Source organism: Rhinopithecus roxellana, chromosome 16 (genome assembly GCF_007565055.1).
Source record: "Rhinopithecus roxellana isolate Shanxi Qingling chromosome 16, ASM756505v1, whole genome shotgun sequence".
Lineage (NCBI taxonomy): Eukaryota > Metazoa > Chordata > Mammalia > Primates > Cercopithecidae > Rhinopithecus > Rhinopithecus roxellana.
The window spans coordinates 67,402,641-67,979,356 of record NC_044564.1 but is presented as its reverse complement, the minus strand read 5'-3'; the positions used below and the strand labels follow the sequence as shown (position 1 = coordinate 67,979,356).

Sequence of the window (576,716 nt, the reverse complement as noted above, 5' to 3'; positions counted from 1 at the left end):
CACATTCTTCCCCACACTTCTCTCTGACTTTATCTTAAAGAACTTGAGTTCTTCAAGGAGGCTGGGGAGCAGGGGGAGGCTGCAAGAGGTCAGAAAGGGTACGCCAGGTTCAGAATTCAATTCAGATGTACAGTACTCTGTCTGTTCAGAAGGAAAACTTATGACTCGCAGCTGCATCGCAACAAGCACCGGGATGAAGCCACCAAGGGCCCCCGCATATTTTCCTTGGCTTCGGCACAAGCAGTTGACATCATTTCAGGTTTTGCCATTCATCCACTGCTGCCTGGAGCTTGTGGCTGTGTGCGGCTGTGTTCCAGAGTCTGGGGAAGGTCTGAGTGAAAATTGGGTGGGGGTGGGGCTGAGGTGGTCCCACTGAGTTTGTAAAAACAAACAAAAATGCGCTGAACCCTGCCTTTCCTCCACTGCAATGAGCAGTGAAGCTAACCTCACTCCCTCTGCCCAGCCCAGTCCTCCAGTGCACACAGACCCAGGCCAATGCTAGCCTGGAGACCCAGAGAAGTCTTTGTTCTGTCTGTGCTATTTTGGGAAATGATGACGAATATTCGCCACAGGTAAGAAAAGCTAGAGTTCCAGTAGCAAATTCTATCACATGCTTCCAGACGTCATTTGGGCCGCTCTGGGCCCATGTGCATTCTCCTGCAAATCCTGGGTAGCAGGAAAACCCTGTTAATGGTTCCCAGGGGTCTCAGAAAAGAAAATGGCAAAAGTAGGAAATGTTAATATTAGGAAACAGGGCATGTGCATGGGTGCACGCTGAGCATGACTAAGAGTCATTTTTAGAAGACAAGTCTTCTGTACTGGGGCTGCTGTAAGGGAGATCCTCTTTTAGTCAAGCCTTCTCAGCTCCACAAAATCTCTCAATTCTAGCAGCATGAGAAAAGGTCAAGAATGGACAAACACTTGAGGCAGGATTAGGGAGAGCAAGCGGAGAGAGAGTCTCTGACCTTCCAAATGTTGCTGCCCATGTGGAGAATGTGGAATGTCATGTTTCCAAGATACGGGCAAAGCTCTGGACTTTGTCACTGAAACAAAGCATGACTTAGTGAAAACTATCCAGCCTCTAGAGGCTGGCAGAACTGAATTTGAATCCTGGCGAAGGACACCGTTCTATGACAATTTCCACAGGGACTACTTCTACGAAAGAGCTTGGAAACAGGATCACCTCCTTCTCAAACATCATTTGACACAAGGGGTTTGAGGAGAGAGCTCAACCCCAGAGACGCCCATACAACTCAAAGCTGGAGGGGACCAATGACATTCTTGGAAATGTTTAACAACCAACTCTCTATGGGGAAAAGCCCTGATTTGTAGCACTTGCCAACTTTTGTGGTGTAAATATTCCCATCACGGCCAATTTCAGCTACCAAGAATTAGGAGACAATTCTTCATCAGTATCTTGTGTTTCAGCACAGCTTGTGAGCAGAGATCCTGACAGCTTTTGTTCTTGACCATCTTTTCAAGAATGCTTGTGTTTTCTGTCACGCTCTCTCCATATCCCAACCCCCCATCTTCCTTGCCTCTTCCAGGGCTGGAAACATAGACTCCCAGCCACTAGAAGGTGGGAGATACACACAATGGAAGGAGTCCTGACCTCAGAACTATTTCCCTTAGAGAAGCCACCAAGAGAGCTGCTGATCAAAAGCATTCACATTAGACTTTGCATGGATGAGAAAGAATCTTCTCATGGCAAGAATATGAAATTTAAGTTTGCTGGTTATGGTATCCAGCAATATTTATCCTAATAGAAGTGGTTATCATTACTGCCTCCATTTATTTATGAGGAAACCAAGGCTTGGAGGTTAATGGATTAGGCACCATTGCAAATAAATGGCAGAGCCTGGATTCAAACCTAGGCCTACATGCCTCAAAAGTTTTTTACTCTGCTTTGCTGCCTCTTCATGACAAAGGCCCATGTGTGCAAGAGTTCTGAGGCCCCCAGATTTGCCCATAGTGGGAAACAGGTCTCCCTGCCAGAGAAAGCCAGTTATCCTTGGTAATCAGCTCCACCTCCAGGGAAGTCTGGAAAGAAGTCTGACCATCTGCAGCTTCCAAGAAGATTGATTCATCGTGTCCAAGCCACTGCTGTTCAGGGCAGGGCAAGGATCCTCTAAAGAACTCTTAACCTGATGAGTATTGCGCATTCAGGACAGCTGGTGGACTAAATGAGGGCCCCCTACATCCACTGAGAGACCCCAGCACCGTGGGATTGCAAACATTGCAACAATTCAGTAGGAACTTATCACCATGAAATTGCATAACACCCACAGACGAGGTTGGAGGGGAGCTCCTAGGGTGTCACAGCCAGGATGACAAGACCCTGGGAAGCAGCTGCCTGGCTTTAACTTCCAGAAGGTCCCATATGGCTCAGGTTAGGGGTCTTTTAAGCACTTACTGACCACCTGCTATGTACATACCACTACAATTACTGCTACTCATGCGACCCTACTTCAGAAACTGACAAAGGATCTGTTGTTCTGATCTCTAGGTATTTTTTTAAAGCCTGACAAAGGTACTAAAATAAGGTCATATTTGGTTTGACATTTAATGAATCATATTTTCTGAAAAGGAAAAAAATACAGAGGCTCAGGACCGTCTTGGAAAATACCTGACGTGGAAATGTTGCTGGCTGATGCAAATGAAACAGAAGAGGCGAAGGAGCCCCCGTCCGTCCTACCCGATTCTGTCCAGTGCCAGCACAGAGCAGCGCTCGGAGAACGTCCACGACATTTCCTTAATACACAAGAGTTTTCTGAGCTGCTTTGGTAGTTCTTACATCTTTTCTGAAGCCTGAAGAAGTCAGTGAGGTTAATCGACATGCCAAATCAGGAGGGCAAGGAGGCATTCCTGCCACCGTCTCTCTCAGAATATTTGAGAAACACACCTGGCTACTCAGTAGTGGGCCTGAATAACCACACACCCTTTGAGCCTGTGCCCTGTGGTTCCACCATCACCGCTTTCCAGAGAAGCAGGCCCCTATGGGCATGGCCCCCACCCGGTCACCACTGTCCGAAGCTTTGGAGCTTCTGACACACACTGAAGAACACCGCCCAAGGTGTGAGTGGATGAACATAAAATAAGTAGCTGCAAGGCTGAGTGCCTGTGTGCTGAGCTCTGGAAAATGCAAACTTCACAGACCATTTCTTTCTCTGGGCTCAGCCCAGCTCCTCCCAAGCCTTAGCATTGCAGTCCAAGAGTAGTAATAGTAACTAATAATAGAAATCACTTCCAATAATAACATGTGGCCTGATCCTACTATAGAGTCATAGGGATTAAAATATTCTTTGTGTGAAAGAAACTATCTGTTCCATCATTCAACCTTTGGCAAACACAGCCACTAGATCCCCAGCAGTCTCCCTGGGCTGGCCTTTGCATACATGGGTCAGGAAATTCCACTCCATGCACAACTTATAGGGACCACTGCCCCTAACAAAACTTGTCATCTTCCTTTTTTTCCCTCCTCCGTACTGACACCATTTACATTCCAAAAACTTGCACATGAGCTTGCTTCTCCCCTTCTCAAATGGCTTAGTTGGTTCCCCATTGTTTAGGTAATAGAATCCCAACTCTTTTGGCATTAAATGCCTCGAACTCTACATCAGTCTCACTTCCTACTGCACCCTGCACCTATTTCCCAGTCTAGAATCTCATACTCTAATAAAAATTATCTATTCATTTTCCTGAACACATTTTTTGTTTAGTTTTCAGTAAAGGAAACTTTACATACAGTGAAACGCATAGATTTTTTTTTTTTTTTTTTTTTTTTGAGATGGAGTTTCGCTCTTGCTGCCCAGGCTGGAGTGCAATGGCACAATCTTGGCTCACTGCAACCTCCGCCTCCTAAGTTCAAGCGATTGTCCTGCCTCAGCCTCGCAAGTAGCTGGGGATTGCAGGCATGCACCACCACATCTGGCTAATTTTGTAATTTTAGTAGAGACAGGGTTTTGCCATGTTGGTCAGGCTGGTCTCGAACTCCCGACCTCAGGTGATCTGCCCACCTTGGCCTCGCAAAGTGCTGGGATTACTGGTGTGTGCCACTGCACCCAGTCGAAATGCACAGATGTTAAATATACAATTTGATGAGTTTTGATACATGCATATACCACCCCCTCAATATTTCCATATCTCAGAAAGCATCTTATATCTCCCCCAAGTGGGTCTTCTCCTCCACAAGCAATCACCATCCTGGTTTCCATTGCCATAGGCTGCTTTGCCTGCCTGGAACTTTATAGAAAGCAGAGCATATACTCTTTTGTGCCTGACTCCTTTCATAAAACATAATAATTTTGATATTTATATATCTTGTAACATGTAGTAGTAATTCATTCTTTTTCATTGTTGAATAGTATTCCATGATATGAACATGGCACAATGTTTATATTCATTCATCCATTGTAGATAATTGGACAGTTTGCAGGTTTTGGCTATCATTCATAAAGTTGCAATGAACACATCTAGCACAAGTCTATCTGTGGATGTATGTTTTCATTTTTTTAGGTAAATACCTAGGAGTGGAATTACTGGGATGTAGGATAGGCACATGCTTTACTTTGTAAGAAACTGTTCAATTGTTTTCCGGAGTGGTTGTACCATTTTATACCCCCACCAACAATGTAAGAGATTGAATAGACTCTGTATCTTCTTGCCTCTGAGTCTTTATTTTTCATTGTTTACTAAACCTGGAAAGCCCTGTGGCTACTGCCTGGTTCTTCTCCCTTGAGTCACCTCTGTTAAGCCACCTAACATTGTAACAAACACACCCAACATGTATAATGCCTCAAACCCAATGACACATCTTCTCACTCACACGGTGTCTGAGGTAGTTTTATTTCAGTAGGATGTTTCTGGGGTAAGTTTGCTCCACATGGTCATTTAGAGACTAGGCTGGCAGCTCTTCCTTCCCCAAATAAAGCTTATCGAGCAACTTGGGCATCAATGCATTTAGCCACGAATGAGGAATGAGAGGATGGAGAAGGAACACCTTTTTCTTTATGGATGGCCCAGAGGTAATCATCATCCCTTTGGCTAACATTCCATTGAGAACTCGTCTCAGGCCTTACCCAGGGGAAAGAAGGCTGTGAATTTGAGCGCCATGCTATACAGCTGCTTACCAACGACACGTGTATACTATTGCAAAGGAAACACACATCTCTGATGTACAGTTAGGCATCTCCAGCACACCAGTGGTTAGAGTATTAAAGTGCTCTTCAGGCTGACTGAGCCCAGTGAACCTGCCCCGTAATCTGTGCGGAATTAACTCCTCCCTCTTCTGTGCTCACTTTGTGCCTGCGGTGCTTCCTACTGCAAGGCTTATCACAGTTATTTATGTTATGTGTTTTCTCCACTAGATGGCGCTCTCTTGGAGGGCTCTGAGCTCGGGTCAGCTGGGATCCCCGTGCTTGGCACACGCTGGAGTCTCCATAAGTGTTTACTGAATTCAGTGTGGCAGGGACATGCAGCGCCCACCAACTCCTGCTCTTGAACACACTACTTGGGCACACATGTCCAGCTCCCTGGCACCTAGGTGAGGCCATGTGACTTGTTCTTGCCAATGTAACACGAGCCATGACTTGGCCATTTCCAGACTGACGTAGGAAGGAGTGCGTGAAGTGCCCTCATTTGAGTTCTCCAAGGTCTCTCTTCCCTCACCTGCTAGCTGCCTGTGGGGGTTCCAGCAAAGGACCCCAGACCCGACAGGCAGGGCCTGAGCCCTGAAGACTGCATGGAGAGGAGTCCCTCTCTGGTGGCATTGCTCGTTAGCCAGTTAGCCTACCCTAACAAACACACACACACATTGTGTGAGCCAAAGAAGGCTCAATTCAGAGATGGATGAGCAGTTCCCTTGTCTTTCCATTTCCTGTCAGTACTTGACACAAGATGCCAACTGTACATCCACCCCCACATGTTGCCAGTGTCTAGGCACAGCTTTCGGAGTATAAGTTTAACTGATTTTGTACCTAACCCTGCTACTGATCCCACGGAGTCTTACATGCTATGTCTTTCTTCTGCACCCCATTTGACTATCAGCTCCGAAGAAGCAGGTGCAAATTTTTCCTCTGTGCTCTAAGTCTGCAGCTATTAATTTAGTAAATACTGAGTGCCTACCACCTATCATTCAGTATTCTAGGAACTAGAGATAGAGCAGTAACCAAACAGACTGATTCCCTGTCCTCAGGGAATTTATGCTATAGAGGGAGAGACAGATAATAAACAAATGTGACTATTGACAAAGCAGGACCAACAAAAATTCCTGGACAAGCCACTCCTATAGTGTGGTATCCCTCCTTACCAGTGCCTTTACAGAAGCATTTTCACACTGATTTGGGTAGATAATTGATTAATGTCTCTTTCACCCACAGAGCTGTGAGATCCATGAGGCTGGGGCACCACTCTATCCCTAGCATTTAGCACAGCTCTGGCACATAGCAAATACTTCATAAATATTGATGGAATAAAAAAAAGTTATAATGATGATAATATCTGCTGTCTGCTAAGAGCCAGTTATTTTCCAGGCACCAACAAAGGGTTTTGCTTGCACCATCTCATTTAATCCTTACATCATCCCTGCAAAGTAGTTATTATTTTCTGTTTTAGCAGCGAAGGAATTGTGGCTCAGAGAGGTTAAGTGATCGGCCCAGTGCCACATGGCTAGCAGTAAACGGCCAATCTGACTTTAGAATCCACGCACTTTTCTCAGGCCTGCCCTGTGACCCGTGACAAGTGCTTTTTTTATGCCTCATATATTCTTTCTCACAATGAGGAGCAACAACTACGGGCCACCATTCCTAGGAGCAGGACCATCCATCCCTCTTTGCGATTTGCTCTGGCCAGCTCGGGCTACCTTCCCCAGCAGATGGAAGATGTGGGCTTGTGGTAATTACAGACCGTGTTGTCCCTTTCATTTATGTCTTCACAATCCAGCTTGACATTGTGTCATAAAAGTTTATGTACTGTGTTCTCTCTGCTCCTTACTAATATTCTCTGGCATTCTCCCTAGCCATCCGGAATCAATACCATCGCTCCTCTCTCAATAAAGAAGGGAGCTATGAACAAGGCCCAAATGTGCACAATGACTATTTGCAGCAATTAGACGTCACACTGAAAAATGGCCACGCTGAAGGAGAGTGGGAAAGATCTAAGGACCAGCACATCACTAATGTCTCTCACCAGGGACCCTGGAAATTGGACTGCTTATAAAATATCCTCTCTCCTCTCTCCTCTCCCCTCTTCTCTTACTCCCACTGTCTCTTTCTTACAAGAGATAAGGAGAGAGAAGAGCGTTCAAATTAGGGACGGCAGTGATCGATTTTTACTTGCAGTTGGTGGATTGTAATCAATGTTAATTAACCAGATTCTTTTTCAGCAGAGGTTGGGACAGGAGAGTAACTGCACAATATTTTTGATGAAGACAACATATATTAATGGGCTTTGCTATAGTCAGAGGGCAGGAGGGAGAAGGAAGGCCAGTACTGAGAGGCCTAGTAGAAAAGAAACTGCACAGGAAGAGGATAGCCTTGAACCATGTAAAGGCGGGACTGTTTATGGGATCTGGTAGCATTTTTGGAAGCTGGAGAAGGGAGGCCCAGCTGTTTGCATATACTTGACCAAAGTACAGGTTTTCTTCCCCAGGAAAAGTGGGCTTCATCAGGGAATGTTTTCCACATCGTCAACTAGGTCAGTGGCATCCATCAGGAGGGTAACAGGTGAGTCTAGTCAAGCACCTCCCTCTAATGCCAATCATTCTGGAAAGTTGCTCATTTCTGGACATTGTGCCACAACAGGAAGAGCAAGGAATTTAGCAATAGAAGGTTTGGGTTTGCGCTGTAGGTGGTGCTGTGGAATTGCAGGCGAGTTACAGAAGGCCTGGGAGCCTCCATTCACGCATCTACCAGGGATATGATTACAGCAACCGACCTCATGAGAGCTGATGTAAGACTCAAGAAAGATTTGACGTGGAGCTGCACTGTGCCATGCTGTGGGAATGTCAGCAGCTACCACGCTTACAGGCAGCGACGACAAAACCCCAGCGCCTCTGATGTCAACCTGCCGCACACTAGATGACCCCTGAGGCTTCTTTCTGATCATGTAGGAGGTTGTCTTGGTAGCAATCCATGCCAATTTTCATTTGAAGAGATTATCCATCTGTATGTGTAGCATTGAGGAACGGCCCCCAAAACATGCCAGTGTTATTTTTTTCAATATCCCAGAAGAAGTAAAAGAACATTAGAACAGTTGGAAACGTGATAGAGCTGCCAAAAATAAAACCAAAAATTCAATATATTTTGAAAGAATGCAAGCATTACAAATTTTTGGTCGAGATAGAAAATAAGGATAGAGGAAGCCTACAGGCACCATCCCAGGGGAAAACTTAACAACAGCTGGGTTCTCCAGGCCTCCCCTGATACTATGTTGGTCAGATGGTGCCTCTGCCTCCAAGTGAGGCTCCCAAAGCCTTCAGCTAAGAGAAGGGCATGCATGGTTTTCATGTTCTTAAGGTCTTCCGAGGGTAGGGAGTACACTGGGAACACTTGGAACAGGCGACATTGTCATGCAAGAAAACAATTCCTAATTCCTCAGGGTGGTTCCCTGGCATCTAGGATATGAGAATCACAATTGTGGGGCTACACGCTAGCTCCTCCTTTCCCCAGCACCTTTAGAAGTCTTTCCCTTAAGAAAGCTAAGTGAAAAGAGAGGAGAAGAGGAGAAAGAAGAGGAGAGAGGGAAGGAGGAGGAGCAGAGGAGGGTGTCAAAGACATGGTCAAGACACTGTGCTGAGCATCCGCCATGAGGCAGGGCCTCTGTCTCAGAGTGGGGACCACGGGGGAAACACCACCTCTGCACACGAGTTGCTCACAGAATGCTGGGGGTGATGGGAGGGAGGCAAATTAGCAGATAATTACCATGGGGGTACTTCTCTGGGGAACAGAGCGGGTGTGTTCCTTAGGGGGGCTTAGGGGCTTGGGGAAAGGAGGAGTCTCTAAAGAAAGGACATTGTCAGTGAAGAGAAGGACGAAAGAGCAGAAAGGAGAAGAAACAGAGGAAACAAGAGAGGGAGGGAAATCAGGAGATAGCAGGGATAACAAACGATGACGTCACCCCAGGATTTATATACTAAGCTCATATGCAAATCTGGTCTCATTGATCTGTGACTTCAGTGAATAAAGCTGCGTTTTCTGGAGCCATTGATTGCAAAGTGGGCTGAGAAGACCTGGTCAGTTCTGAACAGGCCTGGGGAGTGAGCTGTTGGTATATTCAATAAGGGAAGGGCAATTGCCCAAGTGACCAGAGGTGTAGCCTTGAGGGGGGAGTTTCTCACGCAGTACCCCTCCTTCCTCTTATATGAAAAACACTGTGGTTTGACAAACAGAACCATGGCCATCAGCCCATAGCCCCAAAACAGGGGCCCCTCTTGGCCTGGTGTAAGGCTGGGGGTCCTGGCATGTCTTGAGGGAGATCAATCCCCGAAGCTACTTGGGTTCCACACAGTCCCAAAGGGTATGGGCCTTGAGTCAGAGGAGTCTGAACAGTTGGGAGAAATGGGATGTGGGTTCCACAGGGCACTCCTGTGAGCAAAGGGGAAGAGGGAAAACAGAGAGTCCCTCCTCGGCTGCCTACAGCCAATGTTCCCAGAGCTGGGTCAGATGGTGGAGGCTGGCTTGTGGAGCTGCTCAGGCAGATGTGGCCTTCACACAAGGGCTTTTGAGAGAGAAACCTGAGGATGAATATTTTGTCACTTTCCTGTTCAAATTTTCTTGATGGAAAACCACTAGAGGTTATTAAAATCTGTTTTCAGGTGCATTCTCTCTTCACTGTCAGGAAGGAAGTGCTCAGATTACATCTACTATTCTGGCTACTGGATACGGAGCCTCTACCCACCCCCTATTGACTGACTGATGCAGAAGTGTAAAGGTGACAACCATTCCCTTGGCCTGAGATGCTTCTAGTTTTAGCATTGAAAATCCCTCAAACCAGTTCAGTTCATCACAGAAGACATGACCATTTGGGCCCAAGTTACAGCTGGCTGAAGAGCCCTTTTAGTGCCAGTAGGCTGGCCTCGCCCTGCTTCAAAGCTCCACTTCTCTGTCTGCCTAATCCCGGTCCCTGGCCCACCCTTCCAGAGGGGTTGATCCCCGAAGCCCTTCCTAAAAACATCTTGAACTTCTGCCTCAGAGTCTGCATCTTGGAGACCTCAATGAACATTTCCAGTAAGTAAGAATTATGAAAAGGAAGAGAAAAGGAAATGTTATTCATTCACTTGTGTTCCCCAGGACCTCAGGATGTGGTGCTAGGGAACGGGGACTTTGTTGATATTATTAGTTTGGGTGAGGTCACATGGGAGTAAGGTGGGTTCCTTATCCAATATGACAGGGGGATTTTTTAGAAGACAGAGACACAGAGAAGATGATAGCCAAGTGAAGACACAGAGACACTGGGGAAGGGAAGCCCTGTGAAGATGGAAGGAGATACTGGAGATTCCTACCTCAAGCCAAGGACAGCTGGGGCTCCAGAAGCTGGAAGGTCCCAGAGGTTTCAGAGAGGGCCCTGCCAGCACCATGCTTCCAGATTTCCAGCCTCCAGAATTGTGAGAGAGAAACTGGTTTTCTTAGGGCATTCAGTTCTTGGTATTTTATTAGAGCAGTCCCGGGAAACTAGAAGAAGATGAGAAGTGGGGAAAGGGTCACAGAAAAATGGAAGAACTCTTCTCGTTCAAGCTGGGGGCTGTAGTCCCACCCTGGGTGTCAGCTTGACTTAGGGGAGGAGAGACATGCAGGAGAACACTGGGGTAGGAGGGAGCCCAGCCCTGCGGGGACCTGGGGGTCCTTGTCCTGCAGTAGGGAAAGTGCTGAAGTTGGCAGGCCCCGAGGGAGAGCATGCAGAGTGAAAGGAGCAGAGGGCTCTGGGGTGAAGCCTGGGAGTCATCACATTCAAGAGGTAGAAGAGAAAGAGGGACCAAGGAGATGCTGTCAGGAGGGAAAGAGAAAGCAAGACAGAAGATCATGAGGGGAAACGGGAGAGGAAAGAACCTCAAACCAATGACAGAAAGCGAGCTGAGCTAGAACCAGGTGGTGATGAGTGGGTCCCTGCTCATCCTGCCTCAAAGGCCCGTTAAGCCCCTCTTCCTGTCATGGTGCGGCAGGACCTGTGACTACAACAGGGAGTGCAGCTTACCTGCCCTCATGACGGTTGTGCCCTTGTCGGGGAGACAGAGACAGAAGGCCTCAGAAACCAGGGCTTTTCAGCCTCTGTGTGGTGGAGCCCCAGCTGCTGTGGATTCATTTCCTATCCACTGGACTGATGTCATGCCATGCCAATGTCAAATTGTTACAAAATGTCTAAACGTCCATGTTCCTGTGTTTATCTGCTTATAGACTGACATGGACTGCCCACCACGCCTTGAGTAGCTGCGGTGGCAGAGACTTCTGATTGCCCACCCTACTCCTGCCCACAGCTACTCTCTCCTTCTATGTTACCAAGGGCATCTAGTATTTTCTAGGGTGGTAAAACACTACATAGCAGCTAAACACAGGCAAGGAGATGGTTTTTGGTAGAGCTTACAGAAAAATTTCCTAAAGTGGGCTGACTCATCTGGGAGTTATTTCCTTTTGTTCCTGCCCCTTTCGTGGTTGTGATGCTTCCGCTCCAACAGCCATCTTGCAACCACAAGGTAACACCAAAGATATTGGAACAAAAAGCTTTAAGAACCCAAGTTCCTGTTGATCATAAAGCTCTAAACAGCGTATCTCCAAATTTGATGTTACATAAAAGAAATTAGCCATTTCTCTTGTTTAAGCCACTATGATTTGGGAACTATTAAGTACATTTCATCTGTGACATGAGTGAACAGGTGTTTACCGTGTGGGGTGGTAAATACTATGATCACAATGATGGGGGAAGTGCAGAGCTCCATGGTGTCCTGAGACATTGCCTCTAACCCAGCTTGGAGGAAGGGTGAGGGAAAGCTATCTGGAAGAGGCAGTGATGGAATGGGAACCCTGAGGAGGAGTAAGAGTTAACTACAGAAATGGATTAATGGGGGGAAAAATTTCCAAGCCCCCCCCCCCAAATAAACCCAGTTTATGCAAAGACCAGGAGGTGGAAGGGAGTGCGGCCCATGAAAACTCGAAGATGTTTAGTGTATCCATAAGAAAGAGCATGAAGAGGGGGCAAGAAGTGAAGAGATATTGGTGGCCCCCCTGAGGTGGTGGCTGCCAAGTGGTGGAAAGTGTTTGTCCGCCTAAAGGAAGTCAGACACCTGACCTTCTGTCTTTCCTAACGGAACTCAGAAACTTTCAGAAAACAGCATTACCTGTTAGCAATCAGCTAGGAGGCATGGATTCTGGTTTCATCTTAAGAGAGGAAGTATAGAGTTCTATGGCGTCCCAAGACATTGCCTCTAACCTAATTTGGAGGGAGGGTCAGGGGAAGCTATGTGGAAGAAGCAATGCTGGAATGAAATCCCTAAGGAAGAGTAAGAGTTAACTACAGAAAGGGATGAATGGGGGTTCTGGTCTCATCTCTTGGGGAATCGCATTTGGTTTATCCAAGTCCTTCACCTCTTTGGGTTTCCATTTTCAAATCTGCAAAACAGGCCTCATGATACTGACCCATCAACCTCTCAAGGAGTTTGCACCCAGAGGTCATGATGTCCCACAAACAAGGAACACAACAACATTACGTTCAGTCCTCTCATTTTACTGATAAGAAAATTGAGGCCCAGAGAAGTGGCCCCAGCCAGATGGAGAAAAAGTTGAGCCTAGAATCTCGCTCTCCAGACTCTCAGGCTGTTATTCTTTTCCTGCAAATAGCTGCGTGTTATGTACTTGAAGTGGATGGTTAAAGTTCAGGCTCCTGCCAAAGGGAACACAGCAGCATAAGATGATAGAGTTTCTTATTTCAAGAAACCTAGTACTTGAAGGTGCTTTGAACAACACACAGTTCTGAAACTGACTAAATATTTGGAGTGTGTCTCCTCATCCTTTCTGCTGGAAAAGCAAAAACAAGTCTCTGTAGTTTGGTGGGTGGGGGTGACTGAATTAGATAAAAGGAAAATTTAACTCAGTAACCACAGATGTGAAAGTGCCCGAAGTATTTAGTCCAGATATAGATCTTTGGAGGTAAATCTTAAGTTTCCACTGAATCACTGAGAAAACACAGCCAACCCTCTTCGGTGACCTCACAGTTGCTATCTGAAAAGGTCATTGTAATCCACCCTCTTTATACCATAAACTAGCAACTCTGAAGCCATGTTGGGATAACCATTATTTAGGGAACTACAGAGAAAGTTCATAAACCAAATTAAACGTCGTTATAGTAGTAACTGCTACTTATTGAAAGATCACCCATTATTTTGGTTGGTGTTCATAACACCCCCCAGAGTTTGGGAATTGCCCCATTTTATGGATGAAGAAACTTTGCCTGTTACTCCACTGACTCTCTTCATGTACAAACCCTGTTGAATCATCGTTTCGCAATGTCTCTTTCATGTGTCTTAGCTTTCCCAGTGCTTCCAGGAAAGCCTTCCAGTCTCCAGTGGCTCCCATCCTCCCAATATCCTCCATTCCCAGACAGATGTGAGTATCATGACATCACTGCAAACTCAAAAGATGTAAACCTGAATGTATGTTCCCTTGTCAACTGTCCCTTCACCCCAACTCCTTCATTTTAAAAGTTACTGAAGATTGAGACCACATAACTTCTTGGTCTTCTTACAGAGCTGTGAATGGACCCTCTTCCTTCTCCTCTTGTTCATGCTGTTTCCTGCCACCACCACCCCGCCCTACAAACATCCCACCTTTTCTCTGAAATATTCCTTGATCTTCCCCAAGCAGAAGCTGGTTTAACAAGTGTAAAAGAATAAATGAACAAGGATGTTCATTGCAACACTAATTCTAAAGGAGTAAAAGAGAACTGAAATGTCCATCCAAGACCAGACAGTGTGTTACACACACAATGGAATATTACGCAGCCAATGAAAGTAAAGTGAGGATAAGATATATCTATATGTAATGATACAGTTAGGGAACAGTCAGCGTAATATGCATCAATTCCATAAGAATGCACGTTTCATACACATAAAAATTTTGAAAGGCTACAGCAAAATTATTAATAGTGCCTGTCCATGAGATTAGAAGTGGGGAAGTACTCCCTTTACTACACTTTTCTACTTCATGTCAATTTTAATGACAGCAAATTTTACAAAAAAATTTTTTAATAAAAATTTTTATTTTGAAAAAAGTTCTTCCTCCTTTTTTAAATTGCTGATCTCTCATAGCATCCCTGGAGGGTCTGAATATGTCTTGCACATCTCTGCAGCCTCTAGGGACTGCAGCAGACTGCCTCACATGTCAAAAGTTGTCTTAAATTGGGATATTTTGACTGGTTGTAGAGCACCGACACAAGAGATTAAAGTAAAAGCCCAGCTTTCCAGCATTCCCTCCTATATATTGTGAATGCTCTTGATACACAAACATGCATATGATTCACCCTTCGTTCATCACCACCACCACCTTCATGCTTAGGTAGAATGAAACAAGGCAGAGAATGCATAACCATTCTTCAAAGAACACCTGTTCTTTGGATTTGGAGAGGGGAGCTAGGCCACTGTGATAAATAAAATGAGGAAAAAATGAGGACAGATTTGTTGACTCTTACTCAATCCCTGTTTTATCTTGGTTTTAAGGCTTTAAAATGTCTCTGGGAGGTGCTGTGTGATAACCACGGTCAAAATCCATCACCAAGATAGGAGAAACTCTGTTTACAGTGGCAGTGAAGGAATGGGAATGCATAGGGCCCTATATTTACCTCTCCCTGGTTGGTTATTTGTTGGGAGTTGGTGTAAATAATTTAAAGTGCTGAGTTGTATTCATGAATATCAGTCATGTGGCAAGGCCTGAAACTCAGGCAGCTGGAACAGCTTGTCAGAGGACTTCTTAAGGACAGAACACAGGGTGCCAAGGGCCCTTTCAGCAAACAGTAGTTGTGAGTGCATGGTTCTTTGGAGACCCACAGGCATATACCTAAGAAGTGGAGCTTCAAAACCAGAACTGTCTGACTGAGAAAGAAAACTCAGCTTCCCGTAACTACCTACAGATAACATCAAAACCATCTTAATGGCTGGCAAGGATATCAGTATGTGGTGTCACTTCCAAAAACAGCCTTGCATCCCGAAAAAGACTAAAAAATATTAGTTCCATCCTCACTACACCAGTCCTTGAGAGGTTTAAGTTCATCAAAATAGCCTTGTGGGATATGATCTGTGGGGAAACAATAGTTTAATATTCTCATCCATGAATCAGAAAGCCTTTATTAATGCCAACGCCATGCCTAGCATAGTCTAGCATAAAGAAGAAGGAGGTGAGAACTTCTATCACGAAGGAACTGAGACCAAGATACAATAGTGGTCAGCACAAGCATAAAGTGCATAATTATGAATACGGACACAGAGTCAATGCTATCCAAGGTTTCAGAGGCTTAGTTCATCAGGAAGGCCCCTTATGAGCCCTACAAATGCTGAGAGCTGTGTGGGCTACCACAGACCTATGAGATGAGTCTCAGATGCCATTCTCTAGGACCTTAATATCCTGTTGGGGAGTGCAAGCCTTCCAATGAGAAAAAATGTGAAAACAATAGTACAGAGTAAAATGCAGACTTATGTGGTGCAAAGATGAGTCATAAATCATGATTAAGAAAAAGGAAAAAAGTAGTTGAAGACCAACTCAATTCTACAAAACTTTATGAAGCTTCTTACTACATAGCAGGCATTAGGTAGACACGTGGGAGAGGAGAGGAATAGGGTGAGTTTAGACAAAATAGATTTCCTTTTCTCAAAGAACCTGTAGCTTAGTGGGCCAGAGAAGAACATTAATGTCAGATGCTGTCAATCGGACTCAGTTGCTGGGCCCTAAACAGTCAATCCAACAAAAGATTGGTGTTAAACTTCAAATCAGGAAGATGTTAGCAGGATAAAGAAAGGAAAAGGAGGAGGAGGACAAAAAGGAAAAGGAGGGAAAAGAAAAGGGAGAATGAGAAGAGGAGGAAGGAAAAGGAAGGAAAGGGAAGACCTTGATTTGGAATGGCTTAAGCCGTAAGAAACTTGTAATTTACATAGCTTCAAGTCTAGAAGTAGGATGATCTCAGGCTAAGGTTCCCTCCATCTCTCCACTCCGCTGTTCTCATCATTGGTTTGTTTCGAAAGCTACTTCCATTTGGACAGCAAAGTGGCTGCAGCAGTTCTGGGTGTCACTTCCAGATATGACACCCTAGAGAAAACAAGGCACAGTCACTTAAAGAGATTTCTCTCCCAGAAGCCCACAGGAGGCTTTTCCTTACATCTCATTGGCCAAAGTCAATGCAGCAGTGGAACCATGACCACTATAGTCACCTACCATGAGTTGAGCCCTGTGTCAAAGGCTTATAAGATAAAGTCCCTGCCCTCAAAAGACTCATAGACCAAGTGGAGAAACAGATCAAAAATACCCAATTACTGCACCATGTCTTATCACAGCACTCAATAGTGGCATTTGAGAAGCACAGGAGGGATAAAGAAGAAAACTCACGGACCAGTGAAGCTAGCTGGTCAAAGAGGCAAGAATGTAGTCATATGCAGAGCGAGAGCTGAGCTCTTAGAAGTAGATTTCATTGAGTCTTGGTCAGATCACGTTTTAGGCACTGGTAGAAGCAGTATATTCCCAGTGCCTGGTGAATGACTGGGAAATACTAGCCACCCAGTGAATTTCAGTTTGATGTCCAAACAAATGAATGAATGAATGAGCCTTTCATATGCCTGTGAAACAGACAGGGGCCTTTCATGCTATGCTAAGAAGTTTGAGTCTTATTTTGAAGGCCATGAACATTTTATGTTTTCAGTATAGGAGTGGCATGATCATGATCAGATTTTGGTTTTTTGAAAAATCATTGTTTCCGTAATGTGGTAAAAGAAAATCTAGAAGCCATGAGATAGGTTAGCAACAGTCTGTACAAATATAAAGGCAAAAGAAGATTATGGACGTAGACAACAGTTAAGACTCAGAAGTCTGGGCCTCTCTTCTTGTCCCATCCATTTGGCAGAAAAATCTGGGAATCATCTCTCAGAGACATCTGACAGAATTTTGCCTTCACTACCTGAGTTCAACAGGACTCCAGTTTGAAAGAAGCAGTATTTCTCCTCTGCTTTGCACCTGCTTGGGTGGAGCTGTGATGATATTTCTCCATGACCTAGGAGCATACTCTTAGAAGAGAAACCCTTTGCTAGTTAAAATAGACAGACAAAAACCCTATTAGTTGACTATCTTCTGAGACAAGCTATTACATATGCCAGGACTTCTAAAATGGTTAGGATCTCTTTCATGTGCCTGCAATGATTGAGCATGGGGTTAGCCCAGAGATGTTTTGCTTCCGTGAAGGACTCTGACCAGAGTGGCTCTTCCCTGTCTGCTTCCTGTTATCCCAACACAGCTTCTGGCTGCAGCCAGCTGACTCACAGACATCAATAGCTTGGGGCTGTCATTTCTTCATCTATCAAAAAAAAAATGGGAGAGGGGATCAAAATCTGATTCAGCCTCAGGGAGTTGCTGAGGGTGAAGAACATCCTGTCTGCTAGGTGCTCTGAGCTCTTCAAAAGAGCAAAGGAGAAGGCATGTTATTCATGCAAGACAGTGTTTTCCACTCTCCTCACTGGGGAGGCCCTCACTAGAGAACGGAGAAGATGGAGCGTGGTTCCCCTCAACCTCTCTGCACACTGTCTCCCCAAGTCCGGCCTCGGGGAGGCTCCAGGGAAAATAAATCACCTGCAGCAGGGCCCTGAGAGAAAGGGAGCAGAGTCACAGGTGTGCAGTAGGCGGTCCTGGAGGAAGCCTCCGGCATGCAGCCAGCTGTGGTCTGGGACAGGCTCAGAGGCTGCCTGCTCCCTTGGCCCAGCCCCTCTCCAGAGAAAGAGACCCTCCCACAGCTGCCCCCTCCCATTTCACATAAGCCCCATCTTCAATCTCAGGTTGGAACTTGAGGCCCATTAATAATGCATCACTGGGACTTGAATTCAATTCAGCCAACTGGCATTCACTGGGGTAATAATCAGCGTTTTTATCCTTCCTGCATGTTGGCCTGTTTTTCCTTTTTGCTACAGTCACCACCTGAACAGGATTAGAGAAAGCAAAATATTGCCATTCACTGGAGACTGAATTTCCCTTTCTTCTACCTTTGCCTTCGCTTGCTGCTGAAAAACAATCAGAAGCAGCGTACAGCTGTGGCTGTGGCTCTGGCCCACAGAGGAGCCCAAAGGGGCAGTGACGGGGAACTCAGAGGCTCAGTGCCACCTGCTCAGCCCTGGGCCTCACTGGCCCTGGCTGGGCACCACAGAGCTTGCTCTGCCCACAAGCTCCAGAACAGAGCGAGTTATTCACGTAGCCACAGGGGGGTTGTCATCTGCCAGAAGGCCTTGGGGAGGGGGCAAAATAGTCAACATTTTTGCCTTGAGGCAAAGACCTCTGGGTGGAATGCGTCCTTGGCAAGAAACTTGTTGTGTCTTGTGTTTTTCTAGGAGTGAGCGGAAGGTCCAACAGTCATCATCTATGCCTATAAGGGGACAACAGTAGGTTCCCAGCGCCATGACAAGCAGCTCACTCTCCCTCTCTCTTACACACATACCTTGCCCCCTGCCTTCCTGATGAGGGATAGGAATTTGATGATCTGTTTTTGTGGGCACCCCATAGTCATTTGGGGGCATTTCCCAGTTTGTTTCTTCTCTGAGACAGTTGTTGGATCTGCTCAGTTAGGGAGCCTATGGGACATTTGATATCATGCGTTTGTTGCTTTAAAAATACCAGTGCCCCAGCAAGAGAGGGTCATGGACTTCTTACTGGCATATGTCCCTAGACATGGTGTTTTCTTTGTCTTGGAGAATCGTTTAGGTTTAATGGGTGTTGCATACAAAGAATGACAGGAATTTGGTGATCATTATTTAAAAAAAAAAAAAAAAGAGAGAGAAATAGAACAAAAATAGGCCATCCTCAGTGCTCTTATAGGACCCAGCAACTCAGGAGCAGTTCTCATGTCTCCCCCAGCAAAAGCCTTTGCTGGCACCAGGAGACTTCTGGACACTCTACTGGAATGCATTTGGTGCCACAGAAACCATTCTCTAAAGCCAAGGCCTTCATCTTCTCTCTGTGGACCACATGATCTATTTCACTCCACCTCTCCAACAGGCCTTCTACCGCTAACAATCCCATCTCTCTGCCCTGTGAACTCTGGGAAGTCATTTTAATGGGGTCATTTCCTGGGCAACCCCCAGTAAGGTAGGATATCTCATTCCAGGATGTTTATTTCTAAGATGTCTTGGGTGATTCTCTCACCTCAGTAAGTCACTTAAGATACAAGAAAACAAGGTAATAATTACTGCTGTTAATAAAATGAACATGAGATCTATGGAGGAAGGATAAAGGAAAAAGTGTTATTTCCAGAGTAACAATCTGCAGGTTGGGGATGTAGCCTCGTGGGGAAAAGAGAGCACATGCTACACAGAAGGAGAGAAAACAGGCATTTAAGCCTTCTAGGGTTTAACATGCGTATTCATCAGGTTTGGGGGATGTCTATGAATATTTATGGAGAAAGTCTAGTGCATGTGCCGTGAGTTAACACATATATGACATACATCCCATGTTCATTTTGGGGTGGGATTTTAACATCAAGATGAGGTTGAATTTGGCTTTTACATCAAAAGGTGAACTACAGGGCACAGAGACATCTTGTGCATAGTCTCTGTAAGCCAGCTGGAACTGGCTTAAGGTCTGTGGTTTCTTATCAGGAAAGAATGTTTGCAAGGCCAGTCTCCTATCCAATCAGTGCTGTTTGCAGGACCCTCAGTATGGGGGTGCCATGGTCAGCTGGCGTCGGGCAGTCCTCCAAGGTCAGTTGGGTGGTGTTTCACTACAACAGGTTTCTGCCTAATCGCAGGAGGAAAACTTTATTGCAGTTAACGAACATTACAATAGTTAACAATGTTAAGGGTATATGACTGTATTAGTCCATTCTCACACTGCTAATAAAGACATAACAGATTGGGTAATTTATAAGGGAAAGAGGTTTAATGGACCCACAGTTCCACTTGGTTGGGGAGGCCTCAGAAAACTTACAATCATGGCAGAAGTTACCTCTCCATAGGGCGGCAGGAGAGAGAATAACTGCCGAGCGAAGGGGGAGGCTCCTTATAAAACCGTCAGATCTTGTGAGCACTCACTTGCTATCACAAAAACAGCATGGGGGACATGGGGGAAATCACCCCCATGATTCAATTACCTCCACCTGGTCCCACCCTTGACACGTGGGGATTATTACAATCCAAGGTGAGATTTAGGTGGGGACACAGAGCCAAACCATATCAGTGACCAAACCATTTTTCCTGCTATGGCCACTTAATTTTCTCTTCAGGGTCTCATCTCAGCCACAGAGAGTCCATCTCATCTGTTAGCTGGAGGTACAGTGCTAACATTGCCTATATTGAAGCACGGGGAGTTCCTAATACCACTGCTTTCTTCCTGTTCTGCGGATGCCAGCTCTGGGCATGGTTGGCTGAGATGGGAGCACTCCACTCATAAATTCAAAAAGAGGCAGAACATTGATCCATAAATGCTCTGGGCATTCCACTCCTGGCCTTAGTTTGCCTGGCCTGTTCATACTTCAACCAGAGATCTGTTTCTTCTCTCTCCTTTTAAAATCAGAGCTGCTGGCTCTTCCAGGCTGTCCTTGAAGCATATTCCTCAGCAAGATCTGCTTCATCCATCTAGCCTGAGCTTCTTTAAGGAAAGGGCCTGGTCTTGCCAAGTACTGGGAATACAGCATATAGTATCTCATTGGTCAGGAATCTTAAATGCACAATCAATGAGCATATAACTAAGGTCCTACATGATCACATAATTCTAAGAGCTATAGGTTTAGTGAACAGAGGTCTAACCAAATCAGAGTAATAGATTCACAATTCTCAGATCTGAGTCAGTTCATAGATCCAGGGCCCCTTGAATGAAGAGAGGATGCTTATGTTTAGAGAGAAAGAGAAAGAAAACAAAAACCCATCATACCACCATAAGTATGCACTTTAAATCAGTGGCTCTCAAATTCTGGTGTGTCCCAGAGTCCCTATATGGACTTGTTAAAAGGCAGATCGCTAGGTTCCACTCCCAGAATTTAAGATTAATGGGGTGGGTCCTGAGAATTTTCATTTTTGAGAATTTCCCACGTGATACTGACGCAGCTAGTCTAGGGACAGCACTTAGAAAACTCTAAACATTCATTCTAGTTCCTCAGAGGAAACTGCAGCAAGTTACACATAATTTTGGACTAGAAAAATAGAACTATCTGGACATTTTAGGGATTACTGGACAGCGACTCAAAACCAATGCTAATCGTTATGGTTCCAGAAAATCACCACAGTCCATAAGTCAAAATGGACGTTTAGGGGAGTTCACTGATAACTTGAGTGTGAGGCTACTTCAATCTCACTTGGGCCTAGAATAATCTGTGAACATATCTTTTTGTTATTTTCATAGTTCTTAAGAATGTAGTTTGAATAGGTGTACTCAACAACTCCTAGAACCACCACATTGACCCTTTGACTTGAAGAATCGGGGCTTTTATGATACAATGGGTAAAATAGAAGCATTTGTGCCACCCCCTCCATACCAAAGTAATGAACTAAATGCATCATCACATCCCTGGCAGCCTAACACAATTATTTTAGCAACAAAGACTTTAAAGTTGCAAGGGAAGTCATCTCTATTACAACTCTCTAGTTAACTGATCTATTTGACTGCTGCAAAAAATCAGATGTGTGTTGGAGAAAGACAGCGTATTATTTTAAGTGTTGTAAGGTGATGACTACAATTGACGCTGCTGCTGTCTTTACTGTGTGAGTTTGCCATGTGTCTATTGATCTGGTGAATACATTTTCTCCATTAGAAGAAAGTTGCTTTTACCTGAGAGGAATAACAACATACATTCACCATCCTGGTCTCAAAGCTGCATTAATTAGTTTGCTTTATACCATAACTTACGGCAATAAGATCTTTGATCTTTTTATTAACTGACAAAACTTTATGCTGGACCACAATTTAGATGATATCATGCTAATAATAGATCAGGTGATCAGGCAGGAGCAAATACCCTAAATGTCTTGTCAAACACATGTATGTCAGAAGACTGAGACGCATCCATTGGAAACTCAGGGACTTCAGGGAAAGATGTTTCTAGAAGTTCAGATAACTATATATCAGAATATCCCCTCCAAAATGGGAAGAAAAATTCCTGAACCATGCATATCCCCCAACTAAAAACAAACAATACGTTAATTATCTCTCTTCAACTTAATTTTCATTTTTTTTAGAGACAGGGTCTCTGTCACCGAGGCTGGAGAGCAGTGGTGTGATCATAGCTCATCGTAGCCTCAAACTCCTACACTCAAGTAATCCTCCTGCCACAGCCTCCTAAATAGCTAGGAATTCAAGCATGAGCTACCATACCTGGCTGATTTATTTATTTTTTATTTTTTATTTTTTATTTATTTATAGTAGAGACAGGGCCTCACTATGTTGCCCAGGCCTGTCTCAAACTCCTGGCCTCAAGCTGTCCTCACAGCTCAGCCTCCCAAAATGCTGGGATTATAGGTCTGAGCCACCATACCTAGCCCTCTTTGGTTGGTTGCTTGGTTGGTTGGTGATTGATTGATTGAGTCTTGTTCTGTCACCCAGGCTGGAGTGCAGTGGTACAATCTTGGTGGCTCACTGCAACCTCTGCCTCCCAAGTTCCGGAGGTTCTCCTACTCAGCCTCCCAAATAGCTGGGATTACAGGCATGTTCCACCATGCCCAGCTACTTTTTGTGTTTTTAGTAGAGATGGTGTTTCGCCATGTTGGCCAGGCTTCTCTCAAACTCCTGACCTCAAGCGATCCACCTGCCTCAGCCTCCCAAAGTGCTAGGATTACAGGCATGAGCCACTGCACCCAGCCCCTCTTTGGATTTCTGAAGGCAACATATAAGGATGTATTCTGCATAAGGATGTATTCCTCTGAACCTTGTTGCTGAGTGATGCATTGGTTACTATCTTTGAATGGGGTCTGATATGGTTTGGCTGTGTCCCCACCCAAATCTCATTTTGAATGGTAATAATTCCCATGTGTCAAGGGTGGGGTCAGGTGGAGGTAACTGAATCAGGGGGATCATTTTCCCCATACTTTTCTTGTGGTAGTGAATAAGCCTCCCAAGATCTAATGGTTTTATAAATGGGAGTTCCCCTGCACAAGCTCTCTTGCCTGCTGTCATGTAAGACGTGACTTTGTTCCTCATTCACCTTCTGCCAGGATTGTGAGGCCTCCCCAGCCATGTGGAACTGCGAGTCAATTAAACCTCTTTCCTTTGCAAATTACCTCGTCTCTGGTATGTCTTTATTGGCAGCATGAGAACAGACTAATAAAGGGTCCAAAACAAAAGTAGTTGATTCAGGCCATAAAGCAAGCAATTCTACTCGTAGGTCTTATGATTAATGAACCTAATGGTGCTTGAAGAGTCACTGTTCAGGATATTATATGGACCCCATGCCAAGGCCTGACAGAAGAATCACAATAAAGAACTCTAGAGTTTGAGGGCAAAGATTTGCCCTCAATAGCAAGTTAGTGTATTTTTTTTTTTGTTGAGTCAACTTTACTGAGATATAATTTACATGCAATAAAATGTAACATTTTAAGTGGACAGTCCAACGACTTTTGATAAATTTATACACCTGGAAAACTTCAGCAAAATCAAGATACGGAGCATTTTGATCAAACCAGAATTTTGCTCCTTTGCACCAGTTCTTCCTTGAACCTAGCCCCAGTCAACTACTCATCTTCTGTCATCATACATTTGGTTTATCTTTTCTAGAGTTTTATATAAATGAAATCATGCAGTATATACACTTGGGGTCTGAACTTTTTCATTCAATATAATGTTTCTAAGATTCTTCTGTGCTTTACATGTATCAGTAGTATCAGCAGTTTGTTCCTTCTTAATGATTAAGTATTTCATTGTATGGACATACCAGTTTCCTTACCTGTTAACAAACATTTGTGTTGTTTGCAGGTTTTGGTTCTCACGAATAAAGCTACTATAAATATTCCTGTGTTATCTTTTTATGGATGTATATTTTCATTTCTCTTGGCTAAATACCTATAAGAAATTTCAGGGACATATGGTAAATGCATATTTAACTTTATAAGAAACTAATGAACTGTTTCCCAAAATGAGGCTGTACCACCTTGTATATGAGATGTTTTTGACATTGATATTTGATATTTTCAATGTGTTAAATGTTAACTGTCCTAATGAGTATATAGTAGTATTTAATTGCGGTTTAAATGTTCCTTTTCTGATGTCTAATAATGATGAGCATCTTATCATGGGCTGGTTAATTACATTTTTGCCCCATTTTAATTGTTTTTTAAATTATGGAGTTGGAAAAACTTTCTATATAATCTAGAAACAAGTTGTTTGTCAGATAAATGTTCCGTGAACATTTTCTCCTGATCTGTGGCTTACCTTTTCATCTTCTTAGTGGAATTTTCCAAAGAGCAAGAGTTTTAAATTTTGATAAAGTTCAATTATCACATTTTATTTAATGGTTTGCTATTTGTCTCCTATCTAACACATTTTGACTACCTTTAAGCCACAGAGATTTTCTACTATGCTTTCTTCTAAAAATTTTATACCATTAGCTCTCAGTAGTTCCATTATCCAATTCTAATTAAACTTCGTATATAGTGTATGGCAAAAGTTGAGGTTCATTTTTCCATATGAATATCCAGTTGTTCGTGTACCTCTTGTTGAAAAAACTATCCTTTCTCCATTGAATAACCACGTCAAAAATCAACTGATAAATATGCTTGGAAGTATTTCTGAACACTGTATTTTTTAAATGACAATACACAGATGATCCATTAATCAACAGAACAATAGATAGATGTAGAATTCTGAGTTGACAGGTTTTTTTCTTCTTCCTCACAGCATTAAAAAGATACCATTTTATTGCCTTTTGGTTTGCACTGATTCTGATGAGAAGCCTGCAATTAATCCTATCTTTCTTCTTCTTTATGTAATGTGCTCTTCCCCACTCTGGCTGCATTTAAGATGCTCTTTTTATCTCTGGTTTTTCACCAAATTGATTATGAAGTGCCTTAGTCTTATTTTCTTTCTGTTTATCTTGCTTGGAATTTGTTGACCTATTCGATATGTTGATTTGTAACTTTCATCCGATTTGAAAATATTTCACCCATTATTTCTTCAACATTTTGTTTTGTTTTGATTTTTCCTTTCTTTTCCCTCCTGGATTACAATTACATGTATCTTAGACCACTTGATCTAGTCCCTTACATCACTAAAACTCTGTTCACTCACTTTTAGTCTCTTTTTCCCCCGTGCTTTGTTTCTATTATGATCTTTTTAAATCACTAATTTTTTCTTTTCTGCTATCTTTTTTGCTGACAGTTCCTCCAAGATTTTTCCAGATGTTGATATGGTTCTATGTGGCTTGTTTCTTTCATTTATCTCCATATATATATATATATATATATATATATATATATATATATTTTTTTTTTTTTTTTTTTTTTTTTTTTTTTTTTTTGAGACAGAGTCTGGCTCTGTCGCCCAGGCTGGAGTGCAGTGGCCGGATCTCAGCTCACTGCAAGCTCCACCTCCCGGGTTTACGCCATTCTCCTGCCTCAGCCTCCCGAGTAGCTGGGACTACAGGTGCCCGCCACCACACCCGGCTAGTTTTTTGTATTTTTTAGTAGAGACAGGGGTTTCACCTTGTTAGCCAGGATGGTCTCGATCTCCTGACCTCATGATCTGCCCATCTCGGCCTCCCAAAGTGCTGGGATTACAGGCTTGAGCCACCGCGCCCGGCCTATATTTTGGTTTTAATTCATATTTGTAAGTATATTGAGTACCTTTCTAATTGCTCTTTAAAGTTTTTATCTACAAATCCATCAAATCTGATGTTTCTGGGATTTTTTTTTTCTATTTACTGATTTATCAACTGGTTATAAATCACGTATTCCTGCCTCTTATGTTTCATACTTTTAAAATTGGATCCTGGACATTGTAAATGTTACATTGTTGAATATCTGAATTTTGTTTCTTCCTTTAAAAAAGTATTTGACGACATTGGGGGGCGGAGCAAGATGGCCGAATAGGAACAACTCCAGTCTCCAACTCCCAGCGCGAGCGACACAGAAGACCGGTGATTTCTGCATTTTCAACTGAGGTACTGGGGTCATCTCACTAGGGAGTGCCGGACAATCGGTGCTGGTCAGCTGCTGCAGCCTGACCAGCGAGAGCTGAAGCAGGGCGAGGCATCGCCTCACCTGGAAGCGCAAGGGGGAAGGGGATCCGTTTTCCTAGCCAGGGGAACTGAGACACACAACACCTGGAAAATCGGGTAACTCCCACCCCAATACTGCGCTGTAAGCATACAGGCATTCCAGGAGAATATATCCCACACCTGGCCGGGAGGGTCCCACGCCCACGAAGCCTCCCTCACTGCTAACACAGCAGTCTGCCGCGATCTATCCGCAAGGCAGCAGCGAGGCTGGGGGAGGGGCGCCCGCCATTGCTGAGGCTTAAGTAGGTAAACAAAGCGGCTGGGAAGCTCGAACTGGGTGGAGCTCACAGCAGCTCAAGGAAGCCTGCCTGTCTCTGTAGTCTCCACCTCTGGGGACAGCGCACAGCTGAAGACCAACAGGGGAAGTAGCCGGAGCCGGTGCAGACGCGAACGACTCTGTCTGACAGCTTTGGGGAGAGCCGCGGATCTCCCAACGCGGAGGTTGAGATCTGAGAACGGACAGACTGCCTGCTCAGGTGTGTCCCTGACCCCTGAGTAGCCTAGCTGGGAGAAATCCCCCACTAGGGGCAGTCTGACACCCCACACCTCACAGGGTGGAGTACACCCCTGAGAGGACACTTCCAAAGGAAGAATCAGACAGGTACACTCGCTGTTCAGCAATATTCTATCTTCGGCAACCTCTGCTGCTGATACCCAGGCAAACAGGGTCTGGAGTGGACCTCAAGCAATCTCCAACAGACCAACAGAGAGTCCTTCTGACTGTCAGAAGGAAAACTATCAAACAGGAAGGACACCTACACCAAAACCCCATCAGTTCGTCACCACCATCAAAGACCAGAGACAGATAAAACCACAAAGATGGGGAAGAAGCAGGGCAGAAAAGCTGGAAATTCAAAAAATAAGAGCGCATCTCCCCCTGCAAAGGAGCGCAGCCCATCACCAGCAACGGATCAAAGCTGGTCAGAGAATGACTTGGACGAGAGGAGAGAAGAAGGCTTCAGTCCATCAAACTTATCAGAGCTAAAGGAGGAATTACGTACCCAGCGCAAAGAAACTAAAAATCTTGAAAAAAGAGTGGGAGAATTGACAGCTAGACTCATTAATGCAGAGAAGATCATAAACGAAATGACAGAGATGAAAACCATGACACGAGAAATACGTGACAAATGCACAAGCTTCAGTAACCGACTCGATCAACTGGAAGAAAGAGTATCAGCGATTGAAGATCAAATGAATGAAATGAAGCGAGAAGAGAAACCAAAAGAAAAAAGAAGAAAAAGAAATGAGCAAAGCCTGCAAGAAGTATGGGATTACGTAAAAAGACCAAATCTACGTCTGATTGGGGTGCCTGAAAGTGAGGGGGAAAATGGAAACAAGTTGGAAAACACTCTTCAGGATATCATCCAGGAGAACTTCCCCAACCTAGTAGGGCAGGCCAACATTCAAATTCAGGAAATACAGAGAACGCCACAAAGATACTCCTCCAGAAGAGCAACTCCAAGACACATAATTGCCAGATTCACCAAAGTTGAAATGAAGGAAAAAATCTTAAGGGCAGCCAGAGAGAAAGGTCGGGTCACCCACAAAGGGAAGCCCATCAGACTAACAGCAGATCTCTCGGCAGAAACTCTACAAGCCAGAAGAGAGTGGGGGCCAATATTCAACGTTCTTAAAGAAAAGAATTTTAAACCCAGAATTTCATATCCAGCCAAACTAAGTTTCATAAGTGAAGGAGAAATAAAATCCTTTACAGATAAGCAAATGCTTAGAGATTTTGTCACCACCAGGCCTGCCTTACAAGAGACCCTGAAGGAAGCCCTAAACATGGAAAGGAACAACCGGTACCAGCCATCGCAAAAACTTGGCAAAATGTAAAGACCATCGAGGCTAGGAAGAAACTGCATCAACTAACGAGCAAAATAACCAGTTAATATCATAATGGCAGGATCAAGTTCACACATAACAATATTAACCTTAAATGTTAATGGACTAAATGCTCCAATTAAAAGACACAGACTGGCAAACTGGATAAAGAGTCAAGACCCATCAGTCTGCTGTATTCAGGAGACCCATCTCACATGCAGAGACATACATAGGCTCAAAATAAAGGGATGGAGGAAGATCTACCAAGCAAATGGAGAACAAAAAAAAGCAGGGGTTGCAATCCTAGTCTCTGATAAAACAGACTTTAAACCATCAAAGATCAAAAGAGACAAAGAAGGCCATTACATAATGGTAAAGGGATCAATTCAACAGGAAGAGCTAACTCTCCTAAATATATATGCACCCAATACAGGAGCACCCAGATTCATAAAGCAAGTCCTTAGAGACTTACAAAGAGACTTAGACTCCCATACAATAATAATGGGAGACTTCAACACTCCGCTGTCAACATTAGACAGATCAACGAGACAGAAAGTTAACAAGGATATCCAGGAATTGAACTCATCTCTGCACCAAGCGGACCTAATAGACATCTATAGAACTCTCCACCCCAAATCAACAGAATATACATTCTTCTCAGCACCACATCGCACTTATTCCAAAATTGACCACATAATTGGAAGTAAAGTACTCCTCAGCAAATGTAAAAGAACAGAAATTATAACAAACTGTCTCTCAGACCACAGTGCAATCAAACTAGAACTCAGGACTAAGAAACTCAATCAAAACCGCTCAACTACATGGAAACTGAACAACCTGCTCCTGAATGACTACTGGGTACATAACGAAATGAAAGCGGAAATAAAGATGTTCTTTGAAACCAATGAGAACAAAGATACAACATACCAGAATCTCTGGGACACATTTAAAGCAGTGTGTAGAGGGAAATTTATAGCACTAAATGCCCACAAGAGAAAGCAGGAAAGATCTAAAATTGACACTCTAACATCACAATTAAAAGAACTAGAGAGGCAAGAGCAATCACATTCAAAAGCTAGCAGAAGGCAAGAAATAACTAAGATCAGAGCAGAACTGAAGGAGATAGAGACACAAAAAACCCTCCAAAAAATCAATGAATCCAGGAGTTGGTTTTTTGAAAAGATCAACAAAATTGACAGACCGCTAGCAAGGCTAATAAAGAAAAAAAGAGAGAGGAATCAAATAGATGCAATAAAAAATGATAAAGGGGATATCACCACTGACCCCACAGAAATACAAACTACCATCAGAGAATACTATAAACGCCTCTACGCAAATCAACTAGAAAATCTAGAAGAAATGGATAATTTCCTGGACACTTACACTCTCCCAAGGCTAAACCAGGAAGAAGTTGAATCCCTGAATAGACCAATAGCAGGCTCTGAAATTGAGGCAACAATTAATAGCCTACCCACCAAAAAAAGTCCAGGACCAGATGGATTCACAGCTGAATTCTACCAGAGGTACAAGGAGGAGCTGGTACCATTCCTTCTGAAACTATTCCAATCAATAGAAAAAGAGGGAATCCTCCCTAACTCATTTTATGAGGCCAACATCATCCTGATACCAAAGCCTGGCAGAGACACAACAAAAAAAGAGAATTTTAGACCAATATCCCTGATGAACATTGATGCAAAAATCCTCAATAAAATACTGGCAAACCGGATTCAGCAGCACATCAAAAAGCTTATCCACCATGATCAAGTGGGCTTCATCCCTGGGATGCAAGGCTGGTTCAACATTCGCAAATCAATAAACGTAATCCAGCATATAAACAGAACCAAAGACAAGAACCACATGATTGTCTCAATAGATGCAGAAAAGGCTTTTGACAAAATTCAACAGCCCTTCATGCTAAAAACGCTCAATAAATTCGGTATTGATGGAACGTACCTCAAAATAATAAGAGCTATTTATGACAAACCCACAGCTAATATCATACTGAATGGGCAAAAACTGGAAAAATTCCCTTTGAAAACTGGTACAAGACAGGGATGCCCTCTCTCACCACTCCTATTCAACATAGTGTTGGAAGTTCTGGCTAGGGCAATCAGGCAAGAGAAAGAAATCAAGGGTATCCAGTTAGGAAAAGAAGAAGTCAAATTGTCCCTGTTTGCAGATGACATGATTGTATATTTAGAAAACCCCATCGTCTCAGCCCAAAATCTCCTTAAGCTGATAAGCAACTTCAGCAAAGTCTCAGGATACAAAATTAATGTGCAAAAATCACAAGCATTCTTATACACCAGCAACAGACAAGCAGAGAGCCAAATCAGGAATGAACTTCCATTCACAATTGCTTCAAAGAGAATAAAATACCTAGGAATCCAGCTTACAAGGGATGTAAAGGACCTCTTCAAGGAGAACTACAAACCACTGCTCAGTGAAATCAAAGAGGACACAAACAAATGGAAGAACATACCATGCTCATGGATAGGAAGAATCAATATCGTGAAAATGGCCATACTCCCCAAGGTTATTTATAGATTCAATGCCATCCCCATCAAGCTACCAATGACTTTCTTCACAGAATTGGAAAAAACTGCTTTAAAGTTCATATGGAACCAAAAAAGAGCCCGCATTGCCAAGACAATCCTAAGTCAAAAGGACAAAGCTGGAGGCGTCACGCTACCTGACTTCAAACTATACTACAAGGCTACAGTAACCAAAACAGCATGGTACTGGTACCAAAACAGAGATATAGACCAATGGAACAGAACAGAGTCCTCAGAAATAATACTGCACATCTACAGCCATCTGATCTTTGACAAACCTGAGAGAAACAAGAAATGGGGAAATGATTCCCTATTTAATAAATGGTGCTGGGAAAATTGGCTAGCCATAAGTAGAAAGCTGAAACTGGATCCTTTCCTTACCCCTTATACGAAGATTAATTCAAGATGGATTAGAGACTTAAATGTTAGACCTAATACCATAAAAACCCTAGAAGAAAATCTAGGTAGTACCATTCAGGACATAGGCATGGGCAAGGACTTCATGTCTAAAACACCAAAAGCAACGGCAGCAAAAGCCAAAATTGACAAATGGGATCTAATTAAACTAAAGAGCTTTTGCACAGCAAAAGAAACTACCATCAGAGTGAACAGGCAACCTACAGAATGGGAGAAAATTTTTGCAACCTACTCATCTGACAAAGGGCTAATATCCAGAATCTACAAAGAACTCAAACAAATATACGAGAAAAAAACAAACAACCCCATCAAAAAGTGGGGAAAGGATATGAACAGACATTTCTCAAAAGAAGATATTCATACAGCCAACAGACACATGAAAAAATGCTCATCATCACTGGCCATCAGAGAAATGCAAATCAAAACCACAATGAGATACCATCTCACACCAGTTAGAATGGCAATCATTAAGAAGTCAGGAAACAACAGGTGTTGGAGAGGATGTGGAGAAATAGGAACACTTTTACACTGTTGGTGGGATTGTAAACTAGTTCAACCATTATGGAAAACAGTATGGCAATTCCTCAAGGATCTAGAACTAGATGTACCATATGACCCAGCCATCCCACTACTGGGTATATACCCAAAGGATTATAAATTAGTCTACTACAAAGACACATGTACACGTATGTTTATTGCGGCACTATTCACAATAGCAAAGACTTGGAATCAACCCAAATGTCCATCTGTGACAGACTGGATTAAGAAAATGTGGCACATATACACCATGGAATACTATGCAGCCATAAAAAAGGATGAGTTTGCGTCCTTTGTAGGGACATGGATGCAGCTGGAAACCATCATTCTTAGCAAACTATCACAAGAAGAGAAAACCAAACACCGCATGTTCTCACTCATAGGTGGGAACTGAACAATGAGATCACTTGGACTCGGGAAGGGGAACATCACACACTGGGGTCTATCATGGGGAGGGGGGAGGGGGGAGGAGGGAGGGATTGCATTGGGGAGTTATACAAGATATAAATGATGAATTGATGGGTGCTGACGAGTTGATGGGTGCAGCACACCAACATGGCATAAGTATACATATGTAACAAACCTGCACGTTATGCACATGTACCCTAGAACTCAAAGTATAATAAAAAAATAAATAAATAAATAAATAAATAAATAAATAAAAAAAATAAAGTTCATATGGAACCAAAAAAAAAAAAAAAAAAAAAAAAAAAAAAGTATTTGACTTGTTCATTTTGCAGTCTGTTCAGTTACTTGGTGACCATTTTGATCCCTTTATGGCTTGTTTTAAAGGCTTTAGGGACGGTCAGTAGTAATCCTTACTCTGGAGATAGTTTAGCCCTATAACCAAGGCATGGTCCTCCTGCCCCCAGGTGATCAATGGAGATTCTCTGGGTGGTCTAAGCCCAAAAAGTCTCCTTTCCCCTCTATGTACTCTGGGAATTCCACAGCTTATGGCCCCCCTTTTTTTTCGGCTCAACCTCATGGTATTTCACCCTAAGTATGTGCATACTGATATTTAGCCAAAGACTCAAGGAGACCTGTATCCACATTTATGGAGCTCATTTGCTGCACAGTTCTGTCTTCTCTGTACTCCATTCTGCAAATCTCTCCCACCTTGGTGTCCTTAACTTCTAGTCTCCGTCTCTTAACTCAGTGAGCCCCTGGCACTGTCTGGGGTCGCTGCCCCTGCACGGCCATATACAAATTGATTCCAGGCAGAGTGCTGCCACTTACACAGAGATCACTTTGTTTGTATTCTTTCATTTAGCGATTAGTCATGCACTGACTTTTTCCAATTTTGTTTCATTTATTTTTATATATTTACATATAAACCAGCTATATCCTACATTTTTCCAGTTTTCTAGTTGTTTATGGTGAGAGGGTAACTTCAGAAGTGTAAGGAGCCATGTTATTATCATTGAGAAAAACTACACTAGCTATTAACCCTTGGCACTGTCAGAACACCAATCCACTGGATATCAGGTGGCTGTGCTACCTGAGTACCCGTCAATGAACTGGGTATTACCTGATATACTAAACCACATGTTGCTGCACTCCACCATCAAATGAAGTGTTTCTATGAGGGTAAGGTCAAGCAGGCCCTGGCCGTTGATTGACTTAGTGGTTCGCACTGCTGATAATATCCACTCTGGACACATCCCTACTCTTTCCTCAACTCACATCTGTATTCTCTAGGAGTTTCCCATGACAGAGTTGACTGAAAAGCAAAAAACATGGTGTCTACTTAGCAGTTGGCTCTGAGCTTGAAATCACTGACTTGAAGTCAATGGGTATCATGTTACAGCTTCTGTTAGGGGTGGCCCTGAAGGGCACTGAAGAAGAGAAATCCTCCCAGTGAGCAGAACCTCGGACAGTAAATGAAGTGTTCTTCTTTTCCCAGAGAATCTTAGGCAGCATTAGGTGCAGATCTACACTGTTTCATGAGAAGTGGCTTCAGGCTTGGCTAAGGGATTGAGAACTTGGAGGAACAAAACTGTAGGACTGGTGGTGACAGGGAAGTAAGACGATGACTAGGTATGGTCTTAAAATGGCCCCACAGTATGGAACGCTTTTGTCCCATGTGGCTGCTCACTAAATGGACTTCAGTTGCAAGAAAGTTCTAAGTCATCAGGCAACATGCCAATAGCAACAACACACCCTAAGCCCAAATACAGGCTCATACCCAAAGAGGACTAGCCTATGACAAGTAGTTATCAGCCTTCAGGAAGGTTCATTACACTGGACGCCTTCCACCACACAAGAGGCAGTGATTTGTCCTCACAGAATGGACACCTTGTGGATATGTATTTCCCTTTTAAGTTAGGACATTAGATACCTTGTTAACCAAAATATTATTGCACAAAGTGTCACTTTTGCCTGTCAACTCCTTTTTCAGCAAAAGAAGCAAGACAACAGCCTATGCTCACGGTATTCATGGTGTTACTATGTATCCCATCACCCAGAAGCAGCTGTCTTAGGGAATGATGGAATGGACTTTTTTTTTTCTTTTTTTTTTTTGAGACAGGGTCTCTCACTCTGTCACTCAGGGTGGAGTGCAGTGATGTGATCATAGCTCACTGCAGCCTTGACCTCCTGGACTCAAGTGATCCTCCCACCTCAGCCTCCTGAGTAGCTGGGAATGGACATCTGAAGCCTTGGTTCCAGCTCCATCTGGGAGACACAAGAATGCAAGTTTGAAGTGAGTCCTGCAGCATGCAGCATATCCTGTGAACCACTGACTAAGAAACAGTGGTTCTATTTCTGATGTTTCTCCCACAGTCAGAAAGCATGGATCACTGATCAAAGCACAGAAGCAGGAAAGGTACTGCTAGTATTTCACTCAAGGCTGTACATTAAAAATGTTCTTGTCTCATTCCTGGAACACAGTTGGTTTAGAGGTTGTAGGACTAAGGAAGAAATTCTCCCACCAGGAGCCATGTTTCAAATGACTGTACAGATTGTCACCTAGCATTTTAGGACCTTCTTCATTCCACTGGATGCTACTAGTTACTTCAGGTAAATCTGCCTGCAACTCTAACCCTGGACCTACACATTACAGAGATGTTCACTCTCTAGTTGATCAGTATCTCCCCCAAAATGGTTGCTTGTGTCTCCCTCAAAATGGAATCACATTTTAAGAGGTTTTAATCAGCCAGGAGCTTTGTATTTTATCCTATCATTTTTGCTATATGCTATAAATATGATTCAATAACACACTTTAAATTTCTTTAAAAATTTGAGTTTCCCATAAACGGGAGGTATTTTAGAGCCATGTGCATGTTAAGTTGGTTATGGCATGATGTTATATGAGAAGACTAACACATTGCCTATCTTACTCATTGCTGCAGATTATTTTTGTGATAAGCCTATTGGGACCCATCTTGCCCTAGTAGATCACTGGGGCTATTAAGGAGCTGGGCACAGGATAGATATATTTCAATGGAGAGAGGCGTTTGGAAAAAATCTAGGGTGTGGGGTGCCACTGTATTAGCAGGGTGAAAATCCTACTTGTAGGGAAGAAAGGGAGCCAGGGTATGGCAAAATGGTAGTGGGCATGCGGGGCTTTGGAGAGGGAAGTAGAACTAAACTTTCCCTGCCGTTACTGCCAGGCTTCACCATTAAGGAACAATGTAATCTCCTAGAAACTCAACAGATACCTAGCTTAGGAAAGAAAGTCTTCGTCCCAACTCTGCCAGAGCTTCAAAGAGGGCTCACAGGGACACCACCACCTTCAGCTAGACCCTATTTTACCCATCTGCAAAGTGGGGAAATGAAAATGAATGAGGTCAACTATTCTGTTTCTTAGTCTCCGATTAATATGAACTTAATTGGACTCTTTGATCATTTCAAATAATGGTAGATAAAGTATTTAAATTTATGCAAACTATTTCTTTGAAGAAGCAGAAGTAGAAACAAAACATATTCTCATCCCATTAATCTTCAAACTTTCCAAAAAGGACATTTAAAAAAAGAATTCTACTTCCCAAACTAGAAGCCAAACTTTAATTTTAGTCTTAGCTTTGCCAGTAAATTGCTCTGTAACTTTAACCAAGTCACTTTCTTTCCAGGGCCTTTTTCTTTTTTTTTTTTTTTTTTCGGGGTGTGTGTGTGTGTGTGTGTGAGAGAGAGAGAGAGAGAGAGAAATTACAGTACAAGATATTACAACCCCTGTGGTCCCTTCCAGCTCAGGAGTCAGTGATGCTGGGCCATGTGTCATCATTTGTTCCAGCCCTATTTGTGCCTTGTCTCAGAGTTTGGAAGACATGAGCAGCTCTCCTGGTCATTTGTTGCCGTGGAAATACTAAGGCACAAAGAATGGAAATACATAACTCCTGAACACTGGCATTGTTGTTTAAACAAAATCCGTGGTCTATATCCTGTTGCTGTGTGTGTATATAATATGTACATATATAATATACATATGTGTACATATATAATACATATATACATATAAGACATGGAGTCTTGCTCTGTTGCCTAGGCTGGAGTGCAGTGGCCCGATCTCTGCTCACTGCAACCTCTGCCTCCCAGGTTCAAGCAATTCTCCTGCCTCAGCCTCCCAAGTAGCTGGGATCACAGGCATGTGCCACCATACCCAGCTAATTTTTGTATTTTTAGTAGAGGCGGGGTTTCACACCATCTTGGCCAGGCTGGTCTCAAATTCCTGACCTCAGGTGATCCGCATGCCTTGGCCTCCCAAAGTGCTGGGATTACAGGTGTGAACCACTGCACCCCACCCTCTTGCTCTATATTTATTGAACCTCACATCCTTCTTCACAGCCCCACTCCAAACAACCCCCCAAAGTTCTAGCGCTCTCTCACGAGATTTGGGATAACTTAGTGAAGAAGCTGCCTCCTAAGTCTGCATGGAGACAAGAAGTCTCAAGGACACAGTGGAGGGGTCAGCTGTCTGCAAGGAAGTCAAGAAAATGTTTAAATTGTGATCAGAATATTAAATACCAACAACATTTTTTTTCCATTTATGCTCAGGACTGTCAAATAACATTGTGTCATTCTTGGTAAAACTCGCTTCATCAAAAACAAAGTCAATTATCTGTAGGAGCTTGATTCCAGGACTCTCTTCCAACCCCCTGCTACACCATAATCCTCAGATGCTTAAGTCCGTCATATAAAATTGCATATAACCTACGTACATCCTTCCATATACTTTCAATCATCTTTAGATTACTTATAATACTGAATGCAATGTAAACACTATGTAAATTGGTGTTATACTATATTTTTAAACATGTATATTTTTACTGTTACATTGTTCCTTTTTTAATATAAAGAAAAGATATTTATTTGACTCACAGTTCTGCAGGATGTACAAGCATGACGCCAGCATTTGTTCAGCTTCTGGTGAGGCTTCAGGAAGCTTTTGCTCATGGCAGAAGGCGAATATTCTTACTTTTAATTGTAATTTTTTTCCTAAATATTTTCAGTCAGGGCTGGCTGAATTGGCAGATGCAGACCTGTGAACACAAAGGGCTGACTGTCCATCTCTTACATGCTTTGTGGAATGGGGGTTTATTTGGACTGAGTATATTCATATACATGACGCCAAATTCCTGGAAGCAGTTCTATCTGGGTCATCCAGTCCCTGAAATCCTGTTCTAAATCTGCTCACTTCAGAATCCATGAAGAATCTGCCTCCGACATACTCAGTGCCACATTAACCACTGCCTATGGGCAGCACAGAGCCCACTATGGGGACACCCATTCTGCAATCAAGGAAATCAAGGGAAATAGAAGTTAGGTCACTTATTGTTTTTCTAACACATAGAAAATAAATAAAATTCACAAGCCTCCAATATTTACGTGTTAAGTGGTAGGTGGTTAATAAATCTTTGTAAATAAATGCAAGAAGACAAGAGTTTGAGTTACCGGATTATTGCTGCCTCCCAAAGAACAGAATACATGTTGAGCCTGGAAGGGCAGACTCCTACAAATGATGGGAAAGCTCAACTGACTGGAGTATCATTCTTGGCCTATGACACTGACCTTCCATAAGTAGCCTCCAATTTTGTTATTTACTGTTTCCAAAGAAACTTCCAAAATCTGTAAAATTTCCACCCAATTTCTTCCAGCTTCTGAAACTATAGAACACTTTGTGACTGAAGTTTATACTGCTGACCCTGAATTTTCCATTCACTTGCCAGCAACAATGTATTTATTATGCATAGTACTCTATATTTGATATCATTTATATTGAAATAAAGCTTTCATTTTATAATAGTTATATTATGTATAAATTATGTGTAAACGCATGGCATATGCTACATTATAATGAAATGTATTCTTTCATAATAGCTCCTACTACACACCAGGCCCTATCCTGATACTCAGTCTCCGACAATGATTAAGACATAGGCTCCTGACCTTGACAAACTTATGGCCATGTGGAAAGAGATGAAAATGTTTTAAATTTTTTTAAGAAAGTCATTGTTTATAGGAAATGCTTTCTAAAATATTTAGGGGTTAAGAGACATCATGTTTTTAACTTACTCTCAAATAGTTCAGAAAGAAATCATTTATATGTATATATATTGTTTATATATGTATGTATATATGTGTATGTACAAATGGATATATTTATGCATATGTGTATATATGTGTGTGATATACACACACATTTAGAGAGAGAAGAGTAAAGCAAATATGGTAAAATATTAGCATTTGGGGAACTTGTGTAAACGGTATATAAAATACATTCTCCGTGGAGGCAATATCATACCCAAGGGAATAAAAAGTGTTCTTGGGGATAAAAGAAACCTTACTGTTGACATAGAGAGCTCAGATATACACAAAGTCCATAAGCAGATATAGAGATATCTGGGTAGTCAAATTTCATGTCAGGAGCTAGGCATGGTGACATGCCTGTGGCCCTGGCTACTCAGGAGGCTAAGGTGAGAGGATCGCTTGAGCCCAGGAATTTAAGGCTGTAGCGAGCTATGATCGTACCACTGCACTCCAGCCTGGGCGACAGATCGAGACCCTGTCTCTGAAAGAAAATTCATATAGGAGGGTGATTAGGAAAAAAATGGCTGCAAAGTTTCTTTGGGGGTGATAATCAGAAAAAGGTTGAGAAATACTGGTATACAGGAATTGCTTATACTTTTTTGGCAACTTTTCTGTAAGTCTGAAATTATTTCAGAATGAAGAGTGTAAATACTGAACCAAGACAGTGCTACGAGGGCTTGGGGAGGCAGAAGAGGCCGCCTGGGTCCCCCAGTTTTGCAGGGGGCAGTGAGGGTGGCTCCAGGGTAGATGGTGCAGAAGTCCTGAACCCGGAGGGTGACACCTGGCCCAAGTCTTGCAGGAAAATCCCAAGTGTGCTGGGCAGATAAGGGCATGGCCTAATCCCAACAAGCCTCAGAGGAAGATTAAATTCTCTAGCATTTGGTTTTATTGTTTAGCATATTTTACCATATTCTAATGAGATACAAATGATAAGCCATATCTTTTCTGCGAGATGACTCTCAATTAAGTAACAGTCCGTTGTCAGGCAGAAGATCTGACTTCTCAACTTTCTAAATAAATAGGAGTTTGAAGGAAAACAACCTTTGTTCTGGAATTCACTGTTTATCCAAGCTGTTAGTCCCTGAAGGAATGTTTCTAATTCATGGTTTACAGGCTTGGGAAACCCTTTGGGGTTTTGGAGAGAGAAGGTGCCATCCTGTGAATGCTGCCTTCAGCTCTGGAATTGCACTGGGTCAGGAGGCCTGGGAGAAGCAGAAGGTGGCTTCACATTCTGGAGCATTTCTGCAGGCTGGAAATCTGACACTGAGCTACGGAAATGCAGAGTCCGAAAGCATGCTCTGCGAGGGGCGCAGAAAGGGGCAAACGCTGGAAAAATCCTACTTTTCTCCCCATGACAGCTGCCTTTTGTTTGGGCAAATAATTTGAGGAGAGAACAAAAAAGCAGTTGTTTGCTTAATGCCAAGCCACAAAAACACGGAGCCTTTCTGGCCCCGGTTAGGAGAAAACTCTGTATCCCAAGCATTCTTGATGATTTGCCTGCAGACTGAGGTGACACAGAAAACAGCCACTGTCCCCAGAACCCCTCTCACTGGGCAGGGGCCACCTCATTCATTCATAACGCAATAGGGCAGGGGTCCAGAGAGACCAGAGAGTTTAATGCCACATGGGACGAGCCAAAGGGTGGCTGTGATGAGGTGTGGTGGCCTGAAAGCAGGTCACTAATGCACATGGATGCCCTGCCTGCCAGTGGCCTGTTTTCTTGGCCAGAAGAATCTGTAAAAAGAGCACAAAACCTTGTGTTCAAAAGTTCTGGAGTTTATAATATATACAGACTCATACATACATGCCCAGAAATACACAAATTGCTTGTGATACATACATTTGGTGCCAACATAAACACGACTCTGGCCAAAAACCGTGTTGGTTAGCAACTGGCCAATGTAGCATTTAAAGTTAGAGGCCAACAGAAAAACCCAAACAGTGGTGTTTTTTCCTAAACTCGAAGTCAAAGTCACCAGTCAGTATTGCTTTTCCTTTACAGAATGGTTTTCTATTATCTTCACTCAGGAAAGATCCTGTCTGCAGAGAGGCCAGTGATGGGTTTGCTGTTAGGTGAGTTCATTACCGTAAATCCATCCAAGGCTAGTTCCAATAACAATTACGAGGCCATCAAGTCATGAAATCCGATGTCCACTTTGAGTTTGTGACCAGTGCCACTGAAAAAGAGAAGGGGGGTGCTGGACTTCAAGAACTGCCTGGTCTCCAAAGTTTATGGAAGCACTGAGGCCCCAGAGGAGGAAGGGACAGTTTGTCAGGCCAGCCAAGTGACACATGGAGCACCAGGTGGAGAGGGAGTGTGTGCTTTTTCCTGAGTCTGCTCCTGGCACAGTGTAGAGTGAGTGCCAACGTCCTAGGTACCATCAACTTGTTAGGGATGCCTTCTTCCCCACACATCTCCCGCCCTCAGATATTAAATGCCCCTTTTATCACCTAATAAGGCCTGTTCCCAGGGAAAGATTAATATCCATTATTTACACCTAGTCCAAATATATTTACGTCACTGCTACCGTCTCATAGGATGTGTTGCATTTGAAGTCTGTGGCCTAACAGCCTTGACTTCTGCTAAAAGAATTTTAGTCTTTGGCAAGCAAATGGGAGGGAATTTGGTAGGGATGAGGAGGGTCGGGCTTTATCAAGAACTTTCCTTACTGCCTGCATCTCCTCAGCCTTCAGACCTCTGCTTAACATTTCACTCCTAAGTAGGTCAAATTCCGCTGAGATGGTCTGCTGGTACCTACACCTCTCCTTAGCTCTTACTGGAATTTTACATTGTTATCTGTGATTACTTATGTCTGCCTCTTCCGCTGAGCCCCGTAGGTCAAGACCCACATCTATATTTGATCATCATTCTCTCTCAAGTGCCTAGGCCAGTGCCTGGCATATAGCACATGCTCAACGAATGTCTGTTGAATGAAAAAAAGCAATGAATGATATGATTAAATGAAGGCTTGCATGAACGGGTGGGTGGATGGGTGGGTGGATGAATGGAAAGGTGGATGGATGAATGATTGATGGATGATGGAATTTCAGTGCCACTGCATCTGGGCCCTGTCCATCTTACTGTACTCCTGCCTCCCTGAGAGCTCTGTGGCTCCAGTGTAGCTTAAAGCAGCTCAGTCAATAGGTGAAGGTGTTCATGGAGGCTCGTGATGAATTACTTGGGCAGCAACTGAGAAAGGCCAAAAAGTACAACCAAAGAGAAAGGCTGGGAAGATAAAAGGCAGAGAGGGAGAAGTAGAGGGGTGAGAAGTATGCAGCAGCACAGACCACGGGCAGCTGGAAGAGAAACGCAGGAGCTTCGGAGACCTAAGGGAAAAATAGAGGAAGAAGGGATGTTGAGATGAGCCGAGGGGAGTGGGAGGCAGCTGAGAAGGGGGAGCTTAGAAGAGAATCTGTGCCATTAGGATGACAAAAACAATAGGGGCTTTTCTGAGAGGACTGTAGGGAGGTGAAAGTTGAAAGTGGGAGGTTTGTAAGAGGAAGGAGAGGAGGGAAAGAATCTTAACCAGCCAAATTTAAGCAACAGAGAAAGAGGAAAACAAGAAGAAAGAAAAATGCTGGCCCTGAAAGCTACAGAAGGGGTACCCAGGGTAAAAAAAGCCAAAGCCACATCCACTCTGCCAAGGGAGGAAACCTTAGGAGACCCACCCAGCCGGCATCTTGAAGTCTCAGACTTTTTCCACCTTATGAGCTGTAAATTGATCTATTCAGTTAGAGAAACCTGGTTTTTATTGAGTAATTTCCTCTGGATGACCTCCAGTTTTGAACATGTCCCCAAATTTCTCTGACTCCGCCCCAGACCCCCCAGAGTCCACGCATCAGTGCCCGTAAATCACTGGGAGGCAGGCCCCCCTCGCCATTTGTCAGGTCACTGGGCTAATCCTGATATGGCCCTTGGTCCTGCTCGGTGCAGAGACCTCGGATCTGTTTGTTCTGTGGGCCAATTCCCAGCATGCCCCTTGCTGAGCTCACATCCCGGCAGCAGCGCAGGAGCCCCCAGCCACAGAAGGGATTTCTAACTTGTCCCAAGCCACATCCTCTGCCTGGCCTCGGATATCAAGGACATTTCTCAATTTTTCTTCTTAGCCTTCAAATGAGGCCTCCTGCAGATGAAAACAAGGGGCTCTTTATGGAAAACATTGCCCATCGCTTGCTTTTACATTGCATCTTTTATGCCAGTATCCCTCAAAGCATTTTCACAGACAAGTGCTGTTGTCTTCCCCCTTACAGATGGCAGTGAGAGGAAAGCACAGAAAGTTAAGTGGTTTAATGAAGGTCACTCAAAAAGTCAGAACAGAGGTAGAAAAGGAACCCAGAACTCCCCGCTCCCAGGCCCATCCCTTGCCCACTCCCAGACCTAGCTGCAAACAGTTGGTGACTGTGAGTGGCCTTCTCATACCCTGCCAGCATGCAAATCCCCCTTATCTTTGCTACTTAAAGCTCAGAACTGAAATTCTTCCTAACCAGGACTGCACAGATCTTTGGATGGAAGGGGCCATCTTGCAAAATCAACTGAAGGCTGATGGACCTGCCAAGACCCAAAAGGGTAGGAGGGGGGCCCGCAGGTCCCCTCAGGAGGTGAGACACAGGCGTCAAGGCTTGAAAAGCAATTGCATTACCTGTGCGGCTGAGGTTTTACTGCCTGCTCAATCTGAAAGTTAGCAAAGTAGTAATCAATGGAAAGGAAATATAATTGAGAAGATTAAAAGCTGAGGGTGGGTATGGACTGGGGAGGGAAGTGATTGCTAAAGAGGTCCATTTGTATAATTCAAAGGTCGATGCCTCTCATTAAACTCACATCTCCAGACACTCAGGGGATGAAAAGAAGCTCTCCATGCTGACTGCCTGACACCTAAGAGTTTCCTCCGGCTACTTCCAAGGGCAGCATGAGAGCAGGGGGACGAAGAGCTGTTGGAAAGTGAATTTAGGGGAATTCATAAGCAGAAGAACATTTGGAGAATTGCAAAACACACACAGATCTTCTGACCCTTTTAAAAAAGATATCCGAGTTTCTTGTGGATTATGAGGACTTATTTACATGATCTGCACAGAAACTTAATCCATGCCTAAGGAGGTTCTAGATTGTTTCACCTTCTGTTTATATTTGTACCCACCCTTCCCCTCCAACACACACATACATACATTTATCCTTACATGAAATGCATCTCTTTCTACAGCTTCAGATCCATAATGAACTTTGGCTGAGACGACCTGTTTAGTGACCTAGCAACTACATCTGTCTGAGACAAGTGACACGCTCATCCCCCACACTCCTCCCTGGAAAGGAAGGTGTGTAGGAGAGCAAGCATGTATGTACATGTCTACAGATCTAAACTGAGATGTTGGGGCTGCAGGGTCCAGGAGGCCAGGACATGGACACCAAAACAGACAATATCATAATTTCCCTTCTAGCCCTGCTCTTTGACTATGGAGAATGTTCACAGGAGTTAGTCCAGTACATCTGTTTCCTTTACTGTTCTTCATCTTCAGTCCTTGGTGCCTATACCAGAAACCCCTGTAAGTGTACGCTGGAGACCACAGGATGCAGGGAGGGCTGCCAGATGTTGTCAATGTTTTAGTTTACTATTGCTGCAGAACACATTACCACAAAATCGGCAGCTTTAAACAACGTGTATTTTTGTACTTCAAAGTTCCCCTGGTTCAGGAGTCTGGCATGGTCTGGACGGGTTCTCTGCTCAGGTCTCACATAGCTGAAGTCAAGGTATTGGCCAGGTCTGCCATCTTGTCCAAGGCTTATGGGGCTTCTTCCCAGCTCTCAGGTTGTTGGCAGAACCCAGTTCACTGCAGCGTGGAGCTGAGGTTCCCTGCTTTCTTCCTGGCTTCAACTGGGGGCTAGTCTTAGCTCCTAGAGGCTGACCACTGTTCCCTGCCCTGTGGCCTTCTCCACAACACAGCAGTTTTCTCCTTCAAGGTCAATAGACAATTATCTACTGCTTCAAATTCCCAACTTCCTTTTTCTCTGGACTCTAGACCCAGAATTAAAGGGTTCATGTAGTTTGGTTAGGCATACCCAGATAATCTTCTCTTTAACTTAATAGTCAACTGATTAGTGAGCTTAATTGCATTTGCAAAAATCCCTTTTGCCATGTAGTGTAACATAATTACAGGAGTGATGTTCCATCACACTCACAGGTTTCACCTACACTTTGGGGTAAGAGATTATACCAGAGGGAGGGTCATTGAGAAACATCTCAGAATTCTTCCTAATAGAAGAAATAAACATACAATATGCCCAATTAAATTTGAATTTCAGATAAACAATATATTTTAATTATTTCTTACACAATATTCAGGACCCATGTATACTAAAATATTATTCATTGTTTATCTGAGATTCAAATTTAACTGGGTGCCCTGTATGTTACCTGGCCACCCTAGGTGGAGAGCCTACAGGCTCCGCGGAAAGGCAGAGACTGGCTTGCAGCAGAATGCATTTCCTTTGTGTAGCAAGGAGCAGTAGACCTTTCTTCAGCTGGGGGCCTTTTGTTGATAAGAGAAGGCCTCTGTGGCCTTATTTCTGCAGTCCAGCTTTCTCTGCTTCCCTCCCAGCTCCCTCAGCCCAAGCTTGTCAACACCCTGCGTACTCACTGAGAGCAATTGCTGTTCCCAGGCTGTGTGCAGAAACAGGCCACAGAGGTCAGCCACAGAGGTTCACTTGCCTAGAATCACAGAGCCTGGGGGATTGGGTAGGGAATTGGAGAGGGGCGCTTGGGTGAAGGGAGAGGCAGAAACTATCCCAGGCCCTCTCCCTTCTGCCCCAACAGAAGCTCTTGCCCTTGGTGGGGGGCATGTGACAGGCTCTCTGGGCTACAGAAAACTCCCCTGAACCAGCAGAAGAGTTTTCCTTGGGAGCGAGGCTTGGCTCTCCTCGCAGCTGCTTCCAACCCTTGCCAGCAACACTTCCAACTCTGGCCAGCGCAGTGTTACATTTTAACAGGCCAGGCCCTATTAGCCTGATCCTAAGATGGGTTATTCTTTCCAGTTTTCACTAACAAAATCCCCTTTTATTTGGACACTCAAGTAGCCTCTAGGAAAGGCGCTTTCATGAGCTGCCAAAAATGTTCGGATGCCGCAACATTTGTGTGTGTGGCCAATTACATCGATACCTCTGGGGCTGATCCCACAGGCCTTTCTCAGGCAAAATACCTGTGAACTTCCAGCAGACCCCCCACCCTTTATCCTGAGCTCTATCTCCAAGAGGAGGCCTGAGGTAGCTGCCTGAGCTGAGCGGCTGGAGGTAGGCTTATGCATGGAGTTTTTACTCGGATGAAATCAATCTGAGTGGGGAGAGTGATTTATATAAGCACCAGTCAATGCATTATTAGAATTAATATCATTATTTTGCTGCTTCCCTTTTTAGGTTTTTCCTCTCATAAATCAATTTAGTTCGATAAGATGGGGCTGAGTTTTGGCTGCACACAGATTAGAGTGTTCTGTGCTGTGGGAGCAAAGGACTGTTTGGTGAGTTCAGACAATGCCCCCATTGTTTTCTGATTTATTGAAAGCTCAGGTTTTGCTGGTATTACATGCACTCACTGATGTTTTGCAAAGCCTGGATTAGATTTTTTTTTTTTTTTTTTTAAACTTGAAAGCTATCTCCATACAGTGTTGGTTTCTCAGAGTCTCCAGTTTGTCATAGACTGGCCTTTTTCCACAAGCAAGCAATGGCCAGTGAGAGCGTGGGTGGGTTTCTTTATAATCATTCTTTCGTTCCATCTTTGTATTTGGCCAACATGCACTAACTTCTTGTGTCTGTTTCGAGTTTCCTACCCACTTGCAGAAGAGGATCTATTTGAGTCTTTTTCTTAATCATTGTCCTTGTTAAATGACTTCGTTGTGTGATCTCTTTCTTATTGAGACTATCTCATTGCCAAACCAGTGCAGACTGTGGTCACCCACCAGAAGTCCACGAACATTGCCAGCTGGGGTGGACTTGGCGGAGTCTGGTTGCCCCCTTCATGCACTTCATACAAAGGTGCCCTCCACAAGCTGCTTCTCAGAGACTTGTTTCAGAAGTCACTAGGGAAGCTCACGGCATTTTTCTTATGAAAAGGACATCAGAAATGCTTAGAAAAGCGCGTGCAACAATAAATCAGAAACAGCTGATTCGTCTTCAGGTTGAATCATGCTCCCTTGAGCTTATTCACCTGCCACATCTTTCTCCTGTGTTTGCAAAGCCCTTGCTCACCAGAACCTTCTGAGAGCACCTGCAATGGCATTTCCCATCCATGTTCCCAGCCTACAGGCTCCTCTATCACTTTTCCTCTGTTGTGAAAATGAAACTTAGGAGAATACACCAGGGGGAACAGGGTGCATCCCCACTGGCATAGACCAATGCTCCTAAGAAGAATTCTCATGTTAACCCCTCTAAGGGTGTCTAAAAGCCTGGTGGTGCTTTATTAAATCTCCAAGAATTAGCAAAACATTGATGTTTTAAATAAGCCTTAAAGAGATGAAGTTTTCAAACCCAGGGTCTTACAGCTAACAGTCTCTCTCTAAACAGTCTGGAATCAACTGGATTTGATATTAACTAGTTTTTCAGTTTTAAGAAAAAGTATTAAAAATCTTCCCCCAAATGAAAGCTTTCCCAAATAAGGGATCATCATTATATCCATCCTATGTCAGAGCTACAAAATGAGCCCTCCCTGATGCAGGACTTGGCACTGGAAATCCTCAGAGCAGTCTCGATTTTTCTAGGAACATACATGCCCACATATGTGCACAGCATACTGTACCATCATTGCTCCCCCACTCCCAATTTAGACAGTTTCTCTGGCAAACACATGTCAGTCTATTTCTTCAAAGGGGGAATATTCCGTAGGAAAATGGATCAAGAAATTGTTTTTGAAAACAGAAAGGAATCTTTAAGACACTGGTTGTGAATTGAGACAGCAACTCCAAGTGGCAAAAACCCAACTAGTAGTCTTGTAAGTTAGGAGCACTCTTGGTCCCTTGTAATTCTGTGTTCTAAGGTACTAGATTTCATTTCATCGACTTCATTAACACAGTACACTGGGAAGTTGACATATGATCAGCCCATTGTACATATGCCAAAACTGGGGCTCAGGGAAATTAGGTGGCTTACTCCAACACTCAAGAGTGTGGACCAAAGCCAGCTTTCTTGTTCTCCTTTTGAGGGAAACTGCTCAGAATCAACACATTTTTTTCTAAACAGCAGCTCTTATTCATATATTCTTCCAACCAGACTATGAAGTCCTTGATGATGATGATGATAATGATGGTGATGATGACACTGGAGACCATTTGTTTTGACCCACTACATTTCAAACACTTTAAAGCACATGTATCATGCTTGAATTTAATGAACTCATCAAAATGACCCTGTAAATTAGGGTAATAGTATTAGCCCCGTTTTATGCATTAGGGGAAAAAAGGTTCAGAGATGTTAACTAGCCCAAAGTCTCTAAGCTAAAAGATAACTGAACTCTGACTTAAACTGTGCTGTGTATGTTCTCAGTAACTAATGGATTGCACTGAACAAAATACTTGGCTACAAAGGCTACGCTGATTGTTTTCGTGTCTCTTTCCCTTTAAAGCTCAGACTAGCTCCTCATTTCTCACAGTAGGCACTTCCAACTGCTAGTTCCATATAACATTTCCTAACATGAAGCTGACTGGTACCCACACAAAGTTGATCACCACCTAGGGCAGAATGCATGGGGTGCAAAGAAGGCAGAAATGCAAGTCAGTCAGTCTCTCTCTTTTTCTCTCTCAGTAGCAACATTTGAAGTTCAATGCTGCTGTGTCTGGATTCTCACCAATAACATAGATCAGATTAGTTCTGAGAGATGCATTTATTTATCTCAATGAGCCTCTTTGTAAATGGTGCACCTTAAACACAGGGCAGTCTTAGCTAGGCTTGCCCTGGCAAAACTAGCAGAACACAGAAGTATATGGTCATGCCTCAACTACTGGAAACATTCAAGGATCATGCTGGGTAAAGATTCATCCTTTTTTGAGATAGTATGGTTGCTCAGTGAAATCCGAAAGGTTGTGTTCAGCTCCTGCCTGTGAAACACACTAGTTGTGTGGCTCCAAGCAAGCTTCAGTACTTAATTTCACTGAACACACTTCCTCACCTAATAAAATGAGGATAATGCTATTCTATTTTCTGGCTGTTGTGGGGATTAAAATACACCTGTTCTGACAATGAGTAGGCCTTCAACAAATATTGCTTTCCCTTTTGGAATATATGGAATATAATTTAGCTTTTTCTCTTAGACACTAGTGTATACAAACCATAACCATCCACTCTTAGATTGTGTCTTAATACAGTGAGGCACTCAGCGATTACTTACCTAAGTGGGACCCAATTTCCCCCTGCCATAAACATTCCATCTCATCTGTGTGGATTGGCTTGTATGGTTTCACCTTGACACTTGGGGTGTGTTCCAGGGCTGGGGAGTCTCAGCATGATAGACAGGCCAGCCTCCTGGGTTGGGTTTCAGTTTCTTCCCCCCATTCACTCAGTGGGTGTTACTCCACTTTGCATCATGCCTTCTCTACTCCTCTGTTCTCCAAGGATACGCTTCATCACCCTCATGAATCTCTCTTCTTCTTTCTAAATTTCTGTTTTCTCCTTTTGTCTCCTTTCCTTCCATTTTCTCAGCCTTTGATATTAGGGAGACTTGGTTTTCACCAGAGCTAATTGTACCAGTCAAGATTAGAACTCTAGAAGGGCTTAACAAAAGTACTATCTACCAAGTGTGGGCAGAGTGAACTACCTTCTGGTTCACTCTGGATGGTGCAGTACGCTGGGTCTAAAAACAAGGGAGCTATCACTACCTGTAGCCCCAAGGGGATGAGGAAAGGGAGTGGTTTCTAGAACTTGGGAGACGTGTGTCATGGAGAAAGACCCCACTGAAGAGGGACAGTAGTCTCACTTGAGAGGACCAGGGGATAAATACCTCAAACTTTCTCTTCTCCCTCCCTTCCATATCTGCCTAGGGCTTCCACTGGACAAAGAACAAGTGAGAAGTTAAAGAACAAGGCTTCCAGGGCACACGGCAGGGTGAAGCAGGGTACAACTGTCTAGAGGCACACACTAACCAAAGAGCTTGCTTTCTTTTAACTCATGAACATAGCAGTCACACCTCTTCAACTTCCTGTAGCAGCATATAATCCTCTTTTGGGTCTGGACTCACCACCCATCTAGACAGCTGGAAATCCTGAGTGCAGAGGTGTGGGGTAATTGGGGTGTGGTTGTCATTTATGCAGATTTACAGGCTAAATTGTGTTTTCAATCCTTGTTCCGTTTTCCTTCCTTTCTTTAATTTACTATGGCCTGCTCTACATTTTATGGAGCTATTTTAAGCATACACAGGAGATCTTCTTGCCATACAGAGGGAACAATCAATGTTCTCATTTAATAATTCATTCTTTCATTAAATGCCCCAAGTAATTAAATAAAACATGAATAAATTCCACGCTGATATTTGCTAAAGTTTTGCTTCTAGAGAATTTCACCTGTTGGAAGATATGCTGGGACCATTATTTACGATGATGAGCAATGAAGGAGGAAAACCTTCAGTGTATAGAAACACAGAACTAATTTAATTATATTTATCAAATGCCTACTAAGCATTAGATATTATATATAAACGTACCCTTATATCATATGTTGGAGGCGGTATATATATGTATACACACACACACGCATGTGTGTGTATATATAAACACGTGTGTGTGTGTGTACACTCCCTCCAACACTGAAATAGCCCTATGAAGTATTAAAGACACTGAAGCTCAGAGAAGTTCAGTACCTTACCCAGGGTCACATCTGGCATATGGCAGATTCACAAGTCAACACCAGGTTTGCCTGGCACCAAAGCCCCTGCTCTGATTCCCCACCCCTATGTCTTCCCTTCATTTCTATGGGGAAATAGGTGATTCAGAAGAACTATCCTAATAACTCAGAGTTTTCCATATTTCAACATGTGTGTGTGACAGAGAGAGAGAGAGAGAAAGAAAGAGTGTGTGTCAGAGAGAGAAAAGAGATGGAGACAAAGAGGGACATAGAGAAAACGAAAGAGTGGGGAGAGAGAAAGAAAGTGTGGATTTCAGAAGCTTGAAATAAAATCTTTGAGGGAAGTTCTAAAAGAATAGGAGTAGGGGAAAGAACTAGTGGAAAATAAGATCTGTTCTGAGCATTCTTCCCCAGAACAGTTTGACCCGTACGTTTCCATGGGCCCACATGTGAATGTACATTCTGCAAAGCTGCCTATGCTCACCAAAGGCGATTGTGTCCTTGCCTTGCTCGGAGTCAGTAAGAGGCACAACTGCTCCCAAGGGGGCTTCACATTAGCACTGGGATCACACACACTATTAGTCTGTTCTCACACTGCTCTAAAGAAATACCTGAGACTGGGTAATTTATAAATAAAAGAGGTGTATTTGGCTCGTGGTTCTGCAGGCTATACAGGAAGCATGGCTGGGAGGCCTCAGGAAACTTACAATCACGGAGGAAAGTGAAAGGAAGCATACACATGGCCAGAGCAGGAGGAGGAGATGGGGCAGGTGGTACCCACTTAAACAACCAGATCTCATGAGAACTTGCTCACGCTCATGAGACAGCAACGGGGAAATCTTTCCCCAGGATCCAATCACCTCCATTAGGCTCCTCCTCCAACACTGGGGGGGCTTGCAATTTGACTTGATGGTTTAGATCTGTGTCCCTGCCCAAATCTATCACACTCCTTTCTAATAATCTGTTTCTTGGATGACCTCCCTGTTAACACTTTCTGATTATTTCACATTATCATGTAAGATACTTGTTTGCTTTAACATTAGTTTTGTAGAAGGTGTGCATTGGAACTACATCTCCTGAAAGTCCTCTGAATGTTAAAATAACCCCACTCTTAAAGAGAAAACTCATTTCCGTATACATCCCCACCACTTCCCAAATAGCTTCTCTTCCTACAAAGCCCTATCAGTCCTTTTGTGGACTAAATAACCCTTGACTCTTGCCCCTCCGTCATACCCACATCAAATTGGTCATGAGGTTCTAATTGGGCCTGGATTGTGAATCTCTTCCTGCTTCTTCCTCACACTGACACCATAGTTTAAGCCCTTTTCCCCTCTCCTTTGATACACAGTGAGCACTCGCTCCATAAAGGTTTCCCAAATGTGAACACATGAACCATTTTGAGACAGACTCTCCTAACCACTTCACCACTCTTTATTCATCTTCACTGGACCACTAGAGTCAACACTGTAAATTTTAGATTTGATTTCACATAGGCACCTCCTAATGGCTGCTAAAGACCTAAAAGAACAATCCAAATACCTTAACCTGATGCAGCTGGGTGGGGCCCGTGGGGCCCACCCCTCTTTCCAAGTGCTTCCTCCAGTCCACCGTGCACTCTGTACTCATTTATGCACCCCTACCTTTACTCATGGTCCTCTCTCCCCACACTGCTTATTGTCCAACCTCTTACTACACCTCCTGGCTTAGCCTGAGTTCATGCTTTTAGCCACTAGCAGAAGAAAGAATCCACTGGCCCAGTTTGGCTTAATTAACTATGGCTAGGGAAACAAAGCCACACATGGCCAATGGGGAGTACTCAGTGGTAGGGCCATAGGAGGGTGAGACACTATCAATCTGGCAGCTACCCCCATTTTTGTATTATATTTCCTATATTACTACAGGAACATAGATAGGACAGCCTCTATATCCACGAGCTAGTTGTGGCATATGGGTCTATGTGCCGACTACTAGAGGCTGAGGCAGGGTACTCACTTATGTTGGTTAGCTGGCATGCTTGTCCTGTCATTCACAAGATACAGGGACAAAATTTTTGGCTAGTTCTTTCTTACTCTTGAGAACCCAGCTTTAAGTTATCACACATACCCCTAAAGAAAGGAACAAATGTTAAAGGGAAACAGTGGGCAACATCAGAGAGAGGAGAGGCACAGAAATCAATGCGCTTCTTGTTAAATTACTATTCTTTTCTCCTTCTTTCTTCACTGGAACCATTCATTAGAATGCATGTGAGATCAGACTAGACTAGAATATTTCAAATGTTCTTTAGATGCTGAACCTTTCCTTCAAAAGAAATGTTAATGGAGGCGTATTAAATGAATCAGATAGAAATGGGGCTAGTGGGGTGCAGAGGGGCTGAGAGCACCGACCCGCCTGCCTGAATTCCCCCTACTCCCTGCCTCTCCCACCTCCACAGTGGCCTGTGGGAAGCCCCTGAAGGTCAGTATCAGGTAGGCTGGCCCACCACAGAGGACTGGGACTCCACCAGGTCAGGAGAAGGACCAGTGAGGGAAGGCGAAGGAAGTCTCATTACAACCTCCGCTTGAGTTTTCCGTATTTGCTTTTCATCAAAGAATTCTAACAAAGCCGTTTTTCTTTTACCTTTGCAGGTCCCTTATTTGAGACGAGAAAATGGCTGTATCGTTTGTGGCCTGGGTGTGTTGTGTCTGGTTCCCGTGGTTTGTTTTCTTGCTTTGAAAATGAAACCGTTCATAGCTCAGAGATGGAAAGCAGACCACGTTTTGTCAGCAAGGCCATTCGTCATGTCCCCCAGAGGGGGCCATGAACTCCCACAGCCTTCTGCTCTGCCAGCACGAGGACCACCCATGTTGCAGAGCTCAGAAGGCCACCAGGCAGCACAGGGCCAGCCGGGCACGAGGCTCTGCTACCCAGCTGGCCTGAGGCTTCAGCCAGTTCCCACCTACCCCTGGGGACACAAGTCTGAAATAAGCCAGCATGACAGTCCATGGAGACCAGATCCCACATGGTGGTCCAGGTCTCTTGCAGGGTGAATCTTGCCAAAGGTGAGCCCAGGGTAAACTTGCAAAAGGGCCCAGAGTGAACAGAGCTCCTCAGATCTGCCTCAGAGCAGAGCCCAGTGAGGAAATCACTTTACTGCTCTGGTAAAAGTTGTTTGGCTATGTTTAGGTTGAACTCCTTTTTTTCCCAAGTGTTCTGCAGAAAGCTAGTTGTAAAATGCTATGACATATAGCAAAGAACCTCTGTTAGCAAATGTCTGCACCTGCTTCGGGGGCAGGGAGCGTGCAGGGGGAAGTGGGGAACCAAAGGAGGAAGTGGTGCAGAAGCATCACTGCCAAAAAAAAAAAAAAGTTCTGAGGCAGCTGTCCCAGGCAGACCAGCGTATCTCAGCAACTCTATCAGACTCACCTGGAAACACACTAAAAGGTGCCTGCGGGGGCCACCCACACCTTTGGGGCTGGCTGCCTGGAATCTGCATTTAGAACAAGCTTCCCAAGTGATTGCAACCTAAACTCATTTGAGAGTCAGGTCACCTGGGTGATATTGATTAGAGGACCCCATGTCTGAGGAATGTCTCTCCATCTGAGCCTGAAAGGACATTCCAGGCTTCAGGGAATGAAGGAAACTTGGAGGGGTCCCAGAGCTGATAAGCAAAGCTGAGGAGGAGGATCCTATTTGCTTTTCCAAGTTGTGTCAAGACTGGAGAAAAGTAGCACAGAGCTCAAACTTTCTGAATCTATTTTTTAAAATTGGGATAAATGTATCACTTAGACCTAGAACAGCAGCTTAGGACAGACCAAGAACTGATTGGAATTGGGCTCAGTGAGGAACATGCTGAGCCCAGAGCCTGTATTTAAAACTTTGTTCCCTCTTATGTCTTTGTTCATTTTTTTAGAAAGTGATGACTCACTCACATCTTAATTTTTAAAAAGTTACAGCTGTAACAAAAAGCACAGAAGTATGTGCTTTCTCACACTCTCACTGAAACCTATTGGAGCATCCTATCTTATTCCTCTGATACCTAAAACAGACATATGCATCCAAGGTACTCTACCATTCACCTGGAGATAGACTCCAGGCACTCAGGAAGAATCAGAAATATCAACAGACCTTCCCTTGCAACTGCAGGTATTCCCAGCTCACAGGTCACCTTGAATCTGAACCTTTCAGGGCTACTTAGAATGTGCAGAAGGAGTCCCAACTCTCCCATTCCCCTCTGACTGATCACGGCCGGAGAGCAGCCTCAGACCAGGCCTGTGCTCCAGGGACTGGCAGGTTGACCAGTTGTCCCAGAGCATTTGGTGCTTCATCAGCTCTCACACTGGATGGTGATTCCTGAGTCAGATTTCCCAATTTCATGACTTCAGCATATGTGGCCAAAGGGACTGAGGAGTCATGCTCTTCACAACATCTGGCATGCTCCACCTCTTGGGTCTCATCTTGCACATTTTCTAATGAAAGAAGAATTATAATTATCTCATTTATTTGCCATTGGGTAGAATGGTGAGTTTGGGGTGGGGGTGGAGGATACTGGAAAAAAAAAAAATGGCTATCTCTTCCTGTGCACTATCTGTATTTGAAATCCAGTGACAAAGATGTATGTGGGATGGAGGAGGGGTTCAGGGAGGACACATTCTGAGACCTAGCGAACTAATCAGTCAGCTCCAGTCGGTTAATCATGTGATCCGCAAATGATTTAGTCACACAATCAGCATTCCTGGGTGGGGGGTGACCATCACTGGCTACGGCCAAGTCTGTTAGAAAGGGAAGAGCAAATGGCATAAGTAGGAAGAGGACAGAAAAGAGAACTGGAGAACAAGAAAATGAAGAAAGAGGGTAGAAAAAAGAAATGGTCAGAGGTGAGAACCAGGACACATGTCTCAACTTTCAAGAATTATTTCTCCTATTGCCCTGATCATCCCTCTTAAAAGGAATGCTATTTTTCTTAATTCTATTAATTCGCTGAAAGTACTTCACTACATCAGATATTTTGGGAATTATTAAGAGTGTCTCTGTTTATGTCAGAATATAGCTCCTACTCTTAGCCAATATTTGAAACTCATGTTAGGCTTCATAAGGTCACTGGAATGACTAATTTTTTTAAAAATTAACTTCATGGTGAGAGGTTGTGTGCTTCGGGGACACGTAGATAAAAGTGAGGCCACCATTGATTTCCTTCTCTTTCATTTTTATTTCCGTACTTTTGTACTAAAAGAGCATTTTTAAAAATTATACTTTAAGTTCTGGGATACACGTGCAGAACGTGCAGGTTTGTTCCATAGGTATACACGTGCCATGGTTGTTTGCTGCACCCATCAACCCATCATCTACATCAGGTATTTCTCCTAATGCTATCCCTCCCCTTACCCCCACCCCCTGACAGGCCCTGGTATGTGATGTTCCCCTCCCTGTGTCCATGTGTTTTCATTGTTCAACTCCCACTTATGAGTGAGAACATGCGGCGTTTGGTTTTCTGTCCCTGTGTTAGTTTGCTGAGAATGATGGTTTCCACCTTCATTTATGTCCCTGCAAAGGACATGAACTCATCCTTTTTATGGCTGCATAGTATTCCATGGTGTATATATGCCACATTTTCTTTATCCAGTATATCGATGGGCATTTGGTTGGCATCTGCAAACAGGGACAATTTGACTTCCTCTTTTCCTATTTGAATAACTTTTTCTTTCTCTTGCCTGATTGCCCTGGCCAGAACTTCCAATACTAGGTTGAATAGGAGTGGTGAGAGAGGGCATCCTTGTCTTGTGCCAGTTTTCAAAGGGAAAACTTCCAGCTTTTGCCCATTCAGTATGATATTGGCTGTGGGTTTGTCATAAATAGCTCCTATTATTTTGAGATATGTTCCATCAATACCTAGTTTATTCAGAGTTTTTAGCATGAAGGAGTGTTGAATTTTATCAAAGGCCTTTTCTGCATTATTGAGATAAACGTGGTTTTTGTCACTGGGTCTGTTTATGTTATGGATTACATTTATTGATTTCCGTATGTTGAACCAGCCTTGCATCCCAGGGATGAAGCAGAGTTGATCGTGGTGGATAAGCTTTTTAATGTGCTGCTGGATTTGGTTTGCCAGTATTTTATTGAGGATTTTCACAAACTAAGTTTCATAAGTGAAGGAGAAATAAAATCCTTTACAGACAAGCAAAGGTTGAGCGATTTTGTCACCACCAGGACTGCCTTACAAGAGCTCCTGAAGGAAGTACTAAACATGGAAAGGAAAACCCAGGACCAGCCACTGCAAAAGCGTACCCAACTGTAATGACCACTGACACTATGAAGAAACTGCATCAACTAACAGGCAAAATAACCAGCTGGGATCATAATGACAGGATCAAATCCATACATAACAATATTAACCTTAAATGTAAATGGGCTCAATGCCCCCAATTAAAAGACACAGACTGGCAAGTTTGATAAAGAGTCAAGACCCATTGGTGTGCTGTATTCAGGAGACCCATCTCACATGCAAAGACACACACACAGACTCAAAATAAAGGGATGGAAGAAGATTTACCAAGCAAATGGAAAGCAAAAAAAAAAAAAAAAAAAAAAAAAAAAAAAAAAAAAAAAAAGGAAAAAAAAAGCAGGAGTTGCAATCCTAGTCTCTGATAAAACAGACTTTAAACCAACAAAAATCAGAAAAGACAAAGAAAGGCATTACATAATGGTAAAGGGATCAACGCAACAAGAAGAGCTAACTATCCTAAATATATATGCACCCAATACAGGAGCACCCAGATTCATAAAGCAAGTTCTTAGAGACCTACAAAGAGACTTAGGACTCCCACACAACAATAGTGGGAGACTTTAACACCCCACTGTCAACATTAGACACATCAACGAGACAGAAAATTAACAAGGATATTCAGGATTTGAACTCAGCTCTGGAACTGTAAGGAGGACATAATAGACATCTACAGAACTCTCCAGCCCAAATCAACAGAATAAACTTTCTTCTCAGCACCACATTGCTCTTATTCTAAAATTGACCACATAATTGGAAGTAAAACACTCCTTAGCAAATGCAAAAGAAGGGAAATCATAACAGTCTCTCAGACCACAGTGCAATCAAATTAGAGCTCAGGATTAAGAAACTCACTCAACACCGCACAACTACATGGAAACTGAACAACCTGCTCCTGAATAACTACTGGGTAAATAACAAAATAAAGGCAGAAATAAATAAGTTCTTTAAAACCAATGAGAACAAAGACACAATGTACCAGAATCTCTGTGACACAGCTAAAGCAGTGTTTAGAGGGAAATTTATAGCACTAAATGCCCATAGTAGAAAGCAGGAAAGATCTAAAATCGACATCCTAACATCACAATTAAATGAACTAGAGAAGCAACAGCAAACAAATTCAAAAGCTAGCAGAAGGCAAGAAATAACGAAGACCAGAGCTGAACTGAAGGAGATAGAGAAACGAAAACCCTTCAAAAACTCAATGAATCCAGGAGCTGGTTTTTTTTTTTTTTTTTTTTTTTGAAAGATTAACAAAATAGACTGCTAGCCAGACTAATAAAGAAGAAAAGAGAGAAAAATCAAATAGACACAACAAAAAATGATAGGGAGGCTGAGGCGGGCAGATCATGAGGTCAGGAGTTCGAGACCAGCCTGACCGATGTGATGAAACACCATCTCTACTAAAAATACAAAAATTAGCCAGGTGTGGTGGTGCACACCTGTAATCCCAGCTACTTGGGAGGCTGAGGCAGGAGAATCGCTTGAACCCAGGAGGTGGAGGTTGCAGTGAGCCAAGATCGTGCCACTGCACTTCAGCCTCATCAACAGAGCAAGACCCCATCTCAAAAAAAAAAAAAAAAAAAAATTATAAAGGGGATATCACCACTGATCCCACAGAAATACAAACTACTATCAGATAATACTATAAATACCTCTATGTAAATAAACTAGAAAATCTAGACGAAATGGATAAATTTCTGGAGACATACACCCTTCCCAAGACTAAACCGGAAGAAGTCAAATCCCTGAACAGACCAATAAACAAGTTCTAAAATTGAGGCAGTAATTAATAGCCTATGAACCAAAAAAAGCCCAGGACCAGATGGACTCACAGCCGGTGAGCCACAGAGGTACAAAGAGGAGCTGGTACCATTCCTTCTGAAACTATTCCAAACAACAGAAAAAGAGAAACTCCTCCCTAACTCATTTTATGAGACCAGCATCACCCTGTTACCAAAACCTGGCAGAGACACAACAATAAAATAATTTCAGGCCAATATTCCTGATAAAAGGGCAAGTTTTAAAAGAGAATAAAGAGTACCACATTCCATTTCTCACTCCCATTCATGTCTGTGGTCTTTATTCTATTTGTGACAATCAGAGACCAGGCCTCACACACTCTTGGGCACTGTAACAGTGTTTACTGTATATAGTGAAGAACGAAAAAATGTTTTCAAAAGGAATAAAGCTCATGTTTGTTTGTGGGCTGATAATATGGCATCAATACCACCTCCTGCCACATTCTCTCTGCATCACAGGGGAGGACCTAGAAACACATTTCCCAGAATTCCCAGTGTAGCTGTGAATTGGAGTCAGCCTCTAAGAGCCCTTGCACAAGATTTGGAACCAGTGTTCTCCAGCATCAGTTTCTGGCATACCTGTGGTCAGTTGGTAGACGCAGAGGTTTCCAGGCAAGCCCAGTGAATCGCCTGTCCTGGAGCTGTAGGCCAGTGGCACTGGCTTCCTACAGACTCTTGAAATTACAGTGACTTCAGGGCAGGCATTTGAGAATGGCCCATTTCAGTGCTACATGCAGCTGAGGTCAGCAGCTTGAGTTCCCCCTACCCTAGCTCCCAGCCCTTCCAACAGTATTGTAAGACTCTACTTCTCTGAATTAAAATATTACTGCTCATAATACTTCATGTAGCTTCTGTTTCCCTGACCAAGCTCTGACAAATACAGCAAACCATTGGAATGGGACAAGATCATTTATGGATTGAGTGTCAACAGATAAGAGGACAAGGGGCACATGAGCTACCTCTTTCCTTCCCTGCCTGGCACAGGCTGACATGCTGCCCTCCAGCTCAGTAGGGCCCCTCCCAGGATCCAAGCAAGGTGGCTACTAGACTGGTTGTCATAATATAACAGGCATCAGTTCTTAAAACCTACCACAGGTAGGCACTATACACACATAATTTTTAGGTGTTATGATTTTCATTTCATACCAAATGAAACTGATGCTCAAAGAGATAAAGTGAGTTGGTCAAGGCCCGTTGACTCATTACCAGTTTGGATTGGAACCCTGGACTATCATGAAATTTCATATTCATTCTACTCTGCCATGCTGCCTTAACTCACCAGCCTTCTGGATTCTCCCACCTCAGTTTTTCCATCTGTTAAATGATGGAATTGGGTTAGATGACATCCAAAATCCTCCCTGGATCCAATCTTCTGTGACTATGTGAATTGACAGAGTTTATCTCAGGCCTGCTTCCTGGGGGCCCCCATGGCAGCCCGGAGGTGTTCATCATTGATGGGCATAGGCAGTATAAAATTTGAGAAGTCACCATGGCAAATTGGAAAGCGGGTAGTCTGGGTTCAAATAGTACACTTTCTAGCTTTCTAACTGGCCACTTTCTAATTGGCAACGCTAGGCCAACTACCAAAATGCATGGACTTCAATTACAAGGGGGCTTAATAAATTGTTGTTACTGTTGTTGCTCTCAAGTTGAGCCATGGATATGAGGTACACAAAGAGGACAACAGGAATACCAGGATGAAGAGGTGCGGAATGCCAAGTAGAGAGAGGAACACAAGAAAGGTAGCAAGTTACACAGCCCTGGAAGGGACTTCTTGGGTATCCAAGGTACAGAGAAGGTAGGCAGCCAAAGACAGAGAGAAAGAGAAATGATCAGGAGCTGAGGATAGCGAGCAGTCAGCCACCAAGGGGGTACTCTTCAGAGTTAAACAAAAACGGCACTCAAGACCAAAAGATACTGTTTCCCCAATTTAAAGCAGCAGCCTTTAAGTATTCTGCTTTACAGATTTCAAACGTTAATAGCACAACTTCTGGAACATATTGATTCAGGTTTAAAAGGAACCATCTGCGTCCAGCATTCACTCAATGGGATATTCTGTAAGAGCAGAGTAACTCAAGTAGTAACTCACTGTCTTTAGTGTATCACTTATCTTAGCAAAATCGACTGTTTGCTCCCAAATACAGTTCCTGCAAACAAGAAAACATGGTGAGATCACCAAAGGGAGGACTGAGCCCTGCAGCCTGAAATAGACACTCAAAAAATGGTTAACTCAGTGAGTTCTTGATATGACTATCAGGACAAAATAGTATCTCTTAGATGCAGAAAGATCGTTAAAACTTTTCAATTCTTCCATTAGGGGAGGTAACACCACCGGAAGGGTCTTTCAACACCTGAACCTAAGAGGTTCCATCCCCAGGGAATATGAATTTCTGGGCCTTTAAGAAAGATAGGAATGTGTGGCTAGGTCTTTCTAGAACCATCCCACCCTCGTCCTAAGAAGCATTTAACACCACAAATGATTTAACCAGCACAATAGCCAAGGTACCCAAATAAATATATCGTCTTCCAACAAAGGGAGTTATTCAAAATCTCAATGGAATATATTTAAATGTCAATGTCAAGTACAACAGAGGAAATATTCTGGACGTTATCTCAGAGTACCGTTTCCACCTTTGGTTCTCTCTGTGGTAGAAAGAGAGTAGAACCCAGAAGCTATGAGTGTTTAAGTCCCAAGACTGGCCACATTTTCACTTAGTGACCTTGAGGAAAACTGCTTTGCTTCCCTGAGTTGTGTGGTTCAACTGTAAGGCAGGGATAATGGTGTGTGCTTTGCTGACTTCCAGGATTATTGTGAGCAAAAAGTGTTAAGAGTGTGGAAATGTCTTAAAAAATAGGAACATTCTCAACATAGGACCCATTACTAAAAATCTTGTATTCCTATGATAACCCTGTCTAATTGCTCAGATTTTAAGTTGTCATTCTTTTAATGACAAAATAAAAACCCCTGATAACTAACTCTTATGGCATGGGAGTGCACAGTGATTTCATTCCATTGACTTAGAGACAGTAAATCTGCAACCATACACCATTGCCATTACACACACGTAGTCACAAACAGGAAAGTCCATAGCAAAATTTGTATGGCAGCGGCTAGACTGAGTATTAGATTGGAGTGGACCATGTCCTCACTAATAAATGTCAGCTTGATTTCAATTACTTGCTGAAGAACAGCTTAGACAAAGCCAAAAAGGAAAACCAAAGCTTTCTTGATAAAATGGAATCCGAAAGCATAAATAAAAGATTCCACCTGAGAAGAATGATTTATCTCTCACTCAAGAAAAGAATGCACGGTCCATTCTATGTTACCACATCTCCTGTTTTTTACCGGTTTATAAAAAGCTCATGCATGCGTATACTTAGACACACACACACACACGCACAGTCTCCACAGATATATAAATTTTGCGAAAATAAAACCTAGAAGTTATACTTTGATTACTTGAAATAAAACCAGAAAAGTTTATTCTTTACAAGAATTAGCCCTTCTTTGCTTTACAAAAGCAAATGACCCCAGGCCCAGGTAAAAAATACTGATGAAGCTTTATATTACCCAAGAATTGAGGAAACCCCAGGCTACCAGTCCTTAGGCATTAAAATGAAGCTGTCACAAAAGAAAAGAGACTGAACGTCTAAAACTTGAAAACTCATCTGACCTACCACGAAGCCATGAACTGATTCTGCATCAACCCCATTTGGACCATATACAACTCATTTCCTTATAAGCTATTTGATTAGAAATGTTGGAAATAATCATTTTATAGCATAAAGCCCCTCATTCTCCAAGTCAACAGAGATGTGACATACTACAAAGAATATTTACACTTTTTGTGAGGAAGACATGAAATACCTTTCCTAAGAGCAGTCATCTAGAAATCAAAGGCCATGATCTATTCTTCTTTTTCTGTTTTAGTCATATATGCAGTTCCCCCAAGACTAAATATTTCCCTTTTCCAATGTAATTTAGACAATTTTACAAAATCAAGAGCAGGTTTTTGAGGGATTTTAAAGGTTCTTATAGTTATGTACTACTTATAAGACATGGTCAGTTTGCCATGTGACCATTTCTACTCTTTAGTCAAGAAAGTAGAATATTCAGACAAAATGTCTGGAATAAAATATTGATCAGTGGAGAAGAGTCATTTGAGGATGCAGTGAGCATCTCTGTCCTGGGTTTTTTTTTTTTTTTTTTTTTTTAAACTAATCAATAAGAAGTAAACATTTTAGTTGCATTATACAAATACAGCCAATATTTCAACATTGAAAATCTTAGTTTTCCCCATGCAAACCTACCTCAGAAGCTCTACTATACCTGGCAAGACCACAGGATTCTTATTTTCTTTAAGGTTCTGTGTCAATTAAGATGTGTTAGACCCACAGAGGTGTAAACAATAAAAGAAAATGTATTACCCCACATAGCAGAAAGTCTAGGCACATCACAGCCTGGGCTCTGTTGCTCTGAAATGTTCCCAGCTTGGTCCTTCTGCACGTGCTGGTGTTGTACCAGGCTGGCTTTCTTCGCGATTGCAAATTGACTGTCAATAGCATCTAGAGCTACATTTTTTCTTGTTCATGTTCAGTAAGCAAGAGACAAAAACTCTTCCAACCATAGAATAAAAATCCTTCCCTTCAGTCTTATTTGACCCATGAGTTCCCATGCCCACCACTGTACCAATAGTTGCCAGGGAGCTATCAAGCATGAATTGTCTTAAGCCCTGACCAGTAAGGGAGATGGCCTGGATGCATCCAGACTCACCTCTGAGAGATCTGATGAACATTTCTTGAGTTATTGGGCTGCAGTGGGTATAAGGGTTGAATATTCAAAGAAAATCTGGGTTCCATTAGGAAGTAAGAAAGAATTGATGCCAGAAAGCAACTGACAATGTCCATATCAGAACCCACTGGGCTTCCCAGAAGTGAGGAAAGGAATGTTGGCTCTGATGGAGTGTCTGAACTGTGGGTAGGAGAGTGGCCTGCTACTCGCAGGAAGGAGTGTTTCTAAGTGTGAGCCTATGTGCTTCCATCTAGCCCCAGGAAAATGGATTCTAAGTTCCACAAGAGAGAGGGCTGCAAATAAACTTAAAAGGCAGATGAAACTTTATCAGAGCTTGTTAGAGAGTGATAAAATCACTAGAAACAAAGACATGCCCCACGTCAGCAAAAACAGAAGCAGTAACTACTGACTGTGGTCAGAGAGACATGGCTCAGGGGCAGCAGCAAAGCCCAAACGCCTTCAAGAAGACAAAAGTCACCCACCATGGAAAAGAAGGAGATTTGAGATGTCTTTGGGACTCGGTATTTCTAGTAGATAGGGGCACAGAGACAAAGATGTATAAAGAATCCCAGAGTCCTAGGTTAACTGCTAAGAACACTGATTTAACCTTCCTTTCTCTCCCAGGCTGGAGAACATTTCTCGTAAGGGAGGATCTTCCAAGATCTCATGGAAGGTGAGTAGACTGAAATTTTTGACTTGCTACATCACCCGAGGAAGGTCACAGAGAAGGAAATGTAATAGAGCTCATCTTGGTTAGACCAAGCCGGAAATAAGTCATGGCCTTTTGAGCTGAGCATGATTCAGCATTTTAGAGATACAGAAAAAGAGGTAGAAAACAATTAAGCTTAACAAAAATAAAGAACTACGGGCAAACCAAGTTTTAAAATATTGGAATATAATACAAATACCAACAGGCACATATACACACACGCACATACATACATACACACAAAAGCCCTAAAATGCTGGGGGAAAAAACCAATAAAATTAGGGATCACTATAATATTTAGACCATTTTCCATTTGAATCAGACCACATCTGGGGACCTACCTTTGTTCTGGATCACTGAGGTAATTAATAGTGATGTTGACAAAGTAGGAGGTACTCAGTGGAGAGTGCCTGAGAGGGTAAAGGCTCCAGAAGCCATAGTATAAATGCAGCAGAGAGGCCATCCCATAGAGTAGAAAATAAAGTCACTCCTGCTATTCCAAAGCAGCAGATTTCAGTTTTTTGTAAGAACAGGCAGATGCCATGAGAAGTGCCCCACATCACAAGCCTGAAAGGTTTCTGATTCTATCACACAGTGACATGGTAACTTCGGGCAGATTACTGAATCCCTCTGCGCCTCAGTTTCCTCATGTGCAAAATGGGGATACTATGAGCTGCTACTTTCTAGGATTCTTATGAGGAATAAAGGAATTAATATAAGTGCCTAGGACAGTGCCTGCTAAATTGTAAGCGTTGTATAAGCCTCTGCTATTCATACAAAGAACCAGCTTTTTCATAAACAGAGATTCCATGTGTATTAGGTTGCTAAGTCTGCTCTAATGAAGTGCCACAAACTGAGTGGCTTGAACAATAGAATTATCATCTCAGTTCTGGAGATTAGAAGTCCAAAAGCAAAGTGTTGGCAGATTTGGTTCCTTACCGAGAAAGATTCGGCTCCAGGCCTCTCTCCCGGCTTCTGGTGATTTGTGGACAATCTTTGGTGCTCTTTGTTTGCTTCTTGCCTTCAGCCAACTCACGCCAAGCATTGGTGCTCTTTGATTTACAGAAGCATCACCTGATCTCTGCCTTCATCCTCACACGGTGTTCTCTCTAAGTGAATAACTGTCTCCACATTTCCCACTTTTTAAGGACAGCAGCTGTATTGGATTAGGAATCATCCTAATTACCTCATTTTAACTTGATTATGTCTGTGAAGACCCTAGCTCCAAATAAGGTCACATTCTATATACTGGGGGTTAGGACTTCTACATATGAATTGGAGCTGGGGGTGGATACAATTCAAACCATAACACCAGGCCACTGGGGATCTTTCAGAAGAGTCAGATGGCCCGTGGATCAGAGATGTTGCTGGTTGTAGTCCTACAATGCAGCCAGCTGAGGATCTGCCTTTACAAAACAATGATTGGTTCAATCAGGACTCCCACCATTCAATTTAGGGTGCAATAGAAAGCTTGATTTCTTAATCCGGGAACTTAACTTGGCCTTATAAGTTACAGCAGTAAAAGTACAGAGAAATATAACCATTACCTCCTTGGTCTATTGTCCTGCAGAGACCATAAGGGAAAATAGCTAGTGGTGACCCCTTCAAGGCCGAGCTTAGTCTGGAATCACCTGCATTCCTGCTTCAGCATTCTTTCTGCTCCACAAGTACAAAACACCCAAAATAGCTGCACCTGTGGGGAAAGAAGACTAACCTGTCACTTCTGGCCCACTGCAGACTTTTTCCACCTTCATTTCATCTTACCCTTTTTGAACAGTTACAGAGGCCAAGGACACCAAATGGTATCATGCTCATTCCATGTGAGGGTACGGAGAGGTTAAGCTGTTATCCTGGGGTCATGTAATTAATTAATGGTGGTGCTGTGATGAGGTGTATCAATGAGGTATATCCTGATAATCTATCAATCACAAGTTGATTTCTTGAACTTCTCCTATTTGTTTAGCACAGTGCTAAGTATTAAAGATGGACCCCTGGTATCTGTCAAGTCAAATCACTAAAACTTCCAGTGTTGAGAAGCCCTGCCAGCAGAAGCCAAGTGGACTTCCTGCTCACTATTAACCAAGCCATGGCCATGAAAGTGCCCAGAACGTTTTTTCTTTTTTCTTGGCACAATTGCATGCAGATCAGCCAGTGGCTTTCACTTCAACCTCCCACCATAAGCAATGTTCCAAAATGCTGTTTCCCTGCTTGTCACTAGACCACATACCTCGATTGTCCTTGCCGAGCCTCAGCAAGATGTGGAGGCTGTGTTCCTGCTCTGCCCTCTAGACTCACACCTTGGAGAGGATGGCATGCCTTTGGGTTGGTCATTTTTTCCCCAGCTTTATTGAGGTAGAATTCACAAAAAGTGTATGTATTCAAGGTGTACAATGTGATGTTCTGACATAGGAATACACTGTGAAATGACCACAATCAAGGCAATTAACATATCCCTCACCTTTGTGAGTGTGTGTGTTTGCATGTGTGTATTAATACTTCAGATCTACTCTCGGCAAATTTCAAATATATAATACATTATTATTTACTACAACCATCACAATGTATATTAGGTTTTATTCATCTTATAAACTACAGATGTGTATTCTTTGCCAACATCTTCCCACAGAAAGCAACAGTTTAGATTTTTTTCCTGGGTACTGAAACCACCTCTACTTCTTCGGTATCAACCTCTTAGAAAACAGAAGTGTATGTCTCCCCCATTTGTCCCAGGGCAACCCTGTTCAGGTAATGCATCAGTCAGGTGTGCTGCATTGCAAACAACCACACACAAAAACAGTCTCAGTGGAAAGCAACAAAAGGCTTGTTTTTCCCCTCTTACATCTGTGAGTGGGAGGGGTTTGGCTGCTGATGTACGCTGAGCTTCAGCTGAGCGAGGTTGGCTCCAACCTGTGGATTGGATTTAGAGCTCCTCCACGTGTCTCTCATCATCTCTGGATGAGCATTTGCGTCAGGTGTTTTCTTCTCATGAAAAAAGGCAGGAGCACAAGAGGGTGAGCATAATCTCACATCACATCCACTAGTCTCCCATTGGTTGAAGTGATTTGCTTGGTCAAGCCTAAAGCCAAGGATAATCCTAAAGTCAAGGAGAAGCCTAAAGCCAAAGATAATCCTAAAGTCAAGGAGAAGCCTAAAGTCCACCTGTTATGGCAAGGTCATGGCAAGGGTGTGCAGGTATAATGCTACTACAAGGGAGCAGAGAATTGTGACCAATAATATGATACCACAGTAAGGCGAGGGCCCCATTCTTCAAGTTACCCATGGCTTGTTTGCCCACCATGTACCTGTCCAAACCACAGGGTTTGATCTTTGATCACTGAGCCCTCCAACCTTCTCTTTCCCGCCCCCAGATTCCATGACACCACCTCTTCAAAAGCACTCCTTCCTCATGCTGCTTTATTAAAAGTTTTCCACCAGACTGGGAAGTCTGCATCTAATACATGATAATTTCCTAATGTAACCCAGCACTGTTTGCTTTTTTTCTCAGTTGCCTGCCTGTTGCATTGTTGCATTGTTGTTGGTTGAGTTCCAAAAATATCAAGAGGAAAGGGAAAAAAGAGAAACTATTTAAAAGATGATTATCCAGATATCCAAGCCATTCTCTAGGTAATGAATCCATGTTGAGCGAGAGCAGCATTTAGAACAACACAGGAGGAAAAAAAACGAGAAATTTCCATCAAATACTGGGTTCTACAAGTCTGTCTTTGCAGGCCCACAATATGGAGCCTCATAGATTTAGTCATTCACACCTCTCCTACATTTTCAGAGCCATTAACCAGAGTGGACTTGTCAGGGTTTCAACAATGTAATTGTTTAGCTATAAATGTTCCTGTTGGCTGGGGCCTGAGGTTTCTAATAGTCACCGGCAAAGGCCGAAGTCAAAATAGTGCATGGAGGAAAGGAGAGAAACCCAGCACGAGGATGTGCTGAGGGAAGGGCTGGGTGGGGTGGAGAGAGCTGAAGGCTGCCAGAAGCATGGGACCCTAAGGATATGGGACTCTAAGGAGCTCAGCATGGGACCACCACAGCTCGAAACTGGATTGCAGTTAAGGTTTCTGCTTCTGAAAGATGAAAGCAAGCCTGGGCTCCTGGCCCCCTCCTACACAATCAACCTGGAAGAACAGCAAAAGTGAGAAGGAAGACTGGATCTGGAGGACTCACATAGAAACTGTGGGGAGCCCTTTGGTTGACTAAATACATGGTGCAACCAACCCGGCACAGGGGGTACCAGGTGCATGGACGGAGGACAGGTTGAGGGAAAGCTTAGTTTTGCACTTGCCCACGTAACCTCTGAGGGATAACTGCCTGTCCCATGTTGGAAAAGGAGTTAGCAGCATCAGTAGATGGTAGGTGTGAGGTGCGGGAGAGCAGAGCAACGCTCAAGCCCTGTGGGGTAAAGAGCTGATGAGAAGAATCAGTTGACTAGCTGACTGGCCCAGAGCATTCACCCCTCTACCTCCTCCACACCCATTCACCCACAGACCCTCTGCATTGGTGGATCACAGTCAAAAACTGTTCTTCAAACTGATTTTGACTATCACTTGCAATAAGTAGTACATTTTATGTGATGACTCAGTACATATACACGAAAGTTTAATAAAACAGTGTGCTTACTGGTGGGATGCCCTCTTATCTATTTCAACCTATGCTATGCTATGCTATGCTATGCTATGCTATGCTATGCTATGCTATGCTATGCTATGCTATGCTATCTATGCTATTCTCTCTTTAATGCTGGCTGACTCACTAAATTGATTGTGTGACCCATTAATGGGTTGCCAGTAGGGACTGAAAAATTTATCTATAGAGATTATTTCCTTCCTGAGTTACTTTTTTCAGAGCATTTAAAGGAGGATCCTGACTAAAGCTGTGGCCTGATAGAGGACACAGAATTGGGGTGATGGGCTATCATTGTGTGAGACCTGAAGCACCATGTCTTGGAGCTTACCCTGTCCCTCTTTAGGAGTGGGATTTGAGTTTCTTTGTTAGTATAGATAACCAGGCACAGTAGCTGTTGCCCCTAAAGGAACCAGAGTTTATAGCCCAAAGACTGAGGACCGTAAGAAGTCAACCACTAGAAAGATAACAGGCTGAGCAGCTTATACTTCATAGAGCAGATCTATTGTAACAGATCAAGATTTTAAAATAAGCATAATAAATATCTTCAAAGAGACAAGGGATTATGTAGGTAATATGAATAAGGAACAGGAAATCAAAAGAAAGAAAAGATTAGTGACTTTAATTACAAAAAAAAAGTAACAGTTGACACAAGGAACACCATAGGCAGAAAAACAACAGGATACAGCCCAGTAACAAATTAGGGTGCTGAAATAGTAGGATCTCTAACAGAAAGAAGTAGGAAGAGATAAAGAGAAAGTATTACAGGAAACCTGGGAGACATGCCAACATCTGGATAGTAGGAGTCTAAGAAGGAAAGTATGAATTGTGATATCTGGTAAAATGGAATTCAAGGCAAAAGTAATCCAGAACAGTAAGCAAGAACCATGTAACCATCATTGAAATTATATGCACCTCACAATATAGACTCAGCATGTATAAAGTAACAAGAATGAAACTGGCAGGAAGAGAAAACAGACACGCCTCCAAAAGCACAAATGATTTAGTCCCTTTTGTACTTATAGCATTTGGTGGTTTCCTGCCACCCTCAGAATAAAATCCAGTATCAGGGTTTGTGAGGCCCAGTGGGATCTAGTCCCTTCTCATCTCTCCAGCCTATTTTTCATACCTTACCCTCTGGAATGCTTTCTGCAGTAATTTTGAGTTATTTTTATTCTTCATATATGCCTTTACTCTCTTAATTTCAAACCGTAAAATTTGTTGTTCTTCTGCCTGGAATATCTTCCTCCACCTCTTTGCCTAAATAACCACTACTTATCCAAACCATCTTAGATGAAATGTTCTTTCTTTCACAAAACCTTGAATGTATTAGGCCTTTCACAGCACCCCTCTTATTTGCAAATTTCTTGTTTAATTATCTGTCTCCCCCACTAGACAGTAAGCACTGTGAGGAAAGAACAGTGTCTGTGGTGGTCACCGGTATACTTCTAGCACCCCGGACACCCAGTTGTACAGTGAGTATACTAACTGAATCCGAAAAAGTATTTGTAAAGTAATAATGGAAGTTTAACTATAGGAAATTAGCCCAACTTCTGGTTCAACATGGCAGAATGTACATTTAACTCTGTCTCTGCCCACTCCCCATAAAACCTCACTAAAATGCCAGTAAAATTAGTTTTCAAGACATATATCCAGCAGGACAAAGAGAATGCTATTGGAGATAGCTTATCACAGGGGATAAATATGAAGCTTAATTGGATGGTGGTAGATGGGTGTGGAAACCAACAAGAAGCAAGGTTTAAAGCGTCAAAGAACTGGAAAGGCTCAGTAACTGAAGGCACTGGGTATTTCAGAAAATGGTGGCCTAAAATAAGGGGATTGATAGTAAGTCCTTATATGGAGAATACAGAAACTCCCATCCTCTCATCCAGTGATACTAAGCAACTGACCTACCCCATATCCAAGCAAAAGATAAACAGTTTGTGCTGTGGCTAGATTGTTCTAGAATGGCTCTGGCCTTAGAGGCATCAGGTAAGGCAGAGAGCAGCAGTGAGATACTCTACCAAAGACAAGAAGGTTAAGTGAAATTTTGAAAGCCCTCTTCCCAATCCCTTCTCTACTTTGTTTACCTCACCTCAGACAGGTAATTAGAAGGACAGGGGATCACAGAAACATAACTCCAATGAAAAGAGGAGGACTAACCCAGGAATACTGAGCATGAAGATGAAAAGAACAGCACCTGACTCATGACCGACCTATGCTGACATGGGGCCTCTATCAAATCAGCTGCCAGATTGTGATTTGGTGAGGTCTGCCACCCAACAGTTCCACTAGGCACATGGGTTTCTCAATTAGCTTCTGGTCCCTCATTCTTAAATATGTATAAATATAAATATAAATATAAATATAAATGGTTTATATCCTTGGCACTTAAGGAAAACCACTAACCTAAATGGAAGAGCTCAAAAGAAATTTACAGGAAATAGAGACAAGGCAGAGAACAAAACAAATATTAACAAATATTAATTATGTTTGTAAGCAACATCATTAAGAGAGGTAAGAGAAGATTTTACATCCATATAACAAGAACAGAGTGCTTGTAAAAATAACTTTCAGCAAATAAGAGCTCTTGGAATTTAAAAACATAATAGCTTTCCTGCAAGCAGGGACAGAATAATATGAATAAAAATATGTGTGTCTAACCCCAAATTCAAATTGTTTCTCTGTGGACTTTTACCCAGGGTTCCTATACCAAACCCGAGTATATGGATGCTTTTCTGTGCAAGCTGTGTCTTCCTGGAGAGAAGGCAGGTCCTACTCCTTGGTCCTACTCATCCACTGACTCCAGTTCCTTATTTGTAGCCTCAGTCCCAGACCCAGTCTTCAGTTCCAATCTGTGCAACCATTGATACTTCCAGGGGCCCTTAGGCAAAATAGAGATTTTTTAAAATTGTGTGCATGAAACAGATTTGACTAAAAAATAATACACAGGCTTAGAAAGGTAAAGCGACTTGCCCAAAGTCATGTGGACAGGTAGTAAATCCTGAGTCTCCTGATATCCCTTATTTGTCCACTAATTAATTTATTCAAGAAATAGCACGAATAACAAACGTGATTAGTTATTGCATGTAAGGACCCCACAATCTGGTGACCAGAGAAAGTGGTAAGAAAGATTAATGCTAAGATGCAGCTCTGCTCGGGGGCTAGGGTATCTCAGGGAAGATGGCCAAGAAGAAAATTATGCCTGAGCTGCATCTTAATGAATAAGATGAGAAGGAAAGGGGAATGAAGAGGACTAAGACAGAGGTGAGAGTGAGCACGGTGCTTTGGGGGCATTCCAGTGGTTCTTGATCACTACACCGTCCCAAGAAGAGTTGAGGCTAAAGCATCAGATCAGGTAGAAACCAGATCAGCCAAGAGCCAGTGTGCCATGTGAAGGAGCCAAGACTCATCCCACAGCTAGATATGAGCTTTGTAAGGGTTTTGAGCTAGGGAGTGACTCTTGTCTAGTTTATAATCCATTTGTTGATGTGAATTCCAAAGGCTACTCAAGGTAAGATAAGGAAAAGGAGAGCAGAGGTCATTTAGAAAAGGTGACTGTGGCATGAAACAGAGTTGAGAATGCAAGTATTGAGTTTAAAAAACAGCCAGAGGAGCTCCCTGCTTCCAGGAAATAAGGAAAGACCAGGAGGAGCATAGGTAAATTAGGACCAGGAGAGGTAAACATTAAATTGAGAAGGTTACACTGATCTCAACATGCTAGTGCTTCTCAAAGCTTTCTACCCAACAGCAGAGGAAAAGAAGGTCTGGAAATCTTGGGTGGTGACTAGAAGTGGACTTTTACAATCTCAGAACTTCTGTTTAATCTGTAAAATTCATATGAGCTTTGCATTGTACTTTACATAAGATCAGTCTGTTTTAATATGAAAATAGTTTTTAATTACTTTCCAGTAAAAATACTTCCCACACTCCAAGAATTCTTGCAGTCAAATTAATATTCCAGCAAGATGCTCCCATGCCTTCTCATGCCTCATGAAAGCCAGTATTGGATGATATACAACAGTGAGGGATTTGATTTGTTCAGGTGAGCTGTGAGGGGAAAGAGGGAGTTGGGGGAGTTAAATGTGGGGGTATGGTGTTGGGTCAGTTTGAAACGGGTATTAGAAAGCCAGGTAAGAGGCTTTTAAGGGAATCCCAATGAGCTCTTAGACTAGAGGATGGCAGTGGATGAAGCAAAAAACAACATACAGAAGAGAAATGTTTGAAGACCTGGTGGATGACTCACTCTAGGGGGCCAGACAGAGAAGGAAGAATCAAAGACAGCTCTAACTTGGAACCCTGGGGATGTGATTCCAGGGTTGGGAAGGGAAGCTTCCTCTTCCCAAGGAGCAGGAGGAACATACCGACGTCAGCCAGCCGTGCTCGTGTGCTTGTGCATGATGCCCATGTGGGAATGCGTTCTCGATGGCCAGGCATTGGGCACAGGCAAGAAGATCTAAGCAAAAACACAACTGTGGGAGTGGGGCCATTCTCACAGAAGGCACAGCTGACACCATAAGAGTGGCTGGAAAGTCTGAGGGAGCAAGGAGAGAGAAGGAAACACTGAAGATTGAGGGCTTGACTTAAGAGGAAGACACAGATCAGCAGTGGAGAAGGGGAGAGGAGACTGGGCAGGACAGACAACAAGGTGTGCTGACCTGACACACAGTCACAGTGCTGGCAATCACAAGAGCAGAAAAAGTTAGACTTGGTGGAGGAAAAAGGGGGGATGTCTTGGTTAGCAGCATGGCTGAAGAGTCCAGGAGTAGATCCTGACCTCAGCTGTGATTAGGTCTCAGGTCTCAAATGATGCCATCGGAACTCCGTCTCCTCTCTCTGCCTCCCTCTCCTGTGCATTCCCTTTGCACAGCCTCTCTCATTGTGATGGCTCCTGGGAGCTCCAGGCTTTTAGCCTCTCGTCTCATCAACCCCAATTGAAAAGGAACTTTCTTGTCCCAAAAATGCCAACAGAAGTTCCAGCTTTGGCTCTGATTGGACCCTACTGGCTCACATGCCTGTCCTTAAACCAGTCACTGGGGCCAGGCCTGGGTCACAAGCCCAAAGTCCCCCCTCCAAACCCAGATTAACTAAGCATCGGGAAAGGGGCTTTCCCTAAAGAAAGAGGGCTACACAACTGCCACATAAAAAGGGAATGAGTACGGTCAGAGTGGCAGAGAGTGGGTCCAGGAGGAGAGGATGTTTAAGAAGCAGAGGGTGGAGGTGGGTGGCCACACATGTTAAATGTCAGGCAAAGGCCAAAGTAGGGGCCATAGAGGCCCCACAGCACTTGGCCAGAGAGGAAACCAAGTGGCTCCTCTCTCCTCTGTCTTGCTCCTGCCTTAGATTATGAGTCTGAAGACAGTCACACCCATCCCTGGCTTCCCTCCTTCGTCACACCCACCCTGGCATCCAGAGCCCGGCTCACAACCCCCCACCCCTTCTCCAGCCTTCCAGAACCAAGCCAGAGCCACTGTTGCTGGGCCCCAGGCCCCACCGGCAATAAAAAGTCCCTTCTGGCTTCTGCAAGGGAGCTCATAATGTGAGAGCCAGATCCTCCCTGGCTGGATGTCCCCACCACACACATCATATGATTCCTTCCTTCCCAGCAGGTAATTTTTCCAGTGAAAGCATCACCCCTCCTCTGTCCTTTGCCTCTGACCCACCAATTGTTTGCCGAGGCAGGACCAGTAACACTCCTTGGCTGGACTTCAGAGTTCCAGTCCGGCCAGGGGTGTTAGGCTGGGATTTAACTACGGACCCTGAGGGGCTCATGTTATATGAATCATCTCCCCAGTGCGCCAAGACATCAAACCAGACTTCACCCCTCGTTCTTTCTTTCCCGGCCGCTTCAGCTCATTGGAGTTTAAAGCTACACGGCTGGCAGCAGCTCATCTGGAACATCCCCGAGCGCTCCCCTTTTCATGAGAGCACACACCCTCAGAGAGCAAGGCAGAGTCAGACAGACAGACACACAGATGGACAGGGAGAGGAGAGTCTGGCAGACGGACAGAATGAATATGGATTTCCTGCCCCTGCTGTGGGAGGGGGAGCCCTGGCAATCACATCCAATGTTAGAATCCAGCTTGGGAAGGGCCGACAGCAACTCCCCTTAGGAATCTGAGTGGGTTCTTTTGTGTGTGATGTTTTGAAGCATGTCAGCATTCCCGGGTACTGTCAGCCTCCTTCAAATGACCCGAGCGGGGGTGTGAACAGCAAGCTCTCACCGCCTTAGGCTGTGCAAAAGGAAAGGCTGGGAATAGTGTTCCAGAGGTTTCCTCTCACTGTGAAAATCAAGGCAGAAATGCCTCGTCCTCAGCTCCCCAAATACCCTTGAAGATCAAGGGGCAGCTAAGCTAATCTATTATAAATTCTAATGTAGCACAGTTCCCCGACCAGAGCTGCTTCTCCTTCGGTGCCCCAAGCGTTAGCCAATATTTCATCAAAACCTACTCCCTTCCTCGGGCCCACATCTGCTCCTCCTGCTCACCCCGAGAGGCTCGCACGCTGGCGCCTTCTTCGTGCATATGGTCTCCACGCACACACACGTGCACAGGCATACGCACATGCACACCGCTGGACTCTGATCTTCCTTCCTGACTGATGATACTACCTGGCCAGTCTAGTTTGAAATGATCATTTTTCACTCTCAGCATTTTTGAATCTCACAAAAAGATGTTCAAAAACATCAAAATGGTAATACACACACATATCTACACACACATACACGTATATCAAGCCACTCAGAGCTTTTTTCCATGAGATTTTTTTTTTTCAGAGAATTAGTCTTTTCTCATGATTTTAACCTTACTCCTTGCTACATGTAGGCCTAAATCTCCAGTGTAATAAAAGTGTATACCAAGGCCAGGGAGTGGCCCAGTCACTTACATGGGGCAGGAAGTCCATCTCATATGCTTGAAGACCTGAATGCAGCCACTTCAATAGCTGCTCAGTCTTAATCCTCCCTCCTCTAAAATGGGTCTAGCTACCCACTCCAGGAATCAGGTTGTAGGGTGTTAACTTCTGCCAGACACTTTTGGAGATGAAGACACGATGCTCACCATGGCATGCTGAACCAGGAGGCGGGCGGGACTCCTCCTGACTTTGAGACCCTGTTCGAGTGAGCAGTTTAAGAAAGCATTATAGTCTAGCAGCTGGGTGTGAGCAAAGAAACTGCCCCCATAAAAACCAGACCTCTGGCAGAATACGTCGTATGACCCCAGGTTTCTGTTGTATGTAGTCGTCATCCTAAAGGAATCTCTGTACAATGTTGACTGCGTGCCAGGCACCTTGATTTACGTAGACTCACTCACTTGCCTCTCGTAACCCCCATGCTGAGGAAGGCACCATCATGAAGCCAAATTAACAGATGATGAAACAACAGTGGAAAAGTTAAGTAACTTGCTCAAGTGGTGGAGCCAGAGTTTGAACCCAGAATGGTTCAAGAGTCTCTGCTTTTAGCCATGACAGTATACAGAAAAGAGCAAGCAGGTGAACAAGTGAGCACATGTGTGCGCATAGAAAAAGAGGAAGAAAACACAGCATGACTTCACAGTTACAGGTAGCATGACAAGGGATTTTTTCCCTTTTGCTGTAGTATTTGCATTTTATCTATACTTTTGTGACATCTACAGTGAACAATAATTTTAAAATGCTCTTTTGAAAGAACATCTCCCAGTTCTGTTTATCAGACCACCATGCTTTTTCACCCAACGCAACAGACAGGTAGGGGCAATGCTCATGCTGTTAGGCAGATTTAAGCCATTTCTCAGACACAGTCAACAAAACAAGGAAGAGTGACCTAGAAGAGGTTAGTCTGCAGTTAAGAAATCTTGTCATCAAGGAAGTAGAAAGTACCCTGGTGCACCCCAAATCTACTCAAACTCCCGATGTCCATGGACAGCATTAGGGAGAGAGTGGGATGGATGGAAAGGACCTAGATTGGGTCAAGGATCAGAAGACCAAGTTTCTAGACTTATTATCTCTTTCTCATCTTGTGGTACCCAGATAATTTCTGCACTGTCTGAACCAGCTTTCTCACCTTGACCTTTGACGGCCTCCTGGATTCTAAGATAGTCACAGGAGATACCGTTTTTGGTGGTCTCTATGTGTGTTGCCTCATTTAATCAGCGCACACACACACACACACACACACACCATGCACACAAACCCATAGGTAGGTGTTGATATTCCCATTTCACAGATGGGAAAACTGATCAAGGTCACAAAGCAGATAAGTCACTGAGTTCAGATGCTAACCCAGGGACAACTGGCCCATGATTTTGGAGTTCTCTTTGAGTGAATAATGTCGTCAGGTTTCTAAAGCAGATAGTCCAAAGACAAATACTTGGTCTAATCCTCTGCCTCAAACTGTGTGTCAGAGTGGTGCTGACACGGTTGTGGCTGCATTCTGTGCTGTTTTAAGGAAAGTGCTCTGTAACTCTTCCTCCACTTCAGCTCACCCTTCACTGCTCTCTTTTTTATCCCTCAGGTTCCTCATCCTTCAGGGCCCCTCGAGCTTTCCAAGGTGAAAGGAACCAGCTCATCAAGAAGAGAGCTCAGTTCTCTGGCACCCACAGAGAGACAATCTCCCATTAGCCCCGAGGTGCTGGCCCACAAGCTTTTCCCAGAACGTCCCAGAAGTGGTCGGGAGGGAGGGAGCTTGCACTACACACAGCCAGCCAGCTCTCCGGGCAGGCAGCAATAATGGAGAATGTGATAAGCTGTCACTAGAAGCCAGCTCAGTTCTCCGAGACTTAATGGTAGAATAACACAATAGGGTCAGACTAAAAAGGTTCCCTTATGAAAATTTTATCAGCAACTTTGGTAAGTGGCTATGGGAAAGGTGCTTTGCTCACAGGCAGACCTGGGACCCGATTTTACAAGGTACAGGCAGCCTGCATTGCATCACCCCCGCAAGATATTAAGGGCACTCAAATTGAATTAACACCAAATCAAGCCGGTGCACTTAACAATACAAATGCACTTAAGGGATGCCTCAGGATGATTTGTGACTAAAGAAAGCAAAGGAGAAAACCGACTGCAAGCCACAAGGGCGGTGTTGTGTGTCATCTACAGGAAAGACCATAAGTAGAACTTAGAATACCGGAAAACCATGAACTTCGGGGGCTCTCAAATACCTTAGACCCAGCCGTAAAGTAGAAGGCCGCTTTTGTGGTATACAGAAACAATTGATAAATAAATTACGGCCAATTTTCTTAGTGGCATGGTCTCCATTACATGGTCTCTGACAGTGGCGTAACTACTCTGCTAAGATGATAAGAGACGAATAATGGTGGATCAGGTAGCGCCCCAGGAAATTCTTTGCCAGTTGCCAGGCCTCTCCGTGCCAGTGATGACACAAAGCTCCGCAGTGACAGCCAAGTGATGAGAAGTGACAGCTCACCAGGCAGATCTTGACAGGCCCTACAAAGAATCAGCTGAAAGTGTCCCTGGCAGATGGGACCCCAGAGTCAGGGCTGGCCCTTTCGTTTCTTTCCTTCTCTTGTCAGCATTTGTCTGCACACATTTTCTCCTCTCGTGTCTTCCTCCTCTGCCCTCAGCCTCCCTCACTCTCTCCCCACACCCCTATCCGCACCCCCTCACCTTCTCTCTCGCAGACACCCTGTCTACCGAGCTGGAAGACAATTCGGCCATCTTCATAGATGAATGACTCTTCTGAGATAATATTGGAAACTTGGATACATTCTGGACTTGGGAGAATTCAGGGGGAAAAAACGGCCTCACCGGGGATTCCTTTCCATCAAGTAGAATATACACAAAAGCATGCTTTTGTTATCCTTTCAGGAAAAGAGCTGCCTCCACGCAGGGTCTCACTCTGAAAACGGGTTACATTTAGGTTGGAGGTGGCCTAATTTTGTCAGAGTTAAAGCAATTGCTCATCGAGTCATGAGGTGGCTGGGAAACTGGGGCAGGCAGGTTCGGTTTTTCACTGTGGAAAAAGGAGTTCTGGAATAGTCGGGAGGACCACTTGTAGCTGCTGTTGTGTCTCCAGCAAGACTTGCTCACTCCAGGAGGTAGGCATTGTCGGACAAACTGGGAGAATAAGAAGGTCTCTGCATTTAGAATTCATTATCTTGGGCCCTTGCTCTGCTAGAATTTAGCTGTGTGACCTCGGGTGAGTTGCCCGACTTCTTTGAGTTGTACTTTCTCCTTTAATAAAATGGAGGCCTTTGCATTTGACTGTTTTGAGGATGGAGCAAATGTTATTATGGGGAAAGTCTTTGGAAACTAGGAACGGTCTACGAACATAAGGCAATGTCATGAGGAATACAATATCCAAAAGGCACATGCAGATCCACTTCTTATAGAAACAGTCAATATTCTCAAGGAAGAATATTCAAACCACTCCTGGTTTTCGCTTTTCCATAACAGCAACCTCCTCTCAGATAATCAAGGAAGCAGAAGAGTAAACCAATGCAAATGAAATATACTAAAACTCCTCAACTTCACTTTTTAGCTTCTCCCATACAGAATTTTAAGATGAAGACAGTGAATTGCATAATTCCTGGTATTCCCTAGCTATGAGGTATTCCCAAACTCAACATGTCTTGAGGGCTTGTGGCCAGATCGCCTCCTGCTTCTCAGACTGGGAGCCAGAGAGTTATCCCATCCCCAGACCATCCCCAGCAAGGCTGTCCCCACCTGCCCACCAGCTGGTGATGTTCCCTTCTTCTGAGGATTTTACCTCCGCCTAGAGCATCTGGAGTCTCTACCCACTGTGTCTTCTGCTCACTCTATTACTTGAAAATCACCCCTTAAATGCTTAGGAATCACTACTCACATTGTGCATTTTCCTGCTATCACTGGTCCCCTTTCCGCAAACAACCTTCCTTGGAGCTTACAAATCATTATTCGTCAGTGATTCACCAAGTCAACAAATAGTCACAGAGCGCCAACTCTTGTGGTTCCAGGTGTCGGTAACACGCAGGTGATGCACCAGCATCCCTAACTCCAAGGAGCATACTTTCTCATCATTCTTCCTCTCCCAGCCCCATCTTCGGTTTCACTATTTAGTCCCAAAATGTCAAGAGCTATGCTGAGCACATGTCTCTAGTGAGGGAAACTCCCCCACAAATTGGAGTGAAATTTGTGTCACCTGGAACTCCATCCTTCAAGGATCTCCACGTAGAATTAATTCCTCCCTCACTGGGTTCCTCTAGACTCCTACACATACTTGTACACATCATGTGCTCAGTCATTTGTGTGCATGTCACTCTCTCACCAACACACTCCAGGTTCTTTATCTTACTCATGTCTGTATCTGAAGTGTGTACCACAAGTCCAGGTACTTAGCTGGTACTCAAAAAGGCTTTGTGGAGGGAATGAATGCAGGAATGAATGGATGAATGAATTTGTCATCACCTTGCTTTCTTTTTGTTTTCTTTCCAACATTTCTTTTAGGTTCAGGGCATACAGGGGCAGGTTTGTTAGATGGGTAAATTGCAGATTCCAGGGTTTTGGTATACAGACTATTTTGTCACCCAGGTAATAAACTTAGTACCTGATAGGTAGTTTTTCAATCCTCTTCCTCCTCCCAGCTTCCACCCTCAAGTTGTCCCTGATGTCTGTTGTTCCCTTCTTTGTGTCCATGTGTGCTCAATGTTTAGCTCCCACTTATGAGTGAGAACATGCAGTACTTGGTTTTCTGATCCTGCATTAATTCATTTAGAATAATGATTTCCAGCTCCATCCATGTTGCTGCAAAATCTCCTTACTTTCTCAGTCCATAACCATCTCCCCTTTCTTGTTTATTTTGTTTTTCTTTTGTTTGTTTGTTTGTTTTTCCTATCATCCTCAGCCCCAGCCTGTGGTACAAGGAGACAGTGTAGCCTAGTGGTCATCAACACAGGTTCTCTCTAGGATGTGTTGGGGTTGGCTCTGACTGGCTTGCAAGAGTGGACTGTTAAAATGAAGACAGTGAATCATACAATTCCTGGTATTCCCTAGCAGTAAGGTATTTTTAAAACTTTTTGAGCTGGTTTTAAACTGTTGGTAACTTGAATTCAGCCATAGTGGGAGGGTTTATACCATGGAAATCAGTAAACGCTCCAAACTAGGGATTTGCAGTTCTGGTTTTGCTTTTGTTTTTGAGTGCCTGTTTGCCAGCACTCCACTTCTCCAAGTTATCCCAACCTGAATTTGCAGCTCAGCTTTACCATGGACAAGTTGCTTGATATCTCTAAGACTCAGTCCCCTTATCTGTAAAATGGAGATGAAAAGTATGGCTTCACGGGGTTAGTGTGAGAATTAAAAGACTCAATGTTTATAAAGTGCTTAGCACAGTTCTTTGCACATAGTAAGTGTTCAATAAAGGCAGTTATTTTTATTAGCAGTAGTATTATATTAGCATTAGTGTTATTATTCCTTGGCTTTCAGCTAATGCATTCTTTCCTCCAGTTAATTATGCTTTTTTCTTATTCTACAAAGAATTAGTGTCAACTCGAAAAAAGCAAAAACAATTAAATAGAATATATAAATAAAATATCAGGAAGAGAGAAAATAAACGTTATGCTACAAAGTCAAAATCACAACACTATTAGAACTGAATGGGATCTAATAGATTTCAGACTCACTGGAGTGTTCATTGTAAATGTCTTAAGGTGCTGCCAACAGAATCACAGAGTGTTAGAGCTCAAGGAACCTCAAAGATGTTCTAGTTGAATCCTTGTTTACAGATGGAAAACTGAGGCAGGCAGGCGGGAAGGAATCATTTCTTGAGCATAGTGGCTAATGTTTTCACTTTCATCATCCTTATAGAATTCCATTTTACAGAGAGCCACTGAAGCAAAGGAAATGACCAGACTTGCCTAAAGCCACCTGGTTGGTAATGGTTGAACTGAAATTGGGACCCAGGCTCCCATCTCATAGTCCACCCCTTTCCTCTGTCTTCTTCCTGCAGAAAGATTCATTCAGTGATAAGAGCTTCCCAAAGATCAAAGTCTTTCAAGGCCCAACAAAATTACACTCAAATGGAAAAACTGCAGGAGTGTGACGGAGGGGACTTTCCAGGGAATTTCCTAGATCTGGTTGTGACACATGAACGAATGACAAGCATAAGCCCAGTGGCAAGAACAGCTGCTTTTGCAAAAAACACATCCTCATTTTTTGTTGGCTTTTGAAAAGAGATCTGTGTTATTAATTCATATTCATTTGTGGTCCATTCTGAAATTCAGGTCTTTTTCTGCTGTTCTTATAACTAGAAATGTTTTTTTTCTAACTCCTACCGATAGCTTTTACTTCCTTCTTCACAAAGCCTTCTGTTGGTGTGGTTAGTGGGCACGGAAATTAAATCTCTTTTCCCTTCCTTTTCATCTGAAAGAAGCAGCACAAAGCAAGAAGGTGGTTAAAAAGCAATCAATGGGACTGACACAGAAGGGCAAAGAAGAGGCTATGTCATCCACAGAGTGAATGAGCCCACCATTTACAGAGAGTTGACAGCAATGTCTCACTTATTAGGCCACCACCCCCTTGGCAGCAAGCAGGCTGAGGCCCAGCTTGGGGGGTCTGTTTTATGAGGATCATGTTATTGCCCTCAGGGCTGTAGTTGACCTCACACCAAATAAACACGTCAGCCAGTTCCAAAGTCACCGTTCCCAGGTGTGGTCTGGAGGCGCCACGCAAAGACCCTCATGGTCATCACTCCGTTTTTCCTCACCTCTACTCAGAAATGGCTCTCACAGTCTCAGCATTGGTGCTGACAACTCTCTCCCTACCCCTGTCCCCAAATCATTTGTCAGAGCAGTCCAAGATCTCACGAACTGGACCTGAATTGCCATCCGAGTGCAGGTCCAACCACTAGCCTTCAGAGGGAAGACCCTGCCTGCAAAGGAGAAAAACTAATACACAATTAAATACAAATTTACATACATATATATTTACATTCTATGTCTCCCTCAAAAATTAAGGAAGGGAGGTTGGGCAGTTGCTTTTTATTTGTTTTTCCAGGTTTTTATTAAAAATATGCTTTTCATTATTTGTTTTTCACACAGCAGAATTAACTGCTCCAGACTTCATCTCAGGTTGGCTTAAACACTCTGGCATGGTTCTGAGCTCCATCACTCTGCCACCTGCTTGGGTGAGCACAGGCAATACTGACTCATTTACTTTCAAGTTTTTTAATAAGTCAGGTGTGTTTAAAAAAAAAAAAAAAAGACCTGCTATCAAAATTCAAGCAAAAAGCCCACTGTCCCCTGGAAAGCCCCCTCGAGTTGCTGTTTGCATCACTCACAGTGTGGAGGTCCTCTCCGGATACTGGATGCATATTCTCACCTGGGGATGCCTCTAACTGGGCCGTAGTTTCTAAGGAATATTCGTGTGGATTCTAACCCCACCACTCAATTTCTGTGACCTTAGACAAGTCATGTCAACCTTAGGCCTTTAAGTGTAAAACAGAAACATTCACACCTGCCTGACATATGTCACAAGCAAATACAAATGTGCTTTGGAAACAATAACTTGATAGGGAAATGACAGCTGTTATTATTGTAATAAGATCAAAACTGATGCAAGAACATGGCTCATCAGATACAATCTGGGGTGCTTGGTTCTGGAAGCATTTCTTTTGGAGCCAGCAGCGAGGTCACTGTGGAGACAAGAACAGACCATTTTGCTTCCATGTTTGTGGGAAAAGGCACCATCTTGGAATGGAGGACAGGAATGCATTGTGGGAAAACCCACAGCATGCTCATTCAGAAAACACAACTGAAATCACACTGGTTAGCAAGTATTGAGTCTACAACCTGAACAAAAAGAATTCAAACACTTGAGCTTATGCTGGGATTGTTTTCCCAGGGTCAATCCTGCCTTAGAACTTTGCTGAGGAATTTACGTTTCTCATTACTTGAGGGAAATAAGAAGCTCAGTTGAGACAATTAGAATTCTATTCTGGAGGCAAAACAACAGCTCCAGTTCGGCCTGTGTTTTATTCCTACCTCTCCTTCAGGCTTTACCTGAAGTATCTCAAGGGAAACACAGTGGGGAATTGGTATCTTTGCTGGTCTATTACAAGGTCTCTTTGTGTTCTGCTTCTCCCGTTTCTGAATCTGTAACTCCTGAAATACACCTTGCAAAGTCCCTCTTTAGGCAGAAGTACCACTGAAATTCATTATCTCCTCCTCTGAGAACCAGGCAAAGGAACAGGCCCCCATGTGGAGGACCTTCATGCTCACAAACACATCTGGACGCGGAGGTGACTCATGCAGGCCAGCAAGGAACCCCAGCATACCTGCTGTCACTGCAGGGTCACAGGCAAGAGGGCTGAAAAATGGAAGGAGGAAAGAGGCAGGGGAGTGTTCTCACGGTGGGCGATGAGGGGAGAGTGGAAGGATGTGGTCATGGGGAGAGAGGAAAGAAAGATGAATGGGGCCTGAGTCAGTCATAGGCTAAAGCAAACAGGAAGGTTTTAAAGTGAGATTTGAGGAGAGGAAGTGGTTCTGAGCAAGGGGAGGGAGAGAGTTCCAGAGGTCGGTCTTGGAAAAGAGCTACTCTTCATTTTTTTTGGATGGTCCCACTCGTGTGAATATTTCTTGGTGGCTCTGACAGACGGGTGAACCAATTTATTATTATTACTTTTTTTTTTTTTTTTCAAAAAATTCACAACTGGCTTCAACTCTCCCCTAGACCTTGAACCAAAAGGGATTGAGACTTTAGGTCTGAAAACATTCAGGGGATTCATTTGTGCTGTGCTTCATTTGCACTGCTGCGTGCTGCTCATAGCAAACACTCAGGGCCACCCAGACAAGGGCTTACAGGGAGATGTCCCAGCCCCTGTTAACCTGCAGCCAATCTCTCTGATGCCATGTCCACTGTGCCTGAGTGGATCCAGGAACATCATCCTGGGGGAGCTCGCACCTTTATAAATCTCTCTAAACTGAAACTGCCAGACATGGAATCACAGTTGCTACCTCCCCGTCTGGCAACAGGGCCTGCATGTGGCAGAGGAAAGGAAGCGGGAGGGGACTTTGGGGCTGGGGACCCAGTGGCAGGTCACACGAAGAGACAAGGGACAAGGGTTTTGGACTTGGCATTCCCATGGAAAGCCTAAAGGTGCAGATCCCACCAGATAAAGAGCAACCTTGGATAGACACACAGTCCCCTGCCTTCTGAGGACTGATCTTACAATAGCCCTAGAAGCCAAAAACAAAACAAAATGAAGCGCTAACCAAATAAATAAATAAATAAAATAAAATAAAAAATAAACTTCCTTGAAAGAACTTAACCAAAACCAGCACATCTTAAATCTTTCCAGTTCATTGGGGAAGTCCCCTTTCCACTATCGTTTATCAGAAACTGTTTTCTCCATATTGTAAAAGATAATAAAACCCTCTGGGCTTCAAGAACTCAGAGGCTTTGATTTTGCTCCTTGTTTCGTGACTTTCGGAACTGAACCTTCATGGTTCTCATCATTTTCATCTATAAAATGGGGTTAATAAGCTTTGCTCCCATCTCAAAAAACATTACTCACATGATATGAACTCCTGTGTAAAGATCAAGACATATATATAAAAGGATGTCATTCATAATAGCAGAAGTTGTTACAGAACAACACCTAATAATGTCCAGGTTATTGTTTCTTCTTAAACTAAAACTGAACTCAGGCATGAACAAGCTCAATGCTGGATCGCTTTTTATTGTGCTAGAAAATAAGCGAGTTAAATAAAAACTCCAGTACTTTCTTCTGCTGTGTCTACATTCTCTATTTTGAAATCTAAACTCATTTCTACATTACAATTAAATTTTAAACATAATATAGTGAGCACATTTTAAATGCTTATTTTAATAGCTTTAATGAGATATAATTCATGTTCTCTTATATTATTTTTTACACTTTAAAACTTCACTGTTAGGGCCGGGCACAGTGGCTCACACCTCTAATCCCAGCACTTTGGGAAGCCGAGGCAGGCAGATCATCTGAGGTCAGGAGTTTGAGACCAGCCTGGGCAACATGGTGAAATCCTGTCTCTACTAAAAATACAAAAATTAGCCAGGTGTGGTGGTGCACCCCTGTAGTCCCAGCTACTCTGGAGGCTGAAGTGGCAGGATCGCTTGAACCCGGGAGGCGGAGGTTGCAGTGAGCCAAGATCACACTGCTGCACTCCAGCCTGGGCCACAGAAGGAGACTCCATCTCAAAAACAAAACAAAATAAAACAAAAGAACAAAAAAATTCACTGTCAAATACAGTAGTCACCAGGCTTATGTGGCTACTCGAATTTCAATTTAAATTAACAATTACTTAGTACAACTAAAAATCTAGTTTCTCAGTCATACTAATCACATTTCAATGCTCAGTAGCCATGTGTGGCTAGTGGCTATGGATTAGACAGTACAAATATAGACCAGTTCCATTGTTGTAGAAAGTTCTGTCGGGCAACACTGCTCTAAAATAATACAGAATATACTCATTACAAAATGTGGAAAACATATAAAATGAGGGAAAAGATATAAATTTCTTATTTTCCCACCACCAATGAAAACCACTATTAATAATTTAGCAGATTATTTATAATGTTTGGGTTTTTTCCTGAATATCTGTTTTGTTTTGTTTAGATTACATGGTTGTGATCTATTGAATATGCAATGTTATAGTCTGTTAAACTTTAAAACAAAAGCATTCTTCCATGTTGTTGCCTCCTTTTCAGAAACATCATTTGTAATGCCTACAGAATATTTCACTACCCAATTGCTGGCATATAGAGGGTACCTGTTTGAATTTTTCTTAATTCAAATAAAGGTAAAATTTCTGATTTAATAGCACTTGCTTGCTTTAAAAAGAGCCCAGAGAAATTACTGCATTCTACAATAGTTCCTAATATACACGAAACCTGGGAGCATCAGGAATAATCTGCTTGAACCATTGATGGCTTCTGGTCCCTTCCTGAGCCCCTGAACTTGGAGGAGGCACACGTGTGTGTCATCTCCCACGACTTTAGGGCTGTGTTCAGCAAATGCTAAGTAAAGGCAACATGCTGCAAAATGAGGATAGTCATGAAGAAATTACACGTTTCATTTGCTAAAAGCTAACGCAGAAGGATTATGCCCCCTCAGAGCCTTCTTCCTGCAATACACTGTGAGCCTCACAGGGTCTAGTGGTGTTGCTGAGGGGGCAGTGGATGTGAAAAGACCCCACACAGAGCCTGGCACACTCTCTCAGAAAGCTTCCAGAACCCTCCCCTGGCAGGTTCTTCTCCTACTACACCGGTCTCCTCTTCCCCTTGACATGAGTGTCAAGGACCACAGGCTCTGCCTTCAGGCTCCTCAGTGACCCAGCTCAGCCAGCCTGTGGCTTTAGCCACCAAGAGGACCCCAAACTTCTCTCTGCCTCCTGAACTCTCTCTGAACTCCAGACTCAGACATTTGCCAAAACATCTCCACTGGGCATCTCAAGACTAAAATGTAATTTTATCCATCTCCCTTTCAAATAAACGAACAAAGATAACAAAAGTCTCTGCCCCTACTACAGTTCCACCATCTCCATAAACGACATCTCCGTTTTTCTAAATGCTCAGGTCAAAAATCTGACGTCCTCCTTTGCCCTTCTCTTTCTCTAATGCCTCAACCATCATTAAATTCCTCAAATCCTACCTTCCCACCTCCACCAGCCCGACAGCCACTGCCCTCTCTCGCCTGGCCACTGTGGCAGCTTCCCAGCTGGCCTCTCTGCATCCACGCTTGCCCCGAGGGGCTTCGTCTCCACACTAAGTTCTCACCAAAGTAGTTCCACCTGCCCAACCTCCCCTGCGTGTTTGGATATATGTGGGGGGGTTCTGGGTTGTCACAACAATGCTCATTGCTTTAGTGCCTGAAGGACTAGTGTCCTAAATGCTCACCACTATGAAATATCCCATCCAAAATGCCAATAACTCTTCCCTGAGAAGCTCTCACCTGCAGTGATCCTTTCAAGGGATTCAAATTGCAAGGACTCTCTCCATCAAACAGCTCCCTGGAAGAAATGTTTAAATGGCTTTTTACATTAAAAAATAAATTTTTTGAATCTTGAAGCCAGCAGTTTCCATGTTAAGTCCTCCCCCTGGCTCTATCCCAGACAGGTAGGAGGTCTGTCACAGTTAACCAACATTAATCAAGGAATCTCCAGGTCCTAGAGGGGAAGGGAGAGGAGAGGATCTTTAGAGAACTACCACCAAAAAAAGGTGCTTATGGGACTCGCTATGCCTGAAATCTCCCTCCCCATCTAGCTGGTGCCCTCCTACAAATTCTTGAGAATTCACTCTAACGTTACCTCCTGTGGGAGCCCCACTGGCTACTCCATGCAGCTGTAGACGCCTTTGTGCCATCTCTGGACTTCATGCACACCTGAATGACAGCCTCTGTCACAATGTAGCAATTATTTATTATGTATCTTTCCCCCTACTAATTAGAAGGTTCCTTGAGGGCAGGATAATGGGTTACCAGGGTGTGCTTCCAGGACCTCTGAGTGGACACCTCCTTTTGCTCCCTCTGGCCATGGTCTGGCTGCTGCCTACAAGCCCAGACCCCAAAGAAGGACCATATCTTTCCTCGCACTCAAAGACGTGGCCTCACGAGCCCACTTTTAAAAGGAGCACTGAACCCTGAAGAAAAGGAAAGACGGTCTCAGAAGGCAGGAAAGAACATCAGCAGGCCAGGCTGCAGGTTCTGGGAACTAAGGCCGCCTCTTCTCCCTATGACAAAGACCGGTTCAGTTCTGAGGCTAGAAGGAGAGTGCTAACAGGGCAAGAACTTGAATGCATCAGTGAGGTGGCAGGCAGCATGCCCCTGAGAAGGGATGTTCAGATTTACTCATCTATGGACCCGAAAGCCTTCTAGTAGAATAGCTGTGAAACTGTGCTTTAAAACCCATCACTCTAGAAAGCCCGTGGAATGAAGTGGTGTAGCCCCAGTGAGGGAAGACACCATCTTGAAGGTGCTAGACTCACATCAGGAGCTTTCGCTGGCCCCACACTGCAGCTTTTGGGGACTCAGCCTTTGTGGTAAATAGCATCTGCTGCCACCATGAGGGAGAGGGGCCATGCTCAGGAGGCAGGCTGACAGCAGACTGCTTTATGGAGAGGCACAGGAGCAGGACGAGAGAAAAGAGGCAATCGCTTCTTGACCTATGTCTGTGCCATGCACCTATACTCAAACACACCTTCATCAAGGACAGGAAACTGAGGCTCGGATGGGTCCAGTAACCTGACTAGACACAGAGCATGTAAGTGGCAGGGCTGACATGTGAGCCTTTACTTGACTGTATCCCACAGTCCCTTCCCTCCCACACCAAAAACTCAGGTGATGCTGCCATGATGCCGGGAGGTGGAAAATGTTGCAAGTTGCATCACAACAGTGCTGGGCGCTGCCCAAGAGTCTGTGGACCTGGGCTCTGGTCCAGGCTCAAGTTGATGGTTGACCTTGGGGAGGTCCCCTGAGCTCCGCAGGTTTCAAGTTCCTCATGTGTCTAGAGTGGAGCTGCCTGTAGATCTCCAATAGGCCTTCGAGCTAAAAAATTCTTTGATCTTAGAAACTTAACACCCATCGGTTAGGATTTGTCCAGCTACAATTCTGAAAAGAATTATTCCTGTGGACATGAGACATGGAATGTTAAGGTTTTGCAAATGTTACTGTTCCAGCAACAATGTGTGCATAGAATATTCCTGGCCGGAGAGAGGGATCTTAGGGAAGAGCGGAAGTTCATCTGTCAGCAGTGGGCTTAAATGTGGCTGAACGGTGAGCCGGGTGATGGGAAAAGGGAATCTGGAAAGACTCACATTCTGTTTGAAAAGAAAAAGGGTTTTAATGGGACACGCTCACTCACTCTGGATTTTAACAACTTCTCAGAGTGTAATGGGGGGCGATGGGTCGGGGGAGGAAAGAAAGAGAGTTTGTGGAGTGAACAGAGGGGAAGAAAGACAAAGTGATAAAAACAGGACAAATTCAGAGTCTGGAATCATGGAACAAATCAAATAGAGGGCAGATTCTACAAAAGGCCTTGGGCCCTGGCTGGGAGGCCCATGATTAACTCTTAAGAATATTGTTAACACCAGAAAGGAGGTTTTGGAGGCAAATTTTATTTTAAAAGCTGGAAAGTTCTAATATATATAATGCAGATCAGTGAATTACTCTTTCTAGGCCTCAGTTTCCTCATTTCCAGTGTGAAGAGAAGTTTGTGTGCTGTAAGAGCTTTGTGAGAATAGAAGGAGGCTGCACATGTGTAATCCAGTGGTATCTTGGGCCTAAGAGTGCTGTCACTCATTCATGACAGAAAACAGCCTGGATGAGCCATAGTCTCACAACAGCAGACAGGAAGGCCAGACTGCATGAGACCAGCTTTCCACAGTGACAGCCCACGATGACATGCTGGAAAAACAGCAGCAGGGATCACACCAGGACCAAGAGAGGCCTCCTGGGAGCCTCCCTCTCTCCCTCCTTCCAGTACTTGGACTGAGACAAACAATTCAGAAGGATGGAGAGGCTCCAACAGAAGCATGGGGTCCACAACCCCAAACCAAAGGGGGTGATTTGGTTTGGTTGTGTCCCCACCCAAATCTCATCTTGAATTATAGCCCCTGTAATTCCCACCTGTCATGGGAAGGACCTGGTGTGAGGTAATTGAATCATGGGGGCAGGTTTCTCCCCTGCCGTTCTCACAATAGTGAGTAAGTCTCAAGAGATCTGATGGTTTTATAAAGGGGAGCTCTCTCTCTTGCCTGCCACCATGTAAGACGTGACTTTGCCCCTCATTTGACTTCCTCCATGACTGTGAGGCCTCCCCAGCCATGTGGAACTTTTGAGTGCACATGTCCTCTTTCCTTTATAAATTACCCAATCTCGGGTATGTCTTTACTAGCAGCAAGAGAACAGACTAACACAGCGGGCTCAAATCAGTTTAGTTAGAAAACTAAGGAGATGTGATGTCACTTGCATCCTGAGATGATGAGGACAGTGTAGTGGTTAAGATCTCTGGATTCGAATTACTGGGGTTTGATCCCAGATCCATCATGGTGCACTTGTGCTGGGCAGCAAGGGAAGTATAATAAAGGAATTTTTTTTTCAATGGTGTGGACTGGGTTTAGGAAAACAACAAAGGATGGGTCGTATCTCAAAGCTGGCCACAGCAGGGTGTGTTTGGGCCACAAAGGTCAAGGAGGAGGCTGGCAAGTAGAACCCAGAGAGGCAGCTCTCTAAAAGCGGAATCAGAGCGAACTTACCCAAGAGTAACTCACAGAGGATGAGGGTAGCAGTCAGGCAGAGAGAGGATAGCCTGAGACTCCTCCCAGCACAGGGGGCAAAACCAAGGCCTGGGGACTGCTTCCTATGGAAACACATTGTCCAGACACTCTTTTAGATAAGGAAACTGAGGTCAGAGGGACTAAGCAACATGAATCATTAGAAACATGGATGACAGCAGAACCAAGCAGAGCTTGGGCTATCATCCCCAAAGACACAATCCTGAATGTTGAAATCCTGAAAATATAATTATGGAAAACAATAATTTTAGAAATTCTTTAAAAAACATTTATTTATGTTTTTAAGGGGAATTTATTTCAGAAACATATAAAAACATGATAGAACACTGCATAGGCCACTTTGTACAGTAAAATAGGCAATAAAATATATTTTTGCAAGTAAAACACTCAGGTATACTAACTAGAGTTATGAGTATAAAAGTTATGAGCAGACGAATCATATTCATAAAGAAACAGGTCAAAAAGTGAAATGTATAAAAGTGCTTCACTATGGTTGGTAATTGTGTGCAGCAGTTTTATAACTGCTGTCACTGGAAATACCTGGAAGGACAACCTCAGTCATTTGACAAGATCATTCAAAAACTTTGAGGGGTTACTATCACATATGCAGTGGCTCAAGAGCCCAGATCTTGCGAAATTTAATTTTTCACAAATGCAGATATACGAAAAGGACAGCTCTTCGTTTATTGAGGGAGTTTCAACATTTTTATGGACATGTGCAATGCTCATATATAAAGACAATGTTGTGATAATGCACTTCTGTGGTGTCAAATTTGCAAAACAGTGCATAAAACTAATTAGAACTCCCTAAAGTTTACATAATTCATGCCTCCAGTATTGGTAATAATGTGAAGGTGAAAAACAGTATGGCAAACTGGCACTGTGTGCACAGGGGCAGAAGTCATACATAATTACATAATTTGCCAGGGGAGAGTTCTTGTCCTGTTCGTCTGCATTTTTACCTCTGAGATCTTCAAAATACAGCGAGTGTTGTATTTGTATTTGGACAGTGGTTGTGGTCTACAAATTTTGAAGGTATATGCTGTCCATTCAAAAACTGGATTATTGCTTGGCCGTTGCAATTAAGCAATTTTATGCTTTTGCAGCACCAGTAATAATTAGCCTTTAAACATTTATCCTTTACCATTAGGTAGCCTCATACATTTGACTTATCAACAATTACACAGATCTTCCATTGTGCTGTAAGAAATACAGTAAGAAGGCCACGCACGGTGGCTCATGCCTGTAATCCCAGCACTTTGGGAGGCCAAGGTGGGTGAATCACCAGAGGTCAGGAGATCGAGATCAGCCTGGCCAACATGGCAAAACTCTGTCCCTACTAAAAATACAAAAATTAGCTGGGTGTGGTGGCATGCACCTGTAATTCCAGCTACTTGGGAGGCTAAGGGGAGAGAATTGCTTGAACCAGGGAGGAGGAGGTTACAGTGAGCCAAGATCGCACCACTGCACTCCAGCCTGTGTGACAGAGTGAGACCTTGTAAAAAACAAACAAACAAAAAAACAACACTGTAAGAAAGAATAATATCTGGCTTCCCTGGTATCAAATCTATATTAGTCAGGGGTCTTCAGAGGGACAGAACCAATAGGGTATCGATATAGATATACGAGAGGGGATTTATTGGGTAATTGGCTCACATGATTATGGAGGCTGAGAAGCCCCATGACAGCCCGTCTGCAAGCTGGAGACCTGGGGATGCTGGTAGTGTGGCTCTGTACAAGCTCAAAAGCTTCAGAATCTAGAAAGCAGATGGTGTATCTCTCAGTCCAATGTCAAAAGCCTTGAGACCCAGGGTGCTGCTGGTGTAAGTCCTGGAACCCAAAGACCAGCTAGCCTGAAGTTCTGATATCCAAGGCAGCAGCAGAAAAGCCTGTGCCAGCTTCAGAGAAAGACCAACTTGCCTTCTGTGTTTGTTCTCTTTAGGCCCCTGGCTGATTAGATGGTGCCCACCAGCATTGAGGACAGATCTTCCCTGCCTAATTCATTCAGACTCACACACTAATCTCTGGAAACATCCTCACAGACACACCCAAAATAATGCTTTATCAGGTTTCCAGGTATTCCTTAATTCAGTCAAATTGACACCTAAAATTAAGTCCACAATTCTACCCCTCATCCACTTGGCACCCACACACATCTCTGTAAGCCATACTTCATTTCCAAATAAAGACAATAGCAAGTTAATTGTTCTGCCTAATATGATGCAACTAACACAATGCAGCAATCCTGCATGCAACTGAAAATATACTAATCCCTTCCCTAGAATTCGGCTTTCAGGATTTCAACATTCAGGATTTTAATCTGTTGGGATTGTGATTTTCTGAATTTAGATATTAGGGATTTTAGATGTTAAGGATTTTAGACTTTAGGGATTGTAATTTTTAGGGATTTTGATATTTGGGGATTTCAACATTTGGGATTATGGTGCTTGGGTTTTTTTTTTTTTTTTTTTTTTTTTTTTTGTCTTTCTGTATTATGATTGGCACCAAACTCAGCACTTCTGTCTCCCAGCCTATTGTGTGGTCTAAATGCCTCCCTGAAACCCTTGTTAATACTGCCTGTCCACAGCTTTTACCACATGCCAGGTACTGTTCTAATAACTCATTTAAATTCCCACAATAACTCTGTAAGGTGGGTGCTACTATTATATTATCCCCACTTTACAGATGAGAGAACTGAGGCATAAAGAGATTAAAGCCGGGTGCTCTGCCTACAGAGTAGCCATTCTTTATTTCTCTACTTTCCAAAAAAAAAAAAAAAAAGAAAGAAAGAAAGAAAAGAAAAAAGAGAGAGAGATAAAGCCACTTACGTAAAGTTACACTGGCTACTAAATGGCAGAACTGAGGTTCTAACCCTGAAAATTTTGCCCCCAACTCTGTGGTCTTAATCTCTAAAGGATAAGGGGCACAAGAGGATCCTGAAAGAAACAGAGGGGGGTTGTCACTGTTACTGAAGTACCAGGGCCCCAGGTCACTAATTTGTAATGTGGCATTGGCTGGCCCCACTTCACCTGGTGCCTCCAGCTCACTCTTCAAAATGGGGCCTTCCAAGGCAACCTGCCATCCTCCCTCCCTCAGCCAGCTCCCTCCTCAGAGAGCGGCCCATCAGTCTGCACCTTTCCTGTCCAGCCCAACTGCCATGCAGAGTGCCATCTGTATACAATAAGGGCTCTACATGTTTCCCACGAGTTCAGCCATCAGGGAGAATGGTACTGGGAACACGCTAGACCTCTTAAAGTTGCTCCAAAGGAAGCTCAAAGGACTGAGTAGTGAATTCTTAGAGAGAATGCAGCTCAAGCTTGGAAGCCAATGTCAAAACTTGATAAGTGACATGGTGCTTTGACTCAAAACCCTTCTTCTGCCTATGCATTTCCACTGAGGGCCATCCCTTTGAGCCAACTTGCCGATGCAGGCAATGTGTTCATCCTTCCTCTGTTCCCACTCCCTACCTCTCCGAGAGCCGTCAGTTCTGTGTCAGATGAGGAAGCAAAGATGAAGAAATGGGAGGATGTGCATGGGTAGAGCTCTTCCACGAGTGTCCCCTTACCTCACACCCATCACAACCTGGAAGCCAGGCAACAACGATGATCGAGAATATTTATTGATCTCTTAATATGGGGCCACGTGCTCTTAAAAGTGCTTTTTATAGATTTTATGAATACTGTGGTTGATCCCTTTTTTACAATTGAGGAAGCAGACGTTGAGAGAGGATGAGTCATTTATCCAAGGTACCAGGATTCGAATCCAGGTGCTCCTGACTCTTACCCACTTCACAGGTAACAAAGAACTTGGTATGTCTGACTAAACTATTGGATTTTACCCTGAAAATGGTGAGATTTTAAAAACCTTCAAATAGAATTTGGTGATGGTCATATATCTTTAAGAAAGAATGGCCATAGGTAGAAAATTAGGAGGGCTTTAGAGACAGGGGGACCATCTGGAGGCTGCAGTGATAATCGAGGAATGACTCCCAAAAGCACCTGTACTAAAGTAGTGGCAGGAGGTAGTGAAGAGGAAACAGACCTAGGAGATGCTGGAGGTAGAACTAGGCTTATTAGGCAGGGATGGGTGAAAGGAAGATGGTTAGGATCACTCCCAGATTTCCGACCTGGGCAGTTGCATAGATAGATGGACCACCAACTGGAAAGAGACCAGGGAGGGCATGGATTTAAGGGCACTTGGGGGGAGATTACTGGGTTCTGTTTGGGACATGTTGAGTTCAAGGTACCCAGAGGACATTTGGATGAAAATGCCACCCACACTCCCCACCCTAAAGGGTCTGAGCTGGAGAACAGACTTAAAAGCTGCCATTCTTAAATTCAGGAACTAAATATACTGCAGTTTAAGAGGTCACTCAGGGAAACTGTGGTAAGTGATGAAATAAGTAGGCCAGGGATGTAGTCCTTAGAGTCCATGATTTCTAGCAAGCAATAGGAGAAGACCCAGCTAAGGGGACTTGGGGGGAATGGTCAGAGTGAAGGGAGGGAAGGAGAGTGAGATGCCTGGGGAACGACTGAAGGTTATTTCCAGAAGGGAGTGGTTTACTGTGTGTATTAGTCTGTTCTCACACTGCTGATAAAGACATACCCAAGACTGAGTAATTTGTAAAGAAAAAGAGATTTAATGGACTCACAGTTCCACGTGGCTGGGGAGGCCTCATAACCATGGTGGAAGGTGAAAGGCGCATCTTACATGGCAGCACACAAGCAAGAATGGGAGAGTCAAGTGAAAGGGAAACCCCTTATAAAATCATCAGATCTCGTGAGACTTATTCACTACCATGAGGACAGAATGGGAGAAACCACTCTCATGATTCAATTATCTCCCACCAGGTCCCTCCCATAACACGTAGGAATTATGGGAGCTACAATTCAAGATGAGATTTGGGTGGGGACACAGAGCCAAACCATATCACTGTGTCAAATGTCAACGTCCAGTGGAGGGAGAACTATGTCCACTGAATTCGGCTATTTTGAGAACTTTTGCCAGAGCTTTGCCAAAATACTATCAGTGGCATGGGGAAGAAAAGAGATTGCCTTGCAGATGCTCTGCATGGAACACAATCACAGCTCTGCAGACCCAAGTCTCTGATTTGGGCCTCAGAAAGCCTGGCAGCCACTGCCTACTCTAATGCACCTTGCTCCTCTGAAACCCTCAGTTCCCACACTCCAGACCCCATTTTACTTCTTGGTTGGTTTCTTTAGCATCCATCCATGTGTTGGAGCCTCGTGAAAATATTCCTCTTTCTGAAGTATTCTGGCCTCACACTCACCAACCCATAGTGAACACAGAAAATTCATGCCCTTTATTAGATGCAAGGAGAGCTGAATTCAAATCTAGACTTTGCCCTCAGTAACTGTGTCTATGGGAGTGATCTAACCAGTGTGTAAAATAGGTTAATAAGACTTCTGCTGCAGGGCTGATTTGAGGAATTAATGAGATAGCCCATAGGGAAATTGCCTCCCTCCTAATAGGCTCAAGAAATGTTGTTTTCCTTTAGCTTAAATTCTCTCCAGGCTCTAAGAATGTGTATAGCCCAGGGAAGTAGAGCCTGGGTTTATCTAACCTTTTCTTAGAGAAGATTTTATGGGGGTGAAGGATGAGAGATCACCAGGTTAATGGGAGCTTGCAGAGTTAGAAACGAGTCATTGAAAACAAATATTTCCATTGGTTTTATGTTAGGCAGGCCTGCCTCATCCCAGCAGCTGTCTGCTGAGTGACGGGCAGTTCTGCTCACTCCTCAGCCTCCCCAAGTGCTGCTCTGGCTCTAGAAGAGGATGCAGTGGACACTCCAGGGCTCACCGTGGCCTTTACTATCTCAGAGCATGGCGGCAAGACTACCCATGGCCAGAGTTCCTGTGGCTCCTGTGGTTCTAAACCATGGGTAGTTTGGCCCCCCTGGGAGTACTAGGCAATGTCTGGAGACATTCTTGATTGTTACAACCCGTGCAATAAGCCGTGAAGGAGGGAGTGCTACCAGCACCTAGCAGGCAGAGGTCAGGGCTGCTGTAAGCCTCCTGTAATTCACAAGACAGCCCCCATAACAAAGAATCATCAGCTAAAAACGTCAATAGTGCTGAAGTTGACAAGCCTCCTAGGCTGTGTTAAGATCCGGTTGTCCACAGTGGACACCACCTTGATGAGGCTCCCTTCGGTGGCTTCCTTCCCTTCCCTGTCTCATTTCTCCACTCCTCTACTAGGATCTCCCGGGATTCCTCCCCATTGAGCCACTGCACTCAAATCATTGTCTCAGGGTGTGCTTCTGGAGGCCCCCGAAGAAGACATGCATTGAGCTATTTCTGGTCTGGGTAAGGTGGAATTTATTCCTACACCCAGTAGGAGAAGCACTCTCCACCACAAGGAAAAAAATATGCTTTTTACATATTTACAAAGCAAAGGTACAAGTCCCAATGAATATAACACAAACAGTACCTCTCAGGACACACTATAGATAACGCTAAAAAGAGCAGGGACTAGATTGGGCAGAATCAATCTCAGCGTGTGTCCTTGAGGTAAGTTTGAAGCCAAGCTCAAAGCAAGGAGTGGGGCAAATCGGCAACAAGAAGGAGAAAGGGCTTTTGGAGAAGATTCAGCCCAGATTCCAACCCCAGGCTGCAACACCCTGGGCTTCTTTCCCTTCCAAGGCAGGGTTCACGGGGCACCATGGGAATTGTAAAAACAATTCTGGAGCATCGCAGGGAGTGCGTGGGGCCCAGAGCGCCCTCCTCCCTGTGCACTTCCTCTTTGTGGGAGGGAACAAAATGGCTGCAAATGTCTCCAATGTGAAGGGAAATTTTTGCCTGTGTCACGGCCAGGGGATTACATCTGCCTACAGTTACAGGATGTATCACTTGCAGAGAATTCCTTCCACAACATACTCAAAGAACCAAAAAAAAAAAAAAAAAAAAAAAAAAGAAAAAGTATTAAATAGCTGGCTATAGTTGATCCATATTTTTCATTCTTTTTTTTTTCTCCTGTGGTTTTTCACCAAAGTCCACTTTGACAAGCCATTAAAAGAAAACTCCACGTACATGAGCAATAGATGTAAAAAGAAAAAAACCTAGTATATCGAACAACCCAACGTATACAATTTGGAAGAAGTAACCGGATCCTCTGCTCTGGCAGGCTGTAAACCAGGCTAGGGAGGGACATTGTTTTTCTTTTGGTCATTCTGCCAAGTTAAAAAGGAAGTTGGAGATTAGAACAAAATATTTAAATCAAAAATGAATCCTTCAATGAAAGTTGCTTGATCCCCTTCACTACCACCCCCAGCCTCCCTTCCCCCTTATTGGAAGCATATTTCTCTTTGAAAAGAAGTAGTGTATTGTTGCTGAATAGAAGGGGGACAGCCTACTGGGGAGACACATCGATCTCATCATTTTAAAAGTGAGAGATAAATGACCGAAGGCCTCTTCCCAATCAAATGCTGTTTCTGCACATTCTCAGAATAAATGGCACTATTTTCCCTGGTGACTGCTGAGCTCTCTCTCCTCGGCTGGGTTTGCCTATGCTAACCATGCATTCCAGACCCTGGAACAAGGGTAACTGCAACTCAAATGGATGTATCTGTGATGCCAGGGCACTGAATTGTTCTTTGAAACCCAAACAAGATCTTGACTCATCCTAAGGGCCCTGTAGTAAGATTGTGTACTTCAGTTTTTTGAAATCTCTCTCAAATTTACTATGAGATGGATAGATAGCTTAGGTTCCACAAGTACTATTGTAGGAAAAGGTCCAAGAAAGAAGAAGTAAGGAACAAAGCCATACCTGATATCCACAGATCTCCTCCAGCACTGGGACTTACTAGTCTCTCCTCAAAAGGATTCCCTTTGGTCTTGGAAGTGGCACAGGTAAATGTGGCCCTTCTGGTGCTGAGCCCACCTCATGCAGGTGTAATAGAACCATGGAAAACAAATATTGTGGTGGGGTTTTTGGATACATTTTTATTTCTGAGAATGGTTTTATGAAATCTGCTTTATAACTGGCCTGGTTCTACATACTTCAGTACTCATCCCTAAGATTCTGTTTTCTTACAAAACTAATTTATCTATAACTTTTCGACACCCCAAATAAATGTTGGTAACGTAGCTCCCTAATACAAATCATACAGTCATAATAAATTAACAACAGTCATCCAAGATATAAGAACAAGGATACCCTAACGGTATTAATAACCCAAAAATATATAATAAAAATTTTACTCTCCAGAGGCAAGAATGAGTTGTGTTACACAACGGATTTTACAATAAACATTTGCAAATAATATGTACTTTGATAGTGAACCCATATGTATACATATTTATATAGAACTCACATGTATCTGTTGTTTTCCCCAGCCTCTCTGGCTTCAGCATCCTGGGACCTTTGCATGTTTCAGTGCTGATCTTGGATCAGAGATGACTTGGGGTCATCACACTTCACTGGCTTAACACTCACCCAACACCTGGACAAGCAACCTGGAAGCCTGGCACTCCTCCCCACTGTAAGCACTAAATATTCTAGAAGGAGATTTTAAAGCAGGAAAATAGCATCATCTCAAATGATCCTTGATAGGCCTACAAAGGGCATCTACCGGTGGCCGCCTTGTCCTTGGTGCACTTTGCTCACCTGTAGCGTGTTCCCAGCAGAAGGAAGCATTCAGTTTTATCTGGTGTATGTGTACATATGTGTTTATTTTCCCTCATCTTCTTTAATGAACTGTTAGAAATGAAAATAAAAAAGAGAGTTATTTTCCAAGAGACTTTTCCTTAGAGCCTCTCTTTTGTTCCTGGACATAAACCCCATCACCACCCTCACCCCGAGAGAAACTGGAGGTCTCCATATCATCACTAGCTTGACAGTTCTTGATGGCACTCATTCAAAAAACCTGTATTGAACTCAAATGTGTCCCAGAGACTGAGCTAGATGCTTCATCCAGTCTTCTCACTTAATCCTCTTAACACTTTGTCCTCAGGGGTTATAATTCACTTTATTTAGCACAGGAAGAAGCTGAGGCTCAGAAAAATCAAGTGACTTCCTCAAGGTCCCTGGGAAACGAAACGCCTTCAATCATTCAGTCTTTGCTGAAGCTGGTCCTGCCCAGAAGCCCTACCTGCCGCCTGGCCTCCAGAGGCTGCCTATTAGGTTGATGGGGCCCTCTTCTCTCAGGCCAGAATCCTCATGATCTTCTTCATAAGGGCTTTCTCTCTCATGCCTCATTCCCAGTTGTCTTGTTACCATCTCACACCTGCCTGACTGCAAAACGCTCTCTGGTCTAATTTGGTTGCCTCCTTGACTATGTGTCTGTGCTCTAATCCACTGGAGCCCGCCCACTGCCAGCTCACTGTTCCAGAGATGCTGCCTGGATCCGACCAGCTTCGCAAGAGTCTTGCTCCACCACGAACTAGCTGACTGAGTCTGGGAAAGTCATTAAAACTCCCTGGCAGTTTCTTTGCAGTTATAGTATGCACAATAATTTCAGCTTTATCTCTGAAAGAAAACTAAAATGAAGATTGAATGAGACTCAGAAAGTTGGCTTTGGGGAACATCATTCCCATGCCAGATTTTATCTCCAAAATGCCCCCAAAATGCACATTTTCATCCAAACTTGCTCAAAATATGGTGTTTCTGGATCTGAATCCAATGCCAAATTTTTTCTCCAAAATTTCCTCCTGTGCCCACAAAGAATGAAAGTTGGTCATTCAACTTTTCCCTGAAAAACCTGAGTTCATAATTTGTGTTCCAGGAGGTGTGGCCAAGAACTATATTCAATATTAAACTCTGTATTTCTCATTTATGAAATCAACAATAAGGAAATTTCGATAAACCCTCTTATTTTCAATATCCAAACATCATATTTAATTAATCCAATCCTAGTTTTCTGGGTTAAGTGATATTCACTAACGCAGGCTAAAAGAAAAAAAAAATGTTTCAGAAATATAAATTATTGGAAATCCTGTAACTCAGACACCTGGTTCAGATCAAAATAAGTACTACAAAATCTTCATTGCCTTCCCTTTACCATGAAATAAAAACCCCAGCTTCTTCGCCTTATACAGAACATTCCCAGCCTCAGCCTATCTTTCCCACCTAAAACTCCTTTTCTCCTGCATGAGCCATTTGCTCTAGACACTGGATTATTTGCTGTCTTCTAAAAGCTTCTTCGTTTTATTTCCTCTGTATTTTCTCTTAGGCCTTTTCCCTGCATCCAAATGCCTCCCCACTCCCACTACCTAGTTGGCCAAATCCAACTAGCTCAAACCTCCACTTCTTCCATGAAATCTGTCCTGAACACACCAATCTGAACAGATTTCTCCTTCCTCTGAGCTCCTGTGGTAAAGGAAGCCCATGTGCTTACTCATCTAGTGCTGCCTTCTGCTACTTTGCCCAGTGTCATCTTGAACTTTCATTAAACATCTTTCCTTGTCATATTTTAATGTTGGGCACCCAGTTCTGTCTTTATACCCTAGAGTTAGCTACATACACAGTAGCCGCTCATTAAAAACTTGATGCTTAGGTTTGACCCACATGCTTGCAAACGACTCTCCTGAAAAGAAATATTTCTTATGCATAAAGCAAAGGAATTGTAGAAATTCACCCCCATCAAATATTTTTGGCAAAAAAAAAAGAGAGAGAGAGAGTATCTTTGCAGAGTCTCAACAGAAACTGCATGTGAATGTGTGTTTGGGGTACAGAAGTAGAGAGAAGCTTGTTAATTTTAAAGCCACATAGCATGTTTGGCTAAGACTGTGACTCCATTTGTGTATTTCAACCACGTAAAATACACCCTGGGATTCTGGACTGAGAAAAATAGCCATATAAGGAGAAAACAAGGCATTCCCTATAGCTGCTCTTGTAAAACACTCTATGATTTAACCCTCTGCTCGGACAGATCCAAGCTCCTGCACTTTACAACTGCAAACAATCAAATTCCTGGGAGGAGCTCAGCGTGTGACCTGCACCACTGGGCACAAACAATCACAAACAAAACCTGACAGGTCACCTACAGGGCAGCATGACCAAAGCTTCGCAGCCGCCTGCCTTTCTCTCTGCGGTGGGCTGTCCCAGCTGGAGCAGGCACCGAGATGAGCACCAGCCCAGAGACAACTCTGAGGGCTCATTAATCCCTTTCCTTCAAGAACTCAGGAATCTGAGGTCTGCATCCACCTTCTAGATGACAGTCCATCAATCTGCAGAATCCCTTCACTGGGGCAGTGCAGGAGGGAGAAGTGGGGGGATCAAGACAAGGAAAGAGGGGCTCCAGGAACAGACGCAGGACTGGGCAAAGTGTTGGCCAGCCTCCAACATGGTGCCTGTGGCTCTGTGGTGGAGTGTGCGTCTGGCTAGGGGCCTCTGTGCTATGCAGAGGAGGGATTGCGGAGTGAGGGGGTAACAGGGCACCCAGCTGGCCCTCACCTTTCCTCCCTTCAACTTGATTGCCATTAATAACAACTCTGTGAGGTGCAGTTTTCTAGATGATGAAACTGAGATTCTGAAAGGTTCCAGTGTCCCTCACATGTAACGAGTAGGTGATGATTAGAAATAAACTTGTATGCTGTGGCAGACACTGCTCATTTTCTTCTGTTATCCAGTCCAATCTCCTTCCTTCGGGCAATGGAATGAACACACCTCCACCTCCACCTCCACCCCCCACACACATACACAGAAGCAAGGAAGATGGCTGCCTGGCTAGAGATGGTATTTCCCAGACACCCAGGTAGCTCGGGGGGCCATGTGACTGAGTGACTGATTTCCAAGGAGATGGACATGGTGGGAGTAATGTGGGCAAATTCTGGGTCACATCTTTTTAAAGTAGCTGCTTGCCTTTTCCATGGGCTGGGACGCAGACGTAAGAATGAGGAAGAAGACAACCTTAGGGGCTACTGGAGCAGCACAACAGGAGGCTAGATGATTTTATGGAACAGCGCCACCTACCTTCCTAGGGCTACTGACCTGCAGGGAACCCAGACTGTTCCGTGAGGAGAAATCATTAGCCTCCTCTGAGCCACTGTATTCTTCCATGTCTTTGTGACAGCCATTTAGTCTGCATTGTTAACTAACGCGTGTGACTTTCTGCAGCCTCAGCTGTGTGCAAAGAATCTTGAGGCCACAATAGCTTGCACTAACTTAAAAAGCAGAAGGAAAAAAATCGTAGCCAAGTTACATAACAGCAGTACTCACATGCCAAAATCACCCCCTCCCCGAGTCAAGGCTGGAATAGGGGCCTCAGTCACATGAGGGAGTCCTGCACAGGTGACAGCAAAGGTCAGAGAATCCTGCTCCCTTCTCCCCATAGGATTTTACTACGGAAAGCTTGCCTAAGAAGGACCCTGAACCTCATTGAGCTGGAACCAGATGCACTATTTGGACAACTGTCATTATCATTCCCAAAATGACTTGTTGAAAAGTCTTCCTCTCTAATTTTTAAAGTCAGCTTTACTTCCCTGAGACAGATGTGTTAAAACCTCTACTATGATTGTAATTTCACAGTTCCTCTTGGGACTCCAAGTTTTGAGACTATCATATTATATATGTACTAGAAGTGTTACTTTTTTTTATAACAACCTTTATTAATAATCATGAATTCTGCCCTTTAGTCTGGCACATGTGTAACATATATTCAGGCATATATTCAGGCTTTTTTTTTTTTTTTTTGCCTGATAGGTCTTTTTCTAATTTTTCTTTTCTGTTTTTGTTCTTTTCTTTGCCCTCATATTTTCTCTTATAAAACCACATATTTATTTTTTTATCCAAGTTAATAATCTCTGTGTTTTAACAGATACATTTAATTCATTTACATTTTTTTAGGGTTCATTTCTGCCATCTTAGTTTGAGCTTTGTATCTACCTTGCTAGATATGATCTTTGCTTTCTTTTTTCCAAACTTTTAGTGTGACTGATTCCAATTTCTTTATTTCCTCTCTTCCTATTCTACTGATTTGGTAATTATCAGTCTTATTTGTATTTCTGTATATACATACAGACGTTTTAGATGTTACCCTTACATTTTTAACACACATACTTGACTTTGAAAAGTACAAAATGTCATCTCTACTCACCTATCAATCTTCAGAGCTCCAAACATCTCCCACCCATTTTATCTATTACTGTTGTCAAATATCTCATTTTCACTTTTATACCCTTAAAATCGGTCAATATTAACTTCTATAGACAATGCTTGTTTAAATTTAACTTCCCCTCTTAGAGTTCATCCCTTCCTTTTTAGTTCAATTTTCTTCTACTTAAAATAAATCCCTTAGCAATTACTTTACAAGCATTTTTGGTGACCAAAACCAAATAAAACCTTCATTTTGTATGTGTTGTTGAGTACTAGTTTAGCTGGCTATATAATTGCAAACTGACAGTGATTTTTCTTAGTGCTTTGGGTATATCATCTTACTCACTTTTGGTTTCTGTTGTTGCTGTTCAGAAATCTGCTGCCTGTCTAATTATATTTCCCACCCAAAAAATCTTGATTGCTTTAAGAACTTTTTGGCATCAGTATTTTACAATTTCATTATAGTGGACTTGAATTTTGAATTCACACTTACTTATTCAGCTGATGGCTTACCTTACTTCCTGAATCTCATGATATTTATCTTTTAGCCATTGTAAAAAAAATTCTCAGTCTTTTTTCTCTCTGAATATTTCTTCTCCTTCATTTTCTATTTCTACTTCTAAACTCTTATTCTTTCTCATTCTTTCCTCTATTTCTTTAGTTACTCCCTCACACGTTTATGTTTTTGTGATGCATTCTGAATTGGAATTACATCTCTTCCAGTTTACTACTTTTTTCTTTAACCAAGTCTAATCTGTTAAAATTGATGACTATATTTATTACTTCTAGAAGTTTCATTTGTTTCTTTTTCAAATCTCTTATTTTTTCATGGTATGTTATATATTTGTCATAATTTATTATGTTTTCAATTCCTAATTTTATGCTTTGAATCATTTTAAACAGTCTTTATGTAACATGTTTGTTATCTGAAGTGCCTGGGGATCTGATCCTGCTGTGTATTCTATCCACTGGTTCTCTCTCATGGGAAACCATTTCTAATATGCTTCATAATTTTGGAAGCTGAGATCATTTTCAGTGGAGCTCTATCTATTCAGGGGATGTTGTGTGGTCTGGGTTGAGGACGTGACCTACTGGAGAGTTTTGTGCTTGGTTCATGATTGCATGGCATCATGGCCTAGAATCACATTTATTCATCCATGTATTTATTTTTTTAATTGACATGTGATAATTGTACATATTTATTGGGTACAGAGTGGCATTTTCATATATGTATACAATATGTAATGATCAATTCAGGGTAAATAGAATATTTATTGTCTCAAACACATCATTTCTGTGTTGAGAACATTGAAATCCTCTGTTCTAGCTATTTGAAAATGTACGATAAATTATTGTTAACTATGGTTATCCTATAATGCTATAGAACATTAGAACTTATTCTTCTATTTAGCTGTAATTTTGTATCCGTAACCATCCTTTCCTCTTCATCCCCGATCCTAACATTCTACTCTTTACTTCTATGAGCACAACTTTTTCAGCTCCCACAAATGAAAACACGCAGTATTTGTCTTTCTGTGCCTGACTTATTTCACTTAACATGATGTCCCCCAGGCTCATCCATGTTGCTGTGAATGACAGGATTTCATTCTTTTTTTATGGCTGAATAGTATAGAACCACATTTTTATGTCAATATCTCATCTCAGATATTCCTAGAGCACATCTATAGTGTAAATTCAAACCTCAAACCCAAGTAAGGCATTGGATTCTTGGTTCAGAATTCTTGATTGACAATTGAGAGACTTTTTTTGTGCTAGTTAAGATAGAGAAATTTCTCTTTTGTCTCTTTGTGCTGATGGCTTTCTTGGCCTGTTCTTGGGCCATCGTGGAAACCACAAAATGTAGGTCTCAGCTTTCATAAATACTTGCCTTTCCAATTCATGTTCCCAACACAACTAACGTAGTTTCTGTGTCTTTGTCCCCTTGGGCCAGGAATTCATGTCCAATGCAGCCAGCTATAGGCAGAGACAAGGTCTCATAGTACTTAGGGAACTTCCTGTTGGTCTGTGGAGAGAGAACTTTTCTGGCAAGAGGACCTAGAGGAAGGGAAGAAGTGATCATTAGAGGAAATAATTAGTATCCCTGAAACCAATAACTTTTCTTCAACACTTCTCTTGTATAAAGCTATGCCATCAATGATTGTGTACCCCCAGCTGTGGGCACAAAATCATTAAAGGTAAGAGTCAGCTGTTGTAACCAGGGAAGGTGTTGATAGTGTTTCTCGGGAAACATGAAGGTGAGCATGTTTCTGCATAGTGGTAGAATTTATTTTCAACTCTGATCAAATGTGTAAGTTACTCTTCCACACAACACCTAGCCCAGTGACTGACATAGTGGATATTGAATAAATATTTGTTGAAACAAATATCAATCCCCTCCTCTAATCTCCAGTAAGGGGAGAATGAAGCACACAGAGGCAGGAGGGAGAAAATGTTCGGAGACAGAAAGCTATAAGGCCATGCTGAAAGAAAGGTAAACCTTTCCTGGAGAAATAAGTAACTAGAAGCAGGTGGTAAGCAAAGAATGCTGGAGGAAAGTAATCTCTTTTAGAAGTCATCATAAATGCTTGGAACTTGGAGTGGATTTTGAATTAGCATACATACCAAGATGGAGAATGTTCCTCAGTTCATAAATAAGAGCCCCGTCACAGGTGGTGACATTCGCCACAGATCCCAGGGCAGGAAGTAATCTGTGAACTTGGGTGTTAAATTAAGAGAAAGCCCACCCCACAAAAAAAGAAGACAATTCTCTTAGACATAACTGCATAAGGGACTTAGGGAGAAAGAACCGACATTTTTTTTAAAGGGATCTACTGTGTTAGTTTTTTATATCTAATAATGTCCATGTTAATTGTGTATTAACATATAAGTAGTTCAGATCCTCCTGTGGATTCTTTCTTAGTATGTTCTTTTTGTTTTTAAGACCCAATTTGAAGGATCTCTCCAAACGCTATTATAAACAGATATCTGAATTAGCTGAGAGCTGCAGTCAAAACCTGGGAGCTAAGAAAACAGTTCCCTTACAAAACGCTGCCTTACCTAAGTTTTCTTTATTCTCAGTATATAATTCATTCGATTCAGCCCTACTAACGGAGTCGTCAAAGGTCTTAGGGGTAGCCACCTGGTTGAAAAATGGGGACTGGCAGACTCAATTTGAAACTGTGTTTGCATATCAAGTGTACTATGTTTCTTCTCAATTGTGCATTTATTAAGTTTGGCCTGGGGATAGAGGAGGATAGACCCCACTCTCCAAGTTAACCTTTGGGCCCAGAAAACTTGAAAACCAAATGGAGGACGCCACATGTAAAAACTCTGGAGAATAAAGCCCACAACATGAAAAACATGATTGTAGTACCAACCTGAGATCCAGGGAAGATTTGGTAGGTAAAGTCTTCAGGCTATATTAGCTTTCCAAAACACTCAAGCCACCTGCCCCCCAGGATTGGGGCAGTGTCCATCACAGTGGGGAGAACACTGGCCCCCTGTCCATTCTGATGGACAGAACTCACGACAGGAGGCTTCCCTGAGGCATTCAAGAGAACTCAACTATGTCACACGCACTGAAACATCTAATTTCAGTAATGAGCTCCACATTGAACCTTGGTTGCATTCCCAACAGTGTCTCCTGCAGTTGTTCTCAGCTGAAATCAAATTACTGTGGAAAAAATGTGTGAGATCTCCCTTCCCACAGTGAGGTAAAAAGGGCAGTTTACCACCCGTTGAAAATGCCATCTCACCAGCCTATTATTATTCTAGCACAAGAATGTGCAGAATGTGTCAAATGTGTGTGTCAAATGTGTGTTAAATTAGGTGGCCTCCCTCCCGAAACCGTTAAATCTTTGCATCTCTTCATAAGGAAGGCTGATAGACGCCAGTGGTGGGAACTCCAACGCAACTGAAGCCACACCTCTTGCTACAGAAACAAGGAGGGCTCTGTGGCAACCCAAAGCCAGTGACTGAACCTAGCACCTGTCAGTGCACGTTGTTGCTTTCTTCCCCTAGGTAATTCTTTCTGAAAATGCTACTAGGTGGCCTGTTTCCCCTCTTCCAGCATTCCTGAAAATACGTAAGATATGAGATAAGCACTTGATCTTCAAACTTATATTAAGCAGCTTAGGTGAAAAACTTCTGTTGTGCACATATGAAGCATGCAGAATTCTGCGGCAGGCTCAGGCTGGAAGACACCATACCACCCCCCTCCTCCCTTGAGCTCCCTGTGTGGGCACCACTGACAACCAGGAGGCACGCCTGCCCTTGGGGTCCTGCCACCTGATCTTAGCATAGGATGTTTGGAGAACCCAGACAATTTCCTGAGTCTCTCTGCCCTCAGTTTCCTCTTTCTCAGGGTGACTGTGGAAGGTTAATACAGTCACACAGTGTCCCTAACCTTTTTGGCACCAGGGACTGGTTTTGTGTGAGACAGTTTTTCCACAGACAGGGAGTGGGGCTAGGGGGATGGTTTCAGGATGGTTCAAGCGCATTAGATTTATTGCCCTACGTTTTCTATTATTGTTACTTTGTAATATATAATTAAATAATTATGCAGCTCACCACAATGTAGAATCAGTGGGAGCTCTGAGCTTGTTTTTCTGCAACTAGGCAGTCCCATCTGGGGGTGATGGGAGACAGAGACAGATCATCGAGCATTAGATTCTCATAAGGAACGAAACCCAGATCCCATGCATGCAGTTTACAATAGGGCTTGCGCTCCTATGAGGATCTAACGTCACTGGTGTTCTGACAGGAGGTGGAGCTTGGGCCGTAATGTGAGCGATGGGGAGTGGCTGTAAGTACAGATGAAGCGTACATCGCTCTCCTGCCACTCACCTCCTGCTATGCAGCCCAGTTCCTAACGGGCCATGGACTGTTACCAGTTCGTGGCCTGGGGGCTGGGGACCCCTGTAATAACATACAAAGCAGCGCCATCAGACATATACTACAGCCTTCCCTTGCTTCCATGACTCTGTGGAATTGAGATGATGCCTGCTTGTGGTTTAATCCTAACCCTGCACAGTGGACACTGGTGTTTCTGTTTGTCCAGCTCCAGTTCCCTCAGTCCTCTTCTGGGAACCTCTCTTCCTTGGCTCATGGTTTGGGTGCCCTCCTCTGGCCAGCAGGTGAGAATGTGACCCACGCTAAACCAGCTGGAATTGTCCTCCTAAGAATGTGGATCTTGGGGAGGAGCTGCACTAAGACAGAAGACTTTTAGAGCTCATTAAACCTGGATTCCAGACCCTGGAGAACCTGCACATTTATCCCTGTTTTGCCATATCCCTACAGTTGCCTTGATTCTCACCCCTTCCTCAGGTTCTAGGAGCTAATCCTTATCCTTACAATAAGTTCCCTGTTGGCCAGGCATGGTGGCTCATGCCTGAAATCCCAGCACTTTGGGAGGCCTAGGTGGAAGGATCACTCGAGCCTTGGAGTTTGAGGCTGCTACGAGCTATGATGGTGCCACTGCACTCCAGCCTGGGCAACAGAGCAAGACCCTGCCTCTAAAAAACAAACAAAAAAAGTTCTCTGCTTCTTGGAGCCAACCTGGATATTTGTGCTTTGCAACAATGTGTCTCGGTCCCCACTCCACTGTACAGATGAGAAAACATTCCCAGGTCAGGGAAACTAATGTGGAAGTAGGACAGAAGCCAGATCCCATACTGGCCACCTATGCCCTCCGCTGCCCTCCCCGAACTCTCTTCTTGGCCTCTCACCCATGGCCAGTGGTCCTTCTCCTCCCAGCCAGTCCTCCACATTGCTCTCTCATGTTCCACATCATCCAAGCTTGCAAACCATCATCTATTTCAATTCTCGTCTCTTTTTTTCCCTCAGGTATCAGACTATTTTCATAAATCTTTCATTTTAAAATAAACCTTGGTGTCTTACTCACCACAACATTTCTAAAATGCATTCCCCTGCCAGCGTGCTCATTCCAGAGCAGGGCCCTTCCCGCTTGAATGTTGGCAGCAACCTGCCCACTTGGCTTCCTCTCCTGCCACCTTCCTCTCTCCCAGAGAGCAAATGAGGTTTGGACTTGGGTGGGTTGAAAGCCCATCTGTGCATGTCATGCATAACATTCCCTTCCTCGGCACGGATGCATTCCTAGACAAAAAGGCCTTTGAACATGTTTCTCTCAGGGCCCGTTTGGCACCATTTTGGGAGTTGAGCGGCACTGGCTGTGCTCCCCTGCTGAAGAGTAAGCAGTGGGAACTGAGGAAGGGCAAGCTTGCTCCCTGCCCTGCTCTGGGCGCTGCCACATCCCACAGAGCCCTGGGGTGGAGGGCATGCTCACGGACCATGGTGTCCAGTAGCTACCCCACCTCAACATGTTCCCCCTAGTTGAGCCTCATCAAAAACGGGCCTGTTTGGCAGCCAGGGAATCCTATCGACCCCTCAGGATGTGGTTACATATTATGATTCAGTGTACCTCTTGCAGCTGGGAAATGCATTCTCTGGGCTGTCCTCAGGGGGTACATACGGAATTCACACCTGTGATTAGCTTAACTGGCCATTCGATTTCCCTGAAGCCCTATACAGATCCAATTGAGGGAGCAGCTCCCTGACCATCAACAACTTGGCTTTTTAGAGAGAAATCAGGGTGCAACAGATTCAGGTAATTTAGCATATCACAGTAAACACTGTGACTCTAGTCTGGCTAGATTATTGCCAACGTCGACAGTGAAGACTGGATCTGTTAGTTGGTATGCATACAACTTAACACATGTCAGATTTGTAATGAACATTCTTTCAAGTTTTTTGAGTGTGAAATACTGGATTTACTAGTCACTAAAAATTTCCTATGCTACTTAAAATGAGATTAATAACTTACTTTTGTGTAGTATTTAGTAGCATGTTATCCCATAGAATGCCCACATTATGTGGAACATGCGTTGGTGTTCTAGTTGGGAGAAGCTATTTTTACAAATGCAGGCTGAAAAACCTATTTTCAGATGAATGCTCCTAAAATTCATCTTAAACCTAAGCCCCCAACCAGCATTCAAGAAAGAAGAGAAAGTGGGCAACATTCAACCACTAATTTCGGGGCCATATTGCATAAGGTGAGGTCTTTAAGTGATTTCTTAAACTCAAAGCTCTGTCCCCAGAACTCAACTTGGCTCTTCTTCTTTGTCTCCAGCGTATTCTTGTGCCCCTGAACACTGAATCACAGGCAAAGGTTTCCAGTATTTTCATTCTCTTTCTGCTTTGAAGTCCATTAATCTTCATGTTGATTTTCCCTCCACCCTCTTGAAAAAATGTCTGCGTTCCCCAGATGGAAAGCCAGGAGCTGGCACCTTCAGAAGCGATCACATGGAGTGGGAATGGTAGGAGAGGCAAGCTCCTGGCCAGCGTGGTGAGCCACCACCACAAACCGCGGCCTACAGCGCGGGAAGGGAAATGAGTCAGGTCCTCTGCATTCTGTGGTCACAAACCCAGAGCCTCTGTCACCTCTCCCCTCCCTGTGGGTGCATGCCTGACCAAGCATGGGACCTCCTGGTGAGAAGCAGCACCAGACAGATGTTCCTTTGTCCTTAACACACCATATACACTGCTACTTTTGCATATCAAATGTTCATATTCTTAATCTAAACCCACTTTAAATCAACACATTCTTTTTCTACTAAAGATACATTGAACAGCACACACCTATAGACTATATACTAAAGTCTTTTAAAGTGCTTCAAAATAGATGAAATTTCTATACACATTTTCATATCTAAACAACAAATATGTATATAACTAAATATGAATCTGCACATTTATCTATTCATTCAAATATGCCATTCATATAAAATACACAGAGGTGTAATGAACTAGAAAATAAAAAGACTGATGATGACCACTACTGCTGCTGCTACTACTACTAGGTATATAAAGAGTAACTCAAATTTTCAGTCTGCTGTTATCTAAATGTTTGTGACCTTGCCTCAAAATGTACGTGTTGATACCAAATCACCAAGGTGATGGTATTAAAGGCGGGGTCTTTGCGAGAGGATTAGATCATAAGGGCTGTCTCCTCATGAATGGAATTACTGACCTTAAAAAACGGGCCCCAGAGAGCTGCCCTGCCCTCTTGCCTTTCTGCCATGTGAGCACAAACAAAAGGTGCTATCAATGAGGAACAGCCCCTTACCAGGCACCAAATCTGACACAGCCTTGATCTTGGACTTCCTAGCCTCCAGAACTGTGGGAAATAAATTCCTGTTTATAAACTACCCTGTCTAAGGTATTTTGCCATAACAGCCCCAACTATGACTTAGTCCTAGTTGGCAAGGAGCTATGGTCCAGCTAGTTGAACACATACACACCCCTCAGTCATTGAAACCTCAGAATCTTATCTGAGTCTTTCTCATCTTTACTTTGTGTACAGATTTGGTTCCCAAGTCTTTCTCCCTCTAGCTCCAAAAATCTCACATTTATCACCCTATTTTTCCCTCTCTAACCCTGACAGCCTCAACTATACTTCAGGCCCTTCTGCTTCTTTCCTAGACTACAGCAATAGCCTCCTTTCAGGCATAGGATATTGGCTTTAACAGTCTACCAGCATAGGCAGGCGTAACAAATACAGACCACTCCTACTGCCCCTATTCCCTCAACCTTAGCAGACCATTCTAATCAATCCCAGATCTTTTCCCCTGAGTCCAGATGTAGCCACACAGCTTTTGTCAGCACAGCCCTCCAAGCATCACCAATTTATCAGAGATCCTCTAGAGACAAAATCTATTTACCATTCCTGACCCAAGTCCTTTAAAACAAGGTTTCTCAACCAGGAGGGAACATCAGGATCACAGATGTCTGAATCATCTAAGACCTAAGACCTAAATCAGAATTTTTGTGGGCATGAATTATGGGCATTTTAAAATGTATTATGTATGATTTTGGTGTGTACTCATCGAGGACTAAGTAAAACAAGCCCAAATCAGAAGATGTTGCCCCTTCTAAGTCCTTTCTCTCCTCTCCTTTTACCACTTGTTGCCTTATAGCCCTCACTAGTTCCTATTCCACATCTAAAAATCTTAAACTTTCTCCACCCAGGGCCTGCCATCTTCCATTTGGACACTAGATACATTACTCTGGGTCTTTTTAGAAGAAGAGGCCAAGAGGAGGCTAAGGCTTTTTACCATGGCAAGCCCCTAGAGAAAAAAAGGAGCCAGCAGAGACTGGAGAGCTGTCAGACTACAGTATAGGTCTGACTCCACGAAAAGGAGGGAAGGAAGGAGGATTGAGTGGAAGTGTCTTAGACTGCAGTGCAATACTAGGGGAAGTCCCGGAGCCAAAGTCATCCATCAGAGAGGTCCCATGCCTAGCATCCCTGCCATGCCAAGTCACTGACTGAGAGCAGCCCACGGGAAGCACAGCCTTGGGACAAATGCAGCAATTTCAGAATACAGCAGCTGGGGCCTCAGTCAATGAATGATTCTCCCTCCAGTTGGAGATCTGAGAGGTACATTCTCAGAGCTGCCACACCAGGAGCTAGAGCTGCCAGATTTAACAAAACTGACAGGAGCTAGAGCTGCCAGACTTAACAAAAATACAGGATGACAAGTAAGTTTTTATTTCAGATAAACAACAAATAATATTTAGTATCAGTGTGTCCATATATGGGTGTCATATATTTTATCTGGCCACCCTCACTGTAGCTCCTTTTGTACTAGACTTTATCTGTGAAAATCCTTTCTCTTTTGCATTAGATTTACTTTGGTCTGCTTTAGTACCCACATTGCTGGGTATCATCTTAACAGATCCCTCTCCAGGTCGGTCTCTCTCCTAACCAGACATCCATTCTCCCCACTACTCCAAATCATTCTTCTGGAAACATTGTGGTCATGCCACCCATCCACCACTGAAGAAGCTTCCAGTAGCTCCATGGCTTTCAGATTGAACCTCAGTGTCTGGTATCAGGACGTGCATTTGCAACACTAATTCCCACTGACTTTCCAGTCCCTGGCTCCAATCAGACCAAGACTTATGGCCATGAAGACATATCTCCTGCCTTGCTCATGCTGGCCCCCCTCCCTGGAATGCCCTTCACAAAATTTAACCTATGTGTCAAGGCTAGTTCAAATGCTGCCTTCTTCTTGAAGGGATAAGCTAAGTATACCATTACTCTGCCCAGAACCCCTTACACCTAGTGACACAGGAAGCAGCTGAAATAATATGGAAAGATACAACTTGATATGCTCGGAACGTGGAGCTTTCCATGCAGACAGGATTTCAGCAAACAATATTTCCCAATTCCACGCGTGGCATTAATATCAACAGCTCTTATACAACCAACAAGGTAAGTCTTGCTTTTAGCCCTGGTGCAGATGTTTAATTAATCAGGTCTGCCGTCCTTGTTTGCCCTTGACTGGGTTTCCCTGATGATTACCCACTGAAAAACTCAGCCCTTTAATGCAAACAATGTCCTGATTAATGTTTTGTGCCGTGCACCAGGCTTGGCAAGTGGGCCCTTCATTAGGGAATCGGCCTGGACTGCAACACTCAGTCCTGAAAACTCAAACCTGACTTCATACACAAGTGCCTTTCCACTTTCTTATATGTTAAACATTTGCTTAACTCTCTTTCCTTCCTCGCAACTTTGATTTTGGGGAGAAAAGTTTTGCATCAAGTGAATATACAATATTAAATTATTCTGAGTTCAGCATAGTTTTGAGACTGATGTGAGTGGTGGAGATGCCTTCCACCCGGCTGCATCACTGCCTCTCTGCAGTCATGAGCTTGGGTGTTCCTTTCTTTTGTTGGCGGTCCAGGTATTCACTCAGTCAGTCTCTTTCTCTCTCTTTTACTAGAAAAGGGGGTTGGGGGGAGGATCAGATGATGAAATGAAAACCTTTAAATAAAATATCATTCCCACAAAGGAAAAGAAATTTCCTCTGGGTCATTATCAGTGGAAGCCCAGAGAAAAGATAATAAGCACAAGATTCCTGATTAATTAAACATTTGTGCTCATTGTATGCAATTATTCTGGGGAAAATCAACTCCGGGACATCTGTTTACTCAACCTTGGGCTGAGAAACCACCAAACTACTTCTGCCCTGCATCACCAAGTGCAATGTCAAGGCGTAGAACTGATAGCTCATAAGCCTGAGGCATAGGCCCACTAATTTTCTAGGTTGGAAACAGATGACCATACTGCATGAGCAATAAATTATGAAGACTGAGTAACCTCACAGAGGGTTAACTGGGGAAATCTAAAGTGACAATATATTAATATAATACATATTTACCAATACACATAATTGTGTTATGCTGCAGAGCAATTAAATATAGATGATAAACATTTTCATGAATGCTTCAATTATTATTGCTTTTTATCCAGCAAAACCACATTTCCAGCTTTTTCTTTTTTACCTAGTTATATCTCCAGTTTTAATGATTTTCCTAATACCAGTAACCCCTTAATTGTCATCCCTGTCTAATTTCCTGCCTCTGGCAGTTGGGGCAGAGAAATGTCCTTGCTCAGCTCTGTGGGAGCCCAGGACTGGACAGAAGCGAACATTTCTCCCATTATCAACTGATGAGCAAAACCCGCAAGTCGTGTATTGAGGATCAAGGTCCAGGAATAGGTTAAATGATTATCCACTGGGTAAAGGGGTGGAGACACAGGGCAACAAAGGAGCAAGGGCCCTCGAGGTGGCCTGAAAACCCACTGACTGGATTCCAGATGCCTGTAGCAACTTCTTGTGAATCTCCCATCCCAAACCCAGAGACCCTAGGGAAAGGCAGTCTGGATTCACAGCCAGAGAACCTTTATTACAGGTGATCAAATGAGCACAAGTGTTTGAGGGATAGCTAATGACTGGTTGAGTCTCCCTGTCTGTCCAACACCACATGTATCTGTTGAGACCCTGGTTCTGGTGTAGCAGGGTTAGGGTGAGCCCAGCTTTAACAAGCAGAGGACTCCACAACTTTTAGGTTCCTGTGTGAGGGGTGAGATGGGTTACCACACCCACTCCTCTGACCCAGGTCCTCTCCAGCAAAACACAGAGCTTGGCGTGGTATCTCTGAGTATCGTGATCTTCCCTTACCATACAGTTGAGCCTGGTTTCCTTATTTGAGAAACCAGGTGTATCCTATCTCAAATAAATCTGAGAAACCAGTGTGGATGCTAGCCATAGGGTGACCAACTCGTCCCACTTGGCCTGGGATTGTCTTGTTTTTTAAAAAAATTGTTTAATTATAGTAAAATTCACATAACACAAAATTCACTATTTTAGTATGCACAATTAGTGGCTTTTAGTGCATTAATGTTGTGCAACCACTGCTATTATCTGGTTCCAGAACATTTCATCAGTCCCAAAGGAGACCCCATACCCACTGGCAGTCATTCCCTATTCCTCCTTCCCGAAGATCTCAGCAACCACTGATCTGCTTTCTGTCTTTATAAATTTTCCCACTTCTGGACATTTCAGATGAATGGAATTATATAGTAAATGGGCTTTTATGACTAGCTTTTTTCACTTAGCATAGTATTTCCAAGGTTCATCTACATTATAGCATTCTTTAGTGCTTCATTACTTTTAACGGTTGCAGCATATTCCACTGTATGGCTAAAGTACATTTTGTTTATTCATCAGTTGATGGACATCTGAGTTGCTTTTTCCTTTTGGCCACTGTGAATCGCGCCACTATCAATATCCCTGTTCAAGTTTTTTTGTTTGTTTTTGAGAGGAAGTCTCGCTCTGTCACCCAGGCTAGGCTGCAGTGCAGTGGCACAATCTCAGCTCACTGCAAGCTCTGCCTCCTGGGATCCCTACTGGGTTCAAGCAATTCTCCTGCCTCAGCCTCCCGAGTAGCTGGGATTACAGGCACACATCATCACATCAGGCTAATTTTTGTATTTTTAGTAGAGACAGGGTTTCACCATGTTGGCCAGGCTGGTTTTGAACTCCTGACCTCAGGAGATCTACCCGCCTCGGCCTCCCAAAGTGCTGGGATTACAGGTGTGAGCCACCATGCCCAGTCCCTGTTCAAGTTTTTATGTGGACATATATTTTCAGTTATTTGGGGCATACCCTTAGGAGTGAAGTTGCTGGGTCATATGTTATCCTATGTTTAACTTATTGACGAACTGTCAAACTGTTTTCCAAAGTGGCTGTACCAGTTTACATTCCCACCAGCAATATATGAAAGGACTGTCTTGCTTTTAAAATGGAAAGTCACATGTCTGGAAACTGCCTCAGTCCCAGGCATCTGAGATGATTGGTTATCCTAATAGCAGGTTCTCAGCATACAGGCTGGGCTTCCCAGGATGCTATCTCTGAGTGGCCCTGAATTTCAGGTGCCATATATGTAGGTATCCCCTCTGCATACATATTCTTCCATATTGTTTCTGTTTGTTGTATCCATGATGCATGGCTACAACTTCCTTTGGTCACATGACTTTCCTATTCCTGAAATGATGCCACCTCTTGATATGTGCTCTGGTTTCCAGAATAAGGGGAACTGCTTGGGTTGCTGGCTGCATACAGCAGAAGGTAAAATCAAATCTGTCCAAGAAAGTACCACACAGTTCCTCTTCTGAACCTGCACTGCTAGGTCTGCCTCATCTGCTCTTGCTTCTGGTGGTCGGAGCATATCTATGGGGGGTTCTTCTATGCCTGAGGAAGCCATGATAACAACCAATAATTCATTCCCACATGGAGTAGTTGCTCTCATAGGGGGCCCAGCTCCTGGAAGTGGACAGAAAGGAGGAGATGTTGAGAGTTGGCTCCTTCTAAATCAGAATAATATCCCTTAAGAGTGGATACTCTTAGGTTTGATTGTATGGGCCTGGGCCAGTTTGAGGTAGGATAAGATTAAGGTATTGTATTAGTTTCCTATTTTTATTGTAACAAATTACTGTAAGTTTACTATGGTAAATTTAAAACAATGTAAATTTATTATCTTAAAGTTCTGGAGGTCAGAAGTCCAAAATAAGTCTTACAAGGCTAAAATCAAGGTGTAGACAGAGCTGCATTCCTTTGAGAGGATCTAGGCAAGACTCTATTTTCTTGCCTCTTTAAGCTTGCATTCCTTGGCTCATGGCTCCTTCCTCCATCTTCAAAGGGCATTACTCCAACCTCTGTTTCCATCATCACATCTTTTTCTCTTACGGACCTTCTTATCTTCCTTTTATAAACACCCTGGGATTACATTAGAGCCACACACATATTCCAGGATAATCTCCCCATGTCAAGATTCTTAATTTATTCAGAAAGTCCCTTTTGCCATGTAAGGTAACATGGTTCCAGGAAGTGCGTGGATATCTTCGTGGTGGAAGGGGGCACTATTCTGTCTGAAATAGGCATATTTGAACACCAGAAAACCTCAGCTGTGACAGTGACCAGTTGAATTCCTTACTGATCTTGAGATGATCAAATACTGAAACATTCAGAGAAGAAAAGCAAAAACATGTTGAATGAGCAATGAGTAATGCCCAATGAACCCACCAATTCATGAATATCTTTGTTTATTCTGGAAGTCTCCCAGTTGGAAAGGGCTGACTCCTTCAGGGACTTCATGCAAACATTTTAGCTGGACTGAATATGGTCCATCTCCAACCTAACTTACTCCTCTGGACAGGGCAAGAGGTGGTGCTGCCTCAGGTCATAGGAATAATTCAGGGTGGTGATTCTTAAGTCAGTGTGACAATGTTCATTATCTCTTAAGATGTTAATCATTTTGCTATACTAACATGGCTCATGGCCAAATTCAAATAAATCTGAGAAAAATACAGAAAAATAAATTTGAGAAAAATTCATTATTTCTTAAGAAGTTAATCATTTTGCTATACTAAACATGGCTTATAGTCAAATTCAAATAAATTTCAGAAAAATAACTAAATCAATCTATTTGAGTCAAAGAGATTACTTTTTATTTGAAGACTTGTTAGAACTTTAGTGTGTTAATAAGCAGTTCAAATTGCTGAGAAGGGAAAATAGAATACAATGAACCCCCAAATGCTTTGACCTGAGAACCCCTTGGTAGCCTGACATCTATGTCTTCCAGAACTTGGGTTCTGTGGCGTAGAGCTTGGGAAACACTGAATCAGGACATGACGATTTAGATGATGATACTCTGTCCAGGGTTTGATCAGGGCACTGGTAATTCAACATATGAAAGGTTGCTTACCATGTACCAACCTCCTCGATGTGGCTGAAATGCCAGCACCCTGAGGTTTGGCACTATAAAGGTAAATGCTACAGGAGCAGACAAGTGACTCAGCTGATGGGACTCAGGTGGATGCCGTGATCTCTTGGGAGCAGAACACCCATCTTTCCTCCTTTTAGAGAACACACTGGTCTGGACAGGGAGATAAACGGTCTGAAGAAGCTTTACCACAAAGTTTATGCTTTTCTATTTGGAAGAGGTCTCAGTTTCAGGTTTGGTAATGTGGTGTGCCCGCTTAGAGGGAATATAAAGCACTTACTTTCTTGGGGATCTAAAAACACTTCCTGGTAGACTGCATATTTGTCCAGGAACCCAGATGCAGGCAGCAGTCCCTCTCCGGGGGATCCAGAGCTGAAGCTGAAGAACAGGCATAGTATGGGGGTGAGCAGGTGCTCCAGTCACTCCCCTCTCCATACGCCTACTGGGCACCCATAGGATGGGTAGGAGGGCCTTCCTGGCCCTCATAGTAGCCACAGTCACCTAATCTGTGCTTCCTTCTCTGCAGACATTAGCATGATAATTCCATCCTGTTTTGTGAAGGAAAGAAGACAGTGCCTATAAAAAACATACAGGTCTTCAAATCTCTTTAACCTCCCTTGACTTTCCTGGAACTGAACCAGTACATTCAAGACCATTCCAAATGAGTACTATTTTTCTTGATTCAATGTGGGTTAGGATATGGGGTTCCATGCCTATTCTACAATACTGCTCACTGCTGGAGTAGCCATTACCTCCTGCCAATGATGGCCACTCTGTCCTCCACTCATTTGCCTACTTGTCCCTTGTTCTGTAAACTGTCCAAATCATCTCTCTCCCCAAGTCCTAGATATGGTAGCAGTGGAAGCATCTGTGTTCCCTCCTGCATCCATCAGGAGGGGCTGCTTAGGCTGCAGTAACAAACAACCCCTGCATTACAGTGGTTTAAAAAGGCAAAAGTACATTTGTAGCTCATTCCACATGCTCATTGCTCATCAGCAGGGGACTCTGCATGGGCCTCACTCAGAGGTTCAGGCTAACAGATCCTACACCATCTAGAACATAGCTAGCTACATAGTACAGAGATGGGGGGATGTCGCAAATCTTGCATTCACTCTAAGACTTTTGCTCACATTATTTCATTATTAGTACTTTTCATAACATCTATAATTTATTGAATATCCACTCTGGGTCAAACACTTTTCAAACATTAGTTCACTGAATCCTCAACCACTACAAATTTATGAGATATTTATTTCCTCCATTTTTCAAGTAAGAGACTTGAATCTTAGAGAGATTAAGCAATTTATTACAAATCTAGCAAGTGGCAGAAGCTGGCTTTGATTCTTCAGCCAGCTCCCAAATCCCTGCCTTTAGTTACCTTGCCTTCCTCACTTGAAAACATTCTCTGATTCCTGAACTTATTTATGTAAAAAATCTTAGAAAAATATGACAATGAAATCATAGTTAAAAATTTAAATAATTATCTTATTTAGGCCAGGTGTGGTGGCTCACACCTGTAATCCCAGAACTTTGGAAGGCCGAGGTGGGTGGATCACAAGGTCAACAGACTGAGACCACCCTGGCCAACATCGTGAAACCCCGTCTCTACTAAAAATACAAAAATTAGCTGGGTGTGGTGGCACGTGCCTGTAATCCCAGCTACTTGGGAGGCTGAGGCAGGAGAATCACTTGAACCCTGCAGGCGGAGGTTGCAGTGAGCCGAGATCGTGCCATTGCACTCCAGCCTGGGTGACAAGAGCGAAACTCTGTCTAAAAAAAAATTGTCCGTTGAAATGGGAAAGTTTTAATGAAAAATTAAAATACAGCAAAAAGCATATAACAATTAGTACAATACTTGCATTTGTCTTTGTTATTCATCAGTGAGTAAAACTGCTAGTATATCTTCCTACTTATGCTTGTGAGAAGAACTTCATTTGTTCAGTAATTATTTCCAGTAGCCTCCTTTTAGCAGAGATTTGCTTTCTGAGGTTTCAATTACCAGTGGTCATCCACAGTCCAAAAATATTACATGGACATTTTCAGAAATAAACAATTGATAAGTTTTAAATTTCTCACCATTCAGAGTAGTGTGATGAAATGTCACACTATCCCGTGCTATCCCACCTGAGACCTGAATCCTCCCCTAGTCCAGGTATCCATGGTGTGTATGCTCCCTGCCTGTGTGTCACTCAATAACTGTGGTTGCTGTATCACAGTGCTTGTGTTCAAGTAACCTTTATTTTACTTAATCACAGCTCCAAAGTGCAAGAGTAGTGGTACTGGCAATTTGGATATGTAAAAGAGAAGTCACAATATGTTTTCTCTAAGTGAAAAAGTGGATGTTTTCCACTTAATAAGGAAAGAAAAAAAAAACATGCTGTACTTGCTGAGATCTGCAGTAAGAACAAATCTTCTACAATTTCTTTATGAAATTGTAAAGAAAGAAAAAGAAATTCATGCATAGCATATATGGTTTGAATATCTCTTATCAGAAATGCCTGGAAACAGAAGTGTTCAAATTTTTGACTTTTTTGGATTTTTGAATATTTGCATATTTATAATGAGATATCTTGGGGATAGGACCCAAGTATAAACATGAAATTCATTTGTGTTTCATGCATACCTTATACACGTAGCCTGAAAGCAATTTGTTTAATATTTTTAATAATTTTGTGCGTGAAACAAAATTTGTGTGAAGTGTTATGTATGGAATTTACCATTTATGGCATCGTGTTGACGCTCAAGAGAGTTTTGGATTATGGAGCTTTTGGATTTTAAATTTGCAGATTAAGGATGCTCAGTCAGTAGAAGGATCAGTACTACTCAAGGTTTTAAGCATCCACTGGGTTCTTGGAACTTATCTCCTGCAGATAAAGGGGAACTATTATATTTTCTGTTGTTTTCCCCAAACATCTCTTGACAAGCCTCTGAATATTGATTTGCATTGTAAAAGAGAATTTTCAGTGCTAGAGCCTATTGATAACTTCCCTGCTGCCCAGAAGTCACTAATCAGTGACATCAACTTTCCATTTGATATCCTTGAATTCATGCTCAGAACCAAGAGAATTAATTCACACATTTGTAATGATTAATGACTTGATTCATTCAGTTCCCATTTGTCAAAATATTTACATTTCCAGAATATTTTGATGTTTCATGGGGATAATGAAATTAAATATTTAAAATGCAAACAGTCCTAGAAAATATGGTAATTGTAGACTGTAGCCTTTCCAAAAAAGGTGAGATTTCTCTAACGATGTCTTTCCGTTTCTGTCTCTCCCTCTCAATCTCTTTCACCCCCACCACCACTTATCTAAACCCAGATTCCCCTCACAGCTCACCTCTTTCCCTTGCCTATGGGAAAACAAGAAACAACGGTTTTTGTAAACGTCCAAAGTCTGGTAGCCTTCTGTCTTCCTAACAACAGAATTTAAAATCTCTTCTACAGGGAGTCAGTCTCTACTTGAGATGGCCCCTCATCTATCCACTAACAGAGGTCATACAATTTACTTTTAGCAGGCCTCGATGGGAGCTATCAACTCACTTAGATTCATCCCCACCATAACCTAGCAGAACTTGGCTTCTCAGGAGCATCTGAAGGATACTTTTTCCAGGGACCTGCCTTTGGTTCTTAGACAAGAATAGCTGGAGAGAAGAGGTCAGGGTTCAGAAATCTTCCCCTAGGGATGCAGGGCGACATAGTGCAATTCCACTGACAATTTCATAAAAGTCATGGGTGAAGAGTCAACTCCCTATCAAAGGCTTTGAAGAGGGTCTTTGAAAGGAACTGTTAATGTTTTGCCTTTGCAACAGATTTGTTCCTGTTTTCTTAAATTAATCCACTACTTCTTTAGATTTAGTCTTTCAAACAGCCCTCAAAGTAAAAGCCTTATCATCCATAGGCACAATTGTTCAGTCTTGGTTGCTAAGTCAAAAGGCAAAAAGGCATGAATAGAAAGGGATTTCCTTGGAGAAGAATGTTGGTGGACCTGACTGATAGCTTCTGAGCTCACATCATCTCTGAAAAAAGCCCTCCTAGGTTTTCTAAGGGCCCAGTTCCCCATAACCTTCTGTAGCTCTGTTGGGTATCAGCATCTTTCTTAAAATCAGTCTAAGGAAAAAACAGTAGACTCATTTATCAAATGAATTAAGGAAATTGACAGGACCACTGCACTGGAGCACAGCTCCACTGGATGCCATTCACATTGTATTCTATGTAATCAGTGAACCCTGGAATTATACAACACAGTGGCCCTAGTAGGTGAGTGAGAGATAATGAAAGATTCTTCGATTTATTAGTGATTATGCTTAAATGATCATAATTCATTCAATGGAGAAACAAGTTATTTAAGAAGTTAACAAATGAATAAGGTCAAATTTTAATGAATAAGGTCCAATTATTTGAATTCCTATTCTGTTGTATTAAACACAACAAAAAATTATTTCTTTTTTTTTTTTTTTTTTTTTTTGAGACGGAGTCTTGCTCTGCTGCCCAGGCTGGAGTGCAGTGGCCGGCTCTCAGCTCACTGCAAGCTCCGCCTCCCGGGTTCACGCCATTCTCCTGTCTCAGCCTCCCGAGTAGCTGGGACTACAGGCGCCCGCCTCGTCTTTTGTATTTTTTAGTAGAGACGGGGTTTCACCGTATTAGCCAGGATGGTCTCGATCTCCTGACCTCATGATCCGCCCGTCTCGGCCTCCCAAAGTGCTGGGATTACAGGCTTGAGCCACCGCGCCCGGCCAAAAAATTATTTCTTATTAATGCTTATATATTGACATATATACAAAGAAACTTACTTTAGATCTTTGGAACTCCCTGCAATGTGGGAGTAAACGGAATCATCTCCTGCCCTTTCTCATTTCATCAGGTCTCCAATTTTGCTTAGGATAATGCTATATGCTTCTTAGAAATAATGATCATATCTTTCTGGTCTCTGGTAGCTTCTTTTACAAGTTAGCTCAGAAAGGGTTAAAAATTGACAATTCATCGAATAGGTTAACAAGCATCACAAACACATGAACAATGTTGTGGTGGATATGGGAGATTAGCAACTAATATCTATTCTACCTGCCTTCTCAGGGGTCTTCCTGCACTGCAGAAGCTTAAAAAAAAAAAAAAAAAAAAAAAAAACAACTCAAAACTACATTTATTGGACTCCCTTGCAGCTATGGTTTTGGATATTATTTAATTTGGAAGGCAGAAATGAGACAAGGGCATTTTGTGTGCTGCTTCTGTCATTTCCACCAGCAATTGCTGCAGTGGCCTTTGGTTCTCCTGTAGTGGCTTCTCTATTATGATGGCTTCATGAGGCAGGAGCAGTTCTCTCTGTGACCCAGCACTGTGGTGCTGCTCTTAAAGTCATATCTCAAAGCTCAACCTAGACCTCTTTCTTGTGCAATGCATGTTATGAAATAAATATTTGTAAACTAGATTAGGTGAATTCTATTTCTTGCTACTGAACCCGACGGATTCCAACTTCACCCAAGGTCAGTTATAATAAAAAAAATTAAAATTGTCTCATAAGCTAACAAAATGCTTTAATGATATTATTAATACTTGTGCAGTTGCAGTAGGACAAGTATTCTCAACACTGCAAGTTGAAAAACAAATTAAGTATAAGCTTTTTGGTAAGTGATGAGGTAATAAGAATCAAAGACTTTGAAAAGTTTATTTTCTTTGACCTAAAAATTCTCCTTCTTAGAATTCTAGCCTTACAATATATTTAAAAAGTTATATGGACTATGAGGTTCACTACAGTATTATTTATAATAGTTAAAAATTATAGGGCACACCCAAGATGCCCAAATAGGAACAGCTCCAGCCTCCAGCTCCCAGCGTGAGCGACAAAGACGACGGGTGATTTCTGCATTTTCAACTGAGGTACCGGGTTTATCTCACTGGGGCGTGTCGGACAGTTGGCACTGGTCCGCGGGTGCAGCCTGACCAGCAAGAGCTGAAGCAGGGCAAGGCATCACCTCACCTGGAAAACACAAGGGGGAAGGGAATTCCTTTTCCTAGCCAAAGGAAATTGAGACACACAACACCTGGAAAATCGGGTAACTCCCACCCTGATACTGCGCTTTGCCAAGGGTCCTGGCAAACCGCACACCAGGAGATTATATCCCACACCTGGCCCAGAGAGTTCCATGCCCACGGAGCCTCCCTCATTGCTAGCACAGCAGTCTGAGATCTAACTGCAAGGCGGCAGCGAGGCTGGGGGAAGGGCGCCTGCTATTGCTGAGGCTTAAGTAGGTAAACAAAGCCGCTTAGAATCTCAAATTGGGTGGAGCCCACCACAGCTCAAGGAGGCCAGCCTACCTCTGTAGACTCCTCCTCTGGAGAAAGGGCATAGCTAAACAAAAAGCAGCAGAAACCTCGGCAGAGGTAAATGCCCCTGTCTGACAGCTTTGAAGTGAGCAGTGGATCTCCCAGCATGGAGGTTGAGATCTGAGAATGGACAGACTGACTGCTCAAGTGGGTCCCTGATCCCTGAGTAGCCTAAATGGGAGACATCCCCCACTAGGTGCAGACCGACACCTCACACCTCACACGGTGGGACACACCCCTGAGACAAAGCTTCCAGAGCAAGAATCAGACAGCAACACTCGCTGTTCAGCAATATTCTATCTTCTGCAGCCTCCGCTGCTGATACCCAGGCAAGCAGGGTCTGGAGTGGACCTCAAGCAAACTCCAACAGACCTACAGATGAGGGTCCTGACTATTAGAAGGAAAATTAACAAACAGAAAGGACACCCACACCAAAACCCCATCACTACGTCACCATGATCAAAGACCAAAGACAGATAAAACCACAAAGATGGGGAAAAAGCAGTGTAGAAAAGCTTGAAATTCAAAAAATCAGAGCGCATCTCCCCCTCCAAAGGAACACAGCTCATCGCCAGCAATGGATCAAAGCTGGACGGAGCATGGCTTTGACGAGTTGGGAGAAGGCTTCAGTCAATCAAACTTCTCAGAGCTAAAGGAGGAACTATGTAACCAGCGCAAAGAAACTAAAAACCTTGAAAAAAGAATGGATGAATGGATAACTAGAATAATCAATGCAGAGAAGACCTTAAAAGAACTGATAGAGATGAAAACCATAACACGAGAACTACATGACCAATGCACAAGCTTCAGTAACTGACTCGATCAACTGGAAGAAAGAGTATCAGCGATTGAAGATCAAATGAATGAAATGAAGCGAGAAGAGAAATGTAGAGAAAAAAGAGTAAAAAGAAATGAACAAAGCCTCCAAGAAATATGGGATTATGTGAAAAGACCAAATCTATGTCTGATTGGTGTGCCTGAAAGTGACGGGGAAAATGGAACCAAGTTGGAAAACACTGCAGGATATCATCCAGGAGAACTTCCCCAACCTAGTAAAGCAGACCAACATTCAAATTCAGGAAATACAGAGAATGCCACAAAGATACTCCTCGAGAAGAGCAACTCCAAGACACATAATTGTCAGATTCACCAAAGTTGAAATGAGGGAAAAAATGTTAAGGGCAGCCAGAGAGAAAGATCGGGTTACACACAAAAGAAAGCCCATCAGACTAACAGCAGATCTCTCAGCAGAAACTCTCCAAGCCAGAAGAGAGTGGAGGCCAATGTTCAACATTCTTAAAGAAAAGAATTTTCAACCCAGAATTTCACATCCAGCCAAACTAAGTTTGATAAGTGAAGGACAAATCAAATCCTTTACAGACAAACAAATGCTTAGAGATTTTGTCACTACCAGACCTGCCCTACAAGAGATCCTGAAGGAAACACTAAACATGGAAAGGAACAATAAGCACTAGCCATTGCAAAAACATGTCAAAATGTAAAGTGCATTGATGCTAGGAAGAAACTGCATCAACTAGCAAGCAAAATAACCAGCTAATATCATAATGACAGGATCAAGTTCACACATAACAATATTAACCTTAAATGTAAATGGACTAAATGGTCCAATTAAAAGATACACACTGGCAAATTGGATAAAGAGTCAAGACCCATCAGTTTGCTGTACTCAGGAGACCCATCTCACATGCAGAGACATACATAGGCTCAAAATAAAGGGATGGAGGAAGATCTACCAAGCAAATGGAAAACAAAAAAACACAGGGGTTGCAATCTTAGTCTCTGATAAAACAGACTTTAAACCATCAAAGATCAAAAGAGACAAAGAAGGCCATTACATAATGGTAAAGGGATCAATTCATCAGGAAGAGCTAACTATCCTAAATATATATGCACCCAATACAGGAGCACCCAGATTCATAAAGCAAGTCCTTAGAGACTTACAAAGAGACTTAGACTCCCATACAATAATAATGGGAGACTTCAACACTCCACTGTCAACATTAGACAGATCAACAAGACAGAAAGTTAACAAGGATATCCAGGAATTGAACTGAACTCTGCACCAAGTGGACCTAATAGACATCTTCAGAACTCTCCACCTCAAATCAAGAGAATGTACATTCTTCTCAGCACCACATCACACTTATTCCAAAATTGACCACATAGTTGGAAGTAAAGCACTCCTCAGCAAATGTAAAAGAACAGAAATTATAACAAATTGTGTCTCAGACCAAAGTGCAATTAAACTAGAACTCAGGACTAAGAAACTCACTCAAAACCACTCAACTACATGGAAACTGAACAACCTGCTTCTGAATGACTACTGGGTACATAACGAAATGAAGGCAGAAATAAAGATGTTCTTTGAAACCAATGAGAACAAAGATACAACATACCAGAACCTCTGGGACACATTTAAAGCAGTGTGTAGAGGGAAAATTATAGCACTAAATGCCCACAAGAGAAAGCAGGAAAGATCTAAAATGGACACGCCACCATCACAATTAAAAGAACTAGAGAAGCAAGAGCAAACACATTCAAAAGCTAGCAGAAGGCAAGAAACAACTAAGATCAAAGCAAAAATGAAGGAGATAGAGACACAAAAAACCCTCCAAAAAATCAATGAATCCAGGAGCTGGTTTTTGGAAAAGATCAACAAAATTGATAGACTGCTAACAAGACTAATAAAGAAGAAAAGAGAGAAGAATCAAACAGACACAATAAAAAATGATAAAGGGGATATCACCACCAACCCCACAGAAATACAAAGTACCATCGGAGAATACTATAAACACCTCTACCCAAATAAACTAGAAAACCTAGAAGAAATGGATAATTTCCTAGACACTTATACTCTCCCAAGACTAAACCAGGAAAAAGTTGAATCCCTGAATAGACCAATAGCTGGCTCTGAAATTGAGGCAATAATTAACCAACCAAAAAAAGTCCAGGACCAGACAGATTCACAGCCGAATTCTACCAGAGGTACAAGGAGGAGTTGGTACCATTCCTTCTGAAACTATTCCAATCAATAGAAAAAGAGGGAATCCTCCCTAACTCATTTTACGAGGCCAACATCACCTGATACCAAAGTCTGGCAGAGATACAACAAAAAAGAGAATTTTAGACCAATATCCTTGATGAACATTGATGCAAAAATCCTCAATAAAATACTGGCAAACGAAATGCAGCAGCACATTAAAAAGCTTATCCACCATGATCAAGTGGGCTTCATCCCTGGGATGCAAGGCTGGTTTAACATATGCAAATCAATAAATGTAATCCAGCATATAAACAGAACCAAAGACAAAAACCACATGATTATCTCAACAGATGCAGAAAAGGCCTTTGACAAAATTCAACAGCCCTTCATGCTAAAAGCTCTCAATAAATTCGCTATTGATGGAACATATCTCAAAATAATAAGAGCTATTTATGACAAACCCACAGCCAATATCATAGCGAATGGGCAAAAACTGGAAGCATTCCCTTTGAAAACTGGCACAAGACAGGGATGCCCTCTCTCACCACTCCTATTCAACATGGTGTTGGAAGTTCTGGCTAGGGCAATCAGGCAAGAGAAAGAAATCAAGGGTATTCAGTTAGGAAAAGAAGAAGTCAAATTGTCCCTGTTTGCAGATGACATGATTGTATATTTAGAAAACCCCATCATCTCAGCCCAAAATCTCCTTAAGCTGATAAGCAACTTCAGCAAAGTCTCAGGATACAAACTCAATGTGCAAAAATCACAAGCATTCTTATACACCAGTAACAGACAGAGAGCCAAATCATGAATGAACTCCCATTCACAATAGCTTCAAAGAGAATAAAATACCTAGGAATCCAACTTACAAGGGATGTAAAGGACCTCTTCAAGGAGAACTACAAACCACTGCTCAGTGAAATAAAAGAGGACACAAACAAATGGAAGAACATACCATGCTCATGGATAGGAAGAATCAATATCGTGAAAATGGCCATACTGCCCAATGTAATTTATAGATTCAATGCCATCCCCATTAAGCTACCAATGAGTTTCTTCACAGAATTGGAAAAAACTGCTTTAAAGTTCATATGGAACCAAAAAAGACCCCGTATTGCCAAGACAATCCTAAGCAAAAAGAACAAAGCTGGAGGCATCACGCTACCTGACTTCAAACTATATTACAAGGCCACAGTAAACAAAACAGTATGGTACTGGTACCAAAACAGAGATATAGACCAATGGAACAGAACAGAGCCCTCAGAAATAACACCACACATCTACAGCCATCTGATCTTTGACAAATCTGACAAAAACAAGAAATGGGGAAAGGATTCCTTATTTAATAAATGGTGCTGGGAAAATTGGTTAGCCATAAGTAGAAAGCTGAAACTGGATCCTTTCCTTACTCCTTATACGAAAATTAATTCAAGATGGATTAGAGACTTAAATGTTAGACCTAAAACCATAAAAACTCTAGAAGAAAACCTAGGTAATACCATTCAGGACATAGGCATGGGCAAGGACTTTATGTCTAAAACACCAAAAGCAATGGCAACAAAAGCCAAAATTGACAAATGGGATCTAATTAAACTAAAGAGCTTCTGCACAGCAAAAGAAACTACCATCAGAGTGAACAGGCAACCTAAAGAATGGAAGAACATTTTTGCAATCTACTCATCTGACAAAGGGCTAATATCCATAACCTATAAATAACTCAATCAAATTTACAAGAAAAAAACAATCCCATCAAAAAGTGGGCAAAGGATATGAACAGACATTTCTCAAAAGAAGACATTCATACAGCCAACAGACACATGAAAAAATGCTCATCATAACTCGCCATCAGAGAAATGCAAATCAAAACCACAATGAGATGCCATCTCACACCAGTTAGAATGGCAATCATTAAAAAATCAGGAAACAACAGGTGCTGGAGAGGATGTGGAGAAATAGGAACACTTTTACACTGTTGCTGGGACTGTAAACTAGTTCAACCATTGTGGAAAACAGTGTGGTGATTCCTCAAGGATCTAGAACTAGAAATACCATCTGACCCAGCCATCCTATTACTGGGGATACATGCAAAGGATTATAAGTCATGCTGCTATAAAGACACATGCACACATATGTTTATTGTGGCACTATTCACAATAGCAAAGGCTTGGAATCAATCCAAATGCCCATCAATGATGGACTGGATTAAGAAAATGTGGCACATATACACCATGGAATACTATGCAGCCATAAAAAAGGACGAATTCGTGTCCTTTGTAGGGACATGGATGCAGCTGGAAACCATCATTCTCAGCAAACTATCACAAGAACAAATAACCAAATACCGTATGTTCTCACTCATAGGTGGGAAATGAACAATGAGATCACTTGGACACAGGAAGGGGAACATCGCACACTGGGTCCTATTGTGGGGAGTGGGGAGGGATAGCATTAGGAGATATACCTAATGTAAATGACAAGTTAATGGGTGCAGCACACCAACATGGCACATGTATACATATGTAATAAACCTGCACGTTGTGCACATGTGCCCTAGAACTTAAAGTATAATAAAATAAATAAATAAATAAATAAATCTACATTTAAAAAAAATAGTTAAAAATTGGAAACAAGCTAAAACTACAATCATAAGGAATGTAAAATAATTATATGTTGTCTATGTGACTGGCCATACTAACACTGAGGCATGTTTACATGATTCTACTGAGTTTTTAAATCAAAATGGTAATTTTTTGTGCAGTTTGATAAAAGTAATGACAATACATGTAAACACGCAAAGAAAATAATGTCAATATACCAATAAAAATGGGAAAAAAGTATCTTCTGGATGAAGGATATAGGCCGCATTTTTATTTATTTCACTTTTCTGGTTTCCTCCTTAATTTGTAAAATTAAAAATGTACAATAGAAAAATTAACTTTAAAAAGTAATATAATCTACCCTACCACCAAAAACCTTTTGTGGTTAAGTTTTTACTGCTCAAGTTCATCATTCCCTGCCCCATCATCCAATATTTATTTGAAGGCCCTTTAACATCACAAGACTCTAATGCCATGCACTGATTTTTATGATCTTACTGGAAAACTGCTGGGTGCATAGAAAAGTATTTGTGCATGGTGTCTGCATGCATATCATATATCATTCTGGATTGCCAGACAGCAAAGGAAGAACACCATAAACACTAATTTTTACTCCTAGATGGCTTAGTAATTTGCTAAATTTCCTTGTAATTGCTTCTAATTATTCATTACATTAGAGTAGAAGGTGGCAGCTATAAATTTTCAATGAAAACAAAATTTAAATACAATGCATCCAAATGTCTCTGCAGACCCAAGTGGCAACCTGTTTTTTGTATTAGGGAAATCCAACAGACACCAGCAACACATGCTGCTTCTTAATGTAATGAAGGAGAGTGAGCCAAGGAAGTAACACTACTCTGGCTTTGTGAAGAGACTGCAGAAGTGGCTCACCGACCTCATCCATGTACCCAAAGCATTTCGGGAGTTGACATCTTTTCGGGTGGGGAGTTTTCACTAATCCCTTGCACTCTCCCCTGTGAGTTGTCAGCAGCTCTGGCCATTGCTTGATTCATGCATTTATTCTTTCTTTCTTTCATTCATTCACTAAATACATATTGGGCACCTGCCTCTGAGCGAAGCTATGTGGGAAACCAAGAAGACTCTCCTAAAAGAGGCTGAGGGAAGGCAATCTGCAAGTAAACCACCACGACCCTTCCAGATAGAAGTCTCTTCTATCTAGAAGGGTATCTGAAAAACGTCATGGAGGAGGTAGTAATGGAACTGGACCTTGACACTTAAAATTTAACAGGATATACTGCCGCTGTGGAAAACAGTATGGCAGTTCCTCAAAAAGCTAAACACAGAACTACCATATGATCCAGCATTTCCACTTCTGGGTATATACCCCAAAGAAGTGAAAGCAGGGACACAAATGTGTACATTCGTGTTTACAGCAGCACTATTCACAATAGCCAAAGGTGAAAGCAACTTAAATGTCCATCAACAAATGAATGGATAAAGAAAATGTGTTATGTACATACAGTGGGATATTACTCAGCCTTAAAAATAAATGAAATTTGGATACATGCTACAACACAAATGAACCTTGAAAACATTACGCTAAGTGAAATAAGACAGACATAAAAGAATAAACACTGTATGATTCAACTTCTTTGGAGTACTTAGAATAGTAAAATTGATAGAAAGTAGAATGGTGGTTGCAAGAGATGAGAAGAGGGAGGAGTTACTGTTTAGTAGGTACAGAGTTTCAGTTGGGAAGATGGAAAAGTTTTAGACATGGATAGTGCTTGCCTAACAATATGAATGCTCTCAATGCCAATGAACTTTACACTTAAAATAGTTAAAATGGTCAATTTTGTGTTAAGTATATATTATCACAATTTTAAAAATATTTTTAAAATTTGACAGTGTACAGGGAGGAGGAAGGGCACTTGAGACAGAGAACAGAGGTGGGAAATTACAGGCTGTAGTCAGAAAATACGGAGGAGACCACCTTGGCTGAAAGATATTGGATGCACGACAAGAACAATAACAATAATAACAGTAGTAGACTTCATAAATACAACCCTTAACGAGCATTAATTGTAGTGGTCTGGATAGAAGACTAAACCAGTCACAACATTCTCTTAAGCTAAGGCTAATCCAGAGCAAGGCACTAACTCACTTCAATTCTATGAAGGCGGAGAAAGGTGAGGAAGTTGCAGAAGAAAGGTTTGAGGCTAGCAAAAGACTGGTTCATGAGGTTTAAGAAGCCATCTCCACAACATAAAAGTGTAAGGTGAAACACCAAATGCCGATGTAGAAGCTGCAGCAAGTTATCCAGAAGATCTAGCTAAAATCACTAATGAACATGGCTACACCACACAACAGGTTTTTAATGTAGATGAAGCAGTCTTACACTGGAAGAGTTCAAGGCTTCAAAGGGCAGTCTGACACTCTTGTTAGCGGCTAATGGAGCTGGTGACTTAAAGTTGAAGCCAATAGTCATTTACCATTCTGAAATCCTAGGGCCCTTAAGAATTATGCTAAATCTACTCTGCCTGCACTCTCTAAATGGAACAGCAAAGCCTATTTACAGCATGGTTTACCAAATATTTAAGCCTATTGTTGATAACTACTGCTCAAAAAATGAGATTTCTTTCAAAATATTACTATTTATTAACAATGCACCTAGTCACCCTAGATCTCTGATGGAGATATACAAGGAGATGGATATTGTTATTATGCCTGCAAACACAATGTTCATTCTGCAGCCCATGGATTAGGAGTACTTTTGACTTTCTCATCTTGTTATTTAAGAAATACATTTCATAAGGCTATAGCTGCCATAGATGGTGATTCCTCTGATGGATCTGGGCAAAGTAAATGGAAAACATCCTGGAAAGGATTCACCATTGTAGATGTCATTAAGAACATTAGTAATTCATGGGTGGAGGTCAAAATATCAACATTAACAGGAATTTGGAAGAAACTGATTCCAACATTCACGCATGACTTTGAGGAGTTCAAGACTTCAACTGAGGAAGTCACTGCCAAGGTGATGGCAATAGCAAGAGAACTAAAATTAGAAATGAAACCTGAAGATATGACTGAACTTCTGCAATCTCATGAGAAAAGTTGAATGAATAAGGAATTGCTTCTTGTGGATGAGCGAAGAATGGTTTCTTGAAATAGAATCTACTCCTTGTGAAGATGATGTGAATGTTGCTGAAATGAAACAAAAGATTAAGAATATTGCATAAACTTAATTTGCTAAAGCAGTGGCAGGGGTTGAGAGGACTGACAAATTTTAAAAGAAGTTCCACTGTGTGTAAAATGCTATCACACAGAATCACATGTTGCAGAGAAACCTTTTGTGAAAGCACAAGTCAACCACTGTGGCAAATCTCGTTGTTGTCTTATTTTCAGAAATAGTCACAGCCACCCCAGCCTTCAGTAATCACCATCATGATCAGTCAGCAGCCATCAACATCAAGATCTTCCACCAGTGAAAAGATCACAAGCTGAAGGCTCAGACGATTGTTAGTATTTGTTTCACAATGAAATATTTTTAATTAAAGTATCTACATTTTTTTTTTTTTTTTTTTTTTTTTGAGACGGAGTCTCGCTCTGTCGCCCAGGCTGGAGTTCAGTGGCCGGATCTCAGCTCACTGCAAGCTCCACCCCCCGGGTTTATGCCATTCTCCTGCCTCAGCCTCCCAAGTAGCTGGGACTACAGGCGCCCGCCACCTCGCCCGGCTAGTTTTTTGTATTTTTTTAGTAGAGACGGGGTTTCACCATATTAGCCAGGATGGTCTCCATCTCCTGACCTTGTGATCCGCCCGTCTCGGCCTCCCAAAGTGCTGGGATTACAGGCTTGAGCCACCACACCCGGCCTAAAGTATCTACATTTTTAAAGACATAATGTCTTAATGGACTTCAATATAGTGTGCTTAATAGATTACAGTATAGGGTACACACAGCTTTTATATGCACTGGGAAATTAAAAAATATGTGTGACTCACCTTATTGTGGTATTCACTTTAGTCTGGTGGCCCAAAACCGAACACACAATATCTCTGAGGCGTAACTGTGCTCTTTTTATCCTAAAGTTAGAGATGAGAAAGGTAGGTACGGGTCAGAGAGGGCAAATAATTTGCCCCATAGTCATTGGAGCCTGCATCTGGCTGTTCCTGTATGTCCCTAGAGCCCATGCTACATGCTCCTACCTCCCATAGGAAGGTGGGAAGAGAAGTGGGTTGAACCCTTGAACATCAGATTGTGAAGGTAGGCCTTAGTGAGTAAATAGAAGAGATCCAGGAAAGAATTTTGAGCAGCACAATGATATAAAGAGAACTATACCTGAGTATATTAATCTGACAGCTAACTATAAGAGAGGTGAGAGGCAGAAAGCTAGACAGAAACTTGGATTTTTTTCCAGGGAATAAATAATGATGACCTGACTGGAGAGGATGTGATGGAAAGAGAGAGGGTAGACAGAGGCAGGAGGAATCCTCAAGGGTTCAGGAACAGACTAAAGAAGGAGAGTAAAATCCACTCAGATATTATTCTGTGGTTTTTAATAGTGGAAAGACAGTATAGCTATCAGACTCAGGAAGCCAGGGAGGCAAACAGGTTTGTGAAGGAAGAGAGTATATTGCGTTGGGGACATTTTGAGTGGGAAATGCTGGCAGATCTGATGGGTGAAGGTGTTCCCCAGAGTGTGTGAAAGTAAAGGTGTCAGACTTCAGCTTGAGAAGTCGAAGGACCCATGCAGGAAAACTGTGGTAGCTGGTGTGATGGTTGGTATCCCAGGGCTGAGACCTATACATTGAAGCATTTAGGAGTTCCCAAGATGCTAGTGGGCTCTCCGCCTGTGAATTCAGCCAGTCCACCCTCTCCATCCATGCACAGCAATGCTGGCTATCATCTATGAACAAATAACAAAGGAATCCCAGACACCGGGGAATATCTCAAACATGAATAAGAATGACCAAGATGAGGAAACACAAACAGATGACCTCAGAGGAACTGTGACAATTCAGTGAACTAAAATCATTCTCATTTGTATTCTGCAAGAGCCTGATACAAAATTATATTCATGGAAGGAGAGCATGCTGCCATTATAAAAGAACAACACGCAATCCATAAGGAATTCTTTGAAAAAAATTATCTGTTATAGTAAAAAAAAAAAAAAAAAAAAAAAAATCAATAGAAAATATTGAAAGTCAAGTAAATATCCCAGAAAGCTGACCAACTAATTAACAACACTTAAGACACAATAAGAAAAATGATAAGAGGCCCAGATGATGAATTCAGGAGGGCCAACCTCTGACCAACCAACCAAAGAAATAATACAAGAAGGAAAGCTCATGAGTGTATTTGTTCAATGTGTTCATTAGATGCCCAGCATAAGGAGTAGAAGAACCATGCCCGGATAGATCCCTATATACAACTTCCACACCAAAAACAAGGAGATCCTAATACCTTCCAGAACTAAAAAGACAGGCCACATTCATGGATGCTGTGGCCATGGGAGCAAAGTGGACAGGAGGAGCCACACATGAGACACCATCCTTCAGTCTTAAAGAACCCTCCTTGGGCAGCACAGAGGAAAGTCCTGGTTAGCCAGAATTTAGTTATCTCCTATGTTCACCCCAACCTTCAGAAGAGAACTTCCTACTTGCAGATCAGTACACAAGGGGATCTGATGCTATCAGAGAAATGAAGTGATCGAGAAGGAAAGGACAATCTCTTCCCCTCTCATCACTAAAGGGACAGTGGCCCACTGGGGACAAGACTCTGAGTCACCAGGGTGTCCCAGTATCAGTGACAAAGCGCACAACCCTTGAGAAGATAAGGGACCAAGACAACCTTCTGACTGACTGATGAGCGGGAGTGGAAAACCCTCAGAGAAAGGAAACAAATAAGTCTCATTCAAACTTCTCACATTCTATTGTCATTTCCTGTTTATCTGTTTCCTAATTAACTGTAAGCTTTGGGAAAGCAACGCTTGTATCTTATTTTGCATTTTTATCCTGCCCTAAACCAGTCCTAGTGCAAAGCAGGAGCTCAGAAAATGCTGAAGACTATATGGACAGATGGAGGAATGGATACATCTCCACTATTTTTAACACAGAAAAGGTGACAGTGGCTGTGGACCTGCCACTAAGTATGCACATTCTGCTCCATTATTAAAAGAAGCTTCATGATTGGGCTCTGTTGTCACTCCTAACAACAGAAAATACCATTTTGCCTGTCATTCTTCAAAAAATTTGTGAATAATAAGTTTATGTGGATTATTAAAACTTCATCTCTAAGAGAATTTCACTGCAAAAAAAAAAGATAAAATACAGCATTTTTCACACCATTACTATTTTTCAGATTGCATCTTTCGTTCCTGCTTGCAGGACTGTCTTCCTGTATTGTTCCTAAATGATGGTAGCTTAAATGGGATAGAATAGGTGATTCTCTCAGGAACAAAGGAAGTCCAAGGGTGGTCCATTAAGGGGCCCAGTGTCTGTCTTTCCAATTCAGCATCTTAGCATCCTCAAGGTCACCTCATAGCCACTACATAGTCCAAGATGGTAGCCAACATACACATGGCAGGAGACATCAGAAGGAACGGAAAAGGGGCATGTGTTGCACCTTCTCCATGAGTCATTAAAGAGGCTTCTAGTAAGATCCATACAACCTCTTGCTTTACATACACTCCATTGGCCTCTCAGTTGCAGATGCTGGAGAACAGTGTCTTTTCACTGAATAAATCGGAGTCCTCTTACTAAAGAAAAAGGGGAAGATGGATACTCATGATCGAATCAGGCTCTACCACATGACAGTCAGATGTGGGTATTCCTGGGGACCTCATCCTAAAGCCCTCTTCTCATTGCATACTCTTTTAGGGCAAACTAACCCATGTCCATGGCTTTCAATGCCATGTTATACCACTGGTTATAAACTTGTCTTTTTTCAGCAGTCCATGCTTCAGAGGTTTGGCTTTTTTTTTTTTTCCCCCATAAACTGTTGACCTTGGAATACCAAGTAACACTATACTATGATCTTGCACTTGAACCTGGGTGTGCTCATCACCAAGGACAGAGCTAGGATTCAGGAAATAATGTTTGAATTAGAACATTGTCAGTAGTGAGGAAGCTGAGGAAGCATGGAAAGGAAAAGAGCTGAGTGGGCCATTTCTTTAGGAGGAAGCTTCTTTGTCAGGGGTCTCTGGAAGCACTGAGGGGGAGTGAGAGGGCCGAGCTACTCTGCTTCCATCTTCCTCACCGATTCTAGAGAGACACATATGGCTGCCTCCATAGGCCCTTGCTGCCTGCTTGTTCATTCCTTAGGCATTCCCTAGTGACACATCTGCACGTATATCCCTGCAAAATCCTGGCTAGCCTGGAGTATCTTACAAGCAATCTGGACATTAAAAATATTCAGTCCAAGAAGTTTTTATTTTATTGAACATTATAGAATTATAATATAAAGTTTGGGTAATGAGAACCATTCACAAAAAAATCAACAAGAAGAAAGTGAGTCTATTCTGTGGAGGAGCTGGGCTAGGTACCACAGAGAGACAAAACGTCCCCTTCACACACACACATTCAGACTCGAGAACTTCCAATTTCTACTCTACTTCATTCAACAATTTCTTGTTTAAGTTTCTACTCTATCTTGGGTACTCTGTTGAGGCACTTGGGATGTAAGGATATAAATTACTCAGACTATGAAATGGTTCTATGTTTTCTGAATTTTAATAATGAAGACTTGAGAAGGATCGATTCTTGTTTTGGAATAAAAAGAACATTATTTATTTTTAACAGAGTTGCCAGCATTCAATTCGCCTGTAATGCATTTTTTAGATCTCAGAGATTATTACCATTAGCTGTCTACTTTCAAGATTTATTTTTTCCTCAAATTTATTTTATAGCAGCTCAAATAAAATATGTTTTGTTAAAAATTAGTTCCATTTCCCTTCCAAATAATATTGGACTAAATAACTGAGAAGTTTATCTAGGTTTTTAAAAAACGAATGCATATCACTTATATTCACATCCTTCTTGTTAAAGGCATTTGGGTGTTTTCAATTTTCTACCAATTTGACTCTTGATGTATGTGGTTCTTTCTGCTTTGGTAGGACATTATTAGAACTACTAAGTGATAATTCTCATTCACTTACCAGAAAGAATCGTTAAGGGAAACGATCAAAAAGCTTAAAGATAACGGGTCCAAGATAACAACATATTTTCTTGTAGTTGAAATGAGAAATAAGACATAACTCTCCTTTTTTGTTAGGAAAATAATTATTTAAGTAAGAATATTTCTAATTAGAGAATTAACAATGAGCTAAGGAAAAACAACTGTGGTATACTAGGTTTAATAACAGGGTTCCTGGAGACTCTACCCCAATATTTGATGTCCACTTTGATATCTGGAATGCGGATGGAAGGATGAGTATCTGTTATTTTAAAGTGGACAGAAGTTTCCTTTTTAGCTAGACATAGACATTGACACCGCTCCTAAGGTCAGACCACTCCAGTTTAAAAGGACATTTTTGTGAGCTTCTTAGTTATACAAAGTAAAACCGAGACCATTTTCTGGAGCAGAGAGAGATAAAGAGGACCTAAATTGCTCTCCAAAATAATATAGAAAGCATCCTTGCTATAAGCAGAGTTACATCTTTGCAAAATTATAATAATAAAATTTTAGAGAAAGTGTATTATTGGGGAAGAAAAGGTTTTCTTCTCCATCAGGCAAAAGAAGTGTTGGGGGCCTGGACTGGCCAAGAGCCTGCCTATACGAAAAAAGGTCTGTTGACACTGGAATTCACGTCATGGCCAGAGGACCAGGGCAAGAGATAGCCAGGCAATGTTTTACAGATGGGCATCGTGAGTGGAACCCAGGGCAGTGATATACTTAATAGCCAACCATGTGTTATGGCCTCCTATAAGGCTATTCCATTCTGCTTACCTCATGCCTTCAATAAATGGTGTTAGATGTTACTGTATAGTCTTAACTGTGCTCTGAGAATTAGAAGTGAGGCTTGTGGCCAGACATGGGGCCCAGCAATGCAAGGAGAGGGGCAACAGTCAGAAGGAATTACAAAATGGTAAGAACCAGGGGCCAGAACGAGGGCTGCATTTAGGACAAGCAACCACTAGTATGGATCCATGAGATGCCTAAGCATTTCCGGGGACTCTTAGAAAGACCTGGGAAACACTTGGAAAAAAACATTTCTGGATGCATGAAAGGTGAGAACTCTGATTATATTAGATGAGATTAAAGGGAGGGATAACCTCTATAGGGACACGTATGTCAGACTTAGATGAGATCCTAAGAAGAAACCTAGCATGGTGCCACAACCATTCAATGGGGGAAAGAAGAGTCTTTTTAACAAACAATGCAGGGATACCTGGATAACCACATGCAAAAGATTGAAATGGAACTCCTAACCACACATCTTTTAAAAAAATTAACTCAGAATAGACGAAAGTCCTAAATGTAAGAGCTGAAACCGTAAAACTCTTGGAAGAAAACAGGGATAAATTTTTGTGTACTCTGACTTGGCAATGGAGTATTAAATATGACACACAAGTATTAAATATGAACAAAAATAAACTAGATGTCACTAAAGTTTAAAACTTTTGTGCTTCAAAGGGCACTACAAAGAAGTAAAAAAACAATCCACAGAATGGAAAAGGTATTTACAAATCATATATATAAGGGTCTTGTATCCAGAATATATAAAGAACTCTTACAGCTCAATAACACAAAGGCAAATAACCCAATTGAAAATGGGCAAAGAATCTGCATAGTCATTTCTTCAAAGATATACAAATAGCTAATAAACACATGAAAACATGCTCAATGTCATTAATTATCAGGGAAATGCAAATCAAAACCAAAAGATACACTTCACACGCACTAGGATGAGTACAATCAAAAATTATTGTCAGACAATAACAAGTGTTAGGATGTGGGGAAACCGGGATCCTTATATATTGCTAGTGGGAATGTAAAATGGTGCAGTTACTTTTGAAAACAGTCTAGAACCTTCTTGGCTGGGCACAGTGGCTCACTCCCGTAATCCCAGAACTCTGGAGGGCCAAGGTGGGCAGATCACCTGAGGCCAGGAGTTGGAGACCAGCCTGGTCAAAATGGTGAAACCCCATCTCTATTAAAAATACTGACTCTCATGCCACCAGGCCTGGCTACTTTTTGTATTTTTTGTAGAGATGGGTTATGCCATGTCTCCCAGGCTGGTCTCAATCTCCTGGGATCAAGTGATTTGCCCACCTTGGTCTCCCAAAGTGCTAGGATTACAGGCATAAGCCACCACGCTCTGACTGGCATCGCTTTTTAAATATGGTATATTGGTTTCCTAGGGCTGCTGTAACAAACTAGTGCAAACTGGGTAGCTTAAAATAATAGAAATTTATTCTGTCAGAGTTCTGGAGAGAAGAAGTCTGAAATCAAGTGTTAGAATGGCCGTGCTCCCTCTGAGACTCCAGGTAGAATCTTTCTTTGCTTCTTCCTAGCTTCTGGTGGTGGCTGTCAGTTCTTGGTATTCTTTGCTGCTGCGTCACTCCAATCTCTGCCTCTGCCATTACATGGCATTTTTCCTTATGTGTCTCTGTCTTTCTGTCTTCATATGGAGTTTTTTGTTTTTTTTTTTTCTTCTTATGGGGACACCAGTCATATTGGATTAGGGTCCATCCTAGTGACCACATCCAAACTTGATTATATCTGCAAACACCTTATTTCCAAATAAGGCCACTTTCACAGCTACCAGGGGTTAGGACTTTAACATGCCTTTTTTGGGAAATACAATTCAACCCATAACATGTAAGTTACATTGAATAGTTTTCCAAATGTTAGACCAACCTTGTATATGTGGGATAAACCCACTTGGTCATGACGTATTATCCTTTTTATATATTGTGGATTTTATTTGCTAAAATTTTGTTTAAAATTTTATTCCTAATAAATATTCCTAAGGAAGTAGTCTACATTTTTTTTCTTATGTGGCCTTTGTTTAGTTTTGGCATCAGAATAATGCTGTCCTCATAGAAGTAGTTGGGAAATATTTCCTCCTTTCCACTTTTCTGGAAGAGTTTTTGTGGAATTGATATTATTTCTTCTTTAAATGTTTCATAAATTTACCAAAAAAGCTAAAAAAAAAAAAATACAAAAAAAATTAGCCAGGCGTAGTGGTGCATGCCTGTAGTCCCAGTTACTCAGGAGGCTGAGGCAGGAGAACCACTTGAACCCAGGAGGCGAGACTCCATCTCAAAAAAAAGAAAAAAAAAGAAAACAATCTAGCACTTTCTCAAATGGTTAAACATAAAGTTACCATGTGACTTTCTTAAGTGTATACAGTTATCCCTTGATATCCATGGGGAATTAGTTCCAGTCCACCCTCATCCCCTGCCCAGGATACCAAAATCCATGGATGTTCAAGGCCCTTATAAAAAATATAGTATTTGCATTTAATCTACTACACACATCCTCCTGTATATTTTAAATCATCTCTAGATTACTTATACCTAATCCAATGTAATGCTAAGTCAATAGCTGTTATACTGTATTGCTTTTAAAATTTGTATTTTTATTGTTATGTTATTTTAATTTTTTAAATATCTTCAATCTGTGATCCATGGTTACATGAATACACAGACGTAGAACCTGTAGATACAAAGGGTCAACTGTACTCAAAAGAAATGAAAACATATGTTCACACAAAAACTTGCACAGAATGTTTATAGTAGCACTAATCACAATGACTAAAAGGTGGGAGCAACCCAAATGTCCATCAACTGATGAATGGATGAACATAATGTGGCAATATTCATACAGTAGAATATTATTTGGTCATAAAAAGGAAAGAAATAGTGACTCATGTTACAACATGGAAGAACATTGAAAACATTATGCTATGTAAAAGAAGTCACTCACAAAACACCACACATTATGTGATTATATGAAATGTCTAGAATAGTTAAATCTATACAGATAGAATGTAGATTAATGGTTGCCTAGGGCGGGTGGGGTGGACTACTAATACAGGATTTCTTTTTGGGTTGATAAGAAAGTCCTAAAATTGACTTTGGTGAAAGTTGCACATATTTGTGAAAATACTCTATCACTGAATTGTACACTTTAATGGGTGAATTATAAATTACATGATTAATACTTCAATAAAGCTGGTATATATGAGTAATATATATGTTATTTATATGGTATATAAGTGATATATAATATATATAGTAACCTAGTTTACCTTCTATTTTAGATGCAATTGGACAACTCATCCTTCCAAGGCCAGACTCTTCCATAATGTTAAGGGCCTCCAGGGAAATGAGATCTACCACTTCCTGTAACTCTTAACTTCAAACAACCCTCAAGGGCAGACCGCTGTCCTTCAGGCTTAGAAATATCAATTCTCCAGTACTTAGACGCTTTGCTAACTTTACTAAGAAATCTTAGTATTCTACATCAGAGATCTCAAATTTAGACACCTGGGGTTATATAAGCCAGTTAGGAGAAACGTATGGCAGTGGCTCCGTAAGGCAGTGATGGGGCATTCAGTGAACTGCAGTTGCAAATGGACACCTAGAGTCATACAATGTGCGGGCCATGAAAATTCACCATGGACATTCACAATTAAAACAAAAGAGAACCAAGCAGCATAAAACCAATGCAAGGTCAAGGAAGGAAAGCAGATCGCTGGACAAGATTTCCCAGCTCGTGATCTTTGTTCTAGAAGAGACGGGCAATAGCTGTAAGTTTGTTATTTTTCCTTTTTCAGACTGAATTTTCCAGTTTTCTCAAGAGCATGTAAGTCAAAAAAATCATCTTTCTTTCAGTTATTTTTCACTTCTGGTGCTGGCTGTGCTCTGGGCTGACACACTAGTTAAAATCTCCATTTCATCCAGGAGAGCATCCTATGTCTAAGCCTCTGCTTTGGGCCTTCACTATTGGCTTGTGTTACCCCAAATTTGAATGTGCAGTGTTGACAGGCAAAATGGACAGATATGGTGGCTAGCCATTCCTGGTGCTCCCATCATATCTCAGATAGCCTGACTGCATCATCTACAAACTCCCACATGTTCCTCTCTGATCCCAGCTGCAGGCCTCATTAGTGTTGAATTGATTTCTGGGGCTGCATCACCCGGTCAATGCCCATCCCCTACAGTGAGAGGTAAAAGGCTGCAGTCTCCGTGGGGCGCTTGTGCTTACTGTAAACCCATCCAGACTCCCCACTGTGTGTTTGCACACAGCCTCACCTCTTCAGCTTCCGTCCACAGGACCTGGCTCCACAGCAAACATTTTAGCAAAGTGCATTTTGGGGGTTGAAATATGAGCACCAAAGGGATACTTTGCAGTTAAGGGAAAGCAGGACATTCCAATCCTCATACACACAATACCTCTTAATGATTAAGGGTGAAAACTTGGATTTTATCTGAGCCTGTAACTCTATTTCTAAATTCACCTATTATGTTGAGATCAGCAGCATTAGTTTCACTGTCAAGTAATGACACAGAAAAAGCCCAACCTGAGTATTTAGTCCTCATATCCAAGTATTTAAAAGCCTTTTTTCATATTCAGAAAATGTGCCCCTCCATCCCTTACCCCTAACACCTTATCAGGTAGGTAAAAGTTATCAGCTTGAAATCTAAGACATGCAGGTGAGCCCAGGAAGCTGTCCTCCCAGTGGGCTCTTCTTGACACTTTCCCATCTCCTTATTGCTATTTTTCTAACTTCTCCAATCAATTTCAGTGCAAATTTCCATTTGCCATGTGCCCAGGAAATACAAGGGAGTATTTTGTATACAATGGAATAATTTGATTGTTGAAAGAGGACTTCTGATCTTAGTCATAAAATCCTTAGCGCTGTAGAACTGGAAGGGACCTTAGAAATCATCTAGTCCCATCACCTTCAATGTGGACATTATTCAAGAGACACCAAGAGGATATATGACCTGCTCAAGGTCACACAGCAAACTAATGACAGAGACAGGACTAGAACTCTGGATGTGGGAAGTTGGGATGTTTTCTTTTTGATTTTTCTTCTTTACAACCACTAACAGAGATGCAGAAATTGTGTAAGGGGTTATCAACATGGTGACTAAGCAGTGTGAACATTACACAGTCATGCATCACCTAACAAGGGTATGTTCTAAGAAATGCATTGTGAGGCGATGTCATCATTGTGCAAATGTTGTTAAGTGTACAGACACAAACCTAGATGGTATAGCCGTCTACATCTAGGCTATGTAGTGTGGCCTACAGCTTCTAGGCTACAAACCTATACAGCACGTTACTATACTGAATACTGCAGACAATTGTAACACAGCAGTATTTCTGTACCTAAACATAGCAAAAGTACAGTACAAACATGGTATAAAAGATAAAAAATGGTGCAACTACAGAGGGCACTTACCATGAATGGAGCTTGCAGGACTGGAGGGTGCTCTGTCAGTAAGCGAGTGCTGAGTGAATGTGAAGGCCTAGGCCCTAGGACATTACTGTACATTACTGTAGACTTTTATAAACACTGTACACTTAGCTACAATAAATTTATAAAAATACTTTTCCTTCTTCAATAAATTAACTTTAGCTTACTTTAACTTTTCTACTCTATAAAGTTTTAATCTTTAAAAAAAGTTTTGACTTTTTCATAATAGCATAAAACAAACACAATGTACAGTTGTACAAAACTATTTTATTTCCTTATTCTGTAAGCTTTTTTCTATTTTTAAATTTTGAAGTTTTTAAAATTTCTGAACCTTTTTGTTAAAAAAACAAAGACACAAATACACACATTAATCTAGGCCCACACAGGGTGAAGATCATCAGTATCACTGTCTTCCACTTTCACAGGAGGGTCTCCAGAATAACACACATCAAGCTGTCATCTCCTATGATAAAAATGTCTTCTTCTGCAAGACCTCCTGAAGGACCTGCCTGAGGTTGTTTTATGGTTAACTTTTCTTTTTTTAAGTAAACGGAGTGCATTCTAAAATAACAGCAAAAAAAGAAATGATAGTAGGCTGGGCGTGGTGGCTCATGCCTGTAATCCCAGCATTTTGGGATGCTGAGGTGGGAGGACAGCTTGAGTCAGAGTTCAAGACCAATCTGGGCAACATAGTGAGACCCTGTCTCTACAAAAAATTAGATGGTCATGGTGGCTTCTGCCTGTAGTCTCAGCTACTCGGAGGCTGAGGTGGGAGGACTGTTTGAGCACAGTAGGTCAAGGCTGCAGTGAGCCATGATCGCACCCCCACACTTCAGCCTGGGTAACAGAGCGAGATGCTATCTCAAAAAAAAAAAAAGATAATAAATCTGTAAACCAGTAACATAGTCATTTATTATCAAGTATTATGTAGTATACATAATTTTAGTACCAGACTTTTCTATTACTTGCAGCAAAGGTTTGTTTACACCAGCATCACCACAAACATGCAAGTTGTATTGTGCTACTGTGTTATTACAGCTACAATGTCACTAGGCTATAGGAATTTGTCAGCTCCATTGTAATCTTATGGGACCACCATCGGGACCACCATCGGGACCACCATCATATATGCGGTTCATGGTTGACTGAAATGTTGTTATGCAGTGCATGACTGGAAGAGCAAAATAAAAGTCATCAGCAAACCTTTGAATCTAGGTTACCTAACAAAACACCCCTTATCTCCCTACCCCTCACCCCCACACACACCCTACCATAAATACATATACACATATATGAGAAAACTGTACACACACACACACACACACACACACACGAGAAAACTCTCCTTACTTGGGCAAAGTATAGAGGAAATTAAACTGGGCAGCCTGAGTTGAGGGCGCCATATTGTTTTCTTCAAGAGACAGGAAGTCTCTGTATTTAATGAATGCAAGTCATTTAGTCACAGATAAATTTTTTCAGAAGGGCATGAATAATCTATCAGCCTTTTGAGAAACTGGGCAATATATTCTACAAGATCATGCTCTCCTGTCAATTGATTCCTGTTTTGATTTTCTAGGCAACTGAATCCTGAAAAGGTGTGGCCCTTCTCTGAGTCACTAGAAAGTTCAGCATGTCATTATAAATCAATGCATTAGCTTTCCAATATATACATACAACCCTCTTGGCAAGTTTGGTTACTGTGAATCAGCCAATCATTTCTGAATGAGCCAATCATCATCTTCAGACTGTGCAAAACTAAGGACAAAACACTGGACTCTGATGATCCTCCCTTCCCACTCCATTCCACCCTCCTCCCCTGTCAAAGGCTGTAACTCTGTGAGATCCAGTTGAAGACAGCCATCTCGTCTCATTATGGCTAAAATTATACTAAGAATAAGTGGATTTTAGCAGGGAAAAGAAATAGGGGAAGATAACATTTGTTGAGAGAAAGCAGTTGTCGTACACTTCTGCACATAGTAGGTGAAGCAAAAAAAAAAAAAGTCTCTTCTTATTAATGAGGAGGTCAAATTTCCAGAGTGGTTTGGTAAGTCACAAGGAAATAGGGAGTCAAAAGCTATCTACAGACATACCTGGCTGGGCAAGACGTGGGACACTCACACTCAAATTCTGTCTCCCCATTCTCTGAGGATGAATATTTCACATCTTTTTCCCTCTCCTCAAGTCTCCACAATCACTTCCCCACCTCAGTCTGCTGATGACCTCACTTCAACATATTAGAAAATGGAAAGTGTTAAAGATGATTAAAATTTTTTTCTACCTAGAAACTTTTAAAGTATTAAAGACTTCTCACCCACACTTACTTGCCACAGAGACCCAACTCATTTGGGCAATTCAAGAGACACACATTGCCTCGAGGGGAGAGATAACAAAAAATAGCAACCAAAAAAGTCAATCCCTTGTTTTTGAAACTTATTTTATAGAGAATAATATGGAAAGAAAAGGCTTTGGGTTTGTAGTTTTACAAACTTTTTAAGCTCCATAAATTTTAGCTGGAAGACATATGGAAATGTGTGTGCATGTTTTGGATTTCACAATAAGGACTGGGAGTCGGGGAGCAGGGCATGCAATGTGACTCTCACATGATGAAGGATTATCCTGCCCCCAAAGCCTACAGTGTCCAGTTAAGAAATGCTTCTTTAAAGTCTTGCAGGTCTCAGGGCATTATGCTTTTGCGATAAATACTAGATTTTATCAGAATAGTTGCAACTCTTGGCTACCTCACCCCCAAATTACATAAAAATCTCATAGGATGGCTAGATGGAGAAGAGTGAGAAGGAAGAGAGCTTGGATACCAGTATGCTCCTGAGAAAAGAGCCTGAGGTCTTGTTCCCAAGCTGAGTCATAGGAGCCTGGGGACATGATTCATTTCCCCTCCCCCATCTACAGATAAGTTGTGGAATCTAAGAGCAGAGACCTGTGTCTCAGTCCAGTACAGTGCCCAGGTGCTGGGTGGGAAGGCCCATAAGAGAGGAGAAGACAGTGTAGAATTGAACACGGCTGCATGAAGTGTCCAGATGGAGGGGCTGGAGGAACCTCACAGAGGGAGTCTTTATAGACCTGTCTTTGGAGGCAACAGCTGGATGCTTTCTGGTACAGTAACAATAGTACAGATGCTGCACCACTACTGGAAGACCTGGGGCTAGCTTGGATGAAGACAAGGACAAGCAGTCTTGGATGGATAGAGAGGTCCGAACTGCGGGTGCTTCAACCTTGTTCTGATGGCACTATATCAGGCCCTGTTGGCAGGTTTTCTTTCTTTCTCCTCTCTCCCTCCCTCTCTCCCTGTTTGCTTTCTTTCCTTCCTTCTTCCCTCCCTCCCTGCTTGCTCACCCTTCCTTCCCTCCCTCCCTCCCTCTCTCCCTCCCTTTCTTCCTTCTTCCTTTCCTTTTCCTTTTTCCTTCCTTCCTTCCTTCCTTCCTTCCTTCCTTCCTTCCTTCCTTCCTTCCTTCCTCTTTCTTCCTCTTTTCCTTTTTTGACAGGGTCTCCCTCTGTCATCCAGGCTGCAGTGCGGTGATGCAATCATAGATCATGGCAGTCTCAAACTCCTGGACTCAAGCAATCCTCCCATCTCAGCATCCTGTGTAGTTGGGACTACAAGTGCCTGCCACTATGCCCTAGTTTAAAAAAAAAAAAAAATTATGCTGCCCAGGCTGGTCTCTCTGAATGATAGAGGTCACATTTAGCACTCATGTTGAAATAGAGTGTCAAAATAAAATTTAGATTGTTTTCAGAAAAAGTTGTCTTTTTTGCACACATAGCTTTGGGGAATGAGAAATACAAGTTGCTACAGTATAGACCCATCTTTCCTGTTCTGATGGAGGAAGAGTTTTGCTGAGGAGTAGGGACAAGAACTGTCCCTCTCTTCAAATTTTCAAGGAGGGAAGGGGGTTCTCCTCCACTGCCTTTAAAGTTTCTGCATTTAATGAATGCAAGTCATTTAGTCACAGATAATTTTTTTCAGAAGGGCATGAATAAACCTTCCAGGAAGGAACAATCCTGGGTAGCAGGGTGAACTACCACTTGCCAAGCCTGATCTAGTTACTACCGCTTCTGAAGGTCCAACCTATCAGCAACAAAAACTAACAGTGAAAGACCAATTGGCTACTTGATGACAAATCGACTATATTGATTCTCTGCTATCCTGGAAAGACTAATAGTTTAGTCTCAAAGGAACAGACAATCTGGGTATGGACTTGCCTTTCCTCCCCAAAGATTCAGCCATGCATCATTATCTGGGGGCTTATGAAATGCCTGATCTACAGAATTGGAACTACGTAGCATCTGATTAGGAGATCCACTTCCCAGTGAAGGAGAGGTGAGATCCATTGCTCATATCTCATTTTGCACTACCCAGAAGAAGTCAGCCTGACAGAGTGACAGAATGACCTGCTAAAGACTCAGCTGAGAGGAAATACTCTGCAAAGATGAGGCACTGTACTCCAGGATGCAGTATATACTGAATCAGAGAGCTCTGTATGGCACCATTTCACAAAAACAGAGAACACATGGGTCTGGGAACCAAGGGTGAAGCAGGACTGGCTCCATTTGTCATCATTCTGATCTCCTGGGGGACTTTGTGTGTCCCATTCCCACAACTCAGGGCTCTGAAGTCTTAGAGGTATTGGTCCTCAAAGGGGGCACACTCGTACCAACAGATATGATAAGGATCCTATGGAAGTACAAGCTACAGCTACCACGGGAGCACTTTGAATTCCTTGTGTCCAGGCTCCAGCAGGCAAGAATAGTCACCATCTTGGCAGGGGTAATTGATGCTGATCATCAGAGGGAGGTAGAGATTCTGTTCCACAGTGGGGTAAATATGCAAGGGAAGGGTACGTGTTGAACTTCGGTACACCGTGGTACTTTCTTGCCCAGTTTTGACAGTGAATAAACAAGGGCCTGAGAAGGGTATGGTCATCAGGGACTCAAATCCCTCAGAAATGAGGATTTGGGTAATGCCACCAGGTAATTCCCTGAGACCAGCAGAGGTGATAGCTGAGGGCAAGCGAATTTTAAATGGATAGTGGAGAAGAGTGAGTATCATTTACAGCACTTAGATCAAATGCAGCAACAGGGGCTGTAGTTTGTCTCCCTAAACTCCCTCTGGTAAATTTCCCCTCAGAAAGAAAGGCCCAGTGGAATCCTGGAAGGGCTATTCCCTGAATCTGTATAGAAAAGTGGATCTGGACTCTGGCAGCCAAGCAGGTGGACCACTCTGACCTCCCTTCAAGAAAAAACCTACTGTTCAGCTGCAAGAAGTGCTGTTAACTCACAGCCTGCAGCTGCAGCAACTTTGGGATCTACACAGTGCAGGAGCTGGGGCTGTGCTCCTCTGGGCAGTCCCCAGCCAACTGCTGAGCATGGTAGGGGTACCAGAGTCTGGCCATTTCTGCCCCAAACAAGACTTCGCTAAGAGGCAGTCTCTGCTCTAGAGCTCCATGTTGGTTTGGCTTTATCTTACTTGCACTGTGGTTTGAGTCTTTCTCTCTGTCCACTCCTTCTTGGAATGGACAGGAAGGAAGACTTTTGTAGATATCAGATCAGCACATGGTCTGAAGGTTTTTCCTTGCCAATCCTCCTTTCTTCCCCTTTATCTTTCACAGGCACTCCTCTTCAATAAACATCTTTTAATCACTCCTAACTCTGTTTTAGTGTCTTTCCCAAATGACTCAAACTGACACAAATCATAAAAGAGTATGAGGTCCAGAACACAATGACCAATCCATCCACTCTCTACCAATACCGGACAAAGCCCTGTTGATTATTCTTTCTCGATGCATGATGTATCTGTTCTTATGTGCCATACTCATTACCTGGTTTGAACCTTTACCTCAATGTGTCTTCATATTCATTTAAGTAATATTTTAAATAATTATACTTAATATAATTAAGTAATATTTAAAATAATTATAAAATAATACACTGTAGAATTCAAACAGTACAGAACTAAAGTTATCCTTTTATACTTCAGTACTAATTATCAGAGCTATTAATAATATTACTTGTATATCCTTCCAGATTGACATACATGTCCATAGACAAATGAGATTACAGTAAACATTGTTATACAACCTTCTGGATATTTTTAACTTAAAATTATTTCAGTTGAGCATTCGTAATCCAAAATTCAAAAATTTAAAATACTCCAAAATCCAAAACATTTTGAACGCCAACATGATGCCACAAGTCGAAAATTCCACACCTGACCTCATGTGATGGGTTTCAGTCCAAACATAGGTGCACAATACACAGTTTAATCCAATGCCCCCCCACCCCACAAAAAAGACCTTCCTAGCCCCATTCAGCTGCCATATATTTTCTGTGCATTCCCAGATTCCCCCATGCAAGCCTGCCCATAAAAAGTAATAAAATGGCACGCGTGCCAGCCAGGCGCACTAACAGCAGGTTCCCCATGATGTCCCACATAGGGCCAAGACCTATGTGCATTAATCCCTGTGTTTTCCTGCTTATTCTGCTTATTCTCTGCTCGGTGGTGTAAATAAATTGTACAAAATGTCAAAAAGGCCTGCAGATACCCCTAAGAGTAACAGTGATAAGAAAAAGAGAAAAGTAATAAGAAAAAGAAGAATCATATCATTATGTCAGAAAGTCAAATTGTTGGAGAAACTGGACAGCAGTGTTAAGTGTGAAACATCTTACAGAAGAGCATGGTGTTGGAATGATCACTGTATAGGACTTGAAGAAACAGAAGAACAAACTACTGAGGTTTTATGTTGAAAGTGATACACCGAAGTTAATGAAAAAGAGAAAAACACTGCATAAAGCTATACATGAAGATCTGGATTGTGTATTGAAAGAATGGATCCACCCCATGGCAGTGAACATATGACAATTAATGGTATGTTGATTATGAAACAAGCAAAGATCTATCACAATGAACTGAAAATTGACGGAAACTGAATATTCAACAGACTGGTTGCAGACATTTAAGAAAAGACATAGTGTTGTTTTTAAAGATTTGTAGTGATAAAGCATCTGCTGATTATGAAGCAGCAAATAAATTTATTGATGAGTTTGTCAAGGTCATCACTGATTAAAACCTGATACCAGAACAAGTCTATAGTGCTAATGAAACATCACTGTTTAGGTACTATTGCCCCAGAAAAACACTGATGACAGCTGATGAGAGCTCCTACAGAAATTAAGGATTCCAAGGGTAGAATAACTGTGCTGGGACATGCTAATGCAGCAGGCAAACCTAAGTGTAAACTTGCTGTGATAGGCAAAAGCTTGTGTCCTTGCTGTTTTCAATGAGTGAAGTTCTCACCAGTCCATTATTACGCTAACAAAAAGACATGGATCACCAGGGACATCTTTTGCAATTTGTTTCACATTTTGTACCAGTAGCTGGCACACACTGCAAGGAAGCTGGACTGGAGGAAGATTACAAGACTTTGTTATTCCTCGAAAATTGTTCTGTTCTTAGCCAGCTGAAATTCTCATCAATCCTGTTATGGCAGGTACTTTCCCCCAGATGTGACTTCATTAATTCAAGCATGTGACTAGGGTAGCCTCAGACCAATTAAGAGTAAATATAAAAACACTTTCTTGAATAGCACGCTAGCAGCAGTGAACAGAGGCGTGGGTGTGGGTTTTCAAAAGGAGTTTAACGTGAAGGATGCCATATATGCTGTTGCCAATGTTTGGAATACAGTGACTAAAAACACAGTTGGGCATGCCTGGCACAACCTCTGGCCTGTAATTATATTCAGTGATTATGATAAATAATGTGGCGACTTTGAAGGAGTCCACTTTGAAGGAGAGAAATTATGTCTGACCTCCTTACCTACGCAAAAAATATTCCATCAGAGTCCATCAGTATGCTGGAAGAAGTGGATATCAAAGAAGTTTTTAACACAGATAATGAGGCTCCAGTTGTTCATTCATTGACTGATGGTGAAATAGCCAAAACAGTTCTGAATCAAGATGACTGTAAGAATAGTGACGACTGAGATGACATTTGTTAACACTGCAGAAAATGTACCTATAGACAACATGGAGAAAATGTGCGATGGGCTTACTGAAGGACTACAGCAGTGTGCATTCATAACAGAACAATAAATTGTGTCCATTTATAAAATCAAAGAGAAACTTCTAAGACCAAAACTGTTGATAATGAGACAAATGATTCTGGAGGAAACATTTTAAAAAGCCGTCCAGCACAATGTCTAGTCATCCCCTGAGGACTCACTTCCTGGTCCCTTAAAGGCTTCTGATGTTTCTTCTAAACTTAAAAAACAAAATACAGGGTACAGTAGCCTTTTAATCAAAACACAGCATCATAGCTTCATAGGTGGGAACTGAAAGCCTGCTGTTTGTTAGTTGTTGCTGTAGTTTAACAGCTGATACAGTATCCTGATGATGCTACTGCACTGCTTAGTTACCTTGAACACAATTTTTTTCACTATATTAATGGTATGTTATATTTTTATTGTTAAGTACTGATGTGTCAATAAGTGTAACAAAGGGATTGCTTACTGGTGGCATATAAATTCAGAGTCAGGAATGAAGTTTATACCAAACAACCACAGATTGTCCACACGGGTGGCTGAGATAGTGACACCTTTTTTTTTTCTGATGGTTCAATGTGCACAAACTGTTTCATGCACAAAGTTATTACAATTGTATACAGTTCCTTTCAGGCTGTGTGTATAAAGTGTATATGAAACATAAATGCATTTTGTGTTTAGACTTGGGTCCCATCCTCGAGATATCTCATGATGTATATATGAATATTCCAAAATTTGAAAAAAATCCAAAATCTAAAACTCTTCTGGTCCCAAGCACTTTGGATAAGGGATACTCATCCTGTATTTTGGAAATATGAACAACTTTTCATATCAATATATGTAACTCCATCTCACTCCTTTAACAGTGGTTATTACAGTTTAGTTAACAAGTCACGCTACTGAAGAACATTTATCTTCAGGATTTGGCTATGGCCAACAAGGCTGCTGTCAATCTTTTATTTATTTTTCTGGGAACTGATGCTTCAAATCTCTGTCCATTTTTAAATTAAAATATTTATCTTGTTCATGCTGATTGTTTTCACGTTTGTTACAATATTGTTGCTTTATTTTTCTTTCCAACTTTTATTTTAGGTTCAAGGGGTACATGTGCAGGTTAATTACATGGGTAAGTTGTGTCATGAGGGTTTGGTATACAGATGATTTCGTCACTCAGGTAATCAATCAGTATAATACTCAATAGGTAGTTTTTCAATCCTCGCACTCCTCCAATAAATAGGAGTTCTTTAAATGCTAAAGAAATTAGTTCATTTTCTTATATGTGGGTTACAAATTTTTTCTCTACTTTGTTCATTATCTTTTGACATTTGCTAGTGGTGTTTTCTGTATAAAAGTATGAAATTTGTGTGTAGTAAATTTTTTTCAATATTTTCTGTTACAGATTTTAGGTTTGGAGTCTTGCCTAGAAATGCCTTTTCTATGCCAATATTATGAAAAACAAATCACCTATGTATATTTCTAGTACATTCATAGTTCTCATTTTTAAGTACTTAAATCTTTTATTTTCTGGAGTTTATTTCAGCATAAACAATGTAGGTTTTTTTTCTGGACAACTGCAAGTAATTCTAACGCCATGTATTAAAGGATACATCTTTTCCCACTGATTTGAAATATTATACCCTAAATTCCCATAATATTTCTGTTACTACATTACTTACTTATGACATTTCTCAGTCCCTTAGGATCCTTAGTGTTAATAGACCATATATGAACAAACAAATGAGATAAACAACAGAATGGAAATATTCATCTAAGAGTAAGTCAGCAGGAAGGTCCTAGTTACTTTTACAGAGTGCCATGTCTAAAGTTCAGTAAGTTGGTCTGCATCTCCAGCAAGTGCCAGGCAAACAACTGAAAGGGCAAGGATCTAGGGCAACCTGGGGTTGTGTTGCCCTCTTCGTATAAAATCTTTCCCATTAGAGTTCTTGGATTTTTACGAGAGCATGGTAGTTTTTAATGAGCACATAACTGAAGGAAGGCTTTGCACTTCAAAGCCTGTTACTGTTACACCTGCTGCATCAGTAAAGTAAGTTCGGGGATCAGTTGGAAAGAGAACTTTGTGTCTTATGGCATCCCTCTGCAGCAAGACAGCCTTTCTGAAGGTGACTGCAGACAGACATGGTCCTGCATCTTTGAAGTATACTCAATAAGAATCAATTCAGGAACTCACAGATACTAGTTATCAGCTTGTGTTTATTCACATCGCAGAGAAGGGTTTAATCAACGTAATACATATTGGTCAATTCTTTGCTTTTAAACTTTACCTTTTGCCTATCAGCAGATCAATATGTATTTTAATCTCCTTCTGTTTTAGAACTGATTTTAAGACTCAACAGCAATGAGGCCCAGATTTCACAATCATTAATTGCTATTACCAACCCCTTTCATTTCCTAAGCATCAGCAGTTTCCTAAAATTCTGCTTTCATTCCTTTACTAAGTTATCCCTACTTGTTCATCACTTGGTTCTGTTGTGCCTTTCAACCAAGTACAGAGTTTATGACGAGCCAATAACTGGAAGAAAAAGAATGCCCTGCAAATTCTCCATTGATTAACCAGTCTATCTGACTTCATCAACAGCTGCAACCAAAACTCAAGTGGTCTGACCACTTCTTGATGGATGGTATCAAGTAATTCCAAAGCTCCAGGTGGGTCTGTCAAAGGGACTCATGTTCATTTTTTCTCTCTTTTAAATAAGTACTGAATTATCTCTGCCTCTCATGGGAAGATCAGAAATAAATAAATAAATAAATAAATACTGAATTATCATCTTTGGGCGTTTATAAATAAATAAATAAATACTGAATTATCATCTTTGGGCATTCAGTTATTCCACACATAACAGTATAACTTGTTTCTCCCTAAATCGTCAGTATTTTCTAGTATACCAAAAGTTGGAGAGTCAAAGAATCTGCCATTCCTTCGCCGCCTAATTTGGGCAAGTCACTTAATCTCTCTAGGTCTTAATTTCCTTGTCTGTAAGATAGTGTAACAATAGGCCATTTTTAGAAGTTATGAGATAATCTGAATAATGTATTCTGCACAAAGCCTAGCTACCAGGACAAACGAGAAACTCAAAAACCAAATGAAGGACTGTCCCTGTTAACAGCGCTGATATTGCTGCTGACTTACAGATTAACATACAAGGCAGCAACTGAATGGAAGGGAGTAATCTGACTAAAGGATCAGTGCGTTCATACCTCCAAGTGTATCTTTCACCTGAAACTTACGAAGAAAAGGAATTTGTATGGTCCAAAAACCAACCATTTCACTTGGTGTACTGCATTATTATTTCAAGTAAGATTATTTCCATCTGCCACATAATTATGGAGCCTCCCTTCCTGTGTGCCTCTTTGTACACAGTGAAATGTTCCTCTGCCCTCTTTATAGGGTTTATTTCCTTCTACACATAAAATTATAAATGTTCATTGTAGGAAATTTAGAAATTTATAAAAATATGAAGAAAATAAAAACTATCCATAATTCTACCACTGGTAGATGTGTTTGATGCCTTTTCTCTCATATATGTACCAACACAGATATTTACATTATGTACAAATATAGAAATACATCAAAATTTTCATATAGAAATACTTCAACTTACCAATAGACTTGGTTCTGAAATGTAGATCCATTTGTGCAAAAGTCCATAGTGACTTTAAACTTAGCACAATATCTGTTTTTGTTGAGAAGAATTGACCCGTTTCTGCTCTGTTGTGAGACTTAGTTTCTATCTGTGAAAATCTGTGAGTGGAAAATTTATAGAGCAGATTTTGTATCCTATCCTTTTCACCAAATATCAAATCATGAGAACTTTGTAATGTCGATAAATATTCTATAAAACCATGATTCTCAATATTGTCTGATAGTCCATTAAATGAATATAAGATTTACTGGACAACTTATTTACTAATGTATTTAAAATAACCCCATGATGCATATCACACAGAGAAATCTTATTCTAGCTCTCTAGTTATTTCCTCAGGAAAGATTCCTAGAAGTAGGATCAAAGGAAATACACTTATGTAATAATTATGACATATATGTATATACATACATATATACATATATACACATATATATGTACACGCGCACATACACATACACACACACACACATATATATATATATACACATGGTCAAATGCTTTCCAGAAAGACTGTGCTTAATTACATACCTAACCACATACTAACCACAGTGACACTATTACCGGCACAAAGTTAGCATCATCTTTTAAGTCCTCTCTAATTAGGCATGAAGCTATATGCATCCACTGTGGTATGCTTTCTGAGGCCTGGAAGTCTGTGCTTTCTCACTGACCACAACAGGCCTTAGGGCTCCAGATTATCTGTCAGACCTCACATTTGGTCCAGGGCCCATGGCTTCAGTGGCTTTGCCTTCTTTCTTATCTTCTTGCCAACCTGGGCTCTATATTTCAAAGAAATACTGACCAGTTTTGCTTGATGTGAAACTATACTGTAGTCTATTCTGATACAGAGGCCTACAGATGCTCCTGGTTTCTACTCTGCAGAGGAGTGGAAAGGGCTATTTATGCTGCCTCAACGGTTCTGGGTGGGAAGATGGTTTTTTAGCAGAGTTTCTGTTTTATCTACTTAAATTTCTTACTTATCTAGCAGTTGTAGGTAAAATTGATACAGTAGTGCTGATTTCCAAATGCCAACACACACACACACACACTTTAGCTCTTGCCTCCCTACCTTGGTATGAACAAACACAAATAAAAGCATTATTATAGATTTATTCTCATTGCAGGCAATCACATCCATCCCATTGAGCAGATTATTATAACTCCTTACACAATTATCTGGCAGCAGTGAAAAGAGATTTCTCAAACAGTATGAAACACAACTATTTATCCAGGAACAACTGCCTGTGAGACTTTGGGAGCAGAACTGAGGATCCCTTAAAAAGGTGCTAAGAACCTACTAGCCACTTGCCTAGATATTCCACGTACGCTTCAGAGATATTCTCTCTCTCTCTCTTTCTCACACATACACACACACATGCACACAACTGATCACAAAATCCACAATATAAACTGTGTAAAATATGGGAAATACTGTATATTGCCAAGTCTGAAAACATTAAGAAGAGAGTCTGAGAAATAAGTTAAAACAGTAAAATATCATGTTTTTTTAAAAAAAGAAAAGCAAATATTGCTAGAAAATTAAAGATACAGGAAAAAAGAGAAATGAAGAGCACTCCCATGTACTTGTCCACTATTATGTTTCAAGTTCTCTGTGGCTGAACTTCATCAAGGGATAGAGAACTGGGGAAAAGGAGTAAGCAGGAGGGTATAACCTTAAAAATGTTCAGTATTTAAGAGGAAAGGGGTAGGGGGGTCTGAAAAGATCTGGAGAAGAATCTATCAAAAAAGTAGGAAGATAACCAGGATCACGTATTTTTATGAAAGCTAGAATAGGAGCTTCAAGAAGCAAACCTAAGTCCGTAGTTAAGTGCTGCACAAGAAATCCAGGGTAAGAATGGACATGTTTTGGTGGGATATATTTGTAGGAAGTGACCTTTAAGAGAGAAAGTATGTTAATGTTTGAGTGACTTTTCTGGAGATGCCCATTATTTTGACCTCACCCCTATACCATCTTCTTGCAGAATCTACCCATGTCCCCCTTGGTCTCCTCCCATTGTGTCTGCTGAACAGGTAGCATCCCATAGACCCCTTTCACTCTGGACACAGAATAGTGCAGGGAAATGAACCGTAAAGACTCTTTTAGGTTTTTAAACTGGAAAATTAAGTGAGTTGGTTTAAGAACCTAAAGCGGCCATGCATGGGTCATGTGGAAATTAGGCTGAGAGCACCATTCAGTAGAAGGAAGGGAAAGAAGCAGTGGTACAGAAAGGCCCAGAGATGAGAGAGCAGACACCCCCCGGAACAGAGGAGAGGAGGTTGCATTATAAGAAACAGACCCCTTGCTTCCTCTAAAGGCTGGGCTGCACTCCTGCCCTCAGGTTCCATGAATTATCCCTCTTTCCTTCCAATAATTTTGAGTGGGATTTAGTGCCTCATCATCAAAGTACCTCATCCGAGACAGTAACTACTGTGTGCCATTTGGCTGTGTGCTAAATACTCTATCACATAATGCTTGCAAGAGCTCAGCAAAGAAGGTATCATTATCTCCCTTTTCCCTGAGAGGAATCTGAGGTTCACGAGGTTAAATAATTCGCCTAAGGACACACAGCTGGTGAGTGAATATGGTTCTAAATTCTCATATCACTACGCTGGGCCATAAACACTAAACAAGCTCAATTACTGCTAATTGAAATTTTGAGAAGTTCTCAGAAGTGCATGAAGGCTATGTCTGTGCTATGATATCTTCCTCTGTATTAAACTATAAACATAACACCTTAATTTGCAGCACTCATACATCAGCCTTCAGTATGCTCCATACAGAGGAAGTATGTCAGAAAGAACCAGAATCTTCTAAAAAGAAGTTTGCATTCTCCCAGTTCACGGAATAAACTACAACTACAATATGAACTTTATCACAGGTTCTTAGAGACTCTAACAGAAGTATAAGCCTTTTCAGTTATTAAAAGAATTGAAAGCTTTTTACTGTTCATGAAAAAGACAAACTCCTCCCTTTCAAATTATTCCACTTTATAGTACAATTCCTTCTGGCTGGGAGGAGAACTTCAGACGCTTTTTCAAATAACCCCAGCCATTTAATCTGTACCTTTGGGAAGTCATGCTGAGAGTATATGGAAAAGAGACAGACAGCCAGAAAAAGGTGGGGGTGGAAAGCGAAGGGAGAGGGTTACGGAAAAGAAAAGGTAAGACATTGTTTCTGAAGTAGTAAGAATCTCCCAGTTTTTCTGGCCTACTTTAAAATGAGCTGGGTATTTCTATCCACAAAAGAACATCTAACATTGTTTAGGTAGTTACAACTCAAAAACCTTCTACATGTCTACTCCAGACAGATCTTTCCACTTATTTGTCATCCTCATCATACATAAGTCAGCACTGCTTTATTAATTAGACACTTTCACTGGAATTGAGATGCTCAGTCAGCTCAGACTATAACAAAATACTACAGACTGGGTTGCTTAAGCAATGAACATTTATTTCAGGAGGCTGGGAAGTCCAAAATCAAAGTGCTAGCTGATTTGATTTCTGACGAGAGCTCCCTTCCTAGCTTACAGAAAGCCACCTTCTCACTGTGTCCTTAGGTTGTGGAGAAAGAGTGAGTGTTCTCTTTTTTTCTCTTCCCTTGCATACAAAGCCATTAATCCCATCAAAAGGACCATCATGGCCTCATCCAATCTGAAGTACTTCCCAAAAAGCCTATATCAAAATATTATCACATGGGAGGTTAGGGTTTGGATATGGTTTAGCTATGTCCCCAGCCAAATCTCATCTTGAATTCCCACATGTCGTGAGAGGTAACTGAATCATGGGGGCACGTCATTCCTGTACTGTTCTCCTGATAGTAAGTCTCACAATATCTGATGGTTATTATATGGAGGTTTTCCTGCACAAGCTCTCTCTCTTTGCCTGCTGCCATCCATGTAAGATGTGACTTGCTCTTCCTTGCCTTCCACCATGATTGTGAGGCTTCCCCAACCACGTGGAACTGTAAGTCCAATTAAACCTCTTTTTTTTTGTAAATTACCTGGTCTCAGGTACGCCTTTATCAGCAGTGTGAAAACAGACTAATACAGGTTTCAATAGACAAATTGGGGGGCGGGGAGGGGTTGGGGGTACACAATTCAGTACATAGCAGGTGCTTTGAAATAGTTATTTTTTTTAAAAAAAAAAACTATATGAGCAACACCCAAGAATATCAACCATGGCATTTTAACAGAATATACGCCCAGGTATTATAGAATGGTAAACCTTAGACAAATGCCAAGGACTTTCTTCTATAGCTTGAAAGGGTTGAAGAACAGATCTGTACAGATGGTTTGGGGCCATGAAAGATGGCTTTTAAGAAATCATTTAAAGTAGGTCTCCACTGAGAGAAAACCCTAATTATAAAGCATGAGACTGGGAAGAGCAGAGAGGCCTTACATGTGGGCTATTGTCTCAGAAATAGAACTTGGATGCTGAGGGTGCTGAGAGGGAGGGGAGCTGCTGAACCCCCTTTTTGAACCATTTGCTGGAGAGATCACTGGGGCTAGGGGGACCTTAAGAAATCTGACTTGAGTCCAACTTAAGAATTAGTTCTGGGACCTTTGAAATCTTACAAATAACATGTAATTTCCAAAGTTCAGTTGTTGTTTGAATTTGGGGGCAGATTATTCCTGTTTCTGAAAAACCACTTCAGTAAGTCTTTTCGTTCTATAAAGGTAAAGTCATGATCCTAATTTGAAATAGAAAATTTCCAGAAAACATTAGATGCTTTGTGTAATTATATCTAAAACTCTTTTATTTCCAGTCTTAATATTTTTACTCTCTATGATACAATTTCCTTCAGTTATTCTCAAGTCCTTATTAAGTTTTGCCAAATACTACAGCCTTGTTTAGGTAAAGAGATTAAATAACCAAAAATTGTTAAAATGGTAAATTTTACATTATATATATTTTACACAATTAAAAAGATTTTTTTAATAATCAAAAAAATTTCCCACAAAGAAAAGCCCAGGCCCAGATGAATTCACTAATAAATTCTAAGTATCTTTTAAAAAAATCAACATTAACCTTTCCCAAACTCTTTAAAAATTAGAAGAGAAGGGATAATTTCCCAATTCATTCAATGAGCCCAGTACTAGCCTAATACTAGATAAAGATATCATAAGAAAACTTCAAACCAATACTCCTTATTTTCAGAGATGCAAAATCTCCAACAAATCCTAGGAAACTGAATCCAGAAACATGAAAAAAAAGATTACATACTACACCATGACCAAGTGAGATTTATCCCAGGAAGGCAAGATTGGTTTAATGTGTGAAAATCAATCAATGTAAGACATCATATTAATAAAATACAGGACAAAAAACACATGATCATCTCAACAGATATAGAAAAAATATTTGACAAACGGAAACACCCTTCTGTGTTAAAAACAGCCAACAAAACTAAAAATTGAAGGGAACATCTTCAACGTGATAAAGGGCATCTATGAAAACCCAATTGCTAATGTCATACTTCATGGTCTAAGACTTAATGCTTTCCCCCTAAAATCAGGAACATGACAAATACGTTCACTCTTGCTAGTACTACTCAACATTGTACTGAAGATTACAGCCGAGACAATTTGGCAAGAAGAAGAAATAAAAGGTATTTAGATTAGAAAAGAAGTAAAACTATGTCTATTTGCAGATGACACCACTATGTATATAGAAAAATACTAAGACATTCACACCACAAAACGATTTGAATTAAAAAGCTGGAAATAAATCAAAAGTCAATTAACTGGTGAATGAATAAACAAAATGTGGTCTATTCATATAGTGGAATATGATTCCACTTAAAAAGGAATGAAGTAGATACATGGTGCCATATGACAAACCTGGAAAACATCAGTCTCAATGAAGGAAGCCAGATAGAAATGGCAATACATATTGTTCTATTTACATGATATATACAAAAATAGGCAAATCCATAGAGAGAGAAAGTAGATTATGGTCACCAGGGGATAGAGGATTGGGGAATGGAAAGTGATTGCCAATCGGTACAGAACTTCTCTTTGGGGTAATACAAATGTTCTGGAATTAGATGGTGATAATTGTTCATCTTTGTGAAATACGTGAAAAACTGTGGATTGTACATTTTAAAAGGATGCATTTTATGTTATGTTAATTATATTTTAATAAAGCTGTACTTTAAAAAAAATATATATGTATGTGCCCTAACCTAGGTGTTTGAATTCTTATCTGAATTGTTGTGAAGTAGATAAATCTAGTCAAAGGGTGATTGCCAATTTTGAAAGCTATTTAGACATACAGTAATATAGGGTTTCTACTCTGATTAACTTCATATTCAGGAAAATCAATGTTGGATTTCCTCAAAATTGTTTCTTAAGAAGAACAGGGATTCTGCCTCCCCACAGATTAAAGACAGCAAAAAGCCCAAGTAGGACACTGAAGCTGATGATGACCTCCATGTGCCGGGACTGTTCTGTGTAGCCCCACTTCTTGTGCACCAGTCACATACATTATGATGTAGTTTGTGTCCTCTTGGACCCATGAACACTTCATTAAGAACCCTGCCACCATTTGTTATTAGAAAGCATTTTAATTGTGACTGTGAATGAGAACTCTGCTTCATAGGAATCTCTCTAAATAGTCTTCAGAGCACATATTTAGACTAATACTCCTCAGCCCAAGGAAAACTGAAGGGTTGCTTCTGTAACCATAGAACCATTTACAATAAGTTCAATAGTCAGTTGTACATCAGAGTCACCAGAACGAACTGATGTCATTAAACCTCAGGTCCTAAATGATTTGCAGGGAGTGTCTATTTTCCAAAGCTTTCCATGTGCACTTTTACTGCCTAAGCCTCCTACTTTTAAACCAGAAGTAAACTTAGAAAAAGAAAACGTATTTTGCTTACTGTTTAAAGAAAAAGGCAAAAATGAGATGCCCTGTTAGATAACCTGTAATTATTAATCTTACTGGTCTTTTTACTAGGCATCCAATACAATTCCATTCATCCTAGATCACATTTAGGATTTTCCTCTTATATAGACACCCAAAACACAGAAGGGATCTACTGAAGACAGCTCACCTTATATTCTTATCATGGTGAATATTTATGAATATCTGATAGCTCTTAACCTGTCAGATGAGTCTTCTTCAGATCTAAATAAGCCTTCCTATTTTACGTAGTTTCCTATAGCCGCACAACATTTCTGGAGCTGCTTCACTAGGAGGACTCTGTCAACAATCAGCATTTCACTGGCATTAACATGCAATAAAAGACAATAAACCATGACTCAATTAAATCACAAAAAAACTGTTTTCAGATAATATTAACCCAGTAGTTTTCAAAGCTTTATATGTTATGGGGCTTCTACTGCCTAACATTAAGGTCAGTGCTTTAAAAACATATGCCTAAGCATCAAACACACCTACACAGAAGATGATTTAGAGGAAGGAGCAAAACTCTGTTTTGATTTATCTCCTTCCCATACCATATTCAGAGATTTTACAACTTAGAGTATGTGATATCAATTAGGTATCACTACTGCAAAGAGTAAGAACACATTTTCCCATCGCAATGTCCATGGAAATGTAATTTGCCCACAAGACACAGTTAGGGAGACCTTTAGATTCCAATTTGTTTAAAACAACAACTAGAAAAGATTAATGCAGGGGGAGGTTCAGAAAAAATATGTAGGCACCCACAATATGACTAACAGGACATCTGATATCTGGATATGTCAATCGACACATTCTACAGCCAAAAAAGAGTCTTGTAATAAAATTGCTAAGGTAAAAGAAAAAAGATGGAGCTCTTCTAATATGTAAATTTACACATTTATGTCTCACTTAACCAAGAGGACTGGAGGAATGGAGGAGTTCCTTACAGAACCAGAGGCTTTATTTTTCTTTTCTTTGCTTGGCTGTACTTGAACTATTTAACACTCTAGGTTTAAATCTTCAATATTTTAGGTTTGATCACATTTAACACTTAGTCATTTCAATTAAAATTGCCTCCTTTCTCCCATTAAACTAAACCATCAGGAAAAACTATATGATTTCACCAAAGTAAAGACAAAATGGATTAACATATTATATTGTAAAACTTTTAGAAGATTTCCTTGTTGAATAAAATTATTAAAATTCTCTCATTTCAATTACTACAAAAGGCAGGGAGAAATGACCAGCAACATATTGAACTCATGAGTAAACAGTAAAAGAAAATGCTCTGGCACATTTAAATATATAATTCATAAATTCCCTATTGTTATTTTAAGGTGTAATTAACACAAATTCATTCAAGATTCAATTTCTTTTGTAAGAAAGCTACTAAAATATGCCAACCAAAATGGAATCAAATAAAAACAATCATTTAAAGTAGATCTTTAAGAAAAGTTTAATACATTTAAGGCACCTTTTTAAAACTGTAAGAATTAAAATATATATTGAAATCACAGGTTAATTAAAGAATTATCAAAAATGATGGCAATAGAGTGTGACTCTATGCTGGCCCAATATAATCACTGTTTATTCAGAAGCCATGAATATAAAATGGAAACTGAAAAGAATTTGAAAATTCAAGTTATGAAGGCAACTATTATGGATAATTTAAAAGAAAGAACACTTTCTTTGTTTGCTAATATTAAAAGATTAATGTATTAATCTTTTCAAAAAATTACTAAAAGTTTACTGGTGTATTAGTTTCCTTTGGTGACTATGACATATTGCCACAAATTACCACAAACTTGTGGCTTAAAGCAACACAAATGTATTTTCTTATAATCCTGGAGGCTCTGAGAGGAGAATCCATTTCCTTGCCTCTTTCTGCTTCTAGTACCCCCTGAAAGCCTTAGGTCTGGACTCTGCATCCATCTTCAGAGCACATCACTTCAACCTCGGCTTCCATCTTCATATCAACCAACCCCTGCACCTCCCTCTCTTACAAAGATACCTCCTGTTGCATTTAGAGCACACCCAGCTAATTCAGGATAATCTCCCCATCTCAAGCTCCTTAACCACACCTGGAAAATCCCTTTGCCATAGACAGTAACATTCACAGGTTCCAGTGATTAGTATATGGACATCTTGTAGGGCCATTATTCAGCCTACTATGCTAGTCCAGAAAATATATTTTTAAACCTTTTCCTAGGAGTTACACAAGTGAATGCTTTACTGATCAGCTTTATTTGGCATATGGCATTATTTTCCATTGGGAAGTAATAGCATGGCCAGGCTGACTTACCATCAGTACCTCTCAACAGAGACTCTGCTTCTGAGAGTGTCTGTGTGATCTTGTGGGCCAAGCTAGAGACACTGGGCAACACAGTCAGCGTGGCGTTTCCTTTGAAAGATAGACACAAACTTCACAGTTACTATTTACATACATAGTGCTAGTATGTATGTATTTTGTTTTGTCTAATCAATTCATAAGAAATCTAGATTTCAAATGAAAACATACTTATCAAAATTATTCCTAACTGGTCAGGACAATTAAAAAAAAATTTTTTTTCTCTTTAAAAAGTGTTAATAATTTCTGGAAGGCTGGACTGGCAGTGTTTCAAAATAATGTGGGCTTTGGAATTGCAGCTCTAGGTTTACTAATTCCTAGGTTATGTATGATCTTTGGTAGCCAGATGCTTAACATTTTTGATCCTCAGTTATTCATGTCTACAATGGTGATGCAAATACCCATGCTAGAGGTTTGTTGTGAGATCATTAGTTTTGCTATAATAACTGGCATAAAACAGTTGCTCGGTAAATATTAACTATCTTCCACCTTTTATATTAGAAAACTTTTCTGTAAAAAGTACCCAGTGAGGGCACAGTGGTACACATCTGTAGTCCCTAGTACTCAGGAGGCTGAGGTGGGAGGATCACTTGAGCCCAGGAGTTCAAGACCGGCCTGGGCAACACTGCGAGAGCCCATCTCTTAAAAAAAGAATAAGTGCACAGTGAAGTAGGATCAATCTACTATTGTTCGGTGTGGTCTACAGAATGAATTTAGACAACTGGTAAATAAAGTAACATGAAACTAGTAATAATCTCATTAAACATTCAATAATAGCATATATCATAAATGTGAAATAGGAAATAGAGTTGCTAAGTTTAATAAGAGTCAGATATTTGGTAAATTAAAGTGATCATTCTATTTAAAAGGTTATTTATTTATGTCATTAAATTATCACTGAACTGGCAATTTTTGCAATCCTAAACCTCTTTGTTTTTATATTATGTCATTTCAAAATACATGTATTAAAAATGTTGGCAACTCCTCAAAATGTAAGTGTGACTCAGGTATCAGAACAATAACTTTAAGAATTAATAGTGATGGGTATTATAGGTGTTTTTCTAGATCACAGAAGGTCAGTAAGAAAATCCACATTCTGAAGTGTAAAGTAAAATTTCCTTTCTCCTCTACAAAAATATTTGAAGTCATTCTCCTGAGATATGTCTACTCTATATATCATTCTTTAAAAGATAAAGAAGCTGATAGAGGAACTGTCCTTGCCAACACAACAGAGATCTCAAATATGCAGCAATTGGTCACTAAGGTGCTTAGAAGCAGTCTAGAGTTTCTCAGATCTCCATAGGATATGTCATTAAATCTTCTCCTCCTGCTGGGTCTGACTTCTGGGAAAAAAGCATATGGTATAAATATTACTATATTTGGTAGTGAATACTAATGATCGCTTAGGAGGTTCATCCTTCAGTTTCTATGGCCTTTAGCATCTAGTTGCTTATAAATGTGACATGCTTTGATTTGATTTAATCATAATTTATGAATTTTGAATTTATGGTTCAGAATTCATGGTACAAAATGTACCTGTAAAGTCAGATACCCATATATATGAAGACACATATACATTTATTTTTGGAGTTATCCCATTAACAGATTATAAATTTAAGGCAAGAAGACCAAGGCCTTTCCAAGGTACATTTTACAAAAGTGTTGTTCCTCTAAAATCAGTAGGATCTGAAAACAGATTCAACACAAACATACACACACACAAACACTTAGACATAGAGGTTACATATAGTAACACTGTTTTTCTCTAGTGAGAATTGTAAGCTCAATGATATCACATGAACTAAAAAACTGTCTATCAATTTCTAAATGAACAATATCCTAATCATTGTGTGGAACAGCAGAGAAAGGTGTTCTGAAAAGTGCAGAAATTATATGATCTGTATAAAAACAATAAATAGCACTTTCCATGTTATAGTAAATTTGCAAGTTGAATTTCATACAGGTCATGTTACACAGGTCATATTAAAAATAATTCCAAGGAAAGAATTAAGAGAAATTTGGTTAAAGATATAATTTTACTCCACATAAGCTTTCTAAAGTTTTATATAAGCTAATTATAGTGGTTCTGTATTACAAGAATAGGATGTGTTACATAGTACGACAGTAATACTGCTGTGTTCCCTCAGATGGCATAAATCACTTCGCTAATTTGGTGACTAACAAATAGTTAGTATACAATCTTATTTACCAAGGCCAATAAAAAAATTCTCAGCAGTTGGGTATATTGGAATCAAATGTCACTGTAAAGATAAGACAAAAAAACTTCCGTAATACATACTGTTATATTCTAATGCATCTATAATGAAAGATTCCATAATGAAAAATAATATAAAAAATAGATTCTGTATCAGAACTCTTTGTCAAAAGCTATAGTTCATATCAGAAGTTAATAGCACTAGGGAGTTAAATGATTAATACAAAAACAAATTCTTACTACAAATATTCTTTTGTTCTTCACTTACCATGATGCAAACTGCAAGGGTTTAACCTTTAAGGGTTAAAGAGTTTAATCAATGTCAATGTCTGATCTTCTGAAGGCGATAAAGAACAGTCTGTCTAGCGATACCCAACAGAACATCACTTTGTCAAGCCACAAAGCACCCAAAAGCTTGTCAAGTAAGTTACCAGAAACCTCTTTGTGGTTAGAACTCAGCTCCTTCCTGCTTGACCTATTATTTGATATTTGACCACTTGGTTGCAAGACACTTGCTCTTTCTAGCTGAAATGTCACTGGGGCATCTTGTCAGCTCCCCGACATCTCGGCCTGACATACAATTTTACTTTTGTGTGCTACAAGGCAGAAAATGCAGGGCAATGGCCTTGTTTTAAATTCTGTCAGCATCAAAGATGGGCGTCACTCTTGGGTCCTACCAACAACAAAAACAAAAAAGGAGTCTATTTTGAAGGTCAAAACAGCCATTACCTTGAAGTTTTTCGCTTATACTAAATGTATTACCTGCTATCCTGGTGTGGAAACTGTCCTTATGAAGTGCCTAAACATACCACAGAAATCCTCCAGCACAATTGCTCTACTTTCTTATCAAATGCAGACTTGCTAAAAGAATGAGTTTTCAATGCCTTCAGGGACCAGATTCAGCAGTTAACTTAACTTGTTCAAATGGGCAAGTGGTATCATGTAGCTTTACAAGGAGCAACCTGACCTTCTCACATTGACCAGGAGTGACATTATTGTGCAGGAGGAGAAGCAGTCACATCATTTCTGTTTTGCACAACCTGCTTAAAGTTTGCAACTAAATGCTTGTCTTCAGTTGAGCTGACAAGAGAGAAGAGGGGGCTCAGTGAACCATGGCCGGGCTGCCATGAAATGACAGGAATCATTGGCATACATTTCAAATAGCTCTCTCAATCCTATTAAAGCATTGCAGTCCTGCTTTAAAATAGACAAGTATGAAACAACTTTGATAGATAGAGACTAAAATGGCTTATTGATTTTTTTAAGTCTGAGGGAAATTACCCAAAATGTGTCATTCCTTAACATTTAAAAATATGTTACATAAAAATGAGCAACTGTGATAATAAATAAAACTTGGAGAGAAAAAAGTTGGCTATTTCATTATTCAAGGAGACAGAGCTACCAGAATACATCAAGATATCACACAAATTTTTTAAATCCACTGCCACTTCTGCTGAAACAAAAGTCAACTGATAAGAAAATTCCCATTCAAAACAATTTTAATTGTACTGTTAACTCTTCCTCCATTTTTAAATTTCATGAAGTCATAATCCAATCTGAGTTGGTCTGTTGGCATTAGCAGACATAGTCACTGGAGAGGAGTGAGATGATGTCAGAGCATGGGGAACAGTATTTATAAATGTCTCCTTTAAGAAAGTGTAAGTTGTATCAAGTTCAGCTTTCAATGGTAAGAAATCCCCAATACCAGTTGTGTCAGCAGGAAGAGGAGCTCTTGAAGGAATGGAGAGATTTGAATGGTCTCGTGATCCTATCTGTGACATACAAAAGAAAAAAATAATAAGCATAGAGTTGAAAACTCTCAAACAGAGCCTAAAACCATAAACAGGCAAGTAGACTAATAATCATTAAAATATAAAATGAGATGGAAATTACTATTTCAATAATCTGTATGAGAATATATAAATAGTAAATTATTTTCCAAGTGTGACTGAATCCCTTATTTGCTCTTTTATGACTTTTCTAGACAACAGGAATTTATCTAAACACTAAATCTTTGTGGAAAACTCTTTATAAAGTTATCACGTCAAAGAGTCAAAACAATCAGGGATTTTTACCTTGACTTCAGTCCATTGGCAACTTACAGAAACCGATGCTAATAGCATTTATTTCATTATGCTATATAATAAGTGCCATATAATATGGAAGATTAGATTGCTTAGAAAATAAACTATGAGTATTTATGTTTTTTAAATCTATCCGTTTTATTTACTTGACAAAAGTAGCACAAAGAAAAATAAGCCAATCCCAGTGACCTCTAGAAAATGGCATATTAAGATACAAAATTCTAATGATAACTCTTTGGGTTTACTTTAATAATAATGCCACCACCCTGTTTTTTCTTTCAACTTTATTACTTTAGGTTCGGGGGTACATGTGCAGATTTGTTACATGGGTAATTACTGATTTAAGTCACTGAGGTATGGTGTACAAATGATCCCATCAGCCAGGTGGTGAGCACAGTCCCCGAGAGGTAGTTCTTCAACCCTCTCCCGCTCTCGTAGTCCCTGGTGCTCAGTGTCTATTGTTTCCACCTTTATGTCCATGATACCACCCTGTTTTGATAAAGACTATTATAAGTATTTAGAAATCATGTGTCAAAATAAGGGAATGAATAATTTGTCATATATTTGAGAACACTGATGGTATCCAGAAACTGTTGGAAATTAAACTTAAAAATGCCACATAGTCATGAAATACTGGATAACAGAATTAATATTTTGATAAAGCTACTCATTTAAGCCTTAAGTGACATCAGTATCTAGTAGTTAATATTTAACATGAAGAAGTCTTAGCAGTACAGCAGGTAAGCATTATTTTATGACATTTAAAGATGACAGGAAAATAGTGATCAATTGTATGACATAATTTTCCAGATTCCCACAAAATAAATGCTGCTGAAATAACAAGTCTGGTTATAAGTATCTCCACTAAAAATCATACTCTATATTGCAGGGTTTTTTAAAACTTTCTAGTAGATCCCCTTACAGTTTTGATAACAAAATAATGTAAACCATAAGGTCTGCTTTATTATGTCATGTTATACAAAACTGTTTCTACATGTAAAAACAAGAGGGAAGCTATCACTGGCTTTAGGAAAGTATTAGAAATTCAACTGTTGTATGTGTTACCATTTTTGTGGATTTTTTTAAAACTACAACTGGAGAAAAAATCAATGTCTGCATCTAACACCTAGGTCAGCAATTTTCTTTGATCTTTGTTCTTTTGATTTCTTGATACTCTACTGCAGGCCTATAGCTGACGGAAATCATCTCTTTTTATACTGGAAGTTCGGAAACACCTACAATGGTCACTTGAAATAGCTCTACGAAGGACAAGGTTTCCCAATGGAGGGAAAACAACTTTCAAAATCATGTGCTGACCCTGATTCGTAGTATTCATGAGGTTTTGCTTGCAGAACCTTCATGCTGGGCCTGACCATCTCAGTTCAGAACCTGAACAGAGGCATCTCATTACATCAGAGGCTAGAGGTGCACACAGCTGCACTTTTACTGCTGCTACAATCATTTTTTAGCAGTGTCATTACTGGATTGACTTTGCAGCTATAAACATTACAGTGCCATCTACTAAGTTCTCATTCTGTCAGGCCTGGGGGTTAGGGGAATGCTGGAAGAGCAGGAAATGGTGGGGCCTGATTTTCTTCTTAATAAACATAGTTATAGCCATAGTATTCTTTATTATAATACAATATTGTCAGAAAAGACTTCAAACGTTTGTTTTGATACATTTTTGTACTTCAAGTTCTGGTCTAACTATGTATGGAAAATAGAGGGGTGTGCAGAATCAGTCCAAGGAAGGTCAGATATCTGCTGGGGGTATTTTCTTCTTGATGTTTAGAGAAAGGTGACCATGCCAAACTGACCAACCATTCCTGTTTTGTCAATATTAGTGATATGCATAATTTACTCAAACTTATATGCTGTACTTAAAGTTTACCTTTTTGTTCTTGTGAATCCATCAACCTAACACATTACAAAGTTAGGAAGGCAGTCCTTTAGGGAAAGTCTCTACTAACTGCTCATTTCTCTTTAATATTCTACAGATCTTGGTACCCTACAAAAAGGTCCCTCTTTTGCCTTTTCTCATCCTACTTTTTCTAATATGTCTATTTTCCACTACATTGTCTGAAAGCACCCTTTCATCTAATATAACATTTTTTACTAAATAACCTTGAAATGGGGTGTTATTTCCCTAGTATTTCAAATTAGTCTCACTTTTTGCACACTATTTTCTGACCTTATGTCCTAAACATGGAAAATAATCTAAAAATCTCCAGAGATGAAAAAAAAGAGACAGAGAGAGAGATATATCCTTTAAGTCTTGTATTCCCCAAAAGTATAGTCTCTACAAAGTAAACAGAGTTACTTTTGTATAAAGGAAAACAAATGACTGCTTTTGCTACTGGGATTATCTGCTGTACTGCTAGAAAAAAAAACGTTTTTCATGAAATGAGGTAAAGTCTGATTTTAAGTCACTTAAGAGCTTAAAAAAAAAGCCACCGGCTGGGGGTGGTGGCTCATGCCTGTAATCCCAGCACTTTGGGAGGCTGAGGCAGGTGGATCACCTGAGGTCAGGAGTTGGAGACCAGCCTGGCCAACATGCTGAAACCTTGCCTCTGCTAAAAATACAAAAATTAGCTGGGCATGCGCCTGTAATCCCAGCTATTTGGGAGGCTGAGGCAGGGGAATCGCTTGAACCCAGAGGCGGAGGTTGCAGTGAGCCAAGATCGTGCCACTGCACACTGCACTCCAGCCTGGGCAACAGAGCAAGACTCTGTCTCAAACAACAACAACAACAAAGCTAGCAACAATTCTGGTGAAACTTTGATTTGAGAATGTGATGTTAAAATAACAAGTAAATATGAACTGTTTTTCTTGTTATAAATATCCAGAATAATATCCAGAAATACATAATACTTTTGTACTATTTTAATGTAACAGAGAGAGTAAAGGACAGTTAAATAACTTTTTGTCAGAGAACATTAAAAGTTAGTGTGCACCACCTGATCTTATATTTTAAATCTGTAAAGCCCATGGTCATATAAACTACTTTTAAAACCACTGAGGTGTTCTGTCTCTTACGTAAATCTAAATTTAGGCAGTTTTTCAAAAGGAAATTAGGTGCCTGAAATAAAAGCTAGGTGTCATGTGAATCTTTATGGAAGCACTTTTATTTACTCAATAAGCTATAAATGATTCTATTTGAACTGCTATAGTCCATCAGCTAAATACATATTCACAATACAAAATGTGTCTACTAAATTTCTACATTTTAAAAATCTTATGAAATACAGTAATTGGACACATCCAATAGCCATTTTTCAAGGCTTTAATATCTTAATTTTCCACAAATGTTTTTCAAACAAAAATAAATAAATAAAGCATTAGTCTAATAATAAAATAACCACCCAATAAATTGTCTGTAAATCAAAGTCTTTTTGCCGACCAAGGCTTCTGAAACCAAGCCATTTGTCTCCTGTGTAACATTTATGATCAAGTTAAGTCTTCTAGAATTTAGTATTATAAAAAGTGAGGAAAAATGTGATTTAGTAAGCCTTAGTAGTATTGCATGGAGATTATACTAAGCACATAGTGTGGTGAAAAGAATACTAGACTGAAGATCAGTGGACTCTAGCTTCTCCTCACAGCTCTTTTACAATCCGACTAAGTCATTTGGGGCAGGTAAATTAGTCCATCCAAATGAGGGGCTGGACTCTTTCCAGCTTTGAAATTCTACAGGTCTGCCATAATTCCATGTGTGGGAGCATATACTATATAAACCCTAACTTTTTTGAGGGACATTAACCCAGAATCAGTTTCCCGAATATAATACTGGAGAGGATGTAGATTTACCATTCTTAAGGGGAAAGAATACATATTGCACATTGCACATTGTTCTAAAATAAAGCCAAACAGATAACAAGATTAGCCACAATTTCAATGATGTGGCTTCATTCAATTAGATTCTATAGTACTCTTTTCATTACTTCAAACTCCATGATGATGTTTTAAGCCTTGTAAATTACTGACTGCTTTTAAGTAGTCTGCACAGCTCCACATAAACAGATGAAGAAATCAAATCACCCACCAGAGGGTGTTACAGTGAGGCCCCCTTGCCATTTCTACTTTGGTTCCTAATGTGCTCTTACCACCAGAGTCTCAATATTCAGTGTCACAAAGTTTTCTTTCTTCTAAATACTTCAGGTTAGTTAGCCAAATTCTACCTGTCAATTTTCCAGTTGTCATGCTGGCCTCATAGGACACTGTAGTTTACACAGTAAGAGTTGGCAAAAATCACATAGTTTTCTCTTGTGGAATACTCAATTTTATATCTGAGATATATACAAATAAAAACATACATTCACCTTATAAATATATACACACATATACTTGATATATCATATAAATATATATATATACACACACACACAGACAGACACACATCTGCTATCATGCCATCCAATATTTATTTCTCATACAGTAGTTACCAGTTCTAACTTTTAGCTACCAATAACAAGCTTGTAGGAATATTTTATGCATTCTTCTCCCTGTAAGTCATTAAACCTTAGTACAGACTAGTTTTACTATCTTACTGACATCAAGGCATAGGAAGAAATGTGAGTTAATGGAAAAATGCAAAGAAGTTGCATTAGGAAACACCCTAAGAGCCCAGCGTGCCTAGAGATCTAAAAAGGACAATCACAGAGGTAGAAACAAATCAGAAAAAAGGGGTAGAATGTATTAACAGGAAACTTGATTCATATCACAACAGCTCTGTCCTCAGGCAGACACTCAGCATTCTATCTGGTTCTAATTCAGCCTTGGCTACTTTTTTATGTGGAATATTGATTGAATCAATGGTTTTGATTCTTCATGCTTCCCTATAACCATGCCCTTGCTCTTGGCTTCCCTGTCCAGCCTCATCTACCATTTCCTCACTTGTACTGTGCAAGCCAGGTACATGGAAACTTGTGAGTCCCTAATAAGGACATTCCATAGTTCACATCGCCCTCCAGTCTGTCCACTTCTGCTCTTTGTTGGGTGAGTCCTCCACGTTTCAAACTCCGGCCAAGGTCTGCCCCTTTCTTTTTTTTTTTTTTTTTTTGAGACGGAGTCTTGCTCTGTCACCCAGGCTGGAGTGCAGTGGCCGGATCTCAGCTCACTGCAAGCTCCGCCTCCCGGGTTCATGCCATTCTCCTGCCTCAGCCTCCCGAGTAGCTGGGACTACAGGCGCCCACCACCACGCCCGGCTAGTTTTTTGTACTTTTTAGTAGAGACGGGGTTTCACCGTGTTAGCCAGGATGGTCTCGATCTTCTGACCTCATGATCCGCCTGTCTCGGCCTCCCAAAGTGCTGGGATTACAGGCTTGAGCCACCGCGCCCGGCCTGCCCCTTTCATGAGGCTTTCCTGGATCCTCTTCCCATCCTTCCCCAACTACAGCTAACTGTAACATCCAATCTCATTTTTACATTCGTTCATGAGCACTTATTTTACTATTTTTTCACTTATTTGTATATCCTTATATTTCCCCTATAAAACTACGAGCACTTAGTGTGATGGAATCATGACTTTGTACACCTAGCACTTAGCAGAATATCTGGGACTAAATAAGATTCCTAAATGATGAATGAGTGAATGAACAAATGACTTATATTATTACTTCATGGTCTTGGTGTTTTATTGTTATTTCACACATATACAGATTATGTCACAATTAGATTTAGCAAAGAATAATGGAAAGAATATGGGCTTTGAAAGTGGAAAGAAACTTCATTCTGCCATTTACTAATTATGTGATCCTTGACAAGTTACTTAACCTGTGTCAGCTTGTATCCTTATCTGTAAAGGAGGAAGACTAATTCCTCACAGGGCTGTTATGAGGATTATATGGAATAATATACACGAAAATGTGTAGCATAGAGTAGCTCCTCTTCTTCACTTCTCTTTTTTACTCTTCTCAAATGATATAAATTCTAACTTTACAATTATAGTCAATATGTATTGAGCACGTCAGGCACTGTGCTAGATTTCGTTTTACAGGCATTATCTGAATTCTCACAGTGACTCAATCAGAAAGCACTACAATTATCTTCATTCTACAGTTGAAGAGACTAGGGCTCAGAAGAGCAGAATAAATTGCCACAGGTTGCACAGCTTGCTAATGGTAGAAAGGGATGTGAATCTTGATTCCTCTGACTCTCCTATTCATATGCTTGACCACTACCTTACCATGTCGGCCAAAGAAGATATAGCCTAGCCTCAGGCTTGTTTTATATCTAGAGGAATTCCATCAACAAAATAAGGGCTCAACAAACCTCTCTGAAAATAGAAAATAAAAGTACATAGATTGTGTTAGAGGCTAAAATAAATGTTTATATTTATTTTATTGTAGTCCAACATTTGAATGCCCGTGGTACTTACTGGAGTAAATACATACATCTCATGGAACTTACACAAAAATGAAAGTTATAGCCCTTTCATCAAAGGAGCTTACATGTTGTTATATTCAGAAACAAAATGAGGCACTGAGGTTTTAAATTACACTAGAATATTTAAGGCCAGGCGCGGTGGCTCATGCCCGTAATCCCAGCACTTTGGGAGGCTGAGGCTGGCAGATCATCTGAAGTCAGGAGTTTGAGACAAGCCTGACCAACATGGTGAAAACCCATCTCTGCTTAAAAATACAAAAAATTAGCCAGGCATGCTGGTGGGTGCCTGTAATCCCAGCCACCCGGGAGGCTGAGGCGGGAGAATCGCTTGAACCCGAAAGGCAGAGGTTGCAGTGAGCTGAGATTGCGCCATTGCACTCCAGCCTGGGTGACAAGAGTGAGACTCTGTCTCAAAAAACAATTAATTAATTAAATTACACTAGAACATTTAAACTTTAATTTTAAATTACTTCAAGATATCTTGTGCCTGACAAAACAATAAGTCCTATTTTCTTCTTCAGGATGTTTAGATTTCCTGATGTGGTTGAGGTTAGAAAAAGAGTTGAAGAATTCTCCCAAGTGGCTTTTGTTCTTTCTTTTCCTAGTATTCTTCATACCCTTGTGCTTGCAGTCTGTTGCTGACCTGACAATCCTGACACAACTGATGGTAGAGAGTGCCAGAAATGGCCAGAAAACGCAAAGGAAGCATTTTCCCCTCTGTCTTAGAAACATACACTCCCAAATAATTCAGAGAGAATTGAAGATGTAAATAAGTTTATGCACTCAAATATAGGAAAAGAGACAAAAACCAAATAAATAAAAGCAAGCATACCATATAGAAAAATGCTACTGGCCGGGCGCAGCGGCTCAAGCCTGTAATCCCAACACTTTGGGAGGCCGAGACAGGCGGATCACGAGGTCAGGAAATCGAGACCATCCTGGCTAACACGGTGAAACTCTGTCTCTACTAAAAAATACAAAAAACTAGCTGGGCGAGGTGGCGGGCACCTGTAGTCCCAGCTACACGGGAGGCTGAGGCAGGAGAATGGCGTAAACCTGGGAGGCGGAGCTTGCAGTGAGCTGAGATCCGGCCACGGCACTCCAGCCCGGGGGACAGAGCAAGACTCTGTCTCAAAAAAAAAAGAAAAAAAAAAAGAAAGAAAAATGCTACTGAAAGTCTGAAATGACAAACTGGTGAAAATATGTGGAACACATAGAAACCCCATACAAGTAACTTTCTTAATTTACAAAAGGCTCATGCAGATCAACTGAAATAATGTAATTAGAAAATAGGCTGAGGGTAGCATATTTATTAAGACTGAGTTCAGTTGTAAGAGAAAACTCTAAATGCTATTGGCTTAAATAGAAGTTTATTTCCCTCTGATAGGGCTATATAAAGTTTTCAAGAATCCAGGCTGCTTCTATCTTGGACTCCATAGCTCAGTACATGGCTTTTAACTCATGATCAAAAATGGCTGCTCAAGTTCCAGTTAATATGTCTGCATTCTAGCCAGAAGAAAGGAGGATGGAACAAAGAAGGAGGCATTGCTTCCGTTTACAGACACTTCCTAAAATTGCACAATTTTACTTACATTCCATTGACTAGAACTTAGGTCACATAACTAATTTAGCTTTCAGAGAGTCTGAGAAATGTAGTTTGTCTGTTTGTTTGTCTCCTGAGCAGCCCAGGTAACATTCAGAGGCTCTATTACCAAGAAAGAGAGAGAAAAAAGATATCAGGAAACCACTGCCAGGCTCTGCCTCATGTACAAACTGGATGTCTGATGGGGGAGAGAGTAGTATAATAACCAAAAAACATATGAAAAGGTGCTAAACTTCATTCATAAGTAAAGAACTATAATACAACACATCCCAATTAAAGATTACTTTTCATATATCAAATGGGCAAAAACTTAGATGTCTGATGATCTCCACTGTTGAGAAGAGGGAATCAGGCAAACTTTTGCCATGTAGTTAGGAATATAAGCTCGTGCAACGTTTCTGGAAGACAAAAATTTAAAGGTCCTTTGACCTAACAATTCCACTGCTAGGCATTTCTTCTATGGCTACACTCAAAAGAGTTCACCAAGGTGAGCATATGTTCACTGAAGCATTTTTAGATAGATAAATAAAACATTTTAAAAATAAAGCCAGAGGTCCATCAACAGAAGGTTATTTAAGTGAAGTATGACACAACCATATAATACAACTATTTTTAAAATGAGGTAAATATGTAAAGGCTGATAGAGAAATATATCCAAGTGAAAAAAAAGTTCAAAATGTATACATGAGTTTACGTGTATATATACACATACATAAAAATAGTAATATATATTTTAAAATAAGCATAAACACACACACACATGCATATCTATCCCAATTTTTTCTGGAAAAAAGAATCACAAGAAATCAAAAGAAACTTAATAATCTTTGGAAAAAAGAACTAAATTAGAGTTTGGGTAGAAAAAAAAGATTTGAAAGGTTAAATTTAACCATTGAAAGGTTAAATTTTTCTTTCCATGATTTTTTAGCTTTAAAATTATTTGAATCATGAGAGAAGGTTATGAACTGGCAGTTCACACAAGCAAAAATACATCTGGGTAACAAATAAATGGGGAAAAATGGTAACCCCCACAAGTAATCAAAAATGGAAAATAAGACATTTATTGCTGATAAAAATTAAAAGTTAAAAATTACACTAAATGTTAGTGAAAGCATTGTGAAGCAAGCATTCATAAATTGCTAGTAACTGTATAAATTGTTAGAACCACTGGATCTACAATTGGGCAACTGTCTTAAATGGTTAATGCCATTTGATCTAACAGTTCCATTTATGATTAGGTTCTTTATATTAATAATAACAGACAAAAATTAGAAATACTCTCATACTCAACCAGAAGCATAGTTAAGTAGGCTATAGCTACATGGTGGAAAATTATGTAGCTATAAAATTTACAGTTATAAACTTTTGGATAATGTGGACAAATGCTCGGGTCTAACCAAAGGTCAGACCTTTGTAAAGAGCTAGACAGTAAGAATTTCATGCTTTGTAGGCTATACGTTTTCTGTTACAAGCATTAGATACTGCTGTTGTAACACACAAGCAGCCATCGAGGATATGTAAATGAATTAGCATGGCTGTGTTTCAATATAACTTTATTTATGGACAGTGAAATCTGAATTTCACATAAATTTTATGTGTCATGATATGTCATTATTCTTTTGCTTTTTTCCCATAACTATTTAAAATATTAAAACCATTCTTAGCTCACAGGCCATACAAAAACAGGTGGCATGTAGATTTGCTGACCCTAGGGCTAGACTACATCGTGAAACAGCAGTACACAAAATTACATATGGTGCTTGTTTTGTGGTATTGGAATTGTTGGGATTTTTTTCTCTATTCTCTGAGTTAGGATTAGGATTTGTATTTTCCAAATTACCTAGAGTAAGTATGTTTTACTTTTATAGCCAAAAACTCTTTATTAAAAAATGAAACTGTATATATTTATATATACTGAAATACATCTATATATTTTAGTAGAGTTGTGGCTCTGAAATGTGTGGTCAAAATGAAAATGTAACTGGATAGTTAAAGGTCTCAGAGGATAGGTCTTTAAGTGTTTTGTATGTTTTGAAAAGATTGTAATCTAGCAAAGAACACTCTCATTTCAATGTTTTCAGTTATCTAAGTCATATTTACAGTTTTACATTGAGTAAACACCTACACAAATAATGACACTGAGTAACTTGTTCCTCTACTCTGCACAAATGCAACTCCTTATGCAGAGTGGCTACTTATAACTTGTGTGCCTTCATTTTACTCCAAATAGCACTTCCAGCTGCCAAATTACGACTTCTGTGGTCATAATGTACACATGTCACACTCTCTCTGGGAACTATTAGGCAAAAGTTTTCTGACCACTATTTCATTACTGAAGAATTTCCTCTTAAAGTTATAAAAGTTTTTTATTCAATGTCAAAAATTTAGTAGTAATCTGGAAGCTATAAACTTAGACCTCGTAGCGATACGTTTTTCAAGGAGTGGAATTACTGAGCAGGCACTCGGGTAAAGAAGAGCAGAGGAAGGAAAGAATCATTTAGAATTCAAAGTAGTTTGAAAGAAATGACTTTACTAAACTTTTCTAACAATATAAGTATCTGTCAATCACACATCTCAACAAATTTAGCATTAAATTCTCATTTTGCAATTTGAAACCCATTTTTTCTTTGCATGCCCCTCCCTTCCACTGCTGTTTTAGGCCATTTCCTTCATTATTCCATTATATCACACCTAAAATCCTTAGCAGTTCTTCATGGAATCCTGCAAAGTGTCTTTATTTCCCCACTGACCATGGTATAACCTCTATATTCCCCAGGGCTGTGGACCCTGTGAACAGTTCCACAGCTGGGCCTTTCTGGAGGGACTGGCTATCTTCAGTTAAAAGAATGTGGTCTATTTCTTAGGAAGAGAAAGGCACTTCAGATGTAAGACAAATCATGTGATCTGGGTGTCATATCTGCGGAATGCCTTCAAATCACAACAAGCACTGGGGCATATGTTCTAAAACAAATCACTTAGCTGGCAATGACATTTCCTTTACATGATAGTCAGGAATGTTATTTCTGATATAACCACATCATTTCCAGCAGTCTCAACCCAAATCCATCCCTAGGGAGAACATCTTATTAACAGTAAAATATAGCAAACACAAAAATCCAAAATAATATGACCCCAGGCTACATTTCAGGAATCAACTCCCTATATTATCAATTCCATATGACAAATTTTCCCTACGCTTGCATAATGCATACAGATATCTAAATCCATACCCCTCTTAGTATCCTAAATTAGCTCTATTCATTTATTTTTTCAGTAAATATCTATCGAGGGCCTAAGATGTGCCAAATACTGTTCCAAGTACTGGGATACAACAGTTAATTAAACAAATAAAAATTCCTTGTTTTGGGGATTATTTATTAGACCTTAACTAATCTTCATTCTGATCCAGTTCTCCTTAAATTAGAATCTGTTGAAATACTATGAAACCACATAATTGCTATTTTTATAGGATAAGCTTTGATGTGCAATAGCACTGGAAGTTTCCCATCCTCATTATTCTGCGGATACAAAGTCCCAAGTGAGTCAAGTTACCCTGGTCATTCCCTGTCCTGCTCATACAAGCCTCAAACACTCTTGTGGATTCCCCATCAAGAGCTGCTTGGTGTCTGCAATCCCTCCATCAGGATCTGCCTTCAATGTGTTAGAGGGCTTGCTAGGCCATATGGGTGATAGCTCTAACAAAAATTTGGGGTGTCCATCCTTCCCTTTCTGTCATCTGAAAACTGTGACAACTCTGACTGAAACCTAGTGTCCTGTGGTGTCCATCACAAAACATTTCTTTCAGCTTCTACCTGTAAGCCCTTTTTCTAAGAGTCCAGATGCCAGTCCCTAGGCCTGCATGGAGGAAATGCACTAGGTCGTTCTCTCCACTTCACATCTCCTCTGGGTGCCTGACCATAAAATCTCCACTAGTCCTTCTCCAACTTCCAGAGCCCTCACTCAGATTAACGTTCTAGAGTCTGCACACTGTTTCTTCAAAAAGGCTTAGACTTGTTTGAAATGCAGTCTACGCTTGGGGTAGGTTGTCTACTAGATAATAATTTTAACATAGGTTTCAAAGCTGTTTGCTAAATATTTTTCATCAGTTATTTGTCTCTTCACTTTGTCTGACCTAAACATACTTTTAATTTTTGTAAACAAGTCGTCTCTTCAGACTTTGCTATTTCCTACTTCATCTCTTCTTTATTGTACGTTTGCTTATTATTTGAAAATATTCAAGGCCGGGCGCGGTGGCTCAAGCCTGTAATCCCAGCACTTTGGGAGGCCGAGGCGGGTGGATCACGAGGTCAGGAGATCGAGACCCTCCTGGCTAACACGGTGAAACCCCGTCTCTACTAAAAATACAAAAAACTAGCCGGGCGCGGTGGTGGGCGCCTGTAGTCCCAGCTACTCGGAGGCTGAGGCGGGAGAATGGCGGGAACCCGGGAAGTGGAGCTTGCAGTGAGCCGAGATCGCGCCACTGCACTCCAGCCTGGGCGACAGAGCAAGACTCTGCTCTCAAAAAAAAAAAAAAAAAAAGAAAATATTCAAATATAAGATTAAAGACTAGAAAAATAGGATAGATGAAACTCATAAGAAATATTAATAAGCACAGATAATGAATCAGCAAGTAGTTTGTGGGACATAGGCAGAATCCATATGGTAAGACATGTTACTTTATAGATAGAAATGGATGGAAAGACCACACCATAAGGTAGAGATATGCCACCTCTAGTTAATGTCATCCTTAAATTGACCCTAGAACTGCAGATAAAACACAAAAAGCTATTCAGCAGCCTCAGTGGCAAATTATAGCCATTGGCCAGGCATGTTTGTCTCTGTATCTCTCCTAGATAGCAAGTGTGTGTAAGTAGCCTCAGGCACCTTCAGTCTTCCAAGCCGCCTGTTTCAAATCTCAACCCTGATCCTTATAACCTCACAGAGAGTGAAGAAGGCTGATGCAGTGGAGAGAGACAGGGCACATGAACACTGCATAACTAAGAAGTCAGGTTATGATCCTTCCCCCTGCTTGCTCCCTGTTGTATCTCTTCTTGCTTTTTGCTATGTTTAGTACCACAAACCATGTGATTTCAGCATATTAATTTGGTCTGTGACACCTTCTGTGATGACCTCTTGGATAACTTGACTGGTAGTCTTCTTGGACACTACCATTGCATTAAGGTAATTTCTCATAAAACAGCTTTGCTCTCCCGTACTAATCAAAATGCTTATCCTGAAGCATGCCCTGCTTTCTCCTGTCTTGGAGCCACTTTTGCATGCTGCCCTTTTTATTTAGAAGGAGGCTCCTTCATCAGGTTAACTCCTACTGTTTGTCAAAGCTTACCTCAGGTATCACCTTTACCCCAAACTTTCCCTGGCCTCTGTCACCTTGTGTAATATAATATAATATAATATAATAATATAATATAATATAATATAATATAATATAACATAATACGATACGATATAATACCTCACCTCTGTGTTATTATAACACCCCATACACACTTTTATAATAGCACAGTATCACAGTCTTATGTTTGCTTAGACCTGCACTATTCAATATGGTAGCCACATGTAGCTATTTAATTTACATTAATTAAAATTTAATATAAAATTAAATTAAAGATTAAAGTTTAGTTCCTCAGTCACACTAACTACATTCCAAGTGCCCCAAAGCCATATTTCTATCATCACAGTAAGTTCTAATGAATAGTGCTGGCTTAGAGTGTTCATTCCTTGAAGCCACAGGCTATTTTGCTTGCTGTTTCTGTATTACCAGTGGCCTGCACAGTGACAAGTACAGAGCAAGTACTCTATATACCTGCCTGTTGAGGAATGAATGAACGAATGGATGAGTGAGTTAATGGACTTATTCTAGTCCATATTCTAAAGAAAGTGAATAGGGTATCTTTTAATGTTAAACTCCTCTTTCTGCAAATATTTTTATTTCATAGAGTTTAACTTCATTTTCTTTCATTTCAACTTTCTTCAATTCCTCCTTTGGAAGTGTCTCAAGCTTCAGAAGGGAACTTACTGTTCTTTTCAATGCTAATCTATACTGACCTTCTGGTGGCTATAATTATTGCATTTTACCTTAGGCCACTGAGAAAAAGAAAGAAAGAAGCCTGTGACAACAGATAAGAGGAAAGTTATCTTGGCCAGTGTCCATTCTCAGGACATTCAGACAGGAATCCTAGCTCCCTAAAGTTTGATTTTCTATATCGGGGAAAATGCATTGCTTATTCCACTGCTTTAATTGTCAATTTTCATGCTCTCTTGAGAAAAAGATTCTATTATAAGCTAAATTTTTAGGAAATCTAATTGTTTGATGTAAACCTTCAAAGTTTCCTTTGAGTTGAATGTCTATCTGCTTGGGCAGAAAAGGGGAAAAGAGGAAATTTACATTCACTTTGCTAAACATTAGCATCTTTTGTTCAATCATTTGAATGCAGGACAGTTGGGGGAAACAGCTTAGAGAACAAGAGTTGACACATACAGTGTAAAATCTTTTAAGGTGCTTGGATTCAATGAGGGAGAAAGTGAGACGGAACCATATTTCAGCTTCCTAACTGTGTTCCAGTCTGCGGGAACTTTGTGACAGGTCTCTGTCTCTCAGCCACACTTGACTGGCTTTTGCTGACATTCAGCTGTCAGACAGCAACCCTTTACCAGGCCCCTAACATGCTCCACAGCTTCACCCAATTAACTTGCTTTCACTTGACACGGCAGCAAAAAGCTTCATAATAGGTGGTCAAGGTGCATGGTGTCTGCCTGCTCTCGAACTGCTCACACACAGCAAGATGTTTAACGACTTTTCTTCTTGCCTGCATGCTTAGAACTAGTATGACTACAGTTTAGTCATTCCATATATTGAATTGGACAGGAATCTAGGAAATATTATAGTGATACATTAAGCTGCTCAAAAAAAAAAAAGACAGACTTCTAGATGACTAAAGTTAAATTTCAAGTCAGTTCTTTCGGCCCTACTAAAAGAAAGATTTGATTTTTAGATTACCAAAATTTAATATTAACTATAAATTTATAGTTAATTTTTCCATTATATCATTAATAACAATATTGTATAAAGGCTACCCGGCATTAAAAAAGAATATCTGACAAGTAAAAGTGCAAAGGTCTAGGCACATTCAAAAGTATGGAATTTAGCCTCTACTCATAAACATGCACTTATGGACAAACTCAACAACAATTATTCTGTAAATTTTTGTCATGTTACTGAGGCTTTCAGATGAAATACATTGTACTTGAATACATGTTCAGCTAAGAAATAAAATTTTAATACTTTTTTGGAAAATTAAGTATTTTGCACATTTTTTTCTCACCTCCCAATATGTTCAGAGCTAAGCATATAATCAGTTTTCATTTATTTGCACTCTGAAAATTTGAGTTATTTTAAAAATCAATGTTATATAAAGAAAAGGAAAAGTAATATAAACTATGCTTCCTTCAGAAACCTACATTTTTAAAGCTGTGTGATAAAGAGGCCACAAAACGTTAAAGATAGGGCTCTTTGTTACTGACATCCAAATGCAGATCCTTACAGTTACTAAGGCAGAATTATGATTTCAATTCCAAGTATCCTATCAGTAATAACAGCTGAAAAACTAATTACAAGATGGGGAATCCTAGCCTCCATCATCATAAACTAATCCCAGCAGATATTTACCACTATTTCACACTAGGCAAAGCACAGTTTGACCATAACTTACCATTCTATGAATCTGAGAAGATGCTCCAAGCTTTTGAAGTCAGGTCTCCAAGTAGGAGTGCTTTCGTGACATGCCTTCAAATTTCAGAAAGCCTTTCTTTACGTAAATGCACGTTTGTTATATTGAACACTGCTCACTTCTTACCAGAAGTTCAAGGAAGGGAGAGATCTTGAATGAATTACTAAGTAATTAGGAAATTGCACTGCATCAATTTTATTTGTGAAGTCCAGCCACATTTTTCATCTAAATCTATCTAGAATCGAACCTTTTCTATCTCCACTGTTACTGTCCTCACACAGATAATTCTCACTTCTCACTTGCACTACTTTAATGTTGCTTATTATAATTTGCTATAAGTATACACACACACACATATACTTATACATATATGTCTATTTCCTCACTAAAGCTATAGGTCCCTGATAGAAAGCACCTTATCACATCTTATTAAAAATGTAATATAATATAGTGCTTAAGAGTAAGGATTTGAGAGGATTCTGGAAAGATGGCAGAGTAGTAGGCACCAGGAACCACCTAGACAACAATTGCACTGGCAGAATCTGTCTGATGAAAGTATTTTGGAATTCTGGAGTCTATTGAAGGCCTGCAACTTCCAGGGGAAGGCTTGGACAGTAAATTGTGATTAATTTCAGTCAATTTTAGCTCTTAGCACAGAGGCAGCTATCCATCTCCCACTTCCAGCCCCATGACAGACACATGTGCAAATGTTCTTGGAACAGCTTGCACATAACTTGCAGGAGCCAGGGTAGGCAAAAAGAACCTTGTTCTCCAAATATCAGGATCTGTGCTCTGATTATTGCTTCTGATCACAGAGGTACCAAAAGGCGGGTGACCATTATTGTTGCACCTCCCCACACTGCACCTCCCCCTCAGCTGAAATGACATCCAGGGAATTTAAAAGGCCAGCATCCTTTCTTCCCTCCTCTTCATCGTTCTCTTTCCCCCCCATTGGATCCAGACATTAAGGACTAAGATTTAAAAGCAACTACATACATAAGGAAAATTAGAAAGTGACCACACAAGCCCAGGGAAAGGTGCAGATCCAGAAAAGACCTGAGAAGATCGTAAGTTTACATCTCAGGCCGATCCCTGACACATAGATAGCTACAGCAATTTAAAAAAAAATCAGAAAACCCTAGGGAAGGGAGAAAATCTGATTTCCAGAGTTGCTACACTATTATATTCAAATGTTCAGTTTTCAACAACAGTAAAAAAAAATCACAAAGCATACTGAGAAACCAGAAAATATGGCTCATTCAAAGGAAAATAATAAATCAATAGAAACTATCCCTGAAGAAGATTTGATGGCAGGTGTCTGAGACAAAGACATTACAACAACTGTCTTACAGATGCTCAGAGAACTAAAGAAAGATGTGAAGAAAATCAAGAAAACATTATCTGAACAAAATGGAAATATCAATAAAGAGATAGAAAATCTAGAAAGAAACAAACAACAACAAAAGCAGAAATTCTGGAGCTGAAAATTAACATAACTGAAATGAAAAATTCAATACAGTGATTCAAAAGCAAATCTGAGCAGGAAAAAAAATCAACAAGCATGAAGACAGGACCACAGAAATTACTGTGAGGCTGAGAAACAAAAAGAAAAAGGATTGAAGGAAAGTGAACAGAGTCTAAGGGACCTGTGGGATAACAACAAGCAGAGCAACATATGCATTACGGAGATCTAGAATGAAAAGAATGTACTTAAACATCAATAACAGAAGCAAAACTGGAAAGTTCACAAAATTGTGGAATTTAAACAACACACTCTTAAATAACCAATGGTCCAAAGAAGAAATCATGAGGAAAACTGGAAATAAGAAATGAATGAAAATGAAAACACAACATATCAAAACTTATGAGATGCAGTAGAAGCAGTGCTGGGGGGAAATTTATAGCTACAAATGCTTACATTAAGAAACAAGAAAGATCTCAAATCAACAACCTAACTTTACTACTTAAGAAACTAGAAAATAAAAAACTAAACTGAAACCTAGCAGAAGGAAGGGGGAAAAAGATTACAGGAGAGATAAACAAAATAAAGACTCTAAAAACAGAAAGAAAGATTGGGAGGCCAAGGTGGGCGGATCACGAGGTCAGGAGATCAAGACCATCCTGGCTAACATGGTGAAACCCTGTCTCTACTAAAAATGGAAAAAATTAGCCGGGCGTGGTGGCGGGGCCTGTAGTCCCAGCTACTCAGCAGGCTGAGGCAGGAGAATGGCGTGAACCCGGGAGGCGGAGCTTTCAGTGAGCTGAGATCATGCCACTGCACTCCAGCCTGGGCAACAAAGCAGACTCCGTCTCAAAAAAAAAAAAGAAAGAAAGAAAGAAAGAGAAGAAATCAATGAAACCAAAAGTTGGTTCTTTGAAAAGATCAACAAAACTGACAAACTTTTAGCTAGATAGGCAAGAAAAAAAGAAACTCAAATTACTAACATCAAAAGACAAAGTGGGGATATTAGTACCAGTTCCACAGGGGGGAAAAGGGGATTGTAAGACAGTACTATGAACAACTGTACTGACAAACTGAACACCCTCAACGAAATAAACAATTTCCTAGAAACATAAAACCTACCAGGACTAACTAACAAATTAGAAAAAAATAAAGTAAAAGGAAAAGATCTATAACTAGTAAACAGATTGACTCAGGAATCAAAAACCTTTCAACGAGAAAAGCCGAGGATCAAATGGCTTCACTGATTAATTCTACCAAACATTTAAAGAAGAATTAACATTAGTCCTCCTCAAACTCTTCCAAATAATTGAAGAGAAGGGAACACTTCCAAATAAATTTTATGAGGCCAGCATTATCCTGTTACTAAAGCCATACAAATATATCATAAGAAAAGAAAACTATAGGTCAATATCCCCAATGAATATATATCCAAAAATCCTCAACAAAATACGATCAACTGAATTCAACAGCACAATAAAATGACCAAACACCAAAACTAAGTGGGTTTACCCTGGGATGCAAGGAGAGCTCAACATACAAAAACCAATTTATGTGATATACCACATTAACAGAATGAAGGCTAAAAATCACATGATCATAGATGCATAAAAGCATTTGATTAAGTTTAATACCATTTCCTGATTTAAAACTCTCAACAAACTAGGAATAGAAGGAAATTACCCTAACACAATAAAGGACATATATATGAAAGGCCCAAAGCAAATATCTTACTCAATGGTGAAAGAATGAAAGCTTTCTCTTTAAGATCAGGAACAAGGCAAACCTAACTCCTTTCACCACTTGTATTCAACATAGTACTGGAAGTCCTAGCAAGAGAAATTATGCAAGAACAAGAAAAGGCACTCAAATTGGAAAATAAATGAAATTATCTTTCTTTGCAGATGATATGCTCATGTAGAAAACCCTAAAGATTCCACACCAAATACTATAAGAATGAATAAATGAATTCAGCAAAGTAGGAGGCCAGAAAGTCAACACACAAAAATCAGTTGCATTTCCATACCCTAACAATAAACGATACAAAAAGAAAATTACAAAAACAGTTCCATTTAAATAACATCAAAAAGAATAAAATACCTAGGCATTAAATTAACAAAGGAGGTGAAAACATTTGTATAATGGATACTACAAAACATTGCTGAAAGACATTAAAAACATGAAGAAAGGGAAACATATCCCATGTTAATGGATTAGGAGACTTAATAATTTTTAAGATGTCAATACCACCCAAGGCAATCTACAGAGTAGATGCAATCCCTATCAAAATCCCAATGAAATTCTTTGCAGAAATAGAAAAACCTGGCCAGGCACGGTGGCTCATGCCTATAATCCCAGCACTTTGGGAGGCCAAGGCAGGTGGATTACCTAGGTCAGGAGTTCAAGATCAGCCTGACCAACATGGAGAAACCCCGTCCCTACTAAATACAAAATTAGCTGGGCTTGGTGGCACATGCCTGTAATCCTAGCTACTTGGGAGGCTGAGGCAGGAGAATAGCTTGAACCCAGTAGATGGAGATTGTGGTGAGCTGAGATTGCGCCATTGCACTCCAGCCTGGGCAACAGAGCAAGACTCTGTCTCGGAAAAAAAAAAAAAAAAAAAAGCAAAATCCATCCTAAAACTCATAATCTCCAGGGACTGGAAACACCCAAAACAATATTGAAAAAAGAAGAACAAAGTTGGAGGACTCACTCGTCGTGATTTCAAAACTTACTACTAAGCTACAGTATTCAAAACAGCGTGTACTGGCATAAAGACAGATATAGAGACCAATAGAACAGAATAGAGAGCTCAGAAGTAAAGCATCAGATAAGGGTCAAATGAGTTTTGACAGGATGTCAACACAATTTAATGGGGAAAAAAAAGTCTTTTCAACAAACAGTGCTAGGAGCACTGGATGTCCACATGCAAAAGAATGAAGTTGAAGAACTTCATTAAAGAAAGAATGAAGAACACTATGTACACAAATTAAACCAAAATGGATCAAGGACCTAATGTAAGACCAAAAATTATAAAACTTTTAGAACAAAACACAGGGTGAAAGCTTTACAACCCTGGATTTGGCAAAGATTTTTGGAATTTGACACCATAGGCACAGGCAACAAAAGAAAAAATATAGACATATTGAACTTCCTGATAATTTTAAAACTGTGTGCATCAAAGGACACTATGAACAGAGTAAAAAGGCAACCTACAGAACAGGAGAAAATATTTGCAAATCATATATCTGTTAAGGGATTGATATCCAGAATATATAGAAAACTCCTAAAACTCAATGACAACAAAATACCTGATTTAAAAAATGGGCAAAGGACTTGAATCAACATTCTCCAAAAAAATATACAAACCAATAAGCACATATAAAGATGCTCAACATCACTAATCATTAGGGAAATGCAAATCAAACCTACAATGAGATACTACCTCATACCCATTAGAACAGCAAAAACAAAACAAAACAAAACAAAAAAACCAAAAAAACAGATAATCACAAGTGTTGGCAGGGAGATGGAGAAATTAGGATCTTTGTTCTGTTAGTGGAAATGTAAAATAGCACAACACTGTAGAAAACAGTATGGCAGCTCCTCAAGAAATTAAAAATAGAATCACCAAATGATCCAGCAATTCTACTTCTGGGTATAACCCTGAAAGGACTGAAAGTAGGGTCTTGAAGAGATATTTGTATACCCACACTTGTAGCAACGCTATTCACAATTGCTAAAATAAGGAAGCAACCCAAGTCCATCAATGGATGAATAAATAAGCAAAATGTGGTATATACATACAATGGAATATTATTCAGCCTTACAAAAGAAATTCCGCACAGCAAAAGAAACTACCATCAGAGTGAACAGGCAACCTAGAGAATGGGAGAAACTTTTTGCAATCTACCCATCCAACAAAGGGCTAATATCCAGAATCTACAAAGAACTTAAACAAATTTACAAGAAAAAAATCAAACAACCCCATCAAAAAGTGGGTAAAGGATATGAACAGACACTTCTCAAAAGAAGACATTTATGCAGCCAACAGACACATGAAAAGATGCTCATCATCACTGGCCATTAGAGAAATGCAAATCAAAACCACAATGAGATACCATCTCACACCAGTTAGAATGGCAATCATTAAAAAGTCAGGAAACAACAGGTGCTGGAGAGGATGTGGAGAAATAGGAATACTTCTACACTATTGGTGGGACTGTAAACTAGTTCAACCATTGTGGAAGACAGTGTGGCAATTCCTCAAGGATCTAGAACTAGAAATACCATTTGACCCAGCCATCCCATTACTGGGTATATACCCAAAGGATTATAAATCATGCTACTACAAAGACACATGCACACGTATGTTTACTGCAGCACTATTCACAATAGCAAAGACTTGGAACCAACCCAAATGTCCATCAATCAAAGACTGGATTAAGAAAATATGGCACATATACACCATGGAATACTACGCAGCCATAAAAAAGGATGAGTTCGTGTCCTTTGTAGGGACATGGATGAAGCTGGGAACCATCATTCTGAGCAAACTATCGCAAGGAACAGAAAACCAAACACCACATGTTCTCACTCATAGGTGGGAATTGAACAATGAGAACACTTGGACACAGGAAGGGAAACATCACACACCAGGGCCTGTCGTGGGGTGGGGGGAGGGGGGCGGGATAGCATTACGAGATATACCTAATATAAATGATGAGTTAATGGGTGCAAGACACCAACATGGCACATGGATACGTATGTAACAAACCTGCACATTGTGCACATGTACCCTAGAACTTAAAGTATAATAATAAAAAAAAGAAAGAAATGCTGACATATGCTAGCTACCATGCTACAACATGTATGAACCTTGAGGACACTATGCTAAGTGAAATAGGCCAGTCACAAAAAGACAAATACTGTAGAATTCTACTTACGTGAAATACTTAGTCAAAATAATAGAGAAAAAACAGAATGGTGATTGCCAGGATCTAGTGAGATGGGGGAAATGGGAAATTACTGTTTAATGGGTATACAAGTAGGGTGTTTTTAAAGTGTATTAAGTGATGTCATAACATAAGCTTTTATCCATAAATTCCACAAACACCCTATAAGTTTTTAATGTCTATGAATGTTAAGGTCTCAGAATTTCTAATGCAACTATAATTTTCTAATAAATACATATAGAAAGGGTTTATAACAATGGTGACACACATCACTTGTTCTTCCATTATCCAAATTCATATTATAGGTATTTGTTACCTTTCTAAAATCCCACCACAGTTTGACTTGTTAGAATCATGTTTTTTAGTTTCTAAACGAATGTAATTTTATCATAACAGATTTTTATTGATACAATAAAACTGAGGCAGATTAAACTGCTAATTGTACAACCTAAACAACAAAACTCTGTAATTCAGAAAAAAAAAAAGTGTTTATATATAAAAGTGCTATCTCTCCGTGTCATCAATAAGTCAAGCATTTAACAACATATCTTGAAACCTAACTAAATAACATTTACTTAGGCAGAGGTACAAAAATGCCCATCAAAAGGCACTCTAATTCAAAGCTATAAGAGTTCTAACCCAACTACAATGCTCTGCCTAGAATAAAGGAGTTACTTTGTGGCCTTGGTAGTTCCCTCCTACTTTGAAAACAAGTAAAAATTATATCTATCCTCAATTTATTATAACATAAAGGAAATGGCATTAACAATAACAACAGGAACCTTACAGGCATCCTTTCATTTAAACCTGCATGCCTAGCTACTATGAATGGGCTCTTGAGCTGGACTGCCTGTGTTCAAATATTTGCTTCAATACCTAATAAGCAATATGGTATAATAAGAGTTCATAAAAATAATATATCCCAATAAGGGTGTTGTAAATACTGAATACATTAACACATTTGAGGCCCTGACAATGTCTCACACATGGAAAGTATTGGATAAATGTTAGCTAATCCTTCTCCTCCTCCCCATCCTTTCCTTTTACAGCACTTTAGCAACCCTCTGGCTCAAAAACTATATATCCACAAGTCCTCTTCTGTTTCATGTTTGTAGATTACGCCTTTACCTGAAAGATACTTTCCAGTGGTCACAAGAGGGTTTCAATAATTAGGTGTAGATGACTTATGCCAAAAAGAAAAACAATAGTCACAGTGGTTTACAAAAAGCCAGCAGTCGGTCGGGCACGGTGGCTCAAATACCAGCACTTTGGGAGGCCAAGGCGGGCGGATCACAAGGTCAGGAGATCGAGACCATCCTGACTAACACGGTAAAACCCCATCTCTACTAAAAATACAAAAAAAAAAATTAGCCGGGCATGGTGGCGGGTGCCTGTAGTCCCAGCTACTCGGGAGGTTGAGGCAGGAGAATGGCGTGAATCCGGGAGGCGGAGCTTGCAGTGAGCTGAGATCCCGCCACTGCACTCCAGCCTGGGCGACAAAGCAAGACTCCATCTCAAAAAAAAAAAAAAAAAAAAAAAAAAAAGCCAGCAGTCTCAGCTCTTTGGTTTAATGACTAGATGACGCAGAGAAAATCCCCCAACTTTTCTGAATATTACAAATATCACATTTATCACAAAAAAACTGTAAGGGTATGTACATGGGTATATTTTTAAAATTGTAAAGAACTGTAGAAAGAAATAAAAACATAAACATTACTGCAAAAGAAAAAACAACACGTAGTTTAACCTTACTCTCTTATAGGCTAGTGGCATCCTGTTTCTGTTCACATAGTTCTCCCTGCCTAGAATTCCTTGTTCAAACCCTATCATTCCTTCAAAATCAAGCACAAATACAACTTCTTAAAAATATTCCCTAACCATCTCATTTCAAATAAATTTATCTTTTCAAACCCCATGAGCATTTATCACTTTATTGCACTATAAGAGTCTGTCCTGACTCACCAACTGATTATAAGTTCCATCAAATCAGCAACTCTGCATTATGCCTTTTTGTATTCAATCCATGTGCAGATACAACTATCTTGCCTGCATAAAAGATGGGAAGAGAAAGAGCTCTAAAATATTTTAGAATTCTTCAAAAGGGAAGATAATTTATTGATTAATTCAACAAACCTTCACTGGGCACTTAACAATGAGTCAGATACAGTGTGGGTGCTGCTAAGGCTACAAGGTTGAATAATACACGGTATCTGACTTCCAGACCCCAAGCTTTGCAAAATCAAAAATATACTTAGACCTGCATCTGGTTCTAAATATACAAGTATTAATTACTCACTATTATATATTATATGTTTAATTGTTAAATTATTTCATATCAATAACCCAGTCTTTTTAAACATGTAATATTCCTACCATTTGCAGAAATAAAAGCAAGCACAATTTCTTATCATCCTCTGTCTGATGTACCCTATATGTATCTCATAAGTTCTAAATCATAAATAGGTGTTTTTTTTCTGGCACTGATCTAAGAAAAAGTCTTTTGACATTTCCTTTTAAATATCTCTGCTCTTCTCATCCTTAAACTGATGAAAATACCAAACTGCCACCATGCCAACTAGGATCACTGAATTAAATATATCAGTGACAATAAAGACAAAGCTGTTAGAGAAACACACATGTAATATAGAACCATTCTTATGTTGCCATGAACTTGATATGAAACACAAAATCTTCAGAGGGAAAAGTAACATCAAATAAAGCTGACAAGACAGCCAGCAGTTTAACTCAGGACCCATCTCCTTAAACAGCTTGGTTTGGGTTCAGCAGTTAAAGCTCAGAGTTCAGAGCTATTCTCAGGTGGGATGACATTTTTACCACCTGCCTCCTGAATTGCTTTGTTTCTTTTTCTTTTTCTTTTTTTAACTTACCATTCTACGTTGCTATTAATGTTGTAGGAGAGTTTGATCATAGTTTAAAATTTCTATAATATCCTGTATCTTTTTCTATATTTCTTCTGGGAAAGCACAATAATTCAGTATTTTCTTCTTAAGGATATGGAATGTCAACACAGAGGGACGATTGGTCGCAGAAATTATGATTCCTACTGAACTCAAAAACATATCCCAAAGCACTCTCTTGACCTGAACTTAGAACTTAAAAGAATATTTCTTCCATTCTTTGCATTACTTTTAAGGACTACAGATTGTTTACTAGTATATTCCTCACCATTATCACTTATTTATTGTACTCCAATAGTATGCTAGGCACTGAATAAGGTAAAAACAAAGACACAATTCCTGATCTCAGGTGAACAATTCAAATACAACCACACAACAGCAATTTGTCTCTTTTCCTTTCTCCTTCCCTTAAGAAAGGGGTGGGGAGACCACAGAAACATGACATTTTCAATAATAATTTGACATACCAGATGACCTTATTAATAAAGAAATTCTGGATCCATAGAGACAGATGACCAATTACAGCCATTGCTTTTTGGTATCTGAACTTCCAAATAGGCTTATGAATTTTAACTTGAGCCACATAATTTGGAATTTATAATGGAATTTTCAGCAAACTATTCCTTATCTACCAGTGTTAGGTATTGTGTTGACATCTAGGAATAGGGCAATCTCCTACTCACATAGCACTTCTAGAATAGGATTAGTCAACTAAAAATCAATTGTAATATGATACAATTAATGTCATAATTATACAACAGGATGTTTGGGGGAGAGACTTGGGATTAAAAATTTGGGAAAAAATCAAGTAGGTGAGAAGTTGAAAATACTATTCCAAGCAACAAATCAGCATATATATAAAGGCTCATGGGGGAGAGCGTGGTATATTTAAAAAGAAAAAGAATTCAAATGTGGCTGAACATGTTAAAAAGCAACGTGGTCAATGTGTGCTTTTTTAAATAATAAAACGTGAATTTAAGTAAAAACAAACTAATTTAAAAAACAAATTAATAGCTCAGTAACCCTTTTAGCTGGTAACCTTATATTAGTTCTTTGCATTTTATGCTTAAAAATGAATTGTCTTCTTTTATATAATATTGTGTATGCTGTTTCTAAATGGCTAGTTAAAAGGGTTTCAGACTGCTACTGTCTAGCACTTTTTTCAAGTTATATATTGTAGCACTTGATTTTCTTTCTTGTTTTTAATTATATTTTAAGTTCTAGGGTACATGGGCACAATGCACAGGTTTGTTACATATGTATACATGTGCCGTTGGTGTGCTGTACCCATTAACTCGTCATTTACATTAGGTATTTCTCCTAATGCCATCCCTTCCCCCTTCCCCAACCCCACGACAGGCCCTGGTGTGTGATGTTCCCCTTCCTGTGTCCAAGTGATCTCATTGTTCAATTCCCACCTATGAGTGAGAACATGTAGTGTTTGGTTTTCTGTTCCTTGCGATAGTTTGCTCAGAATGATGGTTCCCAGCTTCATCCATGTCCCTACAAAGGACACGAACTCATCCTTTTTTATGGCTGCGTAGTATTCCATGGTGTATAGGTGCCACATTTTCTTAATCCAGTCTATCATTGATGGACATTTGGGTTGATTCCAAGTCTTTGCTATTGTGAAGAGTGTAGCACTTGATTTTCAATAAATGTACAGCCAATCTGAATAAAGTTATCACAATTCTCTCTTCTTAACACTGGCTTTGAAACATTAAAAATATCAAGCGTTGGTATAAGAATTTTGATCCGATGAATGGAACCTGTGGATCTGTTGAAGACTGAGGTAAATTACCCTAATTATCTTTTTTAAGGTTCCTTATTATCACTGAATTTCAAACTCAGTGTTTTTTTTAATGTTTCCTATCTATCCAATGGTATATTATGGGTGCAAATTAAATGTGAATAAGAATGAAAACAAGTTTAAACTGTGAAAATGGTTAAAATCACAATGGTGTCCAGGAGTGTTAAACAAAGTAATAAGTTAACCAAGTATTGAATCACTACTGGTGAGCTCCATTAAGCAATACATGAACTTCTCTATGCATTCTGGACTGCTAAATATTCAATTTCAAAGGTGAAAATCTTTAAATATTTAAATACTCATTTTGTTTGTTATTCTAAAAAATAGAAACTCAAACATATGCTATTACTGTTGTTAATGATCTGAATCCTCTGGAATAGCCTGCTGGCTGGATGAGGTAACATTTAGGTGGCACAAGGCCCTGAGAGGGACATTTTTAAGTGGCATGGAAGGTTATGACAGAAACAATAATGAAGTGAATGAGAAAACACTTGTTTAGTACTAGAAGGCACCTTAGAGATTATCTAGTCCAATCTCCTCCTTTTACAGTCGTGGGAACTGCCAGAGAGGTTAATCACCCAAGGTCATATAGCTAATGTTGGCAGTACGAAGGTTAACTTCTTAACTTTATGTTTGTTTTGTTTTGTTTTGTTTTGTAGAGATAGGGTCTCACTAGGTTGCCCAGGTTCGTCTTGAACTCCTAGGCTCGAGCAATTCTCCTGATCTTTCTGAGTAGCTGGGAATAGACTCAAGTTCTTAGCTCTTGACTCCACAGTCCAGTTTGCTTTCCACCACACAAAGTTAAGAGCATATTCCTTCAATTTCTCTGTACCTCAAAAATAAAGGGTAGAAATAGTGAGGAGATAAAGCTATAGTAACAGTGACTATGTATAAGTTGTGGTGAGAGAGATGGAGAGAGAAAATTAGTGAGATGTTTGATAGATTACTACCTTTTTACATCGTTGTTGGTTCCCACATTTGCTCTGCAAGTTTGACTTTGTGCAAAGGGACCGAACCCTTATTCCCATTAAGAAATTACTGTGTATATCCTTCCTTATGTGGGAAGCTGGGAAGTCAAGTCAGTTACCAGTGTCCTTCCTTTCCCTGGTAAATTCCCTTCAATCATTGAAAAAGAGAAATGACCTTAACTGACTTGCAGCTTAATTAGATAAGATTCTGAGTTCTACAAGTATATCAAATACTATGAATGGGAAATCCATGCTTCAGTATATTATTAAGAAAAAAGTCTTTAAGGCCGGGTGTGGTGGCTCACACCTGTAATCCCAGCACTTAGGGAGGCCGAGGCAGGCAGATCATGAGGTCAGGAGTTTGAGATCAGCCTTGCTAACATAGTGAAACCCCATCTCTACTAAAAATACAAAAATTAGCCAGACATGGTGGCAAGTGCCTGTAGTCCCAGCTACTTGGGAGGCTGAGGCAGGAGAATCGCTTGAACCTGGGAGGCAGAGGTTGCAGTGAGCCAAGATGGTGCCACTCACTCCAGCCTGGGCAACAGAGTGAAACTCCCCCAAGGAAAAAAAAAAAAAAAAAAAAGGCTTTACTCATTAAGTTTATAAAGGTCAAATACGAAATACAGACTGTAAAACATATACTTACATATATTTTATTATTTCAAAGATAATTTACACTTTTAGCAAAATTATGTGTATTGCTTTTCTCCCATCAACAAATGGTATAAAGTTGTATGGCATTAATAATCAAGATCTGTACCAAGTAGTGCCAAAAAAAGTGTACGCACTGAGTAAAGCAAACGTATTTTTGTTGGAAGAAACAAAAACAAGTATTAAATTTTCAGGCTTTCAAGCAGTCATGAAACAAAATAATTTTACAAAGTGTAGAAGTTATCATGAAATTATCCTTCCTTTTTCATTATTTTTTGCCTTGAGTATGTAATTGATACTTTATGACATACTAAACTACTTTTTTAACAGATCAGTTGTTGCGGGGTGTCTCCAATAACTACTTATTTAACAGATCAGTTATTCCAGGATGGACTAGAGCTTCCAAATTTTTAAGTAGCAGAATGCATTTATTACATGAAATCTTATTCTAAAATTTAATTTCTAAATTACATAAAAGTAAAGTCACTCTGCTTGGGGAAGTGGTGGGAGTAAAAATTCTTTTCTCTAGGCTTCCCCCACTCCCAGCCTGAGGGATCCATATGAGATACAGATAAACAAGACTGTGAGATTTACTTAATGGATGCTTCTAATAAATAACTACTCTATACTTTTTCCATCCATTTTTGTTATTGAAATGGTGACAAATTTAAACTCTTTTGAATCACTGCTAAGAAGAATTATGTATACCTGATGTCCTTTATTAGCAGTGCCATTAAAAAAACAAACTATGTGAACTTATAAAAATTGAATTGTTTCAATAATCTGACTTCAAATATTCTGCAGGATTTTCTTTTCTTTTTTTTTCATCTGTGTAGAATAAATACCATATTTCTACAACTGGAGAATTCTGTATGAAAATAATTATGAATCAGAATATATAAGTACATGAACTAAGATATTAAAAAGTGATTACTCCATAGCCAAAATAGTATAATACCATGAAATGGTGAGAATATTTATATCTATATGGATATTATCTATTTGGATACAGTAGAGAGATATAAATAGGTGTAGATATAATTCTTCAAAACTCCTTCTTGGGCCATTTTCTTTTCTCAAAAAAAAAGGTTATATTATCAAGAAGAGGCAAAACCAGCTAGGGTGTACATAATTATAATCATAAGAATCTATAATCTATAATATATTATTTAATAAAAGATTATTAAAAATTAAGTCATAAGCCACCACAAAATGATATATCCAGGCAATCATTTTATCATGAAAAAATTAAGTAAAGTCTATTGTGTATACAATCCATATGGCATTTTTTTCAAACAAATTCATATTTTTAGTTAGAACTCATCAAAAATAAACTGGTAGAGACTAGAAAAATAAAGTCCTGTAACCTTAGTTGGCCCTTTACATTCTGGAAGGGTATCTTTCCAATTGGTGTCAGGCAAACATTGAGAACAAAAGAATATCCAAAAGAATAAGCTGAATTCAGATTCTATCAAAGTATGCCCTAAGCCAAAGTTCTGGGAAAGACAGCTATTTCTACCCAATTTCTCAGCTAACATAGAATCTTAAGAACAAACGCAATATATCCAAACTTCAAACCAGTCTAACATGGAAGGATGTACACTTTCAATTCTCTGTGCATAAAGTAACTTCAAAACGAAAGAGAAAGATCCTTTTGTTCTAGGTAAAAGGCCTTAACCACAGACCCAGTGAATTTGTCAGTCTTTATATACAGTCATTTTTTAAAAGAAAAAAAATTAGGGTTTTTTTCATAGAAAACTGTAAAACTTTTATTTAAGCTGAAATGCACTTCTCTATTAATAGTGTATACACAGAGTAAGGCACACTCCATGTAAACTTGGTCATTCTTAATTTTTCCCCACTATTTCATAACCTGGAATTTATTTTCAAAAAGAAAATCTATTTCCATCTTTAGTTTAGAGCATGGGTTTTGGACACACACATAGGGGTTCCAATCTAGACCCAAACAGCATGATATTGAGCAAATTACATATTCTCTCTGGGACTGAGTTACCTCATCTGCAATATGAGGAAATAACATTTCCCTCATAAGACTGGTATAAAGATTAAATTAAATAATAGATGAGGTAGATAATGGGTATAAAGTGTGTCTTCAGTATCTGGCAATTAGGTGTTACTGATATTATTTAGATTATGGGATTATCAATTTGTTCTCTATTTTGAATCAGTTGCTCATCTTTCTCTTTCAAGACATACATACTGTATTACCAACCCATCTTTTCACCCATCCATTCCTTACAATTAATTATCTATGTATTAACTCTTAACTCAACTTGGACAAAAGCTTCCTTGTCCATACATGATTCAGAGTGAGGGAGTTAAATACTCAATGAGTTTACACAGTACAAAAAGATGTGCCTTGACCACCCACATCACTGTAGTTAATGTCTTGGGTGTGGGAGATTTCATTTTAAAGAAATCATTTAGCTCTCTCTCTTAGGTATTCAGCTTGGCATAAATTCTGCATTTTCAAACAAAACTTTATTCCAAAATTATAATGAGAATTATGACTCTTTATGTTTGTTGTTCAACTCCCCAGTGTGCTTTTTAGTAATGTCTTTTAAAATAATGTCCACTTAAAAACTGCTGACAAAAATTATTCATAGTATATAAGGGGAATTTTAGACATCGAAAATATAATGGAATTGGAACTACTTACAATATATAGTTATCAAATTTATACCAGTGACAATTGTATAGAAAATTCTAAAGCATTGGAATCATCTAATTATTACAACTTTTACTTCCCTGGAAGGTGTAAATACACGCGTCTAATAAGCTTTCTCACTATGAAAAAATTTACTTATATTAAAATATTAAAAACTATTTAATGAGGTTCATTTCCTTCCAAAAGTAAACTGAGGTTGTGTCTGGACCAGCTTGAGGCAAAGGCAGTTTCAAACACAACATTTTTTAAACTAACCATTATTTCCCATGTTGAAAAAATTGCAATTTTATTTCCTAACAGCAAATGAAACTGTCAGGAAAATTTAGGTGTAATAAAATTGGGTGGTTAAACCAACATGCTGGATTTGAAATAAAACTGAATTAAAGGAATTAAAATTAATTCTTATGTCAGTCAACTCTTTAAAAATACGATTCAAAACTTACTGTTTTTATAAACAGCACTTCCTTGTTCTTGATAAAGTGCAAAGTTAACTATCTCTTTAATGTCCACTAATGGTGCTGCAGTTGAAATTGTGCACTGAACAATATTTTGCGTAAAATGTGTTGCTTCTGGCAATCTTTCCACCTAAATAAAAAGTTGTCAAATGGGGTGACTTTAGTGGTACAGAGTTTTAAAATGATGGATTCAGTCCAAGGTTAGCTAATAACGGTTGACATGCCCTGGAATCTTGAGGCCTAAATCAACATTGTTTTCACAGCTGTAATTAAGCCACCTAATCAGAAGCACATTTTGACGGGACAGTTTCTGGAAGCCAGACATTACAATTTCTTATGCCTGGAGCGCAGTGGCTCATGAGAGGTCCTCATTTAATTTCAGGTTAAGGAGAGGCGGGGAGGCAGTATAATAAAAAAGACTATTTTTTTAAGCAACATACAACTGTTGAAATGGAGCAGGCCCTAGTGTTCATGCCTTGACCAGCCTTGCATCCCACCCTCCTCTCGCTCTCTGCAGAGTCCCCTCAACTCTCAAGTGGCAGCTGCACACACTGAAATGAAGGGTCTCTGCCAAGATCAACAGATGAGCTGGTCTGAACTGGCTCTCTGTGTGTTCTGATTGTAAATTGTGCTGGTGATGATTAGAGAACTCTAACACAGGATGTCAACTCTTAAAACTGTCCAGAGAAAATAATTTTTTTAAGTTCTGGAAAAAAAATTAACTTTTTTTTGTGGCTTGGTGCATAGTGTTGTGTCTGTAACTTTCATATGATTCAAATGAATTCACCCAAATTAAGCAACTCTGTTATTAAGAAAGAAAAAAGAAAAGAAGGCAGTGGCTTGGCTTCTAGCAGGGACCTTCATCTGGGTCTGCTTATACAACAGTGCTGCAGAGCATAGTCCTCCACTGGCACACTAGTCTTGGGCTTCTACCACCTGCCAACAGTACCTATTCATGAAATGATGAGAATCTAGAATGTGAAAGTTACATCTTATCAAGTAACTATGTTGATGACTTTCAAACAGCGAAATTGCCAGCCTAAGTTGTTTTCTGCAATGCTGTTACATTCTGTAACATTTAAACTTTCAACCCCAGAGGCCATTGTAAAACTATCAATATGAAGGCACTAGTCACTGGAGTCTGATTACATTTAGTTCTGCATTTTAATTACATATGGATTCTATTAACTAAGCCTTTTGCCTTATAGGCAACATTTTAATCAAATTACTATAATTTTCAAATATGTTACAATAGTCTGATGAGTTAAAAGTTCACATTCCTAACATATTAAGTATCAAAAAATGTTGCATAAAAAAAGGAAATACTCCTTACAAATACGCTATTACATTTTTTTATTACTTTGGGGATTTATTGACTACCTAGTTACAAGTCACACTGTGAGATTTACATAACTGGTATACATTTATAAATGGGTTACATTTACATTATATGTTGAATATAACCAAATTCAACATATAATTTTATTATAATTTTAGAAACACACTTATTCTATTGTTGTAAACTGACACAGGAACAAGACAAAACATAGTTAGAATCTTGGATTCAAAATCAGTATTTGTAATTTCAATTAAGAATTTTAAAACTGACAGGGAATTTAGATTTCATGAAATAGCAACCCTTCATTTTATAGCCAGAAAAAGCAAGACCCAGGGGGACAGCACAGTTTATTTCCCAAAGCTTGGAGGTGAGTCAATAGTAAAGTTTGCTCTAGAACCCAAATTTCCTCTGAGTCTCTTTCATGCTCTTTCCACTACAACATATTGCCATCCTGTGTAAGCAACAATCTACCTGCCCGTCCTACACCACCCAAAAACTAAAAGAAATATTTTAATGAGGTAAAACACACATAAAATTTACTAGTTTTGCAATTTTAAAGTGTACAATTCAATGGAATCAGGAACATTCACAACATTGTGCCACCATCACTATCATGTAGTTCCAGAACCTTTTCATCACCCCAGAATGAAATTCCACACCCATTAAGCAGTCACTCTGCATCCTCTCCTCCCACTAGCCTCTGTCAACCACTAATGTGCTTTCTTGTCTCCATGGATTTGCCTATTCTGGATAATCCATATGAAATGGAATCATACAAATGTGGCCTTTTGTGTCTGGCTTCTTTCATTTAGCATAATGATTTCACAGTGCATCTGTGTTGTAACACGTATCAGTGCTTCATTCCTTCTTATTGCTGAATTATATTATTAGTCCATGGTCTGCATGTATGGACCATGGATGAATGGGCATTTACCCATTCATCAACTGATGCACATTTGGGTTGTTTCTACCTTTTGGCTTTGTAAATAGTGCTGCTATAAACATTTGTATACAAGTATTTGTATGAATACCTGTTTTCAATTCTTTGGGGTACATATGTAGGAGTAAATTTGCTGAGTCATACAGTAACTCCAAGTTTAACTTATTGAGGAATCATTTTCCACAGTGGTTTACAACTTTATATTCCCATCAGCAATGTATAGGGGTTCCAATTTCTCTATATCCTTACAATACTTGTTATCTTCCTTTAATTATGACCATCCTAGTAGGTGTAAAGTGGTATCTCGCTGTGGTTTTGATTTGCATTTCCCTTTTTTTTTCTTTTCTTTTTTTTTTTTTTTTTTTTTTTTTTTGAGACAGGGTCTCACACAGTTACCCAGGCTGGAGTGCAGTGGCATTATCACAGCTCACTGCAGCCTTGAACTCCTGGGCTCAAGCAATCATCTCACCTTGACCTCTCGTGTAGCCAGGACTACAAGCACATGTCAACATGCCCAGCTAATCTTTTTTAGCTTTTGTAGAGATAGGGTCTCACTATATTATCCAGGCTGGTCTCCCTGGCCTCAAGTGATCCTCCTGCCTCAGCCTCCCAAAGCATTTGTATATCTTCTATGGAGAATTAGCTGTTCAAGTCCTCTGAGATTTTTTAAAAATTAGATGTCTTTTTGTTGTTGAGTTGTAAGAGTTATTTGTATAGTATGGGTATTATCAGATATATAATTGTAAATACTTTCTCCCATTCTATGGGTTTTCTTTTCACTGTCTTGATAGAGTCTTTCCATGCTTTTAATTTTGAAGAAGTCCAATTTATTATTTTTCTTTTGTCACTTATCCTTTTGGTGGTATATCTAAGAATCTGTTGCCAAATCCAAGCTCATGGAGATTTATTGGTATGTGTTTTACTAATAATTTTATAGTTTTAGACCTTATATGTAGGTTTTTAAATCCATTTTGACTTAATTTTTGTATCTAGTGTGAGGTAAGGGTTAAAGAAAATTAAGAGGGAAATTTTAAAGTTCCTGAGACAAACGAGAATGGAAACACATCAAGACACAGCAAAAGCCATTCTTGCAGGGGAGCTTGTAGCAATAAACACCTACCTTAAAAAAGAAGAAAGATTTCTAATAAGCAACCCAGTGATGCACCTCCAGGAACTAGAAAAACAAGAACGAACTAAGCCCAAAATTGGTAGAAGGATGGAAATAATTTTTAAAAGTAGAGACTAAGAAAAATAATTTAAAAGATTAATAAACTGAAGCATTGGTTTTCTGAAAAAGTAAAGAAAATTGGCAAACCTTCAGCAAGACTAAGAGAGAAAAAATAATAGCAGAGATGAGAAAGAAGACATCACAATTGATACCACAGAAATATAAAGGATCATAAGAGACTACTATGAATAATTATGCCAACAAATTTGATCACAGAGAAGAAATGGATAAATGCCTGGACACATACAACCTTCAAAGATTAAATTATGAAGAAACAGAAAATCTGAACAGACCAAAAACAAGTTAGGAAATTCAATCAGTAATAAAACATCTTCCATCAAAGAAAAGTTCAGGACATAATGGCTTTACTGCTGACATCTATCTAACATTTCAAGAAGAAGAAATAAAAATTCTACTTAAACTAGTCCAGAAAATTGAAGAAGAGAAAATACTTTTAAATTCAGTTTATAAGGTCAGCATTATCTTGATTCCAAAATCGCACAACGACACACAGACAAAAAAAACCCTACAGGCCAATACCCCTGATGAACATAGAGGCAAACTTTCCCAACAAGATACTATCAAACCAAACTCAACAGCATATTAAAAAAATTATTCACTGTGATCAAGTGAATGATCATGGAATGGCAGAAAATACAGTAAACTATACATCTCTCAAAGGGCTAATATCCAGAATTTATAAGGAACTCAACTCAACAGCAAAAATAAAATAAAATAAAATAAAAATAACCCAATTCAAAAACAGGCAAAAGACCTGAATAGACATTTCTCAAAAGAAGGCATACAAGTAGACAACAGGCATATGAAAAAAATGCTCAACATCATTAATCATTAGGGAAATACAAATCAAAACCACAATGAGATATAATCTCATTTCAGTTAGAATCATTATTACCAAAAAGGCAAAAGAAAACAAATGTTGGTAGGTATGTGGAGGAAAAGGGAATGCTTACACACTGTTGTTAGGGTTGTAAAGTAGTACATCATGGAATTCATCATGGAGATGCAAGGATGGTTTAATATACACAAATCCATAACTGATATGCCACATTAACATAAAGACAAAAACTATATGATCATTTCAAGAGACACAGAAAAAGGATGACAAAATTCAACATCTGTCATGATAAAAAGCTCTTAACAAGTGAGGAATAGAAGGTATGTACCTCAAAACAATAAAGACATTATGGGAAACCCATAGTTAACATCATATTGCATGAGGAAAATGTTTTTCCACTAAAATCAGGAAGAAAACAAGGACACTCACATTCACTACTTCTATTCAACATAGTACTGGAAATCCTAGCCATAGCAATTATGCAAGAGAAAGAAACAAAAGGCACCTAAATTCAAAAGGAGGATGTCAAGTCGTCCCTGTTTGCAGAAAACATGATCTTATACATAGAAAACCCCAAAAACTCCACCAAAAAAACTATCACAACTAATAAATGAACTCAGTAAAGTTTCAGGATACAAAATCAATATTAAAAATCAGCAGCATTTTTATATCCAAATAGTAAACTATCTGAAAAAGAAATCAAGAAAATAATTCAATTTATAATAGCTACAAAAAAGTAAGATATCTATGAAGCAATGTAACCAAAGATGTGAAAAATCTCTATACTGAACACTACAAAATTTTAACAAAAGAAAGTCAAGAGGGTACAAATAAATGAAAAGATATCTCGTATTCATGGATTTGAAGAATTAATATTGTTAAAATGGCCATACTGCCCAAAGCAATCTACAGGTGTAATGCAGTCCCTATCAAAAGACCAATGACATTCTTCACAGAAATAGAAAAAAAAATCCTAAAATTCATGTGGAACCACATACGTACACAAAAACCCTGAATAGCCAAAATAATCCTGAACAAATAAAACAAATCTGCAGGCATCACACTACCTGACTTCAAAATATACTATAAAGCTATAGTAAGCCAAACAGCATGGTACTGGCATAAAAACAGACACATAGACCAATGGAACACAACAGAGAACCCAGAAATAAATTCAGACACCTAAGGTGCTAAGCACACACACTGGGGAAAGGACAATCTCTTCAATAAATGGTACTGGGAAAACTAACTATCCACATGCAAAAGAATGGCATTAGACCCCCTACCTCTTACCATATCCAAAAAATCAACTCCAATGGATTACAGACTTAAATGTAAAATGCAAAGCTATGACAGCACTAGAAGAAAACATATGAGAAATGCTTCATGATATTGGGTTGGGCAAGGGTTTTTCGAGTAAGACCTCAAAAGTACAGGCAACAAAAGCAAAAATGGACAAATGTGATTACATCAAACTAAACAGCTTTTGCACAGCAAAGGAAACAACTGACAGAGTAAAGAGACAACCTACAGAATGGCAGAAAATATAGTAAACTATACATCTCTCAAAGGGCTAATATCCAGAATTCATAATGAACTCAAACAACTCAATAGCAAAAAAATAAAATAAAATAAAATAAAAACCCAATTCAAAAGTAGGCAAAAGACCTCAACAGACATTTCTCAAAAGAAGACATACAAGTAGATAACAGGCATATGAAAAAATGCTCAACATCACTAATCATCAGGGAAATACGAATCAAAACCAGAATGAGATATCGTCTCATTTCAGTGAGAATCATTATTACCAAAAAGGCAAAAGGAAATAAATGTTGGGAGGGATGTGGAGAAAAAGGGAACACTTACACACTGTTGTTAGGGTTGTAAAGTAGTATAGCTATTAATGGAAAACAGTATAGAGTTTCCTCAAAATGTTAAAAACAGAACTACCATATGACCCAGACATACCATTACTGGGTAAATATCCAAAGCAAACAGAATCAGTAGGTCAAAGAGATATCTACACTCCAATGTTTATTGTGTGGATGTGACTATGGTTAACAGTAAAATGTTGTATATTACAAAATAGCTAGAAGAGAGGCTTCTGAATATTCTCACCACAAATACATGATAAATGCATGAGATTATGGATATACTAACTACCCTGACTAGATCATTATACAATATAAGTATCAAAACATCAAATTATACCCTGGATATATGTACAACTATAATGTGTCAGTTTAAAACATAATTTTTAAAAAGAATTTTAGAGTTTTAGCTCTTATACGTAGGCCTTTGATCCATTTTTAGTTAATTTCTGTATATAGCATGAGGGAAGACTTCAAGGAAATACATTTTTGAAAATAAACTTTCTACTGATTTATGTAAATGAGAATCTATTTCTGAAATAACACAAACTCTTACTTTTTGCTGGGCCTAAGTAGAGTTCATTTTAACTTGTATATCATTGTCACTAACAAACACTTACTGAGTATATACCATGTAAGTAAAAGGTATTACGATGGTTATTTTATGTCTGCGTATATCTACCTCTATGTAAACACACAGAGGTGGGGTGCCAAAATATCTGCCAAAATATCTGACAAAATCATTTAAGTGGTATGTTGAAAAGAATGTTCTTCTTTGTTGCAAATAATTTTGTGTTGTCTTTTCTTTTTTTTTAGGAAAAGTAGTGAGAAGAAACATCCAATGTATATTATTTAAAAGTATTTACTTAAAATTTTACCATATGAAGAATATGTAAATTATTCTATTCATTTTCATTAAGTGCTAATACAGAATAATACAAAACAGTTTGTTGGAAATTAAAGAAAATTTGGTGTGGGAAATATTTGGAGGGAATCATGGTTTGTGCAAAGTATAGGTACAATAACAGGTATAGGTTGAAAAAATATTATGAAAGGAGTGCTCTTCTAATTAATTTCAATTAAAATCAACCAGCATTTATTAAAATCAGATCATTACAATGGATTATAAAAATGACTAAGACATCACCTCAAATACTCACAAAATGCTAATACATACACAACTAATTGGATATATAAGTCAGACTACTATACAGAACCCAGACATGTAAATACAGTGATAAATGATCAGAACAAAGGAACTCTTACTTATTCTGCCAATTGAACAATGGTCTAAAAAACCAGAAGGAGTCGGAATATGCCAGAATGTCAATGGTAAAAAACTCATACTTTATTATGGGGAAATTGTAGAGAAAAAATTCTTGAGTTTCTAGAATATGAGAAATCTTTAAAAGTTTGAAAATGTTTTCAGTAATGCTATGACCTGACCATATCTGTGTTTTGGAAGGATAACTCTGGCACTAATATGGCAGAGTGAACAGAAGAAAAAAGACTAGATATGAGAAAACTTAATGGAAGACCATTGCAATAGCCCAGGGAGATGGTGATGTGACCACACAGATAGAAATAAGAGGATGGATCTAAGAGATCTGTGGTCGTAGAAACAGTAAGGCTTAGCCATAGATTAAATATTGGTGGTAGAGGGAAAGTGGAACAAAAGTTAAGGAATCTTCCTTGGGCTACAAGGTAGACAGTTATTTCTGAGACAAGCAATGTAGGCAAAGAAGAATTAGGAAAACCAGGGCATGGAAGTATTGAAAAAAGTGTTCTGTTTGGGACCTCAGTGAATTTCAGGTGTTTGCAGAAAATCAAAGTGCAGATGTTTAACAGGTAATTGAAACCCTTAAAGAACTCAATTTAGTGAAAAAGATAAAATAGTAGGGGAGTTACTCAGAAGCATATTTAGTTTTTGCCATTTTTTGAAAAACTAATAGGAATAATTACAGCATTATGTTACTAGTTACTATCCATATTTTGTGCAACTTAATTATTAATCAATTATACTGATTACTTTGAAATTTTAATTCTGGCACTTCTTGCTCCATCCTCATAAAACTTCATCACTGTGGAATAGAACTATATAAGTATATATTAATGCTTATACTGATATGCAAAATAATATATTCCTAACATATGTTTTATATTATATGAATGTATACTTATATTTATATAAATATAAAATTTATATCATGTCCCAAAAGTCACTATCAGGATTTGGGTTAGTCACCATCATGAAAGTGAATCTTCTTAAACTACATTACGTAAAACAAAATTCTAGAAAGAAGGTATGAGGTCATTGGAATATGCATTAATACCTCCAGGCCCCTGTTTCCTACACAAACAACTTTTGAGTTTCTAGAATATGAGAAAAGTTTGGAAATGTATGCCAAGGATCAAAAAAAATATATGTTTGCATGTTGACTGGGCTGTCCAGTTTCTGGTATTTTATGTTTTCCTTATTCAGCTCTATTAGTATCCAAAAGCCAGAGCTGGCAGTCACAACAAAAATATGAGAGAATTTAATGAAAATCTAACTAAGAAGTATTTAGCACAAGGATAAAATGAACACTGTTATGACATAAAATGCAGGTGAATTTTGAGAATAAATAGGAAAAAAACGAAATTTGGAATAAGGAAAATAAAGCAAAAGGAGTAAATATTTTGTAATGTAGTTGTCAGAGATATAACAGTGAGAGTTTCTCAAATAGTGAAATTTATTACAGCTTATATGCCACACAGCTGGCCCCTTCTCCTCCAGTGTCGTCTCTCACAATTCTCCACCTAATCCACTCTGCTCCAGTCATGCTAGACATCTTTCAATTCCTTGAGCTTGCCATGTTTTCTCATGTCAACTCTGACTTAATCTTCATTTTTTCAACTGAGATTTCAATTCCTCAAGCAGGCCTTTCCTCACCAAGCCCAAGTGAAGTCCCTCAGTTATATGCTCTGAAAGCACCCTGCGCTTGTACTTTAACAGCCCTCTTTTAATTACTTGTACAATGGTTGTATTCTCCACTATATCTGAAGTGCCACAAAGGTAAAGATTTGTCTTATTCCGCACTGCTGTCTCACCGGAAAGCACCTGACAGGGAATCAGAGGTCTTGGCTTGTAATCTTATTGGTTTCTAACTAAAAGTCAGAGTTGAACTCCAGAATCTGTACTTCACACCACTGAAGCGCACTGTATAGCCTCTCAACAAATTGTCAAGGCTAACAGCTGTTTCAAAAAAATATTCCTAAAGGCTAAAAACTCAATAATGAATATCAATAATCAACTAAGATAAGGTATATGAATGTTTGTGGAAGCAACTTACCTGGAGAAAAATACGTGAATTCTGTGTCAGTTTCTCTATCTACACAACACTAATATTAACAAATGATCCCTCTGCTATCCATAAAATATAACTAAAATAAATGTGGTGAAATATTATTTTGGAACTTAAGAGAAAGAGGATTCTTTTTTTTTTTCATCTTAACTGAACCAAAATATCTAAACAATTCACCTTTATTAACAATATAATACCACCTGGCGAGTATCAAATATGACACAATCTGAACAATCATGCAAAGATATTTCTCCCACAAAGACACTAATGGAATGGTCCTCTGAGTTGTAATTTATTATTTACTCATAAATAAAGTCCTGTAAAATTAAAAACATACTGCTTAAACATACGGTGGAAATGAAGCAAATCAATACTGTAGTTTGCAGCATCATAACTCACAGCAAAGTATTTGGGTTTGGCATTCTATGTTTCAAGACCGAAGTATCATGTTTCTCCATAGCTGTGGGTGTGCTGGTCTCCAAACACCCACAAGTAATTGGTTCTGACTGCTGTACGGTTCTCTACTGGGCTGCATGGGACTCAAAAGCTCTTTACTCAAAGCCCTTTCTAGTTATTATAACTCAAGATAAAAGCTCTGGAGCAGTCCTAAGTTGATTGGCCAAAGACCAACATACCGGAAAAGTTAAAGCACTGGCAAGTGTACAATTGATGAGAAATCTTACATGAACTCCAGCATTATTATTGCGTTTTGCTAAAAAACCTGAAAATGTTACCTAAAGAGGGATAGTTTTTAAAGATAATTATTCATGTTTACAATATGATCAATCTCTTTATATGCATTACAATGAGATGACATATGTTTTTGATTAATAATGAATTTTTTTAATCTAGTGAAATGGCTGGATAAGATAGTAATGAGTACATACTGGCTGCCTTGATTCATTAAATAAGTGATAACAACAGAAAGTAATGGTAATACAGTACTTATATGCTAAAAGCACTGATATAAGGATTGTTTTAGTTCTTTTGCCTACAAATAAAAATATTTCCTCATAGTTAACTTATATTTCTTAAAGTTATATGTATAGCTTAGCTGCAGGAAATATATATAACTTTCAGAAAATCTCTTTACACACAGATAAGAGAACTAACATTTATTGATCACCTACTAATATGCCAGACACTGTGTCTTTGTGTCATCCTCATAACAACCCTACAATGTGGGAATTTTCATCTACTTATTACAAATATCAAAATTGATGCTTAGAGTGTTTTAATGGCTAATGAGTAACAGTGCCAGAATGTACATCCAGGCCTGTATGATGCTAAAGTCTCTGTGAGAAGGAGAAAATGGCAGGTGAAGTAGGTGTTGGGAGACAGCAGGTTAATAGAGTTTTGAGAGTGGCCAAAATAACAAATATTAGAGAGACCAAAAAAGACCATCAAGAACAAAATGGTCAAAAGTGGAATCAAATCAGATTATAAAGTAAAAAGCTGGAATTGGATGGTGCCAGAATGGACTGGGAACCAATGAAGGTAAGGTTTAGAATGACTACTGCAAGCAGTAGGGCTCACTGGGTACAGGCTGTTTGGGTGAGTTGGGTGGCTTTAATTAAGAGGGGGGATGGAACTAAAATAACAATATATTTCCTATTATACAAAAGTGATAACTTCATCCATTAAACACATGCACTACCCATAAGACCCAAGTCAACATAAAATACATATTTTCGTTGCTCTTCCCACTTTACAAGGTGTCAAATTGCTATATATTCTTCAGAGACTCCTACACATATATTATCTTCTCAGCACTTTCTTCTAACAATGTTAGATGGAATGTATTCTTCACTCATTTGTGCAACCACAGACTTTTTAATATGTCTATTTTTGTGATTTGCTTATGTCTCTGTTTCCCCAGCCAGAAGAGGAACTCACAAGGGCAGAGATCATGTCTTATTCACTTTTGTCTCCATACCTCAAATAATGTCCACTTAATGATTATTTCTATATTGTTAAATACAGGTAGAAAATAGTCTATGCAATAAGGAACACAGAGATGTGTGAGTTCCAAAGGAAAAGAAATGAGCACACATTCAGTGCTTTTCAGATGTCATGGTACAAAGTACTACCTATATGTCCCTGACGCTCAAACCATCTAGGTCGGTGGATATTAATATTCCAAAACATTAGATTAAGGGAAACTCAAACCCAACGTACTCAAAACTAAATTCACAATATTCCCCCCATTCCATTGTTTTCTTTATCAGTAAATGAGACCATTGATCCATTTCCAAAAGCAAAAAACTAGGAATTGTCTCAGGTACACCATTTTCTCTTGCTCTTCATGTCTAGCTGGTTCCTTACACTGTAGCCAAAGTGATCCTTTTTAAAATGCAACTCTGAGCTCATTCCTCCTTTTAAAATTTTTGATGAGTTTTCCCTTGCTCTTAGGAAAAAGAACAAAGTCTGACCTCTGCCCTTTTCTCTAGACCATTCTTATATTAGATGTCTCTTGCCTTTGCTTGCTTCCGCCAGCCACAGTGGTCTTTCTCAGTTTCTTCTTTCCATCATAGAAACTTTGTAGGAGTCACCACTCCCCTTTTCCTGATCTAGATCACTGTTCTTTTGCACCATTGGATAATTCCTATCCAATCTTCAGACACTAGCTCAAGTATCACTGACTCTGAAAATGTTTTACTCATACCCTAGTCTAGGGCAGCCCCATTGTTTAAAAAACTCATAATCAGTTAAGTTCTTTCCTTTCGGTGTATTGTTTTGGTTAGTAATTACACATTATTTAGTGTGATTACATGAAAAATAATTCCACGACTAGATTTTAAGTTCATGAGAACAAGGATTGTCTGTTTTGGTTCATGTGATATCCCCAAGAACAGAACTGTGCCCACCAAAAAGCAGATGCTCAATAAATTTTGAATAGATAAAGAAAAGAATAATACAAAGAAGGCAGAGCACAAGTAAGCAGAGGCCTGGGAGTTAACAAAGCAAAAGTGGACGTGTGAAACAAATGAAATGAGTGTTTAAAGAAGAAAGGAGTAGCTAAAGGCCTGATGTTGCATAAAAGTTGAAAGGGATGGGAAGGAACTAATGGATAGAGCAAGCATAAAATTATTGGTGACTTTGGAAAAAACAGTTTCAGCAGAATGACAGACTCAAAAGTCCAATGGCAGCAAAGCTCAAGGATAAATGGAAAGTGAGTATATAGAAGCAAGTATAGATGACTTTTTAAGAATGTGTAAATGAAAGGAGAGGAAAACAGGCTGCAGAAAGGCGCAGAGAGCTCAGGCACTGGAATATACTAATGGTGATCAAAGAAGAGGAGTTACATGCTCAAGGCTATAGTAAGAAGCAGGAAAAAATGATGAAATCGGTAGTTGAAAGTGTTAGATTAGTAAATAATCTTTTCCTGTGGTATAATCCAATTGTTCTGCCAAGATAATGGTGATCAGAATAATAGTTGACGTATTTTGGGGGGGACTAAGTGTGACGCAAGGTCCTAAGTACTTTAACACTTCTCACTAGACTGCCCAACATCTCTATTAGGTAACAATATCATTATCCCCATTTTACAGATGAAAGCCCTGACATGCAAGCCACATAGTGAGCAACTGACAGAACTAGAACCTGAATCCAAATTTATTTGACTTCTATGGCACACACTATTAACTGGTTAACACAATATCCACTCCTTCCTAACTCCCTTGTCGCTTGACTTATTTCAGCTACATGTGGTCACATGACACATTTCCAGCTATTGGAACATAAGCAGAAACCTGTTTAGAGCTTCTTTAGAAGATTTTCCCTTCTTTGAAATACATAAATATTAAATATGTTTTTAAAAGGAAAAGCCTTTTAAGGTGTGTATAGAGATCTATCTATATACCTATATCTATATATCTATATACATGCCTTTGGAGGCATATATATAACTGAGTTACACATATATATATATGCTATCCCATCCTTCTGACTTGAATGTTACTACAAATCCTAGATCTAGGCTGCAATCTTATTACAATGAGGGAGTGGCAGAGAAATTACAGAAAAGTTGAGCCACTAAACTAGTAACAATCATCACCTACTGCTAGACTTCCTGTGATGTGAGAAAAAAAGTCTCTATTTTTTAATTGACAGATGAAATTGCATGTATTTATCATGTACAACATGTTTTCAAGTATACATACATTGTAAAATTGTTAAATCTAGCTAATTAACAAATGTAATACCTCACATAGGTATCATTTTCATGATGGGAACATTTAAAATCCACTCTTTGCATTTTTCAAGAGTATGTATTTATTAACTATAGTCACCATGTTGTACAATAGAGATCTAGAACTTATTTCTCCTATCTAACTGTAATTATATATTCTCTGACCAACATATCCCCAAGTATCCACTCCAGCCTCTGGTAGCCACCAATCTGTTCTCTACTATGAGATTACTTTTTTAGATTCTACATATGAGTGAGATGCAATATTTGTTTTTCTATGCCTGGCTTATTTCATTTAACGTAATGTCCTACAGATTCATCCATGTTGTCGTAAATGACAAAATGTTGTTCTTTTTTATGACTGGATAATATTTATTGTGTATATATACCATATTTCCTTCATCCATTCATCCATTGATGGACACTTAGGCTGATTATGTATCTTGGCATATTGTGAACAGTGCTGTGATAAACACAGGAGTGCAGATATCACAACTCTGAAACTACTAGAAGAAAGCATGGGGGGAACTCCATGCCACTGTTCTTGGCAATGATTTTTTGGGAAATGATCTTTAAAATTATATGCAATCAAACCAAAAATAGACAAATGGGATTAAAGCAAACTAAAAAGCTCTGCACAGCAAAGGAAATAATCAACATAGTTAAGTGACAACCTATAGGATGGAAGAAAATATTTGCAAACTATACATGTAACAGGAATTAATATCCAAAACATGTAAGGACCTGTAACAATAGCAAGAAAACTAATAACCTGATTTTTAACATGGGCAAAAGATCTAAACAGACATTTCTCAAAAGAAGATATACAAATTGACTTGTATATGAAAAAATGCCCAATATCACTAATCATCAGGGAAATGCAAATGGAAACCACAGTGAGATATCACCTCACGCCTGTTACAATGGCTGTTAACAAAAAACAAAAGTTAAGTGTTGGTGAAGACATGGAGAAAAAGGAATCTTTGCACAGGCTGGTTGTGGGAATGTAAAACAGTACAGTCATGGAAAACAGTGTGAAGGTTCCTCAAAAAATTAAAACTAGAACTATCATGTGATCCAGCAATCCCACAACTGGGTATATATCCAAAGGAAATGAAATCAGTAGGTCAAAGAGATATGTGCACTCCCCTGTTTTTTAAATTGTGCTAGTCAGATTTTCTGCGATTTACACTTGATAGTATTCCTAATGGATATAACTCCAAAGCCCATGGTCTTACCCAGCAAACAATATTGCCTCTCATCTATGAAATACAAAGACAAAGGTCTGTTTTTCTACTTCCTTTAGAGAGTTCTTAAAAAGTTCAAGTTAGTAAATGCATATACAAATATCTTCAAAAAATAAAAACCATTACACAAGTTTATTGTTTTTATAACAGTGATTCTCAACTAAGTGAAAAGACAGGAGAGCACACATCCTGTCCAGACATGGAATTGGGCAGCATTCTCCTAAAAGGATACATCAGAATCACTTGGGGGAATTTTTCACATTCTATAGATGAAAAATCACTACCAGGTGAACCACCACTTCTAAATGAAACGATGAGTGTATCCTGCAGATATGTTCAAAGGGGAAAAAATGTTGAAAAGTAGAGTTTTGGTATGACTGTGAAGTATATTAAACACACTTTCATTAAGTATCAGTAGCACAACAATTGGTAAAAATTGTTTGAACCCACGGAGAAACAATCTCACCTTACCAAGTTCGGTCTTCTTAAAATACAAATAATTGTTTTCATACTAAATAATAGTAAAAAGTAATAAACAATAGTACATCCCAACAAAGCTGATACAACTTAAACAGTATAATGTAAAATTAATCAATCAAATCAGAGACAGCAAGAAGACATGTGAAAAAGGCTAGAATAAATTCTAGATATTCCAGAATTTTAAAAAGTTTCCTCTTCATTTTAATTTCTCTTGGTGGAGGTTAAATTTACTAATCTCTCATTAATAAATTAACATAGTCACTTTAAAAACTGAACTCACAACTCTGGTCCCAAATAACTACCTTTTTACATTTATTGGATAAATTACTCGCACTTTTCACTCAATAAATATTTATTGAGTACCTACTATGAGCCAGACTGCTCTTGGAACTGGAATGTCTTCACAGAAATGAAGCAAACACTGAAAATTGCTTTTCTTTATGGAACCTACATTCTACTGAGGAAGGAGCAAACAAACAATAAGCAAATAAATAAAATACACCATATGTCAGTTTGATGATAACTGCTAGAGGGAAAAAAATAAAATAAGAAAGGTGGAAGGTAGATAGGAAATATGGGCCAAAAGAGAAACAGAGAGAGACAGAGAGCTTTTCAGGGGGCAGGGAGGGTTCATGGTTGTGATTTTGAATACCCTAGTTACAAAGGCTTTATTTGGACGCTGGCACTTGAGCTAAGACCAGAAGGTGAGGAATCAGACCACAGCCATGCATCTATTTGTTTTAACACTGTTTTTCTGTTGAATGTAGCATTTGAAGTGGGTCAACAGCTGAATAGCAAAATGATACTGTTTTTCTTTATAAGTCACTGTAATCAAACCAAAAAAAATTAAAAAGACATTCCAATTATTTGTAACTTTGTGAACCTACTGTTGACATATCAGCCTTTTGAGGGAAAGTTTAAATGTTTACTTATTCCTTTATGTCACAATACATTCATTTTCTAAAACTCCCCAAACATATATTTCAAGTGTAGAATTTTTTTTTTTTTTTAGTGTTAAGTGAGCCCAAATTTCATCATGGGCTAAAATTTTAAGACATGAAAATAGCTGCTGAAACTGAATTTTAATCATATAGATGAATCACAACATGCATCTTTAGCTAGGCATGTATTATGGATAAGTCTAGTTTTCTACAGAGAATAATCACATGTTCTAATTACCATTTTGGTTATACGCATAATTAATAATATTCTGTCTTAATGGGACACACTGAATCTTCAGACAGTTGCAAGCTTTAACTATGCATACTGCCAAATCCAACTGTCAGCTGCACTGCCAAACACAAAGGAATCTTGATGTGTTTTAGCATTGATAACAATATGCATATCTTTATACATAATACAATGAAAAAATTAATTGCTTTTCTTCCTTCAAATTTTTCTCCACACAAATAATTTTATGTCACTTGATCATTTACCCTAAATTACATATATTGGCAAATGATCTTATGAACATTAAAAACATAAATGTAAACATAACCCAAGATTCAAGGAGTTATAAAAATATTGTTAGACAAGGACTTACTGATTGTAAACTTGCATTTTCACGTAAACAAGCTGTGTGAAGTTCTGATTTCAAGGCCGCGATGTGACTTCGATGAGATGTCATTTCCTTCTCTAATGTTATGATTCTAGTGCTTGCAAGCTGGTAGACATCCATGAAACTTTTAATCATAGCCTTAAGAAATAAAAATAATGTCACATATAATTCAAATAAATATGCCCCAAAGGAAAATTTCCATAATTTGAAAGCAAAACTATTAAAATTTTTAAATAAACAACTTTTCATCTTTCTTTAAAATAATAAAGCTAAACTTCACATTTTATATTGAGAACAGCGACTATTTTAAGAAAGTTTGAGAAAATAATTAAGACTTCATTCCAGAGTATTTATTTAAATAAGATGTACTTTGATCTATTGTGCTTAAAATTTAGAATGTAGTTTCAAAAGATGGTATGGTTATTTTCTGTAGTAAAGTTAAATTCAAGTTGTAATTTGATCTAAATTTCAATCTTAAGAGAGGTGCAATCTTAATGGGTATACGAACAAGATATTTCAAAATAAGCTGAGTTAGTAAAATTTTTAATCCACCTAAAAAACAAATGTTTTGAAACAAAAGGAGTTAAAATAATCTTGTGATTTTTAAGAGTAAATGTGGGCAGATCACGAGGTCAGGAGATCGAGACCATCCTGGCTAACATGGTGAAACCCCGTCTCTACTAAAAAAAATACAAGGCCGGGCGCGGTGGCTCAAGCCTGTAATCCCAGCACTTTGGGAGGCCGAGGTGGGCGGATCACGAAGTCAGGAGATCGAGACCATCCTGGCTAACATGGTGAAACCCAGTCTCTACTAAAAAATACAAAAAACTAGCCGGGCGAGGTGGCGGGCGCCTGTAGTCCCAGCTACTCGGGAGGCTGAGGCAGGAGAATGGCCTGAACCCGGGATGCGGAGCTTGCAGTGAGCTGAGATCCGGCCACTGCACTCCAGCCCGGGCCACAGAGCGAGACTCCGTCTCCAAAAAAAAAAAAAAAAACTAGCTGGGCGAGGTGGCGGGCGCCTGTAGTCCAAGCTACTCGGGAGGCTGAGGCAGGAGAATGGCGTAAACCCAGGAGGCGGAGCTTGCAGTGAGCTGAGATCCGGCCACTGCACTCCAGCCTGGGCCACAGAGCGAGACTCCGTCTCAAAAAAAAAAAAAAGAGTAAATGTGATTCCTATTTTGTAAGAAAAGTATAACTATGTTGATTCACGTAACACAGAAATGCCGTCACACTGGACTATACACAATAAAACATAAGCAAGTTCTGGTAACTTATTATCTCCTCTAAACAGTACTATATTTAGGAAATTGTTGGATCACACTTTAATAATATTTTATAGACTTTTTCTTCTAAAGCAATTTGTAATGAATTTTAAGTACAGGATACTATTATGCCTTTTTTTAAAAGGCTTTCAAAATAACTGAAATATAGCAAAATAAATCCCATATTTCAAAGACATTTTCAAAAATAATATTATATTGTTTATAAGAAAAATGTTCCTACAATAGCCACAACTTAGTATAATGGTAGACAGTGTGAGAATTTGTAAATTACATTCTATCTTAAGGTTATGGATTAGGAAAGCTTTGAGAAATTATATATTTGAATAGTTGTGAATACATGTGAAAAATAATTTAGTGAACAAAGAAAGTGTAAGAAACAATGTAGAGAATGCATGCAAAATAGAGGTAAGTTAGCTACTTGCAGGTAAGTAAGAAAATTCAGACCTTTTGGCCTAATAAATTCTTATTTGCCCTAAAAAATCCAGCTCAGATCTTTTTCAAGAATCCTCTTGTGAGCCCAAAAAAGGCAGTGTTAACTTTTATCCTGTTTTTCTGTGGATCCTTCATGCCTGCTTCCACTGTTGCATTTATTGCTTTAGTAGAAATGTATTAGTTTACATGTTTATCTTCTTTACTAGACTGAGGAGCTACTTAAGTCCAGACACTGTGCCTATACCTATCTGGAGCTTCAGGGATAGTGAGTGCTTGTTTGAATGACTGCTTGAATTAACGACTGTTTTGAAGAATGAATGTATTAATTAATTAAAGAAAAATTAGAAAAGATAAAGACCATAAGATTAAACCATATATTGTTATAAAATACCTTCTAGGAAAGGGTGATGATGTTTGGGAAAGTATAATCTTAACACCTAAACAAATGAATAAATTATTAATGATACTCTGTTCAAGTTGAAAAAAAGCAGAAGCATAACTATAGGCTAGGCATAAAAGGGTGAATTACACAAATGGGAATTTATTAACCAACACTACATAAGCATTATATGACTTCTTACCTGGGAATATCTGACATATCCTAACCTATCTTCCTTTGAATCATTTCAAGGTAAGTTTACAGCTAATACTAATACAAAACATATCCCTGCATCTCAAAAATATGTGAAAATCAGAAACTTGAATTACGTCTGTTTTTTCCTATGTCAAGTCTCTCTCAATTCTTATAAATTCATGTATCTTCTCTATTGAGATAGTGAACCAGAAATCACAAGTCCTGGGTTTGGTTTTGTTTTGTTTTCTGATTCTTACTTTCATTCAACTCTATGTTGTTGACAAATGCCACATAATCCCTCTGAGCCTCCATCTCCTCCCTCTATAAAATGAGAAAAAAGAGTCGTTTTCTTGTGTACTTCCAAAACTGTTGTAAGGCTCAGAAAATTAAAATAGCTAATGTTTATTAGGTATTTACTGAAGTGCAGGGACCATGTAAGCATATTACATGCTTAATTTCATTTATCTTTACGTAAAGTAACCAAATGGAGTAGATACTTTTTTAACCTAGCTTTTCAGAGCAAAACACAAGAGCTTGGAGGGATTAAATAACTAGTCCAAGTTTACAATTAGTTGGACAATAGTCAGGATACAAATCCAAGTATTTCTCATGCAAACCCATTCCTTAACCCTTCAACTATATTGCATTTAATATAAGAAAGCACTCTAAAAATGGTAAACTATTGAATTTCATTGTAGTATTATTACTATTATTCTATTTTCAAATTCTCCATTAAAATATAAATGAGACAATCTGAAATACGTGGTTCTCATATATATACTTTTATTGTCTAAGGACCTAAAATGTATAAAAGGCTGAAACATGCATAAATGCTTATTGAATGATAAGAAAGTTCCCTTCCATCAGTAATGGGCTCCTGGATTATTATTTCACTGTAAGTCACAAGAGAATTGGCCTCTAATATTTTAGGATTAAAAGTTCCACATTTTAAAAGTTATCCCATTTTCTAAACTTGGAGAAACACATTTTACAAATTTCATCTTTATGACATTCTAAAAGGAATAAATAATACAAATGATATTCCATCAAATCTCCCTTTAAAAATAAATTTTTTGAGAAGTAATGTCAGAAATTTTATGTAGTGGATAACTCTTCCTTGATCTACTTTTAATAACTAAATTCTAATATTCAGTGAAATATTAATATAAACCACATATTACTTCTTTATAACAGCAAAAAGAATATAATAATCCAATTTTGCTTAGGATTTCAAATCTTAAACATTCCAACTCTCTTAAAGTAATATTTTCATTTGAGAGACAAAATAAAATTTGTATAATAGTGCATATGATACTTTTTCAGGTCAGCAAGGTACAATGATCAATACAGAAAGCATGTTTCATGTTACTAATATGTATAAAATATACTATGCTCTTCTAAACAAAAGTCTCCTTCAAAATTTGAAGGTATGAGGAGTATCACTGAAATGGTAATTATTCAAAGAAGCCACAGATCTTCTGAAGAATAAAGAATGTTAACTTCCAGTATTAAAAAGTGATTCAAACTATAGCAAAACATACCAATGAAAAATTCAACTCTTTAATACGAAAGAAAGGTGTCAAGTTGGTACAAGAAATGGAAATGACAATCTGAATTAACTGAGGGAGTAGAAGAAAGAAAGAGGGAGTAAGCATCTACTGACCCTTGTATCAGTCTCCTAAAGTCTAACCCTCTACAACATATTCTGTTCCTTTATTAAAAGATCACATTATTTTACATTAGGAAACAATGATAGAACAGCATGATATTTTATACAGCAAGTCCAGGATTTGAGATTTTATCCTATTGGCATCCTTGACCCGAGGGTGTTATTTTGACTATACTATGCAGTGAGAGCTGTATTTCAGTGGGACTCGGCTAGTATATGAAGAACAAAAGACAGTTTCTGAATAAGAAGAACTTTTGTTTTAGAGATAATCTATAGTATCTATAATTGACAGTAAGATGAAGGAATTCAAACATAAAATTCCACATCTGTCCATTTTTTAAAAGTATATGTGCATTAAAATATAAAAAGTTATGAGATACAAACAGGTGCACATCACTTGAAGACTAGAACATCATTTATATAATTTGTTATGTACATATTATTAAGTAGTTTAGACTGACATCAAATTTGAACATCAGGAACAATGGGATTATTGGGGGCCTGATACTAAGAGAAGAAGAAATTAGTGGAAAATATCATAAAGCCTACATGCCAAAATATCAAATCTTTTATCTACATTTTTGAGTAAATGGAAAGCAAAAACCTCTAACATTTTGACTTTAATTCATATAATTATAAACATACTTCATTTCTATATCTTATGTAAATATATTGTGTAAAACACATATGCCAGATATACTAAATATGTGAAATGTAATATGTTCTCACAAAATTAGGATTAAAATTCATACCTTATAACATTTTATAGAAATTAAATGAGTATTAATATGTGAAATGAGCTTAAACTACCTGGCATATAATAAACCCTCAGGTAAATATTACCTGTAATAATGATACCAAATTACTATTTTAGCTCAAAAAAGAAGGTTTCAATATTTCTGAGAGGTGTAAATTATTAGACATAATATGAATATTTTAAATATAAAATATTTAAATATTTAATATATGTCTCTTTGATAATAAAAGTTACTATTATGTCATTCCTAAGGAAGAAGATCTCACAATGATAACATGGTTACGCTCAACAAAATACTAGCAAATAGAATCCAACAGCACATCAAAAAGAATACACTATAATCAGGTGAGATTTATTGCAGGAACGCAAGGATGGTTCAACATATGTAAATCAACAAACATGATACATCACATAAACAGAATTAAGGACAAAAACCATATGATCATCTCAATAGATGCAGAGAAGGCATTTGGTAAAATTCAGTATATCATCATGATAAAAATCTTCAAAGAACTAGGCAGAGAAGGAATAGGCCTCAACACAATAAAGGCCCTATATGACAAATCCACAGTCAACATTATACTTAATGAAGCAAAGTTGAAAGCATTCTAAGAATTGGAACAAGAAAAGGATGTCCACTTTTTGCCACTTTTATTCAACACAGTACTGGAAGTCCTTGACAAAATAATCAGGCAAGAGGAAAAAATAACACATATCTTAATTGGAAAAGAGGAAGTTAAATTATCCCTGCTCGCTGATGATATATTCTTCTATCTAGAAAATCCTAAAGAATCCACCAAAAAACACTTAGATTTGATAAATTCAGTAAAGTTTCAGGATGCAAAATTAATGTACAGAAATCAGCAGCATTTCCATACACCCATAATAATCTCCATAATAATCTACTTGAGGACCAAATCAAGAAGGCCATCCAATTTACAATAGCTACAAAAAAAAAAAAACTAGAAATATATTTAACCAAGGATGGAAAGATCTATAAATAGAACTACAAAACGCTGATGAAATATATTGTAGATGAGACAAACAATTGGAAAAATCTCCAGTGATCATGAATTGGAAGGATTAATATCGTTAAAATTACCTGGCCCAAAGCAATCTACAGATCCAATGCAATCTCTATCAAATTACCAATGTCATTTTTTGAAGAGTTAGAAAAAACAATCCTAAAATTCATATAAAACAAAAATAAAGGATTCCTGGGCAAGATGGCTGAATAGGAACAGCTCTGGTCTGCAGCTCGCAGCAAGACCAATGCAGAAGGTGAGTGATTTCTTCATTTCCAACTAAGGTACCTGGTTCATCTCACTGGGGCTGGTTAGACAGTGGGTACAGCCCACAGACGGTGAGCAGAAGCAGAGTGGAGCATTGCCTCACCCAGGAAGCACAAGGGATCGGGGAACTCCCTCTCCAAACCAAGGGAAGCCATGAGGGACTCTGACATGAGGGAAGATGCTATCTGCCACAGATACTATGCTTTTCCCACGGTCTTCAAAACCCACAGACCAGGAGATTCCCTTTGGTGCCTACATCACAAGGGCCCCAGGTTTCAAGCACAAAACTAGGTGGCCATTTGGGCAGACATCAAGCTATCTGCAGGAGGTTTTTTTTTCATACCCCAGTGGCACCTGGAACCAGCAAGACAGAACCGTTTGCTCCCCTGGAAAGGGGCCTGAAGCCAGGGAGCCAAGTGGTCTAGCTCAGCGGATCCTACCCCCATGGAGCCCAGCAAGCTAAGATCCACTGGCTTGAAATTCTTGCTGCCAGCATACCAGTAAGAAGTTGACCTGGGATGCTCAAGCTTGGTAGGGGGAGAGATGTCTGCCATTACTGAGGTTTGAGAAGGTGGTTTTCCCTTCACAGTGTAAATAAAGCCACCAGGAAGTTCAGACTGGCCAGAGCCAATTGCAGTTCAGCAAAGCCGCTGTAGCCAGACTACCTCTCTAGATTCCTCCTCTCTGGGCAGGGCATCTCTGAAAGAAAGGCAGCAGCCCCAGTCAGGGGCTTATAGATAAAACTCCCATCTCCCTGGGACAGAGCACCTGGGGGAAGGGGGCAGCTGTGGGCACAGTTTCAGCAGACTTAAACGTTCCTGCCTGCCAGCTCTGAAGAGAGCAGGAGATCTCCCAGCACAGTGCTTGAACTCTGATAAGGGACAGACTGCATCCTCAAGGGGGTCCCTCACCCCCCCCATGACTTCTGACAGGGAGACACCTCCTGGCAGGGGTCGACAGACACCTCATACAGAAGAGCTCCAGCTGGCATCTGGCAGGTGCCCCTCTGGGATGAAGCTTCCAGAGGAAGGAGCAGGCAGCAATCTTTGCTGTTCTGCAGCCTCTGCTGGTGACACCCAGGCAAACACGGTCTGGAGTGGAACCCCAGCAAACTCTAGCAGACCTGCAGAAGAGGGACCTGACTGTTAGAAGGCAAACTAACAAAGAGAAAGCAATAGCATCAACATCAACAAAAAGAGTAACCATGCAAAAACTCCATCTGAAGGTCACCGACAGCAAAAACCAAAGGTAGATAAATCCATGAAGATGAGGAAAACCTGAAAATTCCAAAAATCAGAATCCCTCTTCTCCTCCAAAGGACCACAACTCCTCACCAGCAAGGAAACAAAACTGGATGGAGAATGAGTTTGACAAATTGACAGAAGTGGGCTTCAAAAGGGAGGTAATAACAAACTCCTCCGAGCTAAAGAAGCATGTTCTAACCCAACACAAAGACGCTAAGAACACTGATAAAAGGTTAGAGGAATTGTTAACTAGAATAACCAGTATAGAGAAGAACATAAATGACTTGATGGAGCTGAAAAACACAGCATGAGAACTTCGTGAAGCATACACAAGTATCAGTAGCCGAATCAATCAACCAGAAAAAAGGATATTGGAGATTCAAGATCAATGTAATGAAACCAAGTGTGAATACAAGAATAGAGAAAAAAGAATGAAAAGGAACTAACAAAGCCTCCAAGAAATATGGGACCATGTGAAAAGACCAAACCTATGTTTGATTGCTGTACCTAAAAGTGACAGGGAGAATGGAACCAAGTTGGAAAACACACTTCAGGATATTATCCAACACACTTCAGGATATTATCCAGAGAGAACTTCCCAGAAGAACTTCTCCTGGCAAGACAGGCCAACATTCAAATTCAGGAAATATAAAGAACACCACAAAGATAATCCTTGAGAGGAGCAACCCCAAGACACATAATTGTCAGATTCACCAAGGTTGAAATGAAGGAAAACATGTTAAGGGTAGCTAGAAAGAAAGGTCAAGTTACCCACAAAGGGAAGCCCATCAGACTAACAGCAGATCTCTCTGCAGAAACCCTACAAGCCAGAAGAGAGTGAGGGCCAATATTCAACATTATTAAAGAAAAGAATTTTCAACTCAGAAATTCATATCCAGTCAAACTAAGCTTCAAAAGCAAAGGAGAAATAAAATCCTTCACAGACAAGCAAACGCTGAGAGATTTTGTCACCACTAGGCCTGCCTTACAAGAGCTCCTGAAGGAAGCACTAAATATGAAAAGGAAAAACTGGTACCAGCCACTGCAAAAGCAAACCAAAATGTAAAGACCACTGACATTATGAAGAAACTAATTATGCATCAACTAATAGGCAAAATAACCAATTAGTATCATGACAGGACCAAATTCATACATAACAATATTAACTTTAAATGTAAACAGGCTAAATGCCCCAATTAAAGGCACAGACTGGCAAATTGGATAAAGAGTCAAAAACTATTGGTTTGCTGTATTTAGGAGACCCATCTCACATGAAAAGACACACATAGGCTCAAAATAAAGGACGGAGGAATATTTACAAAGCAAATGGAAAGGAAAAAAACAAACAAACAAACCGGGTTGTAATCCTGGTCTCTGATAAAACAGACTGTAAACCAACAAAGATAAAAAAAGACAAAGAATGTCATTACATAATGATAAAGGGATCAATGCAGCAAGAAGAGCTAACTATCCTAAATATATACGCACCCAATACAGGAGCACTCAGATTCATAAAGCAAGTTCTTAGAGACATACAAAGAGACTTACAATCCCACACAATAATAGTGGAAAACTTTAACACCGAACTGTCAGTATTAGACAGATGAACAAGACAGAGAATTAACAAGGATATTTAGGACTTTAACTCAGCTCTGGACCAAGCAGACCTAACAGACATCTACAGAACTCTCCACCCCAAATCAACAGAATATACATTCTTCTCAGAATCACAGAGCACTTATTCTAAAATTGACCACATAATTGTAAGTAAAACACTCCTCAGTAAATGCAAAACAGAAATCATAACAGTCAATCAGACCACAGGGCAATCAAATTAGAACTCAGGATTAAGAAACTCACTCAAAACCACACAACTACATGGAAACTGAACAACCTGCTACTGAATGATTACTGGGTAAATAATGACATTAAGGCAGAAATAAATAAGTTCTTTGAAACCAATGAGAACAAAGACACAATGTACCAGAATCTGTGGGACACAGCTAAAGCAGTAGTTGGGGGAAATTTATAGTACTAAATGTCTACAAGAGAAAGCGGGGAAGATCTAAAATCAACACAATGAAAAGAACATCACAATGAAAAGAACTAGAGAAGCAAGTGCAAACAAATCCAAAAGCTAGCAGAAGACAAGAAATAACTAAGATCACAGCAGAACTGAAGGAGATAGAGACACGAAAAACCCTTCAAAAACTCAATGAACCCAAGAGCTGGTTTTTTGTAAAGATGAACAAATATATAGACTGCTAGCCAGACAAATAAAGAAGAAAACAAATAAGAATCAAATAGACACAATAAAAAATCCTAAAGGGGAGATCACCAATGATCCCACAGAAATACAAACTACCATCAGAGAATAATATAAATGCCCCTATGCAAATAAACTAGAAGATCTAGAAGAACTAGATAAGTTCCTGGACACATACACCCACCCAAGACTAAACCAGGAAGAAGTCAAATCCCTGAATAGACCAATAACAAGTTCTGAAATTGAGGCAGTAATTATCAACCAAAAAAGCCCAGGACCAGACGGATTCACAGTTGAATTCTACCAGAGGTACAAAAACGAGCTGGTAGCATTCCTTCTGAAACTATTCCGAACAGCAGAAAAAGAGGAACTCCTCCTAACTCATTTTATGAGGCCAGCATCATCCTGATACCAAAACCTGGAAGAGACACAACAAAAAAAGAAAATTTCAGGCCAATATCCCTGATGAATATCAATGTGAAAATCCTCAATAAAATACTGGCAAACTGAATCCAGCAGCATATAAAAAGCTTATTCACCATGATCCACTCGGCTTCATCCCTGGGATGCAAGGCTGGTTCATCATATTCAAATCAATAAATGTAATGCATCACATAAACAAAACCAATGACAAAAACCACACGATTATCTCAATAGATGCAGAAAAGGCCTTCGATAAAATTAAACACCCCTTCATGCTAAAAACACTCAATAGACTAGGTATTGACGGAACATATCTCAAAATAATAAAAGCTATTTATGAAAAACTCACAGCCAATATCTTACCAAATAGGCAAAAGCTGGAAGCATTCCCATTGAAAACTAGCACAAGACAAGGATCCCCTCTCACCCCTCCTATTCAACATAGTATTGGAAGTTCTGGCCAGGGCAATCAGGCAAGAGAAAGAAATAAAGGGTGTTCAAATAGGAAGAGAGGAAGTCAATTATCTCTGTTTGCAGATGACATGACTGTATATTTAAAAAACCCCATCGTCTCAGTCCCAAAACTCCTTAGGCTGATAAGCAACTTCAGCAAAGTCTCTGGATATAAAATCAATGTGCAAAAATCACAAGTATTCCCATACACCAATAATAGACAAACAGAGAGCCAAATCATGAGCAAACTCCCATACACAATTGCTGCAAAGAGAATAAAATACCTAGGAATATAACTTACAAGGGATGTGAAGGACCTCTTCAAGGAGAACTACAAACCACTGCTCAAGGAAATAAGAGAGGACATAAACAGATGGAAAAACATTCCATGCTCATGAACAGAAAGAATCAATATCGTGAAAATGGCTATACTGCCCAAAGTAATTTACAGATTCAACGCTATTCCCATCAAGCTACCACTGGCTTTCTTCACAGAGTTAGAAAAAACACTACTTTCAATTTCATATGGAACCAAAAGAGAGCCCATATAGTCAAGACAATCCTAAGCAAAAGGAGCAAAGCTGGGCAGGGCACGGTGGCTCACGCCTGTAATCCCAGCACTTTGGGAGGCCAAGATGGGCGGATCATGAGGTCAGGAGATCGAGACCATCCTAGCTAACACAGTGAAACCCCGTCTCTACTAAAAATACAAAAAATTAGCTGGGCATGGTGGCAGGCGCCTATAGTCCCAGCTATTCGGGAGGCTGAGGCAAGAGAATGGCATGAACCCAGGAGGCGGAGCTTGCAGTGAGCTGAGATCATGCCACTGCACTCCAGCCTGGGTGACAGAGCAAGACTACGTCTCAAAAAAAAAAAAAAATTTTTTTTTTAAATTAAAAAAAGAACAAAGCTGGAGGCATCATGCTACCCGAGTTCAAACTATACTACAAGGCTACAGTAACCAAAACAGCATGGTACTGGTACCAAAACAGATATGTAGACCAATGGCACAGAACAGAGGCCTCAGAAATAACACCACACATCTACAACCATCTGATCTTTGACAAACCTGACAAAAACAAGCAATGGGGCAATGATTCCCTGTTTAATAAATGGTGTTGGAAAAACTGGCTAGCCATATGCAGAAAACTGAAACTGTACCCCCTTCCTTATACCTTATACAAAAATTAACTCAAGATGGATTCAAGATTTAAATGTAAGACCTAAAACCATAAAAACCCAAGAAGAGAACCTAGGCAATACCATACCATTCAGGACATAGGCATGGGCAAAGACTTCATGACTAAAACACCAAAAGCAATGGCAACAAAAGCCAAAATTGACAAATGGAGTCTAATTAAACTAAAGAGCTTCTGCGCACCAAAATAAACTAACATCAGAGTGAACAGGCAACCTACAGAATGGGAGAAAATTTTTGCAATCTATCCAGAATCTACAAGGGGCTTAAACAAATTTACAAGAAAGAAACAACCCCATCAAAAAGTGGGCAAAGGATATGAACAGACGCTTTTCATAAGAAGACATGTATGTGGCCCACAAACATATGAAAAAAAGCTCATCATCACTGGTCATTAGAGAAACGCAAGTCAAAACCACAATGAGATACCATCTCCTGCCAGTTAGAATGGCAGTCATTAAAAAGTCACGAAACAACAGATGCTGGAGAAGATGTGCAGAAATGGGAACACTCTGACACTGTTGGTGGGAGTGTAAATTAGTTCAACTATTGTGGAAGACAGTGTGGCGATTCCTTAAGGATTTAGAACTAGAAATATCATTTGACCCAGTAATCCCATTACTGGGTATACACCCAAAGGATTATAAATCATGCTACTATAAAGATACATGCACACATTTATGTTTATTGCAGCACTGTTCACAACAGCAAAGACTTGGAACCAACCCAAATGTTCATCAATGATAGACTGGATAAAGAAAATGTGGTACATATACACCATGGAATACTATGCAGCCATTAAAAAAAGAATGAGTTCATGTCCTTTGCAGGGACAAGGATGAAGCCGGAAACCATCATTCTCAGCAAACTATCACAAGGATAGAAAACCAAACAGCTCATGAATAATGAGAACATATGGGCACAGAGAGGGGAACATCACACACCGGGCCTCTCGGGCTGTCGGGGGCTAGGGGAGGGATAGCATTAGGAGAAATACCTAATGTAGATGACGAGCTGATGGGTGCAGCAAACCACCATGGCACATGTATACCTATGTAACAAACCTGCATGTTCTGCACATGTATCCCAGAACTTAAAAGTATATATATATACATATATATATATATATACACACACACATATACAGAGGGGGGCGGGGGAGAGAGAGGGAGAGAGCCCTAATAGCCAAAGCAATCCTAAGCAAAAAGAACAAAGCTAGAGGCACCACAAAACCTAACTTCAAATTGTACTACAAGGCTGTCGTAACCAAAATAGCAGGGTACTAGCACCAAACAGACATATAGATCAATGGAACAGAATGGAGAACCCAGGAATAAAGCCGCATACCTACAGCCAACTGATCTTTGACAAAGTCAACAAATATATACACTGGGGAAATTATACCCTATTGTTATACCAAAAAAAAAAGCTGCATTCATACGCCTGTTGTAGCACTATCCATAATAACAAAGATATGAAATCAACCTAAGTGTCCATCAACAGATGATTGGATAAAGAAAATGTGGTGTGTGTGTGTGTGTGTGTGTGTGTGTGTGTGTGTGTATATATATACCATGTAATGTTACTCAGGCATTTAAAAAAGTAAAATCATGTCTTATGCAGCCACATAGATATAATTAAAGGCCATTATCCTAAGTGAAACAACTCAGAGACAGAAAGTCAAATACTGCATGTTCTCACTTATGAGTGGGAGCTAAACAATGGCTACACATGAATGTACAGAGTAGAATAACAGACACTGGAGACTACAAAAGGTGGAAGGTGGTCAGGATATGATGTTCACTACTCACATGATGGATATACAAAAAGAGCAGACTTCACAACTATGCAATATATGCAAGTAAGAAATCTGCATTTGTATCTGCTAAACATGTAAAAATAAAAATAAAAAGATCACCATTAGAAAAAAATGTGTGTTCACTGGCACCAGGAATTAAAGGAAATTTCATTATTTTCTTCATTATCAAAAAGTTACTCTGAGAAGGTTGCTCATTTATTAGACTTACTTTCACTTCAATATTTTAATAATATTTTACACATTTTAAGGATAGAGCAGTGAATGAGATATAGATGGCCTATTACTAATAGCATGCAAACAGCAACTGTGACTCCAATAAAGCCCCCACCAAACATGTGGAATCGGACTCTAGTTTGATGTTTGGTTTCTGGCCCCGCCCACAATTACTTGTTTAACCAGGACATTCCATTCCAGTAAAAAGTTGTGTAAGAAGGACTGTATCAGGATGGCAGACTGACATCCACCTCCTCACTTTGCCAATGGAATTATGTGCACATGTGTGTGTGTACACACATGTGCATGAATGCATAAAAGCTGCTAAAAATGCTATCAGCTGAGAAGAATCCTGATTAATCAATAAGGAACAGAAAGTAGAAAGGATCACAAACAAACTTTTAGAAAAACCCTATTTAAAATAAGAGAATACTTCTACAATGGTAACACCAACTACAGTTAGGCTTGAAGCTCAGCACAAATAGCTAGGAGACGTGGGAGAAGGCCTTAGCTTTGATTTATTAATAACCCTAAAACATTTACTCTCAACAAAAAGTTGTTATTAATAACTTTTAGTGAAAGAAACATGATTGGATAGGCTTTACCATTTTTGATTGGATAGGCTTTACCATTTTTAAGGACTTGTATAACTCTTTCTGATATACCCAATTGGAGGCATAATTCTGATTCCCCATGCCCATCACCCATGATACATGGTTAAACAGGTAAATGCAAATGGAAGAAGTACACAGTTGGTTGTTGATATAGTTTGGATGTATGTCCCTGCCCAAATCTCATGCTGAATTGTAATCCCCAGTGCTGCAAGTGGGACCTGGTGGGAGGTATTTGGATCATGAGGGCAGATCACTCATGGCTTGGTGCTTTAAAAGAATGTGGCACTCCCTCTCCCCAACCCACCACTTGCTCCTACTTTCACCATGTGATGTGCCTGCTCCCCATTCACCTTCTGCCAGGATCTTCAGCTTCCTGAAACTTCCCTAGAAGACCACAGAATCATGAGTCAATTAAACTTCTTTATAAATTACCCAGTCTCAGGTATGTCTTTACACCAATGCAAGAATAGCCTAATACAGTTGTGCTTACTAAATCAGGGCATTCATGTTTCAGTACTACTTATCAACCAAACAAAAGTTTTAATTGAAATTTTGCCTAGAAAATTTCCAATTTCCCTGAATTAATCAATTATTCTTTAACAAATCATTTTATATTAAACACTTTTTATATTTGTAACAAAGGTTAAAAAGACACTCTTTGGCTAGAAAATTACATTTCTAGGGCCAGGCACGGTGGCTCAAGCCTGTAATCCCAGCACTTTGGGAGGCCGCGACGGGCGGATCACGAGGTTAGGAGATCGAGACCATCCTGGCTAACATGGTGAAACTCCGTCTCTACTAAAAAAATACAAAAGGTGCGCCCAAGATGTCCAAATAGGAACAGCTCAGGCCTCCAGCTCCCAGCATGAGTGACACAGAAGACGAGTGATTTCTGCATTTTCAACTGAGGTACTGGGTTCATCTCACTGGAGAGTGCCGGACAATCGGTGCTGGTCAGCTGGTGCAGCCCAACCAGCGAGAGCTGAAGCAGGGCGAGGCATCACCTCACCTGGGAAGCGCAAGGGGGAAGGGAATCCCTTTTCCTAGCCAAGGAAAACTGAAACACACACCACCTGGAAAATCAGGTAACTCCCACCCTAATACTGCGCTTTACCAAGGGTGTTAGCAAAGGGCACACCAGGAGATAATATCCCACACCTGGCCCAGAGGGTCCCACGCCCATGGAGCCTCCCTCATTGCTAGCACAGCAGTCTGAGATCTAACTGCAAGGCAGCAGTGAGGCTGGGGGAGGGGTGCCCGCCATTGCTGAGGCTTAAGTGGGCAAACAAAGGCACCAGGAAGCTTGAATTGGGTGGAACCCACCACAGCTCAAAGAGGCCGGCCTGCCTCCATAGACTCTTCCTCTGTGGACAGGGCATAGCTAAACAAAAAGCAGCAGAAACCTCGGCAGAGGTAAATGCCCCTGTCTGATAGCTCTGAAGAGAGCAGTGGATCTCCCAGCACGGAGGTTGAGATCTGAGAACGGACAGACTGCCTGCTCAAGTGGGTCCCTGACCCCTGAGTAGCCTAACTGGGAGACATCCCCCACTACGTGCAGACCGACACCTCACACCTCACACGGCAGGGTACACCCCTGAGATGAAGCTTCCAGAGCAAGAATCAGACAGCAACATTCACTGTGCAGCAATATTCTATCTTCTGCAGCCTCTGCTGCTGATACCCAGGCAAACAGGGTCTGGAGTGGACCTCAAGCAAACTCCAACAGACCTACAGCTGGGGGTCCTGACTGTTAGAAGGAAAACTAACAAACAGAAAGGACACGCACATCAAAACCCCATCAGTACGTCACCATCATCAAAGACCAAAGGCAGATAAAACCACAAAGATGGGGAAAAAGCAGGGCAGAAAAGCTGGAAATTCAAAAAATCAGAGTGCATCTCCCCCTCAAAAGGAATGCAGCTCATCGCCAGCAACGGAACAAAGCTGGATGGAGAATGGCTTTGACAAGTCGAGAGAAGACGCCTTCAATCGATCAAACTTCTCAGAGCTGATGGAGGAACTACGTACCCAACACAAAGAAACTAAAAACCTTGAAAAAAGAATGGATGAATGGATAACTAGAATAATCAATACAGAGAAGACCTTAAAAGAATCGATAGAGATGAAAACCATACACGAGAAATACGTGACAAATGCACAAGCTTCAGTAACTGACTCAATCAACTGGAAGAAAGAGTATCAGCGATTGAAGATCAAATGAATGAAATGAAGCGAGAAGTGTGGAGAAAAAAGAGTAAAAAGAAATGAACAAAGCCTCCAAGAAATATGGGATTATGTGAAAAGACCAAATCTACGTCTGATTGGTGTGCCTGAAAGTGACGGGGAAAATGGAACCAAGTTGGAAAACACTCTGCAGGATATCATCCAGGAGAACTTCCCCAACCTAGTAGGGCAGGCCAACATCCAAATTCAGGAAATACAGAGAACACCACAAAGATACTCCTCGAGAAGAGCAACTCCAAGACACATAATTGTCAGATTCACCAAAGTTGAAATGAAGGAAAAAATGTTAAGGGCAGCCAGAGAGAAAGGTCGGGTTACACACAAAGGGAAGCCCATCAGACTAACAGCAGATCTCTCAGCAGAAACTCGCCAAGCCAGAAGAGAGTGGAGGCCAATACTCAACATTCTTACAGAAAAGAATTTTCAACCCAGAATTTCATAGCCAGCCAAACTAAGTTTCATAAGTGAAGGAGAAATCAAATCCTTTACAGACAAACAAATGCTTAGAGATTTTGTCACCACCAGGCCTGCCCTACAAGAGATCCTGAAGGAAGCACTAAACATGGAAAGGAACAACAGGTACCAGTCATTGCAAAAACATGTCAAAATGTAAAGTCCATCGATGCTAGGAAGAAACTGCATCAACTAACGAGCAAAATAACCAGTTAATATCATAATGACAGGATCAAGTTCACACATAACAATATTAACCTTAAATGTAAATGGACTAAATGGTCCAATTAAAAGACACAGACTGGCAAATTGGATAGAGTCAAGACCCATCAGTTTGCTGTACTCAGGAGACCCATCTCACATGCAGAGACACACATAGGCTCAAAATAAAGGGATAGAGGAAGATCTACCAAGCAAATGGAAAACAAAAAAAAGCAGGGGTTGCAATCCTACTCTCAGATAAAACAGACTTTAAACCATCAAATATCAAAAGAGACAAAGAAGGCCATTACATAATGGTAAAGGGATCAATTCATCAGGAAGAGCTAACTATCCTAAATATATATGCACCCAATACAGGCGCACCCAGATTCATAAAGCAAGTCCTTAGAGACTTACAAAGGGACTTAGACTCCCATACAATAATAATGGGAGATTTTAACACCCCACTGTCAACATTAGACAGATCAACGAGACAAAGTTAACAAGGATATCCAGGAATTGAACTCATCTCTGTACCAAGTGGACCTAATAGACACCTACAGAACTCTCCACCCCAAATCAACAGAATAATCATTCTTCTCAGCACCACATCACACTTATTCCAAAATTGACTGCATAATTGGAAGTAAAGCACTCCTCAGCAAATGTAAAAGAAAAGAAATTATAACAAACTGTCTCTCAGACCACAGTGCAATTAAACTAGAACTTAGGACTAAGAAATTCATTCAAAACCACTCAACTACATGGAAATTGAACAACCTGCTCCTGAACAACTACTGGGTACATAACGAAATGAAGGCAGAAATAAAGATGCTCTTTGAAACCAATGAGAACAAAGACACAACATACCAGAATCTCTGGGACACATTTAAAGCAGTGTGTAGAGGGAAATTTATAGCACTAAATGCCCACAAGAGAAAGCAGGGAAGATCTAAAACTCACACACTAACATCACAATTAAAAGAACTAGAGAAGCAAGAGCAAACACATTCAAAAGCTCGCAGAAGGCAAGAAATAACCAAGATCAGAGCAGAACTGAAGGAGACAGAGACACAAAAAACCCTCCAAAAAATCAATGAATCTAGGAGCTGGTTTTTGGAAAAGATCAACAAAATTGATAGACCACTAGCAAGACTAATAAAGAAGAAAAGAGAGAAGAATCAAATAGAAGCAATAAAAAATGAAAAAGGGGATATCACCACTGCCCCCACAGAAATACAAACTACCATCAGAGAATACTATAAACACCTTTATGCAAATAAACTAGAAAACCTAGAAGAAATGGATAATTTCCTGGACACTTACACTCTCCCAAGACTAAATCAGGAAGAAGTTGAATCCCTGAATAGACCAATAGCAGACTCTGAAATTGAGGCAATAATTAATAGCCTACCAATCAAAAAAGTCCAGGACCAGACGGATTCACAGCCAAATTCTACCGGGGTACAAGGAGGAGCTGGTACCATTCCTTCTGAAACTATTCCAATCAATAGAAAAAGAGGGAATCCTCCCTAACTCATTTTACGAGGCCAACATCATCCTGATACCAAAGCCTGACAGAGATACAACAAAAAAAGAGAATTTTAGCCCAATATCCCTGATGAACATCGAGCAAAAATCCTCAATAAAATACTGGCAAACCAAATCCAGCAGCACATCAAAAAGCTTATCCACCGTGATCAAGTGGGCTTCATCCCTTGGATGCAAGGCTGGTTCAACATATGCAAATCAATAAACATAATCCAGCATGTAAACAGAACCCAGAAAACACATGATTATCTCAATAGATGCAGAAAAGGCCTTTGACAAAATTCAACAGCCCTTCACGCTAAAAACTCTCAATAAATGTGGTATTGATGGAATGTATCTCAAAATAATAAGAGCTATTTATGACAAACCCACAGCCAATATCATACTGAATGGGCAAAAACTGGAAAAATTCCCTTTGAAAACTGGCACAAGACAGCGATGCCCTCTCACCACTCCTATTCATCATAGTGTTGGAAGTTCTGGCCAGGGCAATCAGGCAAGAGAAAGAAATCAAGGGTATTCAGTTAGGAAAAGAAGTCAAATTGTCCCTGTTTGCAGATGACATGATTGTATATTTAGAAAACCCCATCGTCTCAGCCCAAAATCTCCTTAAGCTGATAAGCAACTTCAGGATACAAAATCAGGATACAAAATCAATGTGCAAAAATCACAAGCATTCTTATACACCAGTAACAGACAAACAGAGAGCCAAATCATGAGTGAACTCCCATTCACAATAGCTTCAAAGAGAATAAAATACCTAGGAATCCAACTTACAAGGGATGTAAAGGACCTCTTCAAGGAGAACTACAAACCACTGCTCAGTGAAATAAAAGAGGACACAAACAAATGGAAGAACATACCATGCTCAAGGACAGGAAGAAACAATATTGTGAAAATGTCAATGCCATCCCCATTAAGCTACCAATGACCTTCTTCACAGAATTGGAAAAAACTGTTTTAAAGTTCATATGGAACCAAAAAAGAGCCCACATAGCCAAGACAATACTAAGCCAAAAGAACAAAGCCATCCCATTACTGGGGATATACCCACAGGATTATAAGTCATGCTGCTATAAAGACACATGCACATGTATGTTTATTGCGGCACTATTCACAATAGCAAAGACTTGGAATCAACCCAAATGTCCATCAGTGACAGACTGGATTAAGAAAATGTGGCACACATACACCATGGAATTCTATGCAGCCATAAAAAAGGATGAGTTTATGTCCTTTGTAGGGACATGGATGCAGCTGGAAACCATCATTCTCAGCAAACTATCACAAGAACAGAAAACCAAATACCTCATGTTCTCACTTAGAGGTTGGAATTGAACAATGAGATCACTTGGACACAGGAAGGGGAGCATCACACACCGACTCCTATTGTGGGGAGGGTGTAGGCGGGAGGGATAGTATTAGGAGATATACCTAATGTAAATGATGAGTTAATGGGTGCAGCACACCAACATGGCACATGTATACATATGTAACAAACCTGCACATTGTCCAGATGTACCCTAGAACTTAAAGTATAATAAAAAAAAAAATTACAAAAAAAAAAAAAAACTAGCTGGGCAAAGTGACGGGTGCCTGTAGTCCCAGCTACTTGGGAGGCTGAGGCTGGAGAATGGCATAAACCCAGGAGGCAGAGCTTGCAGTGAGCTGAGATTCGGCCACTGCAGTCCAGCCTGGGCGACAGAGCGAGACTCTGTCTCAAAAAAAAAAAAAGAAAATTACATTTCTGAAATTTTTATGTGGGTGTGTGTGTATATATATATGTATGAATTTTTATACCTTTATGTCATTTTGAGAAAAAAAGTCCATAATTCTGGAAATATTTCCAAACAACTATTTTACAATGCGTTCCCTGCAAAAATCAGAGCAGTTAGTTTTTATTTTTTACAAATGTCACTTTACCTTGAAGTGACAGGGTAAGCATGTGTTTAATATCTTCCAGCTAGAACGTTTCTGTTAGCCACTTGCCATCAAAGAAAAATTCTACAGATTTGTAACCCTTCTCTTTTTTGAAAGAAAATTGCATAATTCATACACAAGTTCCAGAGTACTTTGAGGCATGTTGCCACAACAGTGAACTTTACAGAGAAGATTTTAAAGTCTATCTCTCATCTCATTATAAACTACTATAAAGACTGTACTATGTAAAATAATTTAACCTATAGATTCACTTAACAGTTACATACATATTTTCATGTTGAAACACAAAGTAAATAAATGAGTAAGGATGCCACTTTCAGCCCCTCTACATTGCAAAAGCCTTCCACCCTTCCTTTAACATACCTTACAAGACACACTAATGTTTAACAAATAGACCAAGTGAAGACACCAGTGCCAATCTATAGTAAAGAATATATGTTATTTCTTACTTTATAAATAAGGTAGAATTTTTTATCTTGTATACTTATTGATGTGTACTTATAGTTACCAAAGTGAGTTAACATAAAAAAATTACAGGATGTCCACAAATAGATTTTATTGTATATTTGCTTTTTAAATAGACTATTTTTAGAGCAATTTTAGGTTCACAGAAAAGTTGAGCAGAAAGTATAGAGAGTTCCCATACATGCTCTGCCCCCACACACATAAAGCCTCCTCCATATCAATACCCTCCTACAAAGTGGTACATTTATTGCAACAGAAATGAACCTTCATGAAGACACATCACTATCACGCAAAGTCCACAGTTTACATTAGGGCTCACTATTGGTGTTGGAAATTCTATGGGTTTTACAAATGTATAGGGACATGTATTCACTATTATTAGTATCATACAAAATAGACTCTCTGCTCTAAGAATCCTGTGTTCTGCAGATTCATCCCTCGCTCCCCTCTAACTCCCGGCAACCACTGATCTTTTTCATTTTCTCAATAGTTTTTATATTTACTTTTTAGTCTTTCTTATAACACCTTTAAAAATCACACCTTTAAAATTTTCTTTTTCTATGTATATGGAACATATTTAATAACAACACATATATGTTATTAAGGAATAAATGTATATATGTTGGGGAAGTTGGCTTAAAAATAAAGAGTGTGCAATCAAAAAGTTTGGAGACTACTCCTCTGTGGCATCAGGTGACTAACTGTAGAACTACACTGGAAGCAACTGAGCTAGTTGACTCTTCCCGTACTTAGGGCTGTGCAGGGTGGCAGCAGCTGGGTTTGTCCCCAGAAACAAAAACCAATAGTAACGACCCTAGAATCAGAAAAGCAGAGCAGAGCCTAAGGAAGCTTCCAAACCCAGAAGACAGTCTATCGATTCACTGTGTCTCACAGCATGTATGTCCTACTTCTTTCCCTCACACCCAGATGTAAGCTCCAATAATCAAAATCTTCATCTACATAGAAGCATAAAAGCAGCACCTCACTCTAGGGTATTAAAATCTGCATTGCATGCTGCATAACAAATTACCACAAACTTAATGGTTTAAAACAATACAAATTTATTATTTCTTAACTTCCATGGGTCAGGAGTCCAGCATGGGTTAGTGGGGTCCTCTGTTCAGGGTCTCAGCAGGCTGAAATCAAAGAATCATCTGGAGCTGTCATCTCATCTGAGAAGCAGGGTCCTCTTCCAAGCTCATTCAAGTTGGCAGAACTCACTTACTTGCCATTGTAAAACAGAAGTCCCCATTTTCTTGCTGGCTGTCACCCAGGATCATTCTCTGCTCCTAAAGGGCATACTCAGCTCCTTGCCAAATGGCCCCCTCCTCTTTCAACATGGCTGTTTGCTTTCCTCCAGTCCAGCAGAAGAGCATCTCTCAGACACTGTGTCTTCTTGAAAGGAGTCACCTGATTAGGTCAGACCCATCCAGGACAATCTCTTTTGATGAGTAACCTAATCACAGGAGTGGTATCCATTACATTTACTGGTATTGCCCACGACCGAGGGGAGAAGACTAATTTTATAGCAGATGTACCACATGGGGAAGGACAAAGGGGTCATCTTAGAATTTTGATTATTACAACCTAATATACTCCTTATACCAAAACTAACTCAAAAATGATCATAGATTTAAATGTAAAACACAAAACTATGAAACTTTTAGAAGAAAATACATGGAAAAAAATCTTTGGGATCTCAAGCTTGGTAAAGAGTTCTTAGACACAAAATCGAAAGTGTGATCAATAAAAGAAAAAAACAATAAACTGAACTTCATCAGAAACTATTCATTAAAAATTATCACCCTGTGAAAAACAATCCTGTTACAAAGAGTAAATGACAGAGAAAAAATATTTGCAAACCACACATCTGATAAAGTTTCTAGAATATATAAACAACTCTGAAAACTCAACAGTAAAAAGACAATTCAATTAGAAAATGAGCAACAGGCACTAAGATACATTTTACCAGAGGATATACAAATAGCAAATTTTATCAAAAGAGAATAGACAAATAGCAAATAAGCACATAAAGATATTTTCAAAAATCACTAGGCATTAGGGAAACACAAATGTAAAACCATAGTAAGATATCACTATAGCTACCAGAATGGCTAACAGAAAAAAATGGGATAACACCAAGTGCTGGTGAGGAAGCAGAGAAACTGGATCTCTTATAGATTCATGGTGAGAATGAAAAATATGGCAGTCATTCTGGGAAAAAGTTTGACAGTTTTTTAAAAATTAAATGTAACTTACATATAGCTAGGCAATCACATTCCTGAGTACTTATCTTAGAGAAATGAAAACTTGGCCCCAGAAACTTGTATAAAAATGTTCAATGCAACTTTATATGTAATAGCCGAAATCCAGAAACAACAAAATATCCTTCAATGAATGAATGGCTAAACAAACTGTGATACATCCATACCATGAATACAAGTCACCGATAAACTATTAATCTATATTGACAAAGGAATAAACTATTGATACATACAAAAACTTGGATGGATCTCAAGAGCATTAGACTGAGGGAAAAAGCCAACTCAAAAAGTCACATTCTGTATGACTGCATTTATATGACATTACTGAAATGACAAAGTTATAGAAATGGGAACTATTTAGTGGCTGCTACAAGTTAGGGATGATGGCAGGATGGGGGGTGATATGTCCATAAACTGGCTGAGGGGGAATTTTCTGTATCTTGATCGTGGTAGTGTCTATACAAATATACACGTGAACAAATGTCACAGAACTGTATTTACCCATTGTACTAATGCCAGTTTTCTGGTTTTGATATTTTCCTAAAGTGATGTAAGATGTAACAGTGGGGAAAGCTGGATAAAGCATACACAGGGACCTCCCTGAGCTGTTTTTGTACTTTTCTGTGAATCTATAATTATTTCAAAATAAAAATGTAAAAAAGTAAATATATAGTATTCTAGCATTTAACTTACAAAGGGAAGATATACAAGTTTGTAGAAACAAACAAGAAGAGAACAAAACACTAAATTTTTTTAAATGATACTGATTTAGCTGGCAAAGGCATGGACTAGACCAACCAGTCTTCTGCATGTAACTTCTTATGCAGATACTTGAATAAAATGACCTAGCACTTTGCTCATCACACTCAACATGAGAGGTTATCAGATACTCGTCTATATTTGCTCACTGACTGTCATAGCAACACCAGCTATTCTGAGACCCTCTGCAGCCTGTTGCCTCAAAGGAGTCAATGTAATCTGAGGGGTATATGCACTCAGCTCAATTCTCCAGTCAAAGGCAAACCCATGTAAACCCCAAAGGAGGTGAACCCCACACTCTACAATGAGGAATTGCCAAATAAGTTAGAACGTATGGAAGTCAATAAAGCCTATGCTTTTACCAAATCTTTGCTGAAAGGTTTTCTAGCTTCCTCTGTAGTTCCCATGTTCCAGAGTTTGCCTGGACCCTGGTTATAACAATAGTTACTACATGCCAGACATCACATTATAAGCTTTGCATATTTTTTCTAATTCTGACAATAATCCTGTAGGTGTATTGGTGGTATAGTGGTGAGCACAGCTGCCTTCCAACAATCCTGTAAGACTCATATTATCTTCATAGACTAAGAAACTGTGGTTCAGTGATGCTAAGTACCTTGTCCAGTGTCACCTAGTTAATAAAGAGTAGAATTGGGATTGAAATCCACGCCTGTCCAGCTCTAAAGCCCATGTTCACTCAATGTGTTTCAAGTTTCCTGGTTTGATTTGGATTAGATGATGTTTGTTTGTTTGTTTCTCAGTGAACTCAGCAGACTTAATCCAGGCTTTTCAAGTTTCATAAAGTGCACAGCTAACTTATCACAACATTCATATAACATCAATTGAATCCATCTTCTCTCTTTTATTGATCCATGTTCTCTCCTTTATTAACTGAAAAAAATACAAAGCAAATCCCTTTTGAATTTTGGTGTGACACCAGGATTTTCAAAGATCTCACACTCATTAATAAGTATTACTCTGCATTGACTCTGAGCTACCAATTTTTGTTTATGTAAATAAATATTTCAAATAAAAGAACTTCAAATGATATTTTATTGGGAGCTTCATTCATTCTGTAGGTGTTCAATAAACATTTGTAACAAAATAATGAATCTCTATTCCATCAAAGCATGCCATATAACTTCTACACTTCCATCAAAACATCTTTTGATTCTAAAATCATATATAATTTGAAAGAAGATTTAGATTTTTTTATGGGAAAAAATTAAGCCTAGAAATTATAGCAAATCATCTATTATCCACACAATAGATTACTTTGAAAAAAAAAGAAAAATAACTTCTGGTATACTCGATTAACTCATACATGTGAAATGATAATGTGCTATGTATCTCTCAACAGCCTGACTATAAGGACCTGCTATCTCAGTAAAGGACTTAACAAGCAAAATACCAAGAGAGTGATATCCCAAATCCTGCCCACATAGGATTAGCTCATCTGACTCATAAATTCTAATTCTGAATGAGATCTATACATGCTGGATATATGTATAGAAGGAATAGGACTCAGAGACATTATATTCCATTTCCATTTTAACTACTAAGATGGGGAAGGCTTTCATCTGGCACTGCCTGAAAAATTACCTCACAGAAAAAAATGATAAAAACTAGGATTTTAGTGAACCAAGTTCCTCCCCTTTCGTTACTTATAAGAAGTTTTCTGGACAGCCCATTTTCTGTCCTACATGTATTAGGGTTTGTGTACATATACAAGAATTTTACTCCTTTATAGACTGGTCTGGGCCACCACTGTCCAGTTAAAATTGTATATGACTATTAAATACAGGCTATGGTGAAAACAGTGTGTAACTAGATACTGAATGCAGTGTATACACGGATACTGAAGGGCTTTTTAGTGATGATGGTGACAATGATAGGGATAGCAAATGTATCAGGTCAGTAAAAGAGAAAAAATTTTGTTGCAAATATACAACCTCCTTAGTTAAGCACAACTGAAGACAAAATTGTAAACTGACTTGATGTGATGCTGCATGTAGTTCAGCTGTTTTGTTGGTGTTACTTTATACAAGAAAAAGAGAATCCAAGTTCATTTTCCTTTTCTGGCATTTGAAATGGCCCTGGACTTGACTTATCCCATCACTCAAAGTTTTTACTGGCACCATCTTTGAAGGATGTAAATATGATAGCTTTTCAGATACGAGGAGTCTCATGGGAAACCATATTCAGCACAGTTGCAGAACACTTTTGCAGCAGATTTTTTTTTAATGTTTTCTGTGTATCTTGTTTAGACTCTAAACTTTTTTCTGGCTTCCACTCAACCATGGCATATACAACTTAAATGTGCCAAAAGCAAGACCAATTCTTTTTCAAATACGTTACTTCCAACTAGAACTGAATCAAGGCCAATTCTAAGGGCAAATGCAGCTTCTAGACTTATGGTGATTACTGCCCTTATGCTAAAGATTACTGTAAAGAAAGAGCAAAGGGACAATGACATGTAGAAAAAAGAAAAAACAGCATGGTTTCCTACAAAAAATAGAAAAGAGGTCACCAAAATAATCAGAGGATGAAAAAAGTTCCTATTGAAAACCATGCATATGGACATGAAAACCATAAAAGGCAACAGTAATCTTAGAAAAAGAGGAATTAGTTTCTCAGAAGATACTACTAGATCAGTGATAACAACAACAACACTACTAATAAATTGCCTTACTTTAGGGACTTAGAAATTTAAGCAGCCTCAAAATGCTTGTCATATTGGTAAATTACAGAATTGCCACTGGGTTTATTAATGTGTTGCAAAACAAGGTCTGATAAAGTGAAAGTAGCTTGGTTAGTGACTAAAGCAGAATTAATTGTGGGACACTGGAAACCAAGAAGCAGCCCAACTTCATTATTTTAGCTCTCCAACACATACAAAAAATATATTATTATGGTTATCATTTCTTCAGCACCTACTCTATCTTGACATCATTAGGAGTTTTACAATGAAGATTATCAGAGCTGCTTTGGAGTCTTTGGAGTCTATTGACATATAGATAAGACAGAGTACAGTGTGAGGATATAGGTGAATATTTGGATTCTGTTGCAATGGTGTCAGCTACAATTCAGGCAGTCTACCTCTGCTCAAATGTCAAAATCAGGACATCTGGCCTTGATAAGTGGAAATGTTCATATGAATTTTTGATGCCTAAGAGTACACTCCTTGGAGATCAGAGTTACTTTGACTCTCTGTGACACTCAGCAAGTAACAGATACACCTATGCAGAGTAGTTAGGCTCCTCACTCAAAAGAAGGCCATTCTCTGACTCTACTAAATAAAGCATATGTAAATAGGAACATAGTCTGTTTTCTGTGACGGCATGCATAATCTCTTACTTTTTATACAGTCCTTGAAAACCAGGAATTATTCACCAACATTTTAGATATAAAGGTCCCAAGGCTCACAGTTCATAAACAACTTTCTTACAGGCACATTGCTAAAAAGTGACATGGCTGGAAACAAGAGGTCCATTTGATTCCAAAACTTCTCCTTTTTTCCTTAATTTGCATGCAGTTCTGCCTCTCAAAAAGGCCACAATGGAGAAAATCTCGGTTCACTCATTAACATATTCAACAAATATTATTCAGTACCTATTACGTTCTAGGTGCTGAAGATACTGTGGTAAAGTAGGTAAAGCCCTGCCCTCCTGGGTCTAATATTTTGGTGAGAAATAGATAATAGCCAAACATATTATGTCAGGGCTATAAAGTATGAAGGCAGAAGGGAGGTTATTTTAGTGAGGAATGAGAGAAGGCTTCCATAAGGTGATATGCATGCAAAGACATAAATGAAGTGAAGGAGTGAGCCTTGTGGAAATTTGGGAGAAAGGGATACCAGGTAAAGGGATCATGAAGCACAAACCTCTAAAATGGGCCTATGTGCACTGTGTTCAAGTTCCAGGAGAAAGGTCAGTGTCACCATAGTTTACTGAATGAGATGGAGAGTGTTAAGGTGACGGAGTTGGAGAGCAGCAGGGCCCAGATAATGAAGAGCCCAAGGCCAAAATGAGAAGTTTAAAGTTTATTTTAAGGTTGACGGGAAGCCATTTAGCTGTATAAGAAGGGAGGAATGGCAAAAAATGATTCATTTTTTTTTTTTTTCATCTTTTAAGTTTAGGAGTACATGTTCAGGATGTGCAGGTTTGTTACATAGGTAAACGTGTGCCATGGTGGTTTGCTGCACAGATCATACCATCACCTAGGTAAAGCCCAGCATCCATTAGCTATTCTTCCTGATGCTCTTCCTCCCCCAACTCACCCCAGACAGGCCCCAGTATGTGTTGTTCTTCTTCATGCGTCCATGTGTTCTCATCATTCAGTTCCCATTTCTAAGTGAGAACATGCAGTATTTGGTTTTCTGTTCCTTTGTTAGTTAAGGATAATGGCTTCCAGCTCCATCTATGTTCCCACAAATAACATGATCTTGTTCTGTTTTATAGCTGCACAGTATTCCATGGTGTGTATGTACCACATTTTCTTTATCTAAACTATCATTGATGGGCATTTGGGTTGATTTCATGTCTTCACTATTGTTAATCGTGCTGCAATGAACATACGTGTGTATGCATCATTATAACAATGATTTATTTATATATCTTTGGTATATACCCAGTAATGATATTTCTGCCTCGAGGTCTCTGAGGAATCGCCATGCTGTCTTCCACAATGGTTGAACTAACTTACACTCCTACCAACAGTGTAAAAGTGTTCCTTTTTCTCCACAACCTCACTAGCATCTGTGTTTTTTGACTTTTTAATAATATCCGTTCTAACTGGTGTGAGATGGCATTTCACTGTGGTTTTAGTTTGCATTTCTCTAATGATCAGTGATGTTGAGATTTTTTTTCATGTTTATTGGCCACATGTATGTCTCCTTTTGAGGTGTCCATGTTCTTTGCCCACTTTTTGATGGGGTTGTTTGTTTTTTCTTGTAAATTGGTTTAAGTTGCTTGTAGACTCTGGATATTAGATCTTTGTCAGATGAATAAATTGCAAAAATTTTCTCTTATTCTGTAGGTTGTCTGCTCACTCTGATGATAGCTTCTTTTGGTGTGCAGAAGCTCTTTAGTTTAATTAGATACCATTTGTCAATTTTTGCTTCGGTTGCAATTGCTTTTGCCATTTTCATCATGAAATCTGTGCCCATGCCTGAGTGATACTGCCTAGATTTTCTTCTAAGGCTTTTATAGTTAAGTCTTTAATCCATCTTGAGTTAATTTTTGTATAAGGTGTAAGGAAGGGGTCCAGTTTCAATTTTCTGCATATGGCTAGCCAGTTCTTCCAGCACCATTCACTAAATAGGGAATATTTTCCCCATTGCTTGTTTTTGTCAGGTTTTGTCAAAAGGTTAGGGTTGTAGGTGTGTGGTCTTATTTCCATATTATCTATTCTGTTCCATTAGTTTATGTATCTGTGTTTGTACAAGTACCATGCTGTTTTGGTTACTGTAGCCTTGTAATATAGTTTGAAGTCAGATAGTATGATGCCTCAAGCTTTGTTCTTTTTGCTTAGGATTGTCTGGCTATTCAGGCTCTTTCTTGGTTCCATATTAATTTTAAAATAGTTTTTTCTAATTCTGTGAAGAATGTCAATGATAGTTTAATGGGAAGAGCATTGAATCTATAAATTATTTTGGACAGTAAGGCCATTTTCACAATACTGATTCTTCCTATCTTAGAGCATGGAATATTTTTCCATTTGTTTGTGTCCTTTCTGATTTCTTAGGACAGTGGTTTGTAGTTTTCCTTGAAGAGGTCCTTCACTTCCCTTGTTAGCTGTATTTCTAGGTTTTGTTTTGTTTTGTTTTTTTGCAGCAACTGTGAATGGGAATTCATTCATGATTTGACTCTCAGCTTGCCTGATGTTGGTGTATAGGAATGCTAGTGATTTTTGCACACTGATTTTGTATTCTGAGACTTTGCTAAGTTGCTTAAGAAGCTTTGGTCTGAGATTAAGTTGGCTTCATCCCCAGGATGCAAGGTTGGTTCAACACACACAAATCAATAAATGTGATTCATCACATAAACTAAACAACTGAAGACAAAAACCACATGATTATCTCAATAGATGCAGAAAAGGCCTTTGATAAAATTCAACATCTCTGCATATTAAAAACTCACAATAAACTAGGTATTGAAGGAACATACCTCAAAATAATAAGAGCCATATATAACAAACCCACAGCCAATATCATATTGAATGGGCAAAAGCTGGAAGCATTCCCCTTGACAACTGGCACAAGACAAGGCTGCCGTCTCTCACCACGCCTATTTAACATAATATTGGAAGTTCTGGCTAAGGCAATCAGGCAAGAGAAAGAAATAAAGGCTATTCAAATAGAAAGAGAGAAAGTCAAATTATCTTTGTTTGCAGAAGACATGATCCTATATCTGATTCACATTTTTCAAGTTGGGGAAATAAAACATTTTAAAATTTCATATTGAAACACAGTGGATAAAACACTAATAAAGACTATTTCTTTTTAAAAGCCAAATGCCTCTTGTTAATGAGAAAAAGGTGGGGGTTAGGGGAAAGGTCCAAAACAAGGTTAGTGATCTATTCAGAACCTTTCCTGTCTTCATGCTTCCCAAAGGCTCACAGCATATATGCTGGTACTCAGTGATTCCCGTATCAGTGCTTGTTTTGTTCCCCTTGTAATTATGAATGGTAACACTGAGGTTCTTTCTTTTTAATTTATCCCCCCTGCATGCTCATTCATTCTCCATCATCTCACCCAGTCACCTATTAAGCACAGGGTTAAATAAAAAACAGGAGTTCCATACATACTTATTCCACTTGATTAAATTAAGAACATAAAATATTGGTGGGGTTCTTCATTTTAGTTAGTGAGCCTTTCAATTTCATTAATAATGTGGATTATATTTGAAGTGCCTACTTAACCCCTTCAAAAGATATTTGGGGCTTAATAAATGGCACTTTCTATCTCAATTATCCCTTTGTGATTTACACTTTTTGCAGGCTAAACAAAGTGATAACCAGCACCTCCCATATTTCTGTTCCATAATCGACCTACAAAGATCCAACTGCTTTGATCAGCTCTGGCAATGGACCAAAGACACATCCTAATTCTGACCTTTTGGGGTTCAATATATAAATTTTCTTAAACAGTGGTGTTAGTGCAAAAAGAAAAGCTACAGAAATAAATAGCTTGCAGGGTTGAGAGCTAGTTGTTCACTACCAAAGAAAAACTGCTCAGTCCATTATGTTGAAACAAACAGCTCCTCAGAAAGTGCATTTAATCTAAGCTACCGACTCAGAGTAAATACACCCACACATCCACACACTGTTGACTGCCTTATCTTTCCTCTTTACACATCAAACTGTTAGTTTTATTTATGAATTTCAGCAAAGTACATCCATAATTGGTTTCTTTACATTAATTTGGACAGAGGTGCTAAAAACACATTTAGCTAGAATTATAAGAATTTGATGTACTTGTTTGTGGTTTACTTAAATCTAACATGAACAATTTTCAATATACCTGAAGAAAAGCAAATTGGCAAAGAGAGAAAGAGAGAAAATATTTCATGCCTTTATTAAGAGCCAGTCCTTTTATCACCATGATTCCATTCTGATTCTAATATAATATAGCAAATTGGTTTGGGAATTTGCATGCTTCAGCCAGAGTTATCATCTACTTCAATAATCCCCATAATCTCTATTCTACAACAAAATTCATTGAGGTATGTTAAACTATATCAGTTTGAAAAAAAATTGTTATGATTTCAGTTTTTTAAAACAGGTTTATTGAGGTATAATTAATAAACAAAGAATTGCACATGTTTAATAAATAGCCATTCCGTTTTAAGGACAAATTGATTCCTGGGTGCTTTCTGATTTTCAAGTAAAGGAATTATTTTACTTTTTGTACATTGTGAAGGAATAAATAATAAGAGTGCCATGAAATTCTCCTAAGACCATAGTTTATTTGCAGTATCACAGAGTTTTGGTAGCTGAAAAACAAAACCTTACCAATCCTCCCATTCAATCCTCATTTTGCAGATTAAAAGTCGTCTCATAGACTTCACTGCTGCAGAGCTACCTAGTGGCTGAGACTCAAACTCCAGATATTCCCTATTTGTATTTCCTGACAATAACATTTTATAGGAAAAGGGATTTGTAGCCACATGAACTTCAAGGTCCACTCAAATGCCACCTCCTCTATGAAGCCTCTTCTAATCACCCAGCAAGAGCAAATTTCATTCGTCTAAAGGGTAAGCAATGGTACTTTTATTTATGTGTCTCCTACGGCAGCCATGCCTTTCATTTCATCTCAGTCTCAACTTTCATATTAAATTTCACATTCTCTCTTTCCCCTCAAAAAAAAAAAAAAAAAAACAGTTTGAATTACCTTTGTGTCCCAGAATACAGCCTTACAATTGGTAGGTGCCTTACAATTCGTAGGTGCTCAGTACATCAGTGAATGATGTTAGCCATATCCCAATCTATATGATCAACAGAGCTGGCCATTTTGGTTTTTTTAAAGCCAGTATCTTAGTTCCCACTGGTCTCTAAATACTATTAAGTGATACTTCTATACACTCTCTAGAATAAGTAGAGAACTCTGAAACAAAGCCATTTCTAGTCCCTGTTGCTCCTATGGACTACCAGAAGTCCGGGATACGAACCACCAAGCCACTGAACTGACAACAACAGACCTTCCTCTCTCTATCTAGAGTAATTGTTTGAATACCAGCAGAGCCTGGCTTCTCCAGATCCTTCAAAAAATCTGCATTCCTTTACCAGTGAGAACACATTAGAACGTTGAGTAAGAAAAGATAACTTACATGTCAAGGCATTTCAACCATTCTGCCTTCAGGATATAAACTGGGAAGGGCCCAAAAAATAATGCCTCAGAGGATTCCTACTGGCATGGAGTGAAAATGTACCTTTAGTTTGCAAACAGGTACTATACACAAGCAAGATAAAACCCATTAGAGCCTTATCTGATTTGCATATAACACAACTGTTGAAGTCTTTTTGAGTTTTCAAGTGGCATAAAATACTACACAATTCCTTTATGACTCAAAACAAGATGGAAGAGAGAGTAGACAGCAAAAATTCACTCAAGCATACCATCCCACAGATTGAATGTGCTGCTCTATAAGAAAAAAACTTTTGTTTGATTGCATTGACACAATGCATTGAAACAACAGTATATGTCCTTTGCATAGAACCTATTTTATAATGCTAGTACAATTCTCACAATCCTTTATCTGAAACCCTTGGAACCGATGTGTTTCTCAGTTCAGGATCTTTCCTATTTTAGAAATATGGGCTGTAATCCCAGTACTTTGGGAGGCCAAAGCAGGTGGATAATTTGAGGTTAGGAGTTCAGGACCACCCTGGCCAACACAGTAAAACTCTGTCTCCATTACAAAAATACAAAAATTAGCCGGGCGTGGCGGCACACACCTGTGGTCCCAGTTACTGCGGAGGCTGAGGCAGGAGAGTCACTTGAACCTGGGAGGCGGAGGTTGCGGTGAGCTGAGATTGTACCACTGCACTCCAGCCTGGGTGACAGAAGCGAGAACTTGTCTCAAAAAAAAAAACCAACCCACTCCCCCCCTCGAAAAAAAGAAAGAAAGAAAAAAAGAAAAGAAACAAGGGGCATATACCATATATTAATAACACTCTCATCAAGATCTGGGACAGCACTCTCTAATCAAAAACATATTTCTCAGGTTTTGCCACAAAATTAGGGCAGGTCAGGTTTTGCCTCCAAGTTACCAGTTTTCAGAGCATTCTGGAGTTTGGAATTTCAGATATGGGATTTGGGGTCTGAATGATGAAAAATAACTCCTGTGTTATAACCAAATTATATCATTTGGAGTTGTTGTAATATATACTTAAGTCTATAGGGTCATATTTTACTAGAGCATATACAAATCCATATAATAAGCAAAACAATTCTACTAAATTGTTTAATAATTCATTGTGTAAATTTCTGGTGTGATATTAGTTAGTTTCAGAGGAGCTACAAATCAACATATACAGTTGGAATTTGAAATCATCCCAAAATTAAATGGTGTAAATAAAGGTGACAAAATGTTTCAAAATATGGAAACAGTAGTTATGGTTGCATTATTTTATATAATTATTTAAATAGTAATATATGGCATGAATTTACTACCTGGGTCTTGGCCACTGCTGTATACTTAACTGGAAGGAAACACTAAAGTCGTTGAACATTTTATTTTTTTGAAGGCACATGTTGAACAGGTCATCAATCAAAAGATATATGTATGGCTTCCAATTAATTTTATAATTATTGCAACCAAAAAAATTAAGTCAGGATGTGAAAATCACATCAAGTTTTAAAAGTTAAGTAGTACTCCTTTAAAAATGTGTTACCTTCTCTTATTTTTTTAAGTCCATACTAAAAATCAGCAAGAAAAGAAACATGTTCAGAGCAAATATCTCCACAGAGATAAGTGTTTCTACCTGGAAAAGAGTCTGGGATAAAACAAGGGGCCAGTCATTCTGCACAGTCTCCTAGGTCACTTTACTGAGACTTCATTTAGGAGCTGAGGGAATATGCTTCCAGTGCCTCTCAAGGGCCCTCTCTCATAGTCAGCTCAGCCTGACCACTGGGGCTGAATGAACTAGGAAAGAAGGAGAACAGAGAAGGGGGATATGGAAAGCAGGTTCTAAGAGTTGGCCCGACTTGTTTACATGCAATTCCTGTTTTCTAAAATTGAAGGAAGGATTCGATCGGCTAGTATTGGCAAGTCTTCTGAGATCTTTTTTTTAAAGGGTACTTTGTTAAGAAAATTAAGAATACTATTTCTAAATGAAATTACTAAAATTTAAATTGTTTTTTATTTGTATTTTTCCTTTGAAAATAAATGAACTAAGCAACAATCTTTTATTTCAGATAAAGAGTTGATTTGAGTTTTGGCTTAGTGTCTATAAAAGTATAGAAATTTGAGTGTGTTCTCTCAATAGGACCTCCAAACTACTTCTGGCCTGGAGCTGCACAACTCATGAATTGCCGTTCACTCAAACAAATACCTTAAAATTTTATATGCCACAGTTCACCTTTTAATGCTTTCTTCAGTGCGTTACTTCTTAAGTTAGTCTTCCCTCAAAAACTTATGTCTCCTTTTAGTCAGTACTAGGAGACTTTAGGTGGGAAAAGGGGGAAAAAATCTACTACTATTACTAGAAACCTCCAAAACTGAAAACTACTTCCTAAACCCTTTCTAAAATTACCCTACATTTCACTGGTTACTTAATATACAGTACTATGCAAACTCAAATAAAATATTTATTTTTTTGACAAATAAAGATTGTATATATTTAAGGAGTATAATGTGATTATTTAATATACATATACTTTGTGAAATTATTACCACAGTCAAGCTAATTAACATATCTATCACCTCACAGTTACCCTTTTTGTGTATGTGGTGAGAATACTGAAGATCTACTCTCTTAGCAAATTTCAAGTATACAATGCATTATATAACACTGTACCATGATCTCCAGAGATTATTCATCTTATAACTGAAAGTTTCTACCCTTTGACCAATTATCTCCTCGTTCCCCCAACCACCCCCAACCTCAGGTAACTACCTTCTACTCTGTTTCTATGAGTTAGATTTTTAAAAATTCTGTGTATAAGTGGAATCATGCAGTATTTTCCTTTCTGTGTCTGGCTTATTTCGCTTAGCATAATGTCCTCCATGTTCATATATGTTGTTGCATATTGCAGGATTTCCTTTATTTTTTAAAGCTGAATTTTCCTCTGTGTGTGTGTGTGTGTGTGTGTGTGTGTGTGTGTGTGTGTGTGTGTGTGTGTGTATAAACATTTCCTTTGTCCATTCATCCATTAGAGGGCACTTAAGTTGTTTCTATATCTTGGCTATTGTGAATACTACTACAATGAACATGGAAGTGCAGATATGTCTTCAAGACAATGGTTTCATTTCCTTTGGATATATACCCAGATTTACGATTGCTGGATCATATGGTAGTTCTATTTTTATTTTTTGAGAAAATTCCATACCGTTTTCCATAACAGCTATACCAATTTACATTTCCACCAATAGTGCACAAGGGTTCCCTTTTCTCTACATCCTTGTCAACACTTGTTGTCTTTTAACTTTCTGGTAATAGCCATCCTATCAGTTGTGATGTGATATCTCACTGTGGTTTTGATTTTCATTTCCCTGATGGTTAGTGATGTTGAACACCTTTTTACTTATTGGCCACTTGTATGTGTTCTTTGGAAAAATGTCTTTTTAGGTCCTTTGCCCATTTTTAAAAAAAGTTATTGTGTTGTATGAGTTTCTTATATATTTTGGATATTAAACTCCTTACTGGATATAAAATTTATAAATACTTTCTCCCATTCCACAGGTTGCCTTTCCATTTTGTTAATTGTTTCCTTTGTTTTATGGTATTAGGTCTTTTTAAACATTGTTTACTCCATTTTGAGTTTATTTTTGTGCATGTTGTAAGATAAAAGTCCAATCATTCTTTTGCATGTAGATATCCTATGTAAAATATTTTTAAAACTGTGATTTTGATAATTCCAACTTTAAATAAGAGGGAAAAGAATTAGGATCCCTGTTGGAATAACTTTTAGTTATCTTCTTCAATTCAAATACATGTACATAATGAAAACATATATTTGAGAGTAATAATAGTCTGTTTAACAAACGTAAGGCATCTGTGGAATTATTACAAGAAATTACCTTTGTACCTGGTTTTAGACTGAATGATTTACTGCATCTTCCTTAATCCTTAAGTTGCATATTCATTGCTGTATTTTCTTCTAACTGCTGTCACTTAAGTTGTCATGCAGAATAGGGCAAATCAGGGTCAGTTTATATAAGTGGCATCAATTTGAAGAACTTCATCAGTCTTTATTTCAAGGCATTATGCAAAGAAAACTGACATTAAGAGAGCCTTAACTGACAGCAAATGAAATCAATCAGCAAATCACTAAGCCATAATAAACTCACTCAATTTGTAGATAACCCTTCCTTTTCCAGGTCTTCACCTAGGCAGTCCATCAAACACTGTTTTTCGTCCAAGTAGCTAAAATGAATAGCAATTCTGGTTGTAGCACTTGAAAGTTCAACTGCTCACAGGTTTCGGTCTCTCAATAATAAGTATTAAATGATATAATAGTTCGAGTTATATTTTAAAATGGGCCTTAAAATGAACAAAAGGATAAAGCATCAAGTTTAGAATTTCATTTTTGCCTCTTAACATTAATGACAAAGGAATTATGTTCACATCATTTCAGCAGCTTTTCTACTTAGGGCCACCTAGAACTGAAAGTTGTAACAAAAAAAAATTCTGTACTGCACTTTGATATGTTTTGTCATTTTTGTTTTTTGCTAATTGCATCTCAAACATTTCACATAAAAGCAAACACTGTTACCACTTCATAGATTTGGAATTTGAAATCATCCCAAAATTAAATGGTGTAAATAAAGGTGACAAAATGTTTCAAAATATGGGAACAGTAGTAATATTTGCATTACTTTATATGATTATTTAAATAGTAGTATATGGCATGAATTTACCACCTGGGTCTTGGCAATGGCCAGTATACTTAACTGGAAGGAAACACTAAAGTTGTTGAACATTTTATTTTTTTGAAGGCACATGTTGAACAGGTCATCAATCAAAAACCTCCAAAAGTCAAAACACTAAAACATTTCTCAGTATACTTGGGTCACCGTTCCTGACCTTAGGCCTTTTATAGTTCAGTCCAACTTAGCTTTTATTAATATAGTATTTTTAATGTGAAAATCACCTTCACATGCACATTATCTCATCTGATCTCCCTACAGTACTGTGAGCAAAAGCAAGACTGGCATCACTGTCACCTTTTACGGATGAGGAAATGGTTGCTCCGTGCTGTTGAGTGACTTACCAAGGTGGTTAAATTACAGGGCCAGAACTTCAATCCAGGCATTCTGACTCTCCACACAGGCTTTTTCTAATACTACCATGCTGATTCCTTCCCCAGAAAATGAAATTATTTTAACTTTTCCAAATACTATGCTGTTAAGAAATTCCTATTCTAATCAACATGATTTTCTAGCAAACTCAATGGCATACAGTAAATTGCACAGACTTATGGTTGCCAATTTCCATATAATCTGATTTACTTGCTTGTCTTTTAAAGGGGTAAAAATATCAACCTGAAATTGAAAACTAAGCAATCTATATATACCCGACCAAGGAATGTTTATATGCCAAATATTTAAAGAAAAATTATTTCAAAAACATTTATTAGTGCTATTTAATTTTCTAAGTTCTTTCATACATGTTATAGGATCTTCGTAATTACCCAAAGATGCACCAGACCAGGTAATACCATCTCCATTTTACTGACGAGGAAACTGACATGCTGGAAGAATTCAGGGTCAAGGGGTCACAGAAAATAGTGATTCTAGGTTAGAACTCCAGTAGCACTTTCAGTGCCACAAGAATTATAATACATATTCATCCTTCACAAGAAAGGACAATGTTGTATTCCACACACACACAAAAAGAAAACAATTGTATAAAATTATGAGAATCCCTGCCACTGGTGTAATGTGCGTCTACAAGGGGAAGGATTTCATCTGCTTTATTGCCAGTCCTACTACTTTCTGGCAAAGTTGCATAACCGCTTCAACCTTCTGTAATACTGATTCTGCTATGATTTTATTTCCTTCCTAATTATTCTTTCCTTTTAAGAAAAGGAATAATAAACAATAAAACTAGAAAAATGAATTTATAAATCTACCTTATTTTTAAAGAAGTCCTACCAGATTTTCCTTAATCTCAGTTTAGATCAGTGAAAAAAGATCATTTCCGCAAGGTATATAATTCATACATACATTAAGCTGAATTAAGGATTACAAAGTTATAAGATTCTTTAAAACTGTAGGAGAAGCTTTACACGGATGCAATTACTTGCCCTTAAATGTCATCTTGTCCTTTTTAAAAGGCAAAGAGAGATAAAAATATCAACATGAAAAAACAAGAAATAAACCCACTGGTCTGAAATACAACCCAGGATGCAAGATGTAAGATATCTCATCTGCTAGTATTAGAAAGAAAGCTTCATAGAACTCCTTCTACCTATCAGAAGGAGTTGACAGATAGAAGGCACTTAATGTGCAAGACTGTGTTTCAATAATGGATATACAGAAAATACCTTATTACAATAAATCTTTTAAAATAAAATATATCTTTTAAAATAAAAGAGCCAGCCATGGTGGCTAATGCCTGTAATTCCAACACTTTGGGAGGCTGAGATGGGAGGATAGCTTGAGGCCAGGAGCTTCAGACCAGTCTGGACAGGACAGCGAGACTGTGTTTCTACAAAAAAAAAATTTAAAAATAAAATATTATCTACAAAAAATTTAAAATATTACCTACACATGGTGGTGTGCACCTGTGGTTCTAGTTACTCAGCAGGCTAAGGCAGGAAGATTGCTTGAGCCCTGGCATTTGAGACTGTAGTGAGCTATGATCATGTCAGAGCAAGATCCTGTCTCAAAAGAAAAAAAAAAGGAAAGAAGGGAGGGGAAGGGAGGGGATGGGATGGGAGGGGAGGGGAGGGAGGCAGGAAGGAAGGCAGGCTGGCTTTTATTGGCTGGTAAAATATCTGAACAAAAAGAGCATAATTTTATATTTTTACCCTCAAGATTCTGTCCTAAAAGTCTGATGCATCCCCCCCCCCCACCATCAAACAAACAAACAAACAAACAAAAAAACCTAGAAATCAAACAACAGGCACAGAAGGAGAAGTGGAAATAATGGCAGAAAAGGATGGTGAAAAGACTTATGGGAAAATACCAAAACTGCTCTAGTAATAGCTGATATGCAAAGCTAATTATGTAGCAGTTTTCCCAGTCATCAAACACTAAAATCTTAGAAGATATAGATTGAGGATGACAAGGCATAACTCACAATGACTATAACCAACGTTTAAATGCTATTTATATTGATATTGAATTAAAACTAAGATCATTATTGTTATCTCACTTTGCAACAAGCCCTTAAAATAAGTTTTCCTAAACTTTGAGGAAACACTCCAGGACATTGATCTGGGCAAAGATTTTTTTGTGTAAGACTTTAAAAACACAGGCAACCATGCCAAAAATAGAAAAATGGGATTACATCAAGTTAAAAAGCTTCTGCACAGCAAAGGAAGCAATCAACCAAGTGAAGAGACAACACACGAAATGGGAGAATACACTTGCAAAGTATCCACCTGACGAGGATTAATAACCAGAATATGCAAGAGCTCAAACAACTCCATAGCAAAATAATCAATAATTTAATGTAAAAGTGGCCAAAAGATCTGAATAGATATTTCTCAAAAGAAAACATACAAATGGTCAACAGGTATATGAAAAAAATACTCAACATCATTAACCATCACAGAAATGCAAATCAAAACTACAATGAGCCATCATATCACTCCGGTTAAAATTTATATTAAAAAGACAGGCAATAATGGATGCCAGTAAAAATATGGAGAAAGGAGAATCCTTGAACACTATTAGGGAGAACGTAAATTAGTAAGGCACTATGGAGAACAGTATGGAGTTTCCTCAAAAAACTAAAAATAGAACTACCATATGATCCAGTAACTCCACCACTGAGTATGTATACAAAAGAAATAAATATATTACAAGGCATCTGTATGCCCATTTTTACTGCAGCATTATTCACGACAGCCAAAATGTGGAATCAGCGTAAGTGGCCATTAATAAATAATAAAGAAAATGTGATACAGATATACACAATGAATTAGGAGTGAAATCTTATCATTTGCAGCAACATAGATATAATTGCAGGTCACTAAATGAAATAAGCCAAGCACAGAAAGACAAATATTGCATGTTCTGACTCATATGTGGGAGCTAAAAAGGTGACTCTCAAGAAGATACATAGATTAGTGGTTACCAGAGGCCAGGAAGGGTAGTGGTGAGAAGGGGATGAAGAGAGGTTGGTTACTGGGTACAAATACATGGTGTGATAGAAATAATAAGACCTAGTGTTAGATCAGTAGGGTAACTACAGTTTACAATAATCTATTTTATATTTTAAAATAGCTAGAAGAATCTGAATGGTTCTAATATAAAGAAAAGGCAAATACTTAAGGTGATGGATCTATATCCCAAGCACACTGATTTGAACTTTACAAATTATATGAATGTATTAAATTATCACATGTACCCTAAAACCAAGTATATCTATTATGCATCAAATTTTTTAATGAGAAAAATAAACAAAAAGAGAAAAGTAACAAGTTCTTATGTGCACCTTGGCATTTCATTTCTTGTAATACTTTTGTTTAGCATTGCTTAGAGCTCTACTAAGGAAATTTTGAAGAAATTTTAGTTCCACTTGTGCAATATGAAATCTTTCGAGCAGAATTCTAAAATGTCAACTACCAAGTAGCAAACTCTTCCTACTGTCAGCAACAACCAAAAAAGCACAAAATTCACTACTTCTTATATTCACATTCAAGTTAGGCCCCAAATCTAGCACATTTAGATTGCTCATTGGCACAATTTATATTCTGAAAAACTAGAGTCTATACCTGTCAAGTAGCTAGATGAGACAAAGGATGGTATTTTTCCATCAAATTCATTTATTCTCAGATGAACTATATGACTTTGCAAGCTAATTGTATTTCCCTAACAAATAGCTCTTATCTGGGAAGTATTTACAAACCTTTGAAGAAGGTAACATTCCAACATTATTTTCGATTCCACGACCCAATTATAAAATTATTTTATATTTTTCAATGTAAAAGATATTTTTATTTTGGGCTGGGTGCAGTGGCTCATGCCTGTAATCCCAGCACTTTGGGAGGCTGAGGCGGATGAATCATTTGAGGTCAGGAGTTCGAGACCAGCCTGGCCAACGTGGTGAAACCCTGTCTCTAGTAAAATTATAAAAAAAATTAGGCAGGCGTGGTGGCATATGCCTATAGTCCCAGCTACTGAGGAGTCTGAAGCAGGAAATTCGCTTGAAGCCAGGAGTGGGAGGCTGGAGTGAACCAAGATCACGCCACTGCACTCCAGCCTGGGCAACAGAGAGACTCTGTTTCCAAAAAAAAAAAAAGAGAGAGAGAGAGAGATAATTGGAAGTGATAGATATGTTCATCAGCATGATTTAATTGTTAAACATTGTATTCATAAGCCATAAGATCACTCTGTACCATGTAAATATACACAACTATAATTTATCAAGTGGCAAGTAAAAAATGTAAAAGAATAAAGAGAATTGCACAAATTCTTATATACAACAACTCTGGATAATCCAAAATCTTTTTGATAAGTTACTATTAAAATGATGTCACTTACCAATTCCAATAATCTCAAATATTCAAAGCACAGTCATGCACTCAGAAAGCAATGAAACAGAAAATCTGTGAGATGAGCAGCTGCCACAAAATATTTTCTCCTTACTTCACCAAAGAGAATCTCTTAGACTAAAACCTAGCAACTCTGTATAACATAAGGACCTAGTGAGAATGGATGTCTGAAAATGCAGGGAAGATCAAAATTATAAAAAGAGAAAAAGATTTTCTTCTATTTTCAGAAAATAAAGAACCACACTTTAAAAAGGAAATTAAAAGGCTAATAGAAGTCTTGTAGGGGGTAAACTGGAACCATCTTATCTTTTTCAGGGACACTTCAAGAATGTGTATTAAAAGCCTTAGAGTATACATAATATTTGATGTAATCATTCTACTAATTTATGCCAGGGGAAAAAAGAGAATAATTAAAAGATGTATGCAAGAGGATATTAATTACCATTTTATTCATAATAACCAAAAAATTCAAAATAACTTCAACTATCCATCAACAGAAAACTGATGAAACATACTGTGGTAGAGCCATATAGTAGAATACAACTCAGCCATAAAAAATAATTATATAAATCTGTATTTACTGACAAGAAAGATAACATGTTATTAGGTTAAAAAAATGCATACAGATAGTATGGCCCAAGAGAAGTTGGTAAAGGAGTAAAAAATAGTTAGCTAGAAGGTATAAAGTTCTAATATTCAATAGCACAGTAGGGAAATTATAATTAACAATAACTTATTGTATATTTCAAAATAGCTAAAAGAGAAGAACTGTAATGTGCCCAACATAAAGAAAAACATTTGAGGGGATGGATAATGAAATTACTCTGATTGATCATTGCACATTATATACAGGTATCAAAATATCACACGTACCTCCAAAGTATGTGTAACTATTACATACCAATAAAAAGGAAAAAGTGAAAAAACTGTATGGCCCAATTATTGTTTAAATATATATAGGTATATTAAATATAAATAATATGTGCATATGAGTTTGTATTTATGGCTAAAAAATGACTAGAAGTATATATACCAAAATGTTAACATTGGTTGTTTCTGAATGGCAGAATTTTAAAGGATTTTTTTTCACTTTTATTTTAGGTTCAGAGGTAAATGTGCAGGTTTGTTATATAGGTAAACACATGTCACAATAGTTTGCTGTACAGATTACTTTGTCACCCAGGTACTAAGCCTAGTTCTCAATAGCTATTTTTTTCTGATCCTCTCCCTTCTCCCATACCCTCCGGCCTCAAGGCCCCAGTTGCTCCCCTCTTTGTGTTGTGTGTTCTCATCATTTAGCTCCCACTTACAAGTAAGAACATGCGGTGTTTGGTTTTCTGTTCTTGCGTTACATTGCTGAGGATGATGGCCTCCAGCTTTATCCATGTTCCCACAAAAAACATGATCTTGTTCTTTTTACGGTTGCATAGTCTTCCATGGTGTACATGTACCACATTTTCTTTATCCAGTCTACCATGGACATTTAGGTTGATTCCATGTTTTACTATTGTGAATAGTGCTACAGTGAACATACGCCTGCATGTGTCTTTATGGTAGAACTATTTGTATTCCTTTGGGTACATACTCAGTTAATGGGAGTGCTGGGTCAAATGGTAGTTCTGTTTTCAGCTTTTTGAGGAATTGTCACACTGCTTTCCACTATGGCTGAACTAATTTACACTCCCACCAACAGTGTATAAGCAATCCCTTTTTTCAACAACCTCATCAGTATCTGTTATTTTTTGACTTTTTAATAATAGTCATTTTGACTGGCGTGAGATGGTATCTCATTGTGGTTTTGATTTGCATTTCTCTAAAGATCAGCAATGTCATTGAGCTTTTTCTTTTCATATGCTTGTTAACTTACATGTATGTATTCTTTTGAAAAGTATGTGTTCATATCCTATACCCACTTTTTAATGGGGTTGGTTTTTCCTCGTAAATTTGTTTAAGTTCCTTATGGATGCTGGTTATTAAATCTTCATCAGATGCATAGATTGCAATATATTTTCCCCATTCTGTAGGTTGTCTGCTTACTCTGTTGATAGTTTCTTTTGCTGTACAGAAGCTCTTAAGTTTAATTAGATCCCATTTGTCATTTTTTGTCTTTGCTGCAATCGCTTTTGGCGTCTTTAGCATGAAATCTTTGCTGGTTCCTATGTCCAGAATGGTTTTGCCTACGTTGGCTTAAAGGGTTTTTATAGTTTTAGGTGTTACATTTAAGTCTTTTATCCATCTTGGATTGATTTTTGTGCACTCAACAAATGTTAGCTATTGTTACTGTTTAATTATTATTTATTACTACTGAATCAAAATGCAAACACAAACATTTATTGGATGCCTGCTAATATTTGCCAGTTATTACCAATAGTACATATCATAATTATTGAAAAACTGTAATTCAGAGTATAAGATAATGAATAATAGGTATTATCTTTATAAAGTATAAGTAGAATCTTTTTTATTGCAAAGCTCTCCGCATTCACACTATACTGGACTTTTCATTTAAAGCTAATTGGTCTAGGGTGTTTTTATTCTTCTCAGTATTGTAATGAAAGCCTATTTGCTGTTATTTGGAAGACAAAAGCACTAGTATAGGTTTAAATTTGCTATAGGAACTTAAATGAAAGGTTTCACTGGAGATATGGCCTCATTGGAACATCATATGCCATGGAAAAGTAAATATGAAGCTATGGTAGGCTGTGCTTGATCAAAATTTTATTTAAAGTCTTTGAACAAACAGGGAAGGGTGAAGAAAATAAATGGAAAGATATAGAAAAAAAAAATCTTAAATAACCATTCCTCAAAATAAAACATACACACACCTTAAAAGTAATGAAAACAAGCTACTGTTACTTACTTCATCTTTACAAGGGCCTTATAATGGCTGCAATAACAACAGCCACCCTGCTCTGCCTGCTTTCTCTAGGCTAGGCACTGTACTACATTTTACATCCATCGCTGCATTCAGCCCTACTGCAAACCTCGGGGATCAGTAGCATTACTTTTGTTTTTTTTAAGCTAAGGAAATTGGGGGGGGGGGGGGTGGGGAGGCTTAGCAGATCTCAGAAACAAGTTGAACTGAATTTTTCTCCATAGAAAAGCATCAGTCATGTGTTCTTCTGGGTTCAGAGAACATAGGTAATCCACTCATCCTCTTCACTCAGTAATAATGCTCACCGGTTTCTTTTCATTCAGGATTATACCTACAATAAAGTTCGCCCCCATTGAAGAAGACAGAAAACTTCAGCTCCTACTTCTACAAATGACAGCTGAGTAAGTTGGGCAAACGGTTCATATACTGCCATACCCTGCTGAGTGATCCTCTCCTCATAATCAAAGGTTGAGAACCCTGAATAGTCAACTTCATCAGTACAGAGTACAAAGTTAAACAACTACTGAATTCCCAAGTAAGCTGCCACACTTAGCATAAATGCACATATTTTTATACTGCAAAAAAAAAGGTGAAATTAGAGTTTCACACTATTAGGCTATAATTAGTTTACAATACAGCATAAACTATGATCTATATCATACATAGATGCATAATTTTTTATAAATGGAAGAAAAATTCCATTATAGATATCTAAGTGTTTTACTCTCACCATCTAACATATGTGTCTACATTTTTTAGTGTCAGATTTATTAGTTCAGCTTAGCAGTCAAACACTATTAGACTTAAATCCAAGCTCTTGGCTCTGCCTTTTCCTTGCTGTTGATCTGAGGAATTACCTGTTGTGTTTGTTGTGGTGGTGGTGGTTGTTTCAAGTGTAAAATGGAGATAGTGCCATCTATTTGACAGGCTCATTGTGAGAATTAAATAAGATGATATATTTAAAGAGCTAAGCATGGTGCCTGGTACACAGTTAAGTGTTCGCTGAAATTGTAGGTACTATTATTATCACTAATGTCTCCTAGTTTTCCAACTATGATGTATACTATACTATTAAACTACGATATATATTACAGTATGTCAATGGAACTTATCCAGGTGGGAATGTATGTAACTATTTTTATTAGAACCTAGAAAAGACAGTAGTTTAAACTATGGGTCTCCACATTTCCTTCTTGCTGTTCCCAGATATAATAACCACCAAAAAGAGCATTTTTGGGAATCAGTCTCTTTCCAAACCACCAAGATCTAGTTTTGAGGAAGTCTTTATTTGTAAATTATGACAAATACTAAGCCTTGTGAGATTCTGAATCGAAATAGTCAAGTAAAGGATAATTTTACAACCACTAGAAAAATCTCAAATCAGATTGTATTCATAGTTATGATGAATTCATAAATACTGATAATCAAATTTAAAATACACATTTTAAATCTCATCTTAAATAACAGTACAGCATTCTACCCATAACAGAAAATAAAAATATTTTATGCTTAGTTTTATAATTATATATATTTTAGATATATTGGACAATCTAATGAAAGAAGCAATGAGTATTTTTTTCCTTGTAGAGCATTAATTTGGTACTAATAACAAATTAAATTAGGATATGGAGCATATAAAAAATTAACATTGCTCCACACAAACTGACATTAATTTTCTATAAAATTAAAATTCCACAGGGTCATAAACTAAAGAATGAAAAAGATTATTTTAAATCTCAACATGTGAAAGGCACACTAAGTTTTAAGAGACATTTCTCCTTTTAAATACACTAAAAAATAGAGTGCTATTGGACAAGGACAGTCTCTTTTGAAATATGCTTCCTATAATTTACATAATGTTGATAGTTTTCCTTTTTAATGAAGGTTTTGGGCATTAACTGAACACACTGAATTTCATTTTGTCAGATTCAGAAAAACAATCTTAAGGAAAAAATTGATCACAATAACATTAATACAATAGTGACATAAAATACAAGGATACCTACAGCATCTGAAAATGAATGTTTCTAAAAATAAGTTGATTAATGTACTTTAAAGTTATTTGAGGTCTTATGATTTGGTATTTTAAGTTATATAAATGAAATGACCCAGTTTGCACATCTTACAATGTTCATTAAAACTAAATATTAAAGGGTAAAATACTCTTCAATAGAAAATACAGGTAAGTTTAAGTTTTGCTGAAATTAAATTACTTCATAAGAAATGTTGGATATATTTTGGAATTAATATTGAGAAATTTCAATATTCATCAATTTCACTTGATGTTTACATCTAAAGTGATTTATTATTATTATTTTTTTTAAAGTTACTTATTTTCAAACAATAAGAGCAACAAATTGAGACTTGCTTAAAGAGATAACAGCCTAGTGTCTTATTGTCCTCTGCTGATAGGAAAGTATTTTCTTTTAATACTGTACTTTACCATAAAATACATTTTTCCTTGGTAAAAACACTTTTCTGGATTATTTTAATAGGCTAGTTCTAGGCTTTAAAGAAAAAAACAATATTTTGTAAAGTATATTGTTACATGATAGAAGAAAATGAAGAAACATTTATTTGCATCTCCTTTAAATTATTCACAATACTTTGAGGCTTTCTTTCTCTCTAGTTAGTGCAATTTATTTTTCTATATGTCTCAGCAGCAAACAATGTTATTTAGACTCTAACCTGGCATGCTATCACCTCTGGCCCGCCCTTGAGCCCCTCCATTGCAAAGGTCTCCAGGTGCAGTTTGGGTAGCTGCAGGGTGAAGTCATTCCTACTTGCCGCAGACCATGACAGCGAGATCTGATCTCTGACCTAAAGGGAAAAAAACAGCATCAATGGTAATTCCCCTTCAGACACATTAACTGGGATGAACTGGGTCCCCTTGAGCCCACTGAGTGGACTTGCATTGATCGCTGGACCTGAAATCCATGAATAAATTTAGGACTAATTGATTTTTCGTTGCAAATAAATCTCTAATTCAGAGTGCTGGGGGAGAATGTTAAGAAGAAAAAGCATCCTCCTGCTTGAAATGAGGGAGGGGAAGAAGAGTCACTGGAGCTCTTCTGATCAAGAGGTTTTGAATTATTTTTTCACAGTTCCACCGTAAAAAGAAAAAAGGAAGAAAAAACATTCACAAAATCAAAAACAACAGCAATCTCCTAATCATTATCACCTGCTTAGTAACATGTGGTGTTTAACTGACATGAACTGATAAATATTGGACAAGATAGTTATTAGGTACTAGTCTTTGAAAAGAAAACTTCAATAACATGTACTCTAGAATTAAAACAAATATACTCAACACAAAAGGAGACTTACAAATATACAAGTAAGAGGTTTGTTTGCCCTTTTCACTCTTCTAGAATTGCAGGATTTTATTAAACTAGAGTCTTAATGATTAAATACATATAAACCAACACAGTCACACAATTTCTAAACAAGACAACAGATAAAATCAGTAGTATTTGTACTCTATTTTAAGTATTCGGAAAGGCAACAATACAAACACATCACCGATATGGGAAAAACACCAATTCTCCAGTGTGGAATCACATGCAGTTGATATCACACTGCCACCTTCTGGACAAATGAGAAAATATTCCTTATAGCATATAAATGGAAACATTCAAAAACAGTTATTTTGGTTTTTAATTTCCAAACTTAGTAAAAGCCTTAAGAATTCCATAGTTTAGTTTGCATTTAAGATCAGTAAGCTCATGTTTTAATCATATAGTTTAATAATAGGAGTTTTCAATACATAGACATATTTTCTAACTTTCCTTATACTTGGAATAGGTTTAAAAATTTTATCTATTTGCTACCATATATTTAATAAATATTATACAATTAGCTCAATGCCACAGAACAAAAAGTTTTTTATCAGGTAGCAAAGGTCAAAACTAGGGTTAACTATAAAAATTGCATTAATTGCCCAAATAAATATATTTCTATCTCTAGTTTTATCCAAGCAACTTCAAATATAACTTGGCAAAACTATAAGATAGAACATTTCTCCTTCATTTTTCTAGTCTACTCGGGCAGCTTGTAAAACTGTTTGAATTATTTTTATTATATTAATTACTTCCTTAAGATACATACACATTTCACAAAACTATCAAACTCTGAGTTAAAGAAACTCTGCGTTTCTTTAAGCCAGCAAACATACACAAACATATAATGGCATCTTTAACTGTTCATGCTAATCTATGGGCATAAAAATCCTTATAGGTCCCAAGCTGATCTGAAGACTTTCTGTCAATAAGAGAATGTCAAAGTGTATGCTGTAAAACACACTATGATGTAATTTTTATAATGACGTGAGTACCACATGCATGCTGGAATCTCAATTCAGAATATATATTTATCTGCAACAAACACTCTCCAGAGTCTTCAATCAGGGTAAGAATGCTGTTTAACTTACTTAGCATAACAAAATAAATCATATTTTACAAATACATTTGGTTTAGGTTTTATATTTTACATGTATGAATACCTTCTCTTGCTTTTTTTGTCACCAATGTGCACTCGGATAAAAGAAAACATTAATGTGGATTAAGGTTCTGAGAATTTATCAACATCAAACCACTAGTGTTTTGCCTTCTACCCTTCTGAACCACAGTCAATAGATCTAAATATTTTACTGCACCCTGGCCAATTCATTGTTTGATGTTTAAAAACTCACCCAGAATCAAAGAAAATTTATTAAATTTGAGCCCCCAAATGAGATACTATTAGCTTTGAAAGTCAAGTTTAACTGCGATATTGATGATTCTCTTTTTTCTGTGACAAAATTCACTAGGGAAATCCTGGATGTCAAAGTACAAAAGCAGATTGCTAATATGGGCAAAGAGGGGGGAAAAAAACCATAAGCAATGTAAGTATAATCCACAACACAGCTCAAGCACTGGAGGTCCTTTAACCTGATTAGCATCAGGCACCATACTTCATCCATGAAGCTTGACACACAGTGAACAGTAAGACACATTTTATATTCTCTAAATAAACTTTATGAGCAATGTTAAGCTGTGGCATCTTGGATCTAAAACTGATTTATTGTCATTTCAATAGTTTTGGTATAATATTACTTAATTTGCCAAATTAAATAATGCTTTATATTGAATAAAAAATCTTGCAAAATGCAGCTATTTTTGCTACACCTAATGACGAACATCATAATCATTTGAATAATATGCATGCTTTAATACTTTCATTTAATTACAAATTATCTGTTGAATCAACTTGACAATGCCATCAAGAGTGAGAGACCCATGATATATAATAGATGCAATATCACAAATACTTCTACTAAAATTTTAAGAGTTTTTTCCACTTTTAAATTAAACCGGAACTTTGAGAGTATCTAAAATGTTCTCAAATATTTCTAGGAAAAGTTTTTAGAAAAGTGTTGTAAAATAATTATCTATAAATTATTTTATTTTAATGAGTAAAGGGAGTGAAAGCATCATGTTGAAAGAATACAAAACAGTGACACTAAGACAAGCAAAAATACAATCATGCAACAAATGAGAAGAAAAGAAAGATGAAAAGGAACAGGAGTAATAAAGGGTAGAAGGGAGAGACTTTAGAAAGAATGCAGAAGGCAAGTCTGAATTTCAAGGTGTGAACAGGGAGATTCAACACAGAATAGTAAGAAAGGACTCTCACCTTGTTGCATTGTTTGTTCATGAAAAGAAATAGAACAGGCAGGCTGAGAACAAAGTAACATATTAAAAGAGAGATAATTTGGAATTTTTTTAGGAAATACAGCTTATTGGATACAAAATTCTTATTTTCAAGAACGAGGATCTAAAGCAAATTAGTTACTGTCAAAAAAGTTTTGAAGTAATATTAGAATAGTAAATTATATTTTTTCTAAAAGGAAAAGTTTATCTTTTAAAGTACCAAGCTTAGTGTGAAATAGGAATAAAACAACCAGCAGTCACCTGTCTGTAGATTAAATTATAATTTCAGAAGTCAATCCTTAATTATGTTTATAATACATTATTCATCCTATAAGATTCTATGCCTTTTTATTCTCATTTATTTATCAATATGACTAATACATGTATATAATGTTTTTCTTCTTCAAAATGCCTAACAGCTCATTTTTACCATATAATTTTTTCACAGAATTTCCCAATATAAATCTCAATTATCAAATGTTACACATTCCATAACGTTCTTTAAAATCATGCAATATCATATTTTAGAATAATTTTTAAAACCTATATTACTTCTACTCTAAAATTTTGATTTGTAGAAAGAACAGTTTACTTTCTCTCTTTCTTATTACATACTTTCAGAAAGGAGATACTTCTAATAGACATATCATTAAAAAAAAACAGGAGAAGAAAAATAAATAAAACTTTCTAAAAAGTCAAAACGGTGCCATGAAATATATTTATTTCAAGATAAATATATAATCCAGTTCTAGATTTAAGTGATCCACAAGATCCATACTGTACTATTCCTATTTCTCTGATTAGTCTTTACTCACAAATAAACAATCTGTTTTCTAACTTTTATGCTCCTACCAAAACAAACAAACAAAAAAGTTGTATCTGCTAGATATCAATTATGAAATTAAATTAGTCATTTCTAGAAAAATGGCTCAACTCCCTCCATCTTTTATCATGCACAGCTATAAATCCGTCTGGACTCTATGTTCCAATTCAAACAAAAAAAAACACTCATGAAATTATTTACTAGCTGTATTTTTACCAATCAGATACCAAGCCAGAAGACCTCAAGGTATACATAAAAACTGAGGTTGAGTTAAAAACACATGTAAGAAGATGTATACATTCTCTGAATTCTGAATGCCTGGGAAAGGCAACGATATCAGGGCTTCATGACATACTTTTAATCTGCTTCAATTTTATTTACTCCTATCTATTATGGCCTCCAATGCTTCAAAATAAACCTTTTTACCAGATATATTCCAATATGAAAACAGACCTCTACAATATTTCTTATAATCTCCATTTTCATCATCCTGTGTTCACGTTGTACTTTGCCTCCATTTTCTTGTCGTCCTTTGTCCTACTCCCTCCCTTGTACTTCCTTCCATTCCCACTGATTCCTTACTGCTTCCCCTTCTTCCTTTTATTTTTCATTCTATGTACTAGAACAGCCTACATACTATTTTTCAACCTATGCACCAAAGAGCAGTGTACAGTCAGCACACTACAGCCTGGGAACCAAATCCAGCTCACTGTCTGTTATTATAAATAAAGTTTTATTAGAGCTATACACATTCATCTACCTATTGTCCATGGCTGCTTTCCTGTTACAATGACAGAGTTGAGTAGTTGAGACAAAGACCATATGGTTCACCAAGCCTAAGATATTCACTATCTGACCTTTACAGAAAAAGTTGGTCATCCCCTGCTCTGGAGATATAGAAGAAAGATAATTTTTTCATTATCTATAAAGTTTTTTTTTAAAGACTACCTCTTACCAGAGAATCTACAAACAATTTCTAGTGAGTCAAGTTTATATCGCCAATACAGAGTGCCATCTCAAGACACTTTCTGGTTCCTTTCCTCAATGTTTCCAGAAATCAGTGTACCGTCTCCTGATACCACAGCTAACTTTCCTGGTCACAACTACCTAATTAACAGAAATTCTGGTTAAACAAGTGGAAGAGGCATACTGGAGAGTCTTTTGCAAATACAAAGAAAAGGGAACTAGCCAGAGTTAACCATATACTCTGTAAAACACAGTAGCAAAAAAAAAAAAAAAGAAAAGAAAAGAAAATACCCACTATGCTTTCAGAGGCTCTTAGTAAGTATTGTCAGATAAGAACACCATTCTAAACTCCTGAATTCTACAATGTAAAAGAAAGAAAAAATAATTTTTTAAAAAAACCATAATTAGTTCAAGACTCTGATACGTACACAGCGATAGGAGGAAGGATCAAAGTGTGTCAATGCAATGAAAATGATATTCAGGGATAGGATGGTTATCCCTAAATGGATACTTTCCCTCTTCATTAACCTTTTCTTTAACTACTTAATTAATCAAATGGACAGACAGATAACAATACTACTTCTATTAGTAATAATACAATTAGTACCTCCCAAAGTACTTCATAATTTTCAAAGTTCAGTTGGCCCTCCATATCTGTGGGTTCTATATCCATGGATTCAACCATGAATTGAAAGTATATATTTTAAGCTGCATCTGTCCTGAATATGTACAAACTTTTTTCCTTTTCATTATTCCCCAAACAATACAGTATAATTTAGATAGCACTTACATTGTATTAGGTACTATAAATAAATCTAGAAGTGATTTAAAGTGTATGGAAGGATGTGCACAGATTATATGCAAATACTACACCATTTTATATCAGGAACTTATATATCGTGGATTTTGGTATCCACAGAAGGTTTGGGAACCAATTCCCCAAAGAAACCAAGGGACAACCGTACTCTCCATGCTACATCACTTGATTCTGCTATCCACCTTGTGAAATAGTTATTGCCATCTCTAATATCAAGATACTAAGTCTAGTGTTCTTAGTGCCAAATAACAATGCATTTTAATATCTATATATGAACAATTAATAGTTGAAGAAATTACTTAAGATTTTGGTACTTCCATTTCCCTATTTTTTTTCTTTATATCTATTGTTTGGCAATCTTAGCAACAATGTTTGTTTCATAAAAATGGTTTTGTGATAATCAATGAATATTAAACATCTTTATTTTCCTCAATAGTTTCCTTGCACCTGCGGGTATTCTCATTCATTCATTCATATCCTCTCTCTCTCTCTCTCTCTCTCTCTGTCTTACACACACACACACACACACGTGTACACACGGGCACACAATTATTACACTAAGAAACAAGTTACCTGTGTAGCAATCATCCTTATACAATGATCACAATGTCATAACGGAGGATCCCCAAACCACAATGTCCCAGGATATAAGCAACAGTTCCTGCTGTGCTCCACACCTACTGGAAAGAGACCCTGACACTCTCTCAGCAGAAGCAGGCATTCCATTGGCACTGCAGCAAGCATAGAAACTCATAATTTGAAAAGTGGGAGGTAAGCAACTAGCCCTCTTTTGCTGGCAGGTTATTTAACTTAACCTACAACTCTGGAGCAAAGCCAGAACTCTCCCATGACTGCCAGCTGCTGTCACCAGAAAAGAGGGCAAAATCCACCACCACAACCACACCACACATTATAGTTACATCCCAATTACAGAAATTAAAAAAAAAAAAAAAAAAAAACTGATCTCTTGAATCAAATTATCAATCTGGCTGCATCCCAATTAAAGATCTAAAAAACTGACTATTCAAATCAAATTATCAAGCTGGAAAATACGGTGATTTAATCATGGACATCTTATAAAGTCACTAGATAACATGATAAATCTGTGGCATAGGCTATATACTACAGAATGCACCTCACAGAGTGCTTTGACCTTGAGCTATTTAAACAAACAAACAAACCATACTTGAGAATAGAACAACACTCATCCACACAGATATATTTTCATTCCTAAGATAAATTATTTTAAAGGATAAAGACAGATACACGCTGAAATTAATTATTTAGATGTGTTTAAGCTAAAAACTGCTAAGCACATGTACATGATATTCTGTAGTGTCTTATCTTCAGTTTGTCAAGGTTTTAAAATCCCTCTTGAGCTGGAGTATCATTTTTAGCTTGGCTAGGTCAGAATGACACTGCACAATATGAATAATGACACACAAGACAGCTATATGGACAGAGTTGTCATCAGCAAGCCAGCTGTGTTAACACCTGTGTGTCCTGCACAGCTGATCTTCAGGAACCAAGATCAAGAAACTGAGAATAGAGTTCAAAGATCGTAAGTAACATTTAGAGAGTCATTGACAAGCTACTAAAAATTGGGTTTTTTAGAGGCAGAGGATCATGTTTCAACTTTTAAAACACTGTCAGTTTCATAAATTAAAAATTATTCTTTGCACTCCTTATAAATGCACTGAAAACTAAAAATCAAAAATAACTATATATTATTTACTCTGATTTATCATTGTTAATGTAAAATTGTAAAATTATATTTAAAGATTTGGTTATACAGTGTCTTCATCTATCATATCCTGTTTGACACTATTCCATTCCACAATCCACTCTAAGAATAGAAGTAATCATCTTTCTATCTCATAGGAATCAAACTAGTCTTTCCAAGAGATATTCTGATAATTGAATTTAGGCTTTGTTCTCTAGGTCTTGACTAGGCAAAGTGAAATACAGATGCTATTTTTAGTAATCAAATAAACAAAGCAGGTGACAATATCAGTAAAACTTCCATTAGAATCTAGAGATGGCTTTAGTTATATTTAGAGACTATATGGTGGTAAAGTTTGACTCATTCCACAAACATTCATTAAGTGCCTACTGGGTACCAGGCACAGTGATAGATGCTGAGAATATAAAAATTAAGGAGACAGAATTCCATCCCTCAAGGACTTCAAACTCTAGTAGCATAATTAATCTCTTGAAATGCATTTTCTAGCTTCCCATTTATCTATAATGTCTTGTTTCTCCTGTCAATTGCTATCCTGCCTTCTTTCTTTGCCAGAGTATTATGTTAATCAATCTCAAACCTTTATCTTTAGCCCTGACTTTTCCCTTGAGGTTCAGACTCACACATCCTGCTGATTATCCCACATTACCTTAAATTCAGTATTTCCAAAACAAAACTCATCATTGTCTCCCTTCTCCCTACTTAATAAAAATAAAAATAAGCCAAAAGGCTGTTTTCTATATTCCCAGATCCTTTAATGGCACCCTTGCCCCATCAGGGGAATCATCCTCCCCTGCCTCTTTCTCATCATCGTATGCCACTTTGCTGAATAAGTTTCACATCCTTTCTTCTGCCACCACCTACCATCAGTCTTCTGGTTCAACCCTTCTCAGCCCCCATCTAGCCTAATGCTATAGCTTCTTAATAGAACTGTCTATTCAGACTTGTGGCTCTTAAAACCACTTTTACTACTCACTATATCTAGTTTGCAAAATATTCTCTCTAGAGCTCAAATTTTATAAGAAAATCCAACCACATCAACCCCTAGCTTAAACCCTAGTATGCTCCCCGCTCCTTCCATTATATGATCCAAGCTTCTTAGCATGGCAAAAAAGTCCTTCCGTGACCTAGCTACTATCTGCCTCATTGAGCTTCATCTCTTTCACTCTTTTTGCATTTAATACTGAACTGAGAATATTTAGTCATTCATGCGTCCATGAACTTGTTGCTCATGCCACTCTCTTTGCTAGCATACTTTTCCCATCTTTCTCACATTTTGAGGCCCCACCCAGGCATTAGTTTTCTTCTTCTAAGAAAACTCCAGTCAATCCCTGAGTCTTCTAAGTATGCCACATATGAGAATATCTATCTATATAGAATGGTGATACACACACACACACACACACACACACACACACACACACACACACACAGAGTTGAACTTTGAACAACATGTGGGTTAGGGATGCCAACCCCCACAGAGTTGAAAATGCATGTGTAACTTCTGACTCCCCCAAAACTTAACTACAAATAGTCTACTATTGGAAGCCTTAACTGATAACATAAACAGTTGATTAACACATATTTTGTGTTATGTGTATTATATACTGTATTCTTACAATAAAGCTAGAAAAAGGAACCGTTATTAAGAAAATCCTAAGGAAGAGAAAATATATTTACTATTCATTAAGTGGAAGTGGATCATCAAAAAGTCTTCATCCTCATAATCTTAATGTTGAATAGACTGAGGAGGAGAAGGAAGAGGAGGGGTTGGCCTTGCTGTCTCATGGATGGCAAAGTTGGAAGAAGATCCACGTATAAGTGGACCCACACAATTCAAAGCCATGGGTTCAAGGGTCAACTTTATATACATACACACACACACAAAATATGACAAATATACATACATATATATGTGGTATGTATGTATGTATGTATGTATATTTGTTTCCCCAGAGGCTATTACATTTTCTGGAACATTATATGCACTAAAAATGTATTTGTAGAATTTAATTATTATAAATGTTGTGTTTCATGATGGATTCTAGGTTTTAAGTAACTTTTCTGAAGAAACAAATCCAAAAAGATGTCAGCAAAAACTCCTGTGACTTCCTAAATATTGCTCCAGTGTCATTTCAGTCCAATAAATTTAAAGGATTTATAGATGCAAGGTCTTACAGAGTTTTTACAATTTCTGGATTGTCATTTCCTGTTCTATCTTTTAGATGATTTATGAAAAAAGCACCTAACGCTTCTCAGTGAATATTCTTTGGTACTTTTAAAGCCTGTATGTTATAGCCGTACATAGGGAACATTTTAGTTAATCTTTCCAAACTTATAGGACTCATGCTATCTCAAAAGCCTCAAGAATGCAACCATTCTATTCAACAACAAACATGACTACAGAAATATTATTAGCTTCTTCTTCACATTTCAATTTTACCTAAGTTTCCTTAGTTTTACTCTCTGCTGCAGTAAACTGAGATATCTCTCTATTAGGCACTTGGTTAGTATCTAATAAATACATATTTTTATCGTATCTAATCTTAAACAATCCAGACATTATCCTTCCCATCTAGGCATTATCCTATCCTGAAATTATTTTAATATAATTGTTCTACTTTCCCTTTACCTGACACAATAGAAATACTTTTAATATAATTGTTCTACTTTCCCATTACCCCACACAATAGAAATATTTAGGCACATTTGGAGAGGCTCTAATTAAAAGAAATAATAATTCCTGTATTATCAGTAAAATTGAAAGCCTACTGGTAGAGCTATTAAAAAACAAAAGTATATGCTTTTAGAGATTGATGTTGGCAAAAATGATGGACTAAGGAACTCCAAAAGCTAGTCCTTCCATAAAAGTAGAAAATAAACTGACAAAAAATGTCAGAATTAGCTTTTTTCAGAACTCGAGAAGCTAACTGAAAGTTTACAGTAACCAGTTAAAAACTTAACCAAGAAAAAAATCTGAATCTCAGTATTTAAGGAACTCTGTCAAAACAGTAGTTGACTACTAAGCTGACAGAGACTTCACTGGCCACACACGATAAAGGATACGACTTTATGAAATTAGTTCAGAAAGACATCCTTTACAAAATCAGTTCTGACTTTACACAGTCACTAAATATAAAACAACAACTAAAGCAAGCAGCAGCAACCATGGAGATGGGGAGAATCTTATTTCCAGAGTTGTCAGATTATAATTTTCAAAATATCTACTTTTCAACAAAAAATTGTATATCCCAGGAAAAAAGAAAGTATGGCTTATTTCCAATAAAAATAGAAATGAACAGGAACTGTCCTTGAGGAAGCCTAACCATTGACCTTACCACATAAGTACTTGAAATCAATTATTTTAAATGTGCATATAAAGTTATAGAAAACCATGTACAAGGAACTAAAAGAAACCATGAGAACAATGTCTTCCAAAATAGAAAATGTAAATGAAAAGAAAAACAAGCAAAACATACATTTTGAAGTTGACACATTCAAAATTTGGTGGTGGGATGGGGGTAGTTAGAAAAAAAAAACACCTGTCGACCAAGAATTCTATTTGTGACAAAAGTGTCCTTAAAAACGAAGGAGAAAGATAGCAGCCAGATGGTGGAAGAGGAAGCCCTGGACTCTCCTTCCCCCATGGACACACTGATTCAATGGCACATATCAATTCCCTTTATGGAAATTCCAGAAAGTAACTGAGAGGCTCCTGCAACCTGGGCAACAAGAAATCAGTCACACTGAAACCACTGGGAAAACTGAAGACACTCTCTAATCATAATCCCCATTGCCAGCACAGCATCATATTATCAGGAGGGAACTCTCAGCTCCCAAATCTTTATGAGAAGGGAAGTAATTGGACTGTGCATACAATGTCCCACTCTTCAGAGTTCTATCTACAGCACTGGCTTTTGTTTCACCTGTGTTTGAGTACTGACATGACCCAACATACACTAGACCCACAGAGAAAAAAGGTGGTGGTTTGGACTAGAGCACAGATATTCATAATAGCTCTCCCCTGGCTTGGCACAGAAAGGAGCAGTGAAAAAAAATCCCCTGCTCTCAGCCTCTACCTTGGGAGCAAAAGAATTGGGCCATACATACAACATCCCAACTCTTCCAAGTATTAGCAGAGGGTAATATTTCTATCCTTTGTCTTGCCTGTCTCAAAGCACTGATGAGGCATAGCATACTCTAGAACCCTGGAGCCTTTAACAAGATGACAGTTTGGACTAACATAGAAGTTTGAAAGCCCCATAGAAGCTCTGGCCGAGTTTATTGGTGAAGGTCTTCTCTGGTACAAAGCCAATCCTTGAAGACTGACAGAGACGGCAGGTTCTTTTTTTCTTTTTTCTTTTTTTTTTCTTAATGCATAGATACCAACACAAAGAGTCAAGGAAAACGAGAAAACAGAGAAACATAATCCGAAAAAGGAACAAGATAAAACTCCAGAAACCAATACTGAAATAGAGATATATTAATTACCTGAAAGAGAATTCAAAATACTGTCATAAAAATGATCGATAAGCTCAGAAAAATAACATATGAACAAAGTGAGAATTTCAGTAAGAAGAAAGTTTAAGAGAAACAAATATTAGGGCAGAAGAATGTAATAACTAAAAATTCAAGAGAAGTTCAACAGCAGACTAAAACCAGCAGAAAAAAAAAAATTGGTGAACTTGAAGACAGGCCATGTGAAATCATCCAGTCAGAGGAAGAAAATAATAATAGTAATAAAGAATAAAGACAGCTTAAGGGACTTACAGAAAAACATCAAGCAGACCAATATATGGATTACAGGAGTCAGAGAAAAAAAAAAAAAGAGAGAGAGAAAGAAAAAAAAAAGAAAAAAAAGAAAAAAAGGAGAAAGTTTATTCAAAAAAATAATGACTGATAATTTCTCAAATCTGGGGAAGAAAATGAACATCCAAATCCAGGAAGCTTAATGAACCCTTAATAAGATGAAACTACAGAAATCCACACCAAAACACATGATAATCAAATTTTCAAAGACAAAGAGAATTTTGAAAGCAGCAAGAAGAAAATGACTCATTACAAACAAGGGAATTCCCTATTAAACTATCAATTGACTTTTTCAGCTCAAACTTTGCAAGCCAGAAAGGAGTAAGATGATGTATTCAAAGAGGTGAAAGGAAGAAAGAATGCTATCTAAGAACACTATACCTGGCAAAACTGGCCTTCGAAAATGAAGGAAACATAAAAACTTCCCTGACAAAAGCTGAAGAAGTTCATCACTAACAGACTTGCCTTACAAGGAGCACTAAGGACAGTTCTTCAAGTAGAAATAATAGAATGCTAAACAGCAACATGATACCATAAGAAAGGATAAAACTCAAAGGTAACTATATAGATATACAGAATGCTTTATTACTCTAGTGGTGGTGGGTAAATCACTTTTATTTCTAATGTAGAAGTTAAAACACAAAAGTATTAAAAACAACTGTAAGTAAAAACTATGTGAATGGATACAGCATATAGTAAATTGTGGCATCAGTAACAAAATATGAAGGGAGGAGGAGTAAAACTGTAGAGTTTTTGCATGTGATTAAAGTTAAGTTGTTATCAACTTCAACTGTCATAATCATATTTTATATAAGCCCCAGGATAACTGGAAACAAAATACCCATATAAGTTGCACAAAAGTAAAAAATAAATTAATAAAAGCTTATCAACACAAAAAAAATCAATAAAACACAAAGGATGAGAGCAAAGGAGAAAAATGAACTAAGAACTGTGCACTAAGAAACTCCAAAAGCTGTGGAACTCCAAAAACAAATGAACTATAAGATGAACAGAATGACAACAATAAATAATTTCCTATCAGTAATTACTTAAAATGTAAATAGACTTAACTTCTGATAAATAAATAGATTTAACTTCCAATAAAGAGACACAGAGTGGCTGAATGAGTTTAAAAAAAAAAAAAAAAACAAAAACAAGATCCAACTATACACTGTCTATGAGAAACTCATTTTAGATTTAAGGATGTGTACAGACTGAAAGTAAAGTGTTGGAAATAGATATCACATTAGTTACCATTTGGTAACCAAAAAAGAGTAGGAGTGAATATATTTATACCATACAAAATAGATTAGAAGCCAAAAACTGTCAGGAGGGACAAAGAATAACATTATATCATGATACAAGAATACAGTCTCCAGGAACATATAACAATTTTAACAATTATATACACATATATATACACACATCCATACACACACACACACACACACACACACACACACACACACACACACACACCCCTAACAACAGAGCACCTAAATATATAAAACAAATATTGGCAGAACTGAAGGGAATATAGACAGCAACACAATAACAGTAGGAGACTTCATTACCCCACTTCCAATAATGGGGAGAACAACCAGTTAGAAAAAGAAATAGCAAACACAAACAACACTATAGACCAAATGAACCTAATGAACATATGTAGACCGTTCCAGTATACAGCAGCAGAACACGCATTCTTCTCAAGTGTACACAGATCATTTTCCAGGATATATCATATATTAGGTGTCAAAACAAGTCTTAATAGATTTAAGAATATTAAAATCATACCAAGGTTTTTTTCTGACTATAATGAAATGAAACCAGAAACAAAGTATAGAAGAAAAACTGGAAAATTCACAATATATAGAAAAAAAACAACAAATTTTTGAAAAACCAATGGCATAAGAAAGAAATCATTAGGAAAGTTAGAAAATATCTTGAGACAAATGAAAATGAAAATGAAATACAACATATCAAAACTTAAGAAACTCAGTGAAAGCAGCAGTAAGGGGAAACGTACAGCAGTAAACACCTACATTTAAAAAAAAAAAGAAATTTCTCAAATAAACGATTTAATTTGGCACCTCAAGGAACGACAAGAGGAACAAACTAAACCCAAAGTTAGCAGAAGGAAGGAAATAATAAAGATTAGAACAGGAAAAAAGTAGAGAACAGAAAAACACAATAGAGAAAATCAGTAAAACTAAGAGTTTGCATTTTGAAAAGATGAAATTTACAAACCTTTAGTAAGACTAGGAAAAAAAGATAAAACTAAAAAAAAAAAAAACATGAAGAGGAGAAATTATAACTGATACCACAGAAATAAAAAGAATCATGAGAGACTACTATGAACAATTACATGAAATATAGTAGATAATCTAGAAGAAATGGATAAATTCTAAGAAACATGCAACCTAACAAGATGAATGATTAAAAACAAAAATAGAAATTCTTGAACAGAGGGTGGGTGTGGTGGCTTATACCTATAATCTCAGCACTTTGGTGGCCAAGGTGGGAGGAGTGCTTGAGACTAGGAGTTCAAGACACCCTGGGCAACATAGTGAGATGCTATCTCTACAAAAAAATGAATAATTTAAAAATTAGCAGGATTTGGTGGCATATGCCTGTAGTCCCAGCTACTTGGAGACTGAGGTAGGAGGATCTCTTGAGCCCAGGGGTTTGAGGCTGCAGTGAGCTATGAGTATGCCACTGTACCACTCCAGCCTAGGCAACAAAGCAAGATACTGTCTCAAAAAAAACACCAAGTAAATAAAAAAGAAAGAAAGAAAGACACAAAGATAGGGATGGGTGGCGGGGGGGGGGGGGGGGGGGAGGAGGGAAAATCTTGAACTATTTAGTAAGGAGATTGATTCAGTAATCAAAAATCTTCTGACAAAGAAAAGCCCAGGACCAGGTGGCTTTACTGATTAATTCTATAAAATAATTAAATAATTAACGTTAATGATTTTCAAACTCCTCCAAAAAACTTGAAAAGGAGGAAAAACTTCCAAATATATTTTATGAGACCAGCATTTTCCTGATACCAAAGCCAGACAAAGACATCACAAGAAAAAAAACTACAGGCCAATATCCCTGATGAATATAGATCCAAAACTCCTCACCAAAATATTAGCAACTGAATTCAAAAGCACAATTAAAGGATTAGGCGCCATTACAAAGTGGGATTTATCCCTGGGATGTAAGAATGGTTCAACATCAAAAATCAATTGTGATACACAACATTAACAGAATGAAGGACAAAATTCACACCATCATCTCAATAGATGCATACAAAGCATCTGATAAAATTGATAAAAATTCAATAGCCTTTCATGATAAAAACTCTCAACAAACTAGGAGTAGAAGAAAAGCACCCTGAACACACCAAAGGCCATATATGTAGAGTCCACAGCTAATATCACACTCAATGATTAAAACTTAAAGCTTTTCCTCTAAAATCATGAACAAGGTAAGGAGGTCTGCTTTTACCACTTGTATTCAACGTATCATTGAATGTCCTAGGAAGCATGATTTGGCAAGAAAAATATGCCACTAAAAGCACAAGAAACAAAAATGAAAACAGACAAGTGAAACTACATCAAATGAAAAAGCTTCTGCATAGCAAAAAATAATAATAATAATCAACATAATGAAAAGGCAACCTATAGGATAAGAGAAAATACTTGCAAACCGTATAAGGGGTTTAATTTCTAAAATATAAGAGTTAATTTCTTATAGCAAAAAGCAAAAAGAAACTAATAACCTGATTTTACAATGGGCTAAGAACTTGAATAGACATTTATCCAAAGAAGACATACAAATGGTCAACAGGTATATAAAAACATCCTCAATGTCACTATCATCAAGGAAATAAAAATCAAAACCACAGTGAGGTATCACCTCATACCTATTAGGAGGACTATTATAAAAAAATTTTTTTAAAAGACAAGTGTTGGCAAAGATGTGGAGAAACTGGAACCCATGTACACAACAGCAAAGGAATGTAAAGTGGTGCAGACGCTATGGAAAAAAAGTATGGAGATTCCACAAAAAGTTAAAATTAGAAGTACCACATATGATTCAGCAACCACTTATGGGGATATTTATCTAAAAGAATTGCAATAAGAATCTCTAAGAAATATATACAATCCCAAGTTCACTTCAGTACTATTTATAATAGCCAAGATCTAGAAACAACCTAAATGTCTATTGAGAGATAAATGAATACATAAAATATAGTATATATAGTCAATAAATATTACTCAGCTTTTAAAAGGAAGGAAATAATCAGCCTTTTAGAAGAAGGAAATCCTATGATATACAACAAAATGGATGAACCTTGAGGACATTATGCTAAGTGAAACAAACCATTCACAGAACAAATACTACATAATTCCACTTATATGACGTATCTAAAATAGTCAAACTCATGGAAAAGGAGAGTACAACGGTGGTTACCAGGGGCTGGGGTCGGGGAGGGCAAAGTGGGGAGTTGTTAATGAATAGGTATAAAGCTTCAGTTATGCAAGATGGGTAAGTTCTGAAAGTCTGCTTTATAACATTGTACCTGTGGTTAACAATATTGTATTGCACAGTAAATATCCATTAAAAGGCTAGATCTTAGATAAGTGTTCTTACCACAATAAAATTAAAATTTTTTCTAATGAAGGAGAAACTAAGACATTCCAAGATAAACAAAAGCTAAGGGAATTCGCCACTAGATGTGCCCAATAAGAAATGCTAAAGGGAGTCCTGAAATGAAAGGATACTAGACAGTAACTCAAATTCACATGAAAAAATAAGGAACGCCAGCAAAGGTAACCACGTGGGGAAATATAAAAGTCAGTATTAATGTATGTTTGGTTTGTAACTCCTCTTTTTCTTCTATAGATTTAAAAGAAAACTATATAAAACAATCATTATAAACTATGTTGATGGGCACACAATATATAAGGATGTAATTTGTAACAATATGAAGAGAAAGGATGAAGCTACATAAGAGCAAAATTTTTAAACATAATTGGTACTACGTTGGCATTAATTCAAACAAGATTGTTTTGAATTAAGATGTTAATTGTAATCACTAAGGGTAACACTAAGAAAACAACTAAACATGTATAGTAAAATAAAAGAGAAGGGAATAAAGAAAATGGTATACTACCAAAGATCTATCCAATGCAGACAAGAAGGACTAGTAGAGGAACTGAGGAACAAAACAGATATAATACATGTAAATAAAATGGCAGAAGTCCTTCCTTATCACGATTATGTTAAATGTAAATTGATTTAAATATCCAATTGAAAGTCAGGAGTTAGCAAAATGAATGTTTTTCAAAACGTGATTCATTTGACACTGTCTATAACAGATTGATCTTAGATACAAAGACACAAATAGGTTAAAAGTGAAAAGACAGAAAAAGCCCACGCAAACAGTAACCAAGCGAGCTGGAGTGCCTACACTAATATCAGACAAAAGACTTTAAGATCAAAATTATTGCAAGAAATAAAGACATCATATAATGATAAAAGAGTCAATCCATCAAGAAGATACAACAATTTCCACATAATCTCAAAATATATGAAGCAAAACTGACCAAACTGAAGAGGAAAGAGTTCAACAATAACATTTGGAGACTTTGACATCACACTTTCACTAATGAATAGGACACCCAGACAAAAAACAATCAAGGATTTAGAAGACTTGAACACCATAAACCAACTACACATAACAGACATATAGAGAACACTCTACCTAACAAAAGAATACATATTCTTTTAAAATGCACATTTAACATTCAGCAAGACAGACCATATTCTGGACCATATAACAAACTTTAACAAACTTAAAAAGAATAGAAATCAAACAAAGTATTTAAACCATATAAAATTAAATCATAATTCAATAGCAAAAAAAAGGTGTGGAAAATTTCCAAGTATTCAGAAATTAATCAGCTCACTCTTAAATAATAAGTCAATGAAGAAATCATAGAAATTAGCAAATACTTTGAAATAGATGAATATAAAAAAATAATAAAACAAAACTTCTGAGATGCAGTGTAAGCTGCATCAGACAGAAATCTATAGCTGTAAATGTCTACGTTAAAAAAGAAGAAAGATCTCAAATCAATAACCTAACCTGCCAGCTTGGAGCAGTTAAGAGAGAGACAGAGAGCACAAACTAAACCCAAAGTAAACAGAAGGAAGAAATAATAATGTTTTAGAGTAGAGATAATACAAAATAGAGAACAGAAAAACCATGGAACAAATCAAGGAAACCAAAAGTTGAACCCTTAAAAAGACAAATAATATTGACAAACTTTACCTAGACTAACCAAGGGAAAAGTTACTAAATTACTAAAATCAGAAATAAAAATGGGGACATTACTACTAACCTTACAGAAATAAAAACAATAATAAGATAATGAGCAATTGAATATCAAGTCAGATAACTTAGATAAAACAAACAAATTTCTAGAAACACACAAACTACCAAAACTGACTGAAAAAGAAATAGAAAATCTGAGTAGATCTATAACAAGAAAAGAATGAATCAGTATCAAAAAACTTCCAGATAAGAAAAGTTCAGGCCCAGAAAGTTTCACTGAATTCTGCCAAATGTTTAAAGAATTAACACCAATCTCTCAAATTCTTGAAAGAAAATGAAGAGAAGGGAGCATTTCCTAACCTATTCTGAGGTATTACTTTGTCCTAAAGCCTGACAAAGATATCACAAAAGAAAACTACAGACCAATATGTCCTATGAATTTAGATGCAATAACCCTTAAAAAAAAAAAAAAAAAAAAAAACCTAGCAAACCAAACCTAGCAGCATATTCAAAAGATCATACACCATAACCAAGTGAGATTTATCCCAGGAACACAATGATGTTCAACATACATAAATCATGTTAGGTAGTACAAAACATCAGTAGGATGAAGGAGGGGAGGCACAACATGATCATCTCAACTGATGCAGAAAAAGAAAAGCATTTGACAAAACTCAATGCCTTTTCATGATTAAAAAACACTCAAAAAACTAGGAACGGAAGAGCACTTTCTCAAACTGATAAAGAGGATCTATGAAAAAACCCACAGCTAATATCATGCTCAATGGTGTAAGACCAAAAACTTTCCCCTTAAGATTAAGAAGAAAACAAAGGTGTCTGCTCTCGACATGTCTATTCAACACCATACTGGATGTTCCAGCCAGATAATTAGATAAGAAAAAGAAACTAAAGGCATCCAAATTAGAAAGAACTAAGTAAAACTACATTCATAGATAACATAATCTTACATGTAGAAAATCCTACAGAAGCTATACATGCACACAAAAACTACTAGAGTTAATAAATTCAGCAGTTTTTTAGGAGACAAGATGAACACATAAAAGATAAACATACAAAAATCAGTAGTACTTCTGCACACCAGCAATTAAGAATAAAAAATTAGACTTAAGAAAACAGTTCCATTTAAAAGAGCATTGCAAATTATAAAATAAAGAATAAACTTAACCAAGAAGATGCATAACTTGTACACTGAAAACCACAAAACACTGTTGAGAGAAATTAAGGAAGATCTAAACAAGTAGAAAGGCATTCTCTGTTCATGAATTGCAACACTTAATATTGTTAAGATGACAATACTCCCCAAATTGATTTATAAATTCACCACAGCAGCTTTCAAAATTCCATTGCCTTCTTTTGCAGAAATGGACAAGCTGATCCCAAAATTCACATGGAATTTTATGAGAGAACTTGAATAGTCAGAACAATCTTGAGACTTCAAAATCTCACATTTCTCAATTTCAAAACTTAATAGAAAACACAGTCATCAAAACTCGTGGTACTGATATGACGAGAGACATACAATTCAATGGAATAGAATTGAGAGTCCAGAAATAAACCTACACATCTATAGTCAACTGATTTTCAAGAGGAATATGAATGATTCAACATGATCATTCAATGGGAAAAGAACAGTCTTTTCAACAAATAGTGCTGGAATAATTGGACTGCCATATAAAAGAATGAAGTTGGGTCTTTACATGATAGACTATATAAAATCTATTTTATATGGACTAAAGACCTAAATGTAAGAGCTAAAACTATACAATTCTTAGAATAAAACACAGGGGAAAGCTTCATGACTTTGCATTTGGACATGGATCCTTAGATATGAGGCCAAACACACAAGCAGCAGCAAGAAAAAAACAATTAGATTTCATCAAATTGTAAAACTTCTGTTCACCAAAGGACACTATCTAAATATAAGGTAAAAAGATAACCTACATGATGGGAGACAATGTTTTCAAATCATATATATAACAAGATTCTAGTATCCAGAATATGCAAAGAACTCTTAAAACTCAGCAACAAAAAGACAATCAACCCGATTTAAAAATGGGCAAAGGATGTGAGGAGACATTTCTCCAAAGAAGACAAATAATCAATAACCACATGAAAACATGTTCAACATTGTTAGTCATTAGGAAAATGCAAATGAAAACCACAGTGAGATACTATATACTAGCCACTAGGATGGCCATTAACAAAAATTGAAACTAACAAGTGTGAGCAAGGATGTGGAAAAATTAGAATGCTTATCCATAATGGTACAGATTTAAAATGGTGCAGTCACTGTGGAAAACAGTTTTGTGGTTCCTCAAAAAGTTATCAAAGTTTTGTTATATGATCCAGCAGTTCCACTCCTAAAAAATGTAAAAATTTTTTACACAAAAAATTTTTGTGTAAAAATTTTTTACACAAAAAATTTTTGTGTAAAAATTTTTTACACAAAATTTCACAACAGCATTCACTATTCATAATAACCAAGAAGTGGAAACAATCCAGTGTCCATCAGCTGATGAATGCCTAAACAAAATGTGGTATAACTATACAATGGCATATTATTCAGCCATAAAAGGGAATGATGTATCAATAAATGCCACAACATGAATGACCTTTGAATAAACTATGCTAAATGAAAGAAGCCAGACATCTAAAACCACATATTATATTATTCCATTTACATGAAATGACCCGAACAGGAAAATGCATAGAGACAGAAGGCAGGTCAGTGTTTGCCGGGATGTAGGGGAAAGGGATGTAAGAAATAATTGCTTCTTGGGTACTGGGTTTCTTTTGAAGTGATGTAAATGTTCCAGAATTAGCTGTGATGGGTGCACATACTGAAAGCCACTGAACTGTGCACTTTAAAATGGTTAAGCTGGTGAGTTTTTTTCAAAACAAGTTCAACAGTTTTCGATTTTCCAAAAAAATAAAAAGCAGCCAAAACTTCAACTCAAGAGAGAAGGGTGTGTTTTTAAAAATGCAACTCATGAAAAGTTATGATGATTTTGTTTCTTCTTGTTCTTATGTTTCTTATCTCCAATATCTTGAAATTGGCCCCCCCAAAACAGTGTATTATAAAATTAAGTTTTGACCTACATTAAAAATGGGCATAAAAATATATATCTAAATGAAATTAATATAAAACTTACATTTCTTTGAAAAAAAAAAACTATGTTTTTTAACTGAAATGACTGACCTTCCTTATTACATAGTTACCAGTCCCAAATGGAATGTTGAAAATAATATCTAATCAACTGTTCCGTGTAATACAGTTGTAGTATTTGAAAAGTTGAATGAAATGTGTTGCTTAAAAGCTAACAAGTATAAACAAAATGTAATTGTTTTTCCTAAAAACAAATATGTTCAGGTTAAGTTCCTTAACATCCAAGAAAAGAAATAATGTCTGCAGGAAAACAAGTTCTTTCTTCTATTTGGTTAGTGTCAGAAGTTACTATTAAAATTCAACTCAGTGGGTAAGACTTAGTTTTACTCTAGAATGAATGGTACCAACCTTGAAAACACATATGTTTAAAACAGTAAGAAATATAAATAGTCATACTATTTTACTATGCACAGTAAACTTTGCTAAAGAGTTTGGATGTATCCATATCGATTTTTACCATCCTGTGAGCCTGGACCCTCCTTCCATACTACTCTTTGTTTCATCAAAGACAGCAAAATGCCAATGGAAAGTCCAAGGCAGCCAGAAAAATAAACCTATTGAACTCTGGCATGAAGACAGGTAAGCGTGCATCTTCCTGAGACCTTCAGAGGACTCTCTGGGCCACCTCCTTATCACTCATTCATTCTCACTCATACCTCACAGAAAAGAGAATTATCTCCAATTACCTCTCCTAAGTTTTCACTTCAAGCTTGAAAAGTAATTGATAATTTTAAAACCACTATATTAATAGAATTTTCTAAAGACATAAATCAGGCCGGGCATGGTGGCTCACGCCTGTAATCCCAGCACTTTGGGAGGCCAAGGTGGGCGGATCACAGGGTCAGGAGATCGAGACCATCCTGGCTAACACGGTGAAACCCCGTCTCTACTAATAAAATATAAAAAATTAGCTGGGCGTGGTGGCGGACGCCTGTAGTCCCAGCTACTCGGGAGGCTGAGGCAGGAGAATGGCGTAAACCCGTGAGGTGGAGCTTGCAGTGAGCCGAGATCGCGCCACTGCACTCCAGCCTGGGCAACACAGAAAAACTCTCCGTCTCAAAAAAAAAAAAAAAAAAAAAAAAAAAAAAAGACATAAATCAAAATAATTAACTACTAAATCTAAAGACAGAAAAAGCCATAAAGCAAAAGTAAATCTACAATGGCTATAGACCAGCTTTACAGACAGCTTTCTTTCCGTATGACACAAAAATCAAAAGATGAACTACAACTGAAGAACTGTATGATTCTAATCATTGTGTTCCAATCAGTCTTTATCATATTTAAATGATATATTTTGCCATTTCCATAAGAAAAGAAGAAAGTACAACATTTACATTTCATATTGGTGATGGTTTTTCCCTGATGTCAAAGTTCATTCCCCAAGTTAGCTGCTGTCTAACTTTTTTTTTCTCCAACTGGGATGATGAAAAACCAACTGGATTTCAAAGTTAACATTAACTATATAAAAGGGTGTGCCATGTATATGACGTAACTGACTTTTCTATCCTCCAAGTTCAAAAAAACATACCAAAGATGTCTCTTTCATTGCAAATCTAAATTTCAAATTTGTGGCACATATAAATTTAATGTGACTATATTTAAACTATACTGACTAACTAAACTTTTTTAAATGGGAAGGGGGAGAAATCATAGTTTCAAAGAGGCTTAGGAAATAGCACTCAGATTATTTTTCTTTTCCAAAATACTTTTGTTAACATGAAATAATGCTGGTCACTTTCAAAAATAGAAAAGAATACAGGGGCCCGTTGTTTTTAAAATGTTAAAATGCATTAACTATTAGTTTGCTAATTTTTATTTAATATGTCCTTCAAAAAGTTAGTTTTAGGGTATTTTAAGTGACGTATAAAATGATATTATATAAAAAATTGATTTACAAGGTTATTCTAAATATGATTCATTCATAAACTCCATGTATCTTTAAAGTACTTAATGTTTGCATTTCCAATAATTTGCCTATCAGACAGTAGCAGAAACACATAAATAATGTTTCTCTGCTTTTGAATGATGAAATAATGAACACATCTTTCAATGCAGAGTGGAGTGCTAACAAAACACATGGTCAGTAAATATATTATGTTTTTACAAATATCGTAATACTTTTATTATGCTGCTCATCACTGCAAATTAACACTCAGAGTTTATCATACAGGAGTAATCAAATCTGAAAACAATAGAATATATTAAATAATTAAATTTCTACTTTAAGAATATATTCTTACAAGTAAGAAAGAAAATTTCAATTTGAATAACATTACTACCTAGTTTACATATATGAGTATTACTAAATAAAATACATGTTTCTCTCCATACATATATATATATAGGACTGTTGGTTTAAGAGTGGTAAGAGGTTAGACAATGTGGTCAAACATTTTATCATTATGAGACATATAAGAATCTTAATGACCTCTGCTTTGTTCAGCAAAGACCGCAAATAATTCCAAGTACAATTACACCAGTTTGGGGAAACCACTATTTTCATAGTCTTATTAAATATATAAAGTGAATTCTGAAAAAAGCATGCAATATAGCACTATGTAATGGAAATTTCCAGTCACCTGCATAGCATCTTTTTGTTAATTTATTAAGTTACAAAATGAATTAAAGTACTTTGTGGCTAATAAAAATAATGACCAGGTGTCATGATACAAATTGAACAATATTAAAGAAAAATTACAGTACCTTGTGAAGCGTATTTTCTACTGCTCTCATGTGATTTGCAACACATTCTTTGTCTCTAGAAAAAATAAAAGAAAGATTAAGTGTTAGTAAAACTCAAACCTTACTACAACTGTTACACATTTTAGTATAAGTCACTAGTATTAAAAAATAAGGGTCTGATCTCATTGTTCTCCTTTTTTTTTCTAATTTATTTTACCTTTTTAAATTTTGATTTTTAATTCATTGTTCTCCTTTTTAATGTACAAAAACTAACCATATTCACTGATACATTTCCACATTTAACACATATCTTAAATTTTGTTGCCTGTCCTAAATCGGGGTAGGGGAGAGTAAAAAGGTAAAAAAGTGAAAAAGAAAGAAAAAAATTACAATTACATTATTGATCATTTAAAATATGCTGTAAATGGTAAAACTTCATTCCTCTATTTCTAATGAAAAAGACTTTAAAAATCTTAGTGATGGGGATATATAATAAATGACCATACTATGCAAAATAGTATTTTCCTTTCTACACAGTCTTTTTATGCTATAATAATTACACAGAAAACTCCTCCGTGACTTGTCTAGGAATATGCAAAGTTACTAGTTTCTCCTATCAGCCTAGTATACTGAATTTAGCCTTCATAATGAAATAAAAAGTTTGAATGAAAATACTGAAGATAAAAATCTAATTGTAAATTGAAATTGAAAACTGTAAATAATGTATTAGTTCTCCAGATTTCAAATTAGCTTTCTTTAGTTTTATAAAAACATGTGCCGATGGTCACAGATCATAGACATGTCAAAATACTGAATTAGCAGCACTGTTTTGAAAATACAATTTGAATCCAGAGGTTTTATAAGCCTATTTTCATTCATCTCAGAATTTTCTCAGTGCTATAAGACTCACTGGAAATTACCTGGGCTAAGCCTCTCATTTGACATGATGAAACTGGGAGTGAACAATAACAACAAAAACTGATTCAGTCAAACTTATATTTTAAAAAATGACAAAAACATACACCTTATATGGCGGTGCAACATTATATAGCTTTACTATTTCCCAAAAAACTATCAGTGGTTATTCAAATACGTCAATATTTTGGCCTTGTGTCAATTCATGTTTTCATTATGTTTGAGCAATGTCACAAACCCAGTGGCAAAGCTTATGAATATCTGAAGATTGCGGATTCCTTGTTCAGTGATTTATACACATTCTGTAGTTTACAGACTATATTCATATTTGATGATATTTTATGCTTAAGAGTTTCTCTCAAAAAATATTTAATAAACATATTTTTGCAAGTAAAGAAATTCAGAATTCTAAACTTAGAAAACACTGAGTTTATCAAAATTAGATGTTTCTTTATTCCTTGAAAATAGACTTTCTTTAAGCCATGCTGTTGCACAAAGAACTGTCTTAAAGTATTCCATGAAATTTGATATGAGGAACAAATAAAAATGCCCAAGAGAACTGTTCAATGTGAACTTCATAATGTATGTCAACTTGATTACCTGGTTTCAAAAAAAAAAAGGAAAGACATTTTCATCACATTTACATAGTGGTCTACTCTGAAAACTGTATATTTTTCTACTTAAAATATTAGAATATACAGCTATAAAAATTAAATGAGTCTTCATGATCAATGTTTTATTGTGTTTTTTAAATGCTATGATACATATGCTGATTGTATGCTAACATTTCTTTATGGAAATATTACTTGCAATATTAGTATATAATAATATATGTAGAGCAAACTTTCAGAGACAGTGAGGCAGAAGAGAATAGGAATGTATAACAGAAGATACTATGAAAAACTTATATATAGAGTCTTACATTTCATATTAATAAAACATAGTTTCTAACATGTAACACTACAACGGAGCCCAAAATAAGCATAATTAGAGGTTTTATAGAAGCTTATACTTTTCTGAGGTTTCTCAATAAAATATACATTTAGTATGTTAAGAGTTTTTCTTTTTTGAGGATATATCAGAGAATTTCAAAGAAAGACAGCTGTACTTTTGTTTTCTAACACTGTATTATCCAGGGCTAAAACCCGGAGCATGAAAGTAAGAATTGATCTTTTGTCTGTTTTAAGTGATCTCCCCAAGGTCCAAATGCTCACTTGGCTGCCATGCGGAGGGCACTCTCTGCATCATGGATGTTCTCCTCTAGTCGACGCTTGTCCTGCTCCAGCTGGGTAAGATGTCTATTGAGCTGACGCAGAGATTGATCTTTTCTTCTCAGCTCCATCTTTGCCTCGGAGAGACTCTGCAAGCAGACAGAAAACAGAGTTACTTGTCAGCCCTGATAATTAACTTCAATTTATGCCATAGGCTATTAAACAAAGAAGAATACAGACTGACTGAGAAGTAGACTTGGGTCATTACACATCAAAGTTTAACAAATTTTCTACAAAAATTTTATATACTTACTAATTAGAAATGATAGAACTGATAAGATTTTGGAAAATGTTTGGTTACAAAATACAGTTCCATTTTATTTTTTAAAATACTGCAAGGCAAATAAATTGTATTCTTACTAAAAATAATCTGATTATAAAAATCTCAAGTTGTACTTTCTTTTAATGATGAAAAAATAAAGTTTTCAGGGTAGAAAGCACACGAAATTTAGAGTCAATTTTATTCTAAATAGAACTAGAGTTAAGAACTATTGTATGCCCAAACTATGCATGTGATTGAGAAAATGATAGACCAGGATATCTATAAGAAAATGGTAAACCCAAGATGAAACAGTACCACCACTGTCTTTATAAATACATAGTTAGGTGGCTATAGACATTTCAGCAAACAAACAAATTGGACTCCAAAATAAAATTCACTTGCTTCCCAGTAAATAACTCTTACATCAAGGATCGCAACACAAATAGCATCAACATGTTTTAACTAATAAAGTTATAAATAATACTTGCATTCAGAATTATTTGTGTTCTATAAATATTTTCTTAGTCACAGAAGTACAAAATCTGTTGATTTATATTTGCTATCTACTTTAATTTGAAATATTTACTTAGTGCCAAAATTTCAAGATGCAATTGCGCAACTTTATATTGCAGGCTTAAAATCAGAAGCTCACAACTGAGAGAAGTCTTTTTTAGACCTCACTTAAAAGTCTAGGATGCAAAATAGTACAGGGATCAGAGGATCACTTAGCACTAAAAATCTTCTTACTCCTTTGCCTAAAAAATTTCTAGAGTAAGCTTATCAAACAGTTTTTTATTAAATTTGTTGGATGGTGAGCTAAATAATTGACTGCGTACACATAATTTTTTCTTCTTGCTCAGTTTAGCCACACATTAACATCCACACTGTGCTTCAAAAACCTAGTAAAGAATAAACAAAAATGTTATAATTTCATGTGTAGAACTCTTCTAACAGTATTCTTTCAGTGCATTCACAATGGGTAGTATTTAAAAAATGAATAATATAAAAACTTAAGCTGCGTACATGCTAAACCAATCAATTCCCTCTAACTGCTGGTGAATTGAAAACCAACATCAGTCAAACCAGGTATTTTAAAACATTAAAAGTTTTAAAATTCACTTTTCAAATAGTCAAGTTACTGTCAAACAAATATAAATCAAAAAATTAAACAAACTATGACTGCTTATGAGACATTGTATTTCATTTTAAATCTTCACTATCAACAGATCTTTACACACGTTGCACCACAGAAATAGTCACTGATTCAAACCAACTTTAAAAACATGGCAAAGAATAAATTTCTAAAACCACACTAAACCTACTAATTTTGCGCCAATGCTAAGATAAATGCACTAAAGCATCATGAACTTTCTTTATTTAAAAAAGTAAAATCCTTTTGAGTTCCTTTTAAAGTCAGCATTTCTGACATCTTTCAAACAACAAAAAAACAATTTTTCAAATATGAAGATCAAACTAATTGTCCACCACCAGTTATGGATAAAGCTTGAATTCTTCCAACAAAAACAATACACTTGTGCCAATCCATTCAAATTCTTCTGCTCAGTAACTCTTATGACTAGAGGTGCATATTTGTGAGGGGACTATCCAGCATTCAGTATATTATCTCTAACCTTATCCAGATTGAAGCTTGCTGATCCAATCTGAGGGAGTCCATGACTTTGAAACCCACACTTGACTTTTCAACCATCCTATCATAGCCTTTCAAAGAAGATATAACTCATAACATTAGAATTTCTACTACATAGCTAAATCTTCTCATTTCCATTCCTTCATTTTCATGTCTCAGGGGCAAACGACAGGAGTCATCAAACTCTTCTAACGCTTACACTATTTCAAGGGCATAGAAAAGAAACAAAAAGTGGTCTAAAGAAAGCGATATAATTCACACTTCCTTGAGTATGAAAACAAAAAGATAATATAGTTTTTTGGAAAAAGAGATCATAACTTACAGAATTCTCATTTGAAAAGAGGAGAATGACATCATGAAATACATCAGTGGGCCCTAAGATTGATGGGGATGGGTGTAAAACACCAAGACATAAACCACGATTCAAGAATATGTCTTTTCCCTAATACCTAATCTTTTTTAAATAACAAAAACAGAATATTTAAAAATCCTAACACTGAGCTTTAAAGAAAAATACATTTGTGTACATATATATGTACATATCACATATATATTTACAAATATATATCCATATATCACATATAATTTTAAATTCAGCTTTTCTTTTCTCCTGTTCAGATTGATCTAATTAAAACCCATGATAAACTTTATGGACTCTAATATTTCCAACTGAATGACTGAAACCAAGAGGGTGCGCCTCTAGGCAGCAAGGCAACAATGATAAGCAGCAGGTTAGCCACTAATTTCTCAACCAGGGTAGATTGTGAAAGTGTGATGTTCTGATATCCAAGAAACTGTTCAGGAGAGAATAGGATAAATCAAGTTTAATAACTCTGCTCCTAATTGTTCCCCCAATGCTCAACTCTAATTACTTGGAGAACTCTCCCGACTGTCACCTGATATTAAGTTGTTGGAGGCTGAGCCTGGAACAGCGAGATAATCAATAAACATTTAGTGGGGAGAAGAATGAAGATCCTGTTAAGCAGTGGGAACCTGCAGCACCCAAAGCCCTTCTGCTCATGAGAAAACCTATGGGACAGCCATAGTGATTGCAAAGCAATAATCCAAAGCACTGTTTTTAGGCCTTGAGGCCTTTAAGCAACAGTACATTTGAGGAAAAAAGGTTAACACGGTCACCCTAATTACAGCCCACTTTCACATACTTCATATATAAGTGAAGACAAGCCAATTAGGTAGAAAGGAAGATAAGGGAAGTTTTATTTGTATACTAATTAAACCCCTGATGAAATTAAAGGAAAAACATACAGCTCTGTAATTGTGTCTGAGAAAGGTCACTTCAGGTTCAGTTATCAGAACAGCACAGCCTTGAGATATTTCACTTAATCCACAATACAGCCCTCATTTTGTACTCAGGTCTTAATATTTACCAAGAAGAAAAATTCAAAGCTTGATATGAATTTATCTTTAAACAGTGTTGTGAACAATTTTAGCTGTTAGAAAGTTAAGGCTAGATATGATAACAAGAGTCTTTTAAAGAGCAGAAAAAAATATTCTACCTACACAAGAACCAATGTCACAATATTATTTATCAAAGATTTCCAGTTTTCATTTTAAATCCAAAATGTTTTAAAGTGAATTTTTACAATAGTATTCCAAAATGACTGTATTTCAAAAGCTATTCTATAATATCTTTATTGCATTTCTTTTTAGATAATAATGTCATTGCTTACCTTCATTTTCTCTGTTAAGGAAAAAAAACAATGCTTTCATTTAACTACTCCTATAAGAAAATACTAACATTTTATTGTTTCCTGAAATGATCATGAAAAGCTATTTACTATTAATAAAAGCTGGCAAGAAAGGTACGGATACAAAGGAAGTAGTCAAGTATAGGAAAAGCTTAGGAATAGAATACATGGTAGATGTGAAAATTAAATGACCCACACATTTTTTAAATGTATTTTTTCTTATCCATAGTTTCTGAAGTTTCTATAATAAGCATGTGTTACTACTGAATAACAGCAAAAATTATTTTAAGTCATACATAATTTTATATTTCTAAAGCTTCAAATGTTTATTAAGGTAATAATTTTTAATTAATTATAAAATAAATTGAAATTCTATTACTTCACACCTATGAAAACATTTTGTGCAATGAAAATTTTTTTAAATAAGAGCTCTATTGAGATATAATCCACATACTAAACAATTCACTCTTTTAAAGTGTACAATTCAGCATGTATTCATAGAGTTGTATAACTATCACCAATGGAGGTTTTTTTGAAGTAAAATTATTTAGAAAAAAAACCTGAACAATGTGGCTATCTAAATATAGTATCTCTCATTGTTTCAGCAAACTCTAGTTGAAAACTGCATAAGAGATACAAAGTGTATCATTCTGTTTAGAAATGGTTTTTGAAATAAAAAATTTATGAAATGAATTCCCTGAATTGGAATATTTAATTAATAAATGTGGTACAGTACAAACATTAAAGTTATCTTAAAGGGTATGCATATCTCTTCAACTAAGATTTCTGGATGCCAAGCGAATCACCCAACATAGTTCTTTCTCATAAGGGTACAGTATAGCAGTGCTTTAGACCATTAGGCCGCTAGGAAGACCAAGCCCCAGGGGATATTGCTTTTATAGATTTTCTTTTGTCTAATGGGAAATATCTATGGATCTACATTCCTACACACTAAAAGCTAATGGCTTATTCAATTTGGTATAAAAAGTTAGTCATACAAAACGAAAGGAAAGACAACAACACAAGTGTTATAAGAACTAGGCTACATTTCCTGAGTCGGGGGAAAAAATAGAATATTTAAAGAAAAATAAACTTATTGCTGTCTGTTTCTTTAAATAAACATCTCTAGATTACAATAAATTTAGTTTAAAAGCTTAGTAAAATTAATGTTTAAAAAGGAAATAAGGCTATTTTCAGCCCTACTGTTACAACAACTAAAAAATTACATTAATTAATAATTAATTACATACTTGCTAGGTGGATCAAACTGTACAGGTTGTCACAGAAACCACAAACATAAAATGATATAACACCCAAATTTACAAAAGGGCTGGGTAAGCAAGTTAGGAATGAAACTAAAGAATAATATATTTTATAATAAAGCCCGAAAATCTGTAAGATAAAACAATTAGGGCCGGGCACAGTGGCTCATGCCTGTAATCCCAGCACTTTGGGAGGCCAAGGCAGAAAGATCATGAGGTCGGGAGATCGAGACCATCCTAGCTAACACGGTGAAATCCTGTCTCTACTTAAAAAAAAAAAAAAAAAAAATTAGCTGGGTGTGGTGGCGGGCTACTCTGGAGGCTGAGGCAGGAGAATGGCGTGAACCTGGGAGGCAGCGGAGCTTGCAGTGAGCAGAGATCGCGCCACTGCACTCCAGCCTGGGCAACAGAGTGGGACTCCATCTCAAAAAAAAAAAAAAAAAAAACACACACAAAAAATTAGATAATTTACAATAAAAATACAATAATAAAAGATGTTGGTATATAGTACAGTTTATATGTGAATAAATTTCGATCTTGGTATCCTATATTTTATATGAGGAATTTAACTATACAGTTATGTAATTTAAAGTAATCTTCCTTAGGGATACTATCTTTTATTGTTTTGTAGTAACGTAGGTGACATATTAATAAACTGAAGCTGAAGCTCAAATAACTTACCCACTTTCAGGGTTAAATAAATGGCAGTCCTAGTTAGAACTCACATGTCTAGTAAGACAACAGATGTTAAGGTATCCTATAAATGGTAAAAGACTACACAAATATAAAAGGCATGGTTAATATAATAATTACACTTCTACATGTAATGTCATTACAGAGTGTTCTTTAAATATATGACAACTTATGAGGGTCTATACTATTTCTGCCTCATTTATTTACTTACATATATACACACAAATATGTATAATTTTTAAAATCATTTTATCACACTTGAAAAAGATAAAAGGAAATTTTAACAAAGAAAAGTATAAAACACGTTACTTTTATAAACAGTCCATGTGACAGATGATTAACAACAAATGGGGCAAATGGGCAATGAAAACTCACCTTAAAAATTTCCAAGTATCCTATAAGATTTTGTTGTATAATGCCTCATGATTATCTGTACCTTATTCTCACATATGCCTTTGAAAATGTCTTCCTAAATGGTGTCAATATAAAATAAAAAAGCTAATTCTTCCCAGTAAACTAACTGAAAGTGATCAATAATAAAATATAATGGGATAAAAAGCAACTTCATAAAAGTATTCAAAATATGTTGAATGCTATTTGTTCTAAGCCTCACATATAAAGCACAAAACTCTTTGTGATAGACTAAACATGTTAGATAACAGTGGGAAACAAATAGTTAAAACACATTTTAAATGACAAAAAAAAAAAAAAGGAGGATAGTAAAGAGAACCATAAAAACCCTCTCAACTGGAAAATATACTCAGGAAAGTACAAAACAGACAAGTGGTAGCCAGATTTATTGTGACACACAGCATGTAAGCAGTAACATGGTAGTAATGTTTTCTCAGAGTATAAAGCAAACTGCATTTGGCTGCACTGCAGACCTCAAGACACAGAACTACCTGCAAATGACAACCATCATGATGCTGCTATAACAAAATCAGCTCTTATATGACCTCTACACTCTCTTAGCAAATACCTAAGAAATACAAGGGGACAGAATACACATGGGCCCTTCTGTTGGACCATACCAGCTATAGCATACTCAAAAACTTGGCAGAGCTAACAACCCCAGCTATGTGGAGGTCCAAAAAGTTGCTGAATTCCCTGGCAATATTTTAAGTGAGTCAAGCTATGAATTAAGTTGTAAAAAACTATCACTTAGAATTCAAATGCTGTTTTAAAATCATTTGAGAATTACCTAAAACAAATGTCTAAGAATTTGAAAAAATGTGAATAATTTATAAAGGGCTTCATATAGTTGGGTTTCTAACATTTAAATAAAAACTATTGAAAAAGCTTCCAACTTCGAGAATTGTTTTGGTGATATAATTGAATAATAGGGTAAATATGCCTGTTAATAATTAAAATACTATTACATTAATATTTTCACTGTACTACAAAATTTAAATGGCCATTATTTAACGTGAATGTTATATATTAACTACTTTTAATAAAAGTAAATCAAATACCAACTCAATAAAATTCAATTATTTAACAGAATCTGAAGGTCAAATTTAAAATTGGGGAAATAAATTTAGGTTATTTTAGACTTAAATGTAAATAAAACAAAGTTTTGAGTGTTTTCTTAAAATTTATTCATTGGATGACTTTTTGTGCATTAAGTATTTTACTACTGATTTCTATCTTAATTTTAGAAGTACGTCCATGGGGGAAAAAATTCTGGACAGCAGATGTTTGCTATGGGGAATGTTCCACATATTTTCTTATACACGTAGGACAGTGCCTCTCATATTGTAACTATTCAACAAATGCTGGCCATTATAACTGCTGTTGTTATTTCTCCTACAATCACTAGGGGGAAAAATTACTTGAGTAACAACTAAGTACCATTATTATCATTATAACTCATGCATTTTATAATTACATTAGTTTATTTGATTCTTTATAATCCAGTGAGGTATATATTATTACCATTCTTGTTTTACATGAGAAAACTAAGAATCAGAGAAGTTATTTCCCCAAAGTCATGGAACTAGTAAATAGGTTTATGCCAAATGTGAGCCCTTCTTCTGAATCTAAAACCTTCTTCTAAACTCTATACTACAGTAGTATCAGTAACAATGTCTTCAGATTTTCCATAAAATCTACTAACTGGTAAATCACCATGGAAATGTAAAACCAATATTTCTCTTATTTATCAAACTCCATAAAGTCAGTAAGTTACTTTAACATACTTAAATAGTTGTTTTCTACCTATATTAAAGTCCAATAAGAGCTTCGGTATTATTTAAGGATACACTTTCAACATCAAAAATTGAAGAAGGCACAACTCGAGATCCCTTGTGTGAAAGTAGGATCACTGTCATCACTTATTAAATGTACTAATAAAAAAATAAATATTTGTAAAGAAATGATTAATTCTATAGCACTCCATTGTAGTATAGAATTTTTTTTTTTTTTTTTTTTTTTTTTTTTTTTTTTGAGACGGAGTCTCGCTCTGTCGCCCAGGCTGGAGTGCAGTGGCCGGATCTCAGCTCACTGCAAGCTCCGCCTCCCAGGTTCACGCCATTCTCCTGCCTCAGCCTCCCAAGTAGCTGGGAATTTTATATAATTCAAGACACACTGGGCTGTTGCTTTTTTTAAACTTTCAAAAAGCAATGGACTTAAATATCTTTCCTTTTATAAGTTAGCAACAACAGCACTTAAATTTCCCTGTAGATCTTAAAATTTGACTGCCTAGCATAGTATCACCTTTCTAATATTTGTAACAGCAACCCACCCTATCACAACAGTATATCAAGATATCAAGCTCAATAATACAGCACCTGTAGCTACCTCTCCCTAGTTAGGGAGATCTTAGCTGCTATGTAAGAAGACACTTATGTGCCTAATTTAAATAAAAAATGTCATCTTTAAAAAATTGGTATCCAGCTGGGCGTGGTGGTGAATGCCTGTAATCTCAGCACTTTGGGTGGCTGAGGTGGGCAGACTGCTTGAGGCCAAGAGTCCAAGACCAGCCTGGGCAAAATTTGAAGAGGAAGCTTGAATTAGTGGACTCCCAACTCCCATGCTTCTTTAAACTGGAATTTGCTTTAATGTTTTCTATGAAGTTTTGTATAAGATTTTGTTTAAAGAAAGGGTTCTTTGGCTCAATATACTTGCCAACTATTGTAATAGAAAGCCATGAGAAGCTTCTGAAGGATTCTAGGCTGTGAAGCAACCTTCTCTGATCTGTTTGGGAATCACATATACAAACTATAACTGTCTAATTAAAGAAATACAAGAGGTCATTCTGGCTATATCGTGATAGCTCATTTAAATCTTCAGTGGAATTCTAACCAAGGTTTTTTTTTTTTTTTTTTTGAGACGGAGTCTCACTCTGTCGCCCGGGCAGGAGTGCAGTGGCCGGATCTCAGCTCACTGCAAGCTCCACCTCCCAGGTTCACGCCATTCTCCTGCCTCAGCCTCCCAAGTAGCTGGGACTACAGGCGCCCGCCACCAACCAAGGTTTAATATGATTTCACCTGTGAGTAAAAGATACAATGATATGCTAAGTTAAAAATGATTTTAAAAGAACTGGCTTATAACAGTTTTCCTTAATATGATAGAGTATTATGTCAAAATTTACTTTTACATTACTCAGAGTGTATATTAAATATTTACTTTCTATAAATGCACATTCTAGCCATATATTTTCTATTTCCATTAATTATTAAATCCTACAAGGTATTTGAATTATATGATAGAGGGCCACAAACCCTAAGTCAGAGCAGAAAAATATGATGGAAAGAATATTATTTTAGGAACACCAAAAAGTAGATTAACAATTGAACTCAGTGATTGTTTTCTAAGAAGAACTACACTATTTCATCTATGGTTTTAAAATGTTTTCAGTTATTATGCTATGTTGTTTTGAAGTAAAAGAGGGTAGAACAAAGTTACCACTGGCAATAATCATTGAGTGAGATTTCTAAAAGGGTTGGTACCGGCTTTCCCATTGTGCGATAAATCATGAAAATTATTTTTTAACATATCTGAGTGAAATATATAATTTTTAACCACTCTTCACTTGTATTAATTAAAGAAAAAGAGAGTGAAGCTGAGTAATACAGAGTTGTTAAAGCAAAGATGAAGGCTCACAACTAAACCACACTTTCAGCAACCGTTGGAAGCATATTCAAAGTACTGTTGGGACAAGGCAGAGGGATGGACTCAAGTCTCTGGGCAATTTCTTGAGGAATTGCGCTAAGGAAAACCCCTGTATTTGTTCAGGCAGTAACAGTTGAAAAACAAATATATATTCTAGGGAAGTAACATAGCAAAACATAGCATTTTATAGGTTTGCTTCAAATGGAATTTTCCTGTATGAGTGTATGTGTATATATGTACATGAATATATACATACTCAGTAAATAGTACCATTTTGGTTACAAAGAGCTTGCTATAAAATTAGTGTAATTTACACTTCTGATCCCTCTGTAACCAACCCATTCACCTGAGGAAAAACATAGTTGTTCTAACCTTCTAAATGAGCGAGATCGCCATCTCGTGGTGATGCCTTAAAATGTCAGGAATATGGCTTCTAAAGCCTAGAAAACGCTCTGTGGAATGTGGTAGACATTGAGTACACATATTCTAGAACATTCAAATTTTCTTAAACAACAAACAGCATAATACAGGGAATAACCTTTTTCTTTTATACTTAAAAAAACCTCTAGAACAAGAAAGTAAAGCATCAACCAGACATACGGCTCCTGGAGATAAAGTATTTTCAACCCTACTGACCAAACTAGGGAAGAAGGCTGCGGATGTGAGAACGTAAAGTTACACCAAATTTGGCCAATGTGGCTATAACTAGAAAGCAGATTATTTTTATACATTATATAATGAAAAAGATAAGTTACTACAGATTTTATTATTGGTCAAACTATTTGTTCCACCTCCCAGAGGGGAAGTATATTCTCCTGTTCCACTGATACCCAATTTGACGATGTAAATTGGTGGTGTCCTTTTTGGAAAGAGGATTGTATATTCCCCGTCCTGTGAAAATCAGGAATGGTCAAGTTACTTGCTTTAGCCAATGAAATGTGACTGGAAGTAAAATGTCACTTCCTATCGGAGAAAAGAACATGTAGACACCTTTAAAACAAGACCGGCCAGGCGCGGTGGCTCACGCCTGTAATCCCAGCACTTTGGGAGGCCGAGGTGGGTGGATCACGAGGTCAGGAGATCAAGACCATCCTGGCTAACACAGTGAAACTCCATCTCTACTAAAAATACAAAAAATTAGCCGGGAGTGACGGCAGGCACCTGCAGTCTCAGCTACTAGGGAGGCTGAGGCAGGAGAATGGCGTGAACCTGGGAGGCAGAGCTTGCAGTGAGCAGAGATCATGCCATTGCACTCCAGCCTGGGCAAGAGAGCGAGACTCTGTCTCAAAAAATTATAAAAATAAAAATAAAAATAAATAATAAAAAAATAAAACAAGACCAACAGCGTTCCAGACAAAGCACGCTCTATCAGCCTCAATCATAGGGTATGGACATATGAAGCAGCACACAGCTGACCCATGATGACTATACATGTGTGAGAAATCACTTGCTGTTGTAAGCCCACTGTTTAGAGTTATTTGTCACTGCAACATAGGAGAGGGTATCTTAACCCATTTTTCTACATTTGGCAATTTACTCTAATATTTATATAACCATGAAGTCATCAGGAGATACGTTAGAAAATCAGTGTCTAGGCTCATTTAATATTGGATCATTGGCAGAAGATATGAAGTTTAATTAAATATTAAAATCACAGTAAGTCATTTGAGACTTAGGTCAGTATGTAAATATGAGAACATTACAGAAAAATAATTTAACAATTTAAAAAACTGAAGATAACAAAATAAAGAGGGGTACAATACTGTAAAACATGACACTATTTTTAATATACATATGATAAATTACTACTATGCATGTATATATACGTAAATAGGTACACTTAAAAATATGAAAGGCATACACCAAAATACTAATGAAAACACTTTTTTCTTGTATTTTTTGTTACTTTCAATATAATATGTATAAACTTTATGTAATTGAAAATGCAACTGACAGTCACAGTGGCTCATGCCTATAATGCCAGCACTTTGGGAGGCCGAGGCAGGTGGACACTTGAGGTCAGGAGTCTGAGACCAGCCTGACCAACGTGGTGAAACCCTGTCTCTACCAAAAATACAAAACTAGACAGGCATGGTGGCACACACCTGTAATCCCAGCTACTTGGGAGGCTAGAGCAGGAGAATTGCTTAAACCAGGGGAGGCAGAGGTTGCAGTGAGCCGAAATCACACCATTGTACTCCAGCCTGGGCAACAAAAGCGAAACTCCACCTCAAAAAAAAAAAAATGTAATTGATACAATCTTCATAAGCTCAACTTTCATCACAAAATCTTAGTTTAAATTTAGATACAGGATATCATAATAGTAATTTAAACTGATTTTTAATGTGCTGTAGCAAACAAAGATAGGAAATTGCTCAGTTATATAACATTTTATCAAATGGTAAATAAATACAAATACATGTAATATGCAACTAAATTTAATCACTATAATTTATTCAACTCTTTGAGGGGGGAAATATTTCAATGACCTGTTTCCCTCTAGGGAATAAACAGGGCCTTAGTATTTATTAAGCTAATAGTTACATCATAATACATACCCATCTGATTCCCAAGATTTTGTCAAACCCTCTCTCCAATTAAAGTTGCCTGTTTTTAAGACTTTTAGCCATGACACAGCTTAGAAACCCCAAATCAAAATTCTTCACAGATAAATGATTTTCTAAATTCCACAAGGATTCTATGTTCCTTGTCACGGGACACAGATCAGAAAAACAGATGAATTCTATTTCCATCACAGAAATGATCTTGATGATTTTGGTTTGCTTTGATACTCTGACTTTACCCCTAAAATAAGATAAAACCACCATAAAGTAGCATCTTGTTTCATCTATCACAGTGATTTTCCTTGTTGGCACCCTTAACAATAATCCTTGTAAAGTGCATATACCTCCCTAACCACATTTTGGCAACTGGCCAGGCTTTTGCTAGCAAAAGATAAAATTGACAAATATGCTTTACCCTTTGCAGTTTCAGGCATTCTAATTTTATCAAGGTTAATAATACTTTATACATTTTCTGGACTAAAACATAGAAAATAATACTCGCCAGCACTCCATAAGATCAAAGCATTATAAAGTCATATTCATTGATTAATTGTGAATATACTAAATTGTGAATATACTTAATTGTGAATATACTAAAATAAAATGCAATTTGTTAAGATTAATAAATAATGGTGTTTTCCAAAATAACATCTTAAGTAGTGATGTGATATAACAGTGCAATATTACTAAACTTCCAAATAAAACTTGAGCGTGTTAATTAAATGTTTTCTATAAACAGAAAGGTATAATGATTTAGAATACATATCCCCACATGGAATAAAATTACCTCTAAAATGAATTAAACATTGCCACTTAATCATGCTAGAAATATGAACATATAATTAGATAATTACCTCCAAAGACTTAGACATTTAAATTTATGCTCATTCAACTACAAATGTAATAATCTAAGGTTGGTTACTATGATTGACGACAATTAAATTAAATATTTCTGAAACAAAACCATTGCTGAGTCTCAAATTAATGATAACTAAAAATAATCATGCTCAAAAAGTGAATAAATTGTAATTAGTCCTTTAGGTTATAATGTACTATTTATTAATTTAAAATTGGGCCCACTGAAACAACAAGTATTTTCATAGTTAACCTTGGAATATCTGTAATTAAACTATACAGTCTGGGTCATTTTTGTAGTGCATTCAAAGAAAATAATTTTTCTAAACAGAAAGTCTTACTACAGTATTGTCATTCTCAATAAACATCTCTGGGTTCAGGTCCTTGCTCCACTAATTACTAGCTCTGCAACTTGGGCTAAGTTAAAATCTCTGTGCCTTTGTTTCCTCATCTGCAAATGATAGGTAATAATATTAATCTTAAAAATTGTCTTAAAAGTTAGATGAGAAATTATTATCTGCAAATTATTTAGCCGAGTGGCGAGGAAATAAACCCTAGCCATTTTTATCTAATGCAAGGACAAATGCTAACATTTACATAGTCCCTTAAGCCTCCACATTGGAGGTTTATAAGTTTACAAAGAATCCTCATTGTAGTTAATAATAAAACAAACCACTAAAGCAAATACAAGTCATAAGACAATAAAATTGCATATTTCTATTAATAAAGCATTTTGGCATATTACCAATTCAACTAATTACAGAGAAAATTATTTAAAGAAATGAAAGACTTACTCAACAATGGCAAAAATCAACTTCAGTCGCAGATTTTAAGTGACATAACATAAATGGATATCATTTACAAAATTCCAAATAGTTTACATATATTTGAATACTTCAGTTTCCAGATGGAAATGTATAAAGTCATGCACCACATAAGGTTTTGGTCAAGAATGGACCATGTATACTACGGTACTCTCATGAGATTATAATTAGGCCAGGTGTGGTGGTTCATGCCAGCACTTTGGGAGACCGAGGTGGGCAGATCACCTAAGGTCAGGGGTTTGAGACCAACCTGACCAACATGGTGAAATCCTGTCTCTACTAAAAAGTACAAAAACAATGAGCTAGACATGATGGTGTGTGCCTGTAATCCCAGCTACTCAGGAGGCTGAGGCAGGAGAACCACTTGAACCAGGGAGGTGGAGGTTGTAGTGAGCCGAAATCACACCACTGCACTCTAGCCTGGGCAACAGAGCAGGATTCCATCTCAAAAAAAAAAAAAAGCTTAAAATGAAGCTGAAAATTTCCTATCACCTACTAATGTCTTGATGATCCTGACCCTGTGTAGAGCTAGGCTAACGTGTGTATTCATGTCTTAGTTTTTACCAAAAAAGTTTTAAACATTAAGAAAGGATTTCAAAACGAGAAAAACACTTAATGAATAAGAATATAAAGAAAATATTTTTGTACAGCTTTACAATGTGTTTGTGCTTTAAGCTAAGTGTTCTAAAGGAGTCAAAAAGTATACAGTGTTTATAAAGTCGACAGCGGTATATAGTAATGTCCTACGTCTTCACATTTACTCACCAGTCATTCACTGAGGCACTCAGAGCAACTTTCAGCCCCTCAAGTCCCATTCATGGTAAGCCTCCTACACAGGTATATGAATTTTATCTTCTATACCGTATTTCTATTGTATTTTTTCTATGTTCACATAACACAAATCCTTACCACTGTGTTACAATTGCCTACAGCATTCAGTATGGTAACATTCTGTACAGGTTTGTAGCCTAGAAGCAACAGGCTTTACCATATAGCCTATGTGTGTAGAAGGCTACACTATGTAGGTCTGTGTAAGTACATTTATGATGTTTGTACAACAAAATTGTCTGACATAGTTCTCAGAGCATAGCCCCATCCTTAAATGACACATGACTGTATTTCAAATGAAAATGCAACCTCATTTAAGGAAGGCACATGAAGAGCTCAAATGCCAACCACAGCTGAATAAGGTCAAATTAAAGGAGAAAGGGATTTTACTTGTATTTCACCACTGGATGTCCACTGTAGATTTATTTAGCATTTCTATGGCATTTCACACCAAAAGTTTAAAAGATAAATTTTCTTATAGAATTAACTTTAACAAAAAGAAAAAGAAGATCATGGCAAAAGTTGATTGAGTTGAAAAATAAAGACACCCTAAGGAAAATTCCTTGTAAGTAGTACTTCTTTACCAAAAAAAAAAAAAAAAGTAAGAGGCTGGCGCAGGGGAAAAAAAAGAAATCAAAACCAAAATACTCAAATACTCTCTAACTATAAGGGACTTTAATATTGCAACAAAACCAAAGAAAGAAAGAAATCAAGAAAGGTCATACACATTGATATTCAGGCTACCAGGAAAAATATGATTACAAACATTTTTTAAAAGGCAGTTTTGTAAGCCTATTGATTCCTTTTGCACATTTCAAGGTAAAGTAGTTACTTTGTAGTTGACTCAATAATATTACAAAGATCTGTCAGGAGTCTGAATTTAATAAGAACCCTCTCTGTTTTTTAAAGAAAACCTAAAGACAAGTTAAAGCTCAAAACTAACTGGAACAAATGGTATGCGAGTACATTTGCTTAACATGAAGTTCACTTCCGCAATAATCCCATTTTTCTTCTAAAGCACTGACTTATAATAAATCTCTCCTATTGCACTATAAATTCCAATGTCACAGTCAAAGATGTTTATTAGTATAATTACAATGTAAAAAAAATACCAGTAAGATTCCAGTTCCAGATTTCATACATTCTATTAGAGTAAGAAAATTAAGAAAGTGTCAAGTGTGTTTTAATTCTTCAGCTCTAAAGATTCCCAATGTGGTGCTCTTTCATTACATGATCTAATTTTTAGTTTCGTTTGCATTTTATCTTTGAAGTTGCTAACATTTTTTCAAACACTTACAAAGTACAGTTTTGCTATTATAAAAATTAAGGGCCAGGTGCAGCAGCTCACGCCTGTAATCTTAGCACTTTGGGATGCTGAGGCGTGCAGATCACAAGGTCAGGAGTTTAAGACCATTCTGGCCAACATGGTGAAACCCCGTCTCTACTAACAATACAAAAAAAAAAAAAAATTAGCCAGGCATGGTGGCGGGCACCTGTAGTCCCAGCTACTCAGGAGACTGAGGCAGGAGAATGGCGTGAACCTGGGAGACGGAGTTTGCAGTGAGCCGAGATTGTGCCACTGCACTCCATCCAGCCTGGGCAGCAGAACAACACTCGGTCTCAACAACAACAACAACAAAATTAAGATATGGCCATAAGAAAAGAGGTAGAAAAAGTCAAAATTGCTGAAGAGCCAAAAGGAACTCATTTATAATATAATGCATTACTCAGCTTTACAGGCATTCTTCAACAGGGTCTCTATGTTCAATTTCTAAATACTTAAGATTCTTACAATTCTTAAGCAATTGAAAGATTCTAACCACTCTTAACCAGTGTTTGAAATCTATCTCTACAGAAGTGTAAATATGCATAATACCAATAGATTCTTGATTATCCTTCAATATCCAATGGCTTTACTTTCTACTCTCAAAAATGAGCAAACAATATTTCCAAGAAAAAGAGTTTTCCTATCTCCTTTTTGGCATTATGGTTAAAGACTTTGAGTGCACTGTTCCACATGGTAAAGAGGATTGCATTAAATGAGAATATCTAATTCCCTATGTCTGAACTTCCTATGATTAGGGACTTTACTATCACTAGAATCAACTGAAAAGGCCAGACAGCTGTTTTACGGTTTTGTTTGTTTGAGGGGAAGTCTGTTTCTTAATATGCTTTCCTTCTAATAAGCATCAAACAGTAGTATAAAAGTTAGAAAATGAATATCCTGCTTTCTTCTGTAACTGGAATAAGATATGAATTATAATACTACAGGGGTTATTTGTGAAACCTCTGCTGGTTATAACATTTAAAATTAAAATAAATCTCAACAGGTCATCTAGATCAGATGAGTCTTTCATGTCTTCCTAAAAGTTTCCACCACCATAAAAACAAACAAAAACACTTTCTCATAAGGATATTTAATTTAAACTAAATATTCCATTAATGCCTTAGTAACTTAGGAAAATACAAAGCTATCTCAAACGGCATTCCAGCAAGGATTTTTCTGGGTACTACCAGTTATTGTCACTGCTTGAGGAACACTGACATGAATCTCAACAAATCACAGGCACACCAACTTTGCTACTGAAGAAGACAGATTATCAGTAGTAATCTCTTTTATTTAGCAGCAAGCTACTATTATGCTATTAATTATGGCAAATACCATATTTGCTACCATTATTGCACTTTTTTTTTTTTCAGCAGGGTCTCACTCTGTTGTCCAGGCTGGAGTACAGTGGCACAATCATGGTTCACTGCAGCCTCAATCTACTGGACTCAGGTGATCCTCCCACTTCAGTTTCTTGAGTAGCTGGGACTACAGGCACATGTAACCACACCTGGCTAATTTTTTTATTTTTTATTTTTTAGTAGAGATGGGATTTTGCCATGTTGTCCAGGCTGGTCTTTAACTCCTGGGCTCAAGCAATCCTCCCACCTCGGCCTCCCAAAGTGCTGGGATTACAGGTGTGAGCCACCATGCTCAGACTACATAGTTCTTTAAGCATATATAATATGAATATCTTGCATAGCAAGTTTTGCATAGTATTTTCACTAAAGAGGGAAAACACATGGGAAGCAGACTTATATCACCTTAAATTTCAGATGCTTTAGACACTAAAATTACTAACTTTCACATCTCTGTTTACCCAATCCCAAGTCTTTCTATCTTTCTTCACATCTCCCTCTTCTCATCTTTACACATTTTCAGAATCAAGGCTTTCATTTTAGACACATTTAAGTGGTCCTAATTTCTTTAAATTTCACTTGGCCATTATCTTCCCTCAAGTTATCATGTATCGGCTTTTCTTTCTGCCTTTGCTAATCCCTCAAAGGTAAAAATCCATATCTACTACTTTCCCTTCCCATCCACACATTAGATGTAATAAAACAGCCAATAGATTGAAATACAAATTCCTGCTCTGATATTTACTACCTGAGAAAACTTGGTCAAATTACTAACATCCCTGAGCATTAGTTTTCTAATCCGTAAAAGGAAATTCTGGTATCTATACTACAGGTTGCTGTGAGGACTGAATGTAACATGTATTTGAAGTATTGATCAGAGAGCCAAACACATAGTAAACACTCAATAAATACGCTTGCCATTCTTTGCCGTGTGAAATCTGGCCTTTGAACTCACCATTCTCCTACCATAGACAGGACTCAACATACCAGTGTACAGTTCCCAGTTTTCCAAATACCAGTCAAGAAGGAGAAAGCTCACTTATGAACTAAAGATACAAAAACCCTGATTATTTTTTCCATCAACATAAGCTATTTTCTGACCTATATTTAGAAAAGAGAAAAATATTACAGAGAAAATCATTTTCATTATAGTTTGAAAAAATAGTTTTCATTGTTTTCTCTGAAAAATATTAGAGAAAAATCATTTTCATTACTATTTGAAAAAATAGTTCTCATTCTTCGACAACCTACAGCTTTTATACATAATATTCAGGCTTCTGTAGCACCCTATACAGAATGATGGTCCTCTCTATTCTGTATTGCACTTAAATCCATGCATATCTGTTTCTTCCAGTAAAAGATGAAATGTGTTTGGGCCCAGGAATAGCTATTTGCTAAATAAATCTTTCTTTTGAAAGCTATCTTTTTTTAAGGAGTTCCTACATATAAATCTAAGAATATACAATAAGAAAAATTATTTTAAGCAAGTTTTCAAAATAGATTCAAACTGAACACCTAATATGTATGGGTATTTGATGTTACTGAACACTTTCTCAATAAAATTCTTCACATATGACTTCTCTAAATCCTGGGGGTTTTTTTTCTGCATCTCCTCTTTTACCTCCTGCTTTGCAAATTTAGATCTTTCCTACATTTGTTTGCTCTTCCTTTCATGCTTTCAAGGTGTTTCATCTATTTTTTAAATCTTTAACACTTTACTACAACCAACAACTATGCATTTGCTCACTAGAATTTATGATCATCTCAAAATAAAACAAAACGAAAAGCTGAAATCATCTTTTTCACATTCCCCAAACTGATTCCCCTGCCCTCTTTGTTGTTAGCAGTATTATTAATCTTACAGTGTAACATATTAATTCATCTTTTATTCCTTTCTATTCCTATATCCTCTACATTTACTCTGTCATGAAATCCTACTATTGAAGACTTCTAAGAAAGAAAGGTCCTCACCTCAGATTTTAAAAATGGATTCTAAGAAATAACAAGATTAATCCTTTTCCTTCATTCTGACCCAGAGGAAAGCAGATCAGGTATGGAGAATTCTAACATGAGTTACTCAGACACATAAAAAATTACTTAGAAGTAGAAAAGCTTATTCAGCTACAACAAACTAAAGGCTCAAAAATCACAAGGTCTTTGAACTTAAGTGGCCTACTCAATCTAAAAGAAACATAATCTAGGGCACCCTCAAAAGCTAGCTTAATCAGATTAAAAGGATAAATACACAAAATTAGGAATAAAAAACAGGTGACAATATCAGATACAGGGAAACTTTTAATGATTATAAGGAAAGATATGGCATTCCCCTAGGTGTATATGAAACACTTTCAAACTTGAATAAAATGAAAGATTTCTAGGAAAATAAACAAGCAACTGACTCAAGAAGGTCTAAAGTCTCGTTCAAGATGACACTTCTTCTCTCTGGCAAAATTCCGTTTTAGAAAGCAGTGAAAGCTTCAATCTTCAACCTAGAGTACATGTAGGAGATGTGTACAGAAAAGAGGAGTAATGCTCTACAACCTAGAAGAGGCTCAAGTTGTAAAACCACTACAATACAAGGCGGGAGTAAATCAAGCTGTAGAAGATATAAATTAATTAAAAGACTATACTTGGAATGACCAACCACACCCACATGTCCCCCCATCCACACACACATAATCATACAAAACTGTAAGCAGACATTTATCTGCAAGGGAAAAAACAGAAGGTATTTATTTCATAAAACAAACTAAAACCAAATAAAAATTGAATGAGAACTCTAAGGGAGAAATAGGCAACTAACTATGAGTGGTGGTGCCAAAAAGTATGAACCAGCACATTCGAGGGTTGCCCAGCCTAACAGCAAGCTCATAGCCCATTCACCCTAAAGGAAAGCCAACCAGTCACTAACTCTTAACTGTATACAAAGAACTCCTACTTAGCATTTTTTTCTTCATTCTTAAATGTGAATGACCAAACAAAGCTTTTCATAAATTTGATGAAAGCCTTTGTTCCAGTTACAATTTAGAACAATTTGTCATATGTTCCAGGGTTACATAGGACAAATTAATCTAAAACATAATGGTGTCAAACTACTGTTATTAGACTCATGGATTCCATGGATCATGAGATAGAATACGGCACAGCAGGGACTGCTAGTCTCTCTTCCCTAGTATCTGGAGCCTCAGCTGAAGGCTGGTGTATGAAGTCATCTGAAGGCTCATTCACACAGGTCTGGCATTTGATGCTAGCTTGTTGCATGAGATGCTAGCTTGTTGTATGAGACCCTAGCTGAGCTGTTAGCTGAGCATATTCATCCCTAGTTCACTATACGACCCAGGCTTTCCCAGAGAATGATGGCTGGTTTCCAACAGAGAAAATTGAGAGAGATGAAGAAAATCTGGTAGAAGCCATGTCCTTATGACATAGTCTCAAAAGCCATGCACTGTCACTTAACAAAGGCCCATTCAATTTCAAAAAGAGGGAAATAGACTCCACATCTTGATATGGGAGTAGCAAGGTTCTAGAAGCACTTGTGGGATCAGAAATATTGCTGTGGTCATTTTTGGAAAATATAATCTTCCATGGCCTTCAGCATAAAAAAGGGATCAACAAAAATAAATGAAAAAAAAATATGAAGATCTCAGAAGAAAGAGAATTCAGAGAACTTAAATAATTGTTTATTATTATTTGCTTGTTAAACACCAGTTTTAAAAACTACAATACAGAAACTTTAAAAAGGATGCCATGAAAAGAGAATGAGAAATTAAAAGTAATTCTTAGAAATTAAAATATGACTACAATATAAAGCATTTCAATAGAAAGAGTGAAGAGAAGCTACCAGAATGTAAAATAAGAAGATAGAAATATTTTCAAAATATAAGAGCCATAGAGGATAGAACTAGGATATTCAACTTCTGACAGACGAATAGATGTTCCAGAAAGTGGTAAGAGAAAACCAAAATGAAGAAAATGAGATTGAATTTTGAAGAGTCTATGGAGTATTATTTCACAAAGTGAAAACGTTAACCCTCTGGAAGCTTAGTGTCTACCTCATTTTGGTGCCCTCCTACCACCAATACTGAACTGAACTTCAAATAGTCTAAATAATACTCACTTGAAATAAATCATTTGACAGCTAAATAGCTATTAGCTGCAGATTAAGACACTTCCAGAATTATTCCAATTTCTATTCCTAAATATTTTAACCAATTTTCTTTTTTTAAAAAAAAGTCTCTCCTAGAGAGAAAATGCCCCAAACTTGAAAGAAAATCCTGTATTGGAAATAGGGAGGGTGATGAAGTTGGGCAATCCTGAGTTCAAGTTCTTTTTCTCCGTAGCCACTAAACCACCAGGAACTGACTTCAAGTTCTGACTCCAAAACTTACTAATATGTGACCCTGGACCAATTTATTAAAACTCTAACCTTTAATTAACTTTCTATTTGTAATTTCTATTTATTTTTTATATTCAGGAAATTAGAGGATTGCAGAGAACGTATGTAAAGCATCCACTTTATAGTGGTTACATTATTAGCATGACTCAGGATCCTCATGAGAATCCAAGGATGTGATAGCCCTGTTTTCCTTGTACCTGCATTATCAAAGAAACATTCTCTGAACTAATACTGATCTATGCATTGTCTGATCTCATCTGCTCCTTGTTTATATCTTTAGTTATCAATCATGTGGTTGGTGTCTTTAATGCAGGAGACTATAGCAATCTAAATTCTACAAACACAAGGCAAATTAATAGGTTCTATTTCTAATAGTGTAAACTAGAAAAATATTCTCATCTAAAATTCAGTCATAGGTAGATGAAGAAGAAAATCTGAGGTTGATTCTCTTTTTTTCTATTCTGCTTCCATACCACACGAGGAACTCTGGGAGAGTTAGAGCAGGAGAAAAGTAAAAACTCCTTTCATCTCTTCAATAATACTACTTCTCTAAGTAAAATAAATGCATCACCATCATCCAAGTCTGAGAATCCAAGAGGAAAGGAACCATTTTAACAGCAAACTGGCCTGACATCTAAAGCCATGTAGATAATGACCACTTCGTAATAGTACCATGAACCACATTGGAATCCAGGCAATGACTTGACCACCAGAGGCTGTCAGAGTAAATTAGAAGGGACCATTCTAATCAAAGTACTATGATAAATCTAGGGACAGACAGGGTAAAAGATTAATAAGAAAGGTACTACATTGTTCAAAGATATTTGTTTCTTAAAGAGATCGCAGGATAGAAATTAGCCAACTTCCTATATATACGTTGTTCTGTTCATCTATTTTAATAAAAGATGTTTTTAAACTACAAAAGGAATTCTGCGAAAGTCATAATCTAGACTTTAGCTAAAACAGGCTTTGTAAATTCAGACCACGAGATCATGTGAATCAAAGTACTTGCCAACACCTGGGGGCAGCATACCACTAACTGTTGAAAGGGACCTAAGAGCAAATCGCCAGTAGAAGACTGAACACGCAAATGACAAAAACCACACCCAAAACATGTCACAGAATATATTTCTAACAATAAACATCGTGACAGACATATATATATACACGTATATTTACATATAAAATACATAAGTAAATGTATAATTGTATATAAAAGTATGTGTTGTATATTTTATTTTATATTGTATATAGACATATAAGTGAAATATGTAATTTATTTATATAAACTGTATAATGTATATACATATACTGACTATGTGGATGTGTATAGAGATAAACATAGATACATGATTTGAGAAGTGAAAGGCCAACATGTCATGTTTTTTCATTTAATATAATGAGAATTTTGATAATAAATGGTACAACTTCTTCTTGTAAAGCTCAGAAAAAAATTTTCTCCACTGTGTGGCCTGATTAATTCAGAATATGACTAAGTAGCTTGATAGGGGAAAATCAGATTCAACGCTATTAAGTTTTCTTTAAGTGGGCAACATATGGCAAGTAACAAGAATGCTTATTTTCAAGTCTAGCAAGGTCTGTTCTAAAACTTACCTAAAAATGATTTTGTTAAAAGGCAAATAATTTTCTCTGTCATGAAAATATTCTTATAATACACAAAGAAAACATCACATTATTAACTTTCTCTTTGAATATGTATAAAGCATTTTATTTTTCTTAAATATAAAATACGAAAATCTCCTGCCATGACAAATTAAAATTAGAATTTTCAATAGTAACACTCTTTAAAACTGTGACGGGCCCAAAGGGAATCAAGCCTTTCATGCAACATTACAAATATATTTGGCTTCTATATAAAGCGGTGTCCTCATGAGTATTGTCAAGTTCTTTGCAATTATTTTTCTTTCTTCATTTATACAATGTAAGCAATATTATGTATCTTAACATGTTGTGACTGTTAAGTAAAATAATATAAAGTGCCTTGCAACGTGCCTAACCAAAGTATATGTGCTCAGTAATGTTAGTTCTCGTTTCTCAAACTACACTACAAATAACAAATTAACTTTACGTAAAGTATATGAACAGAAAATACCTGTGAAAAAAATTTATTATTCCTTTTTATGCTTAATGCAAAGCAAGACAATATACCTTTTCTTATCTGTTGCACTGGCAAAGGTTCTTCATTTTGATTTGTTGTTATTGATGTTTTAATGATAACACCTAATGATAGCCAATGCCGATGAGAATGGAATTAGACAAGTGTGCTGACACGTCCTCTCAGAAAAACACCAGAACTGAGAAAAACATACACAGCCTTAAAGAAACACACACACACACATAACTTTAAAACATCTTTTATCTTTTGACTCAATCTGCTTCTTGAGCTCTATCCTGAGAATATAATCAGCTATGCAGTCAAAGATCTAATTATAAGATGTTCATCTTAATTTTTAATAGTGAAAAAGGAATACAATCTGAATATCCAACAACAGAAAAATAGTTAACTACATTTTAGCACATTCACGAGACAGAATATTATATGGTTCATTAAAATAAGTTTTTAAATAATCTTAATAACTGCTCAATAAACAGCAATTCCATTCACACAGTGGCTCAGGATTGTCCTTGATTCATCTCTCTGACATTCATATCTGATCCATTAGAAAATTACATAAATGTTACATTCAAAATGCAAATACATGCAGAATCTAACCTCTCTTTACTCCTACCACCCTGTCCTAAGCCACTGGTCTTAGAACTGAACTAGATTATACTGTTAGCCTCCTAACTTGCCTGTGTTTCCACTTTTGCATACCTATAGTCTATACTTCAATAGATGCCAGAATGATTCTTCGAAAATATAAGTATAAATAATGTCACTGCATGCCCCTAAAACAAGATACAAAACTATGTATAGCATATTTCCAGTTTTATTTGCCAAAATATTAATAATGTTTATATGTGAGAGATAATGAGATTATATACAAGTTATTTTGTTTAGTCCATGTTTTTTATTTTTTTCTTACTTAAGCAGGTTTAATTTAAAAAACCAATAGAATGTTTGTAAAAAAGTTTATACAAAGTTGAACTGTATGATTCAAATATTTTAATTTTAAAATATGATCTAATCAAAGGTTAGCACTCAATTTAAAAACTCTAATTTCAAATTATGACTCATTGAGGACAAATCTGAACATAAAAAACGTTTTTAAAATTATATATGAGAACATGCACTTTGAAAAAAGGAAATTATCATAATCATAGTAAGACATCATAATAAACAAAACATGAATGTTTTACATTATTACATATTTTCTGTTGTTCAGGCTGACAAAAATGAAAATGACAACTTTTTATGAATCTTCTACCTTCTATCTTGAGTCTTCTCTGTTAAAATTATTACTTTTAAAAAGTGTCTGAGAGCTGTTGTTTTCTTAATTCTTTTTCTCTGACCTTGAAATATAATTGACTGTCTTACAGGTCTCAATGGTATAAGTCATTAGTAAGATAAAAATATATGGGATTAAAGTAAAAAGTGATAAGACTTTTAAATTAAGTAATGATGCTAATAATCCTACTTTATGAAAATAGGTTATATGATAGATGTTAATTATTATTATAACCAAGGTTTGGCAACTAAGAGATCTTTACATTTTTTAAGGAAAATGAATGTTGAAGTTCTTTTGTTTAAAGGTTTACCAGAGAAAATATGGCTATTTATTCAAAATTAAGTGACTATATTACTTTATGCAACATTTTCATTCTGTACCCTCAGAGTAGGGCAAATAATTTTATTAATAATATAAATGTTAGAACACATTTAAAATAAGGAGGTAAATATCCACAAAATGTTACCCTCTGCCACAATTACTGTAATGATTACTCCATTTAAAATTTTTAAAAACATATTCTTTTTACTTCTTCTTCCCCATGCCTGGTCTAAATGTAATTAACTTCTGAGAATGGAGAACAATAAAGCACAGAGCTCACATTCTATTAAAAATGAGACATGAGAGAGAAAAACCCAAAGCAGCTACAGGAAGGCAAAGAATGATACAGGGGGCTAGGAAGAGGCTTAAGTCTTGAGACCCCTGTGAGGCTGCTAACAGCTTGATGGGATGAAAGATAAGATAGCAGAAGTAAGCAGATGACACAAAACAATGATGAAAAGGCATGTGTGAATAAGAGTAGGATCAAGGTTACACAAAAGAACTATCTGGGATTCTTACTGTGAATAAATCTTTATTTTTTTCCCCCAAGCCAGTCTCACCTGACCAATGTCTAAGATTTTTCATGGACAGACTTACAAAACTGTGACAATTCACAGAATGTAAGATTTTATAATACTCCAGCTTCAGAAGTTCTCATTTATTGTCATATCAAAATCTCACTAACCATTAGGATGTCAATATTCTAATTACATTCAATATATATTATTTGCAGAGCCAAGTACTATACTTCTCACATTGTAGAGGCTCAAATATATGTATTAATTGCATGATGAAGATTTGTTTTTTCAGAAAAATAAATCAGTAGATTTGTAACTTTACAAAAAAGACTCTGCTTCATTAGATGATTCTATAAATACAAAAATATTTTTAAATTTTCTATATATAATAAAAATATCTAGTGTGTTTCATATGTAATTGAAAGTTATAACAATGTAAGATATTTAACTTTTCTCAGAAAAAAAAGAACAACTTTAGCTACAATTGTATTTCAATCCCAAATGATTCAGTCATTCTTAACCTCAAACTTAGTAAGCAGAGAGCAACATTAAAAAAAAAATTCATACAAGCAATGTCATTTCAAGGAAGTAACAGTTTCTGTACTATTCCCATTGTTTGCTAAAAATTCACAAATTGCTATCATTTCCTACATTTTCATTTATAAGAGCCTAACTTACTCCTCTTCCCCAACCCCATCAGCATATTATCTACGGGCCAAAATCTTGTTTTTAACAGATGCAAACATGAAATATACACCAAATCAAAGAAGCATGTCGTTAAATTATGGTTTGTAGACTAACTGGGAGAAATCAACTCACTTTGGGACAATGGAATGGATTTTCAGAAGATGAGCCCAGCCTGAGGCTGGTACCAGCTACAGATACCAAAAATATTCTGGGAAATCAATGGGCTACTTCAGATGCTTCGTTTTCCAATATTTCTCTATAACTGACAAAATTAATTAAGACTAGAAAAATTATCCTTTTCCAAAGGAACCGCACAAATGTCAAGGAGCCATGGTATTCCCAAGGCCTTCTATTTATTGAAACTGCAAATCACAGGCCCCTATTCTAAAATTTAATTATCCTGACCTCTTATTTCACCTTATATGCAAATACAAAGTGATCCTATTACTCAACTAAATTAAATTTTAAAATTATTGTATATGCACCAGAACTGGATCTACCATGGCTGCATAAGGCATTTGGCCTCCTTATTCAAAACTACAGTATTTTAAAAATTGACAAAAACCTAATGCCAATCAGCAAATAAACAATGACTTGTTTACAGTATAGAATTCTGTAAACCAATTAAAATAATCAATAGGTAGATCTCTAGCCCATGTTCTGGAACAAAAAGACACAATATACAATATTAACATATAGTTTAACACACACACATACACACACACACACACACAAATACATGTAAAAGTATACAAAATGTCTAGAAAGAAACAGGAAACACAGACATAATATTAATTACTTCTGGGGAGGAGAAAAGCAACCAAAACTGTTGGTTGTGGTCAAAGGGAACTTTACCCTTATATTAGTTAGATGCTATAGCCAAAAACCAAACAAAAATGTATGACGGCTCAAACATGATAATGTCTAGAGTTTTGATCACATAAATTCCAAAACAGATGGTCCTGATTGGTGTTTAGTTGTCACCTAAATAGTGATTGCAAGACCCACATGTTTTGTCTTGTAGTTCCACTATCTTTAACCCATGGCTTCCAAAGTCACCTTACTCGTCTGGCATTATGCCAGAAAGGTAAAACAATATAGAGTTATTGTAAATGGGAAATTTCCATAACCATATAACAATATGTAAGTAAGAAACATTACTTTGTTCACATTCCATTAGCCAAAACTCAATCACATGCTAGCAAGCCCCAAAGGAGAAGGAAATGGGCTTGAAGAACAGTTAGCCAGTCTCTGCCCACAGGCTGCGTTTTTGGCTACCAAACACCCATTTCAGCATTCTGTTCACCCTTATTTGTACACTCTCTCCCCAAAGATGACAACCTAAATTCCCATCTAGTCAATGCATCCAGCTCAAAATCTAGGATCATCTGGTAGTGCTCAGTAATTACCATGAGGTCCAGACGTAGGTCCTCATGGCACAGCAGCCTATTAACTGAAAGATAATTTAAACCCATGCTCAACTCAATGTACACAGATATAATGGGGATAGGGAATGCACACCAAATACTCCCATTCAGAGAAAGGAAGAATGGGCAATATGTAGCAATGATTGGTCCACAGCAATAATGAAATCTTGCTGGACAAAAACTCAAGAGATCCTTCTATCCTGACAGTAGGATAAATTCCTTAATTAGTCCCTAATTCTGGAAGAATCTGTTCTCTACGGCTCTCCACAGTTGCTTGCTCTGCCTTCTGGGAGGTTCTTCTTTACCCTTTATCTTCCATGGCCATATATGAAATGAACATTGAGGACAGTAACTTTTTGTGGCCTATACAATTTTTGCATTCCTTTTCTTACTTTCAAATATTTGAGGGCCCAAATTTTGTTTAAGGCTAAAAGACTATTAGGCAATTTTGGTCCAGACTTGTGGGGTTTTTAGCATACAGTTGCCTCAAAAAGTTGATTTTCAATCTGTTTGCTTCCAATCAGTGCATGTGCCAATCAATACACCTAGACTCCTTGAAGATTACCCTCACTACCAGTTTCCCTCTTTCTATATACCTATGTGTATGCATATGAGCAAGGAATAGGCATAGCATGTGTACTTGAACTTAATGGTGGTTTCCTTGAAGCCATCTAAGATAACAGGTTTGAATAAGAAAGCTATGCCCTTAGTTTCTTTGCCATGGAGCTGAGTCACAACGGACTCCTTCTAAGCTCCAGATTTCTAGACTCTCTCTCGTCCCTTTTATTTTGGTCACAAACCAACTAATTCTTTCTGAGCTCACTTCTCTTTTTTTAATACCTTGTTCAAACCAGAGTGCCAAAGCCAACACATAATATTGTTTCCAACCATTTCCCCTAGAACTGTAGGATCATTAGATACATACATAGTCTGCCTCCTAAATTATCCCAAATACAGTTTTATCAAATGTTTTCCCACAACTCAACATAAATCTCCATCTTTCCAGCCCTGATATCAGTTTCTCCACCATAAACTGCATGATCTCTAAGCCAGTGCCTCATACTTTAGGTTCTGGTTACAGCAGCAACACATCTTAAGGTAAAAATTTCTGTATTAGCTCCTGTATTTTGCCTAGAGGAGACTCCATCATTGAAGTAACTATGTATTTTAATCATTCTTCCACATCTTCCACTAACATGGGGTGCCTACCACGAAACAGAATCTGAGGTCTCCTAAGGATCGAAATATGTAAGACGGGACTCAAGAAAAAAATTGCTAGTAAAAACAGTAACTAAATTTAAATCCACGCTTACCTAAAGTTAATAAGGTTAAGGAAAAAAATAAAACACATTGGATACACAGCTTTCATTGTCTTCTAAACTATACCAAATGAAGTAATGATACCTAACATAACAGTCTCAGAGGTCCAGTACCACTAAAGATACTACAGACCAGGTCAACAATATGAAACATCTCAAGAATAGAGTAGGGGGGTGAGAAAAAAAAGAAAAGAAAAACCAAACTTTTAATTTGTTCCACTTTTTTCTATACTATATTTTCCATATTTATTTGTGTAATATTTCCAATAACAGAGAGGTATGCAGAATCTAATTATAGTTTTTGCCTTCAAAGGACTTTTCCTTCACTGACATAAGAGTTGTTAGAGTATTTTATAACTATTCAACAAGTTTCATTAGTTCAATATCAGCAAAAGGAAAAGATCTTGTTTTTCAAGCCCTCTGGTTCTGAAAGGTTTCTGACTAAATGAGGAATACTGCGGGTAAGTTTCTCTTTCCAAGCCCAAAAGGTCTGCTACAGGCCTAGATACTTCACACAACACCTGTCCTCTCGACCAGCACTGTACAACAGAATTTTCTGTAGTGATAAACATTTTCTGTATCTATGCTGCTTATATGACAGTTAGTAGCCATATGAAATTAGTGAGCACCTGCAATGTGGCTAGGTGAGACTGAGGAATTGAATTTATTATCTCATTTCATTTTAATTATTTTAAATTTCAATAGCCACACATGGCTAGTGGTTACCATACTGGACAGTGCTGCTCTAGACACTAGACTCCACTATACACACTGAAAATACTATTCACTGCAAATACACTCATGCTAATTCTCAGCCACATGTGCCTGGCTCACAATTATTATCTAACTCCAATACCCACTTGCTATGGTTTGAATGTTTATGTTCCCCCAAAATTTGTATGTTGAAATCCTAACTCCCAAGGTGATGGCAATAAAAGGTGGGGCTTTTGGGAGGTAACGAACCGATCACGGACGAGTCCTCAAAATTGGGATTAGTGTCCTTATATAAATAAGGTCCCAAAGAGCTGCCTTGCCACGTTTCACCATGTGAGAACACAGCAAGAGGGTGCCATCTATGAGGAAGCAGGCCCTCACCAGACACCAATCTACTAGTGCCTTGATCTTAGATTTCCCAATAATCAGCACTGCGAGAAATAAATTTCTGCTGTTTATAAGCTATCCAGTTTATCGTATTTTGGTATAGCAGCCCAAATAGACTAAGGCAACATCTCATCATTCTGGGTAACCTGAAAGACAATACAGACGGCCCATCAAAAAATCTGACCTCTCATTTCCATGACCTCTTCATCTCACCTGCTCAATTCCATTCCATACTCCAACTTCACACCTGTGATATCCTAACCTTACTCTGCTTCCAAAATCACTGAAGCACCCTGCTCTCTGAAATCAAGCATCATCCTCTCTGAAAGCAAGCAATGATTCTTTCAGATTTGTTGTTCAACAATAAATTATATGACCATTCATTGATCTCCCAGTCTACTAGCCCTCTCCCTTCTTCACTTCTCTTTTAATCCAGTTTACATCCAATGGTTGATTTATTCAATAGTACTCGTTTGGACTTTATCATCCCTTGCCCCTCTGTCTCCTTGTCTAATATATCTAACAAATCCCAATCCTTGAAAAACAATGTGAATTCATGTTTGAGGGCATACATCTAAGCATTCAAATGCCTTAGGCAAATCAGTATTACCATAAATTCTCAAAAGATCCCTCCACTTGTATTTATGTCTAGCACTCCAGTTATATTTCTACCGTTGACTTGTTCTCCTCTCTAAAGTGACTATTTTAAATCTTCTCTACTCTCCAACTGCCTTTTCCCTCCAAATGCCCCCTCATTCAGAGTATATGAGTTTGCCTGCTTCACAAAGGAAGAAGTGGCATCAAAGAGAAATGGATTTTTTTTAAGTGGAGGAGACTTTCACGTCTGGACATGATGAAATAACAGGAACCAGATTAACCCTTCTAACTTAAACAACGATAAAACTGGACAAAATATGTAAAACAACTGTTTTCAGATACTGAACAACCCGTAGCATAGGACAATAAAACCTAATAAGAGAAAGAAATGAAAGGAGCCATAAAATCATCTGGCTTTCTTCCTGGAGGCATATTTTGGACCATGGAGCAAGGAGGCAGATTCCACGCAGAAATGGCAATTTTGTTCAAGTGAGAAAACAGAGATCAGATACCGAGGTGCCTGAGATGGCTAAAAGGTATAGTACAGAGTTCTGGAGAGGAAGAAATTACCCTAAAAAATAAATCTAGAATTCCAGCTTAAAGTGTCCTGTGTCTTTGCTTGAACAATAAGATGTGAATGTGTATAGTAAAAAAATCCATAAGGTAAGGCAATTGAGCAACTAGAGAGCAAAGCAGTAAGCAATTTCCAGAGAGATCACCAAGGCTGAGAATCATTCAAGTCCCCTCAAGACAAGTGGTGAGTCTACATTTATCATACGGGTCATTCGGTAGAGATCCCAGAAGAACCATACCTTAGTAGTAAGGCTTAACCATCTCTGAGTAAAGGTTATTCTATACCCATCCTTACAAACCTCAAAAGGATCAAATTAAACAACAAATAACTGCGTATCTCAATAAAGTCCAATACTCCTTAAAAGAAGCAACACAATGCCCAGCAATCGATAAAAAATGACAAGTCATGGCAAGAGCCAGTGCAAGAACTCTGGGAAATCATATGGCCAGAGTGTCTTACATCCTCCAAATGACTACACTAGTTCTACAACAAGGGTTCCTAACCAGACTGAGATGGCTGAAATAACAGAAATAGAATTCAGAACATGGATAGGAACAAAGAACACTGAGATTGAGGAAAATGGTATAACCAATCCAAGGAAACTAAGAATCACAATAAAACAGTACAGGAGCTGACAAATGAAATAGTCACAAAGAAGAATCTATGTGATCTGATAGAGGGGAAAAACACACTACAAGAATTTCACAATGCAATGACAATATTAACAGCACAACAGACCAAGCTGAGAAGAAAATCTTGGAACTTGAAGACTGGCTCTCTGAAATAAGACAGTCAGATGATAACAAAGAAAAATGAATAAAAAGAAACAAATAAAGCCTCTGAGAAACATGGGGTTATGTAAAGAAGCAAAATCTACAAATTACTGGCATCCCTGAAAGGGATGGAGAGAAAGCAAACAAGTCGGGAAATATATTTCAAGATATTGTCAATGAAAATGTCCCCAAACTTGCTATAGAGGCCAAGGGTCAAATTCAAGAAATATAGAGAACCCTACAAGATTCTACACAAGAGCATCCCAAGACACATAATCATCAGATTTTCCAAGATTGAAACGAAAGAAAGAATGTTTAAGATAGCTAGAGAAAAAGGGCAGGCCACCTATGAAGAAAACCTCATCAGTCTAACAGTGAACCCCTCAACAGAAACTGCATAAGCCAGAACAGATTGGAGGCCTACATTCAACCTTCCTAAAGAAAAAAGTCTTGAACCAAGAATTTCATATCCAGCCAAACTATGCTTCATAAGCAAAGGAGAAATAAGATTATTTTCAGACGAGCAAATGCTGAGGGAATTCATTACCAGCAGACCTGTACTACAAGAGCTCCTGAAGGAAGCACTAAATATGGAAAAGAAAAACCATTACCAGCAACTACAAAAACACACTGAAGTACACAGATTAATGCCACTAAGAAGCAACCAGATAAACAAGTCTGAAAAATAACCATCTAACATCACTATGACAGGACCACGTCTACACATAACAATACTAACCTTAAATATAAATGGGCTAAATGCCCCAACTGAGAGACACAGAGTGGCAAGCTAGATAAAAAACCAAGACCCGTCAGCATGCTGTCTTCAAGAGACTCATCTCACATGCAAAGACACACATAGGCTCAAAATAAAGGGATGGAGAAAAATTTACCAAGCAAATGCAAAACAGAACAAAGCAGGAGTTGCAATACCAGTTTCTCACAAAACAGACTTTAGACCAACAAAGATCAAAAAAGACAAAGAAAGACATTCAACAAGAAGAGCTAACTATACTAAATATATATACACACAATAAAGGAACATCTAGATTCATAAAGCAAGTTCTTAGAGACCTTCAAAGAGACTTATACTCCCACACAATAATACACAATAATACTGGAAGACTTTAATATACCCCCTGACAATATTAGACAGATTATCAGACAGAAAATTAGCAAAGGTATTCAGGACCTGAACTCAGCTCAGGATCAAGTGGACCTGACAGATGTCTACAGAACTCTTCACCCAAAAACAACAGAATATAGTCTTCCCATCTCCACACAGCACTTACTTAAAATTGATCACATAATCAAAAGTAAAACACTGCTCAGCAAATGCAAAAGAACTGAAATCATAACAAACAGTCTCTCAGACTACAGTGTTATCAAATTAGAACTCAGGACTAAACAAATTCACTGAAAAACACACAACTACATGGAAATTGAACAACCTGCTCCTCAGTGATTTTTGGGTAAATAATGAAATTAAGGCAGAAATCAAAAAGTTCTTTGAAACTAATGAGAACAAAGATAAAATGTACCAAAATCTCTAGGATGCAGCTAAAACAGTGTTAAGAGAGAAGTTTACAACACTGAATGCCTACATTAAAAAGCCACAAAGATCTCAAGTCAATAACCTAACATCACAACTAAAAGAACTAGAAAACCAAGGTAAACAAACCCCAAAGCTAGGAAAAGACAAGAAATAACCAAGATCAGAGTTAAACTGAAGGAGATAGAGACAGGAAAAAAACACTCAAAAGATCAACAAATCCAGGAGTTGGCTTTTTGAAAAACTTAATAAAATAGACTACTAGCTAGACTAATAAAGAAGAGAGAAGATTCAAATAAATACAATCAGAAATAAGGAGGATGTTACCACTGACCCCACAGAAGTACAAACAACCATCACAGACTATTGTAAACACCTCTATGTACATAAACTAGAAAATCTAGAAGAAATGGATAAATTCCTTAACACCTATACCCTCCCAAGACTGAAACAGGAAGAAATTGAATCCCTGAATAGACCTATAATGAGTTCTGAAATTGAGGCAGTAAGAAACAGCCCAACAACCAAAAAAAGGCCAAGACCAGACAGACTTACAGCTGAATTCTACCAGGGGTACAAAGAAGAGCCGGTACCATTCCCACTGAAACTATTCCAAAAATCGAGGAGGAGAGATTCCTCCCAGTAATAAACAGCTTACCAACCAAACTCACTCTGTGAGGCCAGCATTATCCTGATACCAATAACTGACAGAGATACACAGAACAAGAAAACTCCAGGCCAATATTTTTAATGAACATCAATGCAAAAATCCTCAACAAAACACTGGCAAACTGAATCCAGCAGCACATCAAAAAGCTTATCCACCACAAACATGTAGGTTTCATCCCCAGGATGCAAGGTTGGGTCACTGTACTCAAATCAGTAAATCTGATTCATCACATAAGCAGAACCCAAAACAAAAACCACATGATTTTCTCGATAGATGAAAAAAACGGCCTTCAATAAAGTTCAACATCTCTTCACGTTAAAGACTCTCAATAAACTAGGTATTGAAGGAACATACCTCAAATAATGAGAACCATATATGACAAAAACACAGCCAATATCATACTGTGTGAGCAAAAGCTGGAAGCATTCCCTCCTGAAAACCAACACAAGATAAGGTTGCCTTCTCTCACCACTCCTATTCAACACAGTACTGAAAGTCTGACCAGGGCAATCAGGCAAGAGAAAGAAATAAATAAAGGGTACACAAATAGAAAGAGAGGAAGTCAAACTATCTTTGTTTGCAGATGACATAATTCTATATCTAGAAAACCCCATCATCACAGCCCAAAGGCTTCTCAAGCTGATAAGCAACTTCAGCAAAGTCTCAGGATATGAAATCAATGTGCAAAAATCATTAGAATTCCTATACATCAACAACAGGCAAGTTGAGGGCCAAATCATGAATTAACTCCCATTCACAATTGCCACAAAAAGAATAAAATTCCTAGGAATACAGCACAAGGGAAGTGAAGGACCACTTCAAGGAGAACTACAAACAAATGGAAAGACGTTCCATGCTCACACAGGAAAAACTAATATTGTGTAAATAGCCATACTGCCCAAAGCAATTTATAGATTCGATGCTATTCCCATTAAACTAACATTGACATTCTTCACAGAATAAGAAAAAATATTTTGAAATTCATATGGAAGCAAAAAAGAGCCCAAACAGCCTAGGCAATCCTAAAAAAAAAAAGAAAGAAAGAAAGAAAACTGGAGGCAACATGCTACCTGACTTCAAACTATACTACAAGGCTACTGTAATCAAAACAGCATGGCACTGGTACAAGAACAGACACATAGACCAATGGAACAGAATAAAGAAGCCAGAAATAAGATTACACATCTACAACCATCTGATCTTTGACAAACCTGACAAAAACAAGCAATGGGGAAAGGATTCCCTATTTAATAAATGGTGCTGGGAGAACTGGCTAGCCATATGCAGAAAACTGAAACTGGACCTCTTCCTCATACCATATACAAAAATCAACTCAAGATAGATTAAAGACTTAAATATAAAAACCAAAACTAGGCCGGGCGCAGTGGCTCAAGCCTGTAATCCCAGCACTTTGGGAGGTCGAGACAGGCAGATCACGAGGTCAGGAGATCGAGACCATCCTGGCTAACACGCTGAAACCCCATCTCTACTAAAAAATACAAAAAACTAGCTGGGCGAGGTGGCAGCTGCCTGTAGTCCCAGCTACTTGGGAGGCTGAGGCAGGAGAATGGCCTAAACCCGGGAGGCGGAGCTTGCAGTGAGCTGAGATCCGGCCACTGCACTCTAGCCAGGGCGACAGAGAGAGACTACATCTCAAAAAAAAAAAAACAAAAAAACCAAAACTAGTAAAAAAAAAAAAAAAACAGAAAAAGAAAACTAGGCAATACCATTCAGGACATAGGCACAGGCAAAGATTTCATGACAAAAACACCAAAAGCAATTGCAACAAAAGCAAAATTAACAAATGGGATCTAACTAAACTAAAGAGCTTCTGCAAAGCAAAAGAAATGATCAGTGGAGTAAACAGACAACCTAAGAATGCGAGAAATTTTTGCAATTCTATGCATCTGACAAAGGTCTAATATCCAGCATTTATAAGGAACTTAAATTTACAAAACAAACAAACAACCAACGCTGTTAAAAAGTGGGCAAAGGACATGAACAGACACTTCTCAAAAGAAGGCATTCATGAGGCAAACAAACATATGAAAAAAAGCTCAACATCACTGATTATTAGAGAAATGCAAATCAAAACAATGAGATACCATCTCATACCAGTCAGAGTGGCTATTACTAAAAACTCAAAAAACAACCAATGCTGGTAAGGTTGTTGAGAAAAAAGAATATTTTTATACTGTTGGTGGAAGTGTAAATTAGTTTGACCATGTGGAAGACAGTATAGCGATTCCTCAAAGACCAAGAACAAGAAATACCATTTAACCTAGCAGTCTCATTACTGGGTATATACCCAAAGGAATATAAATTGTTCCATTATAAAGGCACATGCATGCATATGTTCACTGCAACACTGTTTACAATAGCAAAGACATGGAATCAACCCAAATGCCCATCAGTGACAGACTGGATAAAGAAAATGTCAAGCATATATACCATGGAATATACCATGCAGCCAAAAAAAGGAATGGGATCATATCCTCTGCAGGGACATGGATGGAGCTGGAGGCCATTATCCTTGGCAAACTAATACAGGAACAGAAAACCAAATACTACATGTTCTCACTTATAAGTGGGAGCTAAACGAGAACACATGGTCACTCAGTGGAGAACAATACATACTGTGGTCTATCAGAGGGTGCAGGTTGGGAGGAGGGAGAGGATCAGGAAGGATAGTTAATGGATGCAGGGCTTAATACCTGGGTGATAGGATGATCTGTACAACAAACCACCATGGCACACATTTACATAGGTAACAAATCTGCACATTGTACACAAGTACCCCTAAACTTAAAAGCTGAAAATAAAAAATTAATTAAAATTTAAAAATAAAATAAAACAAATAAAGCTCAATGAACCTCCAGCAGGAAAAACACAAAGAAACCACACCAACATTTGTCATAATCAAACTTTCAGAAACCAATAATAAAAAGGAAACCTTACCAAAATCAGACAAAGACACATCAAAAAAAGAAAACTAAAGACCAATATTTATTATGAATATTGGGGCAAAAATCCTCAACAGAATATTAGCAAACCAAATTCAACATTTAAAAAGATCATTCAACATGACCAAGTGGGATTTATCCCAGGGATACAAGGATGGTTCAACATATGCAAATAAATGTGATACACCATATAAACAGAATTAAGGACAAAAACCATATAATCATTTCAATTGATGCTGAAAGAAGCATTTGATAAAATTCAACATCCCTTCATGATTTTAAAAAAACTCTCAAAAAATGGGGATATAAGGAACATACATCAACATAATAAAAGCCATATATGATAGACCCACAGCTAGTATCATACTGAATAAGGAAAAAACTGAAACCCTTTCCTCTAAGATCTGAACACGGCAAGGATGCCTACTTTCACCACTGTTACATGACATAGTACTGGAAGTCCTAGCTCAAGCAATCAAACAAGAGAAAGAAACAAAGGGCCTCCAAATTAGAAAGGAAAAAGTCAAATTATCTTTGTTTGCAGATTATATTATCTTATATTTGGAAAAACCTAGAAACTCCACCAAAAAACTATTAGAACTGATAAACAAATTCACTAAAGCTGCAGGATACAAAATCAGCATTCAAAATTCAGTAGCATTTCCATATGCCAAAAGTAAACAATCTGAAAAAAACAATAAAAAAGTAATCCCATTTATCATAGCCACAAATAAAATAAAATAAAATGCCTAGGAATTAACTTAACCAAATAAGTTAATGATCTCCACAATGAAAACTATAAAACAATGATGGAAAGAATGGAAAAGGGTGCAAAACAAAAAAGGAAATATATTCCATGTTCATGGACTGAAAGAATCAATATTGTTAAAATGTCCATACTACCCAAAGGAATCTACAAATTCAATGCAATCCCTATAAAAATACCAATAACATTCTTCATGCAAATAGAAAAAACAATCCTAAAATTTACATGGAACCACAAAAGACCCAGAATAGCCAAACCTATCCTGAGCAAAAAGAATAAAACTGGAGGAATCCTATTACCTGTCCTCAAATTATACTACAGAATTTACAGTAACCAAAACAGCACGGTACTGGCATAAAAACAGACACATAGACCAATGGAATGAATAGAGAGCCCAGAAACAAATCCACACACCTACAGTGAATTCATTTTTGACAAAGGTGCTAAGAACATAAACTTGGGAAAAGATAGTTTCTTCAATAAATGGTGTTGGGAAAACTGAATATCCATATGCAGAAGAATGAAACTAGAACCTTATCTCGTCATATACAAAAATAAAACCACAATGGATTAAAGACTTAAATCTAACACCTCCAACTATAAAACTACTATAAGAAAACACTGGGGAAACTCTCCAGGAAATTGGTTTGAGCAAAAAATTCTTAAGCAATATTCCACAAGCACAGATAACCAAAGAAAAAACAGACAAATGGGACCACATCAAGTTAAAAAGCTTCCGCACAGCAAAAGAAACAATCAACAAAGTGAAGACACAACCCACTGAATGGAAGAAAATATTTGTAAACTACCCCTCTGACAAGGGATTAATAACCAGAAAATACAAGGAACTCAAACAACTCTACAGGAAAAAAATTTAATAATCTGATTTTAAAATGGGCAAAAGATGTAAATTGTCACTTTTTAAAAGAAGACATACAAATAGGAAACAAATTTGAAAAGGTGCTCAAAATCATTGATCATCAGAGAAATGCAAATCAAAATTGCAATGAGGTATATCATCTTACTCCAGTTAAAATGGCTTTTATCCTAAAGACAGGGAGTAACAAATGGATGTACAAGGGAAAGAAAGGAACCCTTGTATGCTGTTGGTGGGAATGTAAATTAGCACAACCACTATGGAGAACAGTTTGGAGGCTCCTCAAAAAACTAAAAATAGAGCTACCATATGATCCAGCAATCCCATTGCTGGGTATATACCCAAAAGAAGGGAAATCGGTGTATTAAAGAGATATCTGCACTCCGACATTTGTCGCAGCTCTGTTCACAATAGCCAAGATTTGGAAGCAACCTAAGTGGCCATCAACAGATAAAGAAAATGTGGTACTTATACACAATAGAGTATCATACAGCCATAAAAAATAATAAGATGTTGTAATTTGCAACAACAAAGATGGAACTGGAGGTCAGTATGTTGAGTGAAATGAGCCAGGCACAGAAAGACAAACATCGCATGTTCTCACTTATTTGGAAGAGCTAAAAATCCAAACAATTGAACTCATGGAGATAGATAGTAGCAGGATGGCTACCAGAGGCAGAGAAGAGTAGTGGGGATGTGTGGGAAGGTCGGGATGGTTAATGGGTACAAAAAGACAGACAGAAAGACTGAATAAGACCTAGTATTTGATGGCACAACAGGTGGCTACAGTCAGTAATAATTTAATTATACATTGAAAAATAACTAAAAGAGTATAACTGGATTGTTTGCAACACAAAGGATAAACGGTTGCAGGGATGGATACCCCATTTACCATTATATGATTATTACACGTTGAAGGTTTATATAAAAATATCTCATGTACCCCATAAATATATATATACCCTATTATGTTCCCACAAACAGTAAAAATTAAAATTTGTAAAGAAAACCTTTACAAAACCTGAGGGGAAAAAAAGGCACATTACATAGAGACAAACAAAGGTAAAATGAACACATATTTCTTGTCAGAAACAATGCAAACCAGAAGAAAAGGGAACAACATATTTAAAGTGCTAAAAGAAACTGTCAACATAGACATCTATACTGAACACCTTTCAAAAATAAAGACAAGTATCACAAGAAATGTTAAAGGGAGTTCCTCAAGCAGAAGGAAAATCACACTAGATGGAAACAAGGGTCTTTATAAAGGAAATGTGCATCAAAATGGTATATACATGGGCAATGATGAAAGACAACTGTTTTCTTATTTTTCAATTTCTTTAAAATCTAATTTTCTATTAAAAGATGAAATGATAACAATATAGTATGGCGTTTATAAGACATGTAAAATTGAAATCTATGACAACAACACAAAGAGAATGAAAGAGAAGAAATGGAAGTATAGTGTTGTAAGATTTTTGGATTATACATAAAGTAGTATATTATTTTTAAATAGACTGTGATACGTGAAAGAGATATAAACACTACAGCAGCCCCTAAAAATAAAAAAGAGAAATACCTAATAAGCCAATAGCAGAGACTTTATAAAGTTCTAAAAAATATTCAATACCTGTAAAAACTACATAGTAAATATTTCAGGCATTGTGAGCCACGTGGTCACTGTTGCAACTACTTAAAACTACCACTGTAGTTAAGAAAGCAGCCACAGACAATATTTTAATAAACGGGCATAGTAGCATTTCAATAAAACTTTATATATGGACAGTGGGCTACATTTGACCTGTGGGTCACATTTTGCTGATTCCTGATCTAATAGGCTAATCCCTTAACAACTAGAAAAAGAAGAGCTAAACTAACCTAAAATGTGACAGATTGTTAAGTACAGCAAACCACCATGGCAAATGTATACCTATGTAACAAACGTGCATGTTCTGCACATGTATCCCAGAACTTAAAGTAAAATTTTAAAAACTAAAAAAAAAAAAATGGAAATAATAAAAATAACAGAATATTATAATAGAATAAAATAGAATAAGTTAGCAAAGCCAAAGCTTATTTTTTTAAAATGAACAACAAAATTAATAAACTCCTAACTAAAGAGAAAATACGAATTACCAGTATGAGGACTGAAAGAGGAATTATTGCAACAGATCCGACAAGAATTAAAAATATAATAATGGAATATTATAAAGCCTGTATCAATAAACTTAATGTCTTACAAGAAAATGACAATCTGATTCTAAAACTTGTACAGAAATTCAATAGATCTAAATAGCAAATACAGTTTCAAAAAAAGAGCAAAGTTAAAGGACTTACAGCACCTTAAAAATATGAATTCCAAGGCACCCTATAAAGGCAAAGCAATTAACATAAAGGAAGACATATAGATCAATGAAACAGCAACAGAGTCCAGTAATAAAGAAACAAACACATATACACACACAGAGGATTTAATATAGGGGCCAAGGTAATTCAATAGAAAAAGGATCATATTTTTTAAATAGCACAGGAACAATTTAATATTTATTTGGAAAAAAATAAACTTCAACCCTTACACCACACTATGTATAAAAATTAACTCATATAGGCCGGGCGCGGTGGCTCAAGCCTGTAATCCCAGCACTTTGGGAGGCCGAGACGGGCGGATCACGAGGTCAGGAGATCGAGACCATCCTGGCTAACACGGTGAAACCCCGTCTCTACTAAAAATACAAAAAACTAGCCGGGCGAGGTGGCGGCGCCTGTAGTCCCAGCTACTCGGGAGGCTGAGGCAGGAGAATGGCGTGAACCCGGGAGGCGGAGCTTGCAGTGAGCTGAGATCTGGCCACTGCACTCCAGCCTGGGTGACAGAGCGAGACTCCGTCTCAAAAAAAAAAAAAAAAAAAAAAAAAAAACAAAAACAAAAAAAAAAACTCATATAATTGTCAAAAAGGTAAAATCTTTTTCACATCATAGTAGCAAACATTTCTTAGATGAAACAGAAAAAGCATCAACTACAACAGTAACAGTTAGAATACGGATACTTCACCAAAACGTAAAACTCTTATTTGAAAGATACGGTTAAGAAAACAAAAAAGCAAACCAAAGACTGAAAGATAATATTATTAATATATATCTGAAAAAAGAATCTATATATAGAATATAGAAAGAATTTTTACAATTGAATAAAACAAAGAACCCAAAGTTTAAAATATTAAATGTTGACCAAGCACAGTGGCTCATGCCTATATTCCCGGCACTTTGGGAGGCTGAGGCAGGTGGATTCCTTGAGCCCAGGAGTTTGAGACCAGCCTGGGCAACATAGAGAAACTCCGTCTCTACAAAAACTACAAAAACTAGCTGGCATGGTGGCATGCGCCTGTAGTCCTAGCTACTTGAGAGGCTGAGATGGGAGGATTAATTGAGCCCAGGAGGCAGAAGTTGCAGTGAGCCATGATAGCGCCACTGCACTCCAGCCTGGGTGACAAAGGGAGACCTTGTCTCAAAAAAATCAATCAATCAATCAAATATCAAATGGTTTGAACGGATATTTTACAAAGAACATATATGAATGACTAAGTACACTAAAAGATAATTAACAAAATTAATCATCAGGTAAATGCAAATTAAATGCAAAAAATATACCATATACACCCATTACAACAGATAAAGACAGTGCCAAGTATTCACCAGGATGTGAAGCAAATGGAACTTTCATACACTGCTGATGGAAATGTAAAATCACGCAGCCAATTCTGAAAAAGACTTTGGCGGTTTCTCAAAAACTCACACTTACTATACAACCTCAGTACACCTTTGGATGCTTGCTGGTCACCCACTGGTTTCTCCCTTAGCACTGATGTTTGAGACTGCTATAGGGAAATCTGTAGGCTCCCCTATAGGCTGTAGGCTGTACTTGCCAGGTCTGATTTGGTCCGTCTTGCACCCGGTCAATGCTCCTCCCCAACCCCAGGGTTGAGGAGGGAGCTCAGACCACTATGCACTCCACAAATGTGCCCATTGCCTGAGGACATACTTGCCAGGTGTGACTTGGCCCACCTTGCACTCCGCCTCCCCAACCCCAGGGCTGAGGAGGGAGCTCAGACTGCTGTAGTGGTAGTTACACAATGTATACATTTGTCAAAAGGCACTGAGCTCTATATATTTAAAGTGTACATATTGTTATAATTATACCTCAATGAAGTTATTTTGAATTAAGTCATTACTCTTAGGATCTAATTGTTATTCTTCTCTAAGTAATCCTTTTACTCCCCTAACTTTAAAGACTTTCTCTTGTCTTAGTTATTCTGTCATCTCATTACTATGTTTATAGGTGCTTATGGTACTCTACTTTCATTCTTTTATTAAATATTTCATTCTCTTTTTCTTTCCTCTTAATTTCTTATTATCCATCATTTTGTCCCTCTGGAGAGCATTATGTATTATTTCCTCAGCTTTCTTCCAATTTGCTAATATATTTCATCAACGTCTACTCAATGTTCACTGAGTTAATAATCTCCATGACTATATTTTCATGTCTTATCTTATAACTTCTATTCACACCTTATTTCTTAGAACGCTCAAAAAAACCCTTAAGGTATCCGTTTAGCTGATTTCAATGCTTCTAGTATTTCTACCACCTAAAGTGTAAATCTTCTCAATTGATGTGCAATTCATTTTTGCGTGATTAGTAATATTGAATCCTATTATCAAATACTGAATTTTTCATAACAGTCTTGAGTGTATTCTTTGAAACGCAGAAACATCCCTACTGAACATTTTCACGTTCCCTTCTACAAGGTCACACTGATGACTGGACTGTACCATTTTAAAGATTAAATCTCAACTAAACAGTACTTGGATCATGAAGGTGTAAACTAAGACCCTGTATTTATGTGTAGCACAGGCCTGTATTCCAGTTTCCTTAGTAACTTTTCCTACCCACAGCCCTGAGTAGATATCAAATTCTCATGCAGCTGCTAGGCAGAGATTTTCTCATCCACATTTCACAGTAGGGCAGCCCTTCCAGATGCCTAGTTTTACATAGGTGGATCTTTCCTATTCTCTGAGGCTTAAAGCCTAGATTTCCCTAATGTAATTATTATCAACTCTGGCCTCCAGCTAGGTTTGCACACTCCAATGAGCTAATTAGACTTCAGCTCCTTCTCATCTGGTGTTGAGTGCTCATCACTTGCTGTTTTGGTCCTCTTTATTTCTAGAACTTGAATATTTTGCTCTCTTTAAGCTTGGCTATAACCCAAAATGCATTTGTTATATTTTTTCTAGTTTCCACTTGCTAGGGTTTGAATGTGTTTGCCGAAGTTCATGTGTTAAAATCTTAATCTCCAATGCAACAGTGCTGAGAGGTGAGACCTTTAAGAGGTGATTAGGTCATCAGGGCTCTGCCATCATAAATGAATTAATACAGTTATCGTGGGAGTGAGTTAGTTATAAATTAACCCATGAAATGGGATTTCTTATAAAAGGATGGGTTTGGCCCCCTTCCCTACTTCCTTCCCCTAGAGTGTGCAAGCACTCTCTTGCCCTTCTGCCTTCTGCCATAGGATGACAGATAAAGAAGGTCCTCACCAGATGCCAGTACCTTGATATTGGTGCCAGCCTCCAGAACCTAGAGAAATAGATTTCTACTGTTATTTAATTACTCCATCTGTGCTATTCTGTCATAGTAGCACAAAATGCACTAAGACACCGCTTCCTGTGTTTGGAGTGGGAAGAGAAGTCCTTTCATATCAGCAAAATCCTGATTTCAAGAAAGTGATAATGACAGTAGGAGAAAGATAAATTACAAGACAATTCCAATTAAAACTATAGATCGAAAAGTCCCAAGTGAAAAATTAAGAAATTGGGTGCAGCAATGTATTTTTAAAAAATCATCACAGCTACATTGGGTTTATTTCAGGAATACAAGGCTGGTTTAACATTAGAATACTAAAATATAACCCAGGCATCAGCAAACTTCTGATACGAAATATTTTAGGCTTTGTGTACCACATGCCATCTGTATCACATGTTGTTCTGTGGTTTTATTTTTTATAATCCCTTAAAAATGTAAAAACCACTCTTAGCTCATGGGCTGTACAAACACAAATCACAGTTTGCTATTACCTGATATAATGCAACATGCCAACAGAATAAGTGAGAAAAGTCATATGATTATCTAAATAGATGCATAAAATGTATTTCATAACATCCAACATCCATTCATGATTTTTCTTTTTTGGGGGGGGAGGGTAAGGTCGGTGGACAGAGTCTCACTCTGTCACCCAGCTGGAGTGCAATGGCACCATCTTAGCTCACTGCAACCTCTGCCTCCCAGGTTCAAGTGATTTTCCTGCGTCAGTCTCCCGAGTAGCTGGGATTACAGGTGCTCGCCACCACGCCTAATTTTTGTATTTTAATAGAGACGGGGTTTCACCATGTTGGCCAGACTGGTTTCGAACTCCTGACCTCAGGCGATCTGCCCACCTCAGCCTCCCAAAGTGCTGGGATTACAGGAGTGAGCCACTGTGCCCGGCACATGATTTTTAAATTATGCATAATATAGGAAGATAACTTCCCTAACCCAACAAGGATTATCAACTAAAAACCTACATCAAACTTCCTCTTAATGAAGAAATCTTAGAAAGATTGTCTTTAAGACTGGAAACAAGATAAGGATGCCTACCACCTCTACCTCCACCCAACACTTTATCCTAGCCAGTAAAGCAGGAGAAAAAAAAAAAAAAAAAAAAAAACCTAAAAGGATAAGGTTTGAAAACAAAAAACAAAATTATCACTATCAGATTAATATTACTGTCTATGCCCTAGACAGTACAGATAAAACACTAGAAATGACAAAAGAGTTTAGCAATGTGACTGCATGTAAGATTAATACTATCTGTCACACCTGTAATCCCAGCACTTTGGGAGGCCAAGGCAGGCGGATCAAGAGGTCAGGAGATCGAGACCATCCTGGCCAATATGGTGAAACACCATCTCTACTAAAAATACAAAATTAGCCAGGTGTGGCGCACACCTGTAGTCCAAGCTACTTGGAAGGCTGAGGCAGAAGAATCACTTGAACCTGGAAGGTAGAGCTTGCAGTGAGCTGAGATCCGGCCACTGCACTCCAGCCTGGGAAGAGAGTGAGACTCTGTCTCAAAAAAAAAAAAAAAAGGTTAATATATGTCTACCTATTCATGTGTCAGTTACTTCATTGATCTTACTCTTTGGGGGCTTCTGAAGGAACTAGATTAGGCAAGCCTTTATCAAGATAAGACTTTTGCCTTAGCTTTTGCCTAGAACAATGGAATACTACTGATTATCCCTTTCAGGTTATTAAGCAATTTCTTAATGTGGGAGCTTTAGGTTCAAGCTCCTATCTGCCGGTAGAACCCAAAGCTGAGTCTCCTATTTCCAGGATGAATATTGGTATAGGCTGAGCATCCCTTATGTAAAATGCTCAGGACCAGAAGTATTTTAGATTTTGAATATTTTTGCACTTTGGAATGTTTGCATTATTTATATACTTACTGGCTGAACATCCCAAATCTGATAATCTGAAATCCAAAATGCTCCAATGAGCATTTACTTTGAGTGTCACGTCAGTGCTCAAAAAGTTTGATTTTAGAGCATTTTGGATTTTGGATTTTCAAATTAGGGATGCTCAACCTGTATTTGCCTCCAGGACAAACCTAGCATCTACTCAGTGTTAACTTTGATTTCCACATACTGACGTTTGAAAATATTGTCGTTTATTTTGTCCTTGGAGATTTCCTTTACGTCTTAATGCACTGCATTTATTGCAGGGAATGTCTAATCCAAGATTTAGCTGTATTAAAACAAAAGGCCATTCTGAAGATCCAGTCTAAAGTATTATTTATAAAAACTATTGCATATAAAGGAATGATTTAGGCTGGGCACAGTGGCTCACACCTGTAATCCCAGCATTTTGGGAGGCCAAGACAAGGTGATCGCTTGAACCCAGGAGTTTGAGACCAGGACTGGGCAACACAGGGAGTTTCCATCTCTACAAAAAAAAAAAAAGTTTTTAATTAGCTGGGTGTGGTGGCATGTGCCTGTAGACCCAGCTTCTTGGTAGGTTGAGGCAGGAGAATTACTTAAGCCTGGGAGGTCGTGGCCTGTGCAACAGAGTGAGGCCCCTGTCTTTAAAAAAAAAGATATGATTTAAAACAAAATTCCCAAAATGTTAAGTGATTGCTTTCAGATTATAAATCATAGATAATTTGTTTTTTCTTCTGTATCCACATCTTCCACTCATGGTCCTCTTTTGTTTTTAAAAAGAAGAAACAATATACTTTGCTTTTTAAAAGAAGTTATGCATACAACATATTTTTAAAAACTATTTTTTAAAGCATTGCTGAAAACACAACAGAATATTTAACAAGCATACACTTGTTTTTCAAATAGAATCTTAATTCATTCTCATAAACATCCTATAACTTAAGTATCACTATCCTTATTTCTGCAGAAGAGGAAACTGAGGCTCAGAAGGTTAAGTAATTTGCCCAAGCAACAGAGCTGGGATTTGAATTCAGGAATACTTGTTCCAAGGCCAGTGCTTTTTCCATTGAACCATGTTGCCTCCCACAAGAGAGCATTTTCACATTACCACCTGCTAGTTCTAATTAAGAGATAGTAATTAAACAATTCTCCACTCCTGACAACAATATTTAAGCTACTGGCAATTTAAAAAAATTAACATGAACATCTCTTTATCTGCTGGAAGATATTATACCTAAACACAAACTGTAACAGAGAAAAAGACTTCAATATGACACAGATGCATTTCCAAAGCACAGTTAATTACATTATCTATTAATAGGACATGAAGCATAAAAATGTTGTTTAATGACCAATATACTTATAAAAGTTTTCAACTCAACTAATAATAAAAGAAATACAAATTAAAGTAACAAGGACATATCTATCAAATTGTCAAAAATGTTTTAAACAGTAATGGCCAGGTAAGGCCAAAGGTGCAATTCTCATATATCTTAGGAGAGAATGTAATCAGTAGAGATGTACTGTAGGCCAATTGATAATATGTACATTATTTGAATGTATGTGGTTTCTGACCTAGTAATTCCTCATCTAAGAATTCATCCTGATGAAATAATCACAGATACGTGCATAACATTTAGATACCAGGTTGTTCATCTTAATACTTACTTATAATAGCAAAAGGAGGCGGAGAAGCAGAAGAGAAAAAAAGGAAGAAGAGGAGGGAAAGGAGTGAGAGAAGGAAGAGGAAGAGATGGAGGAGAAGGAGGAGGAAGAAGCTGGGATAAATCCAAATCTATAATATCAAATTAGGTTAATAAATTACATACAGTACATTGAAGTGATTACTAGAAGTCGCGAGTGGGGATGGACAAATGTTAATCAAAGGGTACAAAGTTTCAGCTAGACAAGAAGAATAAATTTTGGTGATCTATTGTACAGAAAGGTAAGTATACTTAATAATAATAATGTATATCTCAAAATGGTAAAAAAAACAAAAAGTGGATATTAGATGTTCTCACCACAAAGAAATGATAAGTATGTGAAAAGATGAATGTTAGCCTGATTTGAACATTCCACAATGCATACATGTAGCAAAACATCAAAACATACCCTAAATGTTGCAATTATTTATCAGTTAAAAATAACAAGAAAAAATATACATCCAAAAGAATTCAACCAGCCATGAAGTGATGATACTGTCACACGTGTCCATATAGAAGACCACCTAAATAGGCTTTGTATAAGCAACAAGTCTGTTTATTCACTTGGGTGCAAGTGATTTGAGTCTGAAAAGAGAGTCAGCAAAGGGAGACAGGAGAGCGGCAGCTTTGTAGGACTCAGGTAGGCAGTGGAAAGTTACAGTTAGAGGTGGTTATCTGTTGTCAGCAGGGGAGGGGGTCACGGAGGTGCATGGTGGTGAGATCATGAGATCCATCGTCCTGGAGAAGAATGTCATGATTGATCAGTTAGGGTAGGGCAGGAACAAGTCATAATGGTGGAACGTCATAAGGTGGGTTATCAGTTAAGGCAGGAACTGGCTGTTTCACTTCTTTTGTGGTTTTTCAGCTGCTCTAGACTTCTTGGCTCCTACAGGCCATCTGGACGTATGTGTGCAGGTCACAGGGGTTACAACGGCTGAGCTTCGGCTCAAAGGCCTGACAAATACCACTATACTTACTAGCATAGAAAGAAATCCTTGACATGGTGTTTGAAGAAAGTAAGTAAAAAACAATATGTATAATAGTATGATTGTATTTTTATTAACCTATATTCAGTTATATTTCTATATTTGTAAAACATAAAGTCTGGAATATATATATCAAAATGTTGATGCTGGATATATCAGGTGATATGATTTGAGATTATTTTAATTTTTCTTTATCTATATTTTCTTATTTTTCCACAATAAATATTTATTACTTGTGTAAAAAAATGTGAAAAAAAATTCACAGTCATATCAGTTGGTAAGCAAGAATGCTCACAATCTATTACTAAGTAACACAAGTACAATACGTAATACAATCTAATACTAAGTAATACAAGTACGTTTCAAAACAGTATATAAGTATGTTCTCATTTATGTAAGAAAAATAATATGTATTAGGTTGAGCCATTTGAAATTGCTGGCATTTGTCTAGTTTTCACTTATAAAAATAGCAATTTCAAATGGTTCAATTTAATACATATATTTGGAAAAATATACTCTAAAATACTAATACCATCCTGGTCATTTTTTCCTCTTCTTAAAGGACATCTATATTTTCCTCTTTAAATTCATGTGTATTTTCTTGCTTTAGATTTCAAATTTTTCTAATTTTTCTGAAAACTAAATCCCAGTTTCAACATTTACAGGATACCCTGGGCAAGTTTATTGAAGTCTCTAAATGTAAACAAACAAAAAAAAAAAATCAAAATCATAACAATAGTACCTACCTCACAGAGGTAGTTTAAAATGAATAACTCATGTAGCGACAGTAACACCAAGCCTGGCAAACGGACGCTGGAACATATGATGTGGTGGTTAGGAAGATGGATGGAAATCTGACTCCCTAGATCCATTACTTACTAAGAAATGTGTAAGTTATGTCACCTCTCTGCATCTGTTTTCTCATCTATAAAACAGGAATAATCCCATACAGTTTGTGTGACGAGTACAGAAGTGTTTTAAAGTAGTTAGTATAGTGCCTGAAAAACAGGAAGTTAACAATAAATTTTGGCTATTTAATCATTGATCATAATAGTATTATTAAGATATCAGAAAAAATAGATATATTTGTATAAGTTAATACCAACACTGAGTTGATTAATTGTATTAAGTATGATATCCTATATAGAGGCTATATCGCTGTTGTTTTCCCTGGATTTAGTTCCATTCCAACGTATATAATCTCACTAGTGATATATCCACAAGTTTTATAATCAAAAACTAGAATTCTATTATACTTTGTAGGCAACATTTCCAGAAAGTACTATAGTCCTAAATCCATTAATGAAATTTTCTCAACTTTTAAATGATAGCTTCTCTTTTTCCTTTGAAATACCTTTACCACAAATATATGACAGACAGAACTCTTTCTAACTAAACCTCCCTCCTCCCCAAATATGTACTTATATAAGAATCAGACCCAGACCAAAACCTTCCAGAATCCAAAAGATGCGTGGAGTTTCCAAAGTCCATTGGGTACAAAACAAGAAAAGGAAAACTCTGAAGAGAGGAAGAAATAAGGAAGATAAAAGAAACAAAAATTTACTGTTAATTTTACTGTTAATAATAATTGTTATTATTACTGGAAAAGATCTTCACTTTGTTTTCAACAAGCAAGTAAAGCCTACTTTTACCTTCTCAATACATACGAATGCAGGCTTATAACTGAGGTCTTAGAACCATGTTTCATTCTATCTTCATAGAATAAAATTTCACATCTTGGGATCTATTCCTATTCAGGAGATACAATTCCCTCTAAGATCCACGTATAGATAAAATATTCCTTTATGCAAATATCCCTTTATTCTCTTACCTTAACAGCTTCTCCAAGAGTTTGGTTTTTGTCAGCTTCCTCACTGGAGTGCAATTCAAGTCTATAATTCAATTCCTGTAGTTGTTGTGCCTGTTCATTCAATAGCATTTGTGCCTGCTGTTCCCGAAGTAATGCATTATTTAGTTCTTCACATGCACTTTCAAACTTCTCATGGGTGATCAATTTCTGTAAAAAGTGGGAGGGGGGAGAATCAGCTATAAAGCTAACTGCATTGTTATTATTTTGTCGTCAGAACTAAAGGAATATAATACAAACATTTCTAGGCATTTGATACATCAAAAAAATACAATTAGCTTTTCTTAATTGCATAAGTCAAGATAAAAATACTACTGTGATTTTTAAAGCACAATAGCCATACTTAGTTTTCATTTTCAGTCAGATAAAATCTTAGAAAACTCATTTGAAATTCCAAATAAATCCATGATGCTCAGTTTAAGTTTTCATACATGAATACTTTTTATAAAGATTATGATTGTGGGAATTAAAACCTTTAACAACTTCCTTGGCTTTTAACTGATCACCTAAAAGTTTGTGTTCAGTGTATGTTATTATTCAGGTCTACCCAGTCAAATGTCTTCTCCTAGGCAGGTCTTACATGTCTACACCTCTCCAACTCCCACGCACACTTTTATACCATCTTGTTTTATTTTCTTCACAGCCACTGTCATTATCTAAATTCATCTCACTTTTTTTATTGCCTGTCCATACCCTGCCACCAACCACACATATGAAGGTGTAGCTCCACAAAGCAGGGACTTCATTTAGCTTTTCATCCAACCGAGAAGAGTGCCTGGTCCTCAGTGAGTGTTCAATATTTGTTGTATGAAAGAATATTCATATATAAACATCTGCCAACAAAATCCACACCATAATACACAACATGGTTTTTACGATATCATGCCTGCTTTGGAGGGCACAGTACTCTGCTCTGGAATAACTAATGACAGTTCTAGACAAGGATGTAGAATTCAGGGCAAGACAAGTTTATATTATCTCCTGTTCAAAACATTTAAACAAATGAAACTTAGATATGACAAACAACAGAGACATAGTGAAGTGTAAAAAAGAGGAAGGTTTCACAAAAGGTAGATAACCTGAGAAATATACATGGAAAACTCAAGGGAACCATTCCGGCCACTTAAATACACAAGGTATACATGTACCTATTTAAAATTTCTAACTTTCCCACTGTAAAAAAGGATTTGAGGTGTATTAATATCATTCACCACAAATATAAAGCAGGTTGATTTGAAATTTCAAAAAATCTGAGAGGAAAAAGCAGGAAAAACATCCTTTTGATTCTAAGCATCTAGTAATTATTGTAACTGAATACAGACTTTGTCTTTTATTTTTCTGACAAATAAGACAAAAATAGAAATGTGCATACTCACAGTTTCCTCGTGGGCCAACAACAGCAAGCATGCAGTTCATACAAAGAGAAAGACTTTTGCTGAAACTAAGTTTTAGGATAAATCAATTACATGGGTCCTTCTATATTATAATACATAAGCACTCAGTTTTATTTTGTCAGCAGGTACCTTGCCTGCCACTTCCATGAAGCAACTGTCTTTTAAAACTCTTACTTCTCTTTTTAAGTGTGCATTCCTCAACAATTTAAGAGTGCATTTCTCAACACTGAAGAAATTTTAAAAGCCAATAGTGTAGCATAAAAACAGATGTCTGATAATTTACCTAAGTTAATATAAATTAATGAGAATGATCACAAGGCACAGAGGAAAGTTGCCTCATTTTCAAAGAGTCACCTAGTAAAAGGTATATCTAATATGTCACTGATATTTGTATAGTGCTAAGATTGTACAGAATATTCAACTTTTTACTCCCTGTTAAACAGTTGCTGAACTCTCCACATTGGGCTATTACAACCAAACCCTCAGCTTTCAAAACATCAAATCTAACAGTCTCCTCTCACCACTCCAGTTCTATTTCTATTTATTAACATCCCTCTCTGCGCTGGGTCTTGTGAACATATATTTTTGTACCTCTTCCATCTTTAATGTATTGTGTTGTTTTAAATTACCACTCCTTGCCATGAGACCATTCTGTACTTTTCAATTCACTTGACCATCAAGTGAATAAGATCTTTCCATCACCATCCCCACCACTTCACAGGACTTCCCTGTTTAGCAGAATGTGTGTTCCCTTCACAATCCTCCAAAATTTCCTCTTTATCTAAAAACTCAGGTAATTTTAGCCTCTTCCTTGTCCATCCATCCCTCCCAGAGACTGGCTCAATTCTGTTTATTCCTCTGTAAAGTAAATAAAATCAAGCAAGCATAGCAATGCAGAATAAGAAAGAGATGGTGTGTGAAAGCAAGTGTAAGGAGCTAATAAACAAACAAAGATCATGAGACTGGGGAAGTTAGCTGTTAAAAAACAACTGTCAGTAGATGGACATAGTATTCTAAAACCATTAAAGTACTAAATAGCTTTTGGTGAGCAGGATGTTTCCCTTTATAATTTTAGACCAACTATAAAGAAGCTATTTTATTCTCTCCAATATACTTTGTCTGAAATCAGTGAGAGACAAATGGTTGCAGGCACTCTCTCCAATTTTCTTAGAGGAAAATAGCATCTTTTTTTCATTTTTTATGTTTTTAATAAAACAACCCTTTATTAACACACCTAGGTATCAACATTAACCACTATCATGAAGTGGATAAAAGCATGAGTTTTAGAGCCACATAAACTAAGTTCAAATTCTGTCATTTCCATTAATAACTATACGACTTCAGGCAAGTTACTTAGTTTCTACATGCTTCAAAATCCTCATCCATAAATTAGAAATAATAATATTATATATTATAATAATATAATAGTATGCGAGATAATTATAAGGACCAAATGAGTCAACGCTGTAATGTGCTTAGGGTCAGTGTCTGATACATGGTCAATATGATCACTAAATGTTAGAAATTGTCACCTACTTCATAACTTATAATTGTAGGACAATATCTAAAAATTAAGTACTGGCTGGGTGTGGTTCACATCTGTAATCTCAGCACTTTGGCAGGCTGAGGCGGGGAGATAATCTGAGGTCAGGAGTATGAGACCAGCCTGGCCAACATGGTGAAACCCCATCTCTACTAAAAATACAAAAAATTAGCCGGGCATGGTGGTGGGCACCTGTAATGCCAACTCCTGCTGAGGCAGGAGAATTCCTTGAACCTGGGAGGTGGAGGCTGCAGTGAGCTGAGATCACACCACTGCACTCTGGCCTGGGCGACAGAGCGAGACTCCATCTCAAAAAATAAAATAAGGCAAAATAAAGTAAAAATTAAGTACCTCTTTCCTCAATCATTATCCTATTTTTATTCCTACACTTCACACTAAGCACTTCCTCAAACATACTCCTAATTACTGCAAACCAGTTATTCAAAAAAAGCCCTTACAAGAGGATTCTGTCACCTTCCACCAACCTTCCCTCAAACTCTAACCTTCTCTCTAGATTCTAGAAATTAAGTCCTGACTACTTCTAAAATAACCAAAGATAAGATGCAAACTCGTTTTCTTAATACTTAACTATGGACTAGGAAATCAAATTGTGTAGAATATTTAGAATTCTTCATACATATTCCAGGGAGTAACATATGTAACGAATTTTCCAATTTTTACAAAAGCCACTATATATAATTATATATATTTATATATAAATATAAATACAGTTGACTATATTCTAAATCTCAAATTGCATAAATGACTGTGTCCATTTTGGTAGACTACCTCAATATCCCATTTAGCTGTTTATATGATACAGAAGCAAATCAAATGGAAGGAGAGACACGCTTCAAAAGAATTCGTTTTTAAAAGTATGAACATCTCTTTATTATTTAAGTAAAATGGCAAAAAATGGAAAAAATCACATATCTCAGAAAAGGGAAATACTCAAATTTTGATATATCCACATGACACACTAGCATTCACTTAACTGAAATGAAATTAATAATAAATGACAAAGGAAAATGATTACAGTACTTTAAGTGCATACATGTATACATATATTTATATGTCAGGATGCAAACCGTATGTACAAAATTATTCCAAACTACAATTGTGCATAAAGGCATGCATAGGCACATATATACATAAGAAATGTGGAGAACAAAATGCATCCACATTTCAACAATGATTGATTCTGGGTGGTAAGATGAAAATGATTTTAACTTTCCTCTTTTTAAAAATAAATATTATATATTTTTTTGTAGAGATGGGGTCTCACTATCTCTTGAATTTCTGGCCTCCAGTAATCTTCCCACCTTGGCCTCCCAAAGCACTGGGATTATAATAGGAATGAGCCACCATACCCAGTCTAAACTTTATTCTTAATACTTTCTTGTATTTTTACTTACGGTTGTCCTCTACAACTTTTATAATTAGAAAAAAAAGTTGAAGCAGCTCAGCTCATAAATTTTCCTTCTCTGAGCAAAAAACTAAGAGAAGGAAAAATTATGGTGTCTTGACACATTTACTGAAAAGAAACGTATGGCTTAAGAGTATTTCATGATTCCTTGACCTGCCTAATTCATAGGAACTCTCTGCCCTTTGAAGGTGTATCTACTTGAAATAATAATTAACACTAGCACAATTACATTATCATAGGATTGATAACTAAACTACTATACCTGCTGCTGCCTCTGTTACTGCAAATGTTAAAAATGTAAATTCCAAATTAACCAAAAGATAAACTTAAAAGCACATTTAAACTGAAGTTACAGTAGCTGTTTTAAGTTGTATACAGTCTTGAAGTTTCAGGGTAATCTTTTAACTCTATGTTTCCATACCCACAATAAAAACAGCAATGTTCGTAAGTATCCCAACTGCAAACAGAATATGTAGATGTCTGCATTATATTGTGCTTCACATACTTAGACATTTTGTTCTTGATCTAATGGTATTTGGCATACGGCCTTGCTTTTTCAGCTATTTTCTGCTTTTTAAAATAATACATATATGTCATTGATGGACTTTAGATAAATTGAACATTTCTTTAGAAAAGCAATTTGATTTCATACTAGTCTAATTTACTTAAAATATTCAATATAAAAAGGGAAGAGGCCAGGCGCGGTGGCTCACACCTGTAATTCCAGCACTTTAGGAGGCCAAGGTGTGTGGATCAGCTGAGGTCAGGAGTTCGAGACCTCCCTGCCAACATGGAGAAACTCCATCTCTACTAAAAATACAAAAATTAGCCAGGCATGGTGGCAGCCACCTGTAATCCCAGCTGCTTGGGAAGCTGAGGCAGGAGAATCACTTAAACCCGGGAGGCAGAGGTTGCAGTGAGCTGAGATAACGCCACTGCACTCCAGCCTGGGCAACAGAGTGAGACTCAGTCTCAAAAAAAAAAAAAGAAGAGAGGAAATCTCTCTCCCCACTCCCCTGCCTGCCACCAACAACAGCAATTAGAGGCATTTTAGAAGGGAAGTTTTCTGAAGAAAAAGAAATGTTATTAATAGGGTTTTGAATTATTTGAAAAAACAAACGTAAGTTAAGGAAAAAAGGATATAGAGATAAAGAAATAGATATCACCAAAGCAATAGTTTCCTAAATGATATATACTTACAGATTGCTTAAATTCATTTAATTGCATTTGCAGACCCTGGGCTTTGTCAAGCTCCTTTTTCATTTCATTCACACTTCGTTTGAATTCTGTGACCTCCAAGCGTAGTGAGCGGCGCTCCACTTCCGCAGCATGCAGTCTTTGTGTAAATCCAAATATTTGCTTCTGCAACGACGCTGTGCTTTTCTGTTGTTAAACAAGAGCAATTTTATAAACAGTAACTACAGATTTACTAACAATAGCAATAACCATTTTACTAAATTAAATGTAACTCAAATCATCCAAAAACCAGTGCCAGCTATTATAGAACCGTAGAGGTGAAAACTTTATTTTTTATGTGACCAACAATTTGACTTATGAAAAATGAACATCTGAAGAAAAGAAATAATCTAGATAGCTAAAAATGAAATTGACAGCTGTTTAGGTCTCACACAATTCTGTTGCAGTGCATTTATAGAGAACAGTACATTTAGCACTAATGTCATGCCTCATTATTATTATTATTTTTATAATAATAGACAGTTTCACTCTGTAGGCCAGGCTGGATGCAGTGGCAGAATCTCGTCTCACTACAACCTCCACCTCCCGAGTTCAAGCGATTCTCGTTCCTCAGTCTCCCGAGTAGCTAAGATTAGAGGCACAAGGCACACACCACCACCCCCGGCTCATTTTTGTATTTTTGGTAGAGAAGGGGTTTCACCATGTTGGCCAGGCTGGTCTTGAACTCCTGACCTCAGGTGATCCACCCACCTTGGCCTCCCAAAGTACTGGGATTACAGGCATCAGCCACCGCACCTGGCCCATGATTTTTGTATTTTGATATTTTGGACACTTACTTGGAAGTACTTTTATTTACCGTATTAAAATTTTACATGAACTATAAAGAAAATCCAGACACATTCATGTACAACTAATAATTTAAACTACAAATTAGGCTAATTCAAAATCAAACCTACAAGTTCTTAGGTTACTACTAAATGAAAGTGTATACATACCATAATGGGCACATGGCCACGCAAACCATGTTTCAGGGCCAGTGTGTTTACTTTATGAAGTCCATGGGCCAGCCTCTGAACCAGGGAATCTTTTTCTACATATGTAATACTCCTGCTACTGTGCAGAGGTATACATTCCATTACCAGACTAATTTTATCCATGAGTTTTGCAAAAGAATTCTTGGCTGCACCTATGAGTAAATGTCCACAAATTCTGGAATTTGGATCTTCGAAGAAAAAGAAAAAAAAGGCACAAAAATGTGAATTGTCTCTTGTTCGTTTCACAACACTGCTGATCACATAATGAAAATATTTTTTAATTAATATAATTCCCATTCACCTGTAGTAATTCATTCAAAAAGTTCCTTCCCACATTATTTTCACTATGAAAAAAAGGAATTCAGAGAATAGCTCACCTACTAAAGAATACATCAAAAAAAAATCTGCATGTATTTACAGTATGCCATTCACATGGAATAGTGATGAATAAAAATTCATCACTCTTTTCTTTGTTTTAAAACCTAACATAAATCCATTTTCTATTTACAACTACCAAAGCTTGTTACCTTCATGCCATACTATTTATATTCTCAGACAAGAAAATATAATTTGCCTTATTCCAAGGCAATTAAAATTTTACAACTACAATTACTTATTTCCCCACAGGATTTTGGTAATCATCCTTCTCATATAATGGACTTAAGGTTCCAGCATATCCAACATGGCCTGCTTACTGCTAGATTCATCAGGCCTGTAATTAATAATTGTGTTTAATGTTGATAAATAAAATTGTCAGTGCTCTTTCTACTAATTGGTGTTCCAGATAATGGTTAACAGGTTTATTTATGCCTTAATAAAGTCGTGTAATTTAGTTTTCCCTCTGCTAGGTAGGTCTTAACCTGTTATTACTTGTCTTATGACACTATCCATGTAAAATGACAAGCACAGAAAGATTATTTAAATTCATAGTATAACATTCTACATTTTTAACAGCCTCTGCTGTTGGTGTTAATTTAAATCTTGTCTTTACATCATAAGCACAAAAAGCAAATTTAGCTAGTCTTACCAAATTAAAAATGTTTTATCCTTATAAGAATACACACAATTCAACACTGAAGAGCAACATTGACTGAGAAGGTAATCAACTAATGGTTTTCTACGGCATAAAGAACTGTCTCATGGAAACATTGTTCTAAAATTTGAGCTTCATTCTAGTTATTTTGTTCCTTAATGTTTAAAGACAAATTTTGAAATCTATGTAGCAGTCAGAATTTGAAAATGATCTTGCTTAGGAGTTATACATAAATTGGAAATAAAGTGAATAAAAGCATAATATCCTCCAGGTAAAATTTATTTCTATCAGTTATTGATGCATCAACTTCTAGGAATATAAATATAAGGCAATATAAGTTTAACTCTATACACCACTCATTATAAACATACTCTGTGACAGTCCCACGGACAAAAGACAAAGTATAATGAAAATACACAGTCCTTTTGTTAACGATCATATTCCTTAAATAATGGATGAAAAAGAATTAAGTAGCTTTATATGGCAATCAACATATAATACAGAACACTGAGTTAAAGGAATTTACTGAAGTATTATATGAATTAAATAAGCCACTGTTGAATGAAAGAACAGTAAAATTTATTTTGTCTATAATATTCAATATAATACATCATTTCAATATCTAATATATATATATGTATTCCCTGTTTCTCCAACTATCTTGCAATTATTTATCTGTGTCTTTTTTCATCTTAATGAACTCTTTTTATCTTCACTGTGCCAGCCTAGCATACACGGGTATTTTTTACATGTTTGTTAAATTATATTTCTTTTTATGTCCATAGCTACTGCAACAATGCTAAACACAAGAATATCAAGAGAAACTAATGTTACTTATGATATGTCAAAGGTTCTTGTTTTTAAATAAACAATATAAAAGTCCATTATTTTAGAAAATTTCAGGATACAAAATAATTTTTTTGACAGATAAAGAGCCTTTAAAAGCAAAAATCAATTGTAATTAAATTTTAATAAACAGGCCGGTCACAGTGGCTCATGCCTGTAATCCCAGCACTTTGGGAGGCTGAGGCGGGTGGATCACAAGGTCAGAAAATCGAGACCATTCCGGCTAACACAGTGAAACTGTCTCTACTAAAAATACAAAAAATTAGCTGGGCATAGTGGCACGTGCCTGTAATCCCAGCTACTCAGGAGGCAGGGGCAGGAGAATCGCTTGAACTCGAGAGGGCAACAGAGCAAGACTCTGTCCCAAAAAAGTCATAAATAAATAGATAAACAAATAAGGTTTTTTACTTTGTCACAGAAATGTTTGTGTAGACACTGATCTGAAGGGTGATACTAAATGACAATATAATTCTGCAATGCATTCTTCTAAATTTTTAAGAAGCAAAAGTCATATGGTCTAAGTTCCTAACTGCTGACTCTCAATGAATTACAGTAAGAGCACTAAATAATTTATGCTATAAAAAGAAGTGTTTTTACAATATAGTTCACATTATACAGTACAGAAGGCAATTTTTTTTATTTCAATAGGTTTTGGAGGAACAGGTGGTGTTTGGTTATATGAACAAATATTTTAGTGGTGATTTCCGAAATTTTGGTGCACCCATCACCCAAGCAGTGTACACTGTACCCAATGTGTAGTCTTTTATCCCTCATCACCCCTCACTCTTTCCCGAGTCCCCAAAGTACAATGTATCATTCTTATGCCTTTGCATCATCATAGCTTAGCTCCCACATATGAGTGAGAATATACCATGTTTGGTTTTCCATTCCTGAGTTACTTCACTTAGAATAATGGTCTCCAATTCCATCCAGGTTGCTACAAATGCCATAATTTTGTTCCTTTTTGCGGCTGAGTAGTATTCCATGGTATTCAGATACCAATTTTCTTTATCCACTTGTTTTTTTTTTTTTTTTTTTTTGGAGACGGAGTCTCGCTCTGTCGCCCAGGCTGGAGTGCAGTGGCCGGATCTCAGCTCACTGCAAGCTCCGCCTCCCGGGTTCACGCCATTCTCTTGCCTCAGCCTCCCAAGTAGTGGGACTACAAGCGCCCGCCACCTCACCCAGCTAGTTTTTTTTTGTATTTTTTAGTAGAGACGGGGTTTCACCGTGTTAGCCAGGATGGTCTCGATCTCCTGGCCTCGTGATCCGCCTGTCTCGGCCTCCCAAAGTGCTGGGATTACAGGCTTGAGCCACCGTGCCCGGCCTATCCACTTGTTGATTGATAGGCATCTGAGCTGGTTTGCAATTTTTGCAACTGCAAATTGTGCTGCTATAAACATGCGCGTGCAAGTATCTTTTTTGTACAATGACTTATTTTCCTCTGAGTAGATACCTAGTAGTGAGATTGCTGGATCAAACCACAGATTTACTTTTAGTTCTTTAATGAATCTCCACACTGTTTTCTTTTTTTTTATTTTATTTTATTTTATTTTATTTTATTTTATTTTATTTTATTTATTTATTTTTTTTTTTTAATTATACTTTAAGTTCTAGGGTACATGTGCATAACGTGCAGGTTTGTTACATATGTATACTTATGCCATGTTGGTGTGCTGCACCCATCAACTCGTCAGCACCCATCAATTCATCATTTATATCATGTATAACTCCCCAATGCAATCCCTCCCTCCTCCCCCCTCCCCCCTCCCCATGATAGGCCCCAGTGCGTGATGTTCCCCTTCCCGAGTCCAAGTGATCTCATTGTTCAGTTCCCACCTATGAGTGAGAACATGCGGTGTTTGGTTTTCTGTTCTTGTGATAGTTTGCTAAGAATGATGGTTTCCAGCTGCATCCATGTCCCTACAAAGGACGCAAACTCATCCTTTTTATGGCTGCATAGTATTCCATGGTGTATATGTGCCACATTTTCTTAATCCAGTCTGTCACAGATGGACATTTGGGTTGATTCCAAGTCTTTGCTATTGTGAATAGTGCCGCAATAAACATACGTGTCCACACTGTTTTCTATAGTGGTTGTACTAGTTTACATTCCCACAAACAGTGTAAAGTGTTCCCTTTTCACTGCATCCATGTCAACATCTATTATTTTTTATTTTTTTGATTATGGCCATTCTTGCAGGAGTGAGGCGGTATGGCATTGTGATTTTGATTTACATTTCCCCCATCTTAGTGATGCTGAGCATTTTCCATCTGCTTATTGGATATTTGTATATTTTTTGAGAATTGTCTATTCATATCCTTAGCCTGCTTTCTGATGACTTTTTTCTTTCTTTTTTTTTTTTTTAGACAGAGTCTCGCTCTGTCACCCAGGCTGGAGTGCAATGATGCGATCTTGGCTCATTGCAACCTATGCCACCTGGGTTCAAGTGATTCTCTCACTTCAGCCTCCCGAGTAACTGGGCTGTTTACAGGTGCCCACCACCACACCCAGCTAATTTTTATACTTTTATAGAGACGGGATTTCACCACGTTGACCAGAATGGCCTTGAAATCCTGACCTCGAAGATGGCCGAATAGGAACAGCTCCAGTCTCCAACTCCCAGCGCGAGCGACACAGAAGACCGGTGATTTCTGCATTTTCAACTGAGGTACTGGGGTCATCTCACTAGGGAGTGCCGGACAATCGGTGCTGGTCAGCTGCTGCAGCCTGACCAGCGAGAGCTGAAGCAGGGCGAGGCATCGCCTCACCTGGAAGTGCAAGGGGGAAGGGAATCCGTTTTCCTAGCCAGGGGAACTGACACACAACACCTGGAAAATCGGGTAACTCCCACCCCAATACGGCGCTTTAAGCAAAGAGGCACACCAGGAGAATATATCCCACGCCTGGCCGGGAGGGTCCCACCCCCACGGAGCCTCCCTCACTGCTAACACAGCAGTCTGCGGCGATCTATCGGCAAGGCAGCAGCGAGGCTGGGGGAGGGGCGCCCGCCATTGCTGAGGCTTAAGTAGGTAAACAAAGCCGCTGGGAAGCTCGAATTGGGTGGAGCTCACAGCAGCTCAAGGAAGCCTGCCTGTCTCTGTAGACTCCACCTCTGGGGACAGCACACAGCTGAAGACCAACAGGGGAAACAGCGGGGGCCGGTGCAGACGCGAACGACTCTGTCTGACAGCTCTGGGGAGAGCTGTGGATCTCCCAACTCGGAGGTTGAGATCTGAGAACGGACAGACTGCCTGCTCAGCTGTGTCCCTGACCCCTGAGTAGCCTAGCTGGGAGAAATCCCCCACTAGGGGCAGTCTGACACCCCACACCTCACAGGGTGGAGTACACCCCTGAGAGGAAACTTCCAAAGGAAGAATCAGACAGGTACACTCGCTGTTCAGCAATATTCTATCTTCGGCAACCTCTGCTGCTGATACCCAGGCAAACAGGGTCTGGAGTGGACCTCAAGCAATCTCTAACAGACCAACAGACAGTCCTTCTGACTGTCAGAAGGAAAACTATCAAACAGGAAGGACACCTATACCAAAACCCCATCAGTACGTCACCACCATCAAAGACCAGAGACAGATAAAACCACAAAGATGGGGAAGAAGCAGGGCAGAAAAGCTGGAAATTCAAAAAATAAGAGCGCATCTCCCCCTGCAAAGGAGCGCAGCCCATCGCCAGCAACGGATCAAAGCTGGTCAGAGAATGACTTGGACGAGAGGAGAGAAGAAGGCTTCAGTCCATCAAACTTCTCAGAGCTAAAGGAGGAATTACGTACCCAGCACAAAGAAACTAAAAATCTTGAAAAAAGAGTGGAAGAATTGACAGCTAGACTAATTAATGCAGAGAAGATCATAAACGAAATGACAGAGATGAAAACCATGACACGAGAAATACGTGACAAATGCACAAGCTTCAGTAACCGACTCGATCAACTGGAAGAAAGAGTATCAGCGATTGAAGATCAAATGAATGAAATGAAGCGAGAAGAGAAACCAAAAGAAAAAAGAAGAAAAAGAAATGAGCAAAGCCTGCAAGAAGTATGGGATTACGTAAAAAGACCAAATCTACGTCTGATTGGGGTGCCTGAAAGTGAGGGCGAAAATGGAACCAAGTTGGAAAACACTCTTCAGGATATCATCCAGGAGAACTTCCCCAACCTAGTAGGGCAGGACAACATTCAAATTCAGGAAATACAGAGAATGCCACAAAGATACTCCTCCAGAAGAGCAACTCCAAGACACATCATTGCCAGATTCACCAAAGTTGAAATGAAGGAAAAAATCTTAAGGGCAGCCAGAGAGAAAGGTCGGGTTACCCACAAAGGGAAGCCCATCAGACTAACAGCAGATCTCTCGGCAGAAACTCTACAAGCCAGAAGAGAGTGGGCGCCAATATTCAACGTTCTTAAAGAAAAGAATTTTAAACCCAGAATTTCATATCCAGCCAAACTAAGTTTCATAAGTGAAGGAGAAATAAAATCCTTTACAGATAAGCAAATGCTTAGAGATTTTGTCACCACCAGGCCTGCCTTACAAGAGACCCTGAAGGAAGCCCTAAACATGGAAAGGAACAACCGGTACCAGCCATCGCAAAAACATGCCAAAATGTAAAGACCATCGAGGCTAGGAAGAAACTGCATCAACTAACGAGCAAAATAACCAGTTAATATCATAATGGCAGGATCAAGTTCACACATAACAATATTAACCTTAAATGTTAATGGACTAAATGCTCCAATTAAAAGACACAGACTGGCAAACTGGATAAAGAGTCAAGACCCATCAGTCTGCTGTATTCAGGAGACCCATCTCACATGCAGAGACATACATAGGCTCAAAATAAAGGGATGGAGGAAGATCTACCAAGCAAATGGAGAACAAAAAAAAGCAGGGGTTGCAATCCTTGTCTCTGATAAAACAGACTTTAAACCATCAAAGATCAAAAGAGACAAAGAAGGCCATTACATAATGGTAAAGGGATCAATTCAACAGGAAGAGCTAACTATCCTAAATATATACACACCCAATACAGGAGCACCCAGATTCATAAAGCAAGTCCTTAGAGACTTACAAAGAGACTTAGACTCCCATACAATAATAATGGGAGACTTCAACACTCCGCTGTCAACATTAGACAGATCAACGAGACAGAAAGTTAACAAGGATATCCAGGAATTGAACTCATCTCTACACCAAGCGGACCTAATAGACATCTATAGAACTCTCCACCCCAAATCAACAGAATATACATTCTTCTCAGCACCACATCGCACTTATTCCAAAATTGACCACATAATTGGAAGTAAAGCACTCCTCAGCAAATGTCAAAGAACAGAAATTATAACAAACTGTCTCTCAGACCACAGTGCAATCAAACTAGAACTCAGGACTAAGAAACTCAATCAAAACCGCTCAACTACATGGAAACTGAACAACCTGCTCCTGAATGACTACTGGGTACATAACGAAATGAAAGCGGAAATAAAGATGTTCTTTGAAACCAATGAGAACAAAGATACAACATACCAGAATCTCTGGGACACATTTAAAGCAGTGTGTAGAGGGAAATTTATAGCACTAAATGCCCACAAGAGAAAGCAGGAAAGATCTAAAATTGACACTCTAACATCACAATTAAAAGAACTAGAGAGGCAAGAGCAAACACATTCAAAAGCTAGCAGAAGGCAAGAAATAACTAAGATCAGAGCCGAACTGAAGGAGATAGAGACACAAAAAACCCTCCAAAAAATCAATGAATCCAGGAGTTGGTTTTTTGAAAAGATCAACAAAATTGACAGACCACTAGCAAGGCTAATAAAGAAGAAAAGAGAGAAGAATCAAATAGATGCAATAAAAAATGATAAAGGGGATATCACCACCGACCCCACAGAAATACAAACTACCATCAGAGAATACTATAAACACCTCTACGCAAATCAACTAGAAAATCTAGAAGAAATGAATAATTTCCTGGACACTTACACTCTCCCAAGGCTAAACCAGGAAGAAGTTGAATCCCTGAATAGACCAATAGCAGGCTCTGAAATTGAGGCAACAATTAATAGCCTACCCACCAAAAAAAGTCCAGGACCAGATGGATTCACAGCTGAATTCTACCAGAGGTACAAGGAGGAGCTGGTACCATTCCTTCTGAAACTATTCCAATCAATAGAAAAAGAGGGAATCCTCCCTAACTCATTTTATGAGGCCAACATCATCCTGATACCAAAGCCTGGCAGAGACACAACAAAAAAAGAGAATTTTAGACCAATATCCCTGATGAACATTGATGCAAAAATTCTCAATAAAATACTGGCAAACCGGATTCAGCAGCACATCAAAAAGCTTATCCACCATGATCAAGTGGGCTTCATCCCTGGGATGCAAGGCTGGTTCAACATTCGCAAATCAATAAACGTAATCCAGCATATAAACAGAACCAAAGACAAGAACCACATGATTGTCTCAATAGATGCAGAAAAGGCTTTTGACAAAATTCAACAGCCCTTCATGCTAAAAACGCTCAATAAATTCGGTATTGATGGAACGTACCTCAAAATAATAAGAGCTATTTATGACAAACCCACAGCTAATATCATACTGAATGGGCAAAAACTGGAAAAATTCCCTTTGAAAACTGGCACAAGACAGGGATGCCCTCTCTCACCACTCCTATTCAACATAGTGTTGGAAGTTCTGGCTAGGGCAATCAGGCAAGAGAAAGAAATCAAGGGTATCCAGTTAGGAAAAGAAGAAGTCAAATTGTCCCTGTTTGCAGATGACATGATTGTATATTTAGAAAACCACATCATCTCAGCCCAAAATCTCCTTAAGCTGATAAGCAACTTCAGCAAAGTCTCAGGATACAAAATTAATGTGCAAAAATCACAAGCATTCTTATACACCAGTAACAGACAAGCAGAGAGCCAAATCAGGAATGAAATTCCATTCACAATTGCTTCAAAGAGAATAAAATACCTAGGAATCCAGCTTACAAGGGATGTAAAGGACCTCTTCAAGGAGAACTACAAACCACTGCTCAGTGAAATAAAAGAGGACACAAACAAATGGAAGAACATACCATGCTTATGGATAGGAAGAATCAATATCGTGAAAATGGCCATACTGCCCAAGGTTATTTATAGATTCAATGCCATCCCCATCAAGCTACCAATGAGTTTCTTCACAGAATTGGAAAAAACTGCTTTAAAGTTCATATGGAACCAAAAAAGAGCCCGCATTGCCAAGACAATCCTAAGTCAAAAGGACAAAGCTGGAGGCGTCACGCTACCTGACTTCAAACTATACTACAAGGCTACAGTCACCAAAACAGCATGGTACTGGTACCAAAACAGAGATATAGACCAATGGAACAGAACAGAGTCCTCAGAAATAATACCACACATCTACAGCCATCTGATCTTTGACAAACCTGAGAGAAACAAGAAATGGGGAAAGGATTCCCTATTTAATAAATGGTGCTGGGAAAATTGGCTAGCCATAAGTAGAAAGCTGAAACTGGATCCTTTCCTTACCCCTTATACGAAGATTAATTCAAGATGGATTAGAGACTTAAATGTTAGACCTAATACCACAAAAACCCTAGAAGAAAATCTAGGTAGTACCATTCAGGACATAGGCATGGGCAAGGACTTCATGTCTAAAACACCAAAAGCAACGGCAGCAAAAGCAAAAATTGACAAATGGGATCTAATTAAACTAAAGAGCTTTTGCACAGCAAAAGAAACTACCATCAGAGTGAACAGGCAACCTACAGAATGGGAGAAAATTTTTGCAACCTACTCATCTGACAAAGGGCTAATATCCAGAATCTACAAAGAACTCAAACAAATATACGAGAAAAAAACAAACAACCCCATCAAAAAGTGGGGAAAGGATATGAACAGACATTTCTCAAAAGAAGATATTCATACAGCCAACAGACACATGAAAAAATGCTCATCATCACTCGCCATCAGAGAAATGCAAATCAAAACCACAATGAGATACCATCTCACACCAGTTAGAATGGCAATCATTAAGAAGTCAGGAAACAACAGGTGTTGGAGAGGATGTGGAGAAATAGGAACACTTTTACACTGTTGGTGGGATTGTAAACTAGTTCAACCATTATGGAAAACAGTATGGCAATTCCTCAAGGATCTAGAACTAGATGTACCATATGACCCAGCCATCACACTACTGGGTATATACCCAAAGGATTATAAATTATTTTACTACAAAGACACATGTACACGTATGTTTATTGCGGCACTATTCACAATAGCAAAGACTTGGAATCAACCCAAATGTCCATCTGTGACAGACTGGATTAAGAAAATGTGGCACATATACACCATGGAATACTATGCAGCCATAAAAAAGGATGAGTTTGCGTCCTTTGTAGGGACATGGATGCAGCTGGAAACCATCATTCTTAGCAAACTATCACAAGAACAGAAAACCAAACACCGCATGTTCTCACTCATAGGTGGGAACTGAACAATGAGATCACTTGGACTCGGGAAGGGGAACATCACGCACTGGGGCCTATCATGGGGAGGGGGGAGGGGGGAGGAGGGAGGGATTGCATTGGGGAGTTATACATGATATAAATGATGAATTGATGGGTGCTGACGAGTTGATGGGTGCAGCACACCAACATGGCATAAGTATACATATGTAACAAACCTGCACGTTATGCACATGTACCCTAGAACTTAAAGTATAATAAAAATTAAAAAAATAAAAAATAAAAAAATAAAAAATAAATAAAAAAAAGAAATCCTGACCTCAAGTGATCCACCTACCTCAGCCTCCCAAAGTGCTGGGATTACAGGTGTGAGCCACTACACCTGGCCTAATGAGATTGTTTTGGTCTTGCTGATTTCTTTGAGTTCTTTGTAGATTCTGGATATTAGTCCTTTGTCAGATGTATAGACTGTGAAGGTTTTTCTCCCACTCTGTGGGTTGTCTGCTAACTCTGCTGCTCATTTCTTTGGCTGTGCAGGAGTTTTTAGTTTAATTATGCCCCCTCTATTTATCTTAGTTTTTGTTGCACTTGCTTTTGGGTCAGAGTGCAATTAATTCTATATTAAATAAATGAAGAAACAAAACAATCCTCTAGTGATACAGTTGTAAAATTATTTGTATAATAATACAGAAATAAGAGGAAAAAAATAAAGTCACCAAAGTTCCTCACGTGTGCTTGTCTTGACTGTTGTAAATGTTTGGCTTGTTACATTTAACAAATTCTTACGTTAAATACTTTCGTTAATCACTTTCTTCCCATTTAATAAAATGTGTCTTTAATGAAAGAAGCGAATCCTATATTCTGAAACTACTTTTTCCAATAGAAGGGGAAAAAACGTACATCTAGGGCTAAAATCTTCAAAACAAATTCATAAAGAATTGTTTCGACCAGTAGTTCTAAATCTGTGGGCTGCAGATCTTGATGAGGTGGGGAAGGAAGGACATTGAAAAGTTATTGCAAGAGTTCCACTGCTTTTAGCTGCAGTAACCATTGTGCATTTTGATCTTTATTTAGCCCTAATAAAATATATGCATGAATAATATATATGCATGATATTGTGAGTAATAAAATTAAAAGTCCCTTGAAAACATTACATAAATCAACTGCTACTCAAAATACACCTATCATGTGGAAGACAGCACAATCTACAACATTTTTTCTTATTAAAATGAAGTCCTCATACTCAAAGATTGAGAAATAATCCTTTAACCAAACAAGGTAATAATTAGTAATGTTTAAAATAATGTTAGTAATGAGTACAATAGTAGCAATAATAATTAATATTGTAATAATGAGTAATGTTAATAATGTTAGTAATATTAATAATGAGTATTGTTAACTAAATTAAATTCCACCTCAGTTCTACACACTTGGTAACATTTTGTCAACCATGACATCTCCATTTCCCTTGCCATATTCCCATTTCTTGTTCTTAGTATTTCTCCAATTTGTTCCATTTTCTCTGTAGTCATGGCCATATCTAAGATGCACTCTTCTCCAGTCTTCCCCCTCTTCAATCCATTCTCCACATAGTAGATAGAATAACTTGTAACACACAACTAGGATCTCATTACACTGCCTGCTTTTACGCCTCAATGACTTTCTTCTAACCTAAGAGTGGATTTTAAACTCCTTAAAACATGGCTCAAAAGCCCTACACATCTGGTCGCTACTTACTTTCACAGGAACACCTTTCACTATTTATATGCAACTTTCTTTACATGCAACTCCTTTTAAGTGACCCCAATATATCACAATCTTAAAGCATTCCCTCCGAGCAAAATTATGCTTGTGTTCCAAACTGTTAATAATTTGAGAAATGTGAATGTGGACATCATTTTTCAAACTTGGGAGGCAAACATTATAGTAAGATGTTTGCTTCAAAGCAATGTTTTATCTAAAAATCACTGGGCAAAAACAGCCCAGAAAACTACAAAAAAAAAAAAAAAGTAGTAAGCAAATTTGTCTTACTGTAAAACATACAGATACACACTCACGAAAAAAGCAGTATGATACTGGTACTAGAAGATAGGCAGAGACTAATGGAGTAAACTGGAAACACAGGAAATAGATCCACGAACTTACAATAATTTAACATGTTACAAATGGCATATCTTAATCAGGGAAAAGATGGATTACAGAATTTGAAAATATTGGTGCAAGCCAGGCATGGTGAATTACGCCTGTAATCCCAGCACTTTGGGAGGCCAAGGCTGGCAGATCACTTGAGGCCAGGAGTTGGAGACCAGCCTGGCCAACACAGAAAAACCCCGTCTCTACTAAAAATATAAAAACTTAGCTGAGTGTGGTGGTACATGCCTGTAATCCCAACTACTCGGGAGGCTGAGGCACAAGAATCACTTCATCCCAGGAGGCAGAGGTTGCAGTGAGCTGAGACTGGCCACAGCACTCCAGCCTGGGCAACAGAGAGAGACTTTGCTCCCCCCACTCCCCCAAAAAAGCTACCTGGTCATCTGGATGCAAAAATAGTTTAATCATTTATTCACTATTTACAGCAAAAATAATTCCAGATAAACTCAAGATTTAATGTATAAAAAGTATTCTACTAAACTATGAGCAATACAACCTTGAGGTAAGGCTAGCCTTTCTCAGTAAATTACCATAACAAAAACCAGAAATAAATGATTAATAATTTTTAAACTATATAAAAACATCACAAGCAAAATTAAAACACAAGCTGCAAAATTATTTGCACTATGATAGTGTTAATATACACGATACACAAGGAGTTTTTATAATTCCATAAGACACAAACACACACCCCCAAATATGATCATAGTCTGATCATTTGTAGAATATAAATGGGCTTATAACAAATTAAAAGATGTGCAACCTATCAAAGAATACAAATAAGTAATAATATAATGTCTTTTGCCTTTTACATTGATAAAGGTGAAAGAGATTATCAAAATTTTGTGTGCCAAAGCTATTATGAGAAAACCAGAGCGGTCAACACTGTTCATAAAAGAACAATGTAAAGCATACTGACAGTACTTTCTAAATGTAAAATATATAATCCCATTTCTTATGAATTTAGCCAAAGAAACAACTGCACAAGTATAAAATGATTTTATACACAGGTATATTAACTATAGTATGGCTGATTACAATATTGCTTAAACTGGTGAAAAAATTAGAAAAAATAAAATACCCATCAACAGGAAATTTGCTGAGTAAATTACAGGAGATATATACAGTGCAACTAGCATGTAACTAAATATAATTAATGATATAGATTTATTTTATTGATATGAAAAGATATTCATTATCCATTGAGAGGGGGAAAAAATAATTACAACGAAGCATGATTATATGATTCCCTTATGTAAAACTGTGTGTGTGTGATTATATTTGTACACATGTATGGGATACTTGTAGAGATCATCAAAATGTTAAGAATGGTTGGAAGTGACCCTTTGAGTGATTTTTACTTTCTGTGCAGGTTTCTGTATTGTGTGAAGGTTTTACGCTGGGCATAAGCATTTTCACAGAAATAACAAAACTATTTTAAAAGCACCATGCGCTACCTTACTCATTCATTCATTAAACAGCTAGCTATAGAATAGCTCATATGTATAAGGGAACTGTGTTGGACAGTGGAGAGAGGGGACGTGTAACACTAATTAAGAATCAATAACTCCTATTTCTATTGTATTATTTATTATTATACAAATGCCCCCAAATAAGAATATCCACAAACATATTCTGATTCAGACAAATGATACTTCTGTTATCATTTTAGACAAATGATACATTTGTGCTGTATACACCTTTGGTAGTCTGGTGGAACCTATGGCTCCCCTTCTCATTTTAAATCCATAAATCAAGAGATGTGGGATTACAAAGGAAACTAATTTTTCTGAAATATAGTTTTCAAAATATTTTAAGTTTGATTATTAATCCATTAAGTACAAGACAGTACATTTAAAATATAGATTAAGTTAGTTTTTTAGAAGACATAACATAGTGAAAGTTTTTGCATAAACCAAGTAAGAACATCGAACTTTTTGGGCAGTCTTCAACAAGGCATCACACATGTCATGTTGGACATCAAGTTTTTTTATATATTTAAAAGTGATAAAAGTCCTGATTCATAAATACAGTATTTACTGCTACAAATGTAATTAAAGCTTCAACAGTTCGTTTTACAACATACTGGAGGGCTTCTCACAAAAAATACCAGAATTCTCCAAGGCTTTTAAATCCAAAACCTAGAGTGGTAAGTTTTTTGTCCTAAAGTCAATGAGTTCATCTTTGGCTAGGTCAACATATTCAATGCAATTTGTATTGGAAAGGAAAGAACTATGAATCCATGGTTCAAATTTTATGCTATTTAGATAGAAGTAACTTCAGTAACTCTTTTGAAGGAGTTCTGAAGTCTTTCCAAGGGCTTAAGGCTGCTATTTCAAAGAAAATAACAGAGAATTTCGTATTCAGAGAATGCTGAAAAGCAACATAAACAATGAGTACACAGAACCTCACTTTGATGCATGAACAACTAAGTGTGGAGTTGTCCTTTCACCTGGCCGGCTGTACTGCACCAGCATCCATTGCTACGGGGGAGACTATGATTACTTCCCACGTAAGTGATGACTCTCATGATTACTGATTAGTTAAGATGAGCATAAACTACATGTGAGATAGCTGCAGTAACTGTATTACAATATAAAAATATCTGTGACTTCTATTAGTACCAAAGTCACTATGCTGCTAATAATTATCATAGTCTACTGTTACCATTCATTATTGAAGGAACTGTCAAAATTCTGTTAGCAGATAGTGAAAAGAGATGTAATTATTTTCTCATTCAAGTCCACAGACCATTCCCCCGGCTCTCCTGAATTCTACCCATGGACCCTTTTGAGAAGAGGTCTATGAACCCCTGGTTAAGACATCCCTTATCTAAGGAATATACTGCCCAATCATAAATCTATATTCTTGACCGTCTCTCTCTGTCAACTTAAATTAACAAGAAAGCTACATACCTGGACTACTTCAGTCAGAGAATGACATTATAATATTATGCTCTCAGTTTTACTGACAAGAAAAAAACTTCTGCATCTTCTATGAAATTGCATTTAACTGCAATGGTATTCAGTATTTCTAATGTGATATCCATGTAATAAATTCCTTTTAAAGTTTAGTGACAGGAAAAGTTCTTTTTCATATGTTCGGAGACAAAAGAGAGCATCTCGCTTCTGAAGAACAATAAGTAGTTCCGTTTGCTTAAATTGCAGGTTTATTATGGACAGCATTGGGAGGTGAGACTGTACAAATAGATGAGAATCAGGTCGTGAAGGGTGTTGTTTATCTAGCTGAAATGTTAATTCATGCAATAAGAAAAAAGGAACAATATTGCTGCTGATACTGAGGATAAAGATACGTGACAGATCAAGCACTGCTTACATACATTAACCAATTTAACTATCATTATAACCCCACGAAATGGTATCATTATTATAACCATTTAAAACCATAAGTGAGAGGGAAAGAATAATTAAAATTATCTATCTATAGAATGACCCAATTATACTGAAATATCCAAAAAACAACTAATGAGGAGATTACATGAGGTTTAAATTTACTTCCTTATATAATATTTTATAATATTCTACAATATACTGATGCTACTTCATTATTATTTCAATAACCCTCCTCCAAATGATCACTTTGCTAAATGAAGAAAGGCTGGGAGACAAAGAGAAAGGGTGGGTCAGTCTAAGAGTGGAATCATGGTTACCCAATAGCAGGTTAGTAACACATGCAAAAAATGAGCTAAGACAACAGCAATGTGGCTGGGATAAAAAAATAACCCAATAAGAAATGTAGAATATGGAGAATAAGAGTAAGAATAAAAGTATGTTACAGTGACTGCCAGGTTTCTATTTTAGACACTATTTGGCAGATGGTCATGTCAATTACAAAGATAGTTTTCAGAAGGAAGTTTTGGGCCTAAGAAAATGGCTAAAATTTTGTATATGCTGAATTTTAGGGGTTGTTTTTTTTTTTAGGAAAGTCATAGGAAGATAAGTAAACAAGCTTTCAGTTCAGGAATGAGGTCTAGGTTACAGATAACATTTGGGAGCCATCAGCACATAGATGGTAAATAAAGCCCTGGCTATACATGGGACTGCTCAGAACAACAAGGAATAAAAACATAGCTAAGTGGCTGGGCGCAGTGGCTCACCGCTAGAATGCTAGTACTTTGGGAGACTGAGGTGGGTGCACTGCCTAAGTTCAGGAGTTCAAGACCAGCCAGGGCAACATGGAGAAACCCCTTCTCTACTAAAAATAAAAAATAAAAAAAATTTAATGGCTAAGAAAAGACTGATAGTCAAAGTCCTATGAAAGAAAGAAAGAAAGAAAGAAAGGAAAGGAAAGGAAAGGAAAGGAAAGGAAAGGAAAGGAAAGAAAGGAAGGAAGGAAGGAAGGAAGGAAGGAAGGAAGGAAGGAAGGAAGGAAGGAAGGAAGGAAGGAAGGAAGGAAGGAAGGAAGGAAGGAAGGAAGGAAGGAGGGAAAGAAAGAAAGAAAGAAAGAAAGAAAAGGAGAGGGGAGGGGAGAGGGAGGGGAGGGGAGTGGGGAGGAGAGAGGAGGGAAGGGGAGGGGAGGGGAGGGCAGGAAGAGGGGAGGGCAGGAAGAAGGAAAGGAAGGAAAGGAAAGAAGGAGAAAGGAAAGGAAAGGAAAGGAAAAGGAAGAGGAAAAGGAAAAGGGAAAGGGAAAGGGAAAGGGAAAAGGAAAGGAAGGAAAAGAGCCCATAGGGCACACGCACACTGAACAGAAAGGCCCAATGACATGAAAGGAGGAGAAACAGGAGTGACACCATGTATATTAAAAGAATCTGGAAGAAGGAAGTGATCAGTAGTGTCAAATACCAAAGGCAGGACAGTGGTCTTTAAATGTCTTCACTAATGTACTCTGTAATTTTTTTTTTTAACTATGTATGCTGTGGTAGGAAGAATAATAACCTCGCTCAAGATGCCCACATCCTAATCTCTGGAACCTGTGACTGTGTTATGTTACACAGCAAGAGGGAATTAAGGGTGTAGATGGAATGAAGTTTGCTAATCAGTGGACTTCAAAATAAAAAGATTATCTTGCATTATTCAAGTAGACCGAACATAATTACAAGAGTCATTTAAAGTGGTACACAGAAAAGGAGGTCAGAGTTAGAGAGAGACTTGTAGATGCGATGCTGCTGGCTTTGAAGATGGAATAAAGGGCTATAAACTAAGGAAAGCAGATGGCTTCTAAAAGCTGCAAAAAGAATCAAATTCACCCTTACAGCCTCCAGAAGGAATATAGCCCTGCCAACACCTTGATTTTAGCCCAATAAGACCTATTTCAGACATCTGATCTCCAAAACTATCCGATAATAAATTCATGTTGTCTTCAGCCAAAGATTATGACAAGTTGTTAGCCCAATAATAGGAACCTGGTTTGTATGCCCTCACACATTTTTAAGTTGACATCTAAAAATTTTTCATCATGTATTTTTAACCAGTTGTATGCTGTAAATTTTGGCATTTAAAAAAAAAAAACTGACACATCCCTCCTTTAAATATAACCAGTAGAGACCAGGTGCAGTGGCTCATACCTGTAATCCTAGTACTTTGTGGGGCCAAGGCAAAAGGATCGCTTGAGGCCAGGAGTTTGAGACTAGTCTGGACAACATAGTAAGACTCCCATCTCTACAAAAAACAAACCTTAGAAATCAGCTGAGTGTGGTAGCACACATGTGTAGTCCTAGCTACTCAGGAGGCTCAGGCAGGAGGATCCCTTGGGCCCAGGAATTCAAAGCTGCAGTGAGCTACGATTGCACCACTGTACTCCAGCCTGGGTGACAGACAGAGAGAGAGAGACCCTATCTCAAAAAAAATTAAACTAAATTAAATTAAATTAAATTAAATGGAACCAAGAGAATCTAAATGCAGGAAGAGTTGGCCCTTACCATAATACATTTTTAAAACACATGAACAAGCTCTTCCCTAACAATCAGAAATTCTGCCTCATTTGTTTTCTCCAATATCTCATATTTCTATTGCCCTTCTGCTAATTTATTGCAATATGAAACTTATTATCCTATCATCATTTTCTACAATGAAAAAATACATACATAAAGTAAAATTGAAGCCAAGCATGGTGGTATACACCTATAATCCCAGCTACTCTGGAGGCTGAGGCAGGAGGACCCCTTGAGCCCAGGAGTTGGAGGTCACCTTATTTTCAAGCTAACAAATTTCATGAATATTGGCAAAAAAACACAAGACTCCTGGGTGAGAGACAAGGGGCTTTGACACTCATGGCACAGGAAACAGCAGGAGCTTCATATGCACTACAGTTCCTCTTGCTCCCCAAGTCCCATGGAGGTGCCACAGAGTGTCCTAGGCTAATGCTGTGCATGGAGTGGGTTTGTGTCATAGCTGAGGAATCCAGAACTTAGGAAGCCCAAATCTTTTACAACGAGCTGAAAACAAACCTGCCCGATCTTTCCCCCAAGGGAAACATTATTGTCATTATACTGGAAAGTAAACAAAAGGTGTCCTCTGCTCTGGAGGGAGGTACTGCCTTTATTTTCCAAAGCTGTTTGCCACATAAACTTCCTTGAAAAGATAGCTAATAAATAAATAAATAGAAAGCTGTCAGTGCCTCTGCTCACAAAATATGCAAAAACACAAGACCTGTGGAGAATTTTCTCCCAACAATTATAACTATTCTCTTGCATATACTTTCAAGTTCCTTGCTGCTCTTTCTTTCCATTGTATTTACCTGGCAAACCCCCACCCTGATTAAATAAAAACCTCCTATGCCCTGACACCCAAGTAGTTGATCATCTGATGAACTTAATCTCCCACTCACCTGAATGATTATTTCTCACTGTCTTCACTTCTCAAATAACTAGTATCTTCTCACCCTCCTCCATCTCAATTGATAGTCTTGCTTATTTCACTAAATAGTAGCAAGCAGAAAATAATTTTCACATATATCTACTACCAAATCTACCAACCTACCTGCATCTGTACCCATATACTCTGCCTTTCCTCCTGTTACAATGCCTGAACTGTTTGTGCCAACCTTCCTCCCCACTTTTGTGCACTGGATCCCATCCCTTTCATCTACTCAGAGACTTTACATCTGCCAATTGTGCCTTCCCTCATGTATTAAGATTTTTTTTCTTTCATTCATTGAATCATTCCCCTTACCACACAAACACATTGAATTACCGCTCATCTTAAAACAAAAACCTCCCTTGACCCCTAAATACTGCTCCTGCTCCAACTCAATGTATCTGCTTGCCTTTCATAAAAACTGTCTTTAACACAACTCACTTTCTCTTTAACAGACTGCAGTCGGACTTTGTCTCAACTACTCCATCAAAGCAGTTCCTTCAAGGTCATCAGTTATCTCCATCTTGCCAAATTTGGATTCCTCAATCCTCATCATATTCACCTTAGCAGCAGCATTCCACATGATTAATTACACTCCTACTTGTGAAACACTTTATCTAGCTTAGAGGTTACCATCAGGGTTCACCAAGTAACTCACTGGCTATTCTTCAGAATCCTTTGCTATATCCTCCTCATTTCCTAACCTCTAAATGTTGAAAGGTCCACAAATCCTCAGAGCTCTTCTACCTATACTCACTCCCCAAGGCAGTTATGTCCCACCCCAGCCAAAATCTGGATGGAATGCAGGCTTCACTATTTTAAAAAAGCTCCACAGGTAATTCTAATGTACAACCAGGGTTAAAATCACTACCCTACATGACTTCATCCAATAGCACGTGTTATTTAAATAACACTTATACTGAGAGCACTTACAATTTTATCTGTCGTGACATTTTTCTTAAATTCAGATATCCAGCCACCTACTTGACACTTAGGTGTCTAATATATTTCTCAGACATAACATGTCAAAAAAAACTCTTGATTTTCTCTTTCTACTTGTTCCTTCTCTAATCTCCCCATTTCAGTAACTCTTGCTTCAATTTACCATTTGCCTAAGACGAAAACCTTGAAGCCATTCTTGATTCCTATCTTTCTTTCACACCTCACATTCAACATACATCAGCAAACCTTATCAGCTCTATCTTCAAAATATTTCCAGACTCTAGCCAATAACCAATGCAATGATGTTATACTATTCCGAGCTACCATTGTTCCTCACCTTAGAACACTGCACCCTTACTACCTACACCTTTAACTACTCATAGAAGTCAGAGATAATCCTTTAAAAGGTTAAATCAGATCTTGTCATTCTTCCACTCATAACTTTCCGATAGTATCCCATCTCATCCTGAATAAAATCTAAAGTTCTTACCATAGTTTACAAGGATCTGCATAATATGGATGCAGGTGTTCACCCTGCCCTTGCTATCTCTCTGACACCATCTTCCACCTTTCTCCCACTATTGACTCTGGTTCAGCCACTTGGGCCTCCTTGCCATTCCTAAAAATATCAAGCACACTCCTTTGTTAGGGTTTCCACACCTCAATTTCCTCTGCTTAGGATGTCCTTTCCCCAACTACCACCCTTTCCCCTCAGATACTTGCATGGCTCATTTCTTCAAGCAAAACATAGGCTTACAGCCCAAGAATTCCAAGCCTTTGAGTACCTACTCAAAGGAAATAAAAACATATGTCCAGCAGAAGACATGTACATGAATATTCACATCAGATTTATTCATAATACTCTAAAGCAGAAACAACTCTACTGCCCATCAATAAGTTAATGAATGAACAAACTTTGGTATAACCATAGAATGAAATATTACTCAGCAACAACAAAGAACAAACTACGGTCACAGGTAATACAGGTGAATCTCAAAAACATGCGAAGTAGATGAATCCAGATATATAAGAATACATATTGTATGGGTAGTACGAAATTTGGCCTCACCTAAGGAGAAGTCTGGCCATTTTCCCAGCTCCTGGGAGATAACCCCCAAAACCTTGGCATTTCTGGAGTGATTAGTGTTTTTTGTATTCGTGGTGGCCCCTAGGACCACATCTGATAGTTTGTAATGATATGACTCATGCTGAGCATCTGATAGCTTATGCTAACTCTGGATAGGGGCTGGCCATGCCTGAAAGACCAACCATATGATTAGCGGGTTGGGGCTTTGAGTCATATGGTATCACCCCAATCTTCAAGAAGAGGAAGAGAGCTACATATTGAGGTCAACAATGTGGAGCATGATCCATTCAATCATGCTTATATAATGAAGCTTCAATTAAGAACTCTGGACATCAAAGCTCCAGTGGGTTGGTCATACTCTATGCATATTATCATACATCAATATTGGGAAGGTAACACATCCTGAGGACAACAGAAGCTTCGCATTTGGAGCCGTCCCAGACTCCACCCTATGTGTCTCTTCCTTTGGCTGGTTCTAATTTGTTTCCTTTTGTTATAATAAAACTGTAATCCTAAATATAAGTTTCCTGAATTCTATGAGTTGTTCCAGAAAACTGTCCAACCTGAAGGAATCCATGTGGGACCCTGAATTTGTAGCCAGCTAGCCTGAAGTGAGGGTAGCCCTAGGGACCCCTGAATTTGTGGTGTCAGAAGTGAGGACAGCCTTCGGGAACTGTTCCCTCCACCTGTGCAATTCAGCCACACTCCTTTGCACTGTACGACTCCATTTTTATAAGATTTATGAAATTCTTGAACAGAAAAAACTAAAGTGACAGAGAAGACACCAGTGGTTGCCTTAGACCAGGTAGGAGCAGGGGTGATTGACTCCAAAACAGGTAAAGACAATGTGCTATACATTTTCTTGTATACATTCTAGTGTATACATTTTTCACAACTAGTCAAATTTTACAGCTAAATGAGCACATGTTATTGCATGTAAATTATATCCCAATACATTTGGTTTAAAAGAAAAAGTTCTATGTCTGATATTACTGAGAATGCTGTTCATTCTATCACTTGATATCTCTTTTTTTTAAGAGCTGCAGAACAGTTTCCTATCTACTCTTTGCCCAAGGAACATCTGTATTTTTCCTAAATTTTGATTTTTCTTTAATAACATAATTGGCAACTGAATCCTCAGACCAAAATGTGAACACAAGTGTCTAGGCCATCATAGTTGACTTCTTCAATGTCATTCCTGGCTTGAAGTTGCTCCTTTTTCTGCTTAGGTTTTAATGAATATTATGTTGTCATATTTTACAAATATCTATAAGCTGCTATATTTTTTCTGGAAAAAGGGGTAAAAAATTTCTCTAAATATATCTGTAATATTTTAGTACAGATTTGAAGGAAAATATTTTCTTTTATTCTTTTACAAAAACCTGAAAAGATAACTATGTTGCTTTGTTAGATAGTATCTGGATATCCAACTTAGCTTTCAGAAAAAAAAAAAAAACAAAAAAAACCTTCAGGCTCTTAAAAGTTGCCCAGAAATTACCCATCAACTACAAAATGTGTTCAAGCCTCATCTATGCTTCCTAAAATGATTTTGATTTTGTATATTTAGATCTGCATTATAAAATATATTCTATAAAAGACGTGAAAGTAAGATTTTTGCTTAGTCATGAAAACTTCCCGGGATGAATTATCCATTTGAAAATTGCTCTTAAAAACTGATAGGCAAATAAAATTACAATTTAAAATACAAAATGTCCGTTCACTGTAAGACTCTTTCGACTTTTCTGCATGCTTATAATTTTTCATAATAAAATGTTTGAAAAAATATGGGAAAATGTGAAAGTAATAATATAAGAAATCACAACATTTTTTTAAATCTGTAAGTTAAATTATGACTCCCCAAAATAGACACTAGCAGCTGAAGCACCAGAAATGATACTCTGATTGTGCTTGTTTCAGTTCCAGAGATGAGTGAAGTTATATAAATAACAAAATCCTACTCACAAAACAATTTTTTAAAATAACGAAATAATAAAATCCTCTAAGTCTCTTCTCAAACTTGACTGTGCATATTAATCACCTCAGGATCTTGTTAAAATGCACATTCTGATTAAGTAGGTCTGGAGTGGAGTCTGAGATTATGCATTTGTATCACATTCCCAGTTGATGCCAATGCTCTTGGTCCATGGACCACATGGAGTAGCAAGATTCTTTTTATGATTTTTTAAGACTCAATAAACCCTCAGCGCTTTTAAATATATGCCAATAACTGCTTATCAATACTAGTATATTTTCTTACCATTTTGAACTTCCTTAGTATGAAACCTCAATGTTGAGTTGAACACAACCTAGGCTTAGTTTGCTTGAAAGGGTCGCTATGACCTCTAGAAAGTTAACTCAAAGTACGCAATAAAAAAAGTTCTGAGTTGTACTAGCAGGGGTATATTTGGGTCATCTATCTTCTAGATAATTAAGATGTAATTACAGAGGAAATGTGTGACAAAATATGTTAACATTCTACTTATATCCATCTATTTCTGTGTTTGTTCAGAGATATTTCAAAGCAAATCAGCACATTTGTTTCTATCTTGAGAATTTTAGTCTGGACCAGTCATATAAAAAGTCCAGCTATCTAAAGAATTCTTTAGTCCATTCCTGTAATGATTGATATCCTAACCCTTCGGTGGAAGTAACATTCTCCCCTGTTTGAGGTAAATGATCTCTTGCAGGCACACCATTTGGATACCAAGAAGAGGTAATTTATCTCAAGTGGGCAAACACTATAATGAAAGCAAGAAGGTTGCCACCTGTCCAGTATTTACAGAGGCAACATGAAAACTGGGGTCTTTGCCCACTGCCTGTAAGTTCATCATCAAAGTTTAGGAAGGTAGCAGGGGCAGCCACCTTTAGCACTTTCTATGCATTGAATTCAAGCTATCATTATTGAACTTCCTATTTCATGAAAAGGTAAAAAGTAATATGCTGGTCCCATTAAGACATCAGTACACAAGAAAGAAATAAAACAATGAACATTTACAGGACATTTACAAACACTAGGCAGGTTACATTTCTTCTTAATGTAAAGAAAAGCTAGGAACTTTCATTAGCCAAATTTTACAGATTAGAATACTGAGGCTGAAACGAGATTAAGTGATTTGCCCAATAACACACAAATAGGAAACAATGGTGCCCAGATTCAAATTTAGAGTTCAAGTTCTTAACCAAAACTTTACCGTATATCCAACATGTTTTACAGTATATTTTCTTTCTTAGTTAATGCTATGCATACAATTCAGAACTCACTCTGAACAGATAAAAACCTACTCTTTAAAAAGACTGAATGTTTTTTACCTTAGAACAAAGATAACATGAAAAGCCACACAGTTATTATTAAAAGCTTAGTATTGGCATACATGCACCACAGTTTTCCTGGGGCTAAGAAGAAAAAGAGTCAGTGATGCTATTAATTTGTAATCCCAATTTTTAAAATGGTTTTAATTTTTAGCAAGTTCTCAAAAACAAAAAACAAGAAGTACAAAAAGATAAAAACGGGGGGCGGAGCAAGATGGCCGAATAGGAACAACTCCAGTCTCCAACTCCCAGCGCGAGCGACACAGAAGACCGGTGATTTCTGCATTTTCAACTGAGGTACTGGGGTCATCTCACTAGGGAGTGCCGGACAATCGGTGCTGGTCAGCTGCTGCAGCCTGACCAGCGAGAGCTGAAGCAGGGCGAGGCATCGCCTCACCTGGAAGCGCAAGGGGGAAGGGGATCCGTTTTCCTAGCCAGGGGAACTGAGACACACAACACCTGGAAAATCGGGTAACTCCCACCCCAATACTGCGCTGTAAGCATACAGGCATTCCAGGAGAATATATCCCACACCTGGCCGGGAGGGTCCCACGCCCACGAAGCCTCCCTCACTGCTAACACAGCAGTCTGCCGCGATCTATCCGCAAGGCAGCAGCGAGGCTGGGGGAGGGGCGCCCGCCATTGCTGAGGCTTAAGTAGGTAAACAAAGCCGCTGGGAAGCTCGAACTGGGTGGAGCTCACAGCAGCTCAAGGAAGCCTGCCTGTCTCTGTAGTCTCCACCTCTGGGGACAGCGCACAGCTGAAGACCAACAGGGGAAGTAGCGGGAGCCGGTGCAGACGCGAACGACTCTGTCTGACAGCTTTGGGGAGAGCCGCGGATCTCCCAACGCGGAGGTTGAGATCTGAGAACGGACAGACTGCCTGCTCAGGTGTGTCCCTGACCCCTGAGTAGCCTAGCTGGGAGAAATCCCCCACTAGGGGCAGTCTGACACCCCACACCTCACAGGGTGGAGTACACCCCTGAGAGGACACTTCCAAAGGAAGAATCAGACAGGTACACTCGCTGTTCAGCAATATTCTATCTTCGGCAACCTCTGCTGCTGATACCCAGGCAAACAGGGTCTGGAGTGGACCTTAAGCAATCTCCAACAGACCAACAGAGAGTCCTTCTGACTGTCAGAAGGAAAACTATCAAACAGGAAGGACACCTATACCAAAACCCCATCAGTTCGTCACCACCATCAAAGACCAGAGACAGATAAAACCACAAAGATGGGGAAGAAGCAGGGCAGAAAAGCTGGAAATTCAAAAAATAAGAGCGCATCTCCCCCTGCAAAGGAGCGCAGCCCATCACCAGCAACGGATCAAAGCTGGTCAGAGAATGACTTGGACGAGAGGAGAGAAGAAGGCTTCAGTCCATCAAACTTATCAGAGCTAAAGGAGGAATTACGTACCCAGCGCAAAGAAACTAAAAATCTTGAAAAAAGAGTGGAAGAATTGACAGCTAGACTCATTAATGCAGAGAAGATCATAAACGAAATGACAGAGATGAAAACCATGACACGAGAAATACGTGACAAATGCACAAGCTTCAGTAACCGACTCGATCAACTGGAAGAAAGAGTATCAGCGATTGAAGATCAAATGAATGAAATGAAGCGAGAAGAGAAACCAAAAGAAAAAAGAAGAAAAAGAAATGAGCAAAGCCTGCAAGAAGTATGGGATTACGTAAAAAGACCAAATCTACGTCTGATTGGGGTGCCTGAAAGTGAGGGGGAAAATGGAACCAAGTTGGAAAACACTCTTCAGGATATTATCCAGGAGAACTTCCCCAACCTAGTAGGGCAGGCCAACATTCAAATTCAGGAAATACAGAGAACGCCACAAAGATACTCCTCCAGAAGAGCAACTCCAAGACACATAATTGCCAGATTCACCAAAGTTGAAATGAAGGAAAAAATCTTAAGGGCAGCCAGAGAGAAAGGTCGGGTCACCCACAAAGGGAAGCCCATCAGACTAACAGCAGATCTCTCGGCAGAAAGTCTACAAGCCAGAAGAGAGTGGGGGCCAATATTCAACGTTCTTAAAGAAAAGAATTTTAAACCCAGAATTTCATATCCAGCCAAACTAAGTTTCATAAGTGAAGGAGAAATAAAATCCTTTACAGATAAGCAAATGCTTAGAGATTTTGTCACCACCAGGCCTGCCTTACAAGAGACCCTGAAGGAAGCCCTAAACATGGAAAGGAACAACCGGTACCAGCCATCGCAAAAACTTGGCAAAATGTAAAGACCATCGAGGCTAGGAAGAAACTGCATCAACTAACGAGCAAAATAACCAGTTAATATCATAATGGCAGGATCAAGTTCACACATAACAATATTAACCTTAAATGTTAATGGACTAAATGCTCCAATTAAAAGACACAGACTGGCAAACTGGATAAAGAGTCAAGACCCATCAGTCTGCTGTATTCAGGAGACCCATCTCACATGCAGAGACATACATAGGCTCAAAATAAAGGGATGGAGGAAGATCTACCAAGCAAATGGAGAACAAAAAAAAGCAGGGGTTGCAATCCTTGTCTCTGATAAAACAGACTTTAAACCATCAAAGATCAAAAGAGACAAAGAAGGCCATTACATAATGGTAAAGGGATCAATTCAACAGGAAGAGCTAACTCTCCTAAATATATATGCACCCAATACAGGAGCACCCAGATTCATAAAGCAAGTCCTTAGAGACTTACAAAGAGACTTAGACTCCCATACAATAATAATGGGAGACTTCAACACTCCGCTGTCAACATTAGACAGATCAACGAGACAGAAAGTTAACAAGGATATCCAGGAATTGAACTCATCTCTGCACCAAGCGGACCTAATAGACATCTATAGAACTCTCCACCCCAAATCAACAGAATATACATTCTTCTCAGCACCACATCGCACTTATTCCAAAATTGACCACATAATTGGAAGTAAAGTACTCCTCAGCAAATGTAAAAGAACAGAAATTATAACAAACTGTCTCTCAGACCACAGTGCAATCAAACTAGAACTCAGGACTAAGAAACTCAATCAAAACCGCTCAACTACATGGAAACTGAACAACCTGCTCCTGAATGACTACTGGGTACATAACGAAATGAAAGCGGAAATAAAGATGTTCTTTGAAACCAATGAGAACAAAGATACAACATACCAGAATCTCTGGGACACATTTAAAGCAGTGTGTAGAGGGAAATTTATAGCACTAAATGCCCACAAGAGAAAGCAGGAAAGATCTAAAATTGACACTCTAACATCACAATTAAAAGAACTAGAGAGGCAAGAGCAATCACATTCAAAAGCTAGCAGAAGGCAAGAAATAACTAAGATCAGAGCAGAACTGAAGGAGATAGAGACACAAAAAACCCTCCAAAAAATCAATGAATCCAGGAGTTGGTTTTTTGAAAAGATCAACAAAATTGACAGACCGCTAGCAAGGCTAATAAAGAAAAAAAGAGAGAGGAATCAAATAGATGCAATAAAAAATGATAAAGGGGATATCACCACTGACCCCACAGAAATACAAACTACCATCAGAGAATACTATAAACGCCTCTACGCAAATCAACTAGAAAATCTAGAAGAAATGGATAATTTCCTGGACACTTACACTCTCCCAAGGCTAAACCAGGAAGAAGTTGAATCCCTGAATAGACCAATAGCAGGCTCTGAAATTGAGGCAACAATTAATAGCCTACCCACCAAAAAAAGTCCAGGACCAGATGGATTCACAGCTGAATTCTACCAGAGGTACAAGGAGGAGCTGGTACCATTCCTTCTGAAACTATTCCAATCAATAGAAAAAGAGGGAATCCTCCCTAACTCATTTTATGAGGCCAACATCATCCTCATACCAAAGCCTGGCAGAGACACAACAAAAAAAGAGAATTTTAGACCAATATCCCTGATGAACATTGATGCAAAAATCCTCAATAAAATACTGGCAAACCGGATTCAGCAGCACATCAAAAAGCTTATCCACCATGATCAAGTGGGCTTCATCCCTGGGATGCAAGGCTGGTTCAACATTCGCAAATCAATAAACGTAATCCAGCATATAAACAGAACCAAAGACAAGAACCACATGATTGTCTCAATAGATGCAGAAAAGGCTTTTGACAAAATTCAACAGCCCTTCATGCTAAAAACGCTCAATAAATTCGGTATTGATGGAACGTACCTCAAAATAATAAGAGCTATTTATGACAAACCCACAGCTAATATCATACTGAATGGGCAAAAACTGGAAAAATTCCCTTTGAAAACTGGCACAAGACAGGGATGCCCTCTCTCACCACTCCTATTCAACATAGTGTTGGAAGTTCTGGCTAGGGCAATCAGGCAAGAGAAAGAAATCAAGGGTATCCAGTTAGGAAAAGAAGAAGTCAAATTGTCCCTGTTTGCAGATGACATGATTGTATATTTAGAAAACCCCATCGTCTCAGCCCAAAATCTCCTTAAGCTGATAAGCAACTTCAGCAAAGTCTCAGGATACAAAATTAATGGGCAAAAATCACAAGCATTCTTATACACCAGCAACAGACAAGCAGAGAGCCAAATCAGGAATGAACTTCCATTCACAATTGCCTCAAAGAGAATAAAATACCTAGGAATCCAGCTTACAAGGGATGTAAAGGACCTCTTCAAGGAGAACTACAAACCACTGCTCAGTGAAATCAAAGAGGACACAAACAAATGGAAGAACATACCATGCTCATGGATAGGAAGAATCAATATCGTGAAAATGGCCATACTCCCCAAGGTTATTTATAGATTCAATGCCATCCCCATCAAGCTACCAATGACTTTCTTCACAGAATTGGAAAAAACTGCTTTAAAGTTCATATGGAACCAAAAAAAAGCCCGCATTGCCAAGACAATCCTAAGTCAAAAGGACAAAGCTGGAGGCGTCACGCTACCTGACTTCAAACTATACTACAAGGCTACAGTAACCAAAACAGCATGGTACTGGTACCAAAACAGAGATATAGACCAATGGAACAGAACAGAGTCCTCAGAAATAATACCGCACATCTACAGCCATCTGATCTTTGACAAACCTGAGAGAAACAAGAAATGGGGAAAGGATTCCCTATTTAATAAATGGTGCTGGGAAAATTGGCTAGCCATAAGTAGAAAGCTGAAACTGGATCCTTTCCTTACCCCTTATACGAAGATTAATTCAAGATGGATTAGAGACTTAAATGTTAGACCTAATACCATCAAAACCCTAGAAGAAAATCTAGGTAGTACCATTCAGGACATAGGCATGGGCAAGGACTTCATGTCTAAAACACCAAAAGCAACGGCAGCAAAAGCCAAAATTGACAAATGGGATCTAATTAAACTAAAGAGCTTTTGCACAGCAAAAGAAACTACCATCAGAGTGAACAGGCAACCTACAGAATGGGAGAAAATTTTTGCAACCTACTCATCTGACAAAGGGCTAATATCCAGAATCTACAAAGAACTCAAACAAATATACGAGAAAAAAACAAACAACCCCATCAAAAAGTGGGGAAAGGATATGAACAGACATTTCTCAAAAGAAGATATTCATACAGCCAACAGACACATGAAAAAATGCTCATCATCACTGGCCATCAGAGAAATGCAAATCAAAACCACAATGAGATACCATCTCACACCAGTTAGAATGGCAATCATTAAGAAGTCAGGAAACAACAGGTGTTGGAGAGGATGTGGAGAAATAGGAACACTTTTACACTGTTGGTGGGATTGTAAACTAGTTCAACCATTATGGAAAACAGTATGGCAATTCCTCAAGGATCTAGAACTAGATGTACCATATGACCCAGCCATCCCACTACTGGGTATATACCCAAAGGATTATAAATTAGTCTACTACAAAGACACATGCACACGTATGTTTATTGCGGCACTATTCACAATAGCAAAGACTTGGAATCAACCCAAATGTCCATCTGTGACAGACTGGATTAAGAAAATGTGGCACATATACACCATGGAATACTATGCAGCCATAAAAAAGGATGAGTTTGCGTCCTTTGTAGGGACATGGATGCAGCTGGAAACCATCATTCTTAGCAAACTATCACAAGAAGAGAAAACCAAACACCGCATGTTCTCACTCATAGGTGGGAACTGAACAATGAGATCACTTGGACTCGGGAAGGGGAACATCACACACTGGGGTCTATCATGGGGAGGGGGGAGGAGGGAGGGATTGCATTGGGGAGTTATACATGATATAAATGATGAATTGATGGGTGCTGACGAGTTGATGGGTGCAGCACACCAACATGGCATAAGTATACATATGTAACAAACCTGCACGTTATGCACATGTACCCTAGAACTTAAAGTATAATAAAAAAAAAAAAAAAAAAAAAAAAAAAAAAAAAGATAAAAACATACTTCTGCCTCATAACAAACATCTTCTTTCACTTAAGAATTTTCAGAATATTTACTAAACAGATTTCCCCAAGATTCCGCCATTTCAATTTCCTGCTTGGCTAAAATAATTAAGATACTGCTCATAATTTAACATGATTCAAAGGACAATGAGTCAATTACAAATCAAAGCTAAACTGATATTCCTGCTACCTGTCCTATGATGAAAATATCCTGTTGCGAATTGGTTAAATTATGGAATATATAAATAATTAAATATTACTCAGAAATTAAAAATCATTCTCCAAAAGAATATTAATAGAAATGGAAAAACCCTCAAAAAGTAGAACTTTTTTTAAAAATGAAATTATGACACTGTATCATAAGCAAAATACAGTATCACGTCTGTGAGTTTTCCTGTAAAAGATGCACAAGCTGAACCTAATCATGAAGAAACACCAGACAAATCCTACAAACTAAGGGATATTCTACAAATAACTGGCCTGCAATCTTCAAGAAAGCCAAGATCGTGGCCAAGAAAAGACTGAGGAACTCTTCCACACAGGAGACTAAAAAAACGTGATTAAATGCAACACATAATTCTAAACTATATCCTTTTGCTATATAAAGAACGCAGTTGGGACAACTAGGGAAAGTTTCATGGGATCTCAAAGACAGTAATGTATCCATGTTGATTTCCTAATGTTGACAGTTGCATTCTGGTTATACAGGAGAAAAACCAGAATGCAACTTTGAAATGCACACTAAAACAAGAGGGAGTGGCACAGCATCATACTATCAACCTGCTCTCAAACTGTTCAGCAAAAAGAAAAGTTCTTTGTTAGGTACTTGCCACTTTTCTGTAAGTCTGATGTTATATCAAATTGACTTTTAAATGATGATATAAACCTATGTACTCTATGATATTATCAATATCATTTGTAAGTCTATTAGTGGATGGATAGGAGGAAAGGAGGAAGGCAGGAGGGAGGGAGGCAGGGGAAATACATTGCAAGAAAATATTCAAATGTTAACAGTAACTACTACTAATACACAGCAATGAAAAAGAATGAAATCACATCCTTTGCAGCAGCATGGACACAGCGAGGCCGTTGTTATTAGTCTGTTTTCACACTGCTGATAAAGACACATCCGAGACTGGGCAATTTACAAAAGAAACATGTTTATTGGGCTTACAGTTCCACATGGCTTGGGAAGCCTCACAATCATGGTGGAAGATGAAAGGCACGTCTCACATATGGCAGTGGCAAGAGAGAAAATAAGACTCAAGCAAAACAGATTTCCCCTTATCAAACCATCAAATCTTGTGAGACTTACTCACTACCACAGTAAGAGGGAAACCAACCCCATGATTCAATTATCTCCCACTGGGTCCCTCCCACAACACATGGGAATTATGGGAGTACAAATCAGAGATTTCGGTAGGGACACAGCCAAACCATATCATTCCACCCTGACTCCCTCCCAAATCTCATGTCCTCACATTTCAAAACCAATCATGCCTTCCCAACAGTCCCCCATAGTCTTAACTCATTTAAGCATTAACTCAAAAGTCCACAGTCCAAAGTCTCATCTGAGACAAGGCAAGTCCCTTCACTTATGAGCCTATAAAATCAAAAGCAAGTTAGTTACTTCCTAGATACAATGGAGGTACAGGCATTGGGTAAATACAGCCATTTCAAATGGGAGGAATTGGCCAAAACAAAGGGGCTACAGGCCCCATGCAAGTCCAAAATCCAGGAGGGCAGTGAAACGTTAAAGCTCCAAAATGATCTTTGATTCCATGTCTCATATCCAGGTCACGCTGACGCAAGAGGTGGGTTCCCATGATCTTGGGCAGCTCCATCCCTGTGGCTTTGCAGGGTACAGCCTCCCTCTGGCTGTTTTCAAGGGCTGGCATTGAGTGTCTGTGGCTTTTCCAAGTGAACAGTGCAAGCTGTCAGTGGATCTACCATTCTGGGGTCTGGAGGACAGTGACCCTCTTCTCATAGCTCCACCAGGCAGGTGCCCTAGTAGCGACTCTGTGTGGGGGCTCCTACCCCACATTTCCCTTCCGCACCACCCTAGCAGAGGTTCTCCATAACAGCCCCACCCTTGCAGCAAACTTCTGCCTGGGTATCCTGGCATTTCCATACATCTTCTGAAATCTAGGCAGAGGTTCCCAAACCCTAATTCTTGACTTCTGTGCACTCGTTGGCTCAACACCACGTGGAAGTTGCCAAGGCTTGGGACTTACACCTCTGAAGCCATGGCCCAGGATCTACATTGGCCCCTTTCAGCCCCATGGCTGGAGCAGCTGGGACGCAGGGAATCAAGCCCCAAGGCTGACCACAGCATGGGGGACCCTGGGACTGGCCAACTAAACCATTTTCTCCTAAGCCTCCAGGCCTGTGGTGGGAGGGGCTTCCATGAAGACCTCTGACATGACCTGGAGACATTTTCCCCATTGTCTTGGGGATTCAGCTAATCGTTACTTATGCAAATTTCTGCAACCCACTTGAATTTCTCCTCAGAAAATCGGTTTTTCTTTCTATCACATTGTCAGGCTGCACATTCTCCGAACTTTTATACTCTGCTTCTCTTATAAAACTAAATGCCTTTAACAGTACCCAAGTCACCTCTTGAATGCTTTGCGGCTTAGAAATTTCTTCCACCAGATACCTTAAATCATCTCTCACAAGTTCAGTGTTCCATAAATCTTTAGGGCAGGGGCAAAACACCGCCAGTCTATTTGCTAAAACGTAACAAGTTTACGTTTAAGCAAGTCTTACGAGATCTGATGGCTTGATAAGGGGAAACCCATTCTGCTTCATTCTCCTTCTCTCTCTTGCTGCCACCATGTGAGACGTGCCTTTCACCTTCCACTGTAATTGTGAGGCCTCCTCAGTCATGTGGAACTGTAAGTCCAATAAACCTCTTTCTTTTGTAAATTCCTTCCTTGTAAAGACAAGGACATGAGATTTGGGAGGGAGTCAGGGTGGAATGATATAGTTTGGCTGTGTCCCCGCCCAAATATCTGCTCCAATACCCTACAAGTTCCTCATCTCCATCTGAGACCACCTCAGCCTGGACCTTATTGTTCATATATCTATCAGGCTTTCAGGCACAGCCATTCAGTAAGTCTCTAGGAAGTTCCAAGCTGTCCCACATTTTCCTGTCTTCTTCTGAGCCCTCCAAACTGTTTCAACCTCTGCCTGTTTCCCAGTTCCAAAGTCGCTTCCACATTTTCAGGTATATTTTCAGCAACGCCCCACTCTACTGGTACCAATTTACTGTATTAGTCCATTTTCACACTGCTGATAAAGAAATATCTGAGACTGAGCAATTTACAAAAGAAAGAGGTTTATTGGAATTACAGTTCCACATGGCTGAGGAGGCCTCACAATTACAGTGGAAGGTGAAAGGCATGTCTCACATGGTGGCAGCAAGAGAGAGAAGGAAAATGAAGCGGAATGGGTTTCCCCTTATCAAGCCATCAGATCTTATAAGACTTATTCACTGTCATGAGAAGAGTATGTGGGAAACCACCCCCATGATTAAATTATCTCCCACTAGGTCTCTCCCACAACACGCCAGAATTATGGGAGTACAGTTTGGGATGAGATTTGGGTGGGGACATAGAGTCAAACCATTAATAGCCATTATCATAAGCAACTTAACACAGGAACAGAAAAACAAATACCACGTTTTTACTTATAAGTGGGAGCTAAGCATTGGGTACACATGGACATAAAGATGGGAACAGACACTGGGGACTACTAGAGCAGGGAGTGAAAGAGGTGGGTAAGAGCTGAAAAACTACCTATTGGGTACTCTGCTCATTACCTGGGTGATGGAATCATTCGTACCCCAAACCTCAGCATTACACAATATACCCATGTAACAAATTGGCACATGTACTCCCTGATCTAAAATAAAAGTTGAAATCATTAAAAAAGAAAAAGTAACAGTAACCATTCTTGTGTGAGCTGAGTGATAGAAAAATATTTTTTGTTTCTGTTATTTTTATTCTTTTCTATTTTTTTCAAGTTTTCTTAATTGACCGGTTTTCCTTTGTAATGGTAGGGTGGGGCAGTAGATGTGGAGGTAATAAGTGATATTTGCTTTTTAGAAAGTGAATCCTCTCTATGTTAAGTTTGTTGATTAGTGGATCCATCTACAAACCATCCCTTCTCTGTTGCCACCTTCCAGTTAGCCAGCCAGGAATAACCATGTGATTCAGGTTCAGGTCAATGAAATAAGAAGAGAAGACTGCTGGGTGAGCTTCTGGGAAAGTTTTTGCCTTCCTGACATAAAGGAATATATTCAGCAGCCATATCATTTCACATCTGTAACAGCTTTCTTGAGATATAATTAAACATCGTACAGTTTGCCCATTTCAAGTATACAAATCAATGTTTTTTAGTATATTCATGGAGTTGTGCGACTATAACCACAACCAATTTTAAAACATTTTTATCAACCCAAAAAGAAACTCTATATCCATTAGCAGTCACTTCCCATACTCCCTTAACCCCCACTCCAGCCCTGGGCAACCACTAATCTACTTCCTGTCTCTCGATTTGTCTACTCTAGACATTTCAAATAAATGGAATCATGCAATATGTGATCTTTTGTCACCATCCTCTTTCACTTTGCATAATGTCTTCAGGGATCATCCACGTTATAGCATGTAGCAGTACTTTATTCCTTTTTATTTTCTTTATTCCTTTTTTATTACTTTATTACTTTATTCCTTTTTTATTCATCATTTAGATATCTATTCATTAATTAGTTGATAGACATCTGGGTTTTCTTTTCACTTTTTGACTCACATACTGATGCTATGACCATTTGTAAATGTATCCAATTCACAAACACTTGAATTGGTTTGTGTTTGTATGAAGGTATGCTTTCATTTCTCTTTCTCTTGGATACATTCCTAGGAGTGAATTTCTGGCTCATACGGTAACTCTATGCTTAACTTTTTAAGGAACTTTCAGACTCTTTTCCAAAGCATCCGTATCCTTTTCATTCCCACCAACAATGTATGAATGCCTTCACATTTTGCCCTTCCCTCTTCCTTCTTGCAAAAACGCAATCCTGATGCCTGAAAGTAGAGTAGCCAGCTTAAAACTAAGAGGCACAAACACGAACACGTTAAGGATAGCAGAGAAGAAAGACCCAGTCTAGATTTCTACTTACCTCTAGACTTTCTTTTATTTGGGAGGAAAAATTCCTATTTGATTAAGGTATTTTAAATAGGGTCATCCAATAATTATAAAGAAGGCAAACCTCTTCCAAACATACAATGTCATTCTATTCAGAGAATAAACTTCTCCTTGATCTTTATATACTAATTTATAACAGAACCATCTTTTTAAAATTTATACCTACATATAATATTTAAATTACCTTGAAATTATAAGATAAACCAATGTATTTCCATCTGATCTTATTTTTTATAAAATTTATTATTCTGTTAATGCAATAAATATTAATAATGACCAATCTATGAACTAAGCAAAGTAAGCAAACCAGTAATCAAAGACTCTTCTAAGTACTTTAAAAATGTATTCATTTAGTCTTCTAAATAACTCTATGAGATAGGTAAAACTACTTTCCCCATTTTATATATAAAGAAATTGATGCACACAGGATTTAAATAACTTGCCTAAGGTCACACAGCTAGTGTCAGAACCAGCATTCAAAGTCAGGCAGAATTCCTACTTAACCCTAAAGTATTGCCTCCCCTGTAGAGCAGCTTAGCAATTTTAGGATAGAAGATTAATAAATAGTAGCCTGAAAATGTATAAAGGGGTATGTGTGTGTATGTGCATGTGTGCATGCGTGCTCATTTATGTTATACTCTACTCTCACAGTGAAATGAGTAATAAGGGGACAACTATTTTTTAGCACCCACCAAATGCCAGGTATTATATACAATGCTCAACAAGTATTATCTCACTAAATCCTCGTAACAGCCAGGAAGAAGACAATATCTTCATTTATAGGCAAAGAATCTGAGACCCAGTAAAGTTAAATAACATGCCCAGTTTCACACAACTGATAATTAGATAACTGATAACTAGATTTGGATACAAAATCAAATCTGCTCTGTTCAAAGCTAATGCTCTCTCTACTATACAATAATGTTTACCTGTTTAGGTTATTCATATGCTAAATTGGAAACTCCACATGACTATATAAGCTCTTATGGTTTTATATTTATCACTCTCATTATTATCTCTTTGTAACTACTCATACGCTTTAACTTTCTGAAAATACATTCCCATCCTTTCTGCCAAAATACCTGAAATTTCTACTACAAAAACGTAACTTAAAAGGAAAACACATGACCCTGGAAAAATATTATATAAACGAACCCCTCCAGAGAGGGTCCACACTGATAATTTCATGTTAGTCCAATAATATTCCATTATCTACCTGTCTGGACCATTTTCCTTCCAGTATTTCTCATGACTGTGATGTATCAGTAATTCTCATCCTTTATTAACAATCACTTACTCTTCTCAAAGTAGTGTTTCTTAGCCAACAAACATTTAAAACTTTCCCTAAAAAAAAAGTTTTCCTGAACTTGCTATTTCCTCTAGCTGTTAGAGGCACAGCCAGGTCTAATATCAAAGGCACCTCTGCTCCTAGATTTAGGCAAGCATATAAAGACACCACCTTCTACTTGGTAAATCTTACCTATGCATGTCTTTATCAGGGTCTTAATTACTGTGTCAATATTTAACACTGAAAGTGTTGTAAGGGGCCACTTTTGGAATGTGCTCAGAGGAAATTACTGCCTGGTTTTACAAAACTTCCGTAATTTGACCCCATGCCAATGATACATCTTTCTTCCGATATGAATAATGGAAAATATCCTTTATTAATCACTATCTATAAGCCAGGTCTGCTAGGCACGGATTTTCATTCTCATCCCTTTAATGTCTGTTCTTTCCATTCTGTGTTTATTCCCACCTCTGCATCTCTGCTTAACCATGCCCTTAGTCTGAATGCTATCTCTCCTCTCTAACCTGCCATCATTCTAAGCCTAGCTAAATCACAAGTTCCTCCCTGAAGCCTTCCCTATACTCATAAGCCCACACTGAGCAGCACCTTCTGTAGATTCTCGTAGCATTAAAAGCTGTATCTCTTCATTTCATCCTTAATTATATTCTGCTTGAAGTCGCTCATGAGTTGTCATTCTTGTTCTCTAATAACTGTGTGTATTTTCTATAGTATTAGACCAATTCACACATTTGATCTCCTAGAATATATATATAACACAGTGACAAGAAAAAATACATTAAATAAATTAATAACATAAACAAGATGATAGCTTAAGAAACCAATCTACTTTTAAGCGTCATACTTACAAAGAATATTGGTAACATAAATCACCTGTTTCTTTTCTTTATATATATATACATATATATACTTTAAGTTCTGGGGTATATGTACACAATGTGCAGGTTTGTTATATAGGTATACATGTGCCATGTTGGTTTGCTGCACCATCAATTCATCATTTACATTAGGTATTTCTCCTAATGCTATCCCTCTCCCAGTCCGCACCCCCGACAGGCCCTGGTGTGTGATGTTCCCCTTCCTGTGTCCATGTGTTCTCACTGTTCAGCTCCTACTTATGAGTGAGAACATGTGCTGTTTGGTTTTCTGTCCTTGTGATAGTTTGCTCAGAATGATGGTTTCCAGCTTCATCCATGATTCTGCAAAGGACATGAACTCATCCCTTTTTGTGGCTGCATAGTATCTCATGGTGTGTATGTGCAACATTTTCTTTATCCAGTCTATTACTGATGGACATTAGGGTTGGTTCCAAGTCTTTGCTATTGTGAATAGTGCCACAATAAACATACGTGTGCATGTGTCTTTATAGCAGCATGACTTATAATCCTTTGGGTCTGTTACCCAGTAACAGAATTACTTGGGTCAAATGGTACTTTTAGTTCTAGATCCTTGAGGAATCGCCACATTGTCTTCCACAATGGTTGAACTAATTTACACTCCCACCAACAGTGTCAAAGCATTTCTATTTCTCCGCATCCTGTCCAGCATCTGTTGTTTCCTGACTTTTTAATGATCACCATTCTAACTGGTGTGAGATGGTAACTCATTGTGGTTTTGATTTGCATTTCTCTGATGACCAGTGATGATGAGCATTTTTTCATGTTTGTTGGCTGCATAAATGTCTTCTTTTGAGAAGTGTCTGTTCATATCCTTTGCCCACTTTTTGATGGGGTTGTTTTTTTCTTGTAAATTTGTTTAAGTTCTTCATAGATTCTGGATATTAGCCCTTTGTCAGATGGATAAATTGCAAAAATTTTCTCCCATTCGGTAGGTTGCCTGTTCACTCTCATAATAGTTTCTTCTGCTCTGCAGAAGCTCTTCAGTTTAATTAGATCCCATTTGTCTATTTTAGCTTTTGTTGCCATTGCTTTTGGTGTTTTAGTCACGAAGTCTTTGCCCATGCCTATGTCCTGAATGGTATGGCCTAGGTTTTCTTTAAGGGCTTTTAGGTCTTACATTTAAGTCTTTAGTCCATCTTGAGTTAATTTTTGTGTACGTGTGTAAGAAAGGGATCCAGTTTCAGCTTTCTGCATATGGCTAGCTAGTTTTCCCAGCGCCATTTATTAAATAGGGAATCCTTTCCCCATTGCTTGTTTTTGTCAGGTTTATCAAAGATCAGATGGTTGTAGATGTGTGGTGTTATTTCTGAGGCCGCTGTTCTGTTCCATTGGTCTATGTATCTGTTTTGGTACCAGTACCATGCTGTTTTGATTATTGCAGTCTTCTAGTATGAAGTCAGGTAGTGTGATGCCTCCAGCCTTGTTCTTTTTCCTTAGGATCATCTTGGCTATGTGGGCTCTTGTTGGTTCCACATGAAATTTAAAGCAGTTTTTCCCAATTCGGTGAAGAAAGTCAACGGCAGCTTGATGGGGATAGCACTGAATCTATAAATTACTTTGGGCAGTATGGCCATTTTCACGATATTGATTCTTCCTACCCATGAGCATGGAATGTTTTTCCATTTGTTTGTGTCCTCTTTTATTCCTTAAGCAGTGGTTTGTAGTTCTCCTTGAAGAGGTCCTTCACATCCCTTGTAAGTTGGATTCCTAGGTATTTTATTCTCTTTCTAGCAACTGGAAGTGCATGGGAGATCACTCATTATTTGGTTCTCTGTTTGTCTGTTATTGGTGTATAGGAATGCTTGTGATTGTTGCACATTGATTTTGTATCCTGAGACTTTGCTGAAGTTGCTTCTCAGCTTAAGGAGATTTTGGCTGAGACAATGGGGTTTTCTAAATATACAGTCATGTCGTCTGCAAACAGGGGCAATTTGACTTTCTCTCTTCCTAATGGAATACGCTTTCTTTTTCTTGCCTGATTGCCCTGGCCAGAACTTCCAACACTATGTTGAATAAGAGTGGTGAGAGAAGGTATCCTTGTCTTGTGCTGCTTTTCAAAGGGAATGCTTCCAGTTTTTGCCCATTCAGTATGATATTGGCTGTGGGTGTGTCATAAATAGCTCTTATTATTATGAGACACATTCCATCCATACCTAGTTTATTGAGAGTTTTTAGCATGAAGGGCTGTTGAATTTTGTCGAAGGCCTTTTCTGCACCTATTGAGATAATCATGTGGTTTTTGTCTTTGGTTCTGTTTATGTGATGGATTTTGTTTATTAATTTACCTATGTTGAACCAGGCTTGCATCCCAGCGATGAAGTCGACTTGATCGTGGTGGATAAGCTTTTTGATGTGCTGCTGGATTCGGTCTGCCAATATTTTATTGAGGATTTTCACACTGATGTTCATCAGGGATATTGGTCTAAAATTCTCTTTTTTTGTTGTATCTCTGCCAGGCTTTGGTATCACGATGATGCTGGCCTCATGAAATGAGTTAGGGAGGATTCCCTCTTTTTCTATTGATTGGAATGGTTTCAGAAGGAATGGTACCAGCTCCTCTTTGTACGTCTAGTAGAATTCAGTTGTGAGTCCATCTGGTCCTGGGCTTTTTTCAGGTGGTAGGCTATTAATTATTGCCTCAATTTCAGAACCTGTTATTGATCTATTCAGAGATTCACCTTCTTCCTGGTTTAGTCTTGGGAGGGTGTATGTGTCCAGGAATTTATCCATTTGTTCTAGATTTTCTAATTTATTTTTGTAGAGGTGTTTATAGTATTATCCAACGGTAGTTTGTATTTGTGTGGCATCAGTGGTGATATTCCCTTTATCATTTTTTATTGCATCTATTTGATTCTTCTCTCTTTTCTTCCTTATTAGTCTTGCTAGTGGTCTATTTTGTTGATCTTTTCAAAAAACCAGCTCCTGGATTCATTGATTTTTTGAAGGGTTTTTTGTGTCTCTATCTCCTTCAGTTCTGCTCTGATCTTAGTTATTTCTTGCCTTCTGCTAGCTTTTGAATTTGTTTGTTCTTGCTTCTCTAGTTGTTTTAATTGTGATGTTAGGGCATTGATTTTGATCTTTCCTGCTTTCTCTTGTGGGTGTTTAGTGCTATAACTTTCCCTCTACTTACTTCCTTAAACGTGTCCCAGAGATTCTGGTACGCTGTGTCTTTGTTCTCATTGGTTTCAAAGAACATCTTTATTTCTGCCTTCATTTTGTTATTTACCCAGTAGTCATTCAGGAGCTGGTTGTTCAGTTTCCATGTAGTTGTGCAATTTTGAGTGAGTTTCTTTTTTTTTTTTTTTTTGAGACGGAGTCTCGCTCTGTCGCCCAGGGCTCACTGCAAGCTCCACCTCCTGGGTTTATGCCATTCTCCTGCCTCAGCCTCCCGAGTAGCTGGGACTACAGGCACCCGCCACCTCGCCCGGCTAGTTTTTTGTATTTTTTTAGTAGAGACGGGGTTTCACCGTATTCGCCAGGATGGTCTTGATCTCCTGACCTCGTGATCCACCCATCTCAGCCTCCCAAAGTGCTGGGATTACAGGCTTGAGCCACCGCACCTAGCTTTGAGTGAGTTTCTTAATCCTGAGTGAGTTTCTTAATCCTGATTGCACTGTGGTCTAAGAGACAGTTTGTTGTGATTTCTGTTCTTTTACATTTGCTGAGGAGTGTTTTATTTCCAATTATGTGGTCAATTTTAGAATAAGTGCGATGCGGTGCTGAGAAGAATATATTCTGTTGATTTGAGCTGGAGAGTTCTGTAGATGTCTATTAGGTCTGCTTGGTCCAGAGCTGAGTTCAAGTCCTGGATATCCTTGTTAATTTTCTGTCTCATTGATCTGTCTAATATTGACAGTGAAGTGTTAAAAGTCTCCTATTATTATTGTGTGGGAGTCTAAGTCTCCTTGTAGGTCTCTAAGGACTTGCTTTATGAATCTGGGTGCTCCTGTATTGGGTGCATATATATTTAGGATAGTTAGCTCTTCTTGTTGAATTGATCCCTTTACCATTATGTAATGGCCTTCTTTGTCTCTTTTGATCTTTGTTGGTTTAATGTCTGTTTTATCAGAGACTAGGATAGCAACCCCTGCCTTTTTTTGTTTTCCATTTGCTTGGTAGATCTTCCTCCATCCCTTTATTTTGAGCCTATGTGCGTCTTTGCATATGAGATGGTTCTCCTGAATACAGCAGACTGATGGGTCTTGACTCTTTATCCAATTTGCCAGTCTGTGTCTTTTACTTGGGGCATTTAGCCCATTTACATTTAAGGTTAATATTGTTATGTGTGAATTTGATCCTGTCATTATGACGCTAACTGGTTATTTTGCCCATTAGTTGATGCATTTGCTTCATGGCATCGATGGTCTTTACAATTTGGCATGTTTTTGCAGTGGCTGGTACCTGTTCTTCCTTTCCATGTTTAGTGCTTCCTTCAGGAGCTCTTGTAAGGCAGGCCTATTGGTGACAAAATCTCTCAGCATTTGCATGTCTGTAAATGATTTTATTTCTCCTTCATTTAAGAAGCTTAGTTTGGCTGGATATGAAATTGAGTTGAAAATTCTTTTCTTTAAGAATGTTGAACATTAGCCTCCCACTCTCTTCTGGCTGTAGGGTTTCTGCCAAGAGATGTGCTGTTAGTCTGATGGGCTTCCCTTTGTGGGTAACCCAACCTTTCTCTCTGGCTGCCCTTAACATTTTTTCCTTTACTTCAACATTGGTGAATCTGACGATTATGTGTCTTGGGGTTGTTCTTCTCAAGGAATATCTTTGTGGTGTTCTCTGTACTTCCTAAATTTGAATGTTGGCCTGCCTTGCTAGGTTGGGGAAGTTCTCCTGGATAATATCCTGAAGAGCGTTTTCTAAGTTGATTCCACTCTCCTCGTCACTTTCAGGTACACCAATCAAACGTAGATTTGGTCTTTTCACGTAGTCCCATATTTCTTGAAGGCTTCGTTCATTTGTTTTACTCTTTTTTCTCTAATCTTGTCTTCTCATTTTATTTCATTAATTTGATCTTCAATCATGGATATCCTTTCTTCTGCTTGATCGAATTGGCTATTGAAGCTTGTGTATGCTTCATGAATTTCTCATGCTGTGTTTTTCAACTGTATCAGGTCATTTATGTTCTTCTCTACACTGGTTATTCTAGTTAGCACTCCTCTAACCTTTTTTCGAGATTTTTAGTTTCCTTGCAATGGGTTAGAACATTCTCCTTTAGCTCGGAGAAGTTTGTTATTACTTATCTTCTGAACCCTACATCTGTCAACTCGTCAAAGTCATTCTCCGTCCAATTTTGTTCCCCTGCTGGCGAGGAGTTGTGATCTTTCGGAGGAGAAGAGGTGTTCTGGTTTTGGGAATTTTCAGCCTTTCTGCTCTGGTTTCTCCCCATCTTTGTGGTTTTCTCTACCTTTGGTCTTTGATGTTGGTGACTTACGGATGGGTTTTGTGTGGATGTCCTTTTTGTTGATGTTGAAGCTATTCCTTTCTGTTTGTTAGTTTTCCTTCTAACAGGCACCTCAATCTCAGATCTGGTGGAGTTTGCCAAACGTCCAGTCCAGACCCTGTCTGCCTGGGTATCACCAGCGGAGGCTATAAAACAGCAAATATTGTTACCTTATCCTTCCTCTAGAAGCATCATCCCAGAGGGGCACCTGCCAGATGCCAGCCAGAGTTCTTCTGTAAGAGCTGTCTGTCGGCCTCTACTGGGAAGTGTCTCCCAGTCAGGCTACGCGGTGGTCATGGACCCACTTGAGGAGGCAGTCTGACCATTATTAGAGCTCAAATGTGCTGGGAGAACCACTGCTCTCTTCAGAGCTGTCAGGCAGGGACGTTTAAGTCTGCAGAAGCTGTGCCCACAGCCGCCCTTTCCCCCAGGGGCTTTGTCCCAGGAAGATGACGGTTTTATCTATAAGTCCCTGACTGGGGCTGCTGCCTTTTGATCAGATATGCCATGTCCACAGAGCTGGAAACTACAGAGGCAGTCTTGGTGAGCTGCGGTGGGCTCTGCCCAGTTCGTGCTTCCTGGCAGCTTTGTTTACACTGTGAGCATAAAACCACCTACTCAAGCCTCAGCAATGGTGGACGCCCCTCCTCCCACCAAGCTCCAGCATCCCAGGTTGTTCACAGACTGCTGCGCTAGCAACAAGGATTTCAAGTCAATGGATCTTAGATTGCTGGGCTCCGTGGGCATGGGACCCTCCAAGCCAGGCACTGGAGAGAATCTCCTGGCCTGCCAGTTGTGAAGACTGTGGGAAAAGCGGACTATCTGAGCGGAAGTGTACCGTTCCTGCCAGTACAGTCTCTCACAGCTTCCCTTGGCTAGGAAAGGGAAATCCCCCGACCCCTTGCACTTCCCGGGTGAGGTGACGCCCCGCCCTGCTTCAGCTCACCCTCCGTGGGCTGCACCCACTGTCCAACCAGTCTCAATGAGATGAACAAGGTACCTCAGTTGGAAAGGCAGAAATCACCCGTCTTCTGCATAGATCTTGCTGGAGTTGCATGCCGGAGCTGTTCCTATTTGGCCATCTTGGAAGCACTCAAATCACCTGTTTCTTAAACCAAATCTAAAAACTATTTCTAAGCTCTTTCAAGAATGTTCAGTTCTGCTTTGAAGTTATAATACCAAAATTCTTAAAATACATTTAGTTTAGAATTTTATTTCAGACTCCAAACCCAGTATCTTGAGGTTCTGCCAACACATTAAATATGTACATTGCTTACCAACATCAATGGCCACAACTTAAAAATAATCTTTAAGTTTCCTACTACAAAAGTCTAGGTTTAGATATTTGAAATCACAATGTATGATCTATATTTGCACAGTGGAAATGTCTAAGAATTAAATTCCAAATTATCATTACATCCAGGCTTACATTTCATTAAACAGGCAAACCTTTAACAAGTCCATTATACAGTTTTAACAACTAATGTGTCTGAAATGACCATAGTTAGTCCAATTAGTTTTCATTGAACCTGTCAGACAAAATATCATGCAATCTGAATCATTTTAAAAAACTTGCATTTTAAACCTTTGTAAATCGCTGATAATAGGTGGTTCCACACCAGGTGGGAAGGAGCAGACTATTCAAATTAACTGTATCTAAAATACACTAGAAAAAGTAAAAAAAATCACAAAAAGAGAGAGAAAAATTTTCTACTGGCTCTCATATTACTCAAGCTTATGAAATTTACAGCCACAAGAAGAAGTGAAACAAGGCAAAAACATATGAAAGAACATTGCCTGTATTACCTAATAAAAAGGTAATGATGAGCTTTCCATAGGAAAAACAGATAGAAAGAAAAAAAAATAAGGTGGATACATTCAACAAGAAAAGTCATTTCCCCATAAAGACAAAATGTATATTAATTTACATCATTAAGTACAGAATTAATATCTCGGTGACTGAATAAAATAAAGATAAAAATAAATTTATTTTCTCCCTATACAGTTTACTAGACTTTGTGACATAAAGAATTTCTGGACATTTGTTCTTAAATGTATTTTGCAAGGACGTAAAAGAAGGAACCATACCTGTTTTACCAATGACATCTTGTAATTCAGTCATAGAACTGATTATTGCAGCAAGAAGGTCAGAACTGGTGAGCCAATTGAGCGCTTGTAAACAACGCAACTGCTCCTTTTGATGTTCTATAAAATTGAAAATATCCATTGTAAAATTCTATAAAACTTTATTAAAATCTATATTTAAAATTCATAGCAGTGTTCAGCTATTTAAGAAACAGATCAAACCCTATTGTGAACATTGCCTACTGTGGAAAAATCTATTAAGAAATATTAGATTAGCTCGACCTAATTTACAAATAACTGTAAATGACACCAACAAAAACAGAAAAAAGAAATTTTCTTTGGTTTTACTTACACTACTTAATAGTCTGCTTTTTAAAAATAAAAACAAGTCATTTCTTCAAAATAGTTAAGCATTCAAAAACAACTGGAAAATTTACATTTGTCTCATTTTCATACAATTCTTCAATATATTTTTAACCCATTTCATACTTATTCATAGAAACTGAAAATAAATCATACTGATAATTTGAAATAGGGCAGTTTTTGATTGACATAACTGAAAAATCACTGTATAAACTCTTTGCTTTACTGCAGAGGATTCAAATATAAAACAAGACAAAGTTCAAATTATACATATTTGTCACCTTATATTTTAATCTACTTAAAACAGAAAAACACAGCCTAATTTATACAAAATATTCACTTATCCATACACACATATACATACATATGGAGACTATGTTATATTATTTGGCATATTACATGATTTTTTAAAAGTTTTTCCATAATAGCCAGGTATAGTCACACTGTATATTTCACTTACATGCAACCTGTATTTTTTAAAGCACAAATTATCTTACTTGGAAATTTATGCTTGTCTTTGGGCTCTCCTGTGCACACTAACATGCCTATGCCTTCTTTGAAACTCTCCATCCAGGTAAAAAGAGAGGCACATGATTGGCCCAAAATCTTGAGTCTGTTTGCTGCCAAAACTACAATAACAACTTTCCGAAACATACGTATCAATCCTTTGAATGTTTTCTTTTTCATCTTGGCTTCTTCTTGCTTCTTTTCCTCTACAGTTGACAAAGCCTGGGCTAGAGTTCTAATTTCCAATTTGAACAACTCAAAGGTGTTGACCTGCTCCTGGAGAAAATCTCTCTGTGTAGACAAGGCGCATGATCGGCTATAGAGGGGATATAAGGCACCAGCCATCAATGCACAGGCTGCCAGCAAGGATGTCTGTTCCCTTTGAGTCTGTGATAACAGTTTTTTGAAGTGTGAATTTTCGAGAACCAACTGTTCATGTGACTTCTCAATATGGTTCAATTTTTCCATATTTTTTTCAGCAATTTCTTGAAATTTCTACGGAAGAGGTCAAACAATATATTTGATTATGAAACAAAGAGGCATTATATTAATTTCCCTTTACGCAAAGAAAACAAACTTTTGCTGACAACCACTTCTTCCTCTTCAAAAGATACATGTGCTAAAACAGCCAAAATATAAATAAGATAGATAGGGCAACAGTGAGCCAAACAGCTTAGATCTGAATGTGCACATTGATTTTTAAATCCTCTCACATAGAAGCTTTACGTAAAGCAGAACACATAAATTTCAGAGTATTTCATGAATTTCCTATAGACTTACACATAAATACACAAATTTAGAAAAGAAAAATACGCTTTCTCTGTATAATTTCTCTTCCTCCACTCCTCACTAATTCTTCATTCCTACTTTTAAACAGAAATGACACTGCCAATAGAGGGGTTCCTAGATGTAAAAAAGACTTTACTTTTTACCAAAATAAACAACCGGTTCAATCAATGATATAACGAATAGCACGGTCTACCATTTACTGCATGAGAAGGCACTGTCTCTCATGGATACTCACTTATTTCAGTTTCTGTCTTACCTCCTCATGACAGAAAGCTGTACAAAGCGCATTTCCAGTGGTGACAGGAAATACTAATTGTGACCTAGGCCTCAGCAGCCCTCTGCTCCTTTTTGCCTAATCAAGGTGCTTATAATCCAAAACTTAATTTGAAATAAAAAGAAATTTAACTATAGGAACCACAATTAATCACTACAAAATAAACTAGCTCTCTCTATGAAATCTTAACCTAATCAGTAAGGAATCTTGAAAGAAAGAGTAAAATCAAGAAGGGCAAGGCACAATGGCTCACGCCTGTAATCCCCATGTTTGGGAGGCTGAGGCGAGAGGGTTGCTTGAGCTCAGGAGTTTGAGACCATCCTGGGCAACATAGCAAGACCCCATCTCCACAAATAAAAATTTTTAAAAAATTAGACAGGAATGGTGGTGCACACCTATAGTTACAGCTACTCGGGAGGCTGAGGCCAGAGAATCAATTGAATCCAGGAGGTTCAGGCTGCAGTGAGCCATGATCATGCCACTGCACTCCAGCCGAGATAACAGGGCAAGACTCTGTCAAAAAAATAATAATAAAATAAAATATTAAAAAATTTAAAAAGGAAGAAGAAAGACAAAAGAAAAGAAGAAAGAAGAAGAAGAAGAAGATAACAGATCCCAATTTGCTTTACTATTCACTTATTATTCAATAAACATTTATTGGGGCCAGGCATAAGCGCTCACACCTATAATTCCAGTACTTTTGGAGGCCAAAGTGAGAGGATCGCTTGAGGACAGGAGTTTGGGACCAACCTGGGCAACAGAGTAAGACCCTGTCTCTACAAAAAAATTTAAAAATATCAGCCAAGTGCAGTGGTATGTGCATAGTTCTTGCTATTCAAGCGGGTGAAGGTGGGAGGATCTCTTTAGTCCAGGAATTTGAGACCAGCCTAGGTGACAGTGCAAGACCCTGTCTCCATAAAAAAAAAAAAAAAAAAAATAGCATTGACTAGTTACTAAATTACACGTACTCGGAAAAGGGACAAGTAAATCAGTTAGTGTGGTATAATGCTATGATAGAGACATTCCAGGTTGCCAGAGGAATACAAAAGGGCACTAAAACAAACTTTGGCAGCCATATTCTATCAATGGGACTATGTCCCAGAACTCCACACAAAGACCACTAGTAAAGCAACTGGTGTCCCACAGGGAGTGCTAAAAGGAGCAAGAAACTCTGAGAAGCAGTAGCTATGCAGACTGCTTGCAAGAGGATGTGCGATAACCCTCTTAAAGCAGGCACACTTTAAGGAAAAATAAAACTTGACACTTGGCTTGTAGCTAGATTAAAGCAGGAAGACTCGCATGTGGAAAAGGAAGAGCCAGAAAATAGCATAGTATGCTCTAAGGATGGAAATAATTCAGAATACCTGAAGAACTGAGAGAAATGATGGAAATTTGAAAAGTACACAGGTAACAGAGGACTGAGTGCCTAATGTGCTACACTAAGAAACTTAACTTTATCTGGAGAGGTATGAGAAGCCATAAAATCCTGGAACTGTCCTATTGTTAGTAAAGGGATGTGAGAATTAGAAACACAATAAAGATGGCCAGGGCTGGCAGTAGAGTTGCAGCAGCTGGGAGTAGGATGAGGGGAACAAATGAAAATCACAAAGGTTAATTCCATCTTCTCTTCAAAATCAATTTCATCTGTTCAATTAGAGGAAAAAAAGAAAGTTATAGAAAACCTAGAAAATATAAGAGGCAAACTAGCAATACTTGGGTAAGTGAAAATAAAAGTGAACCTCAGTGTCTCAGGCAGAAGTGTTTTCAACAAAAATTACACACAAAATTACAAGAAAAAGTGTGCATGTAGATACAGGTAGAGACAGAGACACTGTATCCTAAAGTCAGTATCTTAATAATGGAGAAAAACCTAAAGCATTCTTACCAAGTTCCGGAGCAAGGCAAGAATACCCACTATCTCCAGTAGTGTTTAACATTGTATTTGGTGTGTTATTAGCCAGTGCAACTAGGCAACAAAAAGCAAGTAGAGACATAAGAACTGGCAAAGAAGAAGTAAAACTATCTCTACTTGTAGAAAATGTGAACATAAATCTAGAAATACCAAAAGATACAATGACAGAATTCAAACAAAAAAAAAAGTCAGTAAGGTTAAAATATATGAAATTAACACACAAAAAAATCAATAGCTTTTTGTTCGCAGCAACATTATTCACAATAGGCAAAAGGTAGGAAAAAACAGAAATGCCTAACAGGAGATGAACGAATCAACAAAACGTAGTATATCCACACAACAGAATATTATTCAGCCTTAAAAAGGAATGGAGAACTAATATATGGTACAACATAAATTGAAAAATTATGCTAAGAGAAAGAAACCAGACACGAAAGGCCACATTTGTATGACTCCATTTATATAAAATACACAGACTAGGAAAATTTGTAGACACAGAAAACACATTTTTGGTCGCCAGGGGCTGAGGAGAAGAAGGAACAAGGAGTGACTGCTTAACGGGTTCAGCGTTTCTGTTCGGAGTGATGGAAAGTTCAGGAGCTAAATAGTGGTGATGGTTGTGCAGTACTGTGAACATACTTAATGCCACTGAACTGTATACTTTAAAAGGATCAAAATGGTAAATTATATGTCATGTATATTTTACCACAATTTAAAATATCAATATCCTTAATATACACAGATAAACAAAAAAGAAGATAATGGAAGAGAAAACTCCATTTAGAATTCCATAATAAAAAAGATAGAATAATTTAGGAATCAATTTAGCCTGAAATGTAAAAAATCTATATGAGGAAAAGTTTTAAATACAGCTGAAAGACATAAAATAATACTTCAAACTTCAATAGCCTAACTCATCACAAAGATTCAATTTATTCCTAAGTACATTGATAAACGTAGTGCAATTCCACTAAAAAACAAAGCAGTTTTTTTCGGAAGCTAGGCAAGTTGAGTTTAACCCTGAAAAAGAAGAGGAATGAGAGGGGAACAGCCCCACCACATATTGAAACACCAACAAAACCTCTAATTAAGGCCGGGCACGGTGGCTCAACCCCTGTACTCCCAACACTTTGGGAGGCCAAGGCAGGTGGATCACCTGAGATCAGGAGTTTGAGGCCAACCTGGCCAATATGGTGAAACCCTGTCACTACTAAAAATGCAAAAAAACAATTAGCCAGGCACGGTGGCACAGGCCTGTAATCCTAGCTACCTGGGAGGCTGAGGCAGGCGAACTGCATGAACCTGAAAAGCAGAGGTTGCAACAACCCAAGATCGTGCCACTGCACTCTAGCTTGGATGACAGAGCAAGACTGTCTCAAAAAATAAACAAACAAACAAACAAAAAAACCTCTAATTTAAAAATCATGTTATTTGTACATTTAAAAAAAAAAGACCAATGGAACAGAATAAACAGCTAGAAACAGATCTAGGCACAAAAAAACCTTCAGTGATAAAGGTAGCAATTCAAAGCAGCGGGAAAAAGACAGACTAAATGGTGGTGAAATAACTAGATGGCCTTTTGGAAAAAAATATAAAAGTTGATCTACACCTGACATTTTATACAAAAGTAAATTTCAAATAAATCATAAATCTATACGTAAAAAAAATGAAACCACAGAAATATTAGAAGAAAATGCAGGCAAATTACTTAATCTTGGTATAAAGATAGGATTGCTAAAACTAAAAATCCAGATGCATAAAAAGAAAAGATCAATTAACAGATTAAAAAATACACATTGGAGGGCCAGGCACAGTGGCTCACACCTGTAATCACAGCACTTTGGAAGGCCGAGGCAGGTGGATCAAGAGATCAGGAGATCAAGACCATCCTGGCTAACATGGTGAAATCCTGTCTCTACTAAAAATACAAAAAATTAGCCAGGTGTGGTGGAACATGCCTGTAATCCCAGTTACTCAGGAGGCTGAGGCAGGAGAATCACTTCAGTCTGGGAGGCAGAGGCCGCAGTGAGCCAAGATCACGCCACTGCACTCCAGTCTGGGCAACAGAGCGAGACTTGCTATCAAAAAAAAAAAAAAATTGGTATTATATAAACAATTTGATTTCAAAGTTTCCAGTTCACTCCTACTAGAACCCAAATCTCAGTGGATACTGTGAGGCCTATTATTTCTCTATTTTAATGGGAATAGTTTGAATATTATAGTACTTATTCATATTGCAGGCATTGTTCTAAATGCTTTACATATATTCTTTTTAATCCTTATACTAAACTATGAGGTTGGCACAGTTTTACTGATAATAAAATTGAGGTTAAGAGAAGTTACACAATTTGCCCAAACTCCTTCAGCTAGGTTTATCTAATTCTATTACCTAACTTTTTTGTCTTTACTGAACCAAGGTTCTCCCCTCAGGTACCAACATCCCCACGTCTTCCCCTTCTCCCACTATCCTCAACCTGATGATCAAGGAGAGGATGATCTCTTCCCTTAGTATACAGACATTAGCCTCACCATTACTTTTCATAATTTAACACGTTGTGTAGAACCCCCAGGTCCTTTGCCTTCCATCTCCCCTAACACTATTCGAATACTAACAATCTTCAGAGCCCATTTCAGGTTCTGTCTATTCTATGACTCACTTTACTATCTTTTCCTTCACACTGATCTTGACCTTCTCTGAACTTAAGTTCAGAGAACTTAAGTCATTCAGGCATTTAACTTCTACACTACTTACTTATTTCATGTGTGTATATCTACTCTCCCTCAAATACAAGACTGCTAGTTCCTAGAGGTTAGGAATTATTTACTATAGTGTCTGTCACAGTGCTCTATACCCTGTAAGTATTTAATAAATATTGAAGGAATTAAATAACCCCTCATAAAATCATCCCTGATTTTGCTTAGCACAGTGTTTTGCTCAAAATAGACACTGAATAAATGCCCAATTAATGAAAAAAGCTTTACAATGTAAAGGATTAGAAAAAAGAAAAATACAATTTAAAAAACAAAATTTCCAAATGTAATTTGGAACTTATCTACATGTCAGAATTCTGGTTTAAATTAATTCTGACTTTCCATAGGGAACTACTTTCAGAGGTATTGCATTATTTACTGTGAATTATTCTTGAAGAACAAAGCCTGTTTGACTGTAAGGGTGGAAACAGCTATAGAGCAAATTTGCCTTTAAAAAAAAAATCTAATGTTTTCCACCCAAGGAGATTAAAGGCCAGTATTTTTAAAACAAACAGAAGGAACATCGCTTTCATATGGGACAAAAGCATTCCTAGTACTGAAATAACCTGCTCCTCAGTGTGTCTAATTTCAAAAAATAATATTCTCAAATTCCCCCATAAAAACATTCCAATCCTGAAGGAAAAAACCTAAAAATATAGAATGCGTATCTTTTACACAAAATTCAATAGCATAACAAAAATACTACATAATTTCACCAGTTTTCCTTTACTCTCTAATAAATTCAAAGTACATCCATAATGGGGAGAAAGGACAGCTTTTTTCCTTAATGAATCACGCACTTACTTCCTGAAATACATGAGCTTTGAGGGATGCCTTACTGGCTTACAGCACTCTGTGAACTCTGAGACTCTGGGCCAGAAATTAGACACTTCCCTAGGGAGTAAAATTCTTTTGTATCACTCTTGCTCGCTGAGTTCTTGCTCTTTATGTTGACAAAAAGGCAAATTGCAAACTGGACATTCAATGACATATAGACATCAAAGGACTTCATTTAAAGTGTCTTATTTTTGTAAGTTTCATATCTTGCCTTTTTAAGCTATGGTAATATTTTAAAATATAACAAACATAAATTCACCTGCTTTCTCTATTATGTAAATGTTTCTCTGTTAAAAAATAAGAATACTCCATAGGAAACTGAAACTATCAGACATTGCTGATGGGATTGTAAAATAGTGCAGCCATTTTCAAAAACAGTTTGGCAGTTCCTCAAAAAGTTAAACATAGAATTATCATATGATCTAGCAATTCTATTATCTAGTCTTCATATACACACACACATTCTCAAGCCCCATAATGGTTATTAATTTTAAAACACTATCTTCATTACGTAAATTTAACATAACAAAAATATGTGCCAAAAATGGTATGTGCCTGTGTTTACTGTTTTGTTTCTAAAGCATTGGAAATTATAAAATACCCTTTGGATAAACCATACCCTCAAAAGAACAGAGTTCTTTTTATCGGAAGACTGGGAATAAATGTGTCAACACAGGGAAGATGTATGGATTGCTTATTGTTAAGAGATATTACCTCTGACTGTCTGGAAAATTAACAATATTATCTCTAAATTCTGATGTGTCCCATATCTCCCTTGTTTCTGTGCTTTCAGATCCTGGCAACAGGGCCCAGGTTGGCTCCAGTCTCCTCTACTAAAGCCTCCTCAAACTTTGATCATCTCCTCTTCTAAATTTATAGCATTCTTTTGGCAACTAATTATGTACAGCCTATGATAAATCTTGTATTATTTACTTTTTCATGTATCTCCCCAATTACACGTTACACTTTTGAGAAAAAAACTACATAGTATACCTCTTTGTTACTACCACAGCATGAAACACAGTGTGCTATATATTTGGTATATAACATAGTTTTTTATTAATATTAATTAAATTATATAAAAATTATCCTGATATTCTTATCTACAGTAGCAATTTTATGATATAGTGTATTAAAACTTCAGTTTCTCAGAAAAAAAACTCTGAGAAATACAAATTAAGAGAACTACCATTTGTGGGTGGCTGACAATGTAGCACTATTTAGATTTTTCTTACATTATCACGTTTAAACATTAGCTAATCTAGAATCACTTAAAAATGTGAGTTCCGGCCAGGCACGGTAGTTCACGCCTCTAATCCCAGCACTTCCAGAGGCCAAGACAGGCAGATGGCTTGGGAAAACATGGCAAAACCCCATCTCTACAAAAAAAATACAAAAAATTAGCCAGGCGTGGTAGTGCATGCCTATAGTCCCAGCTACTCAGGAGGCTGAAGTGGTAAGATCACCTGAGCCCAGGAGGTCAAGGCTGCAGTGAGTCGAGACTGTAGCACTGCACTCCACCTCGGTGACAGAGTGAGACCCTGTTTCAAAAAAAAAAAGAAAGAAAGAAAGAAAGAAAGAAAAAAAATATGAGCTGGGCACCATGGCTCACACCTGTAATCCCAACACTTTGGGAAGTCAAAGCAGGTGTATTGCTTGAGCCCTGGAGTTCAAGGCCAGCCTGGACAACAGGGCAAAACCCCATCTCTAGTAAAAAAAATGCAAAAATTAGCAGAGCATGGTGGTGTGCCCTGTAGTCCCAACTACTCAGGAAGCTGAGGTGGGGGGATCTCTTAAGCCTGGGAGGTTAAGGCTGCACTGAGCTATGATCGCATGACTGCCCTCTAGCCTGGGCAATGTAGTGAGATACTAGCTTTAAAAAAAAAGGAAAAAAAAAGGAGTATGAGTTCCATAAATATGAAACTGAGATGTCATTACACCTATTTACAGATACTGCTTTATATATAAAAATAGCATTATCTTTCTCAAAGAAGCAGTATTAGAATACAATGCAAAAGGGACTGGAAGATAAGGATGGTAATAAGGTACTAAAACAGTCCATAACATTCACTTTGTAATTTCTAAATGCCAAGCAATGGGCTAGACATTTTACATACGGTTATGTTTATTCTCATCCTGTCCCCAGAACTTCCTTACCACACAAGTAAGTGGTATCAGTTGTCTGAACCTTAGATTCCTCGCTTGTAAAATAGAAATGATACTTAAATGACCTATCTCACATGCCTGTGGTGGGGCTTACATAAGAAAAGACATGCGGCCAGGCGCAGTGGCTCATGCCTGTAATCCCAGCACTTTGGGAGGCCAAGGCGGGAAGATCACAAGGTTAGGAGATCGAGACCATCCTGCCCAACATGGTGAAACCCCGTCTCTACTGAAAATACAAAAATTAGCTGGGCGGGGTGGTGGGCGCCTGTAATCCCAGCTATTCAGGAGGCTGAGGCTGGAGAATCGTCTGAATCCAGGAGGCAGAAGTTGCAGTGAGCCGAGATCAGTGCCATTGCACTCCAGGCTGGGTCACCAGGTAAGACTCCATCTCAAAAAAAAAAAAAAAAAGAAAAAAGAAAAGACGTGCAAAATATGCAAAAGCATTGAAAATTATATCAAGCACCATTCAAATTCAACTGCTAATATTATAATTAACAAAAACAATTTCTAAAGCAATTATTTGAAAAGTAGTCAGAAGTATCTTTCAAAATTTCATTAGAGGTATCCATTCCCATGGACTCACAGTCTATCAGAACATAGTGTACACGTGATTATATCTAACTCTCTGAATCATTGCAGGCTGGCATGTATATCTTCAGGAATTATCACCTCCAACAATATCAATAAGCTCCGCTTTATCTCTGAATATTCTTGGAGTTCAATTATGAAGAAAAAGTTTCAACACCTACTAACACTTTATGACTCACCTGGGTTGCTTGCCAAATACACTCTCAATACCATGGTAAAAGAGGAATAAAATGCAACATAGCATGATGAATTTGAATTTCCCTGAGTTTTGTTCTCCATTCTAAACTCACTTGATTTTTACTAAAATGTCAAATAAACCTAAAGTGTTTACAATAAACATTACATCAAGGGTAACTCTTACTTGACAGTAAAAAAACTTTACTTCTAAAAAGGACGTTCTTGTTCCAATAACTATCTTTTTCAAATAGAAAAGAAACAAGAACATAAATACTAAGATTACAAAAGCAAAGTTAGTAAATGGAATGATGGTATGTGGCACTGGGCCCAGATACTTTAGTAGGCATAGACACTTGAGATATATTTACATGATGGCTCCAATGTATTTAAATTCAAGAACTACCCAACATGGGGCTAGCAAACTTTACCCAATGCTAAAAACATGCTGTGTTAGTAAAACCAGGCCACGTTCTCTGCAAATTTCATTTTTCTAGTAGCATTTACACTAATTGTTTTAAAGCTTAGACATTAAAAAAGTCTTAGAAATATTAGATTCTTACAAACATTACTTTTCTAACATCTATTACATTTTTTCATATCAAATAAATCAAATCCAAATATTGTTTTTTACTTTAATTTAGTGTCTTTTACTAATCACTTCTTTACAATGGCCTAACATTAAACATAAGACTCTGAGAATAAGTTATTTATTTCCCAGTAGATGGAACGTACTGAGGGTTATGCTCATGACACCAAACATCCTCTATAACTCACAATCCTATATAACAATTGGGGATATTTTCCCCCTCGTGTCCTTATCAACGTAATTTTTGAAAATGTATTAAGTAACGTAAAATGAAATTTTTTTATTTGCATTGCACTTTTGGGGGTAAAAAATATAGAATTAATCATAAAATTTCCTAAAATAAAATTTACAGGTCCTATAATATGTATTATAATAACAGCTTATCAAATACAATACCAAAATAAATTGCTGCAGTATATTCAATTATATTTGATAAAAATGCAAATATGTAGGTAAACAATACAGAATATACGCCAATTTATTTTATTTTATTTTATTTTTGAAAAGAGAAAAAAGTGAATTGCTATGCCTTCTTGTAGATTTCAAACAGTTCAGGACATTGATGAAAAAAGAAGTTGGAAGACTCACACTACCTGATTTTAAGACTTAGTAAAAGGTTAGAGTGATTAAATCAGTATAGTATTGAAAAAAAAAAGAATAAGACACATAAATAACTGGAATAGACAAGAAAGTCTAGAGGTAGATTGACACAAACAGTGAACTGATTTTTGATAAAAGTGCAAGGGCAATTCAATAAAGGACAGTGATTTCAATAAATGGTACTGGAATGGACATGAATATGCAAAAAAAAAAAAAAAAAAAAAAAACTGACCTTAATCCATACCTCAAACCTTTACGGAAACTAACTCAAAATTGATCATAGACCTAGATGTAAAACCTAAAACTATAAAACATATAGAAAAAAATGGAGAAAATCTTGGTGCCTATAATCTTAGTCAAAGAGTTCTTACATGTAACATCAAAAGTATAACCCATAAAAAAAACTGATAAGTGGGTCATCAAAATTTGAAACATTTGCTTTGCAAAAGTACTGCTAACAGAACAGCAGAAAATATTTATAAATCACATATCTGACAAATGACTTGAACCTGTGATATGTAAATAACTCTCAAACTTTGACGATAAGAAAACACACAATCCAATTAAAAACTGAGCAAAATATCTGAAAAGATAATTCACCAGAAAAGATATACAAATAGCAAATAAATACATAAATAAATGATTAATTTACTAGGCAGTAGGGAAAATGTAAATTGAAATCACAATGACATGGCACTACGTGCTTATTATAATGGATACAATTCAAAAGAAAAAAATGATGAAGCCATACGCTGGCACAGGTGCAGAGCAACTGGAAATCTCTTACATTGCTAGTGAGAATGCAAAATGATACAGTCACTTTGAAAAACAATTTAATAGTTGCTTAAGTTACACTTACCATATAACCATATAAATATACAGTTACCATATAATCTGGAAATCAAACTCGTATTTACCCAAGAGAAATGAAAATTTATGATCACACAAAAACCTTTTCATGGATGTTTAAAGCATCTTTACTTATAATTGCCAAAAAAAAAAAAAAAAAAAGCAATCCAAAGGCCCATCAGCAAGTATTTGGATACAATTTTACAGCCATACAATGGGACATTATTCAGCAGTAAAAAGGAATGCACTACTGATACATGCAACAATGTGACTGAATCTCAAATATATTTTGCTAAGTAAAAGTAACCAGACCCAAAAGGCTATATACTATGTGATTCCATTTATATGACATTCTGAAGAGGGCAAAACTGTATAGATGGACAAGTCTGTGGTTTCTAAGTATGGTCAACTGTTTTTTCACAAAGGTACCAAGGCTATTCAGCTAGGAAAGTGCTGAACAAGTGATGTGGGAACAATAAATGAAGGGGGAAAAATGAAATTCTACCCAACATCACACACAAAATTTAATTTGAGAAGAATCACAAACTTAGATGTAAAAGCTAAAACTATGAAACTTCTAGAAGAAACAAGAGATTATCTTCCCAACCTTAAGGTAAGGAAAAATCATTTCACATATATAAATAAATAGCCAAAAGAGAAAAAGATTTATAAGTTGGACTTCATCACAGTTTTAAAACTTATATGATCATCAAAAGAAACAACTGAAAAGGGAAGCAAGAGATTCAGAGAAAATATTGCGATGCATATACATGACAAAGGATATGCATCCAGGATATATAAAGAATGCTTAGAAGTCAGTAATAAAAACACAAATATCTCTATTTTTTACATGAGAAAACAGTAGAAAAGACACTTTACAAATGAAGATATGTGAATAGCCAATAAGTATATGAAAGGTGCTCAGCATCATGAATCACCAAAAAAATGTTGCTTTAAACCACAATGAAACACCATTTTAAAACCACTATATTGACTAAAATTTAAAAGATTGACAATACTAAGCTCTGCAGAGGATGTAGAACAATGGAAACTTACATATTTTGCTGGTGGAAATAAAAAATGACACAAGCTTTTTTTAGAAACTTTTGACAGTTTCTTATGAATACACATATATCCTATGACCTAGCAACTGCACTTTAGTAATTAACCAAGAGAAATAAAACCATATGTTAACAAAAGACTTGTACAATAATGTTTGTGGCAATTTTATCTACAATATCTAAAAAACAGAAACAACTAAATATCCATCAACGCACAATCCATCAAATAGGGGTGCTATGACAAAATGGAATGCTATGTGACCATAAAGAAGAATGAAGTACTGATACGTACAACAACATAAATGATATTATGCTCAGAACATTAATATTGAGTGAAATTAGTCAAACACCAGACTACTGAATGACTCCACTTACATGAAATTCAAGAACAAGTGAAAACTAATCTATGATGACAGGCATCAGAACAATGGTTGCCTGTGAGGCATAAAACTGACTGGAAGAGAGAATGCAAGAACATTCTAGGGTAATGAAAATGTTTGAAGTCTTAAATGGGGTAATGATCACATGGGTGTTTATGTTGATCAAAACATCAAATTGTAGTTACCACAGTCTAGGAAGGGTGTGTTGGGGGAGGAAAGGGATGGAGAGAGGTAGGTTAAAGGGTACAATTATACAGTTAGAAGGAATAAGGTCTAGTGTTCAAAAGCACAGTAAGGTGACTTTATTAACAACAATATATTGTATATTTCACAATACCAAGAAGAGAAAATTTGAAATGTTCCTAACACAAAGAAATAATAAATGCTCAAGGTGATAGATATCTTACTCTGGCTTGAGCATTACACATTCTATGCATGTATTAAAATATCACATGTACCCCATAAATATGTACAAATATTACATATCAAATAAATACTTTTTAAAAACATCAAATTATACACTTAAGATCTGTACATGTCACTATCAGTGCTACCTCTACAAAATTAAAATAAATTGTTTAGGTCTTTTACTTCAATACTAGAAAACGCAGAGCATATAATATAGTAGTCTGCATACAATGAAAAAATTACTACTTTTAGATGGTACACTTGTTGATTCATTCAAATTCATATAGAAAGGCATAAGTTCATACAGGACCTTTAAATCTGGGGATGCAGAATGGCCTGATTTAATATAATAATAATAATAATAATAATAATAATAATTGTATTTATATATGTGTATGTATATATATTTATATAGTTTGGTTATTTTTAATTAGACTTGCCAAGCACGAATGGATCAAATAAAGAGGCTAAATACTGAATCAACCATGGGAAGAATATATAACCTTCTGGTTCATAAGTATCCTAACTTAGGAACAAAAGTGACCTATTAATAAATTCAATGCCAAAAAATTATACCCTATCATCATGTTATTCCTGATTACGTGAAGATGACAGTTAACAATATAAATAATGTTGATGATAATTTGTGTAGAAAAATACATGGTTATGTTAACAACCCATAACTTCTACTCTCAATCAAGATATAATACATAATACAACTCATAGCGAATTACTTTTGCTACATGGCCTACAACGATAACGCTAGTTCTTATATAATGTCAGTAGGCATAAGAGATTTTAACCCAAATAAATTTAAATGATAGTTCACATAGGAACCTCCACAAATAGAGTAAACTGGATAAAGGAATACTTACACTAAAATTGACAATATATTACCAAATACTTTAATCTTTTATTTTAAAAATAAATAAAGGAAATATAATTTTAGCATTTAATTAACTGATCAATGCATTTTGGGATATTTTAATCAGAAACCCATATATTTCCAAACTTACATGAAAGACAATCCTTAATATACACACCCATACACACACACGTATGTGTGTGTATCTAAACATATATATGTGCATCTAAACAAGTTCTATGAAGTTCTTAAGAAGTTTAAACCGATTTAACATTGCTACTGGAAAAAAAAAAAAACGTTTCTAATGGTTACACTGAGTAACCCATTTTTTAAAGCCCTTTGTAAAGGTAGCATACCTGTGCCCTCTTCTGCACCTCCAGGAGGAGTTCAGAATACTGCAGCTCTAGTTCCTTCTTTTGTTTGTGCCAGCAGCTCTCTTGGGCTTTGATCTGTTCTGCCACTTTGGTAAAGGTGTCTTCCTGAGTCTGCTGAAGCTCTCTCATCGTGTCAGACTTGTTTTTACAGATATACTCTAGATGGCTTATCTATATGGGGAGATGCAACAGAGAAGGAAATATGCTCACAAGCTATTTCTTTGTGTCTTCTCCCCTAATAAAACACCCAAAATGCCCTACTATATTTTATTCCTTAAGATCATATAAAAATTTTAACATAGAATGTAAATAAATTTTAAAAAAGAAAATAGCAGGGTAAACTGCCATACATTAGCAGAAAATTGTGTTATTTGTATACTTAGATGGCAAATTTTTCATCTTCTCTTTCTAATGAAGTTACTTATTCTATAATTAATTTGATTGACATTGAGAAAGATACTGTTACTTCTGGAACCAAGGCTCGAGCTATTCAAATATCTCAGCGGGAAACAAAGTAAAGATTTAAAAATCCACAAGCAGTTTGCATAAAATAAAGCAGAATTCCTAACCATTTTTTGTTTCATATTCAAACACTGGAAAGAAAATCATCATTTTCTAAAATGTATGACTATTAAGGATGTTTTGAAACAATGAAAACTATTAAAAATATAATAGCATCTCATAGGGTTAAAATACAATAATTTTAATTATCTTTAATTTTCAAATCCATTATGTACACATTCACAATCATGAATAGCATCTGTGCCTCTCACACTTTATTCCCTCATTTCTTAGCCCTACATCTCAGTGTCTATGGTTGTGTTTGTCAATAGGACCAAGATAAAATGCTCAATAATAAAAAAAATCACCCTGAAATTAGGTCAATATGCTGTTTTATTACTTCAACAGAATTTTTTTTTAACTTACAGGACAGTTTTTCTCTTCTTGTTCCTTAAGAGCAAATGTCATTGCAACTAAGACCTGGAAACTAAACCACATAAACACAGTACTGACCACGTTCAATAGACCCAGGGTAAGAACCAATGTCTTCAATGGTGGTATATGTTGATCTGCTAAGCCACTGTAATTTTCTATAACCAAAAGCAGGTTTTTAAATATTTGCTGAAGACTGATTTCCCAGACTTGTGAGATAGTAATGTTACCATAAAGGTCTACTATATTCTCCTATAAAATATACTTTTTGCATTCTAAAGCACAGAACGAGTTTTCTAATACACACTTTGTTGTATTTCGAGAAGAAAATCATAAGCATATAATTTAAAATGTTTAAGTGCTTTTAAAAATAACATCTTATATTTCCTAAGTAAAGAATTTTAAGATCATGTTTTTGAATAACTGTATCCTGTTTCTATTTTATGCTAACATAAAGAGTTGGTTTATTAATGTAAATGACTAAGTTCTTTGAATTGCTTCATCAGTAAGATTAATTTATTTTCTTTTAATTAGGTCCCTGTGGCTAATACTGGCTAGTAGTATTAGCATGTCCTGCACAGAAAGTGGAGCTTAGAGACTTCATACAGACTTCAGTCACATTTACATGCCCACAGCAATGGCATCAAACTGAGTTGTAGACAAGCCATAATTAATGGTACTGAATTATTAACATCCAAATTCTTTTTGAAATAAGATGAATGTCAGCCCCTCTTAATGATACTGTGATGTGGACAAATGTCACTGAATTTAATAGAGGTATCTGGTGCCTGAGGACAGTTACCTTCTCATTAGCCCTGTTGAGGTCTGCAATCAGGGCATCAACATTCTCCTGTAAGACTGCACAAAGCTCAGACCAAGAGAATTTATCCAGCATGCCTTCTGGTTGTTTTATGAGCACACAGCCTGCTACCAAGTGCTGATACAAGGTGTGAAGAAAGGTTAGCTTCTCCTGCAGGAAAAAAAAAAAGAAAAATTATTTGCTGTATATAAACATTGTAAGAAGTAAAATACATAATACAAATGGTGAAGAGTTCATTTCAAAAACCTGAAAAGGAAATTATAATACTCAAGTCTCAGAATATTTTAATGATGTTTTTATATTCAAAACTAAGCACCAGATAAAACATTTGGAACTGCTTACATTTGGTATTCAAAATCAAAATTTGAGTCTAGAAGCCAGAAGACCAAGATTCATTCCCAGCTCTGCTACTGATGAGGTTGTGATTTGAGTAAACACCTGTTCAGGCCTAAGTTTCCTTAGCTATCACACGAAGTGTCTGGATTGGACTCATTGTTTATAAGCCTATCTAACTGTAACTCAGTATAGTAATTCTATAATTTAATATTTACATTTGCCAAAATAGATACTACTTGTCAAAAAACAATACAGAAAAAAATAGTGTTATTCAACTCTGATGAAAAAAAGTTATACCAATATCTGTACTTTACATGGACACAATTACTCAGCTTTCTTCTTCCTCTAGAGATTCCAGTTTACTTACTACTTATAGGAAATCTATCCCAAGCCCCTTAGGCAAAGCAGATAGTGATATGAAAGATATGGAAGATGGGCTCATTTGTTTTCCCCACTTATAAGTTCATATAGTATTTGGCACACTGGGCCACTGGGCATTTGTAGGTGTTTAAATATTATAAAGTAACAGCAAAAAAAAATGGATATAGCTGCTTAAGACATACTTTTGAAAATGTCCAATTAGAAATATGTTTTTTAAAAGTCCTTTAAAATTATATTACCACTTCAGTAATTAAACTATCCATTGCTGAATGACTTAGAAACACTATGCTGCAGAATTCATATAAAGCAGATCTCATTTGAACACATGAGGAGAGTTTATTTACTATAATGTCAAATAGCTCTCTTTATAAGGTGTTTCATCTGTAAAGTCCCAAAGCATGGAACTCAAAGACAAGGTAACTGTGAAGCTGCCAAATGATTATTTTTATTTTATGTAAATAAAAAAGTTCCCTCAAGATTTTTTAAATCAGCAGGAAGAAAACTTTTAAAAGGGACAAATTTAAAAAGAAAATTAAGAAAGTCTATTATACATTTTTTAAAAACTGAATATAGCATGTGCAAAAGTTTTATAATTAGAAATTATAGAGAATATTTTCGTACAAATATCAAAATATAAATCTTTAGTTCACTATATATGCCACCTTACTTTTTTTTCCAAAAGCAATAATTTAAAAAACAAAAAATTTGAAAATGTAGTTACAACAACAAATTTAAGAAATCAGATTTTTTCACAAATATGCTATGCCTTTTCATAAGCAGTTAATGATGACTTTCGCATTTTTTAACTAGGTCAAAATGTTTTAAAGTCTTATTAAATATAACTTAACAAATACATAAAAATCTTCCTCCTGTGTTTTGCCTACTGATCACATTCGTTCTCAAGGAAGTTCATCCTTAAGGATAATTCATTGTGTCGCTATTATGTCCTTTTTGCTTGGGCTGTGATAAACCAAGCATGATAATCATCCATTTGGCATGAAAAGAGACTCCAAAATCCAAAATCAATTCACACATGTTGAACCCAACCACAGTGCTGTAGACATGCTGACTTTACAATACAGTCAGGCTTCTAGTTTCCTTTACTTTAATCATTATCTGATGTGTAGAGCAATTCCAACCCCTTCATGTGGACACAATTTAAATCCCAGACTGTAAAAAGAGTGGAAAGAATGTTTCCTTTTTACTCTCTTGGCATTCATGTTCATATTTGTTGGAGTAATGAACTCAATATGCAGGACGACTTAGATAAACCAGTTCCACTAGCTAGACTAGCTCTATAACCCATAGGGTAAAAAGAACCAGAAGATAATTCCATTCACACAGGCTCATACGAAATATGAAATCTGTGTCATAATATTTTTATAAGCCATTAATAAACACAAATGGATAGGCAACTCTCAGGGGGTCTAAATGAAAAGTTTTAATTTTATGGGACTTTTATTTTTCTAAATTTTATTAACATCCTATAATCATACAGAGTAAGGAGGCTATCTGTTAAAGTAGATATTATTAATGTTTTACAAATAAGGAAACTAGGCCAGGCACAGTGGCTCAGGCCTGTAATCCCAGTACTTTAGGAGGGGAGGCCGAGGTGGGCGGATCAACTGAGGTCAGGAGTTCGAGAACAGCCTGGCCAACATGGTGAAACCTCATCTCTACTAAAAATACAAAAATTAGCCATGCATGGTGGTGGACACCTGTAATCCCAGCTACTTAGGAGGCTGAGGCAGGAGAATCACTTGAACCTGGGAGGTGGAGGTTGCAATGAGCCCAGATCAGGCCACTGCACTCCAGCCTGGGCGACAGAGCAAGACTTTGTCTCAAAAAAGAAAAAAAATAAATAAGAAAACTAAGATGTGGAGAGGCTAAGTTGTATAGCTTGTCCACAGCCAAACCATTTACAAACACAGGATCCAAGTTCAGGTCTATCTGATTATAAAATACTTATTCTTTCCACCATATCAATCTACCAAGCTACTGAAATAAAAAATAATTTTGTCATTGGCAAACAGGCAAACCTTGAAAGGACTGTTAGGAGCATAGTTACTTGAGTTACAATGTTCTAAAAGTCAAAAAAGATAGTTGTACAAATGATAATCAAGAAAATTAGTTGTGCAAGTTATAGTACTTCTCTCACAAGAGAGAATGACACAAGAGTAATAAAGAGAGTGATTTTGCAGCTGTCACGAACATTTCAAAATACTCTGCTCAGAACAATTTCTTAATTAAATACAAGTAAAAATAGTCACTTGATGTATAACACTGAAATTAGTGAAAGGCCTTTCCTGACAGTCATTGAGTCTCAGGTAATACCTCAGCATCCTTATGGAAAGCCTGAGAAAGCTTCTGCAGTTCACTTTCAGACTGAGCTGCTTGAGCCTTTTCTTTCTCCCAACAGTGCAGCACATTTTGTAGTTCCACTTTTAAAGTGCTTATTAAAGCCTCTCGGTCTGCACATTTAGTGCGTAAATGGCTTAACTCTTTATTGACATCAGCCAGTTTATCCTGAAGTTCCTGTCATAGATACCAAATAAAGAGATTGTAGAAAGGCCAGCCAACAAGGTGTGAGGGGACACTAGTATAAAATACATATTGAAAATTTTCAAAGCTTTACAATGAAAGAATCGCAAAGGCAGGAAAGCATCTGTTTACATTAAAATATTTCACTGAATTTATTTTCTAAATATAATATCTTAGCTCAAAAATTAGAACATTTGTTATGTTTAAACATTTATATAAAATGTTAATATGATGACTTATTCCAGAAAGTTATTTCAAGGCAGTTTCCTTTCAACCTATTTTTTTAAAACAATGTTGTAGTTCAAAATTTTTTAAATATTTTAAAATAAATATCTTACATTTAATATAAGCACATTTACTTTCCAATGACATCCCAACCATTTATAGAAATCTCAAATATGTGGCACAAAGTTCTGCTGAACTGTTTATTCCTTAAACCTAACAAATTCTATTGAAGTGTGTCCATGACAAACCCAACATGAAACAACAAAATAAAATTCCAGCAATACTGAGAAACTTCTGAGAGCTGACTCAGTATAATTTTGCAAAGATGTAGTACATAAAACCAGCACAGAAACTAAAATAAACTATAGTCCTGGGCCTTAGCCAGGTGTGGTCTCAGCCCATTAACAGACACGATGTACTGAAAACAATGGCTCCACCCTAACATGATGAAAACTGACTCCAAATACGGATGTGCTTATGTAAAATATGTTTAATATGTACCTAAGGCTGGACATTTCATCTTAAATAATTATTTGAATCTCATAAGGTATTATTATTGAATCTTGGAAACAAATTTTCCTTTAACCAAAACAATTTCCAATCAAGTTTTAATTTTTTAAATGAAAAAAACATTCTTGTTACTCCTAATCAACAAGAAAAAATTAAAATTCTATCCATACATACTTTAAAAAATACAAATATATATTTTCAGGTAACTCAATATCTCTACTTTAAAATATTCCCTAGATAACTATATTTGTTTCTTAATACAAAAGGTAAAAGTTATTCTAAATAATACCTTTATATTTTTAGTGTGAGAGTCTATCTTCTGTTTCGTAGAATCAAGTTCATTACATGCCTTTTCCCTAGCATCGTTCATGCTGTTTAGCTGATGAAAGAAAATGTAAGTAACTTTTTTACATTTTTCAAGGAGAGTACCTCAAAAGTTAATCTTTAAGTGCTTTTTATGCAATTACTTAAATAAAAATTTTTCAATAGTAGTTAAGAGTCTTCAAAAAATTATTTCTTTTGGTTAAATACTATATAGCTTCTGTCACAAGTTCACGTAGCTAGAAAGAAAAGAAAGCATTCAAGCTTAAAATATCACTGATGTTACTGTATTTTTACCACACATTCAGATAAAGGATTTCATTCTTGTTGTAAACAAATACAACTTTATTCTTAAAATCCTACTGGACCAAAATGCCAGAAGCAGGGGCATCTACAAGTAAAGAAAAGAGAACAGAGCAGAAGACTGTTCTTTCTATACATCATGAGGGTATTCACTGGTCTCTCACTCCATATGACAACTTCAGGGTCGGTCACATGCAGTCCTACTGGGAAAGCTTGTGGCAGGTCATCAGTTGGTCCTGCACCGCTTGTGATTTATTTTCTTTGACAGTTCATTCTTCTTTCTGTCAGACTGCTCTTTTTGCTTTCTTTGCAGCCACCCCCTTGGTCTCCCCACTGCTGTCTCTGGCACTGGTTCACAACAAAGCGCATTACTAAGCCAAAGCCTGCTGAGTCGACTTTTCAACTGTGCTGAGGATCATGTGACATTCATCCTCCCAAATAACAATTCGCTGTGGGTAATATGTTCCTAGTTACCCTGCAGCTTCCAGACCTAGGCCTCAGAAGAGTTTCATAAACTACTAACAATACAGGTTGTCTTGTCTCACTGGGAAAGACTTCATAATATTTGTTCTTCATAGAAATTTAATTATTTTGATGGTCATTTTCTTTTATGCCTTTTGAACAATTACCGAGGGTATTAAGAAGACTCACTTTTCCTTCTTTGTTCACCTTAGCAAGCTAAAATAAAATAAGCCGCATCTGAAATGTGAAATGTAACCGTTTTGTGGCGTTTATATTATATGAAAGAAAGAGATAAACACAAGGATAAACTCCAAATTCCATGCTACGTGACTTGTCTTTGACTCTAACAATCTGTTTGTTGCTTTGCTAACTAATTGTATTTAATGTAATTACTTCATATGCTAATTTGACAAGATGTAACTAGACAAACTCTTCAATTTTTAAAGCACAAATTCATAAAACATTTTAATACCCAAGAAAATTATCAACCCACACATTAAACAATACAAATGAGATGATAAATAGAAGCATGAGCTTTTTCAATCAGCAAACTAAAAGCTCCCAGGCTACATCAAACAGATATTTGTTTTTTAAAAACTTCTAACAACACTTTACTCCCTTTAGAGAATGAAAACTAATTTCTCTCTTTTTTATTAAGACTTCCACAGTTTGTAGAAATCTTAACCTACAACACTGACAAAACCTAAATTTCCAGTAGCTATACCAAACGTTGTAAAAACACATTAACATTTAAATACAGTACATATTAACTTAAACTACTTGCATAGTGTTTTCATTAAAACAGATAAATTATGAAGATCAAGAAGTGAGAGAGTCTTTATAATTTTGAAAATAATAGTGTGACTGAAGAGTTACAAAAACGTAAGTGAGACATGACTTTAGGCCACACTTAAAGAAAGAACAGTGAAAGATAATTTATTATTTTTTGTATCTGTGAAGCTGTCAGTTCAACATTCCCAATCTTTTTGACCTTTGTAACAAGCAAGGAATACGTACTGGTACAGGCCGAAGGCTATGTGTGTGCAGCCAAACAGTGCAAGTGTTACCTCATTAGATGCATCTTCCAGCTTGTTCTGGTAATCTGTCAAGGTACGCCTCAACGTCTCAAGGACAACAGAGAAGCTAGGAGGTTTATCTTTGTCCTTGTGGATGCCTAGAGAAAAATATAGGATGAAAATATACCCTTAAAGTCACAAAGGGACAAAACTTAGGCAAACAGTAACAGAGATACTACAATTAGGTAGAGCCGAAAAGACATTATGAAACCTTGAGTAGAATTTTATTCTCCAAGTATACTGCTGTATGGCCAAGTACAAACAGCCTTTCTAAACAAGCGGCCATATTAAAGTTCATAATATATCAAATTTAAATTTATGACTACTTTCTACCTTATCAAGACCCACATGGCAGTTAGTTTTTTTTTGTTTTGTTTTTGTTTTTGTTTTTATCATGTCTCCTAAGTAACTGCAGTGTTTGTACGTACCTTTAATTAAATGAACAGTCTACACTACCACTGTTTGGGGGAGTTATGTACACTTACTGTGGTCCTTGTGTCTCTGATTAGTCAGGCTTTTTACACTGCATTATTTTGCTTAAATAATAATTTCTGAACCCAAGAGTATATAATTTTCTGTTATACTTGGAAATATTCTTCAATCCTTAAAATTCTCAAGTTACAATTTGAAATAAACAATAAAAATGCTATTATCTACATAGTCTACATCATGTTTCAATTAAAACCCTTAAAACTGACACTCATGGTAAAAGTGTGAGTATTTCCATATTATGCCTTCAAACTACTTTAATTTAGTTGGGCCATAAATTACGTTAGTTGAGCTAATAAAGGTCACATGATCAAATGTAGCTCCAAGTATTAATCCAAAAAGTTGAGTTTCAAAAACTACTTTAAATTGATTGCTGATTGGACTATTCTTTAAGTGTTAAAAAGCAAGTAGCAAATTCAGTTTTAAAATATTCATATTGAAAATATTCTTTTCTTGTTATTTCTCCTCATTGTATTTTGTAATATAAATATTTCCATATGCAAGAAATGGATTTTCAACAAAGCCAGTTACTTTTTTTTTTTTTTTTTTTTAAGACGGAGTCTTGCTCTGTCGCCCAGGCTGGAGTGCTGTGGCCGGATCTCAGCTCACTGCAAGCTCCGCCTCCCGGGTTCACGCCATTCTCCTGCCTCAGCCTCCCAGGTAGCTGGGACTACAGGCGCCGCCACCTCGCCCGGCTAGTTTTTTGTAGTTTTTAGTAGAGACGGGGTTTCACCGTGTTAGCCAGGATGGTCTCGATCTCCTGACCTCGTGATCCGCTCGTCTCGGCCTCCCAAAGTGCTGGGATTACAGGCGTGAGCCACCGCGCCCGGCCAACAAAGCCAGTTTCTAAGAGCAGCGTTCACATTATATGTCCTACTATTCATTCATTCAACTAATTTACTGAATTCCTACTACATACCAATCTTAGGCATTAAGCATACAAAGATAAACAAGAAAGGTATAGCCTCTGTCTTTATAGAATTTAGGGTTTAATAAGAGAAAGATACTAGATAAAAAATTATATGACATCATTTATCCATTCTTCAAATATTCTATTATTAAAACTTATGGAGAAGTAGGGGAAGGCAGTAATAAAGGAAGAAAGGGGAAATTTTCTTAATGATAGAGCAACTTTATTCAGCTCAGAGTACTGGTGATATCTCATGTTTAAATCTTGGAGAAAATGTTATTAATATATTTATGACATTTATCAAGGGGTAATTTAAGTACCAACTTACATATGGGTACAACTTGGTTTTTCTTTAACAGAAGAGGAATATTTAACTTAAAGACCAAAAGTAATGTGGAAACAACACATATGACAGCTAGGAAAAGAAATACAATGTTCTGAGTCATGATAATAGAGGAGACAGTAGTCTTTGTAATGACTATGAGTTGGAAAGACAACTCATTAAAAATTTTATTAAAGGTCTTACCAAATATATTTTTTTAAATTCCTCTCTTGCACAAGATAAAAAAAATGTAATGTATAATTCTTTTCTTTTGCTACTACACAAGTAGACCATGAATAAATCATTCAAGGACACTCGGGAAATCTGCGTTTTTACAATAAGGGAGAAAACTTCTTCTTAGAAATTCAGAAGAATAAAATCATCTTAATATGAGTGCTGAAGAGTAATGGGACAAAATGCCCTCTCCTTACTGACCTATGAACATTCTTATATTCTACATAAAATAAAGTTTTCTTTCCTGAAAATGTTTATATAATAAAGTTTAGTTGAAGTACAAAGCAAGCTTTAGGTCTGCTATGGCTAGATTATTAAATGCCTTGAGATAGTCTTCTTTGGGTTAAATCTGCTTGGTGTTCTATAACCTTCTTATACTTGAATATTGATATACTTCTCTAGCTTTGGAAAGTTATCTGTTATTATCCATTTGAATAAACTCTCCCCCCACTTCCCTCCCTTCCTCCTTCCCTCCCTCCTCTTGAAGGCCAGTAACTCTTAGATTTACCCTTTTGAGACTATTTTCTAAATCCTGTAGGGGTGCTTCATTCTTTTTCATTCTGTTTTCTTTTGTCTCCTCTGACTGTGTATTTTCGAATACCTATCTTTAAGCTCTTTATTTCTTGCGCTTAATCAATTCTACTATTAAGACACTTTGACATGTTCTTCATCATGTCAACTGCATTTTTCAACTCCACAATTTCTGCTTGATTCTTTTTATTTCAATCTCTTTGTTAAATTTCTCTGATAGGATTCTGAATTACTTCTCTGTGTTATATTAAATTTCTTTGAGTTTCCTCAAAACCGTCATTTTGAATTATCTATTTGAAAGGTCATATGTCTCTGTATCTCCGGGGTTGGTCTCTGGTCCCTTATTTAGTTTGTTTGCTGAAGTCATGTTTTCTGGGATGGTTTTGACGCTTGTGGATGTTCTTCAGTGTCTGGGCATTAATGAGTTAGTTATTGACTTTAGTCTATGCAGTCGGGACTTATTAGTACCTGTCCTTCTTGAGAGGCTTTCGAGGTATTTAAAGGGCTTTAGGTGTTGTGATCTAAGTTTTTGGTCACTGCAGCTATATCTGCATTAGGGGGCACCCCAAGCCCAGTAACACTGTGGCTCTTGCAGACTCAGAGGCACCACCTTTATGGACTTGATAAAATCCAGAAGAATTCTCTAGATTACTATGTAGAGACTCTTGTCTTCTCTTTCTCCCAGAGTCTCTCTGTGCTGAACCGTCTAAAACTGGGGGAGAAGTGACACAAGCACCCCTGTGGCCACTACCATTAGGACTGCACTAGGTCAAACCTGAAGCCAGCACAGCACTGAGTATCACCCAAGACCTGCTGTAACCATTACCTGGCGACTGCCTATGTTTGCTCAAGGCCCTAGGGCTCTACAATAAGCAGATAGTGAAGCCAGCCAGGCTCGTGTCCTTCTCCTCAAGACAGCAAGCTCCCCCAGGTCCTGGGAAGATCCAGAGAAGCTGTACAGAAGCCAGGGCCTGGAGTTGGAAACCTTAGCGATCTACCTAGCACTCTATTCTACTGAGGCTGAACTGGCACAAGACAAAGTCCTTTCCACTCTTCCCTCTCATTTCCATAGCAGAGGAGTCTCTCCTCCTGGCCACCACTGCCACAGGCCCATAAGGAGTACTTCCAGGCTACTGCCAACGCCCACTCAAGGTCCAAGAGCTCTTCAGTCAGCTTGTGGTGAATGCTGCCAGGTCTGGGAATCATCCTTCAGGGCAACAGACTCTCCTTTGGCCAAGGGCAGGTCCAGAAATGCCATCAAAGAGCCAAGGCCCGGAATCAGGGAGCCCAAGAACCTACTTGGTGCTCTACCACCATTTGGCCAAGCTAAATCAGCTGCAAGATAAAGCCCCCTTTGTTCTTCTCTGTGCTGTTCTCAAGCAGAAAGAATCTCTTGCCATAGCCACCATAGCTGTAAATGTGCTGGGCCACACTTCAAACCAGCAGATCTCAGAGTCTCACCAAAGGTCCATGTGTGTACTACATGGGTACTGCTGCTGATTATTCAGGCCCCAGGGGTTCTTTAGTCAGTAGGTGATGAATCCCGCCAGGACTGGGTCCTTCACTTCAAGGCAGTGGGTTCCCTTCTGGCCCAGGGTGTGTCTAGAAATGTGATCTGGGAGCTAAGGCCTGGAATGAGTCTCAGGACTCTGTCTTGTACCCTATCCTTCTGTGGCTAAGCTGGTATCCAAGCTGCAAGAAAAGGTTCTATTTACTCTTCCCTCACCTGTTAAGCAGAAAGAAGAGGTCTCTTTCAGAGCTGTGAGCTGTGCTGCCTGAAGTTGGAGGTGGGGTACCGCAAGCACTCCCTTTGCTGCCCCTGCTGGTGTCTCACTGGGTCACATGCCCTCTAAGTCCACTGGCTTCGAGCCCAGCACAGCACTAGGACTTGCCTAGGAGTTGTAGTCCTTGTGGCCTAGATTGTCTTCAAGTTTATTTAGGACCCCTAAGCACTTTAGTCCACAGTGGCAAGGCTTACCAGAGCTCAAATTCCAACTGCTAGGATGGACAATTCCCCTCTAGATTAGCTAGGGCTAGTCTACATGCCCCCTCCATGAGCACTGGCTTATTCTCAGTGTTGCTTTCCACTGTGACAGGGCAGCACAGAGCTTCAATGCAAAGTCCCACAATCACCGTGCTCTCCCTCCCCCAAGTGCACAGATTCCCCCCACCACACAGCTGCTGCTGAGGCATGGAAGAGGGGTGGTATCAGCAATTCAAAACTGTCTTTCAACCCTCTTCCATGCCTCTTTCAGTGATATGAAGTTTAAAACAGGTACTGTGACTGCTCATCTGATTTTTGGTTCTTATGAAGGTACTTTTTTTTGCCTAGATAACTGTTAAATTTGGTGTTCCTGTGGGGGTGATGATCACTGGACGCTTCTATTCAGCCATCTTGCTCAGCCTCCAGCTGCTATGGTTTGAACACGTCCTCCAAAGTGTTGGAAACTTAATCCCCAATGCAGTGTTGAGAAGTGGAATCTTTGAGAGGTTACTGGGTTATGAGAGCTTTACCCTCATGAATGAATTAATGTCATCACAGGAATGGGTTTATTATCTTAGAAGTAGGTTTGTTATAAAAGTGAGTTCTCCCCAACTCTTGCTCTCTCTTGCCCTTTCATCTTCTACCATGAGATGATGTAGCATAAGGGCCCTCACCAGATGTTGGCCCCTCAATCTTGGATTTCCCAGCCTCCAGAACTGTAAGAAATAAATCTCCTTTCTTTATTAATTATCTAGTCTCAGGTATTCGTTATAGCAGCACAAAAGGAACTAAGACAATGTCCCACCCAAATTTATTATAAAAAGAAACACTGGTCCCTTAACCTGACAAAATGCTCACAAAAAAAAAGGGGGGGTCACCCTAAACCAAGGACCTTACTGAGTGATTTGATTTAAGCTAATAATATTCTAATCGCTACAGTATGGCCCAAAAAACAATGAACTATAAAAGCTATCCTATCAAAGAAAGGTGTAAAAACTCACAAAGAGTAGCAGAAAAGATTTGAACAGTGATCATAATTAGCTTTTCAAAAGTCTAATTCCAAATGAAGAACAGAATATATCAGGAACACTTTATACTTGAATAACATCAACTCAAAATCCTGAGGTTCCCTCTCCCTCTGTCTATACTTGTATTTCTCTATACATAGGTGCCAGCCTATACTTTCACTCACCACACCCTATTTCGATCTCTCCCTCTCACTTTTAAGTAGGTTTCAACTCTGGCTGTACTTTGGCAAGTCTTTTCTTGAATTAGTAGCCCACAGGAGGAGGTGGAGTAGAAAAAAAGTTCCAAGCCCTCTATTTACACGTTTCCTTTTAGACAATCTCAAAAACTAAATAATTTTTCATAACTCATATAAATCATTGTTTTTCAAGCTGGCATCATTATTTCAGTAATCTATAGTTCTACAGAAAAAAAAAAACAGTAACTTTTCATGAATGGAGTCTATCTTCTCCATCTTGTTACCTACTTCATTTTTCTACAAGATCCCAAGAAGGGAGAATTAGTAAGAAATAATGGAGGGAGAATATAGATAAAAGACAGAGTTTTTTGTATATAGCTATCAATATAGATTATGAGTGGTCATGTTCATGTTCTGAACTGAACTCTGTTGTTTAGTATTGATTTTTGATCTTGTATTAGAAAACAGAAAATAATGTTCAAATGAGTTTTGTTTTCACCTGATAAAATCCAAACATTTAATATATAATGTATTGATAACTAAGAAAAGTCTCTTTTCATTTTAAAAGCACTAATACAAACACTTTATTGGCAGTTAGACTTTTTTCAAACTCAGACCACAACACTGTATATCGTCTTAATCACTGAGTTTATAAATAAACACCTTTCATTATCTTGCAAACAGTAGTGCCCATTCTAGAGTGTTTAGGGAAAATGGTTCATAACTTTTCTAATATATGGAAAGTATTTATTATGTAAGTCCTTCTCACTCTCTAACTATGTCTCTTGGGAGAATTCAAAAAACACTTCCTTTACCAAAGCTTGAGAAATATATTAGTAACGGAAGTCCCAGCTTCCTTGATGAGCTCTGTGTAGCTTGATAAGCTCCATGTGGCTAGAAGGCAAAGAAAAACAGCAAACACTGGTGCCATCAAAATGGGTTCCCTGAATTTAGTGGGAGTGATTGGATCTTGGGTAACAGAGACCAAATGGTAGCAATTAACTTCCAGAGACAAAGTAGACATGTTTAGCATAATGGGTAGTGGAGCAATAAACAAAATGGTTTGACCTGCAGAGATCACTGACACTGGCTAAATGATCACGGTGTTCCTAGAACCAAAATCAATGGGCAGCATAGTTAAGTCTTATTTGGTTTGTATAAGTAGAAAAGTCCTGGGTCTGATTAACAGAAGTGGGACTTAAGTAAACAAAAAAGGAAGAACTAGTCCTCAAATACTCCTCAGACTTGAGCTAATTCACAGACTTAGGGACCTGTGAATAAAGAGGATAGGTCTCTGTTAGCAATCCTGACAAAGTACCAAAAAATACTATAAATCTTCCTCCTAACCTTCCTCAAAGAAACATGCAACCATCTAACAGGGTAACTGTACTGGGGGAGAGGAATTAACTACACTTATCAGGGACAACTGGTCACTGGATCTGAACTGCCATTAATTTAGGGAGACCTAAAATGTGCTACTGTTCAATAGTCAGGGTAGGAGCTAACAGAGGTCAGGTAATTAACTGAATTTGAGCTTAAGCCTCTCTCTAGTGGGTCCAGTAGGTACCTGAACCCACCCCATAGTTATTTCCCAGTTTGGAACACATAGTTAGAAAGGACAAATGCAGCAACTGGCACAATGTCCACAGTGGTTACCTGAACTATAGAGGGATATTACAGAGGAAAACCAAGTGGAAAAGCCAAGAGGAAATCACTGGTACTTTTACCTACCAAAATACAAATTGAAAGTAATGCCACACTCCTGGCAAGACTGTAGAGATTAGTGCCTTTTAAAGGACTGAAAGATGAAGGCATGGTGATTCCTACCACATCAGCATTCAACTCACCTAACTGGGCTGCTGCAGAATACAGATAGATCTTACAGAATGACAGTGAATTAATCAGTATGACTCCAATTGCTGCTGCAATTAAATATGTAGTTTCATTGTGAAACAAATCAACACACTTTCTGGCAATTGGAATGAAGATATTCATTCTACCCCTTTAGTAAAGACCACCAAGACCAGTTTTTTTCATCTAGCAGGACCAGCAATGTACCTTTGTTGCCGCCCTACCACAGAGCTATATCAACTCTGGCTCTCTATCACAGTCTAGTATGTAGAAATCTTGATCAACTCTCCATTACCGAAGATCTCACATGCTCTATTTCATTTTCTACTAAATTGATGGCACCGTTCTAAATGGACCTGATGAACAGAAAGTAGCAACTACTCAAATTCAAGATGTATACAGCATTTCACAGGTCCTTGTAAGTGGATCATAGTGTAAACTTTTAGGAGTTAGAAGCAAAGCAAGCCATCCACTACAGATAACTATTCTTTTGAAAATGAGGTTTGGACTTGCTACTGGTCCTCAGCAGATACTGAATACATGGCCAACAATTCACCACGTGACTAGACGTTGCCCATCATAAAATGGTTACTGTGTGGTCTACCAATCCATAAATGTTGGCATAGACAATAGCACTCTATCATCAAATGAAAGTGGTATATAAGTCCTGAAGGCACAAGTAAGTTGTATGAGCAAGTAGCCCAGATTCCCATGGGCCCTATTCCTGTTACATTGCTTCCTCTCTCTTAACCCACACCGTGGATGCATGGAGTGTTCTCTATGACCAGCTGACAAATAGAAAAAAAAAAAATGGGCTTGGTTTATGGACGGTTCTATATGATATGCTGACATGATTCAAAAACAGGCAGCTGCAAGCAGCACTACAGCCCCACTCAAGGGTGGCTCTGGGGAACAGTGGTAAAAAGATTCCTCCCAGTGAGCAGAACTTCGAGTAGTGGATGTGACTATCATTCCTCCTAGAATGAGAGATGACCAAAGATACAAATATACACCAATTCATGTGTGGTGTCTAACCGTTTAGCTGAATGGTTAGGGACTTGGAAAGAATGTGAATAGAAAATTGGTAACAAGGTTGTCTGGGGAAGAATATGTGGACAGACTTCTTCAAATGGGCACTGTGCCCAGATAAACTTCAGTAGACAAGGATCTTAATAATCAGGAGGGCAAGATGGAGTATTTTATGGATATCAACCAATGTTTCTTCCTAGCCATCTCTGTCTCCTCAAAATTGAACAAAAAGAGTCATAGCACCAAGGATAGAGGTAATACACAGGCTCAGCAATATGAACTTCCATTCACCAAGGCTGATTGGGTTACAACTCCTATTGAGTGCCAAATTCACCAACAGCAAAAACAAACACTGAGCCCATGATATGACACCATTCTCTGGGGGGATCAGATAGCAACTTGGTGGCAGGTTGATCACACTGAGTAACTTTCATCATGGAATGTGCAATGCTTTATTCTTACTAAAATAGACACTTACTCTGAATACAGATTTTCCTTCCCTAACCATACGTTTCTGACCAAACCCCCAACCATGTATATACAAAATACTTTAATTCACCATCATGTATTCCAAATGGCATTGCTTCTGATCAGAGAATGCATTTTACAACAAATGAAGTATGGAAATAAGATTGTTTCCATAGGATTCACTGGCCTTACTATGTTTCTCATCACAAAAACACAAACACTGTATGATCCCACTTAATATAAGGTATCTAAAGTGGTCAAATTCACAGAAAAGAAAGTAGAATGGAGGTTACCAGGGACAAGGAGGAAGGAGAAAGGGGGATGTGATGGTGAATTTTTTATCAACCTGACTAGGTCACTGGGTGCCCTAATATGTGGTTAAACACTCTTTCTGGGTATGTCTGTGAGGGAGATTAATATCTGAATTGGCAGATTGCCCTCCCTAACTTGAGTGGGCTTCATCCAATCTGTTGAAGGTCTGAAGAGAATAAAAACCTGAATAAGAAAGAATGCTTACTCTCTGCCTTGCTGTCTTTGAGCTGCAACATCAATCTTCTCTTGCTTTCAGGCTCAGACTCCTACCAGAGCTTACATCATCAGCTCTCCTAGTTCTCAGGACTTCAAACTCAGACTAGAACCATACCATAGCTCTCCTGGATAATAGACCCTCCTGGAATACAGGTGTGGACCACCTCACCAGGGATGGAACCATATCCAGCTGAGATGCTTGCTGACAGCAAAGCAATAGGGTATAGGTAGTAAAGGAAGTTAAAAATACCAGTTACATGTGACCAGACAGAAAAAGAAGGACTCAGTACAGAGTACAGACAGCCTCAACTTATAATGATTCAACTTAAGATTTCTCAACTTTACAACAGTGCAAATGCAATACACATTCAATATGTTCCTCGACTTACAATGGGTTTATCTGACCTTACTTTCCCAGCTCCTCCCACAATTGCATAAGGTCAAATTCTTAATAAGTTCCTTATTCAAAAATACTATAGTGGTTCTGACTACCCAATCAAACTCTAGCTTTACATGTTTCTATCTTATAATACACACTTGATCTTCACAGTTACTTCCTATATTTATAATTCTTAATATTCTATGATTAAAATGGAAAAAACTGTCTACAATTTCTCCTAAAGAGAAATAATAAGAACAAGCCTAGTAAAGGCAAAATGTAATTAAACCTATCATAACAAATATGATAGTGTTAAACAGGATATGAACTGAGAAATAAAAACTGAAAATTCAAACTGATATAGGTCAAAGACTTATAGAACTCAGAAAAGAAGTGTACAAGATGAAGAATTCAAAGTGAATTTTTAAAAACATTCAATTTTAAAGAAAATAAGAGGTCAAGCCTTAATCAAGTCTTCAATTCTGTACTGTCCAATCTGTGGACAGTAAAATTTATTTAACAGTGATTATTCATATTCATATTTAAATTATTTAAAATTAAATTTTCAATTCCTTAGTCATGATAGTCATATTTCAAGCACTTAAGAGCCACATGTGGCTAGAGTCTACCATGTTAGAACAACAGATATAGAGCATTTCCATTACTGCAGATTCCACTACCAATTTAGAGGAAATCTACAGAACAAAAAAACATGTTAAACTATACAGTGGGATGCAATCCGAAAAATGCAGGCTGTGAAACTCCTAGAACAAATGAAAGTTTTTTAACAAATAAATTTCAAACAAAAACGATAAACAAAAGGAGACAGAAGGCCAGGTATGGTAGCTCACGCCTGTAATTTCGGCACTTTGGGAGGCCGAGGCAGGTGGATCGCCTGAGGTCAGGCATTCAAGACCAGCCTGGTCAACACGGCAAAACCCCATCTCTACTAAATAATACAAAAATTAGCTGTATGTCTTGGTGCACACCTGTAGTCTCAGGTACTTGGGAGGCTGAGGCAGGAGAATCGCTTGAACCTGGGAGGCGAAGGTTGCAGTGAGCCGAGATTGCACCACCGTACTCCAGCCTGGACAACAGAGTGAGACTCCATCTCAAAAAAAAGAAAGAGGGCCAGGCACGGTGGCTCACGCCTGTAATCCCACCACTTTGGGAGGCCAAGGCAGGTGGATCACGAGGTCAAGAGATGGAGATATCCTGGCTAACACGGTGAAACCCCGTCTACTAAAAATACAAAAAAAATTAGCCAGGCCTGGTGGCCAGCACCTTTAGTCCCAGCTACTTGGGAGGCTGAGGCGGCAGAGTGGCATGAACCTGGGAGGCAGAGCTTGCAGTGAACCGAGATGGCACTACTCCCGCCTGGGCGACAGAGTGAGACTCCATCTCAAAAAAGAAAGAGAGACAGACAGAAGAGGAGAGGAACCTACAGATTTTTTAAAGTCAGCCAATCATAATATCTAGACCTTCTCTGCATACTAATTTAAACAAACTGATATTATATGAGATATACAAGAAAATTTGAATTTTATGATACTAAGAAATTTTTAACTTTTTACATATGATAATGATCTTGTATTTATATTTTTAAAAAGACTTCATTTTTTAGAGAGTCAAACTTAAATATTTATGAACAAAATTAAACATATCTGGGATATGTTTTCAATATAATACAGCAGATATCTGTATTATACAGATATATAATACAGAAATATCTGGGATATGCTTTCAATATAATACAGCAGAGGGGAAGTATGTGAAACAAGATTGGTTCTTAAGTTGATAAATGTTGATCTGAGTGGCGAGGGCAAGAGATTTTGTTATACTATTCTGCCTCCTTTTGTACATATCTGAAATTTTTCTTAAAAAAAGATATGCAATTAATTACTGGATGAATTTGAAGGAAAAGAGATCATAGGAGGATCTTATCTTTTTTAAAGCAAACTTTATTGAGGTTTCTCTTGGGAGGAAAAAAACATGTTCATTTTACATATTTCTGCTCTTATAAGTAACACGTGTTTTTCCTTTATTCTTATAATTTTAAAAATTTCAAAAATATATTTAAATGCAGGTGTTATTTGATGATGTTTCCCTGTAAAGCAGTGATCTCATCTGGCATGCTACAGTCTTTTTTATCTCAAACAAGTGTTTTTGAATTATGTCTTCAATTATTACATTTGTTTCATTTACCCTAGTTTTCACCTTAGAAAGACGTACAATCTTTTCATTGGTACTCCATATTATCATCTTTTCCCTTTGTTTTTCTTTCCTTATCTGTTTTAACTCTTTGTTTTTTTTCCTCTGCATTTTATCTCTGTGTTCTTTTTTCTACATTTTGTCCTCCAAATCACCAATCTAAAATGTTAATTGTAGATTCTAGATTTTCTTTTTTTTTTTTTTTTTTTTTTTTTGAGAAGGAGTCTCGCTCTGTCACCCAGGCTGGAGTGCAGTGGCCAGATCTCAGCTCACTGCAAACTCCGCCTCCCGGGTTTACGCCATTCTCCTGCCTCAGCCTCCCGAGTAGCTGGGACTACAGGCGCCTGCCACCTCGCCTGGCTAGTTTTTTGTATTTTTTTAGTAGAGACGGGGTTTCACCGTGTTAGCCAAGATGGTCTTGAACTCCTGACCTCGTGATCCGCCCGCCTCGGCCTCCCACAGTGCTGGGATTACAGGCTTGAGCCACCGTGCCCGGCCGATTGTAGATTTTCTAATGTCAATTCTGTCATAGCTACTCACAATTTTTAAATTTACTATCCTATTTTTAGTTTCCTTAGACTCCTTCCTTCTGTCATTCTTTTACCTGTTAATCTTATTTGGGTTTTTTCGGAGTAGGAGGAGAATTAATCTTTTTCTATTTCAGCCTATTCTTTCCTTATTAATTCCATTTGAAAAAGGTCATTTCTTTTCGTAGCCTACTGTGGATGCCAAATAGCTTCCAAATTTTATTCCAATTTCCATGGTGAATCATTTCACCACTCTGTTCTAAATGTAGCAGGTACTGTTCCTTTCTCCTTGTTTTGTGGTGCTTAGTTTTTCAAAAATTCTATTTAGTTTTCCTTAATTTTTAAATGAAAAAAGAGTAAAACCTAACCATATTTAGAAAGTTTGAAAAAAGACTGTATGTATAAACTCTCCAAAGCTCTACTCTGAATCAATTACATGGTGATAAAACCCCCTCTAAGATCAATATCTGAAGCTACATGAATGTACACAGTTCCTATTATATTTTTCAGCAAGTAGCAATCCCTGAATTTAGGTGGTATCATCTCCCAATCTACTCCCTGGACTTCTGGCACATACAGTTAGACAGACTATAGGGAAAATTTTATCTCTAGTATGAACTGCTACCAATTTTTTTTGTCTTGATTCCTAGAGACAATACAAAGGAGACTTTTCAGAACTTTACCTCCAATCCCTGGGTCATTCCTGGCTGGCTGTATTCTGAGAGTTACAAGTCACAAGGAGATGGTATAGGAGTTGAAAGAAAGGTAAAATACTCTTACTGCCTCAGAAAGCAGCACCTACACAGCAGAAAGATAGCTTCCCAATTTTATAGTTGGTACAGACCCTCCATTTTCAAAAGTGGGAGGATACCGTGGCAGGAGAACAAAATGTCTGTCTACTGTCATAGGATAAGTCAAAGGGAAGTTGATTGTACTTTCATTCCAGTTCTACTGACTATGTATTATATATACTCTCCCCAAGGGAGGGTGAATATTTATTTGATTTCCAGTATTACTGTGTGTTTTCAACATTCCTGTGCATTCATTAGTATGAAAGTGTGGAGCTGTTTTATAGGAGGCTACCAGGCTGCTGACACTTTAAACTTGATTGTTTTACAAATCATAAATAACAATGTAGGCACGAAGCAATGCTTAATAATCAGTATTTTGGGGGTGCAGTGGCTCATGCCTGTAATCCCAACACTTTGGGAGGCCAAGACGGGGAGATCACCTGGGGTCAGGAGTTCAAGGCCAGCCTGGCCAACATGGTGAAACCCCATCTCTACTAAAATTACAAAAATTAGCCAGGTGTAGTGCTGGATGCCTGTAATCCCAGCTACTTGGGAGGTTGAGGCTGGAGAATTGCTTAAACCCAGGAGGTGGGGGTTGCAGTGAGCCAGGATCATGCCACTGCACTTCAGCCTGGGTGACAGAGCCAGGCTCCATCTCAAAATAATAATAATATTAATAATCAGTATCTTTTAATTATCTGAATGTTTTCTTTATACAATACTATACTCTCTACAAAAATTTAAAACTTAAAGAGAAATAAGGATAACTATAAAAACAAGATGAAACACAATGAACTGTTTCAGTTCAGTCATTTAAAATTCACGTATCCAGAAAAAGTAGGAAAGAGAGGGAGAATAATAGTATGTTTTTAAACTTTGGGATGAATGATAACACCCCATTTCTAGGAAAACCTATGAAGTTGAGATACAACTGTAAAGTAAGGAAGGGAGAAAGTAGATAAATAATAAGAAGGCAGAAAATCCAAAGAGAAGAGAACAAGAAGACTACAAAAGATGGCTGGAAATGAGTAGCAATTAGCACAAAGTTAAATGGCATAGTCTCACTTTATTCCAGCTATCAACTATCTTTAACATATCTGAATAGATGAAGCAAAATAGAAATGAGTTTCTATTGTTATCAAATTGTAACCAAAGTAGCTATGCCTGAAACAAAATATGTTGACATTTACAAGCATTCTTTGCATTAAGAAAAGTCAAAAAATATACACTGGCATCTATTAATCATCTCATTACAAAATGTTAGAGTACTCAGTAAAGCTACTCCCTTGGATTTCATAAACTGAAACTATGAGTATAATGAAGTGGAGCAAGTTTGGTTTGTAAACCTCAGTGAATTAGGAGATAAGGGAAGCAAGAGAGAAGAAATCTGCAAATGACAACAGAGGAAACTGTGTGCTGCTCCTATAGCCATCCTCAGCTTCTCAACCACCCATGAGACTCAAATTAAAAAAGATAACAGCTAAAAGGTTCATAAGAAGAATTAAAAACTCTCAGGAGGATACTAGGTGTAGGCAATATTCCTTTATGAAAGAAATAAAGGAGGAGAGGTGACAGGAAAAATCCAATTTGTTGTCTTGATTTTCCTAAGAGCACTCCCTGAGACTGCCCAGTTCCCGGGTGACATATACATGCCCAAAGGAATCAAATGCTACTGCTTCTATTTCCTGGGATCCTTCAGCCTCTCCAGGTAAAAAGGAAAAGAACACCTCTACAGTATTACAAAGGATTTCCTCAAGGAAAGCTAAAGAAGGTTGGAGTCTCAGTGAATGTGAAAGTCAACCATCCTAAAAAAAATTCAAGACTGAGCCACAAGGAAGACTTTCTTTCATGAATCCTAAGAAAAAAAAGTCACATTCTTGACATTTGCTGACACCCTCAGGCATAGGTGAAACTATTAGAAGAAATACTCACAGCAAAAATACTACATGGGGCTGGGCACAGTGGCTTACACCTATAATCACAGTATTTTGGGAGGCTGGGGTGGGAGGATTGCTTAAACTCAGGAGTTTGAGACCAGCCTGGGCAACATGGTGAAACCCCATCTCTAAAAAAAATACAAAATTTAGCCAAGCATGATAGCATGTGCTGTAGTCCCAACTACTTGGGAGCTGAGGTGGGAGGATCACTTAAGCCCAGAAGGTTGAGACTGCAGTGAACCATGACTGCACCACTGCACTCCAGCCCAACCAACAGAGTGAGATCCTGCCAAGAAAAAAGAAGAGAAGAGACAGAAAGACAAAGACGAAAGGGGAGGAGAGGAGAGGAGAGGAGAGGAGAGGAGAGGAGAGGAGAGGAAAGAAAAGACTATATGGGTTCAAAGTAGGAAAGGATTTCCCCCACACACATCCTACTATAAGAATTTCCACCTGAAAAGACATAAGATAGGAGCAACTGTAGTGCTTCAATTTTAGTTGATAGTAGAAAGCAGAAATAGGAAATAAATGTCCCTAATGATAGAGGCAATCAAGATGACATTTCTATGATCCATGAAAGATTATACATCTGTTCCACTCGAGGTCAATCTTCCTGGTGACTCCTTATGGATGCTACCCAAAGAGCTGCTATAATTTAGAAAGAGATTCCATGATCACCTTTTTTTTTTTTTTTTTTTTTTTGAGACGGAGTCTCGCTCTGTCGCCCGGGCTGGAGTGCAGTGGCCGGATCTCAGCTCACTGCAAGCTCCGCCTCCCGAGTTCACGCCATTCTCCTGCCTCAGCCTCCCGAGTAGCTGGGACCACAGGCGCCGCCACCTCGCCCGGCTAGTTTTTGTATTTTTTAGTAGAGACGGGGTTTCATCGTGTTCACCAGGATGGTCTCGAACTCCTGACCTCGTGATCTGCCCATCTCGGCCTCCCAAAGTGCTGGGATTACAGGCTTGAGCCACCGCGCCCGGCCCCATGATCACCTTTATAACTTCAAAACTTAAAAGGTAAAATAGACCTTCAACCTGATATTAATTCATTTATATTTTTATTCATATTCAACAAATATTTTTTGAGTGACTGTTTTGTGCCAAGTACTATTCTAGCTGCTTAAAATACACTAATGATTAAAGGAGACAAAGATTCTCATCCTCATGGAACTGAAATATAATAATAAATGTTCCATATACTGTGAGAGAAATGTTTGACTGCAATAGGTGCTACGGGGGAAAAAAGTGGAGCATGCAAGGGAGAGACATAGTGAGCCCAAACAACATAGGAATGGGCAATAAGCAAGCTTCATGGAGAAGGTGAGATCTGAGCACAGGCCTACGGAAGACAAGAAAGAGAGCTATGTAGATACACTAGGTAAAAAGCTTTCTGGGTAGAAGGAATAGTCAGTACAAAGGCATCTAAGGCAAGAGCACGCTTGGCGTATTCAAGAAATGGCAAGAGGCTAGAGAGGTTCAAACACAGGGAAGCAGGGGAGAGTAGTGAGAGGTGAGGCCAAAGAAGCAATGAAAAACAAGCAAGCCATTGATACCACTTTGGCTTCTAAGTAAAGCACAGGACCCTACAAGGTTTAGAGCAAAGAAATGACACACTCTAACTTAGGTTTTGTGTTGTTGTTTCCGTCCAGCTTTACGGAAGTGTAACTGTCAAAAAAGATTATATACATTCAAGGTGCAAAACTTGATTATTTGATATCCATATACACTATGAAATGACTACCACAACCAAGTTAATTAACATATCCATCACCACACTTGGTTATCTACTTATTAAACAAGTATTATATTTACTTTCAAGTCTAATGCATAGTCAATGGGACTATGCATTAAACTATACAGCTTCTGCCCAGCAAAGGAAACAATCAACAGAGTGAAGAGACAACCTGTAGAATGGGAGAAAATATTTACAAACTATTCATCAAACAAGGGACTAATATCCAGAATACACAAGGAACTCAAACAATTCAACAGCAAAAAAAAAAAAAAAAAAAAAAAAAACCCAAATGATCCCAATAAAAAGTAGGCAAAGGACATAAGTAGACATTTCTCAAAAAAAGACATACAAATGGCAAACAAGTATATTTTAAAATGCTCAACATCACAAATCAGGGAAATGCAAATCAAAGGGACAATGAGATATCATCTCACCACAGTTAGAATGGCTAGTAGCAAAAAGACAAAAAAAAAAAAAATAACAAATGATGGGGAGGATGTGGATAAAACAGAACTCATATACTGTTGGTGGGAATGTAAATTAGTACAGCTATTATGAAAAACAGTATGGCGATTTCTCAAAAAAACTAAAAATAAGCCAGGCACAGTGGCATGCACCTGTATGTAGTCCCAGCTACTCAAGAGGATGAAGTGGGAGGACTGCTTGAAACCAAGAGTTCAAGACTAGCCTGGGCAACATCCCAAGAGTCTATCACCATAAAAAAAAAAAATCTGAAAACAAAGCTACCATATGATCCAGCAATCCCACCACTGATACTTATTCAAAGGAAAGAAAATCAGTATATCAAAGGGATACCTGCACTGTCATATGTATTAGAGTACTATTCACAATAACCAAGATATAGAATCATCCTAAGTGTCCAATAATGGATAAATGGATAAAGAAAATATGGTATAAGCCAGATGCTACCATACCTAAAGTCCTAGCTATTTAGGAGGCTGAGGCAGGAGGATTGTTTGAGCCCAGGAGTTCTAGGCTATCTTGAACAACACAGCAACACACTGTCTCTAAAAAAATAAAGAGTATGTGATGTCTGTGTGTATATATATACATATACACCCACATACAGACACATAATGGAATACTATCCAGCCATAAAAAGAATGAAATCCTGTCATTTGTAGCAACGTAAATAAAACTGGAGGTCATTATGTTAAGTTAAATAAGCCAGGCACTGAAAGACAAATATCCTATGTTCTCACTCACATGTGAGAGCTAAAAAAGCAGATCTCACAGGGGTAGAGTAGAATGGTGGTTACTAGCGGTAGTGCAGAGGGTGGTATTGAAGAGAGGTAGATTAATGGGTATAAACATATAGCTAGATAGAAGATATAAGTTCTAGAGTTCAATAGCACAGTAGGGTGACTACAGTTAACAACAATATATTTTATATTTCAAAATAGCCAGAAGATTTGAAATGTTCCCAATAGAAAGAAATGCTAAATATTCAAGGTGACCAGTATCTTAAATACCCTGATTTGATGATTACACATATTTTATGCATGTATCAAAATATCACATGCCTCATAAATGTGTATATAAGTATGTAAAATCATTATGTATCCATTTTTTAGGTAACAAAAAAGAAATTGCCATGGCTAACCCAACCTTCAGCCACCACCACCCTGATCAGTCAGCAGCCATCAACATCAAGGCAAGACTCTCCACTAGCAAAAAGGTTATGACTCACAGAAGGCTCAGATGATCCTTAGCATTTTTTGGCAATAAAGCAAATTAAGGTATGTGCATTTTTTGACATAATGCTCCCACAACTTAATGAACTACACTATAGTATAAACATAACATTTAAACATACTGAGAAGCCAAAAAATTCGTGACTCACTTTCTTGCTTATGTAACAAAAACCCAATCTGAGTAGAAACAGAGTCCAGTATAAAGGCACAGAGCTGTTTTATACAAGCCAATAGGAAGAATGAAACCAGGTCCCAAGCAGTTATGTAAATCAATCTGGATGTAAACTAAATACTCAGAAGGGGTCATCAGCAAGATAATTTAATGAAGAGACTACAGAAATGTGTACAGGTTAACAGATCCCAAAAGGTATGATGAGGCACCAAGAGCAAGCAAGAGTAGAAAACGAATATTATGTCTTAGCTAAAAGGTCAAGTGGAGAGAATGTCACCATAGTCCAACAAGAGCCACAGCCATGAGAGAGGGCCCATCCAACAGGCACTGTGGCTGCTGAAAAATGAAACCACTGCCAAAAATGCAGTGGAGCAGAGGAAGCAGAGGAAATAAATATCTTGACTGCTTTCTTCTCTCATTCCCTTAATCTCCTGTGGGTGCACCTATTGTCCAAACCCAACCAGAAGCCAGAAGGCAAAGGAGCACAGATCCACAGAAGTCAGCCTCCCAAGGCACACAGCAAAACAGAGAACAGAGGAGAATGGATCAGTGAGAGAAGAAGGGTGCAAAAGAGAGAAAAACCAGCACAAAATGGAAACATGTTACCACTCTGTAACAATCCAAAAATCACTAATTCACGTGCATGGTCTTTCCCAGGAACACATTCCCTGTAATACACAAAGTATGCATCTATACAGAAAATTAGGAAGATAAAAAAAAGGATGGTTAATAAAAGAATAAAAATAAAAATTTTAATAGAAAACTCTGTACGCTTAGTAATAACTTATGAGTTGCTTTGTTACCAACTATTTTACTTTAAAACTCAAACGAGACATGACCACATTATTCTTAGCTTTTCTAATTCAACTCTGAAGAAATATTTAAAATAATATTGAGGCATATGATATACTGTGACAATATTTAACAATTTTTAAAGATCCTAACACCATTAAACACCATTGATACATCTCAATAATAAAAAAGTACCAGTGCAAAGGAAAATTTTCTCTTCCAAAGCTGTAATAAATATAATTGAAACTGGATACCTATGCCTACTTTTATGACACTTTTATATCCTTTGATTTGTCCATGATAACAAATTATGATACAGTAATGCTTTCGGGAAAAGTTTACATAAAAACAAAGATAGTTACACATTAATTTCATAAAAGCTAAAAACATAAGAGACTTAAAACATAGACAATAGCAAAGCACACTACATTTCTAATAGCTTACCAACTGAGAAATCTACAGATCCAGAAGGTAAAATACGAGCCTTGATGAGGTCCTTCCAAGTTTTCAAGGACAAAAACTTCCTGAACTGAAGAGTTATCTAAAGAACTTATTTGCCAAATTGCTGTTAGATTCCTTTTAAAAAGTGTTTTTTTAAAAAACAGTCCTGCAGCTCAATTTTTAAGAGTGAGAAATTTAATTTTATGTGCCTTTTGAAGAACAGAATTGTGTTAGAAGACCACCAAATAATTCAAGGCTGACAGTAGGGCAAAAGAAAACTGAGGTAGAAAAGCATTTATGTCAAAGCTACTATAGCACACATAATAACATAAACACAAAACACTAAGAAAGTGGAAATAGTGAACAGAATTCATTAGCCAAGCATTGCTTTTGCTAGTTCTCAAAATATGTCTACCTAATTAATATATAATTTTATAGTTCTTTATCATATGAAGTGGGCTAATAACTACAACTAAAATATTTCACCTAAGCATTCTTATCTGGACAGTATATGTATATGGCAGTAGGAAATGAAAACCAGCTTAGAAAACCAGTTTGGAAAGTATAGAACATGCGCTATGCTACAGCCTGTGTCCTACATAACCTTTTAAATGCATGACCTTTAAGTTGCTGAAGGTTGCCTCAGAATTTGGCTCAGTTTGATCGAAACATCTGTTCCCCTTGCAGGTATACTGTAAGGACTTTTTTCTCAGTTGGATTCAGAACACAGCAAGTGAGCCCTTGTCTGTCCAATCACACAGACCCCAACACTTGTAAATCAAGTTCTGGGAGGACAACAGCAGGTCCACATTCCGTCACCCTTTCTCAGCCAGCTAGGCCAACTGACTGCTGTGAGAACTGCTCTTATCATGTCATCAAATCAAAACATGTTGAGATGAGGGACTATAAGAGGCATCTGCAGAATTCCCAAAATGTAGTGACTTTGGAACATTGACAGATGCATCTGTCATTTTATACCTTCAACTAACCTGATGTCCACTGGCCCGACACAGTAAAGCTGTCCAAGATCGATTCCAATTCTTTCACGTTATTTTCACATGTCTCTACTAGGAAGGCCTGGTGCTTCTTAGCCTTTTAATTAAGAAAAAAATTACACATAATAAGATCACGTATTATAAGAGGGGCAGATTTTTAGTGTGAACATATGTAACACAATTAAGTATAAAAAAGATAATGATTCCATTCAAATATATTATTAATAAACCATCTTTCTCTCTTAATCCTTTTACTTGGCTTAATGTAACACTGTACAAGGTCTTATTAACAATTTACTGAGGAGTTAGTGCTGGCACTATTCTAAGTGTTTTATATACAGTGATTCATTTTATCCTCACAATAACCCTATCATGGAAAGGCTATTATTATCCCAATGTTTGAGATAAGAAAACTGAGACAGAGGAATTATGGAACACTTAAAAAATCATGACTACAGTCATAAGGCAAGTTGCCAGATGGCAGTCAAAAGCGAAGACAGTTAAGACCAATTTGAAGTTACTGCAGTAATCAAGTGATAGTAGCTTGGTCTAGGGTATTGACAGTGAAAGGAGAGAAGGGGTAGGGAATGGAAGCAGTGGACAGAGACTTAGAAGGTAGAATGGCCAGACTTTAGTAAAATTGCATTGGGTTAGACCACACTGATTGGACCGGACTGAACTGGATTGGATTGGATGATGATAAGGGAAGTACTGAGAAAAAGAAGAGTTGACACTGATTCCAAGGTTTTAAGTTAGATGAACTGGGTGGATTTCAGTAGTTGAATCAGAATAATGATGGTAGAGGGGGTCTTGTTTTGGCTATTTTTGTTTGTTTACTTCCTTGCTTCTTTTTGGCAGGAGGTATCAATCATGAATTCTGTTTTAACCATATTCCACTAGAGATATCTAAGACACTCTGCACCAGCACAATGCCTGTCAAGTAACAGGTCCCAAATAAATATATTTGAATGAACAAATGACAAATAAAGTAGAAAAGTATGGGAGGTGGCTGAATATAATTGGCATAAATGTTAGAAGTAGGGTCAGGTATAGGTTTGGGAACCATCTATAGATACTGTCTGAAACTTGCCTTAAAGTGTTTGATGGGAAATGAAAAAAGCCTAGGACAAGCCTTACGGAACTCCAGCAATTTAATAGATAGAAAAGAAGTCAGCGAACAACACTAAAAAAAGAAAAAAATAGAAGGGGATAACGTCATGAAAACCAAGATGTGGGAACATTTCAAGAAGTTCAAGAAGAAAGTTGTCAATCATGCCAATTCAAGCAAAATGGAGACTAAAAACTGGATCCTGGGGTTGGAGGTAATTAGTGACCTTGGTGAAATGTTTCACTGTGTTATAATAATTATAACACAGACTGGAATAAGTTAAAGGAGTAAGCCTGAATTTTTTTCTTGACTGAGAGATGAGTAAATAGAAACAGGAAGTTTAGCCAACTCTTTCTTGGTAAGAAGGAAGGTGAGATAAAGGGCAGTAGTTGGAAAGGAGGGAAGCGTCAGAGATGAGTTTTGTCTTTATTTAATATATGAGAAACTTAAGCACATTTAAAAGTTGATGTGAAAGGTATGTTTATAGATACAGAAAAAAAATGGAAGAATAGATATTATAAGACAAACTTACATCCTTAAAATATGTAAAATTAATTGATGTTTGTTTAGATGTCAGCTCAATTATCACTTCCTCAGAAAAACTGTCCTTTACCTACCTGACTATATCAATTCTCTCTCCATCACATTCACCTCAGCACTTATCACAATTATGATTCACTTTTATTTGAGTTGGTCTTTTATTAATGTGTCCATCTCATAGAATTTAAGCTCCATGAAGGGAGTAAATGTCTTTTTTTTTTTTTTTTGTCCTCACCAGTGTATCCCCAGTGTTTCCCCTAAGCAATACCTAGTTTCTAAAGTAAGTGTTAAGTAGTTAAATTAATTATAGCATGTTATCAGCAGAAAAATCAATTAGGATTCATCCACACAGACTTTAAATAGGAGGACGCTCTTCATCAATGAAAAGATATCTAAGTTATCTTGTTCAGCTAAAAATAAAAAGGGAAGTAGGTTGACAATATGCTTAATATGCTGCCATATGTGTGAAGTGTGTGTGTGTACCTATTTGTAAATGCAGAGAGAATCTCTACACAGAATCTTTTTTTTTTGATACGGAGTCTCATCCTGTCACCCAGGCTGGAGTGCGGTGGCACGATCTCAGCTCACTGCAACCTCCGCCTCCCGGGTTCAAGTGATTCTCCTGCCTCAGCCCCCCAAATAGCTGGGAGTACAGGTGCCCACTACCATGCCCAACTAATTCTTGTATTTTTAGTAGAGAAGGGGTTTCACCATGTTGACCAGGCTGGTCTTGAACTCGTGACCTCAAGTGATCTACCCGCCTCAGCCTCCAAAAGTGCTGGGATTACAGGGGTGAGCCACCAGGCCCGGCCCAGAATCATTTTTAAAAGTAGTCATTATGGTTGTCCCTGAGAAGAGAATCTGGGTGGTTAAGAGAAAGATTTCATTTTTCACTGTAGAACCTTTTTCTATCTTTGAAATCCTGTATCACATGCACCTATTATCTATTCATCAAAAAGTTAGATTTTTAAAAAAAGAGTAAAAAGTAAATAAGCCAACAAACAAAAAATGACTTGTCTTTTTTTTTTTAGAGACATAGTCTTGCTCTGTCACGCAGGTTATAGTGCAGTGGCACAACCTCGGCTCACTGCAACCTCCATCCCCTGGGTTCAAGTGATTCTTGTGCCTCAGCCTCCTGAACACCTGAGACTACAGGTGTGCGCCACCACACCCAGCTAACTTTTGTGTTTTTAGAAGAGACAGGGTTTCACCATATTGGCCAAGCTGGTCTCAAACTCCTGGCCTCAAGTGATCCACCCACCTTGGTCTCCCAAAGTGTTGAGATTACAGGCGTGAGCCACCACACCTGGCCAAAAACTCACTTTTCCATGGCAGATAGACACGTGGGCTGTTATTGTGATATAAAACACTCAAGAAGTCCAGATGGAGACTTCTGGAAATTAGCAAAGCACAGACTCACAGGTCAATGTAAGGCTGGGTGCAATAGCTCATTCTTGTAATCCCAGCACTTTGGAAGGCCAAGGCAAGAGGATCAAGCCCAGGAGTTCAAGGTGAGCCTGGGTAACATAGTGAGATCCCATCTCTACAAAAAAACAAAAAATCAGACAGGCATGGTGGCACATGCCTGTAGGTCCCAATTGCTCAGGAGGTTGAGGTGGGAAGACTGCTTGAGCCCAAAAAGTCAAAGCTGCAATGAGCATGACTGCGTCACTGCACTCCAGCCTGGGCGACAGAGTGAGACCTTGTCTCAAAAATAAAATAAATAAAATACAACAAAAATAAGTCTAAATAAAATATATTCTTGCTAATGGCAATCAAAGTTTACCTTAAAAAAATAGTATTTATAAAGCACCAAGTTTATATATACATATAAAACATATACTTATAGGTATTTTTAATTGTTAAATATTTAAATATTCTATTAAATTATTTAAGTATATTATGCTCAGAGTAAAAAAAATCAAATAGAGAAAAATAAAAGGTAACTCAAGTTTTATTCACAGTGTGTTTTATAATTATAGGATATAGCTATATATAATTTTTTAATTCAAATGGGATCATAATACACACACTATTATATTACTTTCTTTTCCATTCACAGTATGTTTCACATCTCTCCACGTCACAAACTTTTTTAGCTGTATAGTACTCCACTGGTCAGATATACCATAAATTAACTTAACCAGTCTCCCCTACTGCTAATATTTTTTAGATTTTTGGCAGTTATTTTGCTATTAGTGACAACACTACAATATACAGTCTTATATATGCTCTTTTTATATTTTGCATGCACATTAAGTATATCTACTCTATAAATTCCTAGAAATATATTTGATGAGGCAAAGGCAAACATACTGTTTTCAGACAATTGTTAACAAATTACTCTCTAATCAGTTATACCAATGTATACTACCATGAATGGTATGAGCACCTATTTCCCAATATCTATCCAATAGTAGGCATTACCAACTTACTTAATGTACATTTACTTCATTTTAATTAAGATTAGCATCCTTTCTTGTTCACTAGCCATCTATATTTTTTTCTGTGCATTGCCTGTTCATATCATGTGCCCATTTTTATATTACATCATTCATTTCTTCCTTAGTGATTTATAAAAGTGCTCTGTAAATTATAAAAGCAATCTTTTTGTTACATATTGCAAATCATTTTTTCTCATTTCTATTTGCCATCTTAAAACAAAATTATATCTTTCAAGTGATATATTTATATTATATATAATATATTTTATATATTTTATATAATATATATTATACATTATATTTTATATAATATATATTATATATATTTATATTATAAATCATATTTTTCAAGTGATCAAGTGTGCAAAACAATAGCATGCTTTAGGACTTCTGAGTTTTGTATCATATTTTCCTTTTACTCCAAGATGACAGAACAATTCCATTTTTCTTCCAGTGCTTTTTCATTTTCTTCTTTTATGGCTCTTTGATCAATCTAAAATTTGTTTAGTATAAGCAATGTGTCAGGGATTTAGTCATATTGTTTATCATTATAATATAACAAGTTGTCTAGAAACTATTTGTGAGATAATCTATCTCTAAACATTGATTTGGCATACCAACATTATCATATATCAAATTCTCATACATACTGATAGCCATTTTTGAACTCTCTACTCTGTTTCACTGCTTTCTCCATTATTTTGTCAGTAACAAACTCTTAATTATGGTAACTTTATATATTTTTTTAAACTTGACTGAGACATAATTGACATAACATACAACTCACCCAATTAAAGTGTTTAATTTAATGTGTTTAGTATTTTCACGGGGTTGTACAACCATAACCACAATCTAAATTTAGAATAGTGTTGTCCCTACGAAAAGATATGCCACACCCACTGACTCTCACTCCCCATTCTCCCACTACTACCGCCACGGCCTAAAGAATCACCATTCTCATTTTTTTTTGTTTTTCTTGTTTTGAGACGGAGTTTCCCTCTGTTGCCCAGGCTGAAGTCAATTCATTCTTCGGTGTTTGAATGTGGATATCCAGTTCCCCCAGCACCATGTGTTGAAAAATACGATTCTTTCTTCCACTGAATTGACTTGACACCCTTTTTGAAAATCAACTAAACATAATCGTGAGGGATTTTTTTCTAGATTCTCAATTCTGGTCCATTGATATATATGTAAATCATTATGCTAGTACCATACTATCTTGACTACTGTAGCTTTGTGGTTAGCTTTAACATTGGAGCATGTTACTACTCCAACTTTATTCTTCTTTTTCAAGATTATTTTGGCTATTCAAAGTCCCTTATACTTCTTTTGAGACTGAGTCTCACTCTGTCACCCAGGCTAGAGTACAGTAGTGTGATCTTCACTCACTGCAACCTCCAGCTCCTGGGTTCAAGTGATTCTCATGCCTCAGCCTCCTGCGTGGCTGGAACTACAGACACGTGCCATCGCACCTGGCTAATTTTCGTATTTTTAGTAGAGACAGGGTTTCACCATGTTGGCCAGGCTGGTCTCAAACTCCAGACCTCAAGTGGTCCACCTGCCTCGGCCTCCCAAAGTGCTGGGATTACAGGCATGAGCCACTGTGCTGGGCCCCCTTATATTTCCATATGTATTTTAGAATCTGCTTGTTAATTTCTGCAAAAAGACAACTAAAAGTTCATTGGTGTTACAGTGGTAAGCACAGCTCTCTTCCAAAAAGTCAACTGAGATTTTGATGGAGATTGCATTAAACAATCAATTTGGGGAGTATTAACATCTTACCAGTATTAACTATTACATGAACAGTATTAACTATTACATGAACATGAGAAATTTTTCATTTCAACCTTGTTTAATTTCTTTCCGTGATAAATTGCAGTTTTTCAGCAGACAACTTTTATGCTTCTTTTGTCAAATTATTCCTAAGTATTACATTCTTTATTATTTTATTGTCAATAGAATTGTTTCCTTAATTTTATTTTTGGATTGCTCATTGCTAGTTACAGAAATACAACTGCTTTCCTAAATGGATCTTGTATTGTATCCTACAACTCTGCTAAACTAATTTATTAGCTCTAATAATTTTCTATGTGTATGTGGATTCCTTAGGATTTTTTAATATTTCCAGGATTATGTCATCTGCAAATAGACAATTTACTTCTTCCTTTCCAAAACTGATGCCTTTCATTTCTTTTTCTTGCCTAACACCATTAGCTAGAACCTCCAGTAAAATGTTGAAGAGACATGGTGAGAGTGTGCATCCTTGTCTTATTCCTAATCTTATGGTGAAAGTATTCAGTCTTTCACCAGTAACTGTGATGTCAGATGTAGGTTTTCCATAGATGCTCTTCATGAGGATGAGGAGGAAGTTTCCTTCTATTCTTAGTTTGTTGAGCATTTTTATCATAAAAGGATGCTGCATTTTATCAAATGTTTTTCTGTGTCTATTGAGATCATCATTTGGCTTCCGTCATTTTTTTTTAATTAAAGTTCTAGGGTACATGTGCACAACATGCAGGTTTGTTACAGATGTATACATGTGCCATGTTGGTGTGCTGCACCCATTAACTCGTCATTTACATTAGGTATATCTCCTAATGCTATCCCTCCCCCTCCACCCCACAACAGGCCTCAGTATGTGATGTTCCCCTTCCTGTGTCCAAGTGTTCTCATTGTTCAATTCCCACCTATAAGTGAGAACATGCAGTGTTTGGTTTTCTATCCTTGAGATAGTTGGCTGAGAACGATGGTTCCCAGCTTCATCCGTGTCCCTGCAAAAGACATGAACTCATCCTTTTTTATGGCTGCATAGTATTCCATGGTGTATATATGCCACATTTTCTTAATCCAGTCTATCATTGATGGACATTTGGGTTGGTTCCAAGTCTTTGCTATTGTGAATAGTGCTGCAATAAATATATATGTGCATGTGTCTTTACAGCAGCATGATTTATAATCCTTTGGGTAGATACCCAGTAATGGGATGGCTGGGTCAAATGGTATTTCTAGTTCTAGATCCCTGAGGAATTGCCACACTGTCTTCCACAATGGTTGAACTAGTTTACAGTCCCACCAACAGTGTAAAGGTGTTCCTATTTCTCCACATCCTCTCCAGCACCTGTTGTTTCCTGACTTTTTAATGATCTCCATTCTAACTGGTGTGAGATGGCATCTCATTGTGGTTTTGATTTGCATTTTTCTGATGGCAAGTGATGATGAGCATTTTTTCATGTGTCTGTTGGCTGCATAACTGTCTTATTTTGAGAAGTGTCTGTTTATATCCTTCGCCCACTTGTTGATGGGGTTGTTTTTTTCCTGTAAATTTGTTTGAGTTCTTTGTAGATTCTGGATATTAGCCCTTTGTCAGATGAGTAGTTTGCAAAAATTTTCTCCCATTCTGTAGGTTGCCTGTTCACTATGATGGTAGGTTCTTTTGCTGTGCAGAAGCTCTTTAGTTTAGTTAGATCCCATTTGTCAATTTTGGCTTTCGTTGCCGTTGCTTTTGGTGTTTTAGTCATGAAGCCCTCACCCATGAGTATGTCCCGAATGGTATTGCCTAGGTTTTCTTCTAGGACTTTTATGGTTTTAGGTCTAACATTTAAGTCTTTAATCCATCTTGAATTAATTTTTGTATAAGGTGTAAGGAAGGGATCCAGTTTCGGCTTTCTACATATGGCTACCCAGTTTTCCCAGCACGATTTGTTAAATAGGGAATCCTTTCCCCATATCTTGTTTTTGTCAGGTTTGTCAAAGATCAGATAGTTGTAGATGTATGGTATTATTTCTGAGGGCTCTGTTCTGTTCCATTAGTCTGTATCTCTGTTTTGGTACCAGTACCATGCTGTTTTGGTTACTGTAGCCTTGTAGTATAGTTTGAAGTCAGGTAGGGTGATGCCTCCAGCTTTGTTCTTTTGGCTTAGGATTGACTTGGCAACGTGGACTCTTTTCTGGTTCCATATGAATTTATATGAATTTTAAAGTAGTTTTTTCCAATTCTGTGGAGAAAGACATTGGTAGCTTAATGGGGATGGCACTGAATCTATAAATCACCTTGGGCAGTATGGCCATTTTCATGATATTGAGCATGGAATGTTCTTCCATTTGTTTGTGTCCTCTTTTATTTCGTTGAGCATGGTTTGTAGTTCTCCCTGAAGAGGTCCTTCACATCTCTCGTAAGTTGGATTCCTAAGTATTTTATTCTCTTTGAAGCAATTGTGAATGGGATTTCACTCATGATTTGGCTCTCTGTTTGTCTGTTACTGGTGTATAAGAATGCTTGTGATTTTTGCACATTGATTTTGTATCCTGATTTTGTATCCTGAAGTTGCTTATCAGCTTAAGGAGATTTTGGGCTGAGACAATGGGGCTTTCTAGGTATACAATCATGTCATCTGCAAACAGGGACAATTTGAATTCTTCTTTTCCTAATGGAATACCCTTTACTTCTTTCTCCTGCCTGATTCCCCTGGCCAGAACTTCCAACACTATGTTGAACAGGAGTGGCGACAGAGGGCATCCCTATCTTGTGCCGGTTTTCAAAGGGAATGCTTCCAGTTTTTGCCCATTCAGTATGATATTGGCTGTGGGTCTGTCATAAATAGCTCTTATTATTTTGAGATACATCCCATCAAGTCCTAATTTATTGAGAGTTTTTAGCATGAAGAGCTGTTGAATTTTGTAAAAGGCCTTTTCTGCATCTATTGAGATAATCATGTGGTTTTTGTTGTTGGTTCTGTTTACATGCTGGATTACGTTTATTGATTTGCGTATGTTGAACCAGCCTTGCATCCCAGGGATGAAGCCCACTTGATCATGGTGGATAAACTTTTTGATGTGTTGCTGGATTCGGTTTGCCAGTATTTTATTGAGGATTTTTGCATCGATGTCCATCAGGGATATTGGCCTAAAATTCTTTTTTTGTTGTGTCTCTGCCAGTCTTTGGTATCAGGATGATCCTGGCCTCATAAAATGAATTAGGGAGGATTCCCTCTTTTTCCATTGATCGGAATAGTTTCAGAAGGAATGGTACTAGCTCCTCCTTGTACTTCTGGTAGAATTCGGCTATGAATCTGTCTGGTCCTGGACTTTTTTTGGTTGGTAGGCTATTAATTATTGCCTCAATTTCAGAGCCTGTTATTGGTCTATTCAGAGATTCAACTTCTTCCTGGATTAGTCTTGGGAGGGTGTATGTGTCAAGGAATTTATCCATTTCTTCTAGATTTTCTAGTTTATTTGCGTAGAGGTGTTTATAGTATCCTCTGATGGTAGTTTGTATTTCTGTGGGATCGGTGGTGATATCCCCTTTATCATTTTTTATTGCATCTATTTGATTCTTCTCTCTTTTCTTCTTTATTAGTCTTGCTAGCAGTCTACCAATTTTGTTGATCTTTTTGAAAAAACAGCTCCTGGATTCACTGATTTTTAGACTGGTAAACTGGATAGAGTCAAGACACATAAGTCTGCTGTATTCAGGAAACCCATCTCACATGCAGAGACACATATAGGCTCAAAATAAGGGGATGGAGGAAGATCTACCAAGCAAATAGAAAACAAAAAAAGGCAGGGGTTGCTATCCTAGTCTCTGATAAAACAGACTTTAAACCATCAAAGATCAAGAGACAAAGAAGGCCATTACATAATGGTAAAGGAATCAATTCACCAGGAAGAGCTAACTATCCTAAATATACATGCACCCAATATAGGAGCACCCAGATTCACAAAGCAAGTTCTTAGAGACTTACAAAGAGACTTAGACTCCCACACAATAATAATGGGAGACTTTAAAACCCCACTGTCAACATTAGACAGATCAACGAGACAGAAAGTTAACATGGATATCCAGGAATTGAACTCAGCTCTGCACCAAGCGGAGCTAATAGACATCTACAGAACTCTCCACCCCAAATCAACAGAATATATATTCTTCTCAGCACCACATCGCACTTATTCCAAAATTGACCACACAGTTGGAAGTAAAGCACTCCTCAGCAAATGTGAAAGAACAGAAATTTTAACCAACTGTCTCTCAGACCACAGTGCGATCAAACTAGAACTCAGGATTAAGAAACTCACTCAAAACTGCTCAACTACATGGAAACTGAACAACCTGCTTCTGAATGAATACTGGGTAAATAATGAAATGAAGGCAGAAATAAAGATGTTCTTTGAAACCAATGAGAACAAAGATACAACATACCAGAATCTCTGGGACACATTTAAAGTAGTGTGTAGAGGGAAATTTATAGCACTAAATGCCCACAAGAGAAAGCAGGAAAGATCTAAAATTGACACCCATCATTTATTACATTAGTTGATTTTCAGGTGTTAAACTAGTATTATATTCCTGAGATAAATCCCACTTCATCATGGTGTAATATCTTTTTTATATCATGCTGGATTCAGCTTGCTAGTATAGTTTCGAGAATTTTAGCATCTACATTCAAAATGGATACTAGTCTGCAGTTTTCTTTTGGTATATATGGCTTTTGTATCAAGGTAATAATACTTCCCAGAATGATATGGGAAGTGTTATCTCTGCTTCTATTTTTGAAAAAAATTACGAAGAATTGGTGGTAATTGTTCTTAAACATTTAAATAAATTTACCAGTGAAGCTATCTAGGCCTGGGCTTTTCTTTGTGGGAGTTATTTTGATTACTAATCCAATCTCTTTTTTGATTTTTTTTTACTTTGCATTTTGATATTCTAAGACATCCTGCTATAGCATTGATTTTCTATTTCTTTCTTTCTTTCCTTTTTTTTTTTTTGAGATGGAGTCTTGCTCTGTTGTCCAGGCTAGAGTGCAATGGCGCCATCTCAGATCACCACAACCTCCGCCTCCCAGGTTCAAGCAATTCTCTTGCCTCAGACTCCCAAGTAGTTAGGACTACAGGCATGCGCCACCATGCCCTGCTAATTTTTGTATTGTCAGTAGAGATAGGGTTTCACTATGTTGACGAGACTGGTCGCGAACTTCTGACCTCGTGATCTGCCTGCCTTGGCCTCCCAAGTGTTAGGATTACAGGGGTAAGCCACTGTGCCCAGCCAATTTTATATTTCTTCTTAACCAGTTTTGGTAATTTGTGTCTTTCTAGATATTTGTCCATTCTAAATTATCTAATTTGTTGGCATACAGTTTTTCAGAGTATTTTCTTACAATTATTTCTATTTCTGTGTGGTCAGTAGTTATATCCCCCTTTCATTCATGATTTCAATAATTTGAATCTCTTCTCTTTATTTTTATGAGTGTAACTAAGCGTTATCAATTTAGTTATCTTTTCAAAGAATCAACTTTTGGTTTCACTGATTTCCTCTATTTTTTAAAAATTCTCTATTTTATTTCCTTGTTAGTCTTTACTGTTTCTTTTCCTCCACTTGTTTTGGGTTTAGTTTGCTCTTCTTTTTCTCTTTTCTTACCATGAAATGTTAGATTACTGATTTGAGAATTTTTTTTTTTTTTAAGAGACAGGGGTCTCACTATGTTGCCCAGGCTGACCTCAAACTCTTGGACTCAAGAAATCCACCTCAGCCTTCCCAGTAGCTAGGAACTGCAGGCATGGACCATCATGTCCCACTATTTTTTTTTTAATATAGATGACTATGGCTATAAGTTTCCCTCTTAAGCATAGTGTTAGCTGCATCCCACAAAGTTTGGTATGTTGTCTTTTTATTTCACTGATCTCAAAGTGTTTTCTAATTCCTTTGTGATTTCTTTTAGACCTGTTGGTTATTTAGGAGTGCGTTATCTAATTTTCACATATTTGTGAATTTTTCCTCTTGCCTTCTGTTATTGATTTCTAATTTGATTTCATTATGGTCAGAGAAGACACTTTGTATGATTTCAATCCTTTTAAATTTATTGAGGCTTGTTTCATGGCCTAGCATATGATCTTTCCACAAGAATATTTCATGTACACTTGAGAAGAATGTGTGTTCTTTTGCTAATGGGTGTGGTGTACTATAGATATCTGTAAGGTCTAATTTGTTCACAGTACTGTTGAGTCTTCTATTTATTTGTTGATATTCTTCCTTGTTGTTCTACCCATTACTGAAAGTGGGGTACTGAAGCCCCGAAATATTATTGTTGTCTATTTCTCCCTTCAATTATGTCAGGTTTTTCTTCAAATAGTTTGGAGCTCTGTTGTTGGGTGTATACATGTTTATAATTGTTAGATCATTCTGGTGGATTGATCCTTTTAACGACATGAGGTGTCCCTCTTTATCTCTAGTAACATTTTTATTCTAAAGTCTATTTTGTCTGCCGTCAGTACATCCACTCCAGTTCTTTTTTTTTTTAATTGGGTGCATGATATATTTTTTCCATCCTCTGCTATTTTGATACATATATTATCTTTATTTTATTTATTTATTTTTTTTTTTTTTTTGAGACAGAGTCTTGCTCCGTCGCCCAGGCTAGAGTGCAGTGGCGCGATCTCGGCTCACTGCAAGCTCTTCCTCCCGGGTTCAAGCCATTCTCCTGATACATATATTATCTTTAAGGCTCATCAAAAACCCTGCATGACTGAGATTGTTAGCACCATTTTACAAATGAGTAAATGGATCCAGAGGAAGAATATCACTACAGTCACACAACTAAAATGAGATAGGCCTGAGATTAAAACCCAGATCAATATGCCTCCAAAATTTATGTTCTTTCTATTATGCCAGCTGACTGAAATCCCCATTAATACCAAGGTATAAAAATTTACACGAATATATGTATAGAAAGCCAAATAAACTGCATACTTGGAGTGAGCTTAATATCAAGGTTCAATTAAATTCCTAGTTCAAAAATAATTCTCTTTCAAGTATAGGGCTCAATCTTAACCAAAATATGAGCTAATATTTCCACACTTTAAATCTTAAATTTATTACAATTTAAGATCAAAATTGGGGTCAAACTAGGCAGGAAAGATTGAACAGTGTAAAATTTTTCAGAGAGCAAAAAAGAGATTTACCCACTCATCAGGCTTAAAAAGAAGCTAATGTTCATCTACCTGAAAATTACTATTACATTTATAATTATTAATATTATAATTTTCACATCATTCTACAGAGATGTCTGGCTAATAGTCTTACAAATAATATAGCCAGTAGGCAGTTAGCTTAAATTTAATAATTACATTATTAACTTGTTTTACAGTTGATAAGTTTTTTTACTAACAAATTGTTTCAGTTTTATTAACAAAGCTTCTACTCTTCACACATACAGTAAAAGTGTCAGGATTTTGTTTTGTTTTTTAAGTGCCGGATTGTGGTTATATTCATCTTTTTTTTTTTTTTTTTTTTTTTTTTTTTTTTTTTTTTTTTTTTTTTTTTTTTGAGACAGGGTCTCACTTTGTGCCCCAGGCTAGCGTGCACTGGCGTAATCATGGCTCACTGCAGCCTCAACCTTCCAGGCTCAAGTGATCCTCCCATCTCAGCCTCCCAAGTAGCTGAGAACTACAGGCACATGCCACCATGTCCAGCTAATTTTTTAATTTTTTTGTAGATATGGGAGTCTCACTACGTTTGTTGCTCAGGTTGGTCTCAAACTCCTGGGCTCAATCTTCCTCCCATTTCAGACTCTCAAAGTGCTGGGATTATAAGTGTCAGCCACCACATCTGGTCTATGCTTATATTCAAATTTTGTTCCCAAAGCTGCTAGTTCTCTTAACAACCTTTTAATATACAAGGAATTTGAGAATGAAAACAGAATCCATTAGCTAAATAAACAAAACTGTTGAGCTGAAAACAAAGTACTAATTGAAGATAAAATATTGCTTCTACTTTTTTATTAATATATTTTGTCATGTGACATAAAGAATAAGTTTAGGTTAATGATAAATTGTTGACTCAACAAACGCTATAATTCTAAGCATACCCAGAAATTTAAAAGAACTGTAGGATAAAGGGACTCACTTCTTTGCCTCAGACAAAACTCACATATGGAATGCGCTGCCCTAGGATTACAGGTCCCCTAATGCTATGCTGGCTAACCAGATGATGTTTAGATGAGTATTTACTCACCACTCAACATGACCCAAGGACTACTTTAGATGCCGTGATGAATCTACAACCAGTGTAAACAGGGGACTAAAAATACCAAAATATTCAAAGAAAGTTCAGAAAATGTTGTGATTGACAAATATTAATGTATTATGAAAGAGGAGTCAATGTTGGTTAAAAAGTATCTTTAAGCAGAAAGAAAAATGAAATAACAAACGACCTTTATTTGCACCTTGGGACACTATACCTCTCACACGGCTGAATTGAATGCATTTCTGGCTTAATCTAACATGTCATTCTTTTTTATTTGTTTCATAATCATCCTCTCTTTTTACAATCCTTCAAAACCTCATCCCACACTTTTTTGCTCACTCAACATGAGTATCACAAATAGAAAGGCATGTAAATAAAAATTTCTATTGCAAGCCTTTGAAGAAACATATAAAAACTATATATAAATATTTATATTTAAAAATTGGTAAATGGGTCTTACTGATCTGCTATGGAAAAAGTTGACTCAAGTCATAAATAACAATAAAAAAAATGAAGGGAGATTTTAATAAGGTTAAATAATAGAAAAAACAAATAGGTTAAAAAAAGGCTTTAGTCAATGGGTATTTTTTTTAATGAAATAAGGATTTTAGACATAGGTTGAACTTTTGCAACTAATATATAGTGCTTATAATTTCTGAACATTTTTGAACTCAAGTAAAACTTTTACGTTTTTTATTTAAATATATGTTAAGCAATTATGAAGAAATTCTAAGTGAAAACAAGGAAGCATCAGAGCCTATAATCTTCATTACATACTTTTACCCTTACAGCTCACCTTTTCATCATATCTTGTACCTAGTTACCATTATATGCACAATGCATTTGTATGGGCTTAAGGAGGTCTGGATAGTTTTTGTTATCATCACCATCAGCAGCTTTTCCTTGATCATATTAATGACAGCTAGTCTCTTAGTTCCCTACCACCTTGTTTACCTATGCTGCTTCCAAGGATGTCAGTATTCCATGATCCCACTTGCTTATCTCACATAATGAAATGTTACCCTTCTTTACCTAGCTTTAACAGTTTATTTTTCAGCAGATGCTACCTTTCAATCTGAATAGGGGCCTTAACATATAAACATCTCTCTCGCGATCTCTTGCTCTCTGTCTCTCTCACACACATACGTACACAATACCATTTTATTTTTTCCCAGGTGAAAAATGAGATTTGGATTTTCAAAATTTACTAATTTGCATAGAAATCAATTTCAAAAGGCTTAATGCAAAAGTTTTATGCCTATACCATAAATTTAGGAAGTCAGCCTCCTAAAAGGAATATTTAAATACACAAAGACACATACGCGATGAATATTATTTATTAGAATTAAAACTTAGGGGCCACTAAAAGAAACGGAGAGTGATACTTATATTAGCAAAAACAATGCCCATGTATAAATACTACTCCTATTCTTGGTGCAAAACAAGAATCAATCATTTTTTATTAAAAATTTGGAATAGCATATTTATTAGCCCATTAGTTTTGAAAACCTCCTACAAAATCAGAAACATGTTCTTCTAAAGCAAACCTTATAGTTCATTGGAAGTAAAAATATTATCAAGAAATATTACCTTCACCACAAAGCATAACCATCAAAACACTTTCCAAAATCATATTTAATGCTGGCAATCATTATTATTATATAATCAGTTAAGCCCCCAAAAGTATTGGGAAAAAATATACACTTGACCATTTTCAATCACAAGTTCTTTAGAGAATAAAACATTCTTTGAGCAAAACCTCATGAGAACTAGAATTCCCTTTTCAATATAAAGTCTCTCCTAGAGCTGTAACTAAATATTACTGAGTGGCAGAAAAACAAATCTCAAGAAATGACGGAGTCAAGAAAATTTCATTGAAGAAAGCACAGAGCAAGTTCTAATAATACCAATTTGAAAATGAAAGCTCCCCTGCTTCAAGAGAAGCAGATATAAAAACTCACAGTAATGTCTAAAAGACCCAGCTGGATCTGCTGAGCCTCAGATGGACTTTAATAAGCATGATCACTAAGCACCTTAAACTAGAAATTCAGTTTTATTTAGTAGTTGATTAAATCATTATTAAATTCATAGATTTTGAAACTAAAAGCTCAATTTCCAATCAAAACTTTTTATAGTCAAATTCTGTCAAGTTTCATATTCTGTGTTCACATCTTCACGTAAACATGAAAATAAATTTGTTAAGTCCTTGGATGTCCTATGTTGAAATCCTACTAATTCTATGACATTCAAAATAATAATTATATACCATTAATTTACTAGTTCTATCTTTTAAATCTATACATTGAGTAGAAGTAATTTCATTAATATAAAAGTATAATTAGAATACAAAGAAATGATAAATGTTTGAGATAATATAGTAATTACCCAGATCTGATCACTTTATGTTGTACATATCAAAACATCACAGTGTACCCTACAAATACATATTAATACAATTATTTTGGGTCATTTAAAAATAAATAAAGTACAATTAAAGTTGGCAGGTTTATATTTATTAAAAACCCACAAAAGACAACATACTCAGTTTAGAGTTTTCCAAAATCATGTTTTATATTTATATAATATCTCTCTCGAAACAGGGGAGCTATCACTTTCCAAGTAGTTTTTTTAAGACTTTCTGTATCCTGGGCTAGATGATCTCTAAAGCCTCTAACAGCTCTGCTGCTATATCTAGCCCAGGATACAGCATAAGGCTATGCTGTACTAACACATACAAAGTTATCTATAAGTCTCAAAATTCCTCAAGTCTTTGTATCTTATTAATAACACCTTGATCTCACAAGTAAACCTACAGAGGATAGTGACTTTAACTTTCTTTTGCAATGTAACAGAGAAAATAAAGACCAAGACTTAAATAATGGCCATGAACCTGACCTAAACTAGAAAACAAGCTGGTACCTCAAAGGGGAAGAAAACTTACCTGTCGGTAATTTATGCTTCCCATCTATAGTCTGTAAAATACTAAAACTATTATGCTCAAAAGAAATGTAACTGTGGAAAAGACACACTAGGGTATGTAAAATCATGGCATGTCATTAAAACAATTTCATTTCTAAAAGCGAAAGGGAAAATCTTCCTCATAAGTCATTCTCTCTTCAGTCAACAACAATTATGAATTCAAAGCACAAATAACAGCAAGACTGTGAGTGCAGAACTAGAAAAATTTTATTTCTTAGGGCTTAAAATTTTAATTTGGCAGAAACACCTTTTAAGATAAATTTTTCAAGCCTTCTTTCCTCCAAAGGCCACTAATCTACTGAGAAAAGTCAATAAAGGAATATGTACAAGAAAAAATATATTTAGGAAAAGTGATAGAATAGTAATTTATAAAAAGAAAAACATTGTACTTACTATTTAAAGACATTTTCATTAAACAGGACTTAAATTTCATATTATGGACAGGTAAAGAAATAGAGAACAACAGCTCTAATAAGCATAAAACAGAAAAGTTAAAAGAAAGCTAACAGGGAAGAAGAAAGAAGAGAAAGATGGAAGAAAATAAGACACAAAGCTATGAGTTTAAGAGAGATGAAAAAATTAAGAGGAACATATTAACGGTCTGAGCCACATAAACAGTACATCACTTAGTCTGGCAACTTGAGTAAGTTTTTCAAACAACCCATTCGGCAAGGAGCTATTACATTATTCACAGATCTGCAACTGCTTTTAGCAATCCATCAAGCTTTGAAGAAACAGCCTACAATTTTCAGCATCATTATCAAAACAGTAGTGTTTAATGGGTTAATACAATGAATACAATGAGTGCAGAGGGTCCCAACAGGCAAACATAGGTTGCTGGTGAGCTGTCACTTGCATTATTTGAGACCACATATCACTCTGTAAAAGTTTTAGAAAAAAAAAAATCTCTTGGTACCAAGTAAAATTTCTTAATCACTAAATATGCATATGCTCTGTGGTGAGTTAAACTAGTCTCATTTTATTTTTGTATCTACTCACTAAAGTGCTAGAAAACCAGAATTAGGAAAATTCATGCAACCTATGTTGGTGAATATGTCTTAACTCTTGCATTCTTAGTTATAACCCTGGCTTATTTTCCAAACTATTCCGTACAATATCTAATAAGCAAGCAGACCAAATGCAGTACTCAGCTCAACGACCCTGACATATTTTTCTCCACTACTGATTCAACCTCCTGAACTAGGAGGTAAGAGTTAAAACAGCCAATGAAATTTAAGATAACACATTACAGTGAACAGATGCTAAAGGAGACTACACAGAGGGCTCTTAACTTTCTAAAACATCTCATTCAAAATACCAAACTGCAAACTGATTTCTAGAACAAGCAATGATATCAATTCCCTGAATAAGAACACAGCAAATATCTTGAGATAAATGGAAAATGTATATAATATTGGATCATCTGACAAAACACTGAAGAGTTTTAACTATATCTCATTATTAGCTTTTGATCTGGGCAGCACTGATTTGGTGACCAAATCCTAGTATAACCCAGGGTCCACCTTTTTTGAGGAGAATAATAACCATTGTCCTCAATAACCAAATCACTAAAACTTTTGGAATATAACTGAAAGTGAAGTAGTCAAGCCTCTGAGGAAAGTATATACGTGTAGAACACAACAAAGAAGTAATACGGTATTACCATAAACTTTACACCCTCCCTGGTGGGGTGGGGTCCCCAGGAAACTGCAGAGAAGAGGATTCTGCATCAACCAAATAAATCCATCGAACAAATGTTTATTGAGCCAAGTACTATAGTGGAATCTAGGTCTGTAAAATGAAGTAAGCTAACCTGAATGCATTCATATCCTCTTGGGAGACATAATACACACCAAATTTCGGTGAGTATTACAATAAAGATGCTGAACTAAGTACTAAAGAAATACTGTTGAGGAGGCACAGAATTTTAACTTAAGGGGGATGACAGTGGGGAAGACAGAATCACAGAAAGCTTCATAGATTGCAAGATATCAGAGCTGGGCATCACAGGATGTATAGAAATCTGTCAATGGAAACAAAAAGGAGAATTTTAGTCACTGCAGGTCAAAGAAATGAAAAACCTGAATAAAAATAAGAATATATGAAAAGAGGGGGCCGGGCGTGGTGGCTCAAGCCTGTAATCCCAGCACTTTGGGAGGCTGAGATGGGTGGATCACGAGGTCAGGAGATCAAGACCATCCTGGCTAACCCGGTGAAACCCCGTCTCTATAAAAAATACAAAAAACTAGCCAGGCGAGGTGGCGGGCGCCTGTAGTCCCAGCTACTTGGGAGGCTGAGGCAGGAGAATGGCATGAACCCGGGAGGCAGAGCTTGCAGTGAGCTGAGATCCCGCCACCGCACTACAGTCTGGGGGACAGAGCGAGACTCCGTCTCAAAAAAAAAAAAAAAAAAAAAAAAATATATGAAAAGATGTGTTTAGATCAAGTGCAGTGGTTCATACCTTAATCCCAGCATTTTGGGAGGCCAAGACAGGAGGACCACTTGAGGCTGCTTGTTTGGTGCCAGCCTGGCCAACACAGCGAGACCTCATCTCTGTAAAAAAATTTTTAAACCAGCCAGGCACAGAGGCACACATCTGCAGTCTCAGCTACTCAGGGGGCTGAGGCAAGAGGAGTGCTTGAGCCCAGGAGTTGGAGATTACAGTAAGCTAGGATTGCACCACTGCACTCTACCCTGGGCAACAGAGTGAATTAAACCCCATCTTTTAAAAAAAAAAAAAAAAAGAAAGAAAAGAAAAAAATGTGTTTAGAAAACAAGGAACACTGGCCGGGCGCGGTGGCTCAAGCCTGTAATCCCAGCACTTTGGGAGGCCGAGACGGGCGGATCACGAGGTCAGGAGATCGAGACCATCCTGGCTAACATGGTGAAACCCCGTCTCTACTAAAAATACAAAAAACTAGCCGGGCGAGGTGGCGGGCGCCTGTAGTCCCAGCTACTCGGGAGGCTGAGGCAGGAGAATGGCGTAAACCCGGGAGGCGGAGCTTGCAGTGAGCTGAGATCTGGCCACTGCACTCCAGTCCGGGCGACAGAGCGAGACTCCACCTCAAAAAAAAAAAAAAAAAAAAAAAAAAAGAAAACAAGGAACACTATAATGAAGCTAAAGCAAGACAGATAGAGGGCAAAGGCAAAAGAAGAGGGTAGAAAAGTTAACATGAAGACAAAAGGAAAAGCTCCTGAGATTACACAACAAGAAGCTGGCAGTTATTTCAAAAACAACAGGGAGGCACTGACATGCTGATGAGTTTTGAATAAAGAGAGGTTGACAAAAACAGACCAATATTTTACAAAGATGAATTTGGTTATAGTGTAAAAGCTAGATTACTGGAGAATGGAGAGAGAGTGATCACGTACAAAACAATTACAAAAGGAAGTCTTTGAAATCATCAGATGTGTTAATTACAAACCCCAATCACCCTTAATCTAAGTAACACTGTTTTATGTACAATAAAAAAATGAAAACATTTGAATACACTTTTGAAAATTCTATAATTCAGAGTTTTTACTAGTTCAGTTAGTTTCCCCCAATTATTCCAAATCAGAGAGATTTCATTATCTATATCTTTGATGTAATCAGCATTTCCAGTTTTGGAAATTTTGTTTGTCACTAAAATAACTTTCATACTATTATCTCATGGAATGTGGTAAGGAAAAACAACCCTGCTATACATCAACTATGACCCAGTAAAGTGATTGCCATAGGGTTTTCTTTTTTATTCTTACCATTACTAGTTCTTCCTGTAACTCACTGCAACTTTTTTCATTATACTGGAGTCTCTTTGAGAGGTCTATAATTACTTTCTTCTGTTCCTCGATCTCTTCATTTAGTTTCTTGTTTTTGGAGAAATACTCTCTTTCTAATCTGAAAAGTTAAAGTGTCAGAGCAGGTTTTTCAAACATGCTTAGATCAACTGATATTACACACCTTTAAGACATATGGCAGATGTACTACATATCATGTGTTCATGCTAAAAGACTTTTTAAGGCTGCCTTTCCTTTTTCAAACAAAAAGTACTGCATATTCTTAAATGAAAAACTTCAAAGCAATATTACTTCCCCTTTGATAGTAGGTATTTGTAGTATGCCCAAAGCTATAAGCAAAATAGATTTGGTTAGTGTTGATTTGGTTGCACCACCATTTTTGATGAGCAAAACCCACCTACCATAGTTCAATTAGCTCAGAGACTATCTCAAGAATGAGAAAACAGTACTACCAAACAATTTTAAAATTAAAATACAACATTAAAAATGGAACAAATGTCTCACATCTGAATGTCCATGCAAGTAGAACCAGTGTGGTGGCATGGAAGATCCAAAAGGAAGAATAATCAAAAATAATTCACATTCAGTTTGAAGACATATGAATTTCTTTTCAAAGGATTCACCTTCCTATTTAAGTTTCGCTCAGATAGGCCAGGTGCAGCTGCTCACAACTATAATCCCAGCACTTTGGCAGTCCATGGCAGAAGGATCATTTCAAGCCAGGAGTTTAAGATCAGCCTGGGCAACAAAAGAAGACTCCATTTCTACAAAATAATTTAAATATCAGCCAGGCACAGTGGTGTGTGTCTGTAGTCCCAGACTCTCAGGAGGCTGAGGCAGGAGGACTGCCTGAGCCCAGGAGTTCAAGGTTGCAGTGAGCTATGATTGTGCCACTGCACTCAGTCTAGGTAACAGATTGAGATCCCATCGCTTATATATATATAAGACACACACACACATAATATATACACACACGGCTGTGTGTGTGCATATATATATATATATATATATATATCTAGATACAGAGAGAGAGAGAGAGAGAGAGAGAGAGCGAGCGAGCGAGAGAGAGAAATGAACAAGGTCTCCAAGAAATATGGGCCTATGTGAAAAGACCAAACGTGCATTTGATTGGTGCATCTGAAAGTGATGGGAGAATGGAACCAAGCTGGAAAATACTCCTCAGGATATTATCCAGGAGAATTTCCCCAACCTAGAAAGGTAGGCCAACATTCAAATTCAGGAAATACAGAGAACACCACAAAGATACTTCTTGAGAAGAGCAACCCCAAGACACATAATTCTCAGATTCACCAAGGTTGAAATGAAGGAAAAAATGTTAAGGGCAGCCAGAGAGAAAGGTCAGGTTACCCACAAAGGGAAGCCCATCAGACTAACAGCACATCTCTTCGCAGAAATCCTATAAGCCAGAAGAGAGTGGGGGGCCAATATTCAACATTCTTAAAGAAAAGAATTTTCAACTCAGAATTTCATATTCAACCAAACTAAACTTCATAAGTGAAGGAGAAATAAAATATTTTACAGACAAGCAAATGCTGAGAGATTTTGTCACCACCAGGCCTGCCTTACAAGAGCTCCTGAAGGAAACAGTAAACATGGAAAGGAACAACTGGTACCAGCCACTGAAAAAAACATGCCAAATTGTAAAGACCATCAATGCTATGACGAGCCTGCATCAATTAACAAGCAAAATAACCAGCTAACATCATCATGACAGGATCAAATTCACACATAACAATATTAACCTTAAATGTAAATGGGCTAAATGCCCCAAGTAAAAGACACAGACTGGCAAATTGCATAAAGAGTCAAGACCTATTGGTGTGCTGTGCTCAGGAGATCCATCTCACATGCAGAGACACACACAGGCTCAAAACAAAGGAATGGAGGAAGATCTACCAAGCAAACGGGAAAAAAAAAAAAAAAAAAAAAAAAGCAGGAGTTGCAACCCTAGTCTCTGAAAAAACAGACGTTAAATCAACAAAGATCAGAAGAGACAAAGAAGGCCATTACATAATGGTAAAGGGATCAATTCAACAAGAAGAACTAACTGTCCTATATATATATGCACCCAATACAGGAGCACCCAGATTCATAAATCAAGTTCTCAGAGACTTACAAAGAGACTTAGACTCCCACACAATAATAACGGGATACTTTAAAACCCCACTGTCAACATTAGACAGATCAACGAGACAGAAGGTTAACAAGGATATCCAGGACTTGAGCTCAGCTCTGGACCAAGTGGACCTAATAGACATCTACAGAACTCTCCACCCCAAATCAAAAGAATATACATTCTTCTCAACACCGCATCGCGCTTATTCTAAAATTGACCACATAATTGGAAATAAAACACTCCTCAGCAAATGTAAAAGAACAGAAATCACAACAAACTGTCTCAGACCACAATGCAATCAAATTAGAACTCAGGATTAAGAAACTCACTCAAAACCGCACAACTACATGGAAAGTGAACAACCTGCTCCTGAATGACTACTCAGTAAATAACAAAATGAAGTCAGAAATAAAGATATTATTTCAAAGCAATGAGAACAAAGACACAACGTACCAGAATCTCTGGGACACATTTAAGGAAGTGTGTAGAGGGAAATTTATAGCACTAAATACACATAAGAGAAAGCAGGAAAGATCTAAAATCAACACCCTAACATCACAATTAAAAGAATTAGAGAAGTAAGAGCAATCAAATTCAAAAGCCAGCAGAAGGCAAGAAACAGCTAAGATCAGAGCAGAACAGAAGGAGATAGAGACACACACACAAAAAAAAACCCTTCAAAAAAATCAATGAATCCAGGAGCTGGTTTTTTGAAAAGATCAAAAAAATAGATGACCTGCTAGCAATACTAATAAAGAATAAAAGAGAGAACAATCTAATCGATGCAATAAAAAATGGTAAATGGGATATCACCACCGATCCCACAGAAATACAAACTACCATCAGAGAATATTATAAACACCTATAAACACCTCTATGGAAATGAACTAGAAAATCTACAAGAAATGGATAAATTCCTGAACACATACACCCTCCCCAAGACTAAACCAGGAAGAAGTTGAATCTCTGAATAGACCAACAACAGGTTCTGAAATTAAGGCAACAATTAATAGCCTACCAACCAAAAAAAAAGCCCAGGACTGGACAGATTCACAGTCAAATTCTACCGGAAGTACAAACAGGAGCTGGTACCATTCCATCTGAAACTATTCAAATCAATAGAAAAAGAGGGAATCCTCCTTAACTCATTTTATGAGGCCAGTATCATCCAGATGCCAAAGCCTGGCAGAGACACAACAAAAGGAGAGAATTTTAGACCAATATCCCTGATGAACATAGATGCAAAAAGCCTCAATACAATTCTGGAAAACCAAATCCAGCAGCACATCAAAAAGTGTATCCACAAAGATCAAGTTGGCTTCATCCCTGGGACGCAAGGCTGGTTCAACATACGCAAATTAATAAATGTAATCCATCACATAAACAGAACCAACAACAAAAACCACATGATTATTTCAATAGATGCAGAAAAGGCCTTAAACAGAATTCAACACCCCTTCATACCAAAAACTCTCAATGAACTAGGTAAGGATGGAACATATCTCAAAATAGTAAGAGCTATTTATGACAAACCCACAGCCAATATCATACTGAATGGGCAAAAACTGGAAGCATTCCCTTTGAAAACCAACATATACAAAGATGCCCTCTCTCACCACTCCTATTCAACAAAGTGTTGGAAGTTCCGGCCAGGGCAATCAAGCAGAAGAAAAAAATAAAGGGTATTCGATTAGGAAAAGAGGACGTCAAATTGTCCCTGTTTGCAGATGACATGCTTGTATATTCAGAAAACACCATCATCTCAGCCCAAAATCTCCTTAAGCTGATAAGCAACTTCAGCAAAGTCTCAGGATACAAAACTCAATGTGCAAAAATCACAAGCATTCTTATATACCAATAACAGACAGAGAGCCAAATCATGAGTGAACTCCCATTCACAATTGCTACAAAGAGAATAAAATACCTAAGAATCCAACTTACAAGGGATGTGAAGGACTTCTTCAAGAACTAGAAACCACTGCTCAGAAAATAAAAGAGGACACAAACAAATAGAAGAATATTCCATGCTCATGGGTAGGAATAATCAGTATCATGAAAATGGCCATACTGCCCAAGGTAATTTACAGATTCAATGCCATCGCCATCAAGCTACCAATGACCTTCTTCACAGAATTGGAGAAAACCACTTTAAAGTTCATATGGAACCAAAAAAGAACCCGCATGGCCAAGACAATCCTTAGCAAAAAGAACAAAGCTGGAGGCATCACGCTATCTGACTTTAAACTATACTACAAGGCTACAATAACCAAAACAGCATGGTACTGGTACCAAAACAGAGATATAGACCAATGGAACAGAACAGAGGTCACAGAAATAACACCATACATCTACAACCATCTGATCTTGACAAACCTGATGAAAAGAAGATATGGGGAAAGGATTCCCTATTGAATAAATGGTGTTGGGAAAACTGAGTAGCCATATGTAGAAAGCTGAAACTGGATCCCTTCCTTACACCTTATACAAAAATTAATTCAAGATGGATTAAAGACTTAAATGTTAGACCTAAAACCATAAAAACCCTAGAAGAAAACCTAGGTAATACCATTCAGGACATAGGCATGGGCAAGGACTTCATGTCTAAAACACCAAAAGCAATGGCAACAAAAGCCAAAATTGACAAATGGGATCTAATTAAACTAAAGAGCTTCTGCACAGCAAAAGAACCTACCATCAGAGTGAACAGGCAACCTACAGAATGGGAGAAAATTTTTACAATCTATCCATCTGACAAAGGGCTAATATCCAGAATCTACAAAGAACTTAAACAAATTTACAACCAAAAACAAACAACCCCATCAAAAAGTGGGCAAAGGATATGAACAGACACTTCTCAAAAGAAGACATTTATGCAGCCAACAGACATATGAAAACATGCTCATCATCACTGATCATCAGAGAAATGCATATTAAAACCACAATGAGATACCATCTCACACCAGTTAGAATAGTAATCATCAAAAAGTCAGGAAACAACAGGTACTGGAGAGAATGTGGAGAAATATGAATGCTTTGACACTGTTGGTGGGAGTGTAAATTAGTTCAACTATTGTGGAAGACAATGTGGCGATTCCTCAAGGATCTAGAACTAGAAATACCATTTGACCCAGCCATCCCATTACTGGGTATATACCCAAAGGATTATAAATCATGCTGCTATAAAGACACATGCACACATATGTTTACTGTGGCACTATTCGCAATAGCAAAGACTTGGAACCAATCCAAATGTCCATCAATGATAGACTGGATTAAGAAAATGTGGCACATATACGCTATGGAATACTATGCAGCCATAAAAAAGGATGAGTTCACGTTCTTTGCAGGGACATGGATGAAGCTGGAAACCATCATTCTGAGCAAACGATCACAAGGACAGAAAACCAACCACCACATGTTCTCACTCATAGGTGGGAACTGAACAATGAGAACACATGTACTCGGGGAAGGGAACATCAAACACTGGGGCCTGGCCGGCGGTGAGGGGCTTGGGGAGGGACAGCATTAGGAGAAAGACCGAATGTAAAGACCTAATGTAAACGAGTTGATGGATGCAGCAAACCAACATGGCACATGTATACCTATGTAACAAACCTGCACATTGCACACATGTATCCTAGAACTTAAAGTCTAAAAAAAAATAAAAATAAATTAAAAAAAAAAAACTTGTCCAGACTGGAACAAGTAGACAAAAGAGTCCAGGAGGACCACCTCTTAGAAGAAATTTAAAATGATAGGATCTCTGAGGGGTAGGAACATGGGAGACTTTCGGTTCTGTTAATGTTTAGAAATAATTTAATAAGTGATTGGTTAATCACATAAACTAATACAGTTTAAAATGAGGCAATTATTAACTATTCTCATCTGTTGATTCTGCAAATATTTTCTGTTTTGTTTTTTTAGACAGCATCTCACTTGGTCACCCATGGTGAAGTACAGTGGCATGATCATAGCTCACTGCAGCCTCGAACTCCTTGGCATAAGCAATCCTTATACCTCAGCCTCCCAAGTAGCTGGGACTACAACCATGCGCCACCACAAGCAATCCTCCCCCACCTCGGCCTCAAACAATCCTCCCACCACAGCCTCCCAAAGTGCTGGAATTACAGGTATGAGCCACCACATCCAGCCCAATTCCATAAATCTTTATTTAGCAGCTCTTATGTACCTTTCTAGGCATTGACAGACAGTAATAAACAAAGTTTCTTGTTACATAAGACAGACAATAAATAACAAAGAACACAATAAAATGTGCTATAAAAAAAAGATGGGTTAACAAAAATTAAACTGTAGAAAAAATAAAGTATGCTGAATCCAAAAATATAACTCTATGGAAAGGATGGAAAGAGGGAAGGAGTAAGTGTCTGTGGTGTGGGAGAAGCATATAATAGAGATATATAAGTAGAACTCAATAGATATCTAAAGGCAGAAACTTAAAAAATGGCATACTATGCTTGTTATTTAGAAATATGAAATCAAATTTCAGAAGAAAGAGCACTAAGATTTGAAAGTAGATGCATCAAAGGAGTAGAAACTAATAGTGGAGAGCAATGGGGCATGAAACTTGTTTTTCATGAGCCTAACAGTACCATTTTATTCATTAGACTGTGTACATGTATTAATTTGATAAAACCAAGATTTTAGTTAAAAATTACTGTTACTCAAAAAATATAAAATTAAGTGCATCTGTCATTACACACACAATACACACACAGCTTTTTTTTTTTTTTTTGCTGCGGGGGGGGTACTATTTTATAAATAAAGGCCAAACCGTGTCCATTGAAATGGGGGAACACACCTTGCTATTGAGCATTCTGGTGGACAACTCAAAAAAGCTGACTCCTACCACGCTGCTAAACTCCCAACCAAGAGGGAGTAAGTGGGGCAAGAGTAGGGCAGGTTAAGGAGATGCCTCGTCTCTGAATTCTGATGGGAAAGGGCCAGGACTTAAAAGGTGGAGGATTTAGGCAAGAAAGGGAAGAGAGGAGAAGTAAGTCTGTAGCTAGGATGACTTCTTTCCTACTGGAGCTCCATTCTTCCTTTTTTTTTTTTTTTTTAATACTTCAGCTAAGAATTTGACAATAACAGGCTATTTTAACAAATAGCCATCTTTGGACTATGTTTTTACATACAATGTAAACAAAAATAGTGCTACTAAGTTACAATACTGTTGTCATATTTATCCTTTTGGGTGTTATATTTAGAAAACTAAATTCCTAAATATTGAGTCTAAGAAATAAATTTAGATGCAGTCCATTTAGTATGATATATTTGACTAATGATGTTCCAAATTAAATTTAACTTTCAACTATACCTGAGGATTACTATGATCTCTTTCTCCCTACTATTGCCCAGCAATCAATTATCACAGCTAAAGAAGACTTTACTATATTTGAAAATTCAGATGGTTAATGGGTACAAAAATCCAGCTAGATGGAACTAACAGGATCTAGTGTTTGGTGGCACAACAGAGCAAGTATAGTTAACAATAATTTATTACATATTTCAAAATAACTAAAAAAGTGGAACTGGAATGTTCCTAACATAAATAAATGATAAATGCCTGAGTTAATGGATAGCCCAGTTACCCTGATTTGATCATCACACATTGGATGCTTGTATAAAAATATCACATGTACCCTATAAATATGTACAACTATTATTTACCCATAATTAAAAAGAAAAAAATGTTCAAAAAGAAAACAAAAGATTATTGAAAAGCTTTAGTTTCATACTGCAAGTTTTAGATGGAAAAAATTTTACACTAAGAAATTTTGATTACAGAATGAAGGAATATATACATTCCATCTAAAATAATTTCATGCAGGAATGCCTACTGTTATGAAACTATGGACCAAAACTATAACTCTGCAATATAAACACAGCTTTCTTTCTCCTGCCTTTTAGTGAGATCCTGCCTAGGTTTACCTGGCAAGAAACAGAAGCTTAAGAACCTTAACCAATGGCAGGTTCAAGCATGATGAACTGCTACATCAGTTCACAACAGGTAAAACAATATTCTACTCCAAAACTCCACATTCTCAAAGTTGTAAGTTAAAAGTATTATTTACCTTAAAGACCTAAAATCTATCAATTCTCTATTTGTGATACATTAACCAAAACTTAGAACTACTTTGAAACAACAGAATATTTTTCAGAAATTCAGAATCTTCTTTAAAAAAATATTTAAAAAATTTTAAAAACCTTTTTTAAAGACGATGCTGAAGTATAGTTAGAAGTACAGGCAGAAAATGGAAAATGGAAGTACAGGTAGATCCCTCAAGTCGTATCATTCCTTGTTATACTACAGATAGAAGGGGTGGAAGTGGCTTTCATTTCACATACACGGAAAAGGAAGACGGGATGGGAAAAGGAAAGTCACAGAAGTTTTCAACGATTATTGGGCTTTAACGATTACCTGTCATTATTTATAATATTTAACGTGTATTATTATGACAGTTATATACAGATGAAGAAGCGATAAGGGACATTATGTTAAAGCATTAGGAGTGTTAATTAGCTAGTGCCTAGTTGGAATATGTAACCAATGTTTAGAATTGTCAGTTGGTGCTTACTGGAATATTAAACTTGAGTAAAAATTTTCAAGTACCAAAATACAACTAACAGCAAAACAAACTTAAGGAAAAAAACTGCTTTGGGGTCCAATTAGGAAAGTATATAGGTTAGACTCAGAGCTTAATTGTTAGCAAGTAGGTTAAAATTCCTCCGGTCCAATCTTTATGAGACTCTCTTCTTCAACATCCATGACAGAGAATCATCCACTCTGTGTTTTGAATTTCCCAAGGCAGGAAGCTCACTAGTTCCCTGAAAGATGTCTATTATTTCATTGCTAGAAAGCTTTAATTATTGGGAGCTCATTCTGACTTCTTACAGTTTTATTTGTAGGTCCTAATCATTACCTTAAAGCAAAAGTAAAGAAATCTTCACTATGTTCCACATAAAAGCCTTTCAAATAGATATGCAGAATAATATTTGAATACATATTTGAATAAAATTTGAATACATTGAAATATATTAAATGTGCACATTCAAGCAACGGTTCAAAAAAAATGAAGGAGAAATAAGTCCTTAGAATAACATTCACAGAATGTCATTTAAGTCATACTAGAGGAAGCAAGGAAATTCAGTTAACAATTATTGGTTTAAAATATTATAAGTATTATTAATTAAAGAAACCAACATTCTAAAAGAGTTTTTAATTTTTTCAGTCTTTCAGGTACAATCTTCATGGTTTTTGTCACACAAAAATTACCACTATTTAAGTAATACTTTCACTTAAATTAACTCACTTCTTATAATAAATAAAGCCTTTTTTTGTTTATTTATCTATTTTTTTTTGAGACGCAGTCTCCCTCTGTTGCCCAGGCTGGAGTACAATGGCATGATCTCAGCTCACTGCAACCTCTGCCTTCCGAGTTCAGGTGATTCTCCTGCCTCAGCCTCCCAGGTAGCTGGGATTACAGGTGCCCACCACCCCACCACACCTGGCTAATTTTTGTATTAGTAGAGACGGGGTTTCACTGTGTTAGCCAAGCTGGTCTCGAACTCCTGAACTCAAGTGATCTACCAGAGTCGGCCTCCCAAAGAGCTGGGATTACAGGTGTGAGCCACTGTGCCCAGCCAATAAAGCATTTTAAAAGAAATCTTTATATTGTGGCTACAAATGGAAAACCATTATCTACTTGCCATAAATAGAAACAAAGATTAAAATATAATTCTAATATGCCAGTTTATTATCACGCCACAAATGAATAGTAGTATGAATTCCCACCCTCTGGGGGGAAATGGTTTAAAATGTCTACTATTGACTTATTTTTGGAAACATATTAATGCATTATAAACTTCTTAAAGCATTTCACAGAATTTTGAAGATGAAAGGCTTTTGAACTGAAAAAGGTTAAAATCAGTAGGAGTCAGAAAGATTTTAATTCTGCCACTTAGGAGCTATATGTCCTTACTCTGGCTAAGCCTCAATTTCCACATCTGTAAAAGAGATTTTTAAAAGTACCTTCCTCATAGGGTGTTAGACAAATGAAACGATGCAGTGCTATGTATATAGTGAGTCACAAATGCATGTTAGCCACTAGTAGTAGTATTACTGCTATTATTATTATTTCTGTAGTTTGAGAAAATGTCAAATATTATCCATCTTCATATAGACCATTTTACGTGGCTTAGAAATCTTAGCCCCAGATCTTAGCCTTAGATCATAGCTCACTTCAGCCTTGAACTCCTGGGCTCAGGTGATCCTCCCACCTCAGCCTCTCGAGTAGCTGGGACTACATGTGCACACCACTATACCCGGCTAATTTTTTTTATTTTTTTGTAGAAACAAAGTCTCACTATGTTGCCCAAGCTGGTCTTCATACTTAAAGATATTGCATTACATCAATCATATAATACAAACTACATTAATATATTTACTTCCTAGTATATTACTCAATTTCTTGGGCTACTTGGAATATAATATACTTCAATATCCAAAAGAGCAGTTCCATTTTTACCTATACAGGAAAGTATAGTTATGTTTTATGAAGTCACCTACCCCAATCTACCACTGACATTAATGGGAGCTATATCAAAAATACATAGTATACATTCATATTTTACATAGCTTTTATAAAATCTTTATGTTAATTTAGAGAATTTTACAGTAGAATACTCACAAATTTAGTTTTGCAGAGCTCTCTTGTGCATTATGCTTTTCTCGCTCATATGCACTTTCAACTTCTTTGAATTCATTCTTGATCATTTCCAAATCAGCAACAGCTTCTGCTTGACTGGCCTTTTCTACTTGCAAAGCTCCTTCAAGGTCTCGAATCCGTAACTACCAGATGACAGACAAGTAATTAAATCAAGCTAAGAAATGCTAGCAGCAATCTTAAATTGAGTAGAATACTTTGACAGTAACAGATTATCATTCATCCAAGCACTTCTTTCTGTTTTGGCTTAAAAAAGAAAGATAAACAAACAAAAGACAGTTTATTCCCTTTCTCAATATGTTTAAATAAAAGGAGAAAGAGTGGAAGAATGAAGACAAGAGTTAACTGTGTTATGAAAGATAGGCTGGTATAATATAACCCATTCTATCAAAGAAAAATAGATATGTAGATACAACTCAATCTAAATTTTCAAAGTTTCAAATTTTTACCCACTAATCCATTCAGATACTTCTTTTATAAAATATAATAAATTAAATGTTTGGCTTTTTTAAGACACAAGGTCTCACTTTGTCACCCAGGCTGAAGTGCAGTAGTGTGATCATAGCTCACTGTAGCCTTGAATTCCTGGGCTCAAGTGATCCTCCCACCTCAGCTTCTCAAGTAGCTGGGACTACAGGTGCACACCACCATACCCAGCTAATTTTTTTTACTTTTTGTAGAGATGGGGTCTTGCTATGTTGCCCGGGCTGGTCTTGAACTGCTAGCTTCAAGTGATCCTCTCACCTTAGCCCCCCAAAGCACTGAGATTACAGGCATAAGCCACTGCTCCTGGCCTGGTTTTTGAAAACTAAAGGGAAGTATTCTTCCTCTCTTATAAGAAACATTATAGGCCGGGCGCGGTGGCTCAAGCCTGTAATCCCAGCACTTTGGGAGGCCGAGACGGGCGGATCACGAGGTCAGGAGATCGAGACCATCCTGGCTAACACGGTGAAACCCCGTCTCTACTAAAAAATACAAAAAAGTAGCCGGGCGAGGTGGCGGGTGCCTGTAGTCCCAGCTACTTGGGAGGCTGAGGCAGGAGAATGGCGTAAACCCGGGAGGCGGAGCTTGCAGTGAGCTGAGATCCGGCCACTGCACTCCAGCCTGGGCGACAGAGCGAGACTCCGTCTCAAAAAAAAAAAAAAAAAAAAGAAACATTATAACATGAGTATCTCTATAAGCCTAAGAAATTTAATAGATCTTTTTATTCTTATATATAGATTATAATGGATTTCTTACTATAGAAAAGTGATGTTCTTATTGTCAAACAATACTATTTGACTGAAATATTTATGGTTATAGTGATTTGATATCTGGGATTCACTTCAAAATAGTCTGGAGGCAGCCAGCGCCTGTAGTCCCAGCTATTCAGAAGGCTGAGGAGGGAAGATCCCTTGAGCCAGGGAGTCCGAAGCTGCAGTGGGCCGTGATTGCACCACTGCACTCCAGCCTGGTTAACAGTGAGACCTTCCCTCAAAATAAAAAATAAAAACAAATTTTAAAGTCTGAAAGTGGGAGAGTTCTAGGAGGTAAGAGATAAAACACCATTGACATGAGGTAAGTATTGAAGCTGGGCGATGGCTATGTGGGAAGTTCATTTTCCTATTTCACTTTTGCATACACTTGAAATTCTACATAAAAAGACATTTTAAAACTATATTCCCAGGCCGAGGTGGGCAAATCACCTGAGGTTGGGAGTTTGAGACTAGACTGACCAACATGAGAAACTCTGTCTCTACTAAAAAATACAAAATTAGTCGGGCGTGGTGGCGCATGCCTGTAATCCCAGCCCCTAGGGAGACTGAGGCAGGAGAATCACTTGAACCTGGGAGGCGGAGGTTGCAGCGAGCTGAGATCGTGCCACTGCACTCCAGCCTGAACAACAAGAGCAACATTACGTCTCAAAAAAAAAGAAAAAACAAACTATATTCCCTGTGTCCACCAACCATAGGATGAATAAACAAGTTCATTCCAACAAAACAATTATATGTAGCTATAAAAAGGCTACAAAACAACCCATGGGTGTGCGCGTGTGTGTGTGTGTGTGTGTGTAAATTTAAGGGCCTACAGGCCAAGCACAGTGGCTCATGCCTATAATCCCAACCCTCTGGGAGGCTGAGGCAAGCGGATCATTTGAGCTCAAGAGATTGAGACCAGCCTGGGAAACATGGTAAAACCCCATCTCTACAAAAAATACAAAAATTAGCTGGGAGTGGTGTCACACGCTTGCAGTGCCAGCTACTTGGGGGACAGAAGCAGGCAGATAACTTGAGCTGGGGAAGTCAAGGCTGTAGTGAGCCAAGATCGCACCACTGCACCCCAGCCTGGGTGACAGAGCAAGACCCTGTCTCAAAAATAAATAAATTGAGGTGTAAAAGTGCAGTTTTGTTACATGGATATACTGCATAGTGGTGAAGTCTGGATTTTTAGTGTAATCAACACCCAATAGTTTACACTGTACCCATTAAGTATCCCTTAACCCCATTTCCAGCTTCCCACCCTTTTGAGTCTCCAGTGACCATTAATCTACATTCTATGTCCATATGTACACATTATTCAGCTCCCAATTCTAAGTGAGAACATGTGGTATTTGACTGTGTCTGCATTGTTTCGCTTAAGATAATGGCCTCCAGTTCCATCCATGTTGCTGTAAAATACACGAGTTTATTCTCTTTTCAAAACAACTATTAAAAATTATCTATGTAGTTCTCCACATAGTATTCAAGAACAATGTATTGTTGATATATGTTGAAAATAGCAGGTTCCACATCAGTGTATATAGTATGCTACATTTGGGGTAAATAAGTGAAAAGAATAAAAATAAGCAGGCAGGAAGGTAGAGGAATGGGAGGGACAAGAATGAAAGCAAGAACTCTCAATCTAATATTGTTTTAATTTTTGAACTCTGTAGATAGTTTACCTTTTCAGAAAATAAAGTTTAAAAGAAAAAGAGTTTCTTTTTAGAAAATAGTTTAAAGAGGGGGTGGGGAGAGAAAAAAAAAGTTTCACATTAGTCAGAACATGGGTTTTAGACCCATAAAACTTGGGTTTGACGCTGTCCAAACATGACAGATAATAGAATAAAACAAACCAACAAAACTCGGGCTGAATCCCAGATCTACAAAATTAATGTGACTTTGGGCATATTACTAAAACTCCAAATACTTGAGGCTTCTCATCTATAAATAGTGAATAATAATAATGTCATCTAGACTATCTACTTGGCAGGGTGGCTACAAGGATCTAATGAGGCAATTTGTTGTTGTGGTGGTTGTTGTTGTTGTTGTTGTTGTTGTTGTTGTTGAGATTGAGTCTCGCCGTGTCCCCCAGGCTGGAGTGCAGTGGTGTGATCTCGGCTGTCTGCAACCTCCACCTCTTAGGTTCAAGCGATTCCCCTGACTCAGCCTCCTGAGTAGCTGAGATTACAGGTGCCTGCCACCATGCCCAGCTAATTTTGGTATTTTTTTTAGTAGAGACGGGGTTTCATCATGTTGGCCAGCCTGGTCTCGAACTCCTGACCTCCAGTGATCTGCCCGCCTCAGCCTCCCAAAGTGCTGGGATTACAGGTGTGAGCCACCGTGCCTGACTGGCAATGTTTATTTAACCAATATTTATTAAGTACTTAATATATGCCAGTCAATATCCTAATGCTCAAGATATATACAATAATCATGAAACTACACAGTCTTAGCTCTTGAGGAGCTCATAGGCTTTAAGAGAACATAGACTGCAAAATGATATGGTATATCCTTCCTGTGACAGAGGTATGCACAAAGGTCCTGAATTCAGAGAAAAGTTATGGAACTCTGTGTGAGGCAAGCCTCATAGGAATGGCAACACACAACCTGAGTTAGGAAAGATAAACTCACCAGGAAACAAAGCCTAAGACGCCATGAAAATTTTTCAACATTAATCCATAAAAATGATAATAACCAGAATTCTTTTTAATTATCCAAAATTTCTGGAATAATTGAAATGTTTATTCTTTTTTCAGGGGGAAGGGGGAGGTGGAGACAGAGTCTCACTCTGTCACCCAGGCTGGAGTGCAGTGGCACGATCTCAGCTCACTGCAACCTCCACCTCCCAGGCTCAAGCAATTCTCATGCCTCAGCCTCCAGTGTAGCTGGGACTACAGGCATGCGCCACTACACCCAGCTAATTTTTGTATTTTTAGCAGAGATGGAGTTTCGCCACGTTGGCCAGACTGGTCTGGAATTCCTGGCCTCAAGCGATCCGCCCGCCTCAGTCTCCCAAAGTGCTGGGATTACAGGTGTGAGCCACTGCACCTGGCATGAAATGTTTATTCTTACACTAAAGTAAGGTAGTAAAATAGGTAGATACAACTCGATTTAAATTTTGTAATTGTGCCCCTTAAATTCTATTTTTCTTTGATATTATGTCTAAATCCAATGTTTATAAGTCAAATAGTAAATCTGGGAAATATTTTCTTCTTGTCTACAGTGCTACCTTCTTTTAGAAAATAAGCACCCTCAATCACAAATGGTAAACCAATCAATTGAAAGAAAATCAGACTACAAAATAACAAATTTGAGTCATCTCTTTTAAGTCTGCTTTCTCATTTTTATGCCAAAGTATACAAACAAACTTAATAACAGATCTCATATACATATTCAACAGTAGTTTATAAGATGGTGATTAGTTACAGCTACTTAGTACTCTCCATCAAACTACTCTGAAACTGAATAGTATTAGATGTACCTCATTGGAAATACTTGTAAATATTTATAGATTTATGATTCAAATAAAAACTTTTCATTTTTTCTAAGTCATAGCACTGAGATATCAAATATTAATTTTAAACCATGTAAGTAAAAAATAGGTAATAATTTTCATATTTATAGTAATTAACCATATATTCCCAGGGATGTATCACAACTACAGTGAAAAACCTAACTTTGAAACTGTGTTTTTTTCATGAACTTAAAACTTCAGCCTATTAGTAAAAAGTCAAAAAACAGCATGTTAAGATGCTGATGAGGCTGCTGAGAAAAGGAAATGTTTATATATTGTTGGTGGGAATGTAAATTAGTTCAGCCACTGTGGAAAGTGAAATGGAGATTCTCAAAGAACTTAGAACTACCATTTGATCCAGCAATCCCATTACTGAGTACATATCCAAAAGAAAATAAATCATTCTACCAAAAAAACACATGCACTTTTATGTTCATCACAGCACTATTCACAATAGCAAAGACATGGAATCAACGCAGGTGCTCATCAATCAATGATGGATTGGATAAAGAAAATGTGGTATATATACACCATGGATTACTATGTAGCCACAAAAAAGAACAAAATCATGTCCTGTGCTGCAACATGGATGCAGCTGGAAGCCCTTATCCTAAGCAAATTAACACAGGAACAGAAAACCAAATACCGCATATTCTCACTTATAAGTAGAAGCTAAACACTAGATAATTGTGGACACAAAGATGACAGCAATGTACACTGGGGACTACTAGTGGGAAGAGGGCAGGAATGGGGCAAGAGTTGAAAAATTAACGATTGGGTACTATACTCAATACCTGGCTGACAAAATCAATCATGCACCAAACCTCAGCATTAGGCAATATATCCTGGTAACAAACTACACGTATACCCCCAGAATCTAAAATAAAAGCTGAAATCATAAAAGGAAACAAAGAAAAGAAAAGAAAAAGAAAACTTCAATCTTATTACTTATTGATGCCATTTTGGGGACCTGATCTTAAAGAAAAGTATACAAGTTTGCTTTAGCAGACATGCTCGAATATAGGGATCTGAGAATTTTAGGTAAGAAGAACATTTCATTAAAGTCAAAAGTGAAAACATAAATTTTAATCAAAATCTTTACAAATATAGTTGCAACTTGCATTAGTAGTTATTTAAACAATAAGGTAAAACACTATAAACTGTATTAATTAAAACAAGATAGGAAAAAAGTCTTTCAAAATGTAAATTAAGTAATTTAGACATATTAAAAGCAGTAGCTTTTAATATAAGTAGCTTTTGATGTAGATATCAAATCTAAGTTTTAGAAAAATAACTCTGGTAACTAACACTGGCAAATAAAGTAAGGGAGTGGTGATAGGAGGTTGGGTGAAGAGATAATAAACACCTAAATCAAGGCAATAACTTTTTTAAGTCTAAATTAGTTTTAATCTATCTGCTTAAAGCTACTTTTCATTTACTGATTTTGGCAACCCCACCATCCTCCTTGACATGAAATTCAAGAGCACAAATAAAGTGAGATGATTTTCAAACTTGCTAAAGCCAAATAAGCTTAAAACTACTTTTTCTTCTGGAAATAAGTGTATATATTTTATTTTCATACAGTCTATTACATTTGTTCACAAAGTAGTGCTCAAACATAATAACTGGCCAGCTAAATAACATGAAATAAGAACATCTTAACAGTTTATACTGAGTATCTAAGTTCATAAAGATACTTTCTACCTTCCTAGATTTAAGCAAACAAAAATACTATTATAGGTACATAATTTTCATTAAAATTAATCTCTTTAACAGAAGCATAACAAATACCATATTTATTAGATTTTAAAGCATATTATCAAAATGCTGAGAAAACATTTAAGCAAAAAGTCATAATTGTCTATTAAATATTAAAATCAAAAAAGTAGCAGGTCCAACAAATCTCCTCCTACCTAATTTCCTTAACTTTCCTAACACTGGGAAACTGGCTGATCCAAGATAAGCTACCGGCAGGTGCTTGAGAGAATATAAAGAAAGGAACTGTTCACAAAAAAGCAGAATGACAAGAGTAAATGTACACTGTTCAGGTGACTTTGCATGACCATATCCTCAAAGGGCACTATGAACCTCTAAACTGCTCCTCAAAGTCAACATGTTCAAAACTTACAATTGTCTCTCTTCAGACTTCAGAGTTTGACAGTCAACTGCATCTGCCTACTTTCACACATATTGCAGACCTTGGTGTTCTCTTCTATTGCTCTTCCCCTCACACTGCAAATTTGTTACCTAAAATCATGCATTCTCAGTTTGTCCCCTGTATCTTTCCAATCACTGCTATTACCAATTACCATAAACTGGCAACTTAAAACGACATAAATGAATTATCTTACAGTCTATCAGAAGTCTGAAATGGGTCTTCTGGTGCTAAAGTCACAGTGTCAGCAAGGCTCCATTCCTTCTGGAGACTCTAGGGAAGAAATCTTGTCTAGCCTTTTCCAACTTCTGGAGGCCACCCACATTCCTGGGCTCATCGTGGCCTACTCTGATCTCTGCTTCTGTCATCACATCTCTGTCTCTGACTGTGACCCTCCTGCCAGGACTCTTATGATTACATCAGTCTCAACTAGATAAACTGGGACAAACTCCATCTCAAGATCCTCAAATAAATCACATCTGCAAAGTCCCATCTGCCGTGTAAGGTAACATATTCACAGGTTCTGAGGATAAGGACAGATGTGGACATCTTTGAGGGACTGTTATTCTGACACAGGAGCCCTTCTTTCCATTGCTACAGTTATTGCCTTGATTCAGGTGTTCATCATCTCTTCACCCAGTCTCCTATCTCCACTCCCTTCCTTTATCTACCAATATGGTACCAGAGCTATTTTCTTAAACTTAGATTTCATATCTGTCCCAAAAGCTGCAGTGGCTTTCCACTGCTTTCAAAATAAGTCTAAGTTTCTTAGCATTAAAAACGACTTTCATAATTACTCTTCATCATGCCTTTCCACCATTATCTCCAAACTTTTCCCTAAGCTCTACCACTCAATAATGCAAGTATTTCTCAAAAGGAAACAAGTACATTCTTATTTAGTGGCTTTATCCAAGCAGTTGTTTAGAACAGTGGTCAGTAAACATTTTCTGTAAAGGGTCACAGAGTAAATATTTTAGTTTTTGTGGACTATAGGTCTGTCTCGACAAGCAGCCATAAACAATATGTAAATAAATGGGCGTGGCTGTCTTCTAATAAAACTTTACAGAAACAGGCTGCAGGTCAGACTTGGCCCATGGGCAGTAGTGTGCTAACCCCTAATAAAATGTTCTGCTTTCACTTCTCTTAGAAATTCCTTCTCATTCTCTAAGGCATAGCAAAAAGGATAGTTTCCTTAGGAGGCCTCCATTTAATTCCCCCTCCCAGATTTAATCCTTTTCTTTATTATACTCCCATTGTATTTCAGTATTTTGTACATCTATGTAAGCATCTATATATCTGGAGATAGATATTTAGTATCTCTGGCAACGAAATGTAAGTTACAAAAGGAGGTTATTCATCTTTACACCTTCAGCTCTTAATACAGTGATATGCATAGGATACGCACTCAATAAATAACATGCATGTTTTTTCAATATGCTCAAAAAGAAATTCGACCCACAGCTGTTCGGAAAAAGGACACTCTAATCCGCAAATTTCTTTGTAGACTGCCAGATAAGTTCTCTGTCACTACTACTCCATTCTGCCACTGTAGCACAAAAGCAGTTATGGACAACACAAAATTTCACAAGGACAGTGGGTGAGACCTGGTCTGTAGGCTGTAGTGTGCCAACTCCTCCACTAAGGTAGTATATCTCAACTGTATGCTAACCTCATATACAATAATGAGTGTCATCATAATATGTGACCCATTCTCAATGCACACCTTAGTTCTCTGAACATAGTGCTGTTTTTCCCAGCTGTTGTAACACAAATTAAGAAAATGCAGGCCAAAATATTTGTTTACATTTTACCTGAATAATTTCAGAATTAAATTTTGATTCCAAATGCGCTGCTCTTTCTGCTTCAATGTTTTCTTCTAATTTCCTCACTCTAAGAGTAGTTGCCTGAAAACAAAAGTTTAAATTCATGAACATTGGTATTTAAAGAAGATATGGATCACTACAGTCCAGAATGATAATTAACACTTTAGATGAGTAGATCTGCAGCCTCATTTCTTTTTCTTTGCAAGAACGCAATGTAAAATTCACACTCAAGAAGAATGCGCCAGAGCTTGCTTTTTCTTTACACTTTACTGAGGTATAACTTATATATAATAACCTACACATAGTGAAAATATACTTTTTGATAAATTTTTATACACACACACAAACACAAACACACTCATTAAATCACTGCCACAATCAATATAGGAAACATTTCCATCACTCTTAAAAGATACCTTATGTCTCTTGGTAATGCCTTCCTCCAGCCCTCACCACCCCACCACATACCCCAGTAATCACGAATCTGCTTTTTGTCACTATAGAGCAGTTTGTATTTTCTGGAGTTGTATATAAACTGAATCATATATTATGCTTTCTATTGCTGGGCTTCTTTCCCCTTACATAATTATTTTGACACCTATCCATGTGGTTGCATGCATCAACAGTTCATTCATTTTCATTGTTAAATACTGTTCCATTTTGTTAATAGACCACAACTGGTTTATCTGTTCACCTACTGATGGACATTTGAGTTGTTTTCAGTTTAGGCAATTACAAGTAAAACTACTATGAGCATTTGCGAGCAAGACTTTGTAAAGACATACACTTTCATTTCTCCGGGGTAAACAATGAAGAATGGAATGAATGGGTCAAATGATAGGTGCATATTGAATTTTTTTTTTTTTCTTTTCTTTTTTTTGAGACGAGTCTCGCTCTGTCACCCAGGCTGGAGTGCAGTGGCGCCATCTAGGCTCACTGCAAGCTCTGCCTCCCAGGTTCACACCATTCTCCTTCCTCAGCCTGCTGAGTAGCTGGGACTACAGGCACCTGCCACCACGCCCGGCTAATTTTTTGTATTTTTAGTAGAGATGGGATTTCACCGTGTTAGCCAGGATGGTCTCAATCTCCTGACCTCATGATCCACCCGCCTCGGCCTCCCAAAGTGCTGGGATTACAGGCATGAGCCACCGCACCCAGCCATATTGAATATTTTAAGAAACTGCCACACTGTTTTCCAAAGTGACGGTGCCAACTTACATTCCTAACAGCAATATATGAAATTTTCCTTTGTTCCACATCCTCACCAACACTTGGCATGATCATTTTTTGTTTTTGGTTTCTTGAGGTTTTACGAACAATCAAATAGGCATGTAGTAGTTACCTCATTTTAGTTTTAATTTGCATTTCCCCAATGACTAATGACACTGAGCATCTTTTCATGTACCTATTTGCCAACTGTGTATCTTCTTTGATGAAGTATATGTTCAAATATTTTCACCATTTTTTAATTGGGCTGTTTATTTTCATATTAGTGAGCTTTAAAAGTTCATTATACAATCTGAAAACGTGTCCTTTGTTAGATATATGATTTTCAAATATTTTCTCCCAGTCTACGTCCTGTCTTTTCATTCTCTTAACAGTATCACTTGCAAAGCAAAAGTTTCCATATGATGAAGTCTAATTTATCAGTTTTTCAGGCAAGAGTCAGTTTCTGGCCAGAGCCAGTCAAGATCTTTATTTTTGAACACAATTTCTGTTGAGAAAATGCAACCCTGGGAAGTAGCGGATTACTAGTCCCAAAGAGAGAATTGGTCATGACCAAGAATCTGTTGGGGGCAGAAAAATAGAACTATGGCAACACCCAGCATGTCTCAAGATAACGGTAGCAAAGAAAAGTCATGCCTAGAGTCCTGTCTGTCAATGGAGTAGTTCAATAGGGACAGAGAAAGGCATTACTAATTTGCTTTCCCTTCCTAGATGAAACGTGGGAAAAAAATAAATTAGTATTTATTATATTAACTAAACCATTTAGCCTAAGCCAAGTTTTTTTAAATGTTCAACTTGATTAATCTGATTTTCCTTCTCTCCCACCATTTCTTTTTGTTTACAGACAAAGATGGTAATGGATCACAAGCAGTCTATGAATAACTAAGAAATGACTATACCGCTTTCTGGGCAAATAATTCCCATAATGATTATCATAATGCAGAGCATAAACACAAACATCTCTTCTTCTCTAGAGGCCTTTGTAGATGCACCTAGTTCTGACAGTCTTCACAGTCATGGAATAATCCTGCTTTGGGATATAATCACTCTGTGTTTTGCAAACATGAAATTCACAAAATATTCTTTTACAATGAACTATTTGCTTTATTTAGATTTTACAACCTATTAAAAATATTTCTTAATAAGCTGTTATACTAGAAAATAGTTGTTCTTTTTTTAAAGAAAGCAATAAATCCAAATATGATCCTTTTGGGTCTCAAGATAATTTAAATCCAAAGGATAAAATTGAGTAAAATCTGACATTTATAACTTACACTACTCGAGTATTTAAAAATAACAGGCATTCTGCTGAAAGATGAAACTAGTAAATATTCACAGTTTTATCTGAAGACTCAAAACACCCTGAAAACCAGTAAATGAGGACATTTGGATAGTTGATGTAACTAAGGAATTATTATTACTTCTTTAGGTGTGATAATGATTAGTATTTTTTTAAACCCCTATCTTTGAGCCAGGCACAGTTGCCCCCATCACTCTGGGAAGCTGAGGACTGCTTGGGGCCAAGAGTTTGAGACCAGCCTGGGCAACAGAGAAAGACCCCATGTCTACAAAAAAAATTAACTAAATAAATTTTTTAAATTAATAAATAAAATAAACCCTTATCTTTTAAAAAATACATACTAAAGTGTTCAGGGATGAAAACTATATAATGTCTAGATATGGTTTAAAATAATCAACCCGGGAGTTAGGGGTGGGGGTTGGTGTTCATAAAATAAGATTGGTCATAAGCTGATAACTGTTGAAGCTAAATGATAGGCACATGGGGGTTCACTGTAATATTCTTTCTACTTTCACGTATGTGTGAAATTTTCCATATCGAGAAACATTTTTTAAACAACAAAAGCAAAATTATTAAGGTTAAGGGGGAAGTATGGCAATGGTATCATTATTTACCCAATTAACAAAATTAGGCCAGGCACAGTGGCTCACACTTGTAATCCCTGCATTTCGGAAGGCCAACTCAGGCAGATCACTTGAGCCCAGGAGCCCAAGGCCAGCCTGGGCAACATGATGAAGCCCCAACTCTACAAAAAAAAAATACAAAAATTAGCCAGGCATTGTGGTGCGCACTTGTAGTCCCACCTACTTGGGAGGCTGAGGTGGGAGGATCTCTTGAGCCCAGGAAGTCAAGGCTGCAGTGAGCTGTCATCGTGCCACTGCACTCCAACCCAGGCAAGAGGAACGAGACCCTGTCTAAAAAATTATAAGTATATATTTTGACAACAACAACAAAAAAACATTAGAATGAATTATTTCATGACTAAACAGAAAAAGTAAATGGGAAGGGGGAGTTTAACTCAATCTATTCCTATCTATATTGCTGACGTGATAAGGCAAATAAAATATTCCCCACATAGTCACTTTTCTCCCACCCTTCTCAAAAAATGTTTCCACAGAATACCAGTCCCACAGGGTGTTGTTAGCTATTATATAAAAAAGCAATTTCATCATCAGAAGCATGTGAGAAACACAAGATTAAAACCAAACAATTTTCCTTACCAAAGACTTCTCAAAACGTTAACATGACAATCTTGAAAAAAAAGAATAAAGATGGAAGACATATGTCATAAATGCAAATCTCACTACAAAGCTACAGTGATCAGTCGAGCATGGTGGCTCCTGCCTGTAATCCCAGCGCTTTGGGAGGCCGACGCCGGCAGACAGCTTGAGCCCAGGAGTTCAAGACCAGCCTAGGCAACATGGTGAAATCCTATCTCTATCAAAACAAAAAGAAAAAACAAAAATTAGCCAAGTGTGGTGTTGGCCACCTACAATCCCAGCTACAAGGGAGGCTAAAGGTGAGAGAATGGCTTGAGCCTAGGAGGCAAAGGTTGCAGTAAGCAAAGATTGAGCCACTGTACTCCAACCTGGGTGACAGAGCCAGACTGTCTCAAAAAAAAAAAAAAGCTACAATAATCAAAACAACGTGGTACCAGCAAAAGGATAGACATATCGATTCATATAGATCCACTGAAAGGAACTGACAGTCCAGAAATAAACTCATGATTGGGTGGTCAATTTATTTTTGACAATGGTGCCATGACCACTCAATGGAAAAGATTCTTTTCATTAAATAATGTTGAGACAACTGGATATACATAGGCAAAAGAGTAAATTTGGATCCCATACCTCATATCATATACAAAAATAAATTCTAAATGGATCAATGACCTAAATATATGAGCTAAAAACCATAAAACTCTTAGAAGAAAACATAGGGGTAAATCTTCATAGTCTAGGCAACATAGTGAAACCCTGTCTCTACAAAAAAATAAACAAAATTAGCCGGGTGTGGTGAGGGGCACTTATGGTCCCAGCTACTTGGGAGGCTAAAGAGGAAAGGAAGGCTTGGGTCCAGGAGGTTGAGACTTCAGTGAGCTGAGATCATGCCACTGCACTCCAGCCTGGGCAACAAAGCAAGACCCTGTCTCAAAAAAAAACCCAAAAACCTTCATGACCTTAGATTTGGCAATGGATTCTTAGATAGCAAAAGCACAAGCACGCATAAATAAATAAATAAATAAAATTAAAAACTTATCACAACACTATTCACAATAGCAAAGATACGGAATCAACTTACGTGTCCATCAACAAATGAATTAAGAAAGTGGGTTATATATACAATGGAATACTAGTTGGCCATAAAAAAAGAATGAAATCCTGTCATACGTAGCAATATGAATGGAACTAGAGGTCATTATGTTAAGTAAAATAAGCCAGGTACAGAACGACAAATACCACATGTTCTCACTCATATGTGAGAGCTAAAAAAGTTAATCTCGGCTGGGCATGGTGGCTCATGCCTGTAATCCTAGCACTTTGGAAGGTTGAGGTGAGAGGATTGCTTGAGCTCAGGAGTTCAAGACCAGTCTGAGCAAAATCTCTATAAAAAAGTGAGACCCCATCTCTATTAAAAAAAAAAAAAAAAAGTATAGGCCAGGTGCGGTGGCTCACGCCTGTAATCCCAGCACTTTGTGAGGCCAAGGCGGGTGGATCACCTGAGGTCAGGAGTTCAAGACCAGGATGGCCAATATGGTGAAACCCTGTCTCTACTAAAAATATAAAAATTAGCTGGGCACCGTGGCGGGCACCTGTAATCCCAGCTACTCAGGAGGCTGAGGCAGGAGAATCACTTGAACCCGGGAGGCAGAAGTTGCAGTGAGTGGAGATTGTGCCACTGCACTCCAGCCTGGGTGACAGAGTGAGACTTCGTCTCAAAAAAAAAAAAAAAAATATATATATATATATATATATATATATAAAATTTTAAAAGTTAATCTCAAGGAGGTAGAGAGTAGAATGATAGGATAGGTATCAGAGGCTGGAAAGGGTGTCGGGGTGTGGGTGGCAGGGCAGAGAGATTGACTAATGGGTACAAACATACAGTTAGACGGAAGGAATAAGTTCTAATGTTCGATAGCAGAGTAGGGTGACTATAGTTAACAAAAATGTATTGTATATTTCAAAATAGCTGGAAGAGAGATCTTGAAATATTTCCAACACATAGAAATGATCAATGTTCAAGATGATGGACAGCCTAACTACTGACTTGATAATTTCATTCTATGCACATAACAAAATATCGCATGAACCCCATAAATATGTATAAATTTTATGTAACAATATAAAATTAAAACTAAAAGACAAAAAACTTATGTATATCAAAGGACTTTATTAGGAAAATGAAAAGATAACCTAAAGAATGGGAAAAAATACTTACAAATCATATATCTGAGCATGCTCTAGTATACAGAATAAAAAAAGAACTCATACGATAAAAAGACAACTCAAAATATGAGTACAGGACTTAGATGTTTGTCTAAAAAAGATATGTAAATGACCAATAACTACATGAAATGATGCTCAACACTATTAGTCATTGGGGAAATGAAAATTAAAAACACGAAGAGATACCTTCACACTCACTAGATAGCTATAATTTAAATAACAGAAAATATTGGAAAAATATTAGAAAAACTGGAAACTTCATATATTACTCATACAAATGTAAAATGGTTTGGCTGCTGTGGAAAACAGCTTGGCAGCTGCTCAAAAAAATTAAACATAGAGTTACCATATGACCCAGCAATTCCTGTCCCATATATTTACCCAAGAGAAATGAAAACAGGTTCAAAAAATTATGCACAAAAGTTTATAGCAGCATTTTTCAGAATAGCCAAAGGTGGAATGCACCCAAACGTCCATCAACCGATGAATGAACAAACAAGATGTTGTGAATCCATACAATGGAATATTATCCAGCAAGAAAATGGAATGAAGTACCAATAAATGTGATACCATGGATTAACCTTGAAGACATATATAAAAGAGTAAAAGACGTCAAACACAAAAGACCACATCTTGTATGATTTCATTTATAAGAACAGTCCAAAAGAAGCAAATCCAGAGACAAAAAGTATATTAAGTGGTTGCAGGAGGATAGGGGAGAAGGAGAGACGGAAAGGGCAGTAACTGCTAATGAATATGAAGTTTCTTAGTGGGGTGACGAAAATGCTCTGGAATTAGATAGTGGTAATAGTTGTATATTAAAAGCATTGAATTGTATACTTTTAAAGGGTGAGTTTTATGATATGTGAACTGTATCTTAATTTAAAAATAAAGAATCCCTGACTGGAATGTCCAGAAGGGACAGCTACCCAACTTAAGCTTCTGATTCTCATTGTGGAAAAAAAGTTATTTCTAAATGCTGACTTTGAATCCTTAGAACAAGGGTCCCCCAGAGGTTGTAGGTATAAAGCATGACGCATACTGTAGCAGAGAAATTCTTATGTTTAGCCCACACCAGAATGAGCATCATCCTAGGGGGGCCCAATGCTAATTTTTTCTTTAAAAAAAACTTACACTCCACAGGATAAAGTTCTTGCCCTTAAAGAACTGAAGTCCGTTTTCTCAGTACCCAGTATACTCATTTTAGTTTCTGTAAGTCAGAAAAAAGTCCAGCCTGTCACAAGGAAATAGCCCATAGGATTGAGAATAAATGATTTTAAAAGCTAGTAAAGGAACAAAACTCACAAACCACCACTAAAGAACTTACTCATGTAACCAAACACCACCTGTTTCCCAAAAACCTATGGAAATAAAATTTTTTTAAAAAGCAAGTAAAGGGCACAGAGAGAAAAGAAACCAGGATAACAATGTTAAAATATTTTCTCAGATTCCAAAAGGCATATATGTTTCTCTATCAAAATGATAGTCATATATTTTGTTAAAATGCAGAATATTCAGTGATTCTGTAATGAATCCACAATTCAAGTTTTCACTTCTTGTATATATATTAATTAGTTAATTAATGATCTGGTTTTCACTCCAAAAATCAAGAAGATGTTCTGTTTTTCCTGCTTAGAGCAAAACACAGGGGGTTGAAATAATCAACGGGAGATAACGTAGTTATTTTCACAACTTCTCACTTTAAATGAAATGTCAGAAAATTATAAGATGCTTATTATTACTGTAACTATCAATTACTCAGTAAGGACAGCAAAAAATCTTCAAATCTTTAAACAAACTCTTTCCAAGAGGGGTTTGTTGATAGACATAATTAAATTTAAGCCTCTTAATAATTTTTTTTAATCTTCTAGTCCAATGAATTAATTCTCAAATCCAGCAGAGGGTGCTAGAGGAACATCAACATGCTGCTCAAAATAATTTTTTCCAATACCACCTAAGAGAACCAGTGTAACATTCATAAACTGTTTCACAGGCATTCAATCCTAATGTAATCAACAAAGAAAGGGCAGAAAGTAGAACAAAATTCTGGTTAAAATACATATATATATGTATATATATTTATACTACAGGTTAATTTAACTATATACATGTTTGCCTATAACACAGGTATTACACTGTACTATGTACTGTACACTATGAACAACAGTCCTGTTTTTTGTTTTTTGTTTTTTTTTTTTTTTGAGACAGAGTCTCACTCTGTCACCCAGGCTGGAGTGCAGTGGTGCAATCTCGGCTCACTGCAACCTCCGCCTTCTGGTTTCAAGAGATTCTCCTGCCTCAGCCTCCTGAGTAGCTGGGACTACAAGCACACACACCACCATGCCCAGCTACTTTTTGTATTTTTGGTAGAGATAGGGTTTCACCATGTTGGCCAGGCTGATCTCGAACTCTTGACCTCAAGTGATCCGCCCACTTTGGCCTCCCAAAGTGCTGGGATTACAGGCGTGAGCCACCACGCCTAGCCAAACAACAGTTCTGTACGTAACACAAAATTATCACATATTTTGTCATTTATAAGCTGATTGCCATGTCCTTTCCTACAGCTATGTACTGCCAAGAGATTTTTATTTCAGTAAATACTAGGTGTTAATCAGCCTCTTTTTGGTATAATCTATCTCTCACTAAATCATATTAAGCCCAATTAGATCATCTAGTACACTTAAGGTAAGTGAGTTCTCAGTGTTTGAAGAGGGCAATATAGAGAAGAATGTCTCCTATCCAACTGTTTGATACATGTTACTTTATTATAAACCAGGCACGAGCTGAAGACTCCAATTCAGCAGCAGAATTAACCAAACATACCCAGCTGTTCTCCACATCACATTTGGTTCTATGGCTTCCATGGGCCTCTTCCAAAACAAGTTATGAAAACATATATGTACAATAAATCTGCTGAAAGACTGAGTAAACAAAACAGTTTCTACTACATTCTTTTATCCCCAAATACATCCAGCTTAGAGGATTTGATGAACTTAAAATAATCAGTCAAGCAGAAAAACTTAGATATGAAATTTAGTCCACTAAAACAGACATCAAGAAAAAAGGGATGAATTATCACGAGTACACACTAGTTAATGATTTCCTCAGGAGTGTGTTATATATTACAGTTTCCTAATTAGTTGCACAAAGTTTGCCCCAAACATATCAATAACTTGTGTAAATAGAACATGATTATTTTTCCACATTTTATCACCTAATAATTCCCATTAATAGATGTTTTCGTAAGTAATAAATACAGTAATAATCCATATACAAAAAGATGATTCCAAGGGACTGAATCATCACAGACTGATTAATTCTATAATGTTTATTTTAATGTTAAGTATATTTTATTTTGTTACATTTTAATAGCTGTTAATATTTTATTACATGCATGTTAATATTTAACTAAACACTTATTCTTTACCTGGGCGCAGGGAAGGGGGGTATACTTGTTAACACTATCTTTTGAGCCCTTAAACAGAAAGTCTCAAAGGATTTTTATTACCAAAAAAGATGCCTCAAAGGGTCACAGTCTCCAAGTATTTGATAAACATTTGTAAAACAGGCATCACAATATTATATCACTTAATCACTAGAGTCATACAATGAAGGGTCATAATCAAGAACTGTCTATAGGCCCTTTACTATTTATCATCTTTGTTGTAATCTAACATCTTAAGAAGCAATAATATTATTCAATTAGTCTGACCTTTAATGTTGGCTTTTATATGTAAATGTAAGCATTTATATTTCTAATGTCACTTCTACATGAGAGAGTGTATTTACATCAATGTCACTGAGGAGACTATGCCTAGAGTTAAATATTAATATGCTACAGTTTTCAAAGAGGTCTCGTGTATTTTCTCATTTGACTTTTACAATAACATGATAAATTCTACAAAAGAGGCCTCGTATGATACATAATATTTTAAATCTTAATAAGGCATTCTAATTTGAAGGCGGTGTTTGTTTTAAGTAGCTCTCCTACTTTCCATGTGGCTAGCACAGTACATTAGAAAAACAACTCAGAGGCAAAATTAATGCTGCTTTGTGACTCAGAACATGGGAACTACAATGTAAAAGAGAACAGGAAGGAAGTCCAATTGGTCTTGGAAGTGAATTGGTGAGGAAGTCCTATCCACTTTATTCTACCCTCATAGAAGTCCAAACATTTTACATTTATATTCAATCCCATTAAACAAATGCGACTGCATAAAAACACTTAAAAGATTATTAAAAACAAATGAATAGATTTTCATGATGATCTCATTGATACTTATTTTACTATAGAGGTCAACTAAAAAGCAGAATGGAACATTTATAGAGAAACTACTATATGCCAGATGCCATACTAGGTCTTTGGCCCAAAGGCCAAAATGGGTCCTGACACATCTATAAGCATTTCCATTATAAGTAAGCAAAAGACCTGTGTTGTAGACAAAAATCGATTTGTCGTTAAAGGATATTCCTTCTACTTACTTCTCTGAACTACAATTCATCTGTAACTGTTTTATTAATGGCTAAAACACACTTGTTTTCCAGAATCCCCTAGATTACTTTACATAAACAGGCTTATATAAAGCACAGAACATAGAAAGATTCAGGGCTCTCTGTGCCAGTCATCCTGATCGTGGTTAACTATGCAGTTCTGATGGTAGAAAATTCAAAGTTAAAGTCACTGAGGATGGTAACAGAGCCTTAACGGTTTCAGCAGGGATATATGGGGGCAATAGGCTGACAAGAGAAATAAACTGGAGAACCCCGTAATTTTTTTATTCAACAAGAAATGAAGTATACCACTCATATTATAAAAGAGTTTAATGAAGAAAAAGTTTTATTACTTTTAGGTATAATCAAAAAACCCACAGATAATAAAAATAAGAAATATCAGGAACAGAATTTGTGTTTGCAAATTCTGAGTAACATGATAATAAACTAATTTACCTTCTTTAAAAATTATCTCTACCTTTTAGGGCAACAAAAACTTTAGTATTTACCAAATTTTTAACTGAAGTTCCAATCTTAAATTTTATTATGAACATAAAATGCTGCACTTAAATGTGCAATACCTACGACTGCATAACACAGGTGATTTCATCATTTCCCTATTTTATAGTCAGTAATCTACGCAAATGGACCTTCGAAAATGATTCCTACAAACACATGATGGCTTTAAAAAGATGAATCATACAAGGTGGTCTTTATCAACAATTATGAAAGGTAAAATACAATTTCCTTTTCCTTTTTCACTTGAAGGTAGTACACATTTAGAGAAAGATGCTACTTCTGCCCTTTTTTATGTTACTGTAATACAGAATATGACTGACAGAAGCAATTCAGAATTTATTTGCAAAGACTGTTCTCTCTCTACCATAATCTTCAGAAGATTCTTCAGTTCCCTCAGAATTAGGTTTGCATCTTCTCTTTTCTCTTTTCTTATTGAGTGAAGCTTATTTCCCATGATAATAAACTCCCCTAGTTGTAAAGAGGTTTATAAAAGCCATGGATATTTCTTTTTCCAGTTCACTTTTCCCTTGATTCTATGGTATCCAGTACTGCATTTATAAAATTGGATTGGGAGTTTGCTTTTTTTTTTAATCTAAGAAAGCATTGATCCATGCTAAGATGATTAAGACACAGTGATATAAACCTTGTAAGATTTTTAAATTATTTTATATATATGTTTCATATATACAAAAACTTCTTTGGCTCAGGCACATAAAAAAATCACCTTTCAAGAAATGCAAATGTTAAAAAGCTTCACTAGAATTAAAAACATTCATTAGGTTAAATGTCTATTTTATTAGTTGCTTTAGTTTGATGTTGCTGATATTAAATAATGTACTTTATTAAATTAAAATTTTAACAAATTTCCTCTTTATTGTTATTATCCCATCTTAGCTTAATTCTTTTAAAAATACGACTGACAATTACTTAAGTACTTAGTATTACTGGTAGTGATTGTCTCTGTAATTGAGTGTAAAACTAACACAAAATGCTCTCCAGAAATGTAACTTCTTGTTCATTATGTCACTATGTGGTCAAACAGCCAATATAAAATATACTAACTAATATACAACATATAATGTATAATATAAAGCAAAGCTTTTAAAAAGAATCTAAATATGAGAAATCATAGGAAAGTTAGAAGACTAAGTCTCTCCACTTGTAAAATTCTTATAAATAGAAGAAAAATAAAGACTATCTAGACTACCTTCAAAGTTTCAAGTTCTTCAAAAGCAGAGACCTGGTATTATCAAAAGTATTTACACAGCAGTGAATAAAAAAACAGAGTAAAAATAAAACTTGTCTAAAATAATATTATACCTATAACATCAACCAATAAAAACAGATATTGAGGAAATTAAGTATTTTACAGGAAAAAAGTCAATACTGGGTTGTGCACAACCACACCTTAAAGTTTAGGTATTAGATATTTTCTATTTTGTGTGTGTTTTATTGTTTTTTGTTTTGTTTTGTTTTGGAGACAGAGTCTTCCTCTGTCACCCAGGCTGGAGTGCAGAGGCACAATCTCGGCTCAGAGAACCCTCCACCTCCACCTGCCAGGTTCAAGCGATTTTCCTGCCTCAGACTCCAGAGCAGCTGGGATTACAGGCGAGCGCCACCACGCGTGGCTAATTTTTGTATTTTTAATAGAGATGGGGTTTCACCATGTTGGCCAGGCTGGTCTCAAACTCCTGACCTCAAATGATAAACCCACCTCAGCCTCCCAAAGTGCTGGCATTGCAGGCATAAGCCACCACGCCCAGCCGATATTTTCTTAAGTGAGTCAAAATTGCCTTACCAAGAACCCTACCAACAAAAAAGTCGTTATTACATAGTACAGCCTCACAACTATAACACAATTAATAAAATGTTTTTAGTGATGATAGAATTTTCTAGCATCCTTAAGTGACTTCTAAGTGATCTTTTAAATTCTAATATTCAGAACATTAACTCTATCCTAATTTTTGTTTGTTTGTTTTTGAGGCAGGGTCTCACTTTCTTGCCCAGGCTAGAGTACAGTAGCACGATCACAGCTCACTGCAGCCTCAACTTCCCCAGGTTCAAGTAATCCTCCCACCTCAGCCCCCCAAGGAGCTGGGACTACAGGCACACTCCACCACGTTTGGCTAAGTTTCCTATTTTTTGTAGGGATGATGTTTCACCATGTTGCCCAGGTTGGTCTTGAACTCCTGGTCTCAAGTGCTCGGGCCCACCTTTGTCTCCCAAAGTGCTGGGATTACAGGCATGAGTCACAGCTCCTGCCCACTCACCCTTTTTTAGTAAGCCATCTGCAAACCACAGTATTAAAAATGATATAAAATATAATGAAATCCTAAAAAGATGGTCAGCACAAGAAAAAAATAAGTTAAAATATTATTTCAAATATAATTTCATATTTTTATTCCTTCTCTAATCTTGTAAAAAATAAACCATGTGTAGTTAGAGTATGAGGAATTTTATCTTTGCCAAGTTCATAATTGGCATTTCTGTTGTTAAGTCCATCTACATACTCCACATCCAGTTTCCTCCATTGTTAGCATCTTATATATATACAGTGCAAATAATCCATTTTTTAAAAGGACAAGGGTCTAACTAGCTATTTCTCCAAAGAAGATACATCAATGGCTAATAAGCACAAAAAATGATATTCAACATCATCAATCATCAGAGAAATGCAAATCAAAACCACAATGAGGTACCATTTCACACCTACTACAGTGGTTATAATTTAAAAGAATGACAGTAACAGCTGTTGATGAGGATCTAGAGAAACTAGAACCCTTATACCTTGCTGGTGAGAATGTAAAATGGTGCTGCCACTGTACAAAACAACCTGACAGTTCCTCAAAATGTTAACCATATAGTTACCATGTGACCCAGCAATTCCTCTCCTAGATATATAATAAAGACAACTGAAAACATATCCACACAAAAACCTGTACACGAATGTTCATGATGGCATTATTCATTACAGCTGAAAAAGTGGAAACAACATTGTGATGGTTAATACTGAGTGTCAACTTGATTGGAGTGAAGGATGTAAAGTAATGTTCCTAGGTGTGTCTGTGAAGGTGTTGCCAAAGGAAATTAACATTTGAGTCAGTGGAGTGGGAGAGGCAGACCCACCCTCAGTCTGGGTGGGCACCATCTAATCAGCTAATATACTATACAACAGCATGGCTAGAATAAAGCAGGCAGAAGAAAGGGGAACAAGGAGACTTGCTGAGTGTTCCAGCCTTCATCTTTCTCCGTGCTGGATGCTTCCTGCCCTGGAACATCAGACTCCAAGCTCTTCAATTTTTAGACTCTTGGACGTACACTGTGATTTATATATATACAGTACAAATAATCCATTTTTTAAAAGGACAAGGGTCTAAATAGCTATTTCTCCAAAGAAGATATACGAATGGCTAATAAGCACATAAAATGCTAAAAAGGAGCTCTCAGGCCTTCAACCACAGACTGAAGGCTGCACTGCTGGCTTACCTACTTTTGAGATTTTGAGACTTGGACTGACTTCCTTGCTCCTCAACATGCAGACGGCCTATTGTGGGACTTCACCTTGTGATCATGTAAGTCGCTTCTCCTAACAAACTCCCCTTCACATACACATATACATATATACTATTAGTTCTGTCCCTTTAGAGAACCCTGACAAATACAAACACAAATGTCCATCAACTGATGGACAGAGACACAAAATATATACTACATGTTACACAACAGAATATCATTCAGGCATAAAATGAATGAAGCACTAATACATGCTGCAACATGGATAAACCTTGAAAACATTATGCTAAGTGAAAGAAGTCAGTCACAAAAGACCATATATTATAGTTCCACTTGTAAGGAATGTCTAGAATAGGCAAATCTATAAAGACAGAAAGTAGTGGTTGCTTAGGGCTGAGAGGAAAGGGGAATAGGAAAGTGATGGCTAATGAGTAGAGTTTCTTATTGGGTGATGAAAATGTTCCAAAATTGATTATGGTGATGGTTGCACAATGCTGTGAATACACTAAAAACCACAGAATTGTACTCTTTAAATGGACAAATTTATAATTTGCAAATTACATCTCAATAAAGTTTTTTTTTTCACTCATCGCCGTAAGAAGTTAGAGCTCAAGGCATCCACCCTTACCCCAAGTAGCCAAACAAATACCCTACCCTAGTCCTCACACAAAGGTTTATTATCTGAAGAACATAAATCTGAACCAGAAGCTGAACACAGAAATACACATGAAGAGAGAGGAAGAGGGGTGCGCCAGACCGAAACCAGGGGTATGTCTGCATACTAAACAGCATGATAACCAGATTCTTCCTCCATTTCCTTCTTCCATTTTATAACCATCAAACCTGAAACTAGCAGATACCCCTTTGTAGAAATAAAAGAAATACCATCTCCTCTTTAATGTCTAAAAGGAATGTCAAATTTAACATATCTAAAACCAAACTCCTGACCTCTCCCAAACTTACTCCACTTGTATTATTTACGAGTTCAGTAAACGGAAATGCCATTCTCTTGTCTGCTCAAGCCAAAACCTTTGGCATTATCGTTTACTCCCTCTTTTTCTCTCATAATTCAGGTCCAGTTAATCAGCAATTTCTGTGGGTTCTATCTTGCAAAAATATATCCAAATTAGACCATCTCTACTACATCATCTACTACAAGGTAGTAGTGGAGGAGATGTTCAAATTTGGATATATTTTTGCAAGACAGACCCTCCTCTACTACTACCTTGTCTAAAACACTATAATCTGTCAACTAGATTATTTTAATAGTCTCCAAAACTGTCTTTTATAATCTATTATCCAAAGAGTGTCCAGAATAATGCTTTTAAAACATAAATGAGAAAAGGCATACCACTCCTCTGCTCGAAACTTTCCAAAAGCTTTCTCAGACAAAAACCAGAGTTCTTACAATGAACTACAAAAGACCTTCCAAATTCTGCACGATCTGTCTACCATTCTATACATCCTACTAGTCTCTCTCTTGCTCATTCTATCCCAGTTACAAAGGCCTACTTGCTGTTCCTCAAATATTAAAAGTACACTTGCAACCCATGGTCTTGCACTTTCTATTCTTTCTACCTAGAATGCTCTTCCTTGGGATATCCATAAGGCTCAATCCCTTCCTTCCTTCAGGTCTCAGCTCAAATGCCACCTTATCAAGTTAGCCTTCCATGACCACCAGTACAAACAGGTAACCATCCTATCCTATTACTCATTAACTCCCCTGGACGGCTTTATTATTCTTTACAGAATTATCACCAACTAACACACTACACACTGTTCTATTTAATACGCGATTCCTCCTGACTGGAATGTCAGCTTCGAGAAGGAAGATGCTTTCGACTGGGTGCAGTGGCTCACGTCTGTAATCCCACCACTTTGGGGACCAAGGCAGGCTGATCACTAGAGGCCAGGAGTTCAAGACCAGCCTGGGCAACATGGCAAAACCCCGTCCCTACTAAAAATACAAAAAATTAGCCAGGCGTGGTGGCGCACGCCTGTAATTCCACCTACTCAGGAGGCTAAAGCAGGAAAATCACTTGAACTGGAGGTCACAGTAAGCCAAGATCGCCACTGCACGCCAGCCTGGGTGACAAAGCAAGACTCTGTCCCAAAAAAAAATAAAAGAAGAAGAAGAAAGAGGCTTTTCTTTGTTCTCTGCTACACCTCTATGACCCAGAAATGTGCCCGCCACTCCAATAAATATTTACTGAATAAACGAACACTGCAGTCATAATATAGGAACAGGATAGTACAAAAATGGTAGAGAGAACAAGCTCTTAGAAATTAAAAAGAAAAAAGGAAATATTCAATTAGAAGATTAGAAAGTGAAGTCAAACAAATCTCCCAAGAAACATCAACAACAACAAAAAGACAAAGAGAAAGGAAAAAGTTAAGAAAAGAGTAAAATATCAATTCAGTGGTCTAACACTTGAATAATAAAAGTCTCACAAATAAAGAACAGAAAAAAAGACTGAGGAGGATATGGTGAAGAAATAACACAAGAGAATTCCTGAACATGAAGGACACTGAGTTTCCTGGCTAAAACAGCCAACGCGTGTCCTGCACACTGAGTAAAAAAGAACCATTCTAAGGAACATTCTTATCTCTGATGTTCTGAAATTTTACAACCAGTGGGAACTCTGTAGCACAAATAATTTGGTGTGTTCAAAAACATACTACAAGGAAAAAAGAAAAGACACAGATGGAGAACTTATAGATTGAAAGAGACTAACAGACATATAGACATGTAGACCTAATTGAGATGCAGAATCAAACTGTAAACATACATAATATTTATGCCATTTATGAGAAAATTTAAAATTTGAATAATGTCTGGATATTTGACTATATTCAGTAATTTTCATTAAACAATTTATGTGTGATATTGATAATGCAACTTTAAATAAAGGAACCTTTATTTCTGGAAATCATAATGGTTCATAAATTGATCATTGTTGAAGCTGATTATGGATATTAGGTTCATTATATTATTCTGTCTACTTTTACATACATTTAAAGTTTTCCATAATGAAAATACATTCTAAAAAAAGAGGATCAAGAGCCTTTTTGGAGAGGAAGAGAGTGAGAAAAGGGTCACAAACAAAGAATACAAACCAGAATAGCATCAGGCCTCACAGTAACAACAGAAGAAAACAGACGCAAGGCCTTCAAATTCCAAGAGAAAATGACTTTCAACTTAAAAATCTATATTCGGCCCAATTACATCTACCCTAATACTGTCAACAAAAACAAAAACAGTCAAACTTTATAAAATATTTGAAGAGATTTATTCTAAGCCAAATATGAGTGACCGATGGCCTGTGATAGCCCCAGGAAATCCTGAGAACATGTGTCATGTATGTGTCAGGCTACAGCTTGGTTTTATATACTTTAGGGAGACATAAGACATCAATCAATACATGTAAAATGTACACTGGCTCAGTCCAGAAAGGCAGGACAACTGGAGGGGGCAGGCGGCGGGGGCCCTCTAGGTCACTGGAATAATATTTCCTCTCCTTACTAATTTAAAAAGATACCTTAATTATGTTAAATTGTTATATAATATCTACAACCCTACTCCTGGCTTTTCAATTCAATTTCATTAAAAGTCTGCAGCAACAGTTAATTTTAGGTATCAATCTCACTAGATTAAGGAATACCTAAAGCACTGGTAAGGCACTCTTTCCATTACTTGTGGGTGTATCTGTGAGGGGTGTTTCCAGAGAAGATTGGTATCTGCACCAGTGAACTTAGTAGGGAAGATCTGCCCTCACCATAGGCAAGCACCATCCAACTGGCTGGGGGCCTGGATAGAACAAACAAGGAGAGAAAATAATTTTCTCTCACTCTCTCTCCCCCTCTATCTTCTCACCGCTTCCTCTCTCTGCTCCTCTCTGTCTCCCTCTTTCCTCACCTCTCTCTCCCCACTCTCTCCCCTGGAGCGCAGACACCTTCCTCCTCCTGCCCTTGGACATCAGAAATCAAGGATCTCTGTCTTTGAGGCTCCAGGTCTTATACCAGTGGCACCCAAGGTTCTCAAGCCTTCTGCCTCAGGCTGAAAATTACACCATTGGCTCCCCTGGTTCTGAGTTTTTGAGACTTGAACTCAGCCATGCTAATGGCATCCTAGAGTCTCCAGCTTACAGATGGCCTGTTATGGGTTTTAGCCTCCATAACCGCACAAACCAGTTCCCTTAATAATCTCCTCCTATCTATCTATCTATCTATCTATCTATCTATCTATCTATCTATCTATCTATAGATGCAAAAATCCTCAATAAAATACTGGCAAATGAATCCAGCAGCACATCAAAAAGCTTATCCAGCATGATCAAGTTGGCTTCATCCCTGGGATGCAAGGCTGGCTCAACATACACAAATCAATAAACGTAATCCATCATATAAACAGAACCAAAGACAAAACCACATGATTATCTCAAGAGATGCAGAAAAGGCCTTCAACAAAATTCAACAGCGCTTCATGCTAAAAACTCTCAATAAACCAGGTATGGATGGGACATATCTCAAAATAATAAGAGCTATTTATGACAAACCCACAACCAATATCATACCGAATGGGCAGAAACTGGAAGCATTCCCTTTGAAAACTGGCACAAGACAGGGATGCCCTCTCTCACCGCTCCTGTTCAACCTAGTGTTAGAAGTTCTGGCCAGGGCAATCAGGCAGGAGAAAGAAATAAAGGGTATTCAATTAGGGAAAAGAGGAAGTCAAATTGTCCCTGTTTGCAGATGATATGATTGTATATTTAGAAAACCCCATCGTCTCAGCCCAAAATCTCCTTAAGCTGATAAGCAACTTCAGCAAAGTCTCAGGAAACAAAATCAATCTGCAAAAATTACAAGCACTCCTATACACCAATAACAGACAAACAGAGAGCCAAATTATGAGTGAACTCCTATTCACAATTGCTTCAAAGAGAACAAAATACCTAGGAATCCAACTTACAAGGGATGTGAAGGATTTCTTCAAGGAGAACTACAAACCTCTGCTCAAGGAAATAAGAGAGGACATGAACAAATGGAAGAACATTCCATGCTCATGGATAGGAAGAATGAATATCATGAAAATGGTCATACTGCCCAAAGTAATCTATAGATGCCATGCTATCCCCATCAAGCTACCACTGGCTTTCTTCATAGGATTGGAAAAAACTACTTTAAATTTCATATGGAACCCAAAAAAGCCCATGTAGCCAAGACAATCCTAAGCAAAAAGAACAAAGCTGGAGGTATCACGCTACCTGACTTGAAACTATACTACAAGGATACAGTAACCAAAACAGCATGGTACTGGTACCAAAACAGAGATATAGACCAATGGAACAGAATGGAGCCCTCAGAAATAATCTGAGAAACAATCTGAGAAATAATCTACAACCATCTGATCTTTGACAAACCTGACAAAAACAAGAAATAGGGAAAGGATTTCCTATTGAATAAATGGTGTTGGGAAAACTGACTAGCCATATGCAGAAAGCTGAAACTGGATCCCTTCCTTACACCTTATACAAAAATTAATTCAAGATGGATTAAAGACTTAAATGTTAGACCTAAAATCATAAAAACCCTAGAAGAAAACCTAGGCAATACCATTCAAGACATAGGCATTGGCAAGGACTTCATGACTAAAACACAAAAAGCAATGGCAACGAAAGCCAAAATTGACAAATGGGATCTAATTAAACTAAAGAGCTTCTGCACAGCAAAAGAACCTACCATCAGAGTGAACAGGCAACCCATAGGATGGGAGAAAATTTTTACAATCTACTCATCTGACAAAAGGCTAATATACAGAATCTACAAAGAACTTAAACAAATTTACAAGAAAAAAATCAAACAACCCCATCAAAAAGTGGACAAAGGATATGAACAGACACTTCTCAAAAGAAGACATTTATGCAGCCAACAGACACACGAAAAAATGCTCATCATCACTGGTCATCAGAGAAATGCAAATCAAAACCACAATGAGATACCATCTCACACCAGTTAGAATGGCAATCATTAAAACGTCAGGAAACAACAGGTGCCGGAGAGGATGTGGAGAAATAGGAACACTTTTACACTGTTGGTGGGACTGTAAACTAGTTCAACTATTGTGGAAAACAGTGTGGCAATTCCTCAAGGATCTAGAACTAGAAATACCATTTGATCCAGCCATCCCATTACTGGGGATATACCCAAAGGATTATAAATCATGCTACTATAAAGACACATGCACACGTATGTTTATGTGGCACTATTCACAATAGCAAAGACTTGGAACCAATCCAAATGTCCATCAATGATAGACTGGATTAAGAAAATGTGGCATATATACACCATGGAATACTATGCAGCCATAAAAAAGGATGAGTTCATACCCTTTGTAGGGACACGAATGAAGCTGGAAACCATCACTGTGAGCAAACTATCACAAGGACAGAAAACCAAACACCACATGTTCTCACTCATACGACTCATACGTGGGAACTGAACAATGAGAACACTTGGACACAGGAAGGGGAACATCACACACCGGGACCTGTCGTGGGATTGGGGAAGGATAGCATTAGAAGATATACCTAATGTAAATGACAAGTTAATGGGTGCAGCACACCAACATGGCACATGTATACATATGTAACAAACCTGAACGCTGTGCACACGTACCCTAGAACTTAAAGTGTAATAAAAAAGAATGAATTAATTTTTTAAAAATTGTCATATGTTATTTTCTGCCTAGCCTCCTTATTGAATGTTTTTACTAGCGTTGATACTTTTAAAGCTGATTTTACTATTCATTTTATTTACATATCATCTAAAAATACTAGGAATCACACTTCCTTCCTCCCAAAAGTTATAATCCTTATTGCTGTTCTTAACAATGTTAGGTGACACAGTGAGTTTAGTAAGTGTTAACTCTAGCACTTTACCATTAAATACTCTTCATAAGTATTCATTTGCCTAATAAAGATTATAAATTATATTTAGGACAAAACTTCTTTATCTGTTTAAATATTTCATTTCCCACAAAGCAAGGAAAAATTTTAAAAAGATGAACTAACAAATCAATTAGATTTCTCTTAAGATTAAAGTTCTTTTCAGTATCATTCACTAATAAAAATCCTATTTTTCATCTGTAAATTGATGCTCCTTTCCCAAGTAAAGTCTCATCTGAAAATCAGTCCACATAACCATACATGATTCAAACTACAAAATTAAAATGTAATATTACTTTTATCATTTAGAACCTATGTACACCAGAACTTTTCCTGCATTGCTTACTCAACCTAACAATGTAAACAATTACTCTCAAACTTCCCAAATATTTCATGAGAGTTAATTGTTCAAAAGTGAACAGATTTTTTTAAACTAGGGCAAAACACAAAATACTCAGATACAAAAGTTTTCAAAGAAGCCAAATATACATTATAAATAGGTACTCCTAAAATTAGTTTTATATATTATCACAGAGTAAAACTCTCCAACCTTAAATCACGGAATGGGTTTTACATACGTGTGTGTGTGTGTGTGTGTGTGTGTGTGTGTGTATGAAAGTTTGTACACATATATATTATAAAAGAATAAGAAAATGTACCTCAAATTCTTTTCTAAGGCGTTCCTCTCGTTGAGTGCTAAATTCAAGTTCACTTGTTTGTCGCCGTAAAAGGTCAGAGCAGTCCATATGTTCTGTTTCTAATTTTTCTACTTTCTTATGCATATTTTGCACAGCAGTATCTTGCTCCTGGAAAATAATCCATTTTTGCATCAATAAAGTTTATAAGCCATCAATGACTAAGAGTCACTCCAATAGAAGACAAAGAGTAACTAAATCTGTGCTTCAACCATAATAATAGGTTAATTTATATAAGCAAAAGAGGCCTAGATATTTTCCATCAGTGTTTCAGAATGTCCATGTGTTTAAAAGCACTACCGAACTTTTACAGTTCAAAAACTCTTATTAATATTACAATGGAAACTCTTATAGCATATGACAAAGTTATATTAGTTTAACTGACCTCTGAAGGTATTTATGTAATGCTGTAGTTCAACAATCATATATAATGCTTCCCCTTCCCATTAAAATTTGTAAATGTATATTACCCTTTGTGTAGCAAGAAATTATTAACTTGAATGCCTAATAATGTTTATAATGCTTACAAGAGCTCACGGTACTTACATTACATGCTTATATTACAAGCTTTTAAAATTGCATCCACTAGATGGCTGTGTTTCATTTTCTCTTAGATTTTCGAAAAGCTTTGAAATCTTTGCTCGGCTATTGAAAAGGAAATAACTTCAGGTAGTCTTATACTAAAATCTCTCAATCCCCTTTCCCAACTAAACACAGAAATGGGAGTTGAATTTTATTGAAAAAGTTCAAACGTAAAGTTCACACATATATCAAAGGCATTCTCCACCGTAACTAATCTAGATTCATTGTTCTCATTTAAGGCCTTTAACAAAGCCCTCTTTCCCATATTTCCCTCACCAGAGTAATGTTATTCACGGACAAACACACATGAATATGTATATATGCTTCCAAGAATACCTAGCCACTCAAAAGATACAATTAGAATCTGAGTATGTTGCAAACATCAAATATAATTCCCTATCAAAGATTCTAGTTTGAAAAACACCCAGCATCCTAAGTCCGCAGTGAAAAGATGAGGAAACATTTAAAATTCAACTTTTTATTTCGTATCTCCAACTTCTTATTTCTTTTTTTTTAACTTTTGTTTTAGGTTCAGGGGTACATATATAGGTTTGTTATACAGGTAAACTCGTGTCACAGGGATTTGTTGTACAGATTATTTCATCACCCAGGTACTCAACCTAGTATCCAATAGTTATTTTTTTCTGATCCTCTCCTCTTCCTTCTTCCACTCTCCACCCTCAGGTAGCATCCAGTGTGTGTTGTTCCCCCCTTTGTGTCCACGTGTTCTCATTGTTTGGTTCCCACTTAGAAGTGAGAACATGTGGTATTTGGTTTTCCGTTCCTGCGTTAGTTTGCTAAGGATAATGGCCTCCAGCTCCATCCATGTTCCTGCAAAGGATATTATCTCATTCTTTTTTATGGCTGCACTGTATTTAATGGTGTATATATACCACATTTTCTTTATCTAGTCTAACACTGATACGCATTTAGGTTGACTCCATGTCTTTGCTATTTTGAATAGTGCTGCAATGAACATATGCATGCCATGTGTCTTTGTGGTAGAACAATTTCTACTCCTTTGAGGATACACCCAGAAATGGGATTGCTGGATCAAATGACAGTTCTGTTTTTAGTTCTTTCAGGAATTGCCACACGGTTTTCCACAATGGTTGAATGCACTTACACTCTCGCCAATAATGCATGGGTGTTCCCTTTTCTCCACAACCTTGCCAGCATCTGTTATTTTTTTGACATTTTAATAATAGTCATTCTGACTGGTATGAGATACCAATTCCCTATTCTTGTTCTTATGAATCCTCTTATTCATAAGATTATTATTCTATAGCAGACTATACATGAACTCTTAATAATTACTTTCTTCAGGTAATAGACTTCTTAATACAGGCATACCTTAGAAATATGGCTGGTTCAGTTCCAGACCACTGCCATAAAGCAATTGCAATAAAGTGAGTCACATCAATTTTTGGTTTCCAAAAAATTGCAAATAAAATTACTGTTTGCACTCTACTGTAATCTATTAAGTGTGCAATCGCATTATATATAAAAGAAGTATTTATTTTAATTTAAAAATACTTTATTGAGGCCAGGCGCAGTGGCTCACGTCTGTAATCCCAGGACTTTGGGAGGCCAAGGTGGATGGATCACTTGAGCCCAGGAGTCCGAGACAAGCCTGGCCAACGTGGCAAAACCCCATCTCCACTAAAAATACAAAACTTAGCCAGGTGTAATGGTGCACATCTGTAATCCCAGCTACTGCGGGAGGCTGAGGAAGGAGAATCGCTTGAACCTGGGAAGCAGAGATTGCAGTGAGTTAATATCATGCCACTGCACTCTAGCCTGGGCAACAGAGCAAGACTCTGTCTCAAAAATAAATAAATAAAATTAAAATACTTTATTGTTAAAAAAAAAAAAAAGATGCTAACCATCATCTGGCCCTTCAGGAAGTCATCATCTTTAATGGTGGAAAGTCCTAACTCAATGTTTGTTGATGACTGTTGACTGATCAGGGTGGTAGTGGCTGAAGGCTGGGCAGTCGGGCAGTTTCTTAAAATAAGGCAACAAAGAAGTTTGTTACATTGGTTGACTCTTTCTTCAAAAAGTTTTCTCTGTAGCATGCAATGCTGCTTGATAGCATTTTACCAACAGTAGAGCCTCTTTCAAAACTGAAATCCTATGGCTGCTTTAGCAACTAAGTTTATGTAATATTCTAAATACTTTGCTGTCATTTCAATAATGTTCACAGCATCTCCATCAGGAGGAGTTTCCATCTCAAGAAACTATTTTCTTTGGTCATCTATAAGAAGCAACTCCTCATCCATTCAAGTTTTATGAATGCATGAGATTGCAGCAATTCAGTCACATCTTCAGGCTCTGCTTCTAATTCTAGTTTTCTCACTATTTCCAACACACCTACAGTAACTTCTTCCACTGAAGTCTAAAACCCCATCGAAGTTATCCATAAGGACTGGAATCAACTTCCTCCAAACTCCTGTTAATGTTGACATTTTGACCTCCTCTCGTGAATCACAAATGGTCTTAAGGGCATCTAGAATGGCAAATCCTTTCCAGAAAATTTTCTATTTAATTTGCCTAGATCCATCAGAAGAATCACTATCTATGTCAGCTATAGCCTTATTAAATGTATGTCTTAAGTAATAAGACTTGAAAGTCAAAATTCTTCATTGATGCATGGGCTGCTGAATGGATGTTGTGTTAGCAAGAACGAAAACAACATTAACCTCCTTATACATAACCATCAGAGTTCTTCAGTAACCAAGTACATTGTCAACAAACAATAATATTTTGAGAACAATCTTTTTTTTCTGAGCAGCAGGTTTCAACAGTGGGCTTAAATATTCAGTTAAATATTCTGTAAAGAGATGAGTTGTCATCCGGGCTTTGTTGTCCCATTTATAGAGCACAGGCAGAGTATATGCAGCATAATTCTTAAGGGCCCTAGGATTTGGAGAACGGTACATGAGCACTGGCTTCAACCTAAACTCACCAGCAATATTAGCCCCTAACAAGACAGTCATCCTGTCCTTTGAAGCATTAAAGCTGGGCACTGACTTCTCTCTAGCTCTGAAACACCTAGATGACATCTTCCAATAGAAGACTGTTCTGTCTGCAATGAAAATCGGTTGTTTAGTGTAGCCACTTTCAACAATTATTTTAGCTAGATCTTTGGGATTACTTGCTGCAGCTTCTACATCAGCAGTTGGTTTCACTTTGCACTTTTATATTATGTAGAAGTCTTCTTTCCCTAAATGTCATGAACCAATCTGTCCCAACCTCCAACTTTTTTTCTCCAAATTCCTCACCTCTCTCAGCCTTCATCAAATTGAAGAGAGTTAGGGTCTTGTTCTAAGTTATGCTTTGGCTTAAGGGAATGTTGTGGCTGGTTTGATCTATCCAGACCACTACACCTGTCTTCATGTCAGCAAGAAGAATGACTGGCTCTCTTATCACTTATGTGTTCACTAAAGTAGCACTTTTAATTTCCTTCAAAAACTTTTCCTTTGCATTCACAACTTGGCTGTTCGGCACAAAAGACAAAGCATTTGGCCTGTCCTGGTTTTCAACATTCCTTCCTCACTAAGCTTAATCATTTCTAGCTTTTGATTTAAAGTGAGACAGGTATGAGCCTTCCTTTCACCTGAACACTGAGAGGACATTGTAGAGTTAACTGGCCTAATTTCAATTTTGCTGTGTCTCAAGGAATAGGGAGGCCAGAGGAGAGGGAGAGAGTTGGAAGAACAGTTGGAGAGGAGTAGTGAGAACACATATATTTATAAATTAAGTTCATCACCTTATGCAGGCATGGTTCATGGTGGCCCAAAACAATTACAATAGCAGTAGCGTAAAGACCACTGGTCAGGGGAGGGGCCAAGATGGCCAAATAGAAACAGCTGCAGTCTGCAGTGCCTAGCAAGACCAACGTAGAAGGTGGGTGATTTCTGCATTTCTAACCGAGGTACCCAGTTCATCTCACTGGGACTGGTTAGGCACTGGGTGCAACCCACGCGGAACAAGCAGAAGCAGGACTGGGCGTCACTTCACCCTGGAAGTGCAAGGATCCAGGGAACTTCTCCCCTAGGGGAAGTGGTGAGGGACTGTGCTACCTGCCCTGAGTACTATGCTTTTCCCATGGATTTTTGCAATCCGCAGATCAGGATATTCCCTCGTGAGCCTACACCACCAGGGCCCTGGGTTTCAAGCACAAAACTGGGCAGCTGTTTGGGCAGACACCAAGCTACAGGCGTTTCTTCGTACTCCAGTGGCACCTGGAACTCCAGCGAAAAAGAAGAACCGAGAAAGCACAAAAATGCTGACAATTCCAAAAGCCAGAATGACTTTTCTCCTCCAAATGATCACAACACCTCTTCAGCAAGGGCGCAAAACTGGACAGAGAATGGGATTGAGGAAGTGACAGAAGTAGGTTTCAGAAGGTGGGTAATAACAAACTCCTCTGAGCTAAAGGAGCATGTTCTAACAATGCAAAGAAGCTAAGAACTTCTGATAAAAGGTTATTACAGGAACTGCTAACTAGAATAACCAGTATAGAGAGGAACATAAATTCCATGTGACATGCCTGCTCCCCCTTTGCCTTCCACCATGATTGTAACCTTCCTGAGGCCTCCCCAGAAGCCGAGCAGATGTTAGCACCATGCTTCCTGTAAAGCATGCAGAATGATGAGCCAATTAATTAAATCTCTTTTCTTATAAATTACCTAGTCTCAAGTATTTCTTCATAGCAACGTAAGAACGGCCAAATACAAATAGTATTATGAACAACCTTATGTAATATTTTTTCCTAAGAGTACTTTTATATATGAAAGCACTTTTAAGAACATTATGCACTATACTACACAAGTATAAAAAAACTATTATTGTATATGATAGGTCCTCCTCCTTCAATCACTCAATAGCACCAGTATTAATTCAGTCACTGTTAAATTACATGCCTTCTTAAATTACAAATACATAACCTCCAACTTTCACTCATTCACTTAGATACTTGTCTACTTAAAATAAATAAATAGCAATTTACATGGTTAATCATAAACCAAAGAATTTGAAATAATAACAAAACACAGTCTACAACCAAAAGATGCTTATATCCTAGTTGATTGAAACTATTTTATATAGTATTTGTGAAATAAAGTAAAATAAATTGTTTAGGAAGTCTCATGAGATTTATTTATAAAAGAGAATCATAGGCCAGGCACAGTGGCTCACTCCTGTAATCCCAGCACTTTGGGAGGCCAAGGTGGGTAGATCCCTTGCACTCAAGAGTTCAAGACCAGACTGGGCAACATGGCAAAACATCATTCCTAAAAAATAAACAAAAATGGCCAGGCATGGTGGCTCACAACTGTAATCCCAGCATTTGGGAGGCCAAGGTGGGCAGACCACTTGTGGTCAGGAGTTCAAGATCAACCTGGCCAGCATGGTGAAAACTTGTCTCTACTGAAAGTACAAAAAATGAGCTGGTGTGGTGGCACACACCTGTAATCCCAGCTACTTGGGAGGCTGAGGCAGGAGAATCGCTTGAACCCAGGAGGCAGAGGTTACAGTGAGCCGAGATTGTGCAACTGCACTCCAGCTTAGGTGACAGAGTAAGACTCCATCTCAAAATAATAAATAAACAAAAATTAGCCAGCGTTGTGGCACATGCCTGTGGTCCCAGCTACTTGGAGGGCCAAGATGGGAGGATCACTTGTGTCTAGGAGGCAGAGACTGCAGCGAGTTGAGATCACGCTACTGCACTGGGCAACAGAGTGAGACCCTGTCTCAAAAAAAAAAAAAAAATCACATGTGATTCCCATTTTACTGACAAATCATGTAGAAAGACAACACATAATCATTTAAATGCCATTACAATAAACAAAGAGTATGCTCACTATTCCACGTAGTTTGAATTTAATCCTTTGAAAAAAAAAAGAACCTGGAAAATCAAAGGCCAATAAGTTAGGGCTTATTATGTGTATTTTGGTGATATATTACCACTGTGACAGTTGACCTATATTTAATATTACTTACCAAATAGCTTTAAGAGTATTTCAAGATTTAGATAAAATTCTGACCTAACAATCACATTTTCAATGCAGAGGTCAGGTAGTCACTTAATATTATATGATAATTTCTATTCTATTATTGGATACAAATACAAATATACACACAGATATAGACACATACAAACACACAAACATGTTTTCACAGGAAAAGATGTTTTCCTAAAACAGTACAGATGTTCAGGAATTCTACTCAAGAGTAGAGATACTTAGAAATTCTATATGAAGAAAAGTTATATTACATTAATTAACTGATTACACTGAGTTAGAATTACATTGATTGATTTTCTAATGTTAAACCCACCTGACATCAGTTGTATAGTCTTTTATATTTTATCTTCTTAAAATCTTGCTACGTTTGGTTAGCTAATATTTTGTATAATATTTTTGCATATATATTAACAACTGAGATTAGCTATAATTATCTTTTCTTCTATCCTTGTCAGTTTGGTATCAATATTATGTTATCAAGATGTTTCCATTCTCTAGAGGAGTTTATATAAAACTGGAATTATTAGTTCCTTGAATGTTTCTTTTATTCATTGGTAAAACAGTATGGGCCAGCAATTTTGACACCAACTCAATCTGTGTAATGATTACCATACTATACTATTCAGCTTTCCTATTTTCTACTTCTTCTTAAGTTAGATGGAGAAGGGGGAAGGATTGTATCTAGCCAAACAATCCTATGGTAAAGATAATGGTTGAAAAGCCTCACCCAGACACTCAAAGTTTCTAGGAAACTTTTTAGTCCTTCACTCTTAAAATGAGAAAACATAATATTTTTAAAAATTCTCCAACATGAAGATAAAATATAAATCAAATAATAGTAAAGGGGAAGTGGCAACCTAAGATAAACAGATATTTAAAAACAAGAAAACTTCAAAATATCCTCAAAGAACATAAGCAGTTCCAGAACAGCAGATAAAGTACCACCAAAAATCCTTTCCTTCATAAAAGCAACAAGAACACTGGCAAAAATTATCTGAATCTAATTTCTCATTAACTCTTTAAATTAACTAAAAACTTGCAGTAATCCAAAAAGCATTTACTCAAGGAAACAGCTGAATCTCAGTAAGAACGTGAGATTTGTGGCATTTTAACTTGTACTATACTCATCCCCTCCCCACCAGCTCCTGAAAGCCTCAAAAATCAATTGCCTCAGAATAGTAGCAGCTTATGGAATCCAGCAGCCTAGCCAGCACTGTGGGGAAGGAGAGAAGAACAGGGTAGGAGCTCCCCAAAAGCCCCAGCCACAGAGAAATGGGCATATATATAGCCTTTGAAAAGCTCTGACATATTCCTGGCATCCAGAAAACCATTCCAGTGCAAGGCTATATTATGCCTAGTCCCTGAAAAGGCCCCACTCTCTCATCTCTGGCTGACCTTGAGCCTCTGTGCAAGCAGAAAGTGAAGGCTAAGCCAGAGTTTTAATCAGCCCACAAAAGCATTGAATGCATACTCCAACATACAGAAAAAAACCACTCGGCAAAGGCTAGAAGACTTATTTGCTCACAGCATTTAAGAAAATCTGCAGGCCGCGCGCAGTGGCTCAAGCCTGTAATCCCAGCGCTTTGGCAGGCCGAGACGGGCGGATCACAAGGTCAGGAGATCGAGACCATCCTGGCTAACACGGTGAAACCCCGTCTCTACTAAAAAATACAAAAAAAACTAGCCGGGCGAGGTGGCAGGCGCCTGTACTCCCAGCTACTCCGGAGGCTGAGGCAGGAGAATGGCGTAAACCTGGGAGGCGGAGCTTGCAGTGAGCTGAGATCCGGCCACTGCACTCCAGGCTGGGCGACAGAACGAGACTCCGTCTCAAAAAAAAAAAAAAGAAAGAAAATCTTCTGTCCGTTCATTAGCTGACCATGAGAGATTTCATTGGCCACACCTGACAAAGAATACAAAAATACTAAAAAATAAAAAAATAAAAAAAAAAAAAAAAAAAAACTAGCCGGGCGAGGTGGCTGGCGGGCGCCTGTAGTCCCAGCTACTCGGGAGGCTGAGGCAGGAAAATGGCATAAACCCGGGAGGCGGAGCTTGCAGTGAGCTGAGATCCGGCAACTGCACTCCGGCGGGGGCGACAGAGCGAGACTCCATCTCAAAAAAAAAAAAAGTAATATGCTCCAAGAACTTAACTCATTTATATCAATTAACCTATGCTAAAACTGGTTTCATTCTACGTCATTCACTTAAAGTCACAATTCCAAAGAACCTATGAATGATGTTAAATGAGGACTTCTATTTCATGCCACTAAGACGGTTATCATCAAAAAGACTGATGATAACAGGTGATGGCAAAGATGTAGAGAAACTGGAATTCTCAAACATTACTTATACTGTCATTCAGCAGCATTAGAAAACAATCCATCAGTTCCTCAAAAAGCTAACCATAAGATTACTATTTGACCCAGAAATTCTAATACTGAGTATATACCCAAGAGAACAGAAAATCTATGTCAACACAAAAATTTGTATATAGAACCCCCAACAAAATAGTCTACGGCCTTTAACAAATCTCAAATAGGCAACAGAGCCTAGGGCCGCCCACCACATCAGCTAAGCGTCTACCATCCTGTCACCATTATATAAACCTGCAGAAAAGTGTTAAATACAGAAGTTCAGTCCTCTAACAGATGTTCAGAGGGAAAAACAAACTAGTAAGAAAGGTAAGAACTCCAACTCTTTTTATAAATAGAAGATCAAAATAAAGCCACCAAAGTATCAGGAAATTGCAAAGAACGGCATGGAAACTATGCAAATATGCAAACTATTCAAAAGAAAGAGAAAAAATAACAAAGGCAGAAATGAACAAAACACACAAAGGACAACGTGCCCAACCAAGGAAATCATCAAAGCTCAAGAATAGGGGCACATTCAACACAACAGTTAAAATACTTTTAATACTAAAAACATTTGGTAAAACCAGAATTCAAATATGAGATGAAAAGTGAGACTGCAGTTCTATGAGAAGATCATAAGTTAAAAAGAACACCAAGAGGAGACCACTAGTTAAACAGATTTGATTAAACATAGCTAATCATCTCTCCTAAAATACCACTTAAATGAAAGTAAAAAATAAAAACAAATGGCAGAAACAATGAATGGTGGAGAAAATGACAGACAACAAAAGATGTCAGAAGCAAATTTGGAAGATAGAAAGCAAACGGACAAGTGATAATGACTTAGGTTTCAGCTTTTTCACCTTTTCTAACTGTGTAAAAAGGAAGAAGCCTAGTAGCAAGCTGATTTACAGCCACAAAAGCTCAGAAATTGGAGGCACAATGTCTTAGTCCATCCAGCCTGCCATAACAAGATACTATAAACTAGGTAGCTTATAAAAAACAGAAATGCATTTCTCACAGTTCTGGAAGATGGGAAATGCAAGATCAAGGTGTTGGCAGATTCAATGTCTGGCAAGAGCCTACTTTCTAGTTTATAGAGGATTCTTTCTAGCTGTGTCCTAACACAGTGGAAGGGAAGAACTCTGGTTCTTCAGTCCCTTATAAAGGCACCAATTCTACTTAAGGTTTCCACCATCATGACCTAATAATCTCCCGAAGACCCCACCTCCTAATACCATTACAACGGTGATTAGGTTTCAACATACAGATTTAGGAGGGACACAAACATTCAGACCCTAGCAAAACAGCTAACTCTGAAGCCAAGCTATATAGTAAAAATGAATACAGGAGCATTTCTGGGAGCCTCTATAACCAGTACTTTATACTCTTGGGTTGCCTCTGCCAGCTCCCTCCCTGAAAAATTCCCCTCCATATCCTGGAAAAAGGGAAGGAGTTTACAAACTAGAGAGGTTGATCAAAAGAGGTTCTGAGCATATGAAAAGCAAGCACAACTGGAGGTTGGGGTAAGACACCTTATTAAAAATGAGATTAAGCAAAATCTGCATAGTGGGCAGTTAGACCTCACAGCGCCCTGAACACTGACTCCTACACTCACAGCAATATAAGGAGGAGACTAAAGATTTCTTTCTAGGAAAACGACTAGTCTAAGAAAAAAGACATCGTAAGGTTCCCCAGTTCAATGCAAGGGTTCCACATCCAAAGAGCTTCTTCTCAGCTTTTTAGTGCCTCATTCCTAAATATAAACACACAGTCTAGAATCACCGGACATTTGAAGAAAGGTTCTTGTATTAGGCTGTTCCCGCATGGCTATAAAGAAATACCTCAGCCTGGGTAATTTATAAAGAAAAGAGGTTTAATTGGCTCACAGTTCTGCAGGCTGTACAGGAAGCATGATGCTGGCATCACTTGGCTTCTGGGGAGGCCTCAGGAAATTTACAATCATGGTAGAAGGTGAAGGGGGAGCAGGCAGGTCACATGGCCAGATCAGGAGAAAGACAAAGGAGGCACTACACACTTTTAAATGACCAGATCTTGTGAGAGCTCATTCATTACCATGAGGATAGTACCAAGAGGAATGGTGCTAAGCCATTCATGAGAAATCTGCCCCCATGATCACCTCCCACCAGGCCCTATTTCCAACACTGGTGATTACATTTCAATATGAGATTTGGGCAGAGACACACATCCGAACTATATTACTTCTCATGAGAAACTCAGAGGCTACTACAAAATGAGGCCAAACACTCAGAGAAAATAAAGACCAGGCCAGGCACACTGGCTCACACCTGTAATCCCAGCACTTTGGGAGGCCAAGGTGGGACAACCACTTGAGTCCAGGAGTTCAACACCAGACTGGGCAACACAGTGAGATGCTGTCTCTACAAAGAACAGAAAAAAGTAGCCAGGTGTGGTGGTGCACACCTGTAGTCCCAGGTACTCGAGAGGCTGAGGTGGGAAGATGGCTTGAGAACAGGAGGTTTAAGCTGCAGTGAGCCATGCATTTCCAGCCTTTGCAGCAGAGCAAGATCCAGTCTCGAAAAGAAGACAAGACCATCAACGGAGGGGTGGGGGGAAAACACCTTCAAAATAAGTATGACTTATACACTAAAAGAGTTAAATTAAGACACTACAAACATGAAACAAGGAGAATATACTAAGAAAGGTATCATCAAATAATAACGATGACCTCTTAGAAATTAAAAACCCAGGCCGGGCGCGGTGGCTCAAGCCTGTAATCCCAGCACTTTGGGAGGCCGAGACGGGCGGATCACGAGGTCAGGAGATCGAGACCATTCTGGCTAACACGATGAAACCCCATCTCTACTCAAAAATACAAAAACCTAGCCGGGCGAGGTGGCGGGCGCCTGTAGTCCCAGCTACTCAGGAGGCTGAGGCAGGAGAATGGTGTGAACCCGGGAGGCGGAGCTTGCAGTGAGCTGAGATCCGGCCACTGCACTCCAGCCTGGGCGACAGAGCGAGACTCCATCTCAAAGAAAAGAAAAAAGAAATTAAAAACCCAAAAGATGAAATAAAATGTAACAGAAAGGCTGCAATATAAAATTGAGAAAATCTCTCAGAAAATAAAAGTAAAAATAAAAGATGGACAATAAAAGAGATAAGCATTATGAGGATGTCAACTTTATGTCAAATTGATATATAAATACAATCTAATTTTAATCAAAATTACAGCAAGGTCTCCTGATGGAATACAATAAGCCATTTCTCAAACTCACATAGAGAAGTAAAAGGCCAAGAATAACCCCTTCCCCACCTCTAAAAATAATAAGAATAAAGACAGAGGAACTTTCTCTACCAGATATCAAGATTTTTTCTAAAGGTATAGTGAATAAAACAATTTAGTACTGCTGCAGAAACAAACATGCAAGTGAAACAGAACAGAGTACCCAGGAACAAAGTCTTAGATATGAAAAAACTTGATGTATAATGGAAATGACATTATAAATCAATATGCGGTAAAAGAGACAATTGAATAATTAGTACAGGGACACTTGGCTATCTATTTGGAAAAACAAAATTAGATCCCATCTCATGCTATATACACATTCTCTTTATGACTTTGGGTTATGTAAGACAAAACAATCACTACTATAAATAAATATACTGATAAATTCAACTACATTAAAACTAGGCCAGGTGCAGTGGCTCACGCCTGTAATCCCGGCACTTTGGGAGGCCAAGGCGGGTGGATCACCTGAGGTCAGGAGTTCAAGACCAGCCTGGCCAACATGGTGAAACCCCATCTCTACTAAAAATACAAAAAAAAAAAATTAGCTGGGCATGGTGATGGGTGCCTGTAATCCCAGCTCCTCAGGAGACTGAGACAGGAGAATCGCTTGAACCTGGGAGGCGGCGGTTGCAGTGAGCCAAGATCACACCACTGCACTCCAGCCTAGGTGATAGAGTGAGACTCCGTGTCCAAAAAAAAAAAATTAACTGTTCATCATATACAGTGTAAACTGCCTCTCTGTCTCTACAAAGAAGAAAAAGATGTCTGCAAAAGGAATATACATAACCAAGGGTTACCAAATATATTAAAAAAAAAAAAGACAGGGTCTTACTCTGTAGCCCAGGCTGCGATCACAGGACAATGCAGCCTTGATCTCCCAGGCTCAAGCAATCCTCTCACCTCAGCCTCCCTAGTAGCTGGAATCACAGGTGTGTGCCAGTACGCCTGGCTAATATATATATATATATATATATATATATTTTTTTTTTTTTTTTTTTCATTGAGCTAGTGTCTCTGTTGCCCAGGCTGGTCTCGAACTCCTGGGCTCAAGCAATTCTCCCACCTCAGCCTCCTAAAGCGCTGGGATTACAGGCAGGAGCCACCATCCCCAGCCAAAAGCTCCTATTAAACAGTAAAAATATACCCAAAAATCCAAAAGAAAAAAGGCAAAAAATATAAACTGGCACTTACCAAAAAGAAATATGAATGACCAATAAACATAACATGGTCACAATGTCAAGGAAGTGGAAATTTAAGCAAGAATGAGATACAATTTCACACATACCCTATTTCAAAAGAAATTAAATCTGAAAAATACCAAGAGGCCGTGAAAGAGAAGAAACTCTTCTTTGAAATTGTTATACCCACTTAAGAAAACAATTTGGCACATGTTTTATACACACTAAACACATACCCACATAAAAAGATTTGATGTTCATGGAATCACTGTCTGTAATAATTTAAACTTGGAAAGAACTTAAATCTCAGTGTCAGTGTTATGATTTGAATGTTTGTCCCTTCTGAATCTCACGCTGAAATGTAATCCCCAATGTGAGAGTATTGAGAGGTGGGGCCTTTAAGAGAGGACTGGGTCATGACAGCTCTGCCCTTGTGAATAGGTTAATCCATTCACGGATTAATGGGTTATCATGGGAGCGGAACTGGTGGCTTTACAAGAAGAGACCTGAGCTGGCATGCTCAGCCCACCACCATGCGATGCCCCATGCAGCCTTGGACCTCTGCAGAGTTCCCACCACCAAAAAGGCCTTCGTCAGATGCAGTCCCTTGACATTAGATGTCTCAGTCTCCAGAACTGCAAGAATAAATTCCTTTTCTTTATAAATTAACCAGCTTCATGTATTCTGTTATAAGCAACAGAAAATGGACAAGGCAGTCAGGTAATGAGTAAATTATGGCACATGCACAAGATAAAATACTATACAGCAGTCAAATTGAACGAACAGAAGTTATTTTATTAACTTTAACAAACCTCAAAAATACAAGTAGGCCAGGCATGGTGGCTCATACTTGTAATCCCACCACTTTGATAGGCCAAGGCAGGTGGATCACTTGAGGTCAGGAGTTCGAGAACAGATTGGCCAACATGGCAAAACCCCACCTCTACTAAAAAAGCAAAAATCGGCCAGGTGTAGTGGCATGTGCCTGTGGTCTCAGCTACTCGGGAGGCTGAGGTGGGAGGATTGCTTGAGCCCAGGAGGCAGAGGTTGCAGTGAGCCAAGATCGCACCACTGCACTCCAGCCTGAGTGACAGAGTGAGACCTTGTCTGAAAAAAAAAAAAAGTGAAAAATATAAGTTGGACAAAGAAGCATCCTGTATGATATTCTAATGTATATCCTAAAACAAAAATACTAAAATAATACAATATATTGTCAATGTATACAGACAGAAAATTAAACACCAACTTCAGAATGGTAGTTATTCTTTTGGGGCTGAAGTGGTGGCAGGATGAGGTAGTGATTCAGAATTGTCTTCAATGATACAACAATTTACTGTTTGTTTCCAGTTCAAGTAGACGTAACAAACACTAACATGATCTAGGTGGTGAGTATTTGTTACATTAATGTTATTGCTGGTTATACTGGACATTGATTATATATAAATCCCTGGGGAGGGGGGTTGTATGTTCAAATATTTGCTTTAAGTTTATGGTTTTATCAATATAAATTCTGAGATGCACTGTAACACACAAGAAAATCCCAAAAAAAATCTACAAAAATACCTCATGCAATTTACAGAAAAACTTGCCTCCATCCCAAATAAATGTAATTTTAAAATTTTTGTTACAGAACATATTTTCTAATCAAACCAAAAGCTACCTGCATCCTTATTGTGTGTCTGTGTGTGAAATAAAATCATATTAAGGACATTGGAAATTGAAGGAGTTTCTTCTTTTTTCCACTAGAGGGGGTTGTTGAACTTAAAATATTTTAAAATGAGGCTTGCTTTTAAACTGACATTTAACATCAAAGGAAACTACATTTGGCTGTTAGAAAATAAACCTGCTTTCTTTCCACATCTTCCAGAAACACAGCCCAAAAAGTATAATTCTTTATACATACTCATATAAACAACGTTTCTCAGAATCCAAAATACGGTTCCGTTCCAATTCTGAAGAATTGCACTAGTTAGAAAAGTATCACAGCTAAATGTACTCCTCTTTTGTAGCTTATAAAACACATCAATATAGCTAACCACAACCTTAATCTACTACAAGATTATCTCCTGAAAGACCCAGAACAAGTTCCTCTTTTCTATGTCCCCAAGGCCAGCAAAGTTATACAAATAAAAAGTGTTTGTTGCTGTAGAGTATAAACTGGTGCTTTGTATAATATGTATCATAATTGTGAATCCATAAGCTTGTAGATGCAACAGTTATATTTCTAGGCATTTACACAGAAGAATCATTTGTATGACTGCTCAAAGATATGGACAAGAATCTTAGTGAATCATTAATTGGAGATAAAAATTTTTAAAGAAGTAAAATGGGCCGGGCGCGGTGGCTCAAGCCTGTAATCCCAGCACTTTGGGAGGCCGAGACGGGCGGATCACGAGGTCAGGAGATCGAGACCATCCTGGCTAACACGATGAAACCCCGTCTCTACTAAAAAATACAAAAATCTAGCCGGGCGAGGGTGGCGGGCGCCTGTGGTCCCAGCTACTCGGGAGGCTGAGGCAGGAGAATGGCGTGAACCCGGGAGGCGGAGCTTGCAGTGAGCTGAGATCCGGCCACTGCACTCCAGCCTGGGCGACAGAGCGAGACTCCGTCTCAAAAAAAAAAAAAAAAAGAAGTAAAATGTACATTAGTAAGAGACTGCTGAAGTACAATATTCCCTCTTATCTGCAGTTTCATCTTCCCTTTCAGTTTCCCTGAGTCAATCTAGGTCCAAAAATAAGTGAATACAGTACAATAAGATATTTTGAGTGGGAGAAAGACACATTCACATTACTTTCATTATAGTATCTTGCTATGATTGTTCTATTATTACATTGTTAATCTCTTACTGTGCCTAATTTATAAATTAAAGTTTAGCATAGGTATGTGTGTGTATAGAAAAAAACACAGCAGATCTACAGTTTCAGGCATCCACTGGTGTCATGCAACATATGCCCCACAGGTAAGGGAGAGGCTACAGTATGTTAGGAAAATCCACATGACAGAATGCCACGCAAATACTAAAAGAATAAGGTATGAACATCAAAAGATGGATGTAAAATATTATTGAGGTATATCATTTTATTTATGTAAAAACATAATGCTTCTATATCCTGACATGAGGAGTGAAATCAGAGGTGAAAGGGGCAAGACCCTTACTTTCTTGCTTTTAAATTTCCCTAAATTAGGGGATTGATTTATTTATTTATTTATTTATTGATAAGAGTCTCACTTCTCACAATAAATAATCAATATTATTTATTGATAATATCTCACCCAGGCTGGAGTGCAGTGGTGTGACCTCAGCTCACTGCAACCTCCACCTCCTGGGTTCAAGCAATTCTCCTGCCTCAGGCTTCTGAGTAGCTGGGATTACAGGTGCGTGCCACCACGACTGGCTAATTTTTTGGTTTTTGGTTTTTAGTTTTTCAGTAGAGATGGGGTTTCACTGTGTTAGCCAGGACGGTCTCAATCTCCTGACCTCATGATGTGCCCGCCTCAGCCTCCCAAAGCGCTGGGATTACAGGCATGAGCCACTGCGCCCAGACAAATTAGGGGCATTTTTATAACGAAGTTATCAGTGGCAGAGTCCTTTTCTATGCCATTTGTTAATAGGATAGCAGTACATAGTTTTCCAGAAGAAAAGAAATGCTCCTTGCTGTCCTTGATCATTTAAGGTAAACTTTCTTAAGGTGTCTCCCTGTCATACATGTTAACATATGTTAATGTGTTACATAAATAAAATTATAAGCCAGCTGTGGTGGCTCACTCCAATAATCTCAATACTTTGGGAGAATGAGGCAGAAGGATCACTTGAGCCCAGGAATTCAAGACCAGCCTGGACAACACAGGAAGACCCCCATCTCTACAAAAATTTTAAAAATAAGCCAGGCTTCGTGGCACATGCTTGTGGTCTCAGATACACAGGAGGCTGAGGTAGGGAAAGGCTGCAGTGAGCTGTGATAGTCCCGCTGCACTCCAACCTGGGCAACAGAGCGAGACCTTGTCTCAAAAATATAAAGTAATACAACAAAATAAAATTATATTCCTAATATTTTGCATCCATCTGTTGATGTTCATATCTTATTTCTGTGTATTTGCATAGTATTCTGTTATATGGATATTCCTAAAAACACTTTTGTTTCACGTAACTTCCTCCAAGTTGTCACTACATCACAATCGTACTTACTGGGTCAGCTTTTGATATGTTGCACCCCAATCCCTAGATTGTCTTAAGGCCTATCAGACCATGCCTACTAAGGCTGGTCTGATAACTTTCTTCACTGCCTCCCTACTCTTTCTCCTCTTTCTTTAGTTCATGGAATTATTTTCAAGCTACACTTCCCATACCATCACAAACTCCCCCATACTTCAATCACTAGATACATACACCAAACTTAGTCAATGAATAAGGAAAGGATAACTGTATTCCCTGGTTGAGGTATAGAATTTTGGATATGAAATAAATATGAAAACATATATTCATCTTCTAAATGTTTTCAATCCCACTGATAAAGTACACAGTGAAATTAATGGGAAAAATGAAAAAGGAAGAACATGATAGTTTAGGAACAAAGCTTTACCACTGCCTGTCCCACAACAGAAAAGCTTGTGGCAGGACAAAGATTCCATGACGAAATCGCCATAAGCAATTGCAACAGACACAAAAACTGACAAATGGGATCTAATTAAAAACTTAAGGGCTTCTGCACAGCAAAATAAACTATCATCAGAGCAAACAGGCCACCTACAAAATGGGAGAAAATTTTTGCAATCTATCCATCTGACAAAGGTCTAACACCCAGAATCTACAAGGAAATTAAACGAATGTACGAGAAAAAAACAAACCACCCCATCAAAAAGTGTGTAAAGGACATGAACAGACACTTCTCAAAAAAAGACATTCATGCAGCCAACAAACATGAAAAAAAGCTCAACATCACTGATCATCAGAGAAATGCAAGTCAAAAATCACAATGAGATACCATCTTAGGCCAGTCAGAATGGCAATTATTAAAAAGCCAAGAAACAACAGATGCTGGCGAGGTTGCAGTGAAAGAGGAACGCTTTTACAGTGTTGGTGGGAATGTAAATTAATTCAACCATTGTGGAAGACCATGTGGCAATTCCTCAAAGACCTAGAACCAGAAATACCATTTGACCCAGCAATCCCGTTACTAGGTATATACCCAAAGGAATATAAATCATTCTACTGTAAAGACACATGCACATGTATGTTCATTGCAGCACTATTCACAATAGCAAAGAGATGGAATCAACTCAAATGCCCATCGATGATAGGCTGGATAAAGAAAACGTGCTATATATACACCATAGAATACTATGCAGCCATAAATGAATGAAATCATGTCTTTTGCAGAGACGGATAGAGCTGGAAGCCATTATCCTCAGCAAACTAAGGCAGGGACAGAAAACCAAACACCCCATGTTCTCACTTGTAAGTGGGAACTGAACAATGAGAACACAGGGACACAGGGAGGGGAACAACACACACTGGGGCCTGTCAGGGGTAGAGTGAGGGGAAGGAGAGCATTAGGAAAAATAGCTATGCATGCTGAGCTTAATACCTAGGTGATGGGTTGACAGGTGCAGCAAACTACCATGACACATGTGTACCTATGTAACTAACCTGCACATCCTGCACATGTACCCCAAAACTTAAAATAAATCCCAGCACTTTGGGAGGCCAAGGCAGGTGGATCACAAGGTCAGGAGATCGAGACCATCCTGGCTAACACGGTGAAACCCCGTCTCTACTAAAAATACAAAAAAAATTAGCCGGGCGTGGTGGCGGGCGCCTGTAGTCCTGGCTACTCGGGAGGCTGAGGCAGAAGAATGGTGTGAACCCAGGAGGCAGAGATTGCAGTGAGCCCAGATCATGCCACTGCACTCCAGTCTGGGCGACAGAGCGAGACCCCGTCTCAAATAAATAAATAAATAAATAAATAAATACAATAAAAATAAATAAATAATTTAAAAATTAAATAAGGCTGGGCGGGATGGCTAACGCCTGTAATCCCAACACTGTGGGAGGCCGAGGCGGGCGGATCACCTGAGGTCAGAAGTTTGAAACCAGCCTTGCCAACATGGCAAAGCCCCTCTCTACTAAAAATACAAAAATTAGCTGGGCGTGGTGGGCATGGTGGTGCGTGCCTGTAATCCCTGCTACTCAGGAGACTGAGGCAGGAGAATCGCTTGAACCCAGGAGGCACAGAGTGCAGTGAGCTGAGATCACATCACTGCACTCCAGCCTGGACAACAGAGAGAGACTCCGTCTCAAAAAAAAAAAAAAAAAAAAAAAAAAGAAATGAGAAACAGTATCTTAAAACGACGTAACTTTTTAGATAACACCAATAAGAATTCATTCACGTTAATATTCCAGAGAAGGATACCTCTATTTGGTGCTCCAATCCCCGAGAAAGAAAAAGAACATGGCATAAAATTGAGGTTTTCTTTTTATAGTGGGTCTGAATTCTAAAGCCCAGATGAGAGAAATATTATAACAAGTTTTGTCTATTAAAGATGAGGTTTCGCCGGGCGCGGTGGCTCAAGCCTGTAATCCCAGCACTTTGGGAGGCCGAGACGGGCGGATCACGAGGTCAGGAGATCGAGACCATCCTGGCTAACACGGTGAAACCCCGTCTCTACTAAAAACTACAAAAAACTAGCCGGGCGACGTGGTGGCGCCTGTAGTCCCAGCTACTCGGGAGGCTGAGACAGGAGAATGGCGTGAACCCGGGAGGCGGAGCTTGCAGTGAGCTGAGATCCGGCCACAGCACTCCAGCCTGGGTGACAGAGCGAGACTCCGTCTCAAAAAAAAAAAAGATGAGGTTTCACTGAGAAGGTTTAAAAAAAAGACTTATTTAAAAAACTGAATTCTCTTAGAGAGCTACACAAAGAGAACACTATAAGATACTAACACCTAATTATAGTATGTAAAGCTAAACCCATCAACAGCCAACAGAGAAGAAACGTTCACTCTATCCCTCAGGTTGTTTTTTAAAAACTTTTTTTTTAACATAAAGTCGCACGAGTTTCTTAAGATTGATTTATGGCCGAGCACGGTGGCTCACGCCTGTAATCCCAGCCCTTTGGGAGGCCGAGGTGGGTGGATCACAAGGTCAGGAGATCGAGACCATCCTGGCTAACAGAGTGAAACCCCGTCTCTACTAAAAATACAAAAAAAATTAGCCGGGCGTGGTAGCAGGCGCCTGTAGTCCCAGCTACTCGGGAGGCTAAGGCAGGAGAATGGCATGAACCCAGGAGGTGGAGCTTGCAGTGAGCCAAGATTGCGCCACTGCACTCCCGCCTGGGTGACAAAGCAAGACCCCGTCCCAAAAAAAAAAAAAAAGATTGATTTATAAAAGGAAAAGCTATTTTCTTTCGTTAACAAAAAAAGACAAGAAATTGAGAAACAGAGTTGTAAACATTCTAGTTACAAAATACAATAAAATTTACCTTACAAAAGCAGCAAAGCAAGATACTATTCATAGTAACCAGGGAGCATATTCCTGCATTTTTCTGTACACATCATAATGAAAGACAAATGACTAATTTTAAATTCTTTTAGTACTTCATATATAAACTTTGGTATAACCACTACGTTTCATTTAGGATTTACAGGACTGATCAAGAAACTAGACCAAAATCACATCATCCACATATTCATACACAGGCCTTTGAATTATATTTTATAAATTTGGACCTCTGGCTGAGTGTTTAGAAATAAAAGGGCTATTTTCATTTACTTTATTTTGCTTGTTTATTCCAAGTAGCCTTTAAGACACTTATCAACAGCTTAAATATCATGTGCTCTGCAAAGTCTTCCTCAGTCTCCTAGATAGCTAATCAACTTCTCTTTTGTGGTACTACAGCATTTTATTTAAAATTTTATCACACGATATTTACTCTCTTTACATGTCCCTGCATTGAAATATCTTCCAGGACAGAAACCAGGTCTTAATCAGTTTTATAGCCTCAGAAGCCAGAGCAGTAACTCAGTAACTAGTTAGAGAATGAATGAACGAGCAAATGAACTAATGAACTAACTAACTACACAAACTACAAACAGAATACAAGAGGTCTAAAGCGTGGTTGTACTGTCCTTCCAGATTCTACAGAAGAGGTGACTGGGAAGAAAAGCACTGCACAAAGACGAAAGGTTTAGAAAAACTGTGGTTTCATTGGTATTTTCAATACTGACATATACAACAAATTCAGCATTTCCACTGTTCACTGCCAGCTTTTACTTTTAAAAAAATTAAGTGGCTTCTATTCTCTGCATATTTTTGGTCAACTTCTGTGTTGCAAAGTTGTCTGTGACACACAATTACTCCAAAACGTATTATATGTGGGTATTTTTCATTCTTGTGAAAAATGCGTATCTTTGACCTCTATATAAAGGTTATTTCAATTTGTCATTTTGTGTAGAAAAATTACATAAAACACATTGTGTTATCACAAAATAATTAGAAGAAGTGATGAAAATGTCTTTGAAATTTTAAGTTAGTTGATTCATGGATTTTTTTCTTAAAGAGGATTAACTTCACAAATTTCCTTTAAAACATGCGATAACACAATAGTTTGAGTTTCTCCTACCTCTCCTTCAAAATAAATACATATAATCTCCTGAAAAAATGCAAAGTACACTGGAGTGAGAATCCAGAGACCTGTAGTCTTTTCCCACATTAATCATTCAGCCTCTAACCTGAGTCAGTAACTTCCAAATCTCCATCTGCTCATGTATAAAGGGGATTAGATGTAATCAGGAATTTTCAAATTGGACTACAGAAGCCTCAGGGATTCTGCATGTTTCAGGGATGGAGGAATGCAGGATAATTAAGAATTTGTACTTCTTAAAAAGAGTTCAAAAATTACTACATTATATGATTTGTAAGGATTCTTTAACATCCAGAATGCTATTACTCTGTTTCTTTATCCTATTCAAAACAGCTATTAGTCTCACATTTTAAATTGGAAAAATAAAATACCAAATATATATACATCCTTCTTAAAAATCACATAATGTATGCAATGGAAATCACTGTGGTATCTGTTGGTAATAGTTGCCCTATTGTCATATAACAGCAAATGAAACATGGCCTTCCAGAATCAAAACTAGAAATTATTTTCCCTTTGAGCAAGTCAATTATCCCACTAATGTCATTTTGAATATCATCAGCATTAAAAATATATATTTAAGGAACTGAATTATTATTTTTAAAATACCTGTACTATAAATTGTAATTCTCTTCTTTCTGCTTCCCATTGTTCTTCTTGTAATCTAAACTCCTCCAATGCTGTCTCCCTGATATGAGACTCCATCTCATTCTTCTCCTGTTGATGTTTTTCCAATGCTTCCTTTATATAAATAAAATTTTGCTTTACTAATTTGCTTTACTATTAGATCAATAAAAGTTATCTTTCTTTCTTCATTGCCAGTTTAAATGTACAAAGAGGCTCTCCTTACCTATAGATGTTAAAACTCATCATAATTCATGTTAAAATCATTAATAAAACTATAATTTGATCATCAGAATGTAGATCTGAGTAAGAAACTATGGTTATTTAAACAACAGGTTATACCTTGTTTATATAAGCATGTATTTACCTATTACCTATATATAAGTATACATAAGCAACAGGCTATATATACCTGTTTATATAAGCATATATTTTTCTGAAAAATGTAACTTCAGAGGTTTGAACAAAATATCAATATATGATATCATATGATAGATATAAACAAAGTAAATTCCATTTAATATGGAAATATCTACCTGTGATCAAAATGTCTGGATGATCCCTGATAATTTATATATAAATTTGACACAGGACAATGTATTTCCAAAAGGGAAAAAGGGGCGAAGAAAAGAATTTTGTGCAATAAATTAGGATAAGGAAACTCTAGAATGTTAAAAATGCGAAAAGCAAAAAACAAAAAATTTAAGTACGGGCTGTAATTTCTAGTTCTATAGATAAACAATACTTGAAAAAAAGCATTTCCTTTTGGGTTTTCCAAGATGTACTACATTTGCAAGATCTAATTTGGTTCAATATCCTGAAAATATAAAATGCAATTTGCTGAGAAGCCCAATTTTCTAACTACAGGGTTTAAAATCAAGTTTCCATTAACAGAAAAAAAAGTCTACGGTTTACATGCATGAGAAAGAAAGTCTCTCATGTCCATATAATGGTAGCAGGGATCTGTCTAACAAATATTACCCTCCTAACTTACAGAAAGCTTTCATAAAGAGCCTTGAGGGGAGTCACTCAAATTCAACTCCAAACTGTCCCACGGGTCTCTGTGCAGATTAGTTTAAAGCCAATAGCCTAAAATCAAAGCACAGTTCTCCTAAGTAGCTAATTGAGATCAGATCAAAATCTTCTACCTTGAGGTGCAAGCTGATTGGCTGAAGAAATGCTGCCACCATCACCCTCCTCTCCACGTAACTCCAAAACATGGTATGTGGGGAAGGTTATACAGGCCCATCCAAGGACTTGTAATATCAGCTACCACCGAAACCTCCCCCATTCACACACTAATGAAGCCCTTCTGCATGTCAGCCAGTGTTCCAGGGTCTAGCAATACAGTAGTAAACAAAAGAGACAAACTATGACCACTGATGTGGAAGAAATCAAAAGTAAGTTTGTTGACAATGACAACATCTGGGAACGACTGTGCGAAAACTTTTACAGTTTGTAAATGCTTTTGTATAATTCACTTTTAGTAAAGACACATTTCTAGAATTCAAAAAAGCCATTTACACCAATGGTAAAGGTAGAACATTTTTATCACAGTTTTTTTTTTCTTTGTTTTGTTTTGTTTTGTTTTTTTGGGGGAGACAGGGTCTCACTATATTGCTCAGGCTGGAGTACAGTGGCTATTCATAGGCCCAATCATGGTACACTCTGGCCTCAAATTCCTGGCCTCAAGTGATCCTCCCACCTCAACCTCCCTACTAGCTGGAACTACAGGCATGTACCACCATACCTGGGTTTGTCATGTAATTTTTTTTTCATTTAAACTGTTACTTCAAAAAAAATGGCAAATATAGACAACTCAAAATCTACCTTTTAAGTCACTGGCAACTTCAACCTTATACCACTTTTACTTTAGGGAGTAAAAAGCGAACAAAAAAATGAGGGAATAAATAGCTCACAATTTTAGTAAAAGTTAAATATGTTACATATCATGTCTATACAGAACATGCTCTATATAGATAATGAAGCTCATAAAAACATACAAATATTTTCTATATTTATTGTATATTCAGACCAAAATCCAGTGCCCATGTTTCTAAAATTTCAAATTTTCATGTGGCTAGACAAAAAGCTGTAGATTCTTACCTTCTTACAATATGCCCATATAAGTGCTTTGTTGGCTTTTAACATTTGATTAGTGACCACAAACCGTTTTTCACCCCAAAAAGTATACCTATTAATATACTAAGAAAGCGATCAGCAAAAACGCCCCTAAAAAAGAAAAAATGGGAGGGAGAAAGGAAGGAGGAAGGAAAAAGGAAGGAAGGAAATCCAGTATAACTTCAAGTAATGTACAACACATCTCGGTGAATATTACATATCGGAAAATTCCTTTATAAAAACTATTTTACCTGTAGAGTTTTCTCTAGTCTGCTTTTTTCTTTCATAAGTAAATCATATTCTCGATTGCAATTTTGGATCATATTGTCTCTTTCCTCCAAATCATGTTCAAACCTTCTGCATTCTTCTTTCCATTTTTGCTGAGAAGTCTGAAATGCTTCCTCAATTTCATTTGTCTTTGCTTGAAGTTCTGAATTTTGTGCTATTAAGAACAGAATAACAGGTACATTTACAACCATGAATTAAATAAGAAGGAGCCCCAAAACCTAGGCATTGGAGTTGACATCATTTACAGCATGATCTTAGGATAAAACAATTAACCTTTCCATTACAGTAAACTCTTGAAAACCTTTCCAGTCCAGTAAACTCCTGAAAAGTTCACAGTCTCTAAACCAATCTATTCTACAATTTTTCAATCTCTTCTTCCCCATCAGACAATGATGATTTTGCTATGAAATAGTGTGACATATTTCTGATGGCATATCCAAGTTTAGGTGCACTTCTGGCACCGGCTGCAACTCTATTGGTTTTTGTCCTATTCAAGAAAACAAACCAGCTGAGTGTGGTGGGGCACACCTGTAATCCCAGCTATTCTGAAGGCTGAGGTGGGAGGATCACTTGAGCCTAGGAGTTGGGAGACCTCCTCTCAGATTTTTTTTTTTTTTTTTTTGACATGGAGTCTCGCTATGTTGCCCAGGCTGGAGTGCAGTGGCCGGATCTCAGCTCACTGCAAGCTCCGCCTCCCAGGTTTACGCCATTCTCCTGCCTCAGCCTCCTGAGTAGCTGGGACTACAGACGCCCACCACCTCGCCCGGCTAGTTTTTTGTATTTTTTAGTAGAGACGGGGTTTCACCGGGTTAGCCAGGATGGTCTCGATCTCCTGACCTTGTGATCCGCCCATCTCGGCCTCCCAAAGTGCTGGGATTACAGGCTTGAGCCACCGTGCCCGGCCCTCCTCTCAGATTTTTTAAAAGAAAAGAAAGAAAAAGGAGAAGAAGAAAGAAAAATCAGTTTTTAAGACTGCAATATATAGGGCAAGTTTTTAAAAACAGTAGATTACAAATTTTGATATTTGACTACTGACAACAAACTAGTTATGGCACATCTTACACAAGTGTCACAAAGCTGAGGCTGGAAACCACTGCCCCAGCCCTTAGAACTGTAGCTATTTACTTTGCCAGATTTAGGTGCAACTCACCTCTTACCCTATTACCTCAACTATAACCAACATCTATCAACACACTACCACTGCTGCTCTGTTTCAGCACCTAGAAAAGAAGGAAATGCTTCCAGGTCTGGCTCTATCACCTGCCACCTGATTAAACCTCTGTGATTCTCTGAGTCTCACTAGGAATAAGAATGTCCCTAGTTAAGTTTTTGTGAAGATAAAATGATGAAATGTTTATAAAAACGTAGCCACAGCTACATTAGCAGTAGTATTTCTAAATTATATTTACTTGCATTATGAGTGAATCATATATTCAAAACATTCAAAATACAAAGGTATAAAAGGTGCAAAAGGAAATACATTAAAAATCCCCTGCCCATTCAGCTGCCATCTCCAGAAGACATTCTTCCATGGTCTCTCATCCAGCATTGCAGGAAAGTAGTTTGAGGCCATTTTGACTCCTGATCCTTTGCATTTGACCTCTTTTTCTTTTCTCTTGAAAGCTTTAGAATCTTCTCTTTGTCTTTATTTTTCTGAAATTTCTTAAAGCTATGCCTACAGTAGGTCTACTTCTTTCCATATGGTAAATATTCGATAGGTTCTTTCAATCTGGCAATTCATATCCTTTAGTTCTGAGATGTTATCTTGAGTAATTTCAATGATGATTTATCATACATTTTTGTTTTCTCTCTTACCTCTTTCACTATTCCCTATTATTCAAATTGGTTCTCAAATTTTTTCATCTCTTCTCTCCTATTTTTCTACCTCTGTCTTTTTAATTCTAATTTCTGGGAGGTTTCTTCCATCTTCATCTTCCATTGCTTCTAGGGACATTTTTCATTTCTGCCTTCACATTTTTAATTTGTTAATTTTTTCAAGCCAAACTGTATACAACTTTATTAATTATATTTTTCACAAACAATAATGGCATTGCAGAGAGGTATTTCAGTTAACAGTATACAACTTTTAAACTCCCTCCCCTTCAAAGGACTACCAAAATCAGAAAGCCACTATAAACCCAATGAAGTCCTCATTTGATGTTCTGAACAGGGAAAGTTTAGAGTGGGGGTTGACATTTCGCATTAACATGTTGTTTAACCACTTTTCACCAGCCGACTCTGACTTTTAGGAAGTGAAATGAAAATGGCAGAATTTATCTAAAGATCTACAATCTAGAAACAGAAGCGCTGCTATTTTGAGGCATGCCATCTCAGTGGTGTCACTGGAAAGTCCAGATTGCCTGATACACTGACAACCAATTACCAGGAGTCAATCCCAAGAGATGTCTGGGCTTAAGGGAGTTAAGTCTATGTTGAAGGTGGAAGGGAGAAGAGGACATAAAAACAAATTTGTTTTTCCACACCACAAGGTGTTTGTGCCAAGGTGGCTATGTGTGTCAACATCAAGGAATCTCTCCTCCTGGGAGCCAAGAGGAAGTCTCTCAAAACTAGAAGGGAAAGGTGTTTTCCCCATATCAATCCACTTCGGAGACATTCTACTAGTAACACAAGTCCCTTCCTAAAAAAACGACGTGTTCTGTGGGGCAACAACATAGCTTTAAACAAAAAAATACAACAAAGTCTGCATTTTCATAAAACTTGGTTGAAAAATATTTCAAACTGTATAGTCACCAAAAGTACACAGTTATCAAAAATGCACACATTTCACTTGGCGTCTCCAGCACCCTGAGCTTCCTGTGCCTGGTCTGTTTTGGCATCTCCATTTCCTCCTGCAGGATTCTTCCCCTCCTTGTAAGTGTCAGCTTTTCCCTTTGGGTACCTTTTCTCCCTTCTTCGCAGGGGAAAAGAAGGCTTTTTAGGCTTGGGCTCTGGCTTTGAAGCAGCAGGTTTAGCAGACAACCTTGCAGATCTTCTCTGTAGCTTGGCTGTATCTCCTGTAGCATCCCCTTCAGACTTTCTCTTGGGCATGGTGGCGATGCCAGTAAGACGTAGCACCAGATGCAGGGATGTAATGGCGTGTGGGCTTTAGTCAGTCCGAGAGTCCTTCTTGCCCCTTCTTCACACTGCTTCCATATTTTTAATTTCTTTTCTTTTCTTTTTTTTTTTTTTTTTTTTTTTTTGAGACAGACTCTCACTCTGTCACCCAGGCTGGAGTAGAGTGGCACAATCTCAGCTCACTGCAACCTCTGCCACCCAGATTCAAGCGATTCTCCCGCCTCAGTCTCCCAAGTAGCTGGGATTACAGGCACTTGCCATCGTGCCCAGCTAATTCTGTCTCTATTTTTAGTAGAGACAGGGTTTTACCATGCCGGTCAGGCTGGTCTTGAACTCTTGATCTCGTGATCCACCCACCTCAGCCACCCAAAATGCTGGGATTACAGGCGTGAGCCACTGCGCCTGGCCTCATATTTTTAATTTCTAAGAGCTTTCATTTTTTATAACATCTGGTTCTTACTTCATAGATGAAATACATTCTTTTTATTTTTTTTTTTTTTTTTGAGGCGGAGTCTCGCTCTGTCGCCCGGACTGGAGTGCAGTGGCCAGATCTCAGCTCACTGCAAGCTCCGCCTCCCGGGTTTATGCCATTCTCCTGCCTCAGCCTCCCGAGTAGCTGGGACTACAGGCGCCCGCCACCTCGCCCGGCTAGTTTTTGTATTTTTAGTAGAGACGGGGTTTCACCGTGTTAGCCAGGATGGTCTCGATCTCCTGACCTCGTGATCCGCCCGTCTCGGCCTCCCAAAGTACTGGGATTACAGGCTTGAGCCACCGCGCCCGGCCGATGAAATACATTCTTTCAGCTCTGAAGAAATTAATGCTACTTGTTTTAAATGTTCTCCCTGCAGAGCCTCTGTTTCTTCTCTCCATTTTAGAGGGTTTCCTCATATATCTGATAACTTGGTCGTCTACTCTCATTAAAAGTGAGAAACTATAAATGTAGTACAGTTTATACATTAATATACCCACCACCTAGAATCTGAGCTTCAATGTAGAAGTTAACAACTTTAGCCTTCACTGGAGAAGGATCTGGATGGCTCATTTATTGGGAAACCTTCAACATCAGTCTCATTAGGTTTTTCCTCCTGGTTTTGTATTAGTCCGTTTTTTTTGCAAAGACATACCCTAGAGTAGGCAATTTATAAAAGAAAGAGGTTTATTGGACCTGCAGTTTCATGTGGCTGGGGAGGCCTCACAATCATGGCAGAAGGCAAGGAGAAGCAAGTCATATCTTATGTGCATGGCAGCAGGCAAAAAGAGAGCTTGTGTAGAGAAACACCCATTTTTAAAACCATCAGATCTCGTGAGACCCACATCACAAGAACAGCATGGGAAAGACCCGCCCTGATGATTCAATCATCTCTCACTGGGTCCCTCCCATAACACATGGGAATTATAAGAGCTACAAGATGAGATTTGGGAGGGGACACACAGCCAAACCATATCAGCTTGGTCAGGTGATACACAGAAGAGTCCTCCAACATCTGGCATAGAGTGTAGAAATGCAGGTGTTAGCTTTTGGGGAAGTCAATATACAAAGGAAATTGGGGGCTGAGCATGGTGGCTCATACGTGTAATCCCAGCACTTTGGGAGGCCAAGGTGGGAGGATTGCTTGTGGCCAAGGGTTTGACACCAGCCTGGTCAACATGGCAAGACCCAGTCTCTAACAAAAAAAAAAATTTTTAATTAGTCAAGTGTGGTGGCAAACACCTATAGTCCTAGCTACTCAGGAGGCTGAGGTGGGAGGATGGCTTAAGCCCAGGAGTTCAAGGCTGCACTGAGCTATGATCACACCACTGCCCTCCAGCCTGGGCAACAAAGTGAGACTCTATCTCTAAAAAATAATAATAAATTAATTAATTAAAGGGAAGCTGGAAGGAATGGCTCCTCAATATTCAGCATTCAGAATCTTTCTGGTTTTGCCAGTCAAAAGACTCTCTATTTTGCCATCTCCAGGGATTAAACCTCTTGATTTCCACTAGTAATTCTTAAGTAATCCCAGAATAGCATGCTCTTGGAAGGAAATCTAAGGACCCATCTGCCTCTCAAACGGCTTTCATCTAAACCTCCTTATTTTCCTCACTACTGCTACTCCCATACATAATTCCAATGGTATCTGGTGCTTTCAGTTTATAAGCCTTTTGACTAAGAATTTCTCTTTCACCTTTCCCCACTCTGGACTTAGGATTTTAATGTCTCTCTAACTCAGTTATTCCTCATCCATTCGCTTTCCAGCTTCCAAAATTTTGTCCCTTGTCACACCCCCTACTCTCTCCATTGCTATGGGATTATCTCATAACTGCATTAGGTCTTTTACACTACCCTCAACACTTCATTACAAAAATTTTTAAAACAGAGAAAGTTGAAAGCATTGTGCAGTGAACATCCATATATCCACAACCTGGACTCTAGGATTGTTAACATTTTGCCTTATTTGCTTTATCAGATATTCATCCATCCATCAATGCTTGCATTCATTTATCCACCCATCAGTCCATCATATATTTTATGCATTTCAAAGCAAGTTGCAAACATCAGTACATTTCACTCCTAATTAGTTCAGCATGTATATCATTAATTAGAATTTAGTATAGTTTTATTTTTTACAGATAAAATTTACATGTAGCAAAATGCACAAATCTTTAGTGTACCCTTCAAGGAGTTTTTTGTTTTGCTTTTTTGAGACAGGGTCTCACTGTGTCACCCAGGCTAGAGTGCGGTGGTGCGCTTTCAGCTCACTGCAACCTCTGTCTCCTGGGCTCAAGTGATCCTTCTGCTTCAGCCTCCTAAGTAGCTGGGATTACAGGCGTGCACCACCATGCTCGGCTAGTTTTTGTTTTTAGCAGAGACGAGGTTTCACTATGTTGACCAGGATGGTCCTGAACTCCTGGGTTCAAGCGATCCACCTGCCTCCACCTCCCAAAGTGCTGGGATTACAGGTGTGAGCCACCGCACCAGGCCAATGTTCAGAGATTTTATGAATAAATACATTCATGTAACCCAAACACCTATCAAAATACAGAGCATTTCCTTCAACCCAAAAAGTACCCTCATACTCTTTCCCAGTCAAATCCACTGCCAACTCACCCCGCAGAGGCAATCACTGTTTAGATTCTTTTTCTCACCAACGATTAGTTTTTCCTATCCTAGAACTTTATATTAATGGAACCATACAGGATATCCTGTTGAGTGTAAAGTTTCTCTCACTAAGCATAATGTTGTGGAGATTCATTCACGTTATGCATACGTTAGTGGTTGGTTCCTTCTTATTGCAGAGCAGTATTTCATTATATAACACAAATTGTTTCTTCATTCTCTTGTTAATGAGTATCTTTTTCCCCAACTTTGGAGTACCATGAATGGAGTTGCTATGAAATTCTTTTACAAGTCTTTTTTGGACTAATATTTTTCTCTCTCATGGAGAAATAATAAAGAGTGAAATTGCTGGCTCATAAGATAAATGCATGTTTATTTTAAAAGAAATGCCAGGTTTTTTTCCAAAGTGGTTGTATCATTTTACACTCCCATTAACAAAAAGTATGAGTCCCTGTTGCTCTATATCCTCACCAACATTTGGTATCGACAATCTTTTCAATTAGAGCCATCTGATAGGTGTTTAATAACATCCACTATGGTTTTCATTTGCATTTCCCTGACAATAAGTGAGGTTAGGCATTTTTCATGTGATTAATACTCATCTCTCTATCTGACTCTGTAGAATGTCTGTTGAAATTGTTTTACTCTGAGCAAGTAACTTCCCATCTTTCCAGGACTTCACTTTCCTCATAGTTAAACCAAAGTCATGAACTTTCATATCTAGTGCCTTCCAACTCTTGCATTCCTAAATTCCAGGTAGTGGTGTAACTATTATTAAACACCAAAGGTAATTACTGGGGCTCAGAACACAATACCTCCAATTATGGTGCCTTGGTATGCTGAATATTTTTCACCTGCAGAAGACAAGAGGGCCTCAGAAGGAAGGTTACTCTGACTTCCTGTCTTCTACCCTTCTTTCTCCCCAAAGCAAGACATAAAATCTAGAAAGGTCGCCTCTCTGACCAACTATCTCTGAAAGTAGGTCATGGGGCCCTCATGTGATCTATCACCTGAAAGAAAGAAACGCTACTGAACAAAGAGGCTTGCTGGGTTTCCCACTCAGTTTATTACATTAGATCATATCCTTTTGTCCACTCATATTTCTCCACAACTATCCACTTCTTTCATCAGACTTAGCAAAAAAATAGTTTTCCCTGGTTCTTTACATCTTCATTTCTGGAGGCTCCCACGTCATCTAAAACTTTATTAAATGAATGTGTTATGCTTTTCTCTTGTTAACCTGTGTTTTGTTATAAGGTTGTCAGTTGTAAATCTTGCATGGGTGAGTAAAAGATACTACTTTTTCTTCTCTACATAATCAAAAATGTTTCTGACTAATGTCAATAACCCCAGACAGCTGAACAAAACTAAGGATCTTAACAGTTACAATAATTATACCTTAACATTTCTTTAGCCCCACGAAGTTAACAAAGCACTTTCTTTTTTTCTTTTTTAATTAAGGACAATTTTTTTCACATTTTATTTTTTATTTCAATAGTTTAGGGGAACAGACGGTGTTCGGTTGCAGGGAAAAGTTCATTAGTAGTGATTTCTGAGATTCTGGTGCACTCATCACCCAAGCAGTGTACGCTGCAACCAATGTGTAGTCTTTTATCCCTCACCCTCATCCCGTCCTTTCCCCAGAGTCCCCAAAGTCCATTATATCATTCTTATGCCTTTGCATCCTCAGTGTAAAATTTAGTTCTGGGAATTTAAGTTCTGGGATACATGTGCAGAATGTGCAGGTTTGTTACATAGGTATACATGTGCCATGGTGGTTTACTGCACCCATCAACCCATCATCTACATTAAGTATTTCCCCTAATGCTATACCTCCCCCACCCCCTGCCAGGCCCCGGTGTGTGATGTTTCCCTCCCTGTGTCCATGTGTTCTCCTTGTTCAACTCCCACTTATGAGTGAGAACATGCAGTGTTTGATTTTCTGTTCCTGCGTCAGTTTGTGGAGAATGATGGTTTCCAGCTTCATCCATGTCCCTGCAAAGGACACGAACTCATCCTTTTTTATGGCTGTGCAGAATTCCATGGTGTATATGTGCCATATTTTCTTTATCCAATCTATCATTGATGGCCATTTGGGTTGGTTCCAAGTCTTTGCTACTGTGAACAGTGCCACAATAAACATATGTGTGCATGTGTCTTTATAAAAGAATTATTTATAACCCTTTGGGTATATACCCAGTAATGGGATTCCTGGGTCAAATGGTATTTCGATTTCTAGATCCTTGAGGAATCGCCACACTGTCTTCCACAATGGTTGAACTAATTTACACTCCCACCAACAGTGTAAAAGCATTCCTATTTCTCTACATCCTCTCCAGCAGCTGATGTTTCCGGACATTTTAATGATCACTATTCTAACTGGCATGAGATGGTAACTCACTGTGGTTTTGATTTGCATTTCTCTAACGACCAGTGATGATGAGCATTTTTTCATATGTTTGTTGGTTGCATAAATGTCTTCTTTTGAGAAGTGTCTGTTCATATCCTTTGCCCACTTTTTGAGGGATTGCTTTTTTCTTGTAAATTTGTTTAAGTTCTTTGTAGATTCTGATATTAGTCCTTTGTCAGATGGATAGATTGCAAAAGTTTTCTCCCATTCTGTAGGTCCCCTGTTCACTCTGATGATAGTTTCTTTTGCTGTGTAGAAGCTCTTTAATTAGATCCCATTTGTCTATTTTGGCTTTTGTTCCCATTGCTTTTGGTGTTTTAGTCATGAAGTCTTTGCCCATGCCTATGTCCTGAATGCTTTTGCCTAGGTTTTCTGCTAGGGTTTTTATGGTTTTAGGTCTTACGTTTAAGTCTTTAATCTATCTTGAGTTAATTTTTGTATAAGGTGTAAGGAAGGGATCCAGTTTCAGCTTTCTACATATGGCTACTCAGTTTTCCCAACACCATTTATTAAATAGGGAATCCTTTCCCCATTGCTTGCTTTTGTCAGGTTTGTGAAAGATCAGATGGTTGTAGATGTGTGGTGTTATTTCTGAGGCCTCTGTTCTGTTTCATTGGTCTATATCTCCGTTTTGGTACCAGTACCATGCTGTTTTGGTTACTATATCCTTGTAGTATAGTTTGAAGTCAAGTAGCGTGATGTCTCCAGCTTTGTTCTTTTTGCTTAGGATTGTCTTGGCTATGTGGGCTCTTTTTGGCTCCATATGAAATTTAAAGTAGTTTTTTCCAATCCTGTGAAGGAAGCCAATGGTAGCTTGATGGAGCCAGCATTGAATCTTTAGATTACTTTGGGCAGTATGGCCATTTTCACAATATTGATTCTTCCTATCCATGAGCATAGAATGTTTTTCCATTTGTTTGTGTCCTCTCTTATTTCCTTGAGCAGTGGTTTGTAGTTCTCCTTGAAGAGGTCCTTCACATCCCTTGTAAGTTGGATTTCTAGGTATTTTATTTTCTTTGTAGAAATTGTGAATGGGAGTTCACTCATGATTTGGCTCTCTGTTTGTCTGTTATTGGTGTATAGGTATACTTGTGATTTCTGCACATTGATTTTGTATCCTGAGACTTTGCTGAAGTTGCTTATCAGCTTAAGGAGATTTTGGGCTGAGATGATGGGGTTTTCTAAATATACAATCACGTCATCTGCAAACAGAGACAATTTGACTTCCTCTTTTCCTATTTGAACACCCTTTATTTCTTTCTCTTGCCTGATTCCCCTGGCCAGAACTTCCAATACTATGTTGAGTAAGAGTGGTGAGAGAGGGCATCCTTGTCTTGTCCTGGTTTTCAAAGGGAATGCTTCCAGTTTTAGTTCTTTAAGGAATCTCCATACTGTTGTACTAGTGATTGTACTAGTTTACATTTCCACCAGCAGTGTAAGAAGAGTGTTCCCTTTTTACCACACCCATGCAACATCTGTTATTTTTTTACTTTTAAATTATGGTCATTCTTGCAAGAGTAACGTGGTATCTCATTGCGGTTTTGATTTGCATGTCCCTGATAGTGATATTGAACACTTTTTCGTATGTTTTTTGGCCATTTGTATATCTTCTTTTGAGAATTGTCTCGACATGTCCTTTGCCCACTTTTTGATGGGATTATTTGTTTTTCTCTTGCTGATTTGAGTTCCTTGTAGATTCTGGATATTACTCCTTTGTCAAACGCATAGTTTGTGAATATTTTCTCCCAGTCTGTGGGTTGTCTGTTTACTCTGCTGACTATTCTTTTGCTGTGAAAAAGCTTTTTAGTTTAATTAGTTTTTCAGTTTAATTTCAGTTTAAAGATCTATTTACCTTTGTTTTTGATGCATTTGCTTTTGGGATCTTGGTCGTGAACTCTTTGCCAAAGCCAATGTCTAGAATAGTTTTTTCAATGTTATCTTCTAGAATTTTTATGGTTTCAGGACTTAGATTTAAGTCTTTGATCTTGAATTGATTTTTTTTTTAATATACTTTATGTTCTAGGGTACATGTGCACAACATGCAGGTTTGTTACAATGTATACATGTGCCATGTTGGTGTGCTGTACATTAGGTATATCTCCTAATGCTATCCCTCCCCTCTACCCCACCCCACAACAGGACCCGGTGTGTGATGTTCCCCTTCCTGTGTCCAAGTGATCTCATTGTTCAATTCCCACCTATGAGTGAGAACATGCGGTGTTTGGTTTTCTGTTCTTGCGATAGTTTGCTGAGAATGACGGTTTCTAGCTGCATCCATGTCCCTACAAAGGACATGAACTCATCCTTTTTTATGGCTGCATAGTGTTCCATGGTGTATATGTGCCACATTTTCTTAATCCAGTCTGTCATTAATGGACATTAGAGTTGGTTCCAAGTCTTTGCTATTGTGAATAGTGCTGCAATAAACATACGTGTGCATGTGTCTTTATAGCAGCATGATTTATAATCCTTTGGGTATATATCCAGTAATGGGATGGCTGGGTCAAATGGTATTTCTAGTTCTAGATCCTTGAGGAATCGCCACACTGTCTTCCACAATGGTTGAAATAGTTTACAGTCCCACCAACAGTGTAAAAGTGTTCCTATTTCTCCACATCCTCTCTAGCACCTGTTGTTTCCTGACTTTTTAATGATTGCCATTCTGACTGGTGTGAGATGGTATCTCATTGTGGTTTTGATTTGCATTTCTCTGATGGCAATTTTTATGGTTTCAGGACTTAGATTTAAGTCTTTGATCTTGAATTGATTTTCATATAAGGTGAGAGATAAGGATCCAGCTTCACTCTTCTACATGTGGCTTGCCAACTATCCCAGCACTACTGGCTGAATAGGGTGTCCTTTCCCCACTCAATGTTTTTATTTGGTTTGTCAAAGATCAGTTGACTGTAAGTATTTGTCTTTATTTCTGGGTACTCTACCCTGTTCCATTGGTCTATATGCCTACTTTTATACCAGTACCATGCTGTTTCAGTAACTATAGCCTTGTAGTACAGTTTAAAAGTCAAGCAATGTGATGCCTCCAGATTTGTTCTTTTTGCTTATGTGGGCTCTTTTTGTTCCATAACAAAGCACTTTCATTTTCTCATTTCATCCTTAAAACAACCTACGTTCAAGTATCTGTCAGTAAGTGGCAGAAGCAGGACCTAAATCTAAATCAGAATTCAGTGTTCTCTTAATTAAAACCTGCTGTGTACAAGAATGTTCAGAGCAACATTATTCTTAATAATCAAAAATTGGACACTACTCAAATGCCCATCAATAATAAATGGATAAATATAAGTGGGGAGTGTTTACATAATATAATACTATACATCAACACAAAGCTCTCATACAATATGCATGAATTTCAAAAACATAATGTTGGAAGAAAGAAACCAGAAACAAAATAATATATACTTTATTATTCCATTTATATGAAGTACAAAAAACTGGCAAAATTAATCTACACTATTAAAAACCAGTATAGTAGTTATCCATGTAGAAGGGCTTTTGATCATTTTCTGTTCCATGATCTGAGTGCTTGTTATAAGTGATATAGGTATCTAGGCACATTTATTTTTATATATTACATGTAAATAGAAAGTCTTTATTTAAGTCCAAGGGCTATGTAACAGACAGCTTTTGAAGATTAAATCCAGTGCCTTTTTTCTTTTCCAGGCACCACACTCTAGCCCAGTGGTTTCTAAACCTGGCAAAATCAATGAGAGAGGCAGTGCTTCTTGAACATATAGATTCTCAAGCTAGAGATCTGGACTCAGATTATATGTGATGAGGAGCCTGGAATACATGTTTAAGACAAACAAACAAAAATCCCTTTGTGATTCTGTTGATTATTCATGGAAGAAGTGCTTCTAAAAAGTGACTAATAGAATTTTGAACTCCTTTTTCCATATATGCACAGCATAAAAATATTAATGTAAAGTAGATAAATGTTCACAAAATTGCCAGAAGACTTTTTATATGTACCCAGCTAAGTCTGTACATCAAAAGTCAGTCAATGAATCAAAACCTTACCTCTGACCCTATATGGGATGTACACACAACAGTGAGGAGTAATATACAACAATCAGGTTACAACCCTAAACATGGGAAGAAATAGAAACAGTCTTACCACAGAGCTTTTCTTGGATCCTATGTGCCTCGGCTAATCTTTCTTCAGCAGCCCATCTTCCAAGACCAGCTTCCTTTCTAGCAACAGCTAGGTCATACTCCAGACTTTGTCGCAATGCTTCTCCCTTTTCAACCTCGCACCGTAGCTTGGCAATCTGGCTCTCATAGCTTGCCAGCTAAAAACAGATTCCTGATATCAACATGTGTCCAAAGATTATGAGAGCATACACTCAAACATTTAAGTTTCTTAGAGAAACTTGTTTCCATAATATATACAAGGCAAAAATTCATAAATTTATATGTTCTGAATCACTGGAAAGGAAGCACTATCTTACAAAATGACACTCATTATGTTTTTTACTTTAGGGAATCCACTAGAGGAAAAAAAAAAAAGTCTTATAAGAACTTTTTATAAAATTAAAGATAAATTACATGTTTTAATCAGAAATAATCACACCTTGGCCAGGCATGGTGGCTCACTCCTGTAATCCCAGCATTTTGGGAGGCCAAGGAAAGAGGATCACTTAAGTCCAGAAGTTCAAGACCAGCCAGGGCCACATGGGGAGACTCTGTCTCTATAATAATAATAATACAAAAATTAATCAGGCACGGTGGTATGCGCCTGTAGTCCCAGCTACTTAGGAGGCTGAGATGGAAGGATTGCTTGAGCTTGGGAGGCAGAGGTTGCAGTGAGCAGAGACCACGCCACTGCACTCCATCCTGAAGGACAGAGCAAGACTGTCTCAAAAAGAAAAGAAAAGAAAATATCCATACCTAAAAAAAAAAAATGCATGATACATACTAAGCACTTAAAAATTCATTATTTCCTTTCCTCCTTCTATTCCCTAAATGAAACCAATAAATAAATCGCATCAAAGTAGTTTAATATTGTATGTATTATTTCTCTTGATTATGATATCACTGATCATAAAGTAATAAAAGTGCCAAATTTCCAGGGATTTAAATGAACGAGTATCGAATTTGTGATCCTTCTGAAGTAGCATGACAGAAAGTCAGAGACAACTGGCTTCTCAATAGGCTTGATCAATGAGAGGCACATGTGGAGTGATTGACGGCAGGAGAAGTGAAAATGCCAAGATACTTCTGCCTTTCTAGATCTACCTCGAGTAGTTATCCCTCTCTTGTCTGTGGCTGCAAATCCTGATGGACAATCCCTCCCTCCATGGGCCTTGCTTTGTCCAGTTCTAGCTCTAATCAACCTTGGGAATAGAAGCAGTTCTTAATGTTGTTGGGTTGTCTTAATCTCCTCTAGTTGTCTTTTCCACTTTTCTCGTACCTGTGTAACCAATACCCACTACTAATGTCCCTTTGTTGTAAGACTTAGAAAGGTTTCTGTTTTCCTAACTGAATACCCAGTAATACTGCTCTTGGTATCAGAAATTGTCTCAAGATGGGTTTATAACATTGAGTGTCTAACATATTTAAGTGTGAACACAGTGAAAGCCTCTTTGCAGGTAGAAATGGGATTCCAGTGATCTACAGCATACAGTGGGATCACAGTTCTTTAAATTATGGTGTGCAGTTGTTTAGGATGAAGTGCCAGTTGAAAACAAGCCTTTGGAAAATGAAGTAATGAATGCACTTAACTATGATGCCAGTATTGATTTACTGTAAGACCTGAGGGGTAGAAAGGCTAAATCTCACTATACTAGAGAATTTACAAAAACAAAATGATAATCTCAGAGCTTTAGAATCTCAGTTCAAGATAGTCAGAAAACCAGAGCTTTTATGGTGACTTTAAAATAATTGCTTATTTAGTATAGACCCAGGGCAGATAAGGTTATGAAGAAACCTGAAAATCTAATTATGGGAAATGCAAAATTACAAGTTCAATGAAGAGTTTCACCAAGTTTCTACTGTTAAGATGGTATCAGCTGGATATTAAGCAGGAAGAACATAGGATGAGGACTTTCAGAATTGAACAAACCTAAAAACTATGAACTCTCAAATCCCCCCTGAACATTCCTTGCCAAAAAAAAGGAGCCTCTCCTCTCTGACTGAGGTAACCAGTTTTTCCTTGCTGAAAGATTTAGTAACGACCACACCTGAAGCAGCTGCCTTGCAGGAGCATGTGCAAGATCCACCTACATTGCTCTGTTCACCACAGATTGACTGAGATCTCAGTATGCCACAGAAGGAAAAATGCAGTCTGCTCCAGGAGGAAATAGCTTATATAGCAGAAGAACTGAAAGCTCTTGCTAATCTAGTTTTCACAGGAACTTGGAGAACATGTACAAGATCGATTTCGTAAGTTAACTCTAACAGTTCTGCTTGGATGGTTGACTGAAAATTGAATTCAACATCGGCCTACAATCATTTCATAAGGTCAAAATACCACTACTTTCCTGGCATAATACAGACTTAAAAACATGGGAGTGGTTTTGTGCAAACTAAGCCTCCCCTTTCCTGGACTACATCCTATTCGAGGGCACAAAGTACATTACTTAAAATTAAAATGCTGGCCAGGTGCGGTAGATGGCTCCTGCAATCCCAGCACTTTGAGAGGCTGATAAGAGAGGGTTGCTTGAAGATAGGAGTTTGAGACCAACCTGAGCAACAGAGCAAGACCCCATGTCTACAAATAATAATAATAATAAATTAGCCAGCCGTGATGGCAAACAGCTATAGTCCTAGTTACTCGGGAGGCTGCAGCATAAAATCACCGGAGCCCAGGAGTTCCAGGCTGTAGGGAGCTATGATCACATCACTGCATGCAATCCTGGCAACAAAGCAAGACCCTGTCTCTAAAAGATTTAAAACAACAAATATACATACATGTATACATACACACACACACACACACACACACACACTAACTGAAATATGATACATGATATGCAGCTATAATTTTTTTTTTTTGAGACAGAGTCTTGCTCTGTCACCCAAGCTGGAGTGCAGTGACATGATCTCGGCTCACTGCAACCTCTGCCTCCCAGGGTCAAGTGATTCTCCCACCTCAGCCACCCAAGTAGCTGGGAGCATAGGCGTGCACCACCACGCCCAGCTAATTTTTGTATTTTTAGTAGAGACAGGATTTCGCCATGTTGGCCAGGCTGGTCTCGAACTCCTGACTTCAAGTGATTCGCCCACCTCAGCCTCCTCAAGCACTGGGATTACAGGCGTGAGCCATGGCACCCATCCTATAGCTGTAATTTCTAAAATGTGGTATGCATCTGTGATTTCTATTGATGATACTCAAAAGTATTGCTAACACTACTATGACTTGTTAAAAGGAGGACTGGCTGGGTCAAGCCCTTCAGAACTGAAGGAAATGCTTAATATCAGTTAGAGGTTAATAAAAATAAAATTATAAGCTTTCCCCATCTAAGTTTACAGATTCCCTGATTTCTCTTTTTGAGGACTCCAGCTTAAGAATCCCTGCTCTTAAAGAGTACTGGCTGGGTCAGACAGTATCTTCAGGCCATAAAGCCTACTGATTAGTCCTAAGTTTCCAGTATTTTCTGGCTAAAAGAAGTTATGTCAGCTGGGTACAGTGGCTCACATCTGTTGTCCCAGCACTTTGGGAGGCCAAGGCAGGTGGATCACTTGAGCCCAGAAGTTCAAGACCAGCCTGGACAACATGGCAAAACCACACCTCTATAAAAATACAAAAAACTAGTCAAGCATGGTGGCACGTGTGTGCCTGTAGTCCCAGCTCCTCAGGAGGTTGAGGTAGGAGATGACTTGAGTCCAGGAGGTTGATGCTGCAGTAAGCCAAGATGACACCACTGCACTCCAACCTGGGTGACAGAGCGAGACCCTGCTTCAAAAAAAAACACACAGACACACACACACACAAAGAAGTTATGTCACTCTTTACCCTCTCCCTTTCCCATTTATCTGGATTTTCTTGCTCTGTCATCACTATCTGGGCCAATGAGATATCTGAATAGGCTCACAGTCTTCTTGTCCTATTTTCCACAACTTTATTGTTACGCTCAAATGATTCTAAAAACCACTGCAACAATGAAAACTTTATAGTATTTTCTTATCCTAATCATCTACATCAATGCAACTTCGTCTCATCTGGATCCTACGAGTCTATAAGCAATTCTTCTCCCCACACCCTCTGTCTACTAATAAATCCTCTAAACAGTAATCTATTATTCAAATACCTATCAAAGAAAACTGTAGCTCAGAAAAATGAAGTAACTTTCCTAAAATCCCCCAACAATAAAACTCCTAGAGAAGTCTTTTTTTTTTTTTTTTTTTTGAGACGGAGTCTCGCTCTGTCCACCAGGCTGGAGTGCAGTGGCGCTATCTCGGCTCACTGCAAGCTCCGCCTCCCAGGTTCACGCCATTCTCCTGCCTCAGCCTCCTGAGTAGCTGGGACCACCGGTGCCCGCCATGGCACCCGGCTTTTTTTTTTGTATTTTTAGTAGAGACGGGGTTTCACCATAGTCTCGATCTCCTGACCTTGTGATCCGCCCGCCTCAGCCTCCCAAAGTGCTGGGATTACAGGCATGAGCCACCACGCCCGGCGGAGAAGTCTTTAAATATATTTTGTGCCAATCACCATGCATGATTTGTGTTCACATTAGGAATACATGATAAGACATATATGGCCTTAGTTTTTAGATCACTGCATTCCTCTCTGCCTTGCTTCCTGATGGGTATACTTGAAGATTGTATGGCTAAAAAATTTAACTACGTAATACAAGTACGATCATCTACAGAAATAATTGAAGGCCAGGCACAGTGGCTCACTGGCTCATACCTGTAATCCCAGCACTTTGGAAGGTCGAGGCAGGTGGATCACTTGAGGTCAGGAGTTTGAGACCAGCCTGGCCAATATGGTAAAACCCCGTCTCCACTAAAAATACAAACATTTGTCTGGGTGCGGTGGCTCACACCTATAATCCCAGTACTTTGGGAGGCCAAGACAGGTGGATCACAAGGTCGGAAGTTTAAGACCAGCCTGCTCAAGATGGTAAAACCCTGTCTTTACTAAAAATACAAAAATTAGCCAGGAGCAGTGGCAGGCATCTGTAATCCCAGCTACTTGGGAGGCTGAGGCAGAAGACTAGCTTGAATCTGGGAGGCAGAGGTTGCAGTGAGCCAAGATAGCACCATTGTACTCCAGCCTGGACAACAGACTGAGTGAGACTCTGTTTTAAAAAAAAAAAAAGAAAAGAAAAGAAATAATGGAAAATAATAATAATTACTAATATAAATCTGGAGTTGAACCAATTATAATTTCCTGTTTTAAGAAAACTGTCTTCCTTCCCTAAGATAATTTCCTACCTCATTAATGTGAACATATACTTCAAAACATTTTGATCAAATAAAAGAAAACAGTGTGTTCTGCTGAGAAATCTAATGACAACTATAAACATATTATGAAAGAATATATTTATTTTTATTTTATTTTTTGTAGATACAGGGTCTCACTCTGTTGCTCAGGCTGGTTTCAAACTCCTGGGCGCAAGCAATCCTCTTGCCTTGGCCTCCCAAAGTGCTGGGATTACAGGCATGAGCCACCACACCTGGCTGTGAGAGAATTTATTTAATAAAGGAATGATTATCATCACACTAATACTCTCAAGTAACATGTACATTTGGTTTTAAAAAATAAGTTTTAGTGTTTATGAATAATTAGCATACATTTAACACATATCACTTTATATGGCTTATTACAATGTAAATAGAAGCAATTACTTCAACTATTACTTTAAAATTACCTCAGTTGGGCCGGGCATGGTGACTTACGCCTGTAATCCCAGCACTTTGGGAGGCCAAGGTGGGCAGATCACCTGAGGTTACGAGTTCAAGACCAGCCTGGCCAACACAGTAAAACCCCATCTCTACTAAAAATACAAAAATTAGCTGGGTGTGGTAGCAGGTGCCTGTAATCCCAGCTACTGGGGAGGCTGAGACAAGTGATTTTCCAATCACTTGAACCTGGAGGCAGAGGTTGTAGTGAGCCAAGATCGTTCCAGTGCACTTCAGCCTGGGTGACAGAGTGAGACTTCGTCTCAAAAAAAAGACAAATTATAATAATAATATCACCTCAATTGCTACTAAAAAAATACAAAGAAAATGATTACGTATTCATCTCTTGTTTTTTCAATCAGCAATACCACCGCTCCTTAGATACACTGAAAAAAATCATCTTTTCATACTCTCCTCTGTTGCCCAGGCTGGAGTACAGTGGCACAATCTCAGCTCACAGAAACCTCCAGCTCCAGGGTTCAAGTGATTCTCCTGCCTCAGCCTCCCAAGTAGCTGAGATTACAGGTGTGCACCACCACGCCCAGCTAATTTTCGTATTTTTAGTAGAAATGGGGTTTTACCATGTTGGTCAGGCTGATCTTAAACTCCTGACTTCAAGTGATCCACCCACCTGGCCTCCCAAAATGCTGGGATTAGAAGCATGAGCCACCGCACCCGGCCCTTTTTATACATTTATTCAGTACACAACCACTGACTGATGGCCTACTATATGCCAGTAAACATGAGCAATATGGAGACAAAGTGGGATCACTGTTTTCAGCTCTCAGGGGGTTTACAAACTAAAGAAGAGCAGATAAGCATGACATAAATGTTTTAGTTCTAAAATATCTGGAACAGATATTTTAGAATATCTGTTCTTAACAGATATCTGTTCTGTCTGTTTAGAATATCTGTTCTTAACAACTACGTTGTGGAAGAACAAAGTAGTAGCTGGTTTAACTCAGAGAGACATGACAAGGTTTCCCAACATGAGAACTACATAACTTAGCAAAAAGGGAAGAAAAACATACTGCTTACACTTAACTGTCAATAAATTACAGCTACTATTACAGTACAGGAGTACTTTCCAAATTTTATTTCACTTAATTATCACAACAACCCTTTGGGACCAGCAGTTCACAATGAGAAACCAATGGTGTACAGGATAAACAAGTAGCCCAAGATGATGCATCTTAAATGGAAAGGCCAGGAATGAACTGAGCTCTGTGTAATTTGATATTCTTCCCACTACACCAGGTGGCCCAAACTGAGTTTTAAGAATAAATAAGATTTAGCAGAGAAAAAAGGAGAAAGAACACAGCAGAGAGAAGAGGCATAAAGATATGACTCATGAGTTATCTTAGAAAGGAAGAAAAACCATCTTGGAATATATACATACACATATGAAATATATATATACACATACATACTAATAAAAGAAATAATGACTTACAACATAAAGTAAGATAATTTATGAATTAAACTATGATTAAAAATTCCATACTCAAATTTACTTGAGATTGTTCCATAATTGAGACCTTAAAGGAACCTACATTATGATTTCAAAAATGTCTGATTTACAAATCCTTTAATCATCAAACATGTTCATAAATTAATATTTTTAATCAATTGAACCCATTAATTAAAATAAATCTAAGATAACATAGAAATAAACATAATTCATTAAAGTTCTACTTTAACACTTATGCAATTACACTACATTTTAAAATCATGTTTTATTTACTACAATTTCCTTTTTAAACACAAGAATGGTATAGTGATAAAAGTTAAACATGGAGTTTTTCATATGAAATAAATCTAAAAAATCAAACTCAACTTTTAACATTATTTCAGAGGAAAATAAATAGTACCTCTGCATTGTGTTTGGTTGTTATTTCTAATTTTTCTTTTTTAGCCCGATGGAGTTTCTTCCTGAGATCAGCAGTAATATCCAACTCTGTTTCAGTTTTAAGTATTTGTTTTACATCTGATGAGGCATTCTTCAACCTACAAAATAAGATTATAGTAAAATGTATATGCTTCTCATAAAGCACATTTCAGAGCATTTCTGATATTTCTGACAACTTATTTTTCAAAAAACAGAGAGAACATGACATAGTTCTTGACTTAGAGTTCACAATCTAGTAAAAGATGTCCATTGCGAAAGCTATGTAGAAATACAAAGTAGTATATACATAGATAGATAGACATCTAGCAACAAACCACTGTCTAATGGGAAATTACCACATTATTCAAGATTGCTACTTAAACTGTCTGATCATACCACAGGCTGGATCATTTTGGAAGAGACTGGGTTCACCCACTTTTTTTCTTTGTAAATAATACATTTTGTTTACTGCAAATGTAATACATAATACAAAAAGAAAAATGTCAGACTAAAGCACACTACTCTCTCCCAAAAATAAAAATGAAACATTAAAATAACCGCAAACAGAATTCAGAGGTATAAACTCACAAGAGAAAGAACACAAAAGATGAGGTAATAGTAATAAAATACTGGAAGCTGAAATGCATATGGACAAGTGGTAATTGATAACCCCCAAAAGCTCAGTAATTGACAAGACCTTTGAAAATCGGGGTAAAAGTAGAGCAGAAAACAGGAGAATTAGTTGAAAGTCTGCCAACAAAATAATTACATCCTCAGATCCCCTATCCCCTACACCACACAACTGGGTACCTATCTCTTTCCCAGTCTGTCAGAAAAACACTAGGGGTTTATTCCCTGGAGAGGATAAAACAGAAGGTCTCTGGATCAGAAGACATTAGATACAAATGATGTAAGTTTTTCATACTATATACAATAAGTTGAGTTAAAAGTTATATAACGAAAGAGCGCTCTTGAGTTTTAATACTACTTGTCTTGCCAGAATGATGGCAGTCAAGCAGTGATTGGAAGTGTCTTCCCTACAGAACCTAAGCAACCAGGTGAAAAATACCTAAAGATACTGATGCCAGTCGTTCTCTAGCAAAACAGCTTAACCATATAACCCTACAGAGCATGACACAAACACAAAGCCTCACACACTCAGCTTCCAGTCATCTTTTTAGGTGAAGCCCCTACTTTTCAATGTAAGCAGACAGCCAACAATCACCAAGAGTTTAGGAAGCACCTAATATGATAAATAGAGACCAAAAATATGGTGCATGGAAAGAAGCATGCCTTGAAAGACTATGCAGAAAGATGACAACTTAGAAGAGGAAAAAAAAAAAAAACTAACATTGTCTCCTAAAAAAAATAGGAGAGAGTATAACAGCCATATATCACAGCCATGACTGCAATAAGAAATGAAATATTCAGAGGAAAAAAAAGCTCTTAAAAATCAAAAACACGGCCGGGTGCAGTGGCTCAGGCCCGGCCTCCAAGCACTTTGGGAGGCTGTGGTGGGCAGATCACTTGAGGCCAAGAGCTCAAGACCAGCCTGGCCAACATAGTAAAACCCTGTCTCTACTAAAAATACAAAAATTAGCTGGGTGTGGTGGCTCATGCTTGTAATCCCAGCTACTTGGGAGGCTAAGGCAGGAGAATCCCTGAACCCAGGAAGCAGAAGTTGCAGTGAGCAGAGATCACACCATTGCACTCCAGCCTGGGCAACAAGAGCGAAACTCCATCTCAAAAAAAAAAAAAAAAAAAAAAAAAAAAACAAAGAAAAGAAAAGAAAAAGAAAAAGAAAAGAAATCAAAAACACAAAGTAAGAAAATGAAAAGTTAAATAAATAAAAATAAAAGAAAAAACTCCCAGAAAATAAAGCAAAAAGAGATGGAGATGAAAAAATTGAAAATTTTTTAAATTAGAAGACTATCCAAGAAGTTCAAAATCTAAATAAAGGTGCAGAATGAGAAAATACAAATTTATAACATGAAATAGTCTTATTATTTTGCAAGCATTGTTCTAAGCATTTTACATATATAAACCCATTTATTCTTCACAATAATCTCATGAGATTGGTACTATTATGACCCCTATGACCCAAGTTCACAGTGCTAGTGAGGGGCAGAGCTGAAATTCAAACCCTGAAAGCCTGGCTCCATGATATATCCTCTTAACCACTGCACTATAATGTCTCTCTGAAGGGGAGGAAACTATTATAGAAACAAATCCACGGAAATAGGCAGATTCCGAAGGATATAAGTTTCAAACCGAAAGGGCCTACTAAAAGAGCTCAGGTTAAATGCACGGAAATTTCAGAAAATAGGGAACAAGAAAGTAGTTCCTCCAAAGTCCAGAGAGAAATAAATAGGTTTTACACAAAAGACTAAGAAATATGTTTGACTATAAAAATCCCTGAAAGACAGCCAGGGCGCGGTGGCTCACGCCTGTAATCCCAGCACTTTCGGAGCCCAAGATGGGCGGATCATGAGGTCAGGAGATTGGAGACCATCCTGGCTAATGCGGTGAAACCCCATCCCTACTAAAAATACAAAAATTAGCTGAGCGTGGTGGCAGGCGCCTGTAGTCCCAGTTACGTGGGAGGCTGAGGCAGGAGAATGGCATGAACCTGCGAGGCAGAGCTTGCAGTGAGCTGAGATAGCACCATGCACTCCAGCCTGGGAGACAGAGCAAGACTCCGTCTTAAAAAAAAAATTAAAAAATAAAAAATCCCTGAAAGACAACCTAGGCAATACCACCCTGGATATAGGAACACGCAAAGATGTCATGACGAAGATGCCTAAAGCAATCACAACAAAAGCAAAAACTGACAAATAGGATCTACTTAAACTTAAGACCTTCTTCACAGCAAAAGAAACTATCAACAGTGTAAACAGACATCCTAGAGAATGGGAAACAAATATTCGCAAATTATACACCTGACAAAGGTCTAATATCCAGCATCTATAAGCAACTTAAATTTATGAGAAAAAAAAATTTTAAAGTAGGCAAAGGGCATAAAAAGATACTTTTCAAGAGAAGACATACATGCAGCCAACAAGCATATGAAACAAAGTTCAGTATCAGTGATCATTAGAGAAATGCAAATCAAAGCCACAATGAGATAACATCTCACACTAGTCAGAATGGCTATTATTAAAAAGTCAAAACATAAGGCCAGGCGCAGTGGCTCATGCCTGTAATCCCAGCACTTCGGGAGGCCGAGGTGGGTAGATCACCTGAGGTCAGGAGTTTAAGACCAGCCTGGCCAATATGGCAAAACCCCGTCTCTACTAAAAAATACAAAAATTAGCTAGACGTTGTGGCGGGTGCCTGTAATCCCAGCTACTCAGGAGGCTGAGGCAGGGAGAACTGCTTGAACCTGGGAGGAGGAGGGTGCAGTGAGCCGAGATCACACCACTACACTCCAGCCTGGGTGAAAGAGCAAGACTCCATCTCAAAAAAAAAAAAAAAGTCAAAAAATAACAGATGGGGGCAAGGTTGCAGGAAAAAAGGGAACACTTATATACTAATGATAGAGGATGTAAATTAGTTCAACCATTCTAGAAAGCAACATGGTGATTCCTCAAAGAGCTTAAAACAGAACTACTATTCAACCCAGCAACCCCATTACTAGGTATACACCCAGAGGAAAATAAATCATTCTACCATAAAGACACATGCATACAAATGTCCACTGCAGCACTATCCACAATAGCAAAGGCATGGAATCAACCTAACTGCCCCTCAATGACAGACTGGATAAAGAAAATGTGGCACATATACACCATAGGATACTATGCAGCCATAAAAAATAATGAGATCATGTCTTTTGTGGGAACATGAATGGAGCTAGAGGCCATTATCCTCAGCAAACTAACCCAGGAAAGGAAAACCAAATACCACGTGTTCTCACTTATAAATGGGAACTAAATGATAACTCATGGACACAAAGAAAAAAATAACGGACTACTTAAGGGTAAAGGGTATGGGAAGAAAGAGGAGCAGAGGGAAAAAAAAAAAGGAAGAGGAGCAGAGAAATAACTATTGGGTACTAGGCTTAGTACCTGGGTGATGGAATAATCTGTACAACAAATCCCCATAGCACGAGTTTGCCTATATAACAAACCTGCACATGTACCCCTGAACCTAAAACAAAAGTTTAAAAAAAAAGTCTGACATCGTTTCTCAACAGAAACACTGGAAATTAGGAAATAATGATGCAATGCCTGACAAAATTCCAAGGGAAAAATCATTTCTAACTTAGAATTTTATACCCAACAAATCACCATCCAAAGACAAGACTATAAGAAAGACAATTTCAGATCTGCCAGGCCTCAAAATATTTACCTCCCATGAACATTCTCAGGAGGCTAATGGAATATTTACTCCACCAAAATGAGAAAGAGAAAGACATGGGATTCTAGAAGTTGGGTACTCAACACAAGAAAACAGCAGAGGGATTTCCAGGATAGTGATGGGAGGAAATACTAAGATGACACATGTGCAGCAAAGCACTTAAACGGAAATCTGTTCCAGCAGGACTGGTCAAAGCCTCCAGGAGTGATTTATTTAAGAAGATGAAAACACACCAAGTGTAGTGGCTCACACCTGTAATCCCAGGTTACAGGTGTAACCTTTGGCCTCCTGCTTTGGGAGGCCAAAGCAGGAGGATCACTTGAGCCCAGGAGGTCAAGATTGCAGTGAGCCATGATTATGCCACTGCACTACAGCCTGGGTGACAGAACAAAACGCTGTCTTTAAAAAAGGAAGAAGAAGAAGGAGAAGGAGAAGGAGAGAAGGAGAAGGAGAAGGAGAAGGAGGAGAAGGAGAAGGAGAAGAAAGAAAGAAGAAAGAAGAAAGAAGAAAGAAGAAAGAAGAAAGAAGAAAGAAGAAGAAGAAGAAGAAGAAGAAGAAGAAGAAGAAGAAGAAGAAGAAGAAGAAGAAGAAGAACAAGACAGAAAACATATTGAGAGAGATTTATGTAATTTGTTTGGAGCATGAAGTTGAATTCCTGGTAAGTTCATAGAAACTAAGCAAACAAACCAAATAAGAAAGCAGGTAATTATTAATCCAAGCAAAATAAATTGTACAAGAAAGTAAAAAATGTCACTGAATACTACTACATGGGCTCAACTTAAAGTTTTCATAACTATAATAATGTAAACATTGAATAACTAATCTAAGATTATAATATCACTAAATGTAGAGAACAGAAAAGGAAGCAGGCAGGAATGAGAACTAAATTATGATCCTCTGTACCAGGAAGTCAGTAGATAACACTTAAAACTAAAAAAATCAATTAACAACATGAAAAAAAATTTTTAAGAGATGAAAAACACCACCTCAGAGAGTTGAAAAAAGGATTTTTTTAGGAATCTAGAAAGTGGATTTGCCTCAAAGAAATTAGTACTGCCGTTTTCTGTAATGACACTAAATAAATTTTACAGCACAATGGATTATTTAAATAATGTGCATATATAACATTAATTTTTAAAATAAGACTAAAATAAAACTGAGATAATCAATGAAACCAAAATTTGGTTCTTTGAAAAGAGCAATAAAGTTAATAAACCTTTGGCTAGATTAACAAAGAAAAAAAAGAAGAAACTCATATTATGAAAATAAAGAATGAAGAAGGAAACATCATTACCATGTAGAAGGATTACAAGGGAATATTCTGTACAACAGTATACCAACAAAGTAAACAATTCAGATCAAATGGATGAATTCCTGGAAAAACACAAATTACTGAAACTAACTCAAAAGGAAACAAAAAATCTGGATAGATCTTTAACAGATAATGATATTGTATTATCTAACCACAGAGAATGCCCAAGCACAGATAGCTTCACTGGCAAATTCTACCAAACATGTAAAGAAAAAATAATACCAATCTTTACATAACAGGAGAAAACACTTCCCAACCCATTCTATGAACCTGGCATTACTTGAATACCAAAACCAGACTAAGTTATCACAAGAGGGGAAAACAGATTAATATCCCTCATGAATACAGATGGAAAAATCCTCAACAAAGCATTAGCAGACCAAGTGGCTGGGCATGATGGCACCTGCCTGTAGTCCCAGCTACTTGGGAGGCTGAGGTGGGGGGATCACTTGAGCACAGGAGTTCAAGGCTGCAGTGAGCTATGATCACCACTGTACACTGGCCGGGGTGACAGAGTAAGACTTCATCTCAAAAAAAAAAAAAAAATTGGGCAAACCAAATCCAGCAACATCTTAAAAAGATTATACAACATCACTAAGCAGGATGTATCCCAAAAATATAAAATTGGTATAACATCTGAAAATTAATTGATGTAATACACAATTTTAACAAAATAAAGAGGCTAGGTGTGATGGCTCATGTCTATAATCCCAGCACTTTGGGAGGTCAAGGCAGGAGGATAGCTTGAGGCCAGGAGTTCAAGGCTAAGTGCCTATAGTTCCAGCTACTCAGGAGGCTGAGGCCAACCACTTGAGTCTAGGAGTTTGAGGTTGCAGTGAGGTATGACCAGACCACTGTAATCAAGTCTGGGTGACAGAGCAAGACCCTGTCTCTAAAATTAGTTAATTAATTAATTAATTAAATAGAAGACAAAAACTACATGATCATCTCAATGTATGCAGAAAAAGCATTTGACAAAATCCAACACCTATTCATGATAAAAACTATTAACAAACTACAAGAAAATTTCCACATCTGAAAAAGGACACCTACAAATAACCTACAGCTGGCATCATACTTAACGGTGAAAGACTAAACGCTTCCTGTAAGATCTGAAACAAGAAAAAGAAATCTGCTATTAAAACTTCTAGTCAAGATGTACTAGAGATGTAGATGGTGCAATCATGTAACACAAAAGAAATAGAAGGCATGCATACTGGAAAAGAAGAAGTAAAACTGTCTTTAATTACAAAGGACATGATTCTGAAAGAAAATCCTGGAAATCCACTAAGGAAAAACAGACTAAGGCCGGACGCGGTGGCTCAAGCCTGTAATTCCAGCACTTTGGGAGGCCGAGACGGGCGGATCACGAGGTCAGGAGATCGAGACCATCCTGGCTAACACGGTGAAACCCCGTCTCTACGAAAAATACAAAAAACTAGCCGGGCGAGGTGGCAGGCATCTGTAGTCCCAGCTACTTGGGAGGCTGAGGCAGGAGAATGGCGTGAACCCGGGAGGCGGAGCTTGCAGTGAGCTGAGATCCGGCCACTGCACTCCAGCCTGGGCGACAGAGCAAGACTCTGTCTCAAAAAAAAAAAAAGAAAAGAAAAGAAAAAACAGATTAGAACTAAAATCAATTTCAGCAAGGTCACAGAATACAAGATCAATACACAAAAATCAATTATACTTCTACATACTAGCAATGAACAATCAAGAAAACAATCCCATTTACAACAGCATCAAAAAGAATAAAACAAATTTAAGAAAAGAAATGCAAGGCCAGGGATGGTGGCTCATGCCTGATCCCAGCACTTTGGGAAGCCAAGGCAGGAGGATCATTTGAGGCCAGGAGTTCAAGACCAGCCTGATAAACATAGCAAGATCTTGTCTTGACAAAAATTAAAAAAATTGGCCAGGCATGATGGCACATGCCTGTAGTCCTGGCTACTCAGGAGGCTGAGGCAGGAGGATCACTTGAGCTCAGGAGTTTGAGGCCACAATCAGCCAATTATCATGCCACTGCACTCTAGCCTGGGCAACAGAGCAAGATGTGATCTCAAAAAAAAAAAAAAAAAAAAGTGAAAGATTTTTACACTGAAAAATACAAAATGTTGTTGAAAGAAGTTGAAAAGCTAAACAAATGGAAAGACATTCCATATTCACATTCATATAAGGAAAAGTCAACATTATTAAAATGAGGCCGGGCGCGGTGGCTCAAGCCTGTAATCCCAGCACTTTGGGAGGCCGAGACGGGCGGATCACGAGGTCAGGAGATCGAGACCATCCTGGCTAACACGGTGAAACCCCGTCTCTACTAAAAAAAATACAAAAAACTAGCCGGGCGAGGTGGCGGGCGCCTGTAGTCCCAGCTACTTGGGAGGCTGAGGCAGGAGAATGGCGTGAACCCGGGAGGCGGAGCTTGCAGTGAGCTGAGATCCGGCCACTGCACTCCAGCCCGGGCAACAGAGTGAGACTCCGTCTCAACAACAACAAAAAAAAAATTATTAAAATGGCAATTCTCCCCAAATTACTCTACATATTCGATATAATCCCTATTAAAACCCCAACAGACATTTTGGCAGAAACTGAAAAGCTAATCCTAAAATTTGGAAAGACAAAGAATTCAAAATAGCCAAAACAATCTTGAAGAAGAACAAATGGGAAAACGTTTGCTTCCTAATTTCAAAACTTACTATAAAGCTACAGTAATCAAGACAATGTGGTTTTGGATTAAGAACAGACATGTACGCCTGTAATCCCAGCACCGTGGGAGGCCAAGGCCGGTGGGTCATGAGGTCAGGAGTTCAAGACCAGCCTGCCCAAGATGGCGAAACCCCATCTCTACTAAAAATACAAAAATTAGCTGGGCGCAGTGGCAGGCACCTGTAATCCCAGCTACTCGGGAGACTGAGGCAGGAGAACCACTTGAACCTGGGGGGCAGAGGTTGCAGTGAGATCACGCCACTGCACTCCAGCCTTGACACAAAGTGAGACTCCGCCTCAAAAACAAAAAAGAACAGACATGTAGATCGATATATCAGAGTTAAGACTCTAGAAATAAACCTGTACTTACACATGGTTAAGTAATTTTCAACAGAAGTACCAAGGCAATTCAATAGGGAAAGGTGAGTCTTACCAACAATGCTGCTGCTGGAACAACTGTCTATCCACATGCAAAGAGACAAATTGAGACCCTTACCTCATACCATACACAAAAAGTAACTTAAAATAGAGCACTAAATATAAGAGCTAAAATTACAAAACTTCTAGAAGAAAACATAGAAGAAAAATCTTCATGACCTTAAGTTAGTCAGAGATTTCTTATATACAAAACCAAAAGCACAGCTCCTACAGGAAAAGAACTGATAAACTGAACTTCATCAAAGTTAAAAACTTTGTGCATTTCCATAGATGTTATTAAGAAAATGAAAAGTCAAGCCACTAAACAGGAGAAAAATGTTTGCATATCATATATCTTTTTTGTTGTTGTTGTTGAGACAAGGTCTCGCTCTGTCACCCTGGCTCAATCAAGTACAGTGGCAGGATCTCAGCTCACTGCAATCTCCACCTCCCAGGTACAAATGATTCTCACGCCTCAGCCTCTGGAGTAGCTGGGACCACACAGGCACACCACCACGCCCAGCTAATTTTCATATTTTTTTGTAGAGATGGGGTTTCGCCATGTTGGCCAGGCTGGTCTCAAACTCCTGGGCTCAAGCAATCCACCCACCTCAGCCTCCCAAAGTGCTGGGATTACAGGCATGAGTTACTGCACCAGGCCAGCAAATAAGATATCGGATAAAGGACTTGCATTACAAATATACAAAAACTCTTAAAGCTCAATAACATGAAAATAAATAACACAATTTAAAAATGAACAAAAGATCTGAAGAGACATTTCACCAATGAAGATATATGAATGACCAAAAAGCACATGCAAAGATGTTCAACATCATTAATCATCAGGAAAATTCAAATTATAACCTCAATAACATACAACTTCACACTTACAAAAATGGCTAAATTGAAAAAGTCAGATAAAAACCAGTATTGGTCAGGCTATGGAGAAACTGAAACCCTCAATTATTGCTAGTGATAATATAAAATGATTCAGCCACTTAAGAACACAATTTGGCAGTTTCTTGAAAATTTTAACATAAATTTACTATATGATACAGCATTGCTGCTCCTAAGAATCTACCCAAGGGAAACAAAAACATATGTCAACACAAAGACATACGCAAATGTGCACAGCAGCATTTTTCATAGTACCCAAAAAGTGGAAACAACTCAAATGTCTGTCAACTGGTATATGGGCATAATGTGGCATACGCACACAATGGAATACTATCAGCAACAAAAAGAAACGAAGTGCTGCTACATGCTACAACTTGACAAGCCTCAGGAATATGCCCTGTAAAAGAAGCCACAAAAGACCATATATTATGTGATTCTAATTATATGAATTGTTCAGAAAAGGCAAATCTACAGAAACAAAGTAGATTAGTAGATTTTAAATAACTGTATCCAGATTCTAGAATTATAAAAAGTAATTTAGCCATTAAAAATTATGACAAGCTGGGGCAATGGTGCATGCCTACAGTTCCAGTTACTTGGTAGGCTGATGCAGGAGGACTGCCTAAGGCCAGGAGTTTTCAGACAGCCTGGGCAATATAACAAGACCCCACTTCATAAAAATTTTAAAATTATGATATATTGATGTGGCAAGAAGTTTCCCCAAAATTGAAAAAGCAGGATACTAAATAAGGTGAAATATTCTAATTTTTAAATACATATTTAAAATTAGCCAGGCGTGGTGGCAGGCACCTGTAATCCCAACTACTTAGGAGGCTGAGGCAGGAGAATCACTTGAACTTGGGAGGCGGAGGCTGCAGTGAACCAAGATCACGCCACTGCACTCCAACCTGGGTGACAGAGCAAGACTCTGTCTCAAAAAAAAAAAAAAAAAAAAAAAAATTGGGGGGTGAGTAGCTTCAAAAGCTAAGTGGAAAACATTTGTGTAGCAAATTTACGGGTAAATTACATGTTAGTTTTGGTACTTGTTCCATCCACACGTCCTTGCTGAAAAGGCAGTCTAGATCAGTCCTTCTCAAACTAAATATGAGGAGGAACTATCTTCAACCTACCCCATGATGATTTTGTAAAATATATTTAATGCATTATTTTTAAAGAAATTTTAGAAACAGAATACAACCCCAAATGTTTTATTCTTAGATTCAGCAAACAGAATATTACTCTGTTACATGACTATAAAAGTTTCTAAACATTTACTTTTAATTTCAGTACTTACTTCTTTGTAAAGCACACTTAGGAGAGAGTGGCACTACCCTATGTGGTCCAGTTTTATATTATAGACTCCACCACCAAAGGTGAACAAACTAAAGGTAGGCGCCACACCCAAAGGCAGAAATCAATGGTACAAATAAGATGAGCAACAGCAATTAGGTGTTACTTCTTGGAGGGTAAACTGAGAGATACCAAGTAAGGAAGTGAAACAGCCACGGGAGCTAAGACTAAATGAATGCTTAAACAGTAGCCATGAATTAGAGCTGGGCCAATGAAGAAAGAGGAATTAAAGCCATAGAGGTTAAAGAAAACAAAACAGAATTACAAATAAGAAAAAATACAATGGAAAGATTTAGAGTAGTGGAAAAGAACAAGCAAGTCTCTAGTAACAGGAGGAAGTTCAGACACATGGACTTTTGTGGTCCAAATTAATAAAGGAGCACAAAATCCCCATAAAGTCTCTAGATTCAGTTCCAATTCTTACGAGGCTTCATTCATGCTCCTTCAGTCCCACAGAATTTCTACTCCCCTTACCATCCCATGAGAATTCTTACAATTAGTTCTAAAAACCACTGACTTCTCCCTGATCCTTGCAACTAAAAACATTCTTCAACTAAAAGAAGAGACTAGAGGCTTACCTTTGGGTATCACCAGTGCCATTACTTAAAGTATTCAAATTCATAATGTTTTCCAACTCTTTCAAAATATCCCGCTGTTTCTTAATGACATATTTCTTTCTTGATGATTAAAATTGCCCAAGATGTCTGTGGCTTACAGGTTAGATGATCTAAGGTCTGTTAAAATAGTAAATGATACAATAGCAGTTTGAGTCCTGACAGTATTGGAGATTTTTCTTGTTTTTTGGTTTATTTGCATTTTTTAAATTATTGTATAACACACATGAATACTGGTTTTCCAAAAAGCTATAATGTTTTACTATATTTCTTTCAAAAAGGATTGGAAGCCGGAATCATGGTATGCACCTGTAGTCCTAGCTACTCGGGAGGCTGAGGCAAGAGGATTACTTGAGCCCAGGGTTCGAGGCCAGCCTGGGCAACATAGTGAAACCATCTCTAAAAAATATTTTTGTCTAATAACAATTTTAAAATAAAAAGGATTGAAAACAACAATGACAAAATGTTAAAAAGGTGTTCCTTATTATAAGAAAGAGGTAATGATGAAACTATTAGATTATTTTCTCAAATGAAAAACAAATTATCAAAATAGTAAAAAATTATTCTTGAAAACATAAAAAGAACATGCAGTGCCTATCTCTAGGGCATAAAATTCAGGTTGAAAGAAAGTGAAGTCCAGGGACATTTTTGGGTCCCCAAAGCCTTTTTCATAAATGAGACATCAAAGATGCCAAGGTACTCCCAACCAAAAGATCACATGATAACTTTCAAAGTCCTTCTCCCAAGCAATCAAAGAGGAAGAAGGGAAGTGAAGAGTATCTGTCACTTACTCTGGCCTACCTTTTGGAAACTTCTTCTACAGGAGATATTCGAAATTATACAGAGCCAAAGTAAGTTACTTTATCACAGTGTTAGGAGTCTCTGGGTAAACATTTTAAACAGAGAAATAACAATAATTAAGCCCAAATAGACACAAATACAAATATGCCAAAAGGGCCTCCTGGTGTCCCCAGTGGAAGTTCGGAATCCTAAGAGGACCATAAGCTTTGGACTCAGAAAGATCTGAATTAGGACTCTAATAAATATCTTACAAGTATGTGGCCTTTGGGCAAGTTACTTAAAACTCTTTGGGCCTGTTTCCTCAAGCATATAAAGGGAATAACTATATCAATCTCATATATTTAAAATCCAGTAATATATTCAGCACATATTCAGTGCCCAGCCACCACCCATTTATATTACTAAACACAGAACTCTCTGAAAAAATATAATGATCCCTGATAAAGGAAGGGAGTGAGTGATACTTGGGGTGATTTGGTCTAGGGGAAAGCTGTAATAAATAATTGATAAGTGAAATTGTAGGTGTATGGAGATATCTAGACCTCAGGGAGATCAACGAAAGAAAAGGAACTCAAAGAAGCAGACTGAGATAGAGACTGTATCTCAGTGCTGAGAACTAACAGCTCCTACATATAGATCCAAAAGATCTTTACAACAGTGATTCACGTGGCTGATTGAACAGTCTGACCTAGGACAGAGGTCGGAATTTTGGCCAAGATGATGTGGGAATGAAGAGATACCATCTCTCTAGGGACCGGAAAGACCAGGTGGGAAATAGTGGTAGACAAATGAATCCACCATCATTCATCTACTGAGCACCTACTACAGCATCAAGCACTGTACTTGGTATTTTATACATAGAATTGTGATCCTTACAACACTGCAACGTAAGGATTATCCCATTTTTCTACCAAGAAAATCAAGACTGAGATTAAAAGTAACTTGAGCCCGGTGCGGTGGCTCACGCCTGTAATCTCAGCACTTTGGGAGGCGGAGGCAGGCAGATCACCTGAGGCTGGGAGTTCTAAACCAGCTTGACCAACATGGAGAAAACCCATCTCTACTAAAAATACAAAATTAGCCGGGCGTGGTGGCACATGCCTGTAATCCCAGCTACTCAGGAGGCTGAGGCGGGAGAATCACTTGAACCTGGGAGGCAGAGGTTGCAGTCAGCCAAGATGGCACCATTGCACTCCAGCCTGGGCAACAAGAGTGAAACTCCGTCTCAAAAACAAACAAACAAACAAACAAAAAAGTAGTAACCTGAAAAAGTCACAGACTTACCGAATCAAGATTCCAACTCATAACTCTCTGACACTAAAGTCCAAGTTCTTTCTACAAGGCCACTGATAACACATAAAGCTGAACTGTAAGTTACCTTACCTGAGGGTTATTATCCTTGCTTTTTAAGAAAACTCATCTGATTCAGAGAGGCTCAACTGTCTTGCCCATTCAGCTATTAAGTGGGGGGCACCAAGGAGTCTCTATCAAGCTCTTCAAATACTGTCCCAAAATCTTGTCACCTTATCACCATGCTCCTAAAGGTCAGACCCCAGGGAAACTTTCTTCAGAATGAAAGTAAGAGTTAGAACCTAGAAGGAATGGACCCTTCTGTATTTAAGAGTAATGTCCAAAGCACAAAAGCATGTACATGAAATATTCCTGTTTTGTTGAAAAGCTTAAATACACACACACACACACACACACAGGTGGCACAACAGGCATGAACAGACCTCTATTTATCTCTTAGGAAAATAATTTCAGATAGTTAGGGTCCTAATCATGTTTTTGTATAATGGGCAGAGAAGTGTGGGAAGAAGAAGTTATCAAACTTTTAATAAAGTTGTTTCAATAAAGTTAATCATCATACTTCAGTGCATTATTTTGGCATCTAACATCTTCATATCTGAATGGTCCTCTAGAGAGATAGCATCTTCCATAGCTCAGGAGCAAGTTTCATCTACTTCTAGCTCATTGATATATAACCAGTAGAATACAGCAAAGATGAAGGGATGCCATTCCTATGATTACATTATATAAGACTTTTATCTTAGCAGACTGAATGACAATCTCCTGCTGGCCTTAAAGAAGCAAAGTGTCAGGCCGGGCACAGTGGCTCACACCTGTAATCCCAGCACTTAAGGAGACCGAGGTGGGTGGATCACGAGGTCAGGAGTTCAAGACCAGCCTGGCTAAGACGGTGAAACCCCGTCTCTACTAAAAATAAAGAAAATTAGCCAGGTGTGGTGGCAAGCACCTGTAATCCCAGCTACTCGGGAGGGTGAGGTAAGAGAATCGCTTGAACCCAGGAGGCAGAGATTGCAATGAGCTGAGATTGTGCCACTGCACTCCAGCCTGGGCTACAGAGTGAGGCTCCATCTCAAAAAAAAAAAAAAAAAAGCAAAGTGTCATGCTGTGAAATGCCTATGGAAGAGGCCACATGGCAAAGAACTGCAGGCAGCATCTTGAACCTAAGGTGAAAAAAAGTTGAGTAACAGACAGGTAAGACAGGAAAATGGGTTTCCACACCAGCTCTGCCTGTGTGTCTTTTATCAAGTCTTCTTTTTTTTTTTTAATTTACTTCATCTTCCTTGCTGATATCAGCTCCTGATAACATAGAGAACGAGGATTTACCTCTCTGTGTGTTCTAGGAAGACTAAATCAATGAAGGAACAAAGTTGATATGGTCAGTGGCTCAATTTGAACTATGATAGGATTCCCATGCAATTGAGCATGGCAGAGAAGGTGCAGTAAAACCTCGTCCCTCTTCTTCCACCAGGTGAAAAGGCAAGGAATGATGAGGACAGTCAAGTAGGGAGTTACAGTACAGTAATGAAAATGTCAATGGAATATGAAGCTAAGTTAAAGAACTGCAGTGCCCTTAAAGAATATTTATTTCTGACTTTACTTGAAACTTCCCTGTGAAACTCCACAAAGTTAAAATACACAATTTGGCCAAACTATGTGAGTAATTAAAAATTCCTTATGACATGCAATCAAAATCAGCCTTTCTCTTCTTCAATATTTAACTATAAATATTACTTTCCATTTGAAAATATTCAATTGATCATTATTTGTGAACAAACTGTATGACACAAAGTCATTCCCTGCTGTCATCATTCCAACTGTCACAAAAGTCCCTTCTCCAGGCATTGTACTAAAAACTTTCTACATATTATTTCATTTCACTTTACACCAACCCCAAGGGGAACATAATGCTAATATCCATACTTTATACATGAGGAAACCAGGGCTTACAGATATTCAATCACTTGCCCAAAGTCACATCTCTCACATCTCTAGTGACAGGGTCAGGATTTATACCCAAGTTAGCTGACTACAGAGCTCTGCTGTGTGCCTTGCTATTGGCCCTCAAGACACACTTCATCCCATCCAGGGAAGCATGTAAGACCTCACTTGTCAGGGAAGCATTTCTGCTCTTTGCTAGAGATTTCTTAAAAATATCATTTTTCCCCATATCCAAACTGACAAGCCATGGTCTTCTCAACAAAAGATTACTCAGACCTTCAGTCGATTCTCAATCCAAATAGCACCTTCACAGGTCTGGACCAAAACCAGGCCATCCTGTAGCAGTGATAGATAAAGAAAGGCAAGGTTCAAATTAGCTTTTTATGTTAATGTATTAATAATCTTTTTTTGATAGTGGAATTGAACTAATCTCACCATTCCTACTAAAATAGATGATGGGATATTATGTATATCATTCATCAACGAGAAGCATTTTTTAAAATAGATTAAAGGGTAATTGAGGCCAAGGGATCAGTGATCCGGACATCCTGAGAGGAGGTGCTAGCCAGAAAGGCGAATCTACTTGAGATTTCGTAGCCACTACTGGTAAAAAATTTTTCTACCTCACATCTGAGCCCGTCAGTTGGTCATCCCAAATGTACTCATCTTTTAGTGTGTCTGCTCAGATCAGAGGAAAAATGAGGGATGGGTGGATGAAAAGATAGAAACTCCTATTACTGAGCCACTTACTATATGCCAGATACTGAGATCAGCATTCCTTATTACATTTAATCCCTTCACCTCTATAAGATTATTATGCACATTTCACAGATAAGAAAACTGAGGCTTGGAGATGTTGAGTAATTTGTGTAAAAATATTCAGCCTGAGACCGGGCACGGTGGCTCACGCCTGTAATCCCAGCACTTTGGGAGGCCGAGACGGGCGGATCACGAGGTCAGATCGAGACCCTCCTGGCTAACACGGTGAAACCCCGTCTCTACTAAAAATACAAAAAATTAGCCGGGCATGGTGGCAGGCGCCTGTAGTCCCAGCTACTCGGGAGACTGAGGCAGGAGCATGGCGTGAACCCGGGAGGCGGAGCTTGCAGTGAGCCCCGATCCCGCCACTGCACTCCAGCCTGGGGGACAGAGCGAGACTCCGTCTCAAAAAAAAAAAAAAAAATTCAGCCAGAGAATGAGAATTCAAATCCACATCTGGCTAAGTCCATCCTGTTTCACTATGCAGTGCTGTCTTCATTAGTAACCACACCTGTGTTGGAAGTGTTTCTCAGTATAGTTACATAATGAACCTTTAAAGGGAAAGTTTGGTTCTTAACATCAAAACAAGACCAAGACCAAGGGACTGAGACAACCAAAACGTTTTAGAACCAGATGAGACTTTAGAGACTAAGTCCATCCTCCTTATCTGACAGATAAGGAACCTAATGCCTAGGAAGGTTAGGTGATTTGCCTGCGGGGACGCAGCTCATAAATGGCTGAGCCAAGACTAACACAGAACGCTACAAACTAAGACTGTGACCTTCATCTTTCCTCTTAGCAGGCTGCACTGCCTTTGTTTCCTCTGCATTTTATGAAAAACCATGTTCATCTTCTGCTCTACCATTGTTTTGTTGAGAGTAGGCACTAGCTGTTAAACAAAACAAATGACAAAAGCGTATGTTCTTTTCTCCAATATTATGAAAACCATAAAACATCGGTATGTCATGTATTCAAAAGAGCTGGACACCAACTCTTTCTAATAAAATAAAGACGTATTTATCTTATTTACATAAAATGTATACATGAAATATGTATTTTCCTAGGATGAATATCACAATGGAATAAAAAAATTCAAAAAGCTCCATTTCTGCAGAAAATTTACAGCTTCGGGAAAACGCACAGCCGACTCAGATTCCAAGTCTCTCAAACTCTGAGACTTGGAGGATAGGCAGAAGCTGCAGGTGACAGTCTAGCACAACTCATTCTCGTCTATCAAACATTTGTAGAGTGTCTAGTGTGTGGCCGGCATTTAAAAAGGGGAGAGGGGACAGAAAGACGTGGTACCTATCCTCGAGGGGATTACTGATTCTCGGGAAGGAAAGCGCACTGCAGCAGTAAACCTAAGAAGCTCCAAGTCTCGGTCCTCTGCCTCCCCTCTGGTCCCTATCCGGCGCTCTGGTACAGCGGCAGCGGTCTCTGGCTAGGATGCTCCACGGAGATCTTCCCCCAGGTGGGCGGGGAGACCCAGCCCAAGGAGCTGGAGGCGTGCCCCAAAGGCGACGCCAAAAGTCCTAGGGCCGCCCCAAACTCACTCAGGGGCCCCTACAACCCTCTCAACACCTCCCTCCCAGGTCGTCCGCCTCGAAACCCCCACACCGTGCGGTTACCTCAAGGGTCTCGCGTGATCCATGCTGCACACCCAAGACCCCAAGAGCCGCTCGAAGTCTCAAGGGTAGAAGGAGGCTCAGGCAGCCCACGGGGATAAGAGCAAAAACTGTAGGAAAACGACGGACTCTAGGACCCGGGAAGAGGGGGACAAAGAGCAAAGGGGTACAAGAGGGGACGAGCCCCCGGGAGGTGAAGTTTACAACTGCCACTTCCGGAGCTGAAAACACTCGGCTTCTCTCGCAGACCTTCATAGACTTTCACAGGTCAACCCAACTCAAGCCTGACCCCACTTCTTCCTCCCGCCTCCCGCAGCCCTCAGCCCGCAGCTCCAGGATACGTACTCCGAGAACGCTGGCTCGGATTGGAAGAGCCGGCCCGCCAAGCAGCGCGCCTTCGCTGAGGGACGAACGGGCGCATGCGCCGTTGCTGGGGAGCGGCGGGCTCGCGACCGCACGCGCTCCCGCTCCAGGAACTCCGCGTCCCCGCGCGAGGGTGCGCACTGCCCACGCGCTGCTGTGGCTTTTCAGCGTGAGGTGCACGCTTTCCTGTGTCAGTTGCCAGAGCCGAGTGGAAATGCAGATTTCCCGCTTCTAACCCCTTTTCCCTGCCTGCTGAATAAAAACCTAAGAGATCGGATCTCACATCCTGCTTTTTGAAACTGGTTCTTCTGCCCATCTTTGGAGCCACAGCAACGGTGGGCTGGTCCCGGGGCCTGAGCAGAAATTCTCTGGGCTCAGGTTCTGCCCAGCTGCCTGGTTTACCTCTGTCTGGACAGCTGTCTGCCTGCACAGGGCTTCGTGTCCCCTCCTCCCGTCCCCATTGTATCCCAGCTTGGGGTGGTGTGCAGGGTCGGAAGAATGCATTGATACTGTTGCAGCGCGTTTCATTATCAACATTACATAACCAGGCACATCGTGGAAAACGCCTCGGAGCCTTAGTATGTGTGTTCCCTATCTCTTTCCTCGCTTCTCTCGCTTTCTCTCTCTCTCTCTCTCACACACACACACGTACGCACGCACGCACCGTCCTCTTATTGATAATTTATACTTTGGTTTCTCCCGGTGGCTGCTTCATTATCTGCTGCCGCCTAAGGGAGATTGGAAAACCAAATCCTCTTTTGTTCCTTAACTTTTGAAAGCCTGTTCCCCCAGAGAACAATGCAAATTGGCGGGATTTGATTAAAGATTTTATCTTCACCACCACCACCTCCTCTGCACAAAAATGTGTTTAACGCAAAACGAGCCTTGTATACTAAACTGGTTTCTTGTTTATTGTAATCAACCTGAAACCAGGTGTAGGGGCCATCGTTTCTCCTCTCTCCCTTGGGAGAGCCAACGGTCATAAATGCAAACACAAATTGAGATTAAAACCTCCTTGATTCTTGCAGCACTGAAACCTTAATTGGTTTGATTTTAGTCATTTAGATCTAAACCGGAGGCCTGTCCCTGATTCTTTTTACTAGAGTCATAAAGAGGATAATTGCTCCAAAGGAAATAAAGGGAAAAAATAGCCCCGCTCTAACGTTTAGAAATGAAATGGAAAATTACAACAGACTAATGAGATTAGAACTTTTATGTTACAAGCTTTAAATAATATTTTTAAATTTTCTTTTTTTTTCTTTCTCTTTTTTTTTTTTTTTTTTTTTGAAACAGGGTTGTGCACTGTTGCCCAGGCTGGAGTACAGTGGCACAATCACGCCTCACTGCAGCCTCGACCTCCAAGGCTCAAGCCATCCTCCTGCCTCAGCCTCCTGAGTAGCTGGAGCTACTTAAAATTTTATTTGTGTTGTCCGGGCGCGATGGCTCACGCCTGTAATCCCAGCACTTTGGGAGGCCGAGGTGGGCGGATCACGAGGTCAGGAGACTGAGACCATCCTGGCTAACACGGTGAAACCCCGTCTCTACTAAAAATACAAAAAATTAGACAGGTGTGGTGGCGGGCGCCTGTAGTCCCAGCTACTCGGGAGGCTGAGGCAGGGGAATGGCATGAACCCGGGAGGCGGAGCTTGTAGTGAGCCGAGATGGCGCCACTGCACTCCAGCCTGGGTGACTGGGCGAGACTCCATCTCAAAAAAAAAAAAAAAACTATTTGTGTTTTAACAAAATCACAAAAATGAATATTGTATGGCAAGAATAAATGCTGTGTACTATATTGTATGTTTTTGAAATGAAAAATGGATGTGATGTGAAGACTTGCATTTTCATTTATTTGCTCACTCAGCATTTATAGAATACAGACTGTGTACCCAACATGGAGCTAGGTGATAGAAATACAGGGGAATGTTGATGTCAACCCTGAGCACCCAAAAATTATTCATAGAAAAGAACTTTGAGTTTAGTTTGAGAAGACAGTTAAAGATTTAAGAAGCTAACAGGGAACTAGAAGGAAGACCCAGAAGCTGCAAACACGAGCACAAGAACCAGGACGAGACATTTGAAAAGCTGGAAAAAGCTGTGTGTGCAAAGGAGGTGTGAGTGATGAGACTAGAGGAATATGCAGAACCCAGATCACAGAGGAATTTCTACGTCATACTTAGGAGTTTATCAAGCAATGAAGCTAATGAAGAGTTTTAAGCAGAAAAAAATATAATAATTACACAATAAATCAGACCATTTCAAAATGTGTGGAGATTTTCTGTTTTTCCAGTAGATATAAGGTCAGTTCTCTGTTGTCCTTTGTTTGCTTAACATGCTACTCCTATTTGAGAAAAGCTATATAAAGAGATTGTTCTCCTACCAGCGTATCTTTTCGCCTCAACATCACTTCATTCTACCTTCTTTCTACCAATCCTATTGAGATACGATTAGATTCATTCATTCCCACCACTCTACCAAGAACTTCCAAAGTCAGTAGTGACCTCATTGCCAAATCTCAGACCCCTTGACTTTGCCTCAGATGCCTCTCCAGCATAGGTGAGACTATACTCCATAGTTTCTCCAACTCTCTGAACTTTCTGCTGCTGCTCAGGAAACCGTTCTTTCCTTCCTGCCCCTCAAAGTGGTATTTTCTCAGTTTCTGCCCTCAACCGTCCCATCATTTGTACCAGGTAAGCATCCTCAGTGATGTCATCCATTCCTGCAAGTATGAACCCCATATCCCCAATATTCAACTTTTTATATCCATCTCTGACCTCTCCTGAGCTCTAGTTTTGAATTTTTAACTCCTGTTTGAACAGTGCCGCTCTAATTTCTGGCAATACTTAATTTAATATAACTAAATTTTAATTATCTTTCTAGCTTCTCCTGGGAATCCTCTAAACTACTCTTCTACCAGTTTATAAAACTTCTAATCTCCTGGACACCCAGGCAAGAAAAGCCCTAAAAATTTTTTTTTACGTCTTTCCCTCTCAAGTTCTCACTTCCTGCATGCAGGATTCCTACTTTTTCTCTAAACCTCATGTCTTCTTTCTGTGCCTATTTAGTACTAAGCAACTTCATTTGTCTGTTTCCTTATTGCTTCCTATTGAGACACTTGTAATCAGGATCTTCCTTGTGGCCCAATGCAAGTCGCTCACCTTCCCCTTCCATGCAAATTCTCGACATTTTTAGAAGTTGACCATTAACATCTAGGGCATTTTGAAACTGGCATATATAAGAAGAGAGGATCAAAAAACATAGAACAAAATCAAAAGCACACCTAAGAACACGTGTATCTTTATAAAACTAGGGAAGTGTAATAAACTGATTGTACATATGTGAGCTTCAGAGTTTCGAAGCACCACATAAGCCACACTCTTTTGACCGTTCTGTAATCTCCCCTAGTAGGTTTAAACACTAGGGTTTGATTTTTTTTTTAATTATACTTTAAGTTCTGGGGTACATGTGCAGAACGTGCAGGTTTGTTACATAGCTATACATGTGCCATGGTAGTTTGCTGCACCCATCAACCCGTCATCTACATAGGTATTTTTCCTAACGCTGTCCCTCTCGCTGCCTCCCACCCCCCATCCTCCACCCCCAAGGTTCTTTTTTTTTTTTTTTTTTTTGGAGACGGAGTCTCACTTTGTCACCCAGGCTGGAGTGCAGTGGCGCGATCTCGGCTCACTGCAAGCTCCGCCTCCCGGGTTCACGCCATTCTCCTGCCTCACCCTCCCGCAGTAACTGGGACTACAGGCGCCCGCCACCGCGCCTGGCTAATTTTTTGTATTTTTAGTAGAGACGGGGTTTCACCGTGGTCTCGATCTCCTGACCTCGTGATCCGCTCGCCTCCACCTCCCAAAGTGTTGGGATTACAGGCCTGAGCCACCGCGCCCGGCCCCCCCAGGTTCCTGATTATCATGCTGCCTTGATATCAATTCCTAGAACTGAAAGGCCTTGCCATAATTGTTGCTCTCAGTGGCTCTGGTCCTATGAGCCTTCTATATGCTAAAACGGAAATAATCCTTCTAAAGCATAAATCTAATTATGTTACTATACTCATTATTTCTTTTGGTGGCTCCTCAATTGCTGCCCGGATAAAACCCAAATTTTCTGCTATCAATCAAGGACTCTAATCTCCCTACCCGCCTTTCCAGCCTTGCTTTCTCTGATCTCGCAATAAATCTTCCTTCTCATTCTTACATTAGCAATAGAAAACACAAAATGTTTGGGAATAAATGTAATGAGGTAGGCATGGGCTTGTATTAAAAGTATTAAGATACATAGGTTAATATACAATATTTAAATCCAGATATTATTTTGTGTTTGTTTTTTAAATTTATATATTTTTTATTTTCAGAGACGGGGTTTCATTATGTTGCCTAGGCTGATCTCAAGTGATCCGCCCACCTTGGCCTCCCAAAGTGCTGGGATTATAGGCGTGAACCACCATTCTTAGCCAAATAACATTATTAAACATATAATATGTGCCAAGCACTATACTAAGCAGTTTCACATTTGCTATGGTTTGAATGTGTCCCCCAAATTACAGTGACTTCTAATTCTAAGTGTTAAAGTGAAAGGAAGACACACTTCTCCCACTTTAAATCAAAAGCTAGAAATGATTAAGCTTAGTGAGGAAGGCATGTGAAAATCCAAGACAGGCTGAAAGTTAGGCCTCTTGCGCCAAATGGTAGCCAAGGTGTTAAAATGCAAAGGAAAAGTTCTTGAAGGAAATTAGGCCAGGTGTGGTGGCTCAAGCCGGTAATCCCAGCACTTTGGTACGCTGAGGCAGGAGAATGCCAGCACTTTGGGAGGCTAAAATGGAAGGCAAGGAGTTTGAGTCTAGCCTTGGTGACAGGGTGAGACTCCAGTGAACACACAAATTATAAGAACGTGAAACAGTCTCATTAGTGATATGAAGAAAGTTGCAATGTCTAGGTAGAAGATCAAACCAGCAGCACTCCCTGAATTAGGCCAAAGCTTAATTCAGAGTAAGACCCAAACTCTCTTAAATTCTGCGAAGGCTGAGAGAGGTGAAAAAGCTGCAGAAAAAAAGTTGGAAGCTAGCAGAGATTGGTTCATGAGTTTTAAAGAAAGAAGGCTTCTTTGTAACATTCAAGTGCAAAGTAAACCAACAAGTGCTGATATAGAAGCTGCAACAAGTTATACAGAAGATATAGCTAAGATCATTGATGAAGATGACTATGCTAAACAACAGATTTCCAATGTACAGAAAACAGCCTTCTATCAGAAGATGATCCCTACAGAGGTGAAGTGAATGCCTGGCTTCAGAGATTACAAGAACAGGCTGACTCTTGTTAGGGACCAATGCAGCTGGTAATTTAAGTTAAAGCCAATCCTTATTTACCATTCCAAAAATCCTAGCACCCTGAAAAATTAGGCTAATCTGGTCAGGTGCAGTGGCTTACACCTGTAATCCCAGCACTTTGGGAGGCCGAGGCAGGCAGATCACCTGAGGTTGGGAGTTCGAGACCAGCTTGACCAACATAGAGAAACCCCATCTCTACTAAAAATACAAATTTAGCCAGGCGTGGTGGTGCATGCCTATAATCCCAGATACTCGGGAGGCTGAGGCATGAGAATCACTTGAACCTGGGAGACGGAGGTGGCAGTGAGCAAAGATCGCACCATTGCACTCCAGCTGAGCAACAGGAGTGAAACTCCATCTCAAAAAAAAAAGAAAGAAAGAAAGTAAGCTAATCTATTCTGTCTGTGCTGTATTAATGAAACAACAAAGCCTGGATGACAGTACATCTCTATGGCATGTTTACAGAGTATTTTAAGCCTACTGTAGAGACCTATTGCTCAGAAAAAAAGATTACTTTCAAAATATTATTGTTCATTAACCGTTCACTTGGTCAATCAAGAGCTCTGACAGCTATGTACCAGGAGATTGATACTGCTTTCATGCCTGCTAACACAACGTCCACTCTGTAGCCCATGGATCAATGAAGATTTTTGACTTTCTTTTTTTTTTTTTTTGGAGACGGAGTCTCGCTCTTCTGCCGAGGCTGGAGTTCCTCGGGTTCAAATGACTCTCCTGCCTCAGCCTGCTGAGTAGCTGGGATTACGGGTGCACACCACCATGCCCGACTAGTTTTTGTATTTTTAGTAGAGACGGGGTTCTGCTATATTGGCCAGGTTGGTCTCGAACTCCTGACGTCAGGTGATCCACCTGCCTCGGCCTCCCAAAGGAGAATTACAGGCGTGAGCCACTGTGCCCAGCCGAATTTTGACTTTCCAGTCTTATTATTTAAGAAATCTATTTCGGCCAGGAGTGGTGGCTCATGCCTGTAATCTCAACACTCTGGGAAGCCAAGGTGGGTGGATCACTTGAGGTCAGGAGTTTGAGACCATCCTGGCCAACATGGTGAAACCTCATCTCTACCAAAAATACAAAAGTAGCTGGGCATGGTGGCGCATGCCTATAATCCCTGTTACTCAGGATGCTGAGGCAAGAAAATCGCTTGAACCTGGGAGGCAGAGGTGTCACTGAGCCAAGATCGTGCCACTGTACTCCAGCCTGGTAAACAGAATGAGACTCCATCTCAAAAAAGAGAGAGAGAGAGGCCGGGCGCAGTGGCTCACGCCTGTAATCCCAGCACTTTGGGAGGCCGAGGCAGGCAGATCATGAGGTCTGGAGATCGAGACCATCCTGGCTAACACAGGGAAACCCCATCTCTACTAAAAATACAGAAAATTAGCTGGACATGGTGGTGGGCGCCTGTAGTCCCAGCTACTCCGGAGGCTGAGGCAAGAGAATGGCATGAACCCAGGAGGCAGAGCTTGCAGTGAGCCAAGATGGCACCACTGCACTCCAGCCTGGGCAATGGAGGGAGACTCCATCTCAAAAAATAAAAATAAATTAATCAATTAAGGAAAAGAAAAGAAAGAAATTTCATAACACTATGCTGCCATAGATAGTGATTATTCTGATGAATCGGGGCAAAGTAAATTGAAAACTTTCTGGAAAATTTCATCATTCTAGATGCCAGTGAGAACATTTGTGATTCATGGGAGGAGGTCAAAAATGTCAGCTTTTTTTTTTTTTTTTTTTTTTTAAGAGATAGGGTCTTGAGGCAGGGGCAGGTGGATCACTTGAGGTCAGGAGTTTAAGACCAGCCTGGCCAACATGGTAAAACCCTGTCTCTACTAAAAATAGAAAAATTAGCCCGCAGTTGTGGTGCATGCCTGTAGTCCCAGCTACTTGGGAGGCTGAGGCAAGAGAATGGCTTGATCCTGGGAAGTGGAGGTTGCAGTGAGCCAAGATTATGACATTGCACTCCAGCCTGAGCAACAGAGGGAGACCCTGTCTCAAAAAAAAAAAAAAAAAAAATGGTGAGAGAGAGAAAGTCTTGCTTTGTGGCCCAGGCTGGAGTGCAGTGGTGGCGTGATCATGGCTCACTGCAGCCTAAAACTCCTGCACTCAAGCAATCCTCCTTCCTCAGCCTCCTCAGTTGCTAGGATTACAGGAACAAACCACACTACCACACCTGGCTAATTGTTTTTTAAGTTTTTTTAGAGACAAATGCTCATGTATTGCCCAGGCTGGTCTCAAACTCCTGGGCTCAAATGATCCTCTCACCTCAGTGTACCAAAATGCTGAAATTACAGGCATGAGTCACTGCACCCCGCTAAAATGTCAACAACACTAACAGGAGTTTGAAAAAAGTTGATTCCAACCATCATAGATGACTTTCAGAGGTTTAATTCTTCAGTTGAGGAAATCACTGCAGAGGTGGTAGAAATAGCAAGAGGACTAGAATTAGAAGTGATGCCTGAAAATGTGACTGAATTGTTGCAGTCTCATCATAAAACTTAAACGAATGAGGAGCTGCTTCTTATGAAGAAGCAAAGAAGGTGGCTT

General features: G+C 38.2%; 1 protein-coding gene across 1 annotated transcript; it reads right to left on the bottom strand.

The window, feature by feature from the left end:
• Window positions 1-169,592: 169,592 nt before the first annotated feature.
• Window positions 169,593-568,758, bottom strand: CCDC171 (coiled-coil domain containing 171). Its single transcript, XM_030920340.1, has 26 exons — window positions 568,469-568,758; window positions 561,996-562,151; window positions 550,363-550,498; window positions 542,760-542,934; window positions 530,009-530,199; window positions 527,622-527,753; window positions 504,929-505,075; window positions 482,815-482,907; window positions 474,061-474,221; window positions 463,177-463,315; window positions 442,341-442,443; window positions 421,097-421,203; window positions 419,233-419,322; window positions 418,002-418,202; window positions 414,933-415,100; window positions 413,180-413,368; window positions 398,571-399,075; window positions 397,714-397,830; window positions 351,657-351,883; window positions 350,665-350,847; window positions 345,066-345,251; window positions 293,571-293,716; window positions 291,463-291,517; window positions 267,084-267,215; window positions 219,000-219,152; window positions 169,593-169,998 (listed from the first exon to the last, which is right to left on the bottom strand). The coding sequence occupies exons 2-26, from the start codon at window positions 562,037-562,039 to the stop codon at window positions 169,771-169,773; spliced, it is 4,008 nt and encodes a 1,335-aa protein (XP_030776200.1). The 5' UTR covers window positions 562,040-562,151; window positions 568,469-568,758; the 3' UTR covers window positions 169,593-169,770.
• Between the last annotated feature and the right edge of the window lie 7,958 nt (window positions 568,759-576,716).

Bases quoted from the DNA above. Each gene is read 5' to 3' on its own strand.
- CCDC171 (XM_030920340.1), bottom strand. From the start codon at position 562,039: ATGAATTTGAATACTTTAAGTAATGGCACTGGTGATACCCAAAG. The intron at 505,076-527,621 runs GTATTTTAAAAA...ATTATTTTCCAG, and splicing joins AATTACAATTTATAGTACAG to GAGCAAGATACTGCTGTGCA. The intron at 442,444-463,176 runs GTAAGAATAAAA...CTTAATTAAAAG, and splicing joins TACAGGAAGAACTAGTAATG to GCTAAGAAGCACCAGGCCTT.